We start from the raw sequence: 478,981 nt of genomic DNA, 5'->3' as shown, positions 1-478,981 counted from the left end.
AAGTATCTTCATATTAAACATATTGCTCTGTAATTCACTTTTTTCATGCAAAAAATATGTCATGAGGCCGGGCACAGTGGCTCATGCCTGTAATCCCAGCACTTTGGGAGGCAAGGTGGGTGGATCACGAGGTCAAGAGATTGAGACCTTCTTGGCTAACCTGGTGAAACCCCGTTTCTACTAAAAATATAAAAATTAGCTGAGCATGGTGGTGCGCACCTATAGTCCCAGCTACTCGGGATGCTGAGGCAGGAGAATCACTTGAACCCAGAAGGTGGATGTTGCAGTGATCTGAGATCGCGCCACTGCACTCCAGCCTGGTGACAGAGCGAGACTCCGTCTCAAAAAAAAAAAAAAAGAAAGAAAAGTCATGAACAACCTTCCATGTCAATAAATGGTTGCACTGTTAATAGTTGTATGGTATTCCATTTAATAAACCCACCGCAATTTATTTAATCAATCTCCCACTGAGAAACATTTGGATCAGCTCAAATTTTTCACTATTGGCATACATCTGATGACCTGATTTTTAAGGTGACTCTTCAAGCACTTGTAAAAGATATTTTGGGGCAGACTGTGGGAAGAGTAGAGTAGGGATATGAGGGAGCCCAGGGAGGGAAATGTTTTATGAATTGATATTGTTCTTGGTACATAAAGGACATCAGTTAACGGGAATGAGGTGGGGAAGGGATAGCGTGTAGTGGGAGAAAGTCAGAGAGGGTGAAATGACAGACATGGAGAGAGAAAGAGGAACCCATAAAGACAAACAGATGGAGAGAGAGAGAATGTGACAAGAATAGATATAGAGAGATTCAAATAATCCTCAAGGATGCTCAAAATAATAAAAAATAGTTTTGTGATGATTGCCAAAAAGGCCAATAGCATTTATAGAATTCAAGTGATGATACGTCATTGAAAGAAAGAAAAGGGGATTTTTCTGTGAGACAAATTGCCCAAAACCTGAGGGGGAGTTTTGTCATCAAAATACATAAGGAGTAATCTTTTAAAAACTCTGAAACAAAGAGCAAATAATTTAAAGAAATCTCGGCCAAGCAAGGTGGTTCATGCTTGTAATTCTAGCGCATTGAAAGTTTGAGGCGGGAGGACAGCTTGAAGCCAGGAGTTCAAGACCAGCCTGGGCAACATAGTAAGACTCCTCTCTAAAAAGCAAAAATAAAAAAAATTAACTGGATATAGTGGTGGGTGCCTATATTCCCAGCTACTTGGGAGGCTGAGGCACGAGGATCACTTGAGTCCAGAAGTCTGAGGTTGCAGTGAGCCATGATCGTACCACTGCACTCCAGCCTGAGTGACAGGCTGACAGAGTGGGACGCTGTCTCAGAAAAAAAAAGAAAAGAAAAAGAAAAAATAAAGAAATCTCATTCTACTTTACTTACCACACACATATGTTCATATCATGTGTTAAACATTGTCTTTTAAAAAATAGCTTAGGGCCAGATGTGTTGCCTCAGGCCTGTAATCCCAGTACTTTGGGAGGCCAAGGTGGAAGAACTGCTTGAGGTCAAGAGTTAGAGACCAGCCTGGGCAACATACTGAGACTCTGTCTCTATTTCAAAACAAGCAAACAGCTTAGAAAATCATTTTCTTTAACTCTTACCTCTGATGCTTTTAATTATGTGTTCTCTTATGGTGATTGGCTGGGGTTAAAATATTCTGTAGCATTGCTTTGCATCATAGCCCCAGAGAAAATGAAAGGGGAAGAAGGAGTTAGCTTCCCTTTTCCCCGCTGTTCTGCCTGCTTCCTGTTTCAGAAAAATTAAAATAAGGTGTGAACAGCCACTTTCTCTTGAACATATTCTTCCATATATACTGGGGTAGGGTGAGGCATGTATTTGTGGGGGCTGGAGGATGGCCTCTGTTACAAAATTTCCTATGGACATTCCTTATCTACACTAGTGGGGAACAATGAAAATTACTTGTACAATGAACATCACTTATACAGGACGCGTATTACGGTACATTCTAATTTTTAAAAATATCAACTCACATAAAGAGGAGGCCAACCCTGACTTATCTCATGGGCAAGCTGTATGGCACAAATGAAATTACTAATGTGAAAGTGTTCGGTCAACTCTAAAGGTCCTTACAAGTTTGTGGGTTTTTTTTTTTTTTCAGACAGAGTTTTGCTCTTCTTGCCCAGGCTAGAGTGCAATGGCATGATCTCGGCTCACCGCAACCTTCACCTCCTGGGTTCAAGCGATTCTCCTGCCTCATCCTCCGGAGTAGCTGGGATTACAGACGCCCGCCACCACGCCCAGCTAATTTTGCATTTTTAAGGGAGACAGGGTTTCTCCATGTTGGTCAGGCTGGTTTCGAACTCCCAACCTCAGGTGATCCGCCCACCTCAGCCTCCCAAAATACTGGAATTACAGGTGTGAGCCACCACGCCTGGCCACGTTTGAGGTCTTTTTAATGATTAGAAATTTCTTATACTCTGGCATCTGTAGAATCCATTCAAAGCCATAAATTTCTGCTTCTTTCCCACACCTGGTGGGAGAAATGGGGGAATAGGCCCACAAATCGCCTTGGCTTTTGTGGTCTCCCAGTATGCTCTTTTGCATGGACAGAAAAATGAGGGAAATGCTTTTACCTTCATCAAACCTATTGGAAATGGTTAAGTTTCCCTTCTTTTGACTAAAACAAAACTAAAAACCACAAGAAACCTACTCAAGATTGGCTCATATGAATCACATCCTGTGTGGAACCCTGTCCTGTGTCAATGACACTTAGACACAGAGCAAAGAAGGGAGAGGGTGGGTCACTGTTTCTAAATGCAACGAAGGGCACTTTCATTAAAGCACTAAGGCTGCATGCTCAACAGGTTTAGCATGACTCAGCAAGATGGGTCACTGAACACCATCCACCCAAGGGCAAATGAGCTTGTCCAATCACATGACCTACAAGATCAGGGGATAGCAAACCAGACCTATGGTTTGCTGAACAGCCTGCACAAGCCAGTCCCGTTACATACAGAACAGTCAGAGGAGAAGGTCACCGCCAGGGCAGTGGAGACCACTGCGGATCCTCTTCTCAACACTGCTCTACCATGTTACCTTGTGTCTAGTTGTGTGTCTGCCAACCACTTCTACAGAAGGTGCTGAGGCAAACCTCCTCAAAGGTTCTGATTTGGATCTTCCATTTGGAGAAGACTTTGAGTCTGTCCATATTCGTGGCTTTTTTTTCTTGCACTGGGAACTGATGCATTGCAGACACAAATGAGCCCAATGTATTTTAAGCGAGAAAAAGTTCCCACCCTCACCACCAATTACACCCTTGTCATTTTTTTCTTGTTCTAGTACCTACGTGTGATTTAGTACTTTCCGAGCATTCCATTCTTTCTGAAAGCATAAGCACTAATATGTGTAATTTGCTTGCCTTGTCATTCTGAAATCTTTTAATGCATACAGTTCAGACATCCTGTTTGTTTAATATGAGCAATGCCAACTTTATTTACTGTAATAAATGTACTTCTTTATTCTTCTGGAAAAAAAGGGAAATTAATTGAAAAAGACACATTTAAGCTATTCCAGTGTGTAATACAGAGGCTGCTGGTAAAATATAATACAATGTCAGGGAATTCCACAATCTTGTTTGCTTTTTGGTTTCATTTTCATATTTTTCTTAAATATGGCATTGCTACAGTACAAAGTAGAAGAACATATTTTAGTGTCTGATTCACAGTCTCTTTACTAACTTTGGAACTTTAAAACCTGGGCAACTCTGATAGTGAGAGGGTTCAAGAAAATTGACATATGTGGTGAAATGTACTTTTGTGGCCTAGCTTTGCGTTTCAGAGCTGTTATACAGTCAGATTTTTTTAAATGAATATCTGCAACTGTTCCAACAATTCTGGTTTATGAAAATGTTGCTGGTTTTGCATAGGAACTTCATAACCTGCATGATATTACTCATGGGTATTTGTGGGTTTTGCTTTAGATATGGAAAGGACGCCTCTTGGCAAACATATTTTTTCTTTTGCTTCTCAGAGGTTTTGTATTCAGCTCAAAAATCCCCAGTATCTGTTTCCTTAGGTTCATGGGCTCCTTTAAACTTTACATTTGTATTTCTATTTTTTTTTCCAGTCAACTTCATGGATGTTTTGGAACGTCCTTTGTGCAAATTCACTCCCCAATGTTGCAGAGAGATTTTGCTTCCTTTTACCCTCTTCCAGTTGATTTTCTTTTCTTTTTTTTTCTTTTTTTTGAGACAGAGTCTCATTGTCATCCAGGCCAGAGTGCAGTGGCACGATCTCAGCTCACTGCAACCTCCGCCTCCCGGGTTCAAGCGATTCTCCTGCCTCAGCCTCCTGAGTAACTGGGATTACAGGCATGCGCCACCACCATGCCCGGCTTATTTTTGGATTTTTAGTAGAGACGGGGTTTCACCATGTTGGCCAGGCTAGTGTCGAATGTCTGACCTCAAGTGATCCGCCTGCCTTGGCCTCTCAAAGTGCTGGGATTACAGGCATGAGCCACTGTGCCTGGTTGTTGATTTTCTTTAAACAGTCTAACAACTTTTCCTGTGACATGTTTAGGCCTCTGAGTGTAATCCCTGTGGAAGATGGTACAGTGTCTGAAATTCTACATATACATTGACTTCTGACCTCTTTGAAAATGTGATCTGTAAGAAGGCCACACAGGCTTTCAAATGCAAGATGGTTTCAGACTCAACATGGTTTCCTTTGAGGTTGTTACTAGGAAATAATTTGAACAACAAGTGTAGTCATCACCATATCCTGACATGCCAGCAGGAAGATAAATTACTGCTTGTAAGTTACAACATTTCACCTCCACCCATGGCAATTTTTATTATATTACCCATTTGTCCTCTCAGTAAATGATGTCTGTAAAAATAGTTGAAATAGTTGAAAGGAATTTAATTTAAAATATACTCACATGTATTCACCTAAGTACAAAGACACATAGCATTTCAAAATAAGTAAACTCAGCCTTTTCTCCCTTGAAATGTATCAAATACTAAAGCTTTTCATAGCATCTTGATCCTAAAAAGAACAGCAGAAAGCCATTTAATCCATTCTCAGATATCTGGACAGACTAGCCAGCAGTATGCTAGTCTTCAACAAATGTGACCAAGGCTTCTTGTTACAGTTTTGCTTTATTTGTGGCAGAGTTTTTTTTTTTTTTCTCTCTCAGGTGAATATATTCGGTTCAGAGTATTGGGTCAACTACAGGTCCCACTTAAAGGAGTAGTAAAAAGAAAGATTTGTCAGGATACATGGCGGCTCACACCTATAATCCCAGCACGTTGGAAGGGTAAGGCAGGAGGATCACTTGAGCCTAGGAGTTCAAGACCAGCTTGGGCAATATAATGAGACCTTGTCTCTAAAACAAACAAACAAACAAAAAAAATAGCTAGGTATGGTGGCACGTGCCTGTAGTCCCGGTTACTCACAAGGCTGAGGTGGGAGAATCACTTGAGCCCAGGATATTGAGTCTGCAATGACCCATGACTGTGCCACCACTGCACTCCATCCTGGGTGACAGATCAAGATCTTGTCTCAAAAAAAAAAAAAAAAATCTGCCAAGATAAACTTAATGGGAACAATTACAATATTTTAATTTGGAAATTGTTCTTAGATCACACAATATACAAGCAGACAATAACATGTAAGTTATTACGAAATGATATAAGCATGGTCCTATAAATACTTTCTAATGGTTTCATAAACTGGCTGTTGTTCTTTCTCCACCCTTCCAGAAGAAGAGCTCAGAGCTGGAGATTTCACAATTCCCTTCTAACAACTATGCATTGATCCCATTTGCGATAACCTGACATTATATTCATATCACAATGATCCAGACAGTTGTGCATATTTCAGGAATGGAAAAGACAAGTCATTTATTATATAGCAATTTTTTTCCTTTTTTGTTTGGTCCAACAAGTTGGGCAGGCCTATGACTACATCTCAACTGTTGTGTGCTTCTTATTTCATATATTTTATTTGTGTCTGCCTGAATCATTTCATGGCTTTTCAACCTCCAAATGTAATTTAGCACTTTCCTATAATTATGCTTTTTCTAACAAGTGTATTTGTTTGTGCTTGCAGTTTTCTATAATTTAATTGCTTGGTCATTCAGAAAATATTTTACATTTTTAATGCAGATATCCTATTTATGTAGGGCCAATTTATTAACTTTGGTAATATTTGTTGTTGATGCTATTTTGTCAAAACACTGCATTTTGGTTTGGTTTTGTTTTTGAGACAGAGTCTTGCTCTGTCCCCAAGCTAAAGTGCAGTGGTGTGATCTCGGCTTACTGCAACCTCTACCTTCCAGGTTCAAGTGATTCTCCTGCCTCAGCTTCCCAAGTAGATGGGATTATAGGCGTGCGCCACCATGCCCAGCTAATTTTTGTATTTTTAGTGGAGATGGGGTTTTGCCATGTTGGCCAGGCTAGTCTCGAACATCTGGCCTCAAGAGATTCACCTGCCTCAGCCTCACAAAGTGCTGGGATTACAGGTTCGTGAGCCACTGTGCCAGGCCAAAACACTGCATTTTTATCCTAAAGGGAATCTAATGTATTCTTCTCATTTTAGAGTTGAAAAAACTGAGCCTAGAGAAACTAAGTGAGCTCTTCAAGGTTAATAGGTACTGGAGTAGTTGACAGAGTTAAGACTAGACCTGGATCCTCCAGGGCTTTTTCTATTCTTTCTGCGGGGGAAGAATTTTTCATCACTTTATGTGTTTTGTCACAGGGCTTACAAAAATCTTACCAGTAATTTAAATGAGTAACCAACTTCTCTTCTGATTGTTAAGATTATATCAACAGTTTTCTTTTTTTTGCGTGGTTCCATTTTATTATTTTTATTTTTTATTATACTTTAAGTTCTAGGGTACATGTACACAACATGCAGGTTTGTTACACATGTATACATGTGCCATGTTGGTGTGCTGCACCCAGTAACTCGTCATTTACATTAGGTATATCTCCTAATGCTATCCCTCTCCCCTCCCCCCACCCCACAACAGGCCCCAGTGTGTGATGTTCCCCTTCCTGTGTCCAAGTGTTCTCATTGTTCAATTCCCACCTATGAGTGAGAACATGCAGTATTTGGTTTTTTGTCCTTGCGATAGTTTGCTGAGAATGATGGTTTCCAGCTTCATCCATGTCCCTACAAAGGACATGAACTCATCCTTTTTTATGGCTGCATAGTATTCCATGGTGTATATGTGCCACATTTTCTTAATCTAGTCTATCACTGATGGACATTTGGGTTGGTTCCAAGTCTTTGCTATTGTGAATAGTGCCACAATAAACATACGTGTGCATGTGTCTTTATAGCAGCATGATTTATAATCCTTTGGGTATATACCCAGTAATGGGATGGCTGGGTCAAATGGTATTTCTAGTTCTGGATCCTTGAGGAATCGCCACACTGTCTTCCACAATGGTTGAACCAGTTTACAGTCCCACTAATAGTGTAAAAGTGTTCCTATTTCTCCACATCCTCTCCAGCACCTGTTGTTTCCTGACTTTTTAATGACTGCCTTTCTAACTGGTGTGAGATGGTATCTCATTGTGATTTTGATTTGCATTTCTCTGATGGCCAGTGATGATGAGCATTTTTTCATGTGTCTGTTGGCTGCATAAATGTCTTCTTTTGAGAAGTGTCTGTTCATATCCTTTGCCCACTTTTTGATGGGGTTGTTTGTTTTTTCTTGTAAATTTGTTTGAGTTCTTTGTAGATTCTGGCTATTAGCCCTTTGTCAGATGAGTAGATTGCAAAAATTTTCTCCCATTCTGTAGGTTGCCTGTTCACTCTGATGGTAGTTTCTTTTGCTGTATATCAACAGTTTTCTAATGATTGCAAACTTAGTACAAGGGAGGCTTTCTCCCATTTGAAAGTAGGGGCAGTATTTTCCAGACTCACTCTTCTAGAAGCCACTGAAAAAGAAGCAAAATATTTACATTTAGATGGATATGGTGTTGGGCCATCTAACTTGCTAGTAATCAGTCTGCACCTGTACTTGCAATAGCTGTGTTCAGATTCGATTTTCTTTTTTCTGAGAACATCAACAGTACAAAGCAACTTCCATCCATCTCCTTGCTTAAATCTCATTAGAACTTTGGGAGGCCAAGATGGGAGGATTGCTTGAGTTCAGGAGTTTGAGACCAGCCTGGGTAACATAGTGAGACTTTGTCTCTACAAAAAATAAAAGATTAGTTGGGTGGTGGCATTTACCTGTAGGCCCAGCTACTCAGAAGACTGAGGGAGGAGGCTGAGGCGGGAGGCTGAGGCAGGAGGATCGCTTGAGCCCAGGAATTTGAGGCTGCAGTGAGCCATGATCGTGCCACTGCACTCCAGCATAGGCAATAGTGAGACACTGTCTCAAAAAAAAAAATCCACAAAAATCTCATTAGAAAGAATTTCAGAAAAAAGAAATCCAAATAACTCATATTGAAGAATTCAAATTGCATCTGCAAAGTAGGTATTATAGAACACACTCTTGTAAGCCATCACTGCCAAAACTAATGTTTTTGTTTGTGAAAGAAGTTCATTTAAGAAGGACCTCCATTTCAATTAGTATCATATAAAAAACAAACTGGCAGGCAAATTAAGAAACAACTGAGAGCTGGGCGTGGTGGCTCAGGCCTGTAATCCCAGCACTTTGGGAGGCTGAGGTGGGTGGATTACCTGAGGTCAGAAGTTCAAGACCAGCCTGGTCAATGTAGTGAAACCTTGCCTCTGCAAAACATACAAAAAATTAGCCAGGTGTGGTGGTGGCCACCTGTAATCCCAGCTACTCGGGAGGCTGAGGCAGGAGAATAGCTTGAACCCAGGAGGCGGAGGTTGCAGTGAACTGAAGTCGCACCATTGCACTCCAGCCTGGGCGACAGAGCGATACTCTGTCAAAACAAACAAACAAACAAAAAAAGAGAAACAACTAGGGGAAAAACCAGTAAAACTACCTAGATGATATCAATGGGAAATCACTGCCAGAATCTATGTGGTTAACAGGCAGGATATAGCTCTATGACCAGTCCTTGTACTAACAATGATACCTGTTATTTCTTCTGAACAGAATCTGAATTAAAGCTCTCAAAAAGCAGCCATTTTACTTGAAGGTGGGAGTATCACTGACTAGTGATCCAGATTAATTTATAGCTAGATTAACTAGGTTGTGATCATCTTAGAAAGCAGGAATAAGTCTCTAATAGGTTTGGATTCATCTTTAGGGTGTTCAGGTATAGGTGGGATGGATTAGAACTGTGTTTCCCAAACTTAAGTCACTTGCCAATTACTTTTATGATTTTTGCCACTTCTGATCATGTACCACTTTTTGACATTTCTTATGTCATATTTTTCTTTAAGATGATTTAATTTGAAACTTAAATACATTTGTTTTAAAAAAGACTTTATCACTCCTGTAAACAGGAAACCAGCATAACTTGCTATAAACAGAGAGGAATTGTGTGCTGGGTGCGGTGGCTCATGTCTGTAATACCAGCACTTTGGGAAGCCAAGGTGGGAGGATTGCTTGAGCCCGGAAGTATGAGACCAGCCTGGGCAACATAGCAAGACCCCATCTCTACAAAAAGTAAAAAATTAGCTGGAGGTGGTGCTGCATGCCTACAGTCCCAGCTACTTGAGGGGCTGCGGGGGGAGGATCCCACCTCCTGAGTCCAGGAGTTAGAGGCTGCAGTGAGCTGTGATGGTGTCACTGCACTCAGCCTGGGCAACAGAGTGAGACCCTATATCAAAAAAGAAAAGATAGTAATTGTGAAAATAAAAAAAATAAAAACCAACGTTATTATATTTTAGTTAAATACCATCCTCTCAGAAGGCTGTGATCCCAAAGTCTGCTGTCTTTTTGTTGAAAAATAGAGTAGTGAACACCAGAAGTGTTAAGTATGTGCTAATATCAAACTAAGACTCTTCTCCTGAGTCAATCAAAAGAACTGAAGAAAACTGGAAAAGGAAAAACCTGTCTCCCTCCATGTCGTCTCCTGCTGTTCTCCGCTGCCTCATCCCGGGCTAGCTCCAGGGTCCTCTGTGCTGTTCTGTTCCGCCAATTCACTGACTCCACTCCTGTCTCATTACCTTCACACTTGTGGTTTCCTCCTACCAGATAGATAAGTTTTCCCCCAGATCCTTACAGAGTTCCATCGCTCACTGGTCTCTACTCAAAGGCTGTTTCTACTTTTCTTTTCTTACTTTCTTTCTTTCTTTTTTTTTTTGTTTTTTGAGACGGGGTCTGGCTCTGTTGACCAGGCTCGAGTGCAGTGGTGCAATCTCAGCTTACTGCAACCTCTGCCTCCTGGGTTCAAGCGATTCTCCTGCCTCAGCCTCTGGTGTAGCTGGATTACAGGTGCCTGCCACCATACCCGGCTAATTTTTGTATTTTTAGTAGAGACGGGGTTTCACCATGTTGGTCAGGCTGGTCTCGAACTCCTGACCTCAGGTGATCCGCCTGCCTCAGCCTCCCAAAGTGCTGGGATTACAGGCATGAGCCACTGCCCCCGGCCAAATGCTGCTTTTTCTGATAGGTGTTCCCTGACTGACCACAGTCAGTAAAATAGCTCCTCCATTCATTCATTCATTCATTCATTCATTTATTCATTCTGGGTGAACTTCCATTGCAGTCCATCTATTTGGCTTCCTTCCTTGTCTTACCCTGTTTTTTTCTGAATGGCAGGATTCTCTTTGCTATACAGCCAATCAAAAAATATAATTTATTCTTCTCCTGTTAGTTAAATAATATTGTTTGGTTTATAGGTAGGGTTAATTTTTATTTAAAAAACATGTAGGTGTAAAAATTACAGAAGAATATACAAAACACTTTAACCATTTAATCTTCAGGTAGTAGGAGTTGTGGTGATTTTTATTTCCTTTGTTATACTTTTCTGAATTGACTGATTTTATTCCCAGTAAATTCAGTTTAAGATGACAAAATCTCTGTTTTTTGTAGTTATAAACTTGTACTAGTCATAAACATGTGCTAGCTCCAAGTGAAAAAATTAGTGCTGTTCAACATAAATTCTCAGGATATTATACTCGAGAGCCAGTAGGAATAAGGGCAAAGAAACAAGCGTTAAGGCAAGTAAATTAGATGATGAGAGAAAACCTAGTCTACAAAGTTACCATTTAAATCTTGAACTCCGGACAGCTATTTCATAAATGGTTTTCTTTGGTCATACAAGGTGACCATGGGTCATATAAGGTAATGTTAAAATCACAAGTCAGGGTTTCTGTCTGACTGCTGGTGGGTCAGATATCTTCCCCTCCCATGAAAGAAAAGTCATTCTTTAGTGTTAATAATCTTGTCATGTCTGTAGAAATGAGCACTTCCTCTTCCACCACCAAGCTCCCCACCCCAAATTCTGCTTGGGACATTATACTGCAGGCTAATGATCTAAACAAAATTAAGATTCATTAAATTAACAATTCCATTGTTCCTAATTAAGATTTTACTTTGCACTTAAGATATTGAACCATACATAGCCCTGTGTATATTTTTAATGCAAGCAAATATTAATGAAGCAAATTTGTCATTTTCATTTGTGTATTTTGGACAAAGGTTTGTTTATACTCAGTGAAATGATAATTTTTTCTGGTAATTTCTCCTTTTCCCAGCAAAGAATGCTTAATCTCCTTTCTGAAAATGATTTGATTTGGGCAGCAAATCCTACGTTGAGAATTCTTCCCAGATCTCAAGTTATATAACTGAACAGATGGTATTCGCATGGCTTTGACAGGTCAGGCTGCTATCACAGGACATCCTGAGGAAGCAGCTCGGAAGCCTTCCCGAGGAGAGTGGGAAGATCCCGTGAGCAAGCAGGCACGTGTGGCTGTGGGATTGGGTGAAGAACTGCACTCTGACTCAGCTTCCCATCTTCATGGCCCAGGAGCAAATTCCTCAGGATCCTGAAAGAGGTACAAATAATCCTGCAGAAACTAGTGGTACATTTGATTGAATCAGAAAAATAAACAAATCTTTCCTGTGGGAGAAAACAAAGTCTCTCAGGGAATGTGATACAGGAAGAGTGATTTGGTTTGTGGTCATGGTTGAAGTGCCACAGGTAGATGGACAGTGAATTGGATGTGTTCTAATTGTACCTTGGGCTTGCAGCATGATGGGGCAAAAATGGGAAAAATATCCCTGTCTTCACAGAGTTTGCAGCTTATTGGGAGAGAAAAAAATCACTCAGTCAATAAATACATGAACAAACACACACATGAGAGTGATAAGTGCCAAGGAGAAAAAAAAATGCTGAGAAGGGGGATACAGAGATATGTGTATAAAATTTTAGATAGAAATCCTCTTTTAAAAAAGATGTCATTTGAGTAAAGAAAGACCTGAAGGAAATGAGAGAGAAAACCATGTATATAGCAGGGAAAGAGAACTCCAGTAAGCAGAAACAGCCAATGCAAACGCCCTGAGCCAGGGAAATGCCCGGAGTGTCCAGGGACCCATAAAAATCCCCATGCGGCTAACGCAGAGCACACTGGGGAAGCAGTGTGCAAGATGAGGTTTGAAAGCCAGTGTGAGGTCAGATCATACAGAGTCTTGAAGTTCACAGCCTGGAATTGCCTTTTCATCTAAGTGAGATGGAAAACAGGAGGGTCTGGAGCAGACAAATGACATAATTTGGATTATTGTTTACTGGGATCGCTCTTTGTAGGAAATAGGTTGTGGGGCAGCAAGGGCAGAGGCAAGGGGCAGGGCAGTGAGGGGCAGGGAAGAAGCATCTAGAAGGCTATTGAGATAATTCAGGCAAGAGAGGAAGGTGGATTGGACCAGGATGGTGGCAGTCTAAGCAGCAAGAAGTGGGTAAATTCTGGATATATTTTGAAGGTAGAATCAACAGGTCTGGTTAATGGATTAGATGCATTGTATGAGAAAAAAAAAGAGAAGTTTAGGGTTATTCCAAAGTTTGGGGGCTACACAACTGGAAGGATGGAGTAGATCTGAGAAGCTTAATAAGAAGGAGGAGAATGTGGGAAGGGCAGGTTTGGAGGATATCAGGACATCTGTTTGGAATATATTATGTTTGAGATGTTGAGTGGGCAATTGAATGCACAAGTCTGATGTGCCAAGGAGAGATTTGGGCTGAAAATATAAATGAGACAGTCATCAGTACAGACAGGGCATTTAAAGCCATGAGGCTCCATGAGTTCACCTAGTGATGGATACTGTGTACAGAAACCAAAAGAATATGCAGAGAGTGATATTCTGTATGGAATGCTGCTGGTAAGTACAATGAGGCAAGCTGAGCATTGGGTTTAGCCATATGCAAGTCATCATTGATCTTTATAAGAGCAGCTTTTTAGAATCTAGGGCAAAAGGTTTGCTGGACTGGGTTCAAGAGAGAATGCAGACATTGGACACAGCGAGCAAAGACACTCCATTCAAAAACATTTGCTTTACAGGGAAGAGGAGAGATAGTGGTAGTTGGATGGGAAGACGGGATCAAGAGAGGATTTAAAAATTTTTTTAATTGAAGAACTATATATATGGTAAAGATGCTTACTGCTTGTGTATCGCTCTATAATTTTCACAACCAAACACACCCAAGTAACTAGTACTCATTTCAAGAAAAATAATAGTGCTAGTCCCCAAGAAGTCTCCTGCCTCCTCCCTCTCAATCACTGTCCCCACCCAAGGGCAACAACTATCTTGAACTGACTTCTAAAACCCAATTCATTTTCCCACTTTTGTACTTTGCATAAATGAAATCATACAGTTCATGCTCTTCTGCATCTGTTTTTTTTGCCAGTATGTTACATTTGCAATATTCATCTATATTGTTGCCTGTAATTACGGTTTGATCATTCTTATTGCTATATAATAATCTATTGTGTGAGTATACCAAGATTTATTGATCCCTTCTACTGTTGCCAGGCAAATGGGTATTTTCCAGTTTTACAAATAGTGCTACTATGAGCATTCTAGTACATGTCGTTTGGTGAGCATACGTACACACTTTACTGGGTATATTTCTGTGAGTGGAATTGCTGGGGCATAGAGAATGCATATATTCAGGTTTAGTTTTCCAAAATGGCTATATCGATTTATGCTCCCACTAGCACTGTAAGGGAGACTTTATCAGTAATAGAGGTGATATTATAACATCTTCATCTGTTACTCCTTTGTCTTATATCTTAATTTTTTGAGAATTAAGGGGATGAAGAGGGGTAGTGATTACTGGGCCCGCTCAAAATCTTAAGGAAGAGACTGCTGCTCATAGGGTTGTTGTGAGGAGTGACCGACTGTAAAATACCTGGCATCATCCTGGCCCAGGATATGTATCCAGCATATGTTAGTTGTTGCTCTAATTTTGTAGTCACCCTCTCAGCCTTGTCTCCAGGCAGAGGTCAAGGTAAAGCAGTGATAACTGCAGTTTCCTTCTCCTCTAAATCACACTCATCCATCCAATTTGCTTTATAGCACTGGGAAACGGTGAGCGCTCAGGATGCTTCACTGACCATATTGCAGGACCAAGAATAAATAACACAGAAGCTCACCTACCTCTCTTCATAACTTTCTCTGCATCCTCCTGTTAGACCAGGCATTTCATCAGGTTCCTGGAGGGGTTAAAGAACAGTCATGTGTTCGATTTCATTGTAAATCATCTAATAAACCATCTATAGAAAAAGCATACACTAGAGATGGTTTATACCACCACTGAACTCTAATAGCGGCAATCCTAAGGCGGGCTGGTTAAATTATAGCTGGATGTAATTCCTTGCCGTTTGCTGCTATCTGGAGATGTTCGTTGTTTATTTAACAAATAAATTTAATATACTTCTGCATTTAAAAAAATTTCTTTCCTTATAGGTATGTCCATCCAAAAGGAGCATATGTGACTAAAATCATCATGATATCCAAGGAGGTGAATTGATTTTTACAGGATTGTGTCTGATTATATCTTTTATCTCCACATCAAAAAATAATTAATGGAGTTGGTGAAAATCAATATCTTTCAGTGATGTAATCTAGGTAAAACCAAAATCTTCTCTGTAGTATATTTACATATACTAAAAAGGATATATATACTTTATTTTTTAGAGCAGTTTGGACTTACAAAACATTATAAAGATAGTAAAGAGAGTTCCTATGTACTCCATATCCAGTTTCTCCTATTATTAACAACTTATATTTGTATAGCACATTTGTTATCATTAGTGAGTCAACACCTGTATATTATTAACAAGTCTATACTTTATTCAGATTTCCTTGGTATTTATCTAATGTCCTTCTATTTCCTTGGTATTTATCTAATGTCCTTTTTATTTAATGTCCTTCTATTTCCTTGGTATTTATCTAACGTCCTTTTTTTTTTTGAGACAGTTTTGCTTTTATTTAATGTCCTTCTATTTCTTTGGTATTTATCTAATGTCCTTTTTTTTTTTTTTTTTGAGACAGAGTTTTGCTCTTGTCACCCAGGCTGGGGTACAATGGTGTGATCTCGGCTCCCTGCAACCTCTGCCTCCCAGATTCAAGCAATTCTCCTGCCTCAGCCTCGCGAGTAGCTGGGATTACAGGTGCCAGCCACCATGCCCAGCCAATTTTTTTATTTTTAGTAGAGACGGGGTTTCACCATGTTGGCCAGGCTGGTCTTGAATTTCTGACCTCAGGTGATCCACCTGCCTTGGCCTCCCAAGTGGCATGAGCCACTGCGCCTGGCCCCTCATGTCCTTCTTCTATTTCAGAATCTCATCCAGGATACCATATTACATTAGTTGTTCTGTCTCCTCAGGCTCCTCTTGGCTGTGATGATTTTTCAGATTTACCCTGTTTTTGAGGAATACTCATCAAATATTTTGTAGACTGCTCCTTAATTGGTATTTATCTGATTTTTTTTTTGCACGATTAGACTGGATTATGGGTTTTTGGGTAGAAATTCACAAAGATAAAGAGGCTTTTTGTTGCATTGTATCAAGAGTACATTTCATCCACATGACTTCTTACTGTTGATATTGATCTTGATTGCTTGGCTTATTGTCATGTTCTTCGCTGTAAAGTTAAACCATGTCTATGCTGCACCTTTTGGAAGGAAGTCACTACATATAGCCCACATCAAAGGAGTAGGGGGTTATGTTCTACCTCTTTGAGTGTAGAATATCTAAAGACATTATTTGGAATTCTTCTGCATGGGAGATGTGTCATTTTTTCACGATTTATTTATTCGATTATTCACTTATAATAGTATGAACTCATAGTTATTTTATACTTTTGCTTATAGTCTAATACTGCATTATTTTGTGGTTCACATTGTTTCAGGTTTGGCCATGAGGAGCTCCTGTTGAAGTTGGCTCCTGTATCCCTTTGAGATCCTCTTATAATTTTGTGTGTGTGTGTGTGTGTGTGTGTGTGTGTGTGTGTGTGTCTGTGTGTGTTAGATACTTACTTTCTGGCACTACAAGATGCTCCAGGGCCAACTTGTATATATGCTAACCCAATCTTACAATCAGCAATTTCTCCAAGGAGCTCTAGTTTCTTTTACTGGAGAACAGTATTAAAACCAAAATCTGGGCACTAGAAGTTCTCCTTGCTACTGGGGTGTCATTGCTTTCTAGGCTCTCTTAGCTGACGCAACAAGGAAATATGTATACTAAGCTCTGTATATATGTACAAATATCTATAAATATTTCTATATGTAACCATAGGTATCTATGTTAAGCTAAACATGAGTGAATTCATACTGATAGCCCCAACTCTAATTCATTACCACATGGACCAGTCTAGCCTATTCCCATTGTTTATCTGTGAACCCCATGAGAAATCTGGCTCCCACCATCCACCATGCATTTACTTAATTGCTAATTCTGGTATAAATGTAGAGCAGTATTAGAATTGTTAACTTGAAACCTTATGGGAAACAACTTTATTAAGTACAGTTTTATGTACATTTTCTTTTGCCTTTAGTCTTACAGACTCCTCTCATTTCCAAAATCACTTAGCTCAGCATCTTTTCCTCCCACTTCCTTCAGTGAAGTTGCTTTATAGATTTTTAGTACAGTTAGATTGTTTTGTCACTGCAGTCCATTCTAGGACCCTTGACCTTCTAAATGATCTTTAAAATGTGCATACACTAATGTTTACTCTTTGTTCTATAAAGTTCCATGGATTTTGATATATGCATTGTCATGTATCCATAATTACAGTATTATGCGAACAGTTTTACCACTCTAAGAAATTCCTCCTGCTTAACCTATTTAATCCTTCCTCCCCTCTCCCTGAGCCCCTGGAAATCAATGCATTTTTTTAATGTCTCCATAGTTTTGCCTTTTCCAGAATGTCATGTAATTGTAAACATACAATATGTAGCCTTTCAGATCGGATTGTTTCACTTGGAACTACGCATTTAAGATTCATTCATGTCTTTTTGTGATTCAACAGCTCATTTATTTTTATCATCAAATAATATTCCAGCAACTGACTGTACCACAGTTTATTTATCCATTCACCTATTGAAGGACATCTTATTTGCCCCCAGTTTTTGGTCATTATGAATACAGCCGCTATAAATATTTGTTTGCAGGTTTTTATGTGGATATAAATCTCAAATCAGTTGGGTAAACACCTAAAAGTTCAAATGCTGAATCATATGGTAAGACTGTGTTTAGCTTCTCTGGCCTACTTAGCTAGCATGTGCCACTCCTCAAAATCAGGTGGTGACTACCCCTACGATCATCGACAGCCAACACCGTCAGTTATTTCACTATTTCTTCCACCCTCATTCCAATTTTCAGTACGTAAATACATCTATTGAGTGACCCTACTGTGTAAGAATAATCATTCTTTATATTTTTCAAAGTTCTTTCACATGCATTATCACAATATCTCTAAAATAGCAGTACAGGAGCCAACCTGTTCCAGGCAGAATCCTGGCTCTGATCCTAACCTACGGCCTGACACAGGGAAAGTATCTAAATCTTTTCACCTGTAAAAGGGGATACTGCAGCACCTATCTAAATGTACCTGTTCATGCTGTGAAGATGTAATGAGTGTTTAGGGCAGCGCCACTTCTTGGACCACGTCACACTGCTGTTTGGAGGCTGGGCCAAGATTAGAATGTGAATCTTTTGATTCTTATTCCTATGCTTCTTCCCCTAGAAATGAGATTATTCCCCCAACCTCTTTTCCCTGCAACCTCGGACAATATGGGAGCCTCAGTGACATCAAAGCAATTGACCTCACAATCAATTTAGGAAAGGCTCTGGTAATTTTTGTGCACATGCATGGTAGGGGAGGGATCTGTTTATAGTCAAGTAGGATAATCCAATAACCATTGACAGAAATAGTCTTTTCTTGTCTTTAATGAATAAAAAGAACAACAGACTTCATTTTAATATCTAGGCTCTTAGATCAATCAATGGGCTAAGTACTGAAACAGTTTAAAAATCTATGAATTGAACTGCATGAACATGAATCTGTGCATTAAATTCTATGGACATAAAATGAATCCGTTCAAAAACAAGTTTGGGCAGTTTACATCTGGTATGTAGTGTTTTCAGAGTAAGGTTTTAAGGTTTAAGAGGTTTGAAAACTCTGTATCCCAGCCAGAGAATGCTTATCTGCTTTATGCTAGTTTTTACCTGCAGAATTTTTGTCTCTGTGACATCATATATTCATTTGCTGCTATATTTTAGAATGCATTGCACAACAGTGGGAACTGATCTAAGAAGGTTAATCATATTCTGGCAGTCGCTGAGCAGGCTGGCAATTAATGAGAAAGTTTGAAGAAGAATGTTATTTCAGAATACACCACAGCCTATTCTATAGGGTCAAGTTGACTTTTTATTTTCATTTGGTTGCTTATATAAACAGTGAAAGTGCAAAAATCCTCAAGGACTGACAAGCAAAGATTAATATTGTGTTTACAAAATAAGCAAACACAAAATATCCACAATGCTTTCACACACACACACACACACACACACACACATGCACACACATATACACATACATGCGTGCACAAACACATCTTTGTTGCAACCTGTTCATCTTGGGCTAGAAGTATGTGTGGGACGTGACTAGAGCTATCCGTGAGGATCATCAGGATTTCAAATAACTTGCAATGATTGGTATCAGTTATAAAAACACTGAATTATCCAACTGATCATGGCTAGAGTATAGTTTGGAAACCATTTATAAATAAAACTACATTCTAGTCACAACAATTTAATAATATAAATATATAGAGAAATTTAAATATACAAACATTTCAAGTAAATGCTAATTGTGACCTAATGTCTTTACTAGAGAAGAATAATATGAAAATTCATCTAGTGTTCTGTTTATAACTCTAATGCAAAAGATAGTTCTCTATTAGTTGAGTCAAATGTTTGTATCTCGATTACAGGCATCAGAACTTTGAGGTCTTTACTGACCTACACTCCTATCAAGACAAAAAAAAAGGAAGAAGTGTGGCATTTATTTGTCCATTAGTTCATTCATTCATTCTGCAAATATTCAGCATTTACCTTGTACGTGGCATTGAATTTGGCCCGAAGAACAGATAACCTAATGGTGTTTGGAGAATTGAAATAGTTATACTGCAAGTAATCTAATTGATTAAATCTTCTTATTTAAAGTTGAAGACTGAGGCAAATTAAAGCAGCCAAACAATTTTGGCTAGTTTTACCCATGCACTCTCGTTATGTCCATACCCACCTTCCACTAAACTTCTCTTGTCATTCTTCCCTATTTTCTAACCATTATTATAACTCCAACAGATATATTGTCATTTGCATTTATATACAATTAAGTTGGTCAATGATCCTAATCCATTCACTTCAACTACATAAGTACAATGTTAGTGAAATAAATGTGTCATTTAAAAATGAGGTCTGATCATACCATAAGACAGGGCAAAAAGGAAAATAAAGAAAATGAGGTCTAAGGTTAAAATATTTCATTAAAAAACATCAAAACTGAACACAGAAATGATCACAATAGAAGCAGACAGCCATTCCTTAGAACCTCTTTCTACTGTCTATTTCCTGAAATGGTTTTTCTCTAGTTTATTTCATTTTGTATCACAGATGACTATTTGGTTTAGTGTGTCTAATTCCTCTGCAATTAGATTTGCAGAACATATTACTTCATTTTAATAAAAAGTTTTTGAATCACAGCCAAATTGCTGTAGGACAAGCAGATTTTGTTTTCTTACAATTTCATTAGTAAAAAAAAAATGAGGATACCAATATTGAAATGTCACAAATATGGAATTTTAAGTCAAACATCTGTGTTCCCTTAAAGGAGAATATCTTTTCTGAAGCTTGGGAGCCTCCATTAGTGAACAAATTAGTTAAACAGACATTTGCAATGAAAAAAAAAAATCCCATCAGTTTTGTTGAATTATTTTTGTTTTATTATGGGTTTATTTCATTATTAAAAGTAGAAAAAATGCATAAAATAATAGAAGAATAAGAAATAAAACAATTACTTGAGGCTGTACTAGGCAAATGATTCTGATGTGCTTCACTGAACACAGGATGTAACCTGAGCCCCTGTCCCTGGCTTGACAGAGCATCTGTTTCTCACAGATGCCTGAAAAACACCCTGCTCCTCTAGATGCTGGGGCGCTTTTCTGAGCATTGCATTACCTTTATCAAAGAGTGCAAACACGTATTCTATTTGTAAGGGATGGATGAATGTAGATGGTTGTGTTGTGCATACCATCTATATCCTTCTATGTATATATGCTCTTGTACCCAAAAGAAAAGTCACACTTAATTCATGGTCCATGGCTGTACAAACAACAAGAAATACCACATCTAGTACTGCAAAAAAGCAAGTGGAAGAACCAGTATCTCTTATTTAGATATACTGTAGTAGTAAAAGAGAACATACCCAGTACAAAGGAAGGGGCATCTGCTTTTCTTAGTTCTGGGGATTGCTATGTTTAATAACTTCAGAGGAACACTGATGAGGTGGAAGGCAAGTGCATGTCTCTTTTTTCCCCCTACTGCATACAGAGCCCTGGTACAGAGCACTCAGTGGATGCTCATAAATATTTGTTGAGTGAATGAAAGGAGAACAACTAGAATTGTGATGCATTTCTAAAACAGGACTAAAACAGGCCATGTGGTTAAAGTAAATGAAGATACTTAGCCAGAGAGGAGGAGACTTAGGGAGCACAACAGTTCTCTTTGTATTTGAAATAAATTTTCACATAGAGGAAGGGCTAGACTCACTCTGAGTGACCTAGGGAACAAAATAAGCAACTGTATAAAGAGGAACATGAAATTAGAGCTGCCCCAAATGGAAGAGTAACCACTGGAATAACTCTTGTTAACCATTCTAATTCTTACCTAGTTTCTACATCTTCCTGTCACCAAAGTTGCTCATTCATTCACCCATTCATTCAAAAACACATATTTACATGGGTGAACACATCTCCAAACTCATCAAACTGTATACATTAAATATGTACAGCTTTTTGTATGACAATCATATCTCAATAAAGTAGTTTTAACAACAGCCACCACCACCAAAAGTCCCCCCAAAAAATACATATTGAGAACCTTCATGCTTACAGGTACTCTATCAGGTTCTGGGGAAATAACTGTGAACCCAAGAAACGTGGCCTCTTTTCTCATTCAGTTTATAAGCTGGTGAAGGAAACAGACAAGACAGTCAGACAAATCCTTTACAAATGATCATGCAACTTTGGTTTCAGTAAAGTCAGTTGCTTAAATCAAAGTTGCATGATCATTTGTAAAGGATACCAAAAAGGGAAATCCTGAATCATGTGTAAGGGCTAGACAGGATGATCTCACTAGTCTTTCCAACTGTTGAGATTCCTAGGATACTATGCTTTCTCCCTGCATTCTCATCTCAGTAAGTTGTCCCGTGATGACACCCAGAAGTCATTATGTTCAACCTCATCCTCCTCATCTCTACTTTCAAGTCACTAGTGACTCCTGATCATTCTAATTCTAGTTCCCACGCTCATCACAAGGTTGTCCTCATGGTGGCTGGCTGACACCTCCTGAGTCCGCATCTCCGGTCTAGTAGTGTGCAACTCATAAAGTGCAGCACTCCATGAGATCCTAATGCAGTTGGTTTGCTGATCATAGGTTCAGAAATAAGATTCTTCTGTGTGATGGGTTGAATGGTGGTCCCCACACAGATATATCCATGTCCAAATCCCTGGAAACTGTGAATGCTACCTTACTTGGAAAAAGTCTCTGCAGATGTAATTAAGGATCTTGAGATGAGATCTTCCTGGATTCCCCAGTGGGCCTTAACTCCAGTCCCAAGTGTCCCTCTAAGAGACAGAAGAGGACACAACAAACACACAGAGGAGAAGGCAATATGAAGATGGAGTCAGAGAATGAATGGATGTGGCCACGAGCCAAGGAAGCCAAGGACTGGCAATAGCCACCAGAGGCTTGAAAAGGCAAGGAAGGATTCTCCCCTGTAGCCTCCAGGAGGAGTGTGATGATACCTTGATTTCAGACTTCTGGTCTCTATAATGATGAGAAAATAATTTTTCTGTTGTTTTAAGCCTCTTAGTTTGTGGCAATTTGTTTAGAAGCCCTAAAATACTAACCCATTATGCCTCCCACCATCCAATACAAACAGTTCATCACAGTGCTATCAGGGGGATCTTGCTAAACGTGAATCTGACCAACATATACTCCCGCTTTAAACCCCTTGTCTCTCTGCAACCCGTAGGCAGCACTCCCTTTCCTTGCCATGATGCCATGAAAGACTGTTCACTTGTATGACACACTTCCCTCGGGGGACACAGGTGATGCTCAACTCATAGCATGATGAAGTCAATGCCTCTGTCCCTCCCACTCAAGAATTCATATGAGAATGGAACTGATGAAACTTTTACAGGGATAGATACTCTAATTTAATTTAAACAAAATAAAAACAGAAAAGAAATCATCTTCAGTCTGCTCCTGCTGTTAGGTTACTTGGAACACACCTCCATGCATCGTGCTCCACTGACTGCTGCCCTGCCTTCCTCTCCAGCTGCCTCCTAGAGCACGTTTTGCTTCAGCAGTGCTGACTCACATTTAGTGCCTAGGACACATGGTAGTCATTTGTGTGTCTTTGCCTTTGCACGTCTTGTTCCCTTTGCTTGGAATGCCCTTCCCACACATAGCCACCTCACAAACTCCTATTCATCTCATAAAGCCAAATTCGTATTCCATTTACTCCAGGAAGCCTTTTTGCCCACTTACATTTTGATCATTCCCTTTCTTATGCAACGATCTTACTGTTTATAAAATATAAAGTTTTATTTTATTACATCATATTGTAATTCTTTGTTTATGTATCCATTTCTTTGAAAGCCAGGCCATATTAAACTCATTTTATTCAGCCTTAAAGAAAAGAAAAAAAGAAGAATGGGTGTGGATGGGTGTGGAGGACATGCTGAGTGAAATATGCCAGACACAGAAAGAAAAATATTGCATGATCTCACGTATATGTGGATTAGTTTTAAAAAGAGGTCTCATATACAGAAACAGTGAGTAAAATAGTGGTTACTATGGGCAAGGGGAGGAGAGGAAATGCAGTGATATGGGTCAAAGGATATAAAGTAGCAGATATAAACAAATCTAGAAATCTAATGTATAACATGAGGACTATAGTCAATAAAACTTACATTAGGGGTCAGGTGCGGGGCTCACCCAGCACTTTGGGAGGCCGAGGTGGGTGGATACTTGAGGCCAGGAGATCGAGACCAGCCTGCCCAACATGGTGAAACCCAGTCTCCACTAAAAATACAAAAATTAGCTGGGCTGTAATCCCACCTACTTGAGAGGCTGAGGCACAAGAATCATTTGAACCCGGGAGGTGAGGTTGCAGTGAGCTAAGATCGCACTATTGCACTCCAGCCTGGGCGATGGAGTGAGACTCTTTCTCAACAAACAAACAAACAAAAAGCTTGTATTAGGGATTTTTGTTAAATAAGTGTATTTTGGCTGCTCTTGTCACACACACACAAAAGCAACTCTGTGAGATGATAGATATGTTAATCTGCTTTATCACAGAAACCACTTTCCTGTCTATGTGTACCATAACATCATGTTATAAACCTCAAATGTACACAAGAAAATTTATTTTTAAAAAGATGAATAAACTCATCTTGGTATTCTGAGTGCTTAGCATATAGAAGAAACCCATCACCATTCTATTGAATGATATTGATCCAGAATTTATGCTCTGGAATTGGTGAGCATGTTTGAGGATTCTGATACTTTTTTTTGCAATAAAAATAACATGAATATTAATATTTAATGAAAATTTTCATGATTTTAGGAGACAGGCTTGTGAGAGGTTTGTAGAGAAGGTGAAAAAAATGCATTCATTCCTTGGGGAACTCAATTATTAGGCAGCCACACTGGGTTTCATAGAAATGATTTGAGAACTGGAAACATAATGATCTCCTTCATCCAGTTCTGGTGATAAAATTGAAAGGGGATATTTTTATTCTCCACAAGGAGAAACACAAGTAGTTTTGAGAACAAGCCAGCATTTTGTCTTCACTTGCACCTGCAGATGTGTCCCGCACCCGGGTCCTTCTAAGGTGCCACCTGCCAATGCCTCTTCACACAGCTTTCTCAGCCCTGCCAGCATAGTCCCTTTTCTTCAGCAACAGAGAAGGGCATTGTGGCTCAGGGTTCCCTTGGGAATGGGTGTTTGGAATAAAAATAACGCCACAATACCATTTCCACAAGTGCTCTACATGGCTTTAAAGAAAGCCTCTTGGTAAAAGTGTTTCCATCCCTGTCCTGAAGCTGGGATTCTGCCTGAGCTATTTTCGGCCTTGTTTCCAGTTGCCGCTGGCCAGTGGCAGGATTTCACACTCGGCTGCCACATCTCATTACTGCCCATTGCGCCCTTTTTCGGGAAAGCTTCTCCTCCCAGGCTGACACAGGTGGGAGGCAGGCGGGAGAGATGTTGCCCCTCCTTGCTCCTGCTGGATGCTATGGCCGTCTGGTGTATCTGCCTTTGGCGAGGCAGGGCCTGCGCCTCATCTTCCTGAAAGACAGTCCCTTCTCTCCCTAGGCTGTGAGCACAGGAAATTTAACCACTTTCTTGGGAAGTTGCAGTCAGAAATGTATCCAGATAAATCCAAATGTGGGAGACTTCTCTACCCTGCTCTCTGCCCTGGGAAGCTGAGCTGCAGGACAACATGGAGAGGTTTCCTTGCACACTAGCTTCTGGAGGGACTCAGCCAATGAGGAGCCCCAGGAGGACACTGAAGGCAGGGGACTGAGGTCAGGTTATATTCCCCTGACTTCCTCCCTGTGATGCTGCCTCGTGAAGCTGTGGTCCTTGACTTCAGTCACTGCGCCTGTCAAGGTAGTATATATATCTCTGCACAGGACCCTTTCCTTCTGAGTCCCAGTAACCACAGTTGAGCCTTGAACAATGCAGGGGTTAGAAGCGCTGAGCCCCATGCGGTCAAAAATCCATGTATAACTTTTGACTCCCCCAGAACTTAACCATGAATAGTCCACTGTTGACCGGAAGCCTTACCAATAACATAAACAGTCGATTAACACATATTTTGTACGGATTACATATTGCAAGTAAGCCAGAGAAAAGAAAATGTTAAGAAAATCATAAGGGAAAAAACATTTATAGTACTGAACTGTATTCATTGATATGTAAGTTTATTATGTTGCCTGTTTTCAAGATGGACATCTGTCTGGAATGGTGAGGAACTGCAGCTGCAGACCTTGATGTATGGTGCATATTGAGCAATTAAACTTTTTTTTTTTTCTTGTTGTTTTTTTGAGACGGAGTCTCGCTCTGTCGCCCAGGCTGGAGTGCAGTGGCGCGATCTCGGCTCACTGCAAACTCCACCTCCTGGGTTCACGCCATTTTCCTGCCTCAGCCTCCCGAGTAGCTGGGACTACAGGCGCCCGCCACCACGCCCGGCTAATTTTTTGTATTTTTAGTAGAGACGGGGTTTCACCGTGTTAGCCAAGATGGTCTCGAGCTCCTGATCTCGTGATCCGCCCTCCTTGGCCTCCCAAAGTGCTGGGATTACAGGCGTGAGCCACCGCGCCCGGCGTAAACTTTTTCTTGTAATATCATGACTTTTCTCTGCCTCTTGGGAGAACTTCCAGCATCACTAGTGGCACTTCGTATGGGTCCCATGGTGTTATTCAAGGTTTACAGTATTGCACTAAACAGGATGAAAGACACAGGAGAACCGCAAGATCACTTTTTACAACAATAAGAAATCTAGTAGAGAGATAAACTGCTTACTTGGAGACGATTAGCAACACACGCGTTTTAAGTGGATACCTGCAACAGTTGAGCTCACCACAACGGCAACAGGAGATGGCTATAAAATGATGACAGTAGTACAGTATGTACTACAGTTAATTTGATGCAGTTAGCGGTTACGATTAATGCTGCATTTTTATGTTTGTTTACATTTCTCAACTGGGAATGGAGCCATGTGTGGTCTGTAAATGTGTACGTTTTGATAAATTTTAACTTTTTATAATAGACTTGTGTATATTTTATGGTAGTAAATGACGAAATAGGCTAGTATCTATAGTATCTACATATATTTTTTATATTCATGACATACCTCACTTTTTCTTTATTTTTTCCCTATTTCTAGTCTCAGTGGTTTGTCTGTTTTTCAAATTGTTACAAATCTCCGAAATATTTGTATATAAATGGAACTCAGTTCAAACATCTTGTTCAAGGGTCAACTGTATTACTTCGCTTTATCCTTTCAGGCAAAGGTGTGGTAACGTCTCTGCAGTTACTAACTTGGGTTATTGCACTGTTCCCTGTGGCTCTATTGTATCTCACCCACATCTTTATAAACAGTACCATTGTAAATGTTATCCAAAGTTGAGTGTGCCAACTATTTGCTGTTGGAGCTTTTACTTTTAGATTCTAGACTGGAGAGACACTAAAAGTTTAACTAACAGGGATCTTATAGATTTTGATAGATTATTTGGTTTCAAGGAACCAACTCAGACTTTCATTGAAAAGAGGGTTGACTGAAAGGACACAGTGGATTAAAAACACAAATGAAGTCCAATAGGAATACATCAACCTCACTGAGAACTAGAAAGACTATTTTATTTCAGGCCTTGCAGTTTCTTGTCTGTATCAACTGTTCCATTTCCTCTACAGAGCATGTTCCCCTGTTTCTCTTGATTCTTCCTTCATATCTATACCTTATAACTTCAGCTCCTGTGTGATTTTGGCTTGCCAAGATACAGACTTCCTTCTTCACCTCTGACCTGGTAGTTGCACTTACTAATTAAGTAGCTGTTATTGGAGCATAAAGCAAATTAATAAGCAAACTAACAAGATTGTAGTTATCAATGAGGAGATAAAAACCAACTCGAATTCTTTTTGGAAGAGGCAGAGTACAAATGAGTGTTTGTAAATGTGGTGCATTGCTTAAGAGATGTACCTACCTACTTCTATAGAATAAAAAATCATGATGTATGTCTATTTATGTGCCCATATTTCTCAGAAGTGAGAAGTAAGTCTTCCAGAGAGTTGAAGAGAACACTGTTGTTCTCAAACATGATACTTAGGGACAACCTGGGATGAGAGGCCCAAGTTTTTTGTACACAGCAGTTTAGTGGCTCTGTTTCCCTCAAGCTGGTCTGAGTATCTCTGGAACAGACTTGTTTAAACCTACAAATAGGGATAAAGAATCCACAGCAGCTCCAGGGGTGAGCTCAGCCACTCACGATGGTTGAGTTTATTAGACTTCAAGAGATGCTTTGAGTAGTCTATGAGAGGACATCTGACCCTTCCTTCTGGTTTGCCCAAGCTCTAAATAGAACCTACTGACCAGGATTTTCTTGTCTCAGAGAAGTCTGGTCCATAAGAGTCAACTGGTGAAAAGAGTAGAAGGCTAAACCTGGATTTATGTCAGCCAAAATGATATTTGTTGTTAAAAAGATCACTTACTTTAAAATATTTGTTTTATATGAGGAAACAGAGACCCAGGAAATTTAAGTGGCCTACTCCTGGTCACACAGAGAGTTGATGTGTGCGATAACAACTGCTCTTCTTTAACTGACTGCCTATAATACTGAAAGTATTTTCAAATCTAGGATGACCAGGATAGAGGAATTGTTCAGTGTTCATAGAAAACCCTTGGGAGAGCGACTTCCATAGTGGGTTGATCAGAGGTGAGGGTAGCATATAACTTATTGTTCAAACTGAGACCACTGTCAGAGTGAAAAGGAGTGTTGTTAATAATGAGGCTAGAACATCAGGCATAGTGTGGAAGTGTCTCCCTAAATAACAGGCCATTAGCAAGAAGTGGTAGAGAGGAACCTCTAGGCTAATCTAAGAACTCAGGGAGGCAGGGGAAATAGGTGTCCATGTGACTAGGTCCTTGTCAGTGATATATGCCAAGGTTCTGAGCCGCTGGCTACTGAAATATATAGAAGATGGACTCCTCTAAAACATGGAGCCTTAGGCTGAGGTTCTTCATATAATTGGAGGTTTACTGTTCCCTTTGACGGGAAAGGGGAACCATTTATCTCTCAAATTATAGACCACTAGTCTATTGGACAGCTCTGACTTCTCAAATTATAGGGTCAAGTTTTTCGGTCTAGTACCTTGTATGAGGAACAAAGAAGTTGTGGTGTGAATTCCATACTTGCTCTGTTCTCTTTTATTTCATAAAAAAATAGCTAAGAGAAATGAAAGTCCTCTTAGAGTGCATATCAATGTCCTCATCTATCTTACTCCATAAGCAAGGGACCAAACTATATAATCTGTTTCCAGATCACTGGCCATTAATGCTTCTTCTATGTTTGTTATGGCACCACTGTCAAAGTTTTGTGTTAATTAAAACTCCAGCCCTAAATTGTAGGAAATAGGGTTGTGTTTAAGTTCTCTATCTCTTCTTTCCAACATATATTTAAATAACTTGTCCCCGTTATGCAAAAAATAGGATCCATGCCTTCCAGTAGAGCAAAAAGGAAGGCAAGTTTTTATTGAGGATTTGGCTTATTTTTTTTTAACAGAAGCAAATGAACCTACTGACTAATAATTTCCAGGAAGAGCATTATGACTAAAGCATAGCAAAACTAAAATCTCTCAATTGATAGTTACTCTTCCTTAATAAATTGAAACATGAAACAACTCCATCAAGTAGATAATTTACTCATTCACTAGTTATTTCCTTCTATCAATGACCCTTAATTTTCTTGCATCTGGCCCTGAACTTGATATTAGGGGTTAGGTTAATTTATGATGTTCATTTTGGGTTTCTTCTTCTTCTTCTTCTTCCTCTTCTTCTCCTTTTCCTTCTTCTTCTTCTTCCTCTTCTTCTCCTTTTCCTTCTTCTTCTTTCTTCTTTCTTCTTCTTCTTCTTCCTCTTCCTCTTCTTCTTCTTCCACTGTCATCCAAGCTGGAGTGCAGTGGTATGATCTCAGCTCACTGCATCCTCCTCCTCCTGGGCTTAAGCCATCCTCCTACCTCAGCCTCCTGAGTAGCTAGGACTACAGGCACATGGCACCATGCCCAGCTAACTTTTTCATTTTTTGTAGAGATGGGGTTTCACCATGTTGCCCAGGCCGGTCATGAACTTCTGGGTTCCCGTGATCCTCCTGCCTCGGCCTCCCAAATTGCTGGAATTACAGGCATGAGCCACCATGCCTGGCCTAGATTTTTCTTCTAATCCATCCTTCCTAATCTAAAAAAGAATAGTATTGTGGAAAATTAGATATTTTCTGGAAGACTTAGTGAAGTTCTTTCATAATCAAGACAGTCGATTGTTAACACCTGTTCTTAATATTTTTTCATGTTGAAACCACGTTTTCCATGTTGGCACAGAACTCTACATTGTCAACCAGGTTCTGATCTACGTGTATGGATAGACTCAAAAGTTGTCTTTTGGAAAACTTTACCCTAACTGGTAGGCACCCTCTAATTTATGCCAGCATTGAAGGGGAATGACTTGTTCTCTGGCCAACTCTGAAGGATAATTCTTCTTCCCTCATTCCCACTTTCTCAAGTGCCTGGCTAGATTTCCTTTCAGTCAAAAATGGTGTCTTTCTACTTTTCAGTGTCAGAAAATGCCCTTTGATATTTTCCAAGGCTTTCCTTTAGACATCTGATATGTGAAAGCCACAAACCAAGGGATGATACCTGGTTATTCTTCTGGGTTCCCTAAGTTTTCTCCTTGTGTTGAGTTGGAGCAGCTTCTCAGTCACAGTGTCAACATATACCTATATGCCCTTTGAGAAACTCTCAGAATTATATAAGCTGGAAGGCATTCCAGGTCTGCATTTTTAATGACCTTATTTAATAATGCATGCTATATACAGATGAAATTTAATGTTTAAATACAAAATCACATTTACGTACAATGTTATATCCTCTATGTAATAAAAGGAGTCATATTTCTGTCATTTGCTTTTCTACTTAAGAAAAAGGCTTTACTCCCTCTTAATCCTCCCAAGTCTGACGTGAAGTCAGGCTGTTTCATATTTGACACCACTCGGAAAATATCAGGAAGGTGGAAATCATGGTGGAGGCACGGATTTAGCATTTTTGGTCTGTGATTTTTGCTAAGTAAATTGTAGTATGTCTGAGTCATTCTCTCAAATCCTTCTGAGTTTGGGGGAATGGGACTATTGTTGGGCCACTGTTTGGGACTTAACCCCCAGAAAATTCAAGTAGAGGATTCTATAAATCTGTCATCTGCTATTAACTCTGCTGTAAATAGAGGATCAGGTACAGTTTAAGAAAATAACATAATCAAGGTATGGAGTTTCTTGGAGATAACACTTTTCTATTTCCTTTTATGAGAAAACATAAAGGTTGTACTAAGAAATTAAATTAATATATTTTGAAACTTATTAATAGTAAATTATCCCATTTAGTACATGTTCATTACTTAAAAATTAAATATAGACCCTTCAAATAATTCAATATTTGAGTTGAGAGGGATCATAGATATAGAGGAAAGGAGAAGGATCATTTTGGCAGAGAGCCCATATTGCAAATAATTTGATATTAATACTAGTTAGATGGTTGAATTCTGTCAATGATTTACCTTATTTTCTAAATTAAAGCAGTATTAAGATTATACACATACTAATGTCCCCTTGATTTGCATTCAGATGTGCTTTCTTGAATGGGAAAGAAAGAAGAGACATAACTGTGGAATTTTAGTGGCAATTTGTTAAACTTTTGAGCATACATATATCTGTTTTGCTGAAACCAAAGAATTGGATCATGAACAAATAAATTTCTTATGCAATTTCACATAATGTCACCAATAAAATACTGAGTTATAATTTTATACTTTCAGGCTTTATATAGGATCAACATAGGAAAAGTTACCTAGAATACCTTCATAATTTTACAAAATTGCAGCTGAAGACATTGTTTTCCATTTTCTAAGGATCCTGTAGAAATTCATCCTTGAAACCAGATTGAAAATTTTTCATTTTAGAAAAATTTAGAAAAATTATAGTTTAGAAAAACTAAAAATTAGAAAAATTGTATTTGTTTGCTCTAATCAGGCAAGAAGTCTAATATAACTTAATATATAGCCCGATATGTTTCTATTTTTGTCAAAGCCACTAAAAAAACTCAAATTAGATTCATTGCCTCACTGTACCAATTAATTTAGTTCAAGTACTTGGTGATTTTAATTTTTCTTTTCTTTCTTTTTTTTTTTTTTTTGAGATGGAGTCTCATTCTGTGGCCCAGACTGGAGTGTGGTGGCACAGCCTCGGCTCACTGCAACCTCCACCTCCTGGGTTTAAGTGATTCTCCTACCTCAGCCTCCCTAGTAGCTGGGACTACAGGCACATGCCACTGTACCTGGCCAATTTTTGTATTTTTAGTAGAGACGAGGTTTCACCACGTTGGTGAGGCTGGTCTTAAACTCCTGACCTCAAGTGATCCGCCTGTCTCGGCCTCCCAAAGTTCTGGGATTACAGGCATGAGCTGCTGTGCCTGGCTTATTTTTCTTATTATAAAGAATTAATCATTTATTTGTAAATGGCATATAACCATATTAAAATAAAAAAGGTATAAACATGAAATAGATTAAAGTAGGCATTTATATGCATAAATTCTGTGTGGCTGCTTTTTAAACATTCTCATTATCCAGAGTCGTCTGTTTTTGTTTTGTTTTTGACAACACAGGCATTATTTATAAGGCTGAAATATAATTTCATTGATTTTGTAAATAGGGATGATTATAAATAGCAAGTTTGTGAGAAGTATACATACACTTTTTTGACACAAGAATTAGAGGTGATCATAAAATTAATTTTTAATACTTTGCCAAATTGGCCAATGGTCAGGAATAAATATTGGCTGCTTTGTTAATGTGCTTATTTTCAGGTCTTTAACAGTATGATCTGCCTGGCCATTGGTCTCAAAAATAATTATGGATGTAGGTTTTGTTCCACACTTTAGAGTTCACCTTGGTAAATGAATACATTCTTTCCTTACCACGTCTTGTGGGGAAAATGAATATATTTACATGAAGCAAGTAGCATATTGCCTGGGGAGAGATGAGCCTTGGCTGAAAAGATGGAATTAGATTTATGTGACAGCAGCTGTTCTGCAATATGTGTAGCAATATCAACCAATTTTGATTCTTGAAATAAGTATGCTCATATTTCCTCCTAACTTCCAACCAAAGTTATGCTTAGGTAGGAACTATGGTTCATAAGGATACTCACTTCATCAATATTAAATGTAATAATTACAACTAAAATATATATGCTACTTTATGGTTTATAATATAAATGGATAGGCAGGCAGCCAAAAATGTCAAATTCTGCATCCGTTAGGATTATATTTGGCTATGTAGACAAGAATAAGAAAAGAAAACACACACACATACACACGCACACATACACACAGTGCAAATATAAAAACAAAACTCCCCTGGCTGAAACAGGTGGAAAAGCATTTGTCTCTTATCTAAAAGAAGATCTGAGACAGGCTGTCTCTGGTCCATGTGGTGGCTCCACAACATCTTGCTGCTCTGTCATCCTTAGTATTATCAATTTATGGGTCCACAATAGCTACCTGCACTCCAGCCTTCATGTCTATATTCCAGCTAAGAGAAAGGAGGAGCAAGAGAAGGGCCCACCTCCCACCGTTTTAAGGAAACCCCCTAGAAGTACCACCTAACAGTTCCACTTGTACATAATTGGTCGGAATTGAGTCACGTAATCACATCTAACTGCAAGGGACTTCTGAGAGCTGCAGTCATTTAGCTGGGCACATTGCTACCTCAAATAAATAAGGGGTTCTCTTACTAAGGAGGAGAGAAAGAATGGATGCTGTGCCAGGCACTGTTCTGTTCACTGGATGAAGAGCACCATGTAATGGTTAAGGGCATAGGTTTGGAGTCAGACTGCCTGGTTCCCAATTCTGGCTCCTCATGTATTGGTTTCGTTACCTTGAACAAGTCATCTCATTTGGTGCCTCAGAAGATGACAATGGAACCTACCTCACAGGGTTATTGATTCTAAAAACATAAATCCCTCAGCCCAGTGCCCAACACATAGAAAATTATCAGTGATCTCTACTAATGTGCTTTTTATGTATATTTTCCCATTGAATCTTCATAACAATTCTATGAAGTGCTCATTCTTACCCCCATTTTACAGATGAAGAGTCTGAAAGTCATAGAGGTTAAATATTTTTTTCTATGGGCATTCAGTCAGTAAATGGCAGTGACTAGATTGAGCCCAGGTCCTTTGAAAATCCTTACTCTTTTCCCATACAGACGGCTTCGTTATTAGATGTCTGTCATATGATATCTTAGCCTAAGCTTCCCAGAAAGCAGAACCCAAGGCAAAATGTAGGCACCTCTAGGTATCAAATGCAATGGATTCCTTAATCCGCAAGACTGTCTTATGAAAAGCCATATAAACTACTGCATCTCAGGACAATCAGTGTTAGGCGAGGAAGAGAAAAACTGTATTCACCAGCTCCTGTCCCCCACTGATGAAAATTTTGCCCCATGTGTTGGGGAGCGAGTGGGCCTCACAGCATCACATTTCAGCAGCAAGAAAAAAGCTCCAGGGTGAATGGTGAGGTGCACGTTTTATGGACACAAGGCAGGGCATTGTCAAGTTGTTTATGTGTAAAACTGATTGAAGTGCATACAGAGTTGGTTCCATCAAAATAGCTGAAGTAGAAATAGTGTCCATGGGCCCTGAAAAGAGGTGAGGCCAAGAGGATATTAACAGTGCATAAGAAAAGTTTAACAAATATGGCAACTGATACTCCTTTCATAAATCTTTTATTGCCTTAGCTTGCAGCAAGGTCAAACAGGATATTGCTTAGAGTAATTGTCTAGTTTATGTTTGCCCTTTCGGGTTTAATAGCAATTAAGTATAAACAACCGTAAAAGCACCATTGACTAAGGCACCATGTAGCTGGAGTTGCCAGATGAAACAGTGAGCACTCAGTTAAATTTGAACCTCAGAAAAACAATGTATAAGTAAGTCTCAAATATTTCATGGGCATCATGTTAAGTTTGACTTTGAGGTAAACCACCGATAATTCTTTTAGTACAAATATGTCCCAAATATTGCATAGGACACATTTATATTTAAAAAGATGTTCATTATTTATCTGAAATTCAAATTAAACTGGATGTCCTTTATTTTTTTCCCTCAATCTGGCAACCCTAATGTTAGCTCATGTGGTCATTTAGTATTCTGGCTAAGCACCCAGAATTGGCTCTACACGAAAGTAAGCAGACACACACTAAATGTGATTGAAGTGAGTAACAGACATTTTCTACTTAAAAAATATTCCCCAGTGGGTTTGCAGTTATAGGAGCTGACATTTAATCACTTGAATCATTTATTTGTATTATGACATTTTATCTTCAGAGGTTTTAATTGAAATGCAAATAAAGTAACTCAGAAGGGCTCCTCACATCTTACCTACTACCAAGTTAGAATGGCTTGGTTACTAACCTGTAGCTGTGCTGTCTGGAGCACGTCGACTTAGGTGCTGTGCTAGGGGATGGGGGGCTGGAGAATCATGCCTAGGTTTTGCACTGCTTTACATTTCATTAGCTACAAGTCAGGTGGCCCCACAGAGGGAGGCAAAGCAGTACAGTCTTCCTGTGTCCAGGAGAGGAGAATTGGATACTTGTGAACACAATATAATGTGTTTTCATAGAGCCCTAAAGGATTAGGGAAAACCTTGAATTGTTAGATTTTGATTAGAGAAAATACTAGTGGCAATAATAATAAGCTTTTATATCATATGGCTCCATATTTTGTAATATTTTATTTGAGCACTGAAAAATCCTAGAAGTTACGCAAATATAAGTAGCCTCATTTTACAGATTAAAAATTTGAGATTAAAAATTAGGGGACTTGCTTGAGGTCATAAAGCTGCCAAGAAACAGAATAGAGACTGAACATATATTTAGTGACTTGAGATTTTCTGCATGTTTTACATCAATGGGGCTCAAATTTATTCAAATGACAGAGCCTCTAAGTGTTATGGTGTCCCTTGTGAAACACCTAATTAATTCATTAGGCTATAATATATGTATACAATATCAGAATCATGAGCACATATGTCCATGTCAAAAACTCTCTGCTAAAATAAATATGAGCCATTTGTAAGTTTTTCCATGAATATAAATATAGGAACAACCTCATGAGACAGACACTAGTATTACCTTCATTTTGCAGATAAGAAAATGGCATAAAGAAGTTAAGTCACTGGCCCAGTGTCACAGCAAGAAGTAAAGATTAGCCTCCAACCCAGACTGTCTGACTCCAGAACTCATGTTCTTTAAGCATTATGCCAACATTTTGCCAATGCTGAGGAACAAAACTATAAGAGGGATTCAAGATGAAAAGATTTTAAATGGAGCAAAGATTACACATTAATTCATGTGTGTGTTTGTGTGTGGCAAGAGGTCTTGTAGGACTCCGGTTTATTTGTGCTCATGGAGCTTCGGCAGGTTTTAGAGTTCAGACCGTCCTAGAACCTCACCCATTCATTTTTTCATTCATTCAATAAGCATCTCCTATCAGTAGGCATATTTTTGTGAAATCCTTAGGGATAGAGAGAAGACTAAGATCCAGTTCTTGCCTTGAGAAGAGAGACGGGCAGATAAATAATCACAGTACAGTGTGATCAGAGCTACCCCAGGAAAATGCAACAGTGCCACTGCCACTAGCACACAGAGGGGTGGCAGGCACCTCACCCAACTTGGGGCCAGTGAAGAATAACTGAGGGAAGGTGACACCTGGCCAGGAGTTTGAGAGATGAACAGAAATTAGTTCTGTGAGGCAGGGGTCACTGGTGGAGAAAAAGGGCATTCAAGCTTGCAGGATGGCATCTATAAGAACAAAGCATGACAATGCAAAATGGCCCATCAGAGAGTGCCATTTCACTCAGTCATGTTTAAACAATTGTATTAACCTGTAAAACCACTGTTTGCTACCAAACATCCCTGATTCTTACATCCATCCCCAGACCCCTCCCCTCCCCTGCCACCTGCTATCTAATCCCATAACCAAACATCTCCCATCACTGACCCCAACCCCTGGAGTCTGTATCAGACATGGGGTAAGTTTATGTGTGTGTGAATTAGGTAAGGTTAACATTATTCAATTTTAGTGGTAAAACATCTTAATCCCCCAGTGGTACCCAATGTTTAGAGGAAGACTATTTTGGTCATTTTTGCATTAGAATGCGGGAGAAAGGCATCTGATGCGGTCTGAGTGTAGGGAGTGCACTGGGATCTGCAGCAACTGGCTTTTATTGTCAAATATACCCCACAATGTTGTCTAAGGCTCTTCCCAAGCCTTCACAAAGAAGCAGAGCCCTATTGCCCTGATGTGGGATACATATACCAAAAGCCCAGAAGCCAAGTGACACAGACATCATTTTGTTTAGCAAATGATGGGCAGAAATTCAGGGGTTAGGCAAGCTGCATGGGGAAATGATTACAAAAGAGAGTCAATGAGGCCATTTCAAACTTTCTACCTTTTCCTTCAAGAAAAATTTCACTCCAGCTCTGACCCAAGAAAACACATTTAGCCCAAGCATAATCTTCCAAGTTAAGGCAACCCGTTCTCCTTAGAAACCAGTCTATCAAACCACCTGTTATTACCACAGCATGGCTTTTGGAGAGGGAGGGTGTCTCTCATCCTCTTTTTCCTCTCTCCATCCTACTCCAAATGACTCATCGAAATTCTTCTACTAACACATACAGTGTTCCTCCTGCGAAGATTTCTAGGTAATACTGTTTTCTCTGTCTTGTTGCATTTTCTGCCATGTCTGCTCTAGCCCAGTGATGTATCAATGCACCTTATTGATTGGCAGCTGCCCCAGGGGCCCTTTCATCCAGCTTTAACCAGTTCCAAAGCATGTGACTGCCCTCCTCTTAGGCAGTTGAGAACCATTATATTAGAATTAGAGAGAGAGAGAGAACCAAAATTCTGCAGATGACCACCCCAAAATATTGTTGTGTTGCTATAATTGGGAACTTTTGTGCCCATGGTGGATGAGGTTTGAGCAAACAAAGGTAAAAGTTGTGGGCGATGGAGTAAATAGATTAATGCTTTTCGTCATCTCCCTAAGCATCCTGAGCATGTGTATTTGCCAGGGTCACAGCAGGAAACAGGTGGCACTCAAAGTGCATGATTAGAGAAAGGTTAATGAAGAGAATATATACAAGTGTAAGGGTAGAGTTGAGGGAAACCAAGAGAGGATAGTGAAACCCTCCTATGCTAGCAGCAGCAGAGACTGTTACCACCTCTATGACCTCCAGGCCTAAGAGGCAAGAGGATGGAGAGGTTACAGCAACCTGGAGAAGTTCACCCAACAGGAGCTGTGGCATTTGGTTGAGGAACACAGCCATTGTCAAATCTGACCTGGCAAGGAAGAAACAACCTCTCTCTCTTCCTTTCTTCTAATCTTTTGCTGGTGGTGCTCACAGCTCAATCCCAATCAGAAACCCAAGAGATGGGCAGCCTAACTGATGCAGTCCATAAAGGTCAACCTCTTGGGGCACAGAACAGGGTACAGACTAGATCTGAATTAAGCAAATGCAGAAGAGTGAGTGCAACATCTACCTCAGTCAATGATTACCATGTTTTTAAAATGACTGGATCTGCTCACATTATGTTAAACACAGTGTGTACACTGAGCCTAACAATGATGGCTAGCAACTTATAACTGGATATCGGGGGCACAGCATGACTAAAACTATCCCTCATGTCTATACATATTGCAGATGCATTCCATAAAATTTCTGAATTCATGTCTTAAGAAAAACTATGCTTTTTACACAAGTTCCTTAAAAGAATCATAACTACATGAAAAACATTACAGTATGCTCACTAAAGGCTATAATTAATTTTGGACAACTTATAGACTTTGAAATGCCTTGTTGAAATGCCAAAATTTCTGAAATTTTCTGAAAGAAAATTTGCCCAACAGGCAAGACAGTGGATTTTACTGTGGACTAATAGCTGTCCATGCAGCGTGATTCACCACAGCATCTGGAAGGTGCCTCCTCACTGGGCCCTGAGGTGGGACATCAAATAATTAGAAATTCCTTTTTATGGCTTAGTGGTTTCGTTGTTTTATTTTTGTAAAATGTAAATGCCCTGAGAATTAAAACATCATTTATTCATTCACTTAATTCTTTCTTCTTGAAACGTTTATTGCTACTATCTGTTAGACTTGGAGTAAAAACACGAACAAGACAGTCTTTGTCCTCAAGGTGATCAGAGTCTAATGGAGATTGGACAATGTAGTCAAGGATTCCAGAATTGGCTGATACATGCCATGGTAGAGGCATGCACAAGATCCTACGGGGGAACTATCTAACTCTTTCACGATGGATGGAGAATGGTAAGGAGGGTGATGAGAATAAAGAAAGACCCTTCACAGCTGACATAATGCCTAAACCAAAGATAAATGGGAGTGCACCAGGTAGATGAAGTAGAGACAGTGTAGAAAGGAGACTGCAGGAAAAATAGACCCTTCCTCACTTGGCCCCAGAGGATATGAAGCTAGAAGGAGACTCTAAAGTGGAATGAGGAAGGGACTTGAATGTCATTCTAAGGAATCAATGACAGGTTAAGTAGAGGAGAGACCCTCTAATATTTGGCCTGCAGAAAATCATCCTGAGGCAATGCAAGGGATTGGATGAAGGAGGCAAAACTGGAAAGTGAGTCAGTTAAGAAGGCCTTGCAATGGTTTTAGCAGAAGGTGAAAAAGTGTAAACTAATGAGTGAGAGGAGAGAGGATGGAGAGATGCCAAAAAATATTTAGTAGGAAATGAGCATGACTATTTAATCAATTCACTATGATAAAGACTAGGAGAGGGTATGAATAATTAAAGAAGAAAGATTATTATGATGCCTGCATTTTTGTCTTCGGTGACTGGGTAGAGAAGTTAGCATCGAATAAGATGAGGCATACAGGCAGAGGGGCATGTTCACAAAGGAAAATGTTGAGTTTTATCTCACATATCTTGAGAAAAAGCGTGGGAGAGAAGTCGGAGAGATGTGAATATGAGTGGTAACTAAAGCAGTGGGCCAGGAAGAGCCCTCTCAGAAACTATGGGGGGCAAGCAGAGAAGAGATTGGAAAGCTAGTCTTTTAGGAAGCACCCATATTTGAGGGTCATATTAAGGAAGAGTACATAGAGCACACAGAGATTAGAGTCAGAGATTTTAATGAAGCAGTGGTATACAATATCACATGCTACACAGACAGATCATACTAATCAGGATACATTTGGCTGCAAGTAACAGAATAGAAGTGGCTTCAGTCATTATGAATGACTTATCAAGTAGTCTGAGGTAGGTGGTCTCTTTCTGGGCTCTGTGACCCAGCAATGTCATGGAGAATCCAGACTTTTTCCATTCGTCTTCTCTGCCCACCTTCAGCGTGTAAAAAATTTCACCTTCAGGGTCATAGGCTGGACATTACAAGCAAAAAGTTTGCATGTGAGAACTTGCCAAACAGAAATCAAGGGGAGTAGAGACAATAAGTCTTTCTCCTTGTGTGCCTCATTCTTTTTCAAGGAAGAAAATATTTTCCAGGGGATGGCATCAGATTTCCCCTTATGTCTCATTGACCAAGGGTCCTTGCCCTTCCTAGATCAATGACTGACAAAATGAAGGGGGTTGCCATGACTGCCTGAGCTCAATCATGACTCATCCCTGAGGGCTGGGCAAATAAAATGGAGGCCTGTTAGCAATGTGTCTCTCCTACAGGAGCCCAGTTAGTATAGGACTGGGGAGTGTCCACTGGATTTGGCAATTAGGAGCTTACGGGTGGCCTCAGTGAGAGAAGTTTTAATGGGGGCTGAGTTAGGAAGTGGCACTGAAACCAGATTATAGTAGGTTGAAGACTGCATAGTAGTAGGCTGTAGGCTATTCCTCGACTAAATGGGAGTATGCTTATTAACCCTTTGCTGAAAACAGATTTTTATGAATGGAGAGATGGCAAAAGTTATTTAAGGGTTCAGGGAAAGAAAAACCAAGAACGAAGAAGTTGGAAGATAGAAGACAAACTGCTCCCTTTGGCAAGGAGGAAGATTTTCTCCAAATTTTTCCAAATTTGAATTTCTTTTCATTGCTAGTCTCAGCCACAGAATGTAATTTTTAGAAGTCTGAGTCAGCAACAAGAAAGAGAGGCTGTTCTGAACTCTGAATAGAGCCTTACTATTCTACAGCTGTATACAACTAGGGGAGAAATGTGATTAAAAGGTTTCTACAAAGAACCTAAATTAAATTAGCTCAGAAGAGATTCAATTTTGAACTCCTTCCAGGATTTTTGATGGCGAGATTATGGATTTTATTTTCAAAATAAGGATAAGGTGGAAAGTAAGGTGATACATCCAATTGAATAAGAGAATAGATTTTCTATTAAAGGCATGCACTGTATATTTTTCTTTGGCACTTAAGAATAGTCTGTGGGCTGGGTGCAGTGGCTCATGCCTGTAATCCCACACTTTGGGGAGCCAAGGTGGGATTACAGGTGAACAGATCGCTTCAGTTCGAGACCCGTCTAGGCAACATGGTAAAACCCCGTCTCTACCAAAAAAAAAAAAAAAAAAAAAAAAATTAGCTGGGCGTGGTGGTGTACACCTATAGTCCCATCTACTCACACTCACAAGGTTGAGGTGGGAGGATCACCTGAGCCCACGAGGCAGAGGTTCCAGTGAGCTGAGATCATGTCACTGCACTCCAGCCTGGGCGATTTGGTAAGGCTCTGTCTCAAAAAAAAAAAAAAAAAAAAAGAACAGTTTGTGTGTGCCTCTATGAGCCTCAAAATGCATCTTTTCCTCTGTCTGCCCATCACTGAGTAGAGTGGTAGATAGCCTCCTCTTCATATCAGTAAACTCAAGAACACACCTCATCAGTAAGCTTTTTTGTTAGTTGATGAGTTGTCTCTTACGCAGCTGTGGTCATCGGAGTCCTAACTTTTGAGGTTAAGAAAATGTAAAGCAGTAGGAGAAAGGTTGTGTCTTGTACATAAATTTACTGATCAGAGTACACAGAGGACAACTGATTATCTCTTTTCCTGGTTGTATGGCACTATCTTTAAAGATGCATTTTAGAGAAAGAGTCTTAAGTACAGGGAAGTTAAATACAGGGTAATCCAGTCTGTATCTGGCTGGCGCCTTTTTTAATTGCTTTAACCAATTTGGAACAAAATTCACTCTGGGTTTTACCAACTTAGAAGCACAGAGTATCAGAGATGAAGGATTTAAGCAGTCCTCTGATTAATATGAGAAAACAGGAGAGGTCTGGTAATCTCTGTCAGATACAGCCCCAAACCAGAATCTGCAGCCTTTGCTCTACTCTACCTGGTGGCCTCACTTTTACAATATCATATTTAATTAAGAGAAAATCCTAGGAAAATCTTAAAATCTAAATCATTGCCAAGCTCTTTTTAATTTTCAGGCATAAAAAGACCTGTAGCTCTTGTTCTAGGCAGTCACCAGCAGCAAGCTCAGAAATGCTTTGTATGTGTGGAATTGCTAAAGGAACTTAAACTGCAATTTGCCTATTTATCCAATCCCTTGAATTTCTTTTTTTTTTAATGGAAAGTTAAAGAGTGTTTCATCTAGTTCCTATATTTATACTTTCTTTTCTTTTCCTGTTTTTTTTTTTTTTTTTTTTTTTTTTTTTTTTGAGATGGAGTTTTGCTGTTGTTGCCCAGGCTGGAGTGCAATGGTGCAATCTTGGCTTACTGCAACCACCGCCTCCTGGGTTCAAGTGATTCTCTTGCCTCAGCCTCCTAAGTAGCTGGGACTACAGGCTCCCACCACCACGCCCAGCTAATTTTTTTGTATTTTTAGTAGAGACGGAGTTTCAGCATGTTGCCCAGGCTAGTCTCAAACCCCTGACCTCAAGTGATCTGCCCGCCTTGGCCTCCAAAAGCCCTGGGATTACTGGCGTGAGCCACTGCACCCGGCCCTATACTTATACTTTCTTTCGATAACAGGACAAAAACTTATCAGGGTTCTTAGCTGTAAGCAACAGATATCAAACTCTGGCTAATTTAGGCAGGAAATGGAATTTAATGAAAGGATATTGGATAGTTCCTACACTCTCTGGAAGGGATAGGAATCAGGTTGAGAGGATACGCAGCCACACAGTGCTGAAATCATGCCATGGAACTAGTTCTATGAGCACCCACTGCTGCTGCTGCTGCTGCATGATGGCCATTGCAGATGGCATTCCCAGCATGGCCAGTGTTGGCCCCTGGGCATGGCTGCTCTCCCTACTGACTCTGAAAATTGGACGTAGCTACTCCATTACCAGAAAGGATTTGGTTTAGTCCCCTCTTGGATCTCTAGTTTCCAATTTAAAGTCTGGGGCAAGGGCATCTGATTGGCAGAAACTTGGTCATATGGTAGCAGCAAAGGAGGCAGGAAAAGTGAGTTTCTGGCATATTCAATTTCCCACAGTGGGAGGTTCAACTCTTCCTTATAACGTGAGTGGTTCAGATGCTACACAGCCAGTCCAAAGACAAATGTGGATAATATCCTATCCAATATACTGTGTACCACAGTAGTTTCATCTTATTATTCTTACTATTATTTATTGTTTTGAGTAGGTAATATACTCATACATTGCAAAGTTCAAAAGATAAGAAAAGACAGTTAAAAAAAAAAACCCAACTTTCCTCTCTCCTGGCTCTCAGACATCTACATAGACTCCCCTGTATAATAAATTGGTTACTGTCACCAATATTCACTTTCACTCCCTGGAGGAGCATTATTTTCCTCCACCCTTTCTAGGCAGACTTGATCATGTGATTTGCATAGTCAATGAATTATAAGCATAGGTGATCTCATCACTTCTGGGCAGAAGTTTTAAAAGCCAATTTAGATTTTTGCCTCATTCTCTTTCCTTCTGCCATGTTGATGGGCAATGTTCCAGATGGTGCCAGACTGAGTTCCAGAGTGCACTACTTGATATTTTGCACATTTTTCATGATGCTTTGTGGCCAGAGGGGCTGCCTTTCATGGACAATGTCAACAAGTTCCCTTGTCCTCTGGCTTTTGTTTGGGTTCAACTGATGAGGGGTACTGGTCAGATATCAGAGGGCAGAGGAGAGCGATGTTGAGATATTGATTCTCTTGCTCCCACCCTTTCAGGTCTCCATGGGCTGGCTGCATTCCCGTACCAAAGATCTCCATCTCCTGTTAGGTGACATCTACTCTCTTTAGGTTCTGGTCACTGCCGTTGCTGGGTCTGGGTGCTGTGCCATTTTTGTTGACTTCCCTGAACCTCACCCTCACCTTTACAAAGAGTACCTTTACTAAGCTCTCCTAAATTACTTGAGTATGTCATTTGTTTCCTACCTGACTAATCCTGACTAATACACAGAATGAAGACGACTATCATGAGAAGACCCCTCGCCCAGCCAGCCCCAACCAGCACTGGGCACACATCACGAACACTGAGATTTCAGAGTCATTTGTTACCACCACAAATCCTCGCCTATCCTGACTAACGTGCAACGTTTCTAGTGTCTTATAATATAGTTATATTTTAAATCAAGAATTGGTGTCCCAATCAGCATGAAGCTTTAATAAAAATATACCTGCTCTGGTTCTATTCCTGGAGAGTCTAATTCAGTAAGTCTTAGGTGGAACCCATAGTTTCTATTTTTAATAAGCCCCAAACCAGTGGTTTTGAGGATTTCCAATATTTAGAATATTCTTGTATTGGCCTATGTTTTTCAGATATGTTTTATAACTTGCAGGATATGGGGGTATATTAGGGTTCTCCAGAGAAACAGAACCAATAGGGTGTGTGTGTGTATACACACACACACACACACACACACACACAGAGATTTTAAAGAAACACACCCCTTACTTGCTGTGTGAATTTAGACAAGCTCCTTGAAACCTTTGTCTTTGGTTTTCCTAACTATAAATGCTTTCTTTAATGTTCAGATTCAATTTTAAAATGTATATGAAGCAGTTAGTACTTATTACATAGCAGATGTTCAATATGGTTACTATTAAATATATATCTTCAAAAATATTGTGTGTGCAAAGTTGCATTTCAGTTCATAATAATATGAAAAGTGACCAACCACTGTGAAATCTTTTAGATATTTTTTTCTTCAAAGTATTGAGAAATGGTGGTAATGTAACTCATCACTTTCAGACTTTTATCTGACATGCATGCACCAGGAGAGGGTTCCTGGAAGTGAGGCAGAACCAGGGGCTTGGCTAAGTGGGAGGGAGAACAGCTCAGATGTCTTAGCACTCATAAACCTTATGTCTGGGAACAGTTTCAGATTCAGAATAGCTGCATGGCTATATTGGCAAAGTACCCTTCTCTTCTTTAACTAAGTACAAATGACTCATTTCTAACCTTAATGAGAAAAATGAGAAAGGAAGTGTGAGTCCCAGCATTGGCAGGAAAATCTACATACATTGTCTTGTCTTCCACCCTTCAGCAATCAAACCTGGGATGTATTGTTCATACCTAAGCTTCTCCTTGCAGAGCAGAGAAAAATGCTGCTGTTGAACCAGGGATATATCCTATCTAACCCGAGAAAGGGGCAGAGAGCTTAGCAGCAATCTTGTAGCTAACCAGAGCTATCCACAGGCCTCCCTAGATGCTGTTCTTGACCTTTGCTTCACAATTTTAGTTATTTGCAACATTTCTTCCGGGCAGCTACAAATACTTTGAGATCATTAGTCTGTAATTGCCACAAACTACATCTTTGTTAAATTGATGTAATCCCATACTGCTTAAAAGGTGATGGATCCAGAACGGCAGTGTTGAAACTTTTGGAGTAAAATTCCATAGCTTCCTACAGTGCTCTGCTGCACCCGATAAACGTGTCTCCCATTGTGTAATGCTCTCTTTCTCCACACATCCCATTCTGCTTCGTTCTGCTTGTATTACCTAAGTCTTGGGTTATGATATCAAAAGGTTCTGGTGAGAACTATTTTAGATCTTTTGAGTGTCTGGTCGTCTTCTAAACGGATCTACAAAAAGCAGGATTTTTCAGAAAACACTCCCGTTTCATGTCGTGCTATTCTTAAAAGTAAATACACGAAACAATGATCACATGAATTTAGTGTAAGAGATGTCAGCTGGTTGTAAAAATTTCACAACCGTATAATATTCTATTGTATTTTCAGAAAGTAGCAATATATTTTTGAGAGAACTTCCTTCTAGAAGCCTCAAAACTTCATTTGCTTTTATCATTTTCTGGGGTCTTTCTTCTGCTCCTTTGTTTTTTCCACTATCCACTCCTTCAGCAAAGATAATATGGTGCAGAAAAAGGAAACATTGGTGGATGAATTATGAGGACAAAGAAATCAGCAGGACTCAGCTGTCATCACTCTCATGGTCTAACATTTGAACTCCGTTAACTATGGCGGACTCCGGTGAGACACAATAGACTGGAAGTAGGTCATCTTTAAGTCTCTCAAGCTGTATGACTCTAAGAACTCCATGGAGTAGGTAAACAAGGACGTTATCCTCTTCAAATGAGGACATGCCAGGATTATATCAAATACTGTTTCATCCAAGGTTTAGGGCTATCCCTTGGTGGAACATAATTTTATCCTTATTTTGGATAACTGGGTATTTATTGACATTTTAAAAACAAAGACTGTTTTAAACTATGTAAAAAATACAACCGGTTAATTTCTTCTAGAGTTATCTTTTCTGCATTGTTTGTTGTAGTAAAAAACACATAAAATTTACCATCTTAACCATTTTCCATAGTGTTAGGTAAATTCATGTTGTTGTGAACCAAATCTCCAAAACATTTTCATCTTGCAAAACTGAAACTCTATCCTCGTTAAATAACAACGCTCCTTTTCCCCTTCCCCCATCCCCTGGCAACCACCATTCTACTTTTTGTTTTAATGGATTTGTCTACTTTTGATACTTCTTATAAGTGGAATTATCCAGTATTTGTCTTTTTCGTGACTGGCTTATTTCACTTCACATAATTTCCTCAAGGTTCATCCATGCTGTAGCATGTGACAGGATTTCCTTTCTTTTTAAGGCTGAATAATATTTCATTGTCTGTGTACACCACTTTTTTTTCCATTCATCTGATGATGGACTTTTGGGTTGCTTCCACCTCTTGACTATTGGCATAGCCCCATTTTTAAAATATTGCAATTTAATTTAACTCTTACCTTCTCATTCCCTCTGGTGGATTTAATAAATGCAATATCATCTGTAAGGCACGTGTTCCAATAAGGAAGAGAATGTAGCATGAGAAGAGAGTTGAAGGCAGAACCCTAGGGAACCCAGTTCTTTTAAGATGCCAGGAAACTAATAAGAAGGAGGACGATAAGGAAGGATCAGTGGGAAAGAAGAAGCCCCAGGGATAGGAGCGCTTCCAAGAGGAAGAAGACAAAGGTCAGAAAGTACAAGGAGGCCAAGTAAGGTAAGTACAAAAGGGTGTTCACAATAGCAAGCCTGTTCGGATGGTTTGCAGTTTCAGAAGAGGCTAGAAGGCTGATTAAAGTGAATGAGGGAGTGAATGGGAGATGTGAAGGTATAGGACTCTGTCGGAGACCACTCAAGAAGTTTAGATTTGACAAGAGGAAAGAGACTGGGTGGTAACTAGAGAAGGATGTAGTGTTTTTGTTTTGTTATTGTTTCTTAACCTGAGAGAGACTTCAGGATGTTTAAATGCTTCTTTCAGTTTAACTATTGTTACATAAAAAACTACCCCAGCCAGGTGTGGTGGCTCACGCCTGTAGTCCAAGCACTTTGGGAGGCCGAGGCAGGTGGATCACTTGAGGTCAGGAGTTCAAGACCAGCCTGGCCAACATGGTGAGACCCTGTCTTTACTAAAAATATAAAAATTAGCCAGGTGTGGTGAAATGCTCCTGTAATCCTAGCTACTAGCGAGGCTGAGGCACGAGAATCGCTTGAACCTAGGAGGCAGAGGTTGCAGTGAGCCGAGATGGTGCCACTGCACTCCAGCTTGGGCGACAGAGTAAGACTCCGTCTCAAAAGCAAAACAACAAAACAAAAACTATCCCCAAACTGGATGGCTTCAAAGAAAACATTTTATTTTGCCCCATGATTTTGTGGGTCAGGAATTGAAAAAGGGCTTAGCTGGGTGGTTTGGCTTTGATCCATGTGGTGTCAGCAGCAGGGGTTGAGACTGGAGGGTCTGCTTTCCCAATGGCTGCTTCACCTGCACATGGGGTGCCTTGGTGCTCCTTGGCATCTCTCTCCCCTCCCAGGCTTCTTACAGAATGACAGTCTCAGGATAATCACACTCATTCCATGACAACTCACTTCCAAGAGACCTAGGTGGAAGCGGCAAGGTTTTTTTGACCTAAATTTGAAAGCCACAGAATATCACTTCCATGGCTTTCTTTTGGTCATGCAAGTCATTAAGGCCTGCACTGATGGATTCAAAAGGAGTGAAGGAATAGACTCTGTCGCTTGATGAGGGATGACATGAAGCCATAGGGAGGGAGGGAATTAATGGCAGCCATCTTGGAGACAAACAGAGCGAGAGAGATTGAAGTTGCTCAGGTAGCTGAGGTGGCAGGAGTTGATGAGACATTTGAGATTTGAAACCACAGATAGGTAGATTGAAAAATGTGTGGCAAGAGGAGGGAGCTCTTTTTATGATGCTACAACCCTCTATAAACCACATACTTGAAGGTAACCTGAGGACATTTTACAGGATGCAGGAAAATCACAGAGGTCTACCTACTTTCTTCATGCACTTGGCACTCTCTAGGAGGAAATTCAGGGAGTTAGGGGACCATTGCTAAGCCAAAGGGTACTGTGGTGTTCACAGATAAATACACTAAAGGGCCTACCACTGTTATATATTGGTCTTTAACTCTCCCATCTCAAGTACAAGCTGAGGGAATCTCTGCAGTCAAAGGTCTCTCTTGTTATCTTTACCCATCCATCTTTAAAAGTAATCAGTGATTAACACTTCCAATAAAACAATTGTTCTGCCACTTTGAGAGGAAGTGCAGTGAATAGTCCCTGGACTTAACCTAACTACTCCAAACTACTCCATCTTCCAGCTATGTGACCCTGAAGGCCAATTACTTGAGCTGAGCATCAGTCTTCCCATCTGTAAAATAGGCACCAATAACCACGCAATAACCTCAAAGAGTTGTTACAATAATAAAATAATTATCATAAAGTGGCACTTAGTAAGCTCTCAGTAAAGCTAAGGTATTTTTATTCTTAAAACTGTTATATCTTCAAATGAGCTCCTCAGTTTCATCTGTGGGCAGGAGGCAGTTTAGACCCTTAACATCCATAAGCATTTGCTAGACATGCTGGAAATCATCGTGACTCACTCTCCACAAATGAGGCCCTTTGTGCAGGAGTGGAATTTTACCTTGTGTGCTATCCAAACTTTAGAAGCTTCTCCAACGGCTAGCTTACAAGGAGAAAGTCTCTTGGGCACTTAAATAAGATAATGAAGCTCACTGAATCAGAGGGCTAAGAAAGAGACTTTGAGAATCTTTCTAGTTTGCTCCTACCTACACCATCCACACGTGAGAATCTGCCTTTCTGCAAACAGCCCATGGATCTTACAATTCCATCTCCAGTTACCTTCTCTCCCAGTCAGCCCTGCCCTCCCTCCACCCAGCCAGGCTCCTGGAGCCCAGGCTGGCCGAAGTCAGAGCCCTGGGCCTCCTTCTTGCCTGGGAGCCAAGTTGGAACAATGGCGTTTATCAGTCTTGTGCTGTATTTTAAAATGAGCTATGATAACAGAGCACTTTGACTAGCATTTTTATAAATACCATAAAAAAAATCTTTCTTGGGCCAGTTTCAAGAATGTGGGGCACTGGGTCAGTGAACAATGATGCAGAACGGACTTGATCTCTTTGTTTGGGCAGCCGGATACCCATGGCTAGTTGTAACCACCTTACTGGTTTCTCAACATTCCCCTTGCTCTTCACAATATTCGGCTTTCTGCAGAGAGGGTCATTTCTACATATGACACTCTGAGCACTCCCATATCCCACCATAATACTCTGGACTCCAGGCTAAATAGAGCCTGGCCTCGAAGTTTCACCTGTGGCCTGCTCTAACCTCCTGCCCTTGATGTGAAAGTACAAGCGGATCCTGGATGTCCTCCCTCCAGCCTGTGCAGGAGATCTCTTCCTTGCCTACATGCTGGGAAGCATTTCCTGACCGATGCTTCATTCTCACACTCTCCACTCCCCACAGCACCTGGCCGCCCTTTTCCAGCTAATTCACTCTCATAATAACTGAGTTCCCGTGTACCCTTTACGGATTTTAACAGTGGAGTTCTATGTAGGCTTAGAGTTTTCTGATTTTTTTTTTTCTCGCTGAAAAAAGAAATGAAGGAACCCTGATTCTAGCTCTTAATCCAAAATGATTCTACTTAGGCTATCAGGAAAGGAAAGTGAAATGATGGTGGGGAGTCAGTGGTGAGGTGGGGAGAAGTGTGTAGGTGACTCTGGTAGCGGCAATGAAGTCGTGGGGGACTCCACAATCAACACATTGATGATAGGTGTTTGTCTCGGGGCCAGAAGCATCTTAGGGGCTGGGTCCATATCTGTTTTTTAAATTATTATTTTATTATACTTGTACATACCAAATAACTGAGGTAAAAAACTAGAGGTCGAAGTTCCTATTTGATCAGTCATCCTAACAGAGAAACTGCTTGTATTTGTCTTACTTTGGGTTCCTTCGGGTTCACGGTGTTTTTCAACAGTTTTTTAAAAAAGCATTATTTCCCCTCCTAAGGACCCTTGGTAGATATTTTTTCCTAAATGGACCCCCCGTGAATTTTTAATCCCTCAGATATACTGTGAATTTGTATAATGTATGCATATCTGTGCTTTATACATTAAAAGAGCAATATTGTTTTGTCGCCTATGTAAGCGGTCCCCAATCTTTTTAGCACCAGGGAGTGGTTTCATGGAAGACAATTTTTCCATAGACCATGGGGGGATGGTTTCGGCATGAAACTGTCTACATCAGATCATCAGGCATCAGTTAGATTCTTATAAGGAGCGTGCAACCTAAATCCCTCTCATGCGCGATTCACAGTAGGTTTCGCCCTCCTATGAGAATCGAATGCCGCTGTGGATCTGACAGGGCGGAGCTCAGGAGGTAATGCTTGCTCGCCTGCCGCTCACCTCCAGCTGTGCGGCCCAGTCCCTAACAGGCCACGGACTGTACTGCTCCTTGGCCTGAGGGTTGGGAACCCCTGCCCTATGTAACCAACTTCAGCCCCTTGGCGGCTATATCACCTCTGTGGAGATTATGTGGCCCAGAACCAAACCAAGACAAGGCAAATAGTTTATGAAGAAAATGCTGGAAGGGGAGTGGGAAAGTGAGACAGGGACAGAAAGGAAGCCAAGATAGAGGAAGTTGAGCAGGTTGCCACTGCAGGCAGCTGGAGTCCAGTCTCGCTGGGGTTCATGGAACCAGGATGAAACACCCACCTCCAGGACACCTTACCTAAGGGGCCAGGTATATACCCAGAAATTCCCATCCGTCATTGGGTGAGGGTTGCTCCCAGGGGAAGAGGCATTCTCCGGCCATTTTATTTTGTCCATGCTTGGGCAGAATGGGCCATAGAGGACAGAGAAAGCCCTCAGGCAGGGTCATGGGGGCTGGCAGCAGCCTGAGCTGTTAACTCAGGGCACAAACAACGATAAGTGCTGGAGATGTGGTGGGGGGCACTGATGCTGCGCTATTTTTAATGTTTCCTTCTATTGCATGGTCCCACGATATGCTGTTTTTACATAGCTATAATCATAACTATTAGAGATAGGATTTTGTACTGTACTTTTTTCACTTGAAGCATTTTTTCAGGTTGATCCAGTTTTCATAATTATAAGTTTTAAAGGCTGCATAATTTCACCTCATGTGCATATACCATAATTCCCATAACTATTTCTCCATTGCTAAACATTTTGTTTATTTCCATTTTTCCTGCTGTTATAAATAAATTGCTAGGGGAAAAAAAAAAACCCTGGAAGGCACAAATTAAAACACAGCAAATTGTCTTAAGTGATAGAATTATAGGTATTTTTAAAATTCTGTCTACTTTCCTATAATTGCTTTTAAAACAGGAAAAATAACAGTTTTATGCACTAATTTGGTTAGCCTAAATAGCACCCAGTTGTTCAATCAAACACTAATCTAGATGTTGCTGTGAAGGTATTTTATAGTTGTGATTAATGCCTACAATCAGTTAACTTTATGTAAAAGAGATTATCCTTGATAATATGGGTGGGTTTGATCTAATCAGTTGAAAGGCCTTAAGAGCAGAACTGAGGTTTACTTGAAGGAGAAGAAATTCTGCCTTTGACTATAGCCTCAGATCTAACCTGAGCTTCCAGCCTGTCCTTCCTGATGATCTGCTCTATGAATTTTGGGCTTACCTAGCCATCTCCCACAATCACATAAGCCAATTCTTTGCAGTAAATCTTTTTTTAATATATTATCTGGCAGAACACTTAATGATTCAATAAGTTCTCACTGCTCTCCGTCAAGATACTGCAAAAAACGTCTTAAAGCATAGAGATGTTTTTTCTTATTTTGCATTTTTTTTCTTTCCAGGATTGAGACTTCTGGAAGTGGCATGAACATATTTAATTAACATGTACATTCTTTATTATAAACCCCAAACAGTTGGTATAGGGAACCCAGAGCCAAATTAAAGAGTGAGCCAGATGGGGATGTAATGAGGTATCAGTCTAAAATGGGTCTTGAAACATCTCTGAAAATATAAGAAGATAGAGAAAACTGAGTTCAACAGGAGCCCTCTCAGAGAGAGTACTGTTTGTGATTATAAGGATAATTTAGCAAATTCCTTGGGCTGGGGCAACAAGACTTCCAAAGAGAATACTTAAAAAAAAAAAAAAGTTTCTGACTGGGTGTGGTGGCTCATGCCTGTATTCCCAGCACTCTGGGAGGCCAAGGCGGGCGGATCACCAGAGGTCAGGAGTTCGAGACCAGCCTGACCAACATGGTGAAACCCTGTCTGTGCTAAAAATACAAAAATTAGCCGGGTGTGGTGGCATACTCCTGTAATCCCAGTCACTTGGGAGGCTGAGGCAGGAGAATTGCTTGAACCCAGGAGGTGGAGGTTGTAGTGAGCCGAGATTGTGCCACTACACTCCAGCCTGGGCAACAAAGTAAGACTCTATCTAAAAAAAAAAAAAAGGGTTTCTAAACTCCCCTCTAAAAGTGGTGAATCCAATTAACTATAGGAGCTTTTTCTTCGTTGGACTGTTCCAGTTTGGGACCAGAGCTGAACTGCAAGGGACAACCAAGGAGAGGCAAACCTCTACTACAATGGTCAGTTTATCCCCATGAAGCCCTTTGCCTCGCCTCTAAGAAAAATTTTAAAAAATATTTAAACAAATGTCTGTTGAATGAAGCGTCAAAACAGTAATCTAGTTGGGTTGCCCACTTATCTAGGCCATCCCTATGGACCTCAAATTGATATCTGAATTAAATTTATTAACCACATGCAGTGTATGTTTACTGTCTTGAAACAGTAAGGGGCAAATCTTATGACATTTTTAGAGTTTGGAGTAGAGACAGTTTGCATAATGGTGGGAATATGAGATGCCTAAATCCCAGAAGATCCCATAAATGGTGTGGGGTTTCAAGAGCTGTTTTCCAATTATTCAAAGAATGTATTTTGAGTACCAGGCATTATACCAAGTGCTATGGGTACAAAAGTGAGAGAGACAGTATGGACGGTCCTGACAGAGACTGGGGGAAAGTCAGCAGTAATTGCATAGTGATTACATGTATAATTACCTAATTGTAAGCACAGTAAAGGAAACATATATGCTGCTATGAGGACATACAATACAATGAATAGACTTACACATGTCAGAATGGTAGAAGCAGCTTTGCAGAAGCAGGAGATGTTTGGTGGGACTGATGATGAAGCTGCCTTTCCTAAGCTGTATGTGAGTCCCTGAATTAGGTTGGGCATGTGTTTGTGAGCGTGTGAGTAAGTGTGTGTGTGTGGAGGGGGTGGGAGGGAAGAGCAGATAGGAGATAGGCTGAAGAAGTTAGTGCCTGTGGCTATTCATCTTGGTATTTAGAAAGACCATCTAATCATCTCTTAGCAAAACAGCAGAAGGAAGACACAGCAAATACACTAAAAATATGAGTAGCTTTCCAGTGCCTCAAATGGTCCTGGGTCCTGAGTAGGTGCTTACTGAAGACTAAGTGAGGGAAAAATTGCCCAGGTGCTGCAGTATGTGCCAGGCACTATAATACAGTGCTTTACACAAACTTGATCTTCCCATGATGAAGTCATTATCCCAATAGAAATATGGGGAAGCCCCAGTCTAGAGATTTTGAAAAGCTAGCTCCAAGTTATAGAACCTAACATAAAAGCTAGATGTTTGCTAGAGCTACAGTGGAAATAAGAATGCAATCAGACTGGGTGCAGTGGCTCACGCCTGTAATCCCGGCACTTTGGGAGGCTCAGGTGGGGGGATTGCTTGAGGCCAGGAGTTCGAGACCAGCACGGATCACTTGAAGCCAGGAGTTTGAGACCAGCCTGGCCAACACAGTGAAACCCTGTCTCTACCAAAAAAATACAAAAATTAGCTGGGCGTGGTGATGCACCCCTGTAGTCCCAGCTACTTGGGAGGCTGAGGCAGGACAATGAATCACTTGAACCTGGGAGGTGGAGGCTGCAGTGAGCCGAGATCATACCACTACACCCCAGCCTGGGCAACAGAGTGAGAATCTGTCTCAAAACAAAAACAAAAACAAAACACAGAGATCCTCTGGTTTTTGTCTTGCTGGATCTACTAAGATCTGGCCAGGGTGGTCATGACAGGTTAGTATGAGATATGCTTTGACAAGTTAGAAGATATCGCTGACATTTCCAGTAAGGCTGCTGTGCTACATGTTATAGTGCTTTTGTTTGTCTGTGGTACACAATTATCTTGGGTTTCAGAATTCATCCTCAAAGTATTCCTCTGAATTAGGAATTCCAGTAAGAGTTACTGGCCGCAAATGACAGACACTGACTCTGGTTAACTTCAGCAGAGAAATTCACTAGAAGGATATCTGGGAGCCCAAATAATCAATGTCAAGCCCAGAGAATCAGGCTTGACAAACAGAAACCAGGGTGGCTTGGTTACAAACTAACAGCCAAAATCACAGTAAAGGAAGGGTCTGGTTAAACATCGCTGCTGCTGAACACCATACAGCACTCCTGGCACCATCGCCAGTCCCAGGAGAAAGGATTCCAAGATATCCTTGCACCTTCGAGTCACCTACTCCAGATTCAAAATTCCAGGTGGAATTCTGTCAATAGGAGCCCTCTCTGAGAGAATGAATCACTTGAACCTGGGAGACGGAGGCTGCAGTGAGCCAAGATCATACCACGACACCCCAGCCTGGGCAACAGAGTGAGACTCTGTCTCAAAACAAAAACAGAAACAAAACAAAGAGATCTATTAAACATCGGATCCGTTAAACATCATGTGGCCTGGTGGGCCACATTTAGGTCACCTGCAGGTGCTCTAGCTGTTCCTGCTTCCCAAGTAGTAGGCACAGCTGGGAGTAGGGTAAGGCATAAAATGGAAAGAGGCACTCACTCTCACGGACTTCTGTTTTTAAACAATGAACAATTTTTATAAAGAATAAATTTCAATTTTAAAGATATTCAAATTCAGTAAATATTTCATATATGAACTTAAAATTTACACACAACCAACAAAAATGTGACACCATGCAGTTTGCAATCTGTTTCATTGTTTTAAATTTTAGATACAAATTAAAAACTCCTTATGGTCAAATAGGATGGAAATAATTCACATTTTGTTTCTTCGTCTAGAAGAAGCAACAGTCCAGCTGTTAAAGCGTAGGCCATAGCATTGCTATGTTATTATTGCTTATTTCGAAACTGTTTACATGCAGGAATGTGTAGCATCCCACAGGCTGGAAATAAAAAATGTGCTGAAGGGAGCTTGGATGAATCCCACCTGTCTCAAACTTACTTTGCAAAGGAATGTCTGTGACGGGGTCCACCTATGTCAGCGGCAACAGCAACTTTAGTAATTGTTTAGAGCTTGCAAGGAAGAGTGTTTTATCAGTGACACTGTTTAAAAATTGTCAGCATTTGATGATAATAAGCAGCAGACTGACTTGGAGTCAGTTTTATTATTGTCTTTAAATTCTCACCCCATTACTGCCTGCACTTGCTCTCTCTCACCTCCCTGCCCATTATACACCACTGTGGGTGGACCATTACAGGGGAAGCTGGTGATACACATTAACTCCAGGAACACTGTACTGGAGACACAGCAGAGGGAAGGACACGTGGTATTATCTATCCAAAAGATCAACAAAGATGAAAACAGACAGCTTCCTACTAGGGAAGTCTTAGTGTGGCTCATTGTTATGCCAATGCCCTGTGTTCAGGATCCAGCAGGAAGGTTGTGAGCCCAGGGCCCTGTGGCCCAGTTAATTGTCCGCGGCTCAGCCCTGGCCAGCTGCCTCGGAAATGAATGCCTTTGGCCATACTGGCAAGACAGACAGGAGAGTCATCAGTTTAGATCACATTCATTGCTCTTGTGAGAAAGACAAGAAAAAATACACAGTCTGCCCATGATGTGTCCTCATCTCGTGAAAGATAGGACACTACTGAGTAAAATCAGATTCCCATCCGAAAAGCACATCTTCCGCTAATTAGGCACATTAGCTTTGTGCAAGGTCGGGTGTAAAATAACTTTCATTTCACTCGTTTCAGAAGACAGGGCAGATGAGGGCAAGAGGATATGCCCCACATAACAAGAGCTATTGTTCGGTTTTTCAGGAAGCCATGGCCTGAACAAGGCATTGGGGTTTTCACAGCTGGACTCACCCCAAAAAGATGATTTTATAAATAGTGTTTTTGTTTTTTACCTTTTCAACTTCATTAGAAAATACAAGGTTTACCTAACCCTAACCCCCAGACGAATAGACATAATGAATTCCCAGACATATAGACTTGGCAGTGACTGCTTCACCCCTGAATGGTTGCTTTGCACTAAGCACTTCTGACACTAATGTTCATGCTTAAGCAAACACATTACTAGGAGAGAAGAATAGCTCTGTCAGCCTGCCCAGGCCACTCAGCACAATGGGAGCTGCAGCTGCCCTGGATCTCATTAAAACAGGGGCAGGGAGAACGGTCCTGTAGACGCACATGGGGATTCTCAGATTCACAGACCTTTGCTTACACATCACACACCATCAGCATCAAACAGCTGACTTCAAGAAGTTCCTAAGAAAGAAAGCTTTACTGGTTATTAATAAGCCTGAAATATTTGTGTCTCTGGATTCTCTGCCAGTCTTCTTTTTCTCTTTGGTTCTTTTCTCTTTACATGACAATACTCACATTTGCAAAATGAGGTGTGTTAGAGAATCAGATGATTTCTAGAGAGAGCTATGTTTGGGACCATTTCTTAATCTTTTCCACCTTTGGAGTGTCTGTGTTCACGTTAGCATTTCTGTCTGGAGTTATGAATTATGCTGTCAAAAGGAGTTTCAAACTGGGTTTGTTACCTGGATACCCACAAATATGCACGGTCTGTTTGTATAAATCTGAAAAACCTTCCTTGTCCTTAGGAAACCAGGCCATTCTGCACATTAGGAAGGGGACAGTGAATCCAGGCTTCCGTTAGTTCTCTGGGCCAGTTGGGGAACAGTGCCTGGATAAATAACAGTAGGAGTCCAGAGTCCGTTCTTGACTGGGGTGGCTGTAATCCATTCACAGGGAGGGAGACGTCTCTGGCTGGAGATGCAGGGCTGAGCATGCCATCAGACACCCCTAAAGGCAAGCTTAAGACCACATCCCATCTGCCTACAATCATAGCAGTCACTATCCCCTCCACATGGTACACAATATGCCTCAGAACAGTCCAGCTCTTAAAGCACAGGCCAGAGGCAGGGACCAAAGGAGGCAAGAGCAATGAAGACACTGGAGGGATGACGGGGTTCTGTGGCTCGACTCCTGGACCATCTGCACCCAGAGTCCACCAGATCTGCCAGGAGAAGGCTCAGCAGTGCTTCTCTCATCGGAACAGACTCAAGCATTGGCATCTGACAATGTCCCCCATATGTCATTCTCACTCTTTTCATAGCCCACCTCCCCCCAACCCACAGCCCAACCTGGAGAAGCCCACTGTGAGTCTGGATGGTCACATCAAGCTTAGGACCCCTGGTGGCACTACGCACAGCAGCATCCTCATGAAGAAAAAGCCCCCCAGTGGCTTCCTGTCTCTCCAGACACGCTCCCCAGACGGCAGTTGTCAGTTTCCATCACCCAAACCCCTTCAGGCCAGGCCCACTAAGATTGGCTCACAAAAAAAGGGAGGGGAGAGAGGCAGCTGCTGCTGACAGGGCCAGCTGCTTCAGAGTCATTTCCTTGCTGCCGGTGCTGGGCAGATGTTCTACTGCCATTTCCCTTGCTACTAACTTCTGATCACTCTCCTGGTAGCTTGATTTTACCTAGTTGAAGGTGTCTCCAAGTGCAGCCTGTGGTCCACTTATAGGAGAATCACCTGGGATGCATGTTTAAAGTGCAGGTTCAGAATCTCTGTGTGTGGGACCCTCAAATTTGTTCTTTTAACAGATACCTCAGATGATTCTCATGCACATAAACATTTCAGAGACACTGAAGTTCTGTGACCACTGGCTCTATGTATTTACATTTTATTTAATTTGGACCTCAGGAGAATAGAGTAAATTACTCACTTCACGTACCACGGCCATCATCAATATGCTTTGGTGACCCGTCCACGCTGCTATATGTAAATCTCCTTTCCCGCTTCTGGCTTGAATAGTGGCCCATCTTGTATTTGTTTATGTTTAACTAAACCATTGCTTTATTAACAAACATCAGTCCTTGTTTACATACATACATACACACACACACACACACACACACACACGCACCATGATGGACAGCTTTACATGTATTCTTATGATCTGCACATCAGTGTTTTCTTGGGCACATACTCAGGGCCAAGAATGCATCCTTGATTTCTCTAGGGACTCCTAGATTGCTCTGCAGGATGGCTGCATTTATTTCCACCCCTCTAGCAGTGTCTTTGTTATACTTGATTTTATCCGACTTTCTCTAAAGTGATCTCTCATTGATGTTTTAATTTGTATTTCTCTGATTGCTAGTAATGTTTAGCATCTTTGTATACACTTATTGGCCATTAAGAGGTTTCCTCTTGTATATTTTGCCTGTTTTCCCTTTTTATTACTGTTTCGCAGGATTTCCTAGATCTACATTCTTTGGTTTGGGATGTCAGTAACATCTTCTTCCAGTTTACCTGTTGACTTTGTCTGTAGTATTTGTTGGAATAAATCTTTAATTTTGTTTTGTAGACAAATCCGTATTTTTTTCTCCTCCTTATGGTTTGTACTTTCGGGTTTTTCTTTAGAAATGCCTCCACTCAAAAGTCACAGAGATATTCACGCATATTATTTCCTATCACTATAAACTGTTATATTAAACGTTTGGGCATTTAATCCATTGGGGTTTCTTTTTAAATTGTCTGAGGTGGGGCTGAATGGAGGCAATTTTCCCATCACCATGTACTACTTAATCTATTGCTTCTGTAGTGATTTGTGATGCCCCCTCTATCATATAACATGTTCTCCTCTATAGCTGGGTCTAATTCTGGGTTCTGTATTCTGTTCTCCTGGTCAACTTGACTTTTTTCCCCTTTTCTTAATCATGGCTTTGTGATGTGCCTTAATATCTAGCAAGGCAAATTTCCTTTTTGCCTACACTTAAAAAATTAGCTGTCTGTGGATATTTATTCTTCATATGAATTTTAAAATTGTTTTTCAAAGTCCTAAAAACTTGGGGTGGGCATTTTACTTGAATTGCATTGGATCTACAGCTTCAGTTTGGGAAGAACTGATATTCTTAAAATGTTAAATTGTTCCACACAATCAGCATATCACTCCATTTATTCAAGTCTTTGCTTATATCTATTATTGGAATTAAAATTTTCTCCAAAAAGTCTTGTGCATTATTGTCAGATTATTTCCTAGATTTAAATTTTTCCTTTCCCATCTTTTTCTGGATCTATCTATTGATGACTATTTGCTTGGACCTTTCCTCCGCCCCAGTCTTGTTTTCCCTTGAGTTCTGATACCCTCTTGGGTTCTCTTTGCTTTCCTGGCTTCAGCCCTCACTACTCTGTCTCTACAGTTCTGCCTCCTCATCCCATTCCCTTGATCTGCAACTGCCTGGTCACTAGGTGTGACCATTTAGATCTTCATTGTTCGGAGTGCTTCAGAGATGTCACCTAAAGCCATATCTGACATGTAGCCTGGGACGTTAATGAGGCTTACGTCTGAGCATAGACTATAACTTAAATGGAAGTAAAAACAGAACTAATGATCTGTGGCCCAGCTTTAGGTCATAAAATGCATGCAAAATTGGATTTGTTCCAAAGGGTATCAGAAAAAAATGGCTCCTGGCAATATAAAGCTCAAATAATAGTAGCATAGATGATAAAGGCATGCATGATGTCACATAACAAGAAAGCTGGGGTATAGTTCCAGGGTTGGTACAGGAGCTCAATGAGATCATTTTGGCATTTCTTCAGGTCTTTCCCTTATGGTTGCAAGTTGGCTACTGTAGCTCCAAACATAACATCTTCATTCTGCCACATTTTAAAAGTGAGGGGTTGAGGGCAGAGAAGACTGAAGAGAGCTCTACTTATATTCTTGATGGAAATCAAGGACAAAATCACCCCCCTCAACTTTTCTTTCTAGCTCATTAGATGGAACAACATGGCATAACTACTCTGATCTATTGTTGGTGTTGGGAACAGGATTGCTTGTTCATGGCAAATTCATGATTTATAAAGTCCCTGGGCTGGACATTTTGTCAACCAAACAAAATCAATCTTCTGATAGGAAAGAACACAGGCAGAATGGTGTTGGGAAGAAAACTAAGGTTCCTGGTATGGATGGGAAAATATTTAAGGCAAGATCATCTGTGTTCTGAAATATCAGGGCCCTGAAGTTAGGAGTTTCTCATTTATTTATTTAGCAGTATTGATTGATCTAGGCACTGGGAACACAATAATGAACAAAACTGGACAGGATTCCTAGTACCACTAAGATTGCAATGCTGTATGGCAGAAAATATCAAATTAATGTTCTCATACAAAAAAATAAAGTTACTAATTTAGTAAAGTGTTATAAAGGACAACAACAGGATATTAGGGAAGTATATGATGAGGGTAACTGTCCTGAAGCAGTATGAGTTCTTTCACATCCCTGGAAGGTGCTGAGAAGGTTGATGGTCCAGCAGAAGCCTGAAGCTGCCATGAAAAAGGAGAGTGTTTATGGGACTAGGGGCAAGTGGCCGGGGCTCTGGAATCTAGCAGCATCTGTCCATTGAGCTCAAACAGACCAATGGGACCAAGTACACATCCCTGCCTCCCAGGCCAAGGAGCAGAATTGTCCAGTTACTCCACAGCAGAGATGAGAAAGGCTCCAGAGGACACTGGATGGGTTTAAGGATCCCATCTCTCCTCTGCTGCCACAGGGTCACTGACCCATAGACCTTCCCTCAAACTCCCAGATACCATCTTGGAGGAAAGAAGCAAAGGCCATCTTGAAGACTTAACATTTTCCCCCAGAGATTTTATATCCCTATAGAAATATTAAAAGTATTATATCAGTATGAAATGAGTAGATTGGACAAAAATTAAGGTTGTTTCTGTACTACTCAGCAGATGGAGTTCATGAGGAAAACTAGAGGAAAAAATGCATTTTTATATCAACTGAATGTTGTATGAACATATTTGAATTCTTCACAACAACCTTATGAGGAAAGTACTATATTGACTCTGTAAAAAGATAAACTTAGGCACATTAAAATATTAAAGAGTTAATGTGATCAGACAGGGCTCACAAATTGAGCAGCTGCAAGCCACAAGTTATTTGGGGCTCCACTGAAGAGCATAAAGGGAAGGCCTTTTTATAGGGAGAATGCAGAAGCAAGGCAAAGAAAATATTTGGTTAAAATGAAGCAATAGCCTTATTTAGATCATTCCAGTGAAAAGTCCCTAGTGAGAGGTTAGTTGGTGGTTTTTGATTGGCTAATCTTAGGTTTCATTTTACGTTTTACACTGAGCTGGATTTCAGTCTGCTTACCTAGGAACTCAAGGCGCTGAATTATTTTAACAACTCCATTTTTTTTTGTTTTGTTTTTGAGTCAGTGTCTCACTCTGTCACCTAGGCTGGAGTGCAATGGCGTAATCTCGGCTCACTGCAACCTCTGCCTCCCAGGTTCAAGTGATTCTCCTGCCTCAGCCTCCTGAGTAGCTGGGATTACAGGCTCGTGCCACCACACCCAGCTAATTTTTGTATTTTTAGTAGAGATGGGATTTCACCATGTTGGCCAGGCTGGTCTCAAACTCCTGACCTTGTGATCCGCCCACCTCAGCAGTAATCCCAAACTGCTGGGATTACAGGCGTGAGCCATCACACCCAGCCAACAACTCCATTTTATAGACAAGGAAATTGAGGCTCAGAGAAGATAAGTAACTTATCTAAGGTCACAAAGGTGGCTGGTCTTGAATTTTAACCCAATGTGACTTTAAAACCTCCATGCTTTTGGCCACTGCAAGATACTACTTTCTGCAGTGGTACATGCAATAAGAAGTATAGATACATTTTCAGGATAATATGAAGAAGGAAAAGATGATTTCTAGAAAGGGAGAACCAAATAAAGCTCCTCAAGAGGAGGTAACAATTGATTTTATCTTTCCACCAATGTTGTTCATCTTTTCCTCTTTAACATACAGTGGTAGGCAATTGTCGGTCCTTGTCAACTAACTTGAACATCTGGATCACCCGTTTGTTTCTACTGTCTTCTTTCTCTTGGTTTTTCAGTTATGTGAGCCTGTCTTTTGTTGTACCTCATACATTCTAATGGCAGGTCAGACATTATCTACACAAAGTTGTAGAGACTTCAGATGATAGCTTTTTTCAGAGAGAGAGTACCCTCCCCCTGCTATACACAGACTGGTGGCTGATCATGTTAATCCAATTAGTGATTTGCTGAGTCAAGGTTGAATTATAGCTCTCGTAAGTCTCAGCCCTCCACAGGTTCATCTCTGACCTCCTAGATTTTCAACAAAGGCCCTATTGTATTCTGCAAGAACCCTCCCCCAGCCAGTAGTAAACCCTAATCTTAGTCTTACAAGAATGCTGAAAAACTGCACTCTGCTTTTTAGAGGCAGGTTTTCCATTTGCATTTTAGAATCCCTGCTCTGAAGAAATTCAGTGTGCAGCAAAAGTCCTCAGGTGAAAACAGGCTGTCTTGTTTGAGGCCCTTTCAAATCTTCCACTAAAACTCTTATTTTCTCTATCCCGAGCAGTCTTTTGCCAGCCTTTGCACTGCATTTTGCAATGGGTTCTCAGCCTCCTGCAAAATGCCCCGCTGGTAAAAGCGGCTGCAGAAGCCAGCTCACTCTCCTCACGTTTCTCTCTCCAGTGCATTAGCCCTTCCAGTGTTCCTTGCCTCAGCAGCTATCACTTTCCCTCAAATAGGTAATTTCTGCATTGTATTTGGCTTTTCTAATTATTCTAGTTGAGGGTGCTGGTCTGCTGACAGCAACTTCATTTACCCAGAAGAGGAAGTAATTATAACCGGAAGGGTAGAGGGATAGGAATACGTCAAGTGACCTGCTCTAAGAAGCACCAGTGATCTCCCCGTCACCAAATCCAGTGGTGTTCTTATCCGTAACCTCCCTGATCTTTCTGTATTATCTGGTTTCTCTTCAGAGGCTCTGCATTCTTCATCGTTCTCGTTCTTTCTTCCAGTACTTTGCCTCTAGTTTCTCCTCTAGCTCCTCTTTCATGCGATCGTTATTGGTGTAACTTGAGACTCAGTGTCCATCACTCTTCTTCTACACATCCTTCCTTGCAAATCTCCAGTCGCTAGGCTTTGGCAGCCTCCCTGTGTGGATAATCCTGGCTCCTCTGCTAAGAGCCTGGAAACTCTAATCTCACACTGATAGCCATTTATATTTGCCCATCTGGATGGGAGCAATTTGTAATCTCTTCCTAAAGAGAAAGAAGAGGCACAGGTGATTCTACAAGTAGGGGTAATCTCTGAGAACGCAGAAATGCTGACGCTAAGAATGGGAGAGAGGTTTAGAGAAGGCACTGGCCTGCAGGGGATAACATTTTACAAGCAAAGGAGAAGGAAGAAAATTGTTAAAATGTGATTTTACAGGGAATGTAAGAGACTTATATATAGTCATTATAAGATGCGTAAAGAGGCTGGGTGCGGTGGCTCAGCCTGCAATCCCAGTACTTTTGGAGGCCGAGGTGGGTGGATCACGAGGTCAGGACTTCAAGCCCAGGCTGGCCAAGATGGTGAAACCCTGTCTCTAGTAAAAATACAAAAATCAGCCAGGCATGGTGGCGGGCGCCTGTAATCCCAGCTACTCGGGAGGCTCAGGCAGAGAACTGCTTGAACCCGGGAGGCAGAGGTTGCAGTGAGCTGAGATTGCGCCACTGCACTCCAGCCTGGGCAACAGAGCGAGATTCCGTCTCAAAAAAAAAAAAAGAAAGATGTGTAAAGATTCTTGGAAATAGATGTTAGAAGGGAAAAAAGTTTCATTATAAATTATAATATGTGAATACCTTAATATGTAGACATTATACAGATAGTATTTCAAATTAGTAGGGAAAATAAAGATTATTTATTAAGTGTTGGAAATAACTGGTAAGCCATCTGGAAAAAAATAAAATTGTATCCAAACCTAAAACTTTAAATCAGGATAAATTTCAGACAGATTAAATAAATAAAAGTAAAAAGTAAACCTGGCTGGGCACAGTGGCTCACGCCTGTAATCCCAGCACTTTGGGAGGCCAAGGCAGGTGGATCACTTGAGGTCAGGAGTTTGAGACCAGCCTGGCCAACATGGCGAAACCCCATCTCTACTAAAACCACAAAAATTAGTTGGGCATGGTGGCGCCTGCCTGTAATCCCAGCTACTCAGGAGGCTGAGGGACGAGAATTGCTTGACCAGGGAGACAGAGGCCGCAGTGAGCCAAGATTGCACCGTTGCACTCCAGCCTGGATGACAGAGCGAGACTGTTTCAAAAAACAAACAAACAAAAAACCCTAAATGAGTAAAAAGGAAGCCATAGGATAGTATTTTTTATAATCTTAGACTAAGAAAGTCCTGACTGAAAACACAGAAGCCATAATAATAAATTTATTTATTTATTTTTAAGACAGGTTCTGGTTTGGTCACCCAGGCTGGAGTGCAATGGTGTGATCATAGCTCACTGTAACCTCGAGAACTCCTGGGCTCCAGCAATCCTCTTACCTCATCCTCCTGAGTAGCTAGGGCTACAGGTGCACGCCACCACAACTGGCTTTTTTTTTTTTTTTTTTTTTTTTTTTGTAGAGATGAAATCTAACTATGTTGCCCAGGCTGGCCTTAAACTCCTGGGCTCAAGAGATCCTCCTGCCTTGGCCTCTCAAAGTGCTGGGATTACAGGCAAAAATAAATAAATAAATAAAAGAGAATTTAAAAAATGTTAATTGTAAAGTTAAAAGATAAAAAACAAACTTGGGGAAATATGAGCAACTAAAGTCACAGATAAATCACTAATTTTCCTCTTGTATATGGGGTCCTTATGAAGCAATAAGAAAAAGACCAATAACATGCTAAATAAAAATGACTAAGAGTACAAACGCTTTATAGAAATACAAATTACCTTCAAATATATGAATAGATTCTGAATCTCACTCATAATATAAGAAATACAAATTAAAACTATACTGAGATACTATTATTTACCTAACACATTAAGGTAACAAAGGTTTTAAAAAAAAAAGGTTGGCAACACACTGTATCAGCAAAGGTGTGAGGAAATAGGTACTTTCCACATTACTGAGAAGGCTTTAACTTGGTACAATCTCTAAGAGGGGAAATGTAGCAATTTCTGACAAAATTGCAAATGTTCATATCCTTGTACCCAGCACCTCCCATTCTAGGACTTTATTCTTGATGCAAATTTGCTGATATATAAAATAATACATTAATTGTAGCATAATTTGTAGTAGTAAAATTTGGAACAACATGAATGTCCATCTATAGGGGAACTGGATAAATAAGGTATGCTTTATTCATGCAATCGAGTGTAGTGTAGTCATAACAAAGAATAAGGTAGTTCTTAATGTACGGATACAGGACATTCTTCAGATGCTAAGTAAAAATATCAAGGTGCAGAACAGTGTGTGTAGTATGCTACCCCTTCTGTAAAAATTTTCACAAAAGAATATCTGTATGTACTTATATATTTTAATATGTCTAAATTACTCTGGATGGGTTAATAAGAATCTAGAACTTGGTTTTCCCCAGGATAGGAAACTTGGTCTCTGAGGGCTATGGATGGAAGGAAGTTTCCTTATCGTATATCCTTTTGTACATCTGAATTTTAAACCATGTGACGATATTTTCTAATAAAAATGAATTAAACTATAAAATATCTTTAGGAAACTACACATATTTTTAAAACCTCAGTGCCCTTAGATGGAAGGTTGTTTGCTAGCGAATGACTTTTCATGAGGTGGGAAAGATAAGAGAGAGCCTGGTTAGCTTTTAAAGAACATAGTTGGAGAGTTTTCCCAATAGAGAAAAGAAAACACACAACCCTTCTCCGATTATCAGTGCTTCCTCCCATGCCTTGGCTATAAAAAGCTTTTCTCCTTTGCTTTGCTCACAGAGCCACACATTTCCTGCCTCTCAGCTGTCTGTGCTTGCTGATGTCTGACCTAAATGACCTTAACAGAGCCAACCAGGGTGACAGTGGCACTACTGAGAAATGCCTGAAACTTCTCTTTGAAAGCCCAATGCTGGGTAAGCTACTACTACTGAAGCACATGTGCACTTGTGTGCTATTTAGTGTGCCTGTGCTCTTTCCTTTTTATGAGTTTTCTGAGGATTCAGTCAGTTAACATCAAAGGGCTCCTGTACATTTAACTTCTCTCTTAAGCTGGTGCTCCAGAAACTGCTCATTTTCCCTTAAAGAAGTCAGATGCTGGAGATCTAGAACAGAGAGGACCAAACTTTTATTAATCCTGTGTTTGCCATCTTTGACAAACTCTCACTGTGACCATCTTCCTCCAGCATGGTTTTAGGGCTATACACCTTTGTTCTAGTCTCAGTTTTCTATTAATTAGTTTTGGGTCTAGTCTTGCCTTAGTCTCAGCTCTGCTAGCTATGTTAACATTGAACAAGTCAATTTATGCTTTTGGAACTCATCTGTGAAATTAGGAGATTAAAATAGAAAATGTTTAGGTCTATCCACATCTGAAACTCAAGGACATGGTGGGTGGGGGGTGGGGGAATTCCCTCCTCTAGCACATCTCCAAAGTAAATAAATTGACATTGCTTTTTCTATAAAAAGTGGCAGTCATTATTCTAAAAGCTTGAGGAGGCTTTGGAATGAGAACTTTCAATCCGCATAGTCAAAATAATACATAGTTCTAAAAGACTAACATACACGGCTACAGGACTTCAGGCAAGTAAAAAGACAAGTGACAGAAGAACTCAAGGATCTGCAAAAATTTAGAGTATGGCAAAGAAGGCACTTCAAATCATTAGAAAGACTATGTGGACTATTCGGTCCAAAGGTTATTGGGACAACTTGTTGACAAGTTAAGAAAAAATCTAGATTCCCTACCTCACTCCACACATCAAATAAATCCCAAATGGCTTAAAAATAAAAATGTAGAAAACAAAAGATAATCAAAAAGTATAGGTAAAAAAATTACATCATTTTGGAATTAGGAATTCCTTTCTAAGCATTATTTAATAAGAAACATTAAAGAAATCATTGAATACTGGCCACTTAAAACTTCTATGTATCTAAACCACATACCATAAGTTATGAAAAACTGAAAAAGAATTCACAACATATATGACGGCAAAAGGTTAATAGTTTTGAATTATGAAGAACTCTTGGAAATCTATGAAAAGGTAAAATACAGTTAAAACATGGTCAGACGAGTTACACAAAAAAGGAGAAATGCAAATGGCCAACATGAAAGCTATTTCACCTCACTAGTATAAAGAAAATGCCAATAAAAATAAAAATGAAAATGCCTTTTAACTTATAAAACTGAAAAACGTTTAAAAGAATGATAATAACTAGTGCTGATGAAGGCATGAGATAATAGGTACTTTCACACACTTTAAAGGGAATGTAAATTGAGTCACGCTTTCTGGAGGGCAATTTAGCAAATTTAAATAGTATTTTAAAATGTATATACTCACATTTAAATGTTCACATCTAAGAATTTATCCCAAGGAAATAGCAGGGTAAATGCATAAAAATGCCTGTACAAGAATGTTCTTTAGCACATCATTTATCATAACAAAACATTGGCAAACCTAAAGATTTGTCAAACGAGAACAGAAAGCTATGAAATAATTTTAAAAGATGGACAGAGATGTCTTCAATATATTAAGTGAAACAAGAGATTATGTAATGGAATATACAGTATGATCATATTTACATATATTTTATGAAAACCAAATGTTAATAACTATCATATCTGGATGTTTTGAATAATAGGCATTATTACTTTACTTTCTGCTTATGCTTATTTTATTTTCTCATTATTCAAAAATAATGAGGATGTATTATTTTTATCATTAGGAGAAACAATAAAACCATAACTCTCCTTCCAAAACTCACGAATGAGCCTTAGAGATGAAAAGAAAACAATTGCAAATGAGCGATGCAAATATTTCCATGACAAAGTTCTTGTTACCATAGCAAAGTGACCATAGGAATAATGTTTAAGACTAAACATCTGTGTCTGTCAAATGTCTCGGTAAGATTTGCTTCCTCTACTGCAGATGGAAAGCTGAATTTTCCAGTGACTGTCCCATGAAGTTGCCACTTCACAAGGTGGGTTCCAGCAATCATATTTTGAACAAGATCCGACATGGTCTTTGGCCTCCATTTTCCACAGAGAAAAGACGTCTGAGTCAGAAGCAGGCTACAGTTGACTTTCTGTCTATCTCACTCCCTTTATCCACCCACCTCCAATCTCATTCCCTCCTTTTCTTCCTTTATCTTTTTCTTCTCTCTTCCCCCTCCTTCTTCTCTGCCTCTTTTTCTTTCTTTTCATGCATTCTTTCATCAGACATTTCCTGAGAGCTTTTCAGGATAGGAAGCACTGTTCTGGGCACAGAAAGCAACTTCAGGTTTCATCATGGGAGCGTGGGAAATAGTACTTTTCAAGGCCAAATAGTACCAGGATTTGGGGATTTACTTTACTTAATACTGAAATGCTTGGATTGATACTGTTATTATAGTTTTAAATATTCAGAATTCATAAACTTTAAAGCTTCAGTAAAATGATATGTACAGTACTTTTTAAGAGCACACATTTATAGCACACATTAAAACCTGTTTCAAAACATGAAGCAAATGTGTATCTTTATAAAGGTATAAGCATAAACGTACAGTCTTACGCTATTACAAATCAGCAAATGAAAAAGAATATGAAAAATAGTACTCATAAAATGAAAATTTGATTAACTTGAAAAAAGCTATCATTGAAATACTACAGTAGCAATATACATTTGACTGTTTTTAACAGCACAATTTTTAAAGCAAAGTGCTTCAATGCATTGCCAGCTTAGTTTTATGCAAATTGTTCCAACTGTTGAAAATCCTCTTTCCAACTCTGTGCTAGTGAGTGAACAGTGAAGAGATAGTATGGATTAACTGTAAATTATTTCCCTCTGGCTGGGCGCGGTGGCTCACGCCTGTAATCTCAGCACTTCGGGAGGCTGAGGTGAGTGGATCACCTGAGGTCAGGAGTTTGAGACCAGCCTGGCCAACATGGTGAAACCCCGTCTCTACTAAAAATACAAAAACTAGCTGGGCATGCTGGAGGGGTACCTGTAATCCCAGCTGCTCGGGAGGCTGAGGCAGGAGAATCACTTGAACCTGGGAGGTGGAGGTTGCAGTGAGCCGAGATCACACCACTACACTCCAGCCTGGGTGACAGAGTGAGACTCTGTCTCCAAAAAAAAAAAAAAAAAAAAAAATTATTTCCCTCTGACTCATTCATCTTCAAATTATATGATTTCTTGCTTTACACCAAAGGAGTTGTGGGGATTCTCAGGAGTTGTGTATGCGTGTGTGTTGTGGTATGTGTGTAGTGTATGGTGAGTGTGTGTGTGTACATGTATATGTGTGTGTGTGTGTAAAGTATCTGTGTGTATGTATGTACACATGGTATGGGTGAGTGTGGGTATTTACGTGTGGATAACTGTGTGGTATGTGTGAATGTTGAGGGAGCTGTGTATGTGTTTGTATGTGGCATGTGTGGTGAGTAGGCGTGGATTACCACGTGTGGTCTATGTGCCTATGTGTGTGGTCTGGGTGTATATGATGTCTGGGCGTCTTGGGTGGGATTCTTGCAGAGAATGGCCAAGCTCTCAAACTCTGCAGTTGGACTCTGAATGTGGATCTTTCTCCACCTAATTTTGGCTAACTGTGATCAGAAGGCTGGGTTCAGTGTTTTGTTTACACTTGCAGGGGCAAATTGCCCTAAGACCAACAGCACTAGTTGGTCCAAGGACTAGAGGCCCAAGGACTGATAAAGAGTGTCTCCAAGTCACTCTTGCGGCTGCAGAAGGGGACCTGCCTTGCTGGAAAGAGGCCTCCAGGAGACTCTGGGCAGCCCCAGTGGATGTCAGAGAACCAGGACTGGAGGGTGCCTCAGAGAGTATCCAGACTAGCACTTGTCAACCTGAGGACTTCACATTTTAGTGGGTAGTAAAATCCATTTACTGGATATCTAAGAGCTATTTGGAAGAATAGAATGAAATGGAATAGAACAGACTAGAATGAAAATAGTGTACATTGTACTAGTAAGAATAAGTACAGATTCCTGGAACTTTTGTTTCAATACTCTCTCACTTTGTGTGTGTGTGTGTGTGTGTGTGTGTGTGTGTGTGTGTGTGTGTGTGCTGGGTTATGATGTAAGATGAATTTGTCATCATTGGTTGTAGTTATTTTACATTTTTATTTTACAGTGAGAAAACAGAGGGTAACTGAGGTAAAGTGATCTGCCTTCTAAGGTCACAGTGAATTATAGGAAGAGTCTTTCCATGACAGCACATGTTCCAAGAGCCAAAAATGAGTCACTAGAAAGGACCAGAATAGTGACTTCTCTCTTTCTTTAGTGGAAAGAGAGAAGTCAGTTTTAGTCTTTATTTGGGGGAAATACTATTGCTTCTCAAAATATTTAAACTTGTTACAATTTGCAAAGGAGGGAATTAAATAAGTTGAGAGGTGTTTAAAGTCCCCTTTGAGTTTGATCATTCTAAGTTCTATTATTTTAAGGAGGTCAGAGAGAGAGAGAGAGAAATAAAGAATGTAGGTGACTCAGTTGTGGTCTGTGGGGAAAACCATTGTTATCTAGAAACAGTGAATATGAGTTCAAGGTTTCCCTTTGTCACTGTGGGTGCTGGGGCAAGTCATTGGCCATCTCCCCACAACTACTACATTCTTCCCATTTCACAGATGTCTTGCAGCAGTCCAATGTGCTCATGCATGTGAAATCCTTGGAAAAGCACAACAGTGAGGCAAGAGCTGCTGTCAGTGATTCCCATTCTGGTCTTTGCATCCCATCTTGGAGCCAGTCTTTGCAGTGCCGGGTATGGACACCTAAGACCCACCTGGGCACCTTTCATTGACCTACACAGGGTGACTTAATGTGCTTCTTACCCAGCTGAGAATTTGAGTTAATTATTACATATTTAAGGGGTTTTTCCAGTTAGAAACATGCAATGATAAGATTCTTCCAGGAGCATTAAAATCAAAACAAAACCTTGGACTGAGTGAAACCTTATGTCCTGATTTTGTCAGCCATTGTATCTGCCCACATAATGACCCTTGTAGCCAGAACTCCCCTGCCCACCTCTCCAGTCTATATCTTGACCACTGTCCCTGTCACTCTGAGTCCAGTTCCAGACACAATGGGCTTCTCTGAGGTCTTCCAATATTCCATGCTTCCTCTTTGCCTTTGCATATGCTGTTCCCTCAGCCTGGAAATCTCTTCCCTCCTCCTCTTCCCTCTTAATACACATGCTCAGCCATCAGATCTCAGCTGAACTGTTACCCTTCAGAGGCCAAGTTCTAAGCCCTGTGATAAGCTTCATAGCACGGTGAACCTTGCCTTTGAGTTATAAATATAATTTTACATTCATCTGTGGATCGTTTGATTTATGTTCATCTCCTCAACTAGAAAATAAGCTCTATGAGGGCAGGCGGGTTTTCTGTGTTTACCTCCTGCTGTATCCCCAGAAGCAGGAGAGTGTCTATCACATTGTTAGGTGCTCAAAAATGGTATGCTGAATAAATTAATATGTCCGTGGGTCTATAGCTCACACTCAGAAGGCACATATTTCCTGCCCATTTCTGCTCAAGTTACATGATAGGCGCTGAATAAACAAGGCTGTTCTTGAGCAATTTATTTGAATGTCTTAAATATGACTACAGATGCTTCTTCTGGAGAAAGTCTGCCTCAATCTAAACCTCTTTATTGCAGGAAGATTCTATATTCTCAGTATTTTTGCATTTTTCTGCATTTTTCTGACTAACCAACCATTTTAGATGCTGCAGGCTCTTCCTCCTGCTCTGTAACCCCTCAGTAACTGAGCGGGGAGGGAATGGGAGTGACCCCCGGTTTACTATCTTCTTTTCATTTCTCACTCACTGTATACAGTGGAGATTCCAAACCAGTTGGCATTGGTCTGATAGGTACCACCCCGTTACTTGGATTCATTAAGCATCTATCTAGGAAGAAGTATTTGGGCACTTGTCCATGAAATATTCAATAAAGAACATTTGTGTAGCATTTCACACAGCACCCCAGCCTATATTACTTGATTTTAACTTCACAATACTATTGTGAGAAGATAGCGTTTTCCAAATTTTACACACAAAACCCAAATACTTTTTAAGTTACTTGTCCAAGGTCACACAGCAAGTATTTTTAAGAGCAGGACTCAAACCTGGTTCTTTCAATTTCAGTATTTTATGTTAATATATAACATGCCCTTGGTACCTATGTTTGGCAGACTCCATAACACATCATATTTATTCCTTATATTTTACAGCATTTCTTTTTTTCCAGATGTGCTATGTTAATTCATGTGATACAATAACTTTCTGAGGTAGGTGGGGCAAGTACTCATCTCATTTTTACAGATAAGTGAGTAGGTTTCCAGTGGCTAAATGACACATATCATTAGTAGAATGGCTCAAGATAAATTTCGGTTCTCTGCTGTCCAGGTGACTACCTGTGGTAGACAGAATGGCTCCCCAAAGATGTTTAACTCCTAACTCCCAAAACCTGTGAATATGTTACCTTACATGGCAAAAGGGACTTTGAAGATGTGGCTAATTTAAGAGCCTTGAGATAGAGAGATTATCCTGAATTATCTGGGTGGGGTTGGTGTAATCACAGGGGTTCTTATAAGAGGGAGGCAGGTGGGTCAGAGTCGGGGAATGAGCTATGATGATGGAAGCAGGGGTCATAGTCAGAGAGACAGTGGGCGAGCTTTGAAGATGCTATGCCACCAGCTTTGAAGGTGGAGGAAGGAGCCACAAGCCAAGGGATGGAGGTAGCCTCTAGAAGCTGGGAAAGGCAAGGAAACAGGTACTTCCCTGCAGCCTCTGGGAGGCAAAGGCCCCGCAGACATCTTGATGCTAGGATTTCTGAGTTCCAGAACTATAAGGTAGTACATTTGTGTTGCTTTAAGCTACTAAGTTGTGGTAATTTGTTACAGCAGAAATAGGGAACTAATACACCACTCTGAACAATGACTGACCTCAGCAGAGTAGGAGACAGTCAGACTATTTCCCGTACACCCAAAACCCCAGGCCTGGAGGGAGGGGCTGGGGCAGGTCAGGAACAGGTCTTGGGATGCTGAGAGGCCAGTATGCTGCAAGCCTCTGCTGTTTCACAGGGAGATGTGGGGCCTGCTGTTCTTCTCGCTAAAGTCTTCCAGTGGCCTCCCAGGGCATGGGGAGTAAACCCCAAACCCCCTAACACAGCCCACCTTTCTAGCCTCATCTCAGCCCATCTCTCCCTCAGTTACCACACTGCAGATGTTCCTGCCTTCTTCCTGCTGCTAGTCTCACCTTAGAATCTCACAGGGAACCTTCTGATCACCTCCTCAGAGAGCATTTACCTGACCACCTCTCCAAAGTGTCCCCCAGTCATTCTCTGACAACTACTTTTATTGTCTTTATAATGCCCGGTAATACCCGTGACTTTATTTTTAAATATATTTTTTAATTTTTAGTTCTGGGGTACATGTGCAGGATGTGCAGGTTTGTTACACAGGTAAACATGCGCCATAGTGGTTTATTGCACCTGTCGACTCATCACCTAGGTATTAAGCCCAGCATACATTAGCCATCTTTTCTAATACTCTCCCTCCCCCCACCCCATCCCCCAACAGGCCCCAGTGTTGTTCACTCATGTTGTCTGTGTCCCTCAATAAAATGTATACCCATGAGAACTATCCATGTCACGGCTCTGTCCCAAGTGCCTGAGTATGTTTCCCATTCAAAAAGTATTTGTTGAATGGATGAATAGACCTGAGGCAGCCTTCCAACAGGAGCACCTGCTTTCTTCCGGCATCATCTCTAGCCCTGCAAGAGGAGCTTCTGCTTAGATAGGAATGCTGAGAACCATCAGAATCTTTTCTCTGCAGGATTCCTGGCTGCCTTTAGACATAAGCCTGGCGCTCACATCTGGGCCATGGTGTGCTCCTGTTGAACATAATTTCCATAGAACACCAACATCAGATACAGCCGCTCTGTGACTGTAATGGAGCAAAAGAAAACAAGATGATCCCATAATCATGTCTAGACCCAGACAAAAATAAGAACATTGTCCGAACCACAAGAATGACCAAAGATGCTCCTTTCCTGGCTAATATGAGCAACTTCTGCTTCTTTATTAATTACACCTTTAGCCTCATCTCATTCCTTCTGCCTTCTAGGTAAGAATTATTAAGATACCCAGTCCTAGAATTACCTCTGCTTCCTGATAACATCCAAAATCCAGAGCAATCTCCCACTTCCCTGAATCCTCCCCAGTATCACCTAAGCCCAAATCCTACAAGAAGTCCTTTATCACATCCTCTTACTGAGCTGCCCCATGGCTCCCCGTGCTATCTGTGTGTTATTCCTCATTGCAACTAGTCCATAAACCCAACATTGTCTGACTTCAGTTCTCTAGCAGGAGGACTGGAGGACTGACTTCAGTTCTCTAGCAGGAGGATTGGCAAAGTGGACTGGAAGGCAGGCCCAACTTTTTTGCTATCTGTGAGGGAGAAATCCTAATTGGGCCAACTGGTCAGCTAGAAAATCCTGAACTGCTTTGCCAATGAAACAATAATACTGGATGCATCCGGGTGCACATTACCCAACTGGCACAAGACAGAGGCTGGTGGGGTTCCTGGTGGAGCTGCTTCCTTATAGGTGCATGGCAGGAAGGGGCCCAGCAGGTGCAGCTGTGGCCTGCCTGGCTGGCCTCAGAGGTGCCTCTGCCCAAGCCACAGCTGCTCCCCACTGCTAATCTATCCAAGTCAATCTCAACACAGTTCGAAAGCCCCTCCTGCTTGCACTCATTTCCTGTGCTTCTTACATTCCCCCTCAGACTCTTCTCCCTGCCTGAGCTAATCTTGTTGATCCCCCCACCACCTCCCGCCTCCACGCCGCCCCACAGCCTGCACCTCTGTCACAGGTCTGTGCATCTGCACCAGCGGGGGTCTGGCCTCTGGCCTCCGTCCGCTTTTAAAGCCTTGCTTGATGATTAACCCACATCTTCCCCAAAGGCTTCTTGGCTGAGCCCAGTTGGCTGCCCAAGTTGATAGCAGCTGCTGTCAACATTTACAAAGGGAGCTCCAGTGATGGTAGCTGACTGGGGTGATTTACGGGGTTTGGCCGTGGTGGGAGTGGGGTTCACATAATTCATCTCCACACGTAGAGCCTCAACTTCCCCAGGGCAGAGGTTTTTTTCTTTTCCCCCTGGGTTTTTGACCACTTCCTCCCCAGTACCCAGAAGCTGAAAAGCCAGTGCTCAGCACTCCAGAGGCTCAGTGCCCTATGAGAAGGCCAGTCAAGAAGAGACTGTCTCCTACAGGACTGGGGAATGATACCTGCTTCTCAGGTGATCAATGCCTGCCGCTGGCAGGAATTGTCAGGGATTCTAGAAGCATGTCCATTATCTTGATGGGCCCAAGTTGTTTGTTCCTAACTCTGAGCTTCATGGCTTTCTATCCACAAAATCTTGATCCTGGGATATTTTTATTTCTCAATCTAGACATCTGCCAGCCTGTCTGACTACTGCAGGGCCCAGCTCACTTTAGTTAGGGGTGACAGTTAATCTCTGATGTCTTTCTCATCAACCTCCTCAGGTAAACATGATGACTCTTTAGAGAGCAAGGTCAAAATTACATCCAAACAGATTTATATTAAAGGAGGGTATTGGGATAAAGGATGCTCTATTACCTTACAGAGAACCAGGTTAATCTAAATGCACAGACGTGGGGAAATGCCCAAGATAGGATGTTAAGTGAAAAAAGCAAAGGTTGCAAAATAATATACACATCATGAGCTTATGTTTATACGCATCTATTTGCATGATTTTTATGTACAGGAAGAGTTAAAAGGATATTTACCAAACTGTTCCATAGCAGTAGTTATGAAAGGGCTTTCAATATTTAACCTTTCTAAATAATTTCGATTCTTTTACAAAGTTATATTTGTTATTTTGCAATCACTCAAAAATAATTTTTTAAAAACAGGGATTTGGGATAGCAGCTCTTACTTTCATCCCATTTAATTATATTTTTAAAATCTACAAAAAATACACAATTTTGCTTCACCTTTTAAAACATACTACTTAAATGAGGCTTTATGTATATCTTCATTGTTTAAATGTTTATCATTTCCGATTTATTCTTTACTTTTTAAATATCTCAAAGCACTTTGGATGTCCCACAAGCTTCGTACTGATGCTGTCCTGTGGAAATCCGAGAAGGCATGATTCTAAACCCCTCAGAAAAACAGCTCCTTGGGGAAATGGTCGAGCGGCAGTTATTCATTGTATTCTTTCAACATACATTATTGAGTGCTACTGAGTACCAGGCTGTGTGCTTGATGCCAGGGCCTAAACAGTTGACAAAAAAGGAATTGCAATTTAAAGGAAACACTCTAGGCTCTTCGGGTGCCCTGGAGCCACAGGCTTGCCCCAACAGTGTAGGGTAGTGGGAACCCAGCACCTCTGCCTAATGGCCTCAGGAGCTTATGCCAGTTAGGGATTGGGTCAGATGCTAATAACAATTGCCAAAAATAACACAGGCTTAAGTAAGATAGTTTATTTTTCTTTCATTTAAACAAGCAAGTCTGGAGCTCGGCAGTCCAAGGTTGCTACAGCAAGTCACGGTCACCAGGGACCAGACTCCCCTTGCCTTTCTCAAGGTCACAAGTTGGTGCTAGAGCCTTAGCCGTCTTGTCTTCATTTCAGGCAAGAACCAGGAAGAAGAGGAAAGAGCTTAGAAACTCCAAGTAAATAGCCTATACCCCTTTTAAGAAGCTTTTTTGGAAGTCTGACCCAATGATCTGTTTCCATCTTATGGGCCATAGCTGCCTGCCAGGGAGACTGGAAAATAGAGACTTTTAGCCAGCCACACTGCCTGGCCATGTAAAGTTAAAAAGTGCCTTTTAAATACTAGGTGGGCAACCAGCAGTTCCTGCCCCAGGGTGATAGATGAAAAGGTGAGTTTTCAAAGATGAAGGCCTCAGACCTGGAGGGTATTTAGATTTGGAAGTAAAATGGTTCAAGAAGTGACATAAAGAAAGGAGGAGAGAGAAATTTATTCAACAAAGACTGATTGAGAGTCTAGGGTCTGCAGGTACTCCAGGTAACAAAGGGAAAGAAGACCCCACTCTTGGCCTCAAAGTCCAGTGGGGGTGGACATCTCACCAAATACTAAGGAATTAAATAAGATAATACTTGTAAAGCTTTCAAATGTCACCTCTCTTTTGAAGTCTTCCTCAAAGTTAGTCATTTTTTTGCTTAAGAATTCAACAGCACAGTTTTCATATCTAAATCCTAACAACTGGCTGGGGTTCTTTGTAATTTTATATGACTGTCACCCCCATTTTCCTTTGCTACCTGGAGTACCTGCACACTCTAGACTCTCCATCAGTCTTTGTTGAATAAATTTCTCTCTCCTTCTTTCTTTATGTCACCTCCTGAACCATTTTACTTCCAAATCTAAATACCCTCCAGGTCTGAGGGCTTCATCTTTGAAAAGTCACCTTTAGGCTCTGGTCTTCTCAGGCTTGAGACAGAGTGAAAAGAGCACATAGGACTGGCCTCAAGTCATCTGCTTTGTGCCTTATCTGCTGTGTGGCATTAGAATAATTGCTTACCCTCTCTGAACTGCAGTTTTCTTCTCTAGGAAGTGGGGATACTATTAGTGACCGTTCGTGTGATGTGAGGATTGAATGAATGAGTTCAGCATGTATCTGGCATGGAGCAGCACTCAGTAGACAGTAGCATCTTTGGTTTTCTTTTCTTGTTATAGTTTCCTTCCTACTCTAATAGAGCATGTCCAGACAAGTTAAAAGTAGTTAGCAATCTTTTGAGCTCTTCCTATGTGCCAGGTCTTCTTCTTCATTTAGTCCTGGCAATAGGACCTGAGGTAGTAGTACCTGAGGTAGGTACCACTGTAATCATCCCCATTCTACAGAGGAGGATACCGAGGCTCAGAGAATCACCCAGCTAGAGGACAGACGCAGGGCCGTAGTCTTCTGGCCACAGAGGTCATGCTTCTAACTGCTACACAACACTGCTTTTCATGTTGCACTTGGCAACTGTTAGCCTCAGCTTGTCTACCATGACTTCTTCCACTGTCCAGTCATTGACAATTTCCCTGGGTGCTCCAGAGCCCACATCACTCCAGGGATAGGCCAGGAGGAGTCTGGGTCAGTGTAAGAGCTTAAAAGTCCCCGCAGAACCCTGGCATCTACACACTCCCCAGAGAACGTTATAAAAAGTTCAGCTTCAGAGTATGAGAACAGCTGTGACCTCAGTCCAGTTGTCATCGTAAGAGGCACCCTTACCTTATGAGAATCCAGCCTCTGAAAAATTCAAAATTATATATATATATATAAATCAATGTGTGTGTGGGGGAGGATGATGTACATTACATAAAGATAATTCACTTTATAAAGTGAGTCACCCCGGGCTTCCTTTATTTAGCCATCTTTCCTTGTGCACTTACAGTGATTTAATTTTTTAAACATTCCATTTATATGAAACTTTACAGGGACATGTCTATTAAGCTAAGTGAGATACACCCATGTAATTTCATGAGCTTCATATTGCAAGGAAATTGCTACAAACCCTGTCTGAGAGAACCCTTTCCCTTGTATTTTTCTCTTCCAAATTTTCCCCTGAGGAAAACTTTTTGAATCCTATTATAGGAAGAACATCATTGAAAATCATTCAATTATCACAAAAGAAAGAAGTTAATTTTAGCTGTGCTGGGAGCTTCCACCAACCATTCCCATCCTTTTTTAGCACTGGAAAAGTACAGTTTCTTTTCCTAGAATTTTAAAACGTGGAGAGATCTGGGAATCAGTAGTTAAGGATCTGGCCGCCAGCCAGGGGCAGAATGCTGATGACATCACGGAACTTAGAGGCCAGTAAAGGAAGGGACTGTTCAGAGAGTTGGCCTTCCAAGCAAGGTTGGCCTTGGCTGTTCTGGGCACACTGTACCAGTGGGTGGATTAATGAGGTGCCTTCCTGACCAGGCTGCCAGTGATGGGGCAGAAAATCACCAGCAAGAAAAGGGCAGAAGGCAGAGAGGGAGGAAGGAGAACAGGGGTGAGAGTCTTTAAAACCTTGGAGAGAAGAGTGAAACCTATACTTTCATTACATCTTGTAGTAATTTAAAACCATGCTTGAATGTGAAACAGAATCTTTAGGATGCCAATGACTAGAAGCTACTCAATCACCAGCCTGAACTGAAAAAGAACAAGGAACCTAAGCATTTAAAGCCTTTTAGGAGTGGTCTTCTAGAGGAAACCAGAGCCTGCTGTGAGTTTACATTTCAGGAAAACCTGGCCTGGTGAAGCCTGCCCTGACTCATGCCTATGAGCTGGAGCTGATGTTCATTGCTCGGAAAGGTCGATGTTCCTTCTAAAGCAATGAAACACAGAGCTGGGACCCAGGACTGCTCAGAAATCCCCTGGAAGCTCTTCTGCACAACCCTGTACCTACCTACATCTTTTTCTTTAACTTATTTTTTTTTCTTTTAAAGATAGGTCTCCTTATTTTGTCTAGGCTGGATTCAGATTCCTGGACTCAAGCAATCCCATCCTCCTCATAGTAGGGACTATAGGTGTGCTGGCTTACCTAGGTCTTTAAATAGGGCCTGACTAGGGTGAGGCCAACAGGTGTATAGGGCATAAGATTTAAGGAGGTTCTCACTCTCAGGGCTGTGCAAGTGCAGGGTTGGCTCCTGAGAGTGGCCACCTCCTTAAATTTGCATGCTATACACTTGCCTGGCCTCACTCTCCCTGCCCTGCCTTTCTAACTCCCCATTTAGTAACTCCCAAATTCTAATTGGTTAGGGATGGGGTATGGATATTTTTAAATGCTCCTCAGATAATTCTAACGGGTAGCCAGGATGGGGAGCCACTGCTTTAAGTGAACAAGGGTTGGTGGTAAATTGAAAGAATCCAATTGAAAGCCAAGAATCAATCTTGACTTTATCTTTTTCTATTGTGTTAACTGGGGGAAACAATTCTTATCAAATTCATTTTGGTTCAGTCTGTTCACTAGCAGTCACAAAGGGTCCTGTACAGGGTTGCCAGATAAAAAACAGGACACCCAGTTGAACCGAATTTCAGATAAACAACAAATAATTTTTTAGACTTTTCTGAAATTCAAATTTAACTGGGGATCCTGTATTCTCGTTTGCTAAATCTGGCGACCCTCGTTTCACATGACAAGTCAAATGTGTGGATTTAACTGCATGGGGCAGCATTTCCTAGTTTGTACTACAGAACACACGCTGCAGTAGATATAATGTGTATTATACCAAGAAAAAAAATTTGAGTTTGGCAAACATTGGGTGAAACAAAGTTAACTGGGTTTTTTGACTGTAAAACTTCTCAGAGTCTTTGATATGCAAATGTTCAGTGACCCCTCAAGTTGGAGACTTGTGGAGTTCCCAAACTTACATAACGGGGGACATCTTACATAACTAATGTTCCAGTAAACTTACTGCAGAAAACACTACTGGGAGAGGAGGGGGTGCTATTGAAGGGTTTTAAACAGTCAAGTAACAAGATCAGACTAATGACTGAGGTAGATAATTCCACTTTCAGAAGTACCAACTTGAAAGGAACAAGCACAGAGCCCAGGCAGAAGGCTGTGTTATTTTAAGAGGGCTGCCATGACTAAGTGCCACAGACTGGAGCTTGAACAACAGAAGTGGATTGTCTCACAATCCTGGAATCTGGACTTGTGAGATCAACGTTTGTCACAAGGATTGGTTTCATTTTGAGGACTCCTTCCTAGGTTTGCAGATGGCCGGTTTCTCCCTGTCTTCACATGGTCTTCCCTCTCTGTGCATCTGTGTCCTACTTTCTTCTTATAAGGACATCATGATGGCTCACGCCTGTAATCCCGGCACTTTGGGACGCTGAGGCGGGTGGATCACGAGGTCAAGAGATTGAGACCATCCTGGCCAACATGGTGAAACCCTGTCTCTACTAAAAATACAAAAATTAGCTGGGTGTGGTAGTGCATGCCTGTAGTCTCAGCTACTCGGGAGGCTGAGGCAAGAGAATCGCTTGAACCCAGGAGGTGAAGGTTGCAGTGAGCCGAGATCGCACCACTGCACTCCAGCCTGGCAACAGAGTGAGACTCTGTCTCAAAAAAAAAAAAAAAAAAAAAAAAAAAAGGACATCAGTCATATCGGATTAGGGCCCAGCCATATGACCTAATTTTGCCTTAGTTACCCATTTAAAGGCCCTGTCTCCCAAAACAGTCACATTCTGAGGTGTGGAGAGGTTGTTGAGGGGATATAATTCAGCCCATAACAGAGAGCTTTATAATAAATCTACTGACAGATGATGGAGGTTGTGAATCAAGGCAGTGGGGATGGGGAGAAAGATTGAATCCCAGAAATATTAAAGAACCAGAAATCAAAGGACAGGGGAATTCATGAGACATGGTGAATGAGCAAAAGTAAAGCAGAGTTTCGAGCAAAGAGTAGCACTCAAATATTTTTGTTGCCATCCCTTTGCTGTTTCCCGAGTCTAGAATAGAATCATGTAACACAAATTCATGCTCATAATGCAGTGTTTGATTGAATTCATTTCTGGGATAGATGCATGAACAACACAATTATTAAATATTTCCTGGCTGGGTGTGGTGACTTATGCCTCTAATCCCAGAACTTTGGAAGGCGGAGGTGGGAGGACCACTTGAACCTAGGAGTTCGAGACCAGCCTGAGGAACATAGTGAGACCTGTCTCTACTAAAAATGCAAAAAATTAACTGGGTGTGGTGGCACGCACCTGCAGTCCCAGCTACTTGGGAAACTGAGGTGGGAGGATCACCTGAGCCCAGGAGGTTGAGGCTGCAGTGAGCCATGATCATGCCACTGCACTCCACCCTAGGTGACGGAGTGAGACTGTCTCAAAAAAAAAAAAAAAAAAAACACGTTTCCTATTTGCCAATATGTCCACTAATTTTTATATTGGGATGATTGACTAATCTCTGCATCATCTCTCTCCACTCTTGGAAAGAGATGTTGAGCATTATGGGAGTGCTCATCTGTGCCAGATTAACGCTGCTCCATTGGTCTCCAAGGAGAAAAAAGGCTTGGTGAAGAGTCTCTGACTTGGAAGCAATGCCTTGAACAGACCTGGCTCCCTTGGGGGCTGTGGTTTTCAGGCCCTAGTCCCTGTCTTCAATCTAAGAATTAGTCAAAATGCAGCCAATAACTTTTGGAAGTGGAACTCCTAGGCAAGTTTTGATAGTATTAAAAAATCACTGGGTGGGTTAGACAAATGGAAATGTAGCCATAGGACATTTTGAGCAGCAGCCTTCAGTTTTACATGTTCTACAAAACAAAAAGAAACTTTTGGTATTGCCAGAGTCAGGACCAAAGACCCACAGGTCAACATACCCTCCAAGCACCAGCCTTTGGGCTCTCTTTCTGGCCTCCTTTGGCCTGGGCACCTAGAATATCAACAGCTGGACCGCCATGGTATGAAGGGGGTATACTGGTAACACTCTAAAAATCTGCCAGAACTACCACAAGCTAGGACCTATCTTTGCTGAAGTGTGCAGAATTCTTGTTGATACAAGTGTTCTTTCAGTTAAAAGCCATAAATTCCTTCTGGTTTAACTAAGGAAGAAAAAATCAGTTGGGAGAACTTGGTTCTTTTCCTTTTTGTCTCCTGAGGATTGATGTATTGCTCAGCCTTTTGGCCTGTCCAACAAGTAAGGAAGGATGCTGGCCAAAGTGCAACCATTGTCTGTCATCTTTGACTCTTTGGAGTCTGTAATCTTCCATGGTTTCTTCCTCTCAGCTTACACTTGAAGTCTACTTCCTTCCAAAGATTTTCCCTTAACCAGTCATCTCATAGCACTTAATATTTTGCCTCATTGTAGAGCTGGAGGCTTGCCCTGAACTCCCTGTTCAAGTACTATCTCCTTGAAAGGCAGAAAGGAATTCCTCTGTGATCTCCCATGGCTCCTAGCACTTACCTTGATAATGGCAGACTGCACTGAACTGGTCCTGAATCGGATGCAGCATCTCTGCTCCAGCTGGGCCTGGTCTTAAAAACTACCCCCGGTACATGCAATGCTCAAAAATTACAAACGTGCTCTAGAGTTGACATCTTTTCTCCTTCAATCTAATTTAAATTTATCCCATAACAATTTAAGTCCATATCATACATTGTTTGCAAAAATGTCCAAAAATCATTCTCTTCCTTGCATCCATGCCCCTTTGCGATATGGTTTCCTAGCTCATCTCATCAAAGATAATTCTCCACCCCTTGAATGTGGGCTGACCATGATATCAGTTTTGATCAATACATCGAAGCAGGGGTGATGTGCCATTCCAAAGCCTAGGCCAGAAGAGGCCTTGTGATTTTTCTGTTATCTCTCTCTCAGAAATCTGCCCACTACCTACCATGTAAACAAGCTTAAGCTAGACTGCTAGATAGTGAGGGACCACACAGCCAAGTCAACCCTGTAACCCCTGTGGCCTCAGCCAACAGCCAGTTAATCCTCAGAAGCAGGGGTCCTTAGCTGGCCTGTAGCTGACCATGGGATGCATGAAAGCACCCAGGAGACCAGAAGAATGTGCAGCTGATCCACCCAAGGTTGCTGATTTGCAGAATCATGAGCTAAATAAATAGCTGCTGTTTTAAGCCACTAAGTTATAGGGTTGTTTGTTCTGCAGCAATGGTTAACTAACACACCATCCGAAATGTTCAGATATTTGAAGAATGTAAGAAACTTCCAGTCAATTCACAAGGCTTCTCAAATTTGTGCTTTGGTGCTCTAAACTCATAGCAATAAGAGAAAATAGAAAATAAAAAATAGTATCGCTAGCTCATGGATAAACATCTCTACAAACCAGAAATCTCCCGTGTTCCAAGATAAAAACAGGAGGGAGTCAGTGGGAGTTTAGTCTCTGCAAAGTAAAGGGAATTAAAGAGTTCCACCTGAGGCAGAGTATAAACGCCAATTACCACTTGAAGCCAAAGGTTTTGGGAGTGGATAACATCCCCACCTCGCCAGCTCGTGAAAAGAAGACTTAAAAATAATTGTCAAGTATTATCACTCCAGGCATTCTCCCCCACCTGACTGCTAAAACCAAAGATCAGTTCTCAGTCCTCATTTTACTGAGCAGAATTTGATAGTCGATCCTCTCAGATTTTCTGCTTTTCTGCATGGGGATACATAACGCTTTCCTGGTTTCCCTGCTACCTCACAAGCCCCTTTTCTCAGTTTCCGTTTTAATGGTTCTTCCTTTTCATTCCAAACTCTTAATGTTGGAGGACACGTGGATTCAATTCTCAGTTCTTTATCCATATGCACTCCTTTGGTGATCTTATCTATGCTCATGGCTTTAAATATTATCCACTTCCTACTTCCAATTTAAATCTTCAACTCAGACCTCTCTCTAAGCTCCAGGCCTCCTTTTTTTTTTTTTTTTTTTTTTTTAAGAGGAAGATATGAAACACAAACAGGCTGAAATGAAATAATACTGTATAAATATGAAAATACACGATTTGAAATCTTTGAAATCAAAATTATAGTTATTTAGAAGTTCAATAGAACAAATTCTAGACTCACAGCAGTTACACAGGGAATTAATGAATTGGAAAAGAGTTCTGAGGAATTATCCTTACATAGCCAAAGATACAGGGAGATTTAAAAATATGAAACAACATAAGGAACATAATTTGAATAGCTACAATAAATGTTGAATAGGATTTCTGAAGAAGAAAATAAGGAAGAACAGTATTTGAAGAGACAAGTAGTAGAGACTTCCATGATTGAAAAATGAGAGAAGTCCTTTGACTAAAGGAGCACTCTGGGGACTTAAGTTGAATAAATAAAGAAAACCCACACCTACCAGACACACTGAAGTAAGACTGCAAGGCATCAACATGAAAGCGCTGAGAAATCTCCAGAGAGAATTACATTGTTTATAAGGAAGTCATAATTGCACTGACAACAGATTTCTGATCACAAGTAACAGAGTTGAAAACTCTACTAAAAGAAATATTATAGGATGTTATTTACTAGGAAGAACAGTGAGTCCAAGGCATGAAATATAAGAAATAATGATGCATGTAGAAAGTGGTAACATTTAATTTGTTAATTAATTATTAAATTAATCAAATTACTTTAATTAATTATTGACCATAAGGACATACATATTGACGACGTTTAATAACTTTTTTGTAATTAAAAGATGGTAAAATTAAAGCTCTCCATAACAATAAGATTGGGGGAAAGGAGCATCATGTTCAATCTCTGAGGCATATGTGATATTAAAGAGGACAGAAACTGAATAACTCTAGCCTTTGTTAGAAAAGTTTACGATTAAATGTACATGTTTTAAAAATTAGGGGGAATTGGCTGGGTGCAGTGGCTCACACCTGTAATCCCAGCACTCTGGGAGGCCGAGGCGAGCAGCTCATCTGAGGTCAGGAGTTCGAGACCAGCCTGACCAGCATGGAGAAACCCTGTCTCCACTAAAAAATACAAAAATTAGCGGTGCATGGTGGTGGGCGCCTGTAATCCCAGCTACTTGGGAGGCTGAGGCAGGAGAATCGCTTGAACCTGGGAGGCGGAGGTTGCAGTGAGCTGAGATCGCGCCATTGCACCCCAGCCTGGGCAACAGAGCAAGACTCCATCTCATTTAAAAAAAAAAAAAACGGTGGGGGAGAGATTTATATTTATTAAAATACTATATATGGAAACTTTATTAACTCAGTGGAAGACAGAAAAAGAGAAATTTACAAAGCAAGAAAAAATTATGGTAAGGAGAAAACCCAAAATAAGAAGGCATAAGTTCAAATAAAATAAATATAAGGAGATTATATTGATCTTCTAAAAATAGTATCAATTTGTTTTTTAAAAACGTCCAGGTATATGTGCTTCTTATAAGACATCCAATGAAAAAACCAAAGAGAAAGACTGAATGTAAAAAAATTTAAAAAAGGGGTCCCATGAAAATAATAATGAAGAACCTGGTATATCAATATTTATATCAGGCTAAATATAATTTAAGGCAAAAGCCTCTATATAATAATAGAAGCAGCAATCCACCAAGACTTAATATTCATGAACTTGTGTGCAGCTAATAGCATAACTCTGAAAACCACAAAGCCAAAGCTGAGAGAATTAGGAGAAATCTCCAAACCTCCAATCGTAGTGTAGATTACCGAGATAAAGTAAAATGAAAGTTTAGCAAGAACTGAAAAGGTTTAAGCAACAACAAATCTACCAGATATACAGCAAAAAGTCCTTATACCCAACAGTAGATTCAAATACATTTTTACATAATCTTACCTCCTGTTAAAATCACAAAAGAAGTCTCCACAAGAGTGAAAGGACTGTCATAGAGACCATTGTTTTTTTGACTACAGTGCAATGAAATTTGAAATCAACAATGAAAAGAAGTTAAAAATAATAATTACAACATATTTGGAAACTAGTAAAAAATACCTTCTAAAACATGGATTAAAGAGGAATCTACAATAGAAATGATAAAATATTTAGAAGTAAATGACAATGAAAGTTTCTCCTATCACAACCTGCGAGAGCTGGTCCAGAAAACAAAACAAAACGCTGTTAAGAATATTTTTGAGGTAACGAACCAAATTTGAACAAGATCTGTAGATTAGATAATAGTATTATATTACATTTCCTGATTTTGGTAATTCTACTTTGTAGTAACAGAATGTCTTTGTTCTTAGAAAATATACACAAAATATTTAGGGATAAATATTTTGAAACTTATTCTGAAATGGATCAGATGATGATGATGATTTGAAACTTATTTCTGAAACTTATTCTGAAAGGTATCAGATGATGATGACGATGATGATGATGATGATGATGATGATGATGATGATGATGATGATGGTGATCATATCCAGAGAGAAGCAAAGTGAATGTGGTAAGTTATCCCAAAATGGTGAATCTGGGTGAAGGGTATATAGGAGTTTTTCTTATACTATTTTTGTAGCTTTTTATAAGTTTGAAATTACTTCAAAATTAAAAGTTTAAAAACCTGCAAGATGCATTTAGCGCTAAAAGATTTTATTTTAAAATCTAAATAGTTCTGACCTTTAAAAAGATAGTGATTTACCAGTCATAATTTCCCTTCTGAAGGTTCACTGTCTCACTGATTAAACAAAATCTGTTGTGTGAGAAAACTGTATGTTCTGCAAATTAGCAGAGTTGACCACGATACCTGTTGTATATAAAACAGCATCTTACAGTTGCCAGCACCATTCATTAGCAATTGCCTTGGGGATAAACAGGCCAGGGACTAAAGAGTGATGTCACACAATTGTTTTAAATAAATGAACCAAAAAGACAACTTGTGCCACATTCCAACTAGGTCATAAAAGCATATTTAAGGAGCTTCAGTCCTGGGATTTCTCTAAGCCTATTATAATACTCTGTTTTGACTTTTCTCTCCATGTGCCATAATTCAAAACAGAGACACTCAATCTCCTTTTAAATGTTTCCTGAGAAATCTGCCTCTTGACTTCATAAGAGTGCTAAAGTGACAACACATTACTAAGAGATTGTTTCCAGGCGCTCAGCATTATGTAGAAAGACTCTGTGATGGAGGATGAGAGCAGACATAGGGACAAACATTTTGGGATCACCAAAGAGGAAGAATGAGGGTGGAGGGAGAAACAGAGAGATGAGAAAATAGACAGAGGATCAACACGTGGTTTCGAGAAGAGCTTTAAGGACAGGTTCAGAAAAATCTACTAGTCCCAGTGTGTTCACAAGATCTCTCTGTTGCCAGACAAACCTTTTTGAGTTTGGAGAGAATTTTGGACTGGGGGCCTTGGGAGGGTTGCATGGTAGGGAATAATTGCTGGAGATGGAAGAAGAGAACATGGATTCTAGATGCGTGATGTCCCCGCTTTCCCAGCAGACAATGGTGGGCATAGTGGGATAGGCCAGGTGGATTGTTTGAGGACTTTACTCATTTTGCAGCAGATTCCCTTTGGGGGCCTCCTCTGGGATGCCACTCTCCCAGGCCCACCAAATTTAGTCTTGGTCCTTTGTTACCTGGCAAAGATACAGCAACATTTGGGGGTCAATGGGACTCACAGCTTATTGACAGCCAGAAGACTAAGCAAATTATGCCACTTTTAGAAGATAGCAAAGTTTAGGTTTTTAATGAATTGTCCGTCTCTTCATTTATGTTAGTCTATTTTAATTAAGATTACTTCGGAAGACAGAACAAAGGACTCATCCTAGAAGTACATATTTCATTGCTGGCTAGTATAGAGGCTCAGGAGTTACCTGCAATTTTCTTCTGCCTGTACTCTTTGGGGAGATGGCCATGCTATGAGGGTTCCAGTCCTGGTTCCTATTTAACCTGACCAAACTCCTCTTGTCACCACTTCCTACAGAAAATCTTTCCAGACTGGGTGGATCAAGTCGAGAATCCCTAATCTACCAGACATCAGGGCCATAACCTCTTTCTCTCTCTCTCTTTTTCTTTCTTTCCTTCTTTCCTGAGACAGAGCCTCACTCTGTCGCCCAGGCCGGAGTGCAGCGGCACAATCTCGGCTAACTGCAAGCTCGCCTCCCAGGTTCATGCCATTCTCCTGCCTCAGCCTCCCGAGTGGCTGGGACTACAGGCGCCCGCCACCATGCCCTGCTAATTTTTTTGTATTTTTAGTAGAGACGAGGTTTCACCGTGTTAGCCAGAATGATCTCGATCTCCTGACCTCGTGATCTGCCTGCCTCAGCCTCCCAAAGTGCTGGGATTACAGGCGTGAACCACCGTGCTCAGCCACCATAACCTCTTTCTAACCACTATTCCCCCACATTTATTAGCTTTGAAGGAAAAAGAAGAAAAATTTGGACTGGATGAAAATAAATATCTCATAAAACAATCAGTGGGGATTTTGGTAGAATTTTTGGAGCATTAGAGGATTAGTGCTGAAAGCAGCAGTGTTTAAACTTTTTCTATTAGCTCAAACTTTATACAGATGCCCAAAATGCAAAATAATAATAATACCAAGGGTTTCACCGAATGGTATTTGAATACCTCCAACTTAGAAAAATGAGGTCCAGAGAAATGGAGAACCACACCCCAGGCGTGCCAGCTAGTTGGTGACAGCTGTGGAACCACAGCCCTTTGCCCTTAGAAGCATTTACTCATTGTCTGGAAATCACTGCATCATTAAAAAAGAATGGCAGGGACTGGTTTCTGTCCCCAGTAATTTTCACTGTAAGAAAGACACTGTGAGAGTCAGTGCACACACAAAACTGTTTTTCAAGCTCTCCAAAAATTGGCAGCCAGGCCAAAATGTTTGGTGGAATTTATGTGAATATTCAACAGACTATGCCTCCAGGAATTGGTACTGACTTCTCCCCTAACCCCAACCTGAGGTACGGGCCATGGAGACAGTGCAAGGAAGCAAACACAAGGCAGAGATGCAGAGTGTATGTATTCTGAGGGACCCGTGGATGGATCTCACAATAGTGCCAGCTTTCTCCGCTCTGGACGAGATGTAAATTAGGCCTCCCATCACAAATGCTTAGTTTGGCACTACTTTTGTTTGTTTGTCTTCCAGGGAGAATAGAGAGAATGGGTTGGAGAACACTATTTCACATAATAACATGATTATACTTCTATACTATTTTTAAACTTTGCAAAGTTCACCCACGTACTGCACATTAAAAATGTTTCACCAGAACTCTGTGAGTGCATAAGAGTAGTATTATCCTTTTCCTGCAAACAAAGAAAGTGAGGACAGAGCAGTCAGGTGGTTTGTCCAGAGCCACCGCATCAGTTGGTGACAGATGGGATGATCAGTCAGTAACTGAGGGAGGAGCACATCGTTTTATTCCCATCAGACTCTAGACTGGATTCAGATTCTGCTTTTTGGCCAACATGGCCTTAGACCCAAACAGAGGGACTGGTCCAATTTGGAGGAATAAAACAGAAAAGATACTCCAATGGTGCATGGGCCAGAAAGGAAATTGCACAGCAAGGTGACTATAATTAATAATAATGTATACTTCAAAATTGCTAAAAGAATGGATTTGAATGTTTTCACCACAAGGAACTGATAAGTATGTGAGGTGATGGATATGTTAAGAGCCTGATATGATCATTTCATAATATATACATGGATCCAAACATCACATTGTATGCTATAAATATATACAATGATTATTTGTCATTTTAAGATAAAAAAATTTGAAAAATTACAGAAAGATGGTAACAGGTATCACGGAATTGCTTCTGACGTGTGTGTTCTTCAGAACTGTTTATAGAACATTTATATCCAAATACAGATTTGAATTTGGTGGGTAAGTTCTAGCACCATAATTTACACAATCTCTGGAACCTATTTGCTGGTTGAAACTGCGCTTTTTTATGAAAAATTTTAAGGCCGTTTATTTCACCCCTGACGTAAGGCTGAGCAACGTTTTAAATGAAGAGTGGACTTTGAAAGAAACATTCGTGAGAGTGCCAAAGCGAGCTCCAGGAATGAGAGGACTAATTTGGCAGCTGTCAGGACAGATCAGCTCATAGAATGAGAAGTGGGTTGAAGGAGGAGCTCTGCCTGCAAGGACAAAGCTGGGCATGTAGGTCCGATTTTTCCAGCTGCCTCTCTTCTGGGGAGCCACCCCAAAAACCCTGTGTGCCTTGCCACCTCACCTGATGGAAGTAGAATGCTACCTCTGGCACAAGGGCCATTTCTATTTTCATGGCATTAGCGGGGCCTGAAACATCCATGCTCAGAAGCTGTCAAATAACACCAGTTTTTTTTCAGCAGCTTGTCTGAGCACTCCTGGAATTCCTTTAAAATACAGAAGGATGAGTAATCCTGGTTCTCATTTCTGCAGAGAGGGCTGGGAAAGGCCCAGGCACAACCTGCCAATGTTGCAAAATTCGTAAAGCAAATCAAGTGAACAAACCTCTCCTTTTCAGATCAAAACCTGTTAAGGATTGAGGTGTCTTTTTGGCAACCCAGGGGTTATTCATATGCCTGTTTCAACTGCTCCAGTAGCTTCAGGAAATAGCAAGGTGGAGCAGCCCACAAGAAAGCCAGCATCATCCTCAAAGGATGCTCACCGCTACGAAAGAAGCAACTTGGCTAAAAACGCTTTTCAAGTAAGGAATCATTTCCCCCTCAAAGAGAGTTTCTGATCACCCCAGAAAATGATCGTGGGAACTTCTGAGTCATAGAATAAACATGAATATCAAAGAATAAGTTTACATATTTTGGGAACATGGAACACTTTCTTTTTCTAAGCCTCTGACAGCATTCCTGAGAAGTGCATCTGCCTTGAGTTCAGGGAACTGAAAATCTGTCCTTGGTTTGGCAGCTGACTAGCTCATTGACCTTGGGTTAATCATTTAACTTGGGATCGGCAATTCATAGTCAAAACCATGATTATTGTGATCCAAGAGAAGTCAGCCTGCCTGGGCATGGGGACCCAAAGGTTATAATTTTAAGGATTTCTTCCTTGGGAGTGGAGGCAAAATGCTGATAGTAATAGAGTGGCCCAGATTCAAATGCCTGAACGGTGAGTTTTACCAGGGCCCCCACGCCATTCAGTAAGCTCTCTGGGATTTTCAGTGGGCCTGGGGAGGTATAACTCACTTTGGCTCAGAGCTCTGAAAGCAGAACTTGGGTGGTTTATTAGAATATACAATGGAAGAGTTGGATGAGACCTGAGTAATGATGTTTTTGTTCACCGCTTGTCTCATCAGAGCAATCTTCTGGACACATAAATTTAATGTTCTCATCCTCTGCTTAAAACAGCCTTCCACTGTTCCAAAATAAAAGCCAAAGTCTTCAAAACTGTGTGCACATGTGATCCAGCCCCTGCCTACCTCTTTATATCTTGGTTTTCCTCGTCCCCTTTAATCCAGCCACAAGGACTTTACTCCAGTTCCTCCAATGAACTAACTCTTTGTATCCTGGGCACTCTCTAACCCCTCTTCACTTTTTTTTTTTTTTTTTTTTGAGACAGAGTCTCACTCTGTCGCCTAGGCTGGAGTGCAGTGGTGCGATCTTGGCTCACCGAAACCTCCGCCTCCTGGGTTCAAGCAGTTCTCCTGCCTCAGCCTCCCAAGTAGCTGGGATTACAGGCACCCTGCCACCACACCCAGCTAATTTTTCTGTATTTTTAGTAGACATGATGTTTCACCATGTTGGCCAGGATGGTTTCGAACTCTTGACCTCAAGTGATCCATCTGCCTCGGCCTCCCAAAGTGCTAAGATTACAGGTGTGAGCCACTGCACCTGGCCCCCTCTGTACTTTTTAATTTTTATTCTTCTTTCAACGCTCAGCTCAAATGTCACTTCCCCTAAGAAGCGTTCCCTGAGGCTTCCCCTCCCCATACACGTTAGATCAGATAAAGCTCTTGTAATATTCTTGTAGAACATCCTATTCTTTTGCTTCAGGGCCTTTATCACAATTGATAATTATATACTTACTTTTACTTATTGAATTAATTCCCAGTCTCTCTCAGTAGATTACATGCAGTGTCTGTTTCACTTGCCATTGTATCTCTAATGCCTACTACAAGTGCCTGGCATGTAGCAGACACAACTGCTTGTGAATGAATGAATGGTCTCAGTGATTCTGTAAGGATGAAGGTGATGTAGAGTAGTAGATGGCAGCTCTACTCTGGAAGTCCAGAATACTGCTCTGATTCACACCTGCAAGCCTTATTGGTCAATGACTACTGATATTCCAGCCACCCAAACAACTGCTTTCGGAGAAGCATTAATACCTGCGAATAAAACAAATCTATTCGTTTCATACATTTGGTTCAGAACACTAGGAGAATTTGAGAAGAGACGAGCCAGCCCCAAGCTGTCCTTGTTTCTTTTATTAAGAATAGGCCATGATTTGAGCACATTCTACTACTTGCCTCACTTCAGCCTATTGATGGGGGAAAAGTGAGAGTCTGTGTGTGGGGACTCTGGCTTGGCAGTGAGATCTAACACAGAAAGATCCTGAAGAAATATGCTGACAATGGGGTTTTATCTCTTCAATGCACTGGAGACAAAATCCCTGCTTTTAAAAACAACACTCATACAGAGCCAAGGATGTCCCAGAGTGAACAGTCCTAACCCTTTCTCAGCCTGCCTAAGAGCTCGTTGGTTTCAGAAGGATGAGCCAAGGACTGCTACTTAGAGACTACTGTCTAGGTCAACCCAACTGGCATAAGTAAAGCACCTACTGTTTATAGTAGGAGGCTGCAAGATAACAGGAGATGCAGACTATTGAAGGCTACTGATCTATCTGTGTAGACAGGCAAGAATAAAACAACTGGAGAAGAAATCCAGGATTACACAAAAAGAAGAGCGTGATGGTATGGTAGACTACTCCAGAACAGTGAATTTCCCCTGCATTAAGGATGAGATCCCTATGAATTGGGATCATTCAGGAAGTCTTCTTGGAGAAGAAAAGTTTGAGCATATGGGGAAAAAAAGTTGGATTGGCAAAGAGCTGAGCTGTCAGTAGCTGGGTCCTTAGTAAGTAGGCTGCATGGAGCTGGGAGTTATGCTAAAGGAGTTGTAATTTGGGATGCCTCTAATTAACCATTTTGGGAAAAATATAATAAATCCCTTTGTAGCATCTATAATAAACTGCCCAATATCTATGTGGTGGGGAAAAAGTTTTATTCTACGTTTCACGTGGATGGTGATAACACTAGGTAATCTCAGCATCTTTCTTATTCTCTTGCTAATCCAGGATTCTAAGTAATAATCACTTTGTTCTACAACCTGAATCTAGCCCTTGTACTGTGCAGTTTTTTTCTACACTTATTTTTCCTGTTGTCTGAATCAATCTCCATGGAAGCATAAGTTTTACTGAGTTTCAACCAGCTGTGTCCACCGAGGTAAAGATGGTAAAAATAAAAGGCACAGGGCATATATACCACAGCAGCAGTTACTTCCCACAAGGAACCAGAGATTGGAAGTGAAGCTAAAACATTTTCAGCTACGATAGCATCTCTTTCAAGGTGAGCCATTTCCCCAGGGAGAGTTTCCAGCTCTTAGCAAAGGCAGAACAATAAAACATCAAGGATGTCTTTCTAAGGCTGCAAACAGAATAGCCAATACCTTGAAGCTGATCTGCTTCAGAGTCCTTTAAAAGCCAGGACAGCAACAAAGTGCCCACATTACATTTTCTACAAGCTTGCTAAGCATCTCTTTTCCTAAACCACAAAACCCGAGACATTTCTACAGAACAGGCAGAAAGGGAAGTCCTGGGAGATCAGGGCCCTGTCTCAGCAGGCATCACTCCAGCCTGTCTTTTCCCGAGTGGTTTTCTGCACTTCTCTTCCATCTTTTCCCCTCTGTCCCACACTGGAAGTCACTAGTCTGTGCCCTCCTTACCTCCCATGGTTTCTGCACCTTCATTTCCAAAGGCAAGTGAAAACAGTGCCAGGCTGCGCACATGGGTTACTCCAGGGACTTCTCTTCCCGTTTCCCCTAAAGCATTTGACAGTTAGATCTTGGAACTGAGTCCAGCAGCACTGAGGTCAGAGAGATGGCTAAAGCTAAAAGCAAACTGGATGCTGTTCAGGAGGTTCTCCTTTGTCATTTTTATCTCCAAATAGAAGACCTCTGTTTTCCCAGAAGATTAAATAGTAGAAAAGAAGTAGCCCAAGGTGGGTGACTCTGCAAACAGGTGGGTGAGGTCTCTAGTTGAGTGAGGGGGTGTCTGTGGGTTGTGGGTTCTTCTTATGAGCAGAGCTTGGAGGAATTTGTTCTATTTGTTGTGGTTTTCCCAGGGGGAAGTCGGGGGTGGCTGGGACTCTAATGATCATTATCAGAAGACTTTGGATTAGGCCTCTGAAACTTTAAGATGTGGATCCTCTCGCAATCATGTTAAAATGCAGATCTCCTTTCAATAGGTCTGGGACAGAGCCTGGCTTTTCTATAAAGCTTCTGGTGATGGGATGTCGCTGGTTCTCAGCCACAATTTGAGTAGCAAGAGGTTAGCTTTTCTACTTACTGCCTTCATATCCCCAGTTGGGCTATGTCGTTTTATCAAAACAATGTGGTAAGAGTGAGCGCCAATTACTAGCCTGTTGAATCATCCATTGTTAGAGCTGTTTCTTTGAGGTACATTTAAGAGGCCCCTCCCTGTGGTTCCCCATTGCACAAGAAGCCCATTTGCCAGGCAATACCTTGGGCAAGCAAGCCACTGTGCAAAATTGCATTGGCTCTTCCTGCTGCCAGCCAGGCGGCTGCTGGTTGACGTTGGAGTTGTACAGTTTATGTGATAGTGATGACAGCGCTGGCTCTGAAGGGTACTGAAGATTTTGAAGGGGTACTTCGCTGCAGCAGCTTCACCTCTCACTTTTGTTTACCCACCCCCGAGGCTTGTGGGAGAGAAGGATCAGGCAGAGCTCTGCACGTGCCATGCCAGGGGTGGAGGAATTATATTTTTATTTTTTGCTTTCTCTGCTACAGGACATACCATGCCTTTTACAGATATTTATAGGACAATTTCCCTCCTGAGAGTGCCCAAGCATGGGGGATGGTGAGGAAGATGACTGAAGGAGAAAGCAGGAAAAGGGGGTGTCTGCATGTATGAGGATTGGAAGGTGGGGAAAACCCTTCGTGTTTGGTTCAGCCTTCAAGAAAGAGGAGGGGTTGACTAGATTACAGATGTTAAACCAGGGGTCTGTGGTTCAAACCAGCAACTCTCTGCCCTTGTAAGCTGTATCTGGCTGGTGTGTTAATTTGTCTAGGGTAAGAGCCCCTAGGTTTCAACAGATTGTCCTAGAGTCAATGATACACAAAAGGTTAATCAGCCTCATTTCCAATCAGGATCATCTGCAAGTCCCTCCCAGAGCAGATATTTGGAGCACTAGGCTTCTAGAAGCAGCAGACATCAAGTTCGGGCCATGGGATTAGGGTGGACAGGGCAGCCACTTGGAATCATTTTCTACCAGAGGCAGAAGAGGCTCAGCTAGCAACAGCCCCATTTTACAGAGCAGAAGCCGAGCTGCAGTCAATTCAGTGATTCCTCCTAAAGTAGGGAGTCAGAAGCCGAGCCTGGACTGGAACCTCGGCCTCCTAGCACACAGAGCACAGGTCTACATTGGGGAAAAGCCCCTTCAATCTGGCAGTTGCCTGGAAAGCGCAAGACATTTGCGGCCAGAGCGCCAGGAGCCCAGCTGGTTATTTCTAGCTTCCTGAATGTCAAAAATACAGGCCGCTTCTCAAAGCAGCCTCCACTTGTCAGACCAAATCAAGGCATCAGCGCGTCAAGCAGGCGAATCCTCTGCCCCAGGCACCAGCCTGGGGGCGCACGCCCTGCCTCCGCCCCGCCCCACACGGCGCACCTGACCGGTTCCCGCGGTGCGCCTAACCGCGGGCGGGCGAGCGCTGCACCCACGCACCCGGGCGTCGCTCCCACCTGCACCCCGGCGTCACGCCTGAGCGCAATCTGCAGCCTTCACCCACCTGGGCGGCTGCCTGGCTTTGTTTAGAGTTGGAGTCAGCCCGGCAGCCTGCCTTGGCCGAGTGTGACTAGGGAGCTGGTCTCTGACCCTAGCGGCAGATTGGGCAGGACACACTGCCTTCTCTCTGGTCTCTTTTGGAATCTCCCACTTTCACCTGCTTTTCTTCTTAGCAAAACTGCCACCCCTGCCCCTACCCCAATTCCTCGATAGATCTAAATCAACGGGCTTGTTTGTGCCTCTGCAGAACCAATCCAGTTTTACAGGAACAAAAACAAACCCCAGTCCTGAGCGTCTGTTGGTTTCCCGTCCCAACTTCTGTTCATTCAACAAACATGGGAGCATCTACTGGCTAGGCTTTGGACACAACAGACTGAACTCTACCCCAGGGAACTGGCAGCCCCCAGGGGAAAAGAGAAGCGGATGTTTTTAGGCTGTAATTTAACGGTCGCAGGAGAGTTTGCTAGGGAACATGGGGGCAGGGAATGAGCATTGCAGGCAGAGAGGACAGGCTGGTGAAAGAACACCGCAGGCGGTAGGATCTGCAGGAAGGCAGGGTGGCCGGTGGGCACAGAGAGATGAGGGCAAGTAGCAGTGATGGGCTGAGGAGGAGCCAGGACTCAGCCAGAGAAAGGAGAATTGACTTCATCCTGAGAACAATGCAGGGCCTTGGAAGGTTTAAACAGGGAAGTGACCAATCCAATTTGCTTTCTTAGTGGGACTGGAGAGCGCAAGGCCTGTCAGTCCCAGCACAGGGGCAGCAAGCGGCAGCACCGCTGAAAGTAGCAGCATTTTCAAGGACAGGGGTCATGTTCTCCCACTTGGGGATCAAATTACCTAAGTTTTCTTCTATTTCCACCCCCACGCTGCTGCCTTATTCCTATCCCTGGCCCCACTGTGACTGGTTTGGCCTTCTGCCTCCATTGGCCCTTGCCTAGCCTTTAGGTAAAATGCTAGGTTGACCAGGTGTCCAGAAAAAAAAAAGAATGGATAAAGAAAATATGGTGTGTGTGTGTGTGTGTGTGTGTGTGTGTGTGTGTGTGTATTTAACGATGGAATACAACTCAGCCATAAAAAAGACTAAAATCTTATCATGTGCAGCAACGTGGGTAGAATGGAGAGACATTATGTTGAAGGAAATAACCAGGAAGGCAAAGTTAAACACTGTATGTTCTTCTATGTGAAAGCTAAAAAAAACAGTTGATCTCATAGAAGTAAACAGTAGAACAGAGGACACTGGAGGCTGGGAGGGATGAATAGGGAGAGATTTGTTAAAGTAAACACAATTATAGCTAGATAGGAAGAATAAGCTGTACTGTTCTATACCACTGTGGGATGATTATAGTTAACAATATATAATTTCAAATAGCTAGAACAAGGATATTGAATTTTCCAACACAAAGAAATGATAAATGTTTGAGATAATGGATATGCCAATTACCCTGATTTATTGTACACAATACATATCAAAACATCACTGTGTACCCCCATGAGTGTGTACAATTATTATTTGTCAATTTAAAAATTATTTTAAAAGATGCTAGGTTGACTGTACTCCCAATCCATCACCCTATTTTCAACCATCCATTTGTTCATTGACTCAATAACAATTTCTAAAGTGTTGCTGTGTGCCAGGTGCTGAGTTAGTCATTGTGGGATACAGAATGGGAGATTCATCTGTTTCCTGATCTCAAAGAGCTTAGAATTTATCCAATGTCCAAACTTGCCAGTGCATCAGAATCATCTATAAAGATTTAGAAAAATATAGCCAATTGATCTTCACCCCAGACTGACTGAATCAGAATGTTTCAGGGTAAGTTCCAGGAAGCCATATTATTAAAATTCTCCTCCAGGTAATTTTGTTGAGCAGTCAGAATCTCTGATCCCTAGAGGAATGCTGAAGTGGAATTTCTCTAGTGACCTTTCCTCTACATAGTTGAACAGACTCAGAGTCTGGCTCCTGACCATAAGACAGAGAAATCACCAGAGAAGACAGGGCAACCGCAGTCCAACTGAGCTGTAAGCCTGGGACCTGCTCACTCACCTTCAAGAAAGCAGGAGGGGCAGGAGGGATGGGTAAATGTAAGGAAAGAGAAGAATGTACTGGGATGGCGGGGTGGGTTGTACATGCCTAGAGTGGAAGATGCCTCTCTATCTAAATTTTATAAATTGTCCATTTAGAAAGCAGAAGACCAGCTCTCTGGCTTGTTGAAACAAACACTCCTTCTTTCTCAGCCACATCTTGATTACTATGGTCAAGTAGGGATGATTGTGCTGGCCAATTTCAAATGGTAGCCCTGATGAATTATAACAAATAATCTCCACGTGCTTTATACACATGCCCATGTCCCCACCAATTAAGTCTGAGTACTAGGGCAAATTGAAGCAAAGGGTGGTGGGGGGTGATCCTGTTAGCTTGCTGTCCTCAGAAATAGCCTCTCCAAGGTACTCTAAAAAGCAGCGGTTCTGTTGGATCATGCCTGGAAAACAGGTCTCCTTGGAGTTTGAGGGGATTAAAATTTTAGTTCCAGTTAACTTTCTGTCTCTTGGTGAAGACTGTTCCCAGAAATCTAATTGTGAAGTATTTATTTGTTGACAGCTAATGATGAGTCAGCTACTGTGATGCCTTAAACATGAATATGTTTCCAATCTTCCTGGAAAGATGAGATACAGTTATACGTAAAAGTGAATAAACACAAGACTTATTTCCAGACAACACTAGAAGAGATGGTTTTGTGGGTATCTGAAGTTCTATATCCTGAAAGCTTATCTGAGCAGTATGTATTTGAGAGCAAAATACTCTGGGTGCCATATAGACATGTAAGGCATCATCTTTGTCCTCAGGAAGCTTACAATCTGATAGAAAAGACAGGACATATAAGTATATAATATAAAGAAAACAGTATAGGCTAGGCCAGGCGCAGTGGCTCCTGCCTGTAATCCAGCACTTTGGGAGGTTGAGGTGGTGGATCACTTGAGGTTAGGAGTTCAAGACCAGCCTGGCCAACATGGCAAAACCCTGTCTCTACCAAAATACAAAAATTAGCCAGATGTGGTGGCATGTGCCTGTAGTCCCAGCTACTCAGGAGGCTAAGGTGGGAGAATCTCTTGAACCCAGGAGGCAGAGGTTGCAGTGAGCCAAGATCATGCCACTCCAACCACCCTGGGTGACAGGGTAAGACCCTGTCAAAAAAAAAAAAAAAAAAATAGCATAGGCTGGGATAAGTGAGTGATTCAGTGTTAGCTTTAGTGTCAATAGAACTTGCACTGAAATATTCAACTTTTTTCCCACAGCCCTGGACAACTTTCAGGAAGACAGTTCTGGTCTGTAGCAATTAACACATGGTCATCCTCAGAAAAAGGGTAAGGAGGATGCCACTTGACCTAACAGAATCTTATACATGCCAATAATGTGAAGGCTTGATGGGTGTTTGTACTTAGTCCTCTCAATTATTTCCCAGAGATACCCATAACTTAAAATGCAGGAACCAAGAGATTTGAGCCTAGACATTTGGATGAAAAGCGATTTCCACCTGGAGAAAGTCACTGCCCTTCTGTGCAGAGGTAGGTGCCCTGATACTTGCCTGACAGCTGGAAAGCGTGGCTCAGAAGAGGTAGGTGGGAGAAGAGGCCACATAGTATCTCCCTGGGCCTCCTGGTGAAAAACTTGTGTGTGATTTTTCAGGCCTGACCACAAACTTGGGGAAAGCTGACCCCTACCCCAGACTTGGGGCACAGCCCATGCGTGGCAGTCTCTGGAGGGAGCTCTCAAGGTCTCAGGTCTCTCTGGCTGGTCGTAGTCATCACATATTTGCATTCCTAGCCCCTGAGCCTTCATTCCTGGGTTTATCAGAAGCCTTGGGGAGAGGTGTTCTTTAGGCGCCTCTGCTGAGGCCTTCTTTGGGTGGGGCAGGGAAGGGAGAGAAATCTTGAAGCCGCTTTTCCCCACAATGACTCAGAATCTAGTACTTCCACTCCTAGCCTTCCCCCTCCCTTGCTCTCGGCCCCAGAGTCCATAAAACTTCCAGAGCCTTTTGTTCAGGGCTCTGTCAGCAGTGAGACCACCCCAACCCGACATTCCTGCTGATCTACTTGACCCTGGGCCCCTGTGTGTTCCATGGGGGAAATGGAACAGGGAGAGTCCACGCTTTCTCTGGTTTCAGATACTTGCTTATACCATTGCAGGACATGACTGAAAGCTTGACTCTTTTGTTTTGGGCTTGTTGCCTTAATTGACTATTGTGACACCTGGCAGCTCAGCGCTCCCTCTCCCAGTTCAACTGAGCTCCTGACAGAGGGACTCCACCTTCAACTTGCCAGGGACAGGCACTCAAAGGACGGGCTTCATTTCTGTTGAAGGCTCTGGCTTCTCCTAATATGTTTCTAATTCATTTCTAGATTCAGATCTCTCTCTACCTCTCCATATCACACATTCACAAACAATAACTGCCTGAGGACCAGGAGAAGCACAGGGCCTGCCTCGTTATTCCTCCCCTGCATGCTGACTCTTCCACTGGGGCTGGGCAGAGTCAGCACATGCAGGAGGGGAATCATGAGCCAGGCCCTGGCCAGATCCAGATTTCTAGACATGAGAACTACCCAAACCCCAGAGACCCAGTTCTTCCATCTACTTTACTGAGGAGGAACCAGAGAGTCTGAAAAGTAAGTGACTTGGCCAAGGTCACCCAACTGGAACCCAGGGCCTAACCTTTGGGTTCAAACTCTGATCATGACCAGACTGCCTCCTTGAATCTTCTTTCTACTTTCCCGGTACAGTTTCTGTGCAGAGCTGAGTCCTTGGGTGCCCAGGACTACACTAAGCCCTCTCAAGTCAGTACTTTCTAGGAGGCTGTAGCCTAACTGGAGAGAGAGGTGAGACCAGGGGTTCTCAGACTTGAGCAGATGTTAGAATCAGCTGGTGGGCTAGTTAAAACACAGATCTGCTGGCCCCACCCCAGGTTGCTGATTCAGTAGGCCTGGGATGGGGTCTGAGAATTTGTACTTCTAACAAGTTTCCAAGTATGGCTGATAAGAACCACTGGACTTAACCATAAACAACCAAAAGTAACAGAGGCAGTGAATGGAAACCGAGCAAAGGCAGGTAGAGAAAGGAGAGAAATGAGGGTGACATTGTTTCTAAGGGCAGGAAATGAACTCCAGGGGCTGGTCCTTGGGAGGTCCTTCTCTTCCCTCTACCTTCATCTACCCTGACTTCGGGTGTATCTAGAAGTTTCACAGTAGCATATAAATTCCCCCTCTCTGCTGGAGGGCTCTGGCCAACAGGTGAAGCCAAAACCATCACCTGTAGGAGGTTACTTAGAGCTGGCTCCTGTCCCAACACCCTCCTCTCGGCTTCCCCGTTCACATCGCTGCAGCCGGCACAGCTGCCTGCCTCCCATGGAGCCTGGGGGCACCTGTCCTAAAGGCTCAAGGATGAAGAGTCGCGGAGGGTGGTTGTGGCCATCTCACCCACCTCTCCCTTGATTCCTCCATGTACTCACACAAGCCCTGGAAGGCCAAGGACACTGACACTCAGAAAGCTAAGGGAGTGGGTACATTACAAAAGGATTGGGAGAGGGGGAGTGGTAAAAACTCCACAGCTCACATTCATTGACTCAGCTCATCTTTCAAGGCCCCAGTTCTCCTGAGTCATCAGTGAGCATGGCCTTGCTTTCATAGTCACTAAGGCTGAATGTGGGTCATTGAGATCTAAACTGGTGTTTAAATGTAACCGCACAGAGGTGAGTCAGACACACACAAGGAGAAAAAGAGCAAAAGAGAGAGAGAAGAAAGAAGGAGACTTAGCTCTCTCTTAAGTGGGGGTGAAAATCCAGGAGCGAATCTGAAATGATCCACCTCTCCAAATCCGTCCACTGTTTAATTGGCTCCATGTAGCTATAGGGAAATTGAGGCATAACTGCTGTGTCCACTAGCCCAAAGCTGTTCCAGGGACAGCAGCAACCTCAGGAGGAGGCCAGAGATTGGCCAATGGAAAGGCAGAAAGCAGGGACTCTCCACCCAGGTGGAGGCACCACAGGGCCCGTGGAGGGAATGGACAGCTGGCATTACGGTCCCCCTACCTTTTCCCAAGACTCTTCCAGCTGACCTACTAAGGCTGCCCCTTGACCTTGAGTACAAATGGCACTCATGCCCAAACAGCCGCTTGACCAGAGCCAACCGACAACCTCCTGTGAGTTTCTCAGCCCCAGGCTGGATCTGCAGGTAAGAGACAGACATTATGTTGAGGCAAATGTAACCCATGCCAAGCAGTGTGTAGAGATTTCTACCTAGCTTTATTGTTGTGAACTCCAGACAAGAGACTTAGAAACCATGTATGATTTTCTACATCAAAAGCCTGAGTCTGAGGCTTAGGGGTCTCTCATCCCTTTTCCAACTCCCTTTGTGTGTTGCGGGGTGGGGGGTGGGGCGGAATGGAGAGTCTGCCATGGAGTCCCCACCTCTGTCCCTTCCAGAAGAGCCTGTATATGGCTAGTGGGCATTTCCCTCCCTGGAGAGGAGGTGGGGGAGGCCCTTCATGTGCTTCCTGGAGCCACAAGGAAAGAGGAGGCTGCTGATTCACCAGCAGCTGCTTCCTGGAATGGCAGTTCCGGGCTGGCAGGCAAACAGTATTTTTCCAAGGTGATCTAGGGCTGTTACAACATTCCCGCTCTGCCCCCATCAGACCTTCCTGTAAGTCAAACCAGAAAGTTACCCAGACCACGCATTCCTGAGCAGTCAAGCACAAGATTCCAGACACAGTGTTTCCAACATGTCTCGCTATCTCTCCTGGGACCTGGGATCCAGTCATCCCCACAGCCCCTGTGCTTCCTCAGCCAAGGCCATGCATTTGTCGCACTGGCCATGGAGTCACATGGAAGCCACTGTGTGGCTCCAAGTCAGCTGGGAGGGGAAGGCCTGCCCTGATTCCCCTAATGGTCTGCTGAGAAAGAGCAGAGCCCTGAGCTAGCTTTGTCCCTGCGTTTCACAAAGCCACTTTCTCTGGTCCTGCCCAGCTTTCTGAGACAGAAAGCTACCATGTCCCAGACTGAATCAGTCTCACTTTTTTTTTTTTTTTCCCCAGAAATAAGGCACAGGTTTGGAAGTGCCTCTGTTTGACCCTGGTGTTTGGTTCTCTCCCTCACATACAGGGAACATGAAGGAGAACCCACCTCTGCTGCTTTTGAAGTGCAGTGGCTTTCACTTGGAATGGACATCTTTACGGGTGGCACTGGGGGCTGTGCAGAGAGGACCAGGGAGAAATTCCAGACTTCTCAGGTTCTGCCTCTGAGACAGACAGTGGTGGGAAACACAAACAATAAAAATCCTTGGTTCCACTTTCCTCATCCCTTCCGGGCAAATGGAATCAAATGAGGGTGAGGGTGGCTGGGGAATAAAGCAGGGTGAGTGAAGAGATGGGGGACTGCTCTTAGAAGCAGTGTCTGAACTCCACCCCCTCCAGGATGAACTGGAAAGTGCTTCTTCTCCTCCCTCCCTTGACTGATGGCTATGGGAACTTTAGATGGGGAAATACGGATATACTGATCTCTCAACCAAATGTAATTTGTATTAAGAATTAAGAGTTCACAAGTTATTCTCTGTCTCTCTCTCTTTTTTTTTTTTTAAAGAAACAGCCTTGCCCTGTCACCCAGGCTGGAGTGCTGTGGTGCTATCATAGCTCACTGCAGCCTCAAAATCCTGGGCTTAAGTGATTCTCCCACCTCAGCCTCCTGAGCAGCTAGTACTACAGGCACACACTACCATAACTGACCAATTTTTCTGTTTTCTGAAGAGATGAGGTTTCGCTCTGTTGACTAGACTGATGTCAAATTCTTGGCCTAACGTGATTTTCTCCCTGGGCCTCCCAAAGTGCTGAGATTAGGAGTGTGAGCCAATGCACCCAGCCAACTTATCCTTTTTTATCTTCATCACAATCTTATGAGGTGGGTATCGTTATTAGTATTGTCATTTAATAGAGGAAGAGAACAAGGATTGGGAGCGTTTAACAGCCGGCCCAGGATGAATGCGTCAAGTTTCAAATCCATGTCTCCTGATTCCAAGTCCATATTTCTCACAGTCCACGTTATATACTCAGCAGACGCTGTTGACAGGCTCTCTGAATCCAGGAGGCAGCTCTGAGCCTCAGGAAGTAAGTTGCTAGAATCCCAGTTAGGGTCCTAATATTCTAAGAGATACAGACCTAACAGAGAAGTGTGCTGTGCCTGTGGCTTTGTGGCAGGGTTTGTCTACAATAAATAAACACATGTTGTGTTCACAGGGCTTAACTCAGTGCTGTAACAGGAGCTTCAGAACTGACAGGGCAAACAGTCCTCTTCAGTTAAGTATCACTGGCCATGTCTTACCCTCTCAGATAAGTTGCAAATGCTTTTTTAACTCTCTCCCTCCCACCTACTATTATAGAACCATTTCTCAAAGCTTAATTCAAGACTTTATTTCTGTTTTCCAATAGTTATACACCTTATCTCTAAGAATAACCATTTTTAATGCCTTTGATTTTTCCCACTGAGCTCTTTGCCCCACGATTGTCCAGTAGCTGGGAATGGAGAGTGAGTCTGCACTTTTGATTACCTGATAAACAGCGATCCTTCCTCCTCCCCGATCCCACACTCCCGGAACCCTGACTTGGTTCTCTATCCTTGTCCTTCAGGAGAGAATGAACCTCTCTCCAGCCCCCGGGGGCTAAGGTTTTGTCCGAGACTTAGACTCTCAGCCATTGGTTCGGTATTCTGACTGCGCATTGGAACCATCTAGGGGGCGTTAAAAATCCCACTAACGCCAACAGGGGCTCCAGGGCTCCCTCAGGAGCTGTGGCTTGGCTGTCATTTTTCCCTTGCCAAGTGATTGGTGTTAGGGATGGTCATGTGACGCTAAACTGGCCAATGGGGTACGAGGATGCGAGGCTGCGAAGCTTCTGGGAATGTTTTCCACAGCTAAAAGCAAAAAAGCTGCAATTCAGGGGTGTTTTGTTTTTCTCCCTGGAAGTTGTTCTCTATGTGCCCCAAAGGAAGGAGCTTAATTTAGTTAGCAATCTGTGGACATTATCGCATTTGATCCTCACACTACCCTTTGAGGTAGTTAATATTTTGGTTTTAGTTATTAATTTACAGACAAGGAAACTAAGGTTTCTTAATTTTACAGACAAGGAAACTAAGGTTCACGGAAGTTTCAGTATCTCCACACCCCCTTCAATGACAACAGCTGAGCAGAGTCAGGGTGACCCTGGTCCTGCCTGGTTCCAAAGACCATGATTTTCTCACTATTTCCCTATTTGCAAGGTTGTGCTGGAAAGCTGTCTAAATAATAAAACTAATAAAAGTCCTGGCCGGATGCAGTGGCTCATGCCTGTAATCCCAGCACTTTGGGAGGCCCAGGTAAGAAGGATCGCTTGAGGCTAAGAGAGTTCAAGACCAGCCTGAGTTGACAGCAATAGCTTATCTCTACAAAAGCAAAAAAAAAAAAAAAAAAAAAAAAAAAAAATTAGCTGGGCATGGTGCAGGAGCCTGTAGTTCCAGCTACTCAGGAGGCTGAGGTGGGAGGATCACTTGAGTCCAGGAAATCCAGGCCTTTGAGGCTACATTGAGCTAGGCTCACACCACTGCACTCCAGCCTGGGCAACAGAGTGAGATCCAGTCTCAAAAAAAAAAAAAAAAAAAAAAGGCCTGACTTTTAACACTTACCAATGTCCATGGTGTAAATATTCCCACAATAACCAATTTTAAGCTACCACTGTGAGCTCTCCGAGCACTAACTTGAAAGAGATGTGCACAATCAGCTCTCATGAGCCAGTGTGATCCAACTCCAGCCAACCATTGGAAAAGGGGGCACGTGCTCAAACCCGGTCTTTGATGCTAAAAACATGTTTTCCTTCATCCCCCTACCGGGGCTTTCTCTGAACACACACCTCCCCAGAGCAGATCTTTACACTGGCATTCAGCACTGTTAGGAAAGGTGCTCAGCTCTAGTTCCTAGAGGGCAGAATAAGGATAATGAGGGACAAATCAGTAGGGGTGAACTTCAGAGGTTTCCTAATGCCTCCAGGTTGCTAATGATGCAAGCATGAGCCCCAAAGGACTACTTATCATTCTGCATAAGAGTGGGCCGAGAGAGCCCTTGCCGTTCGTTTGATCTCATTGCCATCTGAGCTGCTATGCCTTTTGTACACCCTGCTGAGCCCCCAGAAATGCTATGCACAGATTCATGACTGTGTGGTACAGTGAAAGCAGCAGGGGCCTGGCATGTGGCCAGTGGAAACATGATGGTAAGCCAACTCAGGCCTGCCCCAGTGGGCCCCCTAGGGCAAACGCCACAATAATAGTGTGCTTGCTAAGCCCATTCCACACTGTGGTACGCCAGCCTCTCAGGGTTGGGAGAGCCCTCCGGTCCAGGTCCATCATCCCCAACGAGGGTTGTAGACTGAAGATGTCCAGTGATCTTCCCTCCAAAGGAAGTCTATTACATATTTAGGGACCTTGGTGGAAAAGTTCATTTTTATGCTATGCCATAACACATTCTATGACTCCTGCTACAGCCTGAGGTGCTCCTAGTTCTAACCCTGGGAGCCATATGTTGTCAGACTGGTCCCTCCACACATGGCACGCCTATCAGTCAGGATAGGCTAGGTTATGCTGCAGGGACAAACACCGATCGTAATCTCAGCGCCATGAAACAGCAGTAATAAAAACCATAACAGCAACTAGTATTTCTTGCTCATTCAAAATGTCCATTGAGGGTAAGCTAGGGGTCCTATTCATGTTAATCACTCAGGGACCCAGGCTGTCAGAGCCCAGCCACCACCTCTCATCATTGCCGTTCACTGGAAGAAAAAGAGTGTCTCACCAGCACTGAAATGTTCTGGCTTGCAAGTAGTATATACCATTCTGCTCTGGACTTGTTGGCTAGAATTATTCATACGACCTCACCTGTCTGTGCTCAGGAGGCAGGGAGCTAGAAATAGTTGGGAAGCAAAAATAATAACCATCACATTAGCTTTTCACATATTTGAAGGTGGTTATGCTGTCCACTTGCCTTTGCTCCAGAGGCTCACCCGTTACCTCCTCACTTGCTGAGCTCCATGTTTCTGCTCCCTTCATCACTCAGTTCACTCTCCTCTGAACATGATCCAGGTTTGTATCTCTCTGTGGTGGTATCTAGAGCTGAGTTCAGTTTTCTAGGCACAGCCTAACCACGGCAAAGCTCAGTGGAGCTCATCCTTCCCCACATCTGAGGCATCACACTCATAACCCTGGAGGCTAAGATTGCATTTTATATTTTTTTGGCAGCCACAGCACCCTGTTGTATATTCACTAGATTCTAAGCTCCAGAATGGTAGAGACTATGACTTCCTTGCTCATTGTTCTGGCCCTATCACTTGGAAAAGGTTCTGATAAATCCAAATATTTGTCAGATGAATAAATATATTGAATGTATTCTCTTTGCCTCTGCCTAATTTTTACTCATGCTGTCAAGACCTATTGCCTCCATCTCATCCTGATATAATGAGCTTTTTCAGACCCAAGTACAGTTTATTTCTTCCATTTGTTCTGGCATACAGCTATGAAAGAGTGTTATCTTTGGAGTCAAAAAGTGTGTGTCTGACACCCAGCTCTGATTTTATCATTCAACACCATATATGTCTTAAGCACCTACAATATGCCAGGTGCCATGGATACAGTTATGAAGACAGACCGACCACAGGGCTGCCTTACCATTGGGTTAATTTGGGTAAACAATATAACATGTCTTGATTAGAATGTAAATTCCACGAAGGCAGGGATCTTTGGTGTCTTTTTCACTCTAGTTTTTCCAGCAACCACAATATGCCTGAAATATAATAGATGCTCAATAAATATTAGTTTAGTGAATGTCTGACTCTCTAAACTCATGTGCTTTTCTATATCACAGTCTTCTGGGAGGGCATGAATAGCTTGAAAACAAAGTAGCCCTTTGTCCCACTGTTTAATTTTTGTGTTTAGTCATAATGTTGACGGTATGAAATCTCAAATAGGATTAAGACTTGAAATTTGTCTGTTAATCCAAGGGGAGCAGGGGTTACGCAAGGTGGCAGAACCACTATTCCAGACTGACACTAACCTATTAATCCCCACATTTTCAGTACCATTGTGTCTTGAATCCAGCTTGGCCATAAGGAAATGGGGCGAGACTTTGTCATGTATGTCGCTGAAGTTCAGCTATGCAAAAATGTTCACCTATCCTTGATCAACCAGTCCAGGAACCATCAAAGAAGAAAATGAGATTCGACTTAGAAGACCTGTTCTTTATAAACCCCTGCACAGCCCTAATGATCAACACCACTTCCAGTGCTCATAAATTACTGCTTCAATAATTGTTCTGCAATTCTGCCTATTCTCATTGAATGCTTCGTATAATCCCTTTATTTACTTTGGGCTACGATTCATTTTTATCAGTGAGTATTGTACTTGTTTCATCTCAAAAATCATTCTCCTTGAGAAAAAAAAAAAGAACAGAGTTGAGGAATCCTGCTTTCTCTTTCATCCACAAATGCTCTATTGTCAGAAGGGGGCTTATATTTCTTGTGAACTTCTTGTGCTGATTTTAACTTTGTAAAGTTTTCCTGTTTTCCACGTATGAATGAGCATGAGAACTATGAAAGGCAATCAGGTATAAGATATTGTCAAGTATGTGACTTGAGGGACAAGTGATCTATGTGAGCCTGAAGGGAATCCTGGGATTGAGAGAGCATGCAGAGAAGGCACATAGGTGTGCTAGGGCATGCAGGTTGTACAGAGATGGACAGGGAGAAAATTCGAGTGACAGAGGTTTTCTATATGGTGGGAGTAGTGTGGGTTGGCGTCTATCAGGGGAGACCAACTGACCATATCCCTCTGTTCACTTTTAGCCATGAGTACAAGGCTACAAGAACTCGAGAGGTCATCTAAGTTATTTCTGGCTCTTTCAGGTCAAATGACTACTAGACTATCCTGGTTTCTAATTTGAAATGTATCCAAAGAAGATTCCTGTCTCACCCTCTGCAATCCACTTGCATGTCTGACCACACTCGGTGCCTACACAATCTTCACTTTGTCTAGCCTAAATTCTTCTAACTGTGGCCTAAGGCCTTGGAAGAATGATGCCTCTGTGGGGTAAGAACTGCCTTCGTGGCATAAGAAAGGCAGACCTGGGTGATCTGGAAGGGCTGTTGCAAGGGGATAGGAGTGCTGAGGCCTTTTCCATTAAGAATACACAGGACTATGGAGACTCTTGTTTTACTAGAAACTTCTTCACAGATACCTTAAATTAGGAAGAAAATGCCTTTGGTTCTTGGTTCTACTATTGGCTTCAAATTCTTAGGCATGCCAGACCCTACTGAACATCTTGACACATGTCCTTTCTTCTCTGAACTGGCGCACAGGCATGGTGAGTAACTGGGGGTGCCCGGCAGGTACTGATGCTGGGTGTGGTCCCTGTGTTATTCAGTCAGAAGTGAATAAAATGTACCTTTGTGTTAGATCTGGAAGGACAAAATAATTCCTGAGACTGGTAAGAAAAGCCATTTGGGAAAATTGTGGATATTTCTTGGCCTCAAAGGAGAGCAGCAGAATATCAAACTTAAGGCTGAACCTGTATGTCAGTTGGGGCAGGATGGACTCAAAACATCCTAGGAAAAGAATAAGGTCTCCTGAGGAGGTTCTGCAGCCAGTTAGAAAAGTGAAATCCCTCCAAATTGGAGTGGCATGGCATCGGCATCCAAAGGGATGGGCATCATGGAGAGCACGAGTGTCCCTCTCTGTCCATTTTCAGATGGACATCACAAGCAACCTTCCCTTAGCCCTCTGTGGGAGAGCTGACGATAATAATAGCCAACATCGATTGAGCATTTCTGTGTCCCAGCCCTGTGGCAAACGCTTGACAATGTATCACAGTTAATCCCTGCAGTATTAACAGAAGGCAGGCAGGCGCTATGCTCACTCCCATTTCACAAATGAGAAAGTTGAAATTGGAGAAAGAACTAGCTTTTCTCAAGAACATTCAGTAAGTGTGGATTCAGCCCCCAGGGCTGCCCACTACTCTTACCAGCCAGGGCTCTTACCCATGTGACATCTTGCCCCCTAGACTGCACGGGCAGCATAGGGTAGGGTGGCTCACCTAGGCACTCAGTGCTGCTGACACAGGGTGATGCCAAAGACGCAGAAACACATGGGAAAGGTGACTGCCATTTCTGGGCTCTAAAAGAGCCTATAAAATAAATATGCAAATCAAAATTTTATGCCATCTTGATGGTTGGAAAACTGGCTATATAACAGTTTGGCTCTAAGAATCAAGTGGTGCAGGGAGAGAGAGTGCAGAACCGACGTACTCGGTAGGGGAGTAAAGAGCCAGGAAGCAGGAGGAGGGAAAGAACAGTTGGCAGGGCAGTGGAGGTGAAGAGGTGGGGACGGGATAAAGCCCAGGGTAGCTCCCTTAGCTTTGGTTACAATTCAACAAAGGAACAAAAGGAGACTACAAAGCTCCCTTTACAGCTGCACTCTGGCCAGCTTTGGCCAACTTGCAACTCAATTCAGAGGAACATCTCAGCAAAGGGCTCATTTTCATCACAAACATCTACTACAGTTGTACTGGAGTCTTATCCTTGGATGATGTAAAATGAGAAGTTACAGGGCCCAGTGTGACCCTGAGCCGGGGGCAATCACTGTGGGCTGTCTAGTCATTTTAAGTCAACATTGCTAGATTAAGCAACCAGGATGACCAAACCTGGGAATAATGAACAGCTTTATCATGTTGGCATGTGAAATGGTCAAATCCGTGGCTGGAATATTTTCAAGGCAATGTGTACCCAATTAAGATCCGGGGTGTGGTGGCTCATGCCTGTAATTCCAGCACTTTGGGAGGCCGAGGCGGGCAGATCATCTGAGGTCAGGATTCAATTAAGATCAATAAATGACAAATGGGATGCTTTTATTTTTGCTTTGCTTTTTTTTGTTTTGTTTTGAGACAGGGTCTCCCTCTGTCGCCCAGGCTGGAGTGCAGTGGCGTGATCTCAGCTCATTGCAGCCTCCACCTCCAGGGTTGAAACTATTCTCCTGCCTCAGCCTCCTGAGTAGCTGGGATTACAGGCGCCCACCACCACGCCCGGCTAACTTTTGTAATTTTTTAGTAGAGACGGGGTTTCACCATGTTGGCCAGGCTGGTCTTGAGCTCCTGATCTCAAGTTATCCACCTACCTCGGCCTCCCAAAGTACTGAGATTACAGGCGTGAGCCACCGTGCCTGGTCTATTTTTGCTCTTTTCTTTGCTAACATGTTACACCAGCTCAGCTTCATAGCTGTAAACATGCAGCTGCCAAGGTAGGTTCCAGGCTGCGCACCTTCTTCCTGACGCTGCTGCATGAGCTGGCGGGGTGGGTGATGAAGAGTTACTAAAACATGAAGTGGCTCCTCTACGAGGGGAGAAAGGGCTGGAAACTCCACCAAGGCTCAGAAGTTACCCCAGGGGTTCAGATGGGGCTCACGGGATTCAGAGAGAACCAGACTACTTCCTCTTCCCCTATTCAGGGAGGTTGAAGTCCTGATTGCATCACCCTGGCCTGCCCCAGTTCCAAGAACTGGGGTTAGCAGCTCCAGCCCCTTGATATGCAAATCATGCAGTCCCACTGCTGATAAATTGTTCTACCCAGGGGAGGGCTAATACTGTCCTGCCCAGCTGGCAGTTTATCTTGGTGCTTCCTGCCAACCCCACAAAGGTGGAAAAATAGAATTCGCTTTCATAGAAGAACCTCACTGAACTGAGCTAAAAGTAGGGACTCTGGAGTTAAACTGCTTGATCCAAATCCTAACCCCACTGCTTTAGTTGTGTGAATTTAGACAAGTGACTTAATCTCTTGTACTTCACTTTCCCCCATCTGTACAATGAAACTGAGAGTACCCACCTCATGGGGGGTATTGAATAAGTAAATACACTTAAAGTATTTAGAACAGGGCTTCACATGTAATAAACATGCAACATGTTAGCCATTAAGTGAAAGCAACTTTGGCAGTCAAAGGCTGACCCACATCCCAAAGCAAAGGCTTGAAGTTATTGTCCTTTCAAACACTCAAGGCCATGTGTCTAATTCAGTTAGGTCACCGTGGAATAGCTTGGGAGAGCAGGAGCAAATGGGTGTGGGATGAGGACTGGCTGGGAAGGACAGTGGGATGATAAGGCCTGACGATGTCTTAAGATGGACCTGAGGGAGTGAAAGGTCCCAATGTGACCTCGTCTTGACCTCCATGCTGCCCACTGTGCTGAGGGAACCCAGCAGCCCCAGTGGACTCTGGCCCAGTTGCCTGAATGGCTCGCTACCTGCTCTGTGCCAGCCTTCTTCAGGAAGTGTGGGCAAGACAGCCTTGTGATCCCTTGGAAGGGGATGCCAGGTCTAGCAGAACTGAAGAAAGATGTGAAGTAGAATTGTAACCAGGAATTGAAGACTCATTTGAGCTTTAGGTAAATATCCTGTGTATCTTCTCTCTTCTCAGATATAAACATTAGCTATTGAATAACCTGATAGGCATGGAATAAATAGCCTCAAAAGAATGGACTCAACCCAAACTGGGGAACCCAGGTAGTGGGCTTGAGAAGCAATTGTGAAGAAGGAAGCTGCTGAGTGATCACAGACTTACCAAAGACAGTGTTTTGGCTCTGCGTGGCTATGATAATGAGTTTTGTGAATGAAACAGGAGGCATGCTTTATTTTTCGTGGTTGTTTACCAGAGTGGAGTGAACCATAACAAAAAGTTAATCAATCCCACAGAGCAATAGAAGACCCAAAGTGGAGGAGCTATGAAGGCCAAAAAAGTCCCAAAGTCAGAATGATCCTTCCCTTTCCCAGACTACAGCATCAAAGATTTAGACCCTAGAGCTGGATCTACTCTTTACCAAGCCTGAACCCTTTGGGAAACCAATGAACTCAACTTCTCTGAGCCTCTCTTGCCATTTGTAGTATGTACTGCAGTACTCACACTATCATCAGTGGGAATAGTGGGCACGTCATGAAGATCTAGTGGCATGATGTGGGTGAGAGTGATGACTATGAGTGGTAAGTGCTACACAAATGGAAAGGGAAGTTCCTAGCTACTCTATTCATTCAAAAGTAAGTGTTCGCATTGGAATGCAAAAAAAAGAACCTATGACAGAGAAGAGACTGTCAGTACTAGCCAGCTACTCCTCAGCTGCTCTATAATTCCCCTATCCCGTCTGTAGTTAGAGGGAAGCCATGTTTTAGCCAGTCATTGTGAGAAGAGGTGAGGTGTGTCCCTCCTAGGAGAGGCAGGCAGGCAGCCGGCGCCCCCTCCATGTCTCTTCCTTGCTCTGGAGACTTTGGAAAGCTACATTTTCCAGATAGTGTAGTTATAAGATGGAGGAAGATTGTTGAACTTACATGCTACTTTATGTGAATGAGAAATAAACATTTATGGTGTCTAGCCCCTGAGATCTTGAGGGTTGGTCTGTTACAGCTATGCTTAGCAGTCATCACCCTCATTCAGGACAGAAGTTTTGGTCAGTAAGAGACAGGCCACATCTACTTCAGAGAATCACAGAAGAACTTACATCAACCTCTCCTCTCAGGAATTTTCTGTGAGTTGAGTTCTACCCATTCTGCTCAAGGTTTTATTTTGATTGGAAATCTACTGTCTTAGTGGGAAGGAGACAAATCATTCTAGTCAAAACACTTCCTTTTGCTACAAAATGCATTTATTTCCAGTCAGACAAAATTCTTGAACTGTATATTCGGGTACATATTATAAGGTCATCTTTGATATATGCCCTGTTTACAAGATCCATTTCTAATTATTAAAGTGAATATCAAACACACATCTTTGCATCTTAAAACATAAATAAACTGCTAATGTTTATAAGCCACAAATCTGGTCACTGACATGAGTGGCCTGCAATTCTTCAGTGATGAGCACACGGCGATACAGACAAGATCAGATTACCCAGGTAGGCAGGCAGCAGGCACCTGTAATTCACCCGCTGACTGTGCTGTTGTGGCAGTGACCCTTCTTGTGAAAAAAGAGTTATGTGCAGACAAAAGTGTGACATATGCAACGTGGAGAGGCATTTCACAGAATGCAAACACCATTCAGGTAAATTAGTAGACTCCAGAATGAATGAAAGCTTCATGAATGCAAACCTGTTGTTTACAATACTGGGCATTGTGGCACCTTTTCACTGGACAGTTTAATAAATATCTATTAAAGAAAGTAAGGATAAGAGAAGAAGCTGAAGCAGTCGTCTTGGTGCACAACATATTTTCAAGATTGGGCTTTAGGTTGTGAGTTTCAGAGATACCATTGTTTGTTTCTTCAGAGTAAATCATTCTATTTGGAAAGCCCTTCATTTCCTTAAAAAGACCTTTAAATTCTTCATTAGCATTAAGAGACTTCTTGTAGACTGCCAGGAATTGGGGTTCATTGGCTTAAAGAAGAGCACAGCACAGTTGACAGAACGTCTTGGTTTGTCTCTTGAATTAAGAAGCCTGATTGGCTCAGAATTTCTCAGATCTACTTTATTCTTCACACTTTCCCTCCTTTTGGCTCCTGTTAACATCCCAAGCCCACAGAGACAGACGCTCATAGGTGGAGCGGTATACTTCATAAAATCTCATTTCATTATCAACTATTTCTAGTGCCATGGCTCCCTCTGGACTCTAAATAGTTGATATCTGAAAGTTCCATCCTTCACAGAGTTCTTCACTTGCTCCTTGAAGGTAAGGTTCTTGTTCTAAGGCTGATGCTGGGAAGGTCCCATAGAGGAAATTCCTGGAGAATCTCTATTCCCTTTGGGTTCTCGTGCCCTCTCTCTCACTCCCCATAAGGCTATGGTTGCAATTCTGGAGACACATAGGAAAAGTTTCTAAACTCATCCTGGTTAATCATTGGAAGATGTCCCTCATCAATTGGAGTTAAAACTGGCTCTTCCTTTATGAAGTCAGGGTCAAAATTACTGACATCTTCTCGGGATTTCTGCCAAAAAAAAAAGGGAAACAAGGGTGAGATTTTTGCGCTTGAGGCTTACTCATCTTGCATGGGATATAGCCCATTCCAGTGAGTTCAGAGGAGTGCTCTGTAGCTTGTTCAGTAGCATTATTTACAGTTATTGTTATGATGAAACTGTGCTTTACAGCAAGTCTACTGCATGGTGCATTATTATGGCATTTGGCAACCACCAATTCACTAATCCCATGAAAATCTTGCTGAGCAGGCCTGTCTTAATGGGAGGCTAAGAATTAATTTGGTCATCCAAAAGCAGCTGGCTCACTCACCCTTTATTCTCATTTCACCAAGGTGGCATTTCACAGCAGGCCTCGCTGAGGGGTGTGCAGCTGTATTTGTCAACAGAGGTTGGGTAGGTTCACACTTGTCCTACCTATTGTTTGCGCAGAGTTCTAGACATTTGAAGAGATCTTCCCAAAAGATTTCTTGCAAGTGCTGAGCTTAGGGAACAACTGTTGGTCATTTTACTCTCTAGGTAGATGCGTTACGCCCTGCTGGACCAGCTGTGCAGTTAGGACTACAGGCTCCAGCCTCTGAAGGCCATGCTCTCCCTAATCCCAGGGGCGCTGGCAGGGGGCTGACCATTGAAGGAACGGCTTTACCTCTGGGTGCCTGGTGTCCAACAGCCTAGTAGGCTGTTAGTGATTAAGTGCACTGTATGTTTTTAAAAGTTGAGTATTTTATATCTGTATAAACAAACGCTGCAAAGATCATTTCTAAGTGAGTATCACACATCTCACTGCTCTTACCTTAATCAATGATATTTCTCTATCACTTTTTTTTTTTTTTTTTTGAGACAAAGTCTAACTCAGTTGCCCAGGCTGGAGCGCATGACGCAATCTCGGCTCACTGCAATCTCCACCTCCTAGGTTCAAGCAATCCTTCTACTTCAGCCTCCTGAGTAGCAGGGATTAGAGGTGTGCATCACCACACCAGGCTTTTTTTTTTTGTATTTTTAGTAGAGATGGGGTTTTGCCATGTTGGCCAGGCTAGTCTCAAACTCCTGACCTCAAGTGATCCATCTGCCTCGGCCTCCCAAAGTGCTGGGATTATAGGCATGAGCCACCACGCCAGGTCTCCCCATCACTCTTGATCTATCGCTAGCCTTGCTTCTCTGCCTTCCTCCTGTGGAGCTCTTGACCCACAGATGAGCACGAGCTCAGCTCTCAGACCACAAGCGGGACCACGCTCAGGAAGGCCACCAGCCTCAGCTGCAGAGCTTGGAGAGGAGCCCCTGGAGATCCCAGTATTTCTTTGGTCAAAGAAGCCTGGCCTGGCCTGGGCTCTGCACTGCAGCAGCTATTACAGACCCAGGCTCTCCAAGCCAAGAGGCCAGGCTCAGTGAAGTGAGCAACATCTCCTACCCACTCTGCTTTCTCAGGGGCTTAGAAAAGGCACAAAAAGTGCCCCAAGGAGCATGAGGAAATTGGCCAGAACAATGACTTTCTCAATTAGCCAAACTCTTTTGGGGAAACCTGGAAAGTTTCAGGCCTCTTATACCCTACAAGATTTTAATTTAGGTTGAGAGAAGTTGGAGATTGGGTAAACGAGGGGTGAAACTTGGTAAGAATTAATGTGGGCACATGAAGACATTGTTGTCCCATGGACAAGGAGCCCAGATTCCCCCCAGGGGAGGCTGCCCTGTGCAGTATCCAGCTGAATTTCTGGTCTGTCACCCACAGGGGCCATCCAGCTCTTCTACGGACTTTGGTGGAATGCTGTGACATCTGAAGAAAGGAATGTCTCTGTGACAGCCTGGGACACTTACGATTCTGGGTCTGAAAGGCGGTTCTATTTGGCGATGGTTCAGCTGGGCCCAGTCGATTTCCTTAAAAAAAGGATGTCTCAAGATGGCGTGCTCGCCTCCCTGAGTCAGGCTGCCCAAGCGCATGGTGGGGTTCTTGGTCATGAACTGAGTGAGAGAGAGAGAAAGTGTCAATCATTCATTCACATACAACCAGCACGTCACAAGACAGCAGGCATCAGCCATGGCAGAGGAGCTGTGCGAGACTTTCTGGCAGGTCTTGCTTAACTAGCTGGGTTTTCCATCACAGGCAGCACAGTCAGTATGAATCATGCCTTAAAGGCGCGATTGCCTGTGTGGATTTATGGCTTTTCCCACTTCCATTTCAGACATGGCCACTAAAAGAAAGCAGGAGGGTCCAGTTTTCTTTTCTGTAAACACCATGTATTTTTCTTTCCTCTTTAAAGAAAAGAAGCTCTTTATAACAGTGTGCCTTTCCCCAACACTGCAGTTGTGGGCAGCAGACATCTTATGAATGGGGCTACTTTCAGAAACAGCTGTGCCATTTTTCTGAGTGACCTGACCAGCTGGCCAGGATTCCTGCTCTCTGACGAGACCACAGAGAGGAGAGAGAGTCGTTATTTTTGAAGATCTGTGTGAAGAAGCAGCAAAGGTGACATACTGAAAAGGTCTGTGTCCTGGCTCTAGAAAAAACAAAGTTGGCCACTTTTCTTTATGCAGCGAAGATATCATAGCTCTAGATGAAAGGCTTTTCTTCAAGATGTTCCCCCCACCACTGCTGTTTCGAAGTAGGTTCAATGACTGAGATTCCATTGCTCCATAGACCAAAAACTAAAACGAGCGCTGCCACACAGCTAAGCGATGTGTGCATAGAGATTCTCTGTATTTCCATCAGTTGGGAAACTTCCTTAGTGCTGGGCTCCTATCAAAATATGCTGGGCTAAATCTGCTTTCACAAAATAGCCAGGAAAGGTGTTTTGATCACTTCCTGAGCAAGGATTAGTACAGGATAATTCACTTTTCATGGCCGGAGTGTGGTTCTCAATTTCAAAGACACTGAAGCTAATTTAATTTCCCATATTGAAAGAAAATTGCCTTGGATAAAAAGTTTTGTTTTTGTTTTTATTTAAATCAGGTTATCTTTAAATAGACTCATGACAGTCCCCAAGCACCTCTTTCCAAATCTGATTTGTGAACAACACAAAAGTAATGCTGTGTTTATAAAAATTGTTTTGGAGCTGAATTTACAGAGAAAATCTTGTTGAAGGTGCAGACACGGAAAGACAGTGTTTGGAGGTACCTCCCACTGCCATGCCAGGTGTCCAGAGGTGTCAAGCTGCCAGTGTTGATTCAAATGAAAATGATAATGTTGAAGAAGGAGGCTGCAAAAGTTCCTAAGCAACCTGACGGGATATACCTTGTAAAATGCTTTCAAAAAAGCTTCAAAGGGCAGCTAATAAATGAATATACTGACAGGGTTTAATCGCTTCTCCTCTCTCCTAGTAACAGGAATTAAAGGCCACAGGTGGTTCTGGGTTGGAGGCAGGACCCAAAAGTAAATGCAGCATTCAGAGCTGCACAGGCCCAGTCAGAGCAGCTGCCACTTCAGGCACTTACAGTGGTCACCCAGGATTCAGGAGATGCATATTATAAGTAACTCAGTTCTGTAAGAGCTAGGAGTTAGTTCACACTGCTTGGGCTCTCACTAAGTAAGCCTGTGCAATGCAGGCAGGAAGGGAGAAAATGCTTACAAAAAAGAAATGAGTAGATTCTTGCCTTAGGAAAGTCAACGGGATACAATTCCTGATGGAAGAGCAGTTGCTATTCTAAGAGCTAATTAACAAGAAACAATGCTGCAAAAAACTTGGGAGACAGGACGGCAGAACACACCCAGATGGCCTGTGGGAAATTCCCAGGCCTGCCAATGATGTGAGAGAGGACATCTTGTGAATGGGTGGGTACAGCCTGTTCTTCTGGGCAAGACAAACAGTGCAGGACTCTATATGCCAGGGTGGCTGAAGCCCCAGTGTCCAAGAGGCTTGCCCATTCCTCCCTGCCCCTGGCACTGAACCCAAGCTTCCATGGGGCACTGTGGAAGAGGCCTTGCCTGACGACAAGTAGACCAAACACGACCGTCCGTCCTCTAAAAACTGCACCCTTGGAATTGGGGACAGGCAGAATAACCCTTTCACTAGCTTGATACTTAGCCTCTTGGGGTTCTGATAAATCCTTTTGAATAACCAAGCAGTTTTGTTTTTAATACCTTGGCCTGAGCCCTTTAGATGCAGCCATCCTCAACTTACAAAAAAAACAAACCAAAAGAAAAAACAAAACACACACACACACAAACAAACTTTGATTCAATTGACAAAGGTTTTCAAGGTGTCTACTACATGTAAGGCAGCACACTAGGGGTTTCTTGGGGATACGCAGATGACAAAGACAGTGTCTCTTCATCCAGGAGCTAATCAAGAGAAGGGGGAAGAATCAAGCAAACTTCATAATACACAGCCGGATGAAATGAAAAGAGACTTAGATCAAGTGCTGTGAGAGCTTGGAAGAGGCACGGGGCAAATAACACTGGGGCTGGTGGTGGGAAGGCAAGTGACAGCCTCGTGGAAGAGGTGGCATTTGACCAGAGATGAGGACGAACAGAATTAACATAGTAGGCATGAAGGAAGAAAATGCGCCTGAGGACACAGCCAGCACAAATGCAGAGGCATACAAGTGCCTGGTACAGCTGGCATGCAGGGATGGCTGAGGAACTGCGGGGGCAGCCGGTGGGATCCATCCGAGGTGAGTGATGAGAGCTGCACGGCAATTTAGGGGATGACACTAGCCACAGCGTGATGAATAAATCTTAAATGCAGAGGTAGCGCCTGGTGGTGAGCAGTTAGAGGCTGAGACAATAGCTGAGAACACATGACAAGTTCAGCAACTAGGAGAGTTTCTAGTTAATTGGAAGGAAGAGTTGGAAGCACATTCTAGAGGGCCGTGGAAGAATAAACACAATCCACTAACTGCCGGGAATGGGAGTGAAGAGTCCAAGATCACAGGGTCCTCCCTGGCTGCCTGATGGGGCAGTGGTGTTGAGTAACAGAAATGGAACAAAAGAGGGGCAAGAGATTATTCTTTGTAGCATGAGTATTAGTAGCAGTGTTAGTAGTAGTAGTATTTTTGTTAGTGGAACAAAGACAAAAATAGCTCACACTTACTGAGATCCTACAGTCTGCCAAATCTGGGAGGCTGATGGGCTCCGCTTTGCATTGGAGGTGTGTGGGCACCCACATGCAGATGAATTCTAGGGTAAATCTGGGGTGCAGGCCAGGGCTGGCCATCTAACGCTCAGAGACATTGAAATTTGAGTAACCACTGAAGCTGGGAGGGCAGGTTAGATTGTGGAAAGTGACAGAGACAGACTAGAACTGATACCAGCCCTAGGTCTCAGACACATTTTATTTGGCCTACCTAGTGTGTTTTGAAATAATTTTAATTACTTCTCAAATATTTAAACGCTAGGAAATGTCACATCACATGAAAAGTCAGGTTTTCCAACTTCTCGTGGAAAATGAGATACTCGGGAACACTGGGCCTGCACTCCTCTCATAGAAACGGCCTGGAGTTGAGCAGGGGCTTCTGCTTTTCATGGGGCACCAGATGCCCAGTCAGTCACATGCCCCACCACTCCCTATCACCTCCCACCTGGCTGGTATCACTCACGGACTTTCATGGCTCCTGACCCCTGGTGTAGGGTGAGAAGCAGCCAGAGTGGCAGCTGGAGGATGCCATGAAGAGGCCAGAGGAGGATGAATACCATGAAACAGAAACCAGGACCGGGAGAAGGAGGGTCCGGGGTGATACTAAGGGGGTAGAAGCTTTGTGTGTTGTGGTGGTGGTGGGGTGGCCCTTCTACCACTACCCCCGTCCAGTGATGTGGAGATGAGGAGTTAAGGGAACATTTAACATTAGTCCCAGGCCTGAAATCTTTCACAGTTCACGTTGGTGCAGATGGTGTGGAGTTGGAGGTGGATAGCTTGCCATCCTAGGCTGGGCACAGGCCTTTCCCTAAACTCTCTGTTCCTACTGCTGTGAATGGTGACAGCATAATCCTTTTGCAGAAAACTTTCATTATTTGCTTATGTCCCTAATGGGACCCAAATGCCAGTAAGTTAACAATTGTGCTCCTCGGGGCCATCACTTTCATCCACATTTAAGGTCACACTGAAAAGTTGCCTCACCTCAGCTGACTTTCTCCCTGACTGTGATCCAAGAGGGAAAGTCGGCCAAAGAGGAAAATAATGTGACTTCATGAAATATTCTGCACACATTTACTAAAGGAAGCAGAATGTTTTCTAGGGCCAAGAAAAGCACTTTATAAGCTGCACAGAGTGAGTGAGGGGACCAGGGTGGAAAATCTGGATTCTACCCCAAGTGTAAGTCTCAAACTGACTGGAGAGCAGGGGAAAGAGAAGGGTCAAGAACTCAGGGACTCATTTTATGTTCCCCTTCCTGCTGTGGCCCTCATTACAGTGGAACTGAACTAGAGGATACTCAAGGAATCAGAGGCACACCTGGCCCCGAGAATGAGACACTTAACAGTTTTTTTCCCAGACTACAGAGGAGGTGTGGCTGCAGGGGAAAGCAAGCAGGCATGCTCCCTCCTGACGCTAGTTCTAAGGGGACATGTAAAGGATTTGGGCCAAGTTTGTATAGGAATGTCCTGGGAGGCCTCCTGCAAGCCAGGGAAGGCTGAAAGAACTAACAGCTTCTCTGACATGGAGGGCTGGTCAGGCTCTGCAGTGTCACTGCTTGTGTTTGTATCATTCTTTCACCACTGAGTTACTGTGTGACTGTGGACAAATTTCTTAACTTCTCTGAGCCTTAGATTTCTCAACTCTAACATGAAGATTTTCCTATATTTTAAAAAGTTATGATGAGTCAATGAGAGAATTAACGTAAAGCGCCTGGCATAAAGAAAGCCCTCAAGAAATGATAGTATTAGTGAACATCTTGTTGCCGTCCTAGGCTCGAATAGACTGTCCCTAAACACTCTGTTCCCACCGCTGTGAACAGTGGCAGCATAATTCTTTTGCAGAATACTTCCATTATTTGCTTATGTCCCTAATGGGACCCAAATGCCAAACTTGTAAGTCCATCCTGTTCTACTAAAAGGCAGGGGCACAGATAGAAAGCTGCTGAGAGACTACACTCTGAGGTCAGCCTTGACCCTGAGGCTCATCTGGCTCTCCCTGTTCCTCTACAGCCAGGTAAGAGAGAACAAGATCTCTTTCTGCCTTCACTGTCCTAGGCTCCAGTAGTGCAGTGGGAGGAATGGTCTTTGGAAAATAATGTTCCTTTTTCTTGCTTTTTTTTAATTTCTGAGATAAGATCTTCCTATGTTGTTCAGGCTGGTCTCAAACTCTTAAGCTCAAGTGATCCTCCTGCCTCAGCCTCCTGAGTAGCTGGGATTATAGGCACATACCACCAAACCCTATTTGGAAAACTTTTTTTTTTTTTTTCCTGACAGAAAACCTTTTCTAAGACAATCTTAAAACGAGAATACAAACAATAGTTTTTTGTTTGTTTTGTTTTTTTTTGATATGGAGTCTCGCTCTTGCTGTCTAGGCTGGAGTGCAATGGTGCACAATTTTGGCTCACTGCAACCTCCCCCTCCCAGGTTCAAGCAATTCTCCTTCCTCAGCCTCCCGAGTAGCTGGGATTACAGGTGTGCACCACCACGCCCGACTAATTTTTGTATTTTTAGTAGAGACGGGGTTTCACCATGTTGGCCAGCCTGGTTTTGAACTCCTGACCTCAAGTGATCCGCCTGCCTCGGCCTCCCAAAGTGCTGGGATTACAGGTGTGAGCCACCACGCCCGGCCTACAAACAATAGGTTTTAATGTGCAACTATATCTGCATTAACAATAGGACAGAGAAACTAAATGCAGCAAGATGGGTGCAGTGGAGCAGCTTCTTTGCAAATCTGGTGTCAGGTATGGTGCTTATCACATCTTGTGGGCACACAGGAGGCAGCTTCAGTTTTGAGTTGTTGGATGTTCCAGATTATAGAGTTTAACGCTGTGTCATTATGAGTCTTGAAATAACTGGGCCCAAATGTACTTTACTCACTAAAATATAAGTAATGGCCACAAGTATTTTTTTCCTCTTTCAAAATCTGTCTGATTTCATAGGAAGAGGACAAGTTATATAAATAAAGCAATTAGTCTAATAAGATTTTCTTCCAGGAGCCAGAGAACACTGTATTTTCTGCCTAATGGTTGGATGTGGCTGTTGGGCAAACAAAATGACCTTCTCCATTCATTCAATTTCAGACCTTAAACAAAGGGCAGAGAGAGAGTTAGCAGCTAATGCTGGCAAGTTAGAAGGCAAGGAAACTATGCCACAGAACCTTCCTGCCAATATTCCAGAGCGATGATCCTAAATGGGGAAAAGGCATTTAATGGCTCTAGAGAGGGTCCTGGGGAGAAAGGGCAGAGAAAGAGCACAGGACACAGAATAGAGTGCGGTTCACAGCCATGACGCCCAACCTCGCCATGACCATAGACCCTAATGGCCACCTGGGGCTGACGAGAAGCACACCACGCATGCGTGTTGCAGGCGCGTGTCTGTCTGAAGGATGCTGCTGGCACACGCAGATTCTGACCCAGTTATGAAGACCAACCTTCTCCTTTTATACCCCTCCTGCCAGCTGTTGGGGAGATCTGGAGACACCCCGTGCTAGCAGCACCCTCCAGCTCAGGGCAGTGGTCATGCAGGGATGTGGCTGCACAGTATGGGAGAGACACCAGGCTTGGACCTGGCATTGATAAGTCACTTTTCCATAGGAGAAGGCAGTGACAGACATTTAAATGCAAGATGGGGCTGATGACAGTCCACTGGGGGTGGGATGGGGCTTGGTAGGGTGGAAAGGACAGACAACAGACTTCCTGAATCTCTCTGGGGAAACAAACTGTAATCTTCCCAAGTCTAGGTTCTTATACCGAATGGTGCTGCTATGGAATACTGGACGAGCCAAGAGAAGGAGAGGTGCTCTATCCTGCTAAGATTGGATCTGGATGGAATTTGCTGGGGAGGGCTGGAACTAGTTACCTGCACACTCATGGCAATGGACCACCCTGCCAGGTATCCAGACTGGTTTGAGAAGGGGGAAGCTGCAGGAGTGGAGAGAGTAGAGAATGATACCGTTTGATACAAGTTACAGCTTAAGAAGTGGTAGCCATTACTACCATATATGTATGCTGCATACTCCTTTGTTGCATAGGCATTAAGTGTTCCAAATTCATTGGATATAATCCTTAAAGCAACTGTGGTTATTATTCCTAATTTAAAGATTAGGAAACTGAGAAACAGACCCATCTGTAACCTGTCACACAGTTTGGGAGTGCTACAGTCAGGATTTGAACTCAGGCCTTTGCTCTCAGTCCCTACGCTAGACTTCCCCTTGAGGCTACCAATCTTCTTATTTGGATTCTGGGTTAAGATACTTGGACCGACAGGTGAGGAGAATCATTACACAGTTTACTTTACTTTCACCTAATAAATGACACTCAGGACTTCATCTGATGAGAATTCACGCACTCTGTGTGTTTCCTTGTGTTGTACTTCTTTGCTGGCTCATGTGACATTCTTTTTCCTCTGATTCTATGGAAGGAGAAGGGCTGAGAAGTACATACAGTGCAGGTGGTAAGTGAAGGGAAAGAAAAGTAATAGGGCTGGAAAAAATCCGAGGCATCCTTCAGCCTGACACCTGGTTTTATTTCAAACTACTGAGGGTCTTTTTGCTGGAAAAGATAGAAGGACACTTAAAATTTTCAAATACTCAAAGAGCTGTCGGCCAGAAGAGGGATTAGATGAGAAATAATTTCAGGGAGAAATAAGTTCAGGGAGTGGAAGTTAAAGGCAGCATATCTAAATACATCATAAGAAAAACTAAAACACGTAATGTGGTTGTAATACTCAGTACCATTAAGTGATGAGAGTGCTCCCTGGCAGGAACAGCATTGTGTCATTGAAAACACGTGAAGCAGAGCCGGACTGGCCTGTCCGGCGTCAGGTGGGTGGGTGGCCACACCAGTGGCCTCCACAGTCTGTGCCCATATCAAGGGACTCTTTTCTTTCTTCTATTTTTGCATTTATCACTAAAAACTCTGGGAGGAAAAAAAAAAAGCTGGCATTTTGAAGATTGTCCTTCCCTCAGCTACAGATGCTTTGTTTTCCTTGAGTCTGAAATGGGCTTTTCTTTATTAAAAATAAAGTGAAATAAACTTGCTCAAGCTGATCTCCCTGAGCCAGTGATGGAGGAAGTGGGCATGTGGGTATATTTGAGAATGCCGGTGGGTCAGTGCCTTACCTGGCAGGTTGTAACTGACCAGCATCAGAATATTCTGTGCGATATCTCCAGAGACACACTACACAGTGTACTTTATTTTCTCTCGATGAAACTCAGTACACTAAATGCCCTATACTGTTCCTCTAGCGGGCAGGGGCAGTGCTCAAATCCGTGGTGGGTTTGCTGGCTGTGTTTTCCATGCTGTCTGTGACTGGAATCCAGCAGCCCTTCATAAGCACATACTCAATTCCTTTCCAAGGCTCCCAACACCCTGCCTTTCCTGGGTTTTATAATCATTATTGCTTCCTTGTATCTTCTTTCTGGTCATGGGACAATGTTGATTAACCGTAGGTAAAGGTTAGAGGCAAGTCTCGGAGATGGAAACCCAAGGTCATGCAGTTGTGCCAATGCCCGTTGTTAGACAACATGCTTCTATTCCTGACAAACCAGTCTCAAGCAGCTCTGACTGATGGGGCGGATTTCAATGCTCTCCAATGACTTCCAAGTGTTAAGAAAAAGCTGCTGCTACCCTACATGCCCAAGCTATACGAACTACTTTTTTCCAGGTATGATTCCCCAAATGTAGCTACTGAAGAGAAGTGAGTGCTGAACAAAGATTCTCTAGTGGGGACTATACAATGTCCTTTATCCTCCTCTGATGAAATCAAGGCCAGTACCCTTCTTTATCCTGGATGCGCATTATCTTTGGCATCCAAACCAAATCTAATGATCAACTGCCCCAAATTACTGACCTTTGATAGTTGGCAAGGACAAACAAACAAAAAACAACAAAGTCAAATACTTTTGTTGACAAGAGTTTTTCTAACTCGAAACAAAAAGCTTTTCTGACCCACAGACACCGGTTAGCAAATCTCCACACAGGAAAAGTTTCCGTGGTCATTTTACAAAAGCTTTGACATCTTTATCTTCCTGGCAGGGATGGAGATAAATGAGACATGCAGCATGAGTACTCTATTAAAAATACATTTTAAAAAATCCTTTACACTGCTATCAAAATGTAAGGACTTCCAACCTTAGGAAACTTACAATTTAATGAGGGAAAAAGAAGTAGAGATCAAGAACTTTAGTAAAATTATATGACTTAAAAAGACCCAAATACAAAATCTCTGGGAAGAGCAGTGTTTTTCTGTTTTCTGCAGACACTGGCCTTGATCTGTGAGCAAACGGTTCCTTTTCTGAAGGGTGTTAACCTCACTAGGGGTTTTGGTAAGAGGCCTGTGGGGCACCTTCCTTTCCTCAGACAGGTATTCCAGTCCTGGCAACAGTCTGCCAGGTTGCATGTTAACCACTCCTCTTACTCAAGGATCTTTTGATAACTTTCTTTGGATTTCCCCTAACAGTGTTTGAAAAACCAGCCCTAATGATCTGGGGTTGGATCCTCTGCGTTACTCGGGTCCCATTTTTCCCTCCTCTTCCCCAGCCTTCTCCTGGCTGACCACCTTTGCTGGCTTCCTTGAACATTCCAGCCTCTCCCAGGAGGGGAGTAGGGAAATGAACAGGAAGACAGTCAATGCTCCTGGAATTCACTGCCTGGTGACAGATGTGGGACACACTCAGGGCTAAAAGAGGATCCCCGAATTAACTGTGGTTCTCCCTCCTTTGTGCGTACAGGCAAACAGGATTCCTGCAGACAATGCTCGGATGATGAAATCTGAGAGGCTGGATGACAGAGAAACCCACATGCATACACACACACTTTATAAAGCTTAGGAACAAAAGCACTTTATAATCTCCTTCTGATGCCAAGTTTACAGTGCTTCCAGAGTCAACAAAGGTGACTCAGGAGAGTGCACCCAGCTCCTTTCAGCACTTATTTAGCTCAGCCACCTGTGTGAGCTCAAAGACAAGGGTGCCGACTTCACCTGAGTAGACCCTGAGTCACGTGATTTCTTGCTGGAGATGATTCAGCAAAGGAGCACTAACCTCTGAGACAAGGCTTCAGCTTCCTGAGCTCTGCTGACTCGCCTGGGACTTCCCTAAGCCCTTCTGGACCTAGATGAGGGCAAAACTCAGTGGAACCTCAGAAGCCCTAAAAAAATGATAGACTTTCTTTTGTCTCATCATTATCAGCATTTTGGGATGATTTAGTCAGCCTAAGAAACCTGATGGCATGTTGACACCAGAAAACAGGTAGTATATATTCCCAAACCAAGTTAAAAAAAATTAAGAAATAACAGCTGGAATGCCTTTTATTTTTTCTTTACACAAATGTGTGTGTCATCGTCATATGCCTTTTTTGTGTTAATTTCTGAGGATCCTGCCAGTGTGAATACTCCATTCTCTGCGAGTCGCAGGTCAGGCTGCTTTTGAGGCAAGCACACGTTAAGTATTGAGCAGAAACATTTGAAGCAAAGATGAGAAAGACAGAAGGGGAAGCAAGAAAAATAGTCTTCCCAGTGTGCCTATTTGGGTGCATATAAAGTTACTTTTAGATGTGCGATTACTGGTTAATGATTTGGGGAATTCTTTTCAAGTAGAAATCCTGGGCTAAAAACTAAGTGTGCTCAAGCTACCCCCGCACCCACTGATTCTGCACTCCATGGGAAAAGTTCTCACAAGCAAGTCCTTTGTCCACTACCCACGTCTATAGGAAATGTTTGAACAGCTATACACAAAGAACTCACAAGTCCACAACCTCGGGGGTGTTGCGGGTGGAGAGGGCAGTGGTAAAGGTGATGACAGGGAGGGCCTGTGGGGACAGTAATATTAGATTAGTGGTCAGAAGATGCTGGAGCCTGCCTTGCCAGTCACACACTTTTAGAGGAATGCTGGACAGTACACACCCTCCCCAACCCTGAATGTAGGCCCTCGCTGACATCACGCCAGATGAAGCCCTGAGGTCTTTAACATCTGTAACTCTATGGCATGTAACATAAACAGGTGTCTGACCAGTTTCCCCAGATATAGAATAATAATAATACCTTTCATTTAAAAAGGTAAGAGGGAATTCAACAAGCTTTCCTTCTTAAATAAATCTCCATCTCAGGAAGCCATGGAAAGATGCCCCTCCCACACTAAGACTGTAGAGAGAGGCACTGTGAAGGTCTGGCTTGGAGATCTCAGCTCTTCCTGCCTCTCAGGGGGAAAGGGCAGATCCAGCAGGCCGGGAAAGGATCTCCCAGGGTCCCAAGGAGGCAGCATGGGGCAAAGTCCAACAGTGAGGATTCTCTCCTTCTCTGGTCTCTTTTCTGTTAAAAATGCTTCTTTGGGGTACCCTTCATTACTACCCTGGAGGTTGAAGGACACTTCTTGAGAAGGCATAGATACTCTTCAGGTATGCTGAAGAAATGAGTTGTGCTAAAACCACTGGTTAATTTTGTCTGTGGCAAAAAATCATGAGGGTGACATAGACTCCCAGGCCAGGAACCCGAGACTGGATTTAAGAGATGTGGCCAGGATCCACAGGGGAGCTTGTATGTGGCTCACATCATTAGCTCTTTCTGTATATTTGTATTGTAAACCATTTCCCTTCATTTGTGAAGATGGAGATCACTTTTTCTATACAGGCTAGAAATGTTTCTTCATACACACACGCTGAGCTTGTTTATAAAAGATATTCATTTATATGGTGGTTTTAACAACTTTTCCATGTGGAAATTTTAGACGACAGTAACACAGACCCTCATGTACTCATCACTCAGCCTTGATGGTTACTGACACATGCCCAATATTGTTTCATCTGTTTCTCCCCACAACTCCTGGATTAATTTGAAAGAAATCCTAGAAGTCACTTAATCAGCAAATACTCCAGTCTGTTGGTCCACTCCTTATACAATAGCCAGGGTGATCTTTTACACATGAAGTAGTGATTGCATCACTCATGCTTGCTTGGAATTCTTCAAAGACTTACGTTGGCACTTCAGATAAAGTGTAGACTCCTTCGCGTGACCTAGGATGTCCTTTGGGCTCTCACTGTTCCCTCAGCCTCCTCACCTGAAGCTCTCACTGCCCCACCCCTTTGCTCATCACACTCCAACCCGCCTGCCATTGAGCTACTCAAATGGACTGCTCCTTTCTCAAGACCTCTGCACACTTTCAAGCCTCATTTCTCTTCAGCCTTTATTAAATGTCATCTCCTCCAGATGGCCTCCTTTGGTGGCCCAGGTCATGTTAGATCTGCCTGTTAAATAAATGCTTTCAAAGAACCTTGGATTTTATTTTTTTCTCATTAAATTGTAAGTATATAGTTAATGTTTAATTTCTCTTTAAAATTTCTTTCTCCCTCCCCACCCCAACTGGACTGTAAATTCCACAAGAGCAGGATCATGTTTGCCTCACTCATCACTGAATTCCTGGCACCTCGCACAGAACCTGAGTATTGCAGAACCCATGCCTGCTATGCACATATGCATTGATATAAGCCTATTATATAAATAAACAGATCAATATCTATTTGGCTATTTACACCCCACCTATATGTCTTTGGTCAAGATTTAAAAGCTCCTGGAAAAACAAAAATACAATTTCCTTAGGAATAAAAGCCTACCACAGCCTTGTGTAAAATTAAGCACTTAATAACCTTGATGATGTTGCTGAACTGTTCAAGGAGAAGATGAGGATAATGACATCTCTAAGTGTGTTGTGAAATTACTACTCACAAGTTAGCAATACTAATCACTTACTCTTGTATCGTGCATTCCACTTGGAAAACACTTTCATGTATACTGCCTTATTTGAAGCGGGCACTATAGGTGTTATTATCACACCTTTATAGACTGAAAATCAGTGGCAGAAGTCACATGAGGTCTAGGGTGTGTTCTTTCCATTCTAACATGTAAAGTCCCTTCATCTCTCTGGGCCCGTTTCCTCATCTACAGATGAGGAAATGTGGACAAAATATTTTTAAACTATTTCCAGCTCTACAATTCTGTGTTTATGCCTCTAATGATCACAAAGCTCTATAAAATTAAGGGCAAAGACAAATAATTACAGTTCAAAACTTAGCACTCATGATTTCCCTACTGTTTTTAGAACTATGCAAAACACCATCCAATGGATTCAACTATTCACATGAGGAACTCTTGAAGTCACCAAGCTCCCAGAAAGCCTGATCTTAGGTGGACACAAAATTCTGGAAAAAGGCGTCAAGTCAATATTGGTAAAGAACACAGTATACCTTGATCTGGCCCTGTGCAGCCAAATGAATGCTTGTTCAGAGTGCACGTACCACATCTTACTTATCTATTCATCTGTTGATGGACACATGGGTTGCTTCCACCTTCGGGCTATTGTACGTAATGCTGCTATGGACATGGGTGTACAAATATCTATTAGAGTTCCCACTTTCAATTCTTTTGGGTAAATATCCAGAAGTAGAAGTGCTAGATCATATGGTAATTCTGCTTAATTTTCTGAAGAACCTCCCACCATACCATTATCCACACCATTTTACATCCTCATCAGCAGTGCACAAAGGCCCCAATTGATTTAAGTAATGTGTTAAATGGCCTTTGATGAGTCACAATTTCTCAGTACCTCATGGTTTCCTCATCTATAAAACGAGGGGGTTGGAAGGGACAATCTCTAAGTTTTCTTCTGGTAGTAAAATAACTATATTGGCCTAATTAAATCAAGTTGCAATTAGAGCCAGAAAGCAGCCTGAGTGGTTGGCATAGCACACCTTGCTATCTCGAACCCTCCTCCTAATATGACAAATACTTTTTCAGAGATAAGGGCAGAGTGTAAAAAAATCATTTCATGCATGCAGCTCTCAGCAGTAATAGTGCAGGACACTTCCTGGGCACGTACCCTGTGCCAAGCACTGCTTCAGGCACCCACACATGTTATCTCATGCCAACCACGCAGTAGCCCTGTGGGTTGTACACCCCACCTGCTGAGGCATGGAAGAATTAGGCCATTTGCCCAAGGAAATGGAGAGGAAACTAAGGCATGCAAGAATTATGCCATTTGCCCAAGGTCACACAGCCTATTAGTCAAAGAGCCAAGATCTGCCCCCAGGCAGCTCTGCTCTGGAGGCAGGTTCTTAACCAACCCAATTCTGATGCCTTTCCCTCCTCAGTGTGTCTCCTCAAGTCTTGAGTGCTCTGAACATTTCTTTTTTCTCTTTGATCACATTTCTATTTAAATGTCTCAGTCCCCTGCAAAGACTAGCTGAATGTTTTCATCTATACCATTTAAGCTTCTTGTTTTTAGGCATGGAGAGTAAAATGCACAAAAAAAAAAAAAAAATCCCAGAAATCCTCTTAGTGATTTTTTTTTTTTTAGTAATTTTATCTGACAACATTTAAGTGTTTTTAAGAAAATTACATTGAAGGTACATGCCTTGAAGGAGGAAAAAACAGAATGCTTATTATGTGCCCGGGAAGTTTACCTATATTATTTCATATAATCTGGACAATCACCCTATGGTATGGATTTTATTACCTCTATTTTACAAGCAAGGACACTGAGATTCAGAGAGGCACAGAGGCTCACCAAGGCCACTCAGCCAGAAGGTAACAGGACTGGGAGGCAGGCCCGGCACTGTGAGCCCAGAGCCCCTGCTCCTTCCTATGTGGAAGATACCCAGAGAGAGCGTCGAGTGTTATTTAGGAAAATGAGTGCTAGACGCATGATATGTAACAATCGCAGCTGCTGCCTCCATCAGTGGAGCAGCTGGCATGAGAAAGGAGCTGAAATAAAGAGAAGTGAAGGGACTTGTAGCTTCCCAAAAGTGAACCTGCAAGGAGAGAGAACAACTCAGTCTCCACTGGATGCGATTCTCCTTAGGCACCAGAGGCTGTTTCCTCTTGGAGGAAAGACCATGAGGCTATTACTGGACAGTGTATCTGCTCGTTACCAAAAATATCCATATTTACATAAAAGATATAGCTTGAAGTAACTGAGCTCACCCGGTTAAAAAGAAACAAGTCTTAAAAATTCCATAGGAATCTTAACCTTGCTTAGTACTTGTCCTAGGTTCTAGGCTAAGGGGATGATACCTAGTTTCAGATTTAGTTGGAAAGCATTCTCTCAAGAGGACTCTGAAACACGAGAATGAGGTTGAGGACTTCTAAAAATGTAAAGACAAAAAATTAGGAATGTCCAACTCAAATGGTGATGTGGCCTCTTAAGATTTCTACTAGACCTAGATTCAAAAGGCATAGGGTATCTATCAGAGAAACACTGATCTGGATTGCTAATCCAGTGTTTATATTAGAGAATATAAAAATTTATTGAGGCATAGACTGACTTTTATTTCCTACCCTTCATGGTACCAAGCCTAGTGACCTTTATACACCAATGCTGATAACAGGCATTTTTTTTATGGCTTGAACCAGTATTTTAATTTGAATTATGAACTGTGGGGTCCTTCATCTAAATATTAAAACTACTAAATCAGCTACAGTAATTGGACTAAATATGTGGAGCATGGAAAACCATTAGTATGATGAAGGTGGCTGTTGCAGGCCACAGAAGGCTGGCATGCTTTTTTACAAAAAGCCAGGTGCTGGGCCATGGAAGTAGGAAAGTGATCATGCAAAGTACGCCTCCGTCTGCAGCACGATGAGGCTGTGTTATCATGGTTTATGTTATCAAAATTGGCTGCAGCCAACCTAGGTGAGTACATTTCCCTTCAGGAAGTTAAGAAACTTCATGGCACAAATCCACGAAGACAGGCCCTTCTCTGTGACTTTTTTTTTCCATAAAATTATAAAAGCCATATTTATGGTTTCCTCTAAAATTTCTACTAATATAACAAATGAACTGTTCTTACAAAAACATGTTAGATAGGAGATATTTGGTAGAATCCCAAAGTACTGTGCTTTTATTTCTGTGAAATTAGTGCTTTCTCAGTTTCAGGAGGGTACTGACACCTCAGCTTGAGGATTGAGCTATGTGTTATGATTCACTTTGGTAATATTTGCCTCAGAAGGATTTCTGTGATTATTTCTCTTTTAGCGATGTAGAGAATTCTCAGGGACAATCAAGCCTTCAGCCCCAGTACACAGTGACCCACATAAAAAATGTCCCTGAAATGGCACTGATTATAGGGCTAGAAGTTTCTAAAGAGAAACAAGTCTTTCAACAAGATAGCAAATATTTCCCACATTTTGCTTTTGTCTCAAATTACTGAAAGGATATAACTTAAGGATAGTAATTCTTATGCCATAGATACTATCCAACAGAATATAGATTGTTCTGATTTATCCCTTCTTGAAAAACTGATCTTTTATTTGCCTTTACAACCCCTCTGCATATAGTAGGTGAAAATACATGATTTTGGAGCTCAACTAATGTGGTTACAGAACTGACCCAAATTACATGTACTTTATTTTCAACATAAAGGCGTCCAGTACATGTTTATCCTCAATTCAAAGGCATCCAGCACAGTGCCTTAAATGCACACACAGAAAAGACTTTCTCAACATGATCCATTACAACATTGCACCTGCAGCCTGGGCGTGGCACCCGGCTTTCATAAGAATAACATGGAGGCAAAATAGATCTGCAGAGGTTTGGAAAACCTTCCTTCTCCTCTCCCAGCCCTAAGAGAAAGACCCGACCGCTTCATCCTGCAACTTGAAGATGCCAACAGAAACACAATTGATATAATAACAGGCTGGGAATGGCATTTACTTGACCCAAAACTCTGGTGTGGCCTGACTGTATGAAGGGGAAACATCACCTGCCCTCAACTAAAGTTACGAAGTGCTAGAAATACTTGCTATTTGGCAAACAAAGTTATCAAGGGCTATTGAAATTGACCCCAAAATAACTACTGCATAAGAGAGGGTCTATTGCATAAGAGAGGGTAACAGCCTGACAGAACTCTGGTTCTTTGATTCTTTAGATTAGAACAATACAAATTTTAGTTAGAGCTAGTGGTTTACTGGTGGGAAGTACTGAAAAGACTCAAGCAGCACATGAAACAAGCTGGTTTGCAATACATCAGAAGCTAGCTGGGTAAGCCAAACTTACAGATTTTAGGATCCCTGTGGCATCTTCATGGAGCCAGGTAGGGTAGACCACCTCATCATTCAGTATGGCCTCAAAGAGGTCATCTTCGTTCTCTGCCTCAAAAGGCGCGTGACCACAGAGCATCTCATAGAGCAACACGCCCATTGCCCACCAGTCTACTGCAGGCCCGTACAGCATTTCCTGGAGGATCTGTGCAAAGGGGGCAGCGTGAGAAGGTGGTTCATACATCAGATTAACAAATGTGTTCTTCATAACTAGGGAAATTGATGCATTAGGAAATATCAAAGTTTTTTTAAAAAAGTCTCCTGTGCTAGCAAGCGTATTTCATTCCATTTCTACAGAGTGGTCTGTTTTCCCTGTGGTCAACTCAGAGGTGCCTTCTCATCTAGGTGAGCAAATATTTATGGCCTGATTGGGCCACTGTGATGGGCTCGTGCAGATCCCAAACAGAAAGGGTTCTGGAAATATATCAGTCTGGAAAAAAAAGGGGACTGGGTTCACTCACTCATACGGGAAGGATTCAAGGATTCAAGAGCCTTTCTTTAGTTCTGCTAAATGACGCTGAAATTAAATCACTAAGTAGAGACAAAAAGGAAAATAAATAGCCATGAATGGCGTACACTTTGTCTTCATTTAGGGCTAAAGCCCAAAGCAACTGCAAAGTTTACATATATATATATATTTTTTTTTATTATACTTTAAGTTTTAGGGTACATGCGCACATTGTGCAGGTTAGTTACATATGTATACATGTGCCATGCTGGTGCGCTGCACCCACTAACTCGTCATCTAGCATTAGGTATATCTCCCAATGCTATCCCTCCCCCCTCCCCCCACCCCACCACAGTCCCCAGAGTGTGATATTCCCCTTCCTGTGTCCATGTGATCTCATCGTTCAATTCCCACCTATGAGTGAGAATATGCGGTGTTTGGTTTTTTGTTCTTGCGATAGTTTACTGAGAATGATGATTTCCAATTTCATCCATGTCCCTACAAAGGACATGAACTCACCATTTTTCATGGCTGCATAGTATTCCATGGTGTATATGTGCCACATTTTCTTAATCCAGTCTATCATTGTTGGACATTTGGGTTGGTTCCAAGTCTTTGCTATTGTGAATAATGCCGCAATAAACATACGTGTGCATGTGTCTTTATAGCAGCATGATTTTCTTTTTTAACTCAAATTCTTATTAGAGGGACTTAGGCCATTTTCAGCCATCATTCACCCAATGAGCCATAAATGAGTCTAGAGGTGTCGGCTCTAGACACCTTTCAATGCTGCCTCCAAAGCTGCAGTGCATAAAAGCAGCCAGTGGCATTTCTGGTCAGAGTTACTGGAGAGCTCAGATTTCAGAGCTGCATCAAGCAGCTGCACTCACCTCTGGAGCGATATAGTCTGGCGTGCCACAGAATGTGGCCGTGGTGACACCATTGCAAATCCCCTCCTTGCACATTCCGAAGTCTGCCAGTTTACAGTGACCCTCGTGGTCCAACAGGACATTGTCCAGTTTCAGATCTCTGAAAGATACAAAGAGCAGCACGAGATAGGGCAGCCAGACCCCAAACCATCCACCTCTCAGAATGGGCACACACACACACACACACACACACACACACACGTGCGGCCACATGCGGCCGCATGAGCTTCCTGTACACACGTCAAAAGGAACAAACTTCTCTGTGCTATCTGGATGACACATTTAGATCAAGTCTCAGAACTTGCCTCATGGCTCCAAGATGATGCGCCCATTAAGAATGGGCTGACCACAGGAAAATGTAGGCTGTCCTGTAAAAACGGAGGGCAGAATGTGGCTTTTCTAGGCTTTCCACTTACCTCATACTCAGCCTATACCCCATCCTCCACTCTAGCACCCATCTCTACCCATCGGAGTCAGAATGAACACCCATAGGGGAGGTGGCCACTGTGTGCCCGGGGTGGTGACAGGCACTAGGAGTACAGCTGATCTTCATCTGCAAGGAACTCACAGTGTAATGGGAGACAAATATTTGCTAGGCTAGAAGCTCCATGACGGCGGGGATTGTGTTTATGCGGTTCACCATTATGCCTGGCGCCATTATGCCTGGCATAATGTACTTAAGAAATACTTGTCGGCTGGGTGCCTGTAATCCCAACACTTTGGGAGGCTGAGGCAGGCAGATTGCTTGAGTTCAGGAGTTTGAAACTAGCCTGGACAACATGGGCAACATCCCAACCTACGAAAAATACAAAAATTAGTTGGGCATGGTGGCATGCACCTGTAGTCCCACATACTTGGGAGGCTGAGGTGGGAGGATTACTTGAGCCCAGGAGGTTGAGGCTGCAGTGAGCTGAGAGTGCATCACTGAACTCCAGCCTGGGCGACAGGGTGAGACCCTGTCTCTAAAATGAAAAGAGAAGAAAGAAATACTTTGTGTGTGTGTGTGTGTGTGTGTGTGTGTGTAAAACAAATAGATATATATTTCATATACAGACAGACACACACACACACATGGACAGGATAGACCAGGAGGGGTGGGGAGGGGGAACACACCAATTGCTGTATCATCCTAGTGGCACGATGAAGGTATGAACCAAGTGCTACGAGAGAAACATAAGAGAGAACAATTCCTTCTAGTGGGAGGAGAGAGAGACAGCCTCACAGCAGAAGCAGAAATTGAGCTGGGTCTGATAGCATGAGTCAGAGTCTCCCAGGCAGAGAAGGGGAGTGAGAAGGCCGCCATGGACAGGCGGATGGGGCAGGGACACGGCAGCAAGCCCAGCAGTATGGCTGTGCAGGTGGACTCAGAGAACCCTGGGTATGGTGGAGGAGGCTGAGGGGCGGGCAGCACAGGACAGAGGAGTGCTGGGGCCATGAAAAATCTCAGGGCTACAGAGGAAAGTTAAGTCCTTCAAACCATGAAGGGTCCTGAATGTCACACGAAGGAATTTTGATTTTTACATATTAGGCAAAAGGAACTCATTGATGCTCCCTCATTAAGGGAGTAACAGATTCCTGGCTGGACAAGAAAAGATCAGTTGGGGGAGGCTGAAACCGTCCAGGGAAGAGATGTTAAGACCTGAACCAGGACAGTGATGAATGGAATGGAAAATAAGGAGTTAGTCAGGGGAAAGGAAGCAGGGCTTCGGTGAAAGCAAAATCAGTAATAAGGCTTGATAATCACTTAGAGATAGACGGATAGAGAGAAGCAGCAGAAATGATGACTTCTGGGTTTGTCTTAAATCCAGTAGGTTTGTGGGGATGTTAATCAGGAAAAGGAAAACCAGAGTGAGAACAGGGTTTGTTTGTGGGTACCCCAGGTGCACAAGAAGCCTAGATTATGGAGACTGGTTGAAAGCATTTCCACCCCTCCTCCAATCCCTAAGAGCAAATTCATGTGGAAGGAAGTGAATATTCAGCAGCAGGATTGTTTGGTAAAGAGTCCTCAAGGTCGGCAGGAACATGGCCATGTACTGATAAAGCTGTCTGTAAATAAAAGGCAGTGCTCTCTTAAAAAAACCCGCTTCCCAGCACAAGCACCTGGTTGTCCTGTTGCCACCCATACCCCAGGGCACTGTTACAGAGGGAGGGTGGCATTGCTAGCCTCACAGGCACAGTCTAGACTGGACAGAGCAACAGCTTGGCCTTTTGGGTGAGACATTTACACTTTGGTTTTTAAAGGAACAATATGCTCAGAGGCAACCCACATAGGCTGATCAGTGACAAGGAGGCTGCAGGTCACGGGGGGGATGCTAGGTGGCCTGGAGCTTTGTGGTTAACTGCCATTGTGGGAGGCTGCCATGGCCTTGGGCCGCCTGGAGCCCCCCTCGCTGTGGCGTCTCCTCAGTGGCTGCAGCTGACTGCTCTTTCTGGAGTGCCATATTCACTGTGGGTTGTGTCAGGGCACTCGAGGTTCTATTTTCTTGCCTCAGTGTGAGAATCAAGGTCTGTTGGCCTGCATGGCCCAAGGCAAAAGGTTGGTCTCTGTCCAGCCTGGATCACGTTGCTGGCTTGGAGGAGGTAGGTGATGACAGAACTGGCATGACTGGTTTCCACACGCTGTCCTGTGAGTTGATACAGCCTGGCCATACAGGTCTTACAGAAAATGGCCACTAGAAAATGCCCAGGAATGGAAACCAAGTCTGGTATTCCAGGAATCCCCAATAAGTGTGGTTAAAGCAGCAAAGCTTTCATGGCACAGATCAATGGAACATAGAACAGACTTCTCTGCTCTTAGTAGCAGCCTCCCCGGGTGTCAGGGGCATAAGGCAAAGGCATGCTGAGTACCTGTGCACCCACTTCAGCGAAGCAAGCTTTCTGTGTCTCTAACCCAAACCCAGTCCTGGCTCCAAATCAGCCCTTCTCCACGCAGAATCCCATGTCCCATATAAGTGACTGTTTTCAGTGGGCTGATTTGTGGAAGCTGCTTCCTCCCCTGGCCCCACCACATAAATACAATATGAGCACAGCCAGTTTAACCTACAAAAGGTTGCAATCGTAGCAGCGCAGGACGGGAGCAGGGGTGAGGATGATCGTGGTCCTGCCCAGTGAAGGAGGCCACCACTCTCAGTTCTTCCACAAGTGTTTTCTGACTTGGGAGGCACTATAAGGCCTGGGTGCCTGGCTCCTCTGGGACTGCGGGCACACAGTAGAGAGGCGCCTGGCTGAGGTTAGACACACTAGTCTGCAGCCCCAGGAGAGAGCACGGCCGGGGGGACAAAGCCCATGAGCCCAGCTTTATCGACACTGTGTCCTAGCCTGACAAGCCAGGCCTGTGTGGACCTGAGCCCAGAACACTATCACTCACATTTCCAAACAAGGTCACTGAGTTTCTGAATTTTCCCGAAGCCAGTATGCCTGCTGAAGTCTTGGAAAGGATCTTCTTGGGCAACAGAAACAAGTGCTAACAGAAATCCAAAACGGTCTCAAGCGTTGACCCGCAGTTGCTTAAGAGCTTGTGACTAATGTCCCAGGTAAGAGGTCTGACTGCTTATTACTCAGCTGCTGTCATGGGCAGCAGGAATCGCGCAGGGAGAGAAAGTGCTGGGCCATCAGTTTTGTCAGTCAACTATTACAATCAGCTCTGCATGGGGAAGTCTTGGGACGCAGCTCTCAGAAGACGCAAGTGGGCAAGACAGGGATGTGACTCATCCTGGTCACAGGATGCCCGAGGCCACAAAGGCAGGTTAGACACCTTAATCCTGATTTCAATCTAATTTTAGGCATTCTCAGAACTGTATGAGCTGTAAAGGAAACGCCATGGCTGTTCTCATACCAAGTGCTATTTAATAAGACAGATCGCTCAAACTGGGATCCCAAGAGGGTTCAATTAAGAGCATAATGTAATTCCAGGCTACCAGTGCTGCCCTCAGCCCAAGTATCTCATACCTGCTCTATGAAGTCTGTCCTGATGTCCCCAGACAGTCATAGCAATATCAACTCTGCTCCTAGGGTGCCCAGTTTATACTTCTATGATAGCATACCCCGCACTGTATTCCAGAAGGCTCTGTCTGTGCACCTGTCTTCCTTCTTAGCAGCTCCAGCATGGTCCTGGCAGGAGGTGCTGACCAAAGGGATAAACAGAAGCATTTCAGATGGACCCCAATGGGACTGCCCTGGCCAACTCAGAGCCTATCTTATTTTTAGGGGATGGAAGGACACTCCATAAACTTTGCTCCAAAGTACTTAAACTTATAAAAAGCCACATGTTTTACCCCTTAAAGATAGACTCAAGAGGGAAAAGAAGAAACCTGAAATCAAAATTTAAATTCTTCTCTTTGATGAAGCTGGAGAAAGAAAGTGGTTTTGAAGGGTCAATTATTAAACAACGAGGACCAAGCAGAACACTTATCCTCATGTTGGCTTGCATCCAAACGGAAGAGCAGAACATGGAGAGGGTGACTCAAACAAAGCCAAAGATTATAGAGCCATTTACAGTCATGGTCAGCTTCCACTCTAAAGGGAAATCATGCCTTTATTTTTTTTAAAGCAAAAGAAGTCACCCTAAGCCTCCTGACTTTAGTTTGAAATATGCAGAGGTCAGTTTTTGGCTTAGGAGTACCTCAGCTTCCTATGCCAACATGTAACTCAGCAGCTGAACTTAACAAGGCTACACAATGAAGATTACAAGTTCATACAGGGCAGAGGCTCAAATACTAAAATGCCAAAACCACAGTTACCGGCTTGCCATTCATTAGCTCATTGAGCACCGGTATTTAATAGCTACAGCTTTTGTCATGCAAGCATAGAAGGGTAGAAAGAGTTATTCTATCCTCTGTGCTTGTCTGAAAGCTACATTGTTCTTGCTGGGTAATCAGGGTTACTTAAAATGCCCACAGTAGTTTCAGAGAGAATTCCCAAGTGATTGAAGACAAAGGAGATTCAGAAATTGGATTTATTTTGTTTCCACCATAAGCTATCCTGAGAGTAATAAAACAGATTGACATGAGTCTTACTGCTTAGATCACTAGAGTCAGTTACTCTTCCAAAAGAAATAAAGGAAAGCGAGTTGAGAGCTGGCTCCTTGAACAAGAATGAATCTAGGAGGCTATTTATATGAACTATTTTTAACATATTTTTCAACTTTTATTATGGGAAATTTCAAAACAGACAAAAGTAGGGAGAATGACACAACTCCCATACTGATCACACAGCCTCGGCACCTGCCAATGCACGTCCAAACATGCTCCCTCGCTACATCGACTCCCTCCCTCCCTGATCCATCTTTTATCAGATTATTTTGAAACAAATCCAGGATATGAGCTATTTCATCTATACACATTTTAATATCTGAATCTCAAAGATAATAATTCTTTAATAGAGTACAACTTTGATACCCATTATCATAAAATACACAGTCAATTTATGATTGTCAGCATACTGCCATTTGTCTGTTGCTCATTTGGGGGTGGTGAGTCTGTGGGTCTGTCTAGAAAACCTGGAAAAAAGCTTTTGTGAATAACAAGAATAACAGTGTCTTCAGTGGTTAACATATACTGAATGTTCATCAAATGCTAAGTGCTTTATCTATATTCTTATTTTATCCTCAAAATAACTCTATGAAGTAGGCTCTACCCCAAGATTATATAGCTAGACAGGGGTAAAATCAGGATTCAGATTTACTTCTGCTCACCTCCAAGGCCTGGGCTTGTGACTTACTACACCAGGCCCAATCCCTTCTATGTAGCAGTGTCACCGGCCAATCCCCCGGATAGATTGTTTCCCAAAAGGACTTTAATTGAAACAAGAACCACCTGAGGGAATCAATAAATATTCTAAGATGGCACTATGATAGAGGGATGTTTTATGCATATTACTATGAAATGCATAATCGAAATACTGCAAAGCAAGGTTTTTTTCTTAGCTTGTGCATAGAGTTCAATGGATTTTACAGAGTCCTTGAGGATACAGGCATAGGGGAGTGCACAGCAAATCTCTCAAGTGGTCAAATGTGCAGATCATTTGCTGCCTTCCACTGAGGAGGAGGAACTAGCATGTAGGTAAGTGTGAAAAGGGGGCATCTGCCAAGTGAGTGAATGTGGGTTATGGTCTTAATTTTAGAATAAAACTACTTAGGACTGGCTTGTGTTTTGAGTGCCTGGGTTTATACTTAAAGTTTTTTCAAAGCAAGATGGATTGTATTAAATGGGCAAAAGACTTTTGAAAAGTCACTGAATTAGCAAAAGCATAACATTTGGTTTCATCGTGAGTTAGACAGTAGTGCCATTCATGCATCACCTGACACGAGATATCCATCCCTTCACCCACCCAACCATTCTTTAGTATTGTCCATGAGCCTGGCCATATGCCAGGATGTTGGGATACAATAGTAAGCAAAGGGGGCACCATCTCTACCCACAAGGGGGTTAATGTCTGGTGGGAGAAGCAGACAGATCACCACACAACTAAATTTACAATTATCAACTGTGATGAGTGCAATGAGGAGAAAACATGGGAATAGATCAAGGGATGGCCTGACCTAGCACTGGGGGAAGATTTCCCAGGAAAGTGACATTTGAACTGAGCTGTGAAGATTATTAACCAAGTGAAGAGACAGAAAGAAGGGAAAGTGAGGGTAAGGAGAATTTCAGAAGGAAGGAACAGAGGTGAGGGGGTTCAGTCAAGAAATGAAGACTAGTGTGGTTGGAGTCCTGGGTGGCGAGAGAAGAGAGCATGGAGACAGGAGAGAGCAGGGACCAGATGAGGCAGGGGCCAGTGAGGATTTCAGTCTTTAGCCCAATAAACCATGGAAAACTCTGACTCAGGAGAGGGATGGCATTAGATTTTCGATTTTACAGGACTCCATATCAGAGGAGTTGAGAATGAACATGAGGAGATCATTTGGGAAGCTACTAGAGTATCCAGGAGATAAATGATGGTGGCCTGGTATAGGGAGGGTGGTAAGGTAAAGAGAACTAGATGTGTCAAGAACTACTGGGGGAAAGCAATGGGATTTAGCAATGGAAGGATGTAAAGGATAAAGGGAAGGAGGCATCAGCAGGTTCTGGATCACAGAATTTATTTTGGACAGATTGAGCTACTTTTTTTAGACATACAGGTGGAGATATTTAAGCAGCTGAATACACATGGCTAGATGTCAAAGGGAAGGCTGGTTCGGAGCTATAAATTTGAGAGTCATTACCTGGGTGTGGATGAGTTCACCTCAGGAGAAGGAATGAAATAAGGAGAGAGCCTGGGACTGAGCCTTGGGAAGAGGATCTCCTGAGGCCAAGATCTCTGCTCTTTTTTACACTGAGACTACAAAAACTAGTGACAAATTATACTTAGAGTAGGGTAGCAGAGCTGTGTGCCTAGAGAGTGGGGCCCAAATCTTTTGCCTCCATATGGGCCACCTATAGTCCAGGTAAGCTTTAAAAAGATTAAGGCCGGGCACAGTGGCTTACGCCTGAATCCCAGCCCTTTGGGAGGCCGAAGCGGGAAGATCACTTGAGCCTGGGAGGTCAAGGCTGCAGTGAGCCATGATCACACCATTGCACTCCAGCCTGGGCAACAGAGTGAAACTCTATCTTAAAAAAAAAAAATTAATAAAATAAAATAAAAAGATTAGAAAAACATCAATCTTGTACATTCAGAATCACCCAATGGATTATTTTCAGGTTAAATTCTCAATCTCTGCTATGTGATATGATACTCTTGTGAGTGTAAAATTAAGAATCTTATTTTACAAAGATATTGGTTGCTGCATCATATATAATTTGAAAAAAAGCTAAATTATGTATCAACCGTGGAATGGCTAAATAAATAATGGTATTTCTATGACAGAATCTTATGAAAGCTGCCAAATTTTTATGAAGGACTAAAAATGTAAGGAAATGTTTATAATAGAATTTTTAAATGTTATCTGAAAATGTTTTTTTGATTATAAAAGTAATATTTTCATTATATAAAATTGATCATTCCTGAAAAAGGTATAGAGAAAATGATGATGGGTTCAGTCTTTCAAACTTTTCTTCTCAATGCTACACTAACACAATATTATACAGTAAAATACTTTTCTCAACAATTGTCTTGGACATATTTATATCTCCTATGCCTCTGGCTCATTCTCTATAATGGTTGCATACAATTCCACTGTAAAAATCTACCACAATTTAACCAGTTCCTCTACATAAACATTTGGGTTGTTTTAAATTTTTTGCAACTTCAAACAATGGAGTAATGAACATGATTTGCACACTTGTGGGAGTGTTTATTTAGGATACATTTTTTTAGAAGTAGAAATGCCATATCAAAGGGCATAAATATTTTAAATTTAAACAGATGTAGAGAAACTGTTTTCCAAAAGGGTTGCATCAATTTATATTCCCACCAGTAGCACATGAAAGTGTCAATGTTTTGGCTTCCTTGTTCAGGCTAGATGGAATCATCCTTCTAATTCTTGCCAAACCGCCAGTGAAAAATGAGCTCATTGTTTCAACTTCATTTCTTGACTATTAATGAGATTAAGCTTTAAGAAGAATATATGTTTAATGGCCATTTGAATTTTTTCTTGCCTATTCACATGGTTTAACCATTTAAAAACTTGAGTTGTTTATCTTTTTGATTTTTTTAAGAAGCTCATATTATGGGATAGTAATAATTTTTTATATTGGTTCTATGGGTTGTAAATATTATCGCCTGGTTGAAGTTTTGTTTTGATATAGTCCAGTTATCAATCTTTCCTTCACAGCTTCTGGGTTTCATGACTTACTTATAGGCTCATACAATTCTAAGTGAAAGAACAGGATACAAAATTATATTTTCAATATTCTCTTAATTTGTTACAATTGTGACAGAGAGGGATAAAGAAAAGGAGGAAAGACAGGAGGAAAAAGGAGGAAAGACAGGAGGAAAAAAGGAGATGAGGAAAAACATAAAAGTCTATTTCCAGGTGATATGTTTATGGGTGATTTTTATTTTCTGTTTTGGATTTTCTAAATTTCCTACAGGAATCATGTATTACTTTGTTAACCAGGAAAAAGTCATTAAAATGTGTTTACATATTCTAGCTTTAATCTTTCTTTCTTTTTTTTTTTTTTTTGGTTTCTGTAGTATTTAAGGCCATAATTCCCAAGGAAGATGTGCAGGGAAAAGGACCCATTGGTCAGAGTGCAAAGGATTTCTTTTGGAACCCAGGCTCCAAGGGAATGTTGGAAAAAAACATCCTGTTTGCTTAGAGAACCTGCACATTTGTAGACTTAGAATTGAACTTGTTGCCATCAGCTCATTTTTTTTTTTTTTTACCACAGAAATTACTTAATGTCTACTAAGTGTCTATGATTGTCGTGGATGGCATTTATATTTTCAATAGCCCCACAATGTGTCCCTGAAGTCTGAATGAACTTAAGTATGAAAATGAATTTCCTACTAAAAGCAGCAGCATTCCTAATTATTAAATGAGGTCCCTATGCCATTTCTCCTCACAGACACTTAATCTGGTGTTCCTGAGGCTGACCTATTGGAATATCTTGCTGAAGACCACGTATACAAGATGTGAACATTCATCATTATGAGGCTGAATGTAAAATACTTCATTTTATAATGAAGAAAGTCAGTAAAACAATTTCCAGCCCAGAAAGTGTTGCCAAGGCTCTTCTGAGGCTCTTCCCCACTACCCCCTCATACCTCCTCCCAGCAGCTACCTGGGATGAGAAATGACAAAAATGACTCCTATTTGAATCTGGTTACTTCACCCTCTTTAAAACAGGGCCAGGGTGGGAGGATTGCTTGAGCCTAGGAGATTGGGACCATCCCAGGCAACATAGTGAGACCCTGTCTCTACAAAAATTTTATTTATTCATTCATTCATTCATTCATTCATTCATTCATTCATTCATTCATAATCTCATTCTGTAGCCCAGGCTGGAGTGCAGCAGCGTGATCATAGCTCACTGCAGCCACGACCGTCTGGGCCCAAGCGATCCTCTCACCTCGGCCTCCAAGTAGTTGGCACTCCAGGCACACATCACCACACCCGGCTAATCTTTAAATTTTTTGTAGAGATAGGGTATTGCTATATTGCCCAGGCTGGTCCCAAACTCTTAGGCTCAAGTGATCCTCCCTCCTCAGCCTTCCAAAGAGCTGGGATTGCAGGTGTGAGCCATTGTGTCCAGCTATACAAAATTTTTTAAAAAACTTAGCCAGGTATGGTGGCACACTCCTGTAGGTCCAGCTACTTGGGAGGCTGGGGTGAGAGGATTGCTTGAGCCCAGGGGTTGGAGGCTACACTGAGCTATGATTGTGCTACTGCACTCCAGCATGGGCAACAGAGCAAGATCCTGTCTCAAAAAACAATAATGAAACAAAGAAACAAACAAACAGGGCACAGACTCACAAACTAATTCCCATAGACTAGGTGTTGGTCTTCATCCTGTTCTGGGTGTTTGATGCCCTTGACATGTAGGCAGTGTGTTCCCACCATCACCACTGCAGATACACAGGACCAACTTAAGTTGAGCAAAGGGACTCAGAGATTTCCCCTCACTTTGTCTCACGGTAGAAAAAAATACCCAAAAAACCCCATTCGCTGACTCTCTGGACAAATACAAGAGGAAATGAGTTTGATAAACATCCTCAGTGTACCAATCATACATCTCCTTAGGACCATCAAATAAATGAGCCATCAAACTGACAGCTGAGCCTCATAATTTTTTTTCTTTTTCTTTTTCTTTTTTTTTTTTGCATTCCACATCCCCTATCACTATCCCACCCAGGAGAGCTGAAATTCCCTGGCTGAAGCGGTGCAAATTTATTTAGCAGCTCCTGATAGTACTTTTATTTTATGGTTGCCAAGAAAACTTCTCTCACCGACTCTCCTTGCCAAAATGCTCAGACATGATACCTGGCAGCGGGTCAGCTTATAGATGCACTTAGTGATGAAACACAAGAAGGCCAGAAGTCTTCAGGCAAAGACACCAGGAGACAACAGACCTTTGGTGGCTAAGGGTCTCCTGACCATAGCGCCTTGCTCTGATAGCACAGACTGGATGCTGCGGCCAACAGTACACTTGGACCTGACAGTCCAAAGGGCATAAAACAGCCAACAAGCCAAGTCTCTTCCCCAGTGCAGACAGCCAAGTGCAGCTGACCCACAGAAACCACTGGGTCGGCTTTGCTTCCTGGAGGCAGAATCCAACAAGGAAATGAAGGTTTTCTGATAGCCAGTCACTCAAGGGCAGGAGGACAAACAGGATCAAAGAGCCATGGCAGATTCTGAGAGCCACCAGCCAGGAACAGGATAGGTATGAAGGACCCCTTACTGGCTGGCTGCCTGCAGGGCATGTGCATGAAGATGACAGAATGGTTTTGAATGAGGAGAAATCAGAACTCAATTCCCTCTTTAACATTAATATCTTAATCACAACCAGGGGTGGCTGTGGCACAGAATAAGCATGGGCAAGGACAGATGGGTCCTGCTAGCTTTATGTTGGACACATGGCATGAAGACCAACAAACGAGTTCATAGAGTGAAACTATTAAATGTTCTAGGGCACACAGTGCTAGGTAAATGCTAGCCATTATCAGCACTGTCACTGTGGCTGTTATTAAATGGATAATGCTATGGCTCTCATCCTCAGGAAGGTAAGCCAGACACCCGAGCTGTCATACAAATACACAGAGCAAAGAGTAATCAGACGTCTTAGCCTGTCTACCCATCCTGGTCCCCTCTAATGGAAACAGTGCTATTCTTACTAGAGGAACACAGACCCTATCAGCACTGAAGCTAGTTCCTCGAAGACATTCGATTGTCAGAAAATAGCAATGTCCTTGCTTTGCCAGCGTTGGAACTTTTCTTCGACTTGGGAAAAGCAAGCAGTGAAAGTTGCAGCCATTTGCTGTCCCAGTGCACGGCCTTGCATAAAGTGTGAAAAGGGAGGTGGTGATGAGGAATGCTTTACGACAGGAAAGAGAAGAATTTACGGGACCAGCCTCAGGAGGGATGTGCAGGCTGCTTTTGGCAATTGGCTATATGCAAACTGTTGCCAGCATTAGTAATGCCTTACACAGTATCAGAGGGGAGGCAGCCTGCCCACTAGAATCAGTACTGTGGCCACCTCAGCAGGTCTCATCTGGTTCCCTGCTATCCCCATTAGAGATTAAACCTGAGCCATCTAAACACAAACCTCTGAAAAACACAAGAAGACACTTGCACTTCAGAACCACTCACAGGCTCTTGGAATTAAAAACATACCTCACATTTTACTTTTAGATTATAGATGATATTGCTTGGTTCTCTAATTATGTTTTGCATAAAAGGCTTTGTTTCTCCCAACTGGATTACAAACTCTAAGGTCAGGTCTGGAATATTTCTCATATTATCTCTAGAATGTCAATCACGGGCTAGACACAAGACGGCAACACACACAGTAAAGTTCAGGGAATTTTACTGATTTCCTACCAATACTGGACTCACATCATAGTAACATGTGCAAAAGACATCACATTTTCCCCTAAGAAATTTCCCTTGGGAGAACTCACTGGTACTTCTTGAGCACTCACTCCGGCCCCAGCACTTGGTTTTGCAACCAAAGGGCCCAGTTTTCCCAAATAGCCATTTAGTTGTTTTCTTTAAGTACTTACACGTGGAGACACTGTCTGAAGAATGTTTCTAATTTTGTGTCATAGCATTCTTAATAAAAGTCATTATTAAATGTGCAAGTGTGAGTCATTATAACTTCCTAAGATCTTAAAAGTAAACAGAATTCAAAAACCAGGAAAAATTTATTTTTTAGCCTATGTGTGTTACTTTTAGTTTAAAAAGTGTCACCACCATACATGCTAGCAAAAGTAGCAGATGACTGGACTAACATTCTTCTTGCCTAAATGCTGGACTAATCTTGACCCAATAGTGGCTATTTCAGTTTGGAGCCCTGTGCCATATAGAGAGATGAGCCAAGGACAACTTCCCAACCATGCTTTTACAGTTGCCTCCCTCAATCTGCTTCCCTCCCCTACCCAAGTGGCTTGGGGAGGTCATACCACATCTCATCTGTCTGTCTGATTTCAATGGGCAGCATATTGTGAGGCTACGGGCACAGACTTTAGAGCCTGATTAGCCGAGTTTAGTTTTAGTTTTACTAGCTGTGTGATCTTGGGCAAGTTACTTAACCACTCTGGGCTTATTTCCTCATCAAGAAATGTAGATAACAACAGTTCCTGCCTCATAGAAATGATGAGTTACTTAATGTGAATTAGGTTTAGCATAGCGCCTGGAATGCATTAAGTGCTGTAGAGCCCTTGGCTATTATTTATTCATCAACAAGAAAGATAATATCTACATGGCCTACTGTCATGATTTTTATAAGAATCAACACTGATAAAGAGTAAAAACAAGCTTCGTAAATTCTAGATAACTACTGTAAGCTTTTGCATTTTGGGCAGGTATGCCTACTATTAAGTGACACATCTGGCTTATAAACTGCTCTCTGGGTAATAGAGCCAGGAGCCAAAGCCAGATGGGTCATACAGTGACATGGTCTGGCACCAGTACCTTGGGCAACGAGCAAAATGCCTCCAGAACTGGTTAAACCCAACCAGCCACAACACCGTCGTCTATTGACATCTCCACTAAGACCAAATTCTGATGCATGAAGATACAGGAATTAAGATCTCTGTTTAGTGTCAAGTGCCCAGGTCAGTACAATGACAAAAAGCTGGTTTAAGTTGAGGTTCATTCGGTTCATCCTAGACTGTCAAACGCCACTGAATTCACCACAGGTGACTGGTTCTGCTAGGTAGAATAAGTTGAACGAGGATAAGGGAAGTCACTGAACCCTGTTGCCATCCACACCACCACAGTGGCTGGAGAACTTTATTTCCATTCTGGAGAATTTCAAATCTCCAGAAATAAAACACAAAATTCCCAGGAAGTGAAACAGTATCTGTACTTCACAACGTAATCAAATAAAATTCAACTGTACAGCCAGTCCTTGTTCTTCACCCCCTCCCTGTCTATTGCTTAGGACCCATACCCAACAGCAGATGCTGGTTTGACACTCAGTGGTGTGATAACACCCAGACCATGCAAGGCCACCTGCAGACTTCTTAAATTTTTCACTGTTATAAACAACTCTGTGATAAATGAAGGAATCTTTTTGACATGTCTGAATCTATGAATATTTTTATCATGTATTTTCACAAATAAGCAATCAACTCCAAGTGCCATGTTCACATTTAAGAATTTATATCAATGCCACTGCACTGGTGTTTGCCTTCCTTGGTCATGGGGACCAAAAGAGGCAGGCAGAGAGAACAAATTTCAAAATCCCGTCTGGGCTGTTATATGACTTATTTCTCCACCTAAAATGCAATATCCATGAGGAGACTCATTGCCTTCGTTTCTATATCTTTATATTTCGGGGTTCCCTTCAGTGCCTAACACAGTGCTTTGCAAATACCAGGCCCATAATAAATGGCTATTAATCTGAACAGCAACTCCCTCCCTGACCATTGGGTTTGGCCAGGTTCCCAGGAGACCGCAGTGAGGAAGGATTAGGGAGGATGTGGGGGGAGCTGGGTGGATTCTGGTTTGTGCTGGGACCCTGGGACCCATCTGGGACCTCTACAGCCAACGTGAAGCTGCTATTGCCTGCAGAGGTCCCCTGTCTTGGGGATGACCTAAGACCAGGACAGCATACTCTGTGGCTCTCAAGTCCACCCCAGACCAGGCGTCAATCCTTCAAGACCAGTCTAGAACCAAACTGATTCCAAGAGATAACAATTTGCCCTGCTTGGTGACTGCCTGCTCATGTTTGGCTTATAGATGAGAAAAACCTTTGTTCCTTTTTTTTTTTTTTTTTTTAAAGGAGAAGAGTATTAAAAATTCCACTGACTGCCCAAACAGGATTTACATGAATTTAACTGGCTACTGCAGGACACAGTGAACTCTTGGAGTGGCTTCTGTCATTAAGACAGGGTCCGTGAGCAGACGGGTCAGCCAGGTTGGGCAGCAGGCTGGTGTCCTGGTATCCCCGGCATGTTCTGATGGACACAGATTCTTCCCTTTCTTCAGAGGCAGTAGGCGTGGGTGAAGCAGGGTAGGCAGGCTGGAATGCTGGTGCTATCTGGTGACTGTTCAGGTGAGTTAGTCAAAGGACAAGAAGAAGAACTGTCTCGAGTTAGAAAGCAGGGACTCTGGTCTTAGCTCTGTCACCTTTCTGGGCCTCAGTTTCCTCATCTGTAAAACGATGGGATGGGACACGATGATATTCCCTCCACATTTCTCACATCAGTCAATCACTATATCCTCACATATGTCCTCCTCTGCCCAGGGCAATGCTACTCAAAGTGTGGTCCACAAACTGCCGCTCATCTGCAAACTGGCGCTGACCCATGGTGAGGTAAAAGTAGAGGCACAGAGTTTTTCGAAACTATTTGACAGTATGACAAACTATCATACTGTCATACTACATGACAATATAAGTCCGCTGAATCTAATAATAAAAATGTGGTCTTCTGTTTTATATGTATTTGGAAATTTCATTTTTCTAGTAATTTACTTTTAATACATTTTATAAAAAGTATTGGTCCTAAACGGACTGAAAAAGGAAAAATTAAAACACATTGATTTATCACCACAGATAAATGGAAGAGCTCATTTCTCTCCTGGGCTGACTTTTTCACTCTTAACTGAAGCTTCTCTGTCTCCAAAGCCTCTGCATCCCTTCCTAGGCCAAGTTTGGTGTCTCTCCGCCTGTGCTCCAATGGTGTTTGGTACACACTTCTAATGACAGCATTTCTTGCACTGATTGCATCTGTTGGTTTCCCTGCAGATCTTCTCCATGCTTATTTCAGCTCTCTAGCCCCAGAACAAGGTACCTGGCACAAGGCTGGGTAGCCAATTAAGTACTAACTGAACTGAACAAGCTCTGAGTTTCTTACCTTAAACTTTGGTTGCATTCCCTTTATTCATACACCCCTTGAGTGTAAAGTGTAAAGTTCTGCGCGTGGTGGATGCTAAGGAACTGAGGAAGCAATGGTGAGAACTGCTTTCTGCATCTGGTGGTAAATCTTTTATGCTACCAATCCCATTGCGCTGTTCCTTTTCCAGCTCTCAGTCTGATCCTACTGTTACTGTAAGTGTCAGCTTGGGCAACACAGTGAGACCCTGTCTCTATAAAATTTTTTTTAAAACTAGCTGGGTGTGGTGGTGTGTACCTGTAGTCCCAGCTACTTGGGAGACTGAGGTGGAAGGATCACGTGAATCCAGGAGTTTGAGGATATGATCATGCCACTGCACTCCAGCCTGGGGGACAGAACAGGATCCATGTCTCCAAATAAATGAACAAACAAACTTATTTAAAAAACCCCCAAAACAAAGAAAATTGGGCTTGTAGGTACAAAAGCCAGTGACTAATGTGTGTGGCTGGTGATTAAAAATCCTTACAAACCAGACAAGACAAATCACTCCTGTATATCTTGTGTAAAATTAAAAGGTCAGCCAGGAAGAAAAGGAATGATGAAATTTCTTAAGTTCTTCATCAAGCTGAAAAGCTCATTTGATGCTTTGGGTATTTTTTAAAAAGGCATTTCATGGAAAACTCCCAAACCAGAAGAGATGGAATATTACATAGGAAACCATTTAAAAGCTCAGAAAATCCTTTAAGTCCAAATCAAAGAATGCAATTCCCATCATATGGAACTCATTTCTTTTTGAAAGTCAGTAAGTCAAAAATTTTTTACTAGGAATCGGCTGGTTCCCTCTGCATTTTTTCCAGAGAAGGCAGTTTGGGAACACAGTTCCAGAACCTCAGCCTCATGAGTTCTACTCCTGGATTTTCCTGGATTTTCTCTCTGAGGCTGTGGAAAAATTCTCTTTCTCTCTCTGCTTCTGAGCCCTGCTTTAAAAAAAAAAAAAAAAAAAAAAAGGGTCATGTGATCATCTGCCCAGTTTCAGGATGTAGTATATGAAATCCTGTCCTCAGAGCTCCCTGAGTGCTTCTGATCCCCAGAGCCAGACAGCCTATGCTCACGTAGAGTTTGTAGAACACAAGAAAGCACCACAGACATGACAAGTGATATATTTTCCCATTAGAAAAGGAACTCTATTCCTCAAATTAAGAAACAGAATCAACTGATGAAAAAAATTTACCAAAATTCAAGATCTGAAAAACATGAATTATTTGAAAGTAGAACATTTTACCTGTCTGATCTAGGTAATAAACAAGCTAGAGTTCCAGCCACTCAGATAAAAACTGCAGTTACACTCTGAGTTTTACAGCCTTTCCACACAATGTTCTATCCACCCACAGAGTCGGGATCCCGTTGACACAGAAGTGAACTTGAAGTTTTTGATCTGGGTTGCGTGACAGATTCCTGACTAGAAAGGTGGTGCTATCTCTCCTCCTGTAACTTTCCACTGATGCAAAGGAGGTCACAAGCGCCAGGAAGCAGCAATGACAAGCATGTGTGGGCAGAGGATCATGTGCCAAGGCAGGGCACAAGCCTTCTCTTCCACAAGAAGCATTTATGCCATCTTATTGGCACACATCGGGGAGGCTGTGCGCCTTTGTAGTTTATGCCATAAAGGAGCCAAGCCTCCAAGCTATAGCTCTGGGGATGCCTTTTCTTTCTTATATGGTTCAGGAGGCAAGGAGCGTTCTTCACCCTGCCAGGCCCTCAGAGGTGAGGACTTGAGCCATCCGAGAGGCTCTGGCAGTTCTGGGTGGGGGGCTGCCCCAATCTGACTCCTAGCTGGCTGGAGCCAGGTGTGACAGGTGACTTGCCTGGCAGGGTGCCCTTTGCCCTCCTAGGAGCTCCCCAGGCAGGCTCTGCAGTGGGCCTTCTAGAGGAGGCTTTGCAGCAGGTATTCACCCTGGGCCACAGTCACCTGCCAGGCATTGGCTCTCAAGACCAGAACCACAGGTTTAATAATTCTACATCCGAACCAAATGGAGACAGTTAATGATCCCACTTGCTAGTGCCAAGGAAAACTCACCGGCTATGTGAAAAGGAAGAACTGATGGATAATATGAGCAGAGGCTCTACTTGAGTCATTAAACCAAAGTAAGATGAGAGTTCACTGTGTGGTGACTCTATTTTCAGGCAAATTGGAGGCAACTAAACACTTAAATCCTACCTAAGTCTCTCACCACCCCTAAGTGTCTCCTCCGGAGGCTCCTCCTCCTCCACCCTCCCTTATAGGATAGCTGGTTCCCTAAGGTTCTGTTCTTGGCTCTTGCCTGGGTTTACTTCCAGCATTCCTGCCACACCATATGGTACCTTTGTGCACATTAGAAAAAGGTGCCCCTTTCTCAAGACATCTGACTGCCATCTGCCAGAAAATTCAATCATTGCACAAATCTACAATGACTAGGATACGGTGGCACTCCCTAGGGTTGTTCAGGGCCCAATCTGCCCAGTTGTGCACAGTTGCCCTGCTTGACACTTTACCTTGCAGTTGAGTCCCGTGAGTTCAAGTATTCCCTTAGACAGATGGCTCCCCAGTCTAAATCCCTATCCTGACACCTCTCTCCGGAGAGCCAGGCCGCATCTCTAACTGCTTTATGGGCAAAACTACCAGAAGTGTTTCTTTAAACACAAAAAAACAAAAACTAAACTGTACTCTGTTGCTATCCCTACTCAGTTAAAAGCTCCTTCACTGGAAATCTCGGAGTCATCTTTAACGCCTACTCCTTGGTCCCCCAACCACATCATCAGACTCCCTTCGATGTGAATCGCTCCCCCTCCTCTTTTCCTTTCTCTTCCCACCATTACTGGCTTGCCCCAAGCTGTGACTGTTTCTTGCCTGACCTATGAGAAGACCTCCTACTTGAACTCCTGGCTTCCAGGCTTACTCCTCTGTTACTTACTCTAACACACTGCATTTATTTCCCGTTAGTCTCTTCCTCAAAAACCTCTGTTGGCTTCTATTGAAAGGCAAATAAAATAAAGCCCACACTTCCTAGCCCAACATTCAAAACCTTCCAGGTTCTCACCCCCATCTACCTCAGCTGCCAGCTCTGCCCTGCTCCTTCCCAGGCTCTGGTCCTCTGATCATACCGAGTCCTCATGATTCCTTAGCACAGGACGCTTTTCTGCCTCCACGCCTCTGTCCCTGTCGCTATGTCTACCTAGCATGGACTTCCCTGTTTCACTGTTAATGGAAAACTTGCATATCAGAATCAAGTGTCATCTCCTCAAGGCCTCCACTGAACCTCTCCATCAGCATTCATAGTTTGTTTTTGTTTGTTTTGTTTTTTTGAGATGGAGCCTCACTTTGTCACCCAGGATGGAGGGCAGTGACACGATCTTGGCTCACTGCAACCTCTGCCTCCCAGATTCAAGTGATCCTCCTGCCTCAGCCTCCCAAGTAGCTGGGATTAGAGGAACCCACCACCATGCATGGCTAGTTTTTATTTTATTTTATTTTTATTTATTTATTTTTGTATTTTTAGTAGAGACAGAATCTCACCATGTTGGCAGGGCTGGTTTCGAACTCCTGACCTCAAGTGATCTGCCCACGCTGGCCTCCCAAAGTACTGGGATTACAGGCGTGAGCCACCACACCCAGCCAACATTCATAGTTGCCTTTTCTAAGCACCCACTGTATTCTGTTTGCATTTCACTCTGAGCATTTATGGTACCATATCTTACATCGTCAATTTATGTGTGTTTAGAATTCCCAGTAGACTAAATCCTGAGAGCAAAGATTCTGATTTATCTTTTGATCTTCAGAGGTAAACAGCACAAAGCAGATGCCCAGGACCTGTTGAACCTGGTAACTCAATCGTGAAGAAGTCTCCTTCATGGTCAAACAAACCCCATGGATGACTTAACAATGGTCTTTGAGGCTGCATGTTTTCAAAGTGTCAGCCAACAAAGGGCTAATGAGTGTGTTGCGGTATGCCAGTCATAGGGTGAAGGGCATTCTCCAAACTAAAAAAGTCATTTAAGACACAAATACATATTTACGCGTAATTTACAATCTGCATCACATGCAATTCCTGGAAACTGCAAACTCTGGCACCTTGGAGAGGGAATGGCAGGATTCGGGGGCCTCTTTCTAGAGTCCACTTCTATCTCTGCATAGCTCTCCAGACCCTGGACTGGCTCAGATCCAGCACCCAATGCTAACAATGCATTACAGGAATCTGAACATTAATCAGAATAACAGTCACCTTGGAGAAGGTGAGAACATGGATGGGAATCAAATGAGGACAAATGGGATGCATACAATCTAATTGGTAGCACTGTCTTGAGAAAATAACAGAAAAAAACTTGACTCTAGGTTGTGACTGAGTAAAACAGTGTCCTCATGCTTCACTCCTCAAGATACATCTAGAGAGTCAAGAAAGTTAGCAAAAAAAGACCATTTACAACACATGGCCTCATATACAAGATAAACTCAATCATCTTATCCATGTTTTTCATCCTTACCATATGTGATATTGGGACATCCAAACCCACTCCTCTTATCTGAGACCAGATCCCCCAATTTCTGGGAAAGAAATGACCAGGAGCACAAAGATACCCAGATGGAAACTGGGGAGGGGTAGACTGACTGCTTTTCTGACACAGTGGACTTTATACATCCTCCTCCCGCAGAAGACTGACCAGAACATACAAAAGGAAGCGCTTTCAAATTTAACTGATCCTTTTACCCAACTATCAGGACTCTGTCTTGTTTCCCTTTTGCTGTCAGTAAGATGGCCTTAATAATACTGTTAACGAAGCCACCCTCTATCACTGTGCCTAGAGAGGAAACAATTCCTCTATCACTACCTAGAGGGGAACACAACTCTAATCTCTGTATCACTTTGATTCTATGATCTGTGCTGCTCCCTCCCCTTTGATACTTCTGAAACAGGAATGTTCCTTAAAACTAGTGGCTAAAAAAACACTTGCCAGCTGCTAGTACAGTTGTTTTAATCAAATCAGCAATCATGGGCATTTTGTGAGCTGTGGTTTTTTTAAATCAAGGAAATACAGTAGCTTTTATCATGTCAATTGCCATGTCAATTGCCATGTTAAAGGCTGGGGGACCAAAGGGAAGAGGATTTTTAAAAATAACTGCTTTATTAAGGAATAACTGACATACAAAAAGCTGTAGATACTTAATGTATGCAACTTGATGTGTTTGGAGAGGTGTATACCTGTAAAATCATCACTACTGTCAGTGCAATAAACCTGTACATAATCTTCAAAGGTTTCCTCCTGCCTCCTTTGTGTTTTTTTCTTGGTGATAAGAGCACTTAAGATGTACTCTCTTAGCAAAATTTTAAGTATACAGTACAGCATTGTTAATCATAGGTCTTATGTTGTACAGTAGGATTTCCAGAGCTTGTTTATCCTGCATAACTGAAATTTTGTACCCTTTGATCAACATCTTCCCATTTCTCTGTCCCCCAACCACCCTTGGCAACCACCATTCTACTCCCTGCTTCTATGATTTTGACTATTTTAGATTCCATATATGAGTGAGATCATGCAGTATCTGTCTTTCTGGGTCTGCCTTATTTCATTTGGCATAATCTCCTCCAGGCCCATCCACACTGTCCGGAATGATAGGATTTCCTTCTTTTTTAAGGCTGAATAATATTCCATAGCAAATTTTCTTTATCTATTTGTCTGCAGAAGGACATTTAGATTGTTTCCATATTTTGACTATCGTGAATAACGCTGCAATGATCATGAGAGTGCAGACATCTCTGAGATCCAGATTCCAATTCCTTTGGTTATAGATCCAGGAATGGGATTGCTGGGTCATATGATAGTTCTATTTGTAATTTTTTTGAGGAACCTACATATTGTTTTGCTTAGTGGCTGCACCAATTTACATTTCCACCAACAGTGCATAGGGTTCCCTTTTCTCCACACCCTTGCCAACACTTGTCCTCAGGTTTTTGGATAACCATCCTAACACGTATGAGGTGATATTTCATTGTGGTTTTCATTTGCATTTCCCAGATGGTTAGTGATGTTGAGCAACTTTTCATAAACCTACTGGCCATGTGCATATCTTCTTTGGAGAAATGTCTATTCAGGTCCTTTGTCCATTTTAATCAGGTTATTATTATTAGTTTTTGCTATTGGGTTGTATAAGTTGCTTATATGCTTTGGATACTAACCCCTTATCAGATCTGCAACTATTTTCTCCCTTTCCATAGGTTGCCTTTCCATTTTGTCAAGTGTTTCCTGTCCTATGCAGCAGCTTTTTAGTTTGATGTACTCCCTCTCACTTATTTTTGCTTTTGTCAGCTATGCTTTTGGTGTCCAAGGGAAGACGATTTTAGCAGGGCAATTTAGGGCTTAGACATGTGCATTCACCTTCAAAGAAAACAGTCTGTGGTCATTCCATTTGAAGACTCCATTGCCTGAGAAGAGGCTTCATGGATGGCCTCTGCCTGTAGGAGCTTTCTTACTGTTCCACACTATTTCATTACATGCCTGTTCAAGAAGAGCCAGTGACCATAGGGAAGATCAGGCAGCCAGGTCCCTGCTTCTTAGCATTTTTTTCTTTTCTTGGTAGCCTGAGAATAAAGAGCCCCAGGGCAGTTAGTTCAGGGCTGCTTCCATCCTTCATGGAATTCTGAAGAGCAACTTTCTGGAAGAGTGGTAGGGGGAGGGGTTGGGTAAAGAAGAGAAGACGAGCTTTCCAGAGAAACTCATGCGAGAGTCCAGGGGGGTTCACATTTGGTTCAGGAGGGCCAGCATTGCACACTAGAAATAGCCCCCATCCCTGGACTGGCCAGGACATCACTTACCCACCCCCCTGACTTCAATCAGAGCTGGGACTCACAACCCCACTGATGTGAGGCCTGCTTGGTGCACCGAAGTTCCTCCTGCTGACTCACACTGAAGTACCGCCGCAATATGGAGAAATTCCATGACAAAAGAGAGTATTCCTGACATTTTTCCAAGCACTCAGATTTTCCAGTAGATTGCACTGAGCACAGTATTTCTGTCATCCAAACTGCGTAGGAATAGCTCAATGTTTCCAAAGTGAAGTGGAAAAACTCACTGTGGTAGTAAAATTCTAATGCTGCTCTCTTTTTCTCCGAGACCCACAAGGGGACCTATTGAAATGTAAGACTGAACCAGGCCTGGTAGGCATTGATGTGGAACTAAAGTATACCTTGGGGACTCTGGAAAAAGTGAATATGTGACCAGAGCCAAATGCAACCTGGGGACACTTCCTGTGGGTCTGGCCCGGGGCTCCTCACCTTTCTTAACGGAGCTTTAGGTGAATGGATATGCAAGTCCCCTCTGGTTAGAACCATGAGACAGGAGTGTCCCCATTGGCCTCTACTCTGAAGGTATTTGAGTTTGAAACCCCAGATAAAATACTGCTATAGACTGAATGTTTATGTATCCCCAAAATTGGTATGTTGAAACTTAACCTTCAATGTGACTGTATTTGGAAGTGGGTCCTTTGGGAGGTGGCTAGGTCATGAAGGTAAAGCCCTTGTGAATGGGATTAGCGCCCTTAGAAAAGAAATCCGGCTGGGCGTGGTGGCTCATGCTCCTAATCCCAGCACTTTGGCAGGCCAAGGCGGGTGGATCACCTGAGGTCGGGAGTTCGAGATTAGCCTGACCAACATGCAGAAACCCCATCTCTACTAAAAATACAAAATTGGCCAGGCGTGGTGGCACATGCCTGTAATCCCAGCTACTCAGGAGGCTGAGGCAGGAGAATTGCTTGAAGCCGGTAGGTGGAGGTTGCAGTGGGCGATAGAGCAAGACTCCACCTCAAAAAAAAAAAAAAAAAAAAAAAAAAAAAGAAAAGAAAAGAAAAGAAAAGACAAATCCTAGAGAGCTCTCTCACGGCTTCCACCATGTGAAGTCTCAGTGAGAAGGCAGCTATCCGTGAACCAAGAAACAGGCCCTCACCCGACACCAAATCTGCTGGTACCTTGACCTTGCACTTTCCAGCCTTTAGAGCACTGAGAAATAATTTTCTGTTGTTTACAAGCCACCCAATCGATAGTGTTCTGTCATAGTAGTCCAATGGAGTAAGAAATACTTCAGACATTCAGCAATGAAAGAAGTGGGGAGAGAGGTATCTGTCTCTTCACTTCCTTCAGCTCTATGAAATAAAACCACAAATAAAAGCTCACTTATTTCCTTCCATGTAACTTTCACAATTGGTAATTACTTTTACTTGTTTGTGTGCTTACACTAGAATGCCTGCTTCCTGTGGGCAGGGAGCAGGCCTATTGTGGTCACTATTATATCTCCAGGCAAAAAATAGGTCTCAATTAACATTTGTTGAATGAGTAAATGAATGGATGGATGGATTAATAAATGAATACAAACCTATAAAGTTACAGACAAATTTATACCTCATGTAAATATATTAACATCTCATATAAAGGACATAAAACAAGAGGCGTAAGGGAAAGGCAATTTCCCCCAGTGTGTCTCTGAAACTAAGGTAGTGACTGATGTTAAAAAATAAATCTGTTCTTAATGCTTTAGTTACTAAATTTCCTATTTCTGAACGAGAGGAGAATACTCCATCAAAGGAAAATGCTGGAGAAATTCCCCTCCTACAGAGGGACCCCTCTCAATTTGTAAAAACACCCTTTTTTGTTTGGTTCTACCATCTTAAAGAAAAAAAAGTAGAAATGCAGACACCTCTTTGTATGATGACCATGCAGTGTACCGCCCAAAATGGGCCTCAGACGGCTGGGTGCGGTGGCTCATGCCTGTAATCCCAGCACTTTGGGAGGCCGAGGTGAGTAGATGACTTAAATTCAGGAGTTCAAGACCTGCCTGGCCAATATAGTGAGACCCCATCTCTACTAAAAATAACAAAAATTAGCCGGGGGTGGTGGTGAGCACCTGTAATCCCAGCTACTCAGGAGGCTGAAGCAGGAAAATGGCTTGAACCCAGGAGGTGGAGGTTGCAGTGAGCCGAGATCGCACCACTGCACTCCAGTCTGGGCAACAGAGCGAGACTCTCTCAAGAAAAAAAAACCCAATAAACAAAATGGGCCTCTGAGAGTAAAATGGGTCATGAAGGGGGATTATGGGAGCAAACTGGGACTTTTCTGGGCAAATGATGACATGGGGTCTGACCTACCTCTGCAACAGGTAAGTTAATCTAAGCTCATTCAAAGTTAAAACAATTTTTTAAATAATTCTTCCATTTAAAATGTGTTGTTAATTGAACCCTTCTTATCTTGAACTCTGATGAGTTTTTATCTTGAGAATTAATTCTTGCAAAGTAAAGTATCTTGAGCTTCTCTGGTAAGTTTTTGATTCTAGAGTTATATCTTAAAACACAAAGTATAACACAGGTCACTTTCCCTGGATGATATATCAAGTGAGATACTGTGAAAATACTCTGCATGGTAAGCCCTCGACTCTACCTCTTTCTTTTTATGAAAACAGAATACATGGCACAAAGCACAGCTGCCCCTGAGACATGCTTCAGAGGTAAAGCGCTTTGTAACAGATTCACTTCCTTTCCCAGTGCCACAGAACAAAGATTACACTCAGCCTTCCTGGACATAAAAACTTCAGTTTTTCCCATTCCTCCTGCCAAAGCTGAAATGCCGAGAAATGCTGGGAACCTGGCCTGTGATTATACACACTTCATATTTTACATTCTGAAACCCCAAGGAATAAGCTGTTGAGAACAGAGTCCTATTTCTTAAATGGCAGTTGAACAGATACAACGCTCAAGCTCTGTTGAGCGTGGCTTAGTATTTGCATAGGCAGAAACAGACAAAGACTGCACAGATTCTGCCAGTCTGTGGGCACCTTCCCGGCATATGTGGCAGACCTCAGTTAACTTTTCTCACTTATTTCTGTTTGGTTGTTTTTTAACCTTCTGAATTACTCAACCAGATTCTTACAGGAAAAAAAAAAAAAAAACCACTAACACACATACAAATCAGTCACAGGGAAACTCAGTTACGGCCTCTGACGGGTTTGAACCTGTCTATTTGCAAATGAGAAAACAAAATTTCAGTGTTCTTTAGGCCAAAATAGTATCTACCCTGCTCCTTGGTGCAGCAATAAAATGGACAGCCCCACAGTAATCAGATTTTGGGTTTGCTTTTGTCAAAATTTTCCTCCTCAGTTTTGTAAGTTGATTTCACCGCCACAGTATATTTTTCTCAATTCCACCTTCTGTGTAGGAGTCAAAAAAAAAAAAAAAAAAAAAGCCTGCTTCCCTTCCTCTCTTACATTCATTCCTTTCCTTCAAGAACCAACCCAAGAGCCACACATCCCCCAGGAAGGGCTCGAAAGGGTGAATTCCATGACTCAGTGTCACCTGCCTTCCTCTGCTGCTCGGCCCCATTTCTTTGTCAAAGGAGTGTTAAAATCCTCACTCGGTGAACTTGGGAAAGGCAAGCTTCTAGCTGCTTGGATTAAAGACTGAATACCCCCTCTTGCTTCATTTGCAAGATTTGGGGCTGCTCCCATCTGTTCTTAGAGGGCAGGAGCTCATTTTTAATTTTTTCTCTCTTGACATTATTTGGGACAGCGCCCATAGAGAAAGGTGTTTGAGAACTCCCTGGTGAATAAGCAGTCCACTCTGTACAACAGAAGGCACTCTATAACCACGGTAGAAGTATGTGCTGCTACTCTTTAATCCAGTTATAAATAATGACTGGTGCAACTGCTCTACCTGGAGCAGTAGTGCTGGAAAGAAATCTTTCTTTGTAGCTTGTAACTGCAATAAACGTTTATAAGCCTGTTGCCTGATCTGAAAAAACCAGCACTTTCTCCAACAAGAGATAGCAGAATTATTTCCAGGACTTGAACTGTCACCCATAGACCCTTCTGATAAAAGAAAAGATTGAATGGGCATGGTGGCTCATGTCTGTAATCCCAGCACTTTGGAAGGCTGGGGTGTGCGGATCACGAGGTCAGGAGTTTGCGACCAGCCTGGCCAACATAGTGACACCCGTCTCTACTAAAAATACAAAAATTAGCCGGGTGTGGTGGCATGTGCTATAGTCCCAGCTACTCAAGAGGCTGAGGTAGGAGAATCACTTGAACCTGGGAGGTGGAGGTTGCAGTGAGTGAAGACCATGCCATTGCACTCCTGCCTGAGTGAGAGTGAGACTCCATCTCGGAAAAAAAAAAAAAAAAAGAAAAGAAAAGAAAAGAAAAGAAAAGATTGCCTACCTACTACCTTTCTTTAAGGATTTAGATTTCATCTCTCTAAAGACTTAGGAAAAAATCTCTGTTCTTCAGGTAGATAATATACCACCATTTGTTTTTCAACAGGAGACATTCAAATGCAGAGCTTGCATATGCATAGACCATTTCTGGAAGGACATATAAGGACATGTCTTGAGGAAGAGGAATTGAGAGACTGGGGACAAGGGTATGAAGAGGATTTAGCATTCACTGTAATCATTTTAGAACAGCTAAAAGTGTCCTTTTTATGTATATGCATTAATTTACATTTTAAAATTAAATTAAAGTGACACTGCTCTTTAGTCAATAAATGATACTGTGTTTCCACCCATCTTCTCATCACTTACTCCCCACCATGAATTCCTGCAGACAAATGTTGGCTCAGTTGCTAGAAATAAAACAGAAATGAAGACAAGAAAAAAGAAATATTGCCATGCCCTGTGCCAGAAATTGAGGGATAACAAATGAAATGAACAAAAAAGAGCTCAAGATGCAAGCCCTTATGTAGCCATGACAAATGAGGAAACGTACGAGACTCTTGGTGTAGCTTTCGCTACTGCTTTTTTTTTTAATGGGATTAAAATGAGCACACATCTCTCTTTTTTTCATTTATTTGTCTATCAGGGACAAACCATCCAGGTCAATATATGTAGATCTAATGTATTCTTTCTTTTAATTGTTGCATAATATTCCACAGTACGGGTATAACCATAATTTATTCAACAATTTCCTTATGGAATCTGTCTTTCAAGTAAATTCATTGTTTAATTTCCTTCCCTGGATCACTTTTCTTCTTAACAACTGATAATGTATATGGAGGATTTGCTGATGTCAGACACTGGAATAAGCAAGCCACATGAATTAATTTTCACTGTAACTCCATGGAATGGATAGTACTGTTATCCTCATGTAGATTAAGAAACGGAGGCTTAGAGAATTAAAGAGTTGGTACAATATCACAGAATTACAGTACATTGTGGGGGTAAGTTTTAAATCTAAGTTTGACTTCAAAGCCTCGTTCTTAACTGTAAGCCAATACTGTCTCATTTTCATGCTGTTCCATGCAATCAACCTGAGTCTGTGGCCAGTCTTAAACATTATCCTGGTATTTCCAACTTTGAGATGGACCATTTGAAGGAGTTCCATAGGTACCTCTATTTTGACATACCCAAAGGTGATTTTCTTGTCTCCCCCATCCCACCCCCGTGCTCAGCCCATGTTTCATCTTTGGTAATTCACCCTTGAGCAAGTCACAGATTGATTTGAGAGGAAAATATCCACCTTTGCAGAGTGGGCTGTGCACAGAGATCCTCAGTTCTGGGATTTATGACTACCTTCTCTATTTTCATGTGCACATACAGGCTGAAGCTATACTCTCAAATGGATGCAGGAATTAAATTCCTGAGATCCTTACAACAGGAAAATTTAAATATCCTTTTTTGAGATCACCACACCAATTAACTTTCCACCGTGCTTGCTACTCTATAGTCAGCATCAACAATATCCAGTTAAAGACCAAGGATGGGCATGGTGGTTCAAGCTGTAATTCCAGCACTTTAGGAGGCCACAGTGGGAGGGTTGCTTGAGCCCAGGAGTTTGAGACCAGCCTGGGCAACATAGCGAGACCCCATCTCTAAAAATATTACAAAAATTAGCTGGGTGTGCTGGTACACACTTGTAGTCCCAGATACTTGGGAGGCTGAGGTGGGAGGATGGTTTGAGCCCAGGAGCTCTAGGCTGCAGTGAGCTGCACCGCTGCACTCCAGCCTGGGCAACAGAGGGAGACCGTGTCTCAAAAAAAAAGACCAAGTCTTACCCAAAAGAAGTAACATGAGCTATAATAACATAACTCAGTTCAGTTAGCCAACTGCTAGTTCAGATAGTTCTGATTTCGTAAGAGAAGAACGTGACAAGTCAACCGGATATTGATCCAAGTATCTAGAATGCCTAATAACATGGATGGTTTATGGATTACTGAGAAATCAGTAATCCTGAAGAAACAGCCAGAACGAGCGACTATCAGGCTAATAGTATTTCCTTTGTTAACAGGTAAACTAGATTGGGAGACCCAGACTGCCTTCACATATCTCCACAGCTTTCTTGTAAGAGAGCTGTATTTTTTTTTTTAAGTCTACCCCTTATAGGTGGTCCAGAACCAGTGAACTGAAGCTACTGGGAAACAATGTTTGAGTCAACAGAAAGGCGAAATTTCCAAAAGCCGTACATCCCTGAAAGTGGAGGAAGTATAAGTTCCTCTTTGCTTATAGGTGTTTAAGTACGGAAAAAAATGACTGCTCGGCAGATGTTGGATATTCATGCTTTGAAAGAAGAAGGGTATATAACTTTGAACTCCATTCCAGCTTTGAGATTCTAGAATTTTGTCAGCGGAACACAGTAAATTTTGACGCAAATGCCAAGAACAGGGTAGAGCAGCAATTCTGTACGTGAAAGCACAGGCTTACATGGCTACTCTGGAGGCCAGAGGAGCAGTGAAAAGGGAGGAGCAAGATGTGAGGGGCCAGGCAGTCAAAGCGCCACCTTCCCATTGCTGCACCAGCCACACACCTAGCAAACCAGACACCCCCAGGACACTGTTCTCCAGGGTGTGGGGTAGTTTGCCTGTTAGGTTTCACTAACTTCTCTTTGCAACTGAACTGAGAAATTCATCATGTGTGAGCATTTTCACCAAAAAGCAACAGAGCACTTGTACCACTTCACATTTCTACTTACAAAGTTTACAGAAAAGTACAATTTGACATTTGCAAGACAAAGGAAAAAATTCCCCTTTCAGGGACATGCTGCAAACTATTTATCAAAAGGTACACTCTAAAACCACAGTGTACTCAGCTTTTTTTCCTGCCAGGCTTAAGTACTGGGATCTAGGAGAAGGATTTGGTCTCAACACACCTCAAAATAGAGCTCCAAGCCTAACATGCATGGCTTAATGAGCCAAACGCATGACAACGCCTCGGTCTAATCCTTGGTTATTCTCTCGTGCCTGTCTACTGTGTGTTCCACTGTAGCAGGAGCTGTTTTCCTTAGGGCTGAAATCATTTCCGGGTAGATTTGGCACTATCAAACCAAGTAGCTGCAAAACATGTTGCTTAATGTAACTGAAAACCCCAAACACGTGTATGAATGAATGGCTGTAATGGACTGAATGTTTTGTGTCCTGCCAGAATTCATATATTGAAGCCCTAAGCTCTAATGTGATAGCATTTGGAGGTAGGGCCTTTGGGAGATAATTGGGGCTAGGTGAGGCCACAAAGGTGAGGTCTCATGATGGAATTTGTGACCTTATAACAAGAGACACCAGAAAGCCTGTGCTCTCTCCATCCCCTCACCGCATGAGAACACAGCAAGATGGCAGCCACCTTAAAGCCAGGAAGAGAGCCCTCATGAGGAACCAAATTGGCCAGCACCCAGATCTTGGAATTCCCAGTCTCCAGAGCTGTGAGAAATACATTTCTGTTCAAGGAATCCAGTCTGTGGTATTTATTATGGCAGCAGACTAAGCAGTACTGAGCAGACTAAGACAATGGCTTTGTGACTTCTGTAGAACTGGGTTTCACAGACAAGGAGTGGTCACGGCGTGAGGCTGGGGCTTGACAGAACTTAACTGATAAAACAGCAGGTTACCAATTTCTGACATCATGTTGAAAAACATAGTATCACATGAGATCACTTCTAAAATAGCATTTCTGCCCAGGTGCGGTGGCTCATGCCTGTAATCCCAGCACTTTGTGAAGCCCAGGTAGGGGATCACTTGAGGTCAGGAATTTGAGACTAGCCTGGCCAACATGGTGAAACCCCGTCTCTACTAAAAATACAAAAATTAGCCGAGTGTGGTGGCGCATGTCTGCAATCCCAGGCACTTGGGAGGCTGAGGCAGGAGAATCGCTTGAGCCCGGGAGGAGAGGCTGCAGTGAGCTGAGATCAAGCCACTGCACTCCAGCCTGGGTGACAGAGTGAGACTCCATCTCTAAATAAATAAATAAATAGGATGGCATTTTTTTAATGATAAAAAGACAACACTTGTTCAATACAGAACATTTGAAAACCATCAAAAAGAAAATAAAAATCACCTATATTACCTCAGACAACAACTGTTGATGTGCTGGTGTTTATCCTCCTGTAATTACTTTTCTCTACAGAGAGTAAAACTGACTGATGGGATGAAGTCTTTCTTTGGGTAGTCTCTTCTGATCATAACTGCCATTACACTCATGTAGTCAGTTTAAAGAGCCCATCCTCTTATACTGAAAAGGACACTCCTGAGAAGCAATTCTACTTTGAAGACACTCAATAGTTTCAATGTGGATATCCACAGCCTATAATATCAACACAGAATCACTGGGTGCCTATGGGGGTGTTTGGGGACTAACTGAAAGGGGCACTAAAAACTTTCTAGGATGACAGAAATGTTCCATATAGTATTTGGAGTATTGATTACACAATGTGTACATATGTCAAAATTTATCCAATTGTGCACTTAAGATCTATGAGGGGAACTAGAAAAATGGCACCAATACCCGTCACTGGAACATGTGTTTGATGCTTTTCCCAAAAGTGGTAGCAAACAGAATGTTTAAAAGTGAACATCACTGAGCATGTACTACATACCAGGCTCTGGGCTAAAGGCTTTACATGCACCTCCACATCACAAATTTAATTCTAACAACCACCCTCAGGTGAGTATTTCCAGGACTTCCATTTTATCATTGAAGAAACTGAGGCTTAGAGAGGTAAAGTAACCTGATCAAGATCCCACAACAGAGAAGTGGCAGAACCAAGACTGGAAACACCCAGGTCCATTCTACTCAGGAGCCCCAGCTCTTATCCACAATGCCAGCTCTAAAAGTCGTTAATTTGTGTGCCTTTCCAGGAATCTGTTCTAAGGAAAGAATCGAAGTCAGATCCAAATAAATATGTATGAGGATATAAATGCATCACTACTACAGATGTGCAAACATCCTTTTCGGTCAATCAGAGAAACTTTCCAGAAGGCTTTCATTTATTTAAAAAAGACTGCTTTGAGTTATGAGAAAATCATGGGTTTGGGCCAGAATAAGACAATCAATGGGCAGCTCTTCCCAAGCTGAGTGTCATATCATAGCGCTGTCATGAGGAGTAGGTGAGTTAATGCAGAGAGCTCAGAATAGAGCCTGGCTCGTAGTAGATGCTCAATAAATGGTAGCAATCATAATATATTCTCAGCCCTGACCTGTCATCTTAAAATAAAAAAAGCGTAGAATTTGAGGCCTTGGTCAATTCCATGAACACCTAAGAACACCTAACTCTCCTGTCATTGTCCTAGGGGCTGGGCTTGGACAGCCACAGTCCCTGCCTTCATGAACCCATATGCACAGGGGCACAGCCTATGGAAAGCACTAAGGGAAGGGTTTCACGGGATGCCATGGGAACAGAGGGGGCACCTAACCTAGATGGAATCTGGAGGGTAGGGGAGTCCAGGAAAGGCTTATCAGAGGAGGTGATGACTAAGATGAGACTGCAAGAATTGGTAGCTGGAAGCTTGGCAAAGAGATGGGGGAGCATTCTAAGCAGGGGGAAACGTGTGGAAAGGCCTGATGGGTGAGGGAACTCAGCACCTGCATGGATTCAAAAGGATATCATGGAGTGGAATTGTAGATTCCACCACATACTGTGTGACCTTGAACAAGTCCTTTCACTTCCCAGAGCCTCAAATATAGGATAATGTCACTGACCTTTGTCTGCAAAATAAGGATAATGCCACTTACCTTGTGCAACTGTCATACAGAAGATACAATTAAACAGAGGAGTTTATCCTTACAGGACAAATGCTCAACACATGTGGTTAGCATTCTGTATTGCAGAAAGAAAACAAAAAGGCTTGGGCCCTCGACGCCCATGACGCCCGAATTCATCTGCTCCAGCCCACTGGTCCCTCTGCTGCTCCTTGATCCCACTGCGCACTCTCCCTCCAAGGACTTGGCCTAGAACACTCTTCTCCCAGATATTCACATGGAGCTGCCTCCTCCCATCCTTAGGTCTTTGTTCATCTGCTCAAATGTCCCTTATCAGAGAAGCTTTTAAAAATCTCTGTGTCAAACAGTAAATCTTTGTTACTGAATTTTATATTGCTCCTACCAAGTTTTTTATCCATATACTGAATCACCCTAACATTCAATATATTTTTGTCTTTTGTCCTACTTTTGTGTTCTTTCTATATTTTGTCCTACTACTTGTGCTAGAAGTTAAGCTCCCTGAGAGGAGGGGGTTTTGTCTGTTTTATTTCCTGTATTTTTCCAGAGCTCACAGTAGCGTCTGGTACACAGTGAGTGCCCAACAACAAAAAAATTATTTGTTAACGGAAAGAACAAACACCCCAAGCTCGAGGGCAGGACCTGTCTTTATTCTTCTTTTACTCCCTAAGAGCCTGACAAAGGTTTGCATTGGGTAGACTTTTCATAAACATTTGTTGAACTGTACAATTCAATTACTTTTTACAAATGGTTGTGTTCATTTAATACATAAAGATTAAATGACTGTATTTTTCTTGTTCAGCAAATAAATCCAAGATTCTCTGTAATTATAATGAAGCAATTGGTTGCTTGGTCAATTTGGTGGGAAGAAGAGCAAAACTGGTGGCCTGGTTTCATTAGCTGGTGAAAGCCACTAACACATTTATCAATTAGTTCCAAATAGTCACAGCCTTCACTGATGAAAAGGCCAAACCCTGAGGAGGTATGCCAGGATCAGCATTCTGGTTTAATATATGAAGTACAGAAAAATGATCAAGGTGTCCCAGGACTTAAATGTCTATCTGTTATAAAGTTAGGTCCTTTGAGAAACTGCATTACTGGGATTACACCCTCAGGATGTTCACTCCACTAATGGTCTGAAAAGGTTCTTGAATCTCCTCTCAAATTAACCATCAAACATCTGCTTTAATACCAGAAGGCGTAAACTCAAAATGAGGTCAACTGCTTCCCCTAAACATTAGAAACTGTTGAAATTGAAGCAAAATGCCAGAGTATAGTCTTCAGGTTGTACAACCTGTCACATATGCCCTAGGACTTCCTAAGAAAATTATCTCAAGGGTTTATGGTAAGTTCATGGTAAGTATATCAATCACTTGCAATTCCAAAATATTGTGAAAATACAGAGAAAATGATTTGGTTTCAAAGAAAAGCATGACCAGAGTTTACTATAGAGACTGGTCTTCAGAAGGTTGATTTTTACAAGCTAAAACTCCAATTTCTATGAAGAATTACCTGTTATTCAGGCAGTGTCTTGAGAATAATTGCTGCCTATGCCTATGGATACCAAGAAAACCCAAATCAGGTGACAGCACATATGCAAAGATAACCTCTTATATTGACACGGCATGTTCCAAAAAGCATTCGCATTTCCACTTCCATCTGATTTGAGTTTTACAAGGACCCTGCTGGGAAGCTGTGTCAATGGCACCTCCACTGTACAGATGGGCCAAAGGGCTAGGGGCATTCAGCAACCTGCCCACATCCCCAGGACCAGGGCTGGGTCTAGCATGCAGGGCTTCTGAAAACCATGTCCAGCATTCTTTCAGTAGGAAGAATATATGTAGCGTCACACACATACTCTAAAGTAAGTGATCTTTTTCTATACTTTTATGGAATTATATTTTTAATACACTGGCACTTTGGGGATACTTACTCTAAATGATGAACATACCAATTGTTTCTATAACCCTGGAGCCAAATTTAGGCAGATTTCTAATGGAGTCTGGTTCCCCAGGGTTCTGTCCTTGACTCACACTGTTCCATTTAAGAGACTCCTATTGGGTGATCTCATTCAGTCTCGTGGTCTCAACTAATAGCTATGTCCTGATGACTTCCAAATATTTAATTCAGCCCATCCTCTTTACTGAGCTTCAGACTCCTATGCCCCTATCCATGGAGCATCTCCACTGGAGTATACCTCAGGCACCTGTCATACAACCTTTCTAAAACTTCTTCCTCTTTTGCCTAGACTTCTTCCTAGGCACATGATCTCTCCTAGCTAATGGCACTGCCATCCACTCAACCTTCTAGCTAAACACCTGGAAATGATTTCCGGTTTCTTTTTTACCCTGAATCCACCCAAATACTAAGTCCTATCAGCTTTACTTGCTATTATCTCTTATGCCTTTCTCATCAGCCCTACCATCACTGTCTTAGTTCAGGTCCTCATTATCTTGTTACTTGGAACTCTGCAACTGCCTCAAAATGAACCTCTCCCTTGCAACCTGGCTGCTGCTTACCATGGGTATGTCCACACATGCCATGCCCCCCACCCGCACGTAAAAGTAAAATATAAATCCACTCATGTCATAAGACCTGCTGAGAATTCTTCAAAGGTTACCTGCTCCATAAAGCCCAGACTCCCTGGCATGGAATTTGTGTCTGACACTGCAAGTTTTCTATCAAATAATGATTCTTTCCCTTCTTAATAATGGAATGCTGATTTTTAGCTGGAACATGGCCACTTGTAATACTGTATTTCTTGGCTTTCACTGGAGCTAGACTCAGCCATATGATCAAGTTCTGGCCAATTCCATGGTAAGTACTGTGTGGAATTCCAGGAGGCCCCTTAAAGGGAGCTGACTCAGTTTGGAGGAATGCCCTCTAGCCCTTCTTACTACATGGAATTGGAATAGAGAGATGATTCCTAGATCTTCAGCAACCATTTAGACAAGGACGTGACCCTGTCTACAGCAGAACAGAAAGCACAGAAATCTGGGTTGCAAATGACTCCACGGAGCTTCCATGGCGGGGCTGGACTACCTACCTCCAGGCTTTTCATGTGAGAGAGCACTATGTTTCCATCTGGCTTAAGCCACTGTCATTTTTATGTTTCCTGTGATAGGCAATGGAGCAAAGTCCTAAGTGACCCAGAATTCAAACATCTCAAGAACAGTAAGTGCTTAATACTTCATTTCTGCAGCCTCCTCTAGCCTTCCCTCTTCCCATGCCTCCAACTTCAGGCTCCAGTGCTACCAAAGTTCCTGTCATTTTCCACTTTAACTACACATTCACCACACTTCTCTGCTTTGCTCAAACTTGCTCCCCTACCTAAACACCCTCCTTATCTTTGTTCAGCTTTTAACTCTTCACACTCAGCTCAGGCATCACCTCCTCCAGGAAGTTTGCCTGAACATCCATCTTAGGGCAAGTGGCCATTCTGTCTGCTCCCAAGATACCCTGGGAAAACTCCAATTTTGGAACCCAGCTGCCATGACTTATTAATGGCTATCTCTCTCACCCCACAGAAAGCGCCTCAAAGGGCAGACATCTCATCTACTCATCTTGTATCTACACCTCCTAATGCAACATCCGGCACTAGGTGGCAGCTCAGGAAATATGTTCTGATCTCAACTGGATTTTTCTCACTGCAATGGAGTAAACAGGGTTGAATGCCTCAAAATGTCTTGGTTTGCTCTTCATGCCAGCTGTAAGTTGAAGACTGAAACAAAATTTTCTAGCCATATTTTTGTTTTCCTGGAGATGGAAAGCAAACAGCAGATGAGTCATCCGAAGAGAATATCCACTATGAGAAACAATTTTTGGACGTTTCACACCTGAAGTCCCTCATCTGTAAAAGATAACTTGGCCCTTAGCAACGTTTGAGGTCTCCTCTGGCTCTAATATTTTATAAACCCATTGTTGAGTATAAATGCACAGACCTGGACACAGAGAACTCACTGTGAATAGATGGCTCCTCCAGGGATTGGCAACATGACCGGCCTTACCTAACCTTCAAATAAATTATTTACAAGGAGTGTTTAATAAAATCTTGAAGTCATCAGCTGACTGAACACTGTAGGATAATAAAATGCCAAGTGAAGTAAGATACGCTTCCTAGACTCCAGCCAGGCTGGCCTGCTCTAAAAACCCCTGACCTTGCCACACTCCTTCCTGTTACTGGGCATCTATCTGCGTTTGCTGTTTCTTCTGTCTCAAATGTTCCTTCCTTCCCTCTTTACCGTGACCTCAGCCCAAGAGTCACTTCCTTATAAAAATCTTCCATCTTTCCCTAACTGGATAGAATCACCCTATTCTAGGTTCTCATTCACTGCATTGTATTTCTCCTCTTCATAGCACTAGTCATGGTTGCTACTTTTTATTGGTATAATCATTTGATTGACATCTTTCTCCCTCACTGGATCATACCCTCCACTGGCGAGTATTTTTGTTTTTGCTCATACCATTACATCCATATCCTTGGCAGAAGGGTGACGCTCAACAAATACTTGTTAAAAGATCTCCAGAGGCCATGCAAGGGTGCAGAACAGTGGCTGATGAGTTTCACTACGGGAAAAGGGAAGACCCCATTTGAGGGAAATGCTGAGCTACTCTAAGAAGCTGGAAAGCTCTGAGCTCTCCATCATATCCTTGAAGAAGGATCTTGGAAGTCAGGAATGGTGGTCACTTTCTGGTGAGAGTTGAAGAGCAGTCACTGAATGAGGCCACCATGGCACAGCAAGGCATGACAAGCTAAGTAAGAGAAGAGACAAGCACATGACTAAAAAGCTCAAAGAGCCAGTATCAGTCCCAGGTGAGGGCTCACAGCCAAAGTCTGATGTGAAAGTTACTAATATACTGAGCATTCCCATGGCTGGCATGTACTGAATAAACAAGGACTATACAAACAACAAATGACAATTTGTAGTAGTCTCTGCAGTACGCAAATCAAGAGAGAAGAGACCTACTTCTTGCAGCAGAAGGAATAATGCCAGCAGATGACAAAGGGAAAAGAGAGCTGTTAAATTTTACTTTCATCTTTATCTAAAAAGATTTTCCTCACTAGAATGAGTAGAATGAATATAAATACAGAACTGAATTCCAATAGAGGTGAGGTGACAGTAAGAGCCCAAAACTCCAGGCTCAAATGAAAGACATCTGGGGACTCAAAGTCTGCTGATAAGAAATACTGAGGAGTAAGAGAGGTCCTAGGAGGTGGGAATCAGAGAGAGATTGCCACAGTTTTCCAGAGGGGAAGAACTGCAGGGAGAGAGAGAGAGTGCACAGTAACTCAGGCATGTAAAATCCATCACTGGCCCAAGACACCATTTTTTTTTGTTTGTTTTTGTTTTTTTGAGACAGGGTCTCACTCTGTCACCCAGGTTGGAGTACAGTGGTGCAATTTTGGCTCACTGCAACCTACACCTCCCGTGCTCAAGTGATCCTCCCATCTCAGCCTCCCGAGTAGCTGGGACTACACAGGTGTGCACTACACCATGCCCACCTAATTTTTGTATTTTTTATAGAGACAGGGTCTCCTTATGTTGCCTACGCTGGTCTTGAACCCCTAGACTCAACAGATCTGCCCACCTTGGCCTCACAAAATGCTGGGATTACAGGCATAGGCCACTGTGCCTGGCCCCAACACACAAATTCATTTGGAAACGGATCACTTGTGAATTCTTAGACCAGGAAGTGGTGCTCACAGAGGAGACCACTTGCCAAGCAAGGCTATGCCCAGCTGAGTTATCTGGAGTCAGCGAGGCACCTGTGGACCCTCATGATTCTTGAGAAACAAGAGCTAGATGATGTTGGTGATCGGTATATTCACACAGATCCCCCAACTATGTTCAGAGACTAGCTTAACAGGGCTTAATCTTGCGAGTGAGATTGCTACTCTTCCCAAATTCTGAATTTTTAAAAGAGTCAAATTAAGTAGACATTTTTCTCTCAATCTGAGGAGAAATCAGCAGCTCAAAGTTGAAAAGTTCATGTGCCACGTAATCATGGGAGTAAAAGGCGGCATGTCAGAGTTGGCAGTGAGCCTCTGTGGGGCAAAAGCTTCCTCTGTGGGCCACATCTGCAAAATGGGATGGCGAAATACCACGGGAAGCATTTGGAGCTTTCAGGGTAAACACTAATTACCGTGCACCCAGCATGCCAACAGCTGCATAAGGCACAAAGCAGTCAGACTCATGAGTCGAAAAGCATGTGTTGGAAAGTGCTGTGTGCCCAGGGGTAACATGGTGAGGAGGAAGTGAAATTTAAACTGTGCCCTTCTATAAACTATTCCTCACCCAACATATTTCAGATACAGTATTCCACACTTTGTCAAAAACAGCCAATCAAATGTGTGCTGGCTGGCTTCAGGAGTTTGGGGTTGAAATGTCAATGACAGCTGAGTTTCCCTTTAATACAGTTGATGAAACATGCTGAAAGATGTCTGGTCAATGGGATGCATGCCCCTTTGTTTCCCTTACTTTTCTGTAGGGCTTGACTCCGGAAAAAAGTCAACACCATGAGTAAATTATTCATGAGCACTGTCTGGCCTTCCAATCGGCCAAGAAGCCCAGGACAAAAGAATGAATAGTCTTCTTTTTTTCCCCTTGGGAGAACTGACTTGATGACTGCCTCCTTCCCAGCCTACTCTTCTTGGTTTCTGGGCCATGGCAGGTTCCAGACCCTCCAACCAAAGGCAGAGAGGCAGGCCCTTCCCTTGCTGAGTCTCCTAGGAACTGGGCTTCTGTTCCTCCACAAAATACAAGTGAATACATCTGAGAATCAGGGTCAGAACACAAGACGGAATGCGTGCAAACGTAACTGGCCCATGTCCTCTTGCACAGGCACAGGCAGCTAAAGAAGAAATTTGTGTCAGAGGAGCCTAAGGTACTACCTTCTGAAGCTTTCTTTAACAGTGACTTGCATATGGTATCATCTTTGTAACCTGCTGGAAAATAAACACCTCTCTCCCTCCCCTCCCTCAAAGAATCCAAACAGACAAACAACAGCTCTGTTTGGATAGGTCAGAGGCATCTTCTGGGGGATTATTTTAGCTCTGATAAAGGGCGTTCTGGGACATGTATGATAAAAGAGGCTGCCTGATACTCCCAAGTTTCTCACTGGGCTCTTGTATCAAAACCACACCCTCTGTGACCCAAATGTGCCCTTTACTGTGTGTGAATTCCAAGGACTTGGCTTTCAAAGTCTTATCCTTAAGACTCTGTTCCCAGCCTGTATACTGAATGGAATTAAATTATCCTGTGAAATAAATCCAAGGGATAAAAATAGCATTTGAATCTATCCTAATTAACTGTGTTCCCTTCAAAGTCAACCATATCAGTTAGAGCCTGAACATGGGATTCAAGTCCAAGAGTAAATTAAAATCAATTCTCAGAACTGAACCACAGACACCATGAATTGAAATAAAATTTGTCAAGATGGGGGCTGGCACTGCTTCATCAGAAACCACATCAAGTTACAGTGTCTACCCACCATATTTTGAGACAAATGAGACAAGTAGACTGAGGGGCGGTAATATCCAATGAAGGAAAGGAAGCTTGCTGCTCGGCCCAACTCAAAGCCTCTGAGGATTCAAGAAAGCTTGAGATAAGACTGAATTGCTTTTGCCCACTCTACCTTATTTTCAGGAATTGAAGTGGTCCTATCACCAAAAAGGACTAAGAAGCTGACACTGTAATGGTACTCTAAATCCTCAAGTCTCTCCTGAGAAGACAGTGTAGCCCAGTGGTTAGAACCATGGTTTGAATTCTGACTTCACTACCAGTTAGCAGTCTGGTGATGAAGTCTTTGGAAGACCTAATTATTCATCGGAACAGTGTGGACACTATTATTGTTATACAATAATATTGTTAGAAGAATCAATAGACGAATGCAAGGGAAGTGCTGGTCCTGTAACAAGTGCTCGTTTTATTGATTTATTGATTGATTGACACTCAGGGTCTTGCTCTGTCACCCAGGCTGGAATACAGTGGCACAGTTACAGCTCACTGCAGCCTCAATCTCCTGGGCTCAAGCAATTCTCCCACCTCAGCCTCCCAAGTAGCTAGGACCACAGGTGCATGCCACCATGCCTGCCGAATTTTTTTCTTTTTTTTTTTTTTGAGACGGAGTCTCGCTGTCGCCCAGGCTGGAGTGCGGTGGCGCGATCTCGGCTCACTGCAGGCTCCGCCCCCTGCGGTTCACACTATTCTTCTGCCTCAGCCTCCCGAGTAGCTGGGACTACAGGCACCCGCCACCTTGCCCGGCTAATTTTTTGTATTTTTAGTAGAGACAGGGTTTCAGGGTGTTAGCCAGGATGGTCTCGATCTCCTGACCTCGTGATCCGCCCGCCTCGGCCTCCCAGAGTGCTGGGATTACAGGCGTGAGCCACCGCGCCCGGCTGGCTAATTTTTTAACATATATGTATATGTTTTTTTTTTTTTGTAGAGATAGGGGTCTCCTTATGTTGCCCCGGCTGGCCTCAAACTTCCAGGCTCAAGCGATCCTCCCCGCTCAGCCTTCCGAGGTGCTGGGATTAGAGGTGTGAGTCACCACACCCAGTCCAAGTGTTCAGTTAGGTCTTGTTGTTAATATTATTTTGATCTGCAGCAGAAGTCCCTGTCAAGTAGGGGAGTCATTACTTACATGTAGTTTTTAAAACTACATGTGGAAACGTCTCTCTTCGGGGCAAGCGGAGTGGAGATGGCTGGATTAGCCGCGGAGAGGAGAACAAAAATGGAATTTACTGCCTGGAGTCTGATAGCATGAGGACGACGCTTAACTCCCTTCACCATCAGAGATCATACCAGCAACCTCCACAAAGCATACACTGGAAAGAAAGTGGAGAGTGGGAAAAAAATGCTGTGATCTAATCCCCACAGCCTGGTCAAGAAAGCTCAAAACAAGCTGCCTAATCAACCTGCTGCAGCCCCGTGACCTAAGAACGAGCAGAGATCCTAGACTGCTTTCAAACAGGTGGCTCCCACTGTCCTTATCCAGGCTGGTTCCCAGTTCTGCACCCTCTTCCCTCCTGCACAGTGCCGTGAGGCTGTGATAAATGCACTGTATGGAGTTGAGGTCTAGGGGATCTGCACTGAGAATGAATTAGAGAAGTGTCTCTGTGGTACCTGCCACACCTGCTATGCAGTGCTTGCGTTCCCACTTATCTCCAGCACCACCCACCAGTCTTACTGCACTCTCTCTAAGAGAGTTACTACTTGTTCTCTTCCTATTTTGACTCCCACGGTATTTAAGAATATTCACTGTTTTTAAAGCTCTTATAATTTAATAATGATGTCAATACTGTCATGAGTTTATGATAGGAACTGCATTTAACAAGGTTAATAAATAGCAAATTTCAATCAGGAAATCCTTTACTTTGGCATTCATGCCCCTAATATACGAAAATTTTTCTCTAAGGAAAGCAACAATTGCATCTCAAGAGAAAAAGAGTTTATGTGAGCTGGGTGTGGTGACTCATGCCTGTAATCCTAGCACTTTAGGAGGCCAAGGTGGGAGGATTGCTTGAGGCCAGGAGTTCAAGACCGACCTAGCCAAAATAGCAAGACACTGTCTTAAAAAAAAAAAAAGAAAGAAAGAAAGAAAAGAAATAAAACAATAAAAAAGAAAAAAGAGCATATGTGCAATTAGGTGAGGACACTAACAGCAGAAAAAAAAACAGGAAAATGTGAGAATAAAAATTATCTAACATTCACTATTACACTTCTCACTGTCTCCAACCTTCTCTCTGACTAAAGTTACATTTGATATCTGTTGAATTCTGAGACTTAACAACATCAAGCAGATTCGGAGTCCATTCAAAGTATGGTATATTATGATCAAAAGATTGTGTGTCACAAAATGGAGAATCAAATATTTGGGAGGGGGCTACACACGGAAGATATTATCATGCAGGACACTGCTCACAAGTGGCTCACCTAGCTCCTGACTGGTGAGCCATGCTCCACATGACTGTAATTCTTGTAACTTAGAGCAGGTTAGCCACACCCTTTAGTTAAGGTGTAGATTCTTAAAATGGAATAGAATCATGGTTAAGGGATTCACTTCAAATGTTAAAATGAAAAAAAGAGAACAACAGTGTGTTTAGCACCCTGCAGGTCTTGGCTATGACAGGTCCTTAGCAAACTGGGGCTGAACCAATTCATGAATAAACAGTCTCTTCTGAGACTGTCGGGCCTATTTTATGAATACAAAGTGAGGCAAATTTTAGATTGCAGGCAGTGTTTATTACTGTTATTAATTTATCCTAATGGATCCTTGGAACCTTTGTGAAGCCTGGGCAACATTGCAAGACCCCTGTCTCTACAAAAAATAAAAAATAAAAATTAGCCATGTGTAGTGGTGCGTGCCTGTAGTCCCAGCTATCTACTTGGGAGGTCCAGATGGACCGGCTGCAGTGAGCCATGATTGCGCCACTGCACTCCAGCCCGGGCTATGGAGTGAGACCCTGTCTCAAAAACAAAAACCAAAACAAAACTTCTGTGAATTTAATTCCAAAAAAGGTTTCAACTGATTATCATGAGAAGTGGAAGGATGGATCATACCAGGAGAGGGAAGAGGCAGTGAATTAGAAGACAGGGCAGCAACCAAAACTCACCTATAGATGATTCCTTTATCATGGAGGAACATGAGAGCCGAAATGATTTCTGCAGCATAGAAGCGAGCTCGTGCTTCATCAAAACGACGAGACTTCTGAATGTGGAACATCAAGTCACCCCCATTCACAAACTCCATCACAAAAAACAGACGATCCTGGATACAAACACAAGAGAGGGCCCAATGTGGTGTAGCAATTAACCTAGAGCTCCATCAGCAGCATATTGCCTAAGGCTGTGGCATAGAGAGGACACTGTCAAGTGGATGTATTCCAGGAAACATCCTGACCATGGGTCAGGGTGCAGTGCAACCGGTCTGGTGGGATTAGATCCCCTGGGCAGAGCAGCACCTGGATCTCCTGTAGTTCATTTCACACAGCCTTGAATTGCTACATGAAATCAAAAGTACAGAAGGCATCAGAAACCTTTGACTCGAGTTCCAGCTCTGTACCTTAAAGGTCATGTACCTGGAGAGAGAATGTAAATCGAAAGGTAAATGCCTTTAATCTGGAACATGTGGGGTTAATTACCCAAAGTAAAGGACACCTAGCAGGTGCTCTAGTTCTCACAAATGGGCAGAGAACAATCACAGAAAAAGAACACCCCTTTAGACAAGTCAGCCAAACAGAAGTGGAGGCCGGGTGCAGTGGCTCATGCCTGTAATCCTACCAATTTGGGAGGCCTATGTGGGTGGATCCCTTGAGCCCAGGGGTTCAAGACCAGCCTGGGCAATATAGCAAGAGGTTGTCTATACAAAAAAATAAAAAAAAAATTAGGCAGGAGGATCACCTGAGCCCGGGAAGTAAAGGCTGCAATGAGCTGTGATTGTGCCACGGCACTCCCACCTGAGCGACAGGAGTAAGACTCCTTCTTCCAAAAAAAAAAAAAAAAAAAGGAAGCCAAATGACAGCCTCACAGTAGCATCCACATTGGAAATACCACTCAGTCCTTCAAAAGATTGAGTCAAGAGTCGGAATGTAGAAATGAGCGAGATGCCATCTCCCCCTTAAGTGACTCTCAACCTAGCAGGTAAAAGTGGACTCTTAAAAGTCACTATGCAGTGTACTAAATACTATGCAAGTAGTGTGAATAAAGTGCTATGGAAATCATGACTGCTTCATGAAAGAAACGTGTAGGTCTCATTTAAAAAGTGATCCAAGATTTATCTAAGTGTAAAACGTTTTGCTTCAAGCACCTCTAAGATAAATGGGTTTCCTCACTCCTTCCTGTGACATTTATGAAATTCCTGATTAGCTGGTGCTGAGTTCGGAGCCGGGATCCCATAGAGAGTAGAGCAGACACAGCCTCTCCCCATACAGAGTTTGGTGTGAGAAACACATTACTCAAAAAAAAAAAAAAAAAAAAAAGTGACACAAGCAGATTGACAAATTCTGGTAAATCCTGTGAAGGAAAAGCAGAGGAAGCGTGATATCTGGTCACCTGCCTGGGGGTCAGGCGACGTCTCTGAGCAAGGGAAACATGAGCTAAGGCCCACAGGATGAGTGCCATCGACTTGGGACCCCGTGATACCATTTTGTGGGATTGCAGATTATTTTGCGAGGAAAGTGGTATTTTACCAACGGATGCAGATACACAGAACCTATCATTATTTTTGGGTGAGACAGGGTCTCATTCTGTCACCCAAGCTGAAGTGCAGTGGCACGATCTTGGCTCACTGCAGCCTTGACCTCCAGGGCTCAAGCAATCCTCCTACCTCAGCCTCTGGAGTAGTTGGGACTACAGGCGTGCGCCACCACACCCGGCTTTGATTTTTAGTAGAGATGGGGTCTCATTATATTGCCCAGGCTGGTCTCGAGTCCTGAGCTCAAGCAATACTCCCACCTCAACCTCCCAAAGTGCTGGGATTACAGGCATGAGCTACCACACCCAGCCTTGAACCTATCTTTATTTGTGGTTGTAAGTGCCACCGGCTTTGCACAGGGTGTTTCCACACATTCACAGCTGAACAATGGGCAGAGCAGGGTGCGTGCTCCTGCTCAGCTCCCATTGCAAGCCTGGTGTAACCACGCAGACCCCTATCAGAAGGAAGCACGGCTTATGACCTCCTATGCCCTATTTTAACTAACGCCTTAATTAGAAGAAAAAAAAATCCCCTGAATTTATTAAACACTTCTTTCTGCTAAAAGCGAAGCAAGAATTTAATAGTGAAGAAGGAATGGCAAGATTCACAAAACAAAAACCACCACCACCAAAACAACTCTTCGGGTTGGCCAATGTAAGCCAACAGGCAAACTATGTAAATACAGCAAGCCATCTGCCTAAGCTCCTGGCCTTCATTTGAGGGTGACTGACAAGGGGAGAGGCAGAATTGGGTGGGACAAGCTTTGATGAGCAATGGCTGTCCTGTATTTTCTAAATGGGAAGGATTAAGGTAGAATTAGCAGGTTAGCAACAGGTTGGGCGGAGGATATACACACACCGGAAACATCCCAAAAAGCTGCATCTGCATAGTAAGGTTTTATGCCAATGCTGTATCTGTCCATTTGGAGGGATGGCCACTGATGGCCTGAGGAAGACTAAGACAAAAAGCCACCCTGAATCATCTCTGGGCAAGGAGGTCAGTCTTACATGTTTTCGTTAACCAGCCTGTTCATCTTCCTCGTGGATCTGACTGGCAGTCACATGAATTCCAATTGCTCTGAACACCTGGCTACTGGAACTGGGTCAGTGGGGAAGTGGCCATTCCTTAGGCTGCTATAAGTGGCGCACTTGGCAAGAGTTTTAAGGCAGTAGGCATCGAAAGCCTAAAATCTAAAAGCCAGACTGTGGGCTAAATTCCAGATCTGGGGGGAGAAAATCCTGCCCTCTAGTCTTGCTTTAGCCCAGCCCCATCTACAGCCCTGGAGGCAGATTCTCAGATAATGCCAGACTCTGGCAGATTCACCTCTGCTACACAGTGAGGGACCATAAGCTTTAGAATTCCAGAAAGATGGGTTCTGCTGTACCTGTTTCTTTTCATTCAGAGTCTCATTTCTAACCTCCTGTCTGGCACCACCTGGAACACAGAGTGTAATTCACAGCCCTCAGGTTATGAGCAACTCTTGAAGCAGGCAGGAGACACAGGCCAGCTGAGACACGACGACGACTTAATGCAGAGTACTGGTCCATCCTATCAAAGACCTCAAATAACGTCACCAGGTATAAAAAACAAAGACATGTTTATCAACAAGCAAAATGTTTTTGCTGTGAGGAAACCCTCTGTTGACCTGCACTTCTGTTCACCCCATTTTAAAATGTTTGCTGCAGAGAGGCAAAGATTTGGCAGCAATTTCTCCAAGATTACTTTTGAAGAGAAGGAGATAAACGACAAAAAATCTCTAGTGTTTAGAAAAGAAGATCCAGGCCAGGCGTGGTGGCTCATGCCTGTCATCCCAGCACTTTGGGAGGCTGAGGCGGGCAGATCACTCGAGGTCAGAAGTTCAAAACCAGCCTGGGCAACGTGGTGAAACCCCGTCTCTACTAAAAGTACAAGAAAATTAGCTGGGCATGGTGGCATGCACCTCTAATTCCAGCTACTTGGGAGGCTGAGGCAGGAGAATCACTTGAACCCGGGATGCAGAGGTTGCAGTGAGCCAAGATCGCGCCATGCACTCCAGCCTGGGAGACAGAGGGGGACTCTGTCTCAAAAAAAAAAAAAAAAAAAAAAAGGAAAAGGAAAGAAGACCCACACATCATCAGGTGGTGGGTGGTGGGGTGAGGAGTCATCATCAGAAGTAAAATTGTATTAAGTATGTCCTCAGGTCCCTTCGGGCAAGTGTGCAGTAAGTGATAGCTGCTGCTGAAGCTGCCAATGCTTGTGCTCTCATGTAGGTATTTTCAATTTAAAAAAAGATCACAAACGTGAATGTGCAGGATGATTTTAGTTATAGCCAAAAATGCAGACAGATGCATAGAAAGGATAAAAAAGATGGCTATAGAGTGACAGAAGTCAGTTTTTTGTTGTGGGATCGGGGTGACATTTCTTTTTTCTACCTTTCAGTATCTTTCAAAGTTTCTATGATGAGTGTGTATTACTCTTGCAATTAGAAGCAAACTAAAGTCACATGTGCTTCCTCCATGTTTTTCTTATTTTCATCTGAAAGATGGAAGATAAGACATGGGAAAGACACAGTTGTGAGGCTGTTTGAGAGAGCCCTTGTTTAGGCAATGGGAGTCAGAAAGCAGCTACAAAAAGAAATTGTTGCATCCTTGTTGCCCATTATTAAGGGACACGAGTAACCACCCATGTCCCATAATGGCCTTTCTGCTGCCTGAGGTAACCAGGCTTGTTGGAATGGCATCCACAGTGAAAATCGGCTGGCTCTGGTTCAGGTCCCAGCAGCTCCACTTGGAGCCTGGTGCGCAGGCTTTACGACATCTACTACAGCTTGCAGAGATCTTCTTGGTTCCTTTAAGGTTCTGAACAAAGACAAATGTTTACTAAACACACACGTGGTACGCCAGGGCCTGGGTAAGGACCCAGTCTCCTAAAACTAATATGACTCCACACTGCTCTCAGTAAGCTCATGGACATGCAGACACAGCACATCGCCACAGTGTGTTAAGTGCAGTGGAGAGGTACAGAAGGTGTTATGGGGACACCGAGCAGGGCATCTGAGCAGCCTGGAGGTGGAGGTGGAATTTGGCAGGTGGGGTTTGGGGGGAAGCTTCTGAGAGGAGTCAATTCCCCAGCCTAGAAGGATGAGGGTATGCAAGTCAGGCTGGAGTGGGGACTGAGGTGGGAGGTGTCAGGAAGACTGTGCAGTTGAAGTGTAAGATGTCAGGCAGACGGGAGGGACTGCGAAGGCAGGCAGGTTGTCAAGCGCTGGAGTGGGTGAGTGTGAGGCTTCGCTGTAACTGTACTGCTGTTTTCAAAATGAAATGCAGAAAAAGCAAAAAGCTACTTAGGGGTGCTTTCACAGGTCACCCACAAATGAGAAGTGCAGGGTCTCTGCTGCCATTAATAAACATGATCACTCACTACCAGTCTCTACTAGAATTATAAGCCCAGTGCCTGGGGTAAAACAGGTGCAGCTATGGTGCTTGGCTTGAAAAAGACTCCAGTAATGTTGGAACTTGCCACATAGAATAAAACAACATCAGCTACAAAAGCAAATCACTCCAGCAAAATTAATTCCAAAGGAGTAAAACTTCTCATATTTAGTGAATGCCCTTTACAAAGCAAAGACCTGTATTTGAAGCTCTAAAAGGAGGCAAAAGATAACCTCTCACCTACAGCTCTACTCTCAGTCTGTGCTATTTAAGAATTAGTATCACTGATGACTCAACAAACACCAAATCATGCTTCACAAATTCAATTGTGAAGCAACTAGGTGAAGCATTTTTTGGAAATCCTGCATTTAGGGAAGTACTGGAAGATGGATTATGGTTGTAGTGAGTCACTCCTATGGCAGAGAGGGGTTTCCCAAATCCCACTCTAGACAGAGATGGCAAAGATGACTGTTTCTGTATTTAAACCTGTGCATAGAACCATTTTGGTTTTTCTAAAGTCCATTTTCCTAGAAACTGAGCCTGCACATCTGTACAGCTTTACCTGAGGCTTTTGGCTTCTGTCAGGTGAAGTCTGCCCTGACCTGTGTGGTAGGAAATCTCAAGGCCAGGAGACCGGTTTAACATCACTTCTAAAGCCAAGTGGCTAAGCCCTTTGTCCCTGCTCCTCTCTTTTGTCCCTGATTCAGCCAACCACAAGTACAAGTCATTAACATGGGGTGATGAACACCGGTGGGAGTGAAAGCAACTCAGAAATCCCTTTGTCCCACACCTGGTGTGAGTTACAGGTGTGGGAGGCAGAGGAGCTGCTGCCTGGTGATAATAGAATTCCTGTCGTCACTTGCTCTGATGCCACTGACCTGCTGCAGTCTGGGTCCACTCTCTGCCCTGGCTATCAGTTCAGAACTATTCCTTCCCCAGGCCCAAGGGGCTAAAAATATCCCCCGAATAATGGCTGTCAGTATAAGTAAGGTGCATTCCCTAAGGCCCCCTCATTAAGGGCTGTTCGATAGGAGTTAAAGCTGATGGGCAATTTGTATGAACAAGAGACATAACATCCGGGTGGATGAAAGTGCTATGCCAGGATGGTACCAGTGACAAGATGATACTAACTAAGGAAAGTGACTGGAGAGCGAGCATGGACCAGGCAGGGCAAGATCCTGTAAGGTCACTGGGGCAAACATCTTTGGAGGCATCTGCTCAGCTCATGGTGATCCCTTCCTCAGCATTTACCCATGCTCCAGCCTGGCCGCATGGGTAAACGCTCAGCATCTGTGCACAGCCAGTTAGATCAAGCTGCACCTGCTCAGAGTCTCTTTTCCAGAAAACTGAAACTGAGGTAAAAAGCTTTTAATTTAGTCTAGGCTGTGTGCAGGAACTGAGGAAACATGAGTTAGGAAACGGAAACTGCTTTTGCAGTGTAAACGTGGGAAATGCCTGGGTATAAGAGAGTGGAGAAAGACTGGGTGGGTGGATGGACAGGTGGGTGGGTGAAGGAGAAGAATGAAGCAGAAACATAGAGTGAGGCAGAGACAAGAGATCAGGGAGGGTGAGTGAGCCAAGAGCAAAACTGCCAGGGTTCCTCATGTCTTTCTGGTTTCAGATCAGCCGAGAGAGCTGGCCAACTCCTGCCCTTGGGTTGCATGAGACATCCGTTGTACCTCTGAATCTTTATTTTTAGTTCTTTTTTTTGCATAGCCTTAAGAAAGTTTTCTTACTACCTGAAGTAAATTTTCTGCTACCAGGAGAATTTCAGCTAAAATACACACAATTTTTGTTTTTCTTTTTGAGACAGGGTCTTGCTCTGTCACCCAGGCTGGAGGGCAGTGGCAGGATCATGGCTCACTGCAGCGCTGAACTTCTGGGCTTAAGTGATCCTTCCAACCTCAGCCTCCTGTGCGGCTGGGACCACAGGTTTGTGCCACCACATCTGGCTAATTTTTTGTATAGACTGGGTATCTTTGTGTTGCACAGGCTGGTCTTGAACTCCTAGGCTCAAGCAATCCTACCTCGGCCTCCCAAAGTGCTGGGATTACAGGCGTGAGCAACCATGCATGGCACACACACCCATTTTTAAGGGGTAAGAAGTTTCCTTATTTATTTATAAATCTGGGATAATAACATCTATAACTACAGTGATCATGTAAAGATTAAACCAGAAGCCAAGTGCCTCATACAGTGCCAAGCCCAGAAAAGAATCTCAATCAATAGAAGCTATTGGTACCACTACATTATATAAAGAGGAGATTTTGTGCCCAGTGCCCAAGTCCCTGGTATGACTAAGAGGAAGCCCAGGGCAGTGGCGACACCTGGGCTCTGGGCCAGGATGCTTGAGGTCCAAGAGCAACTCCTGCTGTGCTGTATTTAGCTTCTCTCTCACAAAACTCACTTCTGCAAAATGGGGATAATAAGACAACCCAACTCACAGGTTTGTGAGGATTAAATGATTTAAGCTAAGGGCTTTGAATAGTGTCTGGCATACCATAAGTGAAATGCTCAAGAAATGTTAGCAACTATTATTATCCTCATCATCATGAGTGCATCCACTGCAGCTTCAGCCGCCATGGCCGTCTGCTCCCAGGGCTCCAAAGGGCCTGATGCATGAGGCATAGGAAGGCCCCTTGGCTGTGGCTGTGGCACACGTGGCAGTGAGCTGCATGCACTGGGTCTCGAGGCCTCCTTCACAGACCTCCAAGACTGGCGGAGGTACACACACACTCACAAGTGGACAGGAATGAAACAGCAGCCGAAACAGCAACTGCAGCAGCTCCCCCAACCCTCAGTGTGGGACAAGGGTATAGAGGGTCGAAGGAGGTGGAAGGAGTCCTAGCCCAGCTGTTGGGACACAGGGATGTTTCCCGATGCTATATGGTAATGGCCTTGACCGGGTAAGGACTTTTCTTTCTGGGAAATGCTTGCTAAGCAAGGGGTTACAAAACTAGATTTGATAACCAAAACATACTAACAAAGGTTTCAGTTCTGATAAGTTTTCTAACACTGACTGGTAATTCATATTTTCTATTTTAGGGGCTTTATAATAATTATTATTGCAAAACAAATGCCCTCCTTATGTACTAAAAACATATTACTGTAAGCGAGACTTTTTATAGCAGTTATTCTTCCTTTCTATAAAGTTGATTCAATCTCAGAACCAGATTGCAAAGATTTGTCTCCATTTAAAGAAAAAATCTGTTGTCTCTATGATTTAAAGACTGCATTTGAAGATGTATCATTCCAGAAACCAAGGCAGTAGGAAATAGCCACCATACTCAGAATTATAGTGAGGATGCAGATTACCTTTTGGAAATAATTCAAAGATAGACATAACACGTAAAAGTTATGAAAAATGTAGCTATTGCTTTAAGGCAATGTTAAGCTGGGAGCCACATCTATTCTTACTTACCCAAGTTCTAAGAACTGCCTTGGAGTATTTCTACATGAATAACAAGCTCATGCTGTATGAAAAGCTGCAGAGTGCTATTGACGGCTGGGGGAAAGGAGAAGGAAATCTCCGTAACAGATAGCAGTGTTGAACTTCTCCTAAGTACCGTTGCTTTATTATTTTTCTCAGACAAAGTCATCTACAGGGTGAGCAGGGAGTTCAAATAAACAGGAAACAGTTACTGACGTCAAAGAGGTCACAGTGGAAAAGCACCCGCATGAGGAAATCTGATTGCACCATGTCTGAACTGGAAATAACTTGAATTTAACCACATTAAGAAAGATTACAAAGGCTTCAAGGAAGAAACAATGAGAAGGAGTCTAATGGCTGCATTTTTTTTTTGAACTTATCATTTTGCACAGCCCAGAAGATGTCAGAGGTTAATTCAATCACCCAGCAACCCCTGTGTCAAGCCCACAGGCAAGATACATCCTGTCTGAGCTGAGACTAGTCTTTGGGAAGGTGAAATATGTCCTGAATATAACAAAGCCTTAGGACTTTGCATTTCAAACCTAGAGGGACACACAGCTCTTTTCAAAGACCAAGTGTTTTCCTAGTAATCTGGATGCATTATAGCCATCTCTCATAATGAAACCTGACAAGGCTTACTGGCATATATACAGTAGACCAGGGAAACAAAGAGGAAATCTACCTTGCAGTTTAACACACTGTGAAACATCCAGGCCAGGATGTTCTTTAAAGCATAAATAAGTGGTAACATATGATCAGGGGTACAGCAGAGTCAGAGCACAAGTCCCCTCTTCCTGATGGAACCTCCTTTGGCATTTCTGGTCCACATACAGCTTTCCAGTATCATTGTGTAGGGCTGGGATGGATCTGTGCACTTGGTCTTCTTTTCCATGGGGGACCGGAAACCCTTGAAGGCAGAGCCCAGATACTAAGTGAGATATCTTTAATAGCACCAAGCACAGTGCCTGGCCAATTGTGAGGGTTAATAAATGCTTCAAGAGTGAACATAATAGGAACCATTTTTGTCTCCTGGTAAAATTTAAAATGGAACTTTAGAAGAGCTGGAACAAACTGCCAAGATTCGTTTCACCCAACCATTTTACAGAAGCAAAGGGCAAAGAAGTGAAGTACCTTGCCCATAGTTAAAACAGTTTGTGGAAGAGTTAAGTAGGACAATCAGGTCTGCTGATGCTATATTTTCCTTTATAAAGCTTTGATTTTTCTATTTATAAAACTAATTACATATCCATAGTTCAAATGTAATTACAAAGTAAATAGATAGAAAATTGAGAAGAAAATAAAGAAAATTCAAATAAAATCACCCTAATCCTGACAACCAGATATAGAAGTCTCAAGCTTTTAGCTTCCAAAGAACTGGAGATTTCAGGGCAAATAAGAAGTTTTCAAGGTAATGTTAACTAGATTTAATTTTTCCTTTGTGTCCTAATTATACTTAACATTTTATAGCATGTTTTAAAAACAGAAAGGAAAAAGTAAAAAACATACACTTCTCTTTTCATTTATATTGCATATTATTTCCTGATATAATTAGTCATCAAGACCATGATTTTTTTAACAGTTGCATGCTATTCCCGATGCCAGTTCTATGAAGTCCTACAATTAGCTTGACTTCTAATTAGGTTAATGAAAATAAAAGGACACAGCTTTTATAGTCTCTATGCCATGATAAAGATCATTTTTTTAGCCTGGTAAAGCAGGCATCTCTCAGTGGAGATGATTGCTAACTGGGCACGGTGTTTTAATTGATTGGTCAATCATTTAGACATCACTAACCTTTAGAGCACCCCCTAGTGGTCGAGAAGAACGTTTGAACAAACCTCCTAGTCAAAAACTATCCACATTTGAAATACACTAAAACTTAAGAGTCACAAAGAAGATATCTTGGATGATTATCTACTTTTTAAAAAAGGTTTAGCAACTTAACAAAAGCATCCACAATAGGATTTCTTCAAGTCATTATTTCACATAGTGAAATTCTCTTTATAAAGCTTTTGGTTTAAGCATCAAATAGGATATTTATGGACTTAGTTTGTATAGGGCTTGTAGGATAAAGAGTAAAAATACCATTTCATTTATTTAGATCATTTTTCATGATGGAGATCCCTAAACTGTGTAAACTTTTAAGACAACCACAATTTCATTTCTCCCTCTGATCTATGTATGAATTCGACACTTATGCCATGTGGGAAGATATTTTGGGTTATAGTTGATTAGACACTTTGCCCAGTTAGAGAAGTAGAGACTATGGCCAAGAATATGCCATATCTGCCTCAAGGTGATGCCTGGGAATCTACTGGCTGAGAATTCATTTCCTCTCCCCCTGTCTGCAGTGCTGATGCACGGGCCGAAGTTTCTGTGTGGAATGTGCCTTTCACATGCTATTCTGAGTTTGATTCCTCCACTGTAGCCATGACAAACTCTTCTCTGGTCCTCTGGCTGGGGAACAAAATCTGTTCAAGCAAATGACATGCCCACAATTTCTTCCCAAACTATTAAAAAATTTTTTTAAAATTATACTTTAAGTTCTAGGGTACATGTGCACAACGTGCAGGTTTGTTACATAGGTATATATGTGCCATGTTGGTTTGCTGTACCCATCAACTCGTCATTTACATTAGGTATTTCTCCTAATGCTATCCCTCCCCCAGCCCCCCATCCCCTGCCAGGCCCCAGTGTGTGATGTTTCCCACCCTGTGTCCATGTGTTCAACTCCCACCTATGAGTGAGAACATGCAGTGTTCCCAAACCATTTTTGCAATCTGGGTTACATATTGATCTCCACTGTCAATTAAGGAAGAAAGTTGCAGACCTTACTCTAAAGGTATGGAGGCTAAATTAAAAGAGGTGGAGCTCTAACAGGAAGGGGAACAGTCATCAGAAACAGCTTAAAAGGTTTATATGGGAGAAAGCACATTGTGTTAACTTTGAAGGCAAGCTTCAGTTGGCTAAGTGGAGTTCAGACAGGTTCTTAAAACCCCAAAAATGAGCAGATCCTAAGATGGTGACACCAAGAACCTCATGCCGTATCCAATAGAACTCTGAGTCTGTTAGTGAACTGACTTCATCTCAGCACTTGATTTATCCTACTATGAAACCACTTCCTTCTGATTCTTCTTCTTTTTTCCACTCAACCTTAACCCTTACTTAGAATTCCTTCTTCAAGTCTCCTCTCTTCTCTCTCTATAAACATCTACTAAAAGATTTTTGATTTTTTTTTTTTTTAAGACAGAGTCTCGCTCTGTTGCCCAGGCTGGAGTGCAATGGCGTGATCTTGGTTCACTGCAACCTTTGCCTCCCGGGTGCAAGCGATTCTCCCTGCCTCAACCTCCTGAGTAGCTGGGATTACAGGTGCGTGCCACCATGCCCGGCTAATTTTTGTATTTTTAGTAGAGACAGGGTTTTGCCATGTTGGCCAGGCTGGTCTCGAACTCCTGACCTCAGGTGATCCACTCACCTTGGCCTCCCAAAGTGCTGGGATTACAGGTGTGAGCCACTGCACCTGGCCTGAAAGATTTTATATTATAGTTTCCACTTACCAAGAGGACATGGATGACACCAAACTGATCTCCCATCTCAAGTGTGTTTCTGACAAACAAGCATCTTACCACTGAATTTCCCCCAAACCGAACTCATGCTATTCCATTCTCTTTAGGCTTCCAAATGGCCAGAGCCCTGGCCATTCCCACTTAAAAAGTCCTATCATGTCTACTTCTTTAGTGTTTCCTTGACTCCACTCCCATGATTGCTGCCTTGGGGCAGGCAAGTTCCCAGATCACGGGCCCAGCATCCTCACCAGATCTGCTGCCATTAGCCTCCCTCTGTACATAGCAGCCAGAGAGAGCCTTCTAACATGCAAATCTTATGTTACTCCCTCACTTAAAGATTTTGCTGGCTCCTTTTACCTAAACAGTTTAGTCTAAGCTCCTCAGCAAAGGACATCAGACCCATTATGACTTTGCTTCTTCATCACCACCCCCCTACCCCCGCCGCCAACCACCACCATTTCCCTTCTTACAAATCTGCCTCATCTAGTCATTTGGGGTTTCCTGGGCACATCCTGCAATTTTAAGCCTCTGTGCCTTTGCACTGCTGTTACCTCTGTCTGGGAGTCTATGCCCTCCTCTTGTGACTATAAGATCCCTATTCATCTTCAAAACACAGCTCACACAGCCCCTCCTCTGGGAAGTCCTTCCAACCTCCACGAGGATCAATCATGACTTTCTTCTCTCCATCACATGGTGTTATCATGACCTTTGACTGTAAGCAATTAAAAGGCAGGTCCACATTTTGTTCTTGTGTCTTCATCCCTGGCACATAATGCATGCTCCATAAACATTTACAGAATTGAATTTAAAATGCAAGATAAGTACACTAATACCATTCATTATATTACAGAAACAGGTAATGTCTCTTTTGGCTAGGGTCTACTTTCAATATTTAGAGACTATTCAGCCTTAAGATAGCATTTAAGGTTCTACTTTTTGTTTTGTTGTTTTTTTTGTGTGTGGGTTTTTAAAAAATTGAGACAGGAGTCTCACTTTGTCATCCAGGCTGGAATGCAGTGGTGCAGTCCCAGTTCGCTAATGCAGCCTCAACCTCCCGGGCTCAAGCAATCCTCTGGTAAGGTATCCACATTTCAAGTTGAAATGGCATTTCCATGTATGGGAAACAAAAGAAAAAAAGCCAGCAAGTGGCTCTCCCTCAAAGCCCAATCATATTGCTATCAGCACGTTTTCCCATGCTGGTTGGGAAACATTTTGCAAAACTCTGATTATCTGTTTGTACAATCCAACCACATGTACCACACACAGGATGGGAATCTGACTCACAAAGTTCAGGTTTGGGAGGATGCTTTTCATAAAATGCCACTGACTCAATGCCTTGCTGGTAAAGTGAAAGTGTAATTATTAAATGCTAAAACAAGACAAGCTGCAGTATTTGTACTGCTTGCTTTTTAAAAATAACCCATTTTAGATATATGCTCAGTCAGCTAATCTTTTGCTCCCTGGATGCCCCCAGGCTCTGATAATAATGCCTTATCGAGCAGCAGGCTTCACTGTTGAGAGCTGCCAGCAGCATGCCAGCCCTCACTCACATTAAACAGACGCTGCACGCTTCCGCTGTCTCCCCCGAGCTCAGGGGCTCCATCCCTAACAATGCCACTGTCAGTGCAGGCACCAACAGCTGTAATGAGCCCCCAACAGGAACTTTGCCTTTCTACAAACTCAGAAAAAAAATAACGCTTATATTTTCATAAAGAAGGTCTGACACATTTGGCTTTGGCTTCTATAAAAAGAAAAGTGATCGTCTAACCCATTTGACTTTTCATACCAAAGACAATCACCTGACAGTCATGTAAGGGAGCCAGGGGAGATTCTTCCCCCCTGGGAACCAATGTCTGGCGATATGTTTGGTTGTTATAACTGGAGAGGTGCTGCTGGTATTTTGGGATGCTGCTAAACATCCACAATGAACAGGACAGCCCCCACCCCCAACAAAGTAGGCAAATGGCACTGCATTATGCAAATCAGTGATTTTTTTTTTAATTGTAAAGGATGAAAGCTTACCAGCCACTAGATTATTAAAACAACCTGACCTGTTGGTGAGGGTCAAGAAGGTGACGGCAAAGTTCTGAGCAATGTGGAAGGGTACTTTTTTTTTTTAAGTCACTTACAACTGGTGATAAAGATCATTTTTTTTAGCCCGGTAAAGCAGACAGCTCTGAGTGGCGATGATGGCTAACTGGGCATGGTGTTTTAATTGCGATTGGCCAGAGATGTGTCCTGAAGCCCAAATAAGAGGCACAAATCAAGTGAATGAGCAGATCCTGTATCTATGAGCTTCCAGAAGAGAAAACAGAAACCAGTCTTACCACTGAATGTCCCCAAAACTGAACTCATGCCATTCCATTCTCTCCAGGCTTCAAACCGGCCAGAACCCTGGCCACTCCTCTTTAAAAAGTCCTATCAGGTGTACCTCCTTAGTGTTTCCTTGACCCCACTCCCATGATTGCTGCCTTGGGGCAGGCAGGTCCATGGGCCACTGGCCCTCACCAGATCTGCTGCTATTAGCCTCCTTCTATAGACAGCAGACAGAGAGGAGCTATGACATATTTGTTCCCTATTTTTCTTGATTGTGTCCAACTCATCTTGAACTGCCTTTCACCACTGGTAGATATGATTGTAGAAGGTCTGGGCTGGCTGCAGGGATAGGTTAGTTTCCACTTCGCATGCCCTCAGAGAAAACCGTGGAGTCTGTGGCTCGGTGGTCCCTGGGGAGTGAGGAGCCAGAAGAACAAGGAAGCTGACTGACAAACACATCCCAGGATTCACTGCACAGCGACGGAAAAACGTGTATGGAGAGGAGGGAAGAATTTGGCTAGCAGGGATCTCCTCTTTTGTTTTGGTTGGGAGTTATATATTACATCATTTTAATGTTTAGAACGTCATATACCACAAGAATGGAATTAAGAGATTCTGGGAAGAGTTCCAGGACTCCCATTTGTAACACCTAAGCCATAAGTCATTCAAGACCAGAAGTGGGCAGGAGTGAGCTAAAAAATACAGGCTCTTTTGCTATAACTAAGAATTGGAAGCCTCCCACAGAAAGGAAACAGGAACTCCCTGGGTGGCCCCAAAGAAAAGACAGGGCATGCCAAAGCCCTCCAGCAAAAAAGGGGAGGGTCTGCTGGCGAGCCTGAGCCAAACTATTAGCTTACGGGGAAGGAAGGAAAAAGAACCTTGTAAAGAAAGAGTCAGTCGCTCTTGATAGCACATGGGTTAATACAGGGATGGAGACGGGAGGTAGACAGGGCGTCCTCACAGCCTGATGCAGGGGCTGCCAGTGAACAGACTAGTCTTGCCAGCGGGATGAGAAAGATCGTGCAAGTGGCAACGGGAGCAAATGCAGCCTACTGGGGCTGCTACTCTTGCCATTCTGCCTCTTGCTTTAAACCTCCCAACCCCTATAATAGTGACCCAGAACCCACCACTAACCAGAGACAGTACCAAGGACCAAGGACTCGAGCTACGCCTCCCCCCAGTAATCTCACTGCATCCTACAAAAAATATAACGGAGCACTTGATATGCAAATGCAGCTTCAGACAAGCCCCCCAGACTCTTCAAGCAGATGACGGCTCTGAGCCTGTCTGAAAGGAAAATCCAGGAATTGCCACAGGGAGCAGCTGCCATGGAGGGTCACCAGCTGAGACTATAAGATGAACAATCTGTTCATGAGCTTCAGGCTTATAAGCTTCCCAAAGAATGTCAGTTTCATGAGGGCAGGGACTCTTTTCTGTTTTGCTCACTGCTGCGTCCTCAAGGCTTGAAGGCGAGCCCTATGCCTTGCAAGCACTCAGTGCATATCTGCTGAATGAATGAACACCTTCCCCCCTAACCTGCCAGTGCACAACTCTCTACACGACGAGTCTGCTAACTTTATGTTGACATGGCTGTTTCTGCTCATGAGATGCTGTGGATAATTCCGGACCTAGAAGAGATGGATGCAGCTGGGTTCTCAGCAGAGATTAAGTAATTAAGGAAAACCCAAGTTATTTAAAAACTAGAACATATTACAGGGTATGATTTTGATCCAAAGCAGTCAGGTTTTTAGACTGTATGATTTTGTCTTCAGGGTGGGGTGGCAGCCCCTTGGCAGCCGCTTCAGGTCCTACCTGGCAGTCCCAGCTCATCACAGCAGGACTCAACCCAGCTTCCTAGGGAACCATCTGCAGCCCACACCCGAGGGGCTGCTTAAAGCAATCAGTTGGCTTTAGTCTCACAGCCAATCAGGTTGTACTTCTGAGCACAGACTGGCACATACTTAAGAGTTTCCCCTAGAACCCAATGTTCATTTTCAACTACCTTTCCTTTTGTAGCATAAGGACTATATTTACTACATGCTATCTACTGTACACTTTTCTTCCATGTGTATTGGTCTTCTCTTCCTAATTAGAATGAGTTTTTAAAAAACTGTTTCTAGCCAGGCACGGTGGCTCATGCCTGTAATCCTAATACTTTGGGAGGCCAAGGCAGTAGGATTGCTTGAGGTCAGGAGTTCAAGACCAGTGTGGGCAACATAGCAAGACCTCCAACTCTGCAAAAAATGAAAACAAATAAAAGAACTGTTTCTTTTGCCTAGCATTCAGTCAGTGGGATCCTGGATTGACTGATTTTTCACTAAACCACCTGGCAGAACACCCATCTCATTTTCACCTTTTGAGCAGTCCTGGCACTTGGTGTTTCAATACAGGGCCCTACTGAAGCCAGAGTATCTATAACTTGGCAGGCTTTAAGGGTTCCAAGTTGGGTCCAGGAAAACCATAACCAAGCAATCATCACCCCAAAAGCTTTCAGTCATCATGAGACACAGGGGCAAAGTGTGACCTGGGTTGTGTTCTGGTTACATCAAAGATTTAAATTATACTATCTTAGCAGACATGGAGGTGGCGGTCTACTCAGTCTCTAGGTTGTCAGTGATAATGATGGCTACCAAAAACAAGACCAGTTACAACAGAACAACCTCAAACTGAAAAAAACAGGCCAACTATTTCAAATCCTTTTGTCACACCAAATATCTTGGCAGTCGCGTCCAAAGAGACAGAGCCAAAGACACAGCTTGAACTTCAGGTTCTCTTATTCCTATTCATTTTTGTGGCCCTATTTAGCTACAGAAGGTCAGAAAGCCTGGTAGCCGGAGAGGACAGAAGCAAAGGTCCCAAATAATCCCCCAAAAATCCAGATCCTGGAGAAGGCCTATGCACATTTTGTCTTCAGAGAATCTTCAGCAGAGAAGGAGGCGGGTCCAACATATGTTGGCCCCAAAGTCAGATCCTGTCTTACTATGGAAATAAATCCACAATTAATAACCTAAAAAAAAGATGGAACACTATGAATAAGGTAGGAACATGCAGAGACAGGAAACACCATGTTCTGGCTCATTTTCTATTTTGATCTGAGCCAAAGGCAAACTGCAACAAATGACCCGCAGCAAACCAGATTGTATTTGTAGCAGCCACTGCTCAGGGAAAGGGGGAAACCTGGTTCCAAACAGATCAGAGGAAATATCCTTAGGTATTTCCCAAAAGGCCAAAAACCACCTATTGTGGAAAACTGCCTCTATTCCCGTCTAATGACAGTATTCTCAGTTGTACATATTAGAGACTCAAAACTTCTATTTGTGATATAATGGAAATGGCTTGTATATTATTTGGCAGGACAGTCAGGTCAGGAATCCATGCACTGACTCTGGCTTACTGTGTGATCTGGGGCAAGTTGTTTAATTTCTCTGGATCTCAGTTTCTAGGCCTTTAAAATGAGGATGATACTCTTCCCTGGATGCTTTGGGTATTAAATGAGATATTTTGTTCAATGGATATTTACGGAATGCCAATGTGCAGTTTAGTTTCATAGACATTGGTAATGAATATGAGCACCTAGGACATATGCTAGGGTCTCATGAACTGCCCTTTCCTTCTTCGCTCATCCCCTCCTGCAAAGTGGGCACCATTCAGTCCCCAGGAATCAACCAACTACCCCAAGGCATGAACAGAGGCTTCTTCAGAATTCCCATGCCTGTAAAGGGGAAAGTCTCCCAGCCTTTCGGCTATACTTCCCCTTCTCCTTGTCTAACCCTCTGTCACAGGGCCTCTTCCCCTTGCGCTGGGTGTCACAGCAACACAGAGCACAAGCAGTAATGCCACTGTAGGGTCTGAGCATGCCTTCTCCTCCCCACATCCAGCGGCTGGCAGGGGCTCAGCCAAATGCTCAGTGAGGCCTCAGGAAGGGAAAGGGGAGCTGGAGGCGCTGGGAAGCATCAGAGCTGGACAGGGCAGGCTGCAGCCCCGCTACGACCCCACATGTTGAAGCCAGCTGGAGGGGCACTCCCTAAAGGTACGTTGGCCAACAGGTCCAGAAGTAAGGAACACACATTTAGGTGGAGAGGCTTATCTCAAAATAAAAGGCAGGGGAACTTCTTAAAGACAAGTGGGCCAGCTAAGCCAGAATTAGAACTCAGAGCTCTTGTGCTGAAGGTCACAGTGCAGTTCCCTGCCTGGGAAAATTCTGAAAGATGAATTCCAGGGCCACATGACTACCTTGCTGCCTGGCTGCTCTCTGCCTCTCCCACTTCTTCGCTAATATTTAATACAACAACAATGGAGAAAGTAATACAAAGGAAAGAATGTTCCTTTGCACTCAAGCTGCAGGTACACTGAGCACACGTGAGATCATTTTGTGCCAGCATGTATGCAGCGATGGCATTTATTTCACAAGATTCCAAGATATTCTGACCTTCAAAAACCAGGATTTCAACTTTGTTGGCCATTTGAGAAGTGGTTTCTTACGGAAAGCTATGGTCCTGCCAGGAACTCCATCCTTGCAGGCTGACATCGTAAAGACGCCCCAGCAGGCAGAGGAGCGGGAGGAGGCAAAAGCGACCGGCATCGGAGCGTCCTGTGGCCCACCTGAAAGCGGTGGATCCTAAACTCAAACTTAAGGCATTCCCAAAACAATGAGGAGTACTTCGCTCAGCCCTCTCACCCAGTCCCAGGGCCTGCTAGTGAGAGGCTGTTTCGGGCACTGGCCACAAGTGTCTTCTGTTTTCCAAATGGAAACCTTTGCTTCCATAAACTGGGTCTCCGAACAAAGCCTCAGACCAATATTTACTTTGCTGCTCCCCCTTCCTGTGATAGCCCCCCTCCATCCCTCACCCCCTAGTCTTTGTTCCTCTCTCTCCAGGAGGAGAACCGAAGGGGAGGCCCCTGCGAGCCGGGGATGGGGGATGGGAGGCCTGGATTCCAGCACATCCATGCCAGGGACTCAGCTGCTGACACAACCCTCACTGATTCAGATAAAAGGAGTGTGATGTGAATTTCGCCATAAATGAGTCAGGGAGACAGCATGTACTAGGCCGTATCCCAGGTTCTGAGAGACCAGGGGTCTGGTCCCTGACTTAATAATGGCTTATTCCTCCTACCCCCATTGTTGAAGAAATGTAATCCTATTACCAAATTTGGTAAATAGGAAAAAAATCCTTCATAATTCCACTACCTTAATCCAGTCCCTGATAGCTTACTGGCATAATTTCCTGGCAGTCTTTTTTGAGGCTGGGGAGGGGAACGGGTCTGCCAATTCACTATCTTGGGCAGAACCTGACTTGGATACAGACTGTTCATCATCATAACCTCTGTATTATTTCCTGGATTCTAACCTCCTATTTTTACCATTTTCTGTGATAGATTTTAGGCAAATGACTTAACTGCTCAGTGTCTCACTTTTCCATTTGACATAATGAGGATAATAATTGCACCTATCTTATAAGGCTGTTATAGGAATCACGTGCAATAAACAATACATGTTAGGTGCTTACGACGGTACCTGACAATTTAACTACGTAACATAAAATTATCTCTTGACTGGCTGAAAATTCTCATCAAATAGTATATTATTGAAGTGTACCCCCATTGCTAAATGCTGAAGTTGTTTCTAATATTTTCCTACTATAAATAATGCACGACATCAAAGCAATCTTGACCAAAAAGAACAAAGCTGGAGGCATTATACTACCTGATTTCAAAATCTACTACAAAGCTACAGTAATCAAAACATTATGGTACTGGCATAAAAACAGATATATAGACCAATGGGACAGAATACAGAGCTCAGAAATAAATCCACACCTTTACAATCAATTAATTATCAACAAAGATCCCAAGGACACACAACAAAGAAAGGACTGTCCCTTCAATAAATGGTGTTGAAAAAACTGGATATCTACATGCAGAAGAATAAAAACAGACCCTCATCTCACGTCACATAAAAAAATCACTGAAAAATGGACTAAAGACTTAAATGTAAGACCTAAAACTGTAAAATTACCAAATGATGACTTAGGGGAAGAAATCTGTGACACAGGCATAGGCAATGGCTTTTTAAAATATGACCGTAAAAGCACAGGCAACAAAAGCAAAAATAGACAAATGGAACTATATCAAACTAAAAAGCTTCTGCAAAGTTTCTGCAATCAACAGAGTGAAGAGACAACCTGTGGAATGGGAGAAAATATTTGTAAAACACATATCTGGATAAGGAGTTAATATCCAAATACAGAGGAAACTCAAACAACTTAATAGTAAGAAACAACCCAATTTTAAAATGGTTAATGGACCTGAATAGACATTTCTCAAAAGAAGACATACAAATGGCCAACAGGTGGTGGGAATGTAAATTAGTTCAACCATTGTGGAAAACCATGTGGCGACTCCTCAAGGATCTAGAACCAGAAATACCATTTGACCCAGCAATCCCATTACTGGGTATATACCCAAAGGATTAATAAATCATTCTACTATAAAGACACATGCACATGTATGTTTATTGCAGCACTATTTACAATACCAAAGACTTGGAACCAACACAAATGCCCATCAATGACAGACTGGATAAAGAAAATGTAGCACATATACACCATGGAATACTATGCAGCCATAAAAAAGAATGAGCTCATGTCCTTTGCAGGGACATGGATGAAGCTGGAAACCATCATTCTCAGCAAACTAACACAGGAACAGAAAATCAAACACCACATGTTCTCACTCATAAGTTGAACAATGAGAACACAGGGAGGGGAACATCACATGCCAGAGCCTGTTGGGTGGGAGGGCAAGGGCAAGGAGAGCATTAGGACAAATACCTAATGCATTCGGGGCTTAAAACCTGGATGACCAGTTGATAGGTGCAGCAGACCACCATGGCACATGTACACCTATGTAACAAACCTGCAAGTTCAGCACATGTATCCCAGAACTTAAAGTAAAAATAAATGAAAAGTAAAAAAAAAAACAAAACAAAACCACACACACAAATGGCCAACAGGTATAGAAAAAATGCTCAATATCACTAATCATTGGGGATATGCAGATTAAAACCACAATGAGATATTATGTCATACCTGTCAGAACAGCTATTATTGAAAAGATGAAAAATAACAGGTGTTGAAGAGGATGTGGAGAAAAGGGAACCCTTGTACACTGTTGGTGGGAATGTAAATTAGTATACTCATTTGGAAAACGGTATGGAGGCTCCTCAAAAAATTAAAATAGAACTACCATATGCTCCAGCAATTCCAATACTGGATATACATCCAAAGAAAATGAAATCAGCATGTCGAAAAGATGCCTGCACTCTCATGTTCACTGCAGCATTACTCACAATAGCCAAGATATGGAATCAACCTAAGTGTTCACCAGTGGATGAATGGACAAAGAAACAACGGAATATATACACAATAGAATACTGTTCAGCTTTTAAAAAGAAAGACATCCTGTCATTTGCAACATGGATCAACCTGGAGGACATTGTATTATTTGAAATAAGCCAGTCACAGAAAGACAAATGCAGCTTAATCTCACTGATATGTGTAATCAAATAAAGCCAAACTCATAGAAACAGAATAGAATAGTGGTTACCAGAGGCTGGAGGATTAGAGAGATGTTGACCAAAAAAATATATATAAACAAAGCACTGAAAATTAAACATCTTTATGAATAACATTTTATTCTTTATATTATTTTTGTAGTCCAGATTATCAGAAAAACAGATCCAGGAGTATACATTTTGTGAGTTTTAGTACAGGTTATCAAATTAGTCACAAACTATTAGGATTTGCAGTGCTATCAGAAACAGATAAGGATGCCCATTTATATACTTGTAAGCAGTGTATATGATTATAAAAAAAAAGGGGAAATAATCTATGGGTTCATAAACCTTTGTAGCAATCTTGATAAATTATCAAATATTTGAAATTTGCTTACTATTTCCTTTTTGCCAAGAACAAAAGGACCTATAAAATACTTACCTTCTCAATGTTTGCTGTCCCCTCCATGTGGGTGTCTGGGCTGGCCATTGGGAAGCCCTGGGACATTTTTCCTTTGGTGTGAGGATGGAGGGGGTCATCACCACAGTTGAACTGACTCACTTTTGAACAGCACTTCGCACTGTACAAAATATTCTGCATTCTCTCATTTGACCCTCACAGCGATCCTGTTTTCATTTTAATGATAAGAACTTTAAGGGTCAAAGGAATTTTAGGACAGACTCAAGCCATTTAGATGGTGGAAAACAAAGCTAAAACACAGTTCAGGTTTTCTGTTCCCAAGGGCAATGCCATTTCCATATTGTCAGGTTGGAGGGGAGCCAAGACAGATAGGAGGTGCTTAAGCCGAGGCTGAATCAACCAACTAAATGCGGAATAAGACAACATATGGAGTCAGAGTCAGCCTGACCTAAACTTGAACTTTGTCTCTGCCACTTACAATCTAAGGGATCCTCGGCTAGTTACTGCCCTGCTCTGGGCTTCAGAGAGACTGATTCCACAGGGCTGCATGAGGAGAGTGCTGTTTTTACAAAGGCCCTCACAATGAAATGCTTTGCAGGTAGAGTGGCTCCAACACCCCCTCTCACTCCTAAATTCTCCAGGGGAGACTGTCACAGTTCAGCATTACACACTGATTAGCATCTTACTTGAGAAGCCAGGGCCTGCAACACTGGGCAGCTAAAAAGTAAGCATCTTTCTGCTGTAACTTCTCATAGCAAGTAACACTTTCTGTTCTTTATAGTTAGTTTTCCAACAGTAAATGGGGATAGTTTTACAACAGTAAATAAGGACTTCCAACAGACGAATGCACAGCGAGCAAATGCTATGTGTACTGTGGAGTCCGATACCTTGCAAACCTCAAAGAAGGCAACAACGACAGCAAAACTAAAATTGTATACCTCTATCTCAGCATTAGAAAATCTCCTTTGCTGCTTTTTTTTCTTTTCTTTTTTGAGAAAAAGTCGTGCTCTGTCACCCAGGTTGGAGTGCAATGGCACGATCTTGGCTCACTGCAACCTCTGCCTCCCGGGTTCCAGCGATCCTCCTGTCTCAGCCTCTGGAGTAGGTGGAATTGCAGGCATGCACCACCACACCAAGCTACTTTTTGTATTTTTAGTAGACGGGGTTTCACCACGTTGGCCAGGCTGGTCTCAAACACTTAGGCTCAAGTGATTGCCCCACCTCGGCCTCCCAAAGTGCTGCCTGCGCCCAGCCTCACTTGCTTCTTTGAAGTGGGTTCCCACTACTTCTTTATCATTTAGCCTAAAGCAGGGGTACATTCCCTTTATCCTTTGCTTTGGAGACATCTACTACAACACACACATCTTAAACCGCAATGGCAGTTCCATGCCTTTGGTTTCTCTGGTGGAGAAATAAAAGTAACTTTGCGGTAATGACTGCCACCTTGTGGTCAAACATAAAACTTCCACTAGGAAAAATAGACTTCAATGCTAGTAAAGGCTTCACCCACTAAACACTGGGAATCTCATGTGGCCGCTAAAATTTTGGTATACTGTAGAATTTATACATTTTCCTGGAACATTTTGATTGCATATGCTATATTGATTGGGTTCCCAATCTGTTCCAGGTTACTTCCTCATTTTACTCTACCATAACATGATCTGTTGATGAGATCTTTGCTTATAATCACCAGAATTTCCTTTTACAGATCAAATTCCCCTGTTAGGTATGAGATACTTCTTTCTTTGCTTCAGCAGTAGTAACTTGGAACCATTGCTGCTGCAAGACCAGGTAAGCTCACTAAATATCAGTTGACTGCTTGACTCAAAGGTTACCACCTGGTGAAGATGATCTAACCTCATGTCATAGGAAACCATGTGATGTTTGGCTCAGGCCCTAGGAAGAAGATCTGAGAGGTCACCTGGCTCTGCGGCTTGACTCATGGTGTTCATGGTGGTGTTCAGGAGGCTGGCGCTTGAAACCCCGGCGGGCAACCAGTATCAGCTACCAGCTATCCCTCTCAAGCCTCAAGCTGTAACTCCACTCCTCTATTCCAAGAAAAGAGCCCAACAAGGGGGTGAGGGCAGGGGAGGGGCTTTACGTTGGCAAAGTGCCCAGCCAAGGAAGTCGTTTCAAGGCTACTCCAGGGAGCAGTGTGGGGCAGGGAGAACTGGAGCTCCAGGGGAACCAAGGACCAATCCAGCAGAGGGAAAGCAGAGGATGGGGGCAGGAGCAGCATGGGCTCCAGGGCCATCAAGAGCCACTGAGGACCAATGAGGAGCAGAGGGGAAGGGAGAGGCGCGCAGGGGAGCCGAGGCCCACGAAGCCATTAGCTGCCTCCCCATTTTTTTTTCTCTTGATAACGCTGGGGTGGCGTGGGAGTCCAAGCCATGTATCTCCTTCAGTGCGTCCTGTCACCAAGCTCCCAGACTTCTCTGCTCCACCCATTCTCCAGGCTGCATGTGGCCCTCCCAACACAGATTTGAATACTAGTGACCCTGAAATGTATGAAAACGCCCAGCTTCACTCACAGTTAGAGGAATGCAAGTTGGAACTTCAAATATACCATTTTTCTAACTCTGAGATGATCCAAATGACAGAGAGCATGCCATGATGGGAAGGCGGGGAAATGCACCTTCTCACTCAAGCTTTGGGAGTGTGAATTTAGAGACGCAGCCCAGCAAATAGGAAGAGCCTGCCTGGACTCTGCCGTCAGACCACCTGGCTTCAAACGCTCTCTGCCACTTAGGAACTAAGCTTCTTTGTACCTAACTTTTCTCCTCTGTGAAATGGGGTGATAATAACAGAACTTATTTCAGAGGGTTACTATAAGGATTAAATAACAGACATAAAGCACTTAGAACAATGTGTGGTACATGGACAATAAAACGTTCACTATCTTTAACCACAATGGGGGAGGGGGCAATTGAACTCAATCAAAATGTGAAATGCATATACCCTTTGACCAAGCAATACTACTACTAATAATGTGTCATACAGAAACACCAGCATAAGCACACAAAGACAAAAGTACAAGGGGACTCACTGCAACAATGACTGAAATAAAAGACTAGGAACACAATACATAGCAACAGAGGAGGAAAAGTTAAATTAATTATGTCATGTTCTAAAATGGAGTACTATGCAGCCATTAAAAATGAGGCAGCTTGGTATATAGAAATACAAAACAATTTCCAATATATACTATTAATATTATGTCTTAAAAAAATAAAGTGGCCAGGTACAGTGGCTCACGCCTGTAATCCCAGAACTTTGAGTGACTGAGGTGGGTGGATTGCTTTAGCCCAGGAGTTTGAGACCAGCCTGGGAAACATGGCAAAACCCCATCTCTACAAAAAAATAACAAAAATTAGCCAGGTGTGGTGGCATGTGCCTGTAAGTCCCAGTTTCTCAGGGGGCTGAGGTGGGAGGATAGCTTTAGCCTGGGAGCTTGAGGCTGCAGTGAGCCATAACCGTCACTGCACTCCAGCCTGGTGACAAAGTGAGACCCTGTCTCAAAAAATAGATTAATTAAATTTTAAAAATACAGAATCATGGGCAAAGTATACTATTATTTGTGTTTTTAAAAGATAAACATGTATGCATATATGTGCTGTATATATATGCTTTTATGTACAGAAAATTCTCTCAAAGGCTATAAATAAAACGAGCAATACTTGTTTCTTTCGGAGAAAGGATATGAATATTTGGAGGATACTTATATTACCTATCGCAAGAAATTAGATTTTCATAATTAAAACATACAACCTGATACGTCATTCCTCTGCTTCCACTTCTTCCATGACTTTCCATTGCTCTCAGGACTAAACCCAAACCCCTTAACACAGCCTACAAGGCTCTTCATGGCCTGGCCCTGGCCCACCTCGGCTGCCTCAGTTCTCAAGGCCCCTGTTCAACCTCGATATGCTGTGTGTGCTGAGCCTCCTTCACACCTGATGCTCTGTCTCACCAGCAGACCCATAGTGTGCTGTTGACCCTGTATGACATATTCACCTTCATTCTCTGCCTAACTAATTCTAATTCACTCGTTTGGTCCCAGCATGGCTTTACCTTCCCTAGAGGTGTATTGCCAGCCTCCCTGACCAGTCAGATGCCCCTATCCCGCTCTCGTGGAATCCCCTACTTCCTTGATGGTGGCACAGGCCAGGAACATGCCCAGAATTCACTCTCCCAGAATGCCTTTTGACAGCAAGATTCTGACACATCTGTGGCAGACCCTCCCTCTTGGTGCCTTCTCCAGGGCCATTTTCCCTCTTCATTGATACCAAAAGCCCAATTTTGAGCCTGATTCTAAATAAAAGCAGAATGCCCTGCTCCAGGGGCTGAATCAAGGTTGGTGTGAACCAATCATGGTCTGCCAGCTTATCTTGGCCTGATATTTGCTCTTCCAGCCTCCCTTGCTAAGGGCATGATATGGTTTGGCTGTGTGTCCCCACCCAGATCTCATGTTGAATTGGAATCTCTAATGTTGGGGAAGGGCCTGGTGGGAGGTGATTGGATCATGAGGCAGATTTCCCCCCTTGATCTTCTCATGATAGTGAGCTCTCATGAGATCTGGCTGTTTGAAAGTGTGTAGCTTTTCCCCCTTCACTCTCTCTCTCTCCTGCTGTCACGTGAAACCCTGCTTGCTTCTCCTTCACCCTTCCGCTATGACTGTAAGTTTCTTGAGGCCTCCCCAGCCATGCCTCCTGTACGGCCTGTGGAACTGTGAGTCAATTAAACATTTTTTCTTCATAAATTACCCCGTCTCAGGTAGTTCTTTGTAGCAATGTGAGAACAGACATACAGGGCAGTTGACCCAAGTCTAGGAAAGATCTTCCCTCCCTGAGAAAAGGGGACTGGCCATGAAGCCCTTCAGCCCCTGCCCTTATGCTTTCTGCTTTGGATGCTATCATGCCAAGGTGTGGCATCTAGGGCTGCAGCAAATACCTTGGGACCCCAAGGGAAAGACATGTCCAATGTCACTGAGCAACAAATCCAACCGTAGCACTGTTACCACCAGACTTCTCATTATGTGAAACAACAAGTAAAAAGTTTGTACTAATGAACCAAACTCATCCTTTCTATTTATTGTTTAATCCACCGCTGGTCAAGTGTTCCATTAACTGCAGCCAGAAGCATTCCTAAACGCACGCCATTACAGGGCAGACAGATTCAATTCTTAAGACCAGTCCATGGTTTCAGGCAAAGGGTCGTTGCTAAGGCCAGAAGCAATGCCCTGGGATGTTCCAAATCAAGGTACCTCTCTGGGTCCTCTCAGACCCCTCTTCTAAACTCCTGTGCCCAGGTCAGAACCAGCCCAGCATTTAGGAGCAGAGTCACAGCCAAATTCATCAAGACAATGAGCCCATGGCATTTTCTCTGTTCTTAGACTGCTGTAACTTTCATTCACCTTCACTTCACCTACAGAAGATTTATGTATGATGACCTTTTCAATCCTGGGACACACAACCCTCACGGTGCTCCTTCCCCAGGACAGCACAAGGGGAAGGGGTGAATTCATAAGCTTCCATTTTTCCTCCAGAGGTTGGCAGAAGTCACCAATACCTCCATATGACCCTGCCTTGGGAGCCCATCCCCCAAAATTTCTGATACTCAACTTTATGAAATCTCCAGTATCTTACTGTCTCAGCTCTGTAAGAAAAGAGGCTGTTGGTGCAGTGAATGTGATTCATACTTACGGGGGTCTGAAAGCAGCAGAACAACTGAGTGAGGAAGGGGTGATTGCGGGCCAGAGACAGGATCCTTTTCTCGGTCATGGTGCATTCCACATCATCATCCTGCAGAATCACGTCCTTCTTCAGCACCTTCACAGCATAGAGGTCTCCTGTTTCTTTTACTCTTGCAAGCATCACCTATGGCAAAGCAAAAGGAGGGAGCATGAGGGAGTCCTCTTGGGGGTCTTAGGGTGTGTGCACACAACAGGAAGAAAGAATGGCACATGAGAAATGTGAGTATGTGCGCATGCGTGCACACACACACACACCCCCCATACACAGAGCACACTTACTTCAACCCAAACAGTTAAAGCCAAGACTCACCTTCCCAAAACTCCCCTTCCCCAACACTCGGATGAACTCAAAGTTGTCGATACCAAGTCGGTTGGAAGAATTAACCCCAATCCCATTTCCTTCTTTGCTGCTCTCCTTTCCCTGTCGTCTTAGGGTCGATCTGGAAACGAGTTTCTGAAAGAGTAAGAACACATTAAGTCAGAAATTGCAGCAGAAGCATGGAGCACCCATGCACGAAGAAGACCTTATTGGCTGGGAGCAGTCTCACCCCCAGTATAACGTGGGGGAAAGATCAACTCAGTTTGACAGATGATCGGTTCTGCCACTCGAAACTCCCTCAGTATCAGCTTCTGAATCTGTGCTTACTGCTTTGTGTAAAAGGTCAATTAAAAATACGTCTAAGCCATGGAGTTACAGTTAGCGCTCAAGTGGAAGTGCATGGAAACACCAATGCCTTGTGTGGTCCCTTGGGTGCCTTCTGCGGTGGCTTTCCACGGGAAGGTCCCATTCCACGAGCGCCACCTAGTGTCCACTTTTTACAGAGAGCAGTTCTCATGTCTACTCAGAGATTCAAGCATCATTCAGCACCAGGACACGAATGAAGCAACGTTTTTTAATCAATATTTTAAATTATATAGGAGAAATAAAAGTCCAATGTGAATATTAGAACAATGATCAAAAGCATGAAGAATAAAAATCTAAATACCTAAAATCTCACCAGCCCTCTGCCAAAGATATCTATATCCATGTATAAATAACACACACGCACACGTTTTTATACTTGGTTAATTTTTAAAAACATAATCAAATTATGGTTTCATAACATACATTTGTATTCAAAAATTTGTCCTGGGTATTTTTCATGCCTTTAAATTTCTTTCAAGAATATGAGTTCTAACGGCTATTCAATATCCATTTCATGGATATCTCACAAGGTATTAATTCCCCTGCCATTAGAAGGATGAGGCATCTCCCCTTTTTCACCACAGTGAATAACACTGGAGTGAATACACTTCATGCAAATCTTCAAAACAGAGTAATTAAGGGTCTAGCTCTCAAGCAAGCTGCCTGGATTCAATAACAGCTCTGCAAGCTAACCTAAGACCCTGAGCAAGTTACCTACCCAGCCTCTCCCTACCTCAGTTTCCTCTTCTGACAAAGAGAAGGTTAAAGCATCTGCCACATGAGTCATTAGGAGGCCTAAATGAACAAATGCATGTAAAGCACTTAGATTGGTGCCTGGCACATTCAATAAACTTAAGCTGTATTGTCATTATCATTATTCAGTTTCTTAAGATAACTTCCTGCAAATGGAATTCCTTGGGCCAAAGTGCTAATTTTGAAGACTTCTGATACACAGCCAACTTACCGTCTACAATAAGACTGACCAATCTACACTCTCACCAGCATGATGAGAGTTCTAGTTTCAACACAATGAATGGAAGGTAAGTGTGCCTGCCTCAGTTGGCTTTCCAGTTCCATCCTACTGAGTACCTGAGGATGTTGCTACCTAAAGGCAAGGTGACTTTTGCAGCTGGCCCACCTTGAGACATTTATAAGATAAGCTACCACTAGACAACAGATCAAAAGTCTAACATCCAGCCAGGCACCGGATGTCATGGATTAAGGATACTTGATTCAAATGACAAGTGCACTGTCCATTCCTAAAGATCGTGCTGCATGATCTTTATTCCTATTCTTATCTTATTCCCATTGTATCTCAGAAGCCCTAGTTCAGGCTGATATCTTTAATCTCTGCTCTTCAGGGATAACTGTCCCATGCATTAGCAATCCCCGCACAATATTGGCATCCTGCCCGCCTACCCACAAGACAGACAGACCGGATTTCAAATACATTTTTTTACATAATAGGTTTCAAATACATTTTTTCACCATGATTTGATGAAACCCATTCATCTAAATCACATGTAACAGTCATTGCTGATTTAGTATGATCTAATATAAGGATTAAAACATTTATCGTAGTGGCAATTCAATAAATTGTCAATAGGCCAGGCGCGGTGGCTCAAGCCTGTAATCCCAGCACGTTGGGAGGCCGAGACGGGAGGATGACAAGGTCAGGAGATCGAGACCATCCTGGGTAACACGTTGAAACCCCCCATCTCTACTAAAAAAAAAAAAAATACAAAAAATTAGCTGGGCGTGGTGGCGGGTGCCTATAGTCCCAGCTACTCGGAAGGCTGAGGCAGGAGAATGGCGTGAACCAGGGAGGCGGAGCTTGCAGTGAGCTGAGATTGTGCCACTGCACTCCAGCCTGGGCGACAGAGCCAGACTCCGTCTCAAAAAAAAAAAAAAATTGTCAATGAAAGTCCCTGATCTACTAGGCAGGAGTCCTTCAGTAAAAAGGAAATGAGGTGGTTGGTGCTGACATTTTCAGGATTATCAAGAATCTCACAGTAATTGCACTTCCCTTCCTCAGCACCCAGAGATTAATTAGTTGAGTCGATAATTTTCCTGAACTGGACACCAAGCTACACCGTTCAGATCTTACATGGCTATTTCCCATCTCTAGACGCTGACCAGGAAGGCAACAGTAAGACATGGGCTTGGGAAGCAGCCAAGGCTCAACTGGATGACAGCAGGTGGAGGTCATTCAGGGAGAGTGCTGACAAAAACATGTGCACTGCAACTGACACAACTCCACTCACTCCTGAGAGTCCAGAGGGAGAGACTCCTGTCTCCTGCTGAATGTGAATGATAAATTCACAATCCATAAACCAAAACTTCAGAACTGCTGGACTCCAGGGCTGTGCAGAGCCTCTGAGATCTTCAAGTTGAACCGCTTTAGAGGTGAGGACGCTGACGCCCATAGTTACTGGTCACCTGTCCTGCCTGGTCCCCAGACAAAAGCATAACCCAGGATCCTGGGTTTTAGGCTTTCACCAGACCACAGTGACAGGAAGCTGATTTTAAAACAGAAAAGAAAGGCTGGGCGTGGCAGCTCATGCCTGTAATTCCAGCACTTTGGGAAGCCAAGGTGGGCAGATCACTTGAGATCAGAAGTTTGAGACCAGCCTGGCCAACATGGAGAAACTCCGTCTTACTAAAAATACAAAAATCAGCCAGGCGCGGTAGTGGGCACCTGTAATTCCAGCTGCTCGGGAGGCTGAGGCAGGAGAATTGCTTGAACCTGGGAGGTGGAGGTTGCAGTGAGCGAATATCACTGCACTCCAGGCTGGGTGACAAAGCGAGACTCTGTCTCAAAAAACAAATAGAAAAAAGAAAAAAGAAAAAAAAAAGGAAAGAAAGGAAAAAAGTCCTTCTTTTGCTTTCTGTTTATTACTTGTTGCTCATGCTCATTATTTCTTGTCATATAACTGTATATACAATCTTATCCGTGAAACAAATTGCTATTAAAAATGCTATTTCAGCCAGACACAGTGGCTCACACCTGTGCAATCCCAACACTTTGGGAGGCCAAAGCGAGAGGATCGCTTGAGCCCAGGAGTTTGAGACCAGCCTGCGCAACAAAGTGAGACTCCATCTCTACAAAAAAAAAAATAAAAAATTACCCTGACATAGTGGTGCACACCTGCAGTCCCACCTACTTGGGAGACTGAGGTAGGAGGATCACTTGAGCCTAGGCAGTCGAGTCTGCAGAGAACCATAATTGTGCCACTGCACTCCAGCCTGGGTGACAGAGGAAGACCCCATCTCAAAAAGGAATGAAGACAGGGAAGGGGAAGGGGAAGGGGAAGGGAGGAAGGAAGGAAAAAGGAAAGGAGAGGAAAGGAGAGGAGAGAGAGAGAAAAAAAAGGGAGAAAGAGAGAAAGAAAGAAAGGAAGAAAGAAAGAAAGAGAAAGAAAGAAAAGAAAAAAGAAAGAAAGAAAGAGAAAGAAAGAAAGAAAGGCAATAAGTCTGTTTATTGTATTTGCTAAGATTAGGAACTTTGATGAGGCCACATGCTCTCATTTGGGCTCATCACATCTGAGCAACTTCTAAATTACGAGACATGGAAAAAAAGCAAAGTCTCACCGAGGTTGGAGAAATATTTCCGGGTTGGAGACCCATCCCTGCCAGGGTCTTGGCAAGTTCCACCGCATTTACCCCACAGTTAGGGGCCACGTTCGCTTGACATCGAATATGCACATTCATTTTACATACTAGAGGGAAAAGGAAAACAGAATCCATGTTCAGAAAGGAACCAATTCAACATGTGCTGCAACAGAGAACTTTAATAGCCTAAAAGATTATAACAGAGGAATTATACCGGCTGAACAGTATCATTTTCTCATAAAATTAAGCTCACACTAGTAATAGTTCCTGACATTTTATCTATTTCTGTTTTCTGCAGAAGCAGAAAGGCAAGCATACTAAAGAATAATATATTTCAAATACATTTTTTCCACCATGATTTGATGAAACCCATTCATCTAAATCACATGTAACAGGCATTGCTGCCTTAGTATGATCTAAGATTAAAACCTTTATCGTAGCGGCAATTCACAGGCAATTAAATAACAAAGAATCATGTCAACTGTATTTTTTTCTGTCTCTCAACAGTGAAATAAAAGGTAGCAGTTTAAATGCCACATGTAGATCACTGTTCAAACAGGATGGAAATGGTGTTTCTACAAGAAAAACCTCTATCTGCAGCTTTCTTTCTGAGTATTGTTGTGGTTGGGCAGGCCTCACAGCACAGAGATGGGCATCCTGTGAGCCTGTGGTTCTCAGCATTTGCAGCCTGTGGTTCTAACTGCTTCATAGTGGGGAAAGGCAACTTTTAAAACTTTCTGAAGGTCAGAGTACAAATGGCAGTTGAAGAGGCGAGCAAAGAAAGCTAAGCTCCTGAGGCACCGGAAGCTGCCTGGGGACAATGAAGGATCTGAGGCGTTATCAGCTGGAATAAATTCTGAGACAGTTTTTTGACATGGGCCCTGCTGATGGGAGGTGAAACTGAAGCGACAAGCAACACATTCCTGTTTTATGGAGTCAGTCCATCTTGGAAGCACACACAGATCCAGGTTTTGTGGGGCCTGAATTTACATAATTTAGGAGGCCTTCTTTAAGAAAAAGAACACCAAATCAAGTAGAGGGCTTTGGAAGGTGCCCTTGAGAGAGAGGAGCCCTGAGACTTAAGCTTCATGGGAAACCCACCCCTCTCAGGAAGACAGGTGTAAGACACACGAGCCTACAGAAGCCTTTCAAAACCACCAAGTGACCATAAAGGCAAAAATCACAAGAGCCGGATTGCTGCAGGTGTGCTACCCTCAGGCCACTAGGGAAGAGGACAATGCAGATGAGCCCCATGCATGGCTCTGCGCATCAGCAACAATGCAAGGCAGAAAGGGATTTCCCACTGGGAACCCATACCCAGGTGAGACCGTCACGCTAAGATCAAGCTGCACCTGGACCAACGCCCTACAAGTTATCCATGAGCTGGCTACTGTTTTGGTTTTATGAGAAAAAAATTATTAGTGTTCTACAGAGATAGAAGAATGTGCCCTTCTTAAAGACAAGTGACTGGCCCCTTTTTGTTGACAGAAGCAGGCTCTGTAAGTCCAAGCAGTCAATGGAAGTTGTCTGGCTATACTCATGCCAATTCTACCTCACCATTGTTCTCCTCAACTGGCGACTTGGGGTGTGTCTGATAAGAAAGGCTTCAGGTGCACCCCACGGCAGTCAGATCATTACATTTCCATACAAGATGGCACAAGGCCAACAGCTCCCTAACTCCTAACAGGACAGGGATCAGCTCTCACCCACTCAGAGCCTTTGCTAGGGCCAAAGCTCCAAACTCTCACTCCACTGGGCACAGCTGGTGAGATGCAAGCTTACAATCAAGGCTTTATCTTCCTTCATTCTACCCCTGTCTCCAATCTCTTTCACAAGACCCAGGGCAGCTCTTTTTATGCTGTGACAACTCCATTCCTGCTGATTTCTGGTGAGATCATCAGATCTATTCTGCCATTTCTTACTCTTAACCCAACCTTCTCATTTGGCCATCTCACCTCCTCACCTCCTCCTAACTTCCATTTCTTTGAAATTTTTATTTATTTTTTTCTTTTTAGTGTCTCACCTGACTCAACCATCTTCCATTTCTGACTAAGATCCCATCTTTTTCTCTTCCAAACACCTATTAAAATACAGTGTCTAGGCTGTATTTGTCAGCTAGCGAGCTAGATCACTGAATATACCATTTGACTTAATGTCCTATGATTAGAAAATGTTGGCATCAGATGAAGTTCTCTTTACATGCCTGACAAGAAACATGTAAGTTTAAAATGACTAAGATGTTGATTTACAACATATCTAAAACCATCAGTTCTAGGACAGATTCTGAGTCCACAGAATTCTGAAAGCTTAGGGCATAGTGTTCCCATGAAGAGGTGGGTACCCAGCACCTCAGCATCTCACTTTTACACTGAAGTCCTTGTCGCATTATTCCCCAGAGCAGTGAGCCACAGTGATCGCAGAATGTTGGCACTTTGTAGTTGTGGATGCTGAACTTGTGTGGGATGTTGATCCCGAACCTCTGTTCTGCAATCTGTAAAAAAGGAAATAAAGGGACAAGAGCTAAAATGTCATACCAATGTCCTTTGTAAAAACTGTAATAGGAGCCCATCAAATGCAAAGTGTCACTATGACACCTGAGCTAGGTATATTATTTTACTGTACTCAGCCCTGATTAATTACTCAGGTCTTACGAACCAGACTAAACACATTTTCTAATGAACAGGACAAGACAGAAATGTGGGAAACACATTAGATCATTTGCCATTTTGAGAAATAAAAATTAAGATTTTCACTTCATCTTTCATATTCAGGCCATATTTCTCTCCTTGCCAATCCCCTAACACCCCCATCTATTTCCCAGAACCTTTTAACTTCAGGATTAAATGGGTCTTTTATACACTATATATACTTGCTATCACTGTAAGTTCTTCCAGACATTGTGTCACGGGAAGAAAAATAAAAAGAAGAGACTCAGAGGCCATGGAACCACAGAAGGAATTTATTCCAAAGTGACATTAAAGTAACTACTTATTCAGCTCTTCCAGCCTTTCTTTGCCTGGCATTTGCAATCTGACAATCTGAGTTAAATCTCAGTTTCCAGCAAATAATTCCACTAGGCATGTACTCTGCAGTCCATACCACAATTTGATGCTATAACAACAGATCCATGCATGACAAGGAGTAGGGCAATCATTACTCCTCTTGAAACTTTTATGGCCTCTTTCTTGGAAAAGCTGTGGTTTATACCTCTAGGTATACTCTTTAGCAATCCTATATGTGTACTATAAAGAACCATTGTGTTCCAGAGTCATTCTTCCAATGCCTCTGCAAATCTACTGCTAAATGTCAGCAACACTCCATCTGCTTTTACCTCTAGAATTTAAAATGTATGCCTATTGCAGATGAATGCAATATGAGTGGCAAGAATGATGTTGAAGCTTATACACATACACACACACACACACACACACAGAGAGAGAGAGAGAGAGAGAGAGAGAGAGAGAGAGAGAGAGAGACATCTTCCCTGAAATTTCTTAAGAGGCTGGAGAAAGCCAGCAATCTTTTTACTTAGGAAACATAATTTACAGTTATTAACATATGTATCACATCAATTCTATGTTGTTTAACTTACAAAAACTGTGTGAGGGAAACATTGATCCTGTTTTAAGACTGAGGAAAAGAGAGATTGTAGGCCTTGCCGCAGCTCATAGAGAAGATGGCTAACAGAGGCTGGATTCAGCATTCAAATCCAGGCTGTCAGATGCCAAGTTCAGGGCTCCTTTCACTCTGCCAAAAGTCTCTCCAAATAAGTAGAACCAATCCATATAGCTTATACCCAGCCAACCACTAATGGGGTCCTCACAAAGGAGGGATGATGCCACATAAATACAGAAATATAAATGCCATAATTTAAAAAAAGGGAGAGAGACATTTCTATTCTAATACAACCCTTGGCTTCAAAGAATGTGGAAGGGAGGTGGCAGGGGGAGGAAAGCAGAGGTTTGGGGACGGGGAGAAGGAAAAGAGGGGGAGGAAAGGAGGGAGGGAGGGAGAGAGACGGCGGTACACAGCATACACAATACACACGCACATTTAATCAGCAAACTGCTATCCTCTTACCTTTGAATCCACTTTGTTAATATTGTTTTGGCAAGTACAGGCTGTAACAATTAGATGATGGCAGCGTTTATGGACGACACAGGTGCACACTAGGAAATTAAATCCAGCAATTATACATTTATCAGAAGCTCACAGTCCAGCCAGTTACAGCAGAGTCAACCAGGGCTGCACCGTGCCAACAAGACTGGACTCGTCTGGCCCCCTTGACAGCAGCTGGTGCGCCCATCCTTCCTATTGCCTTCGCCACCATCCTAACACAGACCTTTGCTCAGGCTCAAACTATCCCTTATCAAGTCCTGGGCCTATTTCTTCCTTCCTGACTTTATTCCATCCTGCACCCACCACCAGAGGACTCTTCTAACACTCTAGTCCTGCCCCCATAATCGAAAACATTCCATGGTAATTCACTGCCGATCAACAAAGTTCAAATTTCCCACCCAGGTTCCAGGCCCTCCAGAGGCTGCTCCAAGCTACCTGTCACCTTTCTTCTATGGGATCTACTTGTTCCAGTAAAAACTACATGGGTTGCTCTTCCTGGACCCTTCCAACAAACTATCGATGCCCTTTTCTCTCCCTGGGATATCCTTTTTGCCTATCAACTAACCAAATCTTAAGTTTAGGACAAGATGTAACTCAGAAAATGTCTCTTCCATGAAAATACTCTACCCCATCCCCACTTCTAGACTGAAACCACCTGCCCTCCTCTGATCTCCCACAACCCTTAGCCTGCCCCTTCATTTCAAACCTTCCACCCAGCCTTGTAATGCCCTCAGAATTCCTTGCATGATGCCTTGAACAGAGGAGGCATTCAATAAATGTTTGCTGAATGGCTTAATCAACTGTTGAAATATTTAGAACTTTCGGAATAACATTTTTTTCATTCTCATCTAGATAAGTGATACACTGCAGATAGTTGAGCTTGTCATCAAAGGATAAACACATGCAATGAAGCAGTATAAAAATGTATATCATCTTAAGATCTTTCAAGACATGTGGAAGGTTTTAGGATTAACTACATAAAGAGAGGTGACATGTCAGTAAATAGCATCATACCTTAAAACAAATCTAGCTTTCATCAGATTCAATTCTCAGGAGAACCAAATTGAAAGTGCCCAGAGAACTGGTCTTTTTATATGAGGGGATCTCAAAACCATCCTTCACACAGAAATACTTTATTTTTTGAGGTATTTGGTTTTTTCCTGGTTAGCTTGGTAAAGGCTTATCAATTAATCCTTTCAAAGAATCAGCATTTGATTTCATGGATTTTCTCTGTTGTTTTCCTATTTTCAACTTCACTGATTTCTGTTCTAATTGTATTATTTCTTTTCTTATGCTCGCTTGAGGCTTAAATTTATCTTCCTTCTCTAGTTTCCTAAGGTGGAAATTTCGAATCTTGGTTTTAGATCTTTCTACTTTCCTACTGTATGCATTTAATGATATATACATTCCCATCTGAGCACTGCTTTTGCTGGATCACACATATTTTTATAAGTTATATTTTCATTTTCACTTGACTCTAAATATTTTTTATGTTCTCTTGAGTCTTCTTCTTTGACCCATGTGTTACTTAGAATGTGACATTTAACCTTCCAATATTTGGGGATTTTCCAGCTATCTTACAGTAATTGATTTCTAGTTTAATTCCATTGTGGTCTAAGAAGATACCGTTTATGGTTTCTCTTCTTTTAAATTTGGTAAGGTATGTTTTATGGCCCAGAATGTGGTCTATGTTGGTAAATGTCCCCTGTGAGCCCGAGAAGAATGTGAAAACTGCTGTTGTTGGATGAAGTATTCTATAAACGTCAATTTCACCTAGTTGTGATAATGCTGTTTAGATCACCTATATCCCTACTGATTCCCTGCCTGCTGGATCTATCAATTACTGAGATATTGAAGTCTCCAACTATAGAAGTGGATTTGTTCATTTTTCCTTGTGATTCTATCAGTTTGTCCCATGTATTTTGATTCCTGTTGCTAGGTACATACATACATGTTAAAAATTGTTATGTACTACTACACTGGTCTTTAAATAAAACAAAACAAATAAAAATGTTAAGTCTTCTTGGAAAACTGACCCCTTTATTGTTGTCCCCTCTTTATTCCTGATAATTTTCCTTTTTCTGAAGTCTGCTCTGTCTGAAATACCTATGCCAGTTTGCTTTTGATCAGTGTTAGAATGGCATACCTCTCTCCAACCAGGCATTTGGTTTTATATGCCTTAGGGAGACATCACCAAAGTGGTGTCTGCATGTCTCCTAACTAATAGTCTTCCCTGCTCTTTACATAGCAGGTGACCCACTGAAAATCAGGCCATCAAATATCCAGGCACTATAGGACAAAGAGAAAAAGAAATAAAATAACAATAGAGATGTATCTTAAATCCCATGTTTTAAACTCAAAACCATAATCTTGTTTATCCAGAGCTTCTCAACTTATCTTGGTGTGCATAAGATGGGCTACCATGGACTGCAGGGCATATTCCTGTGCTCACAGGCCCATGCCACAAAGTGACAGCGATTCTGGCTTGTGAACTGTCTTCTCACTTGGGACTGAGATTAACAGCATACAGGTCAATTATTGCTGTCATATTGATTATATATTTGTTTTTTCCTAACTTTGAAAGTTCAATGGAATTGTTCATACATAGTAAAGTCAAAATTAGATCCAAGAGTATGTCTTATTCAGTCCATCCAAGGGAAGTAATGTTTTACCTCACATCTTCCAGAAGAGAAGGTGAGATTTTCTTATCCACACATAGGCTACTGCTCTAGGATATGTGGTGCTATTTTATCAATCATCCACATAGTGAAACAGGTACCATGTGTATAAACTATGTGATGATACTCATGTCAAAGGTTAAGGGGGAACCCAAATGACAGGCAAGCCTGATGGGCCTGGCTAAACCACCTGACTGAGGGCTCTTCTTCCATTCCTGCCATTGTATTTCTTTCCAATTATGCTAGAAACACTAGTAAATTGGTTTCATCTTAGATTGTGAAAACTAAATATAACATGTAGTAACTTACAAGATCACTGACAGCTTAACTTTGAACATTTCTCACTTTTTTTTTTTTTTTTTGAAATCATAACATTTCAAAAAACAACTTGGATAATAGCTTATGTTCCCTGGACGGGGAAAAAGAGAAAACAGCAGTGTGCTACTTTTCATCCCTATCTATTATCAATAGGATTGTAAAAAACAAAAGTTTATCTTCAAAATTTAAGAGTATGCTCACAAAATCACATTACCTTTTAGTACTCTCATGTTACTGCAGAGACAAGACTTTAAACAATGAAAATTTATTAGGTATCCTGGCTTTAGAAATAAAAACGTCCCCTTTACATTGTCTAAAATATGGCCAAGATCTCACCAAACTAAAGAGTTGTATCTACACAGGGGTTTCCTTTGACCTACAGAGAGTTATTTATCACAATATTAAGGGAAGATACCCTGTTTTCTCTTGGTATAATCATTTCTTTTAACATAGGAACAAAATGAAACATGGTTTTAAAAATGTTTCCTTACCTTGGCACTGATAACCCTGTTTCCCAAACACTCCCCTGTTGAAGAGAAGAAAACTACCATCAGTCAAGTATTTCAGCAATAACCCTCTTATAGTCCTTAAGGAAAACAAATTTCATCCTCTCCTCCTTTATGAAAAACACAATTTCAGGGAAGAAGCAAAGATCATGTGCTTTCTGAGCCATTGTTTGTTACTATGAGACACCAGAAAAAACCATGTGCTGGATTAGAATGTGCTGTATGATACAAATGGGTGGGTAAAAACCATTCCCATTCCATCTACCTCCATGGCAATTTCCTAAGTCCTCAGTGGCAATAAATCCTCATCTGTACGTGTGATTAAGCCTTGGCCTGAAGAGTTCCCACCTTATTCTCTCTCACATAAAGATGTTCAGATGCTGAAGTAAACGGACACAGATACACTGTGGAAGTGCACAGATGAGTCTACCGCAGCTGCCTGTCCCAGGGGACCTGCCCTTGTCCCTGTGTCCATATCACCCCTGGAGTCCACAGGTGGGCAGAGTTGCTGCCACAATATGCCCTTCAGGCCCACCACTTCCATCTTTGCCTCTCCCAAATATATTCTATGGGTGATGATAATGATGGTAACATTAGGAGTATTCTCATTCTCATTAACAAAGACCACAGTAACTAAGCCCATAGGATGTGCCAGGCACTGAACCAAGCAGCTGATATATACCATTTCATTTAATCCTCACAAAAAGCCACGGGAGGCAGCACACAAAATAACATGGTTAAGAGCACAGACTCTGAAGCCAGATGACCTGATGCTTTGAGCCACAGTTTCCTCATCCATAAAAGGGACTAATGATAACCGTTCCTACTGCACAGGGCTCTAATGAAGATTAAAAGTTGTAATATAAAATGCTCACAATAGTGCCTGGCCCTTTAAGTACTATATGAAAGTTTATTATACAAGTAAAATAAGATTGTTGTGTCTATTTTGCAAATGAAGAGACATTGACAGGCTACGCAACTTGACTAAGTCACACACCCAGTTGGTGATGAGACTGGATGTCAGAGTCCATACTCTTAGCCATATATATTAATATATACACCAATATTTTAAGTGTGTGTGAGAGAGAGAGTATGAGGGTGACAGTGTATGGGTGTGGAGGGGGGGAGCGTTAAAGGCTGGTTGGGTACAGTTAATGTTTCTCTGGTGGAAAAAAGTCAGTGAAATGATCAAATAAGTTTCCATTATGAATGTCAGTTCAGGTCAGGGGCCATCACCACTAATGCCTACAGGGGCCTGGCAGGTCATGTAAAAGAAACAGAAAAGTGTGACATGAAATACACTGCAAGAGGCAAGCACCCTTAGGTCACAAGTGAGCAAACCACAGAGAGGTGGGGCTGTGGCTAAGTCGAGTGCAGCCTCATGCAAAGAGGAAACGTGAACTCAAAGACGCCAGGGCTGCTAATTTTTTCCCAAAAAAAAGTAATACAATTTTTTCCCTAAATACAATAAATGTTATGACACATTTGTTGGCTTCATATCTACAGCTGGTTTAGCATCTCAAAATCGTTGTTTCTTGATTAAAAATGTCAGAAATACTAACTAGCCCTAGGTTCTGACTGTTGAAGATATAAAATCCAAAATAATCACAGAAAACAAAATACAAAGTAATTGATCAACATTCAGAAACTGCTCTGATCCAAGGGCTTCTGCCTTCACTAAACAAAATAATTAAAGTTGACAACAAAAATATAGATCTCCTTTCACGCTACCAAACTGTGTTTTCTCCTTCTGAGATGGGTGTGTGAGGGCATCTTTCTTTCTTCCCTTTCCAAATAAGTATGCTTAATTTATCACTAAAGATAACTACTGCTTAAATTTATTTTACATTTGCCACTGAGACTGAGACTTAAGCTTCAGTTGTATGTCTAGTAAGATATTGCCCCAAATCTCTAGAATTTCTCAATGTTGAATTATCTTAGTTCCTACTAATTCCTAGGGATTAGATTACAGTATATGATCACTGAAGGCTATTATCTTCTGTTACATACCAAGAGGCCGAAGACTACTTTGTGTTTAGTTTTCTCGCAACCATTAATTTCCATAAGTCATTATGCGATTCATGCCTTCTTAAAGCAATACTGTTGATTATTCTTTGGTCCTTAGGGGCTGATTATCCAATTTACTGATTGTTTATTGACTTATTAGCCTTTTTCTCTGATTTATGCTTGTTGACCAGTTTAGGATTCATTAGCATCTTTACCAAGATGATTTTAAAAAGAAATGGTATCTAAAACTTGGATCTGTAAATTATTTAGATGTTTTTGCAATGGAGATTTAAATTACTGGGTCAACATACTAGAGTAAGAGGCAAAAATCAGATCCTGAAAGAATTCTTAAATAATCATGCATTCTGCTGAAGTCATACATAACCAGAGGAAGCCTATTAGATGGAAGCTCTGAGGAGGACAGAAGTAAGGGAACCCCTTACCAGATAAACTCCCTGCAGTGAGAGCAGTAGGTGGGCTGCCTCAGATACGTGGCCATGAACTTGTGTCCATTGATCTGGTGGACTCGCCTTCGCATAGCCCTTTGGCGCTTCCTGGTAAAATGTTTGAAGATCCGGTCTCTCTGGAGAGTAGCTATATATTAAAAGGAAGGAAAAAAAGAATAAGATGTAAGGAACCTAACGCACCTAATAGATGAGAAAGTTTGATAGTTCAAGTGCTCACTCCTCAAATTATTTTTTCTTTCTTCAAGATCTAAACCATCCCCCCTAAAATCATTATGGCTTCCTAACAGGACTCTTTACTTTGAGACAGGACCTCACTCTGTCACCCAAGCTGAAGTGCAGTGGCTCAATCATGGCTTACTGCAGCCTTGAACTCTCAGGCCCAAGTGATGCTCCTACCTCAGCAACCCAAGGTGCTGGGACTACAGGCATGCACCACCATACCCAGCTAATTAAAAATAATTTTTTTTTAATAGAGATGGAGGTCTCACTGTGATGCCAGAGCTGGTCTCCAACTCCCAGGTTCAGGTGATCCTTGTGTCTTGGCCTCCCAAAGTGCTGGGATTACAAGTGTGTGTCACCGCACCCAGTCATGTGGCTTTTTAAGGTTAGACCTATGCAAACCCCTGAGATGCCCACTGCCTGGTTATAACTGGCTATCATGGGCCAATCTCTTGTAGCACAGACCAAGGGTTTCCCAGGGTTCTGATAGGGCAGTATGTGACATCAGCATGGTCTCCTAGCTCCAGTCTGGCTGTCTGTGACCTCGCGTCTATCTATGAGCTATAAGCATTTCTCATTATTTTCCTTTAATTCTGGTATCCTCGCAAACTAAATGAGGGAATCGCCCACAGCACAGACTATGAGAGCTCTGTCCAAAACCCATTGGTACAGGATCACCTCTGTTAACCTGGAATAGGTAGAAATTAACCTGGAATAGGTGCAAAATTCCTTTTCTAACCTCACGCTTTTAAAACAGTGGCTTCTAATCTGAGGACTCTGAAAACTACATCATTATGTCTTCCAAATAATTATACTAGAATTTTTCTAGTGTATGCAGAGACTTGTGATTAATAAAATATAGCTTATTTCCTCAATAATGCTTTAATCATTGAAACAAAGGAAATTTAAGAAACCATGAAATAATAATTTGCTAAAAAATTTTAAACCCTGGAAGAGACAGAAGATTTCAAAGATAATCTCAGATACCTGTTACAAAGGAAATTATAGAACAATAAGAAAACACAGAAAAATATTATACTCCTAGGATAAGATAAGGATAATAAAACTTGGCCGGGTACAGTAGCTCATGTCTGTAATACCAACACTTTGGGAGGCTGAGGCAGGAGGACTGCTTGAGTCCAGGAGTTCAAGACCACCTGGACAATATACTGAGGCCCCATCTCTTAAAAAAATTTTTTTAAAGGGATAATAAACTCTAAAGGCATCCAAAGTTCACAGATTTGCAATTTAAGAAATTTAAAGTTCTATTTGGCAAAAAAAAAAAAAAAAATACAAAGCAGAAAATTGAAAGAAAGAAACTGAGGGAGAAGAGGACTTGTAACACATGACAAAGGGTTACTATTTATAATACACAGAAATCAATTTTTAAAAGTATGAACAATCCAGTAAAAATGGGGCAGAGGATGTGAAGAGGCAATTCCTAAAACTGTAAGTGCAAACAGCCAATAACCATGCCAAGATGTCCAATGCTACCCAAGACGGACGCATAAGAACCAGAAGCTAAATCACATTTTTACCTCTTAAGCTGGCAAATACTTAAAAGGATTGCTAAAGTGTCCTTTTTAACAAGGGTGAGGTGAAACAGGCATCCCCATCCTGTCAGTAGGAGTATAAACCGGGCTCCAGTCCTGACCCTACCACACCGGCTCTCTTTTTCTTGCTAAGCCTCAGGGTTCCCATCTAGAAATCAGGTGGCCCCTTCTTCCTAGGGTTTTCCCAAGGACTGAATCAGGTAACACATTCAAAGAGCTTAGCACAAAGCTAGGCACATCGCAGCATTCAAAAAAATGTAGTTATTTAGGGCAAGTGCAGTGGCTCACATCTTTAATTCTAGAAATTTGGGAGGCTGAGGTGGGAGATCACTTGAGCCTAGGAATTGGAGACCAGTCTGGCAACATAATGAAACTCCTTCTCTACCAAAAAAAATTTTAAAAAAAGCCAAGTGTGCACCTGTGGTCTCAGCTACTAGGGAGGATCACTTGAGCCCAGGAGGTTGAGGCTATAATGAGCCATGATTGCACCTCTGCACTTCAGCTGGGCAACAGAGCAAGACTTTCTCTCCAAAAAAAAAAGAAAAAAAATGTAGTTATTTCAATAATAATTTTTTATTTTTTATTTTTATTTTTGGATAGAGTTTAACTCTGTCACCAGGCTGGAGTGCAGTGGCGTGTTCTCAGCTCATTGCAACCTCCACCTCCCAGGTTCAAGCTATTCTCCTGCCTCAGCCTCCCAAGCAGCTGGGACTACAGGTGCACACCACCAAGCCCAGCTAATTTTCGTATTTTTAGTAGAGACAGGGTTTCACCATGTTGGCCAGGATGGTCTTGATCTCTTGACCTTGTGATCCACCCGCCTCAGCCTCCCAAAGTGCTGGGATTACAGGCGTGAGCCACCATGCCTGGCTTTCAATAATAATTTTTGTGGAGACCAATGTGACAATACCTGTCAAAGAAATTAGAGTCTACACAATAGATCTCAAAGAGTGAAATGCAGAAAGAGTCCAAATGAATTTGGCCAAGACACCAACATCTTCAGAGATTCCAGCACAGTTAAAATTATACCTGCCTCAGTTTTTGTTTGGAGGTAGGTGTAATCTTTGGCAAACAGCCTAGTTACTTTCCTTCTTAAGTTTCCCATATGTCTCAAGAAGATAAAAATGCCCCTGTTGTCCACCCTGTGGGAACAGTGTCATAACCAATAATCCTGACAGGTTCTAAGGACTGCGGAAGAACAAAAGTTACTACACTACACTGCCCTCTTCCACTCATGATACTTCTAGAAGTCATTTAGAAACCACGAAGTGAACAGATTTTAACATTCCTTTGCTTGCAGATGACAAAATTAGGCTAATGGTATCACTCTCTATCCAGCCTCTGTTATCACCAGCCTGAGACCCAGCTCAATACCGGCCAAAGCAAAACTTGTCTTGAATTATTAATAGTAAACACTTATCATGTATAGATGCAAATTAAGTTCTCCCTGGGGATCTAATTACCAAGAATTAACTTTTTAATCCCTTAATACTACAAAGATTGGTTAAAAGACCAGCCCACTTGCATGTTTAATATTTCATCAACTGAATCCTATTTTTTTTCTTAACAGCTATTGCCACTGCAATTTTCCAGTTGATTCCTTATAACCAGAGGAGGATTTAGGAAAAAACTGCATGCCAATCATTTCTTGCCACCTTCACTCCTGCCTTTTCACCTTCCTAAACGGCCCTTCCCTCTTTCCTTCCAACCATTAAGAGTTAAATTAGCCTTAACCTACCTGCCTCAGAGCCTGAGCAAACTCCCCCAAATCCTAAAGCCGGGTGACATGCTAACCCACTGTTGCCACAGCAGCCTGGGAGTGCACCGGTGACATGCTAACCCACTGTTCCCACAGCAGGCCGGGAGTGCACCTCAATGTCTTCTCTCACGACCTGGGGCCGTGTCTCTTTCACTTCTGCCCCAGGCACTTCCCATGCACTTTCATACAGGGACATGGACAAACTTCACTCTGCCCTTTTACATTATTTTGCACGTGTGCTTCGTTTAGAAAACAAACATACACACTCATGCACCTACACACACACCTGGGACTTTGCAAGACATTTGGTCACATAAAGAAAATGGGCCCCCATGGCTTCCAATGACTTTCACTGTCACCATGTTCTAGACTGCTGCCATGAGCAAAAGGAAACAGCTCTCCCACACGCTCTTCACTTGCCTACAGACTCCAACCCCACTTCACCATCGGAATGCAGAGGGAACTTCCTCATTGTTTGCACCGCCTCCTGTTTACTTAGGACTGAGTTAAAAGGACTAAAAAAAAACCCTATTGAATACTATGGTGCTTAAATCAACCAGGGCTTTGAGAAATCTCTCAGATCATGTTTTAGTTAGACACGTCAGGCAACCCTAACATGCTCTGCAGCCAAAACTTGCATCACAACTTCTGTTTGGCTCCTTAGGTGCCCAATGGCTCTAAATAAATAGGAAGCTGGCTCTGTGTCCCAGCACGGAAATTCACATTCCAATCTCCAGAGGGGTGCTGGCCTGGAGCCCTGGTCTGCCTCACCAGAAGTGGGTTTTGAAAAGCCACCCCATCCACAGGGTGCAGAGTAATTATGTCAAATATAATGAAGATTAACTATTCTAAAATCCCATCTCTTCTGAACTAAAATTATATTTCATAAAACTGGACTGTCACCCCATGCTTGTTTTGAGAACTTTAGAAAGCACATGTGACTAGGAGTCACCAAACAACCCCAGGGTAAGTTTTCATTTGCAAAAAGTTGCACTGGACTGAAACTTGTGTTGGTCATGTGAGGCTTCTGTGGATGAGGAGTATGTCTCTGAGAACTCCTATTCTCGGTTGCTGTGATTCTGTAAACTGTTGTAACTTTAACTCAAAAACAGTAAATACATCATCCTCTTTGGTCTTTTGTTCTATCTGCTCGAATTTATGGTTTTATATCCCAGCAGCAGAAATATATATTTGAAAGTACTTCTAAAATATTCCAACCTGGGGCAAAAGCGTGGATCACAGCTCCTCATTTTTAAAATGATTGTAAGCAAATTAAATCAGAGAAAATTTCTGGCATGGCACTTTTTAGTTTCCAGAATTACTGGCGTAAAATGCACAGCGAATATAACTTTGATTCAGTGTAACATACGATTGAACTCAAGTTTAATTTGCCTAATATCAAAAGCACTGTGGTTTACTGTGGCTTATCTTTAAGGGGGCTACACTGAGAAAACAGAACAGCCTTCTATATGACGACAGACAAGAGAGTTTGGTGGTTGAGGCTGTGGAATCTGGAGCCTGGGGTGTGCAGACGGCTTCTTCCCTTATAAGCTCGGTGGCCCTGGGCAAGTTGTTTAACATCCAATGCTTCAGTTTCCTCATCTATAGAACATAAAGGATATGTTCCTCATAGGGCCATTTGAGGACTTGATAAGTTAATAAGCACAGCATAATTAGAGAAGTACCCGACAGGTAGTAACTTACCTAGTGTAACTGTGAAAACCCTTACTTCACACTACCCTAGAGTTCTAGGAATAGAAAGGATTTTTTTTTTTAAGAGACAGGGTCTTGCTGTGTTGCTAGGCTGGTCTCAAACTCACGGGCTCAAGTGATCCTCCTGCCTCGGCCTCCCAAACTGCTGGGATTACAGGTGTGAGCCATTGCACCTGGTCGATAGAAAGGATTTTTTAATTCAACTGTCTATTGTCTAGAAGAAGAATGAATACCTAGGAAATTGGGGCCTAGAGAAGTTAATGTACCCCGAGACACATTTAGCTAGCTTGTGCTAGAACTGACACTAAAATCTTCCACACACCCTGCACTGTGCCCTTTATTAACACCAGGTCTCCTGGTATCCCTAGAAAGTAATAAATTTTCTAGTGAGGAAACAGAAACTAACAGGAAGGTTAAGTGAGGTCAAGCAGCCAATGACAGAAGTGAGGACACCAGACTCCGTTGACTATTGTTGAACTACTGGATATACTATCAAATGTCTTTTTTCTTCTTCCTGAGATAATTTGTTTTATCATTTGTACACGTGGGAGAAAACAACTGTGAGAAAAACAAACAGAAAAACCTTAGAGTTAACCAAAAGCTACTAGTCAAGAAAGAACCAGAAAATATTATTGGTTTATATCTGCAAAATATATCCCGGGAAGGTAATGAGGTAAGGTAGCAACAGAATTTTGCTTAACATCATCAAAAACACTGAATAAGAACTACTTGCATAAAGAATGATGCATAAAAATGTAAACACAGATGATGATGATCTCTGAGACAGTAACGACACAAACAGAGATTAGGACGCGTGATAAACAAATGCCTAACTTAACTAAACGGCTATTTACAACTGGAAATACAACGGTATTTTACAATCCTGGTTTTATATACTTGAAAATGTAAACATTTAAATGGGTATTTACAACAAGCACACCCCACCAGTGGGTGACAGTGACACGGGCACTGAGCGAATAAATCACAGGAGTTGCAGATATAGTCCTGTAACTAATTAAGGAAGACTTCCATGTTAGTAGTCTTTGGAAAAGAGGAAGGAGAACTTGGTGAATTAGAGCAGGGAGAAGGTACCAGGAATTTTGTGCCAGCACCTGTGACAAAGACTGCAACAAAAGGTTTTGGTATTTAAAAATGGCAGCAAGGCCGGGTGTGGCGGCTCATGCCTGTAATCCCAGCACTTTGGAAGGCTGAGGCGGGCAGATGACCTGAGGTCAGGAGTTCAAGACCGTCTGGCCAACATGGTGAAACCCCATCTCTATTAAAAATACAAAAATTAGCCAGGCCTGGTGGCGGGCACCTGTAATCCCAGCTACTCAGGAGGCTGAGGCAGGAGGATTGCTTGAACCTGGGAGGCAGAGGTTGCTGTGAGCTGAGATCACGCCATTATACTCCAACCTGGGCGACAGAGTGAGACTCCACCTCAAAAAAATAAGTTGAAAATAAATGGCAGCAAAAGCCCCCTCAATGGCACTAGCAGTACAGAATCCTCTGTGTTTTTTGAAAACAGCTTAACTATGTACTCATAGTTATTTCCAAACTCAGATAAAGTGGTTGGACTCACTGTATTAGACCCGGATCTCACTGTGGAGACCCAAATCAACAGCTGCTACACATGTTTCTCAGGGCTTTGGTTCCCTCTGAGGAATCTCAGCCCACACAAACACCAACCATCCTGCAAACTAAATGGGATGGCAAAAGAAGGAGAGGAAAATAATTTGTTACTAGACTGACTCTCTTGAGTAGGACCTACGGCTCATAGCATCCACGCAAGCTGAGCCCATGCTCACTCATCACTCCAGCCTCCTCTGCCAGCAGAACAGTGATTAGAACAGAACGTTGCATGTGAGCATCTGCAACAGGGCCAAAGTTCCATCCAGAACCATGAGAAAAGCCTCTTGCCACATCAGGATGGGAGGAGAGTCCTGACCTCCCATTTTCCACTCATCATCATCTTTCCTTTTTCATGTCTGTGATCTGTGCAAACTCCAAAGTACAAACTCTCCCCTTCTCAGTCCTTGAAGAAAGAGGCCTTGGCTCCAATAACAGCTCTGGTTCTTCTCTCTATAATCGTCTTTCTTAGTCTCCTTCACTGGCTTTTCTCCTCCACCCAATTTTTAAATATGTGTATGCTCCAAGGTTCCCTGCATACCATGCTTCTAGTCTTTCTGGATGTTCATTCATCAACTGCCTGTACACTGAGGATTCCCAAATATACAGCTATAGCTCTGGTTTCATTCATTCATTCATTCATTCATTCATTCATTCATTTATATTGAGATAAGGTTTGTTGATATTGAGATGAGGTCTCATTACATTGCCCAGGCTGACCTCAAACAGCTTCTGGACTCAAGCCATCCTCCCACCTGAGCCTCCAGAGTAGCTGGGACTACAGGTGCATACCACTGTGCCTGGCCAGCTCCGGCTTCTAGCTAATAAACTTATTTCTAAGTAGCTTGTCAGCATCTCTTCAAGGTATCCCCAAGCTACCTAAAACTTGGCATTTGTTGGGCTGAACCCTCTTCTCGGCCTCCTCCACCCTCTCTTTCTCCTAGCTAATTGTACCACTATCCTTGGAGTCACTCAAACAACCTTAGAGACGTCTTCAGATCTCCTCTCTTGCTTTGCTTATCCTTGTTCTACTCTGTCTCCACCTGTTCTTGTTTGGATTCCCCCAGGAGCAGAGTTCAAGATAGGGACTTAAGTTGCAAGTAGTTTATTCGGGAAGGAACCCCCAGATGCACCAGGGGATTACAGAAGTGAGACAGGAAAGGGAAGGAAACCAACGATAAGCGTATTACTGAGCAGGTTTCCAGGGTGGGCAACTGAGGCTCGATTCCTGTCGGGAATTTCAAGGACCTGGTTGAACACCCTCAGCGGGTGAGGAAGTTGGGTTATTTATCCTCTGGCTCCCATTCCTCACTGGCTGATGGCTGCTTCAGGGGTGGGAGGTATTAATTTTTCAGCATTTCCAGCTTTCTGTTGTGGGATGAAAGGAAATATGGGTGGGGCATCCATATTTATTTATCTGCTATAGTAATGTATTTACATTTACCCTGGTCCTGATTTCTCACTGAAATTTAACTGCCATATATGCTTTTAAAAAATCTTTTAAAAAGTAGAGTTGGGGTCTCACTGTGTTGCCCTGGCTGGTCTCAAACTCCTGGGCTCAGGTGATCCTCTCTCTTTGGTCTCGCAAAGTGCTAGATTACAGGCATGAGCCACTCTGCCCAGCTATGCCATATATGCTTTCTGTAGACTTCTTCAAGGTGAAGTGAAGTAGAAAATGTTTACAATAGTCTTCAAATTTCACTGTGTCTACTCCTTTCTGCACACATAAGGATGGAAATTCCCTCCTGTCCTACTATCAATTGCAAGAATCCTACAGTTTCCTTCTACAAAAATGTTCAGAATTCCTATTCTCTTGCTGTGATTCTATGAATATTTCATTTTCCTCTATTGACGTCATCCATAAAAAGGCTTTTAGCTGCCACTTCTTCTTTCTTCCTTTTTGGTGTTTTTTTTTCTCATTAACAGTAGGTCAGACATTCTTCATTTTTTAATACATGAAAATTAAACATTCCTCAGCGGATCATCACTGCTCGGTTTCAGGATGATGAAGAAAAATGTTTCTGTTCCATCACATTTGGGTTGCATCATGTGGAGGTGCAACCCCACTATGACTCTCACTGTCATTCTATCTGAAAAACATCTCAAAATGGTATTATTGTCAACTCCAAGCTTAAACAAGATAATGTATCCTGGTTTTATATACTTGAAAATGTAAACATTTTCCAGTTATCTGGAGATTTTTCTCTGATTCTTCTTTACTAAATTTAACTGGAGAGAACATGTCTCATTCATGAGCCTCTGTCCTCCTGATAACATTTTAAATGTAATGTAAATGCAATGTAAGGGAACAACGTAGCTATGATGTGGTCTCAGCTGTCAGAGAAGAGGCACCATGTAAGATCTCTCTTTTTGATTTATTGTTGTCATTGTTTATAAAGACAATATGATGATCACTATGGAAAATGTAAGTGGTACAGAAAACTATCATGAAGAGTTTCTTTTTAAAAATCATAAATCTTATTACATCAATAATCACTGAAAATCCTGGTGTACATGCCAAATATATACTGTACATCTACAGTCTTAAATTAATGATGTATGTTATACTCTATGTGTTGCGCAGCCAACTACTTTCACCCAAAACATCTTTTCATATCTTTTTAAAAGTTGCTGTTTCTGTTCTTGTAGCCACTAATACTAAAGTTACCATTTAATCATATTTCATAAAGTATGTATACATTATCACAACTTAAAAGTAAGCTGATAGCACGATCATATGATCCCCGTGAAAGCAGGGCTCCTCTGTTTAAAATCTGTGTATTTTTCTCATTTACTTGAAGCTCAGGGACTGTTCTCTCTACCCCCACCCCAGCCTTCAAGCCCAGGTTGATCTTCCTTCCTCACAAAAAAGATTCTTACACAAACAACCTGTCCAACCAAAATCTTTTCCAGATAAACATATGTTTCCTGCTGAGAACTAAAAGAATCCTGCCCTTTAGTTTGGCTTATTCCATTTCCCTTTTGATTTTTTTTTCTCTCTTATCCACTGGTAGACTTCTAAAGTCCCTTTTAAGCTCTCAAGTTCTGGTTTCATGATTTTGGAAAAATCTTAAAGGATATTAGCCATGAGGAGTATGCTGCCGAGTCATTTCCTTCTCCAAGTGCATGGTGGAGAGAAAGCTCTGCTGCCTTCTTCATGTTTCTGATTCAACATGATTTTTAAAACTGCTGTACTGTTGCTCACTGTAAACAGACTAATTTGAAATCCAACACCAAAGATTAACCACCTTTATCACAAAACCAAGGTGAGAGCTTTGAACCTCGGCCACCATTTTTTGATAGTTTTTTTTTTTTTTTTTTGAAGAGGTTGGGGGGTGAGGGGAGGGAACTTAGAGGACAGGTCAATAGGTGCAGCAAACCACCATGGTACACGTATACTTATGTAACAAACCTGTACGCTCTGCACATGTATCCCCCCCACTTTTTTTTTATTAAGAAGAAATAAAGGAAAAAAAAAAAGAAAAAGGTAAAGGGGATCACGGTGGCTCACGCCTATTATCTCAGGACTTTGGGAGGCTGAAGTGGGAGGATCACTTGAGGCCAGGAGTACAAAACCAGTCTGGACAATATAGCGAGGGACTCTGGAAGTCATGTATTCTTTCTGTGCCTGGTGGCAGGCTTTTCTGGAAATGGAAAAGGCTGAGTCAAATAATCAGTGAAGTTCCTTCTAGCTCTTAAGAGTCCATGATCCCAGTGAAACTAGCGTTACTGCTGGGCGCAGTGGCTCGTGCCTGTAATCCCAGCACTTTGAGAGGCCAAGGCAGGAGGACTGCTTGAAGCCAGAAGTTTAAGACCAGCCTGGGCAACAAAGCAAGACCCTCTGTCTATTAAAAAAATAAAGTAAGAAACTAGCTTTCCAGAATGAGGGCAAAATAAAGATATTTCAGAAAACTGAGATTGTTCACTACCAAATACCTTCGCTAAATAAAGAATGTACTTGAAGAGAATCTACTTGAAGAAGGAGGGAAATGTTCGAGGGAAGGTTTGAGCTATACAAGAAAGTGGTATGTTAAAAAATTATAAACATGTAAGTAAATAGAAACAAAGAAGGATGGAATAACTAATAACATCTAGTTAATGGAGCTTCAAAAGAAAAATAAAAAGATATCAAAAATATCAAGGAAATGCACATAAGCCAGGAGGAAAGTGACTGGAGTTAAAAACATTCTAACATCCTTAGATTGCTCAGTAGGAGGGTAAAGTGGTAGCTAACTTTAGACTTAGTTACACAGACATGTTAAAATTCCAAGTATAATCACTTAAAAAAAAAAAAAAAGAGAGAGAGATTCTATCTTCCAAACCAATAGAGGTGGGAAAAAATGGAATTGGTAGAGACAGTGGTAGAGGGAGAATCTCAATAAACTTCTAGAAATAGGAAATCTAACCACCTGTTGTTTATAAAGCACAAACCTAAGACATAGGTAGAAAAAGTAGAAAGTAAATGAATTAAAGAAGATGCAAAGCAGGGCAAATACTAGCCAAAAGACATGCAATGCAGCCACATTAACGTCAGATAAAATACACTGTAAAAGAAAGAATTGCTAGAAATAAAAAGAAGTGATTGTATAATAAAAGGTTTTACCAGGAAAATATAACAGTATATTTGTATATATTCAGTAGCAGAGCTTTAAAGTAAACCAACAAACAGCATTTACTCATTACTGCAGAGCTATACTGTTGCAGAGCTGAGTGGTGTCCTAGGATTACATTCCCTTCTCTAAGCATGCATTCTAGAACACTCTAAAAAGAAAAAAAAATCCAAATGGCAACATTAGCAGCAGCGAATCCATATGGGTCTGCAGCAACTCGATTCTTGCTTCCTTGGAGGAAAGAATTTGGCCAGAGAGGATAAGGTAGAATGAGACCAAGGCAAGTTTTAGAGCAGGAGTTAAAGTATATTAAAAAGTTTGAGAACAGGAATGAAAGGAAGCAAAGTACACGTGGAAGAGGGCCAAGTGGGCAATTTGAGAGATCCGAGGACCCTGTCCGACGCTTGACTTGGGATTTTTACACAATGGCATGGTGCTGAGGTTTGTGTCTCTCCTCCCTTGGTTTTTCCTTGGGGTGGGCTGTCCGCATGTGCAGTGGCCTGCCAGCACTTGGGAAGGGCCGCATGTACAGTGTGTTTACTGAAGCTGTGCACATGTTCATTTGAGGCATTTTTCCCTTACCAATTGAGTGTTCCTAGAGGAAGGTCATACACCAGCTAAACTCCACCATTTTGTCTCTTAGCATGCAAGTTTGAGCCCACTCATCCAACGCCTGAGATCCTATGAGGAAGCTACTGATTGGCCGGGTGCCGCGGCTCACGCCTGTAATCCCAGCATTTTGGGAGGCCGAGGCGGGCGGATCGCGAGGTCAGGAGATCCAGACCATCCTGGCCAACATGGCGAAACCCCATCTCTACTAAAAATATAAAAAATTAGCCAGGCGTGGTGGCACGTGCCTGTAGTCCCAGCTACTCGGGAGGCTGAGGCAGGAGAATCGCTTGAACCCGGGAGGCAGCGATTGCAGTGAGCTGAGATCACGACACCGCATTCTAGCCTGGGCAACAGAGCAAGACTCCATCTCAAAAAAAAAAAAAGGAAGCTGCTGATTAAGAGCTTAAGGTGTTTTCTATCTACTGGGAGTCTGCTTTCCCTGGTGCAAGCTGTGACCAACTAGTATGTTAGTGAGACAGTTTAACAACCACCTGACCATCACCTGATGGTTGCCTGACATTCCTGTGGGGGAGGGGGGCCTCTCCTGCCCCGCTCATATCTGCCTAACTACTCTAACAGCAAGGTCAGATATAGTCCCTATTCTTTTATTCCACTGGCTGTTCAAAATCATACCATGGCTGGCATCTGCTTTTCTATTGACAGAGATATGCTTCATTTGTCTTGGGTAAATACCTAAGAACTGCTGGGTAACAAGGTAGTGGTCTGTTTAGTTCTGTAAGAAACTGCCAGACCATTTTTCAAAGCGGTTGTACCATTTTGAACTCCCACTAAAAATATGAAAAGTTCTAGTGCTCCACAGTCTCACCAACATTTAGTGTTGTTGGTCTTTTTCATTTTAGCCTTTCTAGTGGTATCTCATTGTGGTCTTAATTTGCATATCCCTAAAGCCTAAAATTGCTGAGCATGTTTCTATGTGTGTATTGCCCATTCATATTTCTTTTGAGAAAATGTCTGTTCAAATCTTTTGCTCATTTTTTTAAAATTGGGCTGTTTGTCTTTTCATTGAATCATGACTTTATTTAGGGGGACACAGTCACTGTTTTTCCTATTAAGAAAAGCAACATATGCCTCTACTCTTGATTCCATGGAATTTACCTGATAACTCTTTGCCCAAGACTATGTATGTGTAGACTGAAGGTAAAGAAGGTTTCAGAAAGGTTAGGGATCATGTTTACTTTTTCTGCATACATATTGGAAGACAGCGGGGTAGAGAGACTAAAACCTACAAAATCCCATCTATATAGTATTATTCTGGCCAGCAGATAGACAAAAATCACACTTCTGCCAAGTTTTTATACCGTCTCTAGCTGAATAAGAGAAACTAGTTAAATTTTAATATTTTAAAATTTTAATAAGATAATTCAAATTACATTGTTTCTGCTTCCTCTCTATTTACAATTCCTAGTACATATGGGTTTTTATTTTATTTTCCTGGCGTCTTTAGAATGGGTCTTGTTAGTTTCATTGTCAAGTTCTTTATTAATTGAAACAGATTTGATTTTAGTAACTGCCACTGTAACTAGCCAACTATGACACAGTCCACAAGACACACATTCTAGGATTCCCTGAGGCCCTGAAAACAATGGGTGTGACTATTCTCCATTATCTGAAAGTAATGTACTCAGTTATTGTACAGACTGATTTTTAAAAGAAATTCCTCAAATCCTTCTTTGATCACAAAGACAAAAAACAGTGGACGAGAGCATATGCTCTCTAACTGTAAAGCATTTATAAATGTTGCTTCACCATCTGTCTTTGAGAAACAGAAGGTTGCCTCAGTTCTATAGGTTTCTATTTAAGCTGTTACCCAAAACTTACAAATTGGTTCCATAACATGAACATAGTAATCCTGATGAAAATGGTATAAAAATCTGTGCCCTTTCTGGTCTTCCAGTCTACTTTTTCTGTTTCATGTTTGTATTGAAGAAGAGGGTAGGAGCCAGTTTCACTTGATTTGCAAGGAATGAAACCTTTCATGCTTCCTTCTATTCTCCAGACCAACAGAAACTCATGCAAAATGCTAGGAGTCCCTAAAACAATTCAGAGGTAATTCCCTCTTGCTTTAATTTTGTTTCCTTTAAGAACTTATTTTTAACCTTTGGCCTTGACTGTGGAACACAGGATAATGATGGAATGTCAACTATGACATGCAGAATTCTTTAAACCATCTAAGCAAAAAAAGAAAAAACTATAGTTACACATATCTTGCTCCACCTCTCCTCCAAAAAAAGGTATTTTAAAGAGACAGAGTAAAAGCTAGCTACAGGGAAAAAAAAATGTTTTTAACTTTCATAGGCAATGATTGAATTTCAGAATCAAACCAGTGGGGAATACTTTCCGTGATTGATAGACACAGAAATTTTTCATTTTCCCAAAACAAGAGCTCCCACTAAAGCATTTTTGGTGTTTAAGGGCCAGGTTAAAGCTTTACTCAGACATCGAAGTAAAGTAGATCAATTATCAAAAAATCTATGTTGATAAGGTCCTACAACAAACCACCCCAGGCTCAAATAAGACAGTAAGAAAGTTTAAGCTATTCTCAGCATCTGGTAGAGACTGGTTATATGGTGAGGACTTAAAAGAGGAAAGCTCTTCACTTTGTAAACCAAAAATAAAATTTTAAGCTCCCCCTACTGACTGAATGGACCCCTTCTCAACCAAGGGGATTAAAAAAAACCCCTGAAAAACTAGTGAAAGCCATGACGCAAAGAGGGAGTCAGACATGCCTCATTATATCCTCTCCCTTTTGGAGTTTAGACTCAACTGACCAGCATTAACACTAAAATAGAGACCTAAAACCGACAGAATAGACCCTTATTGTTACAAAGGCTAGAGTGCAGAGCACCTATAATCCCAGCACTTTCGGAGGGTGAGGCAGGTAGACTGCTTGATCCCAGGAGTTTGAGACCAGTCTGGGTAACATGGTGAAACCCTGTCTCTACAAAAATACCAACTCAACCTGACTCTGGTATAGCATCGTGTGAGATACATATATATATATATATATATGTGTGTATATATATATGTGTGTGTGTGTGTGTGTGTATCTATCTATCTATCTATCTATCTATCTATCTATATATATATATTTGTGGAGATGAGGTTTCACCATGTTGCCCAGGTTGGTCTCAAATTCCTGGTCTTAAACGATCCACTTGCCTCAGTCTCCCAAAGTGCTAGGATTATAGGTGTGAGCCACCACACTCAGCTAGCATCACATGATAGATAAAGGTAACAGCTGGGTGAAGTGGCTCATGCCTGTAATTGCAGCACTCCAGGAGGCTGAGGCAGGTGGATCACTTGAGCCCAGGAGTTTGAGACCGGCCTGGGTAACATGATGAAACCCTGTCTCTACAAAAATACAAAAATTAGCTGGGCATGGTGGTGCATGCCTGTAGTCCCAGCTACTTGGGCAGCTGAGGCAGAAGGATTACTTAAGCCCAGAAGGTTGAAGCTGCAATGAGCCATTGTCACGCCACTGCACTCCAGCCTGGGAGACAGAGTGAGACCCTGTCTCAAAAACAAACAAACAAAACAACCAAAGAAGAAAATCAAAATATTTTATCCCAAAATATGTTTCTCTGCCATATTTTGAAATGACCCTGCAAAGCATCTTTTTGTGGAGGAAAATTTGCATCCGTAAAGAATCTCTTTAACATAACTAGATCTTTCCTCTTCCAGGTCCTCCCAATCCTAAAGAGATTAACTGTTGAGTCTAGCACTTTTCCTAGGTCTATATAGGAAACATTTGCCATCTATTGTCTCTAAGGGCTGACACCTATGAGACTTCATCTACATAATAAGAATCTCAGCCTCCACAACCCCTTAGCTTAACCCAGACACTCCTTTCTATTGATTCTAAGTCCTTAGATAATAACTAATTTATCCTTTCAACTAACTGCCAATAAGCAGATCTTTGAATCCACCTGTAACCTATAAGCACCCTCCCCCATACAACTCCCCACCCCTTGCTTCAAGTTGTCCTGCCTTTCCAGACCAAACCAATGTATACCTCACATGTACTGATTGATGTCTTATGTCCCTCTGAAATGTATAAAATCAAGCTGTAACCCAACCACCCTGGGCACATGTTCTCAGGATCTCTTGAGACTGTGCCTTGGGCTGTGGTCACTCATATTTGGCTCAGAATAAACCTCTTCAAATATTTTAGAGTTTGACTCTTTGTCGACAACTGCCTTCAAAGAGTGCACGTATTTCCCCATTACAAACAGTTTCTAATCCACTTTGGTAAATTGCATTCCTGAAGCAGTAAATTATGAGAGATGAAAAAGTTGAATTTTCTCAGACGAAACTTTCCACATTTTCTTGTAGTTGTATGAGAAAATTCCTCTGTGAATACAAGGACAAGGCACTTTATACTATAATTGTAGGTGAAAATTTTTTGAACAGAAACCATTTTAAAATAAGCTATAGCCTTCTAATGTAAAGCTGTATAAATTACAGAAAACTTTCTCCTTCCAGTATTTGTGGCAAACTCTAAACAAAACAGAAATCTTCACATAAGACCTCTTGGACTTTCCTCAGGCAAAATTACCATCCAAGACTAAAGAGAAATTACCCTAGATCAAAGCATTATTAAGAAGTAAGACTTGTGATGAAAACATTCCTACTGAATTTTGTCCATACTTGTGAAAGAGCTAAGAGTCTTACTTCAGCAATGACAAGCTCAGTGTGAACTGAAAACTTTATTCTGGATCATGTTTCTGGTGTCTGTGTTTGGGATTAATAACTAAGAAAATTCTGACATTAAAAAAATTGTTTTCATTGAAGGTGATGGCAAACACATTGCACAACAGGGAAGGTGACAGCTTGGCAGTGTGTGTAGGCCATGGGTAGAAGGAACAAGCAGCGACATGTAAATGTTCCTCTACATGAAGAAGCCAAATGAAAGTGTTCCAGGTTGCACCTTGGACTGCTTCCCACAGACCTGGAAGTCAAATGTGGCTGGAGATCTCCAGAAAGAAGAGAACATGGTTATTGTATTAGTCTGTTCTCACACTGCTGTAAAGACATACCTGAGACTGGGTAATTTATAAAGAAAAGAAGTTTAATTGACTCACAGTTACACATGGCTGGAAAGGCCTCAAGAAACTTACAATCATGGCAGAAGGGGAAGCAGGCATGTCTTACATGGCAGCAGGTGAGACAGAGAGTGTGTGGGAGAAGTGAAGGGAGAAGAGCCCCTTATAAAACCAACAGATCTCATGAGAACTCACTCAATATCACAAGAACAGCATGGACGAAACCACCCCCCATGATCTAATCACCTCCCACCAGGTCTCTAGTCAATACTTGGGGATTAGAATTCAAGATGAGGTTTAGGTGGGGACACAAAGCCTAACCACATCATTCCAGCCCTGGCCCTTCCCAAATCTCATATCTTTTCACATTTCAAAACCAATCATGGCTTCCCAACAGTTCACCAAAGTCTTAACTCATTTCAGCATTAACTCAAAAGTCCACAGTCCAAAGTCTCATCTGAGACAAGGCAAGTCCCTTCTGCCTATAAGCCTGTAAAATCAAAATCAAGTTAGTTCCTTCCAAGATACAATGGTGGTACAGGCACTGGATAAGAACACCCATTCCAAATGGGATAAATTGGCCAAAACAAAGGGGCTACAGGTTGATGCAAGTCAAAAATCCAGTGGGGCAGTTATTAAATCTTAAAGCTCCAAAATGATCTCCTTTGACTCCATGTCTCACATCTAGGTCATGTGGATACAAGGGGTGGGCTCCCATAGCCTTGGGCAGCTCTACCACTGTGGCTCTGCAGGGTATATCCCCCTCCTGGCTGCTTTCATAGGCTGGTGTTGAGTGCTTGTGGCTTTTTCAGGTGCCCAGTGCAAGCAGATGGATTTACCATCTGCTGGGGTCTGGAGGATGGTGGCCCTTTTCTCACAGCTGAACTAAGCAGTGCCACGGTGGGGTCTCTGTGTGGGGGCTCCAACCCCTCACTTTCCCTTTGCACTGCCCTAGCAGAGGTTCTCTATGAGGGCTTTGCCCCTGCAGCAGACTTCTGACTGGACATCCAGGTATTTCCATACATCCTCTGAAATCTCAGCTGAGGCTCCCAAACCTCAATTCTTGACTTTTGTATACCTGCAGGCCCAACACCACATGGAAGCCACCAAGGATTGGGGCTTGCACCCTCTGAAGCAAACAGCCTGAGCTGACTTTTTAAAAATTTGCCCATTTTAGCCATGACTGGAGTGGCTGGGAAGCAGGGTACTAAGTCCTAGGCTGCACAGAGCAGCAGGGTCCTGGGCCCAGTCCATGAAACCACTTTTCCCTTCTAGGCCTCGGGGCCTGTAATGGGAGGGGCTGCTGCAAAAGTCCTTCACATGCCCTAGGAACATTTTCCCCATTGTCTTGGTGATTAACATTTGGCTCCTTGTTACTTACGCAAATTTCTGCAGCCAGCTTTAATTTCTCCCCAGAAAATGGGTTTTTCTTTTCTACTGCATTGTCAGACTGCAAATTTTCCAAACTTCTATACTCTGCTTCCCTTTTAAATAAGTTCCAATTTCAGATCATCTCTCTCAAGTTCAAAGTTCCACAGATCTCTAGGGTGTGGGCAAAATGCTGTCAGTCTCTTTGCTAAAGCATAGCAAGAGTCACCTTTACTCCAATTCCCAAGAAGTTCCTCATCTCCATCTGAAGCTACTTCTCCCTGGACTCCATTGTCCATGTCGCTATCAGCATTTTGGTCAAAGCCATTCAATAAGTCTCTAGGAAGTTCCAAACTTTTCCACATCTTCCTATATTCTTCTGAGCCCTCCAAACTGTTCCAACCTCTGCCTGTTATCCAGCTCCAAAGTTGCTTCCATATTTTTGGGTATCTTTATAGCAGTACCCCACTCTATCAGTACCAATTTACTATATTAGTCCATTCTCACACTGCTATAAAGACATACTGAAACTGGGTAATTTATAAAGAAAAGAGGTTTAATTGACTCATAGTTCCACATGGCTAGGGAGGCCTCAGGAAACTTATAATCATGGCATAAGGGGAAGCAGATATGTCTTACATGACAGCAGGTGAGAAAGAGAGTATGTGGGAGAAGTGAAGGGGGAAGAGCCCCTTATAAAACCATCAGTTCTCGTGAGAATTCCCTCACTATCACAAGAACAGCAAAGAGCAAACTGCTCCCATGATCCAATCACCTCCCACCAGGTCTCTCCCTCAACACCTGGGGATTATGATTCAAGATGAGATTTGGGTGAGGACACAAAACCTATCCATATCAGTTATTATATTTAAAAATTCATGACCTTCATTAATAAGGTGAATGGATCTGGGGTCGAGGACAACAGACTTTTACATTGCTGAATGTGCCACACATCCCCAACTGTATTATAGCCCCACCTATCATTTAAGGCCCTCCCAATCCTGAACCAGCACTCCCTTTAGGTGTCAACCATCACTCCCCTACACAAACAAACCTATGTTCCTGTCAAACTGATGCCCTCACCATTCATAGCCCATCTCCTGCCAGGATTCCACTCATGTCACTCCTCCCACTTGGAATGGCTTCTCACTTTTCTAAAGCCAAACCTCATAAAAGTGCTTCCTCATCCAAAGGTATCTGCAGACCACTCCAGCTAATGGCATGCTCTTTCTTACTCAGTCACTGCATCATTCTATTGCCCTTCTGTGCACGGTACTCCAGGTAACTGTCACGATCTGGCACAGTCATTCAACTGTCTGTGTATTTCTGCCTTTTACCCTCAAGTAGACCAAAAATTTGTAGGAGATCAGAGCTAGATTTTACAGTTTTGGATCCTCCAGGGTCTGTCGTAATGAGTGTCCAATACCCATCTTATTAGTGTATCCCTGCAGATTATTGATGTGCCACTGAAAATTATAAAATGCAAGTTAAAGATCTCTTGTCCCCGTTTCTTAGTCTCTAGGATACTGTGGTTCAGTGGGACTGCCTGCTTTTCAAAGGCCATCTCAGTGTAGCAACTGTGGTGTAAGAGTGATGCTGTGAAAGGGCCTTGCCTCGGAATCACCTATGAATTTTAACTTAGGCTCCAACACATCTTCACACGTAAATTTGGGCAACTTCATTCATTCATTCAATCAAACATTTGTAGCATAGCAAATTTATACCGGACATTCTTAAGAAATATGGATATTTGAATGACAGGATCAAAGAAAATAAAAATAAAAGAAATACAGATATAAGCATGAATGAGATCAAGTATGTGGGGGTGTGTGCATACGTGTGTGCACACACATAATGTATAAACCAGGCCCTCAATAAGATTAGCCTACTGCAATGTTTCTGCTTCTTTTAAAAAAAATGGGGATGCCTAGACTCTATCCCACAGTAAGTAAGAATATCTGGGGTGGGCAACAAGAATCTACACTTTTAAATCCTGAAAACCAGTGGTCTAGGAGGAAGGACACACAACTAGACGGTTAAAATACAAAAGCAATTGCTGCTTTATCTCCAGTATGCATGTCCAGGGTGCTGTGGGGCAGAGGGACCCCCGATGGTGCCCGGGGAATCTGGAGCACATACAGAGACAGTGATGCCTGAATTGAACCTAAAGCCTAAGCAGCAGAGTACTAGAGGGAGGATGAGGGGAACGGGGTATATACTAGAAAGTACTAGAGGGAGAATGAGGGGAACAGGATATATTCTAGAAAGGTGCTTTGCAGCAATCTGCACCCTGCTATGCTCCTACTTAAAAAGCATTTAATTGGCCAGGCACTGTGGCTCACGCCTATAATCCCAGCACTTTGTAAGGCCATGGCAGGAGGGGAGGATCGCTTGAGGCCAGGAGTTTGAGGCCAGCCTGGGCAACATAGAGAGACCCTGTCTCTACAGAAAAACAAAATATTTAGCTGGGCATGGTAGTACATGCCTATAGCCCCAGCTACTCATGAGGCTGAGGTGGGAAGATCACTTGAGCCCAGGAGTTCGAGGTTGCAGTGATCCATTGTTGCGCCACTGTACTCCAGCCTGGGTGACAGAGTAAGACCCTGTCTCAAAAAAACAAAAAACAAAAACATTGAATGGCTGCCTTCAGGCCTTAGGGCAAAGTCCTCAAAACTATACACCTGCATCTGGCACTACCCACTATCAAGACCTTATCACTCATCCATCCCTGTCTAGCCTGGGGTCCACACCTGCCCTAATCTCTTTCTTCCTCTCCTCTCCTAACTCTCCCATCCACCTCACACTAAAATGACTTACTTTGGAGATGCCTTACTGGAGAAGCCTCCCTAATCCCTTCAAGTCAAGGCTTGGTGCCCTCCTTACAGCTCCCCTAGCACCAAGACCAAAGCTCTTACCACACAGCACCACCTATGCCTGCTTAGACCAAGGACCAGGGGGTTAGGGGATATCACCAATGCCTAGCATACAAGTAGCAGTGAAAGAATGAATGGGTAGATTGGTGTTTCCATAAATTAGTAAGAAGTAGAAAAGAGCTTGCCACATTCAGGTACCTACAAGTAGTACACTACTGCTAGAACTACAATGAATATGAAGGTCTGGTAGGAGATGAGATTTAAAAAGCAGGTCAATACCAGCCTAGGAAGGGAAGGAGGAGTATAGGCCTTCAGAGATCATAGCAAGGCACTGAAAAGTTTTCCTACGGGGCTGCAATATTATCAGATTTCATAAATTCTCTCAAGATAAGGCCAAGAGAGAGCCTAAGTCACAAGGCTGACTTGTGATGATTATGCAAGAGTATGCACATAAGAACAATTTGTACATTATAAAAGTTATGTATACATGTAGGAATATTTTCTGCAACTCCTAGCTATTAAGTCCATTCAATCTTATAGTGTTTAGTTTTCACATCCCTATCAATATTGCCTGAAACTGATTGTATATATTGATGACAAAAGGTGACAAAAGTGCAGAGAGCTCAGGAAATACAGTCACTTATAAGGGAACCATGGGGGACAAAAAGCATCCTGGGAACTCCACTCCTCTTTCACAACAAACCAATTATACACCTGGGGTCACTGATAAAGGCACTACTAGATAATGGCTACTATAAACTAACATTAGCAATGGCAACCTGTGTTGAGGCTCTGTTTTCAGTTCAATGGTCTGTGTATTTATCTGATAGCAATAATTCACACCAGAGATTTACATAAATCAAACTAATTTCAAATCTTTAGCCTATCTAGGGCCAGAGTGGGTGGGGAGCTTCAGGTCCCTTACCCAAGTTCCTAAGCAAGTTACCCACTCCTCCAGCCCATGGCAGTGGCACTGGGGGAAATGGGGTTGATAGAGAGATATTGCAACTGACGCTTAGCCTCTTTAAGGAACTCTAAGCAAACTTCTACAGGACTCCTGAAACATTTTTGGAAGTGAGTTTCTTAGAAGGGCTGGAGATCTGCAGATAGATCAAATGAATTGTGCTTACTCAATCTGTTCCCAAGGCTAACTGTAGTGGTCATGCGATCTTTTGGGAAAATAAAACACTGCTGTATGTGCCCAGAGATCTTCACAAGCAACCAAACAAACAAAACACAGAGAGAGTCCTTTAGCTAGGCACAGGCTGCCTGCTGATTCACACTGCACTTGAGCTGTGGAATGAAGTTAGGATGAGTCTGCCGGGGAGACAGACTGAAGCTGAGACCCTCTGGCAGCAAATTCCCTCCCTGAGCCTATGCGTCTCCCCGCAGGTGAGGGTGACTCACATAGTGGTATTGTTCTTGTTTATACTGATGCCCACATAAATGAGGTACAGTTTCTGTCTGTGGGACAGGCTCCAACAACACTTTCATCATTCTAAGGGAGGAAAAAGGAGGAGTAGCATGTGCCAAGCTCCCAGCATCCCCCACACAACCAATGCTCAGAGTGGCCAGGCCCAGAGTGGCTCTGGGCTTCTGAAAGGAGAAGAGCAGACACAGACACGTGTAGTCACACACATACACGCACACACACACGTACAGAGGCACACATGACCCATTTAGTACAAAGGGCAGAAGGATAAAAATCCACCTTGGAATAACCATGGTCCAAGCTCCAACCAACCAGTCTGGTTGAAAGAGGCTGCAGGTGCTGGCCCACTCACCACGGAATGCCCATGAGCAGGGCCAGGGCCACTGAATCCCACAGAAGCTGAGTATTTTGTGCAGTGAGGGTGACTCTATCACTGGGCTGTCAGTCACAGGCCTTCAACTGGCATCTCTGGCAAAACAGGGCAAATTGTGGTAGCCAAACCTCAACACATAAGGAGTAAGGCAGACACCACCCTTCGACTCTTCCCTTATGCTACACATCCAAGTACACAATGTATACATAATACATAGACAGAAATATTTAGTGTACATGTGGGTTCAAAGTACTTGTGGATTTGTCTAATTTTAGCTCTTTTGCTTTGTTTATAACAAGTTCTCTATGTCCCAGGTTTTTAAAATGACAACTTAACCCTCTAGGATAGTGCATCTGTGTAGCCCAGAACGCCCCACCAGGTCTCAAACACTAACAGTCAGGGACCCTGGGCAGAGTTCTAAAGGAGGAGCTTAATTAAAAGTCTGTTTTCTAGATTATATTGCATTGATTCTCAACTGGAGGTGATCTTGCTCCCCAGTGGACATTTTGCAATGTCTGGAGACATTTTTGTTGTCACAACTAGAGAATGTGGGTGCCACTTATGTCATCTGGAGGGTAGAAGCCAGGAATGCTGCTAAGCATCTTCCAACACACACAACAGCTTCTACAACAAGAATTATCTGGCCCAAAATACCAAGCATGCTGGGGTTGAGAAACCCTTCAGTATTTGGATTCTGTAGGAGATTTCATTTGGGAAAGAAAGAATTTTGTTGCTTAAAAATAAATGAAAACTTCTGCTCTAGGACACCTGCCTGGACCCAAACTATTCAACAAAGTGATACTCTTTTGTGTTGTGCTTCAAAGTCCCTAAAATAGCATAGATTTTCACATCAGACATTTGCTTTTAAATTCCTATAATAGGTCTTTGGGAGAACAACTAGCTGCCCTAAAGCGCTAAGACTCTGTCTTTATTTCTATTAAACACAGGGAGGGAATCAAGGGCCCTGTCACCACCTAGTAGGACATAACGGCAGGCAAGCCTCCTACTGAGCCAGTGTAGGATCTAAATAACTTCAACCCAAGAAGGAAATCAGATGGAGGCAGAGTGTTTCTCTTGATAGGAAGCCACGGGTGTTGGCTTCAGAGAGATCAACTCGCCATCAGTCAGGCAAAGAGCCAGAAGTTAAATATATTGCTTCTTTTAGGAAGGAAAGTGAACAATGGCCTCTTCATTTGAAACCACAATGGGAATTTAGGAAGGGGCAGAGTATAATTCCCAGGATGGAAAATGGCCCAGGCTTCAGAATTAACATCCTTACTCTCATGGGACAGACTCCAAGAGGCTTTTCAACCATTGCTGTTGAACTATCTATTTACTAATTCCAAGGCAAAACCCAGGGTCCAACTGGCACTTTTTGATGCTGAAAGGTCAGGGAAATAAAAACTGCTGGCCAATCTATCACAAAGGCCTCCTGCTACTCTGAGGTTCTCTGAGACATTTCTCAGCAAAAGAAACCAGCACCTACCCCATGCTTAGGCTAACCTTTCCAGGGATAAAGACAGAGCCACACGATACATCTCTCTAAGTCCACTTTATCTTCCATCCCATCCTTCATCCAGAGGTTGTCAGGCCTTCTTCCTGGAGATTCCAAAGATCCTCTGTGCATTAATCATTACACATCGTGCTAAAATTTATTTTGATGATCACCTTCCTCTCCAGACAGTGAGTTTATTGAAAATAGGAATTCTGTCACATTCACCTCCTTATCACCAGGACACAGGCTAGAGCCTGGCCCATGAGGGACTTAATACTGAATGAATGAGCTCGACCTGTCAGATGCAAAACATGCTTCAGAGTATAATCTAATATAGTTTTGGTAAAACTCTACATGACAAGTACACTTACATCGTACGTGCAGTTTGCAGTGTGTGAATGTAAGCGCAGAACTCACTTTAGTAAACACAGCCACAGAACAGGATAGACCTGCGCAGATGTTAGATCTTTCTCCAGGAACTATTCCGTATGTAAGACAATTGCAGGGTGGAGAAATTCAATAAACAGCTGGCCTTTGAGATGGCAAAAGACACACTCTCCCTTTTCAAGTTTAATCAGTAGGTCAGATGACCTGGCCTCTACCCTTTCAGTAGAGAAATAACCCATGTGTGGCTTCCTCATCAGTCCTTGAAAACATCCACAAAAACCCTCATACACAAATGTACTGCAAACACAAACACACTTTCAACCTAGATGTTTTCATTTAGACTGTTAAGCCTTGTCAGATAGAGATTCAATCACACTACAGGCTCCTCTTTCTTTCTTTTTTTAAAGGAAACAGTCTATTAGGACCATTCCCAAGCTGTGTGTCTAAGACTTCAAAGACAGAAGGAGGACTCCTTATAAGGAACCATAAATCTACAATGCACCAAGCACTGTCTCCGAATGAAAAATAAGCCTAACATATGCACAAGTGCCGATATACTTTCATAAATTAAAAATATGCCCAATTAAAGGCTTCACTAATTTACCAAATTTTTGTCATTAAGTATATGATTAGTCAAAAGAGACACAAAGTACAACACTTAGGTGAGGCTCTGGGAAATTTAGCAGTGGTCTTCTTAATCAAAAGGGTTAGAAACCACTAAGCCAGACCATTTGAAGAGCAGTCTCTGCTGTGCTGCACTGACAGCCCTAGAAATCAGGTGCTTTCAGTTAAAGCCCTAGAAATCAGGTGCTTTCAGTTAGACCAACAATGAGAGCTCAAAAAAGACCGCCAAAAAGAGGGAAAGTAATGACGGTTCTATGTGGTAAAGCAATTGGGTCCAGACAACAGGAAGGAAGCCCTTTCAAAGACGTCTATCCTTAAGGAGCAGTCTCGCCTCTGGAAATAATGATTAATAAAGGGACTTTAAAATCCCATTCTATACTGGACCCCAACCCCTCCTCTTCAAGTATGAAGGATACTGAAAAAGGGATGGAGAGAGAAGACAGAATTTCAGGGCTCCTATGTACAGCCCTTATAAATATCATATCAGTCTAGGTCCCCTCTAATTTTTAAGTGTTAAAACAATGTTGGGTGGCAATTTTCCTGTTGTCCCAGAATTTCACCTGAGGACAAAGGCACAAAGTACCCCACAATTTAAGTTCTGAGAGCCTCCTCCCATAAGGGCTTCCTGGAGACAGGACCGCTAAGCCCTTCCACTACTCTGGACTACTTCCTCAAAGTCAGAATGAGTCTGAGAAAGGAAAGGGGTGTTGGCCTTAGAGGGCATGCAGTGTTTCAGGTGGCAGACTATTCTCTCCCCAACAGAAAGCTAAGGGCAGGAGACTCCAACGGGTGTTGCCACAATGTGAGTTTACTTACTATCACTCTTGGGGGAGGGGGAAAGGGACAGGAGAGAGAAGCAGGGGTGGGGAGAGGAAAGAGAGAGGAGGGAGAGCTGGGAAGAGGTTAGGGGGTGTTGTATCTCAGGACAAGGCCTCATCATCTTCTTCACGCCCAGCAGCTGAGCCAAGCTGGGAGATATATGCCAAGGAGATCTCAACTGAGTTTGAGACCAAAGTTTTCAACATAAACAAAATCCAATATTAAATACTAACAAGAGATTGTTTTAAAACTGAAAGTGAATAACCCAAGCACCCACTGATGGAAGAATAAACAAACAACATGTGATCTATACTAACAATGGGATATTATTCAGCCTTAAAAAGGGAGGAAATTGACTGGGCATGGTGGCTTACACCTGTAATGCCAGCACTTTGGGAGGCAGAGGCCAGTGGATCACTTGAGCCCAGGAGTTCAAGACTAGCCTGGGCAAATAGCAAAATCCTGTCTCTACAAAAAATACAAAAATTAGCTGGGCTTGGTGGTGCACACCTGTAGTCCCAGCTACTCAGGAAGCTGGGTGGGAGGATGGCTTGAGCCCGGGGGCGGGGCAGAGGTTGCAGTGAGCCAAGATCATGCCACTGCACCAACCAGGGTGACAGTGACACCCCGTCTCAAAAAAAAAAAAAAAAAAAAAGAAAAGAAAAGAAAAGAAAAAAGAGGCAAGGGAGGGGAATCTTGACACATGCTACCACACGGGTGAACCCTGAAGACATTATGCAAAGCAAAACAAGCCAATCACAAAAGGATAAAGACTGTATGATTCCACTTATAGGAGGTACTTAGAGTAGTCAAATCTATAGAGACAGAAAGCAGAATGGTGTTTGCTAAGGGCTGGAGGGAGAGGGAATGGAGAATTAGTATTCAATGGGTATAGAATTTCAGTTTTGCAATATGAAAAGAATTCTGGAGATGGATGGTGGTGATGGTTTTACAATAATGTGAGTGTACCTAATACCACTGGACTATACACTTACAAATGGTTCAGAAGGTAGATTTTTATGTGCATTTTATCACAATTTTTTTAAAAAACTGAAGGTGACAGGAAAGATATGGAACCAGACAAATATGGCATTAAGGGATCCACTACCCAAAGGGAAAGGAAGATTCCACATAGTGTAGCCTAAAGTAAATGCTGTCAAAAATTCCTGTAAAATCCCCAAATGACAGTCCTCATTAAATTGATTACATATCTTCATCCTTCAATGGCTAACCCCCTTCCTCAGCTCTCCTAAGGAAATGGAAGTGTGGGTGAAACCTCTTCCACAAATACCACCCCTGAAGTGATCACTTAATGTCAAAGTTGCTGTGGGAGATGGGGGGTAGGGGGACCCTCTGCAACTCTTGTTAAAATGGGAAATGACAGGAACTTCATCTTTTTGCCTTTTCTTTGCCTCACTTTATACCCTCACATATCACCATGTTGGGGAGGGAGAGGTGCACAGGTACACAATAGAACACACACTTCAAATTGCTTTTAAGTTAGTAGGAAAGACAAAATGTGTAGGTGGGGAAAATGTGTGTGTTCAAGCTTCAGTGTTCAGAAGAAGGCAATGACAGAAATGGAGTGAAGACAGTGCTGATATGGGAGGAAAATGACAACTGGGGTCTGAGCCAGAGGAGTTTGAAAGACAGCACAGAACCAGGGCTCACAGGAAAAATGGGGCCTGAAGGTAACCACTGAGAGTGTCCCTGCAGATGAAAGGCCCTATGAGAATGGGCGCCCACTTCTAAGATAGTGAAGAACACAAGAGCCCAGGAAGGAAACAGAGGAAGGACAAAGGGATAGAAACAGAATCAGGATAGTATGGTGCTTGGCAGAGGGGGAATGCTTTTATTCATTATATTCAACATTTCATATTCAAGAGTGTGGGGACAGAAGATGCATGTTTGCTAACTGAAAGATTAAATGGGCCAGGCACAGTGGCTCATGCCTGTAATCCCAGCACTTTGGGAGGCTGAGGCAGGCGGATCACGAGGTTAGGAGTTCAAGACCAGCCCAGCCAGCATGATGAAACCCCGTCTCTACTAAATATACAAAAAACTTAGCCAGTGCAGCCTGGGCAACAGAGTGAGACTCCATCTCAAAAAAAAAAAAAAAAGAATAAATGAAGCCCATGCCGGGCACAGTGGCTCATGCCTGTAATCCTAGCACTTTGGGAGACTGAGGCAGGCAGATCACTTGGGGTCAGGAGTTTAAGACCAGCCTGACCAATCTGGTGAAACCTCGACTCTATCAAAAATACAAAAATTAGCTGGGCATGAGGGTGGGCACCTGTAATCCCAGCTACCAGGGAGGCTGAGACAGAAGAGTAGCTTGAACCTGGGAGGCGGAGGATGTAGTGAGCCAAGGTCACACCACTACACTCCAGCCTGGGTGACAGAGTGAGACTCCATTTCAAAAAAAAAAAAAAAAGATTAAATGAAGCCCATTGAGAGTGCCCAGCACACGACTGGACACAGGAAGCTGGAACTCAGGGGAGAGACCTGGGCTGCAGATATAGACGGAGGAGTGGAGAGCAACAGGCAGAGTGAAATCCCAGACTGAAACAGATGACCAGAGATGTGAATGGGGACAGCGGCGGGCTGAAGATGGATCCCCCAAGGATACAAACTGCAGAGGGTGGTAGAGAAGCCCAAAGATACGAGAAAGGAAGAGAAGGGAAGAATGGGATGATCCAGACTTCAGAGTTGCAGAAGTCAAAAAGTGTGGGCTCTGAGGTGGAAGAGTGATGAGCACTGCCAAACACAACAGAGATGTCCAATAAGATGGGGCCTGGAAACTGCTTACTGGATTTGGCAATATAGATGCCCTCAGTGACCTTATCAAGCGCTACTTGAGCAGAATAGTGGTGAGGGAAGCCAGAGAGCTTAAGTAGCGGCTGGAAGAGAAAATAGAAGGCAATGAAGTGAAGAATTAGTATGTAGGCTGTACTCTCAACATATCCGGATGAAAAAAAGGAGACAAATTAGAAAGTACCCAAGGAGATTTTTAGGAGGAGGAGGCCTGGCCATGTTTACAGATCAGAGAAAGAAAATGAGAGAAGGAAATGGAGAAGTTAAAGAAAGGGAAGCAAAGTTCGTGAGGAAGCACAGGTCTTTAGCAAAAGCAATGACAACTATCCTCTGGAACAGAGGCTAAGGACTCAGGATGGGTGGGAATGCAGATAAAGTCAGTGTAGTTGAGGGAAGTCACTCACACCTGATGCAATTTTCCAGATTAAGTAGGATCTAAGCCACTTGCTTAGAATATAGGCACAGGGTACATGGGCGGGGCGGGGGGGGGGCGCTTAAAAAGAAATGATGAAGGTTGTCATCACTGAAGGGAATGGGAGAAAAGGAGCTGGGGTGCTGGGGACCACCACTCAGAATAGAGGCCAAGGGTTTGCAGTCGTTTGAGGTGCCCAAAGGGAGAACATGAAACAGAACCAAATGCAGCATCACGGTCACACGAAAGATTGCAGAGAAAGGAGAGGTACACTTTGTAATTAGAAAGTGTCTGGGCAAGAGCGAAGCAGGAGCTGAGTAGAAAGTTGGTGGTGAGACGCAGATACAAAACGTTTGTCAAGATAGTTGGCTGCAAAGGGGGGAAAGAAATAGGATGGTAGCTGAGGATACTATGATCAGGTGAAGAATTTTTTTTTTCTGTTTAAATCACCACAGGAGAAGCAGCCAAAGGAGAGCAAGGGACTAAACAAAGTGTGGTCAGTCCAGGTAAATGAACATGTGAGAATGTGTTAAGAGGCCAGAGAGGATGGATCCACCCAGGAAAAGGTGTAGCTTCTGTAGGAAGAGAGGTTCCCTGGCAGCCAGCAGAAAGGAAGAAAAGAGATGGCCACACTGAGGGACAGCAGGCACATAAAGATGGCAGATCTTGCAGGATTTTTTCAGCAGAGTAAGAGAAAGAGAATATGAGTGGGAAAAAAAGTGGGAAGGGGCTTTCAGGTGTAAAAGTTTTAGAATTGCTGAGAAACCAACACAAGAAGAATGCTTCCGTTTTTGCTAAGTATCTGCTTAATGCCAAAAATTTATATGCCATGGGTCCAGCCAGCAACATCCAATCATCTGTGAGATGATTGCTCAGGTCAGGCATTGGCACAGCAGGCATGAAGGAAGATTAAAGGGTCAAGTGACCCCTGGGCATCACTGAGTTAGCACTGCAGGGATGACCCCACAGTCCTGGCTAGAGAGAGCACTGAGAAGATAAGTAGGAGCTTATGGTTCAGATAAATTAGCAGGGGCCAGGTTCAGGTCATATGGGTTCGGTTGAAGTAACATAAGGATGGAGTCATAGAAAAGCAACCCATGTTTCAAATCCAATTGGGGTCTTTTTGTTTATTTTCTCCATTTTCACTTTTCTACTTGTCTTTTTAAAGACAAGTATGTTTCTGCTTAACATATGGAATATAGTTATAATAACCATTTTAATGTCCTTATCTGCTAATTGTAACATCTGCGTTAATTCTGGGTCAGTTTTGATTGGTTGATTTGCTCCCATTATGGGTTGTACTTTCTTGCTTCTTTGTACATCTGGTAATTTTTGGTTGGATGCCAGACACTGGTTTTTGCCTATTGAGTGATAGTTTTGTATTTCTATAAAATCAGCTTTGATCTGGGACACAGCTAAGTTACTCAGAAATAGTTCGGCCCTATCAGATCTTGCTTTTTAGATTTAAAGCCATGCTCAGTTGGGTTAGTTATTCCCCACTAAGCAAGCAAGGCCCTTCTATGTACTCTACTCTACCCAATGCTCCATGACTCTTGAAGTTTTCCAGTCTGGTTGGTGGCAGAAGCACTATTTCTGGCCCCGTGTGAGCACCAGAAACAGTTATCTTTGCTCCTTTTGAATGGTGCTTTCCCCAGACTCAGGCAGCTTCTTTACACTGATCAGTTCTCAGAACTTTGTACACCTCCAGAGTTATGTCTTGGTGCAGCTGTCTCTTCTCTAGTACTGTATCCCATGATCTCTAGTGGCCTTAGTCTCTCTGGACTCTCAGATCCAATCCTCAACTCAGGGAGTCTGCTGGGCTCCACATGGTTCCCTTTTCCTGTGCTATAGCTTGGAAACTCTTTTAAGGCAGTTTGAAAAAACTCAGAGGTCTCACCTCATTTGTTTCCTATCTCTCAGGAATCATTGGCCTTTGTTGTCTGATGTATCCAGTGTCTTACAAATCATTGTTTCATTTATTTTGTCCATATTTTGTTTTTCACATGGGAAGATAAATCCAATACTTGTTTCAGCATTTGGCCAAAAGTAAAGTCCCCCTATAGGTTTTAAACTGAAAAATCCAAGAACCATCCCATCAGTTTAAGGCCTAATAAATACATCTGTGGCTGACTGGAACAGGGGTCCTCAAGTGTTAAGTGCCTGCCCTGTCCACTCTTTTATGCAAAGAGTTACTCTATGTCATGCCATAATCATCCGTTGACACCATTCCTATCTTGGTCACCGAGGAGGACAAGGGACTGGTACATGAACCAAAGAGACGTGTAAAGGATGAGCATGAAGGCTGGTGTCTTCTGAGGTGGCTCAAAGGTCTGCATAGTGAAGACAGCCTCTGTTGGATGGGATGGTTTGTTGGAAGTCGCTGGGGCTCAATCCTTGCTGAGCTCTGATCCACTTTCCCCAGAAGCCCACTGGATATCCAGGCTTGGAAGTCCTGACTTCAAATGACTGAAGGCCTAAGGAAAAGACAGCATCCACGATGTCTCATACTTTCTGTCCCTTTGCAATCACCCTCATTTTCAAAAATCATCTGTCCACAGCTCTTCCTGACAGGCTTCATGAGCCCAGGCAACACAGCCATTCGCACGGTTTGGAATTAGCCAGGCACACTGGTCAGTGTTGATAGTGGAAGGTGATCAGAACAGTAGGAAATGTGACCACCCAAGGGACCTGGCCATGATGGCTATGTTTATGTGTAGCTACCACAACAGGGATAGAGGTCGGGTGCGTTGCCTACAGGTAACGCTTATCTTTGAAATTAGAAGATAAGGAAAGCTCTGGGAGAGGGAAAAAGAGCATCCAATAATATGCTGGGGACTGCAGAAGGAGTAATTTAGCCACACCAGTGCTCTTTGCCTCACTCCATTGGCCACAATTGGTGCTGGAAGCAAGAAGCAAATACGCAGTTAGACTCCATTCACCAGCATCACCCCAATACCCCTAGAATCTAGGGCCTAGAGAAAAAGAGCCTTTAACAGGATGAAACCTGTCAAACTACTCAGAAGCAGCTGAGCCTAGCAACAGCCCAACGGATTTATATTACCCTACAGGCAGGCAGCATGGAGCAGAGTAAAAAGATTAACCCAAATCCACTCAAGTTAATCAACGGTTTGTCAACACATGCTCCCATTTCACATGGAACAAAATTGTAATTTTACCTTCAAAATGCATAAGAGATATTTTAATTAATAATCAAATACTAGATTTAAAGTGGATTTAACATATCACCATTTTTAAGAACGGGGTGGGGGTGAAGTCCTAAGTGAAACAAAACCTGCTCACAGACTCAAGAGATGCCATCTGGTCATTCAAAGCCAACCAAGCCTGTAAAATTAAAATCATAAAAGTCAACACACACTTTAACTTATAACTGAGAAGCTAATTTAATAAACTAAGGCAAATATTTGGGAAAAGGCCAAATGCTGTAAAAATACACAGAGTGAACCAACTCAATTTATTGGTGAATAAATAACAAAATAAACAACCACAGTCACTCCAAGTTGACAGGCAACATTTGATCAGGTCATCAGGCTGGTGACCAAACCTAACAAGCTCCTAGTAACAGGAGGAAAAGGCAGACGACAGGGGCAATGCTGCCTGACAATGTACAATGCTGGCCCTGGCTCTTACCATTCAATCTCTAGAGATAAGAAATTAATAACAAGTAGCATATACAATCTACTTTTAAAACATTTCTTTTTCCTGGGACCTAGAAACACCTTATAAACATTAACTCTTTTTTTTTTTTTTTTTTTTTTTTTGAGACAGGGTCTCACTGTGTCACTCATGTTACTCAGGTTGGAGCACAGTGGCACAATCATGGCTCACTGCAGCCTCAAACCTCTGGGTTCAGGCAATCTTCTTGCCTCCCAAGTAACTGGGAATACAGGTGCACACCACCATGCCTGGATTTTTTTTTCTTTTTTTGGTGGAGATGCCTGGCATCTCACTATGTTGCCCAGCTGGTCTTGAACTCCTGGGCTCAAGCAATCCTCCTGCTTCAGCCTCCCAGAGTATTAGGATTACAGGTATGAGCCACTACCACTCATTTATCTTAACAGAACTACAGGGAGAAGGTTCTCATTGCATTTCTGTATCTGTACTGAAAGAATCGGCCAGAGTAGGGGATGAGTTTCAAACATATCCCAAAGAGCAATTCCTTGAGCCCATGGCTGGGTCATGCTATCCTGGAGAGTAGAACTCCTGATCCATGTTCTGCTATCTACCAGCATTCCCATGGAGCACCCATGGCAGTGTGCATGCCCATGAACAGGGCTGTCTACGCCCACAGCCACCACCCCCATGGCACAGTCGGTCCTCACCAGGAGAGGCAATGCGGTGGCATCAATTAGCTGGACCCTCAAGCAGTGGCTTGGGAAAAGGTATGACATTGGCTCTGGTGGGCAGATTCAGAAAGAGCCAACATATTCCCTGTGGCCTAGCGAACAGGAAACTGACAAAGCAGCACACACTTTCCCCAGAGTTAGTGAATCCCTCCTACACCTTCCCGACCTTGCCCTGAAATTCTCATACCCACAGCTTTATAGTTGATAGCTCCTACAAAAAGCACATAGAAACACAGACCTGTATGTACTTGACACCCTCCTAGAATATGACGTCTATCCGGTGACGTTCAATAGCTGTCTAGGATTTGAAGCAATGGCCGAGAAAGGGGGCATCTGTAATCACATTTTTCCAGTATCTTTTAGATGATTCACCACCAAGTACATGGAAGTAAATGGGGCACGGATTTCCTTCCCAAGTGGGTGGGAACATAGTCTGCATCAGATCCTAATGCTACACTTTGTGGGTGTGTGCTTGTGTGCATAAGCTCATGTAACCTTTGCAGCAACCCTGGGTTTAGGTATCATTAGCCCCTTGTTTTACACATAAGGCAACCATTGCTTAAGGTCACGCAGCAAGGAAGGACAGGCAGCAGAACCAAGTCCATCTGATCCAAAACTGATGGTCCTCCCCTACCCATGCCCCTATCTCCAGCACAGCTACAGATCCCCAATAGCAATTCCCAGGAAATTTTGACTGTAAGGATTAACAGTGACACCAGAAATTAACTTTTGGGGGGCATTCAGGGAACTGTAGGCATCACTAAAAGTAGACCTATTACCTGAAAGCAGGCTAATCTTCTGATCCAAACAAATTGAAAAAATGAAGAGATTTCTCTCTCCACCATGCCCCCAAAAGCTCCCCAAAGCAGTGAGACTCTGTACTACCCAAAACCTAGAGTGGGAATGCCACTGAGTAGGATGGGATGCTGAACAGTGCAAGAGAGACGCCTGTATGGTATTCCACGAAGGGAAAGTATTTTCAGTTTTGACTTCAGTAAAGAAGTGATCCTTCTCACTAAAACATGTTTCAAAGTCTCCCCCAAGGCCACTGCACACTGCCCAGTAAACACATGGGACAAATGCTCAGATTCAGGATTGCAAACTGAGGCCAGAGAAGGAGGCATAGAGGTGTGAATTCAGAGGAAATTCAGACAACAGGGGATGTGGGACACTGGAGAACCCTGCCCTGTCTGAAGAGCTCAAGTTGGAAAACCTCAAAAGCATTATTCCATGCTGCATACAAAGCAAAACTGGTCTGCAGGCTGATTTCAGCCCATGGGCAGTCTGTAATCCCTGGCTAGAGAAAGACAGAGGCACAGACAGACAGACACAGCCAGCATGCAGTCAATATTCTGCATATCAGACAAAAGGTTCTATAAAGGCTGTACCTAAGTGTGACCTTCAAGCATTCAGAGAGGCAAAGACCAAGAATGTAGGAATTAAAAGTCTCAAATGAGGACGTCCAACACCCGAGAAAGAGGCATGGAAAAAGTGACAGCTCCCAGACACATTTGAGCAGGGCCCTGAAGCTGTTCCTTTCACACTCTGGCTGAGTGTCCCCACCAGGTCCTCACTGAGGAGGGGCTGGAAGGGGACAGCAGAGTCCTACTGAATTGCCATTCCTTAGTATGTTTAAGGAAATCAATACAGTTCCCTCCTAGAGTTAAGCTTCAGTCTTTGTCGATGAATTCTTTCTGAAGTCCTAGGTTAGAACCCCTCCAAGCATTGTTATGTTCTCCTGTGCCTGGGTGGATCCCAAGGAACCATTAGATAAGATGGTGGTATTAGACATGCAGTCCCGCCTTCAGAATGGTAGGGTATTTAGACTTAATAATAAATGCATTATTCATTTTACAGAGACACCTGAACTCATCATCTGAGTATTAATTATTAAAATCCCTATAATCCTAAGATTTAGATAAACTAAATGGTCAGAGCATGAGAATAGTCTCTGATGAACAGAATGACCACTTTTAAATCAGTCCCTACTCTAACACCCCTCCTTGCTTAAAACTACCCTATTCCTGCCCACCATGTAAATGGCTGTTGTTCTCCCTTTCTGAGTAGCAGATACATCCCATAATACAAACTGTGCCACAAAAATCAGCCCCGGATCAAAAAGTGAGATCTTGTAGTGGATGCGGGAAGTCATGAAATTGACTAATACACTACTCCAATCACAGCAAACCCCTGACAGAGTAAATCTCGGATGTCGAGTTCATCACCAACAAAGAGGAGACCAACACTGGTGGAGCCATGCCTGTCTACTGGAAAAACTGATGAAATCTTCAAACCTTTTTGCAAAAATAACTCTGCTCGGCACAATGCTGAGAAAGTCAGCGTGAAGTGGAAGCTGTTATCATGCTTTCAAATCAGTCAGAGAAATACCTACTGAGTTATGTGATCCATTCTTGGTTCTAAGAATTAGCACACAGGTGCCACTGGAACCCAAACACTGATAAATATAAGATGAATGAAATTTCCTTTCACAATTGTTGTTGTCATTTTAAGAACAGTATTAATCAAACCTTTTTAAAGATATATACTACGAAAAAACTGTGGCTCCCATTTTAACTGGAACCACTTTCAATTGTCTTTTCCTGGTCTCAGTTACCCCACAAAAAAGGAAATGCCTGTAACTTGTCTCCAGTCTAACAGTTGATGGGCAGCAAAGCCAACATTCCCATCCTGATTTTATCACTTTCAAGCCTGGCTTGAGTCTCCACATTAGCACTGAGTGTTTGCAGACATTAACAAGGCCTGTAGCTGCTGAGTCTCATGTGCCCCCCTAACAACGCAAAAACTGTAACCTGACCCTTGTCGCAGCATTTTAAAAGGTTCTTAAAAGAATACATTTGGGGTTTTTGTCAACTCTTAAACGACTACACCAAAGCAATACACTCCCCTGTACATTTTTTTTTTCCTGTATGTGTTTTTCAACTAGCAAACCTCCCAGCCACCAAAACTTTAATCAAATTAGGTATAATTTAGGACACAACAGGGATATCCAAATTGGCCAACCACTGGAAGCAGCCAAGGTGCTTACCTGAATTCTGTTTCCTTGGCCTCTTCCCCAGAGATTCTCATTCAGACTGGGTCCTGAGAATCTGTATTTTTCAAAATTCTCAAATAATTCCATTGCTTTAAAACAGATCCTCTTGGCATTTCATATTTTTTGAAGGTCCTATTCTCAGTACTTGGTAAATCCCAAATCTTAGGACTCACATAACGGAAGCATCCACATTTACATGAAACAAGAAGTATCATCAAAATTCAGTAAGAATTAACTTTCCAAAAGCTATATACTAAGTCCCTATAAGGTACCAAGACTGAGCTCCAACCTACTTACCTCTCCAGTTATTTAGTAGAGATCTATCACTAACACTTATTAAAACTCCTCAACAAATGATAGTTCACCACAAGTTCAAGAATAGAAGATTTGGCCAGGCATGGTGGCGCTCACCTATAATCCCAGCACTCTGGGAGGCCAAGGGGTGCCGATCACCTGAGATCAGGAGTTCGAGACCAGCCTGGCCAACATGGTGAAGCCCCATCTCTACTAAAAATACAAAAATTAGCTGGGCGTGGTGCTGCGCGCCTGTAATCCCAGCTACTCAGGAGGCTGAGGCAGCAGAATCGCTTGAACCCGGGAGGTGGAGGTTGCAGTGAGCTGAGATTGCGCCACTGCACTCCAGCCTGGGCGACAAGAGTGAGACTCCGTCTCAAAAAAAAAAAAAAGAGCAGAAGATTCCAGCTGCGCCTAAATTTTCTGACTTTATTTTTGATGAGTGAGGTGCTCAAATAAGAGTAATTTCTTAATAATCCATAACTAGAACTGAATTACAGCTAATTATATTTAGGAGTGCATGGACTTGTTATAGATTTCCAGACAGTCAATTTGAACTTTTAATGCTTATTAAGCTGGGGATTGGCTCCTAATTTGGCTTAGAACAAAAAGAAACCATGAGGGAATTCACAGAACTGGAGAAAGTTGTTATCATGAATTTGGAATGGTTTCCGCATTAGCAAAATACATCAAGTCATAAATAGATGTGATGCTGTGCTCTTCAAGCCCCTAACCAAAGGGGAAAAGACGTGCTCAGTGAGCCAAATGGTAAGCCAGCAGCAAGCATAAGTGAACATCACTTAAGTGACAAGGGTATTCTTGAAGAGGAAAGTGACATTAGCAGGGCACCAAAGTTGTGCCAACAACCATGTGGGCACCTCCCCTGACCTCAAGGCCCAGCTACACTCCTCTCCCTGCTGCAACCCTTACAGTATTTGCACTTCCTGTTCCCCATCCCAATAGACAGACTCAAGGTCCACTCCCTCCCTTTCTTCAGACCTCTGGCTCAAATGATACCTCATCAGAGGGGCCTTCCCTGACCATCTGATTTGAACAAAACAGCATACACATAGGACCCATCTCTGTCCTCTTACTCTGTTTTATTTTCTCCATAGCATGTACCACCTGTGGAGGTACATATTATGTTAACCTTTCTAATTGTTTATGTCTCCACATACACACCAAATTTTGAGTTCTGTGAGAACAAACCAGTGTCATTACTAAGTACATGCATACACACATGCATGAATATATACATCCATTACATAGTTTTCTACATAAATACTCTGTGGGTGGGTGGGTGGGTGGATGGATGGATGGATGGATCCACTAAACCTAAGTGGGGATAACATAAAAGTATTGCTTGACCCAGGACATTTTGTAAACAAATGAAAATTCCTAGAGGAGGCAACTGATTTTCTCCAAAATCCTATGAGAACTAAGTTTCCACTTACAAAATATAAGGTGGTCTCTTACATATACAAAGAATGTATCTGCAACCTCAGGCCACTGTTGTCCATGCCCACACTCCCCATCAACTTCATGCAGTGGGTTATCCACTGCTGACTTGAGACCAGAACACAACTCTCAGCCATCAGGATGAAAGAATGATGCTGAAGACGAGTTTCACGGTAGAAGGGAAGAAGCAGGTCTTCCTACCTACTACCTGTCCACTGACACAGGGTGTTATTAGGGAAAGCTTAGGAAAAGGGTTACCAACACAAGTGGCCTGGAAAACAAACTCTACTGTCTTGTTCATTTGAAACAAAGAGAGCAGAGAGATAAGGGGTTGCTGGAAATAAAATGGAAGTATAATGAAAACAGACACTGGAGCAATTAACTTTTCTATCAAAAAATTAAATCATTCTTGTTTTACCCAAACCTCAGTTCCATAGAGAGAATACCACATCACTATAATTTCAAGGAAAAAACAATAAAGCTTGAAAAAAATTAACAAACGAGTCAGCCTCTGTTTTTCAAGAACCTTGATTAGAAAAGGAGAATGCTAGTCAGTAAGCGAGTGCCATAGAAATGTGTCTCCTGAGGCTCTGTCCATGGATCTTGAGCTGTTTTTGAGGTTCAGCTTTTAGTGCTCACAGCACTGATCACTTGTTCAGAAGTATCGTGACTGCCTTGTTCTGCTCAAATCAAGCAAAGGTTTAGCATGAAGCTATCTGTAACAGGCAGCTCTAAAGTTAGAAACCACCACAGGCTTCTGAGTTGTTTTGGTGTCACTTCCTGACCTTATTTTTATGAGAACAGGCTTATAACAAAAACTGGCTGAAAAAGTACACTGCACAGCAGAAATAATCAGAAACAAAAAGAAAGTTTCAAAAAAATGACAATTCTGTCACCTGTATCACCTAACTGTACATATTTTTTTCTGATTATAACATACACAAATATGTGTCAGTTCCTTCTCCCTGTGGTCATTAAAATTTAAAGCACTGGGCTTTTGAAAGAATGTAAGAAAAAAATAACCTAGAAATTGTAAAATTTTTTGGTCCAAGTACCCCTTTGAATGGATTCTACTGATATTTGTCAAATTAGAAATTTAAATGGAGACATTTAAAAATATTTATCATTTATTAAAAACAATAACAATTCCATTACATGTTAGTATACACATTTTAATAAAATATAACTACATTTTCAAACATCCCCCCAAAGATAGAGAGAGTGGCATTATTTTACAATTTGCAAATCTCTTTAATGTCTGACTTAAAAGAAGACAGCTAGTGGGGAGGCGGGAGGGATAGCATTGGGAGATATACCTAATGCTAGAGGATGAGTTAGTGGGTGCAGCGCACCAGCATGGCACATGTATATATATGTAACTAACCTGCACATTGTGCACATGTACCCTAAAACTTAAAGTCTAATAATAATAAATAAAAATAAAATAAATAAATTAATTAATTAATTAAAAAAAAAGACAGCTAGATTCTTTCTTTTTTCTTTTTTTCTTTTTTTTTGAGACAGAGTTTCGCTCTGTCACCAGGCTGGAGTGCAGTGGCACAATATTGGCTCACTGCAACCTCTGACTCCCTGGTTCAAGTGATTCTCCTGCCTCAGCCTCCCGAGTAGCTGGGATTACAGGCACGCACCACCACACCCAGCTAATTTTTTTTTGTATTTTTAGTAGAGACGGGGTTTCACCATGTTGGCCAGGATGGTCTTGATCTCCTGACCTCGTGATCTGCCCGCCTCGGCCTCCCAAAGTGCTGGGATTACAGGCGTGAGCCACTGCGCCCAGCCTGACAGCTAGATTCTCATATCTGCTTCTGTATTCAAGCCACTGTAATGTTGTTCTAGTTGAAGTACATGAATACAGTCCAGCCTCACACAGAGTAATTTAAAAATATAATTTTAATAGATTTTTCAGATAATTGCAGATATTCTTCTTTAATACCACACAAAAGTAAACAAGGCGTAGTTTCTCAAAAGTTGGTTGCAATATAAAACTGTATCAATGAACTTTTCATACTTTAAATTAATATACATGAGTCTACCTTACGCTTTCAAGAGATCCTTGACCCATAAATGATTTTATAACATCTCGTACTGGCCATTGTGAAAATACGTGTTCACTGAATCATTGGAAGTCATCTTCTAAATGTTGACATATCTCATAACACAATTTTTAAAAATTACAATCGTTAATAACAACAAACTCATGAGAAAAGAATAAGTACTGGGAAGTTGTCAAGCTCACAATGGTGGATATAAACTTTCCAAAATTCGAATTATGTTTTGAAGGCTCTAATTTTATCACTGGCACCAAATACTTACAGTTGTTTTCCCTGAAGTAACAGGCGCAGTTCATTCGTTTTTTAGACAATGTCTGAAAAATCTGCCAGTTCCACAGTATGGTTTGTCTGTCATTCTTTCAAAGTAAAAATGGTGTTCCATGCAAAAAGTGGCTAGCTCAGCTAACAACTCAATCACACAAGTGCTTTTCCTTGAGACACAACAGTATTTCAGTATGAAGCAGGAATGCTTTTAGCATATTTCCCATTTTGTCACACAGAATGTTACAAAGGTATATAGTCAAGGATTGACCTTTAATAACATGAATAATGTTTACTGTTCCATCAAAGACATTCTTAAGTGAAACTAGATTTCTTCCTCCTGCAACTACGTGGCCATCAAGAATACAATGATGACTTTATAGTTTGGTGCCATGCTTTTACCCACCATTTCTCTTTTGCACCATTGGGGCAAATGTCAACACAGTGGGGAAAAAAGGATGAATAAAATCTTCGTATTATAAGGAAAACAGTTTGGAACTGCAGACTTCCTGAAAATGTCTCTGGAACTCTCAGAAGTCTGCAGGATCACACTTTGAGAATGAATTTTAAAATTTCCAACAAAGCCACCACCTAGTTTTTTCACTTACAGTCAGTCAAAATAAGAGAAGTAGGTACAGTGAAGCCAATGATGACTGGGGTATAAAAAGGCAAATAGAGCTATCATACCTATGCTGAACTCACTGATTGTATTTTCATCTTCTGAGTTCTAGCTTAAGATGTACATTAAGAGAACCTACTGACAACAAAACCTGAGCAAATCTTAAACTCAATCTGCCTAGAGCTTTCTGGCCCATCCATGCCTGATGTCTGAGAATGCTGCACCTTTCCTGGGTGAATGTTGGTCCTCCAGTTTAAGGAGGAGGAACTCAAGGGAAGCCTTGCAAAAAGACATCATCCCAAAAGACAAGACTCTCTGGAGGGTGGGATTATGCTATCCTGAGGACAGTTTTCCTCTAAGATGGAATAAAGAAAAAAACTAAAATGCTGCCCCCCCACCCCCAACTCCTCAGATAGCTGGATGGTGTAGAAAGATCTTGGACCTCAGCATTGCAATCTGAGCTTGTGTCTGGGCTCTGGCACTTACTATCCAGGAAAGACCATAGTAAATTAGCGTCTCTGAGTCTGGTTCACCATTTGCATACTGAGAATTACAACAGCCTCAGAAATTTGTTATAGAGAGAAAATGGAATAATATATAGCATGGTATGAACACGTAGAGGTACTCAGTTACTAGGTAAGAGTTTATCCTGCTACCAGAAAATAAAATGAGGGCTCCCATTGCTATTTGCTAAATTACAAGCCAACTCCAGTGTCTGGTCCTCAGAAGGCATTCAACAAATGAGCTAGATATTATGGAGAAGACGAGAGAGCATCTATGACAAGGGACAATTAGTCTCAATCCTTTAAAAACATCATTCGCCCGTTTCCAGTTCCTATTCTCCCATTCCCTCAATTCCTTTCTTTCTCTCCTACCCTGTCTTCAACCTGATAGCCACAATTGCTTAGACCAGCAAAAAACAAACACAAAAACTAAAGTGGTCACTCATTCTTCAAGCTAATATGCCAAAAGAATAAATTTTTTTAAAGCTACATTTTAAAAAAATTAAATCAACAACTTGTCACCAGGCTTGAAATCTGAGAAAGGAATGCTATAAATCAACTACCACCAGAAATCACTTTTTCTCTTTAAAAATGACATGCATCTGAAGTGTTGATACAGGGGGTAACTGTGGGCTGCAGCTTCAAAGCAGTAACACATGCTTCATCTGCCTTGATGGTCCATGTGCCACATGACTTAGCAGAGAACGTAATTATTTGTAAACCAGTGGGCTTGAGACAAGAAATGTGAGCTAAAAACTGAGGCAATGGGACAAAAAGAAAAAGATCAGACTCTTATTCTGCACCATTGTGCACTGCCTTAGTAGAGAGAAAAAGCAGATGCCAAAATTCAAGTGCCTTTCCATTGTCTCCCCAGGACAAATGTATATCTTTTCCAAGTTACATATTAAATGTCTCAAATAAGGAACAATTCAAGGTTTTAGCAGAAGTAAAAGGCCTTTTTTTTCTAAACAAGCTTCAAATTCACAAATAACAGGTTCTTTGTCAGGGTTTTGTTTTTGAGGAAGTTTTCCTTCCCCAAAAACTTGTACAAAATAGAATACCTTTATGTTTGCCTTGGGAACTCTGGGGAAGAAACAAGTACACTAAGAACCTTTTTCTTACTATCTTTATAAAGATACTTCTACCATTAATCCTTCTGATTTACTTTATTCTTTTAGGAAACTACCTTAAAATTAAACTTCGCAACTGCAAAATGTTATGTAATTATTAGTAGGAGATAATCTACTTGTCATTCACTGTGAGTGAGAACTTTATGACGGAACAAAAGGAATTATCTTACTCACCTGTTCCTACCTGCAGTTTTTGACTCACAGCTTATTATTTATTTAGCAATTTAAAAAAGTCTTTCTGAAGCACAGTACTTTAGTCATTTAAAATTTTTAACTTACTTTTTCATCATACATAAAAACTGAGAATCATGGATAAAACATATACATTAAAAAACCCTCCAGCTTTAATTTGTAAGTGGAAAGAGGTAAAATGTTCAAGTTCAAGCATCATTTTGATGTCATAACCCAGATTCTGGTTTTTGTTTAAGAAGCAGATATTCTTGAAATTTGTCATTTTATTTTACTTTTTAACTTATTAATGAAAATTTCAAATACATGCAAAAGTAGAATACTATAATAAACCACATGCAACATATAATCATCACCCAGCTTCAGTAAACAACTCATGGCTAATCGGGTTTCAATTCTATCCCATCTCCTCTGCCCACCTCTGCATTATTCTGAAGTAAAGCCCAGATGTCATATCATATCATCAGTAAATATTTTTAAGTGTATTTCTAATGGATGTTCTTTTTGTTTTAAGTAACCACAATACCACAATCACACCTAAATAACATCAACAATTCTGTAATATCCTCACAGATCCAGGCACGGTTTCCATTTCTTCACTTGCCTCCTGGGAGTTAATGTTTCTTTTATAATTTGTGTTTGAATTGGGATAAAATGTGGCCCATATATTGCAAATGATTAATATGCCTCTCTCTTGTTACTTTGGTTCTCTTTCCTTTACTTTTTTCTTCCAATGTTTGGTAGAAGAAACCAAGTCTCTTTTCCTGTAAAATTTTTCCACAGTCTGGATTTTGCTGATTACATCCCATGGTGTAACTTAAAATGCTCCTCTGTCCCCTATATTTCCTCTTAACTGGTGGTTGGATCTGGAAGCCTGACTGGTCTAAGGCTTGAGTTTTGGGCAAAACTACCTCTACTTTTTGGCAAGATCACGATGTTGTGTGGGCTTCCATCAGGAGACACATCATGTCTGGTTTTTTATTTGTGGGCCAACCATTTAAGTTTGTGGTTCCCTGAGTCCAAGCAAACTTCATTTACTGCAAACTATGTTCTCTTCAAATCGTAAAATCTTACACCATATTTCTTAGTAGCATAATAATCCAGCTACATCTTTTTGTCCTCACATAAGATGATGTCATACTTTAATTTCTTTCTGTTGTTTCTCTTCCAATTAAAGCAGTTATGAATTTAGTTTAATGCATTTTCCTCAGTTTCCATTGTTTCAATCTATTCTTTTTTTTGCTACTCCACTCTTCCAGACAAAAATTAGTCCAACATAGTGACAATCACACACATGGCAACAATGATGGAATCTGAAGGCTGCATTAAAAATCCAGGGCTGTTTCATCACTATAATAAATTTCAATTTGATCAGACTTCAGATCCAGTTCTTAGCTTCAGGAAGGCTTAGTTAGAATAAAGATTGACATTAGGCAGCTTTTTCAAAATAATAAATCACTTCTACTTCTGCCTCAGTGCCTAGGGGAATTCTGCACAGATGCAGAGTGACACCTTTAACAAGATGAACAGTGGTGAGGGGTTTCTGATCCAGTTGATAATTTTATACGCCTTGAGCTCTGTGAGAGACTTCCACAAAGCAATGAATGTAAAAGAGTTTTTCTTGCTCTATCTAAGTTCAGTGAAGACCCCTCACTGCAGGTTTTGAGTAGGTTCATCTGTTCTTTTTACCCCCGCATTAGGCATAAACCTTCACACAGCACATTGTATCATCAAACTTTGAAGAAACCACTGTTACCACCAATGCAAACATTACTTTTCAAAGCCTTTTGTGTTCTGTTCTTTCTTCTAACTTCATTATCAAACATTTTGGTGCCAATTTGGAAGACGGTAAACAATCTGGTGAAACAGTCCCTGGCATACAGCAAGCACTCAGATACTATTTCACAAGTAATATCTTAGCAAAATGGGTGTTCATTAAGTAAACCTTCAGCATAGTTTGGTTGGTTTGATAAACTATAATTCATGAGCCAAAGTACTTAAATGTTGATGCTCCACAGAGTTCTGCTGCTGGTCAGCCTTGCTGGTTTTCTTGCTAAATCTTCTCAATGGGCCTCTTTATCCATGTGCCTGTCTTCCACCTGGCACCTGGAGCTACATCTCAGGCCCAGGCATCTTGCCAAACTCCGGAATCTTATTTCCAATTTCTCCCAGACATTGCAACTTAGATTTCCCACAAGCACCTCAAACTCCACTTGTCCAAAGCTGGATTCATCATCTTCTCCCAGTTTCTACCCTGGTAAATGACTCTGAGGCACCATCTGAGCATCATCTGAGACTCCTCTTTCTTCATCCTCCACATCCAGTGGATTGCTAATTCCTACTGATTTTACTACACAGACATCTCTCAAAGCTGTCCCCCTCCTCTCCACCCCTACATATTCCAACCTAATTCAGGCCCTAATAATCTTGCCCTGAGACAACCTTCCAAGTCTCTATAATGGTTCTCCACACCTTAGATCTAGTCTTATCAACTAACACCCCTTCCCCACCCTTGAACTTACTGCCACCAAATCAGATCTCTGCTTAAAACCCTTCACTGGTATCTTATCATTTCTATTAGCCTACAAGTGGTGTGAACATGCAATTTATTGTCTGACCTGGCACCCTTTTGAAAGTGAACAGTGGCGCTGTTGTATAATTATTCTGGTGTAACCAACAAACTGAGCCTGTCCTGGGCAAGCCCACACATAAGCCCTCCGAAATCTCTGGCCACATCCCCCCATCCCACTCCCCAATCTTCAGCACCTCCACACCCCCTACCTTTAGCACCTCCACACTCCTTTTCGTTTCTTGTACAAACTGTCTCCCTCTCTTGAACTCTGTTCCCTTCTAGGCACAGTCCTATTTATCATTCAGACTTGTTTTAAACATCACCTCCCCAGAAAAGCTTTCTCTAAACCCTCCTGGCCAAATTGATTATGTAGTCCCATGTGCCAACACTATGCACTGGGCTTATTCCTGCCATGGGACCTGGCTCCCTGCATTGCATACATAATATGTATCTGCCTTCCCTCCTATGAGCTCCTGTGAGAGTGTCTATGTCTCGTTCATCTTTATCTCTCCAGCATCTATGATGTGATTACAGGTCTGCACCCAGCAGGTTTTTCTTATGTCACTTCTCAATCATGTCTTACATTTAACAAAATAGTTTTGCCTGAGCTAATTCAGTATAATTAATGAAAAATTAAAAAATGAGGTAAGTAGCAGTCAGTAGCCCCAATACCAGCCTTGTATATCACAGACCACCGTCCAATTTAAGTAATTTTTTTTAAAGGAGTGCTTTGAGATTATAGAATCTGAGCTTATGGCAGAACCCGCATAGGAGATCATGAAAACAGGCATGGAGATAAGCCAACATTATGCTAGCCACTGTCCATGAAATTCTTGAGGCTTCTTGTATAAAATAAAGTCTTTTCTTTTCTTTTTTTTTTTTTTTTTCTGAAACAAGGTTTCACTCTGTCACCCAAGCTGGAGTGCAGTGGCACTATCTCAGCTCACTGCAACCTCCACTTCCCAGGCTCAGGCAATCCTCCCACCTCAGCCTCCCAAGTAGCTGAGACTACAAGTGTGCACCACCACACCTGGTTAATTTTTGTATTTTTTGTAGAGATGGTGTTTCACCATGTTGCCCAGGCCGGTCTCAAACTCCTGAGCTCAAGCAATCTGCCTGCCTCAGCCTCCCAAAGTGCTGGGATTACAGGTGTGAGACACCACGCCTGGCCATAAAGTCAATGTTAAGATAAAACGAACCTGCTGAGTATACAAGATGGTCCCAGGGCAGGGGTAGGGGAAATGACTGGGATCTCCTTGCTGTGACAATAGGAACATGGAAATGAAAATCCCACTAACATACCTTCATATAGTACTTTATAGTTTGCAAAGCACTTCCCCATATATTATATCATCTGACCTTCAAGACAACCATGTGAGACAGACTGAGGATCAGCCAACATTTCCTGAGCTTTGACAGTGCCTCCAGGATCCTAGGACAATGCCCTTTTCACAGTCCAAAACACACTGGGCAGGCCTGACCTTACACTGCTTTTCCATGAAGGCTTTCAGTATCCAAGATGGGAACTAGAGCTCCAAATGTTGCACCAGCCAACCTGTCATATTATGGCTGGACATAATCTAAGGTGGCTTCCAGGAGCGAGGTCAAGCTAGGGACATGCTCTCAGTGCCAGGTCCAGGTTGCTGCCACAGCTGTGGCAGGCAAATGCGGGGGGGGGCTCCATTTCCTTCTTACTTAACACAGACAGGCAGCCATCACGTCCTCTGCATGTGACAAGGGAGCGGTGTTTTAAAGGCAGCAGCAACGTGCAAGCTCAAGCTGAGCCCCAGTCTAGGAGCCAAAATGAAAAAGCAATGCACGCACAGAGACACAGAGAACAGATATGGGGTTCCTAAAATATACCCCACCCGTAGATTTCAATATTAAAATTTTAGCATTAAAAGTCTATTTCTCATGGATAAAGCAGCTCTTCCAGCATCTTTTAAAATATGCAAACACACCTAAGAGGAATAGAGTACTATGACATCAATCTCTATCACTGTAGTGTGAATTAGCCTATGAATTAACTGTTTTCCTTATCAGCAACTCTTTCTGGACAGGGACCACTGGGCTTCTTGCTGCAGTAAGGGACAACTGTAGGCAGAGACAAAGGACTAGCTTAAAGCAAAGATGGAATTACCAAAGATAAACTCAACTCATCTCACAATTTTACCCAGGGTCAGCTCTGAAAGACACAACTGCAATGACCTAGTAAGAACTCACCTCTAGTATGACTTACCATTTCATTCTTATTATCACTGAAACTAAGAAATAAATACAATGAGAACAATCAGATGTATTTGGTGAGCATTTAGTCCTAGAGAGTTGGCATGGCTCTAAAAAAGTCATGTAATGATTATGGCACAATCAGACCTGGTCTAACATGCATTGCTTTACTTCGCCAGTCCCTTGTAACTTAATGCAGAGAGTTGATTCAGCTCGAATGAGAGAGAATCTTACCCACTCCTCCTCCTGACCTCTTTCTCACTGTTGTGTTTCTTTCTACCATAGCTGATCCATGTTCTACGTGCATGATGAGAATGTTTTATCAACAATGTTCCATAATACTACATTGATTTTATTTGACTAGGCTAGGAACAGACTCATTTTTCTCTGTACATAAAAGATACCAAGCAAAGCAAAAAGACCTTGGAGCAGGCAGAACACCCCCCCAAATTGTAACCTGAACAGTTTTTTTTTTTATGTCAAGTATTCTAGGTTTCTGCTAAATCCAGGTTTGTGCAAAAAGACAAGATTTAATAATGCAGACGATATATTGAAAAACTTTAACATTAAAACAATTCACCCATATGAATGGGAATGGTTGGCTGAAAGGAGTGGAGAAAACTATTTCTCAAAGAAAGTGTAACCAATTTTGCAAAATGCCAATACCAAAAATACAAACAATTAAGCCACATGCTTAAAAATCTTCATGAGGTTTTAGTAATGGTGAAGTAGCTTGATATGGACCAACCCTCCCACCAAAAGATTAAAATACCTGGAAAATATATTTTAAACAACTAGTTGATGATGTGAGAGAACAACCAAAAACACATACAAACTAGAGAGAATCTGACACGTGAAGGAGGGAAACCGCATTAGGTGAGACCCACATTTGTAGGGCTTTTCTCCAGATTATTCCCCAGGTTGTGCAGGATTGGGTAAATAGAACTCAATATGGAACCACAGTTTTATTGGCTTGAAGGCAGAATTGACAAAATTCAAGCCTACCAGATGACTGGATATTGAGGGGAGAAAACCTGGAAAGATGGGGCCACAGAAAGAAGAACCTCCACATATGTAAACTCTTCAAGCCCTCACATCTTCCTAAACTGTGCATGTGCAAGGGAAACTCTAAGAGGTCCAGACAGGAGCAAGAGCTAGGATGCTGAAAGATAGGAACTGAGATTTCAGCTGTTTCCCACCCATAGGAGAAAGAGTTAGAAGCTTGAGTGACATAAAATTAATGGGCTTAAAACACCTTGGGATTTCTACTGAAACCTCACACTGGCTATGCCTTACGAGCAAAGACCATGTCCACGGACTACAGAATTGACTAATTTGACTACAGATGGGTTTAAAGATACTCAAGATTGTTAAGATGTTAATTCCCCTCAAACTGATCTATAGATCCAACACAATTTCAATTCAAAATACAGCAGGATTTTGTCTGGAAATATATAAGCTGACTCTAAAACTGATATCAAATTGCAAAATACTGAGAATAGCTAAAATAACCTTAAACATACAAAAAAGAACGGAGTTGGAGGGCTCATACTATGTAACCATAAGACTCACTATAAAGCAACAGTAATGAGACAGTGTAATACTGGCATAATGTAGAGAAAAGAAAGAGAGATCAGATGGACAAACAGATCAACAGGACAGAACAGATAATCCAGAAACAGACCCACATTATATGGTCAATTGATTTTCAACAAAGGTTCCAGGGTGATTCAAGGGGCCAGGGGAGACTTTTAATAAATGGTGCTAGAACAACTGCATTCGTGTATTGAAAAAAAATGTTTCAACTCCTCTGTAACATCACACACAAATATCAATTTAAGAAGGCATACAGACCTAAACATAAAACCTAAAACTATTTGCTTCTTAAAAAAAAAAAACAAAAAAAGAAACAGGAGAATATCTTAGTGATCCTATGACAGAGAGATCTCTGAAGACATAAAACATATGAACTACAAAAGATGAGATTAACAAATTGAACTTCATAGAAATTTAAAACTTTTGCTCAAAGACACCATTAAGAAAATGAAAAGGCAAGCCACAGACTGGGAAAAAGTAATCACAATACCTATTTCTCACAAAGGACTCATATCCAGAAAACAAAGAACTCCTCTAAATCAATAATAGAAAGACAAATCCAATTTTAGAAAACAGGACAAAAGACTGGAACTGGAAATTATCAAATAAACAAACAAATGACCAATAAGCATGTGAGAAAGTACTCACCATCAGGGAAATGCAAATTTACCCACAGGATATAATTTCATACCCACTAGAATGTCTACGATGAAAAGCAATGGCCATAGAAAGTGTTAATGAGGATATGAAGTAATTGGAACTCTCATGCATTGCTGGTGGGAGTATAATAAAACCACTTTGGAAACCATCTGGAAGTTTCTTCTGAAGTTACACACACACCTACTTTATTACCCAGCAATTCCACTCCTATATAATTATCCAAGATAAATGAAAGTGTTATGTCCAGAAAAATTTATGTGTAAGAAGGTTAATAAAAGCATTATTCATAATAGACAACAATAGGAAAAACCCCAAAAGTCCACCAAGAGGAGAATGGGTAAACAAATGGATGCTACATTTATATAATGGGATACTACTACTCAGAAATAAAATGAAAAAAATACTGATATACACAATGATATGAATCTTCTAAAAACTATGCTGAGTGAAAGAAACCAGACATAAAAGAGAATATACTGTATAATTCCATGTATATGAACTTCTAGGGTAGGTAAAACTAACCTGTGGTGAAATAAAGCACTTTACTTATTGCCTCTGGGAGCAGGGGATTGAAAAAGGGTACAGGGAAATGTTCACAATAATGGAAATGTCCTGTATCTTGGATTGGGGTGCTGGTTATGCAGTTGTATGCATTTGTCAAAATTCAAATTGTTCACTTCTGATCTATCATTTCACCCCCATATAAATTTTACCTCAAGTAAAAAAAATATTGGATGGGGGAGTAGGGAGTACGGTAGCCACAGATGAAGAACAGAATCCCTTACAGGTCACAAATGAGATAGAGATTATAAAGAAGATAACTGGATCCCTAAATTTCTTTCATAGACATTCACAGGCAAACTAAAAGATGGCACAAAACCAAAGACGTAGAGTTCCACAGTCATGAACCAAAAAGACGCAAAAACCATTCAGCTACGATGACACTGGCTAAAAACAAAAACTCATTGAGTGTGTTAAATGAAACGTGAGATTGCCAGATTTAGCAAATATATTTAATTTGGCAACCTGAACCAATAGACCACTGGGCAACAAAATACTAGCCAGCCCAACTTATGAAAGTGATTTTTTAAGCATCTCTTACAACATGCTCTTTTTTATAATGTCCATGATAGAAATTCCTACTGAGTGTAAACCAAGATTACATGTATTCTGGAAACTACCCAAAACTCATTCTTACCTTCAGTGAAACTCCCGGTAAGGGTTATTACCACAAATACTTTCCCCTCTGGCTCGAGATCCACCTACAAAGAGAAAAAAAAATGTATATTATATGTTAGTTTTAAAATATTTTTGTGGGCCTTAAACAATTCATCACAGAGAGGCCTAATGTGTAAATCACAGCCACAAATCAAATAAATCTAAGTCTTTCATTAAATAGTAGAGTGGCAGGGAAACAAGTGAAAGCTCAAAAAACTGTAAAGACTGAAAAGAAACCACATTTTATCAGTTTCCTTCCTCTTGAATTTTATTCTCTCCCATTTTTGGCTTGTCATAATATAGACAGGCACATCCACATACTTGGTAATTGTTTTTGAGACCTCCATATCTTATGCATATGGCTTATAAGAGCAGCATTTTACTAAACCACATGGCAAGAATATGAAATAGAGAAATAACGGCAACATACAAGGTAATGAACACATGTGGCTTGGTCAACTGCAAATCTTTAGTTTTATGGAGTAAAAAGTATAAAGAGTCTCTGCTACATATTTCCACCAAAGTCTGGTCAATCTTAAGGAAGCACTAGGGAAGGAAGTTTAGGAGCCTTGCATTCACTACTCTTTTTTTTTTGAGAGAGAGAGGTAGTTTCACTTTGTTGCCCAGGCTGGAGTGCAGTGGCATGATCTCAGCTCACTGCAACCTCCATCTCCTAGGTTCAAGCAATTCTGCCTCAGTCTCCTGAGTAGCTGGGATTACAGGCGTGTGCCACCACATCTGATCTGTTTTTGTATTTTTTAGTAGAGATGGGGTTTCACCATGTTGGCCAGGCTGGTCTCGAACTCCTGACTTCAAATGATCCTCCCGCCTCAGCCTCCCAAAGTGCTGGGATTACAGGCGTGAGACACTGTGTCGGACTGCTACTCTTAATTAGTCACGGGAGTATCAACATACCTTGAAGTTACCTATCAGCTGAAATATCAAGACATGCATTCTGCAAGCAATGCAGCTTGAAGTCTTTTCATATGGTGTCGTCCTCTGCATATAGTCCAGTTTCCGAAAGACCCCATACAGCATGGCGCCCAGGATGAACAGCACCTCTGGCTCTGTTCTGATCACCACTAGCTTAGGTGGGCGGACTCCCCTCTTCCTACCGGATGCTAACTTCACTATCCATGAACACCTCTAAGCCTTGCATTGTGAGGCTCTTGTGGACTCAAATACATGAATTTACAATTGTCCTTAAATAAATCTTTTCAGATTCTGCCCATGGCTCCATTTTTATTTTATTTTTCTCTTTCTTTGGCTGTGGCTCCATTTCTGCCTTTGACCTTTCATCTGAAGAGGAAGACTGGCATATAGAGAAGTTTCACTAGAGATACGAATGACCATTTTTGGTCAAATATTAAATTTAAAATAAGCTGCAAATAGTCACATGGTACAGTGGAAAGAGCCCCCCTACTAGACCAGGCCAAGAACTCTAGTCTGATTCTGTCACAGCTGGTTCTGGACCCTGGGCAAGGTCCTTTACCACACTGAGCCTCACTCTTCCAATCTGAAAAGTCTATGGCATCATTATTTAGCATTTTTTCTCTTTTTTTTTTTTTTTGAGACAGGGTCTCACTGTCTCCCAGGCTGGAGTGCAGTGGCACAATCATAGCTCACTGCAGCCTTGAACTCCCAGCCTCAAGCGATTCTCCTGCCTCAGCCTCCCAAGTAGCTAGGACTATAGGCATGTGCCACCATAACCAGCTTGCCTGCTTATCTAGGTATGTATGTATGTATGTAGAGACAAGGTCTCACTATGTTGCCCAGTCTCAAACTCTTAGGCTCAAGCAATCCTCCCACCTCAGCCTCTCAAGTCACTGGGATTACAAGTGTGAGTCACTGTGCCTGGCATTGGCCTAGCGTTTCTAACACAGCCTCCACATATGATCTCAAAGATTTTTTTTTTTTTTAAGACAGAGTCTCCCTCTGTCACCCAGGCTGGACTTCAATGCTGCAATCATGACTCACTGTAGCCTCGACCACCTGGGTTCAAGTGATTTTCCTGCCTCAGCCCCCCAAGTAGCTGGGACCACAGGCACATGCCATCATGCCTGGCTTAGAGAGGCATGTTGCCCAGACTGGTCTTGAACTCCTGAGACCAGGCAATCCGCCCGCCTTGGCCTCCCAGAGTGCTGGGATTACAGGCGAGAGCCACCATGCCCAGCCAATCTCAAAGATTCTTAACAGTACTGTTTACTTTTTTAAAATTTATTGTATCTACCCATGACAAAGCCCCCAAAAATGCACTGGACTTACCCTAGGTCACCACCACACCCTGATTATATACTTTTTCAAAATAAAAGATGCCTGCTTTGTTCAGATTCAGAAAGCTTAACCTGTATAACAACCTATTCTTACAACCCACCCTTTCTCTGCATAAAACCTGTTACCAATGTGGTTACCACACTATAAATCACCTCCCTGTTCAAATCAGCTACTTGCATCATGACTACTGTTAACAATATCCTCTTAACTATCTTAATACCACTTGTGAACCTTTATAGAACAGCTCTGAAAATAGAGCTCTCTAGAGAGATGACTAAACAGGATATCAGCCTCTAATTGTCTCCACTCTCTGCCTTGACTTGTTTCAAGTCAAAAATACATTATTTTTAAAAGCCACACTCCCTCATCTTCAATATAAAGGCCTGCCAGAGAATACATACATACACATACATTCGACCTCACAACATAAACTACTGCTGGCACAGGCACAGTTGCTGCCTGGCCGCCTCCGCCATCCTGCAGCCCACAGCCAGCCCGTAAACTCCCTTCAACACTTCCCTGAGGGCCCACAAAGGCCTTTCCACCCCAAGATGGGTCAGGAGCTACTCTGACAGACAGCAGGAGATTCCACCAGTTAGAAGCAGGAGCTCTCACAAGTAGAACAGGTTTCCTTCCGCATTTTTGACCCATGTCACCCACTGTGGTGGAAAAGCCGGATTTAAACACGGTCTTCAAGTGTTGTCCACCTAGGGCAGATGTGGTAAGACACTGGACCTTAGAACAGGGTTTTACAAACTGCAGGTTGAAACTTTTTAGAGAGACATGAAAGCAACTTAGTGGGTTGCACACAATGGGGATTTCTTTCTTTTTTTTTTTTTTTTTTTTTGAGACAGAGTCTCGCTCTGTCACCCAGGCTGGTGTGCAGTAGCACCATCTCGGCTCACTGCAATCTCTGCCTCCTGGGTTCAAGTGATTCTCCTGCCTCAGCCTCCCACATAGCTGGGACTACAGGCACATGTCACCACACCTGGCTGATTTTTGTAATTTTAGTAGAGATGGGGTTTCGCCATGTTGGCAAGGCTGGTCTCAAACTTCTGACCTCAGGAGATCTGTCCACCTCAGCCTCCCAAAGTGCTGGAATTACAGGCATGAGCCACCACACCCAGCGGACAATAGGGATTTCAAAGTAGAATAAAAACAGAACAGAAAATATGAACATGCTACAGGTAGTAAGGAAAAGCACTGTTTCATGCAACTTTTGTGTGTAGTTTTGTATACATATAAAAGGGTACAGTAGGTTTTAATGTAAAGATGTATTCCTTACTGTGTCACAGAGAAACAGTTTGAAAAATGTGGCTTTGGAGGTTATTTGTTCCTTCTATACACTGCTGATGGGCTGTTATCATTTATTCACGGTAGTTGCTTAGATACCCCCCAGTGACAACCAATTCACTACCTTAACAGCTGGCCTATTTCATTCCTGTACAATATAGACAGATCTTTCTCTATGAATACAAACGCAGCAAGACCAATAATTTCCACTCATTTACCTTAGTTTCGCCCTCTACAGCTCCAGTGGACACTGTCTCTAGCTAGTACATCCATCCCAGCTTCTGGGAATAACACTTGAGCTTTATTTGAGAACTACTCCTCCCTCACATGTAGTCCAAATGGCTCATCTGGGATTCTGCCCCTAACTCCAGAGTGGACATGTGAGCAGGCCTAGCAGATCAGAGCACTGACTGAACTCTGCACAGCTGGCCTGGGGCAGGCACATTCCTTCTCTCTGGCTATCAGTGTAATTACAACTCCCTACCCGGTATCAGCATCTACTGGTTCAGGTTTGAGCACAAAAATCCAAGTAGGTCCAACTAGGAATCCTGGATCTACAAGGAAGGGACAAGATCTCGCTTCTGCTAAACTTCAATCTGGAAGGACACAAACTTGGGAGTGTCCGGCACCTGTGTTGTCCCCCCACTGAGCTACAGAATGAAGCCAACAAAGAGGGGAGAGCTGAGGGACAGAAAGAGAACAGCTCTTCGTAACATCATTTAAACCCTTAGATCAAGCCTTGCTTGATTCTTTGGGATTTTTTTTTGTTATTTGAGCCTATAAATTCCTTTTGTCTTAGCCAGTTTGAGTAGGGGTTTCTATCACTTGCACTCAAAAAACATATTCAAATTGTCAGCCAAAGAGAATAGGTCAAATATTCGACAACAATTATCACATCCCTCTATGCCTTCTAACATCCGTGCTATCCCCTGCCGTCTGCCTCCCTGCCTCCCACCAGCACTGAAACAGCTCCAGCAACTTTTATGAAGTCCTACTGTCAGATACAAAGATGTGTCTGTCTTCATCTCAGTTGATCTCTCTGCCGCATCTGATCTTGACATCTTCCTCTTCATGAATCTCTCATTCCTTACTTCCAGGACACCACCCTTTCCTGGCCCTCCTCTCACTCCTGAGCCCTGTATTTACCCAGTAGGCCACGCCAGAAGCCCAGCTCCTCAGCAGGTACATTGAATCGCTCTCAGATCCCAACACGTCCACTCTCGAAGTCTCTCCTGGATCTACCCCTGCTCCACTCCTACTGCCGTGGTTCATCTGGCCTCCCTGAACGGGCTTCTAGCTGCCTTCTATTTCCAGACTACTGTCCTCCAGCTGCTGCCAGTGACATGTTTCAAAAATTAAAATCTGACCATGTGGCTTCCTAACTTAGAAACCGTCAGTGTTTCCTCTCCTGTCCATGATAAGGTCCAAATTCTTTAGCACAGCACATAGCCCTAGACACTAAACCCCTTCCTACCTTTCAGCCTAAGCTCTTCCCACCACTGCAGCTGCATACAACCAGTATCCCCATCTCTTAATTCTTGTACACTCTCCAGGGAGGTATGTTATTTCATTTATTCTGAGAGAGCAACCAAACGCATTATGGATCAAGCAGCATACTGGGGAATATAGTCAAAATTATGAAAATTACACATTACCCATCTGTAGCTTATTGCCTAGTGATTTGGGGTATGTGATCTTTCTGGCTGGAAACTCCTTTCTTCCTTTTTATACTTGTCCAACTCCTATTTGTCCATCAATTCAAGACCCACCTGTATAGGGGGACCTTTCCAGACCTCTTTCAGACAGGTGGGCAACTCCACACCTGTTATGAAGACTACTGCTGGAACCCACATCATGTTGTAGTCATTATGCCCTGTCCCCAAAGGAGACCCTACCTTGCATATAAGGGGACAGAAAATGGTTTGTGGAACAAATGAGTAAATAAAATAGACCTGGGTATCTCAAACTCTCAGCAACTTCATGTAGGACATGATTTTCTCCTCCTTCACCATTCTAGTCAGTTTCCTCCTGACATGCCCCAATTTCTTCACACCCCCATTAAAGGGTGAAGTCAGGCTGAGTGTGTGACCTGACTTTCACCAGCAAGAGCAAGATTATCATTAACGTTGATCTTGACAGTGACAGTGCCCTTTACCAATGCAGCGAGAATACATGGGCGCTCTGAGAAGCCCCAGTGACCCAGGCTGAGCTTGCAATGAACTAAAACCTCTGCATCTTTTCTAGCTGCCATAAGGCTTTGCTTCCCACATCCTGTGCTCGTGCAGTGGTTAGGCTCAAAACCTTCATAAAAACCTAAGTGCTTCATTTTTTTTTTCTGCAATATTTTGGCTTGTCCCAGGTCATAGCGTTCACTGGATCGCAAATCCAGTCAGTTCATTCACTCCCCTTCTCAGTTTTATGGCTCCCCAAATCAGGGCCTCAGGCTACCTATGTCATTGGCTAATGCACTGACAGAGTGTCTAATAGAACAGAGCTGAGGTCAGAGTCTAGGGCAGCCCCACATAGAAATGAACACACTTAGCATTCTTACTATAACAGTCATTCAAGGAGCAATAAACACACTAACCCCCTCCCCTACAGACCACTTCTCTTGGTAAAAAGAACAACTCCTGGGCCCTTGTTGAAACCCAGATAACAGTGGTCTTTAAAAAAATGTGATTCTTCTATACAAATAGACAAATGAACAAAAGTATAAAAACTCAGTGTCAACAAATGGTGCTAGAACAACGGGACATCCATACCCAAAATAATGAATTTCAACCCATACATTGTAACTTACACCTAAATTTACTCAAAACAGCTCAGAGAAGAAAACATAAACACAACTTCAGCCTTTAGGGTTCTCTATGTTGTTTCTACTACTCTGTTCTACACTTTTGAGTCCCCGAAGTGGACTGAAAATATCCTATGCCTGGTTTGCAGCAGCCACTCGGGAAAGCATTTCTTGACTGAATGATTCCCAACGTGCACCCTCAGAGCCATCTAACCCTTGAGTTCTCATGCCAAGTAACCCCTTCCTCAAAGAGCCATCAGTGTTGAACTCACATGAATCAGCGCTGCCTCAAATACTATACCTCCCCATCTGAACTTATCCCCTATCTCCCACATTGTGGCTGAGTAATAGCAATGCTAGAGAAGACCTGGGTCCTGGTGCTCTGTCCTGACCAATCTGCGACATCAGGAAGGCCATTCAATCTTCTTTGCCAAAGAATCACAGAAAGGGATTAAATATAAGATTCCCAGACCCCACAGGTGATCTACTGATTTTAAATTTTCTGGGGCAAGGGAACGGGGTCTAGGCATCTGCTGTTTTTAAAAGTTCTGTAGGTAACTCTGATATAGCCAGACCACGGACCACCATCTGGGAAGCCTGAGCCAGATTCTCTCTAAGGGGCCAATTCCAGCTTTAAAGGGCTCCAATCCCATGTTTCCTCCTAAAGCTTCCAGTGGTCATCACTGAATCACTAGAACCACTGTTCTTCTGCGTTCCCAGGCTTAAAATCCTGGAGCCACTCCGACTTGAGGCACCGTGACCATCTGTTTTTCCCTTCGTTCCCTCCATCATTCTAGGATCCCTGTCACTGCAGGCCTCCTCCCTCATCCTTTCTCCTGCAGTCATGGAACACCCCACCAAAAACAAAGCAGCCTTTTCTAAAGTGCTGATCTCATCAACTTCCCCCTCTAAAGCCTCCGCTGGTCTCCGAGAGTCTTCAGAATAAAACACCCTGCTCCACCTGGCTTTCAGGACCACTTGGGCTCCCCTTTTGCTGCCTTCCCACTAATCTATCCAAACTTTGTTTTCAAAATTCCCTTCCTTCCATTGTCACTTTAGAAAGTTAAAATACAAAAAGAAGAAAAAAATCACTTTTTAAAACCTGCTGTCCTAGTCAGGCCCCTCTCCTGGCTCTATCACTCAGCCACACATTTGCTCATGCCGTGTTCTCTGCTTGGAAAACCTGTCTCTCTTCACCGCACCTATCTATTCATTCATTTGAACCTTTATTGAATGACTCCCAGGGTCGGGACAACTGCAAGGTACTCAAGACTCCCCAGAGGAGCTCCTAGGGCTACAGGTTGGATGGGTTACCGAGCACAGAAGATGACACAGCTTCATGAGCAGCAGAAGGAAGAAACTGGTGCCAGGATTTGATATTCACATTGATCCCTCCGGTCTCAAAATTCACATCTCAACTATTATTAACACTTATCTATACCTTGAACAATTACTTACATTTTCATACACATATCTCATCACTTGCAATAAGTCTGTAACCTCCATTCCAGCAGGATCTGACATTATGTTCCCAAGGAGCCTCGCAGAGTTCCTTGAACCAAGTAAACACTCAATACATATCTGCTGAGTTGATCTAAGAGCTAAATAAGGTCATCTGACCACCTCAATTTCCTCACCTATAAAAATAGGAAAGGTAATATTTACTATAGAATAGTCCTACAAGATAGCACTTTGTAAAAAATAAAAGCACTCCAAGATGGCTCCAAGGAATACCGGTGACATATGGATGACAAGGGCTCACTGCTTAGAAATTATACTCTGTTAGCTTGATGTACCCACCGGATCCCCAGCACAGCCACTCCTACACCCTCAGCCAAAGTTTGCTTTTCCTTGGCATCACTTTGCAGGAGTTAGGCAAGTACTTATATCACTGGTTAAGTCTCCTTGTCCATGAAACAAGAGTTGTCTAAAAATATTCTAGCTGTAATGTTCCATGATTCTAAACAGGCTTGGATAAAAGCCTACACAAAGGACTCAAGAGAAACACTCATTTAATTAACTGGTAATAATTTACAACCATTTCCCTTCACAAAAGCCATTAGAATTGATCACAGACAGGAAACTTCTAGCTACATAACATTCATTTCAGCCTGGAATAAGCAAAGGGATCTAGCATATTAAAAGAAAAAAGCAATTTTGGGGGCAAAGGTAGAAGGTTCATCTAGACTCTATGGGCTTTGAGCAAACCTCTGTAATAGAGAAGTTGACAAAATTCAAATTCTTGGCTGGATGGCTCTTTTCTATAGCTTTCCTAAGTCTTACTCTAGCGATAAATAACAAAAACATGATAAAGCATTTCATGATTCTCTTCCACCTGAAACTGTCTGGCTTAAAAATGAGCATTCAAATTCCTAAAGAAAAAAAATTCCAACAGGTTTGTATGAATAACCTAACAGGAAAAATGAGATTGTATTGGTTTTTCTTGTTTTTTTTTGTTTGTTTTTGTTTTTTTGTTTTGAGACAGAGTCTGGCTCTGTCACCCAGGCTAGAGTGCAGTGGCACAATCACAGCTCACTGAAACCTCCATCTCCTGGGCTCAAGCCAACCTCTCAACTAAGCCTCCAGTGTAGCTGGGATTATGGGTGTACACCACCACGCCCAGCTAATTTTTGTATTTTTTGTAGAGATAGGTCTCATTATGTTGCCCAGGCTGGTGTCGAACTCCTGAGCTCCAGTGATCCACCTGCCTCAGCCTCCCAAAGTGCTAAAATTACTGGTGTGAGCCACTGTGCCTGGCTGAGGCTGTGTTTCTAATAACAAAAACAACAGCTATGTCTTTAGCTTGGCCAACTGCTAAATGCTTGACCTATATTATCTCTCACCTCCACCGCTTGCAGAGTGAAGTACTACCATCACCGTTGCACAGATGGAAAAAGGGAGGCTCAGTGAGGTTACTGAATTGGGTGAGGTCACACAAACAGCGAAGGTCAAGCCAACATTCAGATGCTGGGAAGATGCCACGCTGGTGCCGCACCAGCCTCCCTTGAGGCTGCTCTGACTGCTTCTGCCTGAGGTCCATCTGTTGCTTTCTCTCAGCCTCAAGCATGCCTGCCCTGGCTTCTGGCACATGAGGTCATCACACCACTCATTCCCCTGGGAGCCTGGGCAAGACTCGTGCCACTAGCACCTGAGGGTGCTCTCGCCTCACCTCCTCACTGCCAAGGCCACTGGGAGTGGCACCAGCCTGATGTGCCGCTGGATGGTTCTCAATGAGGGCCCGAGGCGGGAGCTGCTAAGCAAGTCTGTGCTGGGGCAGGGAAAATGCAGCAGGCAGTTTAGGTGCCGTTAGTCAGCTGCCTGGAGAGTCCGAGTCAGCATCACATGCTGCAGACACACAAGGTATCCCCCCGACATGGGAAGGGGTTTAAAGGAAAAGAAGTTGCAATAGGCAAATACTACATCCCTGCTAATTTTCTACTTTCATCTCTATAACAATGACACTAGGTGTTATGTGTTAAAGCATACTAAGAGGTATTACAGATTAAAAACTTCCAGAAAACAATGATGGCAAAAACTGAACAGAAAAGTAGTATCAAATCTGACTGGTTTCAAATGAAGGAAAACACTGTCATTACTTTACTGATTAAAGCCTTTACTGGTCCACCCTTTACCCTGCTCAATCCGGATCCTATGTGAGGTCAGAGAGCAGGTTGGAAAAGAGCCCCAGGCCATGATCACAACTCTGACATTGCCTACCTGCCACTAGGGGAAGTCACCTGGCTTCGGCATCTCAAAAACAGAGTAGACTAAGCCTGTCAATCCTTTTCTATCTGATATTCTAAGGTTCCAAGTCCTAAACAGTTTCTGAACTTTGTACAGGGCAAGTAGACATCTGAAGACTACTAAAGAAACTCTCTAAAATACATCCTTATGGCTCGCAATATTTCTCCCCTCCCAGCTGAACAGACCCACATGGTTGCTATAAATTTAAACTTAGAATTACTTCAAGTCAGATCCCAGTACCCCCAGGTTCTAGCATAGGAAGTGTTATCATCTGGCAAAAGTAAAACTCTTTTACATTGAAATTAATTTTTCAAAGTTTTTCTGCCCGTAGTAAAAAATCACAAACAGTCAAAACTATTTTTTCTCTAACAAGGAGATAGCTCAAGGTAGAAATGGTCTACTGTGTGCTCTAGTGTTATGTGTGTGTCTCAATCTTTGATTCCAATATCTGAAGAATCGAAAATGTAAATTAAATGAAGGATGCCTTAGGATCTTCAAAATACTCCACTGCAATTCCTCCCACTTAAATTCCCAGGTAATGTAATTCTGTGCTGGAAGGCCTACCTGATACCTCCTCTGTGAATGAGGACAGAGGCTCTGAAGAGACCAAGCCCAGCCCATCAGGTCCAAAGCTTCTGGTGCTCCTAATGGACCAAAAGGAGTGGGGTGAGTTCTCCTGAAGAAGTCAAATGTCCTCTCTGGAAACCAGGAGAGGACTCTTGGTATAGCACCAGGATGCCAGGCAAGACTCTGCTCTCCAGAACTAAGAAGGGGTTGGCTGCAGTGGCTCACACCTGAAATCCCAACACTTTGGGAGGCCAAGGCACACCTGAAATCCCAACACTTTGGGAGGCCAAGGCAGGAGGATCACTTGAGTCCAGGAGTTCAAGATTAGTCTGCGCAACACAGGGAGATCTCATCTCTATAAAAAATAAAAAATAGCCAGGTGTGGTGGCATGCACCTGTAGTCCCAGCTGCTTGGGAGGTTGAGGTGGGAGGATCACTTGAGCCTGGGAGGTCAAGGCTGCAATGAACCACGATTCCAACACTGCACCCCGGAGAGCCCAGGTGACAAAGTGAAACCCCATAATAAAACAAAACAAAACAAAACAAAAAAGAACTAAGAAGGTACTTTTCTTCTCCTCTGATAAGACGTCCCTAGGGACCTCATGGCAAAGGAGACCCTGGAGTAAGAAAGAGGAACCACAGAAGAGTAATTGTGCATCCCCTCCACACCGTGTGTCCCCTACATGAAAGAACACATCAAAAAAGCACTTTCCACATGAGCTCGCCACTCCTCGTTTCTGCTAAGTAGACCCTTCCAGAAAGGGAGCATACGTTCTCCTTACTAGGAAGAGGTACTAAACAGAAGTGACAGGTGTGACCCTGGCTGGAGATGGGGAATATACTCCCTGCAGCCTCACAGCCCCCTTCTTTCTTTCACACCTCTCTGGGTTGCCTAGAGACAGTGGTCATCGGCCCCACAAGTGAGCCTCCTTCTTTGCAGGGGAACCCCCACAAGAAAGGAAAAATGTCTTAACACACTGAAGATACCAGGTTAAAAACAAGATATAAACTAACCGAGAATAATTCTACATTGTTGATTCTCATCATCCATTGTAATGGAGGAAGAAGGCAAAAGCTCCAGCAAAACCAAAACAAGAACTCAAAACTACATATTTAGCATACATAAGCATTTCAAGATGTTTTAGAGACTTGTTTGCTTAATTATTCATTGCTCAGTCTGCAGGGAAACTTTGGAAGACTCTGAATCTGAGGAGGCATTAGAAAATAGATGAAGCCTATATCTCTATCCCAACAGTTATTCTATGATAACACCTTTACTCCTCTTGGTCTTCTGGAGGGAAGGAGACGAAAGCTCCACAAAAGAGGGAACGTTTGTACAATGCCTAGAAATTCAGGTGATGGTTTTCCAAGTGGACCTGGGGAGGGGGGGCATCTACACAGAGACGGGGAGTGTGCAAATGCACAGAAGATGTATAGGGGTTACAGATGATCAAATGTAAGCTGTGTAAATGAGACAAGTCAGAAATAGGACTGCAGAGGAAAGTGCATCCAATCAATAATGGCCTCACGACATGCTGGCAGGCTGGTCCTTATCCCAGGGCAATGGGGAGCCACTGAGGGGTTTCAATCAGGAAAGTTACAAGGTCATACCTACATGTCAGATCCCGATACATAACTGTTGGGATTATAAGAGGAGAGAAGCTGGTGGTGGGAATTCATGTTCAAGGCAAGTCCAATGGTCTGAGTGAAAGACAGTGGTGACCTGAGCTAAGGCAGCAGTAGAAGGGATGGAGAGGAGAGGGCAGATAGGAGAAAGACATAGGAGGGAGCAGCAGCTGGACTTTTCGTAACTGATGCAGGTAGGGTGGAGGTGAAAGAGAAGGAGTCAGAATCACAAGGCAATGATGATCCCTGGTGCCATTAACTGAGACAGGGACTCCAAGGGGGAAGCAGAACTGGAGGAAAGACAAAGAGTTCAATGTATGACCTTTACCTATGACATCTGAGCATCTACTGGGCTGTCCTTAACAGCTTCTGAAAATTCAGATGGAGAGGGAGGAACACCACAAATTACAACCCAATGCGGTCTCAACTGAATAGGTCAGTGGCAACATCAAAAGCACTATTCAGTGCTGGGTGTGGCGGCTCACATCTGTAATCTCAGTATTTTGGGAGGCCAAGATAGGAAGATCACTTGAGGCCAGAGCTCCAGAACAGCCTAAGCAACAAAATAAGACCCCATCTCTATAAAAAAAATTAGCCAGATGTGGTGGTACATGCTTGTAATCCCAGCTACTTGGGAGGCTGAAACAGGAGGATCACCTGAGCCCTGGAGTTGGAGGCTGCAGTGATCACACCACTTCATTCCAGCCTAAGTGACAGAGAGAGATGCTGTCTCAAAAAAAAAAAAAGAAAAAGAAAAAGAAAAAAAAAGCCCTAGGAGAGGAGCAATCACTGGGCTAGGGCGAAGCTTTACCTGGGAAGTGAGACCCTGAATTGAGGCCTGAAGGCAAGTTTCAATTAGTGGGAAGTGAGACCATTCTGAGTCAGGAGCAACCTGTGAGAAGTGATAGAACTAATATCAGAACACACACTTGATCAGTGTCATTGGAGGAATGTCCATACAGGAGTAAGAGAGAAGGCTGGAGGCAAAACACAGAAAGAGCTACACCCAGAGAACTGTAACCTTAGATTGCAGGCCAAGGGGAGCCACTAGAGGTTTTTGATTATGTAAAATGATAGAGATTAACATGTAAAAGGAAGATTTTGTCTACTAGATGAATGAATAGACAGACAGCTATGGTCTAGAAGTATGAATGGTTTGCTAAGGGTGAAATCAGTGAAAATTAATAATCATGTGAAGAGAGCAAACAAAAGCAGTGGAAAGGCCAAAGGAGTATGGAGTTTGGGGCCTGGGTATCCTAGATCAGGGTCAGCAAACAGCAGCCCAAAGGCCAATGCCAGCTGCTGCCTATTTTGATAAGTAAAGTTTTACTGAAACACAGTCACAACCCTTTAGTTACATATTATCTACAAGATGAGTAGCTGTGATTGAGACCTTATGGCCCATGAAGACAAAAATATTACTCTCTGGCCCTTTACAGAAAGATCTGCCCATCTCTGTTGCCACTAATCAGCCAGGGAACTCAGGGAAAGAACATGTTTTAAAGGGAAAGAAATGAGTTTAAATTTGGACACAAAAGTACTCAAATAGAAATATCTGGCAAGATGTTGGAAATAAAGACAAATCATGTAGTTAAACATACGGCTGGGGTTATCATTTGGGAATTTTTCTCAAAAGGTAAACACTAAGTCTAAGAGCAGTGAAATTTTTCAAGAAAGAGCACAGGAAAAGAAGAAAAGAAAAAGCAAATTCACTAAAGGAGTGAAAGAAAGAACCAGAGAAAATACAATCTGAGAGGTGGGAGGAGTCCCCAAGTTTAGCATCATGGGACATGGAAACAAGCAGCTTCAAAAGAGAGGAGAAGCCAAATGTGCAGATATGGAAGATGAGGTCTTTAAAGGGGAGATGACAGTAGATGACCTGGGAGATGACAGGTAGACTTCTTCCATGATACCCACCCCATCATTAGCAATTCTGTTGGAAAGGTCATCCTTACATTAAGCTAAAGACAATCTATATCCCCATAACTTCCACCTGCAAATTTCATTACACCTCTAAAATTTACCCTGCCAACATGGGGAAAGAGACAGATGTGGAAAACAGCACAGAAGCTGCAAGGAATACATGGTTTAATTAAATTGTATCTCATTTAAGTGAATTAGAAGGTAAAGCTAGAAATTAGAAGGTAAAGCTAGAAATGCAATGGACGAAAGGTTTGGATGCCAAGTTAAGAACTGAAATTTCATTTCAAATAATTAGGCTAGCAACAGTCCTAAAACAACATGCTGGAGGACAAACTAGAGGGGTGTAGATGGGGCTGGAGGTGCTGGGCAGAATTAAGAGACTGTCTCAGTGGTACAAGTGTGCAGTGGAGGAGGCAGGAGAGAAGTATTACAAAAGAAGCTCAGCAGGACTTGGTGGCTAAGGATAAGGGATGATGAAAAGCCCAAAGGCAGCTGTAGTATCTGGAAGACGGTAAGACTAAATCTGCAAGAAGTAAGGCAATCTAGAGGGTCAGTTGGTTTGGGATGACTCTGGTTTTTAAAAATACTGATTTGTAGGGAGATTAGAAATGTGTGACAAAAAGATAAATGGGACCTGAAACTTAAAATAAAGGGCTGGGCTGCAGGTAGAGTCATCCACACAGGAATAACTGAACCACAAGACAGCTGACTGACCCTCAAGGAACAATTGTACAGTTCAAAGAGCAAAGAATCAAGGACCAAAGCCATGTTTAGAGAATGAGAGAAAGCAGAACCAGCAAAACAGAAAGAAGGGTGTTGGGAAAGGCACGCTGGCTACCCTGAGCAGACCTTCACAACCACCTTCTGAGTAAGGAAAAGTAAAGCAGCATTATCTCCATTATATTGCACAGTCATCTGGAGACTGAATTAGGTTTGGATTATTAAAATCCCATTAAAGGCCTTGAGTACCACACCCACCACACTGTGAATAAAATCTTAATGTATTTATGAGCTTTTTTTTTTTTTTTTTGAGACAGAATTTCACTCTTGTTGCCCAGGCTGGAGTGCAGTGGCATGATCTTGGCTCACTGCAACCTCTACCTCCCGGGTTCAAGTGATTCTCCTGCCTCAGCCTCCCAAGTAGCTGAGTTTTTAATAAACCTGGCTAATGAATATTTGCCACACAAGCCTTCAAAATATTCACCTGTCTCATTCTCTCACTTCTTATAAAATCAATTTTTGCCCGTGGTATGGTTTGGCTCTGTGTTCACACCTAAATCTCATCTCGAATTGTAATCCAGTCATGTTGGGGAAGGGGCCTGCTGGGAGGTGACTGAATCATGGAGGCAGACTTCCCCTTTGCTGTTCTCATGATAGTCAGTGAGTTCTCACGAGATCTGGTTGTTTGAAAGTGTGTGGCACTTCCCCCTTCACTCTCTCTCTCTCTGCTCTGCCATGATAAGACGTGCTTGCTTCCCCCTCACCTCCTAGCCATGCTGTTGTACAGCCTGCAGAAATCTGAGTCAATTAAACCTATTTTCTTCATGAATTACCCAGTCTCACGTAGTTCTGTATAACAGTGTGAGAATAGACTAATACAGAAAATTGGTACCAAGAGTGGGGTACTGCTATAAAGATATCTGAAAAGTATGGTAGCAACTTTGGAAATGGGTAACAGGTAGAGGTTGGAACAGTTTGGAGGGCTCAGAAGACAGGGAGATATGGGAAAGCTTGTAACTTCCTAGTATTTGTTCAATGGTTGAGACCAAAATGCTGATAGCGATATGGACAATGAAGTCCAAGCTGAGGTGGTCTCAGATGGAGACTGAGGAACTTACTGGACTGGAGTAAAGGTCACTCTTCCTATGTTTTAGCAAAGAGACTGGTGGCATTTGGCCCTGCCCTAGAGATCTGTGGAACTCTAAACTTGAGAGAGATAATTTAGGGTAACTGGCAGTAGAAATTCCTCACCAGCAAAGCATTCAAGATGTGGCCTGGCTGTTTCTCAAAGTGTACACTCATATGAGTGAAGAAAGGGATGGTGTGAAATTGGAACTTACATTTAAAAGGGAAGCACAGCATACAAGTTTGGAAAATTTGCAGTACAACCATGCAGTAGAAAAGAAAAACCCATTTTCTGGGGAGAAATTCAAGCCAGCTGCAGGAATTTGCATCAGCAACAAGGAGCCAAATGTTAATAGGCAAGATAATGGGAAGATCTCCAGGGCATTTCCAAGATCTTCACAGTACCCCTTCTCATCACAGACTGGGAGGCCTAGAAGAGAAAAATTGTTCTGGGGGCCAAGCCTAGGGCCCTCACTGCTCTGTACAGCCTTGAGACCTGACATCCTGTGTCCCAGCCACTCCAGCTTCAACCATGGCTAAAAGGGGCCAATGTACAGCTCGGGCTGTGGCTTCAGAGGGTGCAAGCCTCAAGCCTTGGCAACTTCTATATAGTGTTGGGCCTGTGGGTGTACAGAAGGCAAGAGTTGAGGTTTAGGAGCCTCCACCTAGATTTCAGAAGAGGTATGGAAACATCTGGACGTCCAGGCAGAAGTCTGCTGCAGGGATGGAGCCCTCATGGTGAACCTCTATGAGGGCACTGCAAAGGGGAAATGTGGGGCTGAAACCCCCACACAGAGTCCCCATTGGGGCACTACCTAGTGGAGCTGTGGGAAGACAGACATTGTCCTCCAGACCCCAGAATGGTAGATCCACTGACAGCTTGCATCTTGCACCTGGAAAAGCCACAGGCACTCAACGCCACGAAAGCAGTCGCAGGGGCTGTACCCTGCATAGGCACAGAGTAGAACTGCCCAAGACATTCGGAGCCCACCCCTTGCATCGGTGTGCCCTGGATGTGAGACATGGAGTCAAAGGAGATTACTTTGGAGCTTTAAGATTTAATGACTACCCTGCTGGGTTTTGGACTTGCATGGGGCCTGTAGCCCCATTGTTTTGGCCAATTTCTCCCTTTTGCAGTGGGAGCATTTACCCAATGCCTGTACCCCCATTGCATCTTAGAAGTAACTAACTTGTTTTTGATTTTACAGGCTCATAGGTGGAAGGGACTTGCCTTTGTCTCAGATGAGACTTTGGATTGCGGACTCATTAATGCTGCAATGAGTTCATACTTTGGTGGACAGGCCAAGCATGGTGGCTCATGCCTGTAATCCCAGCACTTTGGGAGGCCAAGGCAGGCAGATCACTTGAGGTCAGAAGTTTGCGACCAGCCTGGCCAACATGGCAAAATCCCATCTCTACTAAAAATACAAAAAAATTAGCTGGGCATGGTGGCGCATGCCTGTAGTCCCAACTACTCAGGAGGCTGAGGCAGAAGAATTGCTTGAACCTGCGAGGCAGAGGTTTCAGTGAGCCAAGATCACACCACTGCACTCCAGCCTGGGTGACAGACTGATGCTCTGTCTCAAAAACAAAAACAAAAACGAAGACTTTGGGGGACTGTTGGGAAGGGCATAATTGGTTGAGAAGGACATGAGATTTGGGAGGGGCCAGGGGCGGAATGATATGGTCTGGCTCTGTGTCCCCACTCATCTCAAATTGTAACTCCACCTGTCAGGGGAGGGGCTGCTGGGAAGTTATTGAATCATGGAAGCAGACTTCCCCCTTGCTGTTCTCATGATAGTGAGTTCTCATGACATCTGGTTGGTTGAAAGTGTGTGGCACTTTCCCCTTTACTCTCCCTTTCTCTTTCTACCCTGCTCCGTCATGCTGCTTGCTTCCCCTTTGCCTTCCACCATGATTATAAGTTTCCTGAGGCCTCCCAGTCATGCTTCTGTACAGCCTGTGGAACTGTGAGTCCATTAAACCTCTTTCTTCATAGATTACCCAGTCTCAAGTAGTTCTTTATAGCAGTGTGAGAACAGACTAATACAGCCAGTTCTTGGGAACCAGATTCACAGCCACAGCTACAACCCAACTAGTTCTTCAGCCCGGTGACAGCCTGAGAGCATTTTCTGAACATCAGGTAAAATTAAAAACCAGACTGGTTTCAGATGCAACTGAAGGACTCTCTCAGCAGGTGCAACTGGCAGGACTGTCTCTCAGATGCAACTGGCAGGACTCTCTCAGCAGGACTGTTAAGCCAAATGATGAGTTGAGGCCTATCAGAGAATTTTTTTTAGGGCAGTGAAATTGTTCTCTATGATACTATAATGGTAGACAGAGAACACTAAGCATTTGTTAAAACCCATAGAACTTTATAGCACACAGAACTTGAATATATGCAATTTAAAAAGTTAGGGTATCAAGAGATCCTGGGGTGGAATATGAAATGCAGACTATGACATGAGAATCAACTGTATCAAAATGCATGAAATAACCTCACTGAAAGAAGTGAGGGAAAAGATGCTGGCTTAAGGACCTTCAGAAATGAGTATGGACTCTAGATCTAAGGGCAAAATGAATTTTACATAACGAATTTCACATAACCACTGAACTCTAGCCAATAAAGTTCTTTCTCATAAGGGATACAAGTTAACAATTCTGAAACCACTATACATGTAAGTAAATGGATGGTGGGTGGTAGGAACCAGTTTTTCACTGTTAGAGCAGGAGTTTGCAGACAAGGGAGAAAGGCTAGTAAAAAAAGGTCTGTAACACTGTATCGGAGTTGAAAACATTAGCATGAACTCATGTTCAACTTAATATAGATACAGATGGATACATATAGAAATATTTACAGATATGTGTATATACAAGGGTGAGTATACACCTATTTCTCTGTTCCGTCAGCTGAACAGACCTAAAAGCAATGACACCTCAGTAGCAACAAGGACACGCAGTGCCCAGAACTTGGTTTCTAAAACCATTCTCCAACAAAAGGAACCAGGGTCCCTGGAGAAATAACTGATTCTAGGGATGGGGCAAAGAATATACAAAGTGAGCCAGGGGCATCTTTTAGTGCCAGAAAGAATAAGGATGTGATTTTAAAAAGCACACATGCAACAACAAAAACCCACCAGGATGGGTGGCATGTCACAAAGGGACACAGGAGCCTATTGAAACAGCTCCCAAAAACCAAATCTGAAACAATTTGAGGAGCACAATCATGTGATATTAGATTATAACCTAAAATATAAAATATGCATGAGTCCATACTGATACAAATAAATGATAGAATAAATAAATGGGGGAGAATAGACAAATCTCCCAAGCAGAGGAATTCCCAATAATTTCTCTAAATACTACCTCCCTCAGGGAGGTAGAGCATAATTCTCCACAACTAAAGTGTGAGCTATGTACAGTGACTTCCTTCCCAAGAGTACAGTATGGAAAGAAGGGGAAGAGGAACTTTATGTGAGAAATCTGACAAACATAATTTTAGCCATGCAATCAAGGTTCACATCAACAGTGATAGGTCGTTTTGATAGCATGTATGCATGTAAAAGCTAATTATGCAATTGATATGACATGATGGAATGAAATGTGGTACTATGCCTGCCTGTGTGGTCTTCCTCCCAAAACCCTTGAACCACAGGAAAAACATTAGACAAACCCAATTTGAAGGACATTCTATAAAATACCTGACGAGGACTTGTCAAGCTGTCAAGCTCACCAAAACCAAGGAAAGTCTGAGAAACTGTCACAGACTAGAAGAACCTAAGCAGACATATAAACATGATGTGGTATCTTGAATGGGATCCTAACACAGAAATGGAACAGTAGGTAAAATCTAAGGAAATCTGATAAACTATGAAGTTTAATTAGTAATAATGTATCATTATTGATTCATTAGCTGTGACAATGTAGCATACTAACCTAAGACATTAATAATACAGAAAACTGACTGTTGGGTATATGGGAATTCTCTGCACTATCTTCACAGTTTCTCTGTAATACTAAAACTGTTCTAAAATGTTTATTCAAGAAAATGCTTTTAAATAAAAACTGCCTTCACTGAGCCCTAAATCCAGGTAACTCTTAAAGAAATTAAATTCTAAATTAGTAACTGATTACTACAGGTGATAAATTTGGTTATTCACTAAATAGATGAAAAGAGAGCCAGAGGCAGCAGTGCAAAAGAATATCTGGCCTTTCTAGACTGTGTATGTAACATTCCCATGTTAACGTTAAGTCATCCCCTGTCCCAACTGTCTCCAGCTGGCCAGTGTCACAGCACATCCCATTTTGCGCTAGTTTCCATACTGCAGTGTTTGGTGTTATCCACACCCCTGGAGAAGACCCACAGTGAGAACCCCAAGAGTTTTCTATGAGTACTCCTATCTGCAAATTGTTTTCAGACAAGCTGTTGGTAAAGTATCTTCTCTTCAACTAAAAACAGAAGTAGAAGACAGAAATACAGAGAGCGAAGAAAGAGAAAAAAATCAGCTACAAACTACTTCCAATGAACATCTAACATAATGAGTACTTTCTGGAGCTAAGACTGACTAATATGAATGATATTGTGCCCATTACACTCTGATTTCAGGAAAAGTTGCAGAAAATCTGAACAGGAACTCCTCATCCAAAAATGGATACAAAGATTTGGAGCAGGTTTAATACAGATTGGGCCTTTCATTTTTCTACCCAGTGCTAAACCTCTCCCACCTCTCGTGGGTCAGAATTTCCTGATACACTTATTACAAATGCAGGCCCCACCCCCAGGCCTAGCAAACTGGCATCGCACTTAACAAACTCCAGGTGACTCCAGTAAAGTTGGGCAACCACTGTAGTTTGCCTTCACTGTTCTCATCACCACCTCATCCCTTCGCTTTTTCTCCAACAACCAAAGAAAGTATATTGTTTATGTATTAGGGTTCTCAGTTTTTAAAAGAACACACATGGCCGGGTGCGGTGGCTCACGCCTGTAATCCCAACGCTTTGGGAGGCCGAGGCAGGCGGATCACTTGAGGTCAGGAGTTCGAGGCAGCCTGAGCAACATGGTGAAACCTTGTCTCTACTAAAAATACAAAAATTAGCCAGGTGTGGTGATGGGCGCCTGTAATCCCAATTACTTGGGAGGCTGAGACAGGAGAATCGCTTGAACCTGGGAGGCGGAGATCACGCCACTGCACTCCAACCTGGGTGACAGAGCAAGACTCTGTCTCAAAAAGAAATAAAAATAAAAATAAAAAACCATACATACACACATATATATACACATATAAACATACAGATATATGCATATGTATTACTGCTTGTAGATACTATCTATGCATCAATAGTTTAAAAATAAAGTTCTGTTTTTTACCAAGAACTTTCTGTCACTTTCTTCCCAATTTTTTCTTTCCAATCCTTTGGTTAGTTGCTATTAATAATATAATTCTTCTGGGGAATCTACTCCCATAACTAATGCATTAAACAGTCAAAACATGTAATACTTTAGAGTTGATTCGAAAGACAAATGTCCAAGAAAAGAACACTGACTGCAATCATATTTCTCAATATATACTACATTCCACAAAACAGTCAGTATACAGGAACTTATATTGTGTAAACATGTAAAATCAGAATGGGGAAAATGAAATAGGAAATCAAGGCTGGGAAAAGTTAAGATGTAACTGTTAAAATTTTCTTAAAGTTGAGCTACAAATTTGAATCTGAATTTCTGACGCGAAGCAAAGCAAACAAAAAGAAAACCAGGTTCACAAACAAGGTTCACGATAAACCCTAATGAAACCACACCAATTTCTCAGGAGAAGAGACTTCAAAGCCCTTAGGTCTAAAGAAATGTCTCTAATGCAGAGGTTCTCAAAGTGTGATCCCCAAGACCAGCAGCATAAGTATCCCCTGGGAACTTGTTAGAAATGCAGTCAGGGACTGAAACAGAATCTGGGCATGGGGGTCCAGCAAGCTGTTTTAACAAACCCTCCCGGTGATACTGATGCAAGCTACACCTTGAGAACCACTGCTTTAGTGGGTCTTCACACAGCATCCACTGAAAGTGGTTACAAACCTGCTCAAAAGTATTCCAACAATCAGCCAATGGTGTATTTTGCATACCAAGTTCTAATAACGTTCTTCAGGGCAAAGAGGGTAAAGGAGATTTACAAAGATCCAAGCCACATGACCAAGTACACAGCTTGGGTGTAGAATGGAAATATGAGCAGCAGGATCACTGTTTCCCAGTGCCTGGCACATATTAGACTTCCACATCTTTCTGAATAAGTAAATAATGAAAAAAATGCATGCATGAATGAACATCCTTTAAACAATTCCCCAAAAATAACAATAATTGTCAACTGCACTTTGAGTGCCTATAATTAAATGTCATTTTCAAAGGGTACAAAAATTTTAAATGATTTTAGAAGGGAAAAGTCACCATTTATAATCAAACAGCTTTCTACTTCAAATTCAAAAAATAAAATAAAATTTGCAAAAACATTCCAACTTTCACAGCACATTCCAACCAGCAGCCCACTTTAGCTCCGCAGTCTGTAAGAGAGGAGGTGATCAGTGCCAGCTCTGTTTTCACTGATGGGAAATATCTACAGGAGGATCACTCATGTGGCCTAAGGCACACAGCATGAAGTCTGCTGACCCCTGGCCTACTGAGCAGCAACTCTGCAGAGCCTGTTCTGCCTGTAAAGCCTTTCCTCGCAGTTCAGTCTGGAGGAGTCTCCTTGTGTCAGGTATTAGGCAGAAGACCCGGCATGAAGCAGCCAGAGGGGAGGACATGGCAGTACAGGGCCTTTTCCCTGTCAGGAAACACACAAGGCTCAAAGGCAAGATCATCTTGGGGACACGGTTCTCTTTTTTTTTTTTCCCATGACTAGGGATAGTGAGGAAGTACTGGTAATAGCCAGAGAAGAGGTGAAGGGTAGACTGTGAGTGTCAGAAATCTACAGCAGATGTTGGAACTAGAGGCTGCTGTAAGGCAGCCCAGCAGGCAACATGGGAGGGTGAACCTTGGTTAAGGAAGGGCTTAGCAGCCGGCTGGGAATCAGAGGCTCCTCTGACTTTCTCCTTAGAAATTCCTAACTTTGCATCCCATTTCATGAGGCTCTCAGACACTTGGAAGCTCCTCCAAGGCCCTCATACTAAGATTCACCTACAGATCAAGAGCTCTCCAGGCTGGGCGCGGTGGCTCACGCCTGTAATCCCAGCACTTTGGGAGGCTAAGGCAGGCGGATCACGAGGTCAGGAGGTCGAGACCATCCTGGTTAGCAAGGTGAAACCCCGTCTCTACTAAAAATACAAAAAATTAGCCGGGCGTGGTGGTGGGCTCCTGTAGTCCCAGCTACTTGGAAGGCTGAGGCAGGAGAATGGCGTGAACCTGGGAGGCGGAGCTTGCAGTGAGCCGAGATTGCGCCACTGCACTCCAGCCTGGGTGAAAGAGCGAGACTGTTTAAAAAAAAAAAAAAAAAAAGGAGTTCTCCAGATTAAGAGCCTGGGGAGCATATTCATTGTAGTTGTTACCAAGAAAGTCACAAGCAGGACACAAATCCACTCTGGGCAGTCTCTTTCCTTCTAGAATGATTCCAGGTCACAAAACGTCCAACAGAGGCCAGAGTTAGGGGGCTGGCCCCAGCACCCATTCCTCCAACAAACATTTATTGAGCACCTACCTACTGGGTGCTGAAAATAGGGAAATCACAAGACCAGAACAGCACCAAAAGACAGCTCTTGCACTGTAACCTCACCCACAATGACCTCATCCACGGTGACCTCGGTGGCAATTACATCAGGGCTGACCTCTGACACACACACACACACACACACACATACACACACACACACGCAATACCTGAGTAGTATCATCTCATACTTGTTTTCCAGGGTTCGTGTCCTCTGAGGACATTGAGTCAGGCATTTAGATTGGGTTAGGGGCAGATGCACATCCCTTTGAGAATTACCTGCTGACTCTACCCTTTCTCTGTGATGGTAGTTCATGCTTCCTTCATCTGCCTGTCTCTCACCACTTTTCCTATTGTTCTTTAACACACTTTCTGCCTTCTCTGAGCTCTGGGTCTCCAGTCTGCCAAAGTAAGAAAAAGTCCTGCATATAACCCTTGGGTCATTGCTTCCACAAGCAATGGAATATGTAGGAAAGTGGATATATTCAGGAAAACAGACTTTCCTACTCATCGAAGTATTTGTTTTAGAAATCTCATGTTTAGTGCATCTCACTGCTATCTTAGAGAAGGGAAGAAGCCAGCAGAAGGAGCCACATCCCTAGACAGAGAGCTCCTCTCAGTGGATTTAAGGCTGGGGAGGTCCAAAGTTCTAGGGTCCAATTTTCATTACCATTATAATAAGAGCCCCCAGAGCCCTGAATGCCTTGAAGCCTCTGGCCACTGAAGCAAGCCTAAGTATACACATAAACATAAAGTACAGAGATGCTGAAGAGCCACTGGCTGTATGAAAAGGTTTCACATTAATTACAGGGCTGGCTACAAGCTTCCTTGCCTAATGAATACCACTCATTTTCCCAAAGCAATTAACAGTACAGTTGAAATGACCGACATCCATTTCCTTATACACAGGAAACCTGTGAACTCTGAGACTATCATCTCCAAAATGCTGAGTGTCAGGCTGGGTTCACCCAAAGTGGTCATCAGCCAACCTGCAACCTCCACTGAACTTCCATACGTGACAAAATATTTTCCTTCTAAGTTTGGATCTGGCTTCTTTCTAGTTTTACTTCCTTATCAATCATTATCTTTGCTCAAGGAAATAAAGAAACAGAAAAGGATGCCTGGCCATAAAAGCAATTTTCCCAAAGTAATAATGTGTCTAATTGCTTGCTTAAAATTTTTTCAGAGTCTTACAAATCTCTCCTTACTGGGAAAAAGAAGAAAGTCAAACTTCTGGCAATATGCTAATTTAAAAAATCCTACTTGGCAAACTTGAACGACAGAAATTATACCCTAGTAACCTAAATTTTCAAAGACTTTCAAAAAGTGTACGATTTTTACTGTCTACACAGTATGGAGGGACCAGGCATTATTTGCAAAGAGCTTTTCTGCAATCACTGTCTCATCTTCTGACAGTCTGGGAGGTAACACATCATCATTATGTTATACAGATTGGGAAATTGAGGCACAAGGTAAGGCATAAGTGGTAGAACAAGGCTTCAGTCATTCCCAAGTTTCAGTTCCTCTACATAAGCCTTTTCTCTTTTCTCCTTTTAAGTCTTTACACCCTTCCTTTACTGTCACAGCCTAAAATAATCTCTTTCTTCTGAACTCCTGTAGGAATTACTGCCTAAACAATGCATCTCCCCATTAGTCATGTCATGCCTTGCTATTTAAACCCTGCATGATTAGCTAACTTTTCCTGTGTTTATGTCTTGTTTCTTCAGCTAAATGTGAAGCTATCTAGGGGCAAGAATCGTATCTTCTGCCTCTTTATGTCCTCATACCACCTGGTACATAGTAGGAGGCCAGAAAATACATGATATGTTTTAACGTTTTTTCTCACCTTGGAAGACACAGATGCCTGCAGTTTAAAAAAAAATCAAATACAGAAATATACAATTCAGCATAAATCTATCGTGTCCCTCAGCACTAGAAACTGCTTAAATTTTAGATTTAAGTTCTTGCTAATAATCCATTCTCTTACCCAGTGAAATACGTGAAATACATTTTCCCTCTACACTTGTAGTCTACAGAAACTAACAAACTGAAAATGGACTTTAAATAGATTACCCAGAGCCACTAAACTAAACTGAATAGCAAACATTATGAAATGACTTTGAAAAGTGTAAATACATAAAAGTATTATTATAAGTTATATTCATTGTCAAAACTTTCCTTTAAAGAGACACAAAGTCAGACTTTTTACCACATCATAAATAAATGACAATAGAATCCCAACAGCATCTTCAGATACACTATCCTATACCTGCCCCTGCATATGGCTCAAAACATTTAGGACACACACCTATCTACTGTGTTCTCAAACACCAAAATGAAGTTTCTTATTCTACACATCCAATGCTATAATTCAGTGTGAATCTTACAAGTGGAATAAAAGTCCCATTTCTACAAAGGTTTCCCTGTGGGCTATCCTCTACCTCACTGGCCTTCACTTCCAGGCCACTTCTCTCAGCCATTCCCATGGCCACTCCCTCAAACTGCTCTACCTTGGAGACTACATCACCCTACCGCCTCCTGCCCTTCTATTACATCTGCTTTTTAACCATACAAGCCATCCAGGTCTACGAACTGCTTCCTTCTATCCTCTTAGGTCCCTCCTAGCCACACTCCTTCCTGTTCCTTATTTTTATTTTTAATTGTTTTTTGAGACAGGGTCTCACCCTGTTGCCCGAGCTGGAGCGCAATGGTGCAATCATGGCTCACTGCAGCCTGGACCTCCCTGGGCTCAGGTGATCCTCCCACTTCAGCCTCCCTAGTACCTGGGACTACAGGCACACACCACCATACCTGGCTAAGTTTTTGTACTTTTTGGTAGAGATGGGGTTTCACCATGTTGCCCAGGCTGGTCTCTCGAACTCCTGAGGCTCCAGCAATTCACCAGCCACAGCCTCCCAAAGTGCTAGGATTACAGGTGTGAACCACCACACCTGGCCATTCCTATTCTTAAAAGCACCCCCTGCAAACACATACACACGTCCTCACACCTTCTTTCTGCCACATCTGACTGGTAAAAATCCACCCTGGACCAGTCTCAGTATCTGCTGCCTCTGACACACAGGCTGGGGAGCCACACACACTTGGGCCACTGTAAATTCAGTTTCTAATCTCAGCTGAGCCTCAGCATCTCTTCACACTTCTTTTACTTTTCCTCAATCATCTCATCTCCCATTTCCTTCAGTGACTGGGATATTCCAAACAGTCTCCATTCTCTTCAAGTTCCCAATCCCATTCTATCTTGCCTGCTACTTCATCAAATACTAAGGGTGACTTGGGTTAGCTATCTCAGCTATAAATCTCCTAAAAGTGTCTCCAGGCCAGGCATGGTAGTTCACACCTATAATCCCAGCACTTTGGGAGGCCAAGGCAGGAGGATCGCCTGAGGCCAGGAGTTCAAAACCAGCCTGGGCAATTTATTTATATATATACACACAAATATATATATATATATTATATATATACAAATATATATATACACACAAATATATATATACACACACACATATACACACACATGCACACGTATATATATAAAATTTTATATATTTACATATTTTTACATATATATGTAAAAAATTTTTATTAAAAATAAAACTGTCCCCTGCCCCAGCTTCTGTGACACCACAGATTCTACCTCCAGACCCATTCTTCTGAGTCTTTTCTAGAAATTTCCTCTTCCCTCCATCCCTCCACTTCTGTCTGGTGTTCCCTTGGACTCCATCCCCTGCCCGTTGCCTTCTTCATCCTCAGAGTTCTCTTTGGGCACCAACCTACTCACATGGCTCTAACTACCACCTCTAGGTGATGGCTCCCAGATTCCCATCTCCAGACGCCATCTTCCCAGAGCGTCAGACTCACATTCAATTGCCAGATGGACACTTTTTAAAATCAGTATATTACCTTGGCCCCTACATACCCATTCTTCCTCCTATATTCCCCAGGTTCAAAATGGCCACCAGAACTTCAAGTGTCATTCTGGTCTCTTCCATCTCATCCACTCCCCGTAGCCAGTTGATCAAAATTGTATCAACTCCAAATCTTGTGTACTTCTCAAACCCATCTTCTCCTCTCCAGCCCTGACTTTCACTGCTTTCTTACACATATTCATCATCTCACATTGAGCCTATCATGATCGGTTCCTGCTATCCAGCCACAAATCTATGACTCAATGAGCTGCCATAGCAAACCAGGAAAATCTGGCCATTTACACCCCTGCTTAAAATTTTTCAACAGTTCCCCATCAGCTAGAAGCATATGCTCTAAGCCTTCATAGAGTATACTTGGCTTTTCATGGCTGGGCCCCCAACTACCCCTTTATAGTCCTTGATTCCCACCCTTATGCTTTATATGCTATTGACATGGAAAGGCTTGCCCTTGCAAGCATACACAGACTGTTTAATGCACTGACACTCATGCTGTTCCCTTAGCCTACAATGCCTTCCTCCTTCTCTCTCACCCGTTCATCATCTAAGTCCTACCCATTGTTCAAGACTCCGTCTAGGCGACTTCTCCAGGAAGTCTTGCCCTAACCTCCCTTCTTCTCACATGAGGGAAGAGGCTGTTTTCTATGATCTCCCAGCTCCCTGTTCAACACCAATCATTTGATACTGGTATCCCCTGTGCCAATGTCCACATCCCCTTCAGGATAACCTCATCTCCAAGACAGATGCCATCCCTGACTTGTCTTTGTACCTCTGGGGATTAACCCAGCCTCAGATGCAAAGAGGGTCATCGACACATTATGGAGCTTCAACAGAACAAGCATCTTCAGGAGTGCTGGCCTGAGCAATATAGGCATTAGGGAAAAGGGAACCTTCATTTCCTTTCCTTATGATCACTGCATAGTATCCTAGAGAGGAACATTTGATTACTCCACCTCTTCTGTGTCAGTCACATGAAACTCAACTTTTACAAATATGTAATAATGTATGTGAACAGTCAAAACTGAGTGGTCTAGCCTCAAAAACTCTCTGGATGATGGATTTGTTATTACTCAGACTGCACTGTAATCAGTAAATAACATTACTCAAAATAGCAAAACATTCAAATAATCAAGGGTTTTGCTGTTTGCCAATAAATAATCCTTTGAATTTCCTAGTCTCCCCATTTCCCTTGGCCCCTTGTTTCCTTTTTTTTTTTTTTTTTTTAAGACAAGATGCCACTCTGTCGCCCAGTCTGGAATGCAGTGATGTAATCTTGGCTCACTGTAACCTCGAATTCCTGGGCTCAAAGCTATCCTCCCTCTTCTGCCTCCCAAGTAGCTGGGACTACAGGTACATAGCACCACACTTAGCTATTTTTTTAACATAAAAACATAGAGATGAAATATCGCTATGATGACCAGGGTGGTCTCAGACTCCTGAGCTCAAGCAATCCTCCCGCTTCAGCCTCCCGAAGTGTTTGGATTACAGGCATGGGCCACTGCACTCAGCTTGTTTCCTTTTAGATAATACAGCAATTAGTCTTAAAAAGGAATTTGCTATTAAAACAGATCTTTTTTATCAGATTTAATTTTTTTATTAATTTCCTAAGAGCACAGACTCTGAGATTATCTCACTGATTTTACCAAGAGCCCTTCCTCCTTATAGTTTGATAACACTAAGTAGATATGCATGGTAAAACTTAAATAAACCAAATGTAATCATAAATAAGATTAAGGAATATGGCATGTTTATTAATTTTTAAAGATCTTTCTGAAAATGAGTCAGCTTACCTTCCTTTTTTTATTCCACACAAAGAAATTGTCCCCTTGCCTGTAAGGTAAGCATTATTATTCCCATTTTACTGGTTAAGAAATTAACATTCAGAAGTTTAAACAATTTGTCCAAGCGTCAGGCATGGATTTCTATTCCCAGTCTATCTGATCCCAAGCCCATGTTCCTATCTACCTATACTGCCTCTTCTCAAAAGAGGACAATAAAGGCTATAAAATGAGCCTTATTGTAACTAAACAGAGAGTTGAAAGTTTCAGAAAGACCATGAACAAAGTTCACAAACAATTAACTCTCTGAAATTCTAATGCTTCATTGGTAAATAAAAGGTTTCACTAGCAAAATAAACTTGTAATGTTGGTTAGAAAGCTGCTCTGCCTACACTCTAACAACACTGTGATAATTACCTATGATAAACACCCTTTGTTCTTAAGTCTCTCACAAACCTTGCCACACTATACCCCAACTTACAGCTCCTCTATTCTGTTCCTCAGTAAGGGGACACCGCATGCAGAAGAGTAACAGGATGGTGAAAAAACAAGATTCACACCCTCCACCCTCATCCTCACATCTCTTCTCTCAGAAAAGGTTAATATATTAGAACTTACTCAGGCACTGATCTGAACAAGGTTGAGGGAAGAACCCACTGATGTGAAATCAAACAGCTCTCCATAATCCAAAAAATATCCCACCTGCTGCAGCCTCTGAACTGAGTTCCCGAAGCCACCCAGGTGGGAGTCACCTGTGGTCCACTGGGGTTGTCAATCATGGAATGACTCACACCCTACTTTCCGTGCGTAGCTACTGTAGGTAACTTGAACAGTGTATGTGAGAGGGACTGCAGAAGTCCATCACCCCTGACCTGAACGATCCTTCCAGTCTCTCCCACCATCTAGGGTACTGGTATCCAAGTGTAAAAAGCAGCTGGTCCATGATGAAAGATTCTGGTGAGTTCCATGGTATTACCAGATAGCTAGAACTTCCTAGCATGGTTAACAGCTGAACTAAACCTCTGTTTACTTCTTCAACTTCTCAGGCTCCTGGAAGCCAAGTGGGTTGGGTAACTGGGGAGGAAAATAAAGAAAAGTAGAAGATCCTGCCTTTCTTTCAATTTTAACTTTTTGAAGTGTTTTTATATTATCCAACGATACAAATCATTTGTTATCCTTTCATCCAAAGAAAACACACATGGCTTTAAGAAATGTAAATATTTAGTTCCAGGATACGTTTTAGCCTCTTCGAGTTTTTCTTTTTTCTTTTTTCTTTTTTTTTGAGATGGAGTCTCACTCTGACACCCAGGCTGGAGTGCAGTGGCGCGACTTCGGCTCCCTGCAACCTCCGCCTCCCATGTTCAAATGATTCTCATGGCTCAGCCTCCCGAGTAGCTGGGATTACAGGCGCCCACCACCATGCCCGTCTAATTTTTATATTTTTAGTAGAGACAGCATTTCACCATGTTGGCCAGGCTGGTCTTGATCTCCTGACCTCAAGTGATCCACCTGCCTTGGCCTCCCAAAGTGCTGGGATCATGGGCGTGAGCCACTGCACCCAACCTCTTCGAGTTTTTATAATGATGTGGTGCAGAGAAAAATAATTCCATTTACTCACGACATATTCCTCTCTTCCCCTTTGAGTTGTATAAGAAAACATTTCCAGACAGACAATATAACATTTGGTGTTTGAATGCTATTGTCGCTAAAGATACAGGCATGCTCTAATGATAAGATGAGAGAATGCCACATACGCTATATAAAATGGTAAGTAAGTATCTGGTGTTCCCAGTAAGAATTACTTCACAGCTCTGTAAAACTCTGTCTGTGGTAAGGTGGCTTTGATATTATCCATCAGGACTTCTACATCCTAAAACAGCATTGTCCAGTAGAATAATGTGCAATAATAGAAATGTTCTATATATGGTAGGTAGCCACTAGTCATCAGTTACATGTGGCTAATATAATTGATGAACTTAATTTTTTCCACTTCATTTTATTTTAATTCAATTTAAACTTAAATAGCCACATATGGCTAGTGGCCACCATATTGGGCAGCACAGTTCTAAAATGTCCCGAGCTTTTCAGTGTTCAGCCATCACTCTTTTAAAATAGAAAATTAGGATACAGGCAGCCTCTAAAGTAGGTCAGTCTAGTTTACATCTCAAAGAAGTTCTCTCTCAGAGTATACAAGAAGTTCCCTATCTCCAGATCGATGGAAAATAGTTCCATGGTGGTATGACACTCCTCAGAAAAACTTACACCTGCAGTATCTCCCAACAGGGAAGTGCTTATGCAAATAGAAAGTGTTAACATTACCATAAGTTCTAAAATATGAAAATGTTCTCTGGGAAAAATAACTTAAAAATGAGGCCTGCAATGTGAAATATTTTATTTTTCACAGCAATCATTTTCAGACACACTCTGACACTTCAGAGTTGACAGCCTCACTCCAGCATGTAGAACTAGGAACTCAGTGGGAAGGATATTAGGGTGTCTACTTCAGGGGTGGCTGCTCCAGCCATGGCTTGAACCTCTGATACGCAGCACTGCCCCAGAGCATTGTGGTCCACAGAAACAGGAAACCAGGGTCATCCAGAGGTCTACTGGTTCTTGAATTCAGTTATTCAATGAACAAACATTTCATGAGCACTTACTACATGTCAAGCATCCAGCTAGGCACAAAAATATGAGGTGGAATGACACATGGTTTCTGCCCTTCAGGACTGAGGCTGGGAGGAAAGACACATAAATAGATTATGATCCAACGTGGTAAGTGCATCATGGGCACAGAGAATGACAGGACTCTATGGAAGATTACCTAACTTATCCTGGAAGGGTCAGAGAAGGCTTCCTGGAGGAGGTGATAGCTGAGCTGAGTCCTCAGGATGAGGAGTTACTAAGTCAAAAGCAGGGAAGGGAGCATTCCAAGCAGTGTCGCTAACAAAGGTGGGAAAGAGCCTAAAGAGCAGGGCCTGCACAGGGAACACAGCAAGACTGTGTTGCTCAAGGATGAAGCCGGAATCAGGAAGTGGTAAAAGGGAGGCTAGAATGCCACCAAGGGCCAGGAGGACACCCAGGAATACCATGCTAAGGAGATTGGCCTTTGATTTGCATATAATGGAGCATCACAAGAGGGCTTCAACCAGGGTGGAAACCCTGTTAGACACAGAGAGGCAGCCTGGTAACACACTGGAGGGAGGATCACAGGAACATAAAGGAGGCAGGAGGCTGTGGCTTCATCTTGGAAAGTAAGGATAAAGGCCTCACACAGGTAGTGGTAATGGGAATCAAGAGAAAGGAAAACTCAGAAATGTCCAGAAGGAAGAAGTAAACAGTGATTAGAAATCAGCCACACTGGGTAACTGGCTATGTATGGAAGCTAAAGAAAACAGGCATTAAGGAGCTAAAGGAAAATGGCATTAGAGATGACTCCCAGGTTTCTGGCTTGGATGTCTCCGTGGATGAGGGAAACTGAAAGAGAACAGCAGCAGCTAACATTTATTCCAGTCTTATTCTGAGCCAGGCACTGTACAAATGCATTACAATCTACCTCATAAGAATTTCTGAGATGGATAGTATTTTTATCCCCATTTTAAAAAGAAAGACACTGAGGGTCAGGGAATTAAGTGACTTGTTCAAGCTCAAACATCCAGGAAGTATCAGAGCCCCAATTCAAATCCAAATCTGATTCCAGAGCCCCAATCTTAACCACCATATATAATATGGTCTCTAAATTCAGAAAAGAAGGGGAGGTTTAGGAGAAATGGTCATGCATTCAGCTCCTGGAAAATTTAAGGAGGCTTTCAGATACTCACATGACAACCAGCAGAATCTGGTCACCAGGCAGTGCAAGGCAGAGACATGGGAATCACTGGCACACAGAGAGTGAAAACCTAGAGAGCAGATGAAGTCCCAAGGCCAGAGTATATATGAGGAGAGAAAAGCAACACTCCCAGAACTAAACTCCAACAGTAACAGGTGGGCAAAGGAAGAGAAGCCCACCAAGGAGATACAAGACATAGAGGCAGCAAGAGAACAGAAGCATGGACGGTTGCAGAAGCTAAAAACTCTTCTAGAGAAGAGAGTGGATGTGTTGGGTTAAATACAAGAAGAAGCTCCAGAAAGATAAGGACTATAGCGTGTCCACTGGAGTTGACAAATAGGTAAGTCATTAGTAGGTACGAGAAGCACAAAAATGGAAAACGCAGAGAACATTTGACAGCCAAGGAGAAAGAGACAGTAACACATTGGAGGGAGAAACAGACAGTAAATAAATGTGGCTGAAAATTAGAAAGAGAGGGAGGGACAATGACTAACAGAGCAAGGCCTAGGAGGATGCAGGAGCAGATGGGATACCCCTGGAGAAAACCAGATGAAGATAACTGTGACTACACATAAGTTTGCAGGCATCAGGACAGGAAATGGAGGAGCTCATTCTAAGAAGTTTCAAGTTGCTTAGTAAAGTCAGATACAAAGTCATATGTTAAAAGAGTGAGGCGGGTGGAGAGGCCTTAAGAAGAACAGTAACTGCATGGAGTAATCGTTAAATAGCATGGGAGAAACGGGCAGCACCAACCTGCCCAGTATAGCTTGGAAGTTCACGCACAGGTGTGAAGAAGGCAGTCCTGGAGGGTTGCTGACCAAAGATGGCAGATGTGCAGATATGCCATAGAATTGGGAGTACTGACCAGTGTTCCGATGACTTGCCATTCTCTAGAAAGTGAACTCACCACTGGTTGTCCACTGAAGTCTTTATTTTACTCTTGGGAGGGTTCTAGCCATAGTAAGAAAGAACTAAATAAGGCCAGGTGTGGTGGCTCATGCCTATAATCCCAGCACTTTGGGAGGCTGAGGCGGGCAGATCACCTGAAGTCAGGAGTTCGAGACAAGCCTGGCCAACATGGCGAAACCCTGTCTCAACTAAAAATACAAAAATTAGCCAGGCGTGGTGGTAGGTGCCTGTCATCCCACCTACTTGGGAGGCTGAGGCAGGAGAATCGTTTGAACCTGGGAGGCAGAGGTTTCAGTGAGCTGAGATCATGCCACCACACTCCAGCCTGGGTGACAGAAGGAGACTCCATCTCAAAAACAAAACAAAACAAAATTTCCTATAAGAAAGAACTAAACTAAACTCTTTTTCCCCCCAAGATCTCCCAAGACAACACTTAATAAATTATCAAAATAACACTACTGCTGCAGTTCAATCCCTTGACTCTTACTACTTAAGCCAATAAACTGAGACAAAAATCAACTGACACTCAAAATATGCCATTGTCAAAGCCAGAGATAGCCCGGAAAAATATGTCGGTCTGTTGGCTCTCAGATTTCACAGAAATTTGGCATAGGAGAATCCCAGTTCTTAAAATGATACTAGGATTCTAACCGATAGAGTCCAGGGCTAAGCACGAAAGAAATATCAGATCACAAACCATCTGGATTACGAAGGAGCACAAGGATAAAATGGGTACAAGCTCCCCTCCTTGGCAACACAGCACAGGACATCCACTTTGGACAGCAACAATAGAAGTACATGATTCCAATTCCTCCCAACCCCCAAACAACCCACTGCACTCGACCAGGCAGCCTGCAAAACAATGGAAATGTAAGGTCACCCTCCTGTTCCCTGCCACCCCCCTCCACTTCCTCTTTCACCCTGGATGAGTTGTCATCTTTCCATGAAAGAATGCCAAGCGCTCAGTCAGTCTGACAGGCAGTTCCTGCTCTTCCGGTTCTCTGGATGCTTCAAAGGGGTGGCGATGTGTTACCAGAAAGACTACCCTCCTCGGCAGGCTGTTTTCCAGGCTTCCACCCCTGGTGAGTCACTTGCCAGTTTCTACCAAGTATAAGAAGATCTATCATGGAAAGAGACTTCTCTTGAGTCTCACGGGCCTGACGTTGCTGCCTCTCTTGCAAGTGACACTTCTAAATTCAGACTGAACTATACAGGTGTTTTGGTGGAGATCTTCCAGACTGGCTAGAATGTGTAAGTGGCAAAAAATTAAATCACAACGTAGCAATACTAACAAAGTTGGCCCTGAATAGTAACATTCCAAGAAATGAATTCAGAAGCCACCCGTGAAGCAACCAATAAAGTCAGGGCAATACTAATCAAGAAATTTCCATGTTGAATATGAGACTATAAAATCTTCCCTTAAAATTATTTAGTGTATATTTTTAGTAAAAAGGTAAGAAGATAAATTTTGGTCAAATTACTTAAAATATTTATTTGATGATCATCCTTTAAAAAAAAATCCTCCATTTGACCCAAGGGATACACTAAAATATAAGAAAGTGGATCTTTTAAAGTCTCCTACCAAAAGATCACACTATCCCTTCCCTCAAGGAGCTAACAGTTTTTAAAAGGTCATAAACAGCAGAATAGGTACAGCTATCAGATAAGACCAGGAAAAAGGGGATGCTGAAGAAACAGGATTTTTAATAATAAGAAAAAAAAAACAAAGATAACCAACATGTCAAAAAGAAGTGAAAAAGGTGAATGATAATGGTGTTCAGTGCAATGAGAAATAAAGTAGGATTTGCATAGAAAAGCAACAGTTTTAGCAGAAAATAAGACAAGCCCATTTCTGCTGCAGAGTATGGGCAAAAGTAAGACATTAAATGACTTGCTGGAATTGAATCCTCTTCCAAGGGATTCACTGTAAAGGAGGAAAAGATAATAGCTAGGAAAAGGTTTATTTTCTATTTTCTATAAAGCACTTACACATCATCGAAATTATCCATTGAATCCATTTTTCAGTTCTAATCTAAATTTCTCAAGGCAAGAATCATATTCAAATATTTGTTCATCTAATTCATTTATGCAAGTACTCATTTGAATTTCTGTGCCTGGTATATGCCAGACATAATGTCCCAGGTACTGAGGGTACCAAGGAAAATAAATCAGACATAAAACCTGTTCTCAGAGTTTACTGTTTAATAGTCTAATGAGGAAGGCAAAAATGAAGTAATCTTAGTTATTCTGAGATGTACACAATATAACTGTGACTAAATGAGAAGAAAAAGTACAGAAAAGCCTAAAATACTCTGGGGAATACATAAAGGCCTCATTGGCAAAGTGGGATTTAAATGGAGAATTCGTCAGGTGAAGGGAGAGGGAGGAAGAGAGTCCAGGAAATGGAGACAGCTTGTGCACAGGTTCTAAAATTCATCTCTGTATCTCCAGGGCCCTGTACACAGTAGATGCTGAATAAATGCTTATAGAATAAACTTTAAGTTCCTCACGCATTCAGAAAAAAATATTCCCTAAGAAAACAACCCCTAAATATAGGGGGAAAAAAAGGAAAAGAAAAAGAAACAGCTATAGGTACGGAAGTGTTATTTGTAACACACACACACACACACACACACACACACACACAAATAGAAACAGCAATAAGAAGATGGTAAATTATGTAAACCAGTGACTGAAATATTATGCAGCTATTATAAGCAACATGGGAACTGCAATTATACAATTAAGTGGGAAAAGGCAACAAATGAGTATATTAGGATTAGAAATATGGAAAAGTGTGAAAATTAAGAATAATATAGATCATTTTATATTGACTGATAAAATTAAATGGTCAAATGCCAACCATCTCATCTATATTCCATATATGAAATTCCAAGTATCTTCTGTTTGGAAGCAATTGTTCCAGTCAATTTTCAGACAAAGCCCATTAAGACCAACCATTCATTTTGGTCCCCTTAGGAATTGCAATGTTACTTCAAAAACACGTTAAATTATTGTATAGCCTTACATCTTTATAAAGTGATCTCCCATACATTATATTTTGGTTATCATCATTTGCTTCATCCATGTGATTCTTCTTATTATTATTTTTTCAGAGGTAGGGTCTCACTCTGTTGCTCCTGCTGGAGTGTAGCGGTGCAATCATAGCCCACTGTAACCATAAACTCCTGGGCTCAAGCAGTCCTCCTGTCTCAGTGTCCCATGTAGCTAGGACCACAGTCATGTGCCACCATGCCTGGCTAATTTATATTTTTATTTTTTTTGTAGCGATGGGGTCTTGCTATGTTGTCCATGCTGGTCCCAAACTCCTGGCCTCATGTGATCCTCCCACCTCAGCCTCCCAAAGTGCTGGGGTTACAGGTATGAGCCACCATGCCCAGCCTGATTCTCATTATTTAATAGGTCAGTATAATGTGCTACATAAAGCATCCAGGAGGAAGTGGCTCCTGATTTCCCACAGGGTACTCCAAGGGCCTTATTTTTATCCACTGACATTTTAATTACGATCACATATTCCTTTTCGTTTTTCCCAATACTATCACCTACAAAAAATTTTAAGTGTGTATGAAATATAATCACATTACAAAAGTTTGAAAAATTGAGAAAACAAGTCTTAGTTGTCCTAATATAAATAAGTCTCAAACAGCTACAGATTGGTTAAATGTTTCCAGCTACTTTATGTAAATCTTTATATCTCATAAGTATCTTTAATCATTTTTTCTGATTATAAAATTATACATGCTTACTAGTAAAGAATATAACTTGGGAAATGAAAGTCCCCCATAATTCCACCCTACTTCTCCACTCAAGAAAAGTATTGCTAAGTGCTCGATGCTTCATTTTCCAGATTTTTCCCCACTTTGGCTATACAGGTCCACCACGATCTCTTATCTACAATCCCAATATTCAAAAAGTTTCAAAACCCAAACAAATTTTGTAACATTTGTTGTCAAAATCTTACCTGAACTGACATAAGGCAATGTGTAATCTTTATTTACCCCACTTAGTGTGAATATCCATGTTTTGCCACAGAAGTATTAATGTTTTTGATTACAGATGCCACCCCAGCCCCCACTGGAGGTGTTATTTAATAGTAAATGTATTTAATACATTGTCCTATGTAAAACTGAAAAAATCCTGAATTCAGAAACACATCTGACTTAAACTGCTTCAAATTAACGATGCAGGCCTATACTGATACTATTATCATTCTCATTTCAGAAATAGGTCATACCAGGCATGCCTCTCTGTTAGTATATTTTTTCACTCAACAATATATCTAGGACATCTTTCTTTCTTTCTTTCTTTCTTTCTTTCTTTCTTTCTTTCTTTCTTTCTTTCCTTTCCTTTCTCTCTCTCTCTCTCTCTCTCTTTCTTTCTTTCTTTCTTTTGAGATGGAGTCTCGCTCTGTCAATCTCAGCTCACTACAACCTCCACCTCCCAGGTTCAAGCAATTCTCCTGTCTCAGCTTCCCGAGTAGCTGGGACTACAAGTGCACACCACCACGCCCAGCTAATTTTTTGTATTTTTAGTAGAGACAGGGTTTCACCATATTGGTCAGGCTGGTCTTGAACCCCTGCCCTCAAATGATCCATCTGCCTCGGCCTCCCAAAGTGCTGGGATCACAGGCATGAGCCACCACGCCCGGCCTATATCTGGGACATCTTTCTGCATCAATTCACTGTGTTCTTTAACAGCCATGTGGATGTGGGTGGGACCAGAAGAATGAGAACAAACCTGATTTTAAGGAAAGGATAAATAAGGGAAATAGTTCAAAAAGCAGACCTACAGAAATTATTAGGGAGGAAACCTACAAGAGTAGAGATCACAGAATTCAGAGGTGGAAAAGACCTTGGTGATTAATGGCCTGATTCTTTTGTCAAAAGATGATCCCATTGGATGACTTCCTTGAGTTCATACAGCAGTTAGCAGCTGACCTGGGACTAGAACCCAGGGGTTCAAGTTGCCACCCCTTTGTGCTGTTACTCTTGAGATTCCACACTCCTGATGGTGAGGGCCACCCAGGTTGACCGTGAAAAACGTGAAAGCAACTTCTCCGTTAGGGAGCACAGATGCTTCCCAGGGTTAATCTGAGTTGTTAATATAAAAGTCTGTTCACCTAGCCTTGTAAGTGGCAGCCTTCAAAGTTAATAGCAGCATTTTATAGTTTTATAGTCAAGCAGAAAGAGATGCAAGGAGCCATTGCCAATTACTAAGAATTGAAGTTGGATGTTCAAATTTGGGTCACTTTTTCCTCAACAGAAGCCACAGCATGCCAAGTGCATGTCACTATCCTGACTAATCTTGTCTTTTTGGGTCCCAAAGAGCTAAACCTACAATTGAAGAGAATATGACACTATGATACCAACTGGAAAACCACCAACACCCAACATGCGTCCTCCAGAATCTCTCGAATCGTCACTGTGCCTCCGAACACCACTTAGTTCCCTCAAATATGTCCTTCTAACAAGCAGGCGTGCTTTCGTGTATTTAGAACAAATCTTAAATGTACACATGCATCCAAATCTTAAAATTCAGAATAAAGAAAAGCAGAGAAGGACAGAAGAAAGACTAATGCTACCAAAAATCAGTCTGCCTTTTCCTGCCTGCCTCCTTGACATGCCACCACCTAACACCACCACCTGCACTCCTCGCCCATCTCTCAGGCTCCAGGAAGGGTGGCAGAATGCAACTCTGCAGGACCTTAGCTGGAAGCGCCATCTGGGAGAAGGAAGACTTATAAACATGTTCTTCCAGAAGCCTGTGTCCTCCATCCCCTCACAAAGACAGCAGAAATAAATCACAACGATGTGGTTCTGCATCAGCACACCTGATGCTATGGCCCAATCAACTATTTTTGGGAATCAATAGCTCTCTTAAAGCTTTTTAGTAGAGTATCTTTTTATGAAACTTCTGCAATTTCCTAAATCAGTTCTACTTAACGTTATATGAAATGATTGATAGATTAAAAATACATGTACCCATGTATCCTGGGACCCTAATATGCAAAGTAAAGTAAGTGGTGCTTCATCAAAAGGATGCCATAAAGAGGAAGCAGCCGAACTACTTGTTTCCTTGATTGAGGCCACTTAAGACAAACTGGCACTTACAAGGAGAGTCAAAATAACCTACAATCCCTCTACAGAAATGTTTGCCAACCATGGATATTAAAGGGCCAATCTCTGAGCACTGTAAGATCTATAACAGCAAAGTTATTGGGGACTTTTTATTATTAGTCTGGGTTAGATGAGGGTCTAAGCTAAGAGAAGGCCTTTTAAGGGGTTGGCACAGTAAACATCTACATGCACCGATCCTGCCCCCAGGGATGCTGGGTAAAGCGTTGTAAAGCACTCGAGCTTCCTGGAATAGACAGACAAAAAAGTGTTATGACCCCTCCATGGGGGAGGGGGGATATTCTTTCAGTGACTTTAAGAGGCAAGGGATGCTGGTGAAGAGGTGAGAAGAGAGTCTCTGTTGTAATTTCTAGCCTCAGTTTCAGAAATGATTCTGAGAAGCAATGAGGTGTTTTAGTCTCTAGAGGAGTATGGAGCAAGCAGACAAGGTGTAAACACTGACCTTACAGAAGAAAAGTAATTCTTATTTTCTATAAAAGCCCATAGATCTAAATATCTGTCAGTTCTCTTCTCTATGTTTTGTATACTGTTTGTATACAAAGAAACAGGCGGGGCAAGGGCACATGCTAGTGTTCCTCTGGGGCCCAGCAGTCAACAGGCTTTGGACAGGTAACTAACAAGCAAGCGTGCTTTCAAGTATTTAGAACAAATCTTAAATGTACACATGCATCCAAATCCTGAAATTCCGGAGAGGGGAGGAGACGTGGAGGAAAGGTGAGAGAGAAAGACAATACAATGGGGGCAAATATAAAAGCAAGAGACAGCATATAAAGCACTATATAAATGATGGTTATTTTCCCAGCTCCACATTCCTGTAGCACCTTCCATAAACCTTCTTTGGGGCATTTAAAACATACTCTTGTCATATTTCTCTGTATGGCTGCCTCATTCACCTATATATCCAAGTTATGCCAAGCACAGTGCTGGCATAACTTGTCATTGAGTGCTTGCTAAATACAGCTTTTGTAAAACAACCATGAACATAAGAGTGAACACAGACTTGGACATACCAGCATTTCTTTTTTTTTTATTTTCTGAGATGGAGTCTCGTTCTGTTGCCCAGGCTGGAGGGCAGTGGCATGATCTCAGCTTACTGCAGCCTCCGCCTCCCAGGTTCAAGCAATTATCCTGCCTCAGCCTCCTGAGTAGCTGGGATTACAGGTGTACACTTCCATGCCCGGCTAATTTTTGTATTTTTAGTAGAGACAGGGTTTCACCATGTTGGCCAGGCTGGTCTCGAACTCCTGACCTTGTAATCCACCCACCTCGGCCTCCCAAAGTTCTGGGATTACAGGTGTGAGCAACCTCGAACAGCATTTCTAAGGTGACAAGCATTCCTCCCCATTTCCTACCAAAAGAGTCAAAAAGGTGTCATCTGGCATGCCCTGCAGACAGCAGCTGTACCCCTAGCACCAAAGAACTGGGTTTGAACTCAGACTCTTCCTTTCCCTTTTATTGGTTGTATGTTCCTAGAAATTATCTAATCTCTCAGAACCTTGATTTCCTCATCTGTAAAATGGGGCACAATATCTACCTCAACAGGACTGATGGAAGATAAACTGGAATAACAAATGTTAAGGATTGGTACATAGTAGGTACTCAATAAATGTGAGGTAGGGAGCATAAGATAGTGGAAGATCTGTCATCAAGTCCAAGACATGCCCCTAAAGTGATCTCAACTGAAATGGAAACAATGATCTACTTGCTTCCAAGAATTACTATGTGAGGGGCAAAGCAGAAAATGCATACAAAAGGAAACAAGATAAACACATGAACCCTGGAAAGGGATAAACAAATAAACATCTACTTAGAGGTCTCAAGTGCATACTTTTAAGAGCATAAACGGATAGCCATCATCATTTTATCAAATTCTCTGGATGATTCCATTTAACTCGAATCCCTTCTCCAGCAGGGAACACTTCTGTGTCATTCAGGCAACAAACACTGACAAGTACAACAAATACTAAGAGAGTGCTTCCTGTGTGCCAAGTGCTGTGCTGGAAGCAGAGGCTGCTGGTGGGCTGCAGATCTTGCCCTCATGGTGCTTACAGTCTAGGAGGGTGACTCACTGATTATAAATATGTGCAAGTGCCGCAAGGCAGAGTGCCAGTGGCTACGAAGGCATAAAATAGTGGGGGTGGAAAGATGGAGGGAGACCTTAACTGAGCCTGGAGGACTCCTAATAAAGGTGATATTAACAAATGGCTACCCATAGTGGCTTTTGGTGACTGTGACAGGAGAGAAGGAAGCGGAACAGGTCACAGAAATTACATACCAAGGTGGGTGTAAACCCAGCTCAGCATGGCTAACTAAAATTAAGAATGCAAGTAATAAAAGTTCTGCCATTCACTGCACCCAATAAAGAACTGAAGAAGCTTCCCTCCATCTAAACACAGTCTAAACAGAAAAGTGGCTTATTTCATCCCAGCCCAAGCATCAGAGGTGGAGGCAAAGCTTCTGTTTCCCCAAGCAAACTTTGTCAGTTTTGCCAGACCACCTGTTTTTCCAGACACCACACACGGTTCAAATGGCTCATGGTTTTCATCCACGAGCTTTTTCCTTCTATTCATTCAAAATCCACTTCATGGCCACACACCCCCAGAGCATTTTAAAACTGGGTGCACCACTGACGACTCATGTGGAACATATGGGCAATCAGTCCTCTCTCTGGCCCCCTGCTCTCTGGCTGTGACAGACCACAGGGAGCAACACCCTCCCCGGAAAACACCAACTGTACTCATCTGTCTGGAGTTTGTACATTTGGGAAGTTGTACAAAGAGACCGGTGCTGATAAAACTGGAAGGCTGACCATCAAATAAATAGATCTAAACCCTTACCAGAAAGAAGGAAGGAAAGGAACCGGGGCATTCCTCTGTGGGTTTCCACAGCTCTCTTGGCACCCAGAAGAATCAGCTTGGAGAAACCAGTGAGATACTCTCCTCCCTGGGCCTATTAACTTCCTCTCCTCACCCCACTGCCTCCGCCAAGCTTGTTAAAGTGCTATTTAATTCCGTTCCCTGAAAACTCTGGGTCTTCTCTTCCTTCCTATTTTGGCAAAGGTGGTTGCATCCTCCCTCACTGACCGAATGAAGTCAATGCTCATGGTGTAAAACAGTTTTAATGTGTGACACCTCACATCTGCCAATACAAATTATTAATGAGGTTCATTACTAGTTATATTAGGCTTTAGTGTGTAAAAAAGAGAGAGGCATCATTAGCCAAATTCTGATGAAAAGGACCCAGCAGCTCCAAGGGGCCTACATTAAGTGTCTTGTCTCACACAGCCTCTACTTAATACGGGCCACTACTTAGGAGTAATTGAATCAAAGCTAGAACACAAACCTCCACAAAATTGGGATTAGGAAATAAACTACAGATGTTCCAATTGCCTTAGGCCCAGAAACACCACAGTTAAGCCCAGCAAGGCAGGAGTTACTCCAACTGACCACACCTGGGTATGGGTACCAATGCCCAGAGAAAGCAGATGAAGGCAGGTAAAGGAGGAACGAAAGCATGAATAGACCTGCAGTGACACTGTCCATGGAGACTTGAAGATAATCAGAAAAAAATTATCAGCACATCCAAACTGCTTTAAACTGCAATACCTCAACCCCACAACTCCAGGGAAAACAATTAAATAAAAATTAATTGCATTTTAAAAAAGTAATTCAATCAATATTCCCTCCTTTAGCTTGGCACAAACCAAACCACCTTAAATAAGCAGAGTTATGACAGTCTCTCCTGAATTTTCACTTCACAGTTTTAGGAATATCTATTCTGGATTTCTTTCCCCACCAGTCCCCACCCGTCAACTTGCAATTTCAAAGGGACTCAAAGAAACAACTGAATCACCGGTGAACAGATTACAAAGCAAGGGGCAGCAGACAAGCCAAAGTAAACATACGGTAAAATTCCTAAGCCATTCCTAAACAATGCTTGTGAGGACATCAACATCATTAGCTAATGAGGGAATGAAAAGATGGATGTGAAAAACTATAATGCTTTGGAAAAATAACTCCTTTAAATGTTCATTACTATAATGGCTGTTTGGTTGAAGTCCAGGACTGCAGGTCGACTTTAAATCAAGTCCACATTAAACAGAATGGGCTCGCAAAACACAGGCAGAAAGATGTGAAGCATTTGCCCATGCTTGCTTTGATCATGGAAGCTTTATTCCTTTACAGAATTCTGCATTAACACCATAGTACACACATACATGAAAATCTGTGTGCCCTAGAAGTGTTTATGTATCTGTTTCCCCTATAAGACAAGCTCCTTGAGGGCAGGGAAACTATCTTTTTATTTCTGCACATCCCATGTGTTGCATAACCCCAGACACGTAATAATTGCTCCAATGAAATGTTAAACTTATTGGCAAAATAACAGTTAATTTTGAAAAAATCAAAAGGGAAAATAAGACCATTGGTGTAGGCCACAGCCTTAAGAACTGGGAAATGACACACTATCTCAAGTTACTGTTTGCAGAACGTACAACATGATGCAGCATGCTTGTGCTGATAAATTCAGTTGTGACTTTACCTAGGAATTCACTGTTAGGAGTAAAGAGGATAAAATCAAAGGTATTATAGAAATGGATAGTGTAGCCAGCACAATGTTTAAGGGGAGATATATCCAAAAGGAGATCAATCAAATTTGTATTATGTGATCATTTGATACCTCATTCATTAAATTGCTAAAAAAAAATTGGTGCCACCCTGACAAGCTTTCTTGAACAAGGGAGGCATGTCCATTTGGGGAGCTGTCATCTGCTGCAGATGCACACACAACACATGTAAAGTGTCCCTGCTACCCAGGGCCCTATCAACTCTTAAACCTTTAATCATTTCTCTACCACTTTACATCAGAATTAAAAGGCATATAGCCTTAAAAGGCAAATACCCAGAGTCCATCTGAAAAATTTTTACTTTTCTTCATATCAACCACCTGAGGCAGGTGTAATGCAGCTTAGTGGTTCCATGCAGGTGCTCAAACTCTAGCTCCACAACTTTAAAAAAAAAAAAAGAGAGACAGGGTCTTGCTATGTTGTCCAGGCTGGTCTCAAACTCCTGGGCTCAAGCAATCCTCCTGCCTTGGCCTCCCAAAGTGCTGGGCCACCGTGCCCAGCCTTCACCACTTATTTGGGGCAAGTATCTTAACCTCTCTGAGCCTCAGTTGCCTCCCAAAGAGGAGGATAATAAGAGAATCTGAATATCTTGAAGGTATTCTGAGGATTAAATTAGTTAATGCACATGAAATACTTAGCCTGACACCTAATTAATCCTTATTGTGTATCTCCTATTATTGTATATTATCCCACTTGCTACTCTATTCATCACTCCTCTGCTCGCCTTCCCTGCTCCAACACTGCAGCAGAATTTAAGAGAGAAGGAACAAGTTAATGCACAGTTCACAGCTATTTCAGCCATCATGAAATTACTGCTGTGGCTGTCAGCCTTGCCTCCATATACAAATGTTGAAAGTTAAAGCCTCTGGATGGAGAAAAAATACAATTTTGTGGTAGTTGTTTTGTTTTCTATTGCTGCATAACAACGTATACTCTTTTCACTTGAAGTCTAAAACCTACATAGTCTGGAAAACTAAGTACGTTTATAACCATGAAGAGGCTGACAAAAGACTTCACAACAATCTATTCTTTCTACCCTCAAAGGGACCACAGTGACAGAAGATCCTGGTAAGACACTGTCCTCCCAGAAAGTGCTTGCTAGAAAAGGGTTTGAGAAGGGAGAGCCATTTATATGTAAATATCTTAGACTTGTTACCCCTAAAAATAGTGGAAAGAGGGAAATAATTTGTTAAGAAATATACCAGAAAAGGGAACTGAGGGTGAATGAGTATACAGCCTAGTACTGTGACAGGAACAGAAAGAAGCCCTCTTGGCCAGCCTAATGATAAGGTCATTCTCCCAAAGTAGAAACTGGAAAACTAGCATGTGAAGCAGGGCACGCTCAAGACTAGCCTCAATCAATCAACTGGGGGGTTCAGGGTGGCCACCGGGCTAAAAATAAATAAATCTTTTGTTCCAGATGACCTTTAAGGTTCTTCAAGCTTTAAGGGGCTAGCAATCTGGATCTGGTGAAAACAGGTCACATAGGCAGGCGGGAGGAACTTCTAGAAATAGCACACAAACAGCCATCACCCAAGCAAAGATCAGCAGGGTCAGGATTCATCAGTGCAAGGGACCACTCTGCCACTCTCAGTCACAGGCAACCCCGCTGACTACAGACCCAAGTGTCACCCGAGGCGTACCTGCAGCTGCTGGATTGATCGTCCCACAGCTGGCTCCAGAGGCCTTAAAAGAACAGGTCTGGTCACAAGGCAACCATCCAGCACTCTCCACTACCTTGCTTGTGGCTCTTTTCCTCTCAAGTAAGTTACTGAGACACATTAGGCACTTCATTCAACAAATCACAAAAAAAGATTAAATTTTGCCCCCCAAATCCCTGTTTGCAGCTGCCATACCTGGCACTCAACAGTTTATTTTCATGGAAACACCTGGCACACAATGGAACCCCCCAGCCTGCCTCCGTTCGTACCACAGGACACTTCTGTACTAGTGTGGCTGGGAAATGCCAGTCACTGTCTAACTTAACTCCTCACCCTACTTCCTCAGTGGTGCCAGGCATTTTACATTTATTTTCCTTTCTTCTTACGCATCCAGTAAGCAGCAACTCTGGCGGCAGAAGTGCATATGACATCAGAATTCTCAGAGCTAAGGGAACTTGCAGAGATCATTGGACTCATCACTGACCTGAAACCATGCTAAACCTCTTCTTTCCCAAGCACACAAGCAAGCTGTGTCCCTCAAATGACAAGCTCCATGGTGTTCTGATGATATACTGATATCATTTCAGTATGATGAGGGAGATTACTGGAAGTTTCACCATCGAGGAAGTCATCGTCCAAAAGAGCCACCATTATAAAATACAGGCCTTGTGCAGCATAAACATGAAATTCTGGAGGCACAGAGCTGAAGAACTGACTGTCAGGATCCCGGACCAGGGAAAAGGCAAAGAAGTCAGGCTGTACTTCCACATAGAAGATTCAAACCTGGAAAACATTTGTTCTAAATAATCCAGATCCATTTCCTGGTGCCAAATGTAATTCCTCATTTCAGTCTAACAAAGTTATGGACAAAACTCTTCTGAAATGTCTTTGTACTTAAAATTTTTAAGCCAATTTTACTCTTTCACAGTGTGTCACAGGATGTTGTGCAATCAATTATTACTCAAAATATTACTTGATTACAAAAAGGCCAGGTCTTGCATTGGCACATTAGATATATATTTTTTATGTTTAAAAGTGCTACATAAAAAAAAATCTATCATCGTGCCCTGCATTCTCTAGTCCTGGTTCTATCACAGCTCCAGAACAACTGGAAATATCACCAATGAAGTTGAAGACCCTCATTTCCTTAGAGTCCAGTCCTTTTATAGTTCCATAAGAGAAATCATCAGCCTCAACATGTAAGTCTTTTCTATCCAGTCTAGTGTCTGTTTTTCCTTTTTTTTTTTTTTTTTTTTTTTTGAGGGAACTGGTCATTATTTCTCTAAAGGGACATTCTTTAGGAAAATCTCTTCCTTGGGTTATAACTATTTCAGATTCATTAATTTCTTAACTGAAGTTACATTAAGCCCATTCTCCAGACAGGACACTAGCCTCCAAGCCAGTCCTTTGATTTATCAGTTCCAAAACTAGATGACTCAGGCAACTGCTATACTGGAAACGCCAATCAGGCCTTGAAAGTCAAGTCCAGTTAAGTAGCGATTATATTCCAGCCCACCCTGTCAGCAGTCAGATAAAAGTAAAGGCAAGAAGTCTGTGTGAGACGAATTGGTAAAACCACCTCTTTCAGAACAATATCGGATCCATGGAGAAACTGAAAGAGACAGAACTGCCTTCTCCAGAGATGACACTTCCTTGGCTATCTTGAGAATGAGGCGACACAGTTCTCAAACCCTAACAGCAGCTTCTACATGGCATTGTCTAATGTTAGCCGGTAGAGAGAAACACTAAGGGCAATCTTTTTGGCTGCTGGTCTTCAACAGATCATTTAAGACACCCCACTGTCATTTCTCATGTGGTAGTCAGTGAGCCTGGTTTTAAGATACCAAGGTAGACCAGAACACACTGGAAAATTTGCAGCAAGAGATGTTAAGATCTGTTGCATTTTCAGTGAGGGCTGAAACACCTCCGCCCTGTGGGTTCTGCTGCATAGCCACAACAGTGACACTGGCAAAGGGCAGAGTTCCTGTGGAAACACTTACAGTGCAAACCCGCTGGTGGAAATGGGTCTCTGAAAAAACAAAGGCTTCACACCCATAGAACATAGTGATGAAGCCCAGTGGAATGGCAGGTTTAAGCCGACAATTCAGTGTCCGAACCAAGTCAATCATTAGCTTCACATATATGCAGATAAAAATCCATAATTAATTAAAGGATAAAGCCTACAGAGATGACATATTCTAGGATTTTTCAAATCTTTAAGCAGCTGCTCACTGACTAACTCACAATCCAAGGCACCTCTCCAAGCCTTTTCTGCAGCCAGGAAAAGACAAACCAAGATAATCTACATTTATATGAGTTAGGTTGATCATATTATATGCTAATAAATGAGTTAGCTCCACCTTCACCATCTTCTGCTTGAATTTAATTAGTAGTTGAGGCTTTAAAAGGGCGCTCCCTTCCCCTCCAAATGAGTTTGGCACTCCTGTTCAGAACACAGAGTTGGCCACGTAGGAAAGGCTCTGCCCTTCCCATGAGACAGCCCAGTTACACTGCAGAGGCTGGTCACCAGGCTTAGGACCTCACAAGGTCAGCCCCATGCAAGTCTCAACTGTCACAACTATCTTCACCACCTTCAGGGGGAGGAGGAGAACCCTTTCTCATGCCTCACCTCAAGGCATCCAATTCAACCAACATTTACTCAGCACCTACCAGGGGCCATGCACTGGCAATACAACGGGAACCAAGACAAAGCCTCTGAACTCATGAAGAAAGTTCCTACCAATGGGATAAATCTGGCACAGTTTGCTTTTAAAAAGCACTTAAGCATTGTTAGTCCAGTGTAAAATGACCTGTACAGGTAAAATTCCATGGGAAAAATACAAATCCCAAAGAGGAAAAAGGAGAAAAGGAATTTACACTACCTTCGACCTGGTTACTACTGACTTTCCCTGAAGACAGAACTTGTGCATCACCTCCTCCAAGAAGTCCTCCCTGAATACTCAGGCTCACAATCCCCTACTATCCCGTACCCATTCCTATTCCTAAACTCAACTACCCTATGATGAAACTGTGGGTTTCTGCTGCCTCCCTCACTACAGGGAGAGCTCCTTGAGCTTTTCACCCCCAGCATCTACTGTGGTCTCTGGCCACAGCAGGTGCTCAGTGAATGCTGTGAACTGTGCTGACATGTGCATGTGGCATGCTCAGGCCTGTTTATGGATGTCTTTGTAGTTACATGGAGAGTGACATATTTTTTCTATGTAACTTATTCAACCCTATCTTTTCTAATGTTATACAAGTCCTTCTGTACAAATTACAAAGGAGTATCTTCCTTCCTCCTCCAACATTTATTGTAAATAAGGTGAATTAGACATGAGCAGAGGCAAGAAAACCTAGTCTGTCCATTAGTACTTAGCTCATAAACTGGAAGGCAAGGAGAGGTGGAAGATGGAATGGGGAAGGCAGGGCCAGCCGATTGGGAACCCTCCCCAGGAGCCTGAACTTTATAGGGCACAGGAAGCCTTTAAACGACTTCTGGCAGGAGGGAGGTTAGGGCTGAGTTTTAGACAGCTCATCCAGGCAGTTTATGGAGGATGGATTTGAGGGAATACAACTAGATTCATGGAAACCAGTTCCAAGGCCATCACAATAATCCATATGTATGATACAAACGAGTGTGGTAATTGTGGGGAAAAGAAGAAATTGAGTCAGAAAGTATTTACCAAGCCAATCTGGCATGACTTGGCAATCAACTGAGGTGGGGAAAGAGGTAAAGGAGAAAGAAAAGTCTAGAATGGTGGCCAGGTGACTGAACAACGGCAAGACCAGTTCTGACCGGGAAAATGGGAGGAGGAGCAGGTCAAGGGGAAAGATGGGATATTTAATTGTGGACATGTTGACTTGGAGATGCCTAAAGGATGTCCAAGCAGGTCTGTCCAGCAAGCATATCAGACATGGGACCCTGGACCTGATATCGGGCCTGTCTAAGCCACAGTTTCCTCGGGTGAGAAATGCAGGTGCCACAGCACTCCTCCTCTCTCACAGTCTACTGTGAGGATTAAAGGAGACGGAGTATAAAGTGGTTTGTCCTAAGCCTGCCCCAGTTCCAGAAGCAATAGTTGGGCTCAGGGGGGAAGACAAGAGACAGAGCTTTGGAAGTCCTTGGCATATGGGCAATATTGTTGAGACTTAAAAGTTGACGAGACCATGCGCCATGACAAAGAAAAGAAGGTAAAGACAAACCACCTCCCACCCACCCCCGCCCCCCACCCCGCCCCCTCCCACCTGGGGAACACCAATATTTACTAGGTTGAGGGATGAGGAAAGATACAAAAAGAAACTTAAAAACACATCAGTAAGCATTGGAAAAACACAGAAACAGGGGAGCAATGAATCTGAAGAAGGTAGCAGCCAACAAGACAAAGAAGAACTGACCTGACTACACTGTCACTCCTGGGCTTCGCCAGCGCAGTCTCCTGGGGATGGGCACCGGGAAGAAAAATGAACAGGGCAGGGAAGGGCATCTGCAGACAGCTGTCAGGGAAGAGGCTGAGAAGGGAAAGGAAAACACTGTGCCCCACCTCAAAAGGATAGTGGGCAAGGCCAACAGAGGACTGAAAGGCTGAGTGCTCAGAAAGATTTGGGTATGTTTTTAAAATGAAGGTTTCGCCAGGCACAGTGGCTCACTCCTATAATCCCAGCACTTTGGGAGGCCAAGTCAAGAGGATCGCTTGAGCCCCGCACTTGGAGACCAGCCTGGGCAACCTAGAGGACCTTTCTGTCTCTATGAAAAATTAAAAAATTAGCTGGGGGCATGGTGGCGCATGCCTGTAATCCCAGCTGCTCAGGAGGCTGGGGTAAGAGGATGGCTTGAGCCTAGGAGTTAAGGTAGCAGTGAGCTGAGATTGCGCCACTGCACTCTGGCCTGGATGACAGAGTGAGACCCAGGCTGGAGTGCAGTACAGTGGTGCAATCTCAGCTCACTGCAACCTTAACTTTAATTATAAAAAAAAAAAAAAAAAAAAAAAAGGCCGGGCTTGGTGGCTCACGCCTGTAATCCCAGCACTTTGGGAGGCCGAGGCAGGTGGATCATGAGGTCAGGAGATCGAGACCATCCTGGCTAACAAGGTGAAACCCCGTCTCTACTAAAAATACAAAAAATTAGCCGGGCGTGGTGGTGGGCGCCTGTAGTCCCAGCTACTCGGGAGGCTGAGGCAGGAGAATGGCGTGAACCCGGGAGGCAAAGCTTGCAGTGAGCTGAGATTGCGCCACTGCGCTCCAGCCTGGGCGACAGAGTGAGACTCCGTCTCGGAAAAAAAAAAAAAAAGTTACAATTAAATGAAGGTGTCAGGAGGACAGGAGAGGATGAAAACACAGAAGGGAAGGCCTGGCCCAGGGAGAACACAGAGGGGACCCAGGCAGAGCAGGTGGAGGGCTAAGCCTGAACAGGAGGCCAGCTCATCCCAAGACTCAGACCTTTCTAAACAATGGCCCAAGCAGAAGAAAAGTAAGGGAACCTACTTAAGTCTAGGGGATGGAGGAGTAGGTGATAGGTGAGGGGCTTAAAAGGGAAAGTGGTGGGGAGGCCTCATTATCATCTCTTCCAATTCTCTCAGACAGTTTCTTCCTTTTAACGTAAGTATCATTCAGGCAGAGAGCTGTCACTATGTAATTTGACTTCAAAATATTAATGGCAATAATATTAATGGGAACAGTCATTTAATATCTTGACAGGCACAATTTTTCAGAATCATGATTTTTCCTATTTTAAAATAAAATTCTACATATACAAGTTTGGTCCTATAGGACCAAATGACAACAGAAGGAGTCAACACCCATCAGAAACAGTTCAGAGAGAAAAATGCATATTGGAGTTCTAATGAGGCAACTTCAGGAGTCACTTATTTTGCCAGAAAAGGACAGTTTAAGGAAAATGAGTTTAAATGGCAACTTAAACTCAAGGTCACTTCAAGGTCACAGTTGTACCTAGATCTTGTTTATGCCCCCTGTTGGTGTCCTGTTCTTATCAAGCGCAGGCTGTCATTAATACATTCCTGACATAGTGTGTGCTGGATGATGGTTTCAGTCTCGCTTTTTCCCATTTTGAAATCCATCTCTTACCACCCAAACAAAAGTTAACATTTTGTTTGAGGAACCTAGGATTCAGCTAATCTTTTCACACACCTTTAATACTTATTTAAGTAATCAAGGGAATAAAAACCATACTGGTATATTCATTCTCTCTAAACTACTCCTGAGGCAGCTCTTAAACTCACACACACCAAAAAAAAGTAAATCTGTACCTGAATATGAATTTTTCAAGCGAAAACCTTTTAGCAAAAGTGTTTGAATCATGACTCAGACTCAAGACAGAGAATGGTAAGGAATGATAAGGAATTTTTCCTTTCTACAAACATTTCCTGAATCCCAAACATGTGCAGGGTACTTTACTAAGTGGTGGGGGAGGCTGGGGGTCCCTAATGTTCATGCAGATGGCAGTACTTCAGGGCTGAAAGCAGATCAGTGGCCAAGGTGAGGGCAGACACCCACAAACACATTCTCATTCACTCCAGACATTTGCAACAGCAGCGCCCCAGCAAATCAATACAACCACAACCCAGGTACAGGATGTGCATGACAAGAAGGCGAGGAGGCCCGGCAAGGAGACTCAAAAACAATATATTCTTGGCACAACCAAAGAGCTAACAAAGGCTTCTGAACAACCAAAACCAAGGCTACGCTAAACATCAAGTGCAAACACTGTTGTGCCGTACTATGAAGCAAAGGAAATTACTGTTCTGAAATATTGTATATATACAGTTCAGAAACCTTTCACTTAAAATCAACTGTGAAAGATCTAGGTCCCAGAACAAGTGTCCAGTAAACAAATAAAAGTAGAAATGATCACCTTCAAATGAGTCCCCAGGTGGGGCATGGTGGCTCATGCCTGTAATCCCAGCACTTTGGGAGGCCATGAAGGGTGGCATCACTCGAAGTCAGGAATTAGAGAGCAGCCTGGGCAACATAGTGAGACCCTACCTCTATAAGAAAAAAGGTTTTCTAATTAGCCAACCACGGTGGTGCACGACTGTAGTCCCAGCTACTCAGGTGGCTGAGGCAAGAGGATCAGTTGAGCCCAGGAGGTCAAGGTTACAGTGAGTTAAGATTGTATGTACCACTGCACTCCAGACTGGGCAACAGAGTAAGATCCTATCTCTGTAAAATAAAATTTTTTGTTTAATTGAGTCCACATAGGAAAAAAAGTACTTCATATTTTCTGCAAGCCAAATCAAATGTTCAGCCTAAGCAACATGGCAAGACCCTGTCTCTACATTAAAAAATTAGCTGAGCTTGGTGGCGCACGCCTATGGTCCCAGTTACTCAGAAGACTGAGGCAGGAGGATCACTTGAGCCCAGGAGGTTGAGACTGCAGTGAGTCATGTTCACACCACTACATTCCAGCCTGGGGGACACAGTGAGACCCTGTCTCAAAAAAAAAAAAAAAAAAAAATTGTTGGTGTCCTTGAATACATCTATAAATCCATATTCAAACGATGTACTTTTTTTTTTTTTTTTTTTTTTTTGAGACAGACTGTCACTTCGTAACCCAGGCTGGAGTCCACAATCTCGACTCACTGCAACCTCCACCTCGCCTCCTGGGTTCAAGCAATTCTCATGCCTCAGCCTCCCAAGTAGCTGGAATTACAGGTGCGTACCACCAAGCCCAGCTAATTTTTGTATTTTTAGTAGAGACAGAGTTTCACCATGCTGGCTAGGTTGGTCTCGAACTCCAGACCTCAAGCAATCTGCCCACCTCAGCCCCCCATAGTGCTGGAATTACAGGCATGAGCCACCACACCTGGCCCTAATGACGTACTTTTAAAACTAGAGTTTTCCTCCTTGAAAGCATGACAGAACAATTCACATCCACCAACTTGTATTGGATATTCAAACTAACCAAGGAAAATATATTTTAATGCCAATTGAAAGAGCCTGTTTACCATTATTTCCCTTAATTACAGCAATAAAAGTACTCACTTCAGCTTTTCAAAGGCCTCTTTCTGTCCTTTGCAGCTAAATATTGCAACTTGATTTATTTCTGGTTTGTTGGTTCTCACTAACTCAGACCCTCTGCTGTCCAATATTGAATAAGCAAACCAACAAACTTAATTTCAAGGTTTCCATGAACCAACTTTAGCCAACATTGTAACTATAATAATTCCAGCTTCATTTTCCCATATTCCTTACAAGAACTTCCAGAGAGGACCTATGTACAGAATTTACCCCCAATCCCTGTGATTCCGGGATAAGGAAGCCATCTTCTCTTCCACCAGTAACTAGAAATCTCCTACTGATTTACATTCCAGAATCCTACATTAAAAGCAAAACCAGTGAGGAAGTTGTACTCAAAAATCCCTTCTCTTGAATTCTATGTAAATAAATATCTTACTGCTTTCAAAGTTAACTTCAGAAAAGGGCTGGGCCCATCACTTCATATTGAAGTGCTGAGGGTAGAGTGGTGGTAATGAAAGTGACATCAACAATCATTTTTCTGCGGTAGTATATGTCATGCCCTGTGTAGATGGTTTACATAAGTCCTCACTGTGTTCTGAAGTAACCCTGTGAGGCAGGTACTGTGTTGTGGATGAGAGAACAGGCTTGCAGGGGTTAAATTATCCCTGCTAATGAGAGGCAGAATGAATAGCTGAACCCCAATCTGGCTGACACCCAACCATCACACTATGATGCACTGATAATTATGGTAGTTGTCCAATAAATACTCCTCAAAGCCTGTATTTGTGTATCATTAGTCCATAATTATAGATTCTGCATCCTAATTCATGTGACTTAGGCAAATGTTAATGTGTCTTCTTTAAACAGACCAAATAAATGTTGAAGGGATGGTCAGAAATATTCAGGGAGATGCCAAAATAGGCATTATCTAAAACTATTCAAAATAGGCAAAATTATCCAGAGTTAGTTCACAAAATTATAATCCAAAAAGTAAATGAGCTTTCAGAATTAAGCAAGAATCAATTATATCTAGTTTTGGCAGATGGGGGGGTTGTGGTTTTTTTTATTTTTATTTTTTACAATGGCTGAGGTTTTATTTCCTTTATGATTACTGTTAGTATGTTTATTAATTCTCAGCCATAAATGTATAGTTTTGTAACAAATAAAAACAAGTTGGGGCCCTATCAGTTATACCACTACAATGCAATTATCCTGTCCATCTAAATTATTGAAACTTTCCATTAATATTTATGAGTCCATAGAAAACAAATACACTTTTCAGAAACTGAAAAATACGGAATAAACTTCAGAGTCTTTGTTTCCTTTCCCCATCCTCTCTTTAGAAAACATGTTACTGAAGGGGGTAGAGATAACTAGATGCTTCTATGATGTCATTTGAGGGCGCCAACAAGACTATACCCTACCCCACCCCTAAGAAACTTTCATACCACCACCCTCTTTTCTAAGAGGCAACCCTGTGGGTGTCTATCCTCAGCCAGTACGATTCTTTTCAGAAGGCCCTTGTCAAAAATATTCATTTCCTCAGGAAATTAAAAGCAACCAAAGCTTTGCCTGCCAAGATTACAAAAAATAAATAAATAAATAATTTTGTTAAAGATTAAAATAAAAAAAGCAACCAGGCTAGGAGTGGCGGCTCTTGCCTATAATCCCAGCATTTTGGGAGGCTGAAGCAAGATAACCTGAGCCCAGGAGTTCAAGACCAGCCTGGGTAACATGGCGAGCCCATATCTAAAAAAATTAAATAAATTAATTAATTAATTTAAAAAGCACCCAAAGCTAGCATTTCTCCAGTGCCTATCTTGTGCTGGGCATGTTTAATGTAGTTCATCTAATCTTCACACCAAGCCTATAAGGTAGCAAACATTAGCACCATTTTCCAAAAGAAAAAACTAATCATCAGAGATGGAGGGACTTGCTCATCGTTCACACTCCTAGGAAGCAACAGATCTGGGACAATGCCCCGAGCTTTCTGACACCAAGCCGACTCTCTTTCTGCCACCCTCCACTGTTTTTCCACCTGCCAAGCTTGTTCTCACGGTAGGGCCTTTGTTGCCTCTGCTTGGAATGCTCTTTCTCTAATCTTCACAGGGCTGTGTGCTTCTTGTCAGTCAGGCCTCAGCTGAATTGTCACCCGCTCTGTGCAGCAAGTCTGCTGCACAGTGCTTTACCTGTCCTTCGCAGACAGTGACCACTCCAGATAAAGCAGCCACCTTGTCACACTGAATCAAGTCACCCTGCTTTGATTCTCTACTTGGTACCTACCCAGCATTTGTCATTTTCTTCATCGTGCGTTTGCCTGCTTGTTATCCACCTCCCTGTGCTAGGGCGGCAGTGCTGGAGAGCCGAGATGCTGGGTCTTGCGTTCTCTGCCCTACCTGTAACACCTAGAACAGGCTCAGGCACAAGGTAGATACTTAATAAACACCTATGAATGACTGACTGGATGGCTACCCTGCTGCCTCCACCACACACTGAGGTGGAGTCGGGAAAGAATCTTGGCCTGAAGTCTAGAGAGCTGGATTCTCACTTTACCTTTAGCTAGGGGGCTGCTCTGTGGACAGTCTCCATTCAGCTCAGTTTCCACCAACATCGGGTTGTCTGTAAGATGCTGACTGAGTGAACTGGAATTCCAGAGAGGACCAAAAAATCTGCTGGGTCACGGGGACCCAGACCATGGGAGACTGGGGCTCAAAGGGTAAGAGGATCAGGCAGGCCTCACCAATCTCATCATTTTGTCTTAGACTAACACAGCAGAACACCATAATGCCCACTGCAGCTCAAAAAGAGGGTGAATGTTTTAAGAAAAAGCGTATGAAAAAGATGAATCCTATTTCTTTTTACAAGGGAAAAGTTTATATTAACAAAAGATACCAAGCCAGGGTCACTCAAACTGTCCTAGTTTTGTTTTTTTAAGTTTTCATCTACTGCAAACCTCAAACAAACTCTTTAAAAAAATAGAGGCTTTTGAAAACACCTAAATAACACAACCAAATAGGTCCTAAAATGGGTCATCATCTAGTATATTTCACCAGAAGCCATAAGTGAGAACACATTTTTAAGAACATCTTTTTCTCTAAAATTTATAGCTCCTAGCTCCTGTTTTCTACTAAGTAACTATTTTCTATAATTAATTGAAGTGAAAATGTCCTCAAATACAAAGGAAAACACTGGAACCACACCCTGAATGTTAGGAATTAATAAAAGCCTTATTTTTGAACCCTTTCAACTGAGGTTTCTCAACCTGAGGTCCTGTGTCCTTAAGGTTTAGGAAAGGCTTTAGGAGGGCTACTAATCAGATGACATTGTTCCCAGAATATCATCAATATGCACATATGTGCATTTTTCCAGAAACAGCTCCATAGCTCTCATCATCTCTAAAAGGGTCTAGGGCTCGACAACAGTTTCAAAAGCACTGATTTAGATGGAATCTGCTCTCAACTCTTCTGTACCATAATTAAACAACAGTAATCTATATTAAAGCATCTAAGAGGCCCACAGCTTGCAAATAAATAAATGTATTCTGTTTATGGAATTAGGCTAATACACGTATGACTTTTGGGTGCGCTTCCCAAAATAATTTCAGAGCCCAGAACAAATCTGAGTATCAGAAGTCTCCTGAATATATTTCAGAAGGGAGCAGAATTTCCATTGTCCAACGGAACCATTACCAGAACCACAAAACTCTGACACCGGAAGGACCACAGAGCTCAAGGGGCCCAGCCCTCCAACATCACAGACGCAAAAACCAAAGTCCATTGTAAGGAAAGAGTGTATCATATTTAAGGGCTTGCGACACGAGAGGTGGAGAGACAGAGCTATGCTAGTACAAGGGACAGATGTGACTTACGAATAAATATGCAGCTTTGCGGTTTTTGTCTAAGTGCATGGAGAACAGAGGCTAGGTCTGAAATTGGAAATACAGGACGAGGTATAGAATATGCTCACTCTGGCCTATATGACTTATTAATGCAATTATGACAGGGATCATGTTGACCATGGTTTTATGCTCTGGCAAATTTCTTAATTTTTTACCACAAGCACAAACTAAACATCTTTGGTAACTTTTAAGCATTTATCTCCCTGTGAGGTCAAAGGCGTGCAAGGGTAAAACTTATACGCAATCAAAGGAACTTTTGGGAAGGCAGTACATAATAAAAGCACTGCTGGTAAGCTTCCTATTAAGTGGGCTTTCTACTACAAAAGTCCTATGTGCTTTGACAGATACTGCTCTAATTTACTGGTGCTACAGAAGCACACTAACATAATAATCTTGATAAATATCTCCAGATAGGACCATGATTCTCAACAAAAATTTCCTGTCTCATAAAATTCTTTAACACAGCACTTAAACACTACCATAGTCAATACCCTTGGGCTCATTCCTCCCTCTAATTAAAATGTCTGTCCTACAGTGATTTGTAGTATTTGTCATCACCCTGGGTGGATACATAGACTGGTAGCTACAGATACTTTGGGACAATAATGCTGTAATTGCCAAACTAGTGAGAATGGCTTCTAGCAAAACAGTGGGATTCTCAGTCTCTCTCTGACTTGCCGTAACAGGGACATAACTTACAACCATCCCATAGAACAAGGAGTGCGTTAGCATAAATCAAGAAATACAACTGCATGGCTTGAAATGTATTGCCTTAAGGCTGATTCTAAACCAAGAAAATAATACCAACATCACTAGCGATGCTATACAAGTCACTTAGATGGGAGCTAAATCCTCTCCAACTCTAAGCAATTTAGATTTGGACCAATTTAATTCTTAGGAGTTACTAACTTTGATAACACATAATTCATTTTGACAGTTTAAACCAAACCAATTACTCCAAAAGGGAAGAAATTATGTGATTGCCTAACACATGGAAGCAGAGGCTTTAGAGATATAAAAGTCTTTGGAGACCGTTTAGTGCAGCCCCCTCACAATATAACGGGGAAATGGGACCCAGATAAGCAGACGCTTGCCTAAGGTCACAGCTTGAACCCAGTTCTCCTGACACCCATTAAAGTACAGTGTTCCCCTATTGCTGGGAGTTGTATAACGAAATAAAAAGAGGGGTTTTTTTGTTGTTGTTGTTGTTTCTTTTTTTGAGACAAAGTCTCACTCTGTTGCCCAGGCTGAGGAGCAGCAGCTCGATCATAGCTCTCACTGCAGCCTTGAACTCCTAGGCTCAAGCAATCCTCCTGCCTCAGCCTCCCCAGTACACGGGACTACAGGTGCACACCACCATACCAGCCTGGCAGAGTTTGCTTTCTTTTTAAATTGGATAGTTAATATAATACTAATTTGCAGTAAAAGTTAACTCCCCATATATTTACTAGTAAGCTAGCTTTCTCTGAAATACTAGGACACAAATCTTTATGTAAGTAAAAATCTAAGTAAATATATATCTAAACTAATGCATTTTATAAATTAATAAATTATTACATATCTAAATAAATCTAAGTAAGTATATCTGTATTTTTGTAGATATAGATTAGATAGATATTAATACATATTAAATGTATGTATATTACACTTCTCATGAGTTAGGGCAAGCTTGTTCAACCCACAGCCCATAGGCTGCATGCAGCTCAGGACAGCTTTGAATGCAGCCCAACACAGATTCGTAAACTTTCTTAAAACATTATGAGATTTTTTTGAGGATTTTTTTTGAGCTCATCAGCTATCGTTAGTGTTAGCGTATTTTATGTGTGACCCAAAACAATTCTTCTTCCAACGTGGCCCAGGGAAGCCAAAAGATTGGACACCCCTGTTAGGGCAACAGTAATGATTTGGCTGGAACTTTGGTTCCCACATTCAGAAAACAAAGGCTTGAGCTATAGTGTCACAAAATTTAAAATGTCCCAGGTCCAAGCAAGTAATGAGTCAAGAGAGTTGGTTTCATAACAGGGAGTGGAGGGGTCTGTGGCAAACTGGAGCACCACAGCACTAAATGCCTTCAGTTTCAATGTTAAAAACATCTGTGCCAAATGAATAGACCTACAGGCTGTCTGCAGGCCTAAGAGCTATCAGGCTTTTTGTTGTTGTTCTGAATTAGATGATCATCCTGCTTCAACATCTATGATTATTTTATGATCTATACAAAACTTAAGGTATTTGATGGTTCAAATATAGTGTTCCTACTTTCTGCCTTTGTGGAGTCAAAAGTTCTTTTGCAGGTCATCTGTTCACAAGCATGGAAACAGTTCCCTCCCAAACTTTCCAAAGATGGAAACATTTCTGTGGGTCAGGAACATTTACCTTTCAAAAGGGCATCTGCGATGTCCCTCTGGGAAACATTATCAGGTCAGAAGTTCCTTTTCTTCTTTTGAGCAAAGACTGTTCACAGTCATTTAACTGAAGCAGGCTGTGGCTCTCTAGGCTGGGTCCTTAAAAGTCAGCTCTTTGTTTTTCCTCCAGGAAGATGTTCCCCACCTCCCCAAACCAGGGGCTTACCTGCCTGTAAGTACTTCTGTAATTCCCTAGTTGCTTTTGTTTGCTTTTTATCCCAATCTCCCTCCCCCTTGGAATTACAAGCCCTACGAAAGAATGGGTCATGTGTGTCCTGTCCACTTGACTTTACAGGATAGAGCACAATGCCTGGTACTTAGTACATGCTCATTGGTGGCTGGATGCTCACCTAGGGCTTGGCATTTCAAATAGAAACATGTAATAGTCTGTCAGAGTCACTACTACAAGAGCCAAGCGGATGAATCTTAGTCAATCATTCAAACAACTACACCCTGAACTCCCTGTGACCAGTGTCACACGCTTCCATTAGAGGCCAATCCATTCATACGTCCGTTCTTTCAGGTTGGAGGAGACAGCGGCAAAAGAGATCTCAGGATACTGAGGGAACACTAGGAGGAGGACCAAACCCAGACTGGCACATCAGGGACAGTTGTCTGGGTAATTAATGCCCATAATGAGACCTGAAGCACAAGGAAGAATTAGCAAAGCGAAGTGTTCCTCCTTTTGAGGAACTGAAAGATGCTCATTGTAATTTGGGGAAATGTAAGAGAAAAGGCTCAAGAGGAACACAGGGTACAGATCATGGAGAACATCCTATACCATTTTAAAGACTCTGGACTTTGGCTGGGTGCAGTGACTCATGCCTGCATCCCAGCACTTTGGGAGGCTAAGGCGGGCGGATCACCTGAAGTCAGGAGTTTGAGACCAGCCTGGCCAACATGGCAAAACCCTGTCTCTACCAAAAATATAAAAATTAGCCAGGCGTGGTGGTGTGTGCCTGTAATCCCAGCTACTGAGAGGCTGAGGCAGGAGAATCGCTTGAACCTGGGAGGCGGAGGTTGAAGTGAGCCGAGATCGTGCCACTGTACTCCAGCCTGGGCAACAGAGAGAGATTCTGTCTCAAAAAAAAAAAAAAAAAAAAGACTCAGGAGTTTATCTAAGAGCAGTGGAGAACCACAGAGGAGGAGTTTTAAATAAAGAAATGACTATTGGTTTGGCAATTGAGAAAGACTATTTTGGATACAGTAATGATAAGAGTGGAAAACAATGGACAGGGATTGTTTCCACTTAGGTCTCATTTTTATCACATTCTAATAAAGTGGAGCTAAGAAGTCAACACAAAAGGGGAACACAATCTAGTTGACTGTTTTTTCAGCTTTTTTTTTTTTTTGAGACAGGGTTTTGCTCTGTCATTTAAGCTAGAGTACAGTGACATGATCATGGCTCACTGCAGCCTCAACCTCCCAGGCTCAAGTGATCCTCCCACCTCAGCTTCCCAAGTAGCTGGGACTAGAGGCATGTGCTACCATGCCTGGCTAATTTTATTTTTTTGTGGAGATGGGGTCTCACTATTTTACTTAGGCTGGTCTCAAACTCCTGGGCCCAAGGGATCCTATTGCCTTGGCCTCCCAAAGTGCTGGGATTACAGACGCAAGCCATAGCACGCGGCCCCAGTTGCTTTATTAAATAAAAAAGGACTACCAAAAATCCCAGGCACCTCTATTATTCTACGCAAATGCTACTCTTCTCATAAAAATGCACCACACTTTTACCATCACCACTAATCACCATTCTTAACACTTACTAGATACCAAAACTTCACTAAGAGTTGCATAAGATAAAATGATTCACGTTCCACCCACCAACCTCATTCCTCTCCAAGGCTGAGGCACAACCTTTTAAATGCTGATGTCTTGCTTCTGCCCTGACTTTAACATTTTGGGCGTGAAAATTATAAGTGAAAAACGTTATAACGTATTACAAGTTTTAAAATCATAGTCTTTTAAAATGACGTAAGAGCAGGGAATTTTCCATACACAAGGTTTTCAATCCATTACCATATTCAAAGAATATAGCAGTCAGGCCCAGTCTTTCTTTTTTTTTTTTTTTTTTTTTTTTTGAGACGGAGTCTCGCTCTGTTGCCCAGGCCGGACTGCGGACCGCAGTGGCGCAATCTCGGCTCACTGCAAGCTCCGCTTCCCGGGTTCACGCCATTCTCCTGCCTCAGCCTCCCGAGTAGCTGGGACTACAGGCGCCCGCCACCGCGCCCGGCTAATTTTTTGTATTTTTAGTAGAGACGGGGTTTCACCTTGTTAGCCAGGATGGTCTCGATCTCCTGACCTCATGATCCACCCGCCTCGGCCTCCCAAAGTGCTGGGATTACAGGCGTGAGCCACCGCGCCCGGCCCAGGCCCAGTCTTTCAAGCACATATTGGTATGTCATTGATTGATTTAACAGAGGAATACTGTTCATCCAGTAACTCCTCAACTATTTTCATTTCTTTCTTTTAGAAAGATGGAAAGATGCTCCCAAAGTACTTACACTTTACTTGTCCCCCAATCACATAAAATTTCATTTAACAAATATTTAATGTTTACTACATATGAGACATTGTCCCAGGGTTAGGACAGTGAATAAGAGAGGTGGGTCCCTGCTCTCAAGCCATTTGTAATCTAAAGGAGGAAAGTATAATAAGCAAATTCATTAACAAAATGATCTCAGAGAGCAATGAGTGCAACGAAAGACAACAAGATAATAATATGACCAGGAAAATGCTCTCCAAAGGGGAAAATATCTGAGCCACAACCTGTTTGTGATGAGAAGCAGCCGGTCCCACTGTAGCAAAATTCTTCTTACAATGAAAATGAAGACGCTACATAGCCAATACAATTCACATACACTGAAATAAAACTCCCTCAAGATTCTAAAATATATTTTTCCTCTTAAACACTGTGGGTTGATCAGTCAGTGTTAGACATTCCTTCCAATTGGCTCAGAAAAAAATCAATCATGAGAATAAACAACGGCACTACAAAGTACAAAAGAGAATGAACCACTAGATAGAAAATCTGGAAGAATTTTGGTGGTATAAATTCAGACACCTGGATCCAGGAAGGAAGGGAAAAGATAATCCATGATTGTCCAGTAGTAACATGGCTGCTTCACCTGACAGGACTGATTACAAAACAGGTACCTCACTGAGAAATTGAGAGAAAGAGGCCCTCCAGGGCTGCAGAGAACACAATGTCTTCGGGAGGGCTGAACCAGGAAAACAGCCTGGGATCCTGCCAAGCCAGTCCTTCCTTCCTGAGGGGGCGCCAAGGTCTTTCCATGACGCAGCCTCCAGCTCCTCCTGCCTCCCCATGTCCCCAGCACTCTGCATTAAGCATTAGATGCTGGTCCCCATTTAGAAGGTCAGCAAATCAAGAGCAAGTACACGAAAGAAGAAAATAGAGTTTAAACAGAGGCAATTCTTCAGATTTTGGAAGCCAGAGAAATTATGCAAAATAAACATGTTCTAGAAGCAGCAGAAAAAAAACTGACAGTGATAATTTAGAAAATGAGACCATGTCCAAAAATCAGAAACTAATTTGTTTTATTGTGATTTCATTTTTTCTACGCTCCCATTCTCATAAATATTTTCTGCACTAAAGAGGAAATGTAGTTTTCAAGAGTCAGACTTGGCTCAGCTGAAATTCTGTCATTTACTAGCATCTTACTTAACACCTTCAGTAAAATATGGATAAGCGCTGATTGGTTTTTTTCCCCACAGCTTTATTCAGGTATAATTGTCATATAGTAACATGCACATACTTAAAGTGAACTATTTAATAAGCTTTGACATATGTATATAACTGTGAAATCATTGCCACAATCAGAATAACACAAATATTCATCTCCCCTAAAAGTTTCTGCCTCCTTTGTAATCCACCTCCCTTACCTCCACTCTCCATTTTTAGGCACCCACTGATCTGCTTCCTGTCACTATAGACTCCTTTTCATTTCTAGAATTTTGCATAAATGAAACCGTACTTTTTTGTCTAGTTTCTTTCACTCAGCATAATTATTCTGAGATTCATTCCTGTTGTTACATGTGTAATAGTTCATCTTTTTTATTGCTGAGTAATATTCCATTGTATGGATAAACCACAATTGTTTAAACATTCATCTGTTGACATTTGAGTTGTTTCCACTTTGGGGGTTATTACAAATAAAGATGCTATGAACACTCGTGGACAAGCTTTTGTATGAATGATTTCATTTCTTTTAGTAAATACTAAACAGTAAGTTATATAGTAGGCATATGTTTGATAGTTTAAGAAACTGCCAAACTATTTTCCAACATGATTTACCATTTTACATTCCTCACCATAGCATATGAGAGTTCCAGGTGCTCCACTTCCTCACCAACACTTGGTATGGTCAGTCTTATTAATTTTAACCTTTCTAGTGGGAACATACTGAGATCTCATTTTGGTTTTAATTTGCATTTCCTTAATGACTCATGATTTTGAGCATCTTTTAATGTGCTATTTGGCATGAAGGTGAGTGCCTATTGAAATATTTGACAAGTTACAAGTCATTTGTTGGATTTTAAATTAGGTATTTTTCTCATTATTATTGTGCTGTTAGAGTTCTTTTATATATTCATGTTACACATCTTTCATTTACGTATTGCAGTTATTTTCCCCCATTTGTGGCTTGGGTTTTTATTTTCTTAAACATTCTCTGGGAAGCAATAGTTTTTCATTTTGATAAAGTCCAACTTACTGATTTTTTTATAGTTGGTGCCTTTTGTACGCTATCTAAAAATTTTTTGCTGAACCCAAGGTCACTACAATTTTGTTTTCTTATAGAAGTTTCACAGTTAAACTCTTACATTTAGGTCTATAATCCATTTTGAATTAATGTCTTTGTAGGATGTGAGGTAAGTGTCAAGGCTCATATTACTGTATGTGGCTATCCAGTTGTTCAAGCACCATTAGTTGAAAAGACTATCATTTCCCCCACTGAGTTGCCTTCTTGGCAGCTTTATCAGAAATCAGTGGGTCATATATGTGTGGATCTATTCCTAGACTCTCTTCTATTCATTCCACTGATCTGTATGACTCTCTTTATTCCAATATCACATTATCTTGATTACGGTCATGTTACAGTTAGCCTTGAAATCAGATACTCTAAGTCCCCCAACTTGTTCTTTTTCAAAACTATTCTTAGACTGGTCTCAGTACTTTACATTTCCATATAAATTTTAAAGTCAGTCTGTCAATTTCTACAACAAACTTAGATTTTGACTGAGATTATACTGAACCTATTGAATACTTTGGGAAGAATTGAGATCTTAACCATATTGAATCCTCTCATCCATAACCTACAGCTAAGAGCTTCTCTGGATCTAGCAAAAACTAAGTCACTAGGTTTTGGGGGTTTTTTGAACCTGCAACTTCAATAGTTTTTTTTTAAGTCAGTAATCTGTAGTTCCACTTGCAACCATAAATTTATTATGGAGTAAATTCAATTATTCCACATTTAACTCTCTGAATAAACTACATGTCAATTTAAAATACTAAAGATAAATAAGTATTTCTTTAATCCTGAACTTCAAAAGCACCTTTGGGCCAGATGCAGTGGCTCACACCTGTAATCCCAGCACTTTGGGAGGTTGAAGTGGGAGGATGGCTTGAGGCCACAAGTTCAAGACCAGCCTGGTCAACAAGGTAGCAAGACCCCATCTCTATTTTTTTAAAGCATTTTTGAACCTATAAAGGATACTTTTTTAAAAAAGCATGCATTCCATATATTTCCAAATTTTTTTAACAAGATTTTCTTTAAAAAGAAAAGAAACAACACTCTGCCCAACCTATGTTCCATATCCTTACAGTTCTGAAATACCCAAAACCTTTTTAAAAAAAACAACAAAAAAAAAATCTGCCTTCTGATGCATGCAAACGCATGAAAAACTGCTGGTTTCAAGGTCATTTAAATGCTGACCCTCCCTACCAACCACTCAACGTTTTCCAAAACACCACCAGTGGGTTATATTAAACATCTAAGTGTAATTATTTCAGACCATTATAAATATCGATATCTGATTTACACTGAATATTCATCCAGTGGAACAATAAGCAGCTCTGTACATGCCACCTAGTCAGATAACGTGGATCTTCCTACACTTATGACACCAAGAAGTCCTCATCTTTTGGTCTTCATGTAGGCTGCAGGTTCTCCACCTCGACTGCATACTGGAATCACCTGGTGAGCCTAAAAGTACGGATGATGGGGTCCCACAGCCAGAGATTCCTATCTAGAATCTTTAAAAGTGGGGATTTTTTAAAGGTCCCTGGGTGATTCAAGTGGGAAGATTATGGTTGAGAAGGACGAGTCTAGGCTATCTCCAGGAAGAGATGCTTCTCATGGCCACTGGCCAATCTGCACCACCATAATTCAGAACCTAGTTCCTCTAGAGCTTTGCCCGACCTAACTCCTAATCAGACACTAATAGAACTCAACAATTCCATCTGGATGCCTACACTCACTTCTATTTCATTTCCAGAAATTCACAGGATAAATGTAAATATCTAACTGTATTTTAGCAATTCCTCTCTAGTCCCCACTTCTAAGTACCACAAAGTAAATTAGGCTGAAGGGAAATTAACTCAATATAATTTGACGATTAAGGTTAGTCATTATGGTTTTTGTACTTCTATTTAAAAGAAAGGAATAGCTCCACAAGCCATCTTTAATTTTAGAAAATATACGGTAAAATTACTAATTCCACAAAGTATAAAATAAATACCTAAATGAGCCTTCATCACCATCCATCTGATTTCACCACTTGTAAATTTCAAACATTTTCAATACTGATATTGGGTTCAAAACTGACTCCCTCCAGAACTTAAACTATTAAACTCCTGAGAGTCTTCAAATGGCGTACTCCACTTTGCCAAACCAGACTACTTTATTATAATTATCATTCCATCATCTCAAAGTGGGAACGATGACACCTGCATCACAAAGACAGTGTGAGGATTAGGCAGTAAAAGCATGTTAGCACCGTGTAGAGCGCTCTAGAAGTTTTAATTGATTTACAGCAGAAATTATGCCTCCTGGGAACTATGTGAAAAGCAGAGGCAAGGGGAGAGCTGCGGGTAGCTACACGTCAATACCCAGGAACACAGGCTGGTGATGGGGGGAGGGAAGACAGTTAACAACCTCCTGAGGAGTCCTTACAGCCTCTTCTCAGACCCATAGCAGCAGAAACCCACACTGCAGGACTCCCACCTCGGACTGACTAAGTTACTTGCAAGTATATGTAAATCTCATCTCCTTGGAAAAATGCTAAATAATAAAACTGCCAACGTGCAGACCCAGGCGCTCATTTCCCTGCCAGTGTAGCTCATGTACCTCTGGGATGTGCAAGCCGAAACACGTGTGCACGTCTGAGCGGCTGAACCAACATGTATCCATAAACATTATGAATAATACTCGCGAGAATGTACGGCTTTCTCCTAAGTAGCGCTTGAAGCACTTTACCCAAATCAAGTCCCTTTTGTATCACTCCTTCCCTGCCTTTCCTACCTATCACTCTCGTGCTGAAAGTTGGAGCTCCTTACCCAAAGACTGGGCGGAAAGGGTGACCGCCCTGGACCCCTGCCCGACTTCCCGTTAGGCCAAGCCGCTGTCCTGAAAGGGGATCGTGTCCAGGCCGGCTTCCTGGAGACACACCTGCGCCTGCACACACCCACCGCGGTCGCGTCACCAGTGCCGCGGCCACGTGGACGAAGACCAAAGTCTGGAGGGAATTCCCTCAGCCACAAAGCGATGGGAAAGCGGGACCCGGGTGAGTTTTGAAAAACATAAGGGGAACGGGGGTTGGGTGGACACAAAGGGAAGGGGTCACCGCTACTCACCCAACCCTCGAAGGTGTCCGAGGCGCCGGTCGTGCGCAGCAGCTCCTGGAACTGCAGGGTGCAGTTGGCCACGAAGTGGTCGTAGCCCAGGGGCGTCTCGTGGAAGACGGCCAACTCGAGGTGGCCGCCGTCGGTGACGTTAGCGCAAAACTCCTCGTTGTACGTGGGTTTGTTGGTCTTCTGCTTGGTGCTGGTCTGGCCCACGCGCACCTGGTCCACGCTCACCGTCAGATAGGGGTCCAGCAGCTGGTGGCCCTTCTTGAAGAGCGAGTGGCGCAGGGACCAGCGGGTGGGCTGCAGCCCCACTGCCTCACCGATGCGGACCCTCAAATAGCCATTGAACTTCATGGTGCCAGACGACATGCCGGCGCCGCTGCCCCGGCCCCGGGGGGCCGCGCTGCTTCGCAGCGGGAGAACCGGGAGTCCCGTCTCAGGCCAGCCCTCGGGACAGGTGCAGGAGTCGAGGCAGCCCTGGGGAAAGGCAGCGCCTAAGCGCCCCTCGACTGGCCATTCTGCCTCCTCCGTGGGACTTTTCCCTCCCCTCCTTCCCTCCCTCCCGAGGTGGAAAGGAGGGGAGCCCGCCGCCGAGCCCTCAGCGGGCCGGGGAAGCCCGACCGTCCCTTCCAAGCGCGCGGCGCCTCCCGGGGACTCGCGCAGGACTCGCCCCTTCTCCAGGGCCGGGCAGCTCCTCTCCCTGGAGAGCCGGACCTACCCGTCCGGTGAGCCCCAGCCCCAAGCGTCTCTTCCCCCGCCTCCTCTTGCTTCTCCTCCTGCCCCCGCCTCCGAAGGCTCACGCTCTCCCCCACTCGGCGAGCTTCAAACCAGGAAGCAGCTGCCGCCGCCGCATCCCCGGCGAGAACCTCGCACCGCCAGGTTCCAAGTTCACAGAACCCCCGCGTCCGCTCCCGCGCCTTCCGGACCCCAGGGGCGTGGCCCGCGGTCCGCGGCCCGGCCCTGCGGTGGGTGGATCCCCGCGCAAGCCCCCGGGAGGCCAGTGCCCGCTTGCGCCGCCCTGCGCGCCCTCCTTGTAGCGCTGGGTCTGGCCGTGCGCTGCGGGTTAGGGGCCACCCCGGGCGCAGGCCAAAAAGGAAAGGGTTCGTGGCCCAGCCCGAGCAAACACCTGAGGCGTGGTAGACTGACCTGGGGAGCGATGGAAGGTTGGGAGGACGCAGAGGAGGGCGCTCCAGCCAGGAACCCGCGCGGCGAGGAGTCGCCCGCCCCCTCTCTCCCAACCTCCCCGGTGGGCTGGTGACCCTGCAGGGCCATCCCCAAGAGGCCCTGGCCGGAGGCGGGGGCACGGCGGGGAGGTTCTTTTTCCTAATATTTACAGGGATGGCTCATCCCGGGGTCAGCTCGAACGCATCCTGTTTGTGCGCCTTTCCTGCAGAGGCTAATTACACAGTTGTGTGTATGTGTGTGTTTTAATAGGGCAGTAGTAATGATGGAAATCCTGTTCGCCTCCTTCCTCGGAAGGTGTGTCTTGTTGCACATAGAGCAGGAAAGGTCGGTTCTTCTGGAGACAGACATGGCCAAGAGGTAATAAGTCTCTTCCTCTGCGGGTGGTTTCTGGTCCACCCAGCTCTGCGCGGCAAGGGCAGAAAATGTTCACACACACAGGCTGTCCCCAACACACACGCGGAAGAAATTGCCTCTTCTAGGAACACTCCAGCTTGTTGTATTTGCAGTCAGAGTGGGCAGCCTTCTGATGCTTCCCACCCCGTGGTCCCTGCAGATTTTGTCTCCGGGGAGGACCTTTTAGCCTACGCTGCTATGCCGCAAAGCTTGCTCCCTGAGGGCCAGCCACAACCAATTTGTTCCCCAAAAAGCCTAGGCCACTTTTTGTTGTTGTTGTTGTTGTTGTTTTTGAGACGGAGTTTCGCTTTTGTTGCCCAGGCTGGAGTGCAATGGCGCCATCTCGGCTCACCGCAACCTCCGCCTCCCAGGTTCGAGCGATTCACCTGCCCCAGCCTCCCGAGTAGCTGGAATTACAGGCATGCGCCACCACGCCCGGCTAATTTTGTATTTTTAGTAGAGACAGGGTTTCTCCATGTTGGTCAGGCTGGTCTCAAACTCCCGACCTCAAGTGATTCGCCTGCCTCGGCCTCCCAAAGTGCTGAGATTACAGGCGTGAGCCACAGCACCCAGCCAAGCCTAGGCCACTCTTAAGATACTTGATTACATTCTGTCTTGCTATACTGGTTCCCTCGGAGCAGATTCGGCTTGCTTTCATTCCTTTCTTTCTTCCTTCCCTCCTTTCTTTCTTTTATGTTTTAGAGACTGGGTTTTGCTTTGTCATCCAGGCTGGAATACAGCGGTGTGATCATGGCTTACCATAACCTCCAGCTCCCAGGTTCAAGTGATCTTCCAGCCCCTGCCTCCTAAAGTGTTAAGATTACAGGCATGAGCCCCCGTGCCTGGCCCCAGGTTCATCTTTCTAGCCCCCACTCCTCTAAGGCCCTGTTCAGAACTTTCTAATTGAGTAGGTTCTCAACGATTTCACATGAGTGCAAGGAGGCCTGACCCGTAATAACAGCACTATACAGAATGAAAACAAGTAAGGACAATGGGCCAGGGGGGAAAGGGCCTGTCTTGAAAACACCAAAGCTTCCTTAGAGAACAAGGCAGGGATGCAACGCATCACTCTAATGACATCTTAGCTTTAGGCAGGGCTTGTAAAGCCTGCTCCCAAACGTCCAGGGGGCTCCTGTTTGGCCTTAGTGCTCCAGGGGAAGATGTCGCATCTACCCTGTGGGTCAGCTCTGTCACCCTTTCCTCCAAACAGCTGAACTCTAGCTTTAAGAGCCACTAAAGGATTTGCTCCTGTTGGACTTTGGGGCTAAAAGAAAACAGTCCCCATACAGAATCATGGGGTGTAGACTTTAAATTTTTTTTTAAATTTTAAAAAGAAAACAGTCCCCAAATGGTAGGTGGCCACACAGCTGTCCTGGGACTGGGATATGACGATACCAGACACTCCATCTTCACCCTATCAGTACCTATCAGGATTGGCAATGGTGACAGAGCAGTGGGTCAGACAGCCATGGTGCCTGCCCTCCTGGGGCTTACAGTCCCACAAGGAGGAAAAACAACTAATAGAAGAGGGTGCAGTGAAGGAAAAGCCCACGGTGCCAAGGGGTGATGTATTATAACTGGATGGGTGGTCAGGGAAGGGTTCCTTGAAAAAGCAAATAGCAGAGAGATCAGCTCATTGAGAGCTCCTGAGGAGACAGATGGGTTGGCCTGTTTGGGAACCAAAAGCACCCTACGTGGCTGGAGCTGAGGAAGGCGTGGCTGGAGCTGAGGAAGGTGAGGGGAGAGTGGCTGAAATGAGCTTGCAAAGGTGGTCACACTGACCAGACTGGTAGATCACAGGAAAGCCTTGGACATTATCTATGGGCCACTGGACGCCTCTGAAGGCTGTTAAGCAGAGCCAGGGTAAGATGAGGATTTGTGTTTTAAAATACCTCTCTGGGGACAGGCAAGGTGGCTCACACCTATAAACCCAACACTTTGGGAGGCTGAGGCAGGAGTACTGCTTGAGCCCAGGAGTTCAAGACCAGCCTTGGCAACATGGCAAGACTGTCTCTACAAAAAATAAAAACTAAAAAAATTAGCTGGATGTGGTGGCATGTGCCTGTAGTCCCATTTTATTTTTTTAGTAAAATAAAATATCTCTCTCGGGGGTGGATTGGAAGAAGCAGCACGAGTGTGGGGAGACCAGTTTATGAAGCTGTTGCCAAAGTCCAGAGGTGAGAAGATGGTGGCCAGGACTCAGGTGGTAGTGATGGAGATGAAGATAAATAGATGAATTCAAGAAGTGTTTCAGAAGTAGAACTGACAAGTCTTGATGACAGATTGAAGGGAATGAGGAAGAGGACGGTATCAAGGATGACTTGCAGAATCTGGCTTGAGCCAACTGTGTGGACTAGGGAGCTATTAGGGAGTTAAGAAACGGCATGAGACAAGGTGTGGTGGCTCATGCCTGTAATCCCAGCACTTTGGGAGGACAAGGTGGGGGGATGGCTTAAGCCCAGGAGTTTGAGACCACCCTGCGCGACATAGGGAGACTCTCATCTCTACAAAAAAAAAAAAAAAAAAACTTTTTAAAACTAGCCAGGGCACGTGCCTGTGTTCACAGGGGAAGCCAAGGTAGGAGGATCACTTGAGCCTAGAGAGCAGCCTGGGCAACAAAGTGAGGACTCGTTTCTACAAAAAAATATAAAAATTAGCCAGGCGTGGTGGCAGGTTCCTGTAGTCTCAGCTACTCGGATGCTGAGGCAGGAGGATCACTTGAGCCTGGGAGGTTGAGACTGTAGTGACCTATGATCATGCTACTGCACTCCAGCCTGGGTGACAGAGTGAGATCCTGTCTCAAAAAAAGAAAGAAACATGGCAAGAGGAGATTGGGGCAGGGATAAAGAGTTGGGGGTGGGAGGGGAGGATGAAGAGCTCAATTCAAAACTTATCAAGTTTGATATATCTTGATACATTTAAGCAGAAATCTGAAGTGGGGAATTGGCTATGTGGTTGTGACACTCGGAGGGGCAGTCTCTTAGCTAAAGACAAATTTGGGAGCCATTGGTATACAGATAGTAATTGAAGCTAGAATAGTGGATCAGACTCTTTATGGGAAGATAGGAAGAGAATGCAACTTGAGAGAAGGACCCAGGACAGAGCCCTCCAGCAACTCCAACATTTATAGGTGGAGGAGAAGCAGGCAAGTGGGATGACAAGCAGTAGCCAGGGAGGTAAGAGAAAAGCAGTAGCCAGGAAGATGTGGTGTCCAGGTATTATGGAAACCAACCAAAAAGTTTTCAAGCAGGGAGGAATTGTCTGCTAGGTCAAATGATGTCAAGAGATGTAGTAGGCAAGGACTAAAGAACGCCACATGGGCTTGGCACCATGGCTCACGCCTGTAGTCCCAGCACTTTGGGAGGCTGAGGCAAGAGGATCACTTGAGCCCAGGAGTTCAAGACCAGCCTGGGCAACAAAGTGAGACCCTGTCTCTACAAAATATAAAAATAAATTTAAAAAGAATGGCATGTGGAGTTGGCATGGACAGGTCCTTAGTAATCTTTCAACAGTTTCAGTAGGGAGTTGTGAGTGGAAGCCTGTTAGGGTAGGTTGAGGTGAAAAGTGTGTGAGAGAGTGAATGTAGGCACCCTTTCAAGAAGTTTGGCTGGGATGGGAAGGAGAGTGAGAGCTGAGGAAGAAGATGGAATCACTAGAAGAAGGGCTTGTTTAGAATGGGTAAGCAACACCGAGGAGAGAGATCATAGCGTTCTGAGACTGCAGGAGGGAATGACACCCAAGACATGGCAAAAGCATGGGCCTTAGTTAAAAAGAAACACCTATGTTGTGGCTCTCAGCCTGCCGCCCAAAATTGCCTGATTGAAGTCACACGTTTGACGTGAAGTATTTAAACCCCAAAAGGCTACAGGCAAAATACAGGCTACCGTGGTAATTGTCAAGCTACCCTCTCACCATCTGGCTCAAGCACTTTTTGTCTCCTTCCTTCCCCCTCTCATCACCTGTTGGTTTTGCTCCCCTCTCCCTGTTCCTCATTTTCTCTTCCTGCAACTGGCTCCCTAAATACAGCCAGGGAAGATGGTCATCAACAGCCCCAACTTCCTACATTCCCAGCTTAACAGCCCCAGCAGAATGAGGATCTTTGCTATCAGCATCTCAAAATTAATCTCCAGGAAAACTCTAATTGTCTCCAGCCTATGTTATGTGACATAAGGTCAGGTAGGGAGCAGCACACAGTACAAGGTCTCCGTAAGAAGGAATTGTCTGCCAATACCAACTTCTCCTATGTAACAACTTTTATCCAGAGCTGGCCCTGACCCTGAAAGCAGGGGAGCAAGGGGTTCCCTTTCTCTACACATCCCACGCTGATCACTAATGGATTGTATGTGATACAATATAGCAACTATTGCAATATAGATATATCTGTATTATAGGTCCTTTTATAGACTAGAGGGTTTTATTCCATGATCACTATTACTGTTTCTTGTCTTAGTCACACTATAACTTTAGACTTCTCTGTATATAATTCCTAGTACATTATCAAAATGCTTTTTAAATTGATTGGTTGCTTGATTGAATCACTGTCATTTTTCTAATTTCTTAAGGAACATTTCACACAACTCCCATTCCATTTAATAGAATTAGAGAATTTAGAGAATAACACAGCCAGGTCAAATGTGACCCCGTGTTACTATAAAATGGCACAGGCTTTGAGGGGCAGTTTGACAGTGTACATCAGAAGTTTCAAAGTAAAATGAGTTCTATGCCTAAAGAACCAGTTCAGCCATATTGGAATGGCTGAGTATATTATAGAATAGCAACTTAATGGAATATTATGTAATTACTAAAATTATATATGATAAACAACATAGAAAAAAACAGTAAATAGGCTGGGCGCAGTGGCTCACACCTGTAATCCCAGCAGTTTGGGAGGCCGAGGCAGGTGGATCACCTGAGGTCAGGAGTTCGAGACCAGCCTGACCAACATGATGAAACCCCATCTCTACTAAAAATTCAAAAATTAGCTGGGCGTGGTGGTATGTCCCTGTAATCCCAGCTACCCAGGAGGCTGAGGCAGGAAAGTAGCTGGAACCCAGGAGGCAAGAGCTGCAGTGAGCCAAGATCACGCCATTGCACTCCAGCCTGGGTGACAGAGCGACTCCGTCTCAAAAAAAAAAAAAATCCAGTAAATAACATTTGAAAACTAGAGTAAGAAATATAAATATGCTAAGAAGTACAAAAAATATGTATACAAAAGGATAAAGAAAACAATGCAACACGGGTAAATTAAAACAATTTTCAGAGCATTGTACAAATAAATGTACTTATTTTAAAGGACTCTGAAGATAAAATAATTAACATAAGGCATTTGATACCTTGCCAGGCACATGGTACACTTCAGCTGTTACCTTGGCTTCTGTATTATAATTTCCTGAGCATCCACCAGCCAACAAAGCACTTGACAAACATTATTCATTTGATCCTCATGACAACCAAATGAAATGTTATTATCTCTATTTCACAAATAAGGAAACCGAGAGTTGAAGCGTTAAGTGAATTGGATCACATAGCTAATACATGGTAGAGCTGAGATTTGACGAATTTTTGGAAAAATAAATGCCTAAGCTCCATCCCAGCATGATTCTAACGGATAGTAGGATTGAAAACTACCGCTACTACACACTGAGTACAAAGGGGAAGACTGAGACTCTCAGCAAGCAGGAGAGAGTGGTTTGCAGGGCAGGGGTCCTAGAAGTGCCTGTCTATATCCATTTCTGAGTATGCAAAGATACATCTAAATAAGTGGGGCCATACTGTCCTCCTCATGGGACAAAAAGAACAGAAAATGTAAGATATTTCAAAGATATAGTAATATTTCTCAGAATGAAAGAAAAACACTGGTCTCATATTGAAAATGATGCAGCATATTGGGCAGAACGAGTAAAGAACGACCCACAACTAGAAATATCATTGGGAAGTTTCCAGACTTCATGATGGATAAAGGAAAGATCTTCAATGACTTGGAGGAAGAAACAGAGACAAAGTCAGGGCGGGGTGGCATGGGGGGCTGAGATCAGAGAGTGAGGACTTCAGCTAGCCAAAGGGTCCTGACGGCCAGTCTGTTAGGGTGTCAGTGGATGCACAGCTCATGATGAGAGAGAGAATAAAGGGAAGGAAACCCAAAGGGGAAGGGTCCTAAGAGGGCAAGCAGATCCAGGAGACAGGGAGAGCTTCTCGCCCTTCCTCAGGTTTCCCCAAAAGAAGAGCCTTCGATGACTATTTGCCTCAAAAGTCCACTTAAGTAAGACAGATTCCAGGGATTGAGATCAGAACAGAAAAGCACAAATAAAAATAATCCTCCCATAAAAAGCAATCAAGTTAGTAACACTTTGTACTGACAACTGCCCAGACAGCCTGGTGATCAAGAGCAACGACTTCATAAAACATTTCTGCCACTGTTTTCTAACAGGAAAATCGAGTGAGGTTAAATATTTTATGTATGTAAACAAAACAAATACAAATCTCTTCTATGGCTAATTTATTTTTTGACATCTCACCTACTTGAATCTATCCATATTAGAATATTTTCCTTTGAAATCCTTTATATTATCTAAGTGCCTTTCTAGCAATAGTGTGAACCCTGGAAAACCTTGCTGCCATTCTATTAAGAAACAGATTTATGACAGCCCAATTATAGTTTTGTAGATTCATACACAATAAAAAAAACTTCATACACAAAAAAAGACTTCATACACAATAAAAAAGAAGAGATAAATTATTTAGGGGAGCCAAATCTAACTGCATTTAGTCACTGCAAACATTTCTTTGTATCCACTTCTAACACGTAAAACTAGCATGTCACCAAATGAGGCAAAAATATCTTTTCAAACTAAAATAATGTAAGCCTGGGCAAATGGCGAGAACCTGTCTCTATAAGAAATTTTAAAAATTAGCTGGGCGTGGTGGCACATGCCTATGGTCCCAGCTACTCAGGAGGCTAAAACAGAAGGATCGTGATGTGGTTTGGCTGTGTCCCCACCCAAATCTCATCTTGAATTCCCACGTGTTGTAGGAGGGACCCAGTGGGAGGTGGCTGAATCATGGGAACAGGTCTTTCCCATGCTGTTCTCATGACAGTGAGTGGGTCTCATGGGATCTGACGTTTATATAAGGGGGAGTTTCCCTACACAAGCTCTCTTCACCTGCTGCCATCCATGTAAGATGTGACTTGCTTCTCCTTGCCTTCCACCATGATTGTGAGGCACCCCCCAGCCACATGGAACTATGAGTCCAATTAAACCTTCTTTTTTTTGTAAATTGCCCAGTCTCGGGTATGTCTTTATCAACAGCATGAGAACAGACTAATACAGAGTGGTTGAGTCTAGGAGGTTGAGGCTGATCACCGACCATGATTACACTACTGTATTCCAGCCTGGGCAACAGAGCAAGACCCTGTCTCAAAATAAAATGGTTTAAAATTCTTTAATTCTGAATGCAGAACTTAATATTTTTGACATTTTAAAAAAGGATTAGTGATAGAAGCATGTGAATATGGTTTAAAATAGTAATCATTTTCTCTAAAGCTATTATTAATATAGCTAATGGTCAGGTTGTTCCATTAACTTTTCTCATTTGGTTCTTGTCCATTAACAAGCCAAGTAGTTATTAACTACAAGTCATAACCAAATTATTAAACTGTATGGCTTGTGTAAGAAACCTGTGAAAGGAAAATGACTATTTTGCGGTAATAGCATCATTCTCTTTACCCTTTACTGGGTTTTCTCTAGGTCTTGATGGCATTCTCTGGTATACTCAGTGACCATCCAGTCAGTAATTTCATTCTTGTCCTTGGGCATCATACTTGGATTTTTCAAAATCCTTTGGAATTGCCTTTAGGTCACTTATGAAAACCTCTACACACTCTTTTAGCCTTTGAACTGAATAGTTTTTATAGTGATAAAATTTAATACACAAAATGTTTATTATCAATTCAAATGATCTTAATGTTAAGGAGGTCACTCAGGCCTTCTTAGTTATGTTTTTCATAGCTGTGGGAGGCGGGGGGAGAGTGATATGGTTTGGCTGTGTGCCACCCAGATCGCGTCTTGAATTGTAGCTCCCATAATCCCCACATGTTGTGGAGGGAGCCAGTGGGAGGTAATCGAATCATGGGGGAAGGTTTTCCCATGCTGTTCTTGTGATGGTGAATAATCTCATGAGATCTGATGGTTTTATAAAGGGCAGTTCCACTGTACACACTCTCTTGCCTGCTATAATGTAAGACGTGCCTTTGCTCCTCCTTCACCTTCTGCCATGATTGAGAGGCCTCCCCAGCCATGTGGAACTGAGATTCCATTAAACCTCTTTTTAAAAAAAATTACCCATTCTCGGGTATTTCTTCATAGCAGTATGAAAATGGACCAATATGGAGAGCTTCACTTTAAATTGACTATTTTACCAGGATGTAGCCATAGCTATTTACTAGAGTAGCCATTGTAGACTTTCTCAATATATTGTTAGTGAAAAAAGCAGGCTATCAAACTGTAATTCATCATGACCCTATTTGGTGTAAAATATGTTGGCCAGCCTGGCCAACATGGCGAAACTCCATCTCTATTAAAAATACAAAAATGAGCCAGGCATGGTGGCACATGCCTGTAATCCCAGCTGCTTAGGAAGCTGAAGCACAAGAATCATTTGTTTTGAACACAGAAATTTAGCAAATGTTTATTCAAAATGCTGGACAAGTAAAGTAGGTAAATTAAGGTACTGCTTCTTTTCAGTACTAATTTAATAAAATCCCACTATGTAGTTGATATGGCTTGACTCTGTGTCCCCACTCAAATCTCATCTTGAATTATAATCCCTACATGTCGAGGGAGGGACCTGTAATCCCCACATGTCAAGGGACCTCTAATCCCCACATGTCAACCACCCTGGATCATAGGGGCAGTTTCTCTCACATTGTTCTCATGATAGTGAGTGAGTTCTTGTGAGATCTGATTATTTTATAAGGGGCTCTTTCTCCTTTGCACACTCTCTCACCTGCTGCCATGTAGGATGAACTTGCTTGCTTCCTCTTCCACCATAATTGTATTAGATTGGTGCAAAAGTAATTGCAGTTTTTGCCATTAAAGGTAAACACAATTACATTTACAAAAACTACAATTACTTTGCACCAACCGAAATAAGTTTCCTGAGGTCTCCCCAGCCATGTGGAATTGTGAGTCAATTAAACCTCTTTTCTTTATAAATTACCCAGTGTCAGGCAGTTCTTTGTAGCAGTGTGAAAACAGACTAATACAGTAAATTGGTACCAAGAGTGGGGCACTGCTGTAGATACCTGAAAATGTGGAAGTGACTTTGGAACTGGGTAACACGCAGACGTTGGAACAGTTTGGACGGCTCAGAAGAAAACAGGAAGATATGGGATAGTTTGGAGTTTCCTAGAGACTTGTTGAATGGTTGGAGCCAAAATGCTGGTAGTGATATGGACAATGAAGCCCAGGCTGAGGTGGTCTCAGATGGAGATGAGGAACTTATTGAACACTGGAGCTATCCTTTTGCCAAGAGACAGATGGCATTTTGCCTCTGAAGTTGAGAGAGACGATCTGAAATTGGAATTTATGTTTAAAAGGGAAGCAGAGCATAAAAGTTTGAAAAATTTGCAGCCTGATGATGCAATAGAAAAGAAAAACCCATTTTCTGGGGGGAAATTCAAGCTGGCCACAGAAATTTGCATAAGTAACAAGGAGCCAAATGTTAATTGCCAAGACAATGGGGAAAATGTCTCCAGGGCATGTCACAGAGATCTTGGCAGCAGCCCCTCCCACCACAGATCTGGAGGCCTAGGAGGAAAACTTGGTTTCATGGGCCAGGCCCAGGGCCCTTCTGCTCTGTGCAGCCTTGGAACATGGCACCCTGCATCCCATGCACTGCTGCTTCAGCTCCAGCTGTGGCTAAAAGGGGCCAACATACAGCTCAGGCTGTTGCTTCAGAAGGTGCAAGCCCCAAGCCTTGGCAGCTTCCACTTGGCGTTGGGCCTGCAGGTGCACAGAAGTCAATAATTGAGGTTGGAGAACCTCTACCTAGATTTCAGAAGATGTATGGAAATGCCTGGATGTCCAGGCAGAAGTTTGCTGCTAGGGCAGAGCCCTTATGGAGAACCTCTGCTAGGGCACTGCAAAGGCAAATGTGGGGTTGGAGCCCCCACACAGAGTCCCCATTGGGTCACTGCCTAGTGGAGCTGTGAGAAAAGGGCTACCATCCTCCAGACCCCAGAATGGTAGATCTACCTACAGCTTGCATCAGGTGCCTGGAAAAGCCACAGGCACTCAACACCAACACCTCGAAAGCAGCCAGGAAGGGAGCTGTACCTTGAAGACCCACAGGGGTGGAGCTGCCCAAGGCCATGGGAGCCCACTCTTTGTATCAGTGTGCCCTGGCTGTGAGACATGGAGTCAAAGGAGACCATTTTGGAGCTTTAAGATTTAATGACTGCCCCGCGGGATTTTGGACTTGCATGGGGCTTGTAGCCACTTTGTTTTGGCCAATTTTTCCTATTTGGAATGGGTGTACTTACCGAATGCCTGTACCCCCATTGTATCTTGGAAGGAATTAACTTGTTTTTTATTTTACAGGTTTATAGGCGGAAGGGACTTGCCTTGTCTCAAATGAAACTTTGGACTGTGGACTTTTGAGTTAATGCTGAAATGAGTTAAGACTTTGGAGGACTGTTGGGAAGGCATGATTGGTTTTGAAATGTGAAAAGATATGAGATTTGGGAGGGGCCAGGGATGGAATGATATGGTTTGGCTCTGTGCCCCACCCGAATCTCATCTCGAATTGTAATCCCCATGTGTTTTGTTGAGGGAGAGAAGTGATTGGATCACGGAGGGGGGGCGGTTCCCTCCATGCTATTCTTGTGATAGTGAGTGAGTTCTCATGAGATCTGATGGTTTTATAAGGGGTTCTTTCCCTTTTGCACTCTCTCTTGCCTGCCACCATGTAAGATGTGCCTGCTTCCCCTTCTGCCATGATTGTAAGTTTCCTGAGGCCTCCTCAGACATATGGAACTGCGAGTCAATTAAACATCTTTTCTTCATAAATTTCCCAGTCTCGGGCAGTTCTTTATAGCAGTATGGACTAATAAAGTAGTCAACATAATTTTAGTTCTAGAAGCCAGTAGGTAATAGCAAGGTAATTCAGATCTTCCATTCATGACCTTTTGGGGTGGCATGGGGAGTTAGATGATCCAAATATTGGGATTTGACAATATTTGACAAATTTGGGTGATTTTTCTTCTCTCAAGTTTAAGAACCCTAGGCATAGGAGACAATAGCTTTCAAAGACTTTGGTTTGCATCCTCCCAAAATTGCTAGATGGCCTTGGACAAATCATATAATTGCACAGAATTAAATGAGAAACTGAATTTAAAGCGCATTGCAAAGCCCTGCAGCATTGTATTAATGTTATCAGCTCTGCCTCATCCTGCTGCTCACTTTCCCTTCCATTTGCTTTATCCTTCCTGCCTGCCACAGATCCCCTCCTATTCACCTCATCCTTTGGCCCCTGCCACAGATCCATGACTATGCAGGGGGCTCAACCCTGCCATTTGCAGAGAACCTTCAAATCAGAGGTAATTTTTTTTTTGAGACAGGGTCTCACTCCTGTCAGCTAGGTTGGAGTGCACCGGCACAATCACGGCTCACTGCAGCCTCGACCTCCCAGGCTCAAGTGATCCTCCCACCTCACTTCCTGAATAGCTGAAACTACAGGCTTGTGCCACCACACCCAGCTAATTTTGTATTTTTCTGTAGAGGCGGGGTCTCGGTATGTTGCCCAGCTGGTCTTGAACTCCAGATATTAAGTGATCCTCCCACCTTGGCCTCCCAAAGTGCTAGGATTATAGGCATGAGACATGGTGCCCCGCTCAGAGGTAGAATTTTTGACATATTCTTTTAGTCCAAATATAATCACTTAAACTGAGATTCTAAATATGCAGGAGGCTGGACGTGATGTCTTATGCCTGTAATCCCAGCATTGTGGGAGGCTGACGCTGGAGGATTGCTTGAGGCCAGGAATTCAAGACCAGTCTGGGCAACATAGTGAGACTCTGTCTCTACAAAAAATTTAAAACTAGGCCCAGTGTGGTGGCAAATGCCTGTAGTCCTAGCTCCTCGGGAGGCTGAGGTGGGAGGATCACTTGAGCCCAGCAGTTTGAGGCTGCAGTGAACCGTGTTTGTACCACTGCACTCAAGCCTGGGCAATGGAGCGAGACTCTGTCTCAAAAAATAAATAAAAAATAATATATAACATACACACACATATATGTGGAGGAACACTTGAAAAATAACACAAGTAGCAAGAAAGACACAAGTGCTCTGGTGAGTATAACAAAAATAAAGGCAGATGATAAGCTCATGGGTACAATGGGTGTGATAATATAAAAACCACACTGAGTACTAAGATGAAACTTGGGCTTGATACAGGAGAAAGGAAGTCAACAAAGGAATTTTACACATTTCCCTGAGTTACTCATTTTAAGAGTCCGAACAACTGAAATCAGGAAACACCTGTGCTTGTTAACATTAGTTAGGAAATGACTTTAAAAACTTGGACTCCGTTTTAGATAACTGGTGGCAGGCAGTGATATCATTCTAGCATCTATATTTCCACGTAAATGCACAAGCTATGTTTCTTAGTTTTGGTCCATTTATGTAATAGCAATCAGAGACTCAATGCATTATATTTATAGAATAATTGTTACACATTTTAAGTTTTCAAATTACCTGGGGCCAGACACAGTGGCTCATGCCTGTAATCCCAACACTCTGGGAGACCAAGGCAGGAGGATAACTTGAAGCCAGGAGTTCAAGACAAGCCTGGGCAACATAGTGAGATCCCCATCTCTACAAAAAAAAATTAAAAATTAGCCAGGTGTGCTGATGTGTGCCTGTGGTTCTGACTGTTCAGAAGGCTGAGGTGGGAGGATTGCTTGGGCTCAGGACTTCAAGGTCACAGTAAGCCCTGATTGCACTGCTGCATTCCAGCCTGCGTGACAGAGCGAGACCCTGTCTCACTCAAAAATAATAAAATAAAATTACCTGGCATTTAGCTGCATGTTTATTTTTGTTCCCATTTATAGTTATTTGAAGATTGTTATAATCACACAGAAATATGGCCATCATTACTTTGAGATGAAAATAAATGTATAGAATGAATGTTTTATGATAAAAAACAAAAAAACAGCATTGTAATAAGATGGGCCAGACGAACACAGGAAAAATGGGTCCATTTGAAGATATGCTAGAGAACTCTAGACCAAACCTTTATTTTACAGATGAGGAGCCAGAATCAGAGCTGAGTATCTGCATGTTTTTTATTACACATTCTCTGGGTCTTCAGAATGTAAGGCTAGAGGCTCCCAGAGCGGGTCCTATCTCAAGTAAATTACTGGATCAATAGGCCTTATCTGATTGATTGATTTAAACAGCATTATTGTTTAGATTGCTTTGATATGGTTTGTTAAACAATAAAGTAAAACATATAAATTATGCTGTTGTTGATGATGTATATATCACCTTTCTTAGAAATACAATGTCTGTGACAAGTTTGTTTCTGGAATTTTCTTTGATGTGCCAGTGAAATTATAACCAGTAGGAAAAAAAGTTATTTACTGTTGTTATTGTTTTTATAGTGGAGACCAGAGTCTTGCTATGCTTTCCAGGCTGGTTTTGAACTCCTAGCCTCAAGCGATTTTCCTGCCTCAGCTTCCCAAAGTGCTGGGATTACAGGCACAAGCCACTGCACCCGGCCCTGTTGTTGTTAAGAAAATTACAAGTTAAATCTTGTACCAGTGAACAAGGTTTGTATAGATGATTTTATTGTCTTGAAATTTTATTTTATCTCACTTTAAAAAAATAGAAGCATATTAGAATATACTTTGTTCTATACCCAAATCTTGTGTTAAACTCTTTAAAAATGTCTTTTCAGTGTTTGGTAAAAGCTGCAATGAGTCGTACAGATGTATATTTCACATTAATTATTAATAATTATAATTTAGAAATGTTAATTACAGTCATTTAAAGGAACTTCAACAAACTAATGGTTATTGAAGTTACATTAAGAATATCTATAATCATGAAGAGTAGTGGCCTAATACAGTAATGAAAGACAGATCTTTAAATTTAAAAAGGAAAAATGTGATTGTGTGTTTTCGTACGTTATTAAGTTGTAGACAATATACCAAAACATACATCAGAGGACATTCACTTATGGCCATAGATAGTAGCTAATGCCAGACACATCCTCCCACTAGAAACAACTAGAAATACACAAGATAACTGATTCTAGACATTTGACAACAAACATTGCAGGGCAGTGATACTTGAGAGAAAGGAAACACAATGTGATCTGCACGTCCTCTTCAGCTTTCTGTCTGGGGACACCAAGTAGACTAAAAGGAAGTGGAATCCAAGGAAGTATGGAAGTCTTGCTGAGCTGAAGAAATCTAGATAAAAGTTTAGAGTAGTTGTCATCCCTGAAATTTGTAAGACAGAATACCACAAAGAAAGGAGTATGCAGAAGAAGAGGACAAAGAAGATTTCACAAGCATTCCTGTGTAGCCCATGTGCAGGATAGGACTTAATGAGGCCTAGCAGAGAATGGTTGCTATGAACAAGAGAACTGGGCCAAGATATCATAGACTGTGCAGTACTGCAAACACTGGAATACTGTCCCAGCCTAAATGGAGAGACCTTACTAAGCACCTCATCCATTCAATTGAAATTCTAAAGAGGATAGACCTTAGGAGTAAATACCATGTCCCAGACAAAGGGCCATGTCTCAGGACTAAGGATAAAACTGACATAGAATAAATAATAATAATACATAACAAAACAAAGCCTAGCAAGATCAAGAGGATTTTTTAGTAGTTTAATAGCCTGATAGAATAAACCTCAACACCATTTAAAAGAAGATAACATAATCCAGACTCTCTGTAACTCCTTTATAACAATATTCAACAGGAGGTTAAAAAATATTGTACCTGTAAAGAAGCAGAAATATGTGACTCATAATCAAAATAAGACATGGTCAATAGAAGCAGAATCCAAGATGACCCAAATGTTGGAATTAGCAGATGAGGTCTTTAAAACAGCTATTATAAATATATGTAAGGATGCATGGGAAAAGATGAATATGTGATTAAACAGATGAGAATGATCAGCAAAGAAATAAACCAAATGGATATATTAGAAATAAAAAGCAAATATCTGAAATGTAAAATTTATTCGATGGTTAGAGCAGTTTGGAGATGGCAAAAGGATGGGTGAATTATCTCTAACAGAGAGCAATAGAAATTATATAATTTAATAACAGAAAGGAAAAGATTGGAAAAAATATATAAACAGCCTCAGTGAACTCTGGAACAACCCTGCAAAGTTAGTATATATATAATTGGAGTCCTAAGGCTAAGCATGGTGGCTCATACCTGTAATCCCAACACTTTGGGAGGCTGAGGCAGGAGTTCAAGACCAGCCTGAGCAACACAGTGAGACCCCCATCTCTACCAAAAAAAAAAAAAAGCTGGGCATGGTGGCACATGTCTATAGTCCTAGCTACTTGGGAGGCTGAGGTGGGAGGATCACTTAAGCCTTGAAGTAAAGGCTGCAGTGAGCTCTGATTGTACCACTGTGCTCCAGCCCGTGCTGGACAGAGTGAGACCCTATCTCTAAAGTAAAAGATAATAATAATTAGAGTCTCAGTAAAAGAAAGGAAAAAGAAAATGGGGTAGAGTGAAATTTTTAAAAAAATTCTCTAATTTGGTGAAAAACATCAGCCTACAGATTGAAGAATCAACAAACTCCAAGCAGAATAAATACAAAAAATAAAATAAAGAAAGAAAACACACCAGCTACACTGTAGTCAAAAGGTTAAAAACCAAAAATATAGAATAAATGTTGAAACAGAAAAAAAAGTCAATGACATAAGGGGAACAATGCTATGAATCACAGTTGACTTCTTACTAGAAACAGTGGAGGCCAAAAGAAATGGAATGATGCCATTAAAGTACTGAAAGAATAGAGCAACCCAGCTTTTTTTTTTTTTTAAGACCTTGTTTGGCTCAGTCGCCTAGACTGGAGTGAAGTGATGCAGTCACAGCTCACTGCAGCCTCAACCTCCTAAGCTCAAGTGATCCTCTCACCTCAGCCTCCCAATTAGCTAGGACTACGAGTGTATGCCACTATGTCCAACTAATTTTTTTTTTTTTTAGAGATGGGGTCTCAGCTACGTTGCCCAAACTGTTCTTGAACTCCTGGGTTCAAGCAATCCTCCTGCCTTAGCCTTCCAAAGTGCTGGGATTACAAGTGTGAGCCACCACACCTGGCCAGAATTCTAACATTTTCTCAAAAATGAAAACAAAAAAGACATTTTCTGATAAACAAATGCTGGGAGGATTCATTGTAAACTATATTAAATACTAATAGAAGAATTGGGGGCGGTGGTGATGGAAAATGATAGCACAGGGAAATCTAAACTACAGAAAGTAATAAATAGCACCAGAAATGGTAAGTAGACGTGTAAATATAAAGAACTTTTTTCTTCTCATTTTTTTAAAACAGACTATTTAAAGACAAATATATTGTAGGACTCTCAATTCATGTAGAAGTAAAATACATGACAGCAATAACAAAAAAGGACAGAGGGTTTTGTTTGTGTGTGTGTGTGTGTGTTTATTTTAAGCAATGCTTTTGGAGAAAGAAAAAAAGGACAGAGTTAACAAAATTGTACTATTGTAAGATTCTTACATTTCACATGAAGTAGTATAATATTAACTCTAAACAGACTGTTAAGGTTGTGCTGACTACTATGGTAGTCAGTAGCCACAAGTGACTAAATTTAAACTTAAATTAATTAAAAATAAATAAAATTTAAATTTCAGTCTTCAGTTGTACTAGCCATATTTCAAGGTATCAACAGTCACAGGTAGCCAGTGTCTACCATATTGGAAAGACATAGAACATTTTCACTACTAAAGAACATTTAGTTGGAGAATGCTGCCCTATAGCAACCATAAAAAAAAAAAAATACAGACATATAACTTTAAAATCAATAAATGAATTAGAATACTAAGAATATTGTATAAACCAAAATAAAGCCATGAAGGAGGAAATGAGAAACAAACAAAAAATGAGACAAGCAGAAAACAAATAGCAAGGTGATAGACTTAAATCCTACCAAATCAATAATTATATTAAATATAAATGAACTAAACAGTCCAAAGAAAAGAAAAAGATTGCAAGGATGAATAAAAAGCAAGATTCAAGTAAGAGCTTTGGCATGAGATGCAATGCATTTTAAAGATCCAGATAGGTTGAAAGTAAAAGGAAGGGAAAACATAGACCAAGCAAATCTAAGAAACCTGGTATTGATATACTATTATTATACAAAACAAACTTCAAGTCAAAAAGAATTATCAAAGTTGAAGAGTGACATTCCTTAATGAAAAATGGTCATTTCATCATGAAGACATAAAAAATATAAATGTTTATGTGACTAAAAAGCTTCAAGTATAAGAAGCAAGATATGAAAATTAAAGGAACAGGCCCAGCACAGTGGCTCATGCCTATAATCCCAGAACTTTGGGAGGCCAAGGTGGGAGGAATGCTCAAGCCCAGGAGTTCGAGACTAGCCTGGGCAACATAGTGAGATCCTGTCTCTACAAAAAAATTTTAAAATTAGGTGGGCATGGTGATAGACATCTGTAGCTGTAGCATCTGTAGCTACTCGAGAGGCTGGGGCAGGAGGATTGTTTGAACTCAGGAGGTCAAGGCTGCAATGAGCTGTGATCAGATCATGCCACTGCACTCCAGCCTGGATGACAGAGTGAGACCCTGTCTCAAAAAAAAAAAAAAAAAATTGAAGGAACAAATATACAAATCTGTAATCACAGTTGAACATTTTTAATTCACCTACATGTACTTTGTAGAACTAGACATAGATATGTGAATATAAATGATTTGAACACTATCAACCAACTTAACCTAATTGATAAATAGAGAATACTTCACCTAGTATCTGCAGAATAAACAACGATTTTCAAGTGCACATGGACTAGTTACCAAGATAGATCTCGTGCTGAAATATAAAATGTGGCTTAATAAATTTCAAAGGATTGAAAAATACAGAATATGCTCTCTAAACATAACAGAATGAAATTAGAAATCAATAACAATAAGATATCTTAAAACTCCCAAATATTTGGAAGTCCCACAACATAGTTCTAAATAACTGAGTTAAAGAAGAAATCACAGTAAATTTAAAAGATATTTTAGCCTGAATAATAATTTTAAAAATCAAAATTTGTGGATGTTCCATAGACAGCAGGTCTATGCAAACCTACCCCCCAAAATTAAGGTAGCTGAGATGTTGAAGAAAGAGGCTGACAAATCCGTTTTCTCAGAAAGAAACCTTTAATAGGAACTTAGGAACAGAAGCCATGTCTAGGGCAGCCATGAGATGAGATGGTGGATCCCCACACTTTCCCCCAACCCGGACCCAGGGCTTATATGCCATAAAGAAAGGCATGTAAGTCCTGCTTCAGAAGGACTGTGTAAAACAACTGAAGTGGACCCCTCTGGGAAAGGCAAGAATGCTATATGCTTCACAGCCTATAATTTGCTTAAGGCAGGATTTATGGTAAGTATTTGCTTACATTTTATGCCACAGATCACATAGTTATTAATAGAATAATAAGGAAATATTGTGCATAACATTATGCCAATAAATTCAACAACTTAGATAAATTGGACACATTTCTTGAAAAATACAACATGTAAAAATCTGACACAAGAAGAAACAGAAAATCTGAATAGCCCTGTCTCTGTTAAAGAAATAGAACAGGGAAAACTCTGTAGTGATAGAAACTAGGTCAGTGGTTGCCTATGTAGAATGTCAACTGAAAGAGAACATGAGAGAACTCTTGGGAATGATGAAAAAAATTCTATATCATAAACTTTTTGTGGTAGTTACAAGGGTGTATCATTTGGTAAATCCATAAAATTTTGCCTTTAAGATATGTACTTCTTTTTCAGACAGGATCTCATTCTGTCACCAAGGCTGGAATGCAATGGTGCAATCACAGCTCACTGCAGCCTTGAACTCCCAGACTCCAGTGATCCTCCCACCTCAGCCTCCTGAGTAGCTGGGACTACAGGCACACACTACCACACCCAGCTAATTTTGTATTTTTTGTAGAGAGAAGGTCTCACCATGTTGACCAGGCTGGTCTCCAATTCCTGAGCTCAAGCAATCCTCCTGCCTTAGCCTCCCAAAGTTTTGGGATTATAGGCATGAGCCTCAGTGCCTGAACAGATGTGTACATTTCACTGTATGCACACGTTACCTTGAGCATATAAGTTGCATGCCAAAAACTATGACATAAACACAAAATGTGAAACATTCTGACATTTTAAATCTTAAATATAATTGAAGTAAAAAAGTCCCCTGAGATATCTTAGGTACGATATATGCTAAAATGCAAAACATATCCTACAACTTTATTTGAAAAATGTTTATTTTCCTTCTGAATAAAAGTTCCAAAGTTCAAACCCAATCATATTTATTTCAGTGATGATAATAATGACTGTACTGATTCATCCTTCCAGATTTAGCTTGTGAACCTTCTTCAGTGTAATTTTTCTGGAACCACCATGATGAAGTAGAGTCATTGTCTGGGGTAAATACCTGAGGTTCCTTCTCTCAGCCAGGAAATCGAGGACATGGACACACGAGAAGTGGATTTAAGAGCAGAAGTTTAATAGGCGAAAGAAAGAGAAAAGAGAATCTCTCTCCTGCAGAGAGAGCGGGGCGCCTGAGTGGGTCTTCCGGTCCCATGGTGAAGTACACAGGTTTTATAGACTGGCTTGAGGAGGTGGTGTCTGATTTACATAGGGCCCAAAGATCGGTTGGACCAGGTGTGATGTTTACATAACAGGAGAAGAAGCTGACCACCCCACCCTAATCTTTTATTCTGCAAATGGATTTTCTACCTTGCCAGTGCCACGTTTTCTGTTCTTTACCATTCACAAGGTTGACAAAAGGGAAGATGGAACTGCCATGCTGAACATGCCTAGCCCCCAGGTAGCCTTTTCCTATTGTCACAGCTGCCAGCCATTCACCCGTGCAAGCTTGCAGCTTGCTTATCAGTCTGCAGCTCGATTTTTCAGCCTGCTTTTGTTAGAAAAGGAAGGATTTGGGGGCTACTTTTCATTAAAAGGAAAACCTTACCAAGGACTTCCTTACCCTCACTATCTGCCTAAATATTTCTCTTTAACTCCTATATCAATGACGATTTAAATTCTCCCTCTGTTCCCTTGTCTCCCAGTATACATCTCCCTTACAGCACCTGTATACTGTGTTCTGATGGTCTAAATATAGTTATTCTCCTCTACCCCACATTGTGATCTTTGAACATAAGACTGTGCTTTTATCTCATTTTCCCAGTGCCTGTCATATTGCCAGGCTTAGCAGGTGCTCAATAAATTCTGTTTCATCAAGTGCTTGAATGATAGTCATATGGAGATTCTTTCAGTCAGAATATACTATTGGTCTTGAGAAGATGATTTAAACATTTTTTCCTTTGAATTTGATTCCCTTCCTGTTACATGTTATCTAAGAAAACATATCCTACAGAAGTATTCCAAAACCCGAGAAAGAAAACACACAACAAAACAAAAAGATTAGATAGCAGATACTGAATGAAATGCTCAAAAATGCTCCAGTTCAATATTAAATGAAAAATAGAAAAGAGAAAGGAAAACTATATTATGAGATAAAGTGAAGTAGAGAAATGAGACTTTGGACATACACTCACAGGCTTTGGATTATAAGAGAAAGAAAAACTTACATATGGGGAAAGGATCTTTGCAATGGAATTACTTCCCAAAAGGTGAGACAGTATTCAAACTGATGAAAAATGTTATTTGTCCTTTGAAATGTTTATTTTAAAATAGGTTTTATAATAATGCATAGGTTTATGATCACATTTTCTTATATCAAATAACAATACAGTTTGTTAACTTCTGTAGCTATGTTCTAATTGCAGAGCTCTAGTTTGATTTTAGGTTGGGAGGGTGTATTCAAAAATATATAAGCTGAACTGAGAGGCTTTGCTTGTCTCAAAAAAAGGTCTCATGGGAGATGAAAGTAGAGTTGAAAACCTGAAAGGCAAAAGGTTGCAAGTTTACTGCAAGGTTTTGAGACAAGGATGCTGTGGTACTATTACAGTAGATAGCTAATCAGGTATGAGCAGGGCAGAAGAGGGCTCCTCCTGCCCCACCAGGAATGTCAGGCCAACATCAAGTGATGGTCAGGTGGTTGTTACACTGTTTCTCTAAAATAATAATTGGTCACAGGTGGCCCCAGGGGAAGGCAGTCTCCCAGTAGAAAAAACCTGAAAGTTGTGATCCGCAGCTTCCCGATAAGATCTCAGGAGTTGGGCGAGTGGGCTCAAGCATGTGCATTAGGAGGCAACATGGCAGACTTTAACTGGTATATATGACCTTCTAGGAACTTTTGACTGGTAAGGTAAGAACGCCTCAGGTGAGCATGCATACAACTCCAATAAACACACTGAGCATGCAGCCCCTCCCAGGCACTGGCTGGCCATTGCACATGCAGACCCTTCTTCAGTGTAATCTTTCTGGAACCACCATGAGGATTTAAATTCTCCCTCCCTGTACCCATGTCCACCAGTACACATGTCCCTTACGGCACCTATACACTGTGTTCTCATGGTGTAAATGAAGTTATTCTCCTTTACCCTACATTATGTGATCTTTGAACATAAGATAGTGCTTTTATCTCAGCCCAACCCAAGGGAAGAATCAAGGGAGAAGTGACACCAGACCCCAGAAGCATGCCAACATATAAAACCCCAAGTCAAAAGGTAAAACCATGCACGTGATCTCTCAGGTCGCCCACTTGGCCTTCTTCCAAGTGTACTTCCTTTCATTCTTGCTATAAAGCTTTTTAATAAACTTTCACTCCTCCTCTAAAACTTGCCTTGCACTATCTTTCTGCTTTATGCCCCTTGGTCAAATTCTTTCTTCTGAGGAGGCAAGAATTGAGGTTGCTGCAGACCCAGAGGGATTCACCGCTGGTAACAGTAAAAAGCAGGAAAAAAAGAGTTTTGGTAAAAACAAAAACAAAAACAAAAAAACTACCCTCTTACTCTCAGATATCTACGTACTGAAACAGGGCCACATGACAAAGTTTTATTAAATAGATACTAGTATCCTCAATTAAAATAATGAAAATCTGTTTCACATTTCTAGAGTTAAGGCTAGCACCTCAGATAATTTGTAATTTGTAAATGAATATGTATCTTATTTGTTTTCTCTATCATGTTGTAGATTAGGGATCGTGATGTGGAGCTGCACTTCCTGGTTCCAAATCCTGGCTCTTCCCCTCATCCCTGGGTAAGTTGAGGGATGAGAGCAAGAGAAGGTTGATCCTGACTCAGATCTCTGCATGGGGCATGTCACTGATGACGGCGGCATTCCCTGAGAGAGGGAACACTAAGTTTGAAGTTGGGCATAGTGAGCACTATTTTGGATGAGTTAAGTTTAGAAGTGCCTGAAGACATCCAAGTGGAAGAAGTGGCTGCATGGACTGAAGATACAGACTGGGAAACGTTAACACCATCAAGGAACTGGAGTCCTGGGCACAGGTGAGACTGCTCAGGGGAGTTGTAGAAGGAGAGGACACAAGGCCTCAGGCAGAGCTCTGGAGTGAAGGGGTTGTACAGTAGGAGAGAAGGCTGGAGATTAAGGGGAACAAAGAGATTGTTGGTGTATCAAGGGCTGTGCTATGTAGGGGACAAAGTCTGGGGATGAAATGTCAGTAACATCATCTTCCATTAGCTGATTAAAGATGAGAGTAAAAAAGCTAGCTCCTGGGATTGAAAGCCAATTAATTTTATTCTTTTCTAGAGTTAAGACTAGCACCTCAGATGATTTGTAATTTGTAAATGAATTTGCGTCCTATTTGTAAGCAAATGCTTCTGGTGATAAGGACCTACAAATGACAGAACACACTAGACCAGGGGTCCCCAACCCCCAGGCCACGAACAGTTAACAGTCCTGTGGCCGGTTAGGAACCCAGCCACATAGCAGGAGGTGAGTGGCGGGCAAGCCAGCATTACCCCCTGAACTCCACTTCCCGTCAGATCAGTGGCAGCACTACATTCTCACAGGAGCACAAACCCTATCCTGAACAGCGGATTTAAGGGATCTAGGTCACACATTCCTTATGAGAATCTAATATCTAATTATGTGAGGTAGAACAGTTTCATCCTGAAAGCATCTCCTCCCCTTCCATGAAAAAATGGTTTTCCATGAAACCAGTTCCTAGTGCCAAAAAGGTTGGAGACCACTGCAGCAGACAAATATGAGTTCACCAACATTCTTAGAAAATCAGCAGCATAATGCTCTGAAGTGGAGGTGAAGGAACTGTATTCTCTCATTTGACTCAGGAGCCCCAGGCCCAAGTCTAAGTTTGAGAGGGATTATTCTTGTGTCACACAGAAAGGAATAGTTTCTGTATGCAAGGTAAGTTTCATAAGACTGTGGAATTACATTCTGGATTTCTCCTTAATAAACTGTAACATTGGCAAATTTTATATGAAAAATAAAATGTTTCTACCCTGATTGAAACCATAGCATGAAAATATTAACTAATGCACGTTACTTTCTTCTGCATAGCCTAGCATTTGAATGCCAAGTGCTTTCCATATTTGAGATGCACAGTGCCATCTAATGGTCACAAACCATAAGCCAAAAGAAGAAGAAAGGGAATCAGAACTGAAATAATAATAAAATAGTAAAATCTAATACATTACAAGCTTCAAAATTGCATAGTTAACTGCCCTTGCCTACAAAAATTTTATCTTTGCCTTAGTCATTGTCATGTGAGTTACAATCATGTGAGTTACAAATGATCATATTGCATAGATAACTACAGATCACATGTTAAATTAAAATAATTCATGACAAACCTGAAACCATAACTTATATGCACTTTACAACTTTCTACTTTCACTCTTCAATCACCTGAAACTATAATACATAGGGTTCCTCATGCGTATACACTATTCCCACAGAAACAAAATCATTAGAAATACCTTGGATGAAATAATATGTTTAGGATAGTTTTTTAAAGGGAGGGTAAGATTAGGGGGATAGATAAAAGGATATTATCTTGATGTCTACAAGTTTAGCAGATGGCCAGTCTTCTGCATGGAAAATGACTATTCTAACCATTCTCCCTGCAGCCCTTCAAGACAGAGGAGATTATGGGGCTACTGAACGTATCTTGGACTTTAGAGAAAGAAAGTGAAGCTGAGCTGAGATCCATTGGTTCTATTTTGGAAAGATGCACCCCGTGGCATGACCTTCACAGCTCAGTTCTGGGGTCAAAGGAATTTTCCATTGCTCACACTGCCACCCAACTCTGGGGGCATAAGTGTGGAAGTGGTACAGCACACATGGAGAAGGGATGGGAGGAGCAGGGGTGTGTATCAGCTTAGCCGATCCCCCGAGGAGCTGCCAAGCTTGCTACCCCAAGAACAATGCCTCATAGCTCTGTGACCTCTTCAAGATTAAGGCTCTTTGATCTCAGCCCTTCTGAAGTGGTTTGAACCATATTCTATACAAAATTGGTAACTCCCCCATAAGAATTGCTTTTTAAATATCCTGCTCTATTTGAAAAAGGAATTTTAAAAATAAAGTTTACCCTTTTACTCTCTCCCAGCAAGTGAGATATTCAAAACAACAAAAATTCCTCTAACATGTTATGATGTGGAAACTGGTATTTTACTGATTTGTCTTTTCCACTTGGCTTCAAGTTCTTTGGGGAATGAAGATCATATCAATCCCTAGCCGACCGCTTCAGGCACAACTGCAAATGTTTCTTGAATGAACTTCCAGGCTTACCTGAATTCTAAGGGGGATTTCCACCATAATGGGAAAGCCACAAGAAAACCAGCAAAGGGTTTAAAAAAAAAAGGGTGAAAATATAAGTTATTTATCGGGGGTTATCACTTTATGCAGAGAGCATTCGAAACAATGATTTCCACAAATGGGCAGCAACAGTAACAGCCATACTAAGCCATTGCTTTCTTTACTTCCTCTTGGTCTAGAATATGCTGCAAAGGGAGAAGAAGGAAGACGTGTGGTATGGAATCACCTATGGATAAGGTTGAGAACCATGGGCTAGATGCTATGGAGACCAACGTATCACTTACTAGGCTTTACTTTGTGCCAGGCACTGGATTCGGCATTACCCCATTTAAGCCTCACTACCATCCTTCATGTTACTATTCCACGTTGCCGCTCAGGAGAAACAAAATTTTTTTATTAAATTCAAGTAACCTGAGGTCCCATATTTAGTAAGAGGCAGAGGAGTTAGATGTGTCAATAGCTAAATTACATGGCTGTGTCCTCTAGCTGGCCAGGGACTGACAACATCAGTATCACCTGGTGACTCTCCCAGGGGAGATGTTTTTAAAAATCTTTTCCAGTAATTCTGTGCAACATGGCAATCTGAAACCAGTCTTTCAGACCTGGAAGTTCTTTAGAGACCACAGGACTCTCTTTGATATTTTTTCTTTTGAATTTTTTTAAAATACAGAATCCTTTTTCATGTTCTCTGTTTATAAAACAACTGCATGTCAATTACATTATTTTTTAGAAGATAGGTACAAGAGCCAGGCGTGGTGGCTCATGGCTGTAATCACAACACTTTGGGAGGTCGAGGCAGGTGGATCATTTGAGGCTGGAAGTTCGAGACCAGCCTGGCCAACATGGCAAAACCTGTCTCTACTAAAAATATAAAAAATTAGCCTGGAGTAGTGGTGCATGTCCCAGCTACTCGGGAGGCTGAGGCATGAAAATCGCTTGAACCCGGGAGGTGCAGGTTGCAGTGAGCCAAGATCGCACCACTGCACTCCAGCCTGGGCAACAGAGCAAGACTGTGTCTTGACAGCAACAAAAAAAGAAGATAGGTATAGGAATTAAAAAGAAAGCAAATAATTACTGGTAGCCTGACCACTAAGAGATATATACTGATATTTTTTTTGCGGGGGGTGCATCTCCTTGCAGGCCTTTTTGTATGTTTATGTTCAAACACATTTGTAACAACAATGAATAAAAAACGCATAATATTCAATGACTTTTTATTCGGTCTTCAGTGTATTATTGATATCTTATTATGACAGTAAATAGGTCTGCAACAATATATTCAATTCTCATCTTATATTCCATCAATAAATCTACCATCACAGTTAAAAGATTTTTATTTGTGACTTGAATGAAGGGTTATATTGATCACATGCTTGGGTGACACAAGCCTAATATACTAGATATAAAGAATCAGAACATAAATAATATTAATAAATGGGAATTATGATCCTAAATCAACATAAAATTTAAATAAAAATCTAAAACTTCAACGTCAGGCATGGAGGCTCACGCCTGTAATCCCAACACTTTGGGAGGCCGAGGCGGGCAGATCACGAGGTCAGGAGATCGAGACCATCCTGGCTAACACGGCGAAACCCCATCTCTACTAAAAATAGGAAAAATTAGCTGGGCGTGGTGGCAGGCACCTGTAGTCCCAGCTACTCGGGAGGCTGAGGCAGGAGAATGGCGTGAACCCAGGAGGTGGAGCTTGCAGTGAGCCGAGATCGCGCCACTGCACTCCAGCCTGGGCGACAGAGCGAGACTCTGTCTCAAAAAAAAAAATAAAAATAAAAATAAAACTTCAAACAATGTCCAACTAGTGTCTCTCTGTTAAATCCCACATCTCTGGGAGTGGAGAGCGTTCCACCTGAGAGGGGCAGGCAATTTGACTGACGTGAACTGTCAGGCATCAACAAACAAATAAGTGTAGCCACGTTAGTGGGATGACATATGCAATGAAAATGGCCACCTCGGAACATGGAAAGTATAAAACTCAATATAAACATATTATTACCTTGAAAGAGCTTGGTTATCAGCTCTGTTAATAGACAGATTCTGGGGCAGAGTTTTCCTGGTAAGATTTTCCTTGGAGAAGTACTGAAGTTCAGACCACAGGTGCTGTCTAGGAAACTAACTTTTCAGTTTGCAAGCAGAGGCTGACCGCTCTAAGTTTGCAGACTGATCAGAGATGGTGCTGGCAGTAACCTTCTATTATTTAGCACAATAAAAAATCTAGCTAAATAAAACTCTAAAAGCAGATTTATTATCACCCACAGATTGCTTCTAATAAATAGCTCTGATTTTTAACAATTTTAAAAAAAATCTTCAGGTGTTCTGAGAACTGAGTGATTTGGTCTCTGGTTGAGTATTCCGTTTGTACAAGCTGGACAGAAGAAACGCTGTCATTTTAGTGCTGCGATAAGATTCCATATCTACTTGAATGTAAGGTCAGCCAGAGGTGGGCTGTGTGGACCTTAAGGGGAGGGGACAATGGGAAGTCCCTTCTCTGCTTCTGGAAGACCTGGGACCAGTCCTTCAGAAGCCTGTACTTTGTTGCTGTCACACTTGCTGCCTAGCCCACCAGGCTTCTAAGCTCTAGCGTATTGCCCTTGCCATGGTCATTTGAGATGAGGTTAAAAGGGCAGGTGCTTCTTTTGCACCAGCTGACAGGCCCTCTGTGAAGATGGAAGGTCTATCTGTCCATGCAGTTGTAGTCAATCAGGCATTTTAGGGTTTTGCCCTAACAGACAGTTGGTACCCACCTGTACCTCTCCTGTTGCCCTCTTGGGAGGTTAATGAAGATGAGCTTATGTTTTATTAATGTTATTACTTTCCACTTTCACTCTTTAGTCATGTGCCACTTTATTACATAGGGCTTCTGGTGCATATACACTATTCCCACAGAACTCTTGAAATAAAGGCTGAATAATCACCTGGTTTTGTGAGCAGACAGGGAAAATCCCTTCTTGGTGGTATTTTTCTTTTTGTGTTTTAGAGATGAGGATCTCACAATGTTGCCCAGGCTTGTCTCGAACTCCTGGCCTCAAGTGATACTCCTGCCTCGGCCTCCTTAGTATCTGAGATTATAGGTGCAAGCCACAACACCCAGCTTGGTGCTTTTTTTTTTTTTTTTTTTTTGGAGATGGAGTCTCACTCTGTTGCCCAGGCTGGAGTGCAGCAGCTCAATCTTGGGTCACTGCAACCTCCGCCTCCCGGGTTCAAGCAATTCTCCTGCCTCAGCCTCCTGAGTAGCTGGGACTACAGGCACGCACCACTATGCCTGGCTAATTTTTGTATTTTTAGTAGAGATGGGGTTTCACCCCATCAGGCTGGTCTTGAACTCCTGACCTCAGGTGATCCACCCGCCTCAGCCTCCAAAAGTGCTGGGATTACAGGTGTGAGCCACTGCACCCAGCTTGTTTTGTCTTTTTTTGAGACAGGGTCTCACTGCCCAGGCTGGAGTCTAGTGGTGTGATCACAGCTCACTGCAGTCATGACTTCCTGGGCTCAAGCAATCCTCCCATCTCAGCCTTCCTAGTAGCTAGGACCACATATGTGCACTACCATACACGGCTAATTAAATTTTTTTTTTTTTTTTGTAGAGACAGGGTTTCCTAGGCTGGTCTTGAACTCCTGGGCTCAAGTGATCCTCTCATCTCAGCCTCCTAAAGTGCTGGGATTACAAGCATGAGCCACTGTGCCTGGCCTTTGGTGGTATTTTTAATGAGAAAATTTTCCTTATTGATTGGAGCAGAGTTTGATCTGCCACATTTTTCCCAAGGGTAATTTTTTAACTCTCCTCCTAATTTACTAGGTGGTGCATCTAAAATACATGCCACTTCCTGACTGATAAAATGTGAGTTCCGGGACTCTTGGGCCAATGTTCTACACAAGGTTCTAGAGGCCCAGCTATTTCACCACTGATCATTATTAAAGTCTTTATCAATTTTGTGGAGCAATCTGATAAGAAAAACCTAAGAGCGCTCGCAGTTTTTATTGACCTTTCCATAATCTTTGACTCAGATGACTGAAATCAGTTATAGGCTGAGATATGCAAGCTCAGTATTGATTCCCCATCCCCACTCCCACCCTCAGCCACAAAAGCTTATAAGAAACCTGCACTTAATACCACCGCGTTTCAAGGTCAAGAGTAACAGTCCATTGAGGATTAGATACAGTGTTTACTCCAATTACAAGAAATATAGAGACCTTCCTCTGGTTCATCAGAGGCTTTCTCTGGTTCATCAATGCTATGGTTTCATTATCAAGAACCAGAGGGCAGCTGGGCATGGTGGCTCACGCCTGTAATCCCAGCACTTTGGGAGGCCGAGGCGGGCAGATCACCTGAGGTCAGGAGTTCGAGACCATCCTGGCCAACATGGTGAAACCTCGTCTCTACTAAAAATACAAAAATTAGCTGGGCGTGGTGGCACACACCTGTAGTCCCAGCTACTTGGGGGGCTGAGGCAGGAGAATTGCTTGAACCCGGTAGGCGGAGGTTGCAGTGAGCCAAAATGGCACCACTGCACTCCAGCCTGGTGACAGGGCGAGACTCCGTCTCAAAAAAAAAAAAAAAAAAAAAAAAAGAACCAGAGGGCATTAATAGACAATTGATCTTAGCTATTATCACAAAGAAGGGCCAGTTGCTCTAAATCCAAACCCAACTTTCTAATTTATATATATTTTAAAACTTATGCACATATACCCTTCTCAGTATAAAAAGCTAGATGTTCTATAAGGGACTTACTGAGATTTGTTTATGGATAAAACTGACATTTGGTTATAAGAAATTTAAATTTTGTTCAGGCTAAAATCTCTGAGGCTGTACTTGGCATATTATCTTGTTGGAGCAAACACTAAATTATTTCTTAAGGAGAATCTGAGCACAGACAGACAGTCCTTTCTTAGCCCACCTCCAAGCTGAGGTGCAGTGGCCTTCTGTCTACCATATGTCCTTGCTATGTACCTCAGTTTTAATAAGAAGTTGTCAATCCCTCCCTAGCTTGCTGGCTTATTAAAACATATGGCTCTGTATTTAACTGGCAACACGGATGCTGTGTGTGCCAGGAACTTATCAGGATGTTTAATCTCTCTCTTTTTTTTTAAGCAACCCTATTAACTGAAGGATACTTAATCTTGTAACTCACTGCTGCTCCTTAACTACTGAACTTTGGGAAATGAGAGATATTTGCAGAGGATTATGTGAAGGACAGCAATGCACCCATTTCTTTTAGGTCAGTTTCAAACTCTTTAAACCACAGAATCCTTGTTCAAACCCTGTCTTTCTTAGAAGCCCAAGGATAGGAGAATGGGATGTTGGGAAGCTGCCCCTCAGAGGACATCTTGGAAAAACTGCTAGGTCCTCTAACCTATCCTTAGACATCAGGGCAGAGACCCACAGAATGGCACACCCAGACTGGATCATGGGGCCTCTGAATTGTGCCTTGACCGAGCACCATCCTGTCTCACTCTGGCAGATGTTACAAGAAACAATCCTAGGAACTCACTGAGGTATTTACCCTAAGTATGTTGTTAAAGATGTTATTTTTCCCCAGTTTCACATCTCTGGGAGAATCCCAAGGAGAACATTATTCTTACTTTTTTTTTTTTCTTTTTTTGAGATGGAGTCTCTCTCTGTCGCCCAGGCTGGAGTGCACTGGTGTGATCTTGGCTCACTGCAACCTCCGCCTCCCAGGTTCAAGCAATTCTCCTGCCTCAGCCTTCCGAGTAGCTAGGACTACATGTGCCCGCAACCACGCCCGACTAATTTTTGTATTTTTAGTAGAGACAGGGTTTCACCATATTGGCCAGGCTGGTCTCGATCTACTGACCTTGTGATCTGCCCGCCTCAGCCTCCCCAAGTGCTGGGATAACAGGCATGGGCCACCGTGCCTGGACACATTTTTCCTATTCTCTCAGGCAGAAATCTTTAAAGTTCTTCTGAGCTAATGGCTTATTTTCTCTCACAGATGCAATGACTTATCCTTTCCCTTCTCTGGCCACTAGGAAACCTGAGGCAGCCCTGCAGACTACCACCAGCAAGGCCACAGGATTTCATGGCAGGTGCTTCACAAACCAGCTTCTCACTCAGCTCCATTCTATTTTACAAAATATATTCCTTCTGCCTTCACTCTTATGCTGTGAAGTATTTTTTGCATGTTGTTCTATTGTGTAAAGTCACCCTCAATACTTAGTTTATTTTTGAGACAGGGTCTCACTCTGCCACCCAGGCTGGAGTGCAGTGGCACAATCATAGCTCACTGCAGCCTCCACCTCCTGGACCCAAGTGATCCTCCCACCTCAGCCTCCTGAGTAGCTGAGACCACAGGCACATGCCACCATGACTAACTAATTTTGGTATTTTTTATAGAGACAGGATTTTGCCATGTTGCCCAGGCTGGTCTCAAACTCCTGCACTCAAGCAATCCTTTTGCCTTGGCCTCCCAAAGTGCTGGGATTACAGGTGTAAGCCACTGCACCTGGCCTTGGCAGTTTCCTTGGTAATGACCCTCATGTATTCTAGGTTCATTTTCTGGAGTAATACAGAATAAAATCACTCCTTGCCTTTTAAGGATGCTGAAGATGGCTACTATGTTCACCTCAAGATTTTTATGCCCAGCCTATACATGCTTAGTTCCCTGAACTGGTCCTCTTTGGATCTAGATTCTCATCATGCTGGTCCCCTTCCTTTACACTTAACTTGGGTTTAGAGATGTTCTTATTAAGGAATTTGCTCACCCAGTAATGTTTTAAAAGTGGGGCTGGGTGTGGTGGCTCATGCCTGTATCACCTGCAAGGTGACACAGCACTGGTGCCAGAGTCAAAGCTGTGGCAACCAAAAGCCATAGAAGCCAAGATATGGAGGTGCAAAAACCAAGAGCCTTGCTGAAGATGGCCTGCCTGAGCTGCAGAGAGAAGCAGAGGCAAGACAATGCAGAGAGAAGGGAGCTGCCTGATGACGTTCTACTCCTGTGACAGCCAGATCTGCTTCCTTCAATTCTTCCTTCTGTGACATCCCTCATCTCTGAACAATAACAACCTCTTTATTAAAGCTGATTTGAATAAGTTTCCGTTCCTTGCATCCCAGAAATTTCCGACTAAGTCAAAGAGAATTGCTAGATGAAATAAGCTGAAGTAGGTGAGTGGCTCCCAGAGCTCCTATCATCACATCAGAGCCTGCTCTGAGTGAACTTCCTGGTAACATCTACAGTCTTGGTTTCATTAAGATTCCCAAACTTTGGCTTAGAAGTTGACACAATGCAGCCATCCTCACAGAACTTTTCCTACAGAAAGAAAACTAAAAATTTAAACACAGCCATTACGAATTCAGAGTTACTATTCAGAGAAAAAGTCAGGGGCCCCTACAACACTCCATGGGTATACGATCTCCAGATTGAATATTAACAAGTCAGTATTGATCAGCACACATGACATAGGTTCCTAGGGTGCTGGGCCAAGGTATTTTTGCATTTGAATCAGTGACCTAGGTAATGGAATTGAAAGTATGTTTATTGAGGCTTGTCACCACAGCTCATGCCTGTAATCCCAGCACTTTGAGAGGCTGAGGCAGGAGGATCGCTTGAGTTCAGGAGTTCAAGACCAGCCTGGGCAACAGAGCTAGACTCTCTTTCTACAAAAAAATAAAATTTAATTTGTATTTAGTTTTTTTTCCGGTGGTTCTGGGGGAAGAAATGAAAAAAACAGAGTATGTGTATTTGGCTCATTGATGATATCACATAGGGAAAGACATCTAAGCATGTCTTTGTTGGGCACCTGAGTTTTCCTAAAGGATGTCACCCCTCTCTCCCTAGTTTATGGCTGTTAGAATATATGGCTTTGCTCTGATGTAGCAATATATATTTATTCAATTTTAAAATCTGATAACTTTCTGAAATTTTTGAAATGTTTAATTATTTACCTGATACGTAAGAAATTCCTAAAGTTTCAAACAGATATAGTCACTATGCAGAGGGTAAAGCCAGTCTGAGGTCGCTGAGGTGAAGACTTCCCCAAACCAGTGAGTTTCACTACACTGGGGACAGGATGGCAGAGGAGGTGACTTCTAGCCTCAAAAGATTGGCTGGCTCCACAGACACTGTCATGGTGTCCCCCTCCCTCTTCCAGTCCTCACCTTGGGTATAAAGCCCCTCTCACTGGCCACACTGGGCAGTCTAATTCAGTTTCTTTTTTTTTTTTCCTTGAGACGGAATCTCACTCTGTTGCCCAGGCTGGAGTGCAGTGGCACAATTTCAGCTCACTGAAACCTCCACCTCCCAGGTTAAAGCAATTCTCATGCCTCGGCTTCCCAAGAGGCTGAGATTACAGGCGTGCACTACCATGCCTAGGTAATTTTGTATTTTTAGTAGAGATGGAGTCTCGCTATGTTGGCCAGGCTGGTCTCAAACTCCTGGCCTCAAGTGATCTGCCTGCCTTGGCCTCTCAAAGCGCTGGGATTACAGGCGTGAGCTACCGGGCGTGGCCCTAATTCACTTCTGAGTCAACCCCCTCTCTTCTTTCCAGTACAGAGCTCTTCCTTCCCCTCTGTCTCAATTCTGTCACCTAACTTGTCCTCTGCCTATTCTGGTGTTGCTCTCCTGCCAACTCACCAAGCACAACCCCTACAGCCAAACTCTACCCACACAATTCAAGTCCAGCCCTATCCTTGCTGGTTTATCTTTTTTTTTTTTTTTTTTTTTTTTTTTTTTAAGACGGAGTCTTGCACTGTTGCTCAGGCTGAAGTGCAGTGGTGTGATCTCAGCTCACTGCAACCTCTGCTTCCCGGGTTCAAGCGATTCTCCTGCCTCAACTTCCAAGTAGCTGGGATCACAGGTGCATGCCACCACACCTGGCTAATTTTTGTATTTTTAGTAGTGACGGGGTTTCGCCATATTGGCCAGGCTGGTCTCTAACTCTTGACCTCAGGTGATCCACCCGCCTTGGCCTCCCAAAGTGCTGGGATTATGGGTGTGATCCATTGCACCCTGCCAACTGTCTTTTAATCTGGCCATCCCATACCTAATGCCTCTGCTGTTTAAGACCTTCTGTTATCCATCTCAGTCCCATTTTTCACTTTATACTGCCCCCTGCAACTCAACCCACCCAACTGTGCTCACAGTTCACCCTCTTTTTTTTTGAGATGGAGTTTCGCTTTTGTCGCCCAGGTTGGAGTGCAATGACGTGATCTCGGCTCACCGCAACCTCCACCTCCCAGGTTCAAGCGATTCTCCTGCCTCAGCCTCCCGAGTAGCTGGGATTACAGGCATGCGCCACCATACCCGGCTAATTTTGTATTTTTAGTAGAGACGGAGTTTCTCCATGTTGGTCAGACTGATCTCGAACTCCCGACCTCAGGTGATCCACCCGCCTCGGCCTCCCAAAGTGCTGGGATTACAGGTGTGAGTTCACCCTCTCTTTGACCACTGTTTTGCAGTAAGTTAGTGACAAAGAACCAACACACCGTGGCAGGGAGTGGAGAGAATTCGCTTCTGTCTTTTGTGCCTCTGGTGCTTACAGTGCTAGTTAATTAAAGTTTCTCTGCATCTTCCACTAGGGGGTACCACTCCATAACTTTTGAAACAGAAGTCTGCTGGATGCAGTTCTTAATAAAAAATGAAGTCCAGGCACAAAGAATTTTTTTAAAACTTTTCTGAGCGCATGCTGTAATTTTATGAAGCAATTTAATTTGATTCTTTTTAAATAAAAGCTGCCCCATGGGCAGAGTAATAGGCAACAATCTTGAGCAGTATAAACCTATATAAGGGAATGCCAATTAAAAACCCAGGTTCTGTTACAGTAAGATAAATAGTCATGAATTAAATGAACTACATGCAAAAACTGAGAACAGCCAGACAAGTGAAGTTATTTTTATTCTAGCAAGAGAAATGAGCATGCTAAACAAAAGTTGGATTTAAAACAAAAGCTTTTGTAAAAACAAAAATACAAGCAACTCAGCTGTTCCTGGGACTCTGTGTAAATGGAACAGAGTTTGCTTATCTTTGGGGTGTTAAGAGAAGATCTGCAACAATAAACACTGGTTCAAGGTTAACGTTTTTGGAGTTTTTTGAGGAGGAAATATGCCAAGGCCTTACAGTGTAGCATGGTTGAAGAAACAGGACACTGGAATTAAGCTGCCCTTTGAATCCCTCATCTCCCCATTACAACTATGAGAACTCAGGCAGCCTCCATTGCACTGGCTTGAATCTTAGTTTTGCATCAGTTCTTTGAGTATAATTGGACTGAATGCCCCCCATTTGTGTACAAATTAGATGGGACAATGTATATAAAGTGTTTACGCAGTGACTGTAAGTACTGATTCACAGAAGGTACTCAATAAAAGTTAGCTATTATTCAATGAGTCATTGTAAGGAAGACTAGGAACAGAAATCTTTGCTTAAAAAAGACACACTAACAATCATTTTGGTAAACACGTTCGTACAGATAAGCAATCATGAGAACAGAGAAGTTAAGCAATTTGACCAAGGTCACACAGTTATATCCTAAGGAACTTTCAGGGTAGAATCTGAACTTCCTTAAGGTCCGGCCAGCATTCTTTCCCCTATCCAATACTATTCTCCTAGTATCTGAGAGTTTATTGGCATAGACTAAATATATTCTGTGCTTAGCTCTTGGTTTTGTTGGCAAATTTTTGGTGAAAGTATCAAAATATATACATTGGTGTGGCAGTGTAAATATGACTCCAGCAGTATGTATTTTTAAAGAGCTTCACCTTTAAGTCCCTTTCCTACTTTTAGAATTTTATCCCAAGGAAAAAAATCTGAAAGAAAACGTTAGGGGGAAAGGGAGACACATAGTTTTTTTTAAAAAGGGTTATATGCAGAAAAGATGGTCACTATCATATACTTTGGAATACTGAAAAACTGGATATAACCTACATGTCCAACAATAGTTAAATATGATAGACCTATGAATTATGGCACCATTAAGGAACATAGAAAATATTTATTTCAATCTTCATCTCATTCCAAAATGAGGTAATTTGACAACTAGAATAATTGTGTGTATATCTTAATTACAATCTATTAAAAATTAAATATTTACATGGATAAAGTCTGGGAGATAAAATGAAAAAATGAAGTGATTTTAGCAGTATTTGGACTAGAAATGCCTTTTTTCTTTTCCTTTGAGTTCTTAATAACACTGATACAAAAAACAATTTTAGAGTGAACTTGTTTCTTATTTTACTGGTACTAAAGAGTTTACATGATCCAAGCATCCTTTAATACATCACAACATATGTAATAAAATGAGAGAAATGAGATCTGAACCTTCCTTACATAGTGAACTCTGAGGAACACGACAATGTATATCTATATCAGTCTTCCACCTCTCGGAACTTACGAGCTGGTAGGGGAAATATAGTGTATACATGGACCTTGGTACAGCTTCACCTCCAAGATCTTTAACACCCCATCTCATACCAGCACTTTTTCCTCCCAGCTTTCACGGCACCTGCCAATTAACATTATTAGGACTGCCAATCTACCAGTATCTTCTTTTTCTTTTGATCCACAGGGTTGGTTTCATTTTCTTCGCCTTTCAGATTAACTACTAAGGCACATCTCTTTAGCCACCCCTCCACAAGGACTGCAATACCTTGAATTTTTTATCTTTCAAATTCATCTGCCCTGAAAACCACCATATGCTGGTCACACTCAGTCATTTCTTTCTCCCAGCCTGAGGTGCGGGAGCCCAATACCCAGCTGCATTCTGCAGAGGGCATTTTTATCACCCTGCCCTCTTGTTTCAGAGGTGAGATAACTCTGCACCTGTTCTCTGAAACCAGTGGCTCTGGCTGGTGGATCAGCGTCTCCAGCCTGCTCCTGCCTTTGCACTATCAGTAAGCTTGCCACCCCTCTTTTCAACCTCATCTGCACTATTATCTTTTTCCCTCAGGATACACACTTCTCTGACATCTAAAAAAGAAGCCTTTCCTTTAGGATACATGCTCTTCTAGACAGTTATCACTTGCCTTTCTCCTTCCCTTTCCACACATTTCTAAAAACAGGCTTTCCCCTTTAGAACCCCATTCTCTCTTTTTTTATTTTATTTTTATTTTTTGAGACAGGGTCTTGTTCTGTTGTCCAGGCTGGAGTACAGTGGCGCAATCATAACTCCCTGGTTAAAGCTATCCTCCCACCTCAGCCTCTTGAGTAGCTGGGACCTCAGGCACATGCCACCACACCCAGATAATTTGTTTTTATTTTTTGTAGAAACAAGATCTCGTTATATTGCCCAGGCTAGTCTCAAACTGCTGGGCTCAAGTGATCCTCCTGCCTTGGCCTCCCGAAGTGCTTGAATTATAGGCATGAGCCACCATGCCCAGCAAGACCTCATCTCCAAAAAATAAAAATAAAAATAAAAAAAGAGTGTCTTCCTATCTTGCTATCTGCTTCCCTTTCCCTGCACCTGATGGTAACCTCATTCCTGCCACACAAACCACCCAAAGTGTTCCCACAAAAGTCAAACCCCATAATTCCTTTTCATTTATCTCACTTGAACCCTCAGCTGTGTTTAACTCTGCTGACCATTCCTTGTCTTGAAATATTCTCTTTTGACTTTGAAAATCTGTCACCTTAATTAGTGGAATGAATAAACTAGTACCTTTAGGCCATCCAGGAATAGGAGAAAAGGAGGAAAGGCTCTGAGCTCAAGAATGGGGCTTGCCCTTTTAGGGGTGTGGTGGTGATCTACTAGAAAAAAGACTTAAGATTTACCAGATAGGCTTGGTGTGATGGCTCACACCTATAATCCCAACAATTTGGGAGGCTGAGGCAGAAGGATCTCTTGGGCTCAAGAGTTTGAGACAAGCCTGGACAACTGAGGGAGACACCTCTCTCTCAAAAAAAAAAAAATCTACAAAAGTTGTGAAAACTGAATTCCTTCCTAGAGACGAGTTTTGTGGACTAGTGATTCAATGAAACGGGTGGGTGGAACTCAACCATAATGATACAAAGAACTATTTATTCTTTTATTGAAAAAAAGGGTGACTGGAGACTGGATCACACTGTGGGAACTTGCTGAGAATTTTGGAACTTCCTCTCTTTGGGTATGATAAGAAGTGAGGGAATTGAAATTCAAGTCACTTGAATTTCCCTCAGTCTTCTATAATACCTGGTTTCCAACTTGCATTCATTTAACAAACTGGAATCAATGTTCCATTATTAAATCAATATTACTTTTTAATTTTAATGTGACTTGTAGAATGCAATTTGATACTTGATTACACCCTATGATTCATAGCTATTATTGGCTATTTTGATTGTTTCTTACTCCTAATATGTCCCCTATCAAACTGCAAATGCCTTGAGGTCAAAGGTCCTTTTTTGTCTAATTAGCATAGGACTGAACACTTGGAAGATGCTAACAACATTCCTCTGTTAAATTTAATAAGGATTTTAACTTTCCAAGTTCAATGGGTTTTGAATGACTCCTGAATATAATATATTATGCTAGGTGTAGTGTAATAGAGAAAACATTTGTATTACTTGCATTTTACAAGCTGGAGGAGAAGCAAGAACACAATACCTAGGGAAGATTTAGATTTAGTAAGAAATCAGAACGTCCCAATACCCCCTTGTATATGTTTTACCAACCTAGATTTAAAAAAAAAAAAAAAAAAGCCAGAATCCCAGGCAACATAGGGAGCTAATTTGAGTTCTTTTTATAATAAATCCTATAAATCCTTGTAGTTTACTTCCTTAGGCCAGACACTCCAGATGTTTTTGTGGATAGCAGCTAGGTCTCCTGGGACCTTGGATTGGGCCTTTCTCTAGTCAGGCAAATAATCTGAAAAGAAAACGAAATCACATGTAGTCCAGCACATTTTTTCCTTTCTTGGTTTCTCCACACCAGCTAAGAGTTATTTAAAGGCTCTGAACCTCTCCAGCCTTTGATTCTTTTTAAGGATGATTTTATTTTTAGAGAACTTTCCACATTTCCTAGTTATACAGCCAGACTGGGTGATCTGGCCAGAAAATCATTTTCCCTTAAAAAAAAAAAAAAAAAAAAAAAAAAAAAAAGCTAAAATTTGAACGCAGGCGTTGAATTCGAAACAGATTTATCATAACGTAATTCCCTGGACACTCCCAACTTGAGACTGAAAGCTGGGCGAAAGCGGTTTGTGAAGCTAACCTAAAAGACAAAATGGTCTAGAGCCACCTTTTCCCCGCAAATAACAGAGGATTAAGGATCTGAAATCTTCAAGCCTCCAGGACCACGGTGCAAGCCCTCAGCAAAAATTTCTGCTGGAGGCCGGAGCGCCTTTTGATTTCGGGAGACTGGCCCAGGAACTCTAGTCACTTGGAAGGCGGAAGAGAAGGTGGTACCTGAGCCAGGTAGGAGCCACTCAGAGGCAGCCCGGGGCCGCCACTCACCTAGGAGAGGAGGTGGAGTCCGATGACCTGGACTGAGAGGAAACGCGAGACTGAGTCTACCAGGTGAGGTAAAAAACACCCACCTGCTCACCTCGGAAGGGGCGGGCGAGGTGCGGCTCCCGGTGACCCGCGGGGGTGCAGCGCACCTGGGCGGAGGCGGAACTGGGAGGGTGTGGGCACTGCTCGTAGGGCCTGGAACTAAACTCACCTGTGACGGAGGCAGAGGAGGGGCCCGGGCAAAAACCCACCTGAGCTGGCGGGAAACCCGACCCGCGAGCAGTCCCCGGGCTTGCGCGGCGCGGAGAGGGAGGCGCCCCGCGGCGGGGCCCCCACTCGGTCAGCCCGCGCGTCGGTCCCCGCGCGGCCGCCATGACCTGGAGCGCCACGGCCCGGGGCGCCCACCAGCCCGACAACACCGCCTTCACTCAGCAGCGCCTCCCCGCCTGGCAGCCGCTGCTGTCGGCCAGCATCGCGCTGCCGCTCTTCTTCTGCGCGGGCCTGGCCTTCATCGGCCTGGGCCTGGGCCTCTACTACTCCTCCAACGGCATCAAGGAGCTGGAGTACGACTATACAGGCGACCCGGGCACCGGTAACTGCTCGGTGTGCGCCGCGGCTGGCCAGGGCCGGGCGCTGCCGCCCCCCTGCTCGTGCGCCTGGTACTTCTCGCTGCCCGAGCTCTTCCAGGGCCCAGTGTACCTCTACTACGAGCTGACCAACTTCTACCAGAACAACCGGCGCTACGGCGTGTCCCGCGACGACGCGCAGCTGAGCGGACTCCCCAGCGCGCTGCGCCACCCTGTCAACGAGTGCGCCCCCTACCAGCGCAGCGCGGCCGGCCTGCCCATCGCGCCCTGCGGCGCCATCGCCAACAGCCTCTTCAACGACTCCTTCTCGCTTTGGCACCAGCGCCAGCCCGGCGGGCCCTACGTCGAGGTGCCGCTCGACCGCTCCGGCATCGCCTGGTGGACCGACTACCACGTCAAGTTCCGCAACCCGCCGCTGGTCAACGGCAGCCTGGCGTTGGCCTTCCAGGGCACGGCGCCCCCGCCCAACTGGCGCCGGCCAGTCTACGAGCTCAGCCCCGACCCCAACAACACCGGCTTCATCAATCAGGACTTCGTGGTGTGGATGCGCACGGCGGCGCTGCCCACGTTCCGCAAACTGTACGCGCGCATCCGCCAGGGCAACTACTCGGCCGGGCTGCCGCGGGGCGCCTACCGCGTCAACATCACCTACAACTACCCGGTGCGCGCGTTCGGCGGCCACAAGCTCCTCATCTTCAGCAGCATCTCGTGGATGGGTGGCAAGAACCCCTTCCTGGGCATCGCCTACCTGGTCGTCGGCTCCCTCTGCATCCTCACCGGCTTTGTCATGCTGGTCGTCTACATTCGCTACCAGGACCAGGACGACGACGACGAGGAGTGATTCCGGCTTTCCAGGGATCCCTCCTGCTTCTTGCCAAAACTCTTGCAAGGTGCTTTTGGCATCTCCTCCTCGCCCGTCACCCAATTCCAACCTCGCCTAGCTTTTCCTCCCTTTGTGAATGAGGGGACCAGATAAGGGAATTACCCCCCTTGCTCTTGGGGGGCTGCTAGACTGTCTTGCCGCGGGGAGGGATGTTGACTGCAGAGTGAAACATCCTTGCAAACTCTTCCCACCTCCTTCACGACACTGAGTTGCCATGTGAGGTTCTTCAAGTCTGAGAGTGGAAGGGATCCCTATGGAGACTCCTATTAAACCCCTATTAGAGGAAGAGATTGAGAGACCTAGCAATGTGAAGTAACAAAGATCAGGCAGCTGCAAGTGACTCCTGAATCTTGAGTCCAGGGCTTTCGCCACTACAGTACAGTGGTTTTCTTTTCTTTGGTCGGGGAGAGTGGGCTGGAATGGAGAGTGAGGCCCACAAATTACCTGCAGAGACGTGGAGGCGTGAGGGAGAACATGCTTGTTAAATATGCAGGTAGATTAGGAGACACCAAACAGAGATTCAGACACAGTAAGGCTGGGATGAGATCCTCGAAGCTGTGTTTTAACAAACTCCACTGGAGAGTCCCATATTCCCTCAAATTTGGGAATCACGACCCTGAACCAGGTTGGGCCTGAAGCAGTCAACTGAATTCACTTTTTCGGATAGTAATTTGTTCCCAGGGGCAGTGACAACCATGATGTTCCAGGTTTGGTCTGGCACTCTGCCTTGAACGTAGGAAGCTCTTGATGATTTGTGGAATGAATTTTTAAAAAATTACTATCTGGGGAAAACTAGTTGGCATACAGAGTTGTAGGACAGGGTTTATGTGATTCATTTGATATTTTAGTATTTTGGTGTAAAAGCCAACAGGCAAACTTTGCCAGGTACTGTGTAGAAACTCGAAAATGTGAGGCCAGTTTGTACAGTTCAGAGGAAATGCTTTAACGTAGAATCAGATAGCTGGAAGAGATCTTCGAGGGAAAGTAAGTTCCCTAAAGTCACATCTATGTCTCCTAGCTCAGTGTTCTTTGTCATTGTGTGTGTGTGTGTGTGTGTGTGTGTGTGTGTGTGTGATTAGAAAGGGCTTCATTCATACCTTTTCCCTTGGACCTGGAAAAAAAATTTTTTTTATCTTTTCAAATGAAATCTATTGATTTCTAGTAATCATATTTGAATCAATGTTAAAGCATATATAGTCTTATATGTAAACTAGATTCTTAAGATTATTTGAACCTTTGAGATGAAGTTTACACTCAACTAAAATCATTCCATTGATTTTATTGATTAACATCAATCAGTATGTTTAAAGTTATTCTAAGAAGCAATAGTTTATTTTTAAAAACCTTGTATAGCAAAATAACTTAAAACCCTTTGTGATATCATCTTACCAGTTTATTTGGTAAAAACAAACAGTTATTTGGTATTTGTCAGAATTCTTCAGTGCCTGCTATTACAGCTATTTTCCAATTACTAACTTGATTATACTCACTCAAGGCAGTGCAAGATCTTGAAGTACTTTTTAGCAGTTAAGTAATATTGAATTGTATTGAATAGTTTACATAGTTTATTCTAGTCTTTGAAAATTACTGAACATGGACAATGTGCATGTCATTGACATCTGCCTTAGAACTTCTGGGACAATCCTGATTCGAGAGATTCTATCCCATTATTTACATATACCAAAAATACTTTGTTAATTTAATGTGTTGGCTTCCCAACTCCTGAACACGACACAATTTTATTATTAGATTTTGTATGGTGATTTTAGGCTATGAAAACATGATCATTATATGTATATAGATACATTTTTATTTGTTACAAATGTTTGAGCAGCTCACTAGCCCACCCCTCCTCTATTTTGGGTAAGAGAATTTACTACCTTTTTTAACTATGTAGTTGAGAGCAACATGTATTTTGTTATTTTTAGAATGGTCAGTATATTGCTATAAAATTTTAAATGAGACTATGAAAGTTAAAGTATTCTGATTCTGGTTAAATTAACGAATATGGTTCCAGGCCCTGTTCTCTGGGTTTTTGAGAGAGAATAAAGGTTATGTTTGTCTTACCTTTGTTATCGAGTTTGCTGAATTCTTTTGAACGATGATCTTAAAGGCACAAACACCACCAGCCACTTTGCTAATTTCTTAATAGCAGATTTACATTGCAGCAAGAAAACCATCTTTTATAGTAACATTCAGTTAAAATGAACTCAATTCATTGTTAACTTCCTAAAACAGAATTTGAACTTTATCAACCTCAACGTGTATATAAACTAGATAGTCCTCAATACTTTATCAACCTCAACATGTATATAAACTAGATAGTCCTCAAATACTGTTTGAATTTAATAAATGTCAATTTAAAAATTTTTGTAGTAGTCTTCTGCATTTTACTTCAATTATAAATTGCAATTATTTATTGGATATTTTGGACTTCAAAGCAGCAGAAACTTTAAAACTGAAATGGGAAACGTTTTCCTGCAATGATCCCTGTGCTGTAACATTTTGTCTGGTGTCTCAGGCTTCCAGGTTCTTGTTGGCCTGAATTCCCTTGTTGCCCAGTAAATGTTCACTAGCTAGAAGTATCTTCAGGAAGTGAGATAGAAAAGAGTGAACCTCAACAATTGGACTGGAAATGAGCTTTGACCTAACTTTGTAAAATAAAAGCATAAAAGAGAAAGTAAAGTAGTTGGTGAGAGCTCCTAAAACAATAATATGTCACTGTATTTTCTCAGATGGTTAAAAAAAATTAAAACAATAATATGACAAAGATTTTCCAGGTATCTCCACAATCAAATCAACTAACCAATTTGCTCACTATAAAATTATTGTTATTATTATTTTTTTTGAGACAGAGTCTCACTGTGTTGCCCAGGCCGGAGTGCTGTGATGTGAACTTGGCTCACTGCAACCTCGGCTCACTGCAACCTCCGCTTCCTGGGTTCAAGAGATTCTCGTGTCTCAGCCTCCCAAGTAGCTGAGATTACAGGTGCACACCACCACGCCCAGCTAATTTTTATATACTTTTAGTAGAGATGGGGTTTCACCAAGTTGGTCAGGCTGGTCTTGACCTTCTGACCTCAAATGATCTGCCCGCCTTGGCCTCCCAAAGTGCTGGGATTACAGGTGTGAGCCACCAAACCCGGCCTATGTAATTATTAAGATTCAGAGACAGACTAATAGTCTGGAATTTCCTTTAGAGCAAATATCACTTCATAATATATAATCAAAACCCTTTCTACCTTACTTTAAGTCTGTTGCCGTCTTCCTGTCATAGGAGATCTCAACAATCTTGAGTAACTCTCTAAGTTGCTGGTAGAGCTGCAAGGTCATCAACTAGTTCCTTGGATATAAGAAGTCCAAGGGCATACACGTAATCAAAAAGTAAATTCCCGGCCAGGTGCGGTGGCTCATGCCTGTAATCCCAGCACTTTGGGAGGCCGAGGTGGATGGATCATTTGAGGTCAGGAGTTCGAGACCAGCCTGGCCAACATGGTGAAACCCCGCCTCTAATAAAAATACAAAAATCAGCCAGGTGTGGTGGTGGGCGCCTGTAGTGACAGCTACTCAGGAGGGTGAGGCAGGAGAATTGCTTGAACCTGGGAGGCAGAGGTTGCAGTAAGCCGAGATCATGCCACTGCACTTCAGCCTGGGTGACAGAGTGAGACTCTGTCTTAAAAACAAAAAGAAAAAAAAAAAAAGTCCCTCTTCTGTTATTTTTATTGGACATTTCTTTGTGTTCCAGATTTTTTCTCTCTACCTAAAACAGAGCTGGCTGATTTTAGATGGCATTCTTTTTAAAAAAATTAACTTTAATTTTTTTTTCCCCAGGAAAATGTCTCTTAAGTCTCCTCCAACCAAAACAGAGTAGTTGCAAAAGAGTCGTTAAGAAGGTCTTCATGAACCTGAAGTACATTAAGGTCCCAAAGAGATTCTTACATAAGAGCAGCAGTTCGTCAGGAATTTGCCAATTTTTCTAATAGTGTTGATGCTATGTACACAGGCATCCTCCATTATTTACTTGATTGTTAGTAATACAACAATACACTGAATACACTGACAACGCATATTCAGGAAAAAATGCGTCCCCACTGCTTTGCCACCTTGCATTAAGATTGCCGTCATTAGCGGTACTCATGTCAATTAGGTTACCGGAGCAAACCAGCATTCCTTTATTTAATGTACTTTGCTGTCCGAGTTCATGTAGGACAGAGAAAAATCCTGTGGCAATGAAACCCAAGAAACTTTGGGGGTTGTAGGGAGACAGGAGAGGAGAATAAAGGGAAAGATGAGGTCTGAAGCATGAGGCATTTTTCTGGAGGAGCAGGATACCTAGAAGGCAGGGGATTGGCAGCAAAGGAAACCCATGATGAGGGCATGGCTCACCACCAGGACTCATTGATGACAAGGGCTTTGAGAAATTTAGTAAGCGAATGGTGGCTCACCTCTTTCTGAACCCCTTGGCTTGTCTTTTTGATCAATTTAAGTGCGATTTGTCTTTTTCCTTAGGAGCAAAAGGTATTACTGTCAAGAACCTTAGCTAATAGCCTTGCCCTCTACATTGAGCTCTTAACTAAGTTCCCATTATAGTGGCTGAAGCCTTACATTACCGATGAAAGCTGTAAATGATGTGTCATTAATAATGATACTTTGTTCTTCTAAAAGGGCTTTGTTCTGAAAGTCCAAGGTGCTTGACACTATATGGTCGCATTAATCTTATCCATCAAAATGCATGAGGTGTTAGAAAGTCATCAAGACCAATGAGGTAGAAATATATTCCTTTATATTTTGCTCAGTTTTGTACAGAACTCTATAAAAGTAGGTGATGTTCTAAAAGAAAAGAAAGCATAACTTCTGGATGAGGCAATGACAATCATTGGAATGGACCATGAGTATTTTCAAAGGAAGGCTTGATTAATACTTGTTATGATTTTAATAAGTAAAAGACATTTCCAATTTTTGTTAAAGAATCCAAAATGGGAAAGGAAACATTTCCTATTCATGCTAAGTGACAGCATGTAAAACAGCTTCTATTCTTTTCATTTTTTCCTACAGGTCTTGAAGGATGAAGACTTATCTGTTATTTCAATGTAGTTTGCCAACAACTGAATTGTGGTCTTAAGTTTTACTTAGATGAGCCAATTAGCTCATATATTCACTTTCATGTATCTTTAAAAACATTACTGAACATCATATATATAAGTGGCATAATCTGTGTCTCCAACCCTAACTTCTCTCCAAACTCACATTTCCAAAAACCTCTTGAACACGTCTAAATGCCCTCCCTATAGGTACTGTAACTTCTGTATGGGCCATACTAACTTCATTGGCCACTTCTCCAAACCCATCCTTCCAAGAATAGCATCAGATGCTGAAAATGACTCCTCTATCCCCTCAAGGAGCCCTGAATTGCCTCCCTGATTTCTCCCTTTCTGTTTCCTCTTAGAATCAACCTAGTTATCAGATCCTGTTGCTTCTATATCCCAAATGCACTTTCAGTCAATTCTCTCTTTATCACTGCCCTGGCCCAGGGCTTTGCTACTTCTCATCTGAAAGTTGGAGAAGCCTCCTAATTGGGCTCCAGTTTATTCTCCACATCACAGCCACAATGAGCTACATAAAACACAAGTCTTATCATGTTACCCCTCAATGCAAAATCACTCCTGTCTACCCACAGCCTACAGGAGAAAGTAAACTCAGCAGGACATACACACCTTCATGGTTGGCCTCGTTCTAAATCTTCATCCACTTTTCCTCCAACACCCCACCAAATTCCAGCCATATTGAATGATTTAAAGAGGCCCTAACCTCCGTGTCTTTGCTCATGCTGGTCTTGCTCCTCCACCTGACCACCAGAATTTACTCATTCATTCTTCCTTAAGACTTTACTCTGTGTTTTCACCTCTGTGAAGTTCTTTGCAAGTCTTCTTTGCCTCTCCCATGCCCTATCCTTAACCCTCATCCTCTCTTAGTACTTATTCCATTTCTTTCTCGGAGCATTTGCTATGTGCCTAGAAGCTGATTATTCATTTATCTATCTCCATATTCAGGCTGCTAGTCCTACAAGAGGTGAGAATTTTTTTCTCATTCATCTTTATTGCCAGTGCCAAGTACCATAACCAGCACATGATGGGTCCTCAAACATTAGCTGAATGACAACTAGGAAACCAATGACTCCATTACTTTCTTACCAGTGAACATTTTGTTTCCTACAAGATAGTTGAATGCATAGGAAATAATTCAGGAAATTATTGGATGCAGAGATGCATCTAATAATGTAAGATGCAGAGATGGCACTCTAAACACTGAAGATCTTAAAGACAGCTGAGAATGCACGTATATTCTTAACAGCATGGAAATGCTCAGCGTATCCCATCTGGATAACTTAAACGTACAATCAGGTTTTCCTCCATAAACTAATTTGCAAAAATGAATAGCAGATGGGTTACATTAGTTCATTGATAGTGAGGGTAGTTACTTTATGCTCAAAAGTAATCAATGTATTTCCTATTAAACTCCAGTATGTTAATGAATGTTCACATTTTTGTGGTGCTTCTTTATGAAAGAGAATTTTTTACTTACTGTAATATTCTATAATAAAATGTAAATAAACATTGCTTTCCCCTGCCTGGTAATTACCCCAGAATCCATTTAAACAGAAGTAGTATTTGCAGAGAAGTATCCAGGAAGGAAAGAAAAAAATAAATGGAGTAGTAGTTGTCCCATTTGCTGGCTGGTGTTTGGTTTATAACATTTGGCACATCTTGATATCTACATAATAGTAGTTTTAAAGCCATAAATAATATTTTACAGAGGTCACACCATAGTTATTTAAGTTCAGGGGTTTATTTCCCTGAGCACTAAGTAGCTATGAATGAATTATGTTTAGTCTGATCTGCCACAGAAGGGCCATAAAACCTCCAACTCATAGGAAACCGTGGAATATTACTTCAATACATCAGGAAAAATGTACATGTAAAAGAATAATGCATGATAAGGGAAAGGTATTTTTATTTTTTTAAAGTAATATATGTTACTGGGCAGGAGCTATAAAATTTTGTTATGTTAAACTTTCCTCTGATTCTGGAAATCAAGTTAAGACATGGCTTTGCATTGTCTGCCCTCAGCCAGTAAAGCAGGCTGTGGAACCAGAGGAGGGACCCAGGAAAGAGAGTCCCGCCCTGAGTAAGGAACACTTTCTCCTCCCTGCACCTCTGATAGTTGAAAGCAAAGAAAAGTTGCAAGATCACAAGAGGTGATTTTATAAACTTTTTGTTACTGCCAGCATTCTTTTCCAATGACTCCCAGGCAAGTGTTTTTGTAGATACTCAGAAGCAAGGGTACAGACCATTTTTAGCCTTAAGATGCAATTCACTTCAAAAATTAAATCTATGGGCCAGGCGTGGTGGCTCACGCCTGTAATCCCAGCACTTTGGGAGGCCGAGGCAGGTGGATCACCTGAGGTCAGGAGATATAGAGACCAGCCTGGCCGACATGGTGAAACCCCGTCTCTACTAAAAATACAAAACCTAGCCGGCCGTGGTGGCGTGTGCCTGTAGTCCCAGCTACTCAGGAGGCTGAGGCAGGAGAATCGCTTGAACCTGAGAGGTGGAGATGGCAGTGAGCCTAGACCGTGCCACTGCATGCTAGCCTGGTTAACAAACCAAGACTCTGTCTCAAAAAAAAAAAAAAAAAAAAAAAAAAAGAAAGAAAAAAGAAAAGAAAAAGAAATCTACTTAAAATCCTGTTGAGCACATACAACTTACCAGACATCACACTAAGTGATTTCCCTTGGTTTTTCTCATGTCATCTTTTTTTTTTGGAGACCGAGTCTCGCTGTTTTGCCCAGGCCAGAGTGCAGTGGCGCAATCTCAGCTCACTGCAAGCTCCGCCCCCCGGGTTCACGCCATTCTCCTGCCTCAGCCTCCCGAGTAGCTGGGACTACAGGCGCCCGCCACCACGCCCGGCTAATATTTTGTATTTTTTTTAGTAGAGACGGGGTTTCACCGTGTTAACCAGGATGGTCTCGATCTCCTGACCTCGTGATCCGCCCGCCTCGGCCTCCCAAAGTGCTGGGATTACAGGCGTGAGCCACCGCGCCCGGCCCCATGTCATCTTTAAACAACCCTAATATTATCCCCATTATGCAAATTCAGAAACAGAGGTTTGAAGAGAGAAAGAAAGTGGTCCAGTGTTATGCAGCTGGTTGGGGACAGCCAGGTTTCCAGCTGAGGGCAGTGTGACTTCAGAAGCTCCCTGGCTATTCAAAGTCAGCAGTGACAAAACAAATAGCTGCCATTTGTTGAGCACTTTCCAGGCAATGTTCTGAGTGCTTTGCCTATCACATTGTACTCCTCACAACAATCCTATGAAGTAGGTGCTAATATTAACTGCATTTCACAGATGAGGAAGCCAGGTTCAGAGAGGTTAAATAACTAGTCTAAGGCAGCACAGGCAGTATAGAGAGCCAGAATTCAAACCAGGTTGGCCGACTGAGAGGCTCGCTAAAGGAGTCAACTTCTCATCCTCTAATTTTCTTTTAGTTTTTATGCAAATAATGATTAATCATGAATGTTAAGACTAAATCTGTGAAGGAACAAGAATAGTCAAGACAGCCCTGAAAAAGAACTGGAGTTGAAGGCGTGAGAAGGTGGAGGGGGATTTCACTTGACCTACCAGAACTGAAGACTTCACTGGAAAGCTTCAGTGACTTGGACAGGGTGATTTTAGTGTAGGGTAGGCAAGTAGACCAATGGAACAGAATAGAGAGAAATTCATACTATAATGAAAAACACAGAAAAGATAACAATTTAGGAGAGTGGTTATCCCTGGGAGAGAGGGGGTGAATGGCGGCAGGGAGGGCAAACAGTGTATCAAAGTACTAGTAATACTGTGGGAGGTGGGTACACTAGTGTCCATCTTGCTATTATTCCTTAAGTTGTGCACACATTGTATACACTCTTCAGCACTGATAATAACAGTCTGGAGAATTTACTCTGCGCTGATGAAAAGGTTGCCAGGGAGTCTAAGACTTAAACTTTCATGACACCTTTACTTGTTTGTGCTTTTGTTTTTTGAGACAGGGACTTGCTCTGCCACCCAGGCTGCAGTGCGGTGATGCAATCACAGCTCACGGCAGCCTTGACCTCCTGGGCCCAAGTGATCCTCCCACCTCAGCCTCCTGACTAGCATGAACTACAGGCACATGCCATCACACCCAGCTAATTTTTAAATTTTTTTGTAGAGACAGGGTCTTGCTATGTGGGCCTCACTGGCCTCCAACTCCTGGGTTTATGCAGTCCTCCCTCCTCAGTCTCACTACGTGCTGGGATTACAGGTGTGAGCCATTGCATCATGATACCTTTAGAGTCTACTTTTTTCTGTGTTGCATCCAGTGCTTCTATAGACTCAAGTAATGCACAAGGTTAGAATAATTCATTCCTAAGCATTTGCGACCTCATTAAGAAATTTGGATAATTTTTAAATGTGTTTTCTTTAAGTTGAAAAACAAAAATGACATTAGGTGGACTACTGCCCAGTGCACTCCATTTTAGTGGAAAGTTCAAAAGAACACAGGAGCCCCTGCAGGTAAGTCCCCTTGGAATTTTGGTGAGTATAGACACTGTATGAGGGAGGAAAAATCCTGGCCACTGCTAGCGTGGAGAGATGGCTTTTGTATTACAGACTCATAGCACCAAAGCCATGACATCTCCTCATTGTCTTTTTTCTTTTTAAAAAATGTTTGTGGAGACAGGGGTCTCATTATGTTGGCCAAGCTGGTCTCGAACCCCTGGCCTCAAGTGATCCTCCTGCCTTGGCCTCCCTAAGTGCTGGGATTACAGGTGTGAGCCACCATGCCCAACCTCAGTGTCTTTCATCAGAGCAGAAAGCGGGAGGCCATGCAATCTAAGTAGAAATTAACCCTAAGACAGAAATCTTGGGAAGGGAATAAGTAGCATTTTAGCCACATTTCCTCAAATTTACTACCAAAGGTAAACTCAGCAGCCAAGCAGTGGGCTCAGTGCCAGCCCCTTTGCATGTCATAGAGTCTTGCATTTTTCCTGCGCTGTACACCCGGGGACTGGGGAAGGTCGTTCTACAGAACTGAGAAAAGGATTCAACTCTGCCACCTGGCCCCCTGAAGTCACCTCGCCGTGGCCTCGCTGCCCCTGACGGGACCTGTGGCCGGAGCCTGACTGCAGCGACACGGAACGCAGCGTACAATTTCTCAGGTTGATTGTCGGTCCAATCTGTAATGAGAATCCCGTTCTAAAGATGTGCACTGCTGCCCTCCGCTGGACATAGACAGAATCACCAGCATTTAATTACCTTTGGGTCTAATGCAAACGACAGCAAAAAAAATCTGCTCTTAGGGGATTGTGTATGTGCATGTAAATAGTAGCTATAGAAATTAAAGCTCCTCAGAAAACCAAATACCGCATGTTCTCACTTATAAGTGAAAGCTAAAGGATGAGAACACATGGACGCATAGAGGGGAACAACGCACCCTGGGGCCCATGAGAGGGTGGAGGTTGGGAGGAGGGAGAGGATCAGGAAAAATAGCCAATGGATACTAGGCTTAATAATTGGGTGATGAAATAATCTGTACAACAAACCCCATAACGTGAGTTTACCTATGTAACAAACCTGCACGTGTACCCCTGAACTTAAAACTTAAATAAAAATTAATTAATTAATTAAAATTCCTGGGAGTAAATAAAGTTTGGATGTTTATAAATTTTATGACAATTTTGTGACTTTCTATACATTATGATTAAGTGATCAAAAAATTTATCATTAATTTTTATTCAAATAATATTTTCTGCAATATGATTCTAGTGGTTACTACAAATTTCTTTTTTCTCTAAAAAAACTTTTTCACAAATATGTTAGTTTTACAACTATGTCATAAAGAAAAAATTTTTGGCTCTAACTTTGGAAAAGTACACGTCATTTACTTTGTCATAAGCATAGGCACAAAAAATGGAAAAGACTGCCACTTTTTTTCTTTTCACCAAATGTCTTTGCCAAATAGGAAGAATATGTCTTTTTATATTTGAAACTATATTTTTCTTTTTAAGTGGAAGACCAATAAATATTGGCAGATGCCTTTCCCAGGAACTGTATGAAACTGACTCACAGCTTAATGGACTGACTGATACACTTACAATAGTCACTTCTTTCTGGAGCAGAAAGCCTCCAGAGTCTTTCCAGAAGCAAAATTAAGTATGCCCAGTTAGCATTCTATGAATTGCTTTGAATTGCTTGTACTGGAACAGTCATTCAATCAAAGCAAAAAGCTTTAGGTGGGAATGATTTAAACTTTGCCTACTTTTTGAGGTTGATATTGAACCTAAGAAATATATATATATTTTTTGGCAGGGGGCAGCGTCTTGCCCTGTCACCCAGGTTGGAGTGCAATGGTACGATCTCGGCTCTCTGTAACCTCCGCCTCCCGGGTTCAAGTGATTCTTCTGCCTCAGTCTCCCAAGTAGCTGGGACTACAGGCATGGACCACCATGCCCACCTAATTCTTTTGTGTTTTTAGTAGAGCCGGGGTTTTACCAAGTTGGCCAGGCTGGTCTCGAACTCCTGATCTCAGGTGATCCACCTGCCTCAGCCCCCCAAAGTGCTGGGATTACAGGTGTGAGCCATCGCACCCGGCCAGAAATATAAATTTTTGTAAACTATTTTAAAATTGTGTGTAAGTGAAGCTGGTACCATTCTTCAATACCAAAACAAATATTTCTTCCATTCTAAGCTGCACTTCCCCCCACATTTTAACATTTCTAAAATCAGGATGTATATCAAAGTCTTGGCTTCTCACAATCCATGGCATGTTACAATTGCTGGCACTTAGACAGACTCACTGTCAGCCAGGTAATGGTCAGGATGTAGCTGTCATTGTGCAGTACTGTCATATTTGGGGCAAAACACTGCATTGTGTACAATAACATAGACATTGAAGATTCTGTCTTTAAGGGATTCCGAAGAGTTGGACTCTGAACATGAAGGAATTTTAGGAAAATCTTAGCAAAAATAAAGCTTAGTTTATTTTAAATATATTTTTCTTTTCATATCAGCAGAAGCATGATACGTAAGAAAAATCTATCTAAACAAATATAAAAGCACCCTTTTAATAAGGATAAAGTGCAAAAAATGTAAAAAATTGTTAGGTGATATTTTAATTGGCAGCATTTTTTTTCTTAGTGGTACATAACGTAATGGTGCATCTTATGATTCTCGACATCTTAAATTCAATAAATTATACAGCATAACAACAAGACAGTGGAAAAAATGCTTTTGAATTCAAAACCAGATGACATAAGATGGCATTAACTGAAAAGGTGTATTCACTCAATTTCCACTGCCTGCACTATCAATCCATTCTGAGAAGAAAATGGAATTTTTAAAATGCTCTCACTCCTCTGATGTAAACGAATACTAAAAGAATAAAACAGTGTGCCGGATGCCAACATGAATCAGCTCCTCAGCCTTCAGCATCTCACTATAATTATTGGATTCAGTCCAACCAACCTTCAGGATCACAAGAAGGGTAGCTGAGGGGCTCAGAGATCAAAGCCTACATGTAGTTCGTCTGAAGCCCATGTAATATACCTCACTGGAAGGATGCACTTGGGGCTAGAGTGTCAGAAGAGTGAGAATATTAAAGAGTCTTTCTCAGTCCCTGAGGTCTCCTTGAACCGGGAAGCTTTGCTAGATAGGCATACATCAAGGCTCCGAGCATTACATCTCGCTGTACTCTCTCAATCTGAATTGTATGTGAGTATGCGAAGTTGATGACCACATATAAATCATAGTTATTTCTGTTGACAGGAAATAAAGTTAGACTATCAGACATACTCAGAGCCAATATCTGCTTTCATGTTTTTCAAAGTTATAGGGAAAAGATGTCTTCCATTATTGTGAACGTATTGTCAGAGTGAAGACTGAGCCAGTTCTATAGCCTCCAGGTCCTTTTCTCCGCCAAGAATGGAAAACATGCTGTGATAAAACGTTGCCAAAGGAGAGTTCCAAATAAAAGCCTCCCAGTCTATTTAGACTTGGCGTGGTTGAAGACTCCCTTCAACCCCACCCTCTACCATCCCACCCAAGGAATGAAGTTTTTGCTTTTCCTTCAAAAACTGTGTTTCTTGTTTCCCATCACCCATCCCCATCACCTCATCTCCCTCCCTAGGCGCCGTTTCAGCAAAGCTCGGGGAATCAGAATTTTTTTTAGCATACACAGATTCTTATATCAGTTTTAGGGCCTCTATTAGCATAAAATATACACAAATAAGTGCATTAGCAGCATATAGATGAACCAGGCATATAAAGCCATTTCTAGTTACATATTCTCGTGAGACAATTCCTCTCCTGGTCCTTCGTAAAACAAGTTTCCATCTGTCTTTGCTCAAGATCCATGTTTCAGTGCTGAGTCAAGCCACTGATTCGGAGGCTCATGAATGATTTTCCTATGTTTCCCTGCAATGCATTTTACTTTTTATGCACTCCCAGAAGTTCCTTGCTTTTAAAAATGGTCTTATTATGCAGCTTCAGGGGCTATTTATCACTACATACTTTCTGGACCTATAATTTTTATTTATGTATTTATTTATTTATTTATTTTTGGAGATGGAGTCTCGCTCTGTTGCCCAGGCTGGAGTTCAGTGGCACAATCTCAGCTCACTGCAACCTCTGCCTCCCAGGTTCAAGTGATTCTCCTACCTCAGCCTCCCGAGTAGCTGGAATTACAGGTGCATGCCATCACACCCAGCTAATTTTTGTATTTTTAGTAGAGTCGGGGTTTCACCATGCCTGCCAGGCTAGTGTCGAACCCCTGACCTCAAGTGATCCACCCACCTCAGCCTCCCAAAGTGCTGAGATTACAGGCATGAGCCACCATGTCCAGCCAAGGACCTATGATTTTTCTAAAAGCTTCAGTAGTCTTTAAAACTCTTTCTCCCTCTTAAAGAATCCCTTTTCACATTCTTGGGGGTGATCTCAGCTCACTGCAACTTCTGCCTCCCAGGTTCAAGTGATTCTCCTGCCTTAGCCTCCCGAGTAGCTAGGATTACAGGCGCATGCCACCACGCTTGGCTAATTTTTTTATTTTTAGTAGAGATGGGGTTTTGCTATGTTGGCCAGACTGGTCTCGAACTCCTCACCTCTAGTGATCCTCCTACCTCATCCTTCCAGAGTGCTGGGATTGCAGGTATGAGCCACTGCACCCAGCTGGGGGCTCTTATTTGGAGCTCTCCCTAGATCTTATTCTCCTAGCCCAGTCTCACCCTAAGCAAACATTAGCACTGTACACTAATGTAGCAATATTGCAGTTTTATGTTTTCAAGCCCAGACTAAAATGACTCTAAATTCAAAGATGATTTGGTGTAGGGCTTATGAAAGGTGCTCTTAGTGGCAGAGGGGTGACAGAGAGAAGCACTGGCTTGGGAGGTGGTGATCCTGGGTGATGGTCCATTTTCTGCCAATACCTAAGTATGTGACCTGGAAAAGTTATTTAATGTTCTGTGTCTCCTCTGTAAAGTGAGGGTTTTTGTTTTTGTTTTTTGAGACAAGGTTATGCTCTGTCACGCAGGCTGGAGTGCAACGGCACGATCTTGGCTCACTGCAGCTTCCGCATCCCAGGCTCAAGCTATCCTCCCACCACAGCCTCCCAAGTAACTGGGACTACAGCTGCTCACCTCCATGCCCTGCTAATTTTTGTATTTTTTGTAGAGACAGGGTTTCAGTATGTTGCCCAAGCTGGTCTTGAACTCCTGGGTTCCAGCAATCCACCCACCTTGGCTTCCCAAAGTGCTGGGATTACAGACATGAGCCACCGCACCCGCCTGGGATGGTTTCTTGAGGAGAAATGCAATTGTCAAAATTGCAAGGGTTCATAACAGAGGATAACCCTGTTATTTTCCACTGAGAATTTGAAAAAGGTTATGTTGAGGATTGTTTTGGATTTGGTTCCTTCCAATGTCAACTTCTAACCTTTAAAAAAAATTGTAATGACATGCTTATGCTAGTCCTCAACACGTGGTAGGGAAGGAACACTGGGTGGCTCTAGTGATCTTAAACATCTTCCTACTTCAATCCCAGCCCAACACACCATTCCCCATCCCTCCTTACTCTCCTCACTAACAGCACGGACTCTTCTAAAAAACAAACTCAAACTGCGTCATGGACCACAGTAGCCAAAATCTAAGGAATTCAAGCCTCTCTGTTTCACTGCCAAGCACTATCCCAAAAAGGTCACTGATCTTTGAAATCAGCGAGCCCTGAAGCCCACTGAAGGGGGTCAAAAGAGTTAAAAGATTCCAGATGGGGCCAGAGTAGCCTCTCCAATTTCTTCTGCCTGTGTTGCTCATTCAGGGTGACCTGTACAGGTCACTAAATCTCTATGTGCTTTCAACTCCCCATTTATAAAATTTGGCTAATATTGATTTGTAAGATATTTAGAGAGAGTTGAATTAGGATTACTACAAAGAGCAAATTCCCTAGCTGATTTTTGTGTTACTACTAGTGAAGGCCCTAGGCACAATTCAACAATCAAAAAGCAGCAGTGAATGAGAAATTGCTGAAAGTGGCCAAATCAGGCTTTCTTAGATCTGGAGCTCTGCTGCCCAATTAAATCTGCACACTCACATTGGACAACATCTAGTTTATAAAGGCAAATATTTAATTAGTGGAACCTTAGGACTGGCAATGCTACTTCCAACCCATGTAACAAGATACCCTAAGCTTGAAAAGCAAACCCTGTAAACTTAAACTACTGTAAAATTATAAAGTTTAACATAAAAATGGAAAATCTTTAAATAGCCGTTTTGTGCAATGTTCTTAACAGACAAGACTGCCACACAATGAAACTGTGTAACTGCTAGCAGCAGGCACTCCAGGAAGATAAAATAAACTGGCTTTATGGACCCGAGGAATTGATTTTTAATGAGATTCTGCTTGGCTATAATGGCATCCTGAGAGGGCGATCCAGTTTCCACGGCCTCTGGTATACAGTTATAAGGTGCAGAGCAAGGACTCAGTTAAACAATGCCCATGTATTTGCCCTTTTGGCATATGAGATTAAATAAAATAAGGATGTTGTTCTTAGACACTTTCCAGAAACTGCACATGCACGTGCGTACACACACATACACACACACACACACACACACACACACACACACACACACACACACACAATACTCTGACTTCAGATGCTTTTCCTTAGACATTACCTGCTCGTATATTCTAAATTTTAGAGGACTTGACCCTTGAAGTTATGGGCTTGTGTTTGTATTTCTCTATCGGGGTATAACAACCCATAAATTATTAGATGAACTTGGCTGATTATTTTGTATTCCACTACCTGGAGACATTTATGCTTATATATAAATATGTACAGCAATGGATATGGATACAAATAGGTATAGATAGAGATATGGCTATAGATAATTGGCAATAGAATTGAGAAGGCAGTGTAGTATATTGGTTAAGAGATTCAGCTTTGAATCTTGCCTCTGCCCCTTCCTAGCTGTGTGTCCTTAGGCATATTAATCAACTTCTCTGAGCCTCAACTTTATCTTCCATAAATGTGGATAGTAATACCAATTTTACAAGGTTGTAGTAAAGATTAAATGATACACAAACACACAATAACATAAATGAATCTTAGCAATATAATATTAAAGGAAAAAATAAATCTCCAAAGATTATGTATAGCACATTTTTTCATAAAGGTAAAGCTAAATAACATTGAAGTCTATATGTTTATGAGTTCATACAGCAGCAGTAGAATCATGTGCAAAAAAGAAAAAGAATGATAAACACAAGGTCCAGGGTGATGACTGCTTTGAATGAGAGGGAATAAGGGAGAATGGGAGGGAGAGAGGATCAAATAGGGAGATAACTGGTTATAGTCAAGGTGCTAGTTTGTGATGGAGCGGCAGGCTCGTGAACACATATAATGAATAAAAATAAGTAGTCAACTAAATAAAACTAGCAAACTAGCTACAAATGGACCAATGATGAGAATATGTCATGAACCAAGGAATATGATTAATCCAATTCTGTGTACTGGAGGGTCAAAGAAAAAGAAGACTAAATGAGATAATGTATATTAAAGTGATTAGCACAGTATCAGGCCCTTAGTAAGCACTCGAGAAAATCTTAGGTAAATGGCTGGGTATTTCTACATACATTCATATGTATCCTTATCCTTAATTAATTTGGCTTTCCCCGGCATCATCCACTTCCCCCCATTTTCCCTATTTTTTGATTTCCTCATTTTTTTTTTCTGTTGCATCATCTGGGTTTAGAAAAATCCTTCACTTTTCAATTTTTAAAAACCTTGAGACATGATTTACATACAATGCCATGTACAGATCTTAGGTGTTCAGCTCCATGCATTTTGTCCGCTGTATTCACAAACGTAACCATGATTCAAAACAAGATATAGACTATTCCCATCATCCCAAAAAGTTTCTTTGTGCCCCTTCCCACTCAATTATCCCTTTGCCAAAGGTGACTTCTTTCTGACTTCTGACATCTCTCACTATAGATTAATTTTGCCCATTTGTAGACTTCATATAAATGAATCATACTGCTTGTATTCTTTTATATCCAGCTTCTTTTGATCCCCGCAATGCTTTTGAGATTCTCTATCATACTGTGTATCTGTAGTTCATTCCTTTTTATTGCTGAGTAGTGTTTTGTTGTATGAATATGCAACTTGATTATCCTTCCTTTCTACTATGAATGGACGTCTGGGCTGTTTCCAGTTTGGAGCTATTATGAGTAATGCTGCTCTGAATATTCTTTTTTTTTTTTTATACAGAGTCTCACTCTGTCACTGAGCTGGAGTGCAGTGGTGCCGATCTTGGCTCACTGCAACCTCCACTTCCCAGGTTCAAGCAATTCTCCTGCCTCCGCCTCCCAAGTAGCTGGGATTAAAGGTGCCCACCACTACGCCCAGCTAATTTTTTGTATTTTTAGTAGAGATGGGGTTTCACCATGTTGGCCAGGCTGGTCATGAACTCCTGACCTCGTGATTTGCCCGCCTCGGCCTCCCAAAGTGCTAGGATTACAAGCGTGAGCTACCGTGCCCGGTGCTGCTCTGAATATTCTTAAATGATTATTTCTGTGGATATATCTTTTGATTTATTTCAGGTAATACTTAGGACTGGAATTGCTGAGTTGTAGGGTAGATGCCTGTTTATCTTTATGAGAAACTGCCAGTTTTCCAAAGGGGTTGAATCATTCCAAATCCTTAAATCTGTAACATCTAACTCTACACCAGCAAGAATCCTTTTGTGTCAGGTCCATGTCTTTTACCAACTCTAAAAGGATTCCTAGGCCAAGAAAAATAAATTAAAAAAAAAAGATATGGATGTAAATGGCAACAGATGAATTTAGACTTGTCTGATGGTAGAATGTGCCAAGTCAGAACAGCAAGAGAGCCTTCCCCTGCTGATTCAGACCTCGAAATAAATCATATTTAAGAATACGACTTGGGTAAAGTGTGAGCCCAAATCATATGTTCTCCAGCTGGGTGGATGTCCCTTTCTGCTCTTGGCCTCAGCAGCCACACTGAATAATCTTTTTGGGAATGGGTGGGTGACCGATGGTAGGGACATTAATTGCCTTCCATTGGCTGGTTGATTTGGCTGTAAAGAGAAATGCCTGCCCAATTCCCAGAGAGCTTACATCTGTTTCTCATACAGCGCAGCCACCCATGCTGCTTCAACTATTCCCTACTGCTGGCCAGGCCACCACTTTATTGATTTTTTTCCCTTGCCCTTTTAAAAAGATGAAAGTTCCTAAAAGCTTTTTGCATGTGCATGTGCATGTGCGTGTGTGCGTTGGTGACGGCAACAGTTTAGTTTAGCAAACCAAGCAGCAGCCAGGTGAGTCATCCCTGGGTTTGTTGGTTTGTTTGGTTTTTTTGTTGGTGGTGGTGGTATTGTTTTTGGAACCGATTACTCTAGGATTGTGCACCCCCAGTGGTGGAGCTGACAGGAGCATAATAATTAGAATGTGCTGACAACAACTTAAAGATAATTAGTTGACAATGAGTTGAGACCTCATGAACCCCTTTAACACCTCAAGGTTTGTGATTAAAATGAAATACTTGGAAGTCCCTTAAAGTACATCTTGTCTTCCTACCAGAAGTTGTTTGGGTACAGCCAGAATGTTTGATATTTCTTTGATATGTCTTTCATTTCACGTTTTGTGATTATCCGCAAAGGTTAGCATTATTTCTGTGGAAATCAATAGATTAAAGGATTTGTGGTTTTACTCACAAAGCTATTATTTTGCTTCTTTCCCCAATAATCATCTCCCACTCTCATCCAGCCTTTTAACTAATTGATGTTCAAACATTTTTTTAAGAAAAAAAATCATCCTTTTGTTCTTACAGATTACATGGATTAATAAAGTTAACTGTGATTTACTGAAATTATTCCAACTGAAAGTTTAATGGCTACAGAATGCCACCATGACAATTCACAGGTGTGCATATGTTTAGATGAAACTAGGGTATTTCACAAATCTGCTAGCCTCAGCTTCCAATAAACATATGATAGTTTTTATTTTTCTTGATGGGCCCTCAATAAATGTTTAATAGACGGAAGAATTGATACTGAGATTCCATGATCTTCTAGAATTTATTCAGTTTCACTCTGCCTCCAAAATAGACTCCATTTAAACCCATAGAGGTAAAACCTAGTGGTTCTGTCCTTTGTTCCTAAATGTTTCTTAGGAGAGTAGTTTCAGTGCTTCCAGGACAATGCAATTACACTACATATTAAACTTCAAATATCAAACAACATTCTAATATTTCAGAAGGGTTGCAATTAGCTTTATTTTTATTATAAAATGTTAATCACCTGTAAAGCTAGAACCTTAATATCAGTTATATTATTTAGACATGTAATCAGTTATACCATTTAGACATTGCAACCATTTGTTTGATACGGAAGTTTCATATTAATGAGGCCAAATTCGTTCACTTCCAGGATACTGGTCTTTAATCTTTTCTGGGTCACAGACCCATTTGGGAATATGGTGAAATCTGTGAACCCTCTGGTCCAGATGAAGGCTCGGTCACTTATACGCCAAATTTATTGGATTTCTGGGGATTGATGGATTCCAGATTAATATTCTCACATCATCTTTAACAGATGATTTTAACCTTTCAGACATGTTGGTTATTAATCTGTAAAACAAATCGGGGAAAATGGACCAACTGTGAACAGATCATATTCAAATTGGAACTAGGATTTGAGTGAACTACCCTAGTTAGAAATCCAAGCAGGAAAAAAAAATGCTTTGTTATAAAATAAAGGTCAAGTGTGCAGTGGAGATTTATTGAAAAGATTAATTGACCAGAGCTCTAGGCTAGTGTTTCTCACAGTATAATGTGTATGACTGCTTCAACAGATTTAGCAGAGATGCTTGTTTAAAATGCTTGTTCCTAGGTCCTACCTCAGCAGACTAAATGGGTATCTCCTTTGATGGGAGCTGAGCCCCTGAATTTCAGTTTAACAAGATCTCCAGGTGATTCTTACGTGCAGCCGGGTTTGAGAATCTGTCTCTTCCACTCTTACTCTTAACGTGACCTCTTTTGCAAAGCACTTTATTTATATTGGTATCGTTAGTCAGTCAGTGTGAATGAAGATCTTCCATAAACGCCCAGAAAATGCTTTTGATAACTCCAATTTGGGTAGTGAATGTCATCAGAGAGCCCTGTGGAAAGCAGCTGCAAACAATTGTCACTCTGCTCTACTTACCATCAGAGGAAGGCCACTTTAGATCGGCCCATCACATTGTTTCATTTTTTGGTACTTAGTCATTTGTTACAATAAAAATTAAGTTACAGGAAAGGAACACTCTGACAGGATAATGGACTCCCACTCAGAAGAAACCAGCCTGCCTCCAATTCATCACGGCATTTATAGTGCATTAGAAGACATCACAGTGACAACATCATTCCTTTGGGGCAGGAAGAAAAGCCAGATTGAGTGGGAAAGAGGGAATTGACTTCGTGAACTTGGCAAAAGTGAAATAAAAATAGAATCCAGGGGTGGTTTGAATTGCCATGTTCAGCAAAGGACGAGGAAGGAGCTAACAATCACTGAGACTAACATTCCAATATGTTAAAAAATTAGCTTATTTCACCTTGCATCACATGAGTAGTTTGTGGGTTAAAATGAAATGGTTGCCTGAGAAATAACAGAGTGGCATGGAGAAAATGGGCAAAGTTAAGGCAATTTAAAATGATTAAAGCCCACAAAATATTTTGCAAATATAAAGTCCTGGAGGGAACTTTAATAATAATATTTGTCCAATAGACTGGGCCAAAGATATCTATATTGTCTGGGCATTTTAATTGGAGGATTGAAGTATAATTATAAAATCATAAAAAATCTATGTCTGTGTTCTCATAAAAGTAAAAATGGTTATTTGATGTAGGAAAGTAATGTTTTGAAACATAGGAGCTGAAGGAATGTGGCACTGGGTGGGTATGTCTGCCAACTTAGACCCAGGAACTTAATAACTTTATAGTATTTTTACTATTATACCCTACATCATGTTAAGCCTGGGAAAAAAATAAAAGGGGATACCAGGCAACTTTGTATAATGAAAATGTCTTAATCTTGTGATTTTTAAGGTAACTCTTTTTAAAACTTTACTTTTTATTAAAATAACATTATTTCATAGATCCTGGAAACTTTTTTTTGGTCCAGGTTTCCCCTTAATAAAATGTTTAATTCACTTAAGAGTCTCTTTGAACAAAAACCTGTGTGGTCTCATTTTCTTTCCCTGTCAATCTGTGTTATTTCCAGGGTGAAAGGTAATTTTGACCATAAACATGGTTTCCATCACACATTTCTAATTTTAACCTATTTGTCTCAGTTTGATTTACATTGGGGTCTAGAGCAAATTAACTATTGCGAGTTTTTATTGAAAATTAATTAGGTGGCTAAAGTGCCCATGGCAGAATCTCTGCCAGTACGTTTCTCTCTTGGTCGCCAGCCTTCTCCAGTTAAAACACCTAGCAACTTAGAAAAAAAAATCCATAAAACGAATGATATAATTAGTTCCAGAGTGGAACTCAATCTCTTTGAAATCAGATGCTTTCTTCTAGTGCTGAAGTGCCATGCTATAGCAAGCATTTTATGGTATCAGGGGATTGTCCTGGGAGTGAAGAGTGCTCGTTCTAGCTGAATCACCTCACATGACTTACAAAAGGTGTCCTTGTGGTACTAAATATAGCTGAATCTCTAATCTGATTCCTAAGTCAAGGCAAAGAGAGAGAGGAAGCTAGGTTTACAATACTATAAGGTGAAAAATAAGCTCCCCAGGTTGGGAAATAGACTCCATGAATGTGTGTGTATGCGTGTGTGTGTGTGTGTGGGGGTGTGTGTGTGTGTGTGTGTGTGTGTCTGTGTGTGACAGAGAGAGAGAGGGAGAAAGATCTTATGCTTAGGAAAAGGCAGGATGTAAATGTGATTTATTGTAAATAGTTCCACAACATTAAAATGAGTTTTTATTTTCTATGTATGCTGCTTCAAAGAAGAGCTCTGTGGGCTCATAAAAATGCAGAGAACAAATAGGGGTCTCTAAGTCCAATTTATATGCCATGCCCACTGTGCACTGAGACACATATAATCTGTAAAATGTCAGCTTCAAAGTTCCACCGAGATCGGTGTTAACCCTGACCTCTGACCTCGCCGCCTCTGGCTGGGCCTGCGTGCTTTCTTTACCAGCTGTTTTAGATAAATGTGTTCCATTTTTAAGAGATTGTCTCAGTGTTTTTTTACATGAATAGTGGTAATATTATTAACTCTCACTGGAGAAACCACCTTTTCTAAGAGGGCTTTACAGAAGAACCAATCATTTCATGCCCCATGCAGAGAGTAGTGGATTAATAAATATGTCATTGTACTGAAAATATTTAAACAACACTGGGAGAAAGGAGAAAGGCACACAACAAAAGGAAAGCATATTAGTAGTGTTTCCTGTCAAAATACACAGAGGAAGCACTTTATTTGGACCATTTTCTCCATAAAGAGACATGGCGGGCCAAGATAAACACAGTGAAGGAATCTGGTTTATCCCACTTTGGAGATTGGAGACCATCAGCTCAACCAAAGCTATGAGACCAAAACCAGGTTTTCTCTCTTGAGGCTGCTAAGTGAAGCCATTGACAGAGGCAAGCAGATAGATTTAGCAGATCAATACTGCATGGTTAAGTGGTATATAAGGTTTCTTTCATGATCAAGTGGACCAATTCACATACTAGGATCAATAAGTAAAAAATTCGGAGCAACAAATACAACTTTAAAATAGAGGATTTACCCAACCAAGACAATGAACAATGATTTCAGCCAGAGTCTAGGGATATTTTTACATCTCAATAAAACAAAGAAAATCCTGAATTAATGTTTACTGTGGGCAAGGTAATTCTTGATGCGGGGCGAGTTTAGGATAGAAAAAGTATAATTTCTACTAACCCAAAGCATTAATTTTTCAGGATCAAAAAGCCAGTACAATTTCGCATAGACGAGCATTGTCTTCAGGAAAAATAAGCACAGATGGAACCAAAGCTATGACAGAACACACCCCACAGGCGGTGGGCTTCACTGACGGTTCTATGCTCAGAAACCAACTCCGGGGAATTCAGGTTAGCAACTGGAAAATGGAATACTATTCTATTTGCTAAAGGAGGTCACGACAGGAGACAAAGGAAGAAAAGGATACCAAATAAAAATAGACCACCTTTTTGTATGATTCATTTGGGAGCCAATTTAATGCATTCCTGGTCAGCTTTTATCTGTCTTGGTATTTTTCATCTCTGGTGATGAGACAGAAATTCTGGTTGGTATGCATTTTGACAAGTCATGGAACTGTGATTTGCGACATGCTCAAAATTTAAATCGATGAGTAAAAACATAAAACCTTGAAATTGTCACCAACCCTTCAAGTGCAAATGCATTTGAAATAGAATCCCAGACTCGCGCCACTAAACTTTATGCACTAGGACAGTTTAGAATCCTTTCATGTGTAGACTGACATCATTTCAAGTGAACAACCCACAATTAGAATTTTTTAACATTAAAAATTTCCTTCAAATAGATAAGACTGCCTTAAACCACTAGAGACATCACTTTGAAAGGGTATATATGTTCACTCTAGGGTATCGTATTATTAGGAAATTTGGCACTCCCAAATGTGTTATCCAAAATTATTAAGTCTAGACCAGGTGAGAAGACTGTTTTTGAAACTAATCCTGTAGCACTGTCCCTTTTAAGTGGCTGCTTTCATGAACCAGCCAGTATTTATATATTATTATAAAGATAATACCCCTACTCACCTCATAAGGCTGTTTTGAGAATTAATTAATGTTTGCCAAGTACTTTGAGCTCTGCAGATGAAAGGTGGGGTGGAAATGCTAAGTATTATTATTATTTTAATCTGTATTTGAATTTGCCTCTTACAAGACTGTCTTTTTTTTAAGATAATAATCTCTTCTTCGGACAGAAAAAGGAAAAATTGCCTCATCCACAATTGGACCCTTACAAGGAGGACAGGTGTGATTATTAGGATTTGGCCTAAAGAATAGATTGAAGCGGATGATACACTTCAAAAGAATGTGTTCCCAATCTCAAGACCTCTCTGGGGAGTCTCACAAGTGTCAAGTTTATCCTGTGATCCCTGCTGAGATATGGCCAAATGTAAAGGCCAGGACCAGCTGGGTGTTTACATGACATATAAATAACAACACAAACCTGGTCAATTAACCTCTTTGCTGCTTGGTTTAAGTGAGTCCCACAACCTGCCTAATGAAGAGAAAGAAACTCCCTCAATCCTGCTAAGAGGTTAGAGGACAACGTTGAGAAACTGATTTGAGAGGAATTGAATTTGCTATTCTGGGTTCACAACTCCAGCCCTAATCCTGATAGCGCAGCAAGAAGGGCTGCCATAATCTTGAAGGGTCCCTTTGAGAGAGTGTGGGACTGCAGTGAGGATGGAACAGGGCAGCTTTCCCAGGCAGGGGATGTTGTCTTGGTTATTCACGGATCTGCATCACCGCCCTTCCTGGAACCTGGCAGGCGGCAGTACAGAGCTGGTGAAGGAGGAATGAAGGAGGAAGCCATGCTGCACTGATGATGGTTTGGCGATGCTGGTCTACACCAGAAAAATTGGATTCTCCCTAGAAAAGAGATTTGAAATTCCCTGGAGATTTCTGACCATGTCCTTTGGAAGAAATATTCATACAGCCAGGGAAACCTTAAAATCAACTTGCTTTTATTCTTGCCCAAAATTAAAGGCTTGCCTACCAACAACTTTCCTCTCAAAAATTGACATCTATGATTGCCAATCTTTTAGTAGGTTTTTATGTTTGTTTGTTTGTTTTGTTTTATTTTGTTTTGTTTTTTAAACAGGGTCTGTCACCGGGATGGAGTGCAGTGGTGTAATCACAGCTCACTGCAGCCTCTACCTCCCGAGCTCAAGTGATTCTCCCGTCTCAGCCTCCCGAGTAGCTGGGACTACAGGCTTACACCACCACACCCGGCTAATTAAAAACATTTTTTTGTAGAGATGGAAGTCTCCCTATGTTGCCCAGGCTGGTCTCAAACTCCTAAGCTCAAGCAATCCTCCTACCTTGGCCTCCCAAAGTGCTGAGATTACAAGCATGAGCCACCGTGCCTGGTCTAGCATGATTTTTATCACGACTTTTTCTGTCTTTTAAGATTGGAAAGGCATAAATCAATATTTCAGGTAAAAGCTTGTTATTTATTTTCCTGAGAATTTGGGGAATTTTCTTCTAAGGCCATTCTGGGATGTTAGCAAACAGCTTTTAGAATCACTGATCTATATCCAAATGATAAAACATGAGAGAGACTGAAAGCTCTCTGAGAATAGAAACATAACTTTTTCAGCTTTTTATACTCCTCAATGTCTCGCATAGAGTTTCGACATAGTAGAAACTCTATAAATATTTGTTGAAAGAAGAAAGGAAGGAAGGAAGGAAGGGAGGGAGGGAGGGAGGGAGGGAGGGAGGGAGGAGGGAGGGAGGGAAGAAGGAAGGAAACATGTACACAAACATTTGTGTACGTGTTTACCTCACCTTTAATAATTATACCTGTGTTCATTGAACATTTACTATAGGCCAGCCACCACTATGCTAAGCACTGACCATATATTATCTCATCAAACTCTCCTAGTAACACTTTGCAGTGGACACTACAACCAATCCAATTTTGCAGAGGAGGAAACCGAGGCTTAGGAAATTTGGAAAACTTGCGCACCGTTGCCTAATTAGGCAGAGTCAGATTAGAAACCAGTATAATTAGGCATTATATGAGAGGCAGAGAGTTGAACCACCAAGCTCTGCCTTTGCTGTGCCCCTGAAACACAGTGTGTAAAGAGGACACTGCAAACTTGAGCATATTTTAATGCATCAGGATATATGCTGTGTGCAAGGGAACTTCCTCTTTTCAAAAGCACTCACTCTCCCTGCCCCCCACCCCAGTGAAGGACCTAAGGATTCTGAAAATATGCAGCCAAGGGGAAAAGTCTGGCAAGGTGTGCCAAGTTTTCTTTGAATGCTTTTGTCCCCTGCTGACCTATCTCAAACACATCTCCTTTCCCCAGGAGTTCTGAAAACTCAGTCTTGAAGTCCATCCTGATTTTGGGTCTATGAGAATCATGCCTCACGCATCCCTGCCTGTGCACAGAAAATGTGCAACACTGGCAGGCAATTAGAAAAGAAACAGTCCAGCTATTAGGCAGTTAAGCTGCTCTTAGAACCTGGGTGCAGAATATACGGAGCTCTTAAAAAATTGCTTAACATAAGTATTAAAGGGCTGTAGAAATGGCACAGTCCACAAACGGTGTTTCTAGAAACCTAAAAAAACATATATTATGGGGTTGGTTTTTAATCTCATAGAGTTTAAAAGGTGATTTTAAAACAAAAACAATTTTTCTCCTCCTCCAAAAGCACCACTGTAAAAACTGTTTCTTGTTTTTCTGCTAAGGCCGAGCAGCGCTTGTTTGCCATCATTCATCCAGCAGAGGTCTCTCTTGCCCACCATACGCTCAGAAGAGTCCCTTGCTTGTGTGTGTGTATTCAGTACCAGGGGCGTGACCGTCAGGCTGCAGAATGAAGAAATACGGACAAAGACTTTCAGGCCTGAGAGACTAAGGAGAAAAGAATCTGTGGCTTTGGAGGTGGGATTGCAATGTTTGAGAAATGTATACTTTAATAATGACTGTGTTTGAACAGTAGGCTTCAAGTCTGTACTTTAAACTTCTCAAATTTTGAATAAATTGGTCACTTCTTATTGGAAAATTATTAGTTTTACTTGTGCTGTTAAACTTACATATACACTGTGTCTCCTTTCTGTGTGTCATTATCAAGCTGTGCAAATAGGGAAAGGGGAAGTCACGTTGCCTCTGTTTCCATTTGTCCAGGCCACTCTCAGCCAGATATCTCATCCCAGAGTGGAGCTTGGCCTCAGTGAGTGCTCTGACCTTGGCAGAGCAAGGTGGTCCAACCCTTGGTGCATCTCAAGTGATTGTCCACTAAGGGTGGAAGTTAGTTCTTAACTTTAGCAGCTTCCTCTGTCAGGAACTCAGAGCAAATTCACATGGGTTGTTGAGACCAGATCCCAAATCTGTGGGTGCATGGGAAAGGTGTGCTGGAGAAAGTCACGGTCTTCCTTCCTCCCCACAGAGCAAGGCCTTCTCCTGAAGCCACAGGACAGACCAACGAGGAATCATGCTGCCCCACGGCCAAGTTCTGATATGACACCAAGGGAGGCAGGCATGGGTTTCCATACTGAGGGAAGCAATCTGGTGAGGATGGAGCTGGATCAAAAAAGACATGTTAAAAATAAGACCCTCGGCTGGGCACGGTGGCTCATGCCTGTAATCCCAGCACTTTGGGAGGCTGAGGCAGGCAGATCACGAGGTCAGGAGTTCGCGACCAGCCTGACCAACATGGTGAAACCCTGTCTCTACTAAAAATACAGAAATTAGCTGGGCGTGGTGGCGTGCACCTGTAATCCCAGCTACTCAGGAGGCTGAGGCAGGAGAATTGCTTGAAGTCAGTAGGTGGAGGTTACAGTGAGCCAAGATTGTGCCACTGTACTCCAGCCTGGGCGACAGAGCGAAACTCCATCTCAAAACAAATAAAAAAAAAAAAAAGACCCTTATACAGTTTTGTTGGGAATGTTAATTAGTACGACCACTTTACAGAATGATTTAGTGTTCCTCAAAAAACTAAAAATAGAGCTACCCTATGGTCCAGCAATCCCACTGCTGGGTATGTACCCAAAGGAAAGGAAATCAGTATGTCCAAGAGATATCTGCACTCCCATATTTGTTGCAGCACTGTTCACAATAGCCAAGATTTGGAAGCAACCTGAGTGTCCATCCACAGATGAACAGATAAAGAAAATGTGGCATATATATGCAATGGAATACCATTCAGCCATAAGAAAGAAAGAGATCCCACCATTTTCAACAACATGAATGGAACAGTAGGTCATTTTGTTAAGTGAAATAAGCCAGGCACAGAAAGACAAACTTCCCGTGATCTGACTTATTTGTGGGAGCTAAAGATCAAAACCACTGAACTCATGAAGATAGAGAATAGAAGGATGGTTATCAGAGGGTGGGAAGGGTAGTGGAGGGAAAGTGGGATGGTTAATGGGTACAAAAAATAATTAGAAAGAACGAATAAGACCTAGTACTTGATAGCACAACAGGGTGACTATAGTCAGTAACAATTTAATTGTACATTTAAAAATAAAAGAGTCTAGCTGGATTGTTTGTAACACAAAGGATAAACGCTTGAGGGGATGGATACCCATTTTCCTTGATGTGATTATTACACATTGCATGCCTGTATCAAAGTAGCTCATGTACTCCATAAATATATACACCTACTATGTACCCACAAAATATATACACCTATTATGTACCCACAAAAATTTAAAAAATAAAACATCCCTTTTTGACTACTCCAAACCTCTCAGTGGCTGAACACTGATATTTAAATCAAATGTTTAAAAGATCCACTTTCACTCTGCTTCCTTTATATCTTTTTTTAAAATATGCTAGACCTTTTTTTAAAAAATGGCTTTTTTAGAGAAGTTTTAGGTTTACAGAAAAATTGAGCAGAAAATATAGAGAGTTCCCATCTACTTCTTGCCCCACATGCCTACAACCTCCCCCACTAACAACCCACCAAAGTGGTACATTTGTTACAATCGATGAACCTACATTGGTACCCGAGGTCTGTAGTTTACCTTAGGTTTCCCTCTTGGTGTCGTACATTCTATGAGTTTGGACAAATTGTATAATGACATGTATCTACCATTGCAGTATCATGCAGAATCGTTTTACTACCCTAAAAATCCTGTGTTCTCCACCTATCCGTCCCCTCCTCCCCCTAACCTTTGGCAACCACTGATCTTTTTATTGTCTCCATTGTTTGGCCTATGGAGACAGAACGTCATATAGCTGGAATCATACAACATGTAGCCTGTTCAGATTGGTTTCTTTCACTCAGTAAAACGCATTTAAGTTTCCCATATGTCTTTTCATGGCTTAATAGCTCATTTCTTTTTAATTCCTAGATAATATTCTATTGTCGGAATGTACTGTGGTTTATTTATTCACCTACTGAAGGGCATCTTCATTGTCCCAAGTTCTGGCAATTATGAATAAAGCTGCTATCAACATCCGTGTCCAGATTTATTTATTTATTTATTTATTTATTTATTTATTTATTTATTTTTGAGACTGAGTCTCACTCTATCGCCCAGGCTGGAGTTCGGCTCACTGCAACCTCTGTTCAAGTGATTCTTGTGCCTCAGCTTCCCGAATAGTTGGGATTACAGGCGCCCACGACCGTGCCTGCCTAATTTTTCTATTTTTAGTAGAGATGGGGTTTCACCATGTTGGCCAGGCTGGCCTTGAACTCCTGACCTCAAGTGATCCACCCATCTCGGCCTCCCAAAGTGCTGGGATTACAGGCATGAGCCGCCGTGCCCAGCCATGCAGATTTTTTTTGTGGACATAAGTTTTCAATACATTTGGGTAAATTGCCATTGGTGGGCCAAGCGTGGTGGCTCACGCCTGTAATCCCAGCACTTTGGGAAGCCGAGGTGGGTGGATCACGAGGTCAGGAGTTTGAGACCAGCCTGACCAACATGGTGAAACCCCATCTCTACTAAAAATACAAAAATTAGCTGGGTGTGGTGGCATGCACCTGTAATCCCAGCTACTCAGGAGGCTGAGGCAGGAGAATCGCTTGAATCCAGGAGGCGGAGGTTGCAGTGAGCTGAGATTGCACCACTGCACTCCAGCCTGGAGACAGAGCGAGACTCTGTCTCAAAACAATAAAAAATAATAAAAAAAAATTTGCCATTGGTGGAGCAAATGGTAATCTCTATACCTGTTTATCATGGTCTTCACACTTATGTCAACACTTCCCTTTTTTTTTTTTTTTTGGAAAGCTTCGCGTTACAAATTTGCACATCATACTTGTAAAGGACCATGCATACTAATCTTCTCTGTATGACTCCAATGTTTTTTTAAGTATATGTGCTGCCAAAGTGAGTGTGTACAAAACAGACACCTTCTTACATTTAGAACTTGCATTCGGATAGACTGACTCCTCCCCTGCTCCCTGGCTCTAGCACTCATTTCTAGAGAAGGGCGCTGTGTCCCAGCCATAATTGTTAGAGGAGAAGCAACTATACAGATGAAGCTGCAGTCACTGTTAAAGCTTCTTTAACTGGAGACCTAAGTGGGGATAGGTGGTTTTATAAGTGGTTTATCTAGAATTAGACCACACCATACACAATAAATATGCTGCTTATAATGCCAGGGTTTCCAGTTGCTTGTTGTCCATATAAATTGAACCATCGAGGCCAGGCACAGTGGCTCATGCCTATAATCCCAGCATTTTGGGAGGCCGAGGCAGGCGAGTCACCTGAGGTCAGGAGTTTCAGACCAGCCAGGTAAACATGGCGAAACCCCGTCGCTACCGAATATACAAAAATTAGCCGAGAATGGTGGTGCATGTCTGTAATCCCAGCTACTTGGGAGGCTGAGGCATGAGAGTTGCTTGAATCCGGGAGGCAGAGGTTGCAGTGACCCGAGATCAAGCCACTGCACTCAGCCTGGGCAACAGTGTGGGATGCTGTCTCTAAATACATACACACACACACATACATACATACATACATACATACATACATACATACATACATACATACATAAAACCATTGAATTAGGTGAGTTTTAACTTCACATTCTGAGGGGAAAAAGAAAAGAAAATATTTGCATTGCAGTGGTGAGGCAGGAGGTTTATTGGATAATTTTGTTAATTTTGATTCCCAGTACTGGACACTCTTCAAGAGGAGTTGGAATTTCTGAAGCATCTCCTTGCCCCTTTTGACCACATAAGCTTTCCTTGTTCAGGCCCCCTCAGATGGTATTGATAGTTACGGTGCTGGTAAGCTGGTATGAAGTCTGAGGGCCAAAAAGCACCCCCTCCATCTGCCCTTCCACAGGTTGAGTGGTTGGCAGCCAGTATCTTAGCTTTGTTTATGCTGCTCTGGTTTTTCTGTCATTAACATCCTTTTTCTGACTAATGATTTTTTGACTTGCAGCAAATAGTTTTCCAAAGGATAAACCAACTCCAGATTATTTTGATGGTTGAGGTAACATGCCAAATGTGAAATGCAAGTTTTCCAGTAACTCTAGGTGGGTGAGTTCCAGTTGAATGGATGAGGTTGCATTTTAGATATGGGTCAACCCACCAGGACAGGAGTGCTAGAGAACACCAAGAAGATAAAGACATCTAGAGGATATTGATTTTAGGTGATAAATAATGTGGTCAGGGGATATAACTCATGAGAACTGAGGTATGTTTGACTCATTTCGTTTAGCACTCCTATTTCTTAGAAACACACTCCCAGACCATACAAGGAAGTCTTACAGCTGCACCACTGTGAAATGACACTGGATGATTACATCTCCAAGTTGATGGAGTATCCTGTATTTGAAAGCCATTTTAGAATTATAGAAAATAAGGCCCATGGGGACATGGAGGTCAGCCTACCAATGCCAGTATTTCCAGATGATCTCTACTGTTGTCTTCAGGTAACTGTGTAACTTTACCTCGTCTACTGCAGGGTGTTTTAAAAGCCTCCATAAGTCAGATGCTCTATGGCTTATTTTTTCTGTTCAATTCCTTTCTTTCTTTCTTTTTTTTTTTTTTTTTTTTTTTGAGATGGAGTCTCACTCTGTCTCTCAAGCTGGAATGCAGTGGTGCAATCTCGGGTCACTGTAACCTCCGCCTCCAGGGTTCAAGCGATTCTCCTGCCTCAGCCTCCCAAGTAGCTGGGATTACAGGCACATGCCACTATACCTGGCTAAATTTTGTATTTTTAGGAGAGATAGGGTTTCACCATGTTGGCCAGGCTGGTCTCGAACTCCTGACCTCAGGTGATCTGCCCACCTCGGCCTCCCAAGGTGCTGGGATTACAGGCGTGAGCCACCATGCCTGGCCAACTTTCAATTCCTTTCATTCATTCTACCAAACATCATTTAATCAATCAGTTTTCAAAACTTCTTGGATTTTCATTTAAACCAGTTCCTAAGGGGCTGAGGTATACATTGAACATATAGAGAAACCTAGTAACAATAATGAAGTATCTGTATACGTTGTGTTCCTACAGAGTTTAAAAAAAAAAAAAGTCTAATGTCCTAGGGAACTTTGCTTTAAGGGGACACTTTCTTTTTGGGAAGTCATCATTTAGTTTAGTTTATCATATATTTTTGAATGCCAACTCTTACCATATACTATATTGGGGAGGATTATTGATTATTCAATGAATAGGACATAGTTCCTGCCTTTACGGTGTTCCCAGTGAAGGTGGGAGATGAGGCATTTCAACGTGATGCAGGCAATTCTCTGTTGAAGAAGAGTCAGGGCTAGAGAGCATCTCAGCATGGAAGCCTGGAGCTGTTACCCTGAGCTGTTTCTCAAATAACCATTGGGAGACAGGCAGGCCAACAATGGGGGCCGAAGAGGGTCTCATGGGCCTGGAAAGACATGAGAAAAAGTGCTGACATGGCCGGACACAGTGGCTCACATCTGTAATCCCAGCACATTGGGAGGCTGAGGTGGGAGGATTGCTTGAGCCCAGGAGTTTAGCACCAATCTGTGCAACATAGGGAGACTCTGTCTCTATAAAAATAATAAATAAATAAATACACACACACATAAATAAAAGTGCCAACATGGTTGTTATTTAAAGGGCAAGGAGGAGAGTAGAGAAGAAATGAGGCTGCAGAGGTACCTGGGAGTCCATTCTTGGGGTCTGGACTTGACACTATAGATAATGGGGAGCCAGGGCAGGGTTTTAAGCAGGGATTTATTTTTCTAGATAGAATAATCTGATGGTTCTGTGGGAGATATAATTTGAAGGGAGAAAGGCCAGAGGAATAGAAATTTTGGGGAAGACTCTGTCAAAAGTTCAAGACTGAAATGAGGGGCATGGATTCATGATGATTAAACAAACTTAATAAGAAAATTCTTTTTTTTTTTTCTTTGAGACAGAGTCTCACTCTGTTGCCCAGGCTGGAGTGCAGTGGGTCGATCTTGGCTCACTGAAACCTCCACCTCCCAGGTTCAAGTGATTCTCCTGCCTCAACCTCCCAAGTAGCTGGGATTACAGGCACGTGCCACCACACCTGGCTTTTTTTTTTTTTTTTCCAGTAGAGATGGGGTTTTGCCATGTTGGTCAGGCTGGTGTTGAACTCCTGACCTCAGGTGATCCACTCGCCTCGGCCTCCCAAAGGGCTAGGATTATAGGTGTGAGCCACCGCGCCTGGCCTAGAAAATTCTTTTATTGCAAAATGTTGCAAGTGGACACTGCATTGGACTCAATATTTGTCCAATGAATAGCAGCACTTTGGGAGGGCGAAGGACCCTCCTAAAGAGGGTCTTATATCAGGTCTCACCTGGAAGCTCTCCCTCACATCACTGATCATTCAAAAGACCAGCGACCACTAATGTTTGGGTATGACTGAGAAACAGAAATAGGTCGTTCTTTCCATCCTCCCAGATCTGCTCACTGATGGTTGGAAACTTTTTAGTGCAAGGATTAAAAATAAAATACTAGCATGATTCCTAACTTTTCTTTCACACCTACTAGGTTTTGGATACTAATGAACCTGAACATGGTAACAGATTGAATAATCTAATGCCAGACTCTGTGCTGGTTATTTTCTGTTTGCCTCTTCAGATGGGCTCTCTGTCCTTCTGCGGCCTACTCTGTGCCTTAGGAGGCTGACCACTGTAAGGCTGCCCCACCGGCTTCCTTTACTAAAATGCCTACTTAATTCTCATCAGCGCTCTTTCACCCTTGGCCCCTTTGGTGGGGAGGAACAGCTCCCTGCTGGTAATAGTCCTTGGGCGCTCCTCTGTCTCTCATTGGTTTCCATTACCTGCCCACATCTCACGAAATAACTTCTTTGATTAATTCCCTGCACTTAACTCTTTTGAGAGTTTCCTGCCATTCCTCTGCTGATGCAGACCCTTTCCTGCATTTGCATCAAGGTAAGAGTAGGATACTGAGTTTCTGAGCTTGAGGGTGGTGGTGGGGAAAGGAAGAGATCAAGAAAGAGGATTCTGGGGTCACAGAAGACCTCTTTCCGACCTATCTTAGGGCTACCTGATTGCCTATCTGCTGGGGCTCTTCTTTTGCCTCATGCTTATGCTGTCTGTGGAGAAGCAGGCCTCACAGATCTGGTTTGAGTTTATTTTTTTAAAATTCCAAATTGATTTGCAAGCTCCAATCTGTAATTCATAACCACTCCATCAACAGGTATTTCTTGTCTAAGCATGTAACTTAGTAAACTCCTCACATGGAGGGAAACAAGAAACATAGAGATGTCAGCTGAAGTTGGGTACATAACAGTCTTCAAGGGTTAAGAAACAGCCACACGCTGTGCCTCAGGTATAGTAGGTTTACCAAAGTTTTGCTTTTGTGTTTAAACAATAAAGTAGTTGGTGGTCTGCCGGCTACAGTCTGTTACACATTCCTTCGTTTTATTAGGATAACCATAAGCCTCAAAGACCCACCCTGATGTCAGTAGCAGGTTTTATAGAACATTCACAAGTTTCTTCTTGTTGTATTCGGGGGTATATAAAGTGTGAGGCATAATAGGTAACAGGTTGGAAGACCAGTTGAGGGCGGACTAAAGCCTCAATTCCTGATGTGAATATTTAATAACTCCTCATTACAGGAAAAGGTTGACTACCAGATGCCCGTTACTGTGGCTCCAGAGTCCACTAAACCTCTGAGTTATTCCAGGACCAGCGGTGTGTTTTGGCAGTTACCTCTGCCATTCAAATCACCTGGAGGTCAGGACATGCCCAGTTGATTTAGGAGCACTAGAGAGGGGCATTTGCTGGAAACCTCTCATCTGTTATTTAGCAGCCACATGGCTAATTACTTCTGATACAGTGATTTCCTAAGATGATAGAGCAGGGTAGGTTTAAAACAAAAATGCAAAGCAAACTCAAAAGCATTGTAACAAATGTAACTTCGTGTTGGCATGTGACGATTACTCATATACCGTTTCAGGTTGGGGTCCCTGAGATCATCACTTAAGCTTGAACTACAGTTAATCGGCATGACAGTGACCCAGCTTTGCACTCCTCAGCTGAAAAAAACCCTCCCAATTTGTCAGGTTCTAGCTCTTGTCGTTTGTTCAGCTGTATTTTGACCGCAGCTGGTCTGGGAATTGAATTGTTTTGCATTTCCATGGCACATGAAATTTCATGACAGAATGCTCATGTGGCGGTCTCATGCCTCAACTCCCTGGTGTACACAGAAGGGTCTCTTGCTGCTCAGCCTTCTACTCTATGCTCCTGTTTTTTCCAGCATGCTCCGTTGCCCCAAACTGATGATGGGAGAGCCAGGCTGCGGTGATGTGCAGCTTTCAAAATCCAAGGCTCCCTGTATAGAGAAAGCTAAAGTGTTGCTGTATTTTTTTTTTTTTTTAATTAAGATGAGGTCTTGCCATCTTGTCTAGGCTGGTCTCAAGCTCCTGGGCTCAGGCAAACCTCCCACCTTGGCCTCCCAAAGTGCTGGGATTATAGGCATGAGCCACTGTGCCTGGCCAGAGGAAGCTAATGTTTTAAGAAAAAAGGCTTTTTATAAAACACTTTCATGCATATATAGGATGAGTCCATTGAATTGGCCTTGAAAATCCAAATCCAAGAACTCCTTACAGATAACAAATGATTTGAAATTAAAAATAAAATATGAAATGGACATAGCTCTCTGTTACTATATTCTGTTTAAAACCTTGATTTTCAATTCTTCTTAAAATAAAATGCAAAAACCATTAATAAGATCTATAAGGCCATGCTTGCTTGGTCTTGCCATACCTGAACACCCTCCGTTCCCCAAGCTGTAGCTACTCTGGCCTGCTCTTGGTTTCTTAAATATACTGTATGCCTCAGGCTCTTTGCACATGTTATTCTCTCCACCTAGAATATCTTCCTCTTTCTCTCCTCCTTTAGATTTCAACTTTTTTTCTTTTTCTTTTTTTTTTTTTTTTTTTGAGACAGAGTCTTTCTCTGTCGCCCAGGCTCGATCTCCATTCATTGCAATCTCCACCTCCCGAGTTCAAGCAACTCCCCTACCTCAGCCTCCTGAGTAGCTGGGACTACAGGTGCGCACAACCACACCTGGTGAATTTTTTTTGTATTTGTAGTAGAGATGGGGTTTTGCTATATTGGCCAAGCTGGTCTCGAAATCCAGACCTCAAGTGATTCACCCACCTTGACCTCCCAAAGTGCTGAGATTACAGGCGTGAACTGTGCCCAGCCAGATTTCAGCTTTAAAGTAATTTTTTTTTTTCAGAAGCCTTCCCAAAATCGGGTCTAGGTCAAATCCCTCTTGACTTCATAGTCTTCTAGACTTCTCTGTAGAGAAAGCAATTAATTATTTGTGTATTTATTTATTCACTGTCTTATTCCCTTCTAGACCATAAACACCAGGAATGATGGATGCTGCATTCTCAATACCTAGCAAAGTGCCTGGCATATAGACTAATGTCTAATTGTTAAATTATTTAGACAATACGTGTTTATTACAAAACAAATTACTGAAAGTGCAGAAAAATACAAAGAATTAAAATTATAAAATTATAAATTACAATTATAAAATAATCTATAACCCTATCTCCCAGGGATAACAACTGTTAACATTTTGTTGTTTCCTAGTGGCCTTTAAAAAAACAAACATGGCTTGGCATGGTGGCTCATGCCTGTAATCCCAGCACTTTGGGAGGCCGAGGAGGGGGGATCACCTGAGGTCAGGAGTTTGAGACCAGCCTGGCCAACATGGGGAAATCTTGTCTCTCCAAAAAATACAAAAACTTAGCTGGGCTGGTGGCAGACGCCTGTAATCCCAGCTACTTGGGAGGCTGGGACAGGAGAATTGATTGAACCTGGGAGGCAGAGGTTGTGGTGAGCTGAGATCGTGCCACTGCACTCCAGCCTGGGCGACAGTGAGACTCTGTCTCAAAAAACAAACAAACAAACATATGCAGTGTATAAATAAGCATTGCCTGCTGAAAGTCAGATCCTGTGGCCATTTAGAAGAGTTTTCTTAAAATGTACTAGGCTTTGGGTGTTCCAAACTGATGTCACTGGGGGAGAGTTTTGAGTTAAGGTATGACCATTCACTGTCTCTAAGGCTGGTGAGGCATGGGAGGTGTGGATTAAAATCCAGCTCCCCAGAGCAAATTTGGGACTCTTCCTGCTCCATTGTCACTCTAAGAGTATTTATCTAGACTCTTTCAGTAAAGTAACAATTTCTTAAATATTTAGAAATATATCACCTCACTATTTGTTTAACTTTTGTTGCTGCTGTTGTTATTCTTTCCCCTAATTCATATTATATGGGATTTTTTAGAACTTTGGTATTAGATTCCCAATTCTTAGTTCTTTTGTAATGGGGAGGTGGCTAGAAATGCACTGGGAACAACACGTTAATCTCCCTCCATTCTCAAATAATGGCATGATTTCCTTGCACCAAGTGCCTAACACGGTTTATCCCATAAAACACGCTTCATCTCATAAAACGCGCTTCTATCAAGGAGCTAAGTCCACAGAGTAGATACTGTTCTTATTCCCATTTTATACATGAGGAGATGCGGTTCAAAGAGGACATGGAACTTACCCATGGCCACACAGAGTCAGCCTGAGTCCAAAACCTAGACTCTGAACCACTATTCCACACTTGCCAAAGTGACTCCCTCTAGGTTTCACCAAGTTGATCAGGAATATGAGTAGATTTCAAAGAGCCTTGAAAACCCATTGTGCTACAGTAAAATACATATTTGGTCATCCTATTTTCTGGCCTAGGACTCCTAAAATCTCCAAAGCAATGTCTTTTTGTATGCTAATGAGTTGGCTGATGGTTGGAAGTCTCCAGGTAGCTTCAGGATGGGGGATGATCACAGGAAAGTCCAAGGCATGAGCAAAGAGTTGGGACTTTCAGCCCATCCCACAACCTCTGGAGAGTGGAGAGGGGATGAAGGTTAAGTTGATTACCAATGATCAATGATTTAATCAATCATGCCTATGTAATGAGGCTTCCATAAAACCCTGCCAAAAGACTGGGTTCAGGGGACTTCTGGATAGCTGGACATGTGGAGGGTCCTGGAAGGTGGTGCACCCAGAGAGGACATGGAAATTCTGTGCCCCTTCCTCACATAACCTCACCCTATACACTTCTTTATCTGTGTCCTTTGTAGTAACCCTTATAATAAACCAGTAAATGTAAGTAAGTATTTCCTGAGTTCTGTGAGCCACTTTGGCAAATTAATTGAATTCAAGGAGGGCGTTGTGGGAATCCTGACTTATCCCAGAGACCCAGACTTGCAACTGGCATCTGAAGTGAAGGCCAGTCTTCTAGAACTGAGTTCTCAACCTGTGGGATCTGATGGTACCTCCAGGTACATAGTGTCAGAATTGAATTAGAGCTGTAGAATTGACGCTTGCTTGGTGTGTGGGGAAAAAACCTCACACATTTAGTTACTGAAGTGTTCTGTGTTGTGAGAGTATAGTAGGAGAAACTGAGTTTGTTTTTCCTCAATAGCCTCAGATTTGGTGTCAGAAGTGGGATTTACTAGCCTGGCCTCTGACTCACAGGAACATGTGATTTTGGGTAAAAAGGACAAATGGGTGGAGGGTGATAAATATGATTCTCAGGTGACCATATGGCCACCTATTAATACAGGAGCTGTTAAGAAATAATTTTTAGGCAGCTGGAAAGGGTGAAGGTTCTCGGTGGAACTTTCCTTTAATAAAGAGCAACCCCCGAACCATTTCCTTTCTAACCGAAAGAGGCTTGAAAAACCAGACTGGCAATCATTGATATGCAAATGCAGATGGCTAGAAACCAGGTCCACCCAACTGGCAGTCCTGCCCTCTTATCCTTGTCACCACGTGTGGCAGGTGCCATGGCCACCTCCAGGTAACACCACATGTGCAGGACTTCATGGCAACTCGCATTTGCGTATTAAAAGCTAGGGTGGGAGGGTTTTTTCGAGGGCTACATGAATGACACAGCTGGTTAAACGAATCCCCTGAGCCCTGTGCAAATCAGACACCGCTTCCTCCAACCTCCCAATATAACCAACTGCTTTCTGCGGCATGTGGGGTTTCTCTGTTTGGAGGCTCCCTCCCTCCCTCTGTACAGGGGAGCTGTTTTCTTCTTTCTTCTTTCTTGCCTATTAAACTTTTTACTCCTTAAAATCACTCCACGTGTGTCCGTGTCAATCTTATCAGTGTGAGACAAAGGACCCACGGTGTTTCTACAGTCACTGGAGCCGTATCACCATGATATGAGGCAGTAGCTGTGTTGCACTCAGTTACTAATGGCAAAACCTCCAGTGAAATTTAGAGATGCATTCAACTCCTGGACAGTTGGTTTGCTGGATGCATAAAGAAATGCAAACTTATAATAAACAACAAAAAAGTAAAATATACAATTGTGTGGTTATTGCTATCTGTAATAGCTAAAATGAAATCAAAAGACAGTGCTGGGTCAGATCTTGATGCTACCCCCAGTGCAGACTTCAGTGAGTTAGAACTTCAGTCATTAGCCTCAGAGCCATCTCCCAGAAAAAATTATGCCAGGACTACAGAAAGCACCTCTAAGACCTGTGTTTACCAAGAAGGTAGTCAGTGTGTGGTAAGGGCAAAACAAAGAAGCTATTGAAACCAGAGGGTTTAGTGTGAAGGAATTGTTTCATTTTGTAGACTGGTATCTGAAAGATTCTCCCCAGAGCCTGAAAGCTTAAGGGAATGAATAACTCCTCCCTTCTCAGGCCCAGTCCCAAGGCGCAAGAGCACATTAGCCTGCTTTAGCAAGATAGCAGAAGCAGGAAGAGAGCTGGCCGGAAGACACGTACCCCCTGAAGAGGGAGAGAGAGGCCATCCGGGTACCTCGAAGCAGTTACATCAGATTGAGACACTTCCTGTTTACAGGAGACTATAAAACCCCTGCCCTGTCCTCATTTGGTGCTGACGCCATTTTAGGCCTCAGCCCACCTGCACCCAGGCGCTCATTAAATCAGCGTGTTGCTCCACACCACCTTGTCTTGTTTGTTGGCCCGCTCTCGGGGTTTGAACCAATACAAGAGCCTTGCAGTATCATCAGCTTCCTGAAGAACCCTTAGTAAAATGGATTGTGACAGTTAACTAATTTAGGGGCAGTATCTTTGGTTTTAAATGCTGCAGGGTGGAAGAGTATGTTTGGGTTGATGCAATATCCACAGCTCGCTATGGAACAGTCATGAACAGGAGGTGATTCCTGAGGGAACAGCGAGCCTGGTGAACTTGATAAAAGCCATTTTAAGGTCTGTTTACTCTGAGGAGGGAGATTGCCTGACTCCACCTAGAAATGCTAATTGGAACACTCCAGTTACAGCAGCTAATATGCTTCATATGCAAGCCATGTGGGACCAGCTTTATAATGACTGGGATATTCACCTGATGAATTATGGTAAATTCTGTTATTCAGGGGGCTCCTTTAATGGAGATCCCCATATAACCGTACTGTTTTGCAAACCCAAAAGAAAGTTCGAGAAGCTTTACCCAGTTTGTTGTCACAGCTTCCCTTCACGGGTCTTACAGATGCTAATGAAAACGTTAGATTAATTAACAAGAGAATGGGGAAAAGACAGAGAAGAGAGTAAAAGAACTTTCCAGGAAGGTGGACATTTTTAAATGGTTATTAAGAAATAAGGTGAATAAAGAAAACATTGATAAAGGTGAAACTAAACGGAAAAAGAGGAGAGTCAGGGGATTTGTCTGAGCAAGGTGGAAATCTTTATATGGTTACCAAGAAATGAGGTGAATAAAATGTAAATGTGTGGGGTCAAAACAAAGCTCTTAAGGTTGGATGGACCAACAGGAGCCCCAGCTGGTCCTGCAACATTAAAGGGCTCCAAACAAGTTTGCTGAATTTACCCTAGTTTGGAGAAATATGAAAAGTTAGGAGGCAAAGATTATAATGAGAAAAATGATCTAAAATTGCCTCAAGCAACACTCAGGCAGATTAATCAAGAAAAAGATTGACAAAAGGGCTGGGGTCCCTTGGCTCAATCTCCTGTCAGGGACCCAAAGGCCTTTTGCACAAGAGTGGGTAAAATGGTCAGGGGTGGAGAATTTCCAGGGCTCCTTGACACAGGAACCCAATGTACTGTGATTTCAAAACCTGTCTGTAAAGTCCTAATGGAGGCTATAGTTAGGAAAGTAAGAGTTGACAGAATTAAGATGTTAAATTAATTTAGTCTAAAGCTGCCTACTTACATAGTTTAAGTTTGGCCTAAAGGTTTCTCCATACATAGTGAACCCTAACCTAACTGGATGTATAAACAGACTGTTACTACTTTGCAACAAGTTGCTGTATCTCAGCCAATCACAGGCAGCCAACTCTTCAAGCCTTGTTTAAACAAGGCAAGTGCCAAGCTGTAACCAATACAGTTGTTTCTATACCTCTGTAAACCAAAAAGTATCTAAGACAAGTCTCAATCAGTTTAGGAGTTTATTTTGCCAAGGTTAAGGACATGCTTCAGGAAGGCCTGACCGCAAGTGCCCAAGATGGTTGGGTTACAGTTTGGTTTTATACATTTTAGGGAGACACAGGACACTAAGACATCAATCAATACATGTAAGGTGTACATTGGTTTGGTCAGGAAAAGGGGGACAACTGGAGGTAAGGGTTGGGGGAGAAAGTTCCAGGTTTCTGGGTCATAGGTGGATTCAAAGATTTTCCGATTGACGATTGATTGAAAGAGTTTATCTAAAGCCCTGAATCCATAGAAAGGAGCGTCTGGGTTAAGATAAGGGGTTGTGGAGACCAAAGTTCTTATTATGCAGATGAAGCCTCCAGGTAACAGGATTCAGAGAGAATAGATTGTAAATGTTTCTTGTCAGACTTAAAAAGCTGTCAGACTCTTAGTTAATTCTCTCCTCGATCAGGATGAAGACCTGGAAAGGGAAAGGAGTTCTCTACAGAATGTAGATTTTTTTCACAAGAGACAGCTTTGTAAGGTCATTTCAAAATATGTCAAAGAAATATATTTTAGGGTAAAATACTTCAATTTCTTTTAGGGCCTGCTATCTGTCATGTGATGCTATACTAGAGTTAGGCTGGAATTTGGTATCTTTTTTTTTTTTTTTTTGAAACAGAGTCTTGCTCTGTCACCCAGGGTGGAGTACAGTGGCATGATCTCAGCTTACTGCAACTTCCACCTCCTGGGTTCAAGCGATTCTTCTGCCTCAGCCTCCCTTGTAGCTGGGACCACAGGCGCTTGCCACTGTTACAGGAAGGGGGTCTGTATCCAGACCCCAAAAAAGGGTTCTTGGATTTCACACAAGAAAGAATTCAGGGCGAGTCCATAGGGTAAAGTGGAAGCAAGTTTATTAAGAAAGTAAAGGAATAAATGAATGTCTGCTCCATAGAGCAGCCCCAAGAGTTGCTGGTTGCCCATTTTTATGGTTATTCCTTGATGATAAACAATGGGTGGATTATTCATGCATCCCCTTTTTAGACCATATAAGGTAACTTCCTGACGTTGCCATGACATTTCTAAACTGTCGTGGTGCTGATGGGTGTGTAGCAGCGAGGACACCAGAGGTCACTCTTGTGGCCATCTTGGTTTTGGTGGGACTGAGCCAGCTTCATTTCTTTTCTTTTTTTTTTTTTTTTTTTTTGTTTTGAGACAGGGTCTTCTCTGTCGCCCAGGCTGGAGTGCAGTGGCGTGATCTCAGCTCGCTGCAACCTCCCCCTCCCAGGTTCAAGCAGTTCTCTGCCTCAGCCTCCCAAGTAGCTGGGATTACAGGCTCCCGCCACCATGCCTGGCTAATTTTTGTATTCCTAGTAGAGACAGGGTTTCACCATCTTGGCCAGGCTGGTCTTGAACTCCTGACCTCATGATCCACCCACCTCAGCCTCCCAAAGTGCTGGGATTACAGGCATGAGCTACTGCGCCCGGTGGAGCCAGCTTCTTTACTGCAACCTGTTTTATCAGCAAGGTCTTTATGACCTGTATCTTGTGCTGACCTCCTAGCTCATCCTGTGACTTAGAATGCCTTAACCATCTGGGAATGCAGTCCAGTAGGTTTCAGCCTCATTTTACCTATCTCCTATTTAAGATGGAGTTGCTCTGCTTCACACGCCTCTGACACTGCTACGCCCAGCTAATTTTTGTAGTTTTAGCAGAGACAGGGTTTCACCATGTTGGCCAGGCTGGTCTCAAACTCCTGACCTCACGTCATCTGCCCGCCTCGGCCTTCCAAAGTGCTGGGAGTTACAGGCGTGAGCCACCGGAATTTGGAGTCTTATTGCTACAAAGTCTTAAGATCTCTGTTTTAATATTAATGCTGGTCAATTATGCCTGAATTCCAAAAAAAGGAGGGTATCACAAGGCAAGTCTGACCCCTGCTTCCCATCATGGCCTGAACTACTTAACTTTGGAATATCCTTAGCTGAGAGGAAGGGTCCATTCAGCTGGTTGGGGGTGCTTAGAATTTTATTTTTAGTTTACACTCCTGTTTGCTGTATGTCACTTTCTTTTTTCTGTCCATACATGTTATCTGACCATGTGGCAGCCCCAGAGTCATCTGAACCTAATCTCATTCTGGGGCTGCCCGATTTGTGAATCATTCTTTGCTCAATTAGACTATTAAATTTAATTTGTCTGAAGTTTTTCTTTTAACAAAGATAAAAGTTTATAGGAGGGTTAGTGTATTTAAACATGCTTTATGTAAAGTGGTTGCATCTCTTTTGCCTGATTGTATTTTGGAGATGGCCATTGTATCTGACTGGGAAATGTTTCCCATACCTAGTACTGTAAAACAGAAGGGAAAATCTGCCCTTCAATCACTATTAATTGGGCAGGTTAATTGGGAACTAGTAAGATTGCCTGAGCCCGCACAGCTCAAGCGCTGGTAGGGGCAAATTCTTTGTTTGATAGTCCTAAATGAAACACAGACTAGGGCTTATGGTTTGTGGATGGCAGTTTCACGGTGAATGGATAACATACCGTTGGGAATGATGCCACTCTCTGACTGAAGAAGGTAAAAACAAATTAGCATGGTGAGCTGAATTGCATGCTGTTTGCCTAGCGGTGATGGAAAGAATTGAACAGGGCTAAAAGCCTCTAGGTTTGGGTTTCTACTGACTCACAGTCAGTGACCAAAGGCAATGGAAACCTGGCCTATTAAAGGGATGCCCATATGGAGCATGGTCCTTTGGAAATTACTATGGAAATTTAAGGGGTGCCTTAAGGTAGGCATCTCAATGCCCATCAGAAGAACTCCCTCCAGGTTCTAAAGGTGTCTGGGATCAACAAGTAGATATCCCCATGTGCTTGCTTAAGGGGGCCATTTGGGTCCATAACATGAGTGGATACGGGGGTCATGCAGCAGTGCAGAGATGAGCTAATCTAAACATATTCCTCCAGCGTCTTCTGGGACACAAAATGCCAATAAAAACTGCTCTGTTTGTCAGCAAAAGAGACAGAGACTGCCTATGGCTATGTGGCAGATTCCCTGATGGGATGGCCCTGAACATAGCTGGCAAGTGAGACTGATGCTGATGGCCCTGAGGGGCTACGAATGGGTCTTGACAGAAATAGATACTGACTCTGGATTTGGCTTTGCTTACACAGTAGAAGATGCAAATGCTCAGAGTGCTATAAAAAACCAGAACAGATGATATTGCATGAATTTGGACAGCTGACCTTCATTTCTTTAGACCAAGGAACACACTGTACAGCAATGGGCAGAGAGTTATCCTTCTCAGAGTAATAGTTTAACAGAGAAGTGGAACATGCAATTAAAATATTGGTTGTCTAAGATGGGAGAGATAAATGCAGGAAGGGCTGGCTTGCACACCTTCATGAGTGTGTGCTCATGCTCAACATGAGTAAGACTAAAGGATTGTCCCCCCTAGAGTTTCCCCTGCTTTCTGGTGGAGGTGGGGATGACTGGTTAAGGAGGGATGCCGGGATGACTATGCAATTCTTACCAAGGGAGCAGCACACTAGTATAATGACTATATTTTGTTTTCATCTCTTCCCCACATCAGCTCAATTTCCCCCCCTTACCTAATGCAGTAGTCACAGGACCAGGGCTGTAATAACAAGTACTGGAAACAGGGATGGTTCCTAAGCAAGAAATGGTAACTGTGTTTTTCAACCTTATGTCAAAATTTCTAAAGACCTAATAGGGGTGGGTTATGTCTTCATCCCATCTGGCAAAATTGGGGTTAACAGTGAATGCAGCTATATTGCCTAGTGGTAAAAAGAGCTCACTAATTCTGCACCTGCATAATATTACCTTATCTAAATAGGAGTGGATTGAGGGAGAGGTATTTGCTAGGCCAGTGCTACACCTGTGGTGTAGACCAGGACAGTGTACCTTCCAAAGGTGGAGAAGTTCGATGATAAATGCAGAGAAAGAGAAATAGTATCCGAGGGTAAAAGAATAAATAAATGGGTTATGGAATAAGGGAAAACCAATGTATTCATCCATTCTCATGCTGCTAAAAAAGACATACCTGAGACTGGGTAATTTATAAAGGAAAGAGGCTTAATTGACTCACAGTTCAGCATGGCTGGAGAGGCCTCAGGAAACTTACAATCATGGTGAAACTTTACATGGCATGACAGCAGCAAGGGGAAGTGTCAAGCTCAAGGGGAAAAGCCCCTTATAAAACCATCAGATCTCGTGATAACTAACTCACTATTATAAGAACAGCATGAGGGTAACCACCCTCATGATTAAATTACTTCCCAGCAGGTGTCTCCCACCACACATGAGGATTATGGGAACTACAATTCAAGATGAGGTTTGTGTGGAGACACAGCCAAACCGTATCCTTCAATATTGTATTAATTCCTTGAGAGAGGCTCAGAGAAAGAGATGACATTGTCTCTTAGCTCAATTCTATCAGATCCTTAAAGGGTAAAACTGTATGTTTGCTGAGGCCACTCTGGCTTTTTTTTCTTTTTCTTTTTTTCTTTTTTTTTGAGACAAGGTCTCTCTCTATCACCCAGAGCAGAGTGCAGTGGCTTGATTATGGCTCACTGCAGCCTCAATCTCTTGGGCTCAAGCAGTCTTCCTGCCTCAGCCTCCTGAGTAGCTGGGGTTACAGGTGTGCACCACTATGCTTAGCTAATTTTAAAATTATTTGTAGAGACAAGGTCTCACTATGTTGCCCAGGCTGACACTCTGGCTTTTGGAACCTGATAAGATCAAATGGAAGTCTGCAAACCTGAGTGGCCTCACTCTGGGAGACATATTCATACCATATGGTGGACTGGACCAACTGTTAATAATTGAATTGGTTTCTGGTAATAAGGCAGGATCTTTTGAGTTTTTATATCCTTTTGATGTAAGAGATCGGTGTCTGAAGAGTAGGGGTGGACAATGATACTATGAAATATATATTTGGTCTCTGTTTCCTGGCACATATAACTTTTAAAATCCTTGGAATTGCCAATGTCTTTTTCTGTGCTAATGAGTTGACTGACGGTTGGCAACCCCTGCGTAGTGTCAGGATGGGGTACGGTCACATGAACACCAAGGCCTGATTAGAGGGTTGGGACTTTCAGCCCCATCCCCTAACCTCAAGGGAAGGGAGAGGGCTTAAAGTTAAGTTGATCACCAATGGTCAATGATTTAATCAATTAGGCCTATGTAATGAAGCTTTCAGAAAAGCCCAAAAGGACTGGGTTGGGGAGGGGGAGCATCAAAGAAGGGGAACAGAACACTTCTACATACTGGGGATTCATTCCCCAACTCTAAGGGGACAGAAGCTCTAGCATTAGGGACACTTCCAGACCTTACCATTTGTATCTCTTCATCTGGCTGTTCATTTGTATCATTTAAAATATCCTGGCCGGGCACGGTGGCTCACGCCTGTAATCCCACCACTTTGGGAGGCCAAAGCGGGTGGATGGCTTGAGCCCAGGAGTCTGAGACCAGCCTGGACAATGTGGTGAAACCCTGTCTCTATTAAAAATAAAAAAATGGGCATGGTGGCGCAAGCCTGTAATCCCAGCTACTCAGTAGGCTGAGGCACAAGAATTGTTTGAACTCAGGAGGCGTAGGTTGCAGTGAGCCGAGATCATTCTACTGCATTCCAGCCTGGGCAACAGGGCAAGACTCGGTCTCAAAAAAATAAAATAAAATATCCTTTATAACGAACTGGTAAACATAAGTGTTTCCCTGTGTTCTGTGAGCCATTCTAACAAATTACTCAAACCGTAGTGGGGGATTGTGGGAACCCCCATTTATAGCAGATGGGTCAGAAGCAAAAGCGAAACAACCTGTGGCTTGTGATTGGCATCTGAAGTTGGGCAGTTGGGGAGGTGGCTGTCTTGAGGACTGAACCCTCAACTTGTGGGATCTGACGCTGTGTCCAGGTAGAGAGTGTCAAGTTGAAATGAATTAGAGGACATCCAGCTGGCGTCTGTTGCTGGAGGATTACTTGCTTGGTGTGTGGGGAAACACAGCTGGTGTTAGCAGTGTTGTGTGACTGTGTGGTGAGAGTATAGCAGGAAGAAGGGGAGTCTGTTTTTTTCAACATCATCACACCCATGAACCCATTTTGTGCGTCTAAACAGATTTGTATTTTGCAGGAGGAGGGGAGAGAAGATCTCTACATTTCATCAGATTAGTTTGGAATTAGAAAAAAATATTTTTCACACACTGCCAAGTTTCGGGAATAAGAAAAATAAAGATTCAGCCGGCCACGGTGGCTCACACCTGCAATCCCAGCACTATGGGAGGCCGAGGTGGGCGGATCACAAGGTCAGGAGATCGAGACCATCCTGGCTAACACGGTGAAACCCTGTCTCTACTAAAAATACAAAAACAAAATTAAAATTAGCCAGGCGTGGTGGCGGGTGCCTATAGTCCCAGCTACTCAGAAGTCTGAGGCAGGAGAATGGCGTGAACCCGGGAGGCAGAGCTTGCAGTGAGCCGAGATCGCGCCACTGCACTCCAGCCTGGGTGACAGAGTGAGACTCTGTCTCAAAAAAAAAAAAAAAAAATTCATCTGGATTAGCAATTCTTAAATGTATTGATCAGTTACCAAGCACTGTTCTAAGCACTTTGTGTATTGAATTGTTTAGTCCTTGCAATAACCCTGTGTGTATTGAATTGTTTAGTCCTTGCAATAACCTTGTAAGAGAAATACTATTATCTTGGCTTTACGGTTGAAGAAATGAGGCACAGAGAAGTTGACACTTGCCCAAGGTCACACAGCTAGCTGTTCAGTGTTGGAGAGATCTCATCCAGTCAATCTGTTCCAGAGTCTGTGCTTTCTTAACCACAGTAAACAAATGATAATGTCCATTTTCCTGCCCTTGAACTTGGAATGTATCTCCCTGTTAATGAATATAATCAATGTAGTAGTTTTCCCTTCCTCTAGGAAAGGCAAAGCTATTACTAAATTAAATTGATGGTGGACCTTATAATAGAGGACACCCTGGGGTAGAAGAAATAAGCACCTCTCCTCTCCAGGATCAACCATACTAAGTAATTCACACCTTTGTGACTATTTTAACAAGACTGTAGCTCCTCTGGTATGAAATTTGGACAACAAAATTCTTCCTGAGGGCAGAGTTCTGAATTAGAAGGGGGCCTTCTTAGTGAGGGCAGGGATTGGCAAGTAGCTGAAGTGAGAGGGGATCCCACAGAAAACCATTGTATGTGTTGGGGGACAGTGGTCAGAGTTTGCATACAGCTTCTCTGTAATGTGTGTGTTTGTGAGTAAACATTTCTGTCATACATATAGATGGAAACACATTTGATTTGTACATCTGAAGATGCATGCAATTTAAATGATCTGATACATTATCTACACCTTTTCAGAGAATGAGACACGACCTAAGTTGCTCCCAAATGGCTTTCAGGTATTATTGCATTTGAGGACTAAATGCACATTACAGTTTTTCCCTTTACAGATGGAAAATCAAAGGTAAGGAGTTGGGCTACTTGCTGAGGGGCTCCTAGGAGATTTTAATATAAACCTAAGAAGAGAGTCATGACTTTATTCTCCCTCCTGAGGAATTAGAATTTTCCTGATTAAGTGACATCGAGACCAAAAACTGAAATAACAGAGTCTAAAGATGAGAACTGAATCTACCCCCGGGTCCGAATGAGGTGAAAGACAAAACAGGAAGCGTATGCATTGGAAGCAGGAGGCTTTGGCCAGCACCCACACAGCCTCTAAGGTTTAAGCTGAGTGGGTGTGGGAGAAAGGCCTGGAAAATGCACTCTAGGCTTGCTTTGGAGAGAGGAAGATCCTGTACCTTTTTTCACTGAATGTTAAAATCCTAGCAGACTCCTACTTAAGGGCCCATTAAAATTCAGGAAGGAAAAAAGGGGAAAAAAGTTTTTAAAGAGGAAAAAAGACAACAAACACACCCACTCTTACAAAAATAAAATCCCACCCCAAAAAACCTTTATGAAAATGTTTTTGAGCTTTAAAAAGCAGAGGGGGTTGGAATGTTGATGGAGCCCATGCCGTCGACATTGCATTCTGACTGGCTTCTGTGCACATGTGTGTTAACCTGGCTTGATCCTTGGAAAGAAGCAGACCTGTTCTCCCCCTGGAAGAAGGAATAGAGCCCATTTCTATCGATGGGTTAGATCCCACTGTGTGTTAATGTGGTTAGGTGGGGTGTCGGGGACAATTTGTTCCACATCAGTGCCTCAAAATAAGAGCCTCTCACTCTGGAAAAGTTTCCTTTCCAATCCACCCTCCAATGCAATCAACAGTCCCCGCCAAATCTTCCCTTCGGTCTCAGGTTTCAGTTATATAAGCTGTTCTAATCAAACAGGCTCCTTCCAATTCAGCAAAGGGTAAAACAGCCATTTACACAAACAGCTAGTGGCTTATGTAACCAGAGCTCAGTGCACAAATTATGAGAAATCTGTTCATTCATTCAGGTGCCTCAGGTGAACAATGGCAGGCAGATTCCACAGCTAGCTTTGGTCTCGTTGGCAGAATTTTATTCAGGCAGCTAAAAGCCTTCTTGCCTTTTTTACCCCAAGAGGTCAGTCCTTCCTGCAATCTATCTCCAAGTTCAGGAGCCCATTGTACAGTATACTTAGCGCCTGCCCACCAACCCTCAATGAATCTTAAACACTGCCTTGTATATCAATACTATGAAAAACTTCTCTAAAGAAGGTGTTTAGTGGCTGCTTGGCACTCTCACTGTATTCTATTTAACACATCCCCTATTTTGGAGTATTTAGATTATTTCCATTTGGGGAGTTATTATAAATTATACTATGAGAATGTTCTCTTATCTAAATATTTATGCTACTGTCCCCATAGTATAAATTCCTACCAGTGGAATTTCTGGGTTGAGGATATGCCTATTTTGATGGCTTGTTGTTACATACTGTAAAATTGCTTTCCAGAAAGGTGAAATGTATTACATTCCCACCAGCCACTGCCCCAATACTCTAATTAAAGTCATTTATAATTTTATTTATATATTTTTTATATTAAAAAAAATTTTTTTTAAAGGGAGAGGATCTCACTATGTTGCCCCGGCTGGTCTTGAACTACTGGGCCCAAGCAATCCTCCTGCTTTGGCCTCCCAAAGTGCTAGGATTAGCGGCATGAGCCACGGTACCTGACACATTTTGTAACTTTAGAAAAATGACTAAAAAGGAAAGAAAAACTCTTTCCCGAACTGCTTTCCTTAGGAAAGCAAAATACATATAGAAAAGGTTTGATGAACTCTTATTCATCTATCCTTTCATTTGTTACTAGAAAAAAAATCTTGGGAGGCTAAAATACAACTGTGAGCTGCTATCAGACTGGTATGATAGATTCATCTTCTATCCAATATTGCAAGTCCTCAAGATGTGCTTCCTTTTTCTGTTTCCCTTTGTTCTGTGGACACCAAGTACAAACTCTGATCGCCAATCCTCCAAGGATTGAGAAGAGGTGGCTTCTATTGACACAGCAGAAGGGAACTTGCTATGAGGAGGGAGGAGGGCTCAGGTTCCGTGCTGTCAGCAAAAAGCTCCTATAAACAGAGCGCAACACATTAAGCCCTTGTTGTTAATATGCTGTCTAGACTTTAAAAATTGCTTTTCTCTCTGTCTTCTACACTTCAACTTTCGACCTTGTTTCTGTCCTTGTATTTGTAAAAATGACTGGACTCAAGCATTTCTTCTCTCCTCGGGATTCAATGGCCAAGTTACTTTTCACCCAAGCTACTATAGTGACCCAGGGTGGACATGATCCTAGCCTCTTCTCTACTGTATAATGAATGAAAAACTTGACAACATTTGACCCATGACTCAGAAAATGCAAGAGTCCTCCTTCCTTTGGGACAATGTAAATGGATACTCCCTGCAGAAATTGGAGCAGACAATCCCTTTGTTTATTACTGATGGAAACCTGGAAGGTATTTAGGGAGGGTTAAGAAAAGTTTGTGGTGCCACACTTAGGGTAGAAGCAAATTGCTAGCAAAACGATTATGAGCCTTTGTTTTCAAATATATTTTACTCAGGAATGTTTCTCTACCCTCTGCACATGATTAAAATCCCCAGGGCCCTCATGCTAACATCTGGCTGCTCAGGTCTCTCTTCAAGACGGCATATTTATCAAGCACTTACTATTAGGTTGCTGCAAAAATAATCACGGTTTTTGCCATTTAAAAGTAATGGCAAAAACCGCGATTACTTTTGCACCAACCTAATATATGCCAGGCATTCCTATGCATGGACATAAAAATGTTCGCATTTAACCCTCACAACTGCAATCTTTATTTATTTATTTATTTATCTATTTTTTGAGACAGAGTCTCGCTCTTTTGCCCAGGCTGGAGTGCAGTGGCGCATCTCTGCTCACTACAAGCTCTGCCTCCCAGGTTCAGGCCATTCTCCTGCCTCAGCCTCCCGAGTCGCTGGGACTACGGGCGCTCGCCACCACGCCTGGCTAATTTTTTATATTTTTTAGTAGAGACGGGGTTTCACCGTGTTAGCCAGGATGGTCCCGATCTCCTGACCTCGTGATCCCCTGCCTTGGCCTCCCAAAGGGCTGGGATTACAGGCGTGAGCCACCGCGCCCAGCCACAACAGCAATCTTATGAGGCAGGTACTCTTATTATTGTCATTCCTGTTGTACCAATGCAGGAAAAACAGTTAAGAAACTTCTTGGAGATGACAGAGTGAGTAAGCGAGGAAAGCAGTCTGACTTTGAGAACCACATGATTAACTGCTGTTCTATACTGCCAATTTATTTAGATTCTTTTGTTCTAGGTTCTTCTTCTCTGCCACCAAAAATCAATAAATCACTTGTCCTCTTATTCTCTCCGGGCCTTGCAAAGTGGCTAAGTTAATCTGATAAACAAATTTAGGTGGTTAATGGCGACAATGGACCAAGGCATTGCCCATCTCAGTAGATGTATTGTACACCAGGACTTTCACTGTGAAAAGCCTAGGAGTGGCAGCCAAGGAGATCTGAGAGAGATTTGGTAGTGGGAAGGGAAGGCAAGGAATGATGGTGGTAATGGGAAGTGGAAGGGGGTGGTGGGTAGAATATTTTTGGGTGGGGGAGCCTATTCTATCATCAGCCAGTGGTTCACTCAGCACATAGGACAAGACAAGCCCTGGATATAATAATATTTAGGCCTTTGTTAGGAACGACTGAATGCTCAAATGTTTGCCTTCATGATTAAGAGAACCCAGAATCTTTAGAGAACGACCATTGTCTCCCAACCACTGCCAAATACAATGCTTTGTGGAAACCACATAATTCCATGGTCTATCCACAACATCCAGTTTTCTGCCACATTTTTGTGATTAAGGAAACCAAAAGGAGCAGGACACAGTTGCCCCACATAAATCTATCTGTCACCCTCGCCTGGTATAAGCCAATTGAAATATCACAAACCCACATCAAGTTGTCACATTCTTTTAATGTAATCGACCCACAACATCCCACACATACTTTCCTCTCTTGACTTTCTCTGGGGCCAGGGTAGTTTGTGTTAGAGAAATGATGACTTGCTGGAAGGTGTGGCCAAGGAATAATATAATCGTTGGCTTGAAGATGTATATTTTGGTCCTGGATAAATGTATTTAAAAGATTTTAATGAGTCATGAAGGTAGTGCTGACACTTAGAACAATATTTTTCATGCTCTTTAAGATGAATAACTAACACAGTGCCTGGCTCAGAGTGGAGGCCAATAAATGCTTACTGGTTGAAAGAATGAGTGAGTACTGAGAATTTAACATGGTATGATTTGCCTACGGTTAAGACTGTGCTATAACTTAGGAGGTGAGTCTTCAGCAGAGTCTTGAAGGGGCTGCCAGATTTCGGTAAAATGAATTTTCATTTTGTCAGTTCTACAAGTCTTATCAGTTGACCTGATATTTTTACTTCTCATTAAAAACATTCCCACCCCTGAGATTATATTTATGTCTTCCCAGCCTGGGCAACATGACAAAACCCCGGCTTTACAAAACATTAAAAAATTAGCCGAGTGTTGGTGGCACACACCTGTAGTTCCAGCTATATGGGAGGATGAGGCTGGAGAATCACTTGAGCCTACGAAGCAGAGGTTGCAGTGAGCCAAGATTGTGCCACTGCACTCCAGCCTGCACAACAGAGCAAGACCCTGTCTGTTAAAAAAAAAAAAAGTATATCTTCCAAGAATGTTTATACTCTTTCATCAGAATAGGTTGTTTTCTCTCTTATTTTTATAAACTGACTGAAAGTGGAAGAAATTTGGTGTTACTGCTGCAATAACAGAGCAGACGACACTTACTCATATGTGGGTGGAGCTATTTCTCCCAGAACCATGGAGAACTTATGCGTATTACCATGCACTCCATGCTGCGTGGCCTGTGAGCCCTTCACAGAGGACAGAGTGGGTGTTCTGCGCTCAGTGTCTTCACAGCACACCGCCTTTACCATCGGGAGCTGCCTGCTTGGGTCCATCCAGTCCAGCACAGAGTGCTTAGGAGGATATGCAGCCCAGGCCTCACACTGTCATCTCCCCTTGGCAGGAAGGAACTCTGAAACTCTGGGAGGCAAAATGAATTTCCCAAGCCTACAGTGCAGGAGTCCGTGATAACATAGAAATAGGTTAAAAGATTTCTATTTCCCCACAGAAAGTTCCAGAGCTAGAACTAAAAAACAGACATGTTTAATTTTAAGCCTGTGTGCATGTATCCAAATAACCATGCTGTGAGCCACACACTCTTTTTCAGGGCTCAGATCAAAACAAATTCCAACACAAAGCCACTGAAACTTAATGGAGAGAGCATTGTCCTAGTGTAGACTAGAGGGTATGGTGCTCACCCCGGCCAAAGCTGCTTTTGATACAGAGGGCTTAGGTAGGAGACATAATTAAAATGACAGAGCAAAAGCCCAGTAACCTGGGAAGTGCATGAACTTCTTCTGACAATGTGTGAGTCCTGTTGAGAGGTGAGATCCTGCTAGGAAAGTACCACTTGGAGGAACAGTCTTAGCATAGGTTTGGCACTCCTAAGGGCCCTGCCAATTTACCACACACAGATGAAGAAACACCGTAGACACTCTTGAGTGCAGCTGCTGTCAGAAACTTGCTTCCAAAGAGTGGAACATGAAAAGAGAGGGTGGGGGAAGTAGCTTCATGATGGAGAAACCTGGCAGACACTACGTTAGCCAGGTGATTAAGGTTCACAACAAGGATAATAAGTCATGTGGACACATGGATCTCCGGATATGATGTGATGGGAGTAGCAATATACCTCTGTGGTTTCCCCTACCAAATCCATAACCCCAGTCTCATCATGAGAAAATCATCAGATAAACCCCAACGGAGGGACATTCTTCGAAACACCCAACACAGCACTCCTCAGGACTGTCAAGGTCATCAAAACCAGGCAAAATGTGAGCAACTGTCACAGCAAAAAGGAGCCAAAGAAGACAAGACAACCAATGCATGATCTCAGATGGGGTCCTAGACCAGAAAAAGGACATCCATGGAAAAACTAGTGAAATATGAATAAAGCGCAGAGTTAATAGTAACATACTAGTCAGTGCTTCCTTCTTAGTTGTGACAAATGCACAATGACCATATAAGATAATAACAATAGAGGAGATGGGATGAGGGCATACAAGAACTTTCTCTACTGTCTTTACAGTGTTTCTGTAAATCTAAAAACATTCTAAAATAAAAAATTTTATTAAAAAACAGGTGGAAAAGTAAAAATAAAAAGATGCACTGCAAGGATAGATAAGAAACTTATAAAAGTGCTTACATACAGGGGAGTGGGACTGGGTGCCCAGGGTCAGGGGTGGGATCGAGACTTCTCAGTGCACACTGTTAAAATGTCATTTTGAGTTATGAAACATATGACTGTATTATCTGCTTAAAGAAAAATACACCCTGGCTCTGTAGCCTGCTTGGACATGTTGAATGAGAGCAACAATGACAAAGAGGAGACTTATTAGGCAAAATGTTAATTTTTAAAAAATATAGCTAGCATACTAAATGAGGGCCAGACATGTGGGTGTAAGGTTGCCAGTTGCAAATGAAGTCCCTCACAAGGTGCTGTTTATGGCTGCCTGTCTGGACTGCTGGATCATGAGGGTGAAGTTTTGAGAAAGCCATTTGGCTCTGAGGGGCCTCCTGAGGGTTAGCTCTTTTGCAAGCCTCTGGCCATGACAGTTCCATGGCAAGCAGAGCCTCTTATTCTCTCTGTTATACAGATACAGCATCATACAGGAAGGGTACCATTGTATATTACAGATCTGAGTCCTAATAAATAAATGCAGAGGCAGATATCATGCTGTCTAATGGAGTGTGGGAAAAGAAAGATCAGGCAACAGAATCTTCCCAGGGAGGAGGGCAGGGGTTAGAGAGAAGTTGACCTTAAGCCAAATGGTAGGAGCCAAAGATGAGGTTGTGGGTTGCAGGCAGTGGAAATTGTGCTGGGCTCATCTCAGCTATGGTCTCAAAGGAAAGACACTTTAGTCTACCTAGAAGCTAAAGAACTTGATTATAGGGAAACACTGTCACTTCATTTTAAACCCAAACCAAAAGTCAAACCTTTAGGTCCCACCCCCACATCTTGTCACTTTGATGTCAGGAGTCGATGGTGAAAGATGTCTGGAGTCTGAAGGTGGAAATGATCTTTTCTTTCTGTGTGAAGTCTCTCCCAGTGTTGTGGGATTCCTTCTCCCTCTACCTGGATCCTTTCCTGGGTTGAAGCCGTTTAAATGGGAAAGACTGAATGTCCTCCAAGTCTCTTCCACTTCTAAAAGCCTAAGAAATATCTTTGCTTATGGAGAATTGGATTTCATCATTTAAATCCCCTGTGAGGATCTGAAAAAACTAAGAGATGGGCTGCTTGGTGCAAAAATTAGAGTGAGAGTGAATAGCTCCTTTTTAAAAGTCAAAGGAAGAGGGGAAAAAAAAAGGCGTCCTGACAGGCTGAAAATATCTCCCAGGTTTTCCAAGTCTCTTAAATGTTATAGGTGTGAAACTGGCCACTGGGAATAAAATGTGGAAACAGAAATAGCTCAATTAGACGAATCTTTGAGGTTCAAATTTCATGAGTTCATGAGAGCTCTTTGGTCTCCCAAGAAGACAGAATATAAGCAAGAAACTGAAAGCTTTTTGTCCATGCAGAGTTTATTTTCTCAAACACTGCTTATCCATTGTCGAACTAACAGTCTTTGTTGAAAGACTACCTCATGATACATTTCAGGTAGAAGTCGAATATTTTATGCAATCATATCTCCCCATGAGGAAACCCATTCAAAGCTCAAATGATTCACACACAAAAAAGTTCATGGAGTTGTTCATGTCTGAACACACAATTCTCAGGAGACACATTAGCTTGTTTGACACGCCAGAAAGTACAGTGTTTTTGTGCAAATATTTTAATACAGGAAATATGAGTCTAGTCTGTATCTTTCTAAGTCCATGGATATGAGGGAGTTTTGAAGTAAAATGCCATTTATTGTCTTAAAAACATAAAGAGATGCAAATGAGGATACTACCAATAAAAATGCTTCTCTGATCTACACAACACCAAATAAATAACAAAAACACACACTATCAAGTAGGGATAACAGAACTAAAGTAAGACACTGAGCAACCAAGAATAATTTTGAAAGATTTCCTTATGAAAATCATTTTTAATGATCCTGGATGCACTAATTTCATGATTAAAACACAATAACACACATCAAATTGTGCAGCAAAAAGCAATGCCTCTGGGAGGCTCAGAACCAGTCTGACAACTTTTCTGTGATTAGAAAGGGGCAAATATCACTTTACAGACTCTGTTTTTTCAGAAGGCAGGCGTCAGCACTCTTTGGAGACCAGGCAAGAGCAGGCAGTGTGTGGGAGGGGGCACTGCAGGCTGCCTTCTACTTCCCCCCATCTCAGACCCGAGAGAACCCTTAGGTGATGAGGGTCACATGGGATGGCAATCTCTGTGGACCGTTTGGATTATAAATATTCTCCCAGGCTGCCTTTTAGCAAAAAGTCACTTAGGGAAATATGCACCTGAAACCCTTCCTTCTCCCATTGGGCAAGTGTTTTAGAAAATGATCTGACAAAGCTGCAGCAGGAAGGAAGAGGAAGGGAAGATGCTCCAGAGGCTGAGGACACAGGGGTGACACTGGGGGGTCTGGAGGGCCTGACTTGGGTGGAGGATGTCACCCTTCCAAAGAATCTTAGAAGCTGCTATGAAGGCCACTAGGCATGGGCTAGGGAGATTCTCTAAGTGGGGACCAAGGTCCTATCCCCGGGGAACAGAGTGCCAGCTACAGAATCTGTGCAGGAAGAATATAGGCAGCAGCGGTTCTCGGGCAGGCATCACTTTAATATGCCCCCATCGCTGTCACGACAAAGAGGAGCAAAGGAGAGAAAAGAATGGGGAGGGGGCACATGGAGGGAAGCACATGAAGGGGGCACACGTCAATATTTTCCCAAGCAGAAAATGAGAGCAAACCAAGAAGGAAAAAGGGAGATGAAGATGAGAGAGAAGAAAAAGCAGGGCTAATAGATATATCCACCATCCAAACACAATTCCAATGATTTTGTCTATACTTGTAACCCATAATGTTAATTTAATGGGAAATCCCTAGAGAAGCAAGCCTCCAAAGACAAGTTCCATGAAGCAAATGTCTCTGGCTCATCAGGGATCTGGCAGCTGGGTTCTTCTCATTCTCGGTAACCCGTGGGCTCTCCAGCTCCCTCTGAGCCGATCGCTGTTGGAGGGTTCCCCACCTTCTCAACGACTTTGTCCCATTTTCTTTCATTTCTTTTAAACTAATCTGAAACCCCCACCTTTGTCCTAAATTTTCAGCTCCAGATTCATTTTTTTAAAAAATGACCTGCCACCACAGCATGTAATTTTTATAAATGTCTGCCCAACACTAGCGGCACCAAGTAATAAGATTCAAATCCCTACAGTGACATTATTCTGCCAACCCTTCCCCTTTCCCGAGACTTACCAGAACGTGGGCTGTCTGCCAGGGAAATATAATAAAATGTGAGAACAGGAATAAATAAAAATTAAACTTTAAATTCTGTATCTTTGCCTGTTTCATTTTCTTCCTTTTTCTTTTAATCCTTTCCTTTCCCCCTTTTCTCTTATCATCATGTTAATTTTTAGCTAACTCTGCTTTTGCCTCCCGTGTTGATGATGTGAATATATCTGCTCTTTCCTTATGAATTTCTAGGTGAGCAGACTAGACTGCCTTATGCACCATGCTAACAATTTTCCTCTCGTCGTTTCTTACTATATCCTCCTGTGTGGAGTTGGTCCATCCTAGCTAAGCTCTTCACTGTCCTTTATGTCCAGTGCCATGATTCTTGGTCTTCTTGTTGGCTCTTGCAAATCTTATCTGGTTTTTCACTGTCCCAGTGTATCCTTCTGGTCACCGATTGTAAGGCCTCTCTGCATTTCCTGTTGTGTTTCTTGAGAAATCTCTTTAATCCTCAAATGCCCTGTCTTTCCTAACTAGCATGAGGGATGATTTGGGGCTTCCTTTCCTTCATCCAATCTAATAGGCTTCTACTGTTGTTTTTTCCTCCCATTTTGTCCAATAGCTATAGCTCTGGCCGAGGTGATCAAAAAAGTTCCCCTCTTGGGTGTACACCTGCTAGGAAGACTGTGCTCCCTGACAGAGGAGATGTCCTTGGATGAAGGCGATCAGGAGCCTTCACCTCTCACAACCATTTCAGGAGTGTGGTACATTTGGTAGGAATTGGAATTTGTTGTAGGAGCAGATTTGGTTTGGGAGAAAGCAGGGATGGTGAGGCCCTGGGACTGTCTGCCTTCCCAGGGCTTCTCCAGTACTGTGGCAGCGTCTCCCATGAACCGCTGAGCTGGAAGATATTGGGACCCTACACCAATGCATTCTTTAGTCCTTTAGTGAAAGGAATATACCAGAGGCCTCCCAAGGAATGTAGTCAGGTTGCAGGTTCTCTAGTCTTACATACTAAATTCATCTGAGCATTGCAACCTCCTTGAGCCTTCTGACTCCTTTCTCAATATTACACCAAAGCAGCTCTGCCATCTCCACCTCATTTTTCATGAGTCATTTTCCATGCAGGCCTTAAACAATAACAATGAAATAAGATTTATAAAGAAGCTTCGTTATAAAGCTGAAAAACTTGACACAATGCTCTTAATGATTACAGTTAGGGAAAATTATAACAACTCAAATGTTTTATGTTTTGTATGTTTCTGTTTTTTATTTAATGATGGGTAATATAACTAGTAGGTTAACAAAACCCTAAGATATAAAGGAACTGATCTATATAATGACAACATTTTAAGCATTCAGCCTCTGGCTTATAGGATGGTACACACTGACAGCCATCACCCAGCTTACTCATGAGGCTAACTAACTCCTCACCTGGTCAAAGTGACAGAAAACTGGTATTAAAGAGAAATCATGAACCAACAGAAACAGAGATGACTCAAGGCTTACAGATGGAGCCTTACAGGAGCTGACACCCCTTGCCTCCGTGGGAAGGAGGTAACACAAAGAACAGAATGGCTCTTTCACTTCTGAAGCATCATTTACAATATGGTTGCCATTCCATATTTGGAACATTTATACTAAAAGATTTCTTATTTATATGAAACTCAAATTTAACTGGGCATCTTGTGTTTTATCTGGTAACCCTAATAATACACAACTACCACATGAATACTTCACTCCTCCAGAGGTCCAAGGACAGCTATCTATCTGCTAATGAGCCCCTATAACACACCTATGGAGATCCAAATTCATTCTCAGCTTCAGAGCCAAAGGAGGTTGTTGAAGTCCAATGTCGGGTCATTTCCAGCCACAGCTTGGACTGTTTACTTCAGGGACACTGATTAAGTCATATATTACAAGGAAGCCTCCCATTGCCCCTAATTCAAAACAGCTGGGTCAGCTTCTCCTGCCAGCCAAGGCTGCGGTGGAAGCCTCAGGAGGGGACTGTATTTCGAAGGAGGGCAGTCGGGGGATAGGTTTAATATTGAGCAAGGACATCTCTTGATGCTCCTGTGGAAAAGCTCTTTATAGAGCATCGGGTTACAAAGCCTCAGTTAGGTGGGGGGTGAAGAGGGACAGAGCATCGGGGGAGCACTGGAGAAATCACTGAAACATTTGACGATCAAAGAATTCAGCCTGTCAAATGCCATGATATTTTTTCAATGAGGAAACAAGCTCACATTTTCCCCCTGAGGGCTTAGAGACAAAAGCCAAGGTTCAACTAAAAATTTTAAAGACTTTTTTTTTAAGCTGCCAAACTCTCTGTCTGTATATGCTTTGCTTCCACTTAAGCTCTTTTTCCCTTGAAATTGGGGGGCGGTGGGGCAGGAGAACATTTTATTTTGGTGAACCTGGCCAGTGTGGAATGTACAAAAGCATACATTTGTGCCCATAAATCTGGTTCATTTACTTAGCAAAGCATATTCATTTCCTTACCAAAGCTTCTTATCCCAACAATGAAGGCGGATGTTTTACTAAACCTATAAGGTGAGAAAGGGGGTAGCTCAGTCATGCTTCCGTTTCTTGTTTGCTTTCTTCCCAGAAGCTTACCTGCACGGCACAGTGTTGAAGAGGGTATAGGGTTGAAAGGTAACGAGACAGAGACAGAGAGAGGGAGAGAGGAAGAAAGGCCGACAGCATGGGAAGAAGATTGTGATGAGTGGGGCAGATGTATTTTCCCTCCCTTTAAGAAATATTTCAAGTTTTGCTTTTTTTGGAGAGAACCCAGCTTGTTTTAACTTCATTTTCCAGTAGATAATGCTTCTATGAATTTGGTTGAACTAGAGAATAGAAATGAAAGAGAAGTCAAGGTAAGCATGCTGGGGAACGAAACGCGCCGGGTCCGAGTAGTTCCACATTCATGTCTACTGACCATGAACATAACATCAGCTCTGCCAGAGAAATAAACAGAAGATAAAATCAAAACTCAATCTTCATATGGTTCCAAGACAGGCCCTGTATTTGTCTTTGCATGAGATTTAGCATATCTGTTCTAGCCTGAAAGAAGTTTAAAAGAACAGGAATTCTTTTAAAAAGTAGAAGAGGGGTTTTCAAAGAGCAGAAGTTGCTTGTCAAATATCCCGGCTGACATCTGAGCCAGCCCTGTGGATACTGAGTGCACATCTGTGTATCACAGGACAATGTTTTCATTCTTTCAAATGCCAGAATAACCTTCCTCCCTGGCCTGGCCCCAACTTCTTCTGGTACACATCAGGAAGGTTCTGGTGGCATTCCCATTAGTTAGTGAGGAGGAAGAAGCTGATGATGTTCCTGTTGAGGCTGAGGTGATCCTATGGAGAGGTTGGGAAGATGTGGAAACAGGAAATAGAGGAGGCCGGACTAAGCAGACACAGAGCTGCTCCTCTAAGTGCGAGTGGAGACTCAGAAGAAGAACTAGCACTAATCTGCCCTCTACACTATGAGTTCCTTTTTTCGTTTCTCTTTTATTTTTTATCTTATTTATTTAGTTTTTGAGACAGGGTCTTGCTCCGTCACCTAGGCTGGAGTGTAGTGGCATGAACATGGCTCACTGCAGCCTCAACCTCTCACTGCAGCCTCAACCTCCCGGGCCCAACTGATCCTCCTGCCTTAGCCTCCCCTGTAGCTGGGACTACAGGCATGGGCCACCAAACCAAGCTAATTTTTAAAATCTTTTTTAGAGATGGGAGAGACTCACCATCTTGTCCAGGCTGGTCTCAAACTCCTGGCTCAAGTGATCTTCATGACTCGATCTCCCAAAGTGTTGGGATTACAGATGTGAGCCACCACGCCCAGTCTGTCTCTCGCTCTCTCTTTTAAAAATGGAAACACAGCTCACTTTTAGTAAAGGGTGCAAATCTAAAGTGTAGAGCTTGATGAATTTTTACAAATGTATATGCCGATCTAGCTACCTCCAGATTAAGGTATAGATCAAGGGCTCCAGAAAGAGTTCCAGAAAGACACAGCCCTGGCCATAATATTCCACAGTATGCAACCGTTTTACATTTTTAAACGCCAGAATAACTTTGTTCCCTGACCTGGCTCCAAGTTTTTCTCATAAAGAAACAGCCATATTAGATTAACTATAATTTTTTAAAAATTACCTTACTTTTGTACACCAGGCTACACAGAGTAACTGAAAGCTCTTTCTCTCATGTTCGAGCCGAGTCAAAACCATCCACATGACAACATCTCAAGAACCAGCCCTTCGGCAGCCCAGCTTCTCTTAAGCCTAGAAAGCTGTGAAGGGGTTGCCAGGGGAGTGAAGTAAGTGTGAAGTGTAAACTTGGAAAAGTAGAGGTGAAATTTGCTGGGCTCCCCATCCTTCAGAAGTTCTGCAAACATCTCTGTCCTTCTGTCCACAGCTGCTTCTTATTTCTTTGCAACCTTTGACTTTTCTGGTTTTTTAATTTTTTTTAATTTTTGTTTTTTTTTTGAGACAGAGTCTTGCTCTATCACACAGGCCGGAGTGCAGTGGCCCAATCTCAGCTGACTGCAACCCCACCAACCCCACCCTGGTTCAAATGATTCTCGTGCCTCAGCCTCCTGAGTAGCTGGAATTACAGGCATGCACCACCACATCCAGCTAATTTTGTATTTTTAGTAGAGACAGAATTTCACCATGTTGGCAAGGCTGGTCTTGAACTCCCGACCTTAGGTGATCCGCCCTCCTCGGCCTCCCAAAGTGCTGGGATTTACAGGCATGAGCCACTGTGCCCGGCCCCAATTTTTTAATTTTTTTATCCCCAGGCTTTTCACCAACCTGACAGCAAAAGGTGGCTAGGATCTGAATAACAAAATAAATGTAAAGAGAAATGCCCCAGAAATGCTGCAAACCCCAAGCCACACATTTTATTAGCCAGCAGGGTGTATAAAATTTGCTAACAATTTTTATGCTGCAAAGTTGGGCAGAGTAGATTGTGGAATCCCAGAAGCCCTTGTTGTTCTCCTGGATGCGTCTTAAAACCCTTACCAGTTCTAAGCAGCAGTCTCAATTCTGCGACTGGCACAAGGGTATTCTATATTACACAAAATTGGATACAGCTTGAAGAATGGGACCCATTCTTTGGCAGATATTTAGAAAGCTTTGGCACATACTTCTAAATATCTGCCAACGCTTTATTGCAACATAGAAAGTGGAACATAGCTATAGCAGGGTCGTACTCTTCTATCGAAACATGGCAAGCCCTGAAAGGGAGGCAGACCTCAGGGCAGAGGCTTCAAAAAGTCACACAATTAAATAACAAGCACTTATCAAATACCTATTGTTCATAAATATTTTATTTAACCAATAAATATAAATATTTATTGAGCATCTGTATTAGTTAGGGTTTTCTAAGGAAACAGACCAATTGGATATTTTTATATGTCAAGAGGGAGAGAGAGAGATTTATTTTAAGAAACTGAGTCATAACTGTGGGTGGCAAATTTGAAGGTTACAGGGCTGGCTGGCAGACCAGAAATTTAGGTAAGAGTTGATGTTGCAGTCTTGAGTCTGAAATCCACAGGGCAGGCCAGCAGTCTGGAAACTTAGGCAGGGTTTCTCTGATGCAATCTTAAGGCAGGATTCTTTCTTTGGGAAGCCTCAGTCTTTGCTCTAAGGCCTTTGGTCAGTTGGATGTGACCCAGACCCACCTACATGATGAAGAGTACTCTCCTTTACTTAAAGTCTACTGGTTGTGAATGTTCCTCACATCTAAAAAAAAGACCTTCACAACAACATCTAGACTGTTGTTGGAGCAAAGAACTTGGCACCACAGCCTAGCTAAAGCTGAGAGATGCAATGAACCATCACGGCATCTAACTGTTTAATCACTGTGCTAGGGTCTGTGGATAATGCCCAGGGAAAATAAGAAACAAGGATTAATAAGATAAATGCAATCGATCTTTAATTGGCACAGAGATTAATAATCCCTCCTCAGAAAGCTTTTCACCTAGTAATGTAGAGAAGATATAAATGCTTTCCTTTCTCTTTCCAGAAATATGCTCAACTAGAACATCTGAAAACACCTTCTGATAAAGTATAACATAAATGATTTAAACAATGATTTTTAAATGATTTGCTGGACAAAAAGAAAGTAATGAATCTGCACAGGCCAAAAATGCATTGAAAGCAGGAATTCTAGGAAGCTATCTATCAAACCCTAGTGACCTTGGGCTCTCACTGCAATGACTTATCAGGACGTGAGATAGAAGAGAAAGCTCACTACCAGGAGAGAAAGAGGGGTCAGATGGGGAAGGGTGAGGTTGGGAGGAGGCTGGAGAAAACTACCCCCCAGGAAGAGTCCTCACCAGGTACCTGACTATACTGACACCAAGATCTTAGATTCCAGCCTCCAGAACTTGAGAAATAAATGTCTGTTGTTTAAGTCACCTAGTCTATGGTATTTTACCATAGCATCCCGAGCTGACAGACAACCACCAAGATTAACTATCATGAAGCAATGGGTATGGGCAAACCTAATTTTAGGAGATTGTAGAGGGTCCTCATACAGCTTCAAATTATAGAATGACAGACATAGACTGGACCGTGATGATCATATGATCCAGCAATTTCCAAACTCTTAACCCTGACCTTGGGAATGGGCCCTTCACTTCTTCTACTCTCCCACTCCCTCCCCACCTAACTCTCCGCATTGTTTGGAGAAGCCATTCACTTAACACACATTTCTTAAGGCCCTGCCAGGTACAAGACATTGAGATGGGTGATGAGAAATACGATGGTTAAACAGACATACTCAAGCTTTCAGCCCAAAGGCCACTTCCTCAGAAACACCCTCTCAGTACACCCCCCACAGTGTGACTCACGTGGGCTGCTTTGAGCTCCCACAGCACCTACGCCAACCATCATATTCTATGCTGTCTAATGTGTGCCTAAAGAATTCCTAGAATTCCTGACTATATGGATTATATGCTAACTTGTTTAATGTGTGCCTCTAAGTTGTCTCTAAACTATAAGTTCCCAGAGAGCAGGGTCTGGGTCTGGCTTGTTTCCTGTAGTATCCCCAGATTATAGCATAATAGCTGGCTTATAGTAGGTGCTCAGTAAACCATTGTTAAATGAATACATTTCTCCAGTTTTTCAATTCCAACAATGATGGTTACATGGTCAGTCCATTTTGTTTCAGATTCATTTGCCATAGACCCAGGTGCAGGGAGAAATAGCAGAGCAGCTGCTGGGCCCCTTCTTAAATCACTGCTGTAGACAGTTGGGGTTCAGGAATAACCCAGAATGCCTTTGGCCAGAAGATATTTTTGCCCACTAGTTTTCATAGCCCTGTTTATTTGAGAGGAAATTTGATCCAGATGTTCCAGATTCATTTACATTAAACGCATCACCACGTGACACCATAACAGCTTTTGATGGCCATGAAGTCCTTTTTCACAAACTAGGCAGTTGCCTTTTGCCAGCTATAAATGAATACAAAACCCCAGTTCTTTGCATTTGGGTCCAAATTTAGACTCAGCAAGGATTGGGAGAGTGTGAAGTTTGGCAACTCTGCATTCTCCTCTCCCTGCTGAGGCATGGATGGGATTTTATAGACCTTGGAATGTAGATTTCCTAATGACTCAGACAAATGTCACAATGTGATTGGGTTAATCCACCAAAAGGACAAAAACCAAGACTCTTCCTTGACTTTGTGATTTCTGCTGACCTTTTTAAAAAGAAGTGGGAGACAGAAGAGAGGGTAAGGCGGGAGTTTCAGAAGGGCAGACAAACACGCACATCCAAAATTCGTAACAACTTAATGATTCACTAACAGCACCAAGGAATTTAAATGTGCTGGTCCCACGGCAGGCAAAGAGACAAGGGCCCTCCTCCCCTCCTGCCTGTCCCTGTGTTTTTCTCTACCCACCCCTCTCTCCCTGACATAAGGGTAGGCCTTGGCAGAGAAAGACAACCCCTCATTCCACTGAATTAGCTCAACCCTGAAAAACTAACTCAAAATGATCTGTAAGGATATTTTATGGCCCAGGAAATGTGTGCATGAGGGTGATTCTCTGAGACAACTGGAAAATGTTATTTCAGTGCAGTGAGTTGCTCCCTCCTCTGCTCACGGAGCACTCAGTGCTGCCTTTACTCTTAGCATCTTGCAATTTATCTGTTTAAAAGCCTGTTCCCACCAATAGACTGGTAAGATCCAAGGACAGGAGTTGCAACTTATTTACCCTTGTATACTCAGCACTTAGCACAGTGCCTGCCAAATAGTGGTTGCTCATAAAATGTCTGATGAATGAATGAATGACTTACTACCTCTACATTAACCAGGGCTTTCAGATGACTGTATCACCACATAGATACAGAAAGATAAATACTTAGATGGATATAAGGAGACAGACAGACATAAGACAGAATGAAGAAGAAACATAGAAAAGAAAAACCTCCTATTTCTTGAAAATCCTTTGAGTGGAACCAGAGAATTTTAGATAACTCAGGCAAGTATCAGCAATATGCAGATGTGAGCATGTCTATGTATTACTGATTCTATTTTCTGTTCCATTTTCTGTAGGTTTTTTAGAGTGACAAATCTCTGAAAATTGATACTTCTCAGCCTTCCAATGATAGCATAGTTACAACCGCTCTGCAACAGGAAAGTCCATCCATTCGACAGTATTGAAAAACACTCTGCAATTCTTTCAGTGATCTAGAACAGTTATGCCCTTGCTTGATCCAAAGTTAATGACATCTATTTATAAAGGAGGAAAAGAGACCATAATTCTTTATATTGTGTTTTTCCATGTGCGATTGGATTTTCTAAGCCAGCCTGAAAGCCACAGGCTTGCTAGACCACAGCAGTGCCCTAAAGCAGAAGTGGTGAGCCTCTGTCTGAAACGAAGGAAAGGGTGACTTCATCCTCAGCAGTTAAGGATGGAGGGATTATGAGATTTGAAGTGGGATTTGGAAAAAATCTCTGGTGCTGTGGATATGGGGGCTGCTGGCGGCCTCTTCACCTGGGCTGAATCGCTTCACTCCCGCCTCTCCAGTTATAATAACTGCCCTCTTGGCTAGGACTGTGGCAGGTTATTTTTTGTCATTTTTTCCACTCTGAGTTTCAAGGGATTTTACTGTGGATCTTAATTTCCCACTTTTGTTCAAGTCTTCTTGACACGATTTCAGATCATGAGCAATCTTAAGTGTGGAGGGATATTAAATGCATGGTGCACTTGGCAGTTTAGGAGCCACAGCGGAGAAGCAATTAAGCGGGTGAGGAGCGGGCTGCAGTCATTAGAGATCACTTCTGCACTCTGATGGCTGCACAGCTGTGTTTGGCTTGCCTACTCATGTGTGACTGCAAACCAACAAGACTAATATTTAGGTTATTTCATCCAAATGGAGCATATTTACAGAGTACCTACTATATGCAAAGCATCCTACTAGATGTTGTGTAGAATTATAACAATTAACAGAACTTTCTTGGCACTTTCAATCCAGTAAAAGCTATACAAGAACACGTGGTGGTTTTGTACTGTGTTCATTTAGCCAGGCTGGAACTGCCTTTCTAAGGATTTCTTTCTCTTCTTGTTTCTGGGATAGGGATGGTCACGAGAGAAGTTTGTGGAAGTGATGGAGTGTCCATGTTGAGGCTCCGAAGGTTGGCGTAGGTGCCATGCACTGCGGCACTGTGCACGCTGTCACTGTTCTTCTAGCTTACCTCACACAGGGGCATATCACTGCAACCCACAGTTCCTCGAGCTCTTCCTTCAGCTTCTCCAAGTCCTGGGCCATGTATCATGGCCACTCCCTGGCAAAGGGCACCAGCTTCTTCTGCAGGGCAATTCAGTATCAAGCCTGGAAGTGTTTAGAGACAAAGACAGGTTCCAGTTTGTCCTCATGGGTTCCAGTTGTCCAGGTGGGCTCCAGTTTGCCTTCCTCCATGTTCAGCTTTCATTCCCAACTGCTGCCCCAACACAAGATGCAGAGACAGCAGCATGGCATTTACTTGGACTTTTGGGTTAACGCTAGATTCCTCCTCTCACTCCCACAATTGCATGTGGTCTAATCCCTATATGCAATGCCTCCTTCCATATCATTCATAGTGCTTCTGCTTCTCTAATTCAACCCAGGCAATATGGAATGCACGCGTGCACGCACACACACACACACACACACACAGAGAGAGAGAGAGAGAGAGAGAGAGAGAGAGAGAGAAAGGACTCTTGGCCTATTTAATGTGATCACTTGGGACCCCTATACATTTATTCCAATGATGTTCACTGACTCATTATGGGACTTGGAAAGTCACTTCATCCCCCTTGACCTCATCTGTAAAATGAGGGCTGGGTCTAAATCAATGTTTTTCATTTTGTCTGGTTATTAAATCACGAAGGTTATCATGATAAGTACAGAATCCCAAAGTCACAGTTCAGACTTACTGAATCAAAATCTTCAGGGGAGTGATCAGCAAATCTTTGTTTTACACCAGGGCCCCAGGTAATTTGTATCATCAGGTAAAGTTGGGGAAAGGCTGATAGATATGGGTGGGTAGTTGGTGCCCAAGAGGGCAAGTGGAAGCTGGAATGCAACATGTGCTTTACTCACCAAGCTGTACGTCCTGGTGTCCAAGAGGCATTTTATTTATTTATTTTTTCTGAGACCGAGTCTAGCTCTGTCACTCAGGCTGGAGTGCAGTGGCACGATCTCGGCTTACTGTAACCTCCGCCTCCCGGGTTCAAGCAGTTCTCCTGCCTCAGCCTCCTGAAAAGCTGGGATTACAGGTGCCTGCCACTATGCCAAGCTAATTTATATATATATATATATATATATATATATATATATATATATATATATATATTTGTTTGTTTGTTTGTTTTGTTTTTTGTTTTTGTTTTAGTAGAGACAGGGTTTCACGGTGTTGGCCAGGCTGGTCTTGAACTCCTGACCTCGTGATCCACCCTCCTCGGCCTCCCAAAGTGCTGGGATTATAAGCGTGAGCCACCACACCTGGCCCTAAGATGCATTTTAAACATTTGCAGTGAACTAACTCAGAAAATCAAATACTGCATGTTCTCATTTATAAGTGGGTGCTAAACAATGGGTGCACATGGACATAAAGATGGAAATAATAGACACCAGGGAGTTCAAAAGGAGGGAGGGAAGCAGGGGGATGATGGCTCAAAAATTACCTGTTGGGTACAATGTTCAACATTTGGGTGATGGGTACGGTAGAAACCCAATCCCCACCATTAAGCTATATACCCATGTAACAAATCCCCTGCATCTAAAAGAAAAAATGAAAAGTTTGCACAAAGGCTTATGGCACCCTGAGTTTGGAAACTGTTGGATCATATGATCACTATGGTCCAGTCTATGTCTGACATTCTGTAATTTGAAGCTGTATAAGGATCCTTTAATGATCCTAAAATGAGGCTTGTCCCTACTCATTGCTTCATGATAGTTACTCTTGGTGGTTGTCTCAGTCAGCTCGGGATGCTATGATAAAATACGATAGACTGGGTGACTTAAAGAACAGACATTTATTTCTTACCGTTCTGGAAGCTGGAATCCAAGATCTTGGTGCCAGTATAGTTGAGTTGCTGATGAGGGCCTTCTTCCTGGGTGGATGAGTAGCTTTTTTTTTTTTTTTTTTTTTTTTAAATAAAGGCACTGTCTTAGTCCATTTTGTATTGTTGTAACAGAATACCACAGGCTGGGTAATTTATAAAGAAAAAAAATTCATTTCTTACAGTTTTTGAGGCTGAGAAGTCCAAGAGCATAGCACCGGTATCTGGCAAGGGCCTTTGGGCTACATCATCCCATGGCGGAAGATGGAAGGGCAAGAGAGCATGAGAGAGCAAGAGGAGGGTTTTATAACAAACCCACTCTCTCAATAGCAAAGCCATTCCCTTGATAATGGCATTAATCCGTTCATGAAGGTGGAGCATGCATGATTTAATCAACTCTTAACGATCCCACCTCTCAACACCGCTGCATTGGGAATTAAGTTTCCAACTTATGAACTTTAGGGGACACATTCAAACCATAGCAGGTACTAATCCCATCTAACGACCTAATTATCCCCCAAAGGCCACAACTACAAATACCATCATATTGGGGTTAGGTCTTCAACAAGTGAATTTTGTAGGGACACAATTCAGATCATAGCAATGGTAATTGAACTTTGTGTATTCTTAATGAACAAAAGGCTGCTATAAAGTCAATAGTGCTTTAAGATTATTGTTTACTTTATCAATCGTTGTTAAAAATATGGGTATATATGTGTGTGAAACCTTATTTAAGCTATAGAAAATGCCTGGTTCGCTTAAAGACGCGCTCTTCAGGACTCTATGATTTTTGGAATCATTGAGAATCTTAAGACTTTCACCTTTAAAATTATATTCAGAACTAGTCAAGGAATTCAATCTCATAACTTGGGGATTATGTCTCACCTTTGATAGAAAATGGTAATATCCAGCTTGGATTCTCACCTCATTTACTCAAACATGTTGCTGAATAATTTTTAGTTGCTTACAAAAAGTTAAGCACACTTTCAAAATTAAACAATTATTACAAAGTCACTGAGAACTGACTGAATGTGAAGACTGTCTTATAATTTTTTTTGTCCCTTATAGTACTTTCCCCAGTGCCACAAATCTGGAAAATGTCAATAAATATTCACTGAATAAAAAAATAAATAAATACCTGCCACTACTGAACCATACACTTAAAAATGGTTTTAAAATTAAAAAATAAATGAAAGGGATCACAGTATTTAAAGGCAATTCTTTTAAATAAGAGAATTCAGTAAATACTTTGTAATTAAACACTGATTAAATCAAACATTTCATCTCTCCAGGTAACATTTCAAAGAAGGGACATTTCAAAAAAAAAATCAGTTGTCACTTCATAATCACATTTGATTTGCGCTTGGTTTCTGTGCTTCTAATGTAAACCCCATTTCACATTCAAACAGCCATACATTTGGTATTTGCTTGTTCTTTACCGGACTAATGTCCATGTCAGGCTGGGGACAACACAGAAATCAAAGGCTGGAGCTGCCTTCGCTGCCGGGCCAGGCAGTTTCATGGGAAGAAACATGAGTGAGAAGAGCATGTCTTTAGTCTGTCACCACTGAATTTGAATTCTGGCTCTGCCACTAAACCAGCTATGTGACCTGGAGCAAATAGCTTCATCTCACCTTCCTTATCTGTATTGATAATGCCTACTTTTTCAAGTGTAGAGAGGATTAAGTTAGATCATGTTGATGCATGAATAAAGTAATATTATAAAGAAAACTTAGCATAGCCCTTAGCAGACACTAGGTACCCAATAAATAGTAGCTCTTAATGGATCCATAATTATTATGTTAAAAGAGAGGTTTATGTTCATCACTAGTAAATTGAAAACATCTATCTGCTGTAAGAATTCCTGAGTTAGGCAAAATAAAAAACTGCAGCTAAGAACCTGGGCCTAGGGAATTGGGTGGTATGGGCAGAAAACATCAAAAGCATAAACCAAAGGGGACTTAATGTCCAGGAGCTCATGTGCAAGTGGATTGAGTCTTCCGAATGTATTGGGGTGTGCCAATCCAGACATGCACAAGGAAACAAGGAGAAACCAGAGCAGGGACAGGAAGTAGAAAGCAGTATGCTCCATCTTGGACAGGGACAGGGTTCCACATGATGTGCAAACCCAGTCAGACCTCAGATGCCAGGGCAGTTGTTGCCCCTCCCTCCCACCCTGCCATATAAGCATCCTTTCTATTGTGGGCAGGTAGTGCTACCCCAGGAAGATGCAGAATCTCATGGGCCCTTAGGGGATGTCAGTACATCTTTTTTTTTTTTTTTTTTTTTTTTTTTTGAGATGGAGTTTCACTCTGGTTGCCCAGGCTGGAGTGCAATGGCATGATCTCGGCTCACTGCAACCTGCACCTGCTGGGTTCAAGCGATTCTCCTGCCTCGGCCTCCCGAGTAGCTGGGATTAAAGGCATGCACCACCACGTCTGGCTAATTTTGTATTTTTAGTAGAGACGGGGTTTCTTCATGTTGGTCAGGCTAGTCTTGAACTCCTGACCTCAGGTGATCCATCTGCCTTGGCCTCCTAAAGTGCTGGGATTGCAGGCATGAGCCACCGTGCCCCACCAACATCTTTTTTTTTTCTTTTTCTAATCACAGGAGAAATAAAGCCTTTGCAAAAGAGGCAGATTACTCCCCATTGCTCCCCTCCTGTCTCCAGGTCACCTTCACCTTTCTCTGGACCCCAGGATGCTGAATCTGCATATTGCATATCCCAATCTCATTTGCCCTCTTGCTTCTAATTGGGTTTGTTCTCTTGAAAGAGATTGTTGGATGGAAAGACATGGAAGTCTGAGTACTCCCCTATCTTTCTCCATGTTCCCCCCTATAGTGGGTTCATTAGTGTCCCCTAAAATTCATATCTACCTGGAAACTCAAAATGTGACCTTATTTGGAGATAGGGTCTTGTGAAAGTAATTAGTTAAGACGAAGTCACAGTGAATTTGGGCAGGCCCCAAATCCAATGATTGGTTTCCTATAAGAAGAGGAGAGGGCACACAGAGAAAAAGGCAATGTCAAGATGGAGGCAGGGATTAGAGTGATGCAGCTAGAAGCCAAGAACTGCTGGGAGCTAGGAAGAGGCAAGGAAGCCTTCTTCCCTAGAGCCTTCAGAGGAACTGCAGCCCGGATGACACCTTGATTTCAGACTTCTGGCTTCTAGAACTGTGAGAAGATAAATTCAGTTGCTTTAAGCTAAGCCCCCAAGTTTTTCATAATTTGTTACAGCAGCTATAGAAATAAACTGAACTTGGCCTTCCTATCTTAACTATAGAAATAAACCAATAAACTGAACTTGACCTTCCTATCTTAACTCCTCCCTTCTCCCTCCAATTACAGACTCTAATGGGCAGCCTCCTTTCCATGGTGTCATTGTTTGGTACCTTTTCCCCAAAAGTGGATGCTGAGAAAAGTGCTGGCTGAAGATGATGTATTAGAGAGGTGATGCCAGGAAGCACATGTGAGGAAAAGGAGAAATGGGACAGAGAAGGAAGAAAACCCAAAAGAGGGAGCTTTGATGAACATTTGCCACTGTGGGCATCAGAGGATCAGTCCTACTGGGCTTTGAGGAACAGTACGGAATTCCTCTCAGAATCTCCCGACCAAGGAATGTTGCATATTCACCACCGACTACCATTCCTAGTTAGCTTGTTGCCTCTGGGGGTGTTTTACCTGTATTTTAGCTCTGTCCTGTGCAAGGGCCGAACCAGTTTCCTTGAACTGGGGAAAGCCCTCAGGTAGGGAAGCAGAGAGGAGAGACACCTGGGAAAGGTGGGAAGAGGAGGTGGGAAGCTGTCAGCACGGCAGGAAGTGCTCACCTCACACAGGTCAACTCAGATGTGGGCTAAGGGAATTCAGGATAAAGCAACAATCACATCTACAGCTCCCACTGGGCTTCCTTGCCTCTCCCCTGGAAGCCCAGGAGTGGTAATGGGGCTTCCAAGGTTGCTAGTCCCTGGTTGCTCAGCATCCCCTGTGGCTTGTCTACCCTTCCCATGCCTCAGTAACTCATCACTTTATGGAATTGCCTTCAGAATCTCAACTACTTCTGTTTCCTGTCAGAATCCTGACTGACAGAGTGGGGCAGGGCCAGGGCTCTCTTGAAGGCCTTTGGTCCTCTATAAGGAAACCCATGGGCTCTTTAAACACAATGAAGCCCATCTGTCACTGTTGGCCATGGAAATAATTATTCCAGGTGCAGGAGGACCTCCAGGCTCACGGACGAGTTGCTTTCCTCTTGAAGATCATGTGCTTAGACTTCACTGTTGCTCCAATGTTGGTGACACTGGTCATGAGTGTTTCTTATCTTTTAAAGTTCTGGTCCCAAGGAGAACCCAGGACTTTTTAAATACTATATTAAGCTTAAATTAGAATTAAAATGTCATCAAAATAATACAAAGCATATGGTAAGAAATAAAATAGTATGGAAGAACTTACTAAGTATGGAAGAGCTTACTCAGTAACAAATAATACATGGTAACAAATAAAATAGTATGGAAGAGCTTACTCAGTTTCATTCTCTAGAAATAATTCATTTAAACTTGTTTTTAGTTCTTTTGGTGGTAACCTCCATAATTCTAGATAGAATGCCCTATACCTCTATTTATTTCTTTTCTTTTTTTTTTTTTTTCTTGAGAAAGGGTCTCACTCTATTGTCCAGGCTAGAGTGCAGTGGCATGAACATGGCTCACTGCAGCCTTGACCTCCTGTGCTCAAGTGATCCTCCCATCTCAGCCTCCTGAGTGGCTGCGGCCACAGACATGTGCCAGCACGTTTGACTAATATTTTTGTTTCTTATTTTTGTAGAGATGTGGTCTCCCTATATTGCCCAGACTGGTCTCTAACTCCTGAGTGCAAGCAATCCTCCTGCCTTGGCCTCCCAAAGTTCTGGGTTTACAGGTGTGAGCCACTGCACCTGGCCTGTTGACCATTTTCTATCCCTTATACACTTCCTGCTCTTACTCTTTCCCTTTTGTATTTTTATACTTTTATTTCTCCATTTATTAGTTACGTGACCTGGGAAAGTTATTTAAACTTTCTATCCCTCAATTTCCTCATACATAAAATGCAAAATAATGGAATTTACCTTACTAAAGTAACAAAGAGGATTAAGAGTTAATAGAAGTAAAGCATTAGAACAGGTCTTGGCACATGGTTAGCTTGATAATACAAGTAAGTTATTAGTTTTAGTTATTATGTGGTGAGGTTTTTAGAGGGATGGAAAACAGAATCCCAGCCTGCAGTATTTAGACAATTTATAAAGGGCTCTGGTTGCCAAGGGAGGAAACTTAAGGAGTGAGATTAACTAATGTATTTAACATTAGTTAAATACATTATAATTTACTCATCTTTAGCTTGGGGACCCCGAAGCAGTTTCTTAAACTTTTCTATGCATCATAATTACTTGGGAATCTTATTAAAATGCAGATTCTGATTATTGCTAGCATTTCTAGTAAGTTCCCAGCTAATGCTGAAAGTGTGTGGGTATTTGTGTGTGCACCACATGTGTGCACTAGATGCCAATATGAAATATATTATTATTATTATTATTTTGAGACGGGGTCTCTCTTTGTCTCCCAGGCTGGAGTGCAGTGGTGTGAACATGGTTTACTGCAGCCTCAACCTCCTGGGATCAAGTGATTCTCCCGCCTCAGCCTTCCAAAGTGCTGGGATTACGTATGTGAGCCACCGTGCTCAACCTGAAATATGTTCTTACCGTAGGTCACGGTAAAAAATATTTGAAAAACACTTCCTAGAAAAGTATCTCCCAACCTCACTCTGAGCTGTCTCCACAAGAGATGCCCCCAATGCCAACCTTGGGAGTCAGGCTTTGATTTTTTCCAGGAAGCAGGAGAGCTCCCTAGTGTTCATAATCGCTCTGCAATTTTTGAGTGCCTCACAAATCCTCACAAATCTTCAGTCCTGTCATTTGAGTACCCCCCAAGCCCCTCCACCATGCCTGAGATGTTTCCTGGCATTATCTGCTTCTCTGTGCTGGCTTTCCCAGCACTTTGGGGCTTCTGGCTTGGCACCTCTTTCGCAGACCACTGGGGACCTAACGTCCCCCACCCCTTCCCTGGGATATCTGGTTTCACTCTTTAGCTTCTGGTTTAGGGTTTCTCTTCCTTGGAAGACAGGGACAGCTGGGAATGTGGATCTCATCCTGTCTGGGTTTTCCCCTGACAAGTGGCGGTAGTGGCAGGATATGAGGTGCTTGAAGACCACTCATGCTACTATTATCACAGGCAGCAGTCAGTAACTGAAGGAACAGGTGCAGTGGACCAGGTTTCACTTCGTGGGTAAGAGGGAAATGCATGCAGGGCAAGCAGGATAATCAGGGATTTTAAAAAAATCAATTAGGGGGAGAGATGAACAGGTGGAGCGCAGGGAGTCTTAGGGTGGTGAAACTATTCTGTATGATACTGTCATGGTGGACGCATGACATTGTGCATTTGTCAAAACCCATAGGATGTACACCAAGAGTGAAACCTGGTGTAAGCCATGAACTTTGGTTCATGATAATGTATTCATATTGGCTCATCAATATAACAAATGTATGACACTAATGCAAGATATTAATAATAGGCGAAATTGGGGAGGAGGGCGTGAGGATAAGTATATAGGAACTCTCTATACTTCCCATACGATTTTTCTGTAAACCTAAAACTTTTCAAAGAATAGTCTATTAATTTTTTTGTAAGTGGAGATAAAAACTAACCTCACTTGGCTATTGTGATGATTAAAATGGGTAAAACATACAAAAGCACTAAATAAATGTCCATAGCACCAAAAAAACCCACAATTACCTGTGTCCTACATGAATGCATCCTCCCCTCCCCCACTGCTCTCCCTAGAGGTGCCAACTGCTTTTGAAGTGGCCTGTATCCTTGCAGACCATTTTCCATGCATCTATATATGTACAGGAGACAATACCTTTCAAATACCTCCCAAAATTGTGTACCCATTTCTGTAAGCTACTTTTCCTTCATGTACCCCATCCACCCTTAAGGCGAAACCTTGAGGCTTTTTGTGCCCTGGGATTAGAATGGTAAGACACAGACCGGAAGAGGAAGTGGAACTCCCACCTGGGACTATGTAAAAGAGAAGAGTGAGTGAAAAGTTCAGAAGTGTCCTTGTTTTCTCCCATCTCTGGGCTGAACCTTGGGATGGGTGGGCGTGTAATAGCATTCAGATAGGTACAAAAGAACCCAAGACCACTGGGGCTAGGAATGTTTACCCAGAGCCCCCTGGGGGGCTGTGGTTCCAGCCTTTGGAAGAAGCCCCTCATCCCACTTGGTGCCACTTACATGTATATGATGTGCATTTCTCTGGGATGGAAACCTAGATGTAGATTTACCGAAGTGAATAATATGGGCATGGTTCTTATTATAAAAAGTAATGTGTGCACATGGAAATAATCACTTAAATGGAAAGAAATAAAATAAAGAGTAAAAATCTCACTCCATAATCAGCACCCCAGGCTCACTTTTTGTAGGTAACTGGTTTTCACTTGCTTATAGTTTTTTTTTCCTGGTAGTCATCTACATAATTCAAATAACATGTTTATACTGTTTCTTTGCTTATCAACTTCAAGGATTTCTTGAATAGTGCTTTAAAAAATTACGAATTTGACTCACATATATTAACCACCCTTCCAACTTTTGTTAACCTGTTTTTATTTTTAGTTCTATTGGCTATGTTTATAACTTTAAAAACACAGCTTTTTGATGTAGTAATGTTAAATAATATCTTTTACTGAGAAATATGAGGAAGTCAGTGTTCTTTTCCTTTTGTTCCCCTCTCTTTCCCCTAACTTTATATTACTATTTTTATGTGATCAAGGTTGATAATGTTTATATTCTCTTGTTATTATAATCAAGTCACATGCTTTATTTATAGAATAATTCTTTAAAAAATCAAAAAAGCGTTTATAATAATGATTGTGTAAATAATTTATTGCTGATTGGATAACATAGCTTAGCCAGAAGCAATATATCATAGAAGTAAATCATGCGGCTTAGAATAGCTCTGCCACTGAAGAGCCGTGTGACTTGGTAGAGTTACTCAATCTCTCTATGCCTCAATTTTTCATCTGAAAAAAATGAGATAATAATACCTACCCTCAAATAATTGTTTGAAGATTAAATAATCTATAAAGCATTAGCACAGTACCTGACACATAGTAAAATGTCAATAAGTGTTCATTATTGTTATTATTATTAGGTCACGTGAATGAATCCATTAGGAAGGTGTTGTAATTCTTGTTATCAAACTTGCATCACGCTAAGAATATTCCGAGTACCACAGTTAAACGGATTCTCTCTCTTGACACTTCATCAGTTCAAAATAATCCCATAGATTAGTTTGCTTCATGTTTAAACCATGATTTTTTGTATTTTCTGACTTTTCTAATTGCCTATTTTCTTGTTGAATGAAAAAATATACACTAGTCCCCTCTTATAAGTGGGAAATATGTTTCATGACATTCAATGGATGCCCGAAACCTCCGGTAGTATTGAATCCTACATTTACTATGTTTTCTCCTGTACATACATACCTATGATGAAGTTTAATTTATAAATTAGTCACAGTAAGAGATTAACAATAATAATAATAAAATAGAACACTTAACAATATATTGTAATGAAAGTTGTATAAATATAGTCTCTCTCTCTCTCTCTCAAAATATCTTATTGTATGTAATATTTTCAGACCATGGTTAATCGTGGGTAACTAAAACCACAAAAAAATTAAGCCTTGGATAAGGATTGACTACTGTAATAAGGCTATATTCCACTGTGAGCTGAATGGTCAATTTTGAGGAGAAGAAAGAGACTGTGTAGTCCCTGACAAATGGAAAGAGATAGAATCCTGTTGGTTTCTGACTTTCCAGTCCTGGTTCCCATGTGACCTGGCTTTTTTCTATTCCTCAGATACCTGGAAGATTCCCTATTCTATTCTTATAATATCCTGTAACACACAAACACACACACACACACACACACTCACTCACTCACTTAAACAGTAGCATATGAGTGTTCCTGTTTTCCTGAAACCCAGTGGACTGGTAGAGGGAATTATAATGAATGAAGAGTCTAGGGACTTTTCCAACCCTGACATTTTTTTCTATGGTTTTAAGCTCTTATGGTAATCTTCTTATCCAGGTTTTCATTCTGGGTAAACTTGTCCTGTTTTCTCTCCCTCTCTCTTCATCTGTCTCTTCCTATAGAAATGGAAAAGAAAAAAACACCCTCCACTTGCAGAAAGGGTCAGTCTTGTCCTTTAGTCATTACTCATCCTTAGGGATTCATAATGTAAAGTTCCAACCTGCACTTGTTAATACATTTAAAGGGATACGATATGAAATTCAATTTTTAATATACCAGATATGCAATGATTACAGGGTAAGAGGAAGGAATATTTCTGTTCCTTGATAAGGAAAGCTAGCTTGTGTATCATAACTAGCTTTAGATGTACCACTCTGTACATCTTGGCAGATACAAAATCAAAATTGGGGGATGGAATCCAATCCAAAAATACTGAAATGTTCTAGGAATGAATATTCTTTGCGTGCAGCTTAAGTTTAATGCCAAACTTTCCTGAAGACCAAAGGGGAGGGGGAGATATAATAATAGAGGTAAGCGCTCCATGGGGAACTAGCGCCTGATGTTTCATGACGCTTTCCAACAATGCGAATGGTGTCAGTTCCCCTACATTGACTGTGGCATTTTAATAAATCAAATTATCAAAGCCTCATAAATGTAAAAAAAAAAATGAAACAAAAACAAGTGAAGCAAGCATAGTTGCTGCTCTAACATCAAAGAATCCCAAACCATAAATCCATAACATTCACTTTCAAAAGCAGATGATGAAAAATATGGAATGAGTTTCTTAGATTTAATTTTAAAGCAGCAAAAGTATGTGAAAACAGAAGAGAAATGCTGAAAAGCAGAAACCAGAGCAGAGGGCACTTCATTTTAGAATTTTTAGCCTCTCCAGGGAGCAAAAGAGCTTAGTTCCTTGATGTCTGGGAAACCATGGGCGAAGTTTGCAAGCTCTTTTTATTTGTATTGAGTCCAATCATTCAGCTCAAGTCAGTAAATCAGACACCCAGGGGGTACATAACACATTATTAAATCTATGCAAGAGTTCTTAGTTCATCAAGGAAAAGAAAGGTGCTAAATGTCATGGTGATTTTGCTGATAATCAAACCATTCAATGTTAAATTGATTTTTAAATCATAGTCTCTTTTTTTTGGAAAGTTTCAGTTATTAGTAGTACATATTGGTCATTTTTTGGAGTTAGACACATTTCTTTCCCCTACTGATGACATTCCAGTTTCCTTTCAGATAATTGCTTTTCCCCCATTGTGTGTAAGCTTGGTGGGAAGTAGCGTCTTCCCCCATCCCTCAGCCTTGCAAGCTTAAGGGGGTAGGTCAACCTTATCCCAGTTTGTCCATGAGTGACACAGGCTCAGTCAATAAAACACCCTCCCCAGCCTGAGGATCTCATGGGAATGATGCACAAATATAAGATGATAGTGAAAATCTGTTTATTTCTGCTGATTGGCCTCCTTAGTTTCCTTACATCCTGCCCATTTTCCAAACATAGCCTTCCAGCCTTTTGATCTGTCTGCAGTAGCTACTTAGCAAATCCTTTACTTTTTCCTGAGACCATTTGAGTCTGTTTCAGTAACTCCTAACTAGGAAGTCTGACTAATGTACTCCTTCATTCAAAGAAAAAGGTTTGTTGAACATCTACTATGTTTCACACTGGGAATATAGAGACATAGTTTCTGCCCACACGCTAACTGTGGGGAGATCATTATGTAAACAAATAATTACAATGCAATATAATATACACTATTATAGAAATGAACAAATGTCACGAACGAAGAGGTCAATAATTCCACTTAGGGGACATAGGGAAGGAGGGGAGGTAAAGCACAAGTCTAGTTTTGAAGGACAAGTAGGAGTTTGCTTGACGAGTCAGGCTTTCCAACAGAGGAAACAGTGTACATAAGGCATGGAGGATGGAAGAACCGGTCATGTTTGGGGAGCTTCCAGTAATTAGGCTGGGGCAGAGCATACATGGGTGAATGAGTTTGAAGAAGGCTGAGGCTACATCATGAAGGACAATGTATTCAGTGCAATGGGATTGTTGTTAAATAAATAGCCAGTGGATGGCTAATGCAGAGAAAATAAAAAGCATTGCCCTTAAATACACTTAAATACATGAAGTCTCGGAAACTAGTTGTCCAGATGTAAAGCTTAAAATGGACAATAGATGCTTCAGACCAGTCAAGAATAACTTTTTTTTTTAAGGATCAATTCAGAAAAATAAAAATATTTGCAGGATGTATTTTACAAACAAAACAATTACTTTAAACCTCACGGGATTCCAGTTTTGATGACCTACTCTATTGATCAGAAGAATGTCAAGGATTTGATTGGCAATTCTGATTAGCTACTAAAATGTTAACATGGGAATATATGAGAATTATCTACAGTTGGAAGACAATTCTCCATGGGTCTCTCACATCTCTACGCACCTCACAAGTGGAGGCACTGTCTTTTGTTTCCGATCACCTTTTCAAGCAAGTGTGCATAGTGAACAGCCTTGGAGATATAGTGTTGGTTTGTGTTTCTCCCCTCCAACACTCATGTTGAAACTTAATCCCCAACGTGGCAATATTGAGAGATGGGGCCTTTAAGAGATGATACGGTCATGAGGGCTCTGCTCTCATGAATGGATTAATTCATTCATGGATGAATGGACTAATGGGTTAATAGTTTAATGAGTTATCATGGGAGGGGAACTGGTGGCTCTAGAAGCAGAGGAAGAGAGACCTGAGTACATGCTAGCACACTCAGCCCGCTCACCATGTGATGCCCTGCACTGCCTTGGGACTCTGCAGAGAGTCCTCATCAGCCAGAAGGCCCTCACCAGACATGGCTCCTCAACCTTGGACTTCTCAGCCTTCATAACTGTAAGAAACAAATTAGTACTGGGCTAAGCCCTATGGGACATAAGAAAAAAGAATAAAACATAACCCCAACTCTCACTATATGTAGGGAGAGGTGACAAACACATCTAAAACTAGAGCAAACAACAAAAAATAATATATCAGCAAGTATTACATTCCCATGGCAAAATATGTCCTTTTATTTATATTGTTTTGAACATTGTCAAATTTCAAAGGAGATGAAAATCAGTGAGGGCTCAATGAGGCAGAGGAAGCCTTTGTATAGGGACCTTAAGCTGAGCTCTGAAGGATGGGAGGATTGCTACGAAAGGAGAACAGAAAAGAAAACATTTATCATGAAAGTCAGAAGTGAGACGGCTGAGCAAGTTGTTGAATGTCAGTTGCCCAAACTGTCTCCTGTATTTATCCTCTAGGTGTCCTAGTCTCCCTGTCCGTGAAGTCTGGGCAATAATGTCCCTATGTCTGAGAGAAGTCATAGGGATGCAATAAGCCTGCAGGTGTGAAAGATCTTTTGAAGTGATAGCACTTAATAAAAAAGATGAATAGACTGATTAAATGGACAATGATCTTCTTATTGCTGAATCTTCTTTTTTCCAGTTTAAATGTCCCTGGGAGTCTATGTTCACGTGTCACATAGCAAAGCATGAGTCCTGTCTGTTGTTCTGTGTAACTATAACATAGTTTATCTGTGTTCTTAACGTGTACTGGTCAGAATTCTCCAGTTATGTCCTGACAGGCACAGATTGGAAAGGGGCTTTCACCTTCTTTGGTATAGATATTGTATTTATGCAGCCAAAAAGTCATTTAGCAGCACTAACTTTTATAGTCCTGTCAACTAAAATTACTTTTAGTTTTAATGTAATCTGCTACTGTATTGTTCCCTATCCTGTACTTCTGGACTCAAAGGTAGGATTTTAAACTCAAGTTTCAATTTGCCGTCTTCAGATGAGAGCTGTTGCAAAATGGTAGTGACGGCTGAGCAGATTAGCAACCTCAAATATATGTAAAGCAATTACCTAAACTAGTATCATCATCCAAAGGCGGAAACTGGGCCATTATCAATCCATTGTCTCTTGGTACAGCTGTCCCTTCAGCAATCATATTTCCACCTTTTACCCTAAGCTCCTTACTCCTGACCATCACCACATTCTCAGATGGCTTTGCTTCTTAACACTAGGTGGCAATTTCCTCCCAAAACATCTATAGATGTCGTCACTGGCACCAATTCCTTTCTCCTTCCCTCCAGGATCCAATGTTATGCTTTAGCATCTTTTTTTAATAGGCTATTTTAAGGACTTTATGCATTGGCTTTTGGTGGCCATCATTTCAACAACCCATGTTGTCTCTCTCTCCTGTATCTTTAATATTGCCCTTCTTACTGCCTCTTCTACTTCAGCACAAAAATAGCTTTTCTGTCTTTTTCATAAAACCCATCTATCTATAAAGGACTGAATGTTTCCATGCCCCCCAAAATTTATATGCCGAAGCCCTAACCCCCAGGGTGCTTCTACAGAAGTAATTAAGATTAAATATGGTCGTAAGGGTGGGGCCTTGATCCTATAGGATTAGTGTCCTTATAAGAAGAGACACCAGAAGTTTGCTCTCTCTCTCTCCTCCATGTCCACTGAGGGAAGTCCATGTGACAACATAGTAAGAAGGTGGCCATCTACAAGCCAGGAAGCAACCCCTCACCAAACTCTTAACTGACACGTGGGTCTTCAACAACTCCTACTCCTTTAAAATTCAGTCCAAGGTGTCTTCCCGGGAGATATGCCCTGATTCTTAATTCTAATTTGGATGTTCTTCCTTTGGTTCCTAAAATATCCTATGCATAATTCTTATCACATTTAATGTAACCATTTACTCATCTGTCTTCTCCAATAGTATATGCCCATTTGATTTTATGAAGAACATGCCTCATTTAATTTTACAGTTCCAGTGACTAGCACATTGCCTGACACAGAGTAGGCCTTCAAAACCTAACATGTGATAGGTCTTCAGTTATAAAATGCACTTTGAATCCTCTCTTTTTGGTAAAAGATACATTTTTAAACCATACACTATAAAAACTTATCATAATTATGGTAATCTATCCTTGAAGGTGGGAAAACAATTTATTTGCATAAATTTGGGCACAGAAAGTACCACAGATAGAAGATAAACTCATTGAGAGACCACAGAGTAGAGTTCAAAATAAAAACAGAATGTGTTGATAGGATATCTATGTAAAAGATATACTAAAGCAAGTTATTTAGGCAAAAGAAAAATGATCCTAAATGGAAACATGGTAATACCAGGAAGAATATAGAGAAATGGAAAAAGTAAATATGCAGGTAAAACATAATGAATATTGACTGTTTAAAATGATAATGATGGCCAGGCGCAGTGGCTCACGCCTGTAATCTCAGCACTTTGAGAGGCAAAGGCAGGCGGATCACCTGAGGTCAGGAGTTCGAGACCAGCCTGGCCGACATGGTGAAACCCTGTCTCGACTAGAAATACAAAAATTATCCGGGCATGGTGGCACATGCCTGTGATCCCAGCTACTCAGGAGGGTGAGGCAGGAGAATCACTTGAACCTGGGAGGCGGAGGTTGCAGTGAGCCGAGGTCGCCCCATTGCACTCAAGCCTGGGCGATGAGAGCAAGACTCCATCTCTAAATAAATAAATAAATAAAATGATAATGACGATGTTTTGTGAGAATACAACTATGTAGAAACAAAATATATGACAACAATAACAATAGCCAAAATAGGGTAAATGGATGTCTTAGTCTGTTTGGGCTGCTATAACAATATATCATAAACTGGGTGGCTTATAAACAATAAAAATTTATTTCTCACAGTTCTAGAGATTGGGATGTCCAAGATGAAGGCAAATTTGGTGTCTGGTGAGGGCCTGCTTTCTGGCTTATAGATGATACCTTCTTGCTGTGTCTTCACATGGTAGAACGGGTGCAGGATCTCTCCAGGGGTCTCTTTTATAAGAGCGTTAATCCCACTCATGAGAGTGCTATCACCCTGACCTAATTGCCCCCCAAAAGTCCCATCTCCAAATGTCATGCCCTTGAAGATGAGGATTTCAACATATGAATTTGAAGGTGATGTAAATATTCATATATTCAAACCATAGCAATGGGCTTAAATGCTGGAAGTTTCTTTCATTGTCCTAGAAGTATTAATGGTACTAATTTATAGTAGACTCTAATACATCAAGGATGCATATTTATAATCTCTGTGGTAACCACAAAAGAATAACTAAAGAATATATAACAACAAGCAAATAGAGAGTAGGAAATGGAACACCTTTTAAAAAACTAAATTAATTTAAGAAAGGACAGAAGACAAGAAAGGAGAGAAAGAGGGATAAAAGACAGATGGGACACATAGTAAATGAAAAGAACAGTGGTAGATCTAAACCCAAATAGACAGCCATGGTGGGCCTATTGTTCAGAGCACTAATTTCAGAAAAGCAGGAAAAGCCAGCCTGGGAAAGCAATGTGTTTATCCTAGAGCAGGTGTGCAGAGGAAGACAGAAAGAAGATACTTTGTGCCTTAAGAGAAACAGGGAGGGATGTATTATCAGGCGAGCTTTCTGGCCCAATATATCCCCTGAATATGGATTCTCTGAAAGTCTCTTGTATCCCTACAATAAACCCTCCTTTTTGAGCAGATTTCAGGCTGTTCTGTTCCAACCTTCTGTTGTAAACAAATGACCCCTGACTGAGACAGTGGTCATGGTCAATAAGAGCCAAGAAATATGGTCTCATTAGTCCAGCCTCTGGGGAGAAAGAACTAGTGTCTTGGTCATGAAACATTTATCACAAGAATGCTTTCATATTCTAGGTTTTGATCAGGATGATTTCTGTTTTTTTTTTAATATTCTAAAACAACAGATAATCACTCTTTACATTAATCTTAATACAAAGGTGATGTTGTTTATAATTAACAGGAGATTGAAATTTGCAAAGTAAAAATTTTTCATGCTAAGAAAGCAAAAGAAAAACAAAGGCCTCTTGGTTGATTTTTCTACCATGACCATCTGGTTTTGTAATTAATGTCTTGCCAATATACTAAAATATTTTTAATGTAAATCTGTTACATTCTTGCTGCATTTTCAATTAAAGTCTCTGAATTAAAACTTTGTACCATGAGTCAGCAGTTAAGGCAAACATGTTTTTTCCATTTATCTTCCTTTGGGAAAGCCTAGTCCCAAATGCAGAATGCCTGCCACCCTTTAGGTCTTTTCATCAATCCAGATGTCCATAATTACTTCTAGAGGTTACCACAGTGGTTTGCCCTGCCATCTGACACCATCTTTCCCATGATTGCCTAGGATGGCTTCCCTTGCCTTTAATTATTCCCTCTAAATACTCCCTCTTAACAGAAAAAACATAACCTGTGGTCTGCAGATCCTAGAACCTGGAGACACCTCATGTTCATGGTGACTTCATGCACATTTTAGATGCATGCTGGGACAAAGAGACTCTTCACATCCCAGTTTAGAAGTGGTTGCTCTGTTCACAGAACTGCACTGCAGAAAGCCAATATTTTAAAAGGAAGGGAAGGTGAAGTCCAAAAGTCATCAAGTCCAACATTATTTATGACAATGTCTTCCAAAGTGTGGCCCCAAACCCATTGTTACCCTTATCAACATTTGGTTGGCCTTAGCCAAATGGCCAATTGACCATCTACTATAGATGCTAAGCTCAGTAGTGTCTTGTTGCCTGAACATTTAGGTCAGAAAGCTCTGCTGCTCCTGAAGAAGCCCTTCTGAAAGCACCCTACCAAGGGCACTACCCTGACCACCTGGCCACACTGCAGCCGTTTCCTTTTTGCACACTCCTCTACACACACCTACCTGATAACCGACTTTGGTGATAATAGCATAAAACTTCATAAAATGTTACTAAGCCTGGAGTTTTCAGACCATTTACTATTTGTTAACATTCTAGTACAGATCATATGTTATTCTAGGAGATTTACCTACACCATCTCTAATTCTTGCAATAACTTTTCAGAATGAACACCTTTATCTGTATTTAACAGATGAAGAAACCTAGGCTCAGAGTTGTTAACTGTTAACTTGCCCCAAATCACATGGCTATTTTATCTTTCTGACCTGGCTTTTCACATAGGAAAATTAATCTAGTCTGGGAGTATCTGCTCAGGAATTGAATAGAGAGGGAAAATCCAGAAATGACAACAGGAAAATAGAAATAATCTTTTTAAAAATTAAATTTGAATAATATGTACCTGTATCATCTACTGCTTAAAACCTTCCTATTTCACACATCAGAGTAACACCTAACTGGTGGAGTTGCCTACTTAGGGTTCTGAGCCAATATGTCTTTATTTCAGGCACACACACACACACACACACACACACAATGTTTTAGGAAACATTTCTTATTCTTCATATGCTTTGAATATCCATCTCCCTGCCAATGACCCTGGGATGAGCTGAGTGTACATGAATTTAAGCATGTGGATTACATTCTTCTGGAATACGTATGAGCTTGTAAACTAAGGGGGAAAGAACTTAGGAAAAAGTTTATTTGGGGATTTGATCAAAACCAAATTACTCAAGGAAAAAGCATACAAAATCTGCAATAGTTCAACAAACTCCCAAAGCCATCAAAGCCAAAGGCTCTAAACAATACAAGCCAGGCAATTCAGAAGGAGTAAGTTGAGACGTGAAAAATTCTGACCCAATTGCTTAGTATATGTTGTTTCTAGAATTTTTTTTTTTTTTGAGACAGGGCTGCAGTGCAGTGGCTCCATCTCAGCTTACCGCAACCTCCGCCTCCCAGCTTCAAGAGATTCCCCTGCCTCAGCCTCCTGAGTAGCTGGGATTACAGGTGTGCACCACCATACCCAGCTAACTTTTGTATCTTTAGTAGAGATGGGGTTTTGCCATGTTGGCCAGGCTGGTCTCCAACCCCTGGCCTCAAGTGATCCGCCCACCTCAGCCTCCTAAAATGCTGGGATTACAGGCGTTAGCCACTGTACCCAGCCTGGAATTTTCTCCACAGAAGCCAAACATTTATTTTAAGTCAAGAAAACAGGCCTTTCGGGAGAGCCTGAGAAAAAAATAGGTGAGCAAAATCTGGTTACCTTAACAAACTCAGTCAGTGTAAGTGTAGAATACATAGGAGATTGTCATAGCTACAATAACAAACCCATTCCCTCCTCTCACTTTCACGGAAGCTGCTTGGAGAAAATTTTTCCACCTTCTTCAGGCTGAGAGAAGTCAGATTTTCTCTCTTTTGTGCAGAATTATATTCACCCAAGTCCTGACCACAGGCCACAGAATCAGATTTCTTATTAATAATAATCTTTTTCATTGTTTTGATTTTAGAAATTAGTTAATCCTGTGACTCTCCTTTCATTGAAAGCTATTATTGCATTTGTTTCTGTGGTCTTTTGGCTTGAGCTGGTTGTTTACAAGTTATTTTTTTCACCCTAAATTGTGGGTTCATTCATTTGATCAATAGATGAATAAATAATTTCAGTGCTATGGAAATAAGGTAAAGTAAATAGCAAGTAACTGGGGGTGGGGTGTGGGTGCTACTTTAGATCAGGTAGTGGGATGGCATCTCTGAGGAAGTGACATATGAGCTGGGAGTCCATCGGGGAAGAGAGTTTCAGGCCAGGAACAGTGAGTGCAGAGCCTCAGAGCGGGGAGCGTCCTGCCTTCAAGAGAATAGAAAGGTGGGAGAGTGGTCCTAGAGTGGAAACACAGCAAGAGGCAGGGTGGTGGGAGACAGGCTGGAGTGGGACCACACGGGCAAGCCTTCGTCTTGGAGAACACGGTTTAGATTTCACATTAAGTACAAGAGAAAAACCACTGAAGGATTTCCAGAAAGGGAATGACATAATCTGGAATTCCTGGGGTTTTTGTTTGCTTGTTTTCTCTTGAATTTTTGCTTTTAAAAGACCATACTGACTGCTGTTTAGAGAATGGACTAAATAGGGCATGAGTAGAGGCAGAGAGACTAGAAGGTTGATACAGATGTTCGGGTGGGAAGCAACTACTGGTCTCTCTTTTGGGGACAATGATATGAATATTTAAGTCGAAGGACTGTGAAGACCTGACTAACCTAAGATCCCAGAGCCTGGAACCCATTAACCAAACTTTTCTTAAAGGGTTGGGGGCAGAGGTGGGTGGTGAGGATGAGAAAAATTGTTTTATTCAGAAGAGCAGCACCATAACTTATTATTATAACAGTCCCCATTGAGTGTATTCTATGTGGAGAGTACATTATGATATGTAATATATTTTATCAGCCCAATGACCCTATAGGTTGGACATTATTAACTCTGTTTTGCAGATAAAGAAGTGGAGGCATAGAATGGCTAAATGATTTATCCAAGGTCACAAAGCTAGCAATTGATGAAGATGAAATTGAACAAGTCCTTGTGCTGTCCCAGAAAGAAAAAGAGAGAGAGAAGGAAGGAGAAAATGAAAGGGAGAGAGAAAGAAACAGGGCTATCAGGTAGAAAACTGGTAGTACCATTACAACAAAGACCATATAAAAAATATCTCAGGGGTTTCACTGACCTGGCTTGGGAGGAGGACTCTACCCATATATTAGAAATTAATTCTGAACATTTGCTTTACATTTTGGCAGAGTGCGAGTGATGAGAGAGGAAAAAAAAAAGGTCAAACTTCCTAAAAGAAAGCAACAGGTTAAAAAGTGTGGTCATTATCAGAAAAAAAAAAATCAAGTAACATACACTCAACCAAAAAGAAAGGAAGGTAGGAAGACAGAGAGAAAGGGAGGAAGAAAGGAAGGGAAGGGAAGGAGGGAGGGACGGAGGGGAGAGGAAAATGTGCCTCCCCTACTCTCAGGAAGAAACAGAAGCAAGAGAGAGAGGAAGGGGAGAGAGAGAGAGAGAGAGATAACATTTCAGTGCAGTCTGTTAGCAATAAAGGAAGCATCTCAAGGCAGGCAGACAAGGGAAAGGCCCTGCACTGGAGACAACTCCGAGAAGGGGAATATCTTACAGAGTCGGGGCACACTTCCATCCCCCCTTTGCCTTTGCCCTAAACTTGAGAATTTTGCAAGAAGAAAATTATGGACTTTGCCTCGTTTCTGTTACTCTGTTTTCTTAACAAACAGTGACCTAGTGAGAAATCTCAGTAAGGTCAGGGCTGGGAGATCGGCAAGCTGGGGACCCCGCTGGGATTCCCAAACACCGGCGGGCTTCCCCCTGTAGGGAGCGCGGACGCTGCCCGGGCCTCGCGGGGGCGCTGGGGCGCTGGGAGCTCTGCGAGTCACCGCCGCACCCTGTGTTTTCTTCCGAAGGAGCAGATCGTCTTTCGATCCCAGTGCTGTCCTTTTGTTTTATGTACTATTGCTTTTTTCTGTTCAAATACAGCAACGGGCTGGCGCGGTGGCTCACGACTGTAATCTCAGCACTTTGGGAGCCCGAGGCGGGTGGATCATCTGAGGTCAGTAGTTCGAGACCAGCCTGATCAACATGGTGAAATCCCGTCCCCACTAAAAATACAAAAATTAGCCGGGCGTGGTGGCAGGCGCCTGTAATCTCAGTTGCTCGGGAGGCTGAGGCAGGAGAATCGCTTGAACCCGGAGGCGGAGGTTGCAGTGAGTCGAGATTGCTGCCACTGCACTCCAGCCTGGGCAACAAGAGCAAAACTCCATCACACACACACACACACACACACACACACACACACTACAGCAACGTCTGGGGGTGAGGAGGTCCCAGAGGCAGCAGGACCCCGGACACACACACACACACACACACACACACACACACACACACACACCACACCACCCCCCCACCCCCCCGACACACACACACACTACAGCAACGTCTGGGGGTGAGGAGGTCCCAGAGGCAGCAGGACCCCGGAGCCGGGAGGCGCCCGGAGGGGAAGAGGTTGGGTTGCGGAGCCACAAGGCCGCCTGCCCGAGCCGCTGCCTGGGAGCCCGACCCGGAGCCGGAGCCGGAGCCAGAGCCGGAGCCAGAACTGCCTGAGAGCCGCGGGCCAGCCTTCCTCGGTTTGCAGGCTGTGGGCGGGGGCAGAAGCTGAGCCTGCATCCTCCTCCTAGCCCGCAGCTACCCAACCCTGCCTTGACAGGCACAGAAAGTTGGGCCGCCTCCCCTCCCCTCTGCCCTCTTTCCTTAACCTGCAAAGGCAGAGGTAAAGCCAGCACTTGTCTCTCAAGACAGGACAGTTATGGGTGCCCCGGGGGCACATCCAATGGAGGGCATACTTTATGCTAGATATATACCATTCCTTATTAATAGAGACCACATATATAATATATAGCATGCGTTATCTCACCTAATCCTCCCAACAAATTAACCTGAAACTCAAAAGGGTTGTCCTATCTGTCCAAGGTCATACAGCGAGTTAGTGGGATGCTAAGAGTCAGACTCAGATCTTGACTTCAAAGCCCCTGTTTTTAGTTTGTAGTATTCATGAACTGATTGGATAATTTATTAAGTGCCCACTATGTGCCAGAGAAGGATAAAGACCACTGTGGGGCCCAAGGCTCTGAAAAGATAAGGATGTCCTCTTCCCACCCCGCATGCAGTGTGGAATTCAAAATGAAATTTGATTTTGTTAAGGTTACAATATTTATGTCTGCTAAAATTAAAGTAGCACATTCCATTCTTAATTTGTATTTTTTTCGGATCGAAAAACTCTGAACAAGATTGCTGACGCTACATTTTTCTTTTTGTGCACTCAAGCACATGCTTACCCAGACCCTGATACGATCCTGGACCAGGCAGAAGCAGCGTCCTTCTCCTGGAGGAGCTTGGAGCAGCAGCAGGAGGCAGGCATTACACCCCGATAAGCATGCAGAGTTCTGAAGAGGAAGCTCGCAGCCTCACTCACTCCAGGCTTTTCCTCTGGACCTGAGCTCTGATACCCACTGCATTGTCAGAATCAGAGCAAATCTGGAGGCCAGAGAGCAAGACCAGCAAAGCCAGGATCTCTGGGGTAATTAGGCCCGCCTTGCCCACAGGTGCTCCACAGGTGGTCTCAGCTCCCAGCAATGACCCAGGAGAAGCCCACGGGAACCCTCAGCTGCAACCAATCCTCCAGACTGCTGGCCTGCCTGCCTTCCTGAAATAGTCCAGATTTCACTTATTAAACATATTAATCTGAAGTTAACAATTTGTGCTTGTTTCACTAAATGGCTTGAAGAGAAGAATGCAAGGAAGAAGAATTTGATTTGATGGGAAGGCTTAACCCCGATGGACTAAGCGGCCTTCATATTCTGACTTTAAAATAACTGGAAATGGAGGGACTATTCACAGAAGTGGAGAGTCAAAGGGTAAACCTAACTGGAGTTAAAGAAACACAAACAAAACCCATCCCCTTCTTGGCCCCAACCTGCCATGTGACTCTAAGGACATTGCTTACTGCAGTGACAGCATTTTAAACAGCTGCCCAGAGGGGTTTTAAATAGACTTGATGTAATTCAATGATTTATAGAGCATGGGTTACCAAAATATTAAAGTTCTGAAATATCCCTAAACCAAGACCATGGCCCTGCCATTACCCACTCTGAACCGAATCATTCTCTGCTGTTGGAGTGTGGTGCATGTGGCTTCTTCAGAAAACTGCGGCTGCTCTAAATGAATGGCCAGAAAAAGATAAATAGCCTCTGATGCATAGATGTGACCTTCCATATGAAAACACACTCTCCCGGTCTTCGGCAACTCAGTCCGTGGAAAGCACCAATCTTCAGAAAACAAGCCAGACAGTTATTTTTTAATTGCTTATCAAATCTAAGTATTCAAGGAAATTGCAGTGGGGTGGGGTGGGGGTGGGAATACACAAAATAATGAATCTGGGTAATGAAGTGACCCTG

At 42.3% G+C, this 478,981-nt stretch overlaps 2 protein-coding genes and 4 long non-coding RNA genes across 23 annotated transcripts, besides 51 other annotated features; 4 read left to right on the top strand and 2 right to left on the bottom strand.

Annotated features, from left to right (window-relative positions):
- Positions 1–10,817: 10,817 nt before the first annotated feature.
- On the bottom strand, positions 10,818–94,991 carry LINC03033 (long intergenic non-protein coding RNA 3033). Its single transcript, NR_039985.1, has 3 exons — positions 94,771–94,991; positions 14,514–14,569; positions 10,818–11,908 (listed from the first exon to the last, which is right to left on the bottom strand). It is a non-coding gene; the product is annotated as a long intergenic non-protein coding RNA 3033 (long non-coding RNA).
- Positions 55,596–56,207: an enhancer, noted in NCBI's record as "OCT4-NANOG hESC enhancer chr14:62076042-62076653 (GRCh37/hg19 assembly coordinates)". NCBI's record gives its function as "activates a minimal SCP1, AML or CMV promoter by ChIP-STARR-seq in naive H9 embryonic stem cells {active_cell/tissue: H9 hESC(naive)}" and the evidence as "EXISTENCE:reporter gene assay evidence [ECO:0000049][PMID:30033119]".
- Positions 56,656–57,405: an enhancer, noted in NCBI's record as "H3K4me1 hESC enhancer chr14:62074844-62075593 (GRCh37/hg19 assembly coordinates)". NCBI's record gives its function as "activates a minimal SCP1, AML or CMV promoter by ChIP-STARR-seq in naive H9 embryonic stem cells {active_cell/tissue: H9 hESC(naive)}" and the evidence as "EXISTENCE:reporter gene assay evidence [ECO:0000049][PMID:30033119]".
- Positions 57,406–58,156: an enhancer, noted in NCBI's record as "H3K4me1 hESC enhancer chr14:62074093-62074843 (GRCh37/hg19 assembly coordinates)". NCBI's record gives its function as "activates a minimal SCP1, AML or CMV promoter by ChIP-STARR-seq in naive H9 embryonic stem cells {active_cell/tissue: H9 hESC(naive)}" and the evidence as "EXISTENCE:reporter gene assay evidence [ECO:0000049][PMID:30033119]".
- Positions 71,090–71,219: an enhancer, noted in NCBI's record as "active region_8498". NCBI's record gives its function as "activates an Ori minimal core promoter by ATAC-STARR-seq in GM12878 lymphoblastoid cells {active_cell/tissue: GM12878}" and the evidence as "EXISTENCE:reporter gene assay evidence [ECO:0000049][PMID:35858748]".
- Positions 94,878–109,259, top strand: LINC01303 (long intergenic non-protein coding RNA 1303). 2 transcript variants are annotated; one of them, NR_110416.1, is made up of 5 exons: positions 94,878–95,045; positions 95,854–95,987; positions 100,143–100,211; positions 100,290–104,788; positions 108,979–109,259. It is a non-coding gene; the product is annotated as a long intergenic non-protein coding RNA 1303 (long non-coding RNA). The 2 variants fall into 2 exon arrangements; NR_110417.1 differs by lacking the exons at positions 94,878–95,045; positions 95,854–95,987 and adding an exon at positions 95,337–95,374 and having other exon boundaries at positions 100,290–100,412.
- Positions 95,701–95,893: a silencer, noted in NCBI's record as "fragment chr14:62036356-62036548 (GRCh37/hg19 assembly coordinates)". NCBI's record gives its function as "represses an EF-1alpha promoter that drives an FKBP-Casp9 reporter gene in an ReSE screen in phorbol 12-myristate 13-acetate-treated (for megakaryocytic differentiation) K562 erythroleukemia cells {active_cell/tissue: K562(+PMA)}" and the evidence as "EXISTENCE:reporter gene assay evidence [ECO:0000049][PMID:32094911]".
- Positions 96,285–96,784: an enhancer, noted in NCBI's record as "H3K4me1 hESC enhancer chr14:62035465-62035964 (GRCh37/hg19 assembly coordinates)". NCBI's record gives its function as "activates a minimal SCP1, AML or CMV promoter by ChIP-STARR-seq in primed H9 embryonic stem cells {active_cell/tissue: H9 hESC(primed)}" and the evidence as "EXISTENCE:reporter gene assay evidence [ECO:0000049][PMID:30033119]".
- Positions 96,285–96,793: a biological region, named in NCBI's record as "H3K4me1 hESC enhancer GRCh37_chr14:62035465-62035964".
- Positions 96,634–96,793: a silencer, noted in NCBI's record as "silent region_5822". NCBI's record gives its function as "represses an Ori minimal core promoter by ATAC-STARR-seq in GM12878 lymphoblastoid cells {active_cell/tissue: GM12878}" and the evidence as "EXISTENCE:reporter gene assay evidence [ECO:0000049][PMID:35858748]".
- Positions 96,785–97,286: an enhancer, noted in NCBI's record as "H3K4me1 hESC enhancer chr14:62034963-62035464 (GRCh37/hg19 assembly coordinates)". NCBI's record gives its function as "activates a minimal SCP1, AML or CMV promoter by ChIP-STARR-seq in primed H9 embryonic stem cells {active_cell/tissue: H9 hESC(primed)}" and the evidence as "EXISTENCE:reporter gene assay evidence [ECO:0000049][PMID:30033119]".
- Positions 96,874–96,943: a silencer, noted in NCBI's record as "silent region_5821". NCBI's record gives its function as "represses an Ori minimal core promoter by ATAC-STARR-seq in GM12878 lymphoblastoid cells {active_cell/tissue: GM12878}" and the evidence as "EXISTENCE:reporter gene assay evidence [ECO:0000049][PMID:35858748]".
- Positions 102,745–103,944: an enhancer, noted in NCBI's record as "BRD4-independent group 4 enhancer chr14:62028305-62029504 (GRCh37/hg19 assembly coordinates)". NCBI's record gives its function as "activates an origin of replication core promoter dependent on BRD2, P300/CBP, MED14 and CDK7 cofactors, and independent of BRD4, by STARR-seq in HCT116 cells {active_cell/tissue: HCT116}" and the evidence as "EXISTENCE:reporter gene assay evidence [ECO:0000049][PMID:35650434]".
- Positions 112,602–113,111: an enhancer, noted in NCBI's record as "H3K27ac hESC enhancer chr14:62019138-62019647 (GRCh37/hg19 assembly coordinates)". NCBI's record gives its function as "activates a minimal SCP1, AML or CMV promoter by ChIP-STARR-seq in naive H9 embryonic stem cells {active_cell/tissue: H9 hESC(naive)}" and the evidence as "EXISTENCE:reporter gene assay evidence [ECO:0000049][PMID:30033119]".
- Positions 112,658–112,707: an enhancer, noted in NCBI's record as "active region_8497". NCBI's record gives its function as "activates an Ori minimal core promoter by ATAC-STARR-seq in GM12878 lymphoblastoid cells {active_cell/tissue: GM12878}" and the evidence as "EXISTENCE:reporter gene assay evidence [ECO:0000049][PMID:35858748]".
- Positions 113,112–113,622: an enhancer, noted in NCBI's record as "H3K27ac hESC enhancer chr14:62018627-62019137 (GRCh37/hg19 assembly coordinates)". NCBI's record gives its function as "activates a minimal SCP1, AML or CMV promoter by ChIP-STARR-seq in naive H9 embryonic stem cells {active_cell/tissue: H9 hESC(naive)}" and the evidence as "EXISTENCE:reporter gene assay evidence [ECO:0000049][PMID:30033119]".
- Positions 114,555–478,063, bottom strand: PRKCH (protein kinase C eta). Of its 8 annotated transcripts, none has more exons than XM_024449661.2 (14): positions 477,863–478,063; positions 274,243–274,306; positions 222,270–222,420; positions 219,805–219,839; positions 216,279–216,367; positions 214,560–214,689; positions 212,178–212,305; positions 208,212–208,355; positions 207,852–208,025; positions 179,875–180,029; positions 136,318–136,456; positions 134,936–135,124; positions 117,645–117,788; positions 114,555–115,846 (listed from the first exon to the last, which is right to left on the bottom strand). In XM_024449661.2, the coding sequence occupies exons 3-14, from the start codon at positions 222,362–222,364 to the stop codon at positions 115,700–115,702; spliced, it is 1,569 nt and encodes a 522-aa protein (XP_024305429.1). In that variant the 5' UTR covers positions 222,365–222,420; positions 274,243–274,306; positions 477,863–478,063; the 3' UTR covers positions 114,555–115,699. The 8 variants fall into 8 exon arrangements, with proteins under 8 accessions (XP_024305429.1, NP_006246.2, XP_047287541.1 ...); NM_006255.5 differs by lacking the exon at positions 477,863–478,063 and adding an exon at positions 343,067–343,952; XM_047431585.1 differs by lacking the exon at positions 477,863–478,063 and adding an exon at positions 342,770–343,811.
- Positions 120,047–130,158, top strand: PRKCH-AS2 (PRKCH antisense RNA 2). 5 transcript variants are annotated; one of them, NR_188138.1, is made up of 4 exons: positions 120,047–120,437; positions 122,814–122,908; positions 126,344–126,558; positions 127,625–130,158. It is a non-coding gene; the product is annotated as a PRKCH antisense RNA 2 (long non-coding RNA). The 5 variants fall into 5 exon arrangements; NR_188157.1 differs by lacking the exon at positions 120,047–120,437 and adding an exon at positions 122,045–122,074; NR_188137.1 differs by lacking the exon at positions 122,814–122,908.
- Positions 127,033–128,232: an enhancer, noted in NCBI's record as "MED14-independent group 3 enhancer chr14:62004017-62005216 (GRCh37/hg19 assembly coordinates)". NCBI's record gives its function as "activates an origin of replication core promoter dependent on BRD2, BRD4, P300/CBP and CDK7 cofactors, and independent of MED14, by STARR-seq in HCT116 cells {active_cell/tissue: HCT116}" and the evidence as "EXISTENCE:reporter gene assay evidence [ECO:0000049][PMID:35650434]".
- Positions 140,014–140,163: an enhancer, noted in NCBI's record as "active region_8496". NCBI's record gives its function as "activates an Ori minimal core promoter by ATAC-STARR-seq in GM12878 lymphoblastoid cells {active_cell/tissue: GM12878}" and the evidence as "EXISTENCE:reporter gene assay evidence [ECO:0000049][PMID:35858748]".
- Positions 152,162–152,331: an enhancer, noted in NCBI's record as "experimental_34774 CRE fragment used in MPRA reporter constructs". NCBI's record gives its function as "activates a minimal promoter by MPRAs in K562 erythroleukemia cells, with activity observed for both the introgressed and non-introgressed 14:61980003 variant alleles {active_cell/tissue: K562}" and the evidence as "EXISTENCE:reporter gene assay evidence [ECO:0000049][PMID:34662402]".
- Positions 158,771–159,343: an enhancer, noted in NCBI's record as "H3K27ac hESC enhancer chr14:61972906-61973478 (GRCh37/hg19 assembly coordinates)". NCBI's record gives its function as "activates a minimal SCP1, AML or CMV promoter by ChIP-STARR-seq in naive H9 embryonic stem cells {active_cell/tissue: H9 hESC(naive)}" and the evidence as "EXISTENCE:reporter gene assay evidence [ECO:0000049][PMID:30033119]".
- Positions 185,807–185,976: an enhancer, noted in NCBI's record as "experimental_34735 CRE fragment used in MPRA reporter constructs". NCBI's record gives its function as "activates a minimal promoter by MPRAs in K562 erythroleukemia cells, with activity observed for both the introgressed and non-introgressed 14:61946358 variant alleles {active_cell/tissue: K562}" and the evidence as "EXISTENCE:reporter gene assay evidence [ECO:0000049][PMID:34662402]".
- Positions 186,574–186,743: an enhancer, noted in NCBI's record as "experimental_34726 CRE fragment used in MPRA reporter constructs". NCBI's record gives its function as "activates a minimal promoter by MPRAs in K562 erythroleukemia cells, with activity observed for both the introgressed and non-introgressed 14:61945591 or rs75455100 variant alleles {active_cell/tissue: K562}" and the evidence as "EXISTENCE:reporter gene assay evidence [ECO:0000049][PMID:34662402]".
- Position 186,658: a transcriptional cis regulatory region, noted in NCBI's record as "Neanderthal adaptively introgressed variant 14:61945591 (GRCh37/hg19 assembly coordinates) or rs75455100 in the experimental_34726 CRE". NCBI's record gives its function as "modulates activity of the experimental_34726 enhancer by MPRAs in K562 erythroleukemia cells {active_cell/tissue: K562}" and the evidence as "EXISTENCE:reporter gene assay evidence [ECO:0000049][PMID:34662402]".
- Positions 187,821–187,880: an enhancer, noted in NCBI's record as "active region_8495". NCBI's record gives its function as "activates an Ori minimal core promoter by ATAC-STARR-seq in GM12878 lymphoblastoid cells {active_cell/tissue: GM12878}" and the evidence as "EXISTENCE:reporter gene assay evidence [ECO:0000049][PMID:35858748]".
- Positions 188,514–188,593: an enhancer, noted in NCBI's record as "active region_8494". NCBI's record gives its function as "activates an Ori minimal core promoter by ATAC-STARR-seq in GM12878 lymphoblastoid cells {active_cell/tissue: GM12878}" and the evidence as "EXISTENCE:reporter gene assay evidence [ECO:0000049][PMID:35858748]".
- Positions 188,704–188,803: an enhancer, noted in NCBI's record as "active region_8493". NCBI's record gives its function as "activates an Ori minimal core promoter by ATAC-STARR-seq in GM12878 lymphoblastoid cells {active_cell/tissue: GM12878}" and the evidence as "EXISTENCE:reporter gene assay evidence [ECO:0000049][PMID:35858748]".
- Positions 198,531–199,447: an enhancer, noted in NCBI's record as "OCT4-NANOG-H3K27ac hESC enhancer chr14:61932802-61933718 (GRCh37/hg19 assembly coordinates)". NCBI's record gives its function as "activates a minimal SCP1, AML or CMV promoter by ChIP-STARR-seq in primed H9 embryonic stem cells {active_cell/tissue: H9 hESC(primed)}" and the evidence as "EXISTENCE:reporter gene assay evidence [ECO:0000049][PMID:30033119]".
- Positions 203,886–204,180: a silencer, noted in NCBI's record as "tiled region #10871; K562 Repressive non-DNase unmatched - State 7:EnhWF". NCBI's record gives its function as "represses a minimal TATA promoter and a strong SV40 promoter by Sharpr-MPRA in K562 cells {active_cell/tissue: K562}" and the evidence as "EXISTENCE:reporter gene assay evidence [ECO:0000049][PMID:27701403]".
- Positions 207,430–207,599: an enhancer, noted in NCBI's record as "experimental_34700 CRE fragment used in MPRA reporter constructs". NCBI's record gives its function as "activates a minimal promoter by MPRAs in K562 erythroleukemia cells, with activity observed for both the introgressed and non-introgressed 14:61924735 variant alleles {active_cell/tissue: K562}" and the evidence as "EXISTENCE:reporter gene assay evidence [ECO:0000049][PMID:34662402]".
- Positions 207,430–207,630: a biological region, named in NCBI's record as "Neanderthal introgressed variant-containing enhancers experimental_34693 and experimental_34700".
- Positions 207,461–207,630: an enhancer, noted in NCBI's record as "experimental_34693 CRE fragment used in MPRA reporter constructs". NCBI's record gives its function as "activates a minimal promoter by MPRAs in K562 erythroleukemia cells, with activity observed for the introgressed 14:61924704 variant allele {active_cell/tissue: K562}" and the evidence as "EXISTENCE:reporter gene assay evidence [ECO:0000049][PMID:34662402]".
- Positions 207,924–208,093: an enhancer, noted in NCBI's record as "experimental_34691 CRE fragment used in MPRA reporter constructs". NCBI's record gives its function as "activates a minimal promoter by MPRAs in K562 erythroleukemia cells, with activity observed for both the introgressed and non-introgressed 14:61924241 variant alleles {active_cell/tissue: K562}" and the evidence as "EXISTENCE:reporter gene assay evidence [ECO:0000049][PMID:34662402]".
- Positions 210,598–210,767: an enhancer, noted in NCBI's record as "experimental_34674 CRE fragment used in MPRA reporter constructs". NCBI's record gives its function as "activates a minimal promoter by MPRAs in K562 erythroleukemia cells, with activity observed for both the introgressed and non-introgressed 14:61921567 variant alleles {active_cell/tissue: K562}" and the evidence as "EXISTENCE:reporter gene assay evidence [ECO:0000049][PMID:34662402]".
- Positions 225,889–226,258: an enhancer, noted in NCBI's record as "active region_8492". NCBI's record gives its function as "activates an Ori minimal core promoter by ATAC-STARR-seq in GM12878 lymphoblastoid cells {active_cell/tissue: GM12878}" and the evidence as "EXISTENCE:reporter gene assay evidence [ECO:0000049][PMID:35858748]".
- Positions 248,153–248,242: a silencer, noted in NCBI's record as "silent region_5820". NCBI's record gives its function as "represses an Ori minimal core promoter by ATAC-STARR-seq in GM12878 lymphoblastoid cells {active_cell/tissue: GM12878}" and the evidence as "EXISTENCE:reporter gene assay evidence [ECO:0000049][PMID:35858748]".
- Positions 276,657–277,026: an enhancer, noted in NCBI's record as "active region_8491". NCBI's record gives its function as "activates an Ori minimal core promoter by ATAC-STARR-seq in GM12878 lymphoblastoid cells {active_cell/tissue: GM12878}" and the evidence as "EXISTENCE:reporter gene assay evidence [ECO:0000049][PMID:35858748]".
- Positions 277,527–277,626: an enhancer, noted in NCBI's record as "active region_8490". NCBI's record gives its function as "activates an Ori minimal core promoter by ATAC-STARR-seq in GM12878 lymphoblastoid cells {active_cell/tissue: GM12878}" and the evidence as "EXISTENCE:reporter gene assay evidence [ECO:0000049][PMID:35858748]".
- Positions 292,292–292,341: an enhancer, noted in NCBI's record as "active region_8489". NCBI's record gives its function as "activates an Ori minimal core promoter by ATAC-STARR-seq in GM12878 lymphoblastoid cells {active_cell/tissue: GM12878}" and the evidence as "EXISTENCE:reporter gene assay evidence [ECO:0000049][PMID:35858748]".
- Positions 293,042–293,101: an enhancer, noted in NCBI's record as "active region_8488". NCBI's record gives its function as "activates an Ori minimal core promoter by ATAC-STARR-seq in GM12878 lymphoblastoid cells {active_cell/tissue: GM12878}" and the evidence as "EXISTENCE:reporter gene assay evidence [ECO:0000049][PMID:35858748]".
- Positions 308,921–310,120: an enhancer, noted in NCBI's record as "MED14-independent group 3 enhancer chr14:61822129-61823328 (GRCh37/hg19 assembly coordinates)". NCBI's record gives its function as "activates an origin of replication core promoter dependent on BRD2, BRD4, P300/CBP and CDK7 cofactors, and independent of MED14, by STARR-seq in HCT116 cells {active_cell/tissue: HCT116}" and the evidence as "EXISTENCE:reporter gene assay evidence [ECO:0000049][PMID:35650434]".
- Positions 309,346–309,640: an enhancer, noted in NCBI's record as "identical tiled regions #1024 and #14115; HepG2 Activating non-DNase unmatched - State 24:Quies, and K562 Activating non-DNase unmatched - State 3:PromF". NCBI's record gives its function as "activates a minimal TATA promoter and a strong SV40 promoter by Sharpr-MPRA in HepG2 and K562 cells {active_cell/tissue: HepG2 | K562}" and the evidence as "EXISTENCE:reporter gene assay evidence [ECO:0000049][PMID:27701403]".
- Positions 322,753–322,882: a silencer, noted in NCBI's record as "silent region_5819". NCBI's record gives its function as "represses an Ori minimal core promoter by ATAC-STARR-seq in GM12878 lymphoblastoid cells {active_cell/tissue: GM12878}" and the evidence as "EXISTENCE:reporter gene assay evidence [ECO:0000049][PMID:35858748]".
- Positions 323,442–323,501: an enhancer, noted in NCBI's record as "active region_8487". NCBI's record gives its function as "activates an Ori minimal core promoter by ATAC-STARR-seq in GM12878 lymphoblastoid cells {active_cell/tissue: GM12878}" and the evidence as "EXISTENCE:reporter gene assay evidence [ECO:0000049][PMID:35858748]".
- Positions 342,520–343,063: an enhancer, noted in NCBI's record as "H3K4me1 hESC enhancer chr14:61789186-61789729 (GRCh37/hg19 assembly coordinates)". NCBI's record gives its function as "activates a minimal SCP1, AML or CMV promoter by ChIP-STARR-seq in naive H9 embryonic stem cells {active_cell/tissue: H9 hESC(naive)}" and the evidence as "EXISTENCE:reporter gene assay evidence [ECO:0000049][PMID:30033119]".
- On the top strand, positions 342,713–370,831 carry PRKCH-AS1 (PRKCH antisense RNA 1). Of its 6 annotated transcripts, none has more exons than NR_186041.1 (5): positions 342,713–342,996; positions 358,296–358,463; positions 366,016–366,187; positions 367,015–367,331; positions 369,801–370,831. It is a non-coding gene; the product is annotated as a PRKCH antisense RNA 1 (long non-coding RNA). The 6 variants fall into 6 exon arrangements; NR_186042.1 differs by lacking the exon at positions 366,016–366,187 and adding an exon at positions 364,267–364,741; NR_186037.1 differs by lacking the exon at positions 366,016–366,187.
- Positions 343,064–343,608: an enhancer, noted in NCBI's record as "H3K4me1 hESC enhancer chr14:61788641-61789185 (GRCh37/hg19 assembly coordinates)". NCBI's record gives its function as "activates a minimal SCP1, AML or CMV promoter by ChIP-STARR-seq in naive H9 embryonic stem cells {active_cell/tissue: H9 hESC(naive)}" and the evidence as "EXISTENCE:reporter gene assay evidence [ECO:0000049][PMID:30033119]".
- Positions 343,570–343,739: a silencer, noted in NCBI's record as "silent region_5818". NCBI's record gives its function as "represses an Ori minimal core promoter by ATAC-STARR-seq in GM12878 lymphoblastoid cells {active_cell/tissue: GM12878}" and the evidence as "EXISTENCE:reporter gene assay evidence [ECO:0000049][PMID:35858748]".
- Positions 343,890–344,159: a silencer, noted in NCBI's record as "silent region_5817". NCBI's record gives its function as "represses an Ori minimal core promoter by ATAC-STARR-seq in GM12878 lymphoblastoid cells {active_cell/tissue: GM12878}" and the evidence as "EXISTENCE:reporter gene assay evidence [ECO:0000049][PMID:35858748]".
- Positions 346,786–347,080: a silencer, noted in NCBI's record as "tiled region #13098; HepG2 Repressive non-DNase unmatched - State 24:Quies". NCBI's record gives its function as "represses a minimal TATA promoter and a strong SV40 promoter by Sharpr-MPRA in HepG2 cells {active_cell/tissue: HepG2}" and the evidence as "EXISTENCE:reporter gene assay evidence [ECO:0000049][PMID:27701403]".
- Positions 384,193–388,161, top strand: TMEM30B (transmembrane protein 30B). Its single transcript, NM_001017970.3, has one exon. The coding sequence runs from the start codon at positions 384,384–384,386 to the stop codon at positions 385,437–385,439; it is 1,056 nt and encodes a 351-aa protein (NP_001017970.1). The 5' UTR covers positions 384,193–384,383; the 3' UTR covers positions 385,440–388,161.
- Positions 384,768–385,731: an enhancer, noted in NCBI's record as "H3K27ac-H3K4me1 hESC enhancer chr14:61746518-61747481 (GRCh37/hg19 assembly coordinates)". NCBI's record gives its function as "activates a minimal SCP1, AML or CMV promoter by ChIP-STARR-seq in naive H9 embryonic stem cells {active_cell/tissue: H9 hESC(naive)}" and the evidence as "EXISTENCE:reporter gene assay evidence [ECO:0000049][PMID:30033119]".
- Positions 395,121–395,620: an enhancer, noted in NCBI's record as "H3K4me1 hESC enhancer chr14:61736629-61737128 (GRCh37/hg19 assembly coordinates)". NCBI's record gives its function as "activates a minimal SCP1, AML or CMV promoter by ChIP-STARR-seq in naive H9 embryonic stem cells {active_cell/tissue: H9 hESC(naive)}" and the evidence as "EXISTENCE:reporter gene assay evidence [ECO:0000049][PMID:30033119]".
- Positions 409,563–410,762: an enhancer, noted in NCBI's record as "CDK7 strongly-dependent group 2 enhancer chr14:61721487-61722686 (GRCh37/hg19 assembly coordinates)". NCBI's record gives its function as "activates an origin of replication core promoter dependent on BRD2, BRD4, P300/CBP, MED14 and CDK7 cofactors, with strong dependence on CDK7, by STARR-seq in HCT116 cells {active_cell/tissue: HCT116}" and the evidence as "EXISTENCE:reporter gene assay evidence [ECO:0000049][PMID:35650434]".
- Positions 409,828–410,588: an enhancer, noted in NCBI's record as "OCT4-NANOG hESC enhancer chr14:61721661-61722421 (GRCh37/hg19 assembly coordinates)". NCBI's record gives its function as "activates a minimal SCP1, AML or CMV promoter by ChIP-STARR-seq in naive H9 embryonic stem cells {active_cell/tissue: H9 hESC(naive)}" and the evidence as "EXISTENCE:reporter gene assay evidence [ECO:0000049][PMID:30033119]".
- Positions 476,148–476,247: an enhancer, noted in NCBI's record as "active region_8486". NCBI's record gives its function as "activates an Ori minimal core promoter by ATAC-STARR-seq in GM12878 lymphoblastoid cells {active_cell/tissue: GM12878}" and the evidence as "EXISTENCE:reporter gene assay evidence [ECO:0000049][PMID:35858748]".
- Positions 478,064–478,981: the final 918 nt, after the last annotated feature.

Source organism: Homo sapiens, chromosome 14, assembly GCF_000001405.40.
Source record: "Homo sapiens chromosome 14, GRCh38.p14 Primary Assembly".
Classification (NCBI taxonomy): Eukaryota; Metazoa; Chordata; class Mammalia; order Primates; family Hominidae; genus Homo; species Homo sapiens.
Note: the sequence above shows the minus strand (reverse complement) of the source record. Positions and strands in the feature narration are given on the sequence as shown.

Excerpts from the sequence above, each read along its gene's own strand:
- PRKCH (XM_047431585.1), bottom strand. The coding sequence starts at position 343,429 with ATGTCGTCTGGCACCATGAAGTTCAATGGCTATTTGAGGGTCCGCATC. Across the intron at positions 274,307-342,769 it reads CCTTTCCGCCCAGTCTTTGG|GTGGATCTCGAGCCAGAGGG; the intron begins GTAAGGAGCTCC and ends TTCTCTTTGTAG. Across the intron at positions 115,847-117,644 it reads CGCCTTTCAGACCCAGAATC|AAATCCCGAGAAGATGTCAG; the intron begins GTAAGTGTCCCA and ends TTTTTTTGGCAG.
- TMEM30B (NM_001017970.3), top strand. The coding sequence starts at position 384,384 with ATGACCTGGAGCGCCACGGCCCGGGGCGCCCACCAGCCCGACAACACC.